Below are 576,716 nucleotides of genomic sequence, written 5' to 3' on the forward strand. Positions count from 1 at the left end.
GACACCTTAAGATGATTCCATGAATGGGAACACCTTCACTTTAAACTTTCTTCTAAGTCACACATTATTCATGCTTACAAATACATCTCTTTATTATCACTGGAGCTGCCTTTATAACAGTACAAGGAGTGTACTTAAACTGCACAAATACAATTAAAAAGGCAAACCCATCACCATCTTCTTGGGCGATATTAGGGTTAGGCAAAAAGTTCTGTCCTTGGCAGCAATGTACGATTCAGCCTATGAATGAAGGATGCTCACATCTTCCAACTCAACTTCCAAAGAGACCAAATGGCACATGAAAAACAGAGGCTTCAGAACCAAGTCTTTTGCCCTATAATCACTTATTATCTTCTAAAACAAATCATTTGTCTGAAAGAAAATTATGGTATGAAAATAACAGTAAAATGTCACAGACTGACCGGCTATTTTCCTTGATCATAAAATGTTATTTACTTCATGAAGTTCAAGAATTGAACACATCTTAAATTTGAGTGTTGAATTTTATCAATGCTTCTCCTGATTGTCCTTGCTAACCTTATAATAAGAGACAAAGGCAAGACTGGAAAATTGGCAGAAATGAATTGTTTCTTCCTGAATTTTTTCAGATCCTTTGCTTTTAGGGGTTGTAATGAATGAATAAAGAATCAGCACATAAATTCATTCACTCACTCTTAAGTTTTCACCATGTCTGTCTCTGATCAATGGAATCCAGAAATGATATTTCAGAATGCTAGCTGAAAAGCATCAGTACATTTTTCTGAAATTGCTCTCTTGACAGTGAAAGAGCAGACATTAACTTATTGCTTTGAAGTGGGCGGCACGGTGGCACAGTGGTTAGCACTGCTGCCTCACAGCGCCAGAGACCCGGGTTCAATTCCCGAATCAGGCGACTGACTGTGTGGAGTTTGCACGTTCTCCCCGTGTCTGCGTGGGTTTCCTCCGGGTGCTCCGGTTTCCTCCCACAGTCCAAAGATGTGCAGGTCAGGTGAATTGGCCATGCTAAATTGCCCGTAGTGTTTGGTAATAAGGGGTAAATGTAGGGGTATGGGTGGGTTGCGCTTCGGCGGGTCGGTGTGGACTTGTTGGCCCGAAGGGCCTGTTTCCACACTGTAAGTAATCTAATCTAATCTAAGTGCCCAAAATAGTGGCGAAAAGAATGGCAGGTAAATGTAATAAGTACTTGTATGCTTGTATTCGATACGATTTCAAGAGCTGAAAACACAGGTAACTTCTGTGCAAATCAAGCCACATGAGCTGAAGCAATTTGTCAGGAATTACAGCCCTGGTTTAAAAGCATAGTTGCCACGTTAATTACACGAACAAGGTTGGATACTGAACTCAAAGTAACATGGATAAGAATTTGTACACTATGCATAAACTTAGTTGGAAGTGTGATCGAAGCTCCTTTGAAGCATTTAAAGGAGTTTGTCCACTTCTCATAATGTTGGCAGATTAAGAGAAGCTCCAGGAAAATTTTGGAGAGATATGAGTGTATTAAGCAACTACAATGAGAAAGCTTCATTAATATATTGGGTTTCATCAAGAGGAAGTTTACTTTTTATTTTGCAGTTGATGATTGAGCTGTTGTTTGTTTGCAGCATATGTAAAAACTGGCAGGAAAGCTGTTGAGGCAACTTTTGCTGCCCACCTAATGCAGAAACAGATCTTTAATTTAAATACTAATTGCCAAAAGCATGATTAATATTGATAACATTCCCAGCCAAGCACTAACGCTGTTCCTTTTATTAATCTGGACACTGATATACATGGTGATCAATCACCTTCCTAAAATGGATTCAGAGTCTCTAATCCACTCCACTTAAACTTAAGTAGATTTGCCATTTAAATATAAAGTGTGTTCTTTTGTCTTATAAAGATGCAGCCTGTTTACCTAAATCCAAAAAAAAATCATAGGTGCCATTTGCCATTTTCCAATGTTTCGGACCTCCAATGATGCTCAGGTTCCTGCTGAAAATTAGCTATATCTAGTCAGTTTCCAACTAGTTTTCCTCCTCATTTCTCACCTTTAGCTGTTCAACCCAGTTTGATCATTGGCTTGTAGGGTTAGCAGAAACCCAGAAATGAAAATCAACCTTCGAAGTCCAATATAGATCACTGGCTTTGCTATGTCACCCATCATATTGTGGAACAGTAGGCTACATAGAAAATTGTTTAAAAAAAACTTTTATATAGAAAATTTATTTACAGATTCTTGTAATATTTGCTGATTGGTAAAGATCCATTTGGTAACATCCCAGAAAATGTATATCTTAAAAGTTGCAGTTGTTAAAATTCACAGTGATTTAACATGTCTTAATAAGTATTAGAATACACTGTGGAGCAAGAATGATTTTCTGGAATGATTAATATACGTGATGTGGAGTCATTATTAGCTGACCACCTTCCCAACTGTTTTTCACATGTCAAGATGTGACTAATTAACTGCTTTTGTGTTGCTTGATGGCCTGAGGCAAAATCATGAGCCATTAGCTTTGACTTTCATTCTTGGAGTGTCTCAAACTCTCTAAGGGATATTTATCTTGAAAGACGAGTGAATTAGAATCACTGTGAGGATTATGAATTTTTCATGTGAATCTAAATTCAATCAGTGAATGATTTCTCCAGCATACCAGCTTGAAAAGAAAGGCTAAGGGCTATCTGAAGGTGAGCACGCATTCATACAAAAATACTGAAAAATTAGCGATGAAGTTTCCTTTTGTGTTGTGGATTGTATGTACTGCAGATCTATGCTGTAGAACATTTAAATAAATGTATCAATGGTATTCATACCTATTGTATAAAGGTGTAAGTTCACAAAGTATTAAACACCAGCTTAATACTTTGGCTAATATAATGGTTAATGTAATTTTTAAAATTTACTTGTGGGATGTGGGCATTGCTGGCTGGCCAATGTTTAGTGCCCGTCCCTAGTTGCCCTTGAAAAGGTGGCGGTGAGCTGCCCTCTTGAACCGCTGCAGTCCATGTGCTGTAGGTAGACCCACAATGCCCTTAGGGAGGGAATTCCAAAATGTTGATCCAGGGACAGGGAAAAAACAGGGGAATATTTCCATGTCAGGATGGTGAGTGGCATGGAGGGAACTTGAAGGTGGTGGTGTTCCCATGTATCCTTTGTCTTTCTAGCTGGAAGTGGTAGTGGATTTAGAAGGTGAATTTCTGCAGTGCATCTTGTAGATAGTACACACTGCTGCTGCTGAACATCAGTGGTCGAGGGAATAGTTGCTTTGTTATCCTGGACAGTGTCTACCTTCAGTTTGTTGGAGCTGCACCCATCCAGGCAAATGGGAAATATTTCACCACACTCCTGCTTCGTACCTTATAAATAGTGAACAGGTTTTGGGGACTCAGGAGGTGAGTTTTTTTGTTAGAATATTCCTAGCCTCTGACCTGCTCTTGTAGCCATTCTGTTAATGTAGTGAGTCCAGTTGAGTTTCTGGTCAATGGTAACGCCAAGGATATTCATAGTGATATTCATTGATTGTAATATCATTGAAAGTTAATGGAGGTGGTTAGATTCTCTCTTATTGGAGAAAGACATTGTCTAGCATTTGTTTGGCATGAATGTTACTTGTCACTTGTCGGTCCAAGTCTGGATATTATCCAGATCTTGTTGCATTTGGACACAGACTGCTTCAATATGTGAGGAGTTCCAAATAGTGCTGAACATTGTGCAAGCATTCATGAACATTCCCACTTATGTCCTAATGATGGAGGGAAGGTCAGTAATGAAGCAGGAAAGGGAGAGACGGATGGATGGAGAAATGGAGGGAGGTATGGATGAATGGGAGGATGGAGGGATGGAGGGAATAGATGTACATTAGGCCTAGGATACTACATGAAAAACTCTTGCAAACGTGTCCTGGAGCTATGACTGACCTCCAACAAACACAACCATCTTCCTATGTGCTTTTACAGCACCACATGTTTAGATGACATCTTCCGATGTGCCAGGTATGACTCCAACCTGCAGACAGTTTGCTGCCTGATATTCATTGATTCCAGTTTTGCTAGGGCTCCCTGATGTCACACTTGGTAAATTGCAGCCTTGATGTCAAGGGCTGACACTCTCACCTCACCTGTGGAATTTTTCCATGAGATCAGGAGCTGAGTAGTGCTGTGGAACCCAAACCGGGGATCACTGAACAAGATGTTTGGCATAATTAGGTAGCATGGGATATTTCAATTTCTCAATGATGTGCTGAGATGCAAAGATAAAGTTTCTCTTTTTTGATATTGGGGCGTGGATGTCACTGGCTAGGCCAACATTTATTACACAATTGCCTTTGAGGAGGTGGTGAAGAACTGCCTTCTTGAACTGCTGCAGTTGGTATAGATAGAACCCCAATGTTGTAAAGAATGGTGTTCCAGGACTTTGACTCAATGATACTATAGGAACAGTGATATATTTCCCAGTCAGGATAGTGAATGGCATGCAGAGGAATGTGTAAGTGGTGGTGTTCCAATGTATCTGCTGCCCTTGTCTGTCTAGATGAGAGCAGTTGTGAGCTTGGAAGGAACCAAATGATAAGACATAGTGAATTTCTGCAGAACATCTTTTAAACAGTTCAAATGCTACAGTACTGAATGTTGATGATGAACGAAATGGATGATGGCAGATGTAGTGCCAATCAAATGGGCTACCTTTTTGTGAATAGTGTCAAGCTCCATTGGACCTGCAATCCCCTGACAAGTGGAAAGTATTCCATTACATTCCTGACTTGTACCTTGTAGATGGTGGATAGCCTTTGGGTAGGCAGGAAGTGAGTTAGTCACTGCAGAAAGGGCCCTCTTGTGGTGCATTGTAGTGTCCCTACACCTGAGCCAGGAGGCCTGTGTTCAAGTCCCACTTGCTCCAGAGATGTGTAGTACTATCTCTGAATATATGTTGATTAGAAAAGAAAAGTAACTCTAGTCTCCGACCTGCTCTTACAGCCATTGCATTCATATGGCAGTTCAGATTTAAACTAATCCAGCAGGGGATGGGAACCAAAATTGTGGGACAGTTACAGAAGAGGATGAGAGTAGGGAGCTCCCAAATCAAGTATCTGACACTGGCAAGCGAGAACCTGGTTTGAAGTGTGTGCACTTCAACGCAAGGAGCATCTGAAATAAAGTGGGTGAACTGGCAGCGTGAGTTGGTACCTGGGACTTCGATGTTGTGGCCATTACGGAGACATGGATAGAGCAGAGACAGGAATGGCTGTTGCAGGTTCCGGGATTCAGATGTTTCAGTAAGAACAGAGAAGATGGTAAAAGAGAGGGAGGTGTGGCATTGTTGATCAGGGACAATATTACAGTTGTAGAAAGGATGTTTGGGGACTCGTTAACTGAGGTAGTTTGGGCTGAGGTTAGAAACAGGAAAGGAGAAGTCACCATGCTGGGAGTTTTCTATAGGCCTCCGAATAGTCCCAGAGATGTAGAGGAAAGGATAGCAAAGATGATTCTCGATAGGAGTGAGAGAGACAGGGTAGTTGTCATGGGGGACTTCAACTATCCAAATATTGACTGGGATCACTATAGTACAAGTACTATAGATGGGTCAGTTTTTGTCTAGTGTGTGCAGGAGGGCTTCCTGACACATTATGTAGACAGGCCTACAAGGAGCGAAGCCACTTTAGATTTAGTACTGGGTAACGAGTTTGGCCAGGTGTTAGATTTGGAAGTAGGTGAGCACTTTGGAGACAGCAATCGCAGTTCTGTCAGGTTTACTTTAGTGATGGAAAGGGATAGGTGTACTCCACCGAGCAAGAGTTACAGCTGGGGGAAGGGAAATTATGATGCAATTAGGAAAGATTTAGGAAGTGTAGAATGGGGAAGGAAACTGTAGGGGATGAGCACATTAAAAATGTGGAGCTTATTCAAGGAAAAGCTCCTGTAGGTCCTAGATAAGTATGTACCTGTCAGACAGGGAGGAAGATATAGAACGTGTGAGCCGTGGTTTACTAAGGAAGTGGAATCCCTGGTCAAGAAGAAGAAGAAGGCTTATGTTAGGACAAAATGTGAAAACTCAGGGCGCTTGAGGGTTACAAGGAAGTCGGGAAAGACCTAAAAAGAGAGCTCAGAAAAGCCAGGAGGAGACATGAGAAGTTGTTGGCGGATAGGATCAGGGTTAACCCTAAGGCTTTCCATTGGTATGTCAGAAATAAGCGAATGATGAGAGTTAAATTAGGGCCTATCACGGATAATAGTGGGAAATTGTGTGTGGAGTCAGAGGAGATAGGGGAAGTGCTAAATAAATATTTTTCGACAGTGTTCACTGTAGAAAATGAAAATGTTGGCGAGGAAGATACAGAGATACTTGCATCTAGACTAGAAGAGATTGAGGTTCACAAGGAAGAGGTATTAGAAATACTGCAGAGTTTGAAAATAGACAAGTCCCCTGGGCCGGATGAGATCTATCCTAGGATCCGCTGGGAAGCAAGGAAAGAGATTGCCGAGCCTTTGACATTGATCTTCAAATCATCATTGCCTACAGGAATAGTGCCTGAGGACTGGAGGATAGCAAATGTGGTTCCCTTGTTCAAAAAGGGTGTAGAGACAACCCTGGTAGTTACAGACCAGTGAGTCTCACTTCAGTTGTTGGTAAAATGTTGGAAAAGGTTATAAGAGATAGGATTTATAACCATCTAGAAAAGAATAATCTGATCAGGGACAGTCAGCACGGTTTTGTGAAGGATAGGTGGTGCCTAACGAATCTTATTGAGTTTTTTGACAAAGTGACCAAACAGGTAGATGAGAGTAAACCGGTTGATGTGGTGTATATGGATTTCAGCAAGGCGTTTGATAATGTTCCCCACAGTAGGCTGTTTGTATACTCCCCACAGTATACAAAATGCGGAGGAATGGGATTATGGGAGATATAGCAGTTTGGATCAGAAATTGGCTTGCTGAAAGAAAACAGAGAGTTGTAGTTGATGGAGCATGTTCATTTTGGTGTCCAGTTATTAGCGGTGTACCGCAAGAGTCGGTGTTGGGTCCACTGCTGTTTGTCATTTTTATAAATGACCTGGATGAGGGCTTAGAAGGGTGGGGCTTAGAAGGGTGGGTTAGTAAATTTGCGGACAACACTAAGGTCGGTGGAGTTGTGGATAGTGACAAAGGATGTAGTAGGTTGCAGAGAGACATAGATAGGATGCAGAGCTGGGCTGAGAGGTGGCAAATGGAGTTTAATGTGGACAAGTGTGAGGTGATACACTTTGGACGGAGTAATCGGAATGCAAAGTACTGGGCTAATGGTAGGATTCTTGGGAGTGCAGATGAGCAGAGAGATCTCGGTGTCCACGTACACAGATCCCTGAAAGTTGCCACCCAGATTGACAGGGTTGTTAAGAAGGCATACAGTGTTTTGGCCTTTGTTAATAGAGGGATTGAGTTCCCAGAACCAGGAGGTTATGCTGCAGCTGTACAAAGCTTTGGCCACACTTGGAGTATTGTGTATAGTTCTGGTCAAAGCATTATAAGAAGAATGTGGAAGCTTTGTAAAGGATTCAGAGGAGATTTACTAGGATGTTACCTGGTATGGAAGGAATGTCTTACGACGGAAGGCTGAGGGCCTTGAGGCTGTTCTCGTTAGAGAGAAGAAGGTTGAGAGGTGACTTAATAGAGACATACAAGATAATCAGAGGGTTAGATAGGGTGGACAGGGAGAGCCTTTTTCCAAGTCTGGGGACGGCAAACACGAGGGGACACAACTTCAAAGTAACGGGAGATAGGTATAAGACAGATGTCAGAGGTAGTTTCTTTACTCAGAGAGTAGTAAGGGTATGGAATGCTTTGCCTGCAACGGTAGTAAATTCGCCAAGTTTAAGTGCATTTCAGTCGTCATTGGACAGGCATATGGACATACATGGAATAGTGTAGGTGAGATGGGCCGCAGATTAGTATGACAGGGCGGTGCAACATCGAGGGCTGAAGGGCCTGTACTGTGCTGTAATGTTCTATGTTCTAAGTGCACCCAACTCCAGCTCCTCAAAAACCGTGTTAGGGAACTGGAGCTGGAGTTGATGAATATTGGATCATTCGGAAGGCAGAGGGGTTATTGAGCAGAGTTACAGGGAGGAAGTCACGCCTTAGGTGCAAGAAAGAGGCAGATGGATTAAAGTCAGGGGACGGAAAGGCGAACTGGGCTAGCAGTGCAGGGAACCCCTGTGGCTGTTCCCCTCAACAACAAGTATTATTTTGGATAATGCTGGGGAGGTTGACTTATCAGGGATAAGCCATGGGATACAGAACTCTGGCACATTGTCTATTCCTGTTACTCAGAAGGGAAGGGGGGAGATGAACAGAGCATTAATCATTGGGGACTCCATAGTTAGGGAGACAGATAGGAGGTTCTGTGGGGATGAGAGAGACTCACGGTTGGTGTGTTGCCTCCCAGGTGCCAGGGTTCATGATGTCTCTGATCATGTTTTCAGGATCCTTGGGGAGGGGGAGCAGCCCCAAGTCGTGGTCCACATAGGCACTAACGACATAGGTAGGAAGAGAGGTCGGGATTTAAGGCAGAAATTCAGGGAGTTAGGATGGAAGCTTAGAGCTAGAACAAACAGAGTTATTATCTCTGGTTTGTTGCCCATGCCACGTGCTAGCGAGGTCAGGAATGGATAAAGAGGGGAGTTGAACACGTGGCTACAAGGATGGTGCAGGAGGGAGGGTTTTGGATACCTGGATAACTGGGGCTCATTCTGGGGTAGGTGGGACCTCTACAAACAGGATGGTCTTCACCTGAACCAGAGGGGTACCACTATCCTGGGGGTGGGGATATTTTCTAATGTTCCTCGGGTGGGTTTAAACTAATTCAGCAGGGTGATGGGATCCTAAATTGTAGTTCCAGTGTCCAGGAGTGCGAGAGTAGTGAAGTCAGAAATGAAGTTTCAAGGTCGCAAGAGTTCACCGGCAAGCAGGAAGGTGGTTTGAAGTGCATCTACTTTAACACCAAGAGCATCCGGAATAAGGTGGGTGAACTTGCAGCATGGGTTGGTACCTGGGACTTCAATGTTGTGGCCACTTCGAAGACATGGATAGAACAGGGACAGGAATGGTTGTTGCAGGTTCTGGGCTTAAGATGTTTCAGTAAGAACAGAGAATATGGTAAAAGTGGGGAGGAGTGGCATTGTCAGTCAAGGACAGTATTACGGTAGCAGTTTGAGGACTCATCTACTGAGGTAGTATGGGATGAGATTAGAAACTTGAAAGGAGAGGTCACCCTGTGGGAGTTTTCTATAGGTCTCCGGGTAGTTCCAGAGATATAGAGGAAAGGATAGCAAAGATGATTCAGGATAGGAGCGAGAGTAACAGGGTAGTTGTTATGGGGGTCTTAAGTTTCCAAATATTGACTGGAACTATGATAGTTCAAGTACTTTAGATGGGTTAGTTTTTTGTCCAATGTGTGCAGGATGGTTTCCCGACACAATATGTGGACAAGTCAACAAGGGGTGAGGCCACATTGGATTTGGTACTGGGTAATGAATCTGGCCAGGTGTTAGATTTGGAGGTAGGTGAGCACTTTTCGGATATGTTTACCTTAGCGATGGAAAGGGATAGGTATATGCCGCAGAGCAAGAGTTATTGCTGAGGGAAAGGCAATTGTGATGCGATTAGGCAAGATTTAAGATGCATAAGATGGGGAAGGAAACTGCAGGGGATGGGCACAATTGAAACATGGAGCTTATTCAAGGAACAGCTACTAGGTGTCCTTAATAAGTATGTACCTGTCAGGCAGGGAAGTGTTGGAGCAAGAGAGCTGTGGTTTACTAAAGAAGTTGAATCTCTTGTCAAGAGGAAGAAGAAGGCTTATGCTAGGATGATTTGGAGATGCCAGTGTTGGACTGGGGTATACAAAATTAAAAATCACACAACACCAGGTTATAGTCCAACAGGTTTAATTGGAAGCACACTAGCTTTCGGAGCGTCGCTCCTTCATCAGGTAGTGGAGGGGTCAATCCTAACATACAGAATTTATAGCAAAAGTTTACAGTGTGATGTAACTGAAATTATACATTGAAAAATTGATTGCCTGTTAAGTCTTTCATCTTTTAGAATATCATGATAGTTTCACTTCATGTGTAAATCACAAAACCTTTTTTTTAAAAAGTTTCATTCTCGGGTTAGCTGTTAACAATGGTGAGAGCTAGACAATATGTTGAAGGTGTTAGCCCCCTGTGTTCTCTGTCTATGCCATGATGTTTAGATTGACTCTAATCTAAAAAGTGAGATAACGGAGTTCTATATGAATGCATGCAGTTTTTGAGCAAAGTACAGTGTAACCCTGAAAGTACAAATTCACCACACAAAATATAGGTGTGCATGTGGGTCTTTGTCTGTGTGTGTGTCTGCTTGGGTTGGGGGTTGTGAGTGTGAGAAAACGTATGTGTGTGTGTAGTGAGTGCAGAGTGTCTTAAGTCTGTGAGGGGGTGCATGTGTGAGTGTGGAAGTGTGTGTGTTTGTAAGGGTGTGTGTGGGTGTCTGTGTGCGTGTCTGTGTATGTCTGTGTCTGTGAGCATGTGTGTATAGGAGTGATGTGTGTGCGTGAGAGTGTGTGTGTATAATGCAATGGTGGTCACCTGTAATGTGACATGAACCCAAGGTCCCGGTTGAGGCCCTCCCTATGGGTACCGATCTTAGCTATAAGTCTGTGCTCGGCCACTTTTCTCTGCACCTGTCCCAAAGTCCGCCTTGGAGGATGGTCACCTGAAGGTCTGATGTCGAATGTCCTGGATCACTGCAGTGTTCCCCAACTGGGAGGGAACCCTCCTGTCTATTGATTGTTGTGCGGTGCCCATTCATCCATTGTCGTAGCCTTTGCTCGGTTTCCCCAATGTACCATGCCTCCGGGCATCCCTGTCTGCAACGTATAAGATAGACAATGTTGACTGAGTCACATGAGTACCTGCCATGTACAAGGTGGGAGGTGTCCCCACGCGTAATGGTGGTATCTTTGTCCACACTCTGACACATCTTGCAGCGCCTACCATGACAGGGTTGTATGGAGTTGTCCTGAGAGCCGGGCAGCTTGCTACGAACAACAATCTGTTTGAGGTTTGGCGGTTGTTTAAAGGCAAGTATTGGAGGTGTGGGGAAGGTCTTGGCGAGGTGCTCATCCTCATTGATAATGTGTTGCAGGCTGTGAAGAACATGGCGTAGTTTTTCAGCTCCTGGGAAATACTGAACAATGAAGGGTACCCTGTCGGTTGCAGCACGGGTCTGTCTCCTGAGGAGGTCATTACGGTTCCTTGCTGTGGCACGTCGGAACTGGCGGTCAATGAGTTGAGCAGTGTACCCTGTTCTTGTGAGGGCATCCCTGAGTACTTCCAGGTGTCCGTCATGTTTCTCCTCATCTGAGCAGATCCAGTGTATGCATGGGGCTTGTCCATAGGGATGGCTGTTTTAATATGTTTTGGGTGGAAGCTGGAGAAGTGTAGCATTGTGAGGTTGTCTGTGGGGTTGCGGTAGAGTATGGTGCTGAGGTGTTCATCCTTGGTGGAGATGCATGTGTCCAAGAATGAGACAGATAGTCGAGAGTAGTCCATGCTGAGTTTGATGGTGGGATGGAACTTGTTGATGACACTGTGTAGTTTTATCAGTGACTCCTCACCATGGGTCCAGAGGAAGAAAATGTCGTCAATGTACCTGGTGTACAATGTTGGTTGGAGATCCTGCATAGAGAAGAAGTCTTGTTCGAAACTGTGCATAAAAATGTTGGCATATTGGGGTGCAAATTTGGTCCCCATGGCTGTTCCATGTGTCTGGATGAAGAACTGGTTGTCAAAGGTGAAGACGTTATGATCGAGGATAAAGTGGATGAGTTGTAGGATGGTGTTTGGAGATTGGCAGTTGTTGGTGTTGAGTACTGAGGCTGTTGCCGCGATGCCATCATTGTGGGGGATGCTGGTGTAGAGTGCGGAAACATCCATTGTGACGAGGAATGTTCCCGGTTCGACTGGTCCGTGGGTGCTGAGTTTCTGTAAGAAATCCGTGGTGTTGCGACAGAAGCTGGGGCTCCCCTGTACAACAGGTTTCAAGATGCCTTCCACATAGCCGGAGAGATTCTCACATAGGGTCCCATTTCCCGTCACGATGGGATGTCCTGGTGTGTTGGCTTTGTGTACCTTTGCTTGGCAGTAGAAGTCGCCTACACAAGAAGTACGTGGGATGAGGGCGTGAAGGGAACACTCAAGGACTGGATCCAAAGTTCTGATTGGTGTGTTTAATTCATGGGTGTGTTCTTTGGTCGGATCAGCTGGCAGTTGCCTGTAGTGTGTTGCCTGTTGCCTGTACAAAACTCTGGTGCAGCTGTACTTGAAGCAAAGCATACAGTTCTGGTTACCACATTATAGGAAGGATGTGGAAGCTTTGGAAAGGGTTCAGAGGAGATTTACTAGGATGTGCCTGGTATGGAGGGAAGGTCTTATGAGGAAAGGCTGAGGGACTTGAGGCTGTTTTCATTGAAAGATAAAGGTTGAGAGGTGACTTAATTGAGACATATAAGATAATCAGAGGGTTAGATCGGGTAGACAGTGAGAGCCTTTTTCCTGGGATGGTAATGGCTAGCACAATGGACATAGCTTTAAATTGAGGGGTGATAGATATAAGACAGAGGTCAGAGGTAGTTTCTTTACTCAGAGAGTAGTTGGGGCATGGAACGTACTGCCTGCAACAGTATAGACTTGCTAACTTTAAGGACATTTAAAAGGTCATTGGATAAACGTACTGATGAAAATTGAATAGTGTAGGCATTCAGGTTGGTTCTTCAGATTGGTTCCACAGGTCGATGCAACAGTGAGGGCCGAAGGGCCTGTACTGCGCTGTAATGTCCTATGTTCTATATGGAAGCAGGCCATTCGGCCCTCGATGCCTGAGCTGATCCAAATGTACTGTCTAAACCTGTCGGTCAATTTCGAAGCATCTGTAGCCCTCTGCTCCCCATCTACTCATGCATCTGTCCAGATGCATCTTAAATTAATCTACCGTGCCTGCCTCTACCACCTCTGCTGGCAATGCGTTCCAAATGGTCACCACCCTCTGTGTGAAGTACTAACCGTGTGTAACCCCCTTAAACTTTCCACCTCTCACCATGAAAGTGTGACTTATCGTTATTGAATCCTTCACCCTGGGGAAAAAGCTTGTCTGTATCCACCCTGTCTATACCCTTCATGATTTTGTAAATCTCAATCAGGTCCCCCCTCAATCTCCCTTTTTCTAATGAAAACAAACCTAATCTACTCAACCTGTCTTCATAGCTAGCACCTTCCATATCAGGCAACATCCTCGTAAATCTTCTCTGCACCCTTTCCAAAGCATCCACATTGGTAATGTGGCGACCAGAACTGTACACAGTATTCTAAATGCGGCCAAACCAATGTCTTGTACAATTTTAACATGACTTGCCAGCTCTTATACTCAATACCCCATCCAATGAAGGCAAGCGTACTATATGCCTTCTTGATCACTCTATCCACCTGTGCAGCAACCTTCAGGGTACAATGGACTTGCACTCCCAGATCTCTCTGCCCATCAACTTTTCCCAATGCTCTTCCATTCATTGTACAATACTCTCTAGAATTAGTCTTGTCTAAATGCATCACCTCACATTTGTCTGGATTGAAATCCATCTGCCACTTTTCCGCCCAACTCTCCAGTCTATCTATATCCTCCTGTATTCTCTGACAGTCCCTTATGCTTTCTGCTACTCCACCAATCTTCGTGTCATCTGCAAACTTGCTGATCATACCAACAGTGCCCTCTTCCAGATCATTTATGTATATTACAAACAACAGTGGCCCCAACACTGACCCCTGTGGAACACGACTGGGCATCTTTCTCCATTTCGAGAAACTCCCTTCAACTATTACTCTCTGTCTCCTGTTGCTCAACCAGTTCTTTATCCACTTAGCTAGAACACCCTGCACACCATGTGACTTCACCTTCTCCATGAGTCTACAATGGGGAACCTTATCAAACACCTTATTAAAGTCCATGTATATGACATCAACAGCCCCTTCCTTCATCTATCAACTTGATCACTTCCTCAAAGAACTCTATTAAGTTGGTAAGGCACGATCTCCCCTGCACAAAACCATGTTGCCTATCACTGATAAGCCTATTCCTTTCTAGATATAAATAGACCCCATCCCTTAGTACTGTCTCCAGCAAATTTCCCACCACCGACGTCAGGATCAAGTCCACATTGATCCTCTGAAGAGCACCCCACCCGGACTCAACCCCATACTCTATCCCTGAAACCCTGTATTTCCCATGATTAATCCATTAACCCACAAATCCCTAGATACTACGGACAATTTAGCATGTACAAGTCCTGTCCTGGTTTGTCTTACCAAAATGCAACACTGAGATATTTGTATCATCGATAGTTACAGGTGAGTTGCTGGAAGACTGGAGGTTGGCAAACATGATGCTACTGTTTAACAAGGGTGGTAAGGACAAGCCAGGGAACTATAGCCCAGTGAGCCTGACCTCAGTGGTGGGCAAATTGTTGGAGGGAATCCTGAGGGACAGGATGTACATGTATTTGGAAAGACAAGGACTGATTAGGGATAGTCAACATGGCTTTGTGCGTGGGAAATCATGTCTCTCAAACTTGATTGAGTTTTTTGAAGAAGTAACAAAGAGGATTGATGAGGGCAGACAGTAGATGTGGTCTATATGGACTTCAGTAAGGCGTTCGACAAGATTCCCCATGGGAGACTGATTAGCAAGGTTAGATCTCATGGAATACAGGGAGAACTAGCCATTTGGATACAGAACTGGCTCAAAGGTAGAAGACAGAGGGTGGTGGTGGAGGGTTGCTTTTCATACTGGAGGCCTGTGACCAGTGGAGTGCCACAAGGATCAGTGCTGGGTCCTCTACTTTTTGACATTTACATAAATGATTTGGATACGAGCATAAGAGGTAGAGTTAGTAAGTTTGCAGATGACACCAAAATTGGAGGTATAGTGGACAGCAAAGAGCATTACCTCAGATTACAACAGGATCTTGATCAGATGGGCCAATGGGCTGAGAGGTGGCAGATGGAGTTTAATTCAGATAAATGCGAGGTGCTGCACTTTGGGAAAGCAAATGTTAGCAGGACTTATACACTTAATGGCAAGGACCTAGACAGTGTTGCTGAACAAAGAGACCTTGGAGTGCAGGTTCATAGCTCCTTGAAAGTGGAGTCACAGGTAGATAGGATAGTGAAGAAGGCGTTTGGTATGCTTTCCTTTATTGGTCAGAGTATTGAGTACAGGAGTTGGGAAGTCATGTTGCGGCTGTACAGGACATTGGTTAGGCCACTGCTGGAATATTACATGCAATTCTGGTCTCCTTCCTCTCGGAAAGATGTTGTGAAACTTGAAAGGGTTCAGGAAAGATTTACAAGGATGTTGCCAGGGTTGGAGGATTTGAGCTATAGGGAGAGGCTGAACAGGCTGGGGCTGTTTTCCCTGGAGCGCGGAGGCTGAAGGGTGACCTTATAGAGGTTTACAAAATTATGAGGGGTCTAGATAGGATAAATAGACAAAGTCTTTTCCCTGGTGTCGGGGAGTCCAGAACTAGAGGGCATCGGTTTAGGGTGAGACCTAAGGGGCAACGTTTTCACGCAGAGGGTGGTACGTGTATGGAATGAGCTGCCAGAGGAAGTGGTGGAGGCTGGTACAATTGCAACATTTAAGAGGCATCTGGATGGGTATATGAATAGGAAAGGTTTGGAGGGATATGGTCCGGGTGCTGGCAGTTGGGACTCGATTGGGTTGGGATATCTAGTCGGCATGGACAGGTTGGACCGAAGGGTCTGTTTCCATGCTGCACATCTCTGTGACTCTATGACCTCATATTTATCTAAATTATACTCTATCTGCCACTCCTCCCCATTGGCTCAGCTGAATAAGTTCCCGTTGTAATCTTAGATAAGCTTCTTCACTGTCCACTACACGACCAATTTCGGTATCATCCACATACTTACTAACCATGCCGCCTATATTTTCATCTGAATCCCATCTGAATCAATGACAAACAGCAGTGGACCCAGCACCAATCCTTATCGTACATTCTTGGTCATAGCCCTCCAATCCAAACAACAACTGTCTACTACTACCCTCTGTCTCCTACCCTAAAGCCAATTTTGTATTCTCTTGTCAAAGAAACAAACATCATGTCCCTTAGAGATCCTTTGCCAATGAATTTAACCTTGGTTATTGACTTATCAAAAAGAAATCTTTTCCTCTACCTACATCAAAATGGTCTGTTGTGGGTTGACCGACAATGATATTAGAGAGGAATTTCCAGAATTTTGACCCAGCAACAATGAAGGAACAGTTTTAAATTTCTAAGTCAGGATGGTGAATGGCTTGGAGGTGCTCCCATGTATCTGCTGCACTTACCCTTCTGGATGGAAGTGGTCATGGGTTTGCAAGGTGCTGTCTCAGGATCTTTGGTGAATTTCCTTTCCATTGGCAGTTCCCTCAGTCCTATTCCAAACCTCCCCTGTGATAATCAGCCCTTTTGCTATCTCTTCTGATATTTCTGCTCTTCCTCCAATCATAAAACCAAATGACCATTTGATACAGGAGCAAAATTCGGCCATTCAACCCACTGAGTCTGCTCCACTATTTGATCATAGCTGGTATGTTTCTCATCACCACTCTCCTGCCTTTTCCCTGTAAATCTTAGCTCCCTTACTGATCAAGAACATAACTATCTTTGTTTTAAATACAGTCAATGAATTGGTCTCCAGAGCCTTCTGCAGCAGGGCGTTCCACAGATTATCCTCTGGCTGAAGAAATTCCTCCTCATCTCAGTTCTAAAAGATCATCCTTCACTCAGAGACTGTGCCCAAGAGTCTTAGTCTCTAGAATTTCTTGAAACATCTTCTCCACGGACAATTAACTTCAGGCAATAATATTGGCCCTGCCAGTGATGTCCACAGCCCAAGAATGAATTTTAAAAAAACATGGGAGCAGGTCATTGAGCCCATTGAGTCTGCTCCACCGTTTAATGAGATCATGGATGTTCTGATAATCTTCCAGTTCACTTTCATGCCTTTTCCCTGTAATCCTTGAATCCCTTACCTTCTGAAGACCTGTCTGTCTCAGCTTTGAATATATTTAATGACCTCAACAGCCCTCGATGAACAGGAATTCCAGAGATTTACAACCCACTGATATATGGAATTCCTCCTCATCTCTGTTTTATATTTTTCAATCCCTTATTCTGAGATTATGCCCTCTGGTCTTAGACTCTACCTTGAGGGGAAAGCTTTCTGCATCTATACTATAAAGTCCTCTCAGAGTCTTGCATATTTCAATAAATTCATCTTGCATTCTTCTAAATCTCAACAAATAACTTCCTTGTAATTTAGAGTGGAGGCAGCATAAATTAAGGGTTAATTTATGGAGAAAAATATCATCGATAGCATCGTGATGTGTGAATTGGATTATTTAATACTGCACAGTTTTATTTATTAAAGTTTGCATTTATGTATCTCAAAACATTTCACATACTGTTAATTACTTCTGGTGCAGTGATTGTTAGAGACAAATATGCAACCATTTTGCATATTTTAGGATTTTGCAGACTTACACAAGTGTAATACATAGACAATATAATTTTATTAGCAATAAAATAAACAATCATTCAATTACAACTTAAGTGTAATAATGATTTCTCAAGCAACTAATGAGTCACTTAATTGTTATAATCCATGTTCAGAGACCTATGGATTGAACACAATAGCACAAAATTACTAAATATCAACGGAGACAATCTTTATTTGCTCACAAGGTACTCTGGGGAGAACAATATGTAGCCTCAACCAATCAACAGGGCTAAATAAATAGTTAGAAATTTTGGTATGGACAAATGCGGTTCAGGACACTGTGTGAATTCAAGTTTTTTCAAAAAGTCATGAGACATTTAACAATCATCTGAGAGCATAGACAGGATTTAATATCAAATCTAAAACACAACCCCACATTCCAGACAAAACTCTTTATGACTGCACACAATAAAAACTCAGTGCTTAGTCTTAAAATGCAGTTTAAACCAAGAATCATCTGACTCAAATGCAAGTTATAGAACATAGAATTAGAACATAGAACATAGAAGAATACAGCGCTGTACAGGCCTTTTGGCCCTCGATGTTGCGCCGATCCAAGCCCACCTAACCTATACTAACCCACTATCCTCCATATACCTATCCAATGCCCGCTTAAATGCCCATAAAGAGGGAGAGTCCACCACTGCTACTGGCAGGGCATTCCATGAACTTACGACTCGCTGAGTGAAGAACCTACCCCTAACTTCAGTCCTATATCTACCCCCCCTTAATTTAAAGCTATGCCCCCTTGTAATACCCGACTCCATACGCGGGAAAAGATTCACACTGTCAACCCTATCTAACCCCCTAATCATCTTGTACACCTCAATCAAGTCACCCCTAAACCTTCTTTTCTCTAATGAAAACAGCCCTAAGTGTCTCAGTCTTTCCTCATACGATCTTCCTTCCATACCAGGCAACATCCTGGTAAACCTCCTCTGCACCCGTTCCAGTGCCTCCACATCCTTCCTATAGTATGGCGACCAAAACTGCACACAATATTCCAGATGCGGCCGCACCAGAGTCTTATACAACTGCATCATGACCTCAGGACTCCGGAACTCAATTCCTCTACCAATAAAAGCCAGTACGCCATATGCCTTCCTCACCGCACTATTTACCTGGGTGGCAACTTTCAGAGATCTGTGTACATGGACACCAAGATCCCTCTGCTCATCCACACTACCAAGTATCCGACCATTAGCCCAGTACCCCATCTTTTTGTTATTCTTACCAAAGTGAATCACCTCACACTTAGCTACATTGAATTCCATTTGCCACCTTTCTGCCCAGCTCTGCAGCTTCTCTATATCCTGCTGTAATCTGCCACATCCTTCCTCACTGTCTACAACTCCTCCGACTTTCGTATCATCCGCAAACTTGCTCACCCAACCTTCTAACCCCTCTTCCAGGTCATTTATAAAAATGACAAACAGCAATGGTCCCAAAACAGATCCTTGCGGAACACCGCTAGTGATGGCACTCCATGAAGAAACTTTGCCATCAACTACTACCCTCTGTCTTCTTCCATCCAGCCAATTCCTAATCCAAACCTCCAACTCACCCTCAATGCCATATCTCTGTATTTTCTGCAGTAGCCTACCATGGGGAACCTTATCAAACGCCTTACTAAAATCCATATATACCACATCTACCGCTTTCCCCTCATCAACCTCCTTCGTCACCTTTTCAAAGAATTCAATAAGGTTTGTGAGGCACGACCTGCCCTTCACAAAACCATGCTGACTATCCTTGATCACATTATTCCTATCCAGCTGTGCATAAATCCTATCCCTTACAATTCTCTCTAAGACTTTGCCCACAACAGAAGTGAGACTCACTGGCCTATAGTTACTAGGGTTATCCCTACTCCCCTTTTTGAACAAGGGAACCACATTTGCTATCCTCCAGTCTTCTGGCACTACTCCTGTAGACAAAGAGGACATAAAAATCAAGGCCAATGGCTCTGCAATCTCCTCCCTTGCTTCCCAGAGAATCCTAGGATAAATGCCATCAGGCCCAGGGGACTTATCTATTTTCACCTTTTCCAGGATTTCCAACACCTCTTCTCTACATACCTCAAAGCCATCCATTCTACTTATTTGTGACTCAGTATTCACATCGACGACAATGCCCTGTTCCTGAGTAAATACTGAAGAAAAGTATTCATTCAGTGTCTCCCAATCTCTTCCGCCTCCACACGCAACTTCCCACTACTATCCTTGACTGGACCTATTCCTACCCTAGTCATTCTTTTATTCCTAACATACCTATAGAAAGCCTTAGGGTTTTCCCTAATCCTACCGACTAAGGACCTTTCATGTCCCCTCCTTGCTGCTCTTAGCTCTCTCTTCAGGTCCTTCCTGGCTACCCTATAACTCTCAATCGCCCCAATTGAACCTTCACGTCTCACCTTGAGATAGGCCGCCCTCTTCCATTTAACAAGGGATTCCAATTCCTTATTAAACCACGGCTCCCTCGCACGACCCTTTCCTCCCTGCCTGACAGGTACATAATTATCAAGGACAGTCAATAGTTGCTCCTTGAACAAGCTCCACATATCATTTACACTCTTGCCTTGGAGTCTACTTTTCCAAGCCACACATCCTAAGTCATGCCTCACCGCATCATAATCTCCCTGACCCCAGCTATAACTCTTGCCCTGTAGTACACACTTATCCCTCTCCATCACGAGAGTAAAAATCACCGAATTATGGTCACTATCCCCAAAGTGCTCACCTACCTCTAATTCTAACACCTGGCCTGGTTCATTACCCAGAACCAAATCCAGTATGGCCTCACCTCTTGTTGGCCTGTCTACATATTGTGTCAGGAAACTCTCCTGCACACATTGAACAAACACTGACCCATCTAATGAACTTGAGCTATAGCTTTCCCAATCAATATCAGGAAAGTTAAAGTCCTCCATAACAACCACCCTATTACTGTCACTCAACTCCTTAATCACCTTCCCTATCCTTTCTTCAATGATTCTAGGACTATTAGGAGGCCTGTAAAAGACTCCTAACAGGGTGACCTCACCTTTCCTATTCCTAACCTCAGCCCAAACTACCTCAGATGGCAAGTCCTCATCCATCGTCCTTTCCACCACTGTAATACTATCTTTGACAAGCAATGCCACACCTCCCCCTCTTTTACCCCCACCTCTGACCCTACTAAAACATTTAAATCCTGGAACCTGCAACAGCCAATCCTGTCCCTGTTCTAGCCATGTCTCCGTAATAGCCACAACATCGAAGTCCCAGGTACCAACCCACGCTGCAAGTTCACCTACCTTATTTCGTATACTTCTTGCATTGAAGTATACACACTTCAAGCCACTTTCCTGTTTACAGGCACCCTCCTTTGAAATTGATGCCATGTTCCTAACCTCCCTACACTCCAGGCCCTGCACCCTGAAGCTACAATCTGGGTTCCCATGCCCCTGCAGAGTTAGTTTAAACCCCCCCCAAGAGCACTAGCAAACCTCCCCCCAAGGATACTGGTGCCCCTCAGGTTCAGGTGTAGACCATCCTGTTTATAGAGGTCCCACCGTCCCCAGAAAGAACCCCAGTTATCCAAAAACCGGAATCCCTCCCTCCTGCACCATCCCTGTAGCCACAAAGTTAATAATTTGTAGTTTCAACTGTCAAGAATTTGGTAGCAGAATGTATGTGAAAGAGATTTAAACATTCTTGTGATCCTAAAACAATTAATTCTTTAGCTCTCTCTTCCATTGTAAAAGTGACAGACAATACAATCCTACAATGGCTCCAGAACCTACATATGAGGAATCTGAGAATGGTATGTCGCCTCCCGGGTGCCAGGGTCAGGGATGTCTCGGATCAAGTCTACAGGATTCTTAAGGGGGAGGGTGAGCAACCAGAACTCGTGGCACACATCGGTACCAATGACATAGGTAGGGAAAGGGATGAGGACCTGTAAAGTGAATATAGGGAGTTAGGTTGGAAACCAAAAGGCAGGATGAGCAGAGTTGTACTCTCAGGAATGCTATCAGCACCATGGGCTAGTGAGGCTAGGAACAGAGAGAGAGTGCACCTGAACACGTGGCTGCAGGGCTGGTGTAGGAGGAAGGGCTTCACATATGTGGATCATTGGGATACCTTCTCGGGAAGGTGGGACCTGTATAAGCAGGACAAGTTGCACCTGAACTCGAGGGGTACCAATATCCTTCGTAGGAGGTTTGCTAGAGTTCTTCAGGAGGGTTTAAATTAGTTTGGGAGGGGGATAGGAACTGGAGCTACAGATCAGAGGATGGGGTAGCTGGTGAACAGGTGTGCAAAGAGTGTATGAGGAAAGATAGATAATTGATAGGGCAAAGTTGCAGTCAGTATGATGGATTGAAGTGAGTCTATTTTAATGCAGGAAGTGTCAGACATAAGGGTGATGAACTTAGACCATGGATCAATGCTTGGAGCTATGATGTTGTGGCCATTACGGAGACTTGAATATCATAGGGGCAGGAATGGTTGTTGGATGTTCCAGGGTTTAGATGTTTCAAAAGGAATAGGGAGGGAGGTAAAAGAAGTGGAGCAATGGCATTGCTAATCAGGGATAATATGTAGAAAGGTCGTTGAGGAGGGTTTGTCTATTGAGTCATTATGTGTAGAAGTCAAAAACAGAGAAGAAGCAGTCACTTTATAGGGAGTTTTCTATAGACTCCCCAATAGCAACAGAAACACAGCGGGACAGATTAGGAGACAGATTTTAGAATGGTGCAGGAATAACAGGGTTGTTTTCATGGGTGACTTCAACTTTCCTAATTTGATTGGAAACTCCTTAGTGCAAATAGTTTGGATGGAACAGGTTTTGACAGCTGTGTCCAGGAACGATTCCTGACTTAATATGTAGATAGACCAACTCGAGGGTGGCCATGTTGGATTTGGTGCTTGGCAACGAACCAGGTCAGATTTCAGATCTCCCGGTGGGAGAGCATTTCGGTGATAGTCATCACAACTCCTTGACCTTTACTATAGTTATGGAGAGAGACAGAAGCGTAAGGGAAGTATTTGATTGGGGGTGGGGGAATTACAATGTTATTAAGTAGGAACTGTGGAGCATAAATTGGGAGCAGATGTTTTCAGGGAAATGCACAACAGAAATGTGGAAGTTGTTTAGGGAACACTTTCTGCGAGTGCTGGATAGGTTTGTCCCACTGAGGTAAAGAAGGGATGGTAGGGTGAAGGAACCTTGGATGACAAGAGGTGTGGAACATCTAGTCAAGAAGAAGAAGGAAGCTTACTTAAGGTTGAGGAACCAAGTATCAGATAAGGGCTCTAGAGGGCTATAAGGTAGCCAGAAGGAACTGAAGAATGGACTTAGGAGAGCTAGAAGGGGGCATGAAAAAGCTTTGGTTGATAGGATTAAGGAAGACCCCCAAGGCATTCTACACTTATGTGAGGAGTAAGAAGATGGGCAGAGTGAGGGTAGAGCCAATTAGGTATAGTTGAAGGAACTTTTGCCTGGAGTCAGGGAAGTAGCGGAGGTCTTTAATGGACAGTGTGAAACAGGCTAATATGCTTAAACAGGTTGATGTCAAGAAGAAGGATGTGCTGGAAATTTTGAAAGATGTAAAGATAGATCAGCCACCTGAGCCTGTTTTTCCAGCAACACATTTTCAGCTCTGATCTCCAGCATCTGCAGTCCTCACTTTCTCCTCCAGTTAGGATATACTCAAGGTTACTATGGGAAGTGAGGGAAGACATTGCTGCATCTTTGGAAATGATTTTTGCATCCTTACTGTCCACTGGAATAGTACGATGATTGGACAGTGGCAAGAAGGGAATAGGGATAACCCTGGGAATTACAGACCAGTCAGTCTTAGTCTGTGGTGTGCAAATTTTTGGAGAGGATTCTGAGAGTCAGAATTTATGATTATTTGGAAAAGCATAACTTGATTCGATTAGTCAGCATTACTTTGTGAGAGGCAGGTCATGCCTCACAAGTCTTATTGAATTCTTTGTGGATGTGACAATACACATTGATGAAGGTAGTGTAGTGAATGAGGTGTACATGGATTTTAGCAAGGTATTTGATAGGATGCCCCATTGTAGGCTGATATAGAAAATAAGGAGGCATGGGATACGGGGAAATTTGGCTGTCTAGATACAGAATTGACTGGCCCGTATAACACAGAGGATGGTAGTAGATCAAAAATATTCAGCTTGGTGTTCATTGACCAGTGGTGTTCCACAGGGATCTGTTATGGAACCTCTGCTCTTTGTGATTTTTATAAATGACTTGGATGAGGAAGTGGAAGGGTGGGTTAGTAAGTTTGCCGATGACACTAAGGTTGGTGGAAATGTGGATAGTGTGGTAGGCTGTTGTAAGTTGCAATGGGACTTTAGGAGAAAGTGAGGACTGCAGATGCTGGAGATCAGAGCTGAAAATGTGTTGCTGGAAAAGTGCAGCAGGTCAGGCAGCATCCAAGGAGCAGGAGAATCGACATTTTGGGCATGAGCCCTTCTTCAGGAATGAGGAAAGTGTGCCAAGCAGGCTAAGATAAAAGGTAGGGAGGAGGGATTTGGGGGAGGGGCGTTGGAAATGCGATAATTGGAAGGAGGTTAAGGTAAGGTGATAAGGTGAGGGTGATAGGCCGGAGTGGGGGTGGGGGCGGAGAGGTCAGGAAGAAGATTGCAGGTTAGGAAGGTGGTGCTGAGTTCAAGGGTTGGGACTGAGACAAGGTGGGGGGAGGGGAAATGAGGAAACTGGAGAAATCTGAGTTCATCCCTTGTGGTTAGAGGGTTCCTAGGCAGAGGATGAGGCACTCTTCCTCCAGCCGTCGTGTTGCTATGGTCTGGCGATGGAGGAGTCCAAGGACCTGCATGTCCTTGGTGGAGTGGGAGGGGGAGTTGAAGTATTGAGCCACGGGGTGGTTGGGTTGGTTGGTCCGGGTGTCCCAGAGGTGTTCTCTGAAACGTTCCGCAAGTAGGCGACCTGTCTCCCCAATATAGAGGAGGCCACATCGGGTGCAGCGGATGCAGTAAATGATGTGTGTGGCTCAGATTTCTCCAGTTTCCTCATTTCCCCTCCCCACACCTTGTCTCAGACCCAACCTTCGAACTCAGCACCACCTTCCTAACCTGCAATCTTCTTCCTGACCTCTCCGCCCCCACCCCCACTCCGGCCTATCACCCTCACCTTATCACCCTCACCTTAACTTCCTTCCACCTATCGCATTTCCAAAGCCCCTCCCCAAGTCCCTCCTCCCTACCTTTTATCTTAGCCTGCTTGGCACACTTTCCTCATTCCTGAAGAAGGGCTCATGCCCGAAACGTCGATTCTCCTGCTCCTTGGATGCTGCGTGACCTGCTGCGCTTTTCCAGCAACACATTTTCAGCTGCAATGGGACTTTAACAGGATGTAGAGCTGGGCTGATAAGTAGCAGATGGAGTTCAATCTGGAAAAATGTGAAGTACATAGAACATAGAACAGTACAGCACAGAACAGGCCCTTCAGCCCACGATGTTGTGCAGACCATTGATCCTCATGTATGCACCCTCAAATTTCTGTGACCATATGCAAGTCCAGCAGTCTCTTAAATGTCCCCAATGACCTTGCTTCCACAACTGCTGCTGGCAATGCATTCCATCCTCTCACAACTCTCTGTGTAAAGAACCTGCCTCTAACATCCCCTCTATACTTTCCTCCAACCAGCTTATGACTGGTTGGACCCCTCTTGTTAGCCATGAGCTGTCAACTATGACCCCTCATGTTAGCCATTTCTTGCCTGGGAAATAGTCTCTGGCTATCAACTCTATCTATGCCCCTCATTATCTTGTATACCTCAATGAGGTCCCCTCTCCTCCTCCTTTTCTCCAATGAAAAAATTCTGAGCTCAGTCAACCTCTCTTCATAAGATAAGCCCTCCAGTCCAGGCAGCATCCTGGTAAACCTCCTCTGAACCCTCTCCAAAGCATCCACATCTTTCCTATAATAGGGCGACCAGAACTGGACGCAGTATTCCAAGTGCGGTCTAACCAAAGTTTTATAGAGCTGCAACAAGATCTCACAACTATTAAACTCAACCCCCCTGTTAATGAAAGCCAACACACCGTATGCTTTCTTAACAACCCTGTCCACTTGGGTGGCCATTTTAAGAGATCTATGTACCTGCACACCAAGATCCCTCTGTTCCTCCACACTGCCAAGAATCCTATCCTTAATCCTGTACTCAGCTTTCAAATTCAACCTTCTAAAATGCATCACCTCGCACTTATCCAGGTTGCCACCTCTCAGCCCATCTCTGCATCCTGTCAATGTCCCGCTGCAGCCTACAACAGCCCTCTATACTGTCAACGACACCTCCAACCTTTGTGTCATCTGCAAACTTGCTGACCCATCCTTCAATCCCCTCATCCAAGTCATTAATAAAAATTACAAACAGTAGAGGCCCAAGGACAGAGCCCTGTGGAACACCACTCACCACTGACTTCCAGGCAGAATATTTTCCTTCTACTACCACTCGCTGTCTTCTGTTGGCCAGACAATTCTGTATCCAGACAGCTAAGTTCCCCTGTATCCCATTCCTCCTGACCTTCTGAATGAGCCTACCATGGTGATTCATTTTGGAAGGTAAAACTTGAATGCAGATTATAGGGTTAAAGGCAGGACTCTAGGCAATGTGGAGAAACAGAGGAATCTTGTGGTCCATATCCATAGGTCCCTCAAAGTTGCCACCCAAGTTGATAGGGTTGTTAAGAAGGCATATGGTGTGTTGGCTTTCATTAGCAGGGGGATTGAGTTTAAGAGCCATGAGGTTTTGCTGCAGCTCTATGAAGTCCTGGTGAGGCCACACTTGGAATATTGTGTTCAGTTCTCGTCACCTCATTATAGGAAGGATGTAGAAGCTTTAGAATGAGTGCAGAGGATATTTACCAGGACTGGAGGGCATATCTTATGTAGTAAGGTTGAGGGAGCTGGGGCTTTTCTCATTGGAGAGAAGAAGGATGAGAGGTGACTTGATTGAGGTGTACAAGATGATGAGAGACATAGATAGAGTGGATAGTGAGAGACATTTTCCCAGGGTGGAAATGTCTATCATGAAGGGGCATCATTTTAAAGTGATTGGAGGAAGTTTTAGGAGAGATGTCAGAGGTAGGTTCTTTACACAGAGTGGTGGGCACGTGGAATGCTCTGCCAGCATTGGTAGTAGAGTCAGAGACATTAGGGACTTTTAAGTGACTCTTGGATAGGCAAATGGATGATAGCAAAATGTAGGGTACGTAGGTTAGTTTGATCTTAGAGTAGGATAAAAGGTTGGCACAACAACGAGAGCCAAAGCACCTATACTGTGCTGTTTTGTTCTATGTTCCATGTTCCACGTTAACTGAACTTTTAAATAGAAGAGTGTTGTAGTGCCACCATAAAAAATTTTCAAACATTTTTTAAAAAAATCAATAGATGGAAATTTATGGATTGCAGTCTTGAGTCTGCTATATCCCATTCAATAATGTCTCTGTAAATATTGCTTGATCAGAAAATCAGCACTGTAGTATGAAACAGGTAACCAACTATATTTGAGTTACAGTACTTATCTAATTGCAATACATTAGAACTCTAAGTATCAGCAACATTTCCTGTCTCCCTCCAAAGATAATCAAGTAGAACTCCAGGATATTCATCCAGTGTTAGAACCCAGCTTATTTAATTATGACTATTTACTTTGCAAAGGTGATTTCTCTCCAGTTCCAGCAGCTCAAACTGTTATCCTGTTTCATTGAAAATGTAATCATCTATCTCTGTACCTATCCAGTAACATCTAATTGTGTTTTGAAGCCAAATAACATTTTCATGAGGCAGATTTTTAACAGATCTAATAACTCAAGACCTGACATGCATTAAGCACTGTGGGCCATCAACAGAAATTGTACTCCACACAATCTGTAATCTCATGGCCTGGCATATTCCCCCACTCAACCATTACCATCAAGCCAGGAGGTCAGCCCAGGTTCAATGGACATTGCAGAAGGCCATGGAGCAGCACTGGGCAAGCCTAAAAATAAAGTGTCAACCTGGAAAGCTATCAAATAAGATAATTTGCATGCCAAACAGCATAAGCAGCAAGTGACAGAGAGATCTAAGTGATCTTACACTCAATGGATCAGATCTAAGTCCTGCAGTCATAGAGTCATAGAGATGTACAGCATGGAAATAGACCCTTCAGTCCAACCCGTCCATGCCGACCAGATATCCCAACCCAATCTAGTCCCACCTGCCAGCACCCAGCCCATATCCTTCCAAACCCTTCCTATTCATATACTCATCCAAATGCCTTTTAAATGTTGCAATTGTACCAGCCTCCAACTCTTCCTCTGGCAGCTCATTCCACTCTCTGCGTGAAAAAGTTGCCCCTTAGGTCCCTTTTATATCTTTCCCCTCTCACCATAAACCTATGCCCTCTAGTTCTGGACTCCCTGACCCCAGGGAAAAGACTTGGTCTATTTATCCTATCCATGCCCCTTAACGAGGAGAATGCGGGTAAGTGGAGTTGAAATGCCCATCAGCCATGATTGAATGGCGGAGTGGACTCGATGGGCCGAATGGCCTTACTTCCACTCCTATGTCTTATGATCTTATGGTCTTATTATTTTGTAAACCTCTATAAGGTCACCTCTCAGCCTCTGATGCTCCAGGGAAAACAGCCCCAGCCCGTTCAGCCTCTCCCTATAGCTCAAATCCTCCAATCCTGGCAACATCCTTATAAATCTTTTCTGAACCCTTTCAAGTTTCACAACATCTTTCCGATAGGAAGGAGACCAGGATTGCATGCAATATTCCAACAGTGGCCCTGCCACATCCAGTCATGAACAGTGGTAGACAATTAAATAACTCACTGAAAGAGGAATCTCCAAAAATACCCCCATCCTCAATGATGAGGAAGCTCAACACACCTGTGCGAAAGATAAGGCGGTAAGCATTTGCGGCCAAATTCAGCAAAAAGTACTGACTGGATGATCCATTGCACCCTCCAATAAGAGAGAATCCAACAACCATCCCTTAATATTCAGTGGTGTTACCATCAAGTTTTTAACATTGACCAGCAGGTCAATTGGATCATCACATAAACACAGTGGTTACAAGGGCACATCAGGGCCTTGGAATACTGTGGTGAGTAACTCACCTCCGAACTCCTCCAAGACTGTCCACTACATACAAGTTAGCAGTCTGATAGAATACTCCCCAATTGCCTAAATGGGTGCAGCTCCAACAAACTCAAAAATCTTGACACCATCCATGACAAAGCAGCCTCACTTGATTCGCACCACTTCCACAAATATCCACCACCACCGATGCTTAGTATCAATAGGGTGCACTATCTACAAAACGTACTGCAGAAATGTATCGAAGATCCTCAGATGTCACCTTCTGTACCCATGGCCACTTCCATCTAGAAGGACAAGGACAGCAGATACATGGGAACAACACAACCTGCAAATTCTCTTTCAAGCCGCTCACTATCCTAACTTGGAAATATATTACTGTTCCTTCAGTGTCATTGAGTCAAAATCCTGGAATTTTGAGAACGTGGACAAGTGATGGCTTGATAGGATTTTCCTAACTTACCTTCCAAACATTAAGTCTGCTGGTGACAGTAATCCTGTATTGGAACATCAGAACAAGAGTAGGCCAATCATCCCCGCAAGCTTGTTCCACCATTTAATGATCATGGCTGCTCTGTGCTCATGGTCTTTTGGCCATATTGCTTAATACGTTTGCTTAACGAAAACTTATCAGTCTCAAACTTAAATTTAATAACTGATGTCACATCCATTGCTGTTTGTGGAACAGAGTTCCAAACATCTACATCTGAGATAATGAGAGTTCAGGGACAGCATGTTCTGTTAGTGTGAAGGGCAAGGCTGGCAGAAGAAGGGAACATAGAACATAGAACATAGAACATTGAATAGAACAATACAGCGCAGAACACGCCCTTCGGCCCTCGATGTTGCGCCAACCTGTGAACTAATCTAAGCCCATCCCCCTACACTATCCCATCATCATCCATGTGCTTATCTAAGGATTGTTTAAATCTCCCTAATGTGGCTGAGTTAGCTACAGTGGCAGGCACGGCATTCCACACCCTTACCACTCTCTGAGTAAAGAACCTGCCTCTAACATCTGTCTTAAATCTATCACCCCTCAGTTTGCAGCTATGCCCCCTCGTATGAGCAAATGTTATCATCCTAGGAAAAAAACTTTCACTGTCTACCCTATCTAATCATCTTATATGTCTCTATCAAATCCCCTCTTAGCCTTCTTCTTTCCAACGAGAACAGACCCAAGTCTCTCAGCCTTTCCTCATAAGATGTTCCCTCCAGACCAGGCAACATCCTGGTAAGTTTCCTCTGCACCTTTTCCAATGCTTCCACAACCTTCCTGTAATGGGGTGACCAGAACTGTACACAATATTCCAAATGAGGCCGCACCAGCATTTTGTACAGTTGCAGCATGACATTACAGCTCCGGAACTCAATCCCTCCACCAATAAAACCTAACACACCATATGCCTTCTTAACAGCACTATCAACCAGGGATCTATGTACATGGACTCCAAGATCTCTCTGCACATCCACGCTAGCAAGAATCTTTCCATTGACCTAGTATTCTACCTTCCTATTATTCTTCCTATTATTCTTCCTAAAGTGAATCACCTCACATTTATCTGCATTGAACTCCATTTGCCATCTCTTCAGCCCAATTCTGCAGTTTATCCAAGTCCCCCTGCAACCTGCAACATTCTTCCAAACTGTCCACCACTCCACTAACCTTAGTGTCATCTGCAAACTTATTAACCCATCCACCTATGCCTGCATCCAGGTCATTTATAAAAATGACTAACAGCAATGGTCCCAAAACAGATCCTGGTTGCACACCACTAGTAACCATACTCCAGGCTGAATATTTTCCATCAACCACCACTCACTGCCTTCTTACAGAAAGCTAGTTTCTAATCCAAACTGCTAAATCATCCTCAATTCCATGCCTCTGCATTTTCTCCAACAGCCTACCATGTGGAACCTTATCAAAAGCCTTATTGAAGTCCATGTTCACCACGTCAACTGCCCTCCCCTCATCCATATGTTTGGTCACCTTCTCAAAAATCTCTATGAGGTTTGTGAGACATGACCTCCCCTTGACAAAACCATGTCGGACCATCTGCAATCAAATTGTTGCTTGCTACTTGATTAGAAATCCTATCTCTTATAATCCTTTCCAAAACCTTTCCTACAACACACATAAGGCTCACTGGTCTATAATTACCTGGGTCATCTCTACTGCCCTTCTTGAACAAGGGCACAACATTTGCAATCCTCCAGTCCTCTGGTACTAAACCTGTAGACAATGACGACGCAAAGATCAAAACCAAAGTCTCCAACCCTCCTTCCTAGCTACCCAGAGAATCCTTGGATAAATCCCATCTGGCCCAAGGCACTTGTCTAATTTCATTCCTTCTATAATTGATAATACCTCCTCCTTACTAACCTCAATCCTTTCTAGTCTGATATCTCGTATCTCATTCTTCTCCTCTACAATATTCTCCTTTTCCTGAGTGAAAACCAATGAGAAATATTTGTTTAGCACCTGTCTGATTTCACAGGGTCCACACATAACTTCCCACTTCTGTCTTTGACTGGCCCTATTCCTACCCTAATCATCCTTTTATTCCTCACATACCTATAGAAGGCTTTAGAGTTCTCCTTTATTCTAAAGACTGCTCATGTCCTCTCGTTGCTCTTCTTAATTCTCTCTTTAAATCTTTCCTAGCTACTGTGTAACTCTCCATCGCCTCACTTGAACCATCTCGTCTCATTGTCACATAAGCCTCTTTCTTCCACTTAATAGGAGATACAATTTCTATTGTAAACCATGGTTCCCTTACCTTATCATTTCCTTCCTGCCAGCACATTCCTGTGACCATGAAATCTTATCCATGCCCTCCCTACTCTCATCCTCCTGTGTACTGGAAGTACACCGCAGGTTATCATCCCCCTGCTGAGCTCATTTAAACCCACCTGTATAGCACCAGGAAATTTCCCACGCGGGATATTAGTGCACCTCTGGTTCAAGTGAAGATTGTCCTGTTTGTAGAGGTCCCACCTTCCCCAGAATAAGCCCCAATTCTCCATGTGCCTGAAACCCTCCCTCCTGCACCATCCTTGCAGCCATGTGTTTAGGTGATATCTCTCCCTATCTCTTGCATCGCTATCACATGGCACGGGTAACAAACCAGAGATAACAACTCTGTTTGTTCTAGCTCTCAGCTTCCACGCTAGCTCCCTGAAATCCTGCCTTACACCCCCATCCCTCTTTCTACCTATGTTGTTGGTACCTATGTGGACCACAACTTGGAGCTGGTCACTCTCTCCCTTCAGGACCCCAAGGATATGATCCAAAACATTATGGACACTGGCACCTGAGAGGTAACACGTTCATTCATGAGACGCATTCATTCCGAACAAACCTTCTATCTGAGCCTCTAATTATCGAGTCCCCAGTGACTAACACTCTCCTCCTTTCCCTCCTTCCCTTCTGTGCCAGAGACCTGCACCCACTGCATGCCCCTGGTAAGTCACTCCCCCCCCCCCCACCCCCCCCAAACAGTATCCAAAACGGTATACTTGTTTTTCAGGGGAATGACCACAGGGGATCCCTACACTGACTGTATTTTCCTCTGCCTCCCTAATGATCCGAAGTTCATCCAGTTCCTGCTCCAGTTCCCTAAAGCTGTCTTGGAGGCATGAGAGTTGGGTGCATATCCTGCAGATGTACTTGGATGGGACACTAATGGCGTCCCCCACCTCAAACATCATGCAGAAGGAACATTCCTCTTCCTGCACCACCATCCCTGCTAGTCCCCTTATCAGAAAGTAAAAAAGAGAAGCTTACCTGATGTGTCCCTGCTGTTTAAGGTAAGAGGAGGCGTTTGGGTGGGAGGCCCTACAAAGGTAGAGTCTTAGGTTTAGAAAACACTCACTTATATAATTGAGGGGAAAAAAGTTCCTCCTTTCCCAGAATCCACTGCTCTCCCATGTCAGATGTAAAGACTCAAATCAGTAACTCACCACTCCTGCCTTTCGTGCTGCTGCTGAAAAACAGAAAAATCAGAACAGAGAAAACAAAAAAACAGAACACTGGATGCCAAGAAATATTGAGGCTCTGGTCAAGAAAAAGGAGACATGTGTCAGGTATAGAGAGCTGAAATTGAGTGAATCCCTTGAGGCGTATAGGGGTACAGGAGTACATTTAAGAAGGAAATCAGGAGGGCAAAAAGGGGACATGCGTTAACTTTGGCAAGTAAGGTTAAGGAGAATCCAAAGAGATTCTACAAGTACATTAAGGGAAAAAAAGTAACTAGGGACAGAATAAGGCCACTTAAAGATCAATGAAGTCATCCATGTGTGAAACCACAGGAAATGGGTGAGATACTAAATGAATATTTCTTTTCAGTATTTAATGTGGAGAATGATATGGAAGCTAGAGACCTTGGGAAGTAAGTAGTGATGTCTTAAAAACAGTCCACATTACTAAAGAGGTGGTGCCAGAGGAATTAAAATGCATAAAGGTAGATAACTCCCAGGGATCTGATAACCCAGGATGTTGTGGGAAGCTAGAGATGAAATTGCGGGGCTCCTTGCAGAGATATTGTATCATCAATAGCCACAGGTTAGGGTTGCAAGACTGGAAGGTGGCTAATGTTATGCCATTATTTAAGAAAGACTACAAGAAAAAAAACAGGGAACTATAGACTGATAAGCCTAATGTCATTGATGGATAAGTTATTGGAGAGGATTCTGGAAGACAGGATCTACATGCATTTAGAATGTTAAGGACTGATTAGGAATAGTCAGCATGGTTTTGAGCATGGAAACGTGTCTCACAAATTTATTGAGATGTTTTTGAAAACTTGACCAAGAAGACAGATGAAGGCAGAGTTCTTTTTTCTTCTCTTTTGTATTTTATTCCTTCTTCTCTCTTCTTTCTCCTCTTGGCCATATACAGCTAACCTCAGACTCAGCCCAGACCCAGTGAAGTGGCCTCCTGGTCTGTCGGGGGTACCACTTGGCCTGGCATGGCAGCATCCAGTCTGGTGCAGTGGCCTCCTGGCACAGCCCAACATGGTGGTCTCTTGGCGTGGCATTGTGGTTTTTCACCTAGCGTGGTGGACTCTTGGCCCATGTGGTGATCTTTCAGTGGTACATGGCAATCTCTTGGACCAGTGTGGCCTCAGCATGGACTTCTGGTCTCAAGATGATTCCTTGAGATGATGCCTCAAAGTGCAGTCCCTCCATGGCTAAGCATTTAAGAAAAACTATAATGTTTGAACTTTCACCTTTATTTCTTTATTTTCTACTTAAAACTAAAAAGGTCTCAAGAAGGTGACAAAACAGGTGGATGAAGGTAAGGCGGTTGATGTGGTGCATGTGGACTTCAGTAAGACATTTGATAAGGTTCCACACGATAGGCTATTGCACAAAATACAGAGTTTCAGGATTGAGGGTGATTTAGCGGTTTGGACCAGAAATTGGCTCGCTGAAAGAAGACAGAGGGTGGTAGTTGATGGGAAATGTTCATCCTGGAGCTCAGTTACCAGTGGTGTGCTGCAAGGATCTGCTTTGGGGCCACTGCTGTTTGTCATTTTTATACATAATCTGGAGGTGGGCGAAGAAGGATGAGTTAGAAGAATGTTGTGGGTTACAGAGGGACATAGATAAGTTGCAGAGCCAGGCTGAGAAGTGGCAAATGGAGTTTAATGTGGAAAAGTGTGAGGTAGTTCACTTTGGAAGAAGTAACAGGAATGCAGAGTACTGGGCTAATGGTAAGATTCTTGGTAGTGTAGATGAACAGAGATCTCGGTGTCCAGGTGCATAATTCCCTGAAAGTTGCCACCCAGGTTGATAGGGTTATTAAGAAGGCATATGGTGTGTTGGCATTTATTGGTAGTTGGATTGATTTTTGGAGCCGCGAGGTCATGCTTCAGCTGTACAAGACAGTGGTAAGGCTGCACCTGGAGTATTGCATGCAGTTCTGGTCACCGGATTATAGGAAAGATGTGGAAGCTTTAGAAAGGGTTCAAAGGACATGAGGATGTTGCCTGGTATGGGAGAAAGGTCTTACGAGGAAAGGTTGAGGGAACTGAGGTTGTTTTCGTTAGAGAGAAGAAAGTTGAGAGGTGACTTAATCGAGATGTATAAGATAATCAGAGGGTTAGATAGGGTACACAGTGAGAGCCTTTTTCCTTGGATGGACAAGGCTAACACAAGGGTACATAGTTTTAATTTAAGCGGTGATAGATTTAGGAGAGATATCAGGAGTAGTGCCTTCACTCAGAGAATAGTAGAGGCATGTAATGGACTGACTGCAAAAGTAGTAGACTTGTCGACGTTAAGGACATTTATATGGGCATTGGACATACATATGGATAACAATGGAATGGTGTAGGTTAGATGGACATCAGATTAATTTCACAGGTTGGCGCAACATCGAGGACCTGTACTGTGCTGTAATGTAATGTTCTACATGTCTCCAATGTGTAACTTTTCAAATAGAATCCCTATAGCTTGGCAACAGCCCTTTGGCCCAACAAGTCCACATCAACCCTCCGAAGAGTAACCCAACCAGACCCATTCCCCCAACCAATATTTACCCCTGATTAATGCATCTAACTACACATCCCAGAACACTGGGTAATTTAGAATAGCCAATTCACCTAACCTGCACATCTTTGGACTGTGGGAGGAAACCAGAGCACCCAGACGAAACTCTGACAGACACAGGGAGAATGTGTAACATTACTTAGCATGTTTTACACTTTACTATAATTACTGCAATGTTGAACGTTTAACTTTGTTCTTTCTATCTATTTTGTTCTTAAGATTCTGTACCTTGGTATTTGTTCCTAAGCTGGTGCCTTGTGTAGTGACATTGTATACTTTTCACTGTACTCCTGCACTTTGAACTTGAGTACACATGAAAATAAAATGAAAAATCAAAATCAAAATCAAGATAAAAAATCAATGGTAGATATTGTCTACATGAATTTTAGCAAGGCCTTCGACAAGGTACTGTCTGGTCAACTGGTCAGTAAGGTTAAATCACATGGGATCCAAGGAGAGTGAGCTAAGTGGATACAAAGTTGATTTGATGGTAGGAGACAGAGTATGATGGTAGAGGGTTGTTTTTCATACTGGAGGTCCGTGACCAAGCAGTGTGCTTCAAGAATGGGTACATGTTGTTATTTATATAAGCATTTTGAATGACAGTATAGCAGCCATGGTTGGTATGGTTGTGGATGACACCAAAATTGGTGGTTTGGTGGATAGTGAAGAAGGTTATCCAAGATCAAATAGGCCAATGGGCTGAGGAATGGTAGATGGAGTTTATATCAGATAAATGCATGGTGTTGCATTTTTGTAAGAAAAACCAAGGCAGGACTTCACACAGTTATGCACACAGTTAATGGTAGGGCCCCGGTGTGTGGTCAAACAGAGAGACCAAGAGTACAGGTATATTGTTCCTTGAAAGTGAAGTCAGAGGTAAACAGGGTGGTGAAGAAGGTGTTTGGCATACTTGCCTTCATCAGTCAGAGCATTGAATAAAGGAGTTGGAGCAGCGTGTTACAGCTGGACAAGACATTAGTAACACTGGCCATAATTGGAGTAGAGTTAATTCTCTTGTAAGGTGCGTTTATAAAACATAATTTGTCTATAATGCGATTTGAGAATTGTCGACTTTATCTTTATGAAGTGAACTTCTGTTAGCTGTGATGTGATTCTCACTCCCAGCACTAGGTGTCGCGGTGTGTAGTGGACTGGACTCCGCATTGGCATCATGTGATCATTCGGATCATGTGCTTTCTCTTGAAGAGCTTTGGAAAAGATATTGTGAAATGTTTGTGCTAGTGGACTTGGAAAAGCATCATGAAAATGTCTCTACAGCCTGAGGACAAGAAGTTGGGAGCAGTCTGTTAATTTAGAAACATAAAGAGTTTCTTTAAGTTGAAATTTCACTGGAATTGACTAACAGTAAAAGGACAGTGCTGAGGACCAGTTTGAAACTTGGCTTTGTATTAAGGGCTTTCTATCTCTTTTTATTTAAGAAACATGTTCAAATGTTAAAGAATATCTGCAGACTCATGTGAATCTGTCTCAGTGACTAATCACCATGGTAACCATCTGCAAAACATTACCAGTACAAGAGCTTGGACATGGTCAGTCAGCTGCTCAGGGTGGTCAGAGTCAGGAAACTCTATAAATGGTGGATGAAGGAGAGAGAGGTGGGTGGTACTCTGTTACTTTTGGTGCATGTGTGGAGATGTCCTGAGGGGGTGAGTAGGCTGTGCAGAAGAGATTCAGGGTTAGTCAGTATCAGATGTTGGCGGGGATGAGAGTGAGTGGGAAGATGTTGCAGGAATTGGTGGGTACAGTAGCAGAGAGAATGAGTGTGAAGTATCAATGAGAAGATGGTGGCACTTTCACTGGCAGAGTGGAGATGGCCATCGATCCTCTTCCTACATTCTGTGCATGTCTTCAAATGGCTGAGACTGCACTGACCTGGATAGTAACCCTGGTCCAGGTTGGTGTGGTTCTAGTAGAATGGCATTCTCTGTTGGCCTGGGAGAAAAGGACAATCTGCCTCTGCATCACCCCATTCCCAACAGCAGCCATCTCCATGTCCCTAGGAGAAAGTGAGGACTGCAGATGCTGGAGATCAGAGCTTAAAAATGTGTTACTGGAAAAGCGCAGCAGGTCAGGCAGCATCCAAGGAGAAGGAGCATCGACGTTTCGGGCATAAGCCCTTCTTCAGGAATGAGGATGGTGTGCCAAGTAGGCTAAGATAAAAGGTAGGGAGGAGGGACTTGGGGGAGGTGCATTGGGAATGCGACAGGTGGAAGGAGGTTAAAGTGAGGGTGATAGGCCGGAGAGGGGGTGGGGCGGAGAGGTCGGGACGAAGATTGCAGGTCAAGAAGGCGGTGCTGAGTCTGAGGGTTGGGACTGAGAAAAGGTGGGGGGAGGGGAAATGAGGAAGCTGGAGAAATCTGTATTCATCCCTTGTGGTTGGAGGGTTCCTAGGCGGAAGATGAGTCGCTCTTCCTCCAGGTGTCGTGTTGCCATGGTCTGGCGATGGAGGAAGCCAAGGACCGGCATGTCCTTGGCAGAGTGGGAGGGGGAATTAAAGTGTTCAGCCATGGGGCGGTTGGGTGGTTGGTGCAGGTGTCCCAGAGGTGTTCTCTGAAACGTTCCGCAAGTAGGCGGCCTGTCTCCCCAATGTATAGGAGGCCACATCGGGTGCAGCAGATGCAGTAAATGATGTGTGTGGAGGTGCAGGTGAATTTCTGATGGATATTGAAGGATCCCTTGGGGCCTTGGAGGGAAGTGAGGGGGGAGGTATGGGTGCAAGCTTTGCATTTTTTGCGGTTGCAGGGGAAGGTGCCGGGAGTGGAGGTTGGGTTGGTGGGGGGTGTGGACCTGACGAGGGAGTTGCGGAGGGAGTGGTCTTCTGGAACGCTGATAGGGGAGGGGAGGGAAATATATCCTTGGTGGTGGGGTCCGTTTGGAGGTGGCGGAAATGACGAAGGATGATCCGATGTATCTGGAGGTTGGTGGGGTGGTAGGTGAGGACTAGTGGGGTTCTGTCCTGGTGGCGATTGGAGGGGCGGGGTTCAAGGGCGGAGGAGTGGGAAGTGGAGGAGATGCGGTGGAGAGCATCATCAACCACGTCTGAGGGGAAATTGCGGTCTTTGAAGAAGGAGGCCATCTGGGTTATTCGGTTTTGGAATTGGTCTTCCTAAGAGCAGATGCGGCGAAGGCAAAGGAATTGGGAATATGGGATAGCGTTTTTACAGGGGGCAGGGTGGGAAGAGGTGTAATCTAAGTAGCTTGGGAGTCAGTCGGTTTATAGTATACGTTCGTGATGAGTCGGTCGTCCGAGATAGAGATGGAGAGGTCTAGGAAGGGGAGGGAGGAGTCTGAGACGGTCCAGGTAAATTTGAGGTCGGGGTGGAAGATGTTGTAAAGTGGATGAACTGTTCAACCTCCTCGTGGGAGCACGAGGTAGCGCCGATACAGTCATCAATGTAGCGGAGGAAAAGGTGGGGGGGTGGTGCCAGTGTAGCTGCGGAAGATGGACTGTTCCACATATCCAACGAAGAGGCAGGCATAGCTGGGGCCCATGTGGGTGCCCATGGCTACTCCTTTGGTTTGGAGGAAGTGGGAGGATTGGAAGGAGAAGTTGTTGAGAGTGAGAACCAGTGGGACACCCGCACCAACCGCCCCGTGGCTGAACAAAGGATGGAGTATATAATAAATCAGGTGGATTTTGTAAAATAAAATGATAGACGTCCTCAAGCATCATGATGTGAAACTCTATGAAAAACTTGACAAAACTGACACTTTGTGAAAGAAATTAAGATTCAGCCCTTGATCTATCGAGTCGGCTTTCATTCTGGGATCTGACATTGGATGGGATGAGACGACTGACTGGAATGTAGTGCAGCCAGCAGGTATAGATGCCAGTGAGGAGTAATCAGTTGAAGATTCTGATGAATTATACTATACAGTGCCACACAACATTTCAATTACAACCGGTCAAAATTTACTTAAACTGTGTTATCGTTTGTGTTAGACAAACCACTATTTTTGTTTTGATTTATACTGATATTTTTGGTGGTTCACCCCAACCCTGTTTTTCCCACATGCTCCATTATTTCTATTGCATGATTTTCTACACCATGGTGTTGCACAGGAACAAAACTTATAGAAGAGCCACCGATATTGCCTTCTTAAACTTACTCTATGTGCCAGGATTCACTGTACTCTGGGATAGTGAATTCCACTGATTCAAGATCTTTAGAGAAAAATAATTAGGGACATTTAAGCAACTCTTGGATAGGAACATGGAAGATACTACAATGAAGGGTATATAGATTAGTCTGATGTTAGAGTAGGATAAAAGGCTGACACAACATCAAGGGCCAAAGGGTGCTGTACTGTTAGACAAAGAGAACAAAGAAAATTTACAGCCCAGGAACAGGCCCTTCGGCCCACCAAGCCTGAGCTGATCCAAATGTACTGTCTAAACCTGTCGGTCAATTCCTAAGCATCTGTATCCCTCTGCTCCCCACCTACTCATGCATCTTAAATGAATCTACTGTGCCTGCCTCTACCACCTCTGCTATGTTCTATGTATTTGTCATTATCTCTGTTTTAAATCTATTACCCCTTATCCTAAGACTATGACCTCTCACTCTAGATTACAGTTCAGAATCAATCTCTGCCCAGAGTCAATGTTACCACCCATAAGCCCATTGTTAATGAAGCCCAGTCCCTCAAAATGAGCCTGGCTTCCAGCTAGATTATCAGGCAACTGCCCTGCTTACTCCACTCTCCTGGCACTTGGGAAAAGACCTTGGCTATTCATCTTATCTCTACTCTGCATGATTTTATACATCTCTATGAGACTCCTAGGCTCCAGTGAAAATGTCCCAGACTCTCCAGCCTCTCCTTATAAATGAAACTTCCAGTCTCAGTAACATGTTTGTAAATCGTATTTGCAAATTTTCCAGTTTAAAAATGGAGAGGTGATGTACCAGAGGTAATATCATTTACTGTTGGTCCAGAGACCTAGGCAATGTTCTGGAGACCCTGGTTTGAATCCCATCACAGCAGCTGGTAAAACTTGAATTTATTGTAAATCTGGAATTAAGAGTCTGATTATGACCAGATGCATAAGTCTCACCCCATATTTGAGCTCCTGCTCTTCAGCACACTCATCAAATTCTCCAGTTCATACTTGAGTACAAAAACTTCATGCTTTCCACTCCTGGCCAATCATTTGCCAGCCACACCTTTTCCACATTAGCTGAGGTCACTCTTCCCTGCTTCTGTTTTGGGAAATCTCCTGCAAGACATTCACCTTCGTCCTAAAGTGTGAGGCCCACAACTAGACACAGCACTCCAGCTGGACCTGAACCAGTGACATCAATAACTACCTTGCTTTGCACTTTATCCCTCTATTCACAAAACCGAGCATCTAATGGCAGCCAGTGACCATTGGAGTTCTGCAGGGGCCAGTGTTAGGATCATAACTATTCATGTTATAGATGAGAGATCTGGACAAAGCAACTAAGGTTGTCGTCGCTAGGTTTACAGGTGATATAAAAGATAGGTACAGGGACAGGTACTGTTGAGGAAACAGAGAGGCTACAGAAGGATGTAGACAGGCTAAGAGAGTGTGCAAAGAAGTGGCAGATGAAATATAATGTGATGATGTTATGGACTTTGATAGGAAGCATAGAGGCATAGGTTATTTTCTAAATGTGAAAAGTCTTTGGAAATCTGAACCAGAAAGGGACTGAACAGATCGAGTTCAGGATAACATGCAGATTCAGTCATTGAATTGAATTAAATTTAATTTATTGTCAACTCTACCAAGGCACAGTGAAAAGCTTTGTCTTGCGAGCAATACAGGCAGATCACAGAGTTAAATAGCATAGATAAGTAAATAATAGGTAAACAGCAGCAAAAACAAAAACACAGGTACAGGTGAATGCTAAGAGTTTGAGAGTCCATTCAGTATTCTAACAACAGTAGGGTAGAAACTGTTGGGGTTTCAAAACCAGCTGGTGCATGTTCAGGCTTCTGTACCTTCTCCCTGATGGTAGAGGTTATAGGAAACAATGCCAGGATTGAATGGATCTTTGAGAATGCTGGTGGCCTTTCCTTGACAGCGGGCCTGGTAGATGGATTCTATAGATGGCAGGTTGGCCGTTGTGATTGTCTGGGTCGAGTCCACCACTCTCTGTAACCGTCTCCGATCTTGAATGGTACAGTTGCCATACCAGGTAGTGATACATCCAGACAGAATGCTCTCGATGGCGCACCTATAAAAGTTGGCAAGGGTATTCGCCGTAATGCCAAACTTTCTCAGCTGCCTGAGGAAGAAGAGAAGTTGTTAGGGCTTTGTAACCAGTGCATCCACATGAAGAGTCCAAGAAGGTTTGTTGTGAATGACCACTCCCAGGAGCTTGACACTCTCTACTTGTTCCACCTCTGTGCTGTTAATGTGGAGGGGGGCATGAGTAACATCCTGCTGAAAGTCAATAATGAGTTCCTTGGTTTTGCCAGCATTGAGAGCAAGGTTGTTCTCAGTGCACCATTTTCCAGGTCTTCCACTTCCTGTCGGCAGTCTGTTTTGTCACCATCTGAGATTCGACCAACTGTGGTGGTATCATCAGTGAACTTGTAAATGGCATTAGTCTGGTATTTGGCGATGCAGTCATGGGTATACAGTGAGTGCAGTAGGGGGCTGAGTACGCACCCCTGGGGGGCTCCAGTGTTGAGTGTTAGTGAGTATGAAATATTGTCCCCAATCTTCACTGATTGTGGCCTGTGGGTCAGGAAACTGAGGATCCAGTTGCAAAGAGCGGGGCTTAGTCCAAGATCACTCAGTTTAGTAATCAGTCTCGAAGTGATAATAGCGTTGAAGGTTGAACCGTAGTCAATGAGTACGATATTTACAAGCTGTTCTTGGTGTCAAGGTGTTCCACGGAGAAGTGAAGGGTAAGTGATATGGCATCTGACATGGATTTGTTGGTCTGATAGGCAAATTGGAGTGGGGCAAGAGTAGTGAGGAGGCTGGAGTTGATTAATGACATGACCAGCCTTTAAAAGCACTTCATGATCACTGAAGTTAGGGCCACTGGGCGGTAGTCATTGAGACATGCTGCATGAGCCTTCTTAGGCACAGGGATGATGTTGGCCCTCTTGAAACAGGCAGGGACAGTAGCCTGCTGCAGGGAGAGGTTGTAAATATCTGAGAAGACCTCTGCCAGTTGATCTGCACATGCTCTGAGTGCATGGCCTGGTACTCCATCTGGTCCCATTGCTTTCCTGGAATCACATGAAGGAAAACTGATCTGATGCAGTGACTGTTGGGATAGGTTCGTCAGGACTTGTCAGAATAGGTGTTGCCTCTCTGCCAAAATTCTGCTCAAAGCCAGCATAGATAGCATTAAGATGATCTGGGAGGGACGTCTCATCATCTGCTATCTTGCACTGTCTCTTTTTAGAACCTGTGATGTCATTCAGTCCTTGCTATAGTCACCGGGTGTCTGTCTGGGTCTCTAGTTTGGATCAGTATTGGTCCTTGGCTGTCTTAATGGCCCTGCAAAGGTCATTCTTGGATTCCTTATATTTGAGTTGGTCTCCTGATCTGAAGGCCTCATGCCTGGTTTTTAGCAGGTTCTGTATGTTCTGGTTCATCCAGGGTTTCCTGTTGGGGAACACCCGGATTGACTTCCTCAGTATGCAGTCCTCCACACATTTGCTGATGAAGTTTGTGCTGATGGTGGTGGTGTACTCGTCCAAGGCACCTGCGGACTGTTTGAACACAGCCCAATCAGCCAATTTCAGACAGTTAGGAAGACCAATGCAACATCAATATTCATTTTGAGAGAGCTAGAATGAAAAAGCAGAGCTACACTTCTGAGGCTGCATAAGGTTCCGGTCAGACAACATTCGGAATATTGTAATTTAGGCCCTGTATTGAAGGAAGGATGTGCTGGCCTTGGATGATGTCCAGACTCGAAACATGTGGCGCTGGAAAAGCACAGCAGGTCAGACAGCATCTGAGGGGCAGGAGAGTCAACATTTCGGGCATAAGCCCTCGTTCAGGAATTTTGGGTGAAGGGGCTGAGAGATAAATAGGAGGGTGAGGGGAAGATAGCTCGGAAGGTGATAGGTAGATACAGTTGGGGGTGATGGTGATAGATTGGAGGGGTGGCTGGAGTGGATAGGTGGGAAGGAAGATGGACAGGTAGGACAATTCAAGAGGGCAGTGCTGAACTGGAGGGTTGGATCTGGGATGGGTTGTGGGAAGGGGAGATAAGGAAACTGTTGAAGGCGACGTTGATGCCGTGTGAGTGAAGGGTCTGATGGCAGAAGTTGAGATGTTCTTCCTCCAGTCATTGAGTGGCTTGGATTTGGCAGTGGGGGATGTCCAGGACTTGCATGTCCTTGGCGAAGTGGGGGGGGGGGGGGGGGGAGTTGAAGTGATTGGCTATAGGGCGGTGGGGTTGTTGGTGCATGTGTCCCAAAGATGTTCCCTGACACGTTCTGAGAGTTGGCATCCTGTCTCCCCAGTGTAGAGGTAAGTTTCCCATTTAAATACTTACCTTGTGGAATCAACGGCCTCCATCTTCCAGTCGCAGTGGAAGCGGTGAGAGTGAGGAGCTGAGTGTGAGCAGTCGAATTGTGCTCTGGGAAGGTGAGTGAACTAATATATTTGGGCAGCAGCTAAACCTGAGACAATATATGTGTAGTGTCTTCCACCCACCCTGCTGCTCTGATGAATAAAAAGACTTTGTGGTGTGTTAATAAGATTAGGATTTTCGTTTTCCTTTTTATCGCGTGCTAGTCATAGTGGGATTGGTAAAACATCTTTATTTCATTTATCTCTTATTTGATATTATAGTTTGACTAAGCTAAGCTTAACAGTAAAAATGGCAGGAGATCCTAGACCTATGTTATGCTCCCCTTGCTCAATGTGGGAGCTCAGGGATCCGGCTGATGTCTCGGACTCCTTCATGTGCAGGAAGTGTGCCCAGCTGCAGCTCTTGTTAGACTGCATAATGGCTCTGGAGCTGCAGATGGACTCACTGTGGAGTATCTGTGATGCTGAGGATGTCGTGGATAGCACGTTTAGTGAATTGGTCTCACCGCAGGTTAGAATTGCTGATGGAGAAAGGGAATGGGTGACCAAAAGGCAGAGAAAGAGCAGGAAGGAGTGCAGGTATCCCTGCAACCATCTCCCTCCAAAAGAGGTTTACCGTTTTGGATACTGTTGGGGGAAATGGCTCACCAAGGTAAGACAGCAGTAGCCAGGTTCTTGGCACCGTGTTGGCTCTGCTGTACAGAAGGGCGGGAAGAAGAGTGGAAGGGCTATAGTCATAGGGGATTCAATTGTAAGGGGAGTAGATAGGCGTTTGTGTGGCCGAAAATGAGACTCTCAAATGGTATTGTGCCTCCCAGGTGCCCAGGTTAGGGATGTCTCAGCTTGGCAGCAGGACATGCTGAAGGGGGAGAATGGACAGCCAGCTGTTGTGGTGCATATAGGCACCAATGATATAGGTAATAAACAGGATGAGGCCCGATAAGCAGAATTTAGCAAGTCAGGAGTCAAGTTAAAAAGTAAGATCTCAGGATTGCTATTAGTGCCACATGCTAGTCAGAGTAGCAATGGTAGACTATTCATGATGACTGAGTGGCTTGAGAGATGGTGCAGGAGGGAAGGGTACAGAATTTTGGGACAGCAGGACCAGTTCTGGGGAGTTGGGACTATTACAAATCGGACAGTCTACAGGATTGTTCCAGGACTGGAACCAATGTCCTCAGAGTGCTTTTGCTAACACTGTTGGGGAGGGTTTAAACTAATGTGACCGGGGGATGGGAACCAAATGAGGAGGTCAGTGGACAGGAAGGAGGTAGTAACTAAAGCCTGTAAGGAACTAGATAATGAAGTCAGCGTGAATAAGGGGAAGAGTAGGCAGGAAGCAGATGATGAACGCATGGGACTGATGGTCTGAGGTGCATTTGTTTTAATGCAAGAAGTATTGTGGGTAGGCACATGAACTTAGGGCTTGGATTAGTACCTGGGAGTATGATGTTATTGCTGTTACTGAGACTTGGTTGAGGGAAGGTCATGATTGACAACTAAACATCCTAGGGTATAGATGCTTCAGGCAGGATAGAGAGGGAGGTAAAAGGGGTGGAGGAGTTGCATTACTGGTCAGAGTGTATATCACAGCTGTGCTGAAAGAGGGCATTATGGAGGTCTCGAGCAGTGAGGCAATATGGGCAGAGCTCAGAAATAGGAAGGGTGCGGTAACAATGTTGGGGCTGTGCTACAGGCCTCCCAACTGCAAGGGTGAGATAGAGGTACAAATATGTAAACAGATCATAAAAAGATGTAGGAGCAACAGGGTGGTGGTGATGGGGAATTTTAACTTTCCCAACATTGACTGGGATTCACTTAGTGTTAGAGGTTTAGAAGGAGCAGAATTTGTAAGGAGCATCCAGGAGGATTTTCTAGAGCAGTGTGTAAATAGTCCAAATCAGGAAGGGGCCATACTGGACCTGGTGTTGAGGAATGAGCCCAGTCAGGTGGTTGAAGTTATAGTAGGGGGATTACTTTGGGAATACTGATCACAATTCCGTAAGTTTTAGAATACTCATGGACAAAGACGAGACTAGTCCTAAAGGAATAGTGCTAAATTGGGGGAAGGCCAACTATAGCAAAATTCAGCAGGAGCTGGGGAATGTGGATTGGGAGCAACTGTTTGAGGGTAAATCCACATTTGATATGGCTTTTAAAGAGAGGTTGATTAGAGTGCAGGACAGACACATCCCTGTGAAAATGAGGAATAGAAATGGCAAGATTGGGGTGACAGGTGAAATTGTGAGGCTAGCTAAGAGGCAAAGGAGAGCATGCATAAGGTCTAGGCAACGGGGCAGCATGGTGGCTCAGTGGTTAGCACTGCTGCCTTACAGTACCAGGGTCCCAGGTTCGATTCCAGCTTCGGGTGACTGTCTTGTGGAGTTTGCACATTCTCCCCGTGTCTGCATGGATATCCCCTGGGTGCTCTGGTTTCCTCCCACAGTCCAAAGATGATCAGGCCAGGTGAATTGGCCATGCTAAATTGCCCATAGTGTTAGGTGCATTAGTCAGCCCGAAATGGGTCTGGGTGGGTTAATCTTCAGAGGGTCAGTATGGACTGGTTGGGCCGAAGGGCATGTTTCCACACTGTAGGGGATCTAAACTGAAAACAGATGAAGCTTTGGAAGAATATCAGAAAAGTAGGACCAATCTGAAACGAGGAATTAAAAGGGGACATTAAATATATTTCGCAAACAGGGTTAAGGAAAATCCCAAAGCCTTTTATTCGTATATACGGACCAAGAGTGTAACTAGAGAAAGGGTTGGCCCAGTCAAGGACAAAGGAGGAAAGATATATGTGGAGTCAGAGAAAATGGGTGAGATTTTTAATGAGTACTTTGGGTCAGTATTCACCGAGGAGAGGGACAGGACAGATATTGAGGCTGGGGATAGATGTTTGATTACTCCAGGTCAAGTCATCATAAGGAGGGAGGAAGTGTTGGGTATTCTAATGCAGCGTTCATGTTTTGGGTCCAGTGATGCTTCTTCAGTACAAAAGGGCATTGGGATAAACTATGCAAGGTGTCCACAAGGGGCGGCATGGTGGCTCAGTGGTTAGGTCCCAGGTTCAAGTCCAACCTCGGGTGACTGTTTGTGTGGAGTTTGCACATTCTCTCCGTGTCTGCGTGGGTTTCCTCCGGGTGCTCCGGTTTCCTCCCACAGTCCAAAGGTGTGCAGGTCAGGTGAATTGGCCATGCTAAATTATCCATTATTCAAAGTTTGGGAGAAGATTTGTAGCTCGGGTGCTCGTTGTTGTGGTTCTGTTCGCCGAGCTGGGAATCTGTGTTGCAGACGTTTCGTCCCTGTCTAGGTGACATCCTCAGTGCTTGGGAGCCTCCTGGGAAGCGCTTCTGTGATGTTTCCTCCAGCATTTATAGTGATTTGTATCTGCCGCTTCCAGTTGTCAGTTCCAGCTGTCCGCTGCAGTGGCTGGTATATTGGGTCCAGGTCGATGTGCTTATTGATTGAATCTGAGGAGGAGTGCCATGCCTCTAGGAATTCCCTAGCTGTACTCTGTTTGGCTTGTCCTATAATAGTAGTGTTGTCCCAGTTGAACTCATGTTGCTTGTCATCTGATGTGTGGCTACTAAGGATAGCTGGTCATGTCGTTTCGTGGCTAGTTTGTGTTCATGGATGCAGATCGTTAGCTGTCTTCCTGTTTGTCCTATGTAGTGTTTTGTGCAGTCCTTGCATGGTATTTTGTACACTACATTGGTTTTGCTCATGCTGGGTATCGAGTCCTTCATCCTGGTGAGTTGTTGTCTGAGAGTGACTGTTGGTTTGTGTGCTGTTTTGAGTCCTAGTGGTCGCAGTAATCTGGCTGTCAGTTCAGAAATGTTTTTGATGTATGGTAGTGTGGCTAGTCCTTTGGGTTGTGGCATGTCCTCATTCCGTTGTCTTTCCCTTAGGCATCTGTTGATGAAATTGTGCGGGTATCCGTTTTTGGCGAATACATTGTATAGGTGTTCTTCTTCCTGATTAAGGATGATCAGCCATGATGGTATCAGCAATAACATTAGCAAATTTGCTGATGATACTAAGCTGGGTGACAGGTTAAAATGTGATGAGGATGTTAGGAGATTACAGGGTGACCTGGACAGGTTAGGTGAGTGGTCAGATGCATGGAAGATGCAGTTTAATGTGGATAAATGTATGGTTATCCACTTTGGTGGCAAGAATAGGAAGGCAAATTACTACCTAAATGGAATCAATTTAGGTAAAGGGGCAGTACAGAGAGATCTGGGTGTTCTTGTACACCAGTCAATGAAGGTAAGCATGCAGGTACAGCAGGTAGTAAAGAAGGCTAACAGCATGCTGGCCTTTGTAACAAGAGGGATTGAGTATAGAAGCAAAGAGGTTCTTCTGCAGCTGTACAGGGCCCTGGTGAGACCACACCTGGAGTACTGTGTGCAGTTCTGGTCTCCAAATTTGAGGAAAGACATTCTGGCTATTGAGGGAGTGCAGCGTAGGTTCACGAGGTCAATTCCTGGAATGGCGGGACTACCTTATGCTGAAAGACTGGAGCGACTGGGCTTGTATACCCTTGAGTTTAGAAGACTGAGAGGGGATCTGATTGAGACATATAAGATTATTAAAGTATTGGACACTCTGGAGGCAGGAAACATGTTTCTGCTGATTGGTGAGTGCCAAACCAGAGGACACAGCTTAAAAATATGGGGTAGACCATTTAGGACAGAGATGAGGAGAAACGTCTTCACCCAGAGAGTGGTGGCTGTGTGGAATGCTCTACCCCAGAGGGCAGTGGAGGCCCAGTCTCTGGATTCATTTAAGAAAGAGTTGGATAGAGCTCTCAAGGATAGTGGAATCAAGGGTTATGGAGATAAGGCAGGAACAGGATATTGATTAAGGATGATCAGCCATGATCGTATTGAATGGTGGTGCAGGCTCGAAGGGCAGAATGGCCTTCTCCTGCACCTATTGTCTATTGTCTTTTTGCAGTTCTGGTGTACAGCAGTGTGTTGTGGCCCTTTTGAATAGTGTCTTGATGCAACTTCTTTTGTGTGTGTTGGGGTGGTTGCTTTCGTAGTTTAGGACTTGGTCTGTGTGTGTGACTTTCCTGTATACCTTTGTGGTGAATTCTCCGTTCGGTGTTCTCTGTACCATACGTCTAGGAATGGGAGTTGGTTGTCCTTTTCTTCCTCTCTCGTGAACGGATTCCTGTGAGTGTGGCGTTGATGATCCGGTGTGTGTTTTCTATTTCTGTGTTTTTAATGATTACAAAGGTGTCATCCACATTTCTGATCCAGAGTTTGGGTTTCATTTGCGGTAAGACTGTTTGTTCTAACCTTTGCATTACCGCTATTTACAGTGCTTGGAGGCTTCCAAGCACTGAGGATGTCACCTAGACAGGGGACGAAATGTCTGCAACACAAATTCCCAGCTCGGCGAACAGAACCACAACAAATTATCCATTATGTTAGATCCATTATGTCAGAGGGAAATGGGTCTGGTTGGGTTACTCTTCAGAGAGTCGGTGTGGACTTGTTGGACTGAAGGGCCACACTGTAGGGAATTTAATCTAATCTAAAAGGCAGTAAGGTCAGCCAAACAGAAACACGCACGAGAATTCCTAGGAGCATGGCATTACAACCGGAATTCTGTCAACGCATTGACTTGGATCTCATTTACCACACCCTGAGAAAAAGTACAGGAAATGGCATTACCACAGGAAATTACATCACCAACCCATGGAAACCTAAACACATAAATACAAAGTGGGCCATACCACCAGTGCTTCATCCGGAGGCTCACTGATGATGTTACTTAGTATGGTGATGAAACGTCTGAAATCCAACCTTCCAGTTCAGGCAGCAAACCTACATCCAGAACCTTAAACTAAGCAACAAATCTTCTCAAAACTCACTGGCAGTATGGTGGATAGGTCCCCAGGTCAGAATGGGAATTATCCCAGGTTACTGAGGGAAGTGAGAGAGGAAATAGCTGGGGCCTTAACAAATAAGTTTTCAGCATCCTTGAACATGGGTGAGGTCTCGGAGGACTTGAAAATTACTAATGTTATCCCCTTGTTTAAGAAGTTTAGGAGGGATAATTCAGGTAGTTATAGACCGGTTAGCTCGACATCAGCGGTTGGGAAGCTGCTGGAAAAGACACTGAGGGATAGGATCTATTTACATTTGGAAGGAAATGGGCTTATCAGTAATAGGCAGCATGATTTTGTGCAGGGAAGGTCATGTTTTACCAACTTGGTAGAATTCTTTGAGGAAGTGACAAAGTTGATTGATGAGGGAAGGGCTGTAGATGTCATATACATGGACTTCAGTAAGGAGTTTGATAACGTTCCCCATGGTAGGCTGATGGAGAAAGTGAAGTCACATGGGATGCAGGGTGTACTAGCTAGATGGATAGAGAACTGGCTGGGCAGCAGGAGACAGAGAGTAGTAGTGGAAGGATGTTTCTCAAAATGGAGACCTGTGATCAGTGATGTTCCACAGGGATCTGTGCAGGGATCCACTGTTGTTTGTGGTATACATAAAAGATTTGGAGGGAGGTGTAGGTTGCTTCATTAGCAAATTTGCAGATGACACTAAGAATGGTGGAGTAGCAGATAGTGAAGTGGACTGTCAGAGAATGCAACAGAATATATGTAGATTGTGCAGAGAAATGGCAGATGGAGTTTAATCCAGGCAAATGGGAGGTGATGCATTTTGGAAGATCCAATTCAAGAGCGAACTATACAATAAATGGAAAATCCCTGATGAAAATTGATACACAGAGAGATCTGGGTGTGTAGGTCCATTGTACCCTGAAGGTAGCAACGCAGGTTGATAGAGTAGTCAAGAAGGCATACTGCATGGTTTCCTTCATTGGCCGGGGTATTGAGTACAACAGTTGGCAGGTCATGTTACAGTTGTATAGGACTTTGGTTCAGCCACATTTGGAATACTGCATACAGTTCTGGTCACCACATTACCAAAAGGATGTGGATGCTTTGGAGAGGGTGCAGAGGACATTCACCAGGACTTTGCCTGGTATGGACGGCACTAGCTATGAAGAGAGGTTGAGTAGAGTAGAAAATTACAGCACTGGAGCAGACCCTTTGGCCCTCCAAGCCTGTGCCAATCCAGATCCTCTATCTAAACCTGCCGCCTATTTACTAACAATCTGTATCCTTCTGCCCCCTGCCCATTCATGTATAACGAGATACATGTTAAATGATGCTATCATTCTTGCCTCTACCACCTCCATGGGGCAACGTGTTCCAGGACCCCACCACCCTCTGTGTGAAGAACTTTCCGTGCATATCTTCCTTAAACTTTTCCCCTCTCACCTTGAACTTGTGATCTCTAGTAATTGAATCCCCCACTTTGAAAAAGCTATCCACCCTGTCTGTACCTCTCATGATTTTGTAGACCTCAATCAGGTCCTCCCTCAACCTCCATCTTTCCAATGAAAATAATCCTACGCTACTCAAAAGATAAAAATTGGGCTGGGCTCCTGCTTCTTTGAGAATCTTAGTGATTCTTGCTGGAAGAACTCGTGTGGAAGTCAGATGATGCTATGATGCCAACTGCTTTGCTACACTGAAATAACTTTAATAACTTTTAAGAATAAACATTTGCTTTCATGTAACAGTAATGTATATATTAAAATATTGAGGTAGCAGGGAGAAATATTGAGGTATTTTTGTTCAAGATTAAAAAACTTCTCAGAAACTGCCAAGCATTGATTGGTGATAAGTGTGAGAAATAATGCCTTCAATGTTAAGCCTGACTATTATTGATATCTAATTATCCCTTCTGTCTGGATTATTAGTTTTAGGGTCTTATGTAATCAGTGCATGCGTAGCATGGTTGCCATGATAAACAAAACACTTAAACTCGTCTTCTAGTTCTCTTTCAACACAGGAGTCTTTGATAGCAAGTCATGAACTTAAATTTGTTTTTAATCATTGACTAGAACCTTTCCTTTCCAATTATTGAACTGTCCTTTCAGAAAGTCAATTAGTCTGGAATAATTGGGCAGAATTCATATTAATGAGAAAAGGGGAAACACAGAAAGGTCTTCAGTAGAGATTGTTTCTGTTTGCAATAAATGTAAAAAATGAAATGAGTTCAGAAGGACTTATACACTGAATAATAAGGTCCTAGGGAGTGTTGCTGAACAAAGAGACCTTGAAGTGTAGGCTCATTGCTCCTTGAAAGCAGAGTTGCAGGTGTATTTGATGGTGAAGAAGGTGTTTGGTGTACTTTCATATATTGGTCAGAGTATTGAGTACTAGAGTTGGGAGGTCATGTTAAGGCTGTACAGGACATTGGTTAGGCCACTTTTGGAATATTGCATGCAATTCTGGTGAAAGGATGTTGTGAAACTTGAAAGGGTTCAGAAAAGATTTACAAGGATGTTGCCAGGGTTGGAGGATTTGAGCTATAGAGAGATGTTGAATAAGCTGTGGCTGTTTTCCCTGGAGTGTCGGAGGCTGAGGGATGACCTTATAGAGCTTTATAAAATCATGAGGTGTGTGGACAGGATAAATGGACAAAGTCTTTTCCCTGGGGTTGGGGAGTGCAGAACTAGAGGGTGTAGGTTTAGGGTGCAAGGGGAAAGATATATAAGAGGCCTAACGGGCATCTTTTTCACGCAGATGATGGTGCATGTGTGGAATGGGCTGCCAGAGGAAATGGTGGGGGCTAGTACAACTGCAACATTTAAAAGGCATCTGGATGGGTATATGAATAGGAGGGGTTTAGAGGGATATGGGCTGGGTGCTGGCAACTGGGATTAGATTAGGTTAGGATATCTGGTCGGCATGGACGTGTTGGACTGAAGGGTCTCTTTCTGTGCTGTACATCTCTATGACCCTATGACTCTAAGAGAAAGTGAAGAACCATACATACTGCCACTCAACTGATCATCCAAAAATACATTGTAAGGTTCCACATGTATGATGAAGACTTTATGTCCAACTTTACATCATCACTATTTCTCTTGGTCTCCTCACAGTCTCTGATTTGACATAGTGTTTGTTTGATCTCCAGTACTGATGGGGTAAGATTTCAAAAGTAATGACAATTTGCATTTATCACAACATTTTTTAGATGGTAAAATATCTCAAGAAGTTTTACAGACACAAACAAAATTTGACACAGGGCTACATAAGGAGACACTAAATAAAAGTAAGTCTATTTGGCCCACTAGAAAAGTTGAGGTTCTCCTCAAGAAAAAGAAGGAAGCATATGCCAGGGATAGACAGTGAATCCCGAGAAGCATATAAGGGCAGTAGGAGTATACTCAAGGGAAGTTAAGAGGACAAAAAGAGGTCATGAGATAGCTTTGGCAAGTAGGGTTAAAGAGAATTCAAAGAGATTCAACAAATATACTAAGGACAAAAGAGTAACTAGGAAGGGAATAGGGCCCCTTAAAGAACAGGAGAAAGTGAGGACTTCAGATTCTGGAGATCAGAGTTGAGAGTGTGGTGCAGGAAAAGCACAGCAGGTCAGGCTGCATCTGAGGAGCAGGAGAATCAATGTTTCGAGCATAAGCCTTTCATTAGGAATGAGGCTTATGCCTGAAACATTGATTCTCCTGCTCCTCAGACCTGATCTGCTGTGCTTTTCCAGCATCACACTCTCGTCCCTTAAAAAACAACAAGGCCATGTATATGTGGAACTGCAGGAGATGGGTAAGATACTAAACAAGTGTTTAACATTAGTATTTACTATGGAGAAAGATATGGAAGAAAGAGAACTTAGGGAAATAAATAGTGATATCTTGAAAAGTTTCCATATTAAGAGGAGATGCTGGGTGTCTTAAAACACATAGAGGTGGATAAATCTCCAGGGTCTGGTCAGGTGTACCCCAGAACTTTGTGGGGAGCTACAGAAGTGATTGCTGAGCCCCTTACTGAGATATTTGTATCATCAATAGCCATAGGTGAGGTGCCTGAAGACTGGAAGTTGGCTAATGTGGTGCCATTATTTTTTAAAAATCGTATGGAAAAGTCAGGGAACTATAGACCAGTGAGCCTGACATCAGTGGTAGACAAGTTGTTGGAGGGGATCCTGAGGGATAGGATTTACATGTATTTGAAAAACAACAACTAATTACAAATAGTCAACAAGACTTTGTGTGTGAGAAATATTATCTTATGAACTTGATTGAGTTTTTTGAAGAAGTGACAAAGAAGATTGATGAAGGCAGAGTGGTAAGCATTGTCTATGTGGACTTCAGCAAGGCATTCCACAAGGTTCCTCGTGATAGACTGGTTAGTAAGATGAGATTACATGGAAAATGGGAAGAACTAGCTATTTGGATAAAAAATTGGCTTGATGATAGGAGACAGAAGTAGTGGAGTGTTGTTTTTACAGACTGGAAGGCAGTGCCCAGCGAGGTGGCATAAGAATTAGTACTGGGTCTATTGCTTTTTGTCATTTATATAAATGATTTGGATGTGAACATAGGAGATACGGTTGGTAAGTTGTTACATATGACACCAAAATTTGTGGAAGAAGGTTACCTCAGAGTATAACGGGACCTTGATCAGATGGGCCAATGGGCTGAGGACTGGCAGATGGAGTTTAATTTAGAAAAATGTGAAATGTTGCATTTTGGTAGAGCAAATGGTAAGGTTCTGGAGAGTGTTGCCGACCAAAGAGACATTGCGGTGCAGGCTCATAGTTCCTCAAAAGTGAGTTGCAGGTAGACAGAGTGGTGAAGAAGGCATCCAGCACGCTTGCCTTTATTGGACACTACATTGAATAGAGGAGTTGGGAGGTCATGTTACGGCTGTAAAGGACATTGGTTAGGCCACTTTTGGAATATTTCATTCAAATCTGGTCTGAATTTAGCAAATCCCCCTCAGGATATTGATACCCTTCTGGGTCAGGTGAAGACAATCCTGTTTGTAGCAGTCCCACCTACCCCCGAATGAACCCCAGTTATCTAGGAATCCAAAACCCTCCCTCATGCACCATCCCTGTAGCCGCGTGTTCAACTCCTCTATCTCCCTATTCCTCGCCTCGCTAGCATGTGGAACGGGTAACAAACCAGAGATAACAATTCTGTTTGTCTTAGTGCTTAGCTTCCACCCTAGCTCCCTGAATTTCTGCCTTAAATCCCCATCTGTCTTCTTATGTTGCTGGAGTCTATGTGGACCATGACTTGAGGCTGCTCCCCCTCCCCCTCAAGGATCCCGAAAACATGATCAAGACATCACGATCTCTGGCACTTGGGAGGCAACACACCAACTGAGTCTCTCTCATTCCCACAGAATCTCCTAACTGTCCCCTAACTATGGAGTCCCCAGTGACTAATGCTCTGCTCCTCTTCCCCCTTCCATTCTGACCAACAGGGACAGTCTCTGTGCCAGAGACCTGTGCCCCATTGCTTACCCCTGGTAAGATGCACCCCCCCCCCCCAAATAGTATCCAAAATGGTATACTTGTTGAGGGAAATGGCTCCAGGGGATCCCTGCACAGCCTACCAGTTCCCTTTCCGTCCCCTGATGGTAACCCATCTACCTTCTTTTTGAATTAATCTGGGAATTAAAAGCTCATTTCAGTATCGATCATCAATTATCATGAAGATCTTTATGGTTCTTCAATAGGGCATTATCTTTAAGAAAGAAATTTATTGTCCTTACCTGGTGTGGCCTACATGTGATTCATGTTGCACAACATTGTGGTTGATTCTTAACTGCCAATTGAAATAGCCTACCAAGCCATTGAGCTAAAGGTCATCTTGGGATGACCAACAAATGCTGGCCTCACAAGTGGAACCATGTGCATTAAAGAATAAAAGAATGTCTCGTTCTCCTTTTATTCTGCTGCCCATTGGCTTATTTTTGCCTTCTTTCCAATAATGCAACAATGCTAAAATTCTCATTCTTGTCTTTAGACCTCTCCATGGTCTCTTCATAGCTCTGTGATCTCCTTCAGATCTCAAACCGTGAAATCTCTAAACCATTTCAATTCTGGCTTCTTGCCCATTCTAATTTTAAGCACTCAGCTATTTAGTAACCTAGCCTTCAGCTGTCTAGGCACAAAGCACTAGAATTCCTTTCCTAAATCTCTGTCTGTCTCTATCTCTTACTCCTGCAGGATGCACCCTAAAATCTACTTTGACCAAGTTTCTGGCCATGTGTTCACATGTCCTTTTCTGTAGCTCACAACCAAATTTGCACATTGCCTTAAGATGTTTTACAATGCTGAGACAATATAAATGCAATTTGTTATTACTGTTGTTGTCAATCTCTTCTACAGAATCTCCTCACAAAGTATGACATCAATAAAAACAAAATTCTAATTGAAACTAGGTTTGACTTATTGTCTCACTTATCCAGTTTGAGTGCTTCAAAAAGTGCAATATAACATAGTATGTAAGTATTGTCCATAACTAAGCTCCCAATTCCTTCATTGGCACCCTTCCCTCTCTGCAAAATGATTAACTGTTTCAAAACCAATTGTTTAGAGATGAGTAGCTTCACTTGGTCCACATTTGCTGATGACTGAAGACACCAAACAGTGAGAGGCAGGTTCTGCCACAAGCATCTCATCTGGAACGGTTATCAGATGTCATTCTGAATTTGTTTTCTTAGCGTTGCTGCTTGTTGCCAAACCATCATGATCATCATCACAAGTCACAAGGTGCTGCATAATAACTCACTGGTAATTTCAGCATTGTCCTGCATCATTGGCTTGTATCTCTCAGATACAAAAATCAATGTTTAAGGCTTTCATGTCACACTTTCACACTTTCCTTGAAGTGACTTTTTTTTGCATCCTACTGGTCTTCTACCTCCAGCTATCTCATCATTCAGGAAATTTGAAAATATGTGACTGTCCTCCATTCCGAGACTGGTACTGAGCCAGAAGAGCTGTCTCTGTGTCGTAAGTGTCAACCTACTTGGAAAATTTGCTTCTGAGAAGACTGCTGCTGTCCTTATCCTTTCATAAGATCCAGAATGCACTACAAACAGCAAAGATGAAAGATGCTTAGCTCCTTTTAGTGTGAGCTTCTTGGCTGTGTGTAATGTTCTTAGGACTTAGAAACAGCTGGAGTCAGATCAGAAACTAACAGGATCAAACAATGTGGATCATTTATTAAGGTAGTTTCTTCTGGTTTGGACTAGTTCTTACAACTCTATCTATTTGTATTGTTCTGTATGGTGGCGTCAGGTTGACACTATATACAGATTGCAATGTCAAAACAGTACAATGCTATAGATAGCTGTAAATTATTCATGCTTCATCGATATAAAACAAGGTATTGATAATGCAGGTCTCATAAACCACTATCCAAGTCCTAGGAGTCAATTTGATGTCATATGTTGTTTTATGATTTGGCCAAAGGTGGTTGTCAATCTCTTCTACAGAATCTCCTTACAAAGTATGACATCAATAGAAACAAAATTCTACGTGAAACTAGGTTTGACATATTGTCTCACCTATCCAATATGAGTGCTTCAAAAAGTGCAATATCGCATAGTATATAAGTATTTGTCCATAACTAAGCTCCCAATTGCTTCATTGGCACCCTTCCCTCTCTGCAAAATGGAATCAAGTCCTGCATAAAAAGACAGAGAGTGGTTGTCATTATAAACCCAAGGTTTATAGAACATAGAAAAATACAGCGCAGTACAGACCCTTTGGCCCTCGATGTTGCGCCGATCCAAGCCCACCTAACCTACACTAGCCCACTATCCTCCATATGCCTATCCAATGCCTGTTTAAATCCATAAAGAGGGAGAGTCCACCACTGCTATTGGCAGGGCATTCCATGAACTCACGACTCGCTGAGTAAAGAATCTACCCCTAACATCTGTCCTATGCCTACCACCCCTTAATTTAAAGCTATGCCCCCTCGTAATAGCTGACTCCATACGTGGAAAAAGATTCTCATGGTCAACCCTATCTAAACCCCTAATCATCTTGTACACCTCTATCAAGTCACCCCTAAACCTTCTTTTCACCAATGAAAACAGCCCCAAGTGCCTCAGCCTTTCCTCATACGATCTTCCTAACATACCAGGCAACATCCTGGTAAACCTCCTCTGCACCCGTTCCAGTGCCTCCACATCCTTCCTATAGTATGGCGACCAAAACTGCATACAATACTCCAGATACAGCCGCACCAGAGTCTTATACAACTGTAATATGACCTCAGGGCTCCGGAACTCAATTCCTCTACCAATAAAAGCCAGTACGCCATATGCCTTCTTCACCGCACTATTTACCTGGGTGGCAACTTTCAGAGATCTGTGTACATGGACACCAAGCTCCCTCTGCTCATCCACACTACCAAGTATCTGACCATTAGCCCAGTACCCCATCTTTTTGTTACTCTTACCAAAGTGAATCACCTCACAGTTACCTACATTGAACTCCATTTGCCACCTTTCTGCCCAGCTCTGCAACTTATCTATATCCCGCTGTAACCTGACACATCCTTCCTCACTGTCAACAACTCCACCGACTTTCATATCATCTGCAAACTTGCTCACCCAACCTTCTAGCCCCTCCTCCTGATCATTTATAAAAATGACAAACAGAAATGGTCCCAAAACAGATCCTTGCGGAACACCGCTAGTAACTGCACTCCAAGATGAACCTTTACCATCAACTGCTACCCTCTCTTCTTCCAGCCAGCCAATTCCTAATCCAAACCTCCAACTCACCCTCAATGCCATACCTCCGTATTTTTTGCAGTAGCCTACCATGGGGAACCTTATAAAACGCCTTACTAAAATCCATATACACCACATCTACCGCTTTACCCTCATCTACCTCCTTAGTCACCCTCTCAAAGAATTCAATAAGGTTTGTGAGGCACGACCTGCCCTTCACAAAACCATGCTGACTATCCTTGATCACATTATTACTATCCAGATGTTCATAAATCCTATCCCTTACAATTCTCTTGCCCACAACAGAAGTGAGACTCACCAGCCTATAGTTACTAGGGTTATCCCTACTCCCCTTCTTGAACAAGAGAGTTTGTTAACTGCTTTCAGTAGGGTGTTATTTAGTGTGATCAGTAGTGGAAATGTGAACCTTGTCTTGTAAATACAGGTTTTTGAAAAATGTTTCTACGGAGGTGGAACAGATCACAGACACAAGCATCTTTGTAACTGAGTTCAATGTGAGCAACTAGCACAATATCAGTGTTGAGGTCTCTGATCAAGACATGCTGTATTTTTATCTTTACTGTCAGACTAGGGAGACTAATGCAGAGCTTTCAGTCTGATCTAGCGTCCAGATAAACTATTTCCATATCTATAAGGAAGGTTAAGGTCAAGGCCATAGAGATGAAAATACCAAACAAGCTGAGGGTTAAGAGGACGTATCCATAGTTCAAGTTTCCTGAAGAAGGGCTAATGCCCGAAACGTCGATTCTCCTGTTCCCTAGATGCTGCCTGACCTGCTGCGCTTCTCCAGCAACACATTTCCATCTCTGATCTCCAGCATCTGCAGACCTCATTTTCTCTTCAAAGTATCCATAGTTCACTCCATTTTTCTTCCTGAACTGTTGGAAGGGATGCCAAAATGTATAGCCCTTTTAATTATGATATTTCAGAGTATTGACAGTTTTGAAAGTTATATATATATATATATATATATATATATATATACATTGATGCACAAAGATGCGCAGATCTCCAACTGAAAGCTACTGAAGGGTTTGATGCATGGGAGGCAAGAGGCAATAGAGACTGAAAGAGAACCTGGAAGCTGTTGAAACCTATTAGAATCTAGACGCAGATGCTCAGAATAGGAATTGAATGAAGCCATAAAAAGCTAATGAAAGGATCAGATCTATCATCTGATTTCACTGTTTCACTTAAGCTTATAAGTATTTTATGAGTCCACTTTATTACTCTGACAGTATCAGCTATTAGTATTTCATGTTGAATCATTTACATTTCAGTAGTTCAAACCACAAATCTTTAGAGCATATGTTAATAGACTTGATTCATTTTCATTATTCATTAACAGTTGAAAGAAACATCTTTGAAAGACAGAGAATTAGAACCAAAGAAGTTTACAGCACATTTGCCCCATTGTATTTGTACCATTGCGCTGAACATCCATTTGCTTCAATTATTTATCCAATTTCCCCTTAAAAAATTAAATGGTCTCTGTCCCAACAATTCCCCATGGGAAACCATTCTGTACTTCAACAATCATCTCAGTAAGAACATTTCTGTTGACTTCACTCAGTCTCATATAATGTTGATTTGATGAATCTTTGTCCCTGACTCCACATCAGGTGAAATAGACTTTGATGTTTACTTTGTTTCAGCTGTTTTATTGACATGTAACCATTTGAATTAAGTCAAACCTCAGCCTTAACTGGGTATATTTTATTACGGCCACAGTTTCCACATGAATGATTTAATGTTCTTGTACCAAACTGCTCTCTGTCTCTAAATTTCCATATGTGATTGATTAGGGTCTTGGTGCCTATTATATGACTATTTCCATTGATGAGGAACATTTTGTGATGCACATTAACACAAGATAGCAAGTGTAACTTGGGAATCAAACATGTGAATTGCCTTCCAAATGTACCAAAGTAGACAGCCTCATGTCAATTAGATTATTCACTGGGTGATGTTAATCTAGCCTGATGCAAAAGCACATTTTAAAAAGTGTCCAGTCGGCCTATTATGAATCATGTAATCATTAAATATATTTAAATTCTTTTAATGTTGTTTGAGATGAGTGGCTTGATTAATAAATGTATGGCAACAGTCTGTTATGAGTTAAAAAAAAAGAAAGCCTTGGGGTGTAGAGTTCTGCAAAGGCACCATTTTACATTTGAACAGAGTTACTTTATAGTTCCGCTCAGAGTTGCACTTCCCCACCAATACATTGTAGCAGCTGTGTGTACCATCTGCAAAACACAGTATGACAACTCACGAAGGCTTCTTCAACAGCACCCTCCAATCCATAACCTCAACCATCTGGCAGGACAAGGACAGAAGATAAATGGGAATAACCGCCTACAAGTTCGCCTCCAAACCACAGATCATCCTGGAAATACATTGCAGTTACTGTTAGTGGATCAAAATCTTAGAGCTCTCTTCCCAACAGCATTGTGGATGTATCTACACCCTATGAACTACAACATTTCAAGAAGGCAGCTCACCACCATTTTCTCAAGAGCAATTAGGGATGGGCAACAAAAGCTGGATAAACCTACAACACACATATCCTGTAGAAGATGAAAATAAAGCTTGCCTCCTTTAATATTATATCAAATCAGCTTTCATGTCAAAACCATGTATTTGTATAACTGATCGGTTATAAAGGTTAACTTCTATTTCATTTTCCTACTGAAAGCACTAGTGGAGGAACGTAGAACATGATTGCGCAGTACAGGCCCTTCAGCCCGCAATGTTTCACCAGCCTGTGAAACCAATCAAAAGCCCATCTAACTTACACTATTCCATTATCATCCATCTGTCACTTCATGACCAAATATTAGCTCGAAGGGAGTGAACTGAGTAGATTCATTTGGGGCATCTCTAATAGAAAACAATACGTATGGTATACCTTTATCCTAAGCATTCAGGTAATCCTGACAGTATGTTGTCAACATGGTCTTCAAGGTCTGATGCCACCTTTCTAAAGCTCCCTGGGATTCAGGATGATACGCACTGGATTTAAAGTGCTGTATACCTAAGCTATCCATAACCTCTTTTAACAGACGAGCAGTAAAATTTGACCCTTAGTCCAACTGAATCTCTCTGGGTAGCCTGTACCATGTGAAGAAAGCTACTAACTCCTCTACCACCTTTTTTGCCTTGATACTCTGTAATGGAATTGTCTCTGGAAATCTGGTAGGCACATCCACTATGGTTAGCATGTACTGGTTCCTACTTTTAGTTCACAGGAGGAGCCCTACACAATCCATTATAACCCGTGTGAAAGGTTCTTCAAGTGCTGGAATTGGCAACAAAGGGGCTGGTTTTATTACTGCCTGTGGATTACCTACCATTTGGCATGTATGACACATTTGGCAAAAGTTAACCACATCCTTGTGCATTCCAGGTCAATAAAAATGTTTTTGTACCTTAGCTTGAGTCTTTTGTACCCCTAGGTGACCTTCTACAGGTAGTTCATGTGCTACCCGTAACACTTCCTGTCTGTATGCTACCGACAACATAATCTGGTGCACTTCGGCCCATTTCTCCTCTGCACTAACCTGCCGTGGTCTCCATTTCCATCTTCGGATTCTATCTTTCAGATAATAACTGTCTGAAATCCACACATATATCCTTTATCATCATGTCCTGTTGTTGCAAGTCCTTAGCCTTTCAGGACTGAATACTTCTGTCTGACCCTCTGCCTGTTCAGGTTTTTCCTGCACCATTATATCAAACAGGGTATCTGCTGACTGAACCTCAACTCCTTTATCTTTCACTTTACTTTTCACTTTGTGCTGTGACTTATGATAGTGGAATCTGGTTACCACGCAGTCTGGGACAATACCAGGATATTTCTGTTTTAATTCCTCAGTTTCTTGGTCTTCCTTGGGCTTCTCCACAACAAGAGGTGTCACTCCCACCTTGGATCCTGCCAAATCATTCCCAAGGACAAACTGAATTCCTGGAACTGACAGTCTGTCAATCATTCCCACTGTAATTTCCCCAGTCTTGAGTTGGCAGTCCAACCTGATCTCACATAGGGGAACACTAAATTTCTGTCCATTTATCCCACAAATTACCACACTCTTGGGTAACATCAGAAAGAGTGCATATTCACACATTTGCTGATCCCTTTCTTTTCTCTCTCTTTGCTCAGCCAAGAACTTTCTCTCTCTCTCTTTCCTCTCTCTCTCTTTGTTTATCTTCTAACTCAATTTTCCTCAATTGTAATTTAAGTTTTACTACCTTTACTGCACTTGTTTGTTTCTCTGACACGCCAAGGTATTTGAGTAATTCCCTTACAATTTCAGCATTACTTTTGTCCTTGGTTAAACCCAAATCTAACTTATTTGCTAATTCTAGAAGTATGGCTTTTTTCTTTCCTTCTAAACTTTCTGACAAATTTGAAAATCATCTTCAAGTCCCAGAACCTCTTTAACAATAATAAGGGCCATTTCTCTCACTTTTAATTTAATCAACCACAAGTCACCAAAATTAAACAAATCGCGTCACTTACATTTTATTTAAAGATCTAATACATTAACCTGCAAGTGTTAAATCTGCTGGGATTTTCAGTACCCCCAAATCTAATCAAATCTGTCTAAACCAGTTCGAATCACATGCAAGACCCAAACTGTTCAAATCCCGGACGAGCCCCCAAACTGCCACGACATGGGGTAAACCCTCTTGCTTAATTTAAACCATCAACACAGAAAAGATTTATCTTGCGCAGTCATCTGTGAAAGTTTGAGAGGCCAAGAACTATTTAAAGTAAAAATTAACAACTTTAGTTCTTAAAGTATAACAAAAAATAATTAACTAAGAACTATTTACAACTCCTTCTTCTAACCTATCTTTTACTTTCCCTTCTATAATTCTAGTCTGATAAAACCCCAATTAAGATTTACTGAAAAATTCAAATTTCAAAACCAGCCAGCGGTTGAATCTTCCCTTTATCTTCCTCAGCAGATTTGTTCTCCAGATCTGTGTTGATGTTTTTCTCTATGCAAACTCTTTCTCTGGAAAGGCACCTCTCAGAGAGTTCTGACTAGCAGCTTACATCTGTTGGTCTTTTGGCAGTTCTCCCACAACTGTTCAATTTTCCCCAGTCTTATACCCCCAAAGCATCGGATTGTATCATTGGCTTTCAATATTGTCAATACACTAAATTCAAACTTGATTGGAGTTTGTTTTTTGGGAGTAATATTTAAATTCATAGGCCTAATTCAAATTTGTTTTTGTCTCCAGGCAACCAGCTACCCTAGCTGCTGGACCATAGGTGACATTGTATCTTATTCAGAACACTTGGTGCTGTCAGGTAGTTCTGCTAGCTTTTAACTCTCTTAAAAGTACAGTGCATCTGGATATTCATAACATTTGGGACCTCTGTTTTTTGTCATTTTTATAAATGATTTGGATGAGGAAGTGGAAGGGTGGATTGGTTAGTTTGCCAATGACACAAGGGTTGGTGAAGTTGTGGATATTGTGGAGAACTGTTGTAGGTTGCAATGAGACACTGATGAGATACAGGACTGATAAGTGGCAGATGGATTTCAACCTGGAAAAGTGTGAAGTCATTCATTTTGGAAGATGGAATTTGAATGCAGAATACAGGGTTAAAGGCAGAATTCTTGGCAGTGTGGAGGAACAGAGGGATCTTGGGATCCATATCCATAGATCCTTCAAAGTTGCCACCCAAGTTGATAGGATTGTTAAGAAGGCGTATGGTATAGTAGAACAGTAGAACAGTACAGTACAGAACAGGCCCTTCAGCCCACGATGTTGTACCGACCATTGATCTTCATGTATGCACCCTCAAATTTCTGTGACCATATGCATGTCCAGCAGTCTCTTAAATGTCCCCAATGACCTTGCTTCCACAACTGCTGCTGGCAACGTATTCCATGCTCTCACAACTCTCTATGTAAAGAACCCACCTCTGACATCCCCTCTATACTTTCCTCCAACCAGCTTAAAACTATGACTCCTCGTGTTAGCCATTTGTTGTTGGCTTTCATTAGCAGGGGGATTGAGTTTAAGAGCTGTGAGGTTATGCTGCAGCTGTATAGAGTTCTGGTTAGACCACACTTGGAATATTGTGTTCAGTTCTGCTCGCCTCATTATAGGAAAGATGTGGAAGCTTTAGAGAAGTTGCAGAGGCGATTTACCAGAATGCTGCATGGAGGGCATATCTTATGAAGAAAGTTTGAGGGAGCTAGGGCTTTTCTCATTGGAGCGAAGAAGGATGAAAGATGACTTGATAGAGGTGTACAAAATGTTGAGGCGCATAAATAGGGTGGATAGTCAAAGAGTTTTTCCAAGGGTGCAAATGGCTATCACAAGGAAGCACAATTTTAAGGTGATTGGAAGAAGGTTTAGGGGAGATGTCAGAGGGAGGTTCTTTACTCAGTATGGTGGGTGAATGAAATACACTGCCAGCAATGGTCTTAGAATCAGAAACATTAGGGACATTTAAGCAACTCTTGGATAGGCACATGAAGTTAGTACAATGAAGGGTATGTAGGTTAGTCAGATCTTAGAGGAGGATAGAAGGCCAGCACAGCGTCAAGGGCCGAAGGGCTTGTACTGCTATACTGTTCTATGTTATGAACAATGAAATACCTGTGGAACCTTGACATTCTGAAAACTAAAGCAAGGGTTTTGCTTTCTATGTTGCAGTAGTTGCCTGAAGTATCGTCAGAAATTTAGAACCAGCGGCAGTGTAATAGTCTTTTTGCTCTTTAATACACTTGCTTTAAAGAGTTTCTCAGATGCATCTACTTATAATGCCTTAAGCTTGGATTACGAATACATTTTCTGGAAAATAAAGAGTTTTTGAGAGATTGAAGAATATGTTGGTAATCTTCCTAGGACATATATGGTACATTTTTGCACAGTAAGTCTCAAAGAAGAGATACTTTGGTCACCAGAACATAGGGGCATGAAAAAGCGAAGGAACTGAGATACCTTTGCTTTGCACATATAGGCAGCTTTGGTGCATCTTCCAACTTTGTAGGATTGGGTCTAATACCCTTTGAAAAGTAGATTGGTCTGAAGAAGTTGATTTGACTCAAGTTGTTTGACTTATTTTACTGTTGAGAATGAAACAGGGTTTTCTTTGCTGCTGCCATGACCTGATAAAGGCTTGTGTCATACTCATGTTTAGTTTTTGTGAGAATTGTAATGTCACTTATGATAGAGGGACAAGTAGACAGAATCTCTTTGATATCATCCATATGTTGTTGGCTATATCCTGGCTAATGGATAATCCAAATAATAATGTGAAAACACTATCCATTAAAAGCTGTTTTGAAAATGTCAGTTCTTATAACTCTGGGAAAGATGTATGGGAAAAATACCCATTATAGTCATTAAGCTTGGCTCCTCCCTAGTAGGAAGGTCATGTGGAAATCTTTCGAATCCAAAGTTCAGTGCCTTGGAGCTAAACAAACAGAATGCCAATTTTCTACAAAAGATGAGTAATGAAATTGTTCCAGTGTAATGCTCAACTTTGCAAATGATATTGATTCGTGCCATGGAGTTCAATTCCAGTTTGAGCTTATTCTGATCATGAACTTACAAGGAGGTCCAATGGTGGGTTGGATATCATTTTTCAAAACGAAAACAGCATTTCCTTTAAAGCTACCAGTAGAATGAAAATGGTCTGGCTGGAGGTGGATAGCCATGGATAGATTCGATGCTGTGATCTGGAGTCTTTAATGTTAGAATTGACACACTGGTCTACCAGCATGCACAGATCTATCAATTATCACAATCCATGAGGTAAACCAATGATGTAAAGTCCCACTGGATCGACATGGTAGAAGGTTTGTGGGCGCACGGTGGCACAGTGGTTAGCACTGCTGCCTCACAGCGCCAGAGACCCGGGTTCAATTCCCGCCTCAGGCGACTGACTGTGTGGAGTTTGCACATTCTCCCCGTGTCTGCGTGGGTTTCCTCCGGGTGCTCCGGTTTCCTCCCACCATCCAAAGATGTGCAGGGTCAGGTGAATTGGCCATGCTAAATTGCCCGTAGTGTTAGGTAAGGGGTAAATGTAGGGGTATGGGTGGGTTTCGCTTCGGCGGGTCGGTGTGGACTTGTTGGGCTGAAGGGCCTGTTTCCACACTGTAATCTAATCTAATCTAATCTAATCTAATCTAATCTAAATCTAAAAGGTTTCAGGTATCCATTCCAAGAATCCATACCAATATTTAAGATGGATAATGCTGATGCATGGATTGAACAGACTTGTTGTAAGCAATTAGCTTACCATATATGGACTGCATCACATAATGCTATTTTCTCAAGTGCATCTTATGTAAGATGTGCAAAGTGATGATATTTCTACTTGCATCAGTGTTCATCTTGGCACGTAGCACATGTTATTAATTCCTTTCAGTCTGTTTAGCTGAAGCTAAGACCTTTAGCATTTTTGAATTGATCACATATTTGCAAACTGCAATGTTGCAGTTTACACTTCATTGACATACTTTCATGCCATGGATGGGAGTTTAAAAACATGCGTGACCATGTCCCTTTGTTGACTCTTCTTCACATGCCACTATGGAGATTAGATTAGATTCCCTACAGTGTGGAAACAGGCCCTTCAGCCCAACAAATCCACATGAACCCTCCAAAGAATAATTCACCCAGACCCATTTCCCTATGACTAATGCACCTAACACTATGGGAAATTTAAGCACGGCCAATTCTCCTGACCTACACATCTTTGGACTGTGGGAGGAAACCAGAGTACCCAAAGGAAACCCACGCAGACACGGGTTGAATGTGCAAACTCCACACAGTCACCGAGGCTGGAATCAAACCTGGGTCCCTGGTACTGTGAGGCAACAGTGCTAACCACTGAGCTACCGTGCCGCCCTTTGTATCTGAGAACTTGGACACCTTGCATAGTTTATCCCAATGTCCTTTTGTACTGAAGAAGCATCACTGGACCCAAAACATGAACGCTGCTTCCTCTCTATAGATGCTGTTGAGGTTTTCAGCAATTTCTGTTTTTGTTTCTGATTTCCAACATCGGCAGTTCTTCTGTTTTTTTTTGTCCCCTTGTAGAACATAGCTTGCATCTATCTTAAAATGTCAGGTACTGTAAGGTAGATGAGGCCATCCACATCCCATACAAAAATTGAATGGCTTACTTACCTTATTGACAGTTGCAATAGAAGTTGTAAAGTTGAGAATTTGCAGTTGCTGCTGCAATTGCTTCAAATGTGCATTCTCCTCTGGAAGTGCATCAATTGTTTAATATTTAGGTGTTTTTAGAAGTGCTTTTTGGGAAGATTGATGGGCATGGAGATAATGATCAGTTTCATTATCCTTTCAGCTAAGTTAAAATTGGTAAACTCAGATTCCATACATTAATATTGACATGTGTCTACAAATTAGTCAATGTTTTCACCCAACATTATCTTGAACATTAAGCTGATTTCCTAAACATTTACAAATTTTGTAAGGACTTTTCTGGTCATCACTAGAAATACCAAAGGATTCAATTTTTCAGAACCTTTTGTTTCCTAAATTGATAAAAAGTTTGACTGCCTGTCTTTATCAGCTATCTGTTGTTCGATGAAGTGGAGGTGCTGTTGTTAAACTGAGATGGACAAAGTTAAGAATCACACAACACAAGGTTATAATCCAACAGGTTTACAGAGGAACTTAGCTTACATTACTTAGCTTATATTACAGTGTGGAAACAGGCCTTTAGGCCAAACAAGTCCACACCGACCCGCCGAAGCGCAACCCACCCATACCCCTACATTTATCCCTTACCTAACACTACGGGCAATTTAGTATGGCCAATTCACCTTACCTGCACATCTTTGGACTGTGGGAGGAAACCGGAGCACCCGGAGGAAACCCACGCAGACACGGGGAGAATGTGCAAACTCCACACAGTCAGTCGCCTGAGGCGGGAATTGAACCTGGGTCTCTGGCGCTGTGAGGCAGCAGTGCTAACCACTGGGCCACCGTGCCACCCACCTCGATTATCCGAATACCAATTATCCGAAAATCGGATTATCCGAAGGAGATCTCAAGGGCCCAATAGAAATATTACAAAAAGACGTGTTTCCAACACTGATTGCGTCTTTTGTTTACAGTGATTAAATAGGCACCGTCTCCAAATGACTGATCTCCCACCCTTTCTCTCTCCCCACACTTTCACTGGAGTTCTACAGAGGTGTGTATCCTAAACCCCCCCTTGCCCAGATAATCTGGAGGGGGGGCTGTGTTGGGGGCGGGGCCTCACGTACTGTGATGCTGCCTTACCTCCTGAACGAGGAGCAGACTTAAAAAAACTCTGAGCCCCAGAGGAAAGGCATTTAATCGATTAACCGAACGAAATAGTGCCCGCCCATCATGTTCGGATAATCAAGGTTCCCCTGTATTTGTAAGTACTAGCTTTTGGCTAGTCAGGCTTCAGTTGCAAATTACAGTCCTTTTCACTGAGTCCGTGCCCACCAGGCTTTAGAATACAAGGCCTTGCTGTTGCTTACACTGGCCTCCAGCCAATGACTTGTCTCCAGGACTCAACTCCCTGGGCCAGCCTGGATTCAGACTGCCTCCTGCCCCGAGCTCCAGCCCTTGACCTGGCCCAGGGAGTTGAGGTGTGTGTAAATGTTGCTCCTTAGGTCCCTTTTAAACTGGGTGTGTTCTTGGAGAAGCGGTAATGGGCAGAGACTGACCAATCTTGGGATCATTTGGCATCAAGCTGCTCAGAGGGAGATCCAAGCTTACGTGTGTCATACTGACTTCCAAGGACTTTGTAACCCATCTTCCACTCTTATTTAACTTAATAACATTTTCATCATATTGTAAATCTCGGTCTGTGACTGACGAGAAATATAAGTAAAATCTGAATCTGTCTTAGTTTCACATTGATCTGGTTTGTTTCCTGGTGCACAGTTTTTAATTTCTATCATCTTTGTTACTGTTTACATTGTAAGGCTGATTGATTTTGTGATGACGTATGGATATCCTCAATTCATCTCAATTATTTCTCTGCTGAAAATTAAGGATGTGTGTGAAGGAGCTACTTAATTACTGTATACAACAGGAACCTCGATTATCCAAAGGACACAGGTGTGGAGTATTTTGTTTAGTTAATCAAATGCCGGATAACATAGTTAGCCAAGCATTGGGACCTCATGATCTTGTTTGGATAAATAGAAATTCGGCTAACCGAATGCCGGATAATCGAGTTTCCTCTGTAATTAACCACATATTCAGCTTGTAAGACCTTGATACTCCAAATACCAGGACAGAGGGTACATTGCATTGACATGATTTATATCCCACAAGTGTGCTGACCTCAACTCATAACTAAAAACACAGCTTAGTCTTCATTATGTATTCTCTTTGTACTCTATCTTTAAAATTAATTAGGTAAAGTTGCAAGTAAAAGATTAGATTAGATTCCCTACAGTGTGGAAACAGGCCTTTCAGCCCATCAGGTCCAATCAACACTCTGAAAAGTAACCCACCCAGACCCATTCCCCTACATTTTACCCCTAACTTCTCTGTGGGAAGCTAGGGAAGTGATTGCTGGGCCTCTTACTGAGATATTTGTATCATCAATAGTCACAGGTGAGGTGCCGGAAGATTGGAGGTTGGCTAACGTGGTGCTACTGTTTAAGAAGGGTGGTAAAGACAAGCCAGGGAACAATAGACCAGTGAGTCTGACATCGGTGGTGGGCAAGTTGTTGGAGGGAATCCTGAGGGACAGGATGTACATGTATTTGGAAAGGCAAGGACTGATTCAGGATAGTCAACATGGCTTTATGCATGGGAAATAATGTCTCACAAACTTGAATGAGTTTTTTGAGGAAGTAACAAAGAGGATTGATGAGGGCATCGCGGTAGATGTGATCTGTATGGACTTCAGTAAGGCTTTCGACAAGGTTCCCCATGGGAGACTGATTAGCAAGGTTAGATCTCATGGAATACAGGGAGAACTTGTCATTTGGATACAGAACTGGCTCAAAGGTAGAAGACAGAGGCTGGTGATGGAGGGTTGTTTTTCAGACTGGAGGCCTGTGACCAGTGGAGTGCCACAAGGATCGGTGCTGGGTCCACTACTTTTCATCATTTATATAAATGATTTGGATGTGAGCATAAGAGGTACAGTTAGTCAGTTTGCAGATGACATCAAAATTGGAGGTGTGGTGGACAGCGAAGAGGGTTACCTCAGATTACAACAGGATCTTGATCAGATGGGTCAATGGGCTGAGAAGTGGCAGATGGAGTTTAATTTAAATAAATGTGAAGTGCTGCACTTTGGGAAAGCAAATCTTAGCAGCACTTATACACTTAATGGTAAGGTCTTAGGGAGTGTTGCTGAACAAAGAGACCTTGGAGTGCAGGTTCATAGCTCCTTGAAAGTGGAGTCACAGGATAATGAAGGAGGTATTTGGTATGCTTTCCTTTATTGGTCAGAGTATTGAGTACAGGAGTTGGGAGGTCATGTTGCGGCTGTACAGGACATTGGTTAGGCCACTGTTGGAATATTGCATGCAATTCTGGTCTCCTTCCTATCGGAAAGATGTTGTGAAACTTGAAAGGGTTCAGAAAAGATTTACAAGGATGTTGCCAGGGTTGGAGGATCTGAGCTACAGGGAGAGGCTGAACAGGCTGGGGCTGTTTTCTTTGGAGCGGTGGAGGTTATAGAGGTTTACAAAATCATGAGGGGCATGGATAGGATAAATCTTTTCCCTGGGGTGGGGGAGTCCAGAACTCGAGGGCAAAGGTTTAGAGTGACAGGAGAAAGATATAAAAGAGACCTGAGGGGCAACCTTTTCACTCAGAGTGTGGTATGTGTATGGAGTGAGCTGCCAGAGGAATTGGTGGAGGCTAGTACAATTGCAACATTTAAAAGGCATCTGGAGGGGTATAGGAATGGGAAGGGTTTCGAGGGATATTTTAATAGTACACCATAATCCTTTGTGAATTGATTCCAGTGCAGCTCAAAGCACTTTTTTTGTGGTGAGATTCTAGCTTTTGGTGTATACTTCAACCAAGATGAGAAAATCTACAATTCTAGATCTCTGAAATAAAAACAGAAAATGCTGGAACTTGTGTAACTCAGGCAGAAACTATGAAGATAGACATGGAGTTAAACCAGAGATGGTAAATCTGTGGAACTCATTGCCACAGAGGGCTGTGGAGGCCAAGGCATTGAATATATTTAAAACAGAGATAGATAAGTTTTTAATTAGTATAGGAATCAAGGGTTACAGGAGAAGGAGATCTTATCGTCCTCAGCTCCATTTTCCTACCTTTTTTCAATAACCGTTGATTCCTATACTGATCACAAATGTCTATGTCAGCCTTGAATATACTCGATGTTGCAGCCTCAACAGCTCTCTGTGGTAAAGAACTGCACAGATTTACTGCCTTAGGAGAAAAAAAGTCTTCCTCGCTTCTGTCTTAAATGGGTGACTCCTTAGTCCGAGGAGAAAGTGAGGTCTGCAGATGCTGGAGATCAAAGTTGAAACTTTATTGCTGGAACAGCACAGCAGGTCAGGCAGCATCCAGGGAACAGGAGATTCGACGTTTCGGGCACAGGCCCTTCTTCAGGAAAGGGCCTGTGCCCGAAGAAGGGCCTGTGCCCGAAACGTCGAATCTCCTGTTCCCTGGATGCTGCCTGACCTGCTGTGCTGTTCCAGCAATAAAGTTTCAACCCTGACTCCTTAGTCCCACTCATTTAATCTGTCGATATCCATCTGTAGGCTCTGTGCGATGGTTGCTCCACCATAGCTCACCAAGGATTTTACAAATAGAGTCCAATTTAAAGAACAGTTGTACAATTTAGTGAAAATTAGTAGTAAGCCAGGCGACTGAAAACAGTTCGAGAAACCAGCTAAAGATAATTAATCAGAGCTATAGGAGGAGAAATTTGAAAAGACAAATAAAATTACCAAGAAATACAAAAAGAGACTCAGGAAGCTTTGTAATATATAGAGTAGCTGAAGTAAATTTTTGTCCCTTGGTAGATGAGACTGGGAAATTCATAATTGAGAAACAAGGAAATGGCAGAGGCATTGAAAAATATTTTAGGTCTACAAGACCATTAAAAACAGGAACAGGAGGCAGCCATTCAGCCCTTCAGGCCTGCTCCATCATTCAACAGGATCATGGGTGATCCGGCATGCCTGACATTCCATTTTCCTGCCTTGCCTGTATCCCTCAATTTCCCCTTATGATCAAGGATCTATCTATTCCAGCCTTAAATATACACAAAGATTTTGCATCTATCGACATGATAAAAGGCATAACCATCCCAAAAGTAGTCAAAAAAAGGGATAAAGGGAGGAAGGAGCTTTAAACAATTAAAATCGCTTTTTTAAATTAAACAGCATCTATGGAACCAAGAGTGTGCCAGTTGATCAAATATTCTGGATAATTAAGAGGTCCACATAATCAATGTAAAAACACATTCTAAGAAATAGAAATGTAATGCATGGATATACACATCTCTGTTATACTTTATTTACAGCATAAATCACTTAAATAATAATGCAACTTTGAACATATAACAGTACAGCACAGTATAGGCCCTTCAGCCCTTGATGTTGTGCCGACCTTTTATTCTACTCCAAGATCAAACAAGCCTACATACCCTTCATTGGGAAAAAGTCTTTGGCTATCCATCTCTATCTATGCCCCTCATCATCTTGTACACCTTGATCAAGTCACCTCTCATCCTTCTTCACTCCAATGAGAAAAGCCCTAGCTCCCTCAACCATTCTTCATAAGGCATGCCCTCCATAATGAGGCAAGCAGAACTGAACACAATATCCCAAGTGTGATCTAACCAGAGCTTCATTGGGCTGTATCATAACTTGCGGCTCAATCTCCCTGCTAATAAAAGTTAACACACCATATGCCGCCATAACAATTCTATCAACTTGGGTGGCAACTTTGAGGGATCTACGGACATGGACCCCAAGATTCCTCTGTTCTTCCACACTGCCAAGAATCCTGCCTTTAACCCTGTATTCTGCATTCAAATTTGGCCTTCCAAAATGAATCACTTCACACTTTTCCAGGTTGAAGTCCATCTGCCACTTATCAGCCCAGTTCTACATCCTGTCAATATCTCATTGCAACCTACAACAGCCATCCACACTATCCACCAACCTTTATGTCATCGGCAAACTTACTAACCCTTCCGCTTCCTCATCCAAGTCCTTTATAAAAATCACAAAGAGCAGAGGTCCCAGAACCGATCCCATGGTTGAGTTCCCAGCTGAATACTTTCCATCTACCACCATCCTCTGTCTTCTATGGCCTGCCAATTCACTATCCAGACAGACAGGTTTCCCTGTATTTCATGCCTCCTTACTTTCTGATTGAACCTACCATGGGGAGCCTTATCAAATGCCTTGCTAAAATCTCTGTACATTCACTGCTCTACCTTCATCAACGTATTTTGTCACATCCTTAGAGAATTCAATAAGGTTTGTGAGGCATGACCTGCCTCTCACAAACTCATGCTGACTATCTCTAATCAAGCCATGGCTTTTCAAGTCTTCAGATATCCTGTCTCTCAAAATCCTCTCCAATAATTTGCCCACCACTGACGTAAGACTGATTGGTCTGTAGTTTCCAGATTACCCTTATTCACTTGCTTGAACAAGGGAATAACATTTGTTGCCCTCCAATCATCTTGTACTACTCCAGTGGACAGTGAAGACGCAAAGATCATCACCAAAGGCACAACAATCTCTTTCCTCACTTCCTGTAATAACATTGGATGTATCCCGTCTGGTTCAGGGGACTTATCTATCCTTATGTTTTTCAAAATTTTCACCACATCCTCCTTCTTAACATCAACCTGTTCGAACATATCGGACTGTTTCATTCTGTCCTCACAAATGTCTAGGTCCCTTTCAGTAGTGAATATTGAAGCAAAGTATTCATTAAGGACCTCCCCTAATTCCTCTGACTCCAGGCGCACGTTCCCTCCTCTATCCCTGATTAGCCCTACCCTCACTCTGGCCATCCTCTTGTTTCTCACTTAAGCGCAGAACTCCTTAGGGTATTCCTTAATCCTACCTGCTAAAGCTTTGTCATGCCCCTTTTGAATTCTAAGTCCATTCTTCAGATCCTTCCTCGATACCTTCTAACCCTCTAGAGCCCTGTCTGATCCCTTGCTTCGAGGAGAAAGTGAGGACTGCAGATGCTGGAGATCAGAGCTGAAAATGTGTTGCTGGAAAAGCGCAGCAGGTCAGGCAGCATCCAAGGAACAGGAGAATCGACGTTTCAGGCATAAGCCCTTCTTCAGGAAGGGCTGAAGAAGGGCTTATGCCCGAAACGTCGATTCTCCTGTTCCTTGAATGCTGCCTGACCTGCTGCGCTTTTCCAGCAACACATTTTCAGCTCTGATCCCTTGCTTCCTCAACCTTAAATAAACTTCCTTCTTCCTCTTGACTAGATGTTCCACTTCCCTTGTCATCCAAGGTTCTTTCACCCTACCATCCCTTCCTTGCCTCAGTGGGACAAACCTGCCCAGCACTATCAGCAAGTACTCCCTAAACAATTTCCACATTTCTATCGTGCATTTCCCTGAGAACATCTGTTCCAAATTTAGGTACTCCAGTTCCTGCCTAATAGCATTATAACTCTCCCTCCTCCAATTAAATACTTTCCCATACCGTCTGCTTTGTATCTCTTCATAACTATAGTAACTTTGCCTTAAATAAAACTTAGCAGCAGAGAGCCTTCTCACTTGCACCCTCAACTGACTACTTGGACATCAGGGGAGATTGCGATAATACAGTACACTCGTGGCATTTGAAGTATATAATCTTTGCCGGTTTATTGAGACTGCTGGTTCATAAGGTATCAGTTACCATACTCAGTAAATTCATACGACTAAAGGCTGACAAGTCCTCTAGAACTATAACATTTAAAAGACATCTGGATTGGCCTATGAACAGGACGACTTTAAGAGATATGGGCTAAACTCTGGCAAATGGGGATAGGTCAGATTGAGATGTCTTGTTGGCATGACGAGTTGGACAGAATGGTCTGTTTCCATGCTGCATGACCACGTCTCTATAACTGCTGCTTGGTGTCTTTGGGACTTAAAAGAAATTGCTGCAACCTTTGAAAATTAACTAGATTATGGAATTTTTCAACTCAATGGAACCTATTCAAGGAAGGAGAAAAATCTCGAAATTTGGGGCCCAGTTAGATTAACATTTGACATTAGAAAAAGCTGGAATTCATTATTAAGGGGTGAGTATCACGGCATTTAAAAAAAAATACAAGAGTCAACATTGGTAGGCGAAAAAGAGATCATGTTTTACTAATTTGTTAGATTCTTTGAGGGTGTAACAAGTGGGATGGTTAAATGAGAACCAATGGATATAGATTTCCAAAAGGCATTTGAGAAGATGCCATATAGAAGATTATTATGTAGAAGATAAGAAGTTATGAAACAAAAACAATTTGCTAGAGAAACTCAAGAGGTCTAGCAGCATCTATTAAGAAAGAAAGAGTTCACATTTCAAGTCCAGACTTACTTCTTCAGAATGCTTACTGTTAACTCTGTTTCTTATTCCACAGATGCGATCTGACCTGCTGAGATTCTTCAGCAATTTGTTTTTGTTCCAGATTTCCAATTATGATATTGGGGATGATACATTATTATGAATAGAAGATTGTGAAATGGACAATAAATTAATTATTTTCAGGCTGACAAACTGCAACCAGTGGAGTGCCACAGGATCAGTGCTGGGGTCTTAAATACTTCTGACTTGGATAAAAAGACTGTGTATTATATTCAAATGTGCTGACAACACAAAATTAGTAGAAAAGCAAATTGTGTGGACTATGAAGAAATACTGCAGATTGCAAATGAAACTGCTTTAATTTCAAAGCATGACCTGGTGTCCTCAATTTTTGTTACATGCCACCCCCACACACAGCTGTGAATTGTTTGTGTCTTTCTGACTTAGCTCTCAGCAAAATAGGACAATGTTCCCCTTCTTACACCTTCATGTACATTCACTTTACATCTTGAACTCCCCTTCACCACTATAAAGGCAACCCTTAGTCTTTGACTGTGGGCATTTTCATAATTTCTCCCATTTGCTACTTCTCCTCAGCATAAAAACCATAATTTTCCCTTTCAATTCTGAAGAAATCATATCAGACTTAAAATGTTAACTCCGTTTCTCACTCCAGACCTGCTGAGTTTCTCCAGAAATCTGTTTTTATTTAAATTGAATTAATGTTTACAATGAAACTAAAATTTCCACAATGTCACTGCAAAACATAGATGGGCACTGAAAGAGATACATTTCAGTTACTGCAGTTCTGTGGAAAGTGAGCACTAAATCAATGTGTAATTATAAAGCTCCTCAAATAGCCTTCTTTGGAGGCATGAACGCAAGAGTTCTGAATTTGGCAGCTTCAAACCATAGGTCAACTTCTCAACATCCACCCTCACTCACTCACTCAGAAGTCTTTGCACTCCCATGAGGCTTGTGAGTCACCTTCAATCATATCCTCTAAATTCTCCCAGATAAATGCGTTTGAACTGATGTGTGGATTGAAAATGTGACTGAGGCAGAATGTGGTTTGAGAGGTTGTGACAGAGGTACATGGGGCAAAGTTACATCCCAGAGATTCCTGTGTGGCCTAATTATCAACCTCTTCCACACTGTCACTGTCTAGTCTTCCAGCGAAGTTTGAAAATTGGAAAATGCAGACTGGGCAGCATCTGTAAAAAGAAAAATAATGTTTCAGGTCAATAACCCACCCAGGAGAAGGAAGGGATTATATCTACTTTATTTTGATCAACATCATTTTTCATATTTTTCCCCTCTCACTTTAAACCTATGCCCTCTAGTTTTGGCTCCTCCACCCCAGGGAAAAGACTTTGTCTATTTACCCTATCCATGCCCCTTATGATTTTATAAACCTCTATAAGGTCACACCTCAGCCTCCAACGCTCCAGGGAAAATAGCCCAGTCTATTCAGCCTCTTCATACAGCTCAATCCTCCAACCCTGGTAACATCCTTGTAAATATTTTCTGAACCTTTCGACTTTGACAACAACCTTTCTATAGCAGGGAAACCAGAATCTTCCTCTTTTATACCAATTTCTGTTCTTGAATTCTAAGACCACAACGTCAAAGCTAAGAATGGATGAAGATTACACCTCTGGGGTTTTTATCAGAAAGAGAAGGGGAGGAAGCTTCCAGTTGTGTAGTGCTTCATGAAGATAAGACATCTTTTGTCACAAACCTGCAGTGTCATCATGTTCCAAATTTTCCTTCTTCCCACTGCAAGAGCAGTGATTTTCCAGGAGGTCAAAAAATATTCCCTGTTGAGGACAGCACTTGAGTAACTTACCTGAAATGGACATTAGGTAATGCAATACTATATTTATGTGCCTCCTGGCTTGCCACATGGTCTCCACCATAAAATACCTACTGTAGGTATCCATCTTAGAGAACATTGAACAAAAACACAGAACAAATTAGACTGTTACCTGCAAATTTGCAACATGATATCAGAATAAAGCTGAGATTGAGTGTTGGAGAGCTGTGCAGAAGCACAACTACTAAAAGAGAACAGAGGTATGATAAGAGCTGTTGAAAACTAAAAAACAAAACAGAGAAGCAGGCTGTGGTTGCAAGGATAGGGTAAGACACAATGGTTGCAAATGTTCCTTTCCCAGGAGAATTTGAAATGAAAGATGATAGAAGCAGAAATGGCAGCTTTTCCATTTGCAATGGCAAAATTACAACATTATGACACATGTAATTAACAAGCCAGAGCAGCTATGAGGAGCTACACATGTTTAATTCTTGGGGAAGAGATTGTTACAAAGTGCATTCCACGTTAAATTTTTCTGATGAACAAAATAAATGAACAACAGAAATTTTCAAATCCTAGAGGGCACACCTTGAACTCCAAGTGAACATCTCAGTGTTTACTGTGGAAAAGGACATGGAAGAGATAAAATATAGGGAATTAGATGGTGACATCTTGAAAAATGTCCATATTACTGAGGAGGAGGTGCTGGATGTCTTGAAATGCATAAAAGTGGATAAATCCCCAGGACCTGATCAGGTGTACCCGAGAATTCTGTGGGAAGCTAGGGAAGTGATTGCTGGGCCTCTTGCTGAGATGTTCATCAATGGTCACAGGTGAGGTGCCAGAAGACTGAAGGTTGGCTAATGTGGTGCCACTGTATAAGAAAGGAGGTGAGGACAAGCCAGGGAACTATAGACCGATGAGCCTGACGTCGGTGGTGGGCAAGATGTTGGAGGGAATCCTGAGGACAGGATGTTCATGTGTTTGGAAATGCAAGGACTGATAAGGGACGGTCAACATGGCTACGTGCATGGGAAATCATGTCTCACAAACTTGATTGAGTTTTTTGAAGGAGTAACAAAGAGGATTGATGAGGGCAGTGCGGTAGATGTGATCTATATGGACTTCAGTAAGGCATTCAACAAGGTTCCCCATGGGAAACTGGTTAGCAAGGTTAGATCTCACAGAATAAAGGGAGAACTAGCCATTTGGATGCAGAACTGGCTCAAAGGTAGAAGACAGAGGGTGGTGGTGGAGGGCTGTTTTTCAGACTGGAGGCCTGTGACCAGTGGAGTGCCACAAGGATTGGTGCTGGGTCCACTACTTCTCATCATTTATAGAAATGATTTGGGTGTGACCATAAGAGGTATATAGTTAGTAAGTTTGCAGATGACATCAAAATTGGAGGTGTGGTGGACAGCAAAGAAGGTTACCTCAGATTACAACAGGATCTTGATCAGATGGGCCAATGGACTGAGAAGTGGCAGATGGAGTTTAATTTAGATAAATGCGAGGTGCTGCATTTTGGGAAAGCAAATCTTAGCAGAACTTATACACTTAATGGTAAGGTCCTCTGGAGTATTGCTGAACAAAGAGACCTTGGAGTGCAGGTTCATAGCTCCTTGAAAGTGGAGTTGCAGGTAGATAGTATAGTGAAGGAGTTATTTGGTATGATTTCCTTTATTGGTCAGAGTATTGAGTACAGGAATTGGGAGGTTATGTTGCAGCTGTACAGGACATTGGTTAGGCCACTGTTGGAATATTGCGTGCAATTCTGGTCTCCTTCCTGTAGGAAAGATGTTGCGAAACTTGAAAGGGTTCAGGAAAGATTTACAAGGATGTTGCCAGGGTTGGAGGATTTGAACTATAGGGAGAGGTTGAATAGACTAGGGCTGTTTTCCATGGAGCATTGGAGGCTGAGGGGTGACCTTATAGAGGTTTACAAAATCATGAGGGGCATGGAATGGAAAAATAGACAAAGTCTTTTCCCTGGGGTGGGGGTGTCCAGAACTAGAGGGCATAGGTTAGGGTGAGAGGGGCAAGATATAAAAGAGACCTAAGGTGCATCTTTTTCATGCAGAGGGTGGTACGTGTATGGAATGAGCTGCCAGAGGAAGTGGTGAGTCTGGTAAAATTGCAACATTTAAAAGGCATTTGGATGAGTATATGAATAGGAATGGTTTGGAGGGATATGGGGTGGGTGCTGGCAGGTGGGACTAGATTGGGTTGGGATATCTGGTTGGCATGGACAAGTTGGACCGAAGGGTCTGTTTCTGTACTGTACATCTCTATGACTCTTTATGAATATTAGAAGTTCAATATTTGCGCCAAAATTGAAAAAAGAATACACTATCTGGCAGCATTAATATAGCTTACAGAATCCTGTAAATTTGCACAATTATAAAAAAAAGTCTAATTATAGACAGGATATTATTAGCCAATCCTGTATTAGCTGAGGTTGCCATGAACATCTCACCTTCTCAATGTCACCTCTCAGCTGAGGCGTTAAACCACCACCAATCATGTCTTTGTAATGAAAGGGCAGCCCTGTGGTCCTCTGGGACAATGATGATATTTCATTCATCATAAGAGAACCTGCAGTGAACGTACATCCACTGAGAGCAAAAACCTACTCTCAGGAAAGTGATCAACATGTGGAGAAGTACAGATGTTGTAAATGAACAGGTAGAGAATAAAGATTTGGGAGATTTGACTTAACCAAGTCAAATGGCAAGGCTGAGCTGGCAATGAAAATTGCTAAACGAATCAAAGAATTTAAGCAAAGCCCTCACAGATGTATATAAGAAAATCTCTTTATGATGAAATCTACTGAAAGCATGAAGAATTGCCCATTAAATGTTACATGACCAATAGCAAAGAAAAACCATCAAGGTGTATGTAGTAACAGTGAGTGAGTAAATCAAGGTAAAATAGGAGAAAGTCATATTTCATTTTGATAAAATTGCCAAATAATTGCCAGAACTGAATAGTGGAGAATCAGTCAGGAGACATGTCTTCAACAGTCTCAGTAAGAATTGGCCCCAATGTCAACTTGGGACCTGGACAGAGCAGTTGTCACCTTGGCCAAATGCAATGATGGAAGTTAATGACCAAGCATACCTTCATAGCAGCAGGCACAGCAGACATCTACACACAACTCGAGAAGCTGTTCGTTCCTTCACAGCAGACGGCCGATTGGAAGATGTGAACTTACCAAATGCACAGACCACAGATGAATATCAGGCCCAGAAGTCCATTGCAACCAAATAACAGAAATGGAACAACAATCAATACCACATCAACAATGACTTGGAAACAACACTTCCTGGAGAAGTTACATTTTCAGAAGAACAATCATACCTGGATGCATGTATGTCATTAAGAGAGTGGCACAATTTAAAGTCTGTAAATGTATTGCATGTGCAGTGACTGACAAGAATAGCAAACTGCTAATGCATGTGAACAGTTCTATGTATAATGAGTAACATGGGTAACTCACCATGTACATTACAATCCTTGTAAAGGGGAATTGTTTGGGAAAACAATGTAAAACTGCACTAGTGTGTCACTTGGCTTGCTGCAGTGTGTGATCCCCACCATGAGGCACTCACTGCAGACATCTATTTCATAGCCAGTTCAATAAAGACACTGTAGAAGCTAAAGAGAGTGCTCTTGTGGGGCAGTGGTAATGTCTCTATGTTGAGCCTGGAGGACAGGGTCCACGTCCGACCTACTCAAGGTATGTCATTAACATCACTGAACAGGTTGATTAAAAATAGATACAAGCTAGACTACTGTCCTGTAACCTCCAAACAGTTTCTTTTCAAACTAGCAAGTGGAATAAATGAGCTGCTTGTGCTGAATGGCATCGACAACTTGAACAAGAGATATGAGCATATTAACTAGTTCAAATAAAGGAAGGTGTTTGAACATGAAAGTATTTTCTCTTGGTGGAGATTTGTAGCAATGCTAATAGGATCCTTACTGAATACCTCTTTAAACATTGTGAATAGTTAGTTGTTACTTTTAGTGGATGAAAGATATGTAGGTTCCAAAGAAATAGGAGAGTATTATGTGGCCTTGTCAGCCCTTGATATTTCATACTTGTTACAGCATTGATCTGCAGTTCCACCAATGACAGAGTTGGCTTTCAATGCCTGGATCTCCTCTCTTCACAGATTCCATAGACAGGCAAGCACTCTGTGTCACTTCAGCTCAGGAGGGTTAAACAGATCTGTTTCAGAAATTATAGCATCATCTATTTTCCCACATATGCATCCTAGTTTGGAAGTAGCTAGTGTAAGCAACCATGTTAAAATGTTTTACAAATTGGCGCAAAAGAAACACAAAAAAGAGGCAAAGTACAAGCTGAGTTGCAGTGAGTTGACATTTTTCCTAAATTTTATTTTTATTGATGACAATGAAATACATAAACATTTTAGTTTGTTTCCTTAGAACTGGAAGAAATTATAAATGGGCAGCATCCAAAAGGAACAAAAGAAAAAGGAAGTGGCAGGAGATGCACAATGATCAAACAAAATGGAACAGCCAGCTTTGATCAAGAACAAGAAATGGTTAAAAGGAGAAGTGATATCGTACCAGCTACAAAAGCTGGCAACCCTGCAGTAAACAATCCTTTTCAAATAGGGTATCTTCATATGGCTCAACTTAGCTGATGTCATAAGAGGCCAATCCTTCAGAGCAGGTTCTGCCATAAATGATGATTAGGGGTTTTATAAGATGATTAGGGGTTTAGATAGGGTTGACCGTGAGGACATTTTTCCACATATGGAGCCAGCTATTACGAGGGGGCATAGCTTTAAATTAAGGGGTGGTAGGTAATAGGACAGATGTTAGGGATAGGTTCTTTACTCAGCGAGTCGTGAGTTCATGGAATGCCCTGCCAGTAGCAGTGGTGGACTCTCCCTCTTTATGGGCATTTAAGCGGGCATTGGATAGGCATATGGAGGATAGTGGGCTAGTGTAGGTTAGGTGGGCTTGGATCGGCGCAACATCGAGGGCCAAAGGGCCTGTACTACGCTGTATTCTTCTATGTTCTAAATACATGAAGCTGTTAATTGTCATTGTGGGTATTTATTTTCAGTATTGGAGTCTGTTGTCAAGTTACTGTAGCCCCTGATTATCATGGTGGCCAGCAGTGTCATCATCAAAAGCAAGCACATTGACAGAGATCAACTGTTAGAAGATAAACGTGTGTAAAGTATTAAAGACAACTCAGCAAGGAGAATGGAAAACATGAAAACTGGCAAAGTAGAACAGGCATCTGCAGCCAAGAAGTCTAGAAGAATATAGTTCAGGTGGCAACAATTTCTGCCAACATGGATCTAAATGAATGTCTTTACAGCAAGAGATTTGTCTTATAAAGAAATATGTAAATGTAAAAGCCTACAAGTTGACTAATTTTTCAATAATTCTGCATCAGATTATTTTTAGAAGTATATCACATATGAGATTAATAGTTATATGCTAATAGCTTGACTAATAGCATTGTCAGTGATGTTCACCAAGACCTGGGTGAACATGTTTTCTAGTGAGGTCCTGTTCAAAATATGCTTATGTACATAAACAACATAAATACTTAACAAACGTTCATCAGGTTGCACAAGTATGATATCCAGTCCTCAAACGTCTAAGACTTTCAAAATCTTCATGATGTTTTTACAAATTACAAACCAAATGCCATTTTGTGGAAAAATTGCCCCAAGTTTATTTTCATATGATGGAATGGGCAGGGTTTGGGTGAGGTCAGAAAATCTTGATGTATATTCAGCATGCTTGTCAGTGGCCTTCTACCTCAGCCTCGTAACATGAGCTTTATCTCCAGTCGCGGTGAGCATAATGTAGGCTTGCACAACAATTTCAATTCCAATATGTTAAGGTCATTCTCTCATTTGAAGGAGTTTGGAGCTGAGGACCAAAGAAAAGGGAGTTGGAGAATAGTGTCAAAACGAGCAAATGTTGTTGCTATTTAGTACAGCTGCCCTCAATGTTCTGCTGATTGTTGCAACAAGTGAAAGATATAGGCAAATACCTGCAACAGGGATCAAGGAGGTGTGGCTGAACATGCAGAGTGGGCTAGAAATTGAAGCATCGTACCAACTTAGTGAAGAAAGCAAGGTACTTAGAAAAGAGTAGTTGATTGCCACATTAACCTTTATCCTGCTGTCTGCAGCATTTTAGCACCTTACTGTGCTCTATCAAGCACTCTCTAATGTACTTCACCTCCCAACCATTCACTCTGTAGTTGCTTCCCTTTCTTTGCACTATCTCCATTTCTACATCCACTACTTCACTCACCTTTAATCTTATGTAATGTTGAATCCTCCTTCAGTAACTCTTCCTACATGGTTTTGGATTACCATCCCATTATATTCAATCATAAGATTCTTCCTTCTTTCCTTGCAGTGCTCACACAACACCAGTTTATAGTCCAATGGATTTATTGGAATCACAAGCTTTCGGAGTGCTGCTCTTTTGTCAGGTGAAGAGCAGGGCACAGCACAGGCACAGAATTTATAGGTGGAGAGATAATGGCAAGATAATTCCAGGTAATTAAGTGTGTCAACAGATAAGTAAAAATAGTGTGAATTGAGTGTCGACATAAAAAGTCTTTGCAGGTGATCAAAAGTGTCAAACAGTGTGAGTGAAGTGTCAACAGCTGAATAAAAAGTGAAGGGATGACTTATGAACTGATCAATTAGAGCTCAGGGATAATTGCAAATAATCAAAAATAAAATAATGTTATAGACAAACCAAATGGCTGGAACAATGAGTAGGTATCAGATTTACATGCCAAGGGTCTAACCAAAGTAACAATTAACCAAAAACTGTACAAATTAATTGAGATAATAACAAATTATCAAGGTAGTGGTGTCAAAACAGAACAGTAAGAATGATTTTACAAACACAGAATAGTATGGTGGGGTTGCATGTAATGCGACATGAACCCACCATCACAGTTGAGTCTGTCCTCATGAGCATGGTGATATGGTGCTATTTCTCAGGAAGTTGCATGGGAGAGCTCTGATGGTGGGAGAACTTGGGATCAGGATGTAGGAAAAACACCTGCTCCTCCTACCTTAAAAGGAAAAGGAATATTACTGATGCATTGTCTCTTACTGACCCCCATTACCCCCACTGACCCTGACATATTGTAGTTGGGATTCCCAAAGTCTTAGCAACCCATTTGCTCAAAGCAAGGTAGATGGACACTCAGTTCCTGTGATCTGTCCTGTCTCATCTGAATGAAAGCTTGTACCTAGATTAGAACAGAGAACATTACAGTGCAACACTGGCCTTTCAGACCTCGATGTTGCGGCGACATGTGAAACCAATCTGAAGCCAATTTAATCTACATCTAGAATGTAGGAGCTTTTAACCCTCAACCAATCCACTTGCCCATAATGAACACCTCATCCAACCTAGGCTACACCACATCCTTGATGGTTTGAGTGTGATGTACAGAGTGGTGGAAGGTAAAACATTGTGTGGAAATGTATGCCCTCAATCATAACTCTGGAACCATGATGTGTAGATTCTTTACAACAATCTCATGCCAGTAAGAGCCTTGAGCTCATGTAGCTCTGCAGTCTGGTAGGTCCAGTATATCAGTGCAGAGCTTGGAACGAGGAAATTGGAAAGATTAACCCCGCGGAGATATGATGTGGAGGTGCTGGTATTGGACTGGGGTGGAAAAGGTAAAATATCCCACAACGCCGGGTTATAGTTCAACAGGTTTATTTGAAACCACAAGCTTTCAGAGCACTGCTCCTTTAGCTGCCGGAGAAAAGGCAGGGGCTCCAAAAGCTTGTGGTTTCAAGTAAACCTGTGGCACAATAACCCAGTGTTGTGTGATTTTTCACCTAAGGAGATAGTGAGGAATGCAGATGCTGCAGAGTCAGAGTTGATAAAGTGTGGTGTTGGAAAAAGAACAACAGGTCAAGCAGCATCTGGGGAGCAGGAGAGTCAACATTGTGGGCAGGATTCTTCATCAGGACTGGGGAGGGGGAAGGGGACTGAGAAATAAATCAGGGGTGAGGCTAGGGGAAAGGTAGGCAGGATGGCTGTAGGTAGATGTAGGTAGGAAGTGACTGTGATAGGCCAGTGGGAAGAGTGGAGTGGATAGGTGGGAAAGAAGATGGACAGGTAGGTCAGGTCAAGAGGGCTTCACCACATCGGAGGGTTGGATCAGAGATGGTGGAAGAGAAGATTTGAAAACTGGTGAATTCAATGTCAAGGCCATGTGGTTGTAGGCTCCTAAGGTGAAAGATGAGGTGTTTCTCCTCCAGTTTGCGGGTGGCCCGGTTTAGATGGTGGAGGAGGCCCAGAATGGACATGTCATCAGGGGAGTGGGAGGGGGACTTGAAATGGATGGCCAGTGGAAGGTGGGGTTTGTTGGTGCATACAGGCCAGAGATGTTCCCTGAACTGTTCTGTGAGTTTGCGCCCATTCTCTCTGATGCAGAGGAGACCATACTAAGAGCAACAGATGCAGTAACTTAGGTTTGAGGATATGCAAGTAAATCTCTGCCAGATTTGGAATGATCCTTTGGGGCCTTGGAAGGAAGTGACGGGGAGGTGTGGGTGCAGGTTTTGCACCTCTTGAGGTGGCAGGGGAAGGCACCAGGTGTGGAGAGAGAGTTGGTGGGGAGTGTGAACCAAACAAAGGAGTTGCAGAGGGAACAGTCCCTACGGAACACATATAGGTGTGGGGAGAGAAATATATTTTGGTGATTGAGTCTGACTGTAGATGGCAAAAATGGTAGAGGATGATGCATTGGATTTGGAGATCAATGGGGTGGAATGTGAGGACCAGGGGATTCTATCCTTGTTGTGGTTGGGAGTGGGGTTCGAGGGCAGAGGTGCGGGAAATGGAGGAGATGCAATTGAGGGCACTGTTGATCACGGGGGATGAACTCCTGGCAAAACTGTTGGGTAGGAAGGTCAATGGGAGAGCAGGGACAGGAAATTAGTTTATCTGGAGCCATCAACCATTGGCCCAACATATCCTATCAAGAAGTCAAAGGGACAGAGGGAAAATGTAAGGTGAGTGTTGAAGGACTAATGTTTCGGGTGTTTTTAATGGTGTGTACCTGAGGGCAGAGAAATGAAAGGACACACAATAGCAGGAGTAATAAATACAAAACCTGAGAGAGGTAGGGTAACAGAAATAATGATTTCAAGTCTGGAGCAGCCAAATTGTGTATGCAAATATTCAGAGAAACACAGAGCATCACACATGGTCACAAGATCAGGAGAGCTACATTTTGAAATAAACAAAAGAATAGGGAAAAAAAGGTTAGAAAACCATTGGACCTCTTGCTTTAACACTAACACCGTGTGGGCGGCACGGTGGTACAGTGGTTAGCACTGCTGTCTCACAGCGCCAGAGACCCGGGTTCAATTCCCGCCTCAGGCGACTGACTGTGTGGAGTTTGCACGTTCTCCCCGTGTCTGCGTGGGTTTCCTCCAGGTGCTCAGGTTTCCTCCCACAGTCCAAAGATGTGCACGGTCAGGTGAATTGGCAGTATTAAATTGCCCATAGTGTTAGGTTAGGGGTATGGGTGGGTTTCGCTTCGGCGGGTCGGTGTGGACTTGTTGGGCCAAAGGGCCTGTTTCCACACTGTAATCTAATCTACACAATCTAAAGTTAATGCTCATTGATTGGAATTAGTAACAGACTGATATGCAGGTGCAGAGACATGTGTGTGAGACTAGAAGCTATTTAAAGGTCACAGCACTGACATATGTATTTCCATGAATTCAAATATTCCGTGGCCACAGTGAAACAGCTGTTGCTGGTGCCTAGACTTCCACACACAAAAATGATTAGCAAGCTGACAGACAGTGGTCCATGTGGATGGATTCTTGGGAATCTGCTGTTTAATCAAAGAAAAACAACAGTAAATGTACTGCCCTGAAAGTCATCAATGTCAAACCGAGACTTGAGAATAGCTTTAGTGAAACCAATTTGACCATTTTCCATTAAAACTTCAAGGGCAGTAGGCTCTGTGATATAAAATTAATTCCCCAGTTTGATCACTGCCAGTTAAGCAAAAGCTACAGCTATAAATCACTGTTTCATTCACTATTGCAGATACAGGAAAGATACTTCCATGGTGTGTTTTGACATTCAGGCAGTGACAGGTGACTGAAATTTGTTGAATATGTCCCTCACTGAAAGTACTGTGTAGAATCCCTTGAGAAGAATAGTGTTGATACATTGGTGATCCATTTAGTCCCTGATCCGGTTAAAATTAGTGTGAATTGTTGGTAGCAGTGTTTCATTTGAAGGCTAGATATAACCTAATGTTCGCAACTGAACCTTATCCTCAGTGCAGGGAAATCCTGACTCACCTCACTCCACTTAAATCAATACCACCCTTCCCAGTTTCTGCCTAACTATATTGTTTTTGCTGTGTGCACTAACCTGGATTTTAAATATACTTTTTTTTGCATTCATTTTATAGGCTAATTTCAAAGCTCAATTTTTGAGTTTCTACAGGTACTCAAAATGCAGATATCTAAATACAAAAGGTAATCCCATCTGGCATTGAATATATAAATAATGGAAGGTTAGACACATTTCTGACATAGAAACTGCTATAAAAATAAATACTTTTTTGTTGATATACCCTTTTATTTTTATTTGCCTGCAAGATACTCCCTAAACAGCATTAATTAATACTTTCCCTTCAGATAATTACAGAGAAATATACCTCTGTGATGTTTTGAAGGGGCATCCTGGATGAAGGTCTAAGATGGGCCTGCACTGCGCTGTAAAGTTCTATGACTCAGTAGCTCCATACGCCTGGTGAATTATAATCATTAACAGAACCGGATAACACCTGCAGCATAGCGATGATGTTCAAAATGATCTCATTACTAAATGAGACATTTTGATCTGACAGCTGAGAACAGACTGTCAATTTATAAAAGACTGATTAAACCACAAGTAACATTTGGGCTGCCTCAGCCACCAGTTTTAATAATTATTTTTTCCACCAAGTCAGGATAGATTAGATTAGATTACTTACAGTGTGGAAACAGGCCCTTCGGCCCAACAAGTTCACACCGACCCACCGATGCGCAACCCACCCAGATCCATCCCCCTACATTTAACCCTTCACCTAACACTACAGGCAATTTAGCACAGCCAATTCATCTAACCTGCACATTTTTGGATTGTGGGAGGAAACCGGAGGACCCAGAGAAAACCCACGCAGACACGGGGAGAATGTGCAAACTCCACGCTAGAGAGTCAGGAATTGAACCCAGGTCTCTGGCGCTGTGAGGCAGCAGTGCTAACCACTGTGCCACCGTGCCGCCCACTGCCGTCCTTGATGTGTCTAACCATGTCTCTCTCCATTCATGTTTCCTATGTCCATCATAGGTGTTTTATCAAAAGAGAGTGAAGTATTATTAAAATTATATGGTAACTCATGATCACTTAGTTCTTTGCCCTGCAGACTTACCTTTTGCGAGATTATCAAATATAAACTTACCATTCAAAGGTCTAAATGAGCCAATGAAAACTTTCTTCTTTTAAATAATGGTGCATTATATCTCTATGAAATTAGACCAACAGGTTATTTTCACACTTTTTGCAACAAAATCCATACATCATAAACCATAAATACCTGTCACATAATGCATGCAAGCTGACATCATTAAATACAAGCAATTATAAAGCATTAGTGCTAATCTACAGAATCACAGTAACTATACATACTGTAAACATGCTCCCTCAGTAACCTCACGTACAGTTTGAGCCCTCCCGTAGAAATTCTTTCCACATCATTTGACTCTGCATGGAGGGACTTCCTGTATGGACTGCTCCATTATTTCTTCACCCTTCTAAATCGTTCTGATGTGTTCTAACATGCCATCTGGAGATGGTGATGGTCCCTGGTAGGAGGCTGTCTATGTGCGAGCCCTCCTTTTTCCTATCCTTGGAGAAGGAGCATGCAGTGTCAATTGGCAGACTCATCCGAACCAGTGAGTAAAAGGTGTGGGATGGCATCATTTCTTCCGAAAAATAGCAATTTAATTTAAATTTGCTTTCCCTTTCTTTATTATTACACAGCCCTTTTTAGGGGGTGTTGAATTTTCATTTTATTTAATTTTGTCTAGTTTAATTTTTTAGTTTTACTGGTTAATTCAAATGAGTATGTATAGCCGAAGAAATGCAACTTGTGAATCAAAACTGTTGTCATTTTCATAAGGTTGTAGGATCACTACATAGGAAACAAAAACAGGCCTGTAAAAAAAAAATGAAATACCGCAATCAAATTATGCCTCCCTGTATCAACAGCCCACCACCCATCAACTCAATTGTTTTTTCATATTTGGGAGATTTGATTGCTGGTCCAGATTTATAACTATCAAACTTGCTACTTACAAAATTTACTATAAATGACTTCACTATTTTATCATTTTAAAATGTTTCAACTTTGGTGTACATTGTTGGAAGAAAGAACTTGCAATTATACTGAGTCTTTCATGTTCTCATGACATTTCAGAGTGGATTTACAAATTTGCAAACAGCAGGATTCCACAAAGCAATGAGATACATGAATGGTTAATCCATTTTGACCATGATATTGTGAACAATAAATCCTGATCAGGTCACTGCGAGCACTCTGATTTCGGATTCTGCAATGGGATTTTCTAAGCCCAATCGAGAAACAGGTGAGGGACTCAATTAAATAATTTGTTTGAAGTACAGTTCCTCCAGAAATGTGGCACCTCTTCCATTCTATATTGAAGTGTCAGGCTAGATTATTAATTTTTAGTGGGGCTTGATTACACAACCTTTTGCCTCAGGCCAAGATTGCTCTATAAATATAATTTTATATAAACATAATGATAAGGCTCGGTCAACTCCTTCAATTACAGATAGATTGCTCGATCAGATGAGCACTGTCAGAAATATTCAAATTGCACAGCAAAATAAAGTTTAAAGTCATGGGTTCATTCACTGAGCTGGTGTGTTTTTTTGCAAAAGTTTCATCACTAGGCGACATCATCAGTGCATCTTTGATAAGGTGTCGGTGGTTGTGCTGCCTAGTATTTATGAGTCTCTGTTTGTTGATACTTCCGGTTCTGAATCTGAGTGGTTTGTATACAGGGTCCAGTTCAATGTATCTATTGAGTGAGCTCTATGTTGCCTGTGCTTGGATGGTTCCACTGTTCCAGTTGAATTTGTGTCCTTTATTGTCTGTGTGGTTGGAAATGAGAGACTGCTGGTCATGTCTGGTAGTGGCAAGTTGATGTTTGTGCACTCGAATGGTCAGTTTTCTTCCAGTTTGTCCTATGTATACTGTTTTTCACAGTCTTGGTAGGGCATCTTGTAGACAGCTTTTGTCCTGTTAGATGTGAGTATTGGGTCTTTAAACTTCGTGAGGAGTTGGTGGAAGATGCTTACTGGTTTGTGGACCACTAAGATCCCCAGCTTCTGAGTAGTTGAGTGGTTATCTCTGATATGTCTTTGATGTATGGTATGTTCGCTATTGTGTCTAGTTGTGTAGCGTTTTCTTCTTTGGGTTTGTCCTGTAAGTATCGGAGGATAGTGCTCTTGGGGTACCTGTTTCGTTTATATCCTTCGATATAAACGAAACAGGTATCTGTTCTGCCTTCTGGAGTTCTGGGTTGCTGCAGTGTGTCCTTGCTCATTTAAATAATATTCTAATGAAACTCCATTTGTGGGTGCTGGGGTGGTTGCTGTTATAATTCAGTATCTGGTGAGAATGGGTATTCTTGTACACATTGGTCTGGAGTTCCCCGGTAAGTATGCGTTCCACTAATATGTCCAGTTTAGAAAAAGTTTATTCTTTCAATTAATAGTGGTGTATCAATGGTCAGATGGTCTGGAATTTAAGCATTAATTTGTACTTGCTCTGCTCTGATTCGAATGAGCAACTGAGATGTTACCTGCATATTCTGTTTTTGTTGCAGATTTCAACAATTGTGGCTTTCTTTGTATAAATTGTAAATTCGACTGCATGCTTTGAAATACTACAAAGCTTAAATGAAAAGGTGACCTTTCAAGCTCAAGATCATCTGATCCAACAAACAGAACCATTGACTGGGTACAGTTGTTGAGATCTTTCTCAGGTGGTCTGGCATTAATTCCCCATCTGTAAAAGGTCACCACGAATGCGAAAGATAATGGTAACTTGCAATTTTGGAACAGGAAAACTGAATATCCAACTGGAGAAAAATAGTAAATTTTTGTCTTTATCAACCGCTGGTCCTATATAAGCAAAAAAATGAGGGGAAAATCCAGGATGGATTAATGTATGCCAGTCGGAGGTCACCTGACTTGTCCACTACTTCAACTTTGTATGCAATATCTCAGAGCATGACACTGTCTTCCATTTTGATTATATCCCTTCCCAGAATGTTTTATTTCCATGCAAACAATAGAGATCTAGAATAATAGAATCCCTACAGTGTGGAAACAGGCCATTCAGCCCAACAAGTCCACACTGACCCTCTGAAGAGAATCCCACCTAAACCCATTCTACATCCCACTCTACATTTACCCCTAACTTACACATCCCTGAACACTAGGGGCAATTTTTTGCATGGCCAATTCACCTGACCTGCACATTTTTGGACTGTGGGAGGAAACCTGAGCACCTGGAGGAAACCCACGCAGACACGGGGAGAATGTGTAAACTCCACACAGACAGTCACCTGAGGTGGGAATCAAACCTGGGTCCTTGGTGCTGTGAGGCAGCAGTGCTAACCACTGAGCCACCATGCCACCCCATCTTAGGAGAATGGAAACCTGAAACAGATACAGACAATACTGATGAAATTCTGGAGGTCTGGCAGCATCTGTGGAGAGAGAAATAGAGTTAATATTTTCAAGTCCACTGACTATTCTTCAGAACTGACAGAATACAGGAAAAAGTGGTACTTACCTTGATGGCAGGGGATAGGGAAGGGAAAGGACCGAGTGGATAATTGGAAATGGAACATTTGTATGAATATGTGCGCATGAGAGAGATAAAAAGAGTGAGGAAACGTTAGGCAGACAAAGTGATATTTGATAGTAAGCCTGGGGTAGGTAGGTGTTAGTGAGGATGATGAGTGGGTGAAAACGAGTGAAAGCAGCCCATGTTATGACAGGACCTGGGGTACATGCTCTAAAAATTATTGAACTCCAGTTTGTGTTCTGAAATGACATGCTGCTCTTCCAGCTTGCACTGAGCCAGAAACACTGCAGCAAGCCTGAGACAGAGGTGTTTGGTCAGGGAACATGATAGTGTGTTGAGATGGCAGGCAGCTGGAAGCTGGGGTCATTTTTGCAGAGAGAATACAGGCATTTTGCAAAGCAGTCACCCAATTTGTGTTTTGTTTCCATGTTGTGTAGGCGACAGCATTGCAAACAAAGAATACAGTTGACTAGACTGAGTAAAGTGCAAGTAAATCACTACTTCACCTGAGAAACTGTGTCTGGGGCTTTGGATACTGAAGAGGGCGGAGCTAAATGGGTAAGTTGTGCACATTCTGTGATTGCTTGGGAAAGTGCTCGTGGTGGTTGGCAGTGGAGGAATGGATCAAGGTGTCCAAAGTGTTGGGGATGACTGGAACAGGTATTGCCAGATCCGCTGAACTTCTCCAGCAATTTCTGTTTTTCTATCTTGTCTAGATGGGTTTGATCGCAGCCAACCAGCATATTTTCTATTATTCAGACCCACTTTACATCTCTAACACTTCATTCCTACCATTTGTACTGCTTTTGTCATTTGATCTGGGTGTCCTAAATATCTGTTCCACTCACTTCTCCTTGCCCTGTCAATATCATAAAACCATCACTTTCCAGCAATTCCAAAGTTATCACTTGACCCGAAACAGTAATTCTGTGTCTGTCTCTCTCCCCGTAGATATGTCTGATGTTCTAGGTGTCTCCAGCATTTTCTATTTTTATTTCAGATGTCCAGAAACCACAGTATTTTGTTTTTTCCCAATATATAAATGCTAAGATTATCATCAATACTTAGGTCACATTTCAACTTTGCTGCCTCAGTATCTTTGCAACATTGGCATGATGTCTGAAGCAAAGTCTGGTAAAAAGTCCAACTGATGGGCAGTACCAAGTAATGCACAAGAACTCTAAATCACAATTGCTGGTAATTGGATTATTTCTGTACATTTAGATGTCTTCTTGTGCAGTGGAAACCTATTACTTTTTAAGCCTAATCATACACCTAATTTTGCACAAAGTGCATCTTTAGCATTGAAGTTATTCACCAAGAGAAAACTTTGAAAGGTACACTGAGGGTGATTTGAGAAGCCTATTATTACGTGAATTCAAATCTGGTAATTTGACCAAACCAGCGGTCAAATCTGGGCATTCGCACTCTGTAAGAGATGAGCTCTAATGAACAACAGGTTTAAGAATTGTGTCATGAGGGAAATATAATTTTAATTACTCAATATTTAAAGCCTTTGTTGTGAAGGCAGTTGTGGTGATCTTTCATGAATCAATTGGGAGAGGGAGGGTCCCACAGGTCTGGAAAATGGCTAATGTAACATCATTCATTTAAGAAGGGAGGGAGGCAGAATACAGGAAAGTACATACCAGTTCGCCTGGCCTTGGTCTTTGATAAGATTTTAGAGTCCATTCTTCAGGATGAGAGATTACAGAGTATTTTGAAGTGCATGGTAAAACAGGCTGAGTCAGCACAGCTTCGTTAAGGGGAGGTCATGCCTAACAAATCTCTCAGAATCCTTCAACGAGGTAAACAGCAAGTTAGACAAAGAAGACAGAGTTAACCTGCTCTATTCAGATTCCAGAAGGCCCTTATCAAGGTGCTACACAGGCGGCTGCTAAATATTTAACAGCCCATGGTGCTAAGGGCATGACACTGACATGGATAGAGGCCTGGAAGAAGGCAGAGTGGGATAAAAAGAGGTCTTTTTCACTGGCAGCCAGTGACTAGCGGAGTTCCACAGGGGTCAATATTGGGATCATAACTATTCGTACACTAATGATCTGGACAAAGGAACTGAGGGCATTGTTGAGAAGTTGACAGATGATACAAGGATAGGTGGAATAAATGTGGGAAAGTGAATTTATGCACTTTGGCAGGTACAGTAGAGGTGTAAGCGTTTTTAAATGGGGGAAGTCTTCATAAACCTGAAACACAAAGGGATTTTGCAATCCTAGTTCAGGATTCTCAAGGTTAATATAGAGGTTCAGTTGGTAGTGAGGAGGGCAAAAGCAATGTTAGCATTCATTTTGAGAGGCCTAGAATACAAGAAGAGCAATGCACTGTTGAGGCTGTAAAAAGGCTCTTGTCATGCTGCATTTGGAATATTGTGGCTGTTTGGGGCCCCATACCTAACGATGTGCTGACGCCTTGGAGTGGGGGGTCCAGAGGAGGTTTATAAGAATAATCCTGGCGATGAATCACATGCAATATGAGGAATGGTTGAGGACTCTGGGTCTGTACCCGCTGGAAATTAGATGGATGATGGGCTGAAATTTCATTGAAACTTCAAAGATACAAGAGGTCTGGATAGAGTGGCCATGGAGAAGATGTTTCCACTAGTAGGAGAGACTAGGACCCGAGTGCACAGCTTCAGAGTGAAAGAACAACTCTTAAGAACTGAGATGAGGGTGAATTTCTTCAGCCAGAGAGTGGTGAATCTGTGGAACTCATTGCTGCAGAAGGCTGTGGAACCCAAGTCATTGAGTATATTTAAGACATTGATGGGTTCTTGATTAATAAGGAGATCATGGGTTCTGGGAAGAAGGCAGGAGAATGAGGTTAAGAAACATATCAGCCATGATTGAATGACAGAGCAGACTCAAGGAACCGAATGGTTTAATTTTACTCCTATAATTTATCATCTATTCTTACAAATTTGTTGAATGAGCTTTATATCTTCTCACTAAGCATGTAATTTCAAGAGTCATTGTTTCAAAATTAATAATATTGCTTTCACACTACTCAGTTGACTGATAAAGAAAAGCCTTATTATGTAGTATTGTCATTAGATAAATAACTAATAGAAATGTAAATAATTGAGCAAGTTTTCAAAATAAAATACTAGCAAAGAAATCAATGGTGGGTATTTGTGGCAATATCAGCTCTACCAAAGTTGGGCATAATTTATTTTCTTGTGAATGCTGAGTTCTTACATTTTATATTGTAATTATTAATTGATGCTTGTTCATCAAAAATTTGCTTATAATTGTTAAAAAAACAGTAGTTCAATAAAAAATGCATCATGAGGCTTAGCAGTCCTGACTGTACATGGTTTCAGCTCAGGTAAACACATGAAAATTTGAAATTTCTATTGTTTTAGTTAACACGAGCATTCATTTCAGAAAATTAAAAGGACTGAATACTGAATCAGCAGCATTAATAAAGGTACAACATAATTCTTGAAAATAACATCATGATTGGAAAACAATTCTGAAGTCCAAAACATATTCTGTAGCTTTTATCAAAAAGCATTGCAAATCAATGAATGAAAAAGAAGTTATGTTAGTTAACCCTTTTATGAAATGCAACGCAGACTTCAATCACTGCTCAAGTCATCTTCTTCCAAAACCCAGATTGTGCATGTTATGAGCCTCCTTCCCACAAAGCTTACAGGCTGCCTTTTTCTTTGTTGAATGTGGACCAGGGAAAAAAAATTAACAGTGGAGTCTTAGGTACTCAATGCCCTGAAACACAATCTTAGAAAATTCTCTAAGTCACCTTGTTACAGACACAAAACAGCTACTTTGATACTTTCAGCAGCTACACAGCAGTACTTTCCATCCTCAAAAGGTAGGATGTGCATACGTATCATTAACTGTTCCTGGAACCCACGATGAATGTGCCTGGAGAAAGTTTGGTCTGCTCTTAGGCATATACTGTCAATAAATGTAATTACATTGCTAAAACACTAAAAATCAGTAAATTGTATTAATTGTAGAGATGATTCCAGCAGTGCAGCAATCACCACTAAATTGCTGTTGCATAACTGCAATGTTCTGATCATCAATGAGGTAAATCACTACACATCAGACATATAACAGGCAAAACAAATTTAGTTTGGAGTCCAAAGAGTTTAGCAAGTAGTCAAAAACAATACAACCCTTTTTAGAAAGTGAAATGATGTTATGCAGATACTTTATTATAAATAGGAGTGTTCTCAAATGATTTGTTCTAAGCTGAAGGGGTATTTAAGGATACAAAGCTACAGGAATGAAGATACATGCCTACTTGCAGCATGTTTCCATTGAAGAAACAAGGAGTCATCTAAAGTCACTGTACACAGTATACAGAATACATACATTTTCAGACATTTAGAGCTTGGTCACCAGTACCTGTAATCTCGTGAGAGTATATTCCCACATAAAAGTTTTAAAAGCAAACATACAATCATACTTTTGTTCACATAGTTTTAAAAAATACTGCAGATGCTGAAAGTCAACAATTTAAAGTCTGAACATAAATTAAAAAGTCTAGAATAGTTCTTTCCCACTTGAAGCTTAAAGCACTTTTGTGGCATTATTTCCATCACATCAGTTTTGAATTCTGAGTTTGATTCTGACATGTGAAGCACTTTTATAAAGCCTGCAGGAGGAACATGATTGACAGTACCCTCAAGTGTTTTGAATTTCCCCAGTTTTAGGCAAAAAGATCAAAATAATCCATTTTGAAAGCATTTTCCATAGGATGCTAAAATATTCATAAATTTAATTCACCTTAATGCTTTGAAAATCTTCTTTGGAAGAGGCGACTTGGAAACAAAAGCATAACAATGTAAAAATGTGAGGTAAAACCCTTTGAGAGAGTGTCCTTGAATGTCAGGATACAGTTCTATTGTATCCACCATTTAGATGTTTTTCAAGCCAGAGTTCTGCCAATTGCATTGTTGATCCAAATGTACTTGCTTTGGACCCTAAGCACATCTTGTATTGCTTAGGATCTATATTGGGATCACAGTGAACAGGGTGGTAAACGTGGACAACACCAATTTCTTGACTTCTAAAGGCATTCAAGCCAACGGAGATGACTTTTGTAAAAAGGTCCACATCTTCTAGTCCCCAACCTTGAATGGAGGTATCAAACCCACCAACATGCAACAAATCACTTTTGTATATGCAAACTATTCCAAAGCCATAATCCCGCCAGAAACCGGTCTTCTTTGTGAAAACAAAGTTATTATCATTTACTGGATTGCCGCCATAAACTATTTTTGGATCATATTGACTAAAGATTACAGGAAAATAAACCTGTTCTCCCTGAATTGTATTGTCCCTACACCGTTGCACAAAGTCTGGAGTAAATATTAAGTCGATATCACAGAAGAGCAGTAAACTGTTATTATGAAATGAGGAAGAGCCCATTTCTAGGGCTAGGCCTCTTGAAAATTCCCCTTTCATAGGGAGAATGGTCATATCTGCTTTAGGATATTTCAGGTTAAGCTCTCTCATTAACTCCATGTGCTTGCCTTTCTCCGGGTTTGGATCAGAATTGAACAACAATATGAATAGTTTTACATTCTGATTTGGAATAAGGCAAGTCTTCTCAAAGTTCTCCATGAACCGGACAAATGTCTCATATCTTCCAGTGAGAGGGACAAGGATGTGAACTTTCTGATCATTTCGTTGTTTAAGCTCTTTGGTGATCTCTGTGAATTGGAATGGCGAGAAGATCTTCAGTGAGTTTGAAAGGAATGAGAAAGACTGAGAGTCACTGTTTATGCTGTCTGCAAGCTCTCTGGCATTAAGTTCTTCAGCTTCCTTCATGAATGCTTTACTGAAAGATTGTTGAATGTAGGCATGACGTCTTACAGGAACAGTCACCTTTCTCCCCTTGTGTTTCTTGTAAAGTAGCAACAGATCCATAATGTATTCTGCTCCATGCATTGGGTTAACTCTGCGATAGCCATACTGAATTTCTTTAAATTCTATTACACGTCCTCTGGTCTTAGAGTTCCAATTGATCATCTCCATAACCTGCATTATAGTGTCATCCAGTGCGGCACGAAGCGCACTGTTGATACCCTGACGAGGGATTTGTGTTTCCACCATGCTAAAAAGATGTTTTCCAGTAAGGAACTCCCATTCAAGGACCTCATTCCTGTCATGAGGCTGGAAGCGCATAAAGGATGGCATCATTCCAAGTTGCTGATCTTCCTTACGTACTTCAGTGTTGCTGAGTTTGCTCATAGAAACACTTTCTCGATGCAATTGAATGGTTCGATGACGTAGTTCTGAAACTTTACGAGTCAGCAAGTAGTTATGTAATCTATATTGATAATCAGGCCTTTTGTTCGGGTGGAGTGTTATCGCATTATGGATCTTGCTGTTACGCAAATCCTGAATATACCCCTTCTTGTTGTGTTCATAGTTTTCATAGAACAATTGTTGCATCTGAGGAATTGAAAAACACTAAATGTTACTTTACTGCTGAAGCAAAGTAAATATCAAGATAATTTTATGCATTGACATTACACAATATTTATGAGGGTAAACACAACCTTAAAATAAGTAAACAAGAAACAGAATAAATTCTCAGAAATGATCATTTCTTGGTAAAATTGCAAAGAATTTGTTAGACACCCACTGTAATAGTCATTGGCTGTAAACATGTTTTCATACCGCAGAATAAATTGCCTTTTGTGGAAAACTGCTGTTTTAACCATGCCACAATCTGCAACCCAGGTGATAATTTTAAGGGCTTCCTGCAAAGCTATTTACTAACAGAATTCGATACTCATGGCAGCAAAGATTTTCTGTCAAATGGGGAAATCCAATCAATATTTTCTACAACAAAGACAGAAACTGCTAGAGGACCTCCCAGGTCCAGGAACAATAGACAGAAAGCAGAGTTAACATTTTGAGTCCAATGACTCTTTTCATAACAGGTTCTTTCACATGCACTTGACCAATATTTCCTATGTGTTCTTCATCTATACTGGTTTCATATTCACATGATTCATCTTTATTTATTTTTTCCATCTAATTATATAAAGGATCTTGATTTTAATTACAATCAATAGTTGCACTAACAGATAATTATAATATTTTCATTTAAAAATCTATACAATTACGTCATTCTGTTTGGAAATTAGATAACCTTGAATAAAAATCCTGCACTCTTTTCTTGATAATTCAGCAGCTGAGAGAAGAAACATCACAGACGAAAATGTAGAAGCATATATCAGCTAGTTTGAATTGCATGACTGCCCCTACCAATTCCTGGAGTGTATTTGAATCTAGAACTTCCAGATCAGAGGCTGAGGCTATACCTTTTGAGCAACAGACCCCCATTTTCTCTGGTGTTTGCTGAAAAATCTTCAACTATGTTCTGGCCCCAACTTACATGTTTGAGGTACTAACCCCTACCTTAGGTGTTTGACCACAACACTTGCAGAGACCAGGGACAGTTTGAACCATCCTGAAGATATATGCCTAAATTCATGGTAAACATTGTTTAATACATGCAAATAATATAAATACCTCCAGGCATCTTCCATCATTCTCTTATTTGTTTAGGGTTGGTGATGTCACTGGCCAGTTGATCCTTAGTTGCTCTTTGAGAAGTAAATAGAATCCTAACTTCTCCCCTTTTCATACCTTCATTTATACCCATCTTACATCTCTCTACCACCATCAGCAATGCATTTGGCCTTTGCTCTGGGTACTCTGTCAATCTGTTCCACTCACTCTAGATTTTGTTGAATTCAATTTTTGCATGTTTTTATACATTTTCAGGAGGTGGGCATTGTTAGCTGGACAGCATTTATCATGCATCTCTAATTGAGAAGATGGTGGTCAGTTGCCACTGTAGACCTTTTGCTGTAGGTAGGCCCACAATAGTGAGGCAATTCCAGGATTTTGACCCAGCAACAGTGAAGGAACGGCGATATATTTCAAGTTAAGATGGAGAGTGACTTGGAGGGGAACTTGCAGGTGGTGATGTTCCCATGTATGTGCTGCCCTTGTCTTTCTATATGGAAATAATCTTTCCTAGGTACTCTGGTGAATTTCTGCAGCATCCTGTAGATGGCACACACTGCTGCTACACTGAGTGTTGGTAGTGAAGGGTGTAGTGAATGCTTGAGGACAGCTGAAAATTAAGTGGGCCGCTTCTATCATTGAAGGTCAACGAGTGATCATTAGATTCTCTCTAGTTGAAGATAAGCTAATCCTATCACCTGGCATGGATGTTACTGATCATTCATCAATGCAAGTCTGTGTATTGTTCATGTCCTTTTACGTTTGACACTGACTACATTGATGCCTGAAGAATCAATAGTTGTGCTGGACATTATGGCTGATGATTGCCCTATCCCCGCTTTTAACCTTAAGATCATTGATGAAGCAAGTGAAAATGGTTGCGTCTAGGGCACTGTCCGAAGGAACTCGGGTTCTTGTGGAGCAGTAATGTCCCTGCCTCCGGGTTAGCAGGCCTGGGTTCAAGTCCTACATGCTGCAGTGGTGTGTCACAACAAGTTCATTAAAGACACTTAAACCAGTCAGGCCGAATAGCCTGTTTTCTGCTGTATTCTCTGTCTAACTCCATGAAGAACTCCTACATTAACATGTATGATTCTAAACAGCAGAGTTTTTCTCCAATTTGCAAAAGTTCAGTTCTGCCAGGGTTCCTTGATGCTACACTGTCAAATGGAGCCTTGATGTCCCTCTCACTTCACCTATGGTGAAAACTCATATGCCCAGAACATAAGTCTGGGGGGGTCGAAGTTACTGGTCCAGTGACATTACTACGATGTCACTGATTCCCCAGCTCATTACTCAACAGCAATTTCAGAAGTGAGAGGCTTGTAATAATGTATTAGTGTGCTTTATGTTTTAAAAACTCAGGGGAGTCGTCAGTCATTAATAATTAATATCCAGGTTCTCTTACGACAAATTACCATGAAGTGTAACAGGAGTCTTTTTCTGGCTTTGTCTTGTATCCATTGCTGAAATATGAAAGCCATGAATAAAGTATCAGAAAGAATCTCAAAAAAATAATCCACGTGCGATTGACAAAGATCCTTCATAAGTTTGTGCCTTAACATTTCAGCAGCCCCATTAAATCTCTTGACATAACTAATATAATTATAGTGAAGCTCACTCAGTGGAATGTATCCAAACTGTTACATTTGTTCTGTTTTCATTCATTGAGGTAAGGAGATGAGTGAAAGAAATATGGGGTTTGTTCTCCCATTTAATGCTTGTGCAGTGAATGACTTCACAGAAACAAAGTTTGGATCTTTTCCTTATTGCAGTTCTTTTCCACAGCTTGATAAAAAAGATGAATTGGCTAATTACTACATTACTGTGTATAAATGAGCATTGCTACATCACTGTTTCTAAAAATAAACCTCAAATAACATAAGGCTATGGAAAAAGTTTCTTTTACCCTGTTATAATTTAATGAGGATTAAAATAAACATGTTCCTCAATTAGCAGTATTGCTATATGCAACCAATTACACTAACATATTAAAAAGCATTTTCCAGACCACAATATATTTAATAGTTTCATGCATGTCTGCAAATCATACAATATCTTACCTAGATACTACTGCTCAGGTTTGAATGGCACATTGACAACTGACATTAGGTACATTAAGTCCTTCTATCAGGTAAAGCAGAATGCACATGAGCACCTCAAATTCATAATGGGGCAGAAATGTGATGAAGGACATTAGGTCAATGAAAGCATATTCTAGTAGCCTTGCTATTCTCTTCCACCATATGAATTGTGCAAGAAATCAACAACCATCTGAAGAAACTAGCTCTGCCTTTGGTAGCATGTTGTAGCTAACAAAGTGTAAGTGTCTGGTACTGTTTCCTGGGAGTTCTCTATGTGTCAAGGAACATAATAATCTCAAAAGAAAACTGCCGATCATTTGAAAATTTTGAAATTGTTGTAAATAGATAAAATTAGTATATTTTAAGGATTAATTGGTTTATGGTAAAGGTAATGCACATTTCCAACATTACAACAGTGACCACACTCAAGGCCCAGTGGTTATGAAACAATTATATAAGTTGAAGTCTTCTTTTTAATTCATGGAGCACTTTTGGACTCAGGATATTTTATTCTCTTACAGACAATTCTTAATAAAATACATCCATGGAAAATGGGCATTGTTGGGTAGGTGAACATTTATAGCTCACCCCTAACAAAGGGTTAGTGATGATGGCTGCCTTTGTGAATGGAAAGCTGATTGTTTCATACATCAATGATTTAGACTTGAACATGGGGTGCCACAATTGGGAAATTTCCAGATGACAGCAAAATTGGTCATGTAATAGATTGAGGATTGGCTGTCTAACAGAAGGCAGAGAGTTGGGATAAAAGGTTCTTTTTCAGAATGGCAGCCGGTGACGAGTGGTATCCCGCAGGGTTCAGTGCTGGGGCCACAGCTGTTCGCATTATATATTAATGATTTGGATGAGGGAACCGGGGGCATTCTAGCGAAGTTTGCCGATGATACGAAGTTAGGTGGACAGGCAGGTAGTACTGAGGAAGTGGAGAGGCTATAGAAGGATCTAGACAGGTTGGGAGAGTGGTCCAGGAAATGGCTGATGGAATTTAACGTGAGCAAGTGCGAGGTCTTGCACTTTGGCAAAAAGAATAAAAGCATAGACTACTTTCTAAATGGTGAGAAAATTAATAAAGCCAAAGCACAAAGGGATCTGGGAGTGCTAGTCGAGGATTCTCTAAAGGTAAACATGCAGGTTGAGTCCGTGATTAAGAAAGCGAATGCAATGTTGTCTCTTATCTCAAGAGGGTTGGAATATAAAAGCAGAGATGTACTACTAAGACTTTATAAAGCTCTGGTTAGGCCCCATTTGGAGTACTGTGTCCAGTTTTGGTCCCCACACCTCAGGAAGGACATACTGGCACTGGAACGTGTCCAGCGGAGATTCACACGGATGATCCCTGGAATGACAGGTCTAATATATGAGGAACGGCTGAGGATACTGGGATTGTATTCGTTGGAGTTTAGAAGATTAAGGGGAGACTTAATAGAGACGTACAAAATAATACATGGCTTGGAAAAGGTGGATGCTAGGAAATTGTTTCCGTTAGACGAGGAGACTAGGACCCGTGGACACAGCCTTAGAATTAGAGGGGGTCATTTCAGAACAGAAATGCGGAGACATTTCTTCAGCCAGAGAGTGGTGGGCCTGTGGAATTTATTGCCACGGAGTGCAGTGGAAGCCGGGACGCTAAATGTCTTCAAGGCCGAGATTGATAGATTCTTGTTGTCTAGAGGAATTAAGGGCTACGGGGAGAACGCTGGTAAGTGGAGCTGAAATGCGCATCAGCCATGATTGAATGGCGGAGTGGACTCGATGGGCCGAATGGCCTTACTTCCACTCCTATGTCTTATGGTCTTATGGTCTTATAGTGCAGAGGGTAGCTGTAAACTCCAAAATGATATCGATGGATTGGTGGCATTGGCGAATAAATGGCAGATGGATTTCATCTCTGATAATTGGGAGGTAATACATTTAGGGAGGTAAAACAGTAAAAGAGAATACACGATAAACAGGAATATACTGAGAGGGGTAAATGAAGTGAGAGATCTTGACATACAAATGCACAAGCCCCTAAAGGTAGCAGTACAGCTGGATAAGGTTGTAAAGAAGGCATATGGAATACTCTCCTTCATTGACAGAGGTACAGAATACACAACTAGGGAAATAATGATGAATCTGTAGAAGACACTGGTGAAGCAGCTGCATACAGTTCTGGTCACCATATTATAGGAAAGATGCAATTCCTCTGGAGAGTGTGCAGAGAAGATTTACCAGAACGTTTACCAGAAGAATTACGAGACAGGAGAAACCGGTTTCCCTTGGCAGAAAGTTCAAAAGCCAGGGGCCATTGATTCAAGGTAAGGGACAAAACGGTGGCTCAGTGGTTAGCACTGCTGCCTCACAGCACCAGGGATCTGGGTTCGATTCCAGCCTCAGGCAATAGTCTGTGTGGAGTTTGCACATTCTCCCTGTGTCTGCGTGGGTTTCCTGTGGGTGCTCCGGTTTCCTCCCACAATCCAAAGATGTGCAGGTCAGGTGAATTAGTCATGCTAAATTGCCCATCGTGTTAGGTGCATTAGTCAGAGGTAAATGCAGAGGAATGGGTGTGGGTGGGTTACTCTTTGGAGGGTCAGTGTGGCCTTGCTGGACTGAAGGGCCTGTTTCCACACTGTAGGGATTCTAATTCTAATTAGAGGGATCATGAGGAAAAGCATTTTTTTTTAAATGGAGAGGGTGGTAGGTGTCTGGAATTTGCTGCCTGAATAAGTAGTGGAGGCAGAGATGTTGAACTCTTTCAATAAGTACCTGGATCTGCATCTTAAGTGTTATAAGCTACAGGGCTATGGGCCATGTGCAGTAAGATGGGATCAGGAAGGGTCTGCGTGTGTCTTTGGGTGGGCATGGACATGATGGTCCAAATGGACCCCCTTTTGTACTGTAACATTTCTATTGTTCTAACTGCTCCTGAGAAGGTGGTGATGAGCGGTCTCCTTGAACTGCTAGTCTTTGGGGTTGATAAAGGGTGGAGCTGGAAAAAGCACAGCAGCTCAAGCAGAGGAGAAGGAGAATTGATGTTTTGGGCAGCATGTCATTGTTAGGGTGAAGGAAAAGCTGGCAGGTTTAGGGATCCCTGGCTGAGGCTGTGGTCAGGAAAAAGAAGACGGCATACATTGGGTTCAAGCTATCGGGCTCAAGTGAATCCCCAGACAACTATAAAAAGTGTAGGAGCAAACTGAAGAGGGAAATTAGAAAAGCAAAAAGAGGGTATGAGATGGACCTGGCAGATAAGGTTAAAGATAACCCCAAGAAGTTCTATAGCTATATTAAGAGTAAAAGGGTAGCTGGGGAGAGAATAGGTCCCGTTAAAGATCAGCATGACCATTTAGGTGTGGGGGAGATTGTTAATGAATATTTCTCCTCAGTGTTTACTAAGCAGAGAATCACAGATGCTAAGGAAATAAGGGAAACAAGTGGGAATGCATTGGACTGCATACATACCAGAGAGGAGGTGTTTGCAGCCTTAAAGTGCATTAAGGTGGATAAATACCTTGGTCCTAATTAAGTCTATTCTCCCCAAAGCCTGTCCACTATCTACAATTCACAAATCAGGAGTGTGGGAGTCGCGGGAAGAAATTGCAGAGGCCCTTGCAGAGATTTTTGCTTAAACTTTAGTCACTGGTGAAGTTCCAGAAGACTGGGAGGTGGCTAATGTTGTTCCATTGTTTAAGAAAGGTAGCAAAGAGAGGCTAGGGAGCTACAGGCCAGTGAGCCTGACATCAGTGGTAGGCAAGTTGTTGGAGTGGATATTTAGAGTAAGGACCAACCAACCAACCAATATTTGGACAGTTAAGGCCTGATTAGAGATAGTCAGTATGGATTTGTGCACAGGAGGTCATGTCTGGCAAATCTTTTAGGGTTTTTTTAATAGGTAACCAAGAGGATAGATGAGGTTAGTGCAGTGGGTTTTGTCTAGATGGACTATAGGAAGGGCTTTGATAAAGTTCCACACGCAGGCTAGTCATGAAGGTTAGGTTGCATGGAATCCAGGGAGAGCTAGCTAATTGGATTCAAAATTGGCTTGATGGTAGGAAGCAGAGGGTGATTGTTGAAGGTTGTTTCTGAGACTGGAGGCCTGTGACTAGTGGTCACAGGGGTCGGTGCTGGGACCTTTGTTATATTTACATATGTGATCTGGATGTCAATGTACCAGACACGATTAGTAAGTTTGCAAATGATACAAAATTCAGAGGTATCATTGATAGCAAGGATGTTTATCAAAAATTACAGAGGGATCTTCATTAGATGGGAAAGTGGGCTGAGGATGGGCAAATGCAATTCAATACAGAGAAATGTGAGGTTCTGCACTTTAGAAAGTCAAATCAAGGTAGTAAATGGTAAGGTCCTGAGTGTGTTGTGGAACAGCAGGACCTAGGAGTACAAGGACACAGTTCATTGAAAATGGCATCACAGGGAGACAGGGTGGTGAAGAAGGCATTTGGTGTGCAGGCCTGCATTAACTGAGGCACTGGGTATAGGAATTGGGATATTAAATTACAGTTGTGTAAGTCATTGGTGAGGCCGCATGAAGAATGGTTTGCAGTTTTGATCACCCTGTTAGAGGAAGGTCAAAATTCAAATGACACCAGGATTTTTTGAAATTGCAAATTTTCGGAGCTCCGCTCCTTCCTCAGGCGTGGTATAACTTGATGTCAATTGATTTTTGACCTGGTCCACCTCAGTCCAACTCCAGCTTCTCCACATCATGTTAAAGGAAGGACATAGTTAAACTGGAAAGAGTGCAAGGAAGATTTACAAGGATGTTGCTAGGACTAGTAGGCCTGAGTTATAGGGAGAGATTGACCAGGATAGGACTTTATTCCTTGGAATGTAGGAGAATGAAGGGTGACCTTAATAAGGTGTATAAAATCATGAGGGGTAATGGATCAGCTAAATGTTGATAGTCTTTTTGCTAAGGATGGGGAATTGAAAACTAGAAGGCAAATGTTTGGAGGGCAAGACATTCCTGGGGGAAAGGCAATTATGATGTGATTAGACAAGATTTAGGATGCATATGATGGGGAAGGAAACTGCAGTGGATGGGCACAACAGAAATGTGGAGCTTATTCAAGGAACAGCAACTGCGTATCCTTGATAAGTATGTACCTGTCAGACAAGGAAGACATTGTTGAGCGCAGGAGCCGTGGTTTACTAAGGACGTTGAATCTCTTGTCAAGAGGAAGAACGCTTATGTTCGGATGAGAACTGAAGGCTCAGTTAAGGTGATTTAGAGTTACAAGGTAGCCAGGAAAGACCTAAAGAAAGAGCTAAGACGAGCAAGGAGACATGAGAAGTTGTTGATGGATGAGATCAGGGAAAATTCTAAAGTTTTCTATAAGTATATTCAGGAATAAAAGAATGACTAGAGTAAGATTAGGGCCAATCAAGGACAGCAGTGGGAAGCTGTGCATGGAGTCAGAGGAGATAGGGGAAGTGCTAAATGAATATTTTTCATCAGTATCCACACTGGAAAAAGACAAATGTTGGATCTTCAACATACCACGACAATATTTATCATGCTCAGTCAGCTCCTTTTGCAGTCTTTTTACCAGAAATTACTGCAACACTCTCATAGGAACACATATCTGCTTAGACTTGGAAGCATGTCAAGTCTATGCATAAAATCCCAAATGATTAAATGTTGAAATAAAGGACAAAGATGTCCTTTGTCTAAGTTTTAGCATAGTTCGGGTCAGATGTTGCTGTAAAAAATGGCTGCCAGTAAATGAGATAGTTTAATTTCAACTGAAGTCAGAACTGACGAGGCTTAGTCAGCTTTCCATCTTCAAAAATTAGTTTAGCATCTTTAATTTGGTGAAAAAATAAATTATAACAGAAAACCAAAACAATATCAGGATATTTTTTGGTTAGTATCCTTTTTAGTCAACAGAAGCTCAGGCTGGATGTGTACATCTAGGGAGCCCATGATTTTAAAATAAATGATCAATACCATGTGGTAAAATCCATTTTAGGCAACGCACTGCAAAATGGGCTCTAACAAATTGGCAGCCTCTTCACATTCTGCCCTATTTCTTTATCTATGGAAAAGAAAATCAAGCATGAAATAAATGATGTTGCCAATATCATATCAGGGCAGAGGAAATGACCTGGGAGTTGCAGTGGGAGAGGGACTCGCTGAGATTCTTGTAGAGAAAGGAGCAAAACTTCTTCAAGGCAGGCATCCTTGCAAGAGGATTCGCAGTAGGGTTAAAATCAACTAGGTAAAAACAATGACTGCAGATGCTGGAAACCAGATTCTGGATTAGTGGTGCTGGAAGAGCACAGCAGTTCAGGCAGCATCCGAGGAGCAGTAAAATCGACGTTTCGGGCAAAAGCCCTTCATCAGGAATAAAGACAGAAAGCCTGAAGGGTGGAGAGATAAGCTAGAGGAGGGTGGGGGTGGGGAGAAAGTAGCATAGAGTACAATAGGTGAGTGGGGGAGGGGATGAAGGTGATAGGTCAGGGAGGAGGGTGGAGTGGAGTGGAAAAGAAGATAGGCAGGTAGGACAAGTCATGGGGACAATGCTGAGCTGGAAGTTTGGAAGTAGGGTGAGGTGGGGGAAGGGGAAATGAGGAAACTGTTGAAGTCCACATTGATGCCCTGGGGTTGAAGTGTTCCGAGGCGGAAGATGAGGCGTTCTTCCTCCATGCGTCGGGTGGTGAGGGAGTGGCGGTGAAGGAGGCCCAGGATCTCCATGTCCTCGGCAGAGTGGGAGGGGGAGTTGAAATGTTGGGCCACAGGGTGGTGTGGTTGATTGGTGCGGGTGTCCCGGAGATGTTCCCTAAAGCGCTCTGCTAGGAGGCGTCCAGTCTCCCCAATGTAGAGGAGACTGCATCGGGAGCAACGGATACAATAAATGATATTAGTGGATTTGCAGGTAGAACTTTGATGGATGTGGAAGGCTCCTTTAAGGCCTTGGATGGAGGTGAGGGAGGAGGTGTGGGCGCAGGTTTTGCAATTCCTGCGGTGGCAGGGGAAGGTGCCAGGATGGGAGGGTGGGTTGTTGGGGGGGGCGTGAACCTGACCAGGTAGTCACGGAGGGAATGGTCTTTGCGGAAGGCGGAAAGGGGTGGGGAGGGAAATATATCCCTGTTGGTGGGGTCTTTTTGGAGGTGGCGGAAATGTCGGCGGATGATTTGGTTTATGCGAAGCTTGGTAGGGTGGAAGGTGAGCACCAGGGGCGTTCTGTCCTTGTTACAGTTGGAGGGGTGGGGTCTGCGGGCGGAGGTGCGGGATGTGGACGAGATGCGTTGGAGGGCATCTTTAACCACGTGGGAAGGGAAATTGCGGTCTCTAAAGAAGGAGGCCATCTGGTGTGTTCTGTGGTGGAACTGGTCCTCCTGGGAGCAGATACGGCGGAGGCGGAGGAATCGGGAATACAGGATGGCATTTTTGCAGGAGGTAGGGTGGGAAGAGGTGTAATCCAGGTAGCTGTGGGAGTCGGTGGGTTTGTAAAAAACGTCAGTGTCAAGTTGGTCGTCATTAATGAAAATGGAGAGGTCCAGGAAGGGGAGGGGGGTGTCAGAGACGGTCCAGGTAAATTTAAGGTCAGGGTGGAATGTGTTGGTAAAGTTGATGAATTGCTCAACCTCCTCGCGGGAGCACGAGGTGGCACGAATGCAGTCATCAATGTAGCGGAGGAAGAGGTGGGGACTGGTGCTGGTGTAATTACGGAAGATTGACTGTTCTACATAGCCAATAAAAACAGGCAATGCTGGGGCCCACACCTGTTTTGTATGGTTGCCCAAGGCATACTTCACCTGGATTTTATTTCACTTACAATTTTCCATAATAGAAGCAGAATTGCCACAAATATACTCCCGAAAATAATCTCACTATAATATACTTTATTTGACTTTTTTCTATAGTAGTGCTTCACTTTATTTATGAGAAGTCTAATAACAGATTCAGGGCAATAACCATGGGATACTTACAAGAAGAGTTTAAGCATTTTATTTTATTGAAGCTTTTACTATCTTTATTCATATGAATTGTCACATTTGTCCATTTTAAATTGCAAATATAAAATGTTTATGTCTTTTGTCACATCCTGAATGCATTGAAACTGACTCACATTACGCACTCCATTACTTGAATTCATGTATGTGCACCAAGAACAAATCTTTTATCATTAAGATGACATAACGACATAACATAAAAGAAATAAGCCATTCAGTCCATTAAGTCTGCTCTACCATTCAACGAAATCATGCCTGATCTAATAATCTTCAACTCCTCTTTCCTGCCCTTCCCCATGACTCTCGACTACATTCCATTAAAGATCTGTCTATCTCAATCTTGAATATACATGCCAACCCAGCCTTGACAGCCCTTTGCGGTAAAGAGTTCCACAGATTCACTGCTCTCAGAGAAGAAAATCCTCCAATTGGGAGGCTCCTTTTTCTGAGATTATGCCATCCTTAAACTGTCCCAAACAATCTTTCTGTATCAATTCTGTCAAGCCCCTTAAGAATCTTGTATGCTTCAATAAGGTCACCGCTCATTCTTCCAAACCCCAAAAAGTACAGACCCAGCCTACTCAACTTTTCCTCATAAGAAAATATCTCCATACGTAGATTCAGCCTGGTAAACTTTCTCTGGAATGCCTCCAATGCCAATATATGTACCCTCAGATAAGAAAACCAAAACTGTTCACAGTTTTCCAGGTGTGGTCTGACTATTGCCTTTTATAGTTTTCGCTAAACCTCTTTGCTTTTCTATTCCAGTCCCTTTGAAATCCCATTTGCCTTCCTTATTACCTTCTAAATGCTGGCTTTTTGTCATTTATGCACAAAGACTTCAAAATCTCTCCATAGCTTTCTGCAGTCTTTCTCCACTTACATTAATTTCAGCACACTATTCTTGTTGCCTAAATGCAGAACCTCACATATTTTGTGCATTCTCTCAGGTTTTTGCCCAATCACGTAACCTGTCTGTATCGCTGTGCAGGTTCAGTGTCATTCTTATCACTCCCTTTTCCCAACTATTTTTGTGTCATCTGCAAACTTGTTGATAGTACACATACTTTCCTCATCCAAGTCGTTAAAAATTTTATGACACGGGGTAAACCTCTCTGCTAATTTAAAACCCGCAACATAGAAAAGATTTATCCCGTACAGTAATATGAAAATTCAAGAGATCATTTAAAGTAAAAATTAACAACTTCATTTCTTAAAATATAACAGAGAATGATTAACTAACAACTATTTACAACTCCTTCCTCTATTTTTTACCTTCCCTTTCTACAATACTAGTCCAATAAAAATCCCGATTAAATTCTTATCTCAAAACCAAGAGCTTCCAGTTTTCTCTGTATTCTGGTCATCTTTTCTTCTTCTTGGGAATTCTGCTTCACAGGTTACTGTCCGATAAAGGTATCTTCCAGACAACTATTTTTCAGGCAGTCTTTACATGCTGGTAGCTTGCCAGTTCTCCTCTCAACTGTTCAATTTCCCTGGTCATATACCCCAAAGCAGCAAATTATGTCATTGGCTTTTAAGGTTGTCAATATATTAAATTCAGACTGGATTGGAGTTTGGTATATTTTGGGGTATAATGTAAACTGATTGGCCTAATTCGAATCGGTTTTGTTGTTTCCAGGCAACTAGCTACTCCAGCAGCTGGAGCACATGTTCTTTTGTATCTTTTGTCAGAACTTGATGCTACCAGGTAGCTTTTGCTAACTTTTAACTCTCTTAAAAGGTACAGTACACCCACATCTTCAAAACAAAAGTTAAAGCAAATAATTATGGTCCCAGTGTTGAACCCTGTGGTACTCCAACAGTTTCAGGTTGTCATGCCGGAAGTATCATTCCCGATGAAGGGCTTTTGCCCGAAACATCGATTCTCTTGCGTCTCAGATGCTGCCTGACCTGCTGTGCTTTTCCAGCACCACACTTTCAACCCTAATCTCCAGCATCTGCAGTCCTCAGTTTTGCCAAGCTAAAAATATTACCCTACCCCCTCAATCTTCTCATAGCTAACCTCTCCTCTATCCACGATAAGTCTACTGTATAGCCAACCAATTTTACAAATCCTGATTGCAGGCTACAAAGTGTTGTGAAAATGCTGACGTTACAAGTCAAGTATTGTATGATTCTTTAATTTTTTTCTTTTTTTTAGTGTTCTAGGCATTTCAGGAACAAGTTACATCTGATTAAATGCCTACAGAAGTAAGCCTCTAATAAGACAGAAACATAGCAGATACTGAAGGAAATTACCATACAGAATGGAACCTTGAAATTAATTATTCAGGATGGACATTTCTTGACCCCTCTTATGCAAGTAGTTAGTTCACAGCATTTCACAGTAAAAATAATGAAAGGGGTCAGTTATTGAATATTAAACATTTAGCTTTAAACTTCCTGAAATAACTGAACTCAGTGAATTTCTTGTGATAGCCAGTCTAAGTTCAGAGACTTATTGTGAGTTAACATGATGTTTTGTTGTTTTGGGAGGTTCTCTGCATAAATACGCTTTCTTGGCATCCAAGTCACAACTCAGAAAAAGGTAAGCGGTTAAATTACTGAGTGAAGTCTCTAACAATTAGCACACGATGTGCTTTGAGAACCACCCCTTCCTTTTGGGTTTACTGATCCACTCAAAACATAGTGCAGAAGTTCTTGGGCATTTTAATATTTTCATAAAATGTGGGATAGCTAGCCAGTAATTTCACTGCCTCCTCCATCCCTCTCAATTTATCCTGATTTGTGTGATTTCCTAGACCACTTTCAAGAGCAATTAAGAACATTACTGTGGGTGTGGAGTCACCTGGAAGAAAACTGTGAAACAGTTGAGTTTTTAACAACAATCAATGATAGTTTCTTGGTCACTGGATTTTGTCAATGAAAAGATGCAACATCGCCTTTCATCCAAGTCATTGATGAAGATTGTAAATAGTTCAGTGCCCACCATTGATCCCAGTGACACACCAATATAAACAGCTTGACTATGCAAAATTGGTTCATTTTTTCTGCACTGTCTCTCCTGGTATCTAATCAAACCTCTATCCAAGTTAATACATTACCTCTATACTATGATCTCTCCTTTTGTATAATAAATTTGAAGTTGCATATTGCTGAATGATTTTTGGAAATTCAAATATACCACATCTATAGGTTCCTCTTTATCCATCCTGCTTATTCCTTCTTCAGAAAATTCTAATAAAATTCTCAAACAATATAACAGTTGTAATAATTTTCCCTATATTTTTTCCTAAGTGATTGAGAGTTGCTCAATTTTCTCCCTCCCTTTTACCTCTTCATTTTCAAATGTTTGTGGTCTTTTTTTTGTCTTCTGCGGTGAATACAAATAATACAAGTGGTGGCACGGTTACTTGGTGGTTAGCACTGCTGCCTCACAGCGCCAAGCACCGGATTCAATTCTAGCCTCTGGCAACTGTCTGTGTGAAGTTTGCATGTTCTCCCTGCATTTGTGGGTTTTCTCCAGGTGCTCCGGTTTCTTCCCACAAAGATGTGCAGGTTAGGTGGATTGGCCGTGCTAAATTGCCCATAGTGTCCAGGGCTGTGCAGGCTAGGTGGATTAAGCATGGGAAATATTGGGTTACAGGAATGGGGTGAGTCTAAATGGAATATTCTCGGGAGGGGCAGTGTAGACTCAATAGACTGAGTGGCCTGCTTCCACACTTGTAGGGATTCTATGATTAAAAATACCTGTTCAATGCTTCTGCTATTTCCATATTAATTCCCTCTATTAATTCCTTATTCTCATTCTCTTAGAGGCCAATTCTCAGTTTACTTTCTTTCTTTTTAAATACTTGGAGAAATCCTTATCACCTACTTTACATTTCTGGCAAGCTTTCTCTTGAACACTAATTTCTTCCTTTTTGTTAGTCAACTTTGCTGATTTTTTAAGTGTCACCAATCTTCTGACATAAGAGTCAATAAAAAGCATATCATTTTACAGTGAAAGACTGGATGTTTAGAGGGAACTTGAAGAAAAACAGGTTCACCCGCAGGATGGTAAGAGGCTGGAATGCAATGCATGCAAAGGTAAGGCAGGAGATCTTTAACTTTAAAAAGTGCTTGGATGAGCACTTGAAGTGTTATAATATTCAAGGCTTAGTGAGGGCAAGGGGAACTAGTAGAAACATTGTATCGTTTTGGCAGTACAGATTCAATGAGCTTAAGGGTCTCTGATGTACCGTATGATTCTTTGATACCACTAATCATTGCAGTATATTATGCTGTTTTCTTTTAATTTCATATGGTCCTGAACTTCCTTAGTTAACAAGAATGGTACAGCCTTCTCATGGAGTCTTTCTTTCTCGATGAAATATATATCTTTGCTCAGAAATATATTTCAAATACCTACCACCACTCCTTTACTAGAATGTAAGGACTACAACTTTACAACCTTACACTGATTTGAATCCCAGTTCTGCAGGCATGTTATTGTTATAAAGCAGCTTATAAAGAAGTACACAACTCAGAACCAACATTCTGACTTCTTTGTTTTAAAAAATTAATTCATGGGATGTGGGCTCCTTTAGCTCGACCAGCATTTATTGCCCATCCCTAATGGCCAGAGGATAGTTAAGAATCAACCACATTGCTCTAAGTCTGGTATGGTCTGGTAGATTTCTTTCCATAAAGGATATTAGTGGAACAGTTGGAATTTTACAATTGACGGTGATCATATGGACATTAAGCTAGTTTTTTTTTGTTAATTAAAATGTTGCCATTTGCCATGGTGGTATGTGAACCCATGCCCCAGAATATTATCCTGGGATTCTGGATTACTGGTCCAGTGACATTCTGACATCACCATCTCGTGTAATTATTTGCACTAGTACTGACTCTAAAACGTCCAATCAGAATTATTCTGAAAAAGGGAATTTGCTCTTAGCTTCACTGTTCCTTTCAATGCAACATCAGAGTCATTCTTTTAATATACAAATTCACATACCAAACATTTCAATAATGATACAGAGAGCACACACCATTTTGATTAACTGTTCAGAATGCAGATGTGGTGCTTAAATAAAGTGGATCCCCCCTTGTGGACAGCAAGTCCAACTGTCAGCATTACACAGTATATGAGGATAAACATCCAATTTGCCTGTTTTCATGGTCCATTGAAGACACATGTTTTACTTCCTTACACCTTATCAACAAATTCTAGGAATTAGAATAAAAGAGTGAAAGATGCCTGTGAATGATTTCTTTTATCACGGGATGGCAGGGGTATCAAGATGACTAGGGACCAGGCTACATTGCAAGGACAAAGTCCAAGACACAAACGTGTTGTTGCCTCTAACTTTTCCTTTTCTAAAACCCTGCAGGTTTAGTTGGCAGTTGCAATGCAATGTGAGCATTCATTTCAAGAGGGTTAGAATACAAGTACTGTGGAGGATGTATAAGATTCTGGTCAGACTGTATTTGGAATGTTGTGAGCAGTTTTGAGTCCCATACCTAAGGAAGGATGTACTGGCCTTGGAGGGGGTTGAGAGGAGGTTTGCAGTGAGGAACAGTTGACTCCAGATCTATACTCAATGGAGTTTGTAAAGATAGGAGGGATATCAATGAAATGTACAAAATACTCAGAGGTTTGGATAGAGTGGATGTGGAGAAGGTGCTTCCACCAGCAGGATAAACTGGGCCCTGTGGAGGGAATGGAGGGACCATCTTTTAGAACTGAGATGAGGCAGAATTTCTTCAGTCAGAGGGGGTGTTTAGTCAATGCAACTCACTGCCACAGAAGGCTGTGAAGGGCAAGTCATTGAGTGCATTTAGTACAAAATTAGATAGGTTCTTGCTTGGGAAGGGGATCAAGGGTTACAAGGAGAAGGCAGGAGAATGGGGTTGACCTGATTGAATGGCAGAGCCGAATGGCCTGATTTTGCTCCTATAGTCTTATAGTCTGCAGTGCTCCTGGCCTATGAGTCAAAATAACCAGAATCCGGACCTGTCCTCCTGTGGTGTTTGTCCTGTCTGAGCTTGGCTGCTACCATTGCACAACCAGAAGCTATTCTGTTCCAGCTGCATATCCCAATGATGTCGCTCTACCCACGGCCCAATGATAGGCTCCACTCAGTGCTGTTCTGTAACCCGATAAATGATAGACTCCAAAATGAAACATCCAGATAAAACAAAACATCCATAAGAGGTACAGTTAGTAAGTTTGCAGATGATACGAAAATTGGAGGTGCAGTGGACAGCAAAGAAGGTTACCTCAGATTGCAACAGGATCTTGACCAGGTGGGCCAATGGGCAGAGATGTGGCAGACGGAGTTTAATGTAGATAAATGCAAGTTGCTGCATTTTGGAAAAGCAAATCTTAGCAGGACTTATACACTTAATGGTAAGGCCCTAGGAAGTGTTGCTGAACAAAGAGACCTTGGAGTGAAGTCCTTGAAAGTGGAGTCACAGGTAGATAGGATAATGAAGAAGGCGTTTGGTATGCTTTCCTTTATTGGTCAGAGTACTGAGTTCAGGATTTGGGATGTCATGTTGCGGCTGTACAGGACATTGGTTAGGCCACTATTGGAATATTGCATGTAATTCTGGTCTCCTTCCTATCGGAAAGATATTGTGAAACTTGAAAGGGTTCAGAAAAGATTTACAAGGATGTTGCCAGGGTTGGAGGATTTGAGCTATAGGGAGAGGTTGAACAGGCTGGAGTGTCGGAGGCTGAAGGGTGACCTTCTAGAGGTTTACAAAATCACGAGGAGCATGGATAGGGTAAATAGACATAGTCCAGAACTAGAGGGCATAGGTTTAGGGTGAGAGGGGAAAGGTATAAAAGAGACCTGAGGGGCAACGTTTTCACGCAGAAGGTGGTACATGTATGGAATGAGCTGCCAGAGAATGTGGTGGAGGCTGGTACAATTGCAACATTTAAGAGGCATTTGGATGGGTATATGAATAGGAAGGGTTTGGAGGGATATGGGCCAGGTGCTGGCAGGTGGGACTAGATTGGGTTGGGATATCTGGTCGACATGGACGGGTTGGACCGAAGGGTCTGTTTTCATGCTGTACATTTCTATGTCTCTAATAACTCTCACTAACACAAAACCCAGATGAATACCCTGCGGACAGCTCGCCTTAAGACCAGTCACTCAAAATAAACCTCTCAAAATACAAATTCCCACCAAGTGTCACTGACTGGAATTAAAACTTCATTGTCTACAAAAAGGCGAGTATTGGGATTGGAAGGAGCCTTTATTATAGCTGTTGAGGCCTCCTCCCTATCCTACTTTAATCTGGGCCTCCAGTTGATCTTTTGGCAGGGCTCAGTGAAGTATCCTCTGGTTGGGGGTGGGGGGGGAGATTCTGTTCAGAGCACTCCTCCTCTGTACTCCCAATGCCTCAGCCAGAAGCTTATAGATCATTTAGGTGCAGAAACAGCCCACTTCCCTCAACTGCTTTATTCTTTGTGTGAACATTCTTCCAGCTTCACTTCATCTACCCCATATCATTTCTCCATCATGTAGTTATCAAGGTTCTCCTTTAATAAATACACGGTACTCGCCAACGGTTCAATGTCTACTGTATCAAACATTTTCATAATCTTAAAACACCACTATCAGATTAATAGTTAGCATTCTTTTTTCTGGAGAAAAAAAACCAAACCTATTTCATGTTTTTTATTCTGTATATCCTCTCAGTTCTGATATCATCTTCATTTTTTTTTGCACTTAATCCAGTGTTTTGTGTATTGTTCCATCATACCTGCAATTCCTTCCACTCATTAATTGGTGCACTACTGCACCGACCTTGTTAAGTAAATGTTTTCAGTAAAGTAAAGAAAATCAAAGGGATAGCTATTGGACATAGGGAGGCAACAATAACAGTATCTCAGTCACTCAGACCCAAAATAATGAAGATCAATTTATATTTAGCAATGCATATTACTCTAATGCAAATATATTACCAAACAGAATATTACAGCTGAAAGTATTTAAATAGTCTCATCAGAAAACATATGAAATTTGTGCAAATTAAGCACATGACAGAACAGAACTCAACCAGAAACTGATCATCCAGATCATATTAAACTAGTGCAGAGTACTGCAATGTGTCAGTGTCTTCTCCAAGTATAAAATAAAATGGTTTGTCAAAACCACTGTCAATTCTGAACTAACAGAACTTTCCATGAAAAGGTGGATTTAGCGAGAAAACCAGAAAACTGGAATTGAGTTTAATTTCCCCAGAACTATAATTTCCAAATTCCTGACTTGTCACTTTGGATGTTCCATATTATCAGCACATTTAACTCGTTTCAGATTTACATCCTCCTGTGCTCTCTTTTGTGCAATTTTATAGGTTTTTGTGTCAGAGTTTATCGAAATAATGGAAATTCTTTTGAATGTGTGAACACTCTCATTATGAAAATCACTGAGCTACTGTAACTCAAAGCTGTGTCTTGGGAAAAAGAAATCACACAACTTTCTTTTCCTTGGAGTGGCGAGCAGTCTGGGAGATGATGTGCAATGTTAAACTGAAGATGTTACACAGTTGAAGTAACCGCAATATGCTTGTCAAGCAAAAATATTTGCCCAGCAGTTTTGTTTAAAAATGGAAATTTATGGTTAAGTTTTATATCATAGGAACAGGACTTTTCGCCTTTCCATATCTAGTCTGACTGTTGCAGTCAAAAGAACAAATGTACCACCTACTCCTGTGGTTAATTGCCAGTAAATGCCAGGCTATGCTTACGTGTGACTTGCTTGTCATCCCCTCCAACATGATGCAACCTCCGCTTGGTACCTTCTTGCTGAATATGGTTTATGTTTATATAATGGATGCAGCAGGGCTCAAGTTGACATCTGCCCCACTGAATGTACTGCACTAATAACAGAATGATGCCACCCCCACTAAAGATAGTTAATGAAGCTGATTCACTCCTAAAAATAGCGAGGTGGAATTCATCAGAGACAATTTTTTAAAAAGCCATCAGGTACTGTTGTACAAATAGAATGCTTCATTCTATAGTAGTGCCTTTTAGAAGTGATTATATTTAATGCAGTTATTATCTTAGCATTCAGTTATCTGACAGGGCTTAAAACGTGGCAGAGCAAATGACAGCAACTGAAAAGCTTTCATGGAAATTGGGAGTCATCTGTTCAAGAGTTTGTTGGAAGAACACTCCAAGCTTTAGGTAATGGAGTTGGGAAACCAGATATCATAACATTTCCTTTTTTTTTCTGTTACAGTTCTGTTAACCTGATACTATATGTCACTGTCAACCAAAGTTTTCAAGCTTACTGCTACTCACTACATATTAATAATTAGTGAAAGTAAGCATTACTTGTTAAAACAGTGGCTGACTACATTATTAATGAACTGTAAAGTTTAATCACAAATGACAAAATACAATGGGCTCAATTTTCCAAATTGGGTGCCTCTATTTTCACCAATCAATTAAGGATGGTGGGCAGGTTCCCAACATGGTAGGCTGAACAAAAACCATTAGCAATTAGTAGCCTGACCTGGAGAGGCATAAACGTGAACACGAGGGAGGTCTTAGAAGGGAGTTGAAGCCTGTTGAGAATTTTAAAATTAGAGTTGTTAAGGTCTCATTGTTTCATCTACACTTTTTAAAAAAACACTTGCAGCTCATACAGTAAAAGGAGGTACTAACAACTGTTCAATCTATGACAAATAGAAACATAGGAACAGGAGTAGGACATTCAGCTCCTCAAACCTGTTCTGCTATTTCATGAAATAATGTCTAATTTGTGGCTTAACATCATATACCTGCCTTTGGCGGATACCACTTAATACCTGTACTAAACAAAAGCGTATGAATCTTGGATTTAAAATTAACAACTGATCCAGCAACCACTGACGTTTGTGGAAGAGATTTCCAAACCTCTACCACACTTTAGAAAACAGGCCTAATTTATATAATCTCTTCTCATAACTTAACCCCTGAATTCCAGGTATCATCACTGTACACTTACACTGTACTCCCTCCAGGACCAATACGTTTTCCTTAAGGTTCAAAGTTTGTGCGAAGATTTGTAGCTCGAGTGCTCGTTGTTGTGGTTCTGTTTGCCGAGCTGGAAGTTTTTGTTGCAAACGTTTCGTCCCCTGGCTAGGCGACATCATCAGTGCTTGGGAGCCTCCTGCGAAGCGCTTCTTTGATGTTTCCTCCGGTGTTTATAGTGGTCTGTCCCTGCCGCTTCCGGTTGTCAGTTTCAGCTGTCCGCTGTAGTGGTTGGTATATTGGGTCCAGGTCGATGTGTTTGTTGATGGAGTTTGTGGATGAATGCCATGCCTCTAGGAATTCCCTGGCTGTTCTCTGTCTGGCTTGCCCTATGATAGTAGTGTTGTCCCAGTCGAATTCATGTTGCTTGTTGTCTGCGTGTGTGGCTACTAAGGATAGCTGGTCGTGTCGTTTCGTGGCTAGTTGATGTTCATGTATGCGGATTGTTAGCTGTGATCCTGTTTGTCCTATATAGTGTTTAGTGCAGTCCTTGCATGGTATTTTGTACACTACATTAGTTTTGCTCATGTTGGGTATCGGGTCCTTCATTCTGGTGAGTTGTTGTCTGAGCGTGGCTGTTGGTTTGTGTGCCGTTATGAGTCCTAGGGGTCGCAGTAGTCTGGCTGTCAGTTCTGAGATGCTCCTGATGTATGGTAGTGTGGCTAGTCCTTTTGGTTGTGGTATGTCCTCGTTCCGTGGTCTTTCTCTTAGGCATCTGTTGATGAAGTTGCGCGGGTATCCGTTTTTGGCGAATACCTTGTACAGGTGTTCCTCTTCTTCTTTTTGCAGTTCTGGTGTACTGCAGTGTGTTGTGGCCCTTTTGAATAGTGTCCTGATGCAGCTTCGTTTGTGTGTATTGGGGTGGTTACTTTCATAGTTTAGGACTTGGTCTGTGTGTGTGGCTTTCCTGTATACCCTTGTAGTGAATTCTCCGTTCGGTGTTCTCTGTACCATCACGTCTAGGAATGGGAGTTGGCTATCCTTTTCTTCTTCTCTCGTGAATCGGATTCCTGTGAGTGTGGTGTTTCCTTAAGGTGTGGTGCCCAGATCTGTTCACAGTACTCCATGTCTTAACCAGGGAATAATTTCTGCATCCTTGTCATAGAATTATAGAGATGTACAGTACCTATTCTAGTCCTCTAGATATCAAGACCGGCATTCCATTAGCCTCTTGATTATTTTCTGTACCTGTTTGTAATATTTTAAAGATCTATGTGGCCCAAAACCCCTAGTCACTTTAGACATCCACTGTAAGACACCTCCAAGTTTGTGCCGGCCTCTAGATTCAGCTTGAAAGGAGGTTGGTGTTCCGGTGCAATCTTGTTAATGTCACTGATATTTGAAAATACCCTTTAAATGGGGCTTAAATAACCAACCATCTCTGTAGGAATTCAGCCAGATGTGGGTCAGTAAAAATTCCAGGAAATGAGTTTCTTCTGAGTTTGCACGTAACTGTCTGAATCTAAACATTACAATGTTCAAACTGGAAAGAAATAGTTAGTAGAATTATGCCCTCAGATTTTGGTTCATTTGCATATTTGTTCAAATTATCCCACAAATTTTACAGAGGGGTTCTCCTGGAAAAAAAACCCTTTCAGTGTAGAACACTCCGCAGTAAAGTGAAATAAACAATTAAAAAAGCCCTTAATTTGGTTGAGCCAACAGATTTGAAATTGTCACAGTTTGGAGAAGCAGAAAATTATTTTTTGTGTTTGTGATACAGTAATGTCTGTAGGTCTCAGGTAGGAAAGTGATCAGCCTTAGTTGAATGGCTCTCACAATGGAGCAGGAAAAAAACCCTAACTTTCACGAAGTTCCCTATTCTGTGAGGAATTATACTTAACAAGAATGAATACATTTACAAAAATAACAAACAGTGAATGTATTGAGGAAACATGGACAAAGTAAAAATTACTTTAAAAAAATCAGAATAGCTAATTGGCAAGTGCGTATACAACTTCCAGATTTCTACGACTGATAAATAATAACACACTAAAATCTACAAGCTAAGATCAGTTACTTCATTTAATTACATACATCCAACTAACTACACAAAACTAGGAAGACTAGGAAGTTATATTCAGACATCTTGCTTCCTGTTAACAGCAATGTAAAAGTACTGCAATATTACAGAGATGGATGTTTTGAAATCTCTCAATCTGTTACTGAATGGATATATTTGAGTAAGGAATTCTATAAGGTCTATTTAGAAATTTATTTTGTAATTAAATAATATAGTTATTCAAAAATGTAAAAGCGACAATCTTACATGTCGGCAGATACAGAATGCGAACTCATAAGAATATAATTTGTGAGAACACTTACACATTGAGCTTCTGATAAATCAATACAATGCAAATTCTTCGATACTTAAATAATCTGCGCTTGAGACAAGTCAATGAACTAAAAATAGCCTACTTGTTCAATTCTGATAACATTCTTCCTGTTTGAATGCTAAATGAAAAGTAAAACATAGAACATAGAACAATACAGCACAGAACAGGCCCCTCGGCCCATGATGTTGTGCCGAACATTTGTCCAAGTTTAAGCACCTATTCCTGTACCTATCCAATTGCCACTTAAAAGTCACCAATGATTCTGACTCTGCCACTCCCACAGGCAGTGCATTCCATGCCCCTACCGCTCTCTGGGTAAAGAACCTACCCCTGACATCCCCCCTATACCTTCCACCCTTCACCTTAAATTTATGTCCCCTTGTAACACTCTGTTGTACCTGGGGAAAAATTCTCTGACTGTCTAATCTATCTATTCCCCTGGTCATCTTATAAACCTCTATCAAGTCACCCTTCATCCTTCACCGTTCTAATGAGAAAAGGCCTAGCACTCTCAACCTATCCTCGTACGACCTATTCTCCATTCCAGGCAACATCCTGGTAAATCTCCTCTGCACCCTCTCCAAAGCTTCCACATCTTTCCTAAAGTGAGGCAACCAGAACTGCACACAGTACTCCAAATGTGGCCTTTCCAAGGTCCTGTACAGCTGCAACATCACTTCACGACTCTTGAATTCAATCCCTCTGCTAATGAACGCTAATGCACCATAGGCCTTTTTACAAGCTCTAACCACCTGAGTGGCAACTTTCAAAGAGCTATGAACATAGACCCCAAGATCCCTCTGCTCCTCCACCTTACTAAGAACCCTACCCTTAACCCTGTATTCCGCATTCTTATTTGTCCTTCCAAAATGGACAACCTCACACTTGACAGGGTTGAACTCCATCTGCCACTCCTCAGCCCAGCTCTGCATCATACCTAAGTCCCTTTGCAGCTGACAACAGCCCTCCTCACTATCCACAACTCCACCAATCTTCGTAATGTCTGCAAATTTCCTGACCCACCCTTCGACTCCCTCTTCCAAGTCATTAATAAAAATTACAAACAGAACATTGTCTCTCCAACTAAAATGATAAGCATTTTTACAGAAGTTCATAAACAGTGGCTCTGAAAAGAATCCAGTACATTATAAATTCAAATGGAAAATAAATTGGCTTTTAAAAATCTCCTTGTAAAAATCCAGACTGGCATGATATCCAGCTGATATGGTGCCAAAGTCCTGAGTGCATTTGCTTTACATTCGCAAATTGATTCAACCATGCACATTCTCCTTTAAAGCAAGGTGTCTCCTATTGCCTCTGCAAATAGTCTCAAGTATTTAGAAACAAAGAACAAAATAAAAATGAATTCAGCTAGATCACCATTACCAAGCCATGTTTCCATACACATTGCCTTTCAGCTTGCTTCAGGCAAAGTACTGTTATTGTTGCAATCTGGGCAGCAGAATACATCACAGCCCTTGCCAGTGTTATCTCCTGCCAACAGAACTGATTTTAGTTACACACAGTAAACTGACATGGCCCCTTTTCACAATCTAGCAAGGAGCTTTCTTTCCTCTCTCTTTCAATATTTCATTTTCCAAGCACTGCTGCAGATGATCACTGGCTACAAAATTCAATTATTCAAAGTTTATCTTGCCTGTGAATTTTACTTCGCTAGAATATTGCATATTGCACCAGAGAGTAATATTATGCAGAGGCAACTGGAACTAACAAAGATTTGCAGAACTCACTTATCCATGGATAATTAACTAATTAGAGAAATTTTCAGTACCAGTTAGTTAATGATTTGAAAACAATCTAACAAGGATGTGAATTGCATTCTACCAAATACCTAATGCAGTATCAGCAACAATACACTCTAGAATCATCTGGGGGAAAAAAATCACTAATTTATTTCATAGGCATAAATTGGAAAACGTTGAGGCCTCAGTATTGATCATTGTAAATACTATTTATTACGTTCTATCAACTAGGAAAGAAACATCTGTGCCTACTGTTTCCCGTTAGCTTACCAATCTTCTATGTCAAAGTGTTATCCCCTCACCGTGACCTTTCTTTTTCTGCAATAACCTTTGATTGGCACAACTGAAAATGTTTTTTGCAAATCCAAGTACAATACATCCATTCATTCCTTTTTATCCATGTTATTTCCTCAAATAACTTGTATAGATTGGTTAAACATGATATCCCTTTCATAAAACCATGCTGACTCTTTCTGATCACCTTGAGCTTATCTAAGTGTCCTGCTGTAACGTCTTTGATAATGGCTTCTAAATCTTCCCAGAGGTGTTGACCTAACTGCCTGGGGTTTCCTGCTTTCTACCTTCCTCCAATTTTGAATAAAGTAGTTACATTCACTATTTTCCAATCTGTGACCCCACCTCACTCTTCCATATCTGTAAAATCTTCCTCACTGTCCTGTTTTGACACCATCACCTTGATAAATTGTTATGATCTCTCTAACTTTATTAGTTTGTACAGCTTTGGATTACTTATTACTTTGGTTCGACCCTCGGCATGTGATTCTTATACCTATCATGTTAATTTTGCCATTTGGTTTGTCTCCTGGATCACCTTATTTTTAAGCTTTTGTAACTAAATGAGACAAAAGATAATTAGATTATAGGTCATCCCTTCACTTGTTATTCAGTTGTTAACACTGTCTAACACTTTTGATTACTTGCAGAGACTTAATTTTCGACATTCCACTCACACTAGTTGCATGACCTTTTGATTTCTCTGTCCTTGATCTCTCTGTTTACTAATTCTGTGTCTTGATTTGGAGATGCTGGTGTTGGACTGGGGTGTACAAAGTTAAAAATCACACAACACCCGGTTATAGTCCAACAGGTTTATTTGAAAGCACTAGCTTTCGGAGCACCGCTCCTTCATCAGATGGTTGTGGCAGATCCTAAGACACAGAATTTATAGCAAAAGTTTACAGTGTGATGCAACTGAAATTCTGTGTCTGTGAGCTTCTCTCTCACTTCACCTGATGAAAGGGCTATGCTCTGAAAGCTTGAGATTTCAAATAAACTTGGACTATGACCTGGTGTCATGTGACGTCTGACAGAAAACTCATGCAGAGATTCAATGTTTAGGTAATGCCAGTGCTCTGCTCTCCCTACCCCATTGTTATACAAAAAGGTAATACTTGGATAGTTGTTGATAGTTCCTGACAAGGTGTATATGGTAAGGCCGTTCCTTCTTGTAGAGGGATCAAGAACTAAGGATCACTGGTTAAAATAAAGTAATCATCTCGTATGGCAATGGTAAGTTGATTTTTGTTTTCTGTCTTAGGTCCCTTGTCCTTAAAAGGTGCTAAAATCAGTGTTTGTATAGTGTATCTTTACTTTATGTCAGTGTCTTTGATTATATTTTTTTCAAGAAGAGGTAGATCAATTCTTGGAAAGCTAAGGGGTGAAAGGTTATTTGAGAACCTCAAGTAATTATGAACCTATCAAATGGTCTAACAGGGTTGGGGTCCAAGTGGTTTTAGTTTGTACAGTGCATCTTTACTTAATGTCAAAGACCCATACCTGCTCTGCTTATCGATATCAATGAATAAATTAGATGTTACTCTTGCCATTTTAAAAATTTTGAATTAACTACTTCATGATGATCAATTTGCCTACTATGGTGTGTTTGTTCTTTAAAAGTGATGCTGGAGAAGTGATAGCCTAGTGGTATTGTCACTGGACTGTTAATCCAGAGACCCAGGTAATGCTTTGGCGAGTTGGGTTCAAATCTTGCAGATAGCAAATTTGAGTATAGTAAAAGTCTGGAATTAAGAGACTAATGAGATGATCATGAGTGAATTGTTAGGAAGACCCATCTGGTTCACAAATGTCCTTTAGAGAAAGAAACTACCGTCCTTACTTGGTCTGGCCTGACCTTCATGCAACTCCAGACCCACAGCGATGTGATTGATTCTTACCTGCCCTCTGGGCAATTAGGGAGGGGCAACAAACCTGGCCTATTCAATCCTATGAACGAATTGAAAAAAACTCATCTGAGGTTCAGATTTCTCAGGTCATCTCATTCCAAGACGACCAGAATAGTATGCTTTCATGAGTTCTGGTGAAATGATCTATGGCTGGTTGCTATTGATGTAGTATTGGAAAATATTAATTATATCAGAATATTTTCCCAGGAGTATGGATTAATTTTTAACAACAGTGGACTGCAACATTTAAAGGGCTGACTTGCATGCAATACATAATTTGCACTTTAACAAACTACCACTAATTACATTACTAAGTTGTAGCTTGGTAATTTTATACTTCAAGAAAAAAAACTTTACAAAATTAGAGTTTATTTTCCTATTCTGACCTATGATATGAAAATCTTTCCCAAAACACATTTGAGGTAAAACCATTCCTGTTCCTAATTTATCAGACGTGTCTGTTAAATATAAACTGTGCTAATTTGAACATGCTTAGAGGCTATGACCTGGAGATGTTGGCACAATCAAAGTAATCTGTGCAACTGAACAGACAGGCCAAAGCAGCGCATAGTCTGGGGTCACATTATCACTGTAATTATGATGCAGTATATATTGAATGGATGTCCGCAGGCAATTCAGATGCAACATGTAAATGCTAAAGAGGAGGCTACTAAGAATGGTTCCTCAGGTGACTCCACAGGCAATAACTGCAGGATATAAGAGAAGGCATTGCTGCAGATACAAAACTACAAATTGGTTAAGAAGTAGTGGAAGGCAATATTGTCAAATAGCGCAGAGGTGCGGTGTTCAAGGAAGAAAGCAAGTTACCTAGGTAGTGCAAACTAAGACTGTAGAGTGCTGAACACTGGAGTTTCCTTAGATATATAAATGGCTAAACAGAGGCAAAAGTGCACATTAGGCCACTGGAAAATGATGCTGGAGATGTTGCAATGAGGAACAAGAAATGGCTGAGAAACTGAATAAGTGCTTTGTATCAAATGTCATGGTGGAAGACACAAGTAATATCCCAAAAATTCAAGATAGTGGGGGGTGCAGATGAGTATGGTGGCCATAGCCAAGGAGGAGATGCTAGAAAAACTGAAAGGTCTGAAAGTGGATAAATCACCTGGACCAGATGGGCTAACCCCAGAGTTCTGAAGGAGATAGCTGGAGAGACAGTGGAGGCTTTAGTAGTGACTGTTCAGGAATCACTGAGTTCAGGAGGGTCTCAGACAGTGGAAAATCGCTAATGTTAATCCCCAGTTTAAGGAGGGAATATGGCAAAAGATGGGAAATTATTGGCCGATTGGCCTGATCTCAGTCGTTGGTAAGATTTTGGAGTCTATTGCGAAGAATGAGATTTTTGAATACTTGGAAATGCATGGTAAAATAGGGCAAAGTCAGCATGGATTTATTAAGTGGTGGTCCTCCCTGACAAATCTGTTAGAATTCTTTGAGGAAGTAACAAGCAGGTTAGACCAAGGAGAGCCAATGGATATTATCTATGTGGACTTCTACAAGGTCTTTGAGAGAAGGTGCTGCACAGGAAGCTGCTAAGTAAGATAAGGGTCCAATGGTGTTAGAGGCAAGGTGCTAGCATGGATAGGTGCCTGGCTGTCTGGCAGAAAGCAGACAGTGGGGATAAAAGTGTCTTTCTCAGGATGGTAGCCTGTGAATAGTTCCACAAGGGTCAGTGTTGGGACCACATCTTTCCACTTTATACATTAATGATCTGGATGAAGGAACTGAGGGTATCTGGCTAAGTTTGCAGATGATACAATGATAGGTGGAAGTAAAGGTAGTATTGAAGAGATGGGAAGGCTGCAAAAAGCTGTAGACAGGTAGGAGAGTCCGCAAAGAAGTGGCAGATGAAATATAACGTGGGGAAGTGTGAGGTCATGCACTTTGGTAGGAAAAATAGAGGCAGGGACTATTTTCTAAATAGGGAGAAAATTCAGAAGGCTGAAGTGCAAAGGGACTTGGGAGTCCTAGTCCAGATTTCTCTTAAGTCAAACTAAAACTTGCAGTTGAGTCAGTAGTTAGGAAGGCAAATAGAATGTTGTCATTCATCTCAAGAAGACTAGAATATAGAAGCAGGGACGTACTTCTGAGGTTTTATGAAGTTCTGGTTAGACCACACTTAGAGCATTGTGAGCAATTTTGGGCCCCATATCTCAGACCCTTTAGAACGGAGATAAGGAGAAAGGTTTGCCACTTCAGCCAGAGAGTGGCAAATCTGCGGCATTCACTGCCACAGAAGGCTGTGGAGGCCAGGTCATTGAGTGTATTTAAAACAGAGATAGATATGCTCTTGATTGTCTAGAGGATTAAAGGGAAAAAAGCAGTAAAATGGAGTTGAAAAACTTATCAGCCATGACTGAATGGTGGAGCAAGACTCAATGAGCTAATGGCCTAATTTCTGCTCCTATGTCTTACGGTCTAATCCCACTTATCCTTCACAATTTGAAACTCTAAGATGCAAGCCCCCCTCTGCTTGTCAATCCAGCACCAATAGATATTGCTATAGACACTGCTGATGGAGAGTCAAATCCAACCATTTTCACTCAGGAATGAATATATAATGCTAGGCCATAAAATCAAGGAATCCTTACTTATAAAGAAGAGTATAAACAGCTTAAAATAAACAACCTGATAGGAAAAATGCTAAAAGCATTAAAGTCTTAACCTTCAAAGTTTGTGAGAAGATTTGTAGCTCGGGTGCTCGTTGTTGTGGTTCTGTTCGCCGAGCTGGGAATTTGTGTTGCAGACGTTTCGTCCCCTGTCTGGGTGACATCCTCAGTGCTTGGGAGCCTCCTGGGAAGCGCTTCTGTGATCTTTCCTCCCGCATTTGTAGTGATTTGAATCTGCCGCTTCCGGTTGTCAGTTTCAGCTGTCCGTTGCAGTGGTCGGTATATTGGGTCCAGGTCGATGTGCTTATTGACTGAATCTGTGGATGAGTGCCATGCCTCTAGGAATTCCCTGGCTGTTCTCTGTTTGGCTTGTCCTATAATAGTAGTGTTGTCCCAGTCGAACTCATGTTGCTTGTCATCTGCGTGTGTGGCTACTAAGGATAGCTGGTCGTGTCGTTTCGTGGCTAGTTGGTGTTCATGGATCCGGATCGTTAGCTGTCTTCCTGTTTGTTCTATATAGTATTTTGTGCAGTCCTTGCATGGGATTTTGTACACTACATTGGTTTTGCTCATGTTGGGTATAGGGTCCTTCGTTCTGGTGAGTTGTTGTCTGAGAGTGGCTGTTGGTTTGTGTGCTGTTATGAGTCCTAGTGGTCGCAGTAGTCTGGCTGTCAGTTCGGAAATGCTCTTGATATATGGTAGTGTGGCCAGTCCTTTGGGTTGCGGCATGTCCTCGTTCCGTTGTATTTCCCTTCGGCATCTGTTGATGAAATTGCGAGGGTATCCGTTTTTGGCAAATACATTGTATAGGTGTTCTTCTTCCTCTTTTTGCAGTTCTGGTGTACTGCAGTGTGTTGAGGCCCTTTTGAATAGTGTCTTGATGCAAGGACTGCACAAAACACTACATAGGACAAACAGGAAGACAGCTAACGATCCGCATCCATGAACACCAACTAGCCACGGAACAACACGACACCAAGCTTGGTGAACCCAGCAAAGCTATGACACCATTAATATTATAGATTTCTAGCCTCACGCCACAGACATAAAATGTGTTATAATGAGTATTCTCTTTGAAGCAAACTTCATAAGTTCTGGATGATGCAAGTTTCAAAAAATACATTTGATTGAAAATGAATATGTCCATTTTCTCAAACAGCATTATACCTTTCACATCCAAATGACCGGTGGCTCAGTGGTTAGCACTGCTGCCTCACAGCACTAGGGACCCAGGTTCAATTCCAGCCTTGGGCAACTATCTGTGTGGAGTTTGCACATTCTCCCTGTGTCTGCGTAGGTTTCCTCCGGGTACTCCAGTTTCCTCCCACAATCCAAAGATGTGCAGGTTAGGTGAATTGGCCATGCTAAATTGCCCATAGTGTTAGGTGCATTAGTCAGAGGGAGATGGGTCTAGGTGGGTTACTCTTCGGAGGGTCAGTGTGGACTTGTTGGGCTGAAGGGCCTGTTTCCACACTGTAGGGAATTTAATCTAATCCAAACTAAAAAAAGACCTCACAAAAGTGCTTTACATCCAATAAAGTGTAAGAATTTTATAATGAAGGAGCTATCTTGCACATACGAAGTTCCCACAAACAGTAATGTGATTATGACCAGAACTGTCTCTGTTAAATATTGGCCAAGATGCCAGGGATAACATCCCTTGTATTTTTTTTTGAAAATGTGCAAGGCTCCTTAACGTTCAGCTGAAAGGGCAGAATGTTGGAAGTTGTCTGGGCCTCAGTTAACTTTTGATGAATGACTGCTGACTTTACAGTTATTCACAGTACTGCTAACAGATCTCGTTGAAGCTATACATTTGAAGTGCAAGTCCAGGGAGATGTCCTTTCATTTTCCTCTTTCAGATGACCCAAGTTTGATTGCACCAATTGGGGTGAAATGGAGTGTGAAAGTTATTTGACACTAGGACTGAAATCAGAGTCTATGACAACAGGAGTGTTAACACATTACGCCTCAGCTTTGCAGCAATTTAAAGCATGCACAAATATTGGAGTTGTGTAGCTTGCAGTAAAATCAGGACAACTTACTGAGCATACCTTTTCATTCTCGCACATGAAAGCTCTATTCCAGTTCACAGATTTTCTATAAACAGATACCAATTGACCCAGGAACCTCACAATTATGATGGAATTTGACTCCTGGTTATATAAATCACTGCATGATTTTTAGCATGGAAACTTGGTTGACTGCTGCAGAGATACCATTAAGGTCAGATTGGCATTAAAGAATATTTATTGTAATGAGGATGAAAAGTGCATCAAAAACTTGGCTGAAGGAGCTTGGAGCATTAAATACTGCATGCAAGAGCAAAATCACTACTGGATGAACAAATACGGTACTATAAACCTAACTGACTTTTACAGGGCTGTCAAGCTGCATTTGTTTAAAATTAAAACATATATTAGTGCCAGTTGTTTTTCCCTTTTGCAACATGCATGTGGGATAAAGGCTCTGAAGAACGTAGCCAGCAGCCTCATGACGTCTGGCAAGGACATGATAGATTTCTGTCTTGGAGTATTTTTGATGAATTCAGAAATCAAGAGAAGTTCTGAAACAATCTCCTATAGGAAGGATGTTGTGAAACTTCAAAGAGTTCAGAAAAGCGAGGTTTGAGAAGATTTGTAGCTCAGGTTGAGGTTTTGGATGTAGGTTTGCTCACTGAGCTTGAAGGTTCATTTCCAGACGTTTCGTCACCCTACTAGGTAACATCTTCGGTGAGCCTCAGGCAAAGCACTGCTGAAAATTCCTGCTTTCTATTTATATGTTTGGGTTTCTTTGGGTTGATATGTAATTTTCTGTGGTGAAGTCACTTCCTGTTCCTTTTCTCAGGGGTTGATAGATGGGGTCTAACTTGATGTGTTTGTTGATAGAGTTCCGGTTGGAATGCCATGCTTCTAGGAATTCTCATGCATGTCTTTGTTTGGCTTGTCCTAGGATGGATGTGTTGTCCCAGTCGAAGTGGTGTTCTTCCTTATCCGTATGTAAGGGTACTAGTGATAGTGGGTCATGTCTTTTTGTGGCTAGTTGGTATTCATGTATCCTTGTGGCTAGCTTTCTGCCTGTTTGTCCAATGTAGTCTTTGTTACAGTCCTTGAACGATATTTTGTAAATGACATTAGTTTTGATTATTGTCTGTATAGGGTCTTTCAAGTTCATTAGATGCTGTTTTAGTGTGTTGGTGGGTTTGTGGGCTACCATGATGCCAAGGGGTCTGAGTTGTCTGGCAGTCATTTCTGAGATGTCTTCGATGTAGGGGAGAGTGGCTAAGGTTTCTGGACGTTTTGTCTGCTTGTTTTGGGTTTGTTGCTGAGAAATCAGCAGATTGTGTTCATTGGGCACCCATTCTTTTTGAATACATGGTATAGGTGATTTTTCTCCGCTCTGCATAGTTCCTCTATGCTGCAGTGGGTGTTGGCTCATTGAAATAATGTTCTGATGCAGCTTCATTTGTGGGTGTTGTGATGATTGCTTCTGTATTTCAATATTTGGTCCATGTGTGTTGTTTCCTGAAGACGCTGGTTTGAAGTTCCCCATTGGCTGTTTATTCTACTGTGACATCTAGGAATGGCATATGGATGAGGAAGGACACCACTTCGACTGGGACAACACATCCATCCTAGGACAAGCCAAACGAAGACATGCACGAGAATTCCTAGAAGCATGGCATTCCAACCGGAACTCTATCAACAAACACATCGAGTTAGGCCCCATTTACCATCCCCTGAGAAAAGGAACAGGAAGTGACTTCACCACAGGAAGTGACTTCACCACAGGAAATAACATCACCACAGCAAATGACATCATCAACCCAAAGAAACCCAAACATATGAATAGAAAGCAGGAATTTTCAGCAGTGCTTCGCCTGAGGCCCACTGAAGATGTTTTGATTAGATTAGATTAGATTACTTACAATGTGGAAACAGGCCCTTTGGCCCAACAAGTCCACACCGACCTACCGAAGAGCAACCCACCCAGACCCATTTCCCTATATTTACCCCTTCACCTAACACTACAGGCAATTTAGCATGGCCAATTCACCTAACCTGGACATTTTAGGACTGTGGGAGGAAAGCGGAGCACCCAGAGGAAACCCACGCAGACACGGGGAGAATGTGCAAACTCCACACAGTCAGTTGCCTGAGGTGGGAATTGAACCCAGGTCTCTGCCATTGTGAGGCAGTAGTGCTAACCACTGTGCCACCGTGCCGCACGTTATTAGTACGGTGACGAAACATCTGGAAATGAACCTTCAAGCTCAGAGAGCAAATCTACATCCACAAGTTCAGAAAAGATTTACAAGGATGTGCCAGGGTTGCAGCGTTTGGGCTGCAGGGAGAGGTTGAACAGGCTGGGACTGTTTTCCTTGAAGCATTGGAGGCTGAGGGATGACCTTACAAGAACATAAGAACTGGGAGCAGGAGTAGGCTGTTTGACCCTTTGAGCCTGCTCCACCATTCAATAAGATCATAGCTGATCTTTTTGTGGCCTAAGCTCCACTTACCTGTGCTCTCACCGTATCCCTTAATTCCTTTATTGTTCTAAAAACATTTACTGAAGTAGCATCAACTACTTCACTGGGCAAGCAATTCCATATTTTAACAACCCTCTGGGTGAAGAAGTTCCTTCTCGATTCAGTCTTAAGTTGGCTCCGACTAATTTTGAGGCTATGCCCTCTTGTCCTAGCTTCATCTGCCTGTGGAAACATCTTCTCTACTTCCACGTATTCCCTTCATAATTTAATATGTTTCTATAAGATTCCCCCTCATTCTTCTGAATTCCAATGAATATAATCCCAATCTACTCCGTCTCTCCTCATAAGCAAACCCTCTTAATTCCGCAACCAACCTAAAGAGTGCTGGAAAAGCACATTCTTGAGGAAGGGCTTTTGCCCGAAATGTTGATTTTCCTGCTCCTCGGATGCTGCCTGACCTGCTGTACGTTTCCAGCACCACACTCTCGACTCTAACTTCCAGCAGCTGCAGTACTCACTTTCGCCTCCATCCTACTCCGACCCATCACCCTCACCTTGACCTCTTTCCACCTATCAAATTTCCAACGCCCCTCCTCCAAGTCCCTCCTCCCTACCTTTTATCTTCTCCTGCTGAACACTCTCTGCTCATTCCTGAAGAAGGGCCTGTGCCCGAAACGTCGAATCTCCTGTTCCCTGGATGCTGCCTGACCTGCTGTGCTGTTCCAGCAATAAAGTTTCAACTTTGATCTCCAGCATCTGCAGACCTCACTTTCTCCTTAGAAGGATATGGGCCAAGTTCTGGCAAATGGGCCTAGATTTGTTTAGGATATCTGGTCGACATGGACGAGTTGGACCAAAGGGTCTGTTTCTTTGCTGTACATCTCTATGACTCTAAGAGGCATACTGGACTCAACATGTTAACTGTTTCTCTCTGCACAGATATTGCCAGAACTCGGGCATTTCTCCAGCATTCTCAGTGTTTGTTATATATCTGGTATAACATTTTCATTGTGTTATTGTTTTGTTGTTTATTCTTGCTTCAAGAAAACATTTCCATGTAGCCAATCTAATAGCTGCAATAGGTGAAATTTTGTTGTGATCTTGCCTATTTGTAGAGCCAGCAAGAGACTTGAACTGTCTCTTCTTGAGAAGGTCCTGTGAACTATGTGTCAACTGGAGGGATGGAGTGGTGGTGATGATGATGCAGTCACAGTGGACCCTTTCCTATGGGGTCAAGACCCTGGAACTGATGTCCCAATGAGCAAGAGTTGATGGTCGAAGCTAGCAGCTCATCCACACACAGCAGCATCACGTCAGAGGGAATGGGTACTGCCAAAGGTACATCATCTTAGAATATTACAATCGTACAGGATCTAGGACACAAATAAATAATATAGAACGTGGGATTTTTGTAGCCTGAGTGTTATGAGGAAAGGTGGGTAGTGGTACTGGGGTGCAGAGGATCGACTCCGATCAGGCTCTCTCCATATCTCCATGTCCAGTCCCTTGATCTGAAACCAATTTCCATTGATCAAGGGTCCTCCCAGAATCAGCCTGTGCTGATGTAGCCCATGGTATGAGATTTTGTGCATGCTACTTGGTGACAGGCCCACTTCCCATTGGGATAATCTCAGCAATAGTCTTTAGCAATCCTCAATTGGAGGCAGTGTAGATGAGCAGGAGGCTGGAAGAACACAGCAAGCCAGGCAGCATCAGGAGGTGGAGAAGCTGACGTTTCAGGTGTAACCCTTCTTCAGGACTGGGCATGAAAGTTGAATGTGGGCTTTCCCACATGTGAAGTATGATACCTCCCTGCCTAAGTAAATGCCTCTCTTGCCTCCGAGCTTGCTGCCAGCTATAGAAGACTATGCCGCAAGTCTTTATCACTTCAGAAGGGTAATTGCTTATATTAGTATAGTCAGTTTATTTATAGTTCCCCGGAGGAAGTGAGGACTGCAGATGCTGTAGAATCAGAGTCTAAAGATGTGGCGCTGGAAAAGCACAGCAGGTCAGGCAGCATCCGAAGAGCAGGAGAGTCGATATTTCAGGCATAAGCCCTTTTTCAGGAATTTCACATTTATAATTATTGCTATCAAATCTTCATTTCTACCATTTTGATGTACTATATGAAATAAGTTATCACCGTACTAGTTGTGGATACTGAAGACAAATGTATGGTTGTAATCAAGTTTAAACCAGGTTTTAACCACTTAGCCTCATCTTGTGTAAAATTCACACTGTGATGAAGCTATGACGTGTACTGGGGAAGCTTTCTATGTCAATAAGGTTTCTACTGACCTCCTGACATAAAATAAAATGGCTACATGCACAGTAACGTCTGTTCATTCACTGTCAACTCTATAGTTTCTGACAGTGTTTCAAGTATCAGAAATAGACTTATGAAACATTGAAAAATATTAAAGTCATTAAGAGTCTGTGTGCATATATTTATTGTCTGTGGATAGACTGGTTCAATTAAATGTCTATATCAGTAAATTATGTCCTCTCCATAAATGCTACCCAATATGCCCCATATTTTACACTTTCCAATATAAAAGAAGGAACTGTGGATGCTGGAAATCAGAAACAAAAACTGATTCCCTCTTTCATTTGAGCTTGGAAAATTTTATCAATTTAATTTCCAATTTCCACTCTCATCATCTGCTGGCCTGTCTTTCCCTGCTCTTCCTCGACATGTGCTCCCATTTCTGCAGGTAGGCTGGCCATCGATATCCACTACAAAGCTATTAACTCCCATAGTTATCTCGACTATAGATCTTCACATCTTGCTTCCTGTAAGGACTCCATTCCATTTTCCATCATCGTTGCATCTGTTCTGATGATACTGCCTTCTGCTGTTGCCGGATAGGGTGTTGATGGTCTTAGAAATATTTACTTTTTCCTAAACAAAGGATTTCTTGCTCTCATGTTTTTAGCTGTGTCTGACTCACTTCACACACTTTTGCCCTCACCCCTTCTCTTCCCTTCCACAACAATGATAGAGGTCCTTAGTCCTTATTTATCATTCCACCAACCTCTGTATCCAAAGAATCAGTAGCCACCACTTCTGTCGTTCTTGCAGGATGCCACCAGGCACATATTCCCTTCCTCTCTATTGTCGGCATTCTGCTGTGTCCACTTCTTCTGGGACACCTTGGTCCACTGCTCCTTTACTCCCAACTCCTCCCATGACACCTTCCCATGCAATTACAGAATGTGTAATACCTGCCTGTTCCCATTCGCTCTGCTTACTATCCAAAGCCCCAGACATACCTTCCAGCTGAAACAGCGATTTACCCATGCTTCACCCAATCTAGTCTACTGTATTCGCTGCTCACAATGTGGTCTCCTCTACACTGAAATGAAACTCAGACAGGGTAATAACTTTTCAGAACACCTACTTTCTGCAAAATGAATGGAAATCAGGAGGGCAAAACGGGGACATGAGATAGTTTTGGTAAATAGAATTAAGGAGAATCCAAAGGGTTTTTACAAATATATTAAAGACTAAAGGGTAACTAGGGAGAGAATAGGGCCCCTCAAAGATCAGCAAGGTGGCCTTTGTGTGGAGCAACAGAAAATGGGGGAGATACTAAATGAATATTTTGCATCAGTATTTACTGTGGAACAGGATATGGAAGATATAGACTGTAGGGAAATAGATGGTGACATCTTGCAAAATGTCCAGATTACAGAGGAGGAAGTGCTGGATGTCTTGAAATGGTTAAAGGTGGATAAATCCCCAGGACCTGATCAGGTGTACCCAAGAACTCTGTGGGAAGCTAGAGAAGTGATTACTGGGCCTCTTGCTGAGATATTTATATCATCAATAGTCACAGGTGAGGTGCCGGAAGACTGGAGGTTGGCAAACGTGGTGCAGGTTGGCAAACGTGGTGCCACTGTTTAAGAATGGCAGTAAAGACAAGCCAGGGAACTATAAATCTGTGAGCCTGATCTCGGTGGTGGGCAAGTTGTTGGAGGGAATCCTGAGGGACAGAATGTATATATATTTGGAAAGGCAAGGACTGATTAAGGATAGTCAACATGGCTTTGTGCGTGGGAAATCATGTCTCACAAACTTGATTGAGTTTTTTGAAGAAGTAACAAAGAAGATTGATGAGGGTAGAGCAGTAAATGTGATCTATATGGACTTCAGTAAGGCGTTCGACAAGGTTCCCCATGGGAGACTGATTAGCAAGGTTATATCTCATGGAATACAAGGAGAACTAGCCATTTGAATACAGAACTAGCTCAAAGGTAGAAGACAGAGGGTGGTGGTGGAGGGTGTTTTTTAGACTGGAGGCCTGTGAGCAGTGGAGTGCCACAAGGATCGGTGCTGGGCCCTCTACTTTTTGTCTTTTACATAAATAATTTGGATGCGAGCATGAGAGCTCCTTAAAAGTGGAATCGCAGGTAGATAGGATAGTGAAGAAGGCATTTGGTATGCTTTCCTTTATTGGTCAGAGTATTCAGTACAGGAGTTGGGAGGTCATGTTGCGGCTGTACAGGACATTGGTTAGGCCACTGTTGGAATACTGCATGCAATTCTGGTCTCCTTCCTATCGGAAAGACGTTGTGAAACTTGAAAGGGTTCAGAAAAGATTTACAAGGATGTTGCCAGGGTTGGAGGATCTGAGCTACAGGGAGAGGCTGAATAGGCTGGGGCTGTTTTCCCTGGAGCATCGGAGGCTGAGGGGTGACTTTATAGTGGTTTACAAAATTCTGAGGGCCATGGATAGGATAAATAGACAAAGTCTTTTCCCTGGCATCAGGGAGTCGAGAACTAGAGGGCATAGGTTTAGGGTGAGAGGGGAAAGATATAAAAGAGACCTAAGGGACAACTTTTTCATGCAGAGGGTGGTACGTGTATGGAATGAGCTGCCAGAGGATGTGGTGGAGGCTGGTACAATTGCTACATTTAAGAGGCATTTGGATGGGTATATGAATAGGAAGGGTTTGGAGGGATATGGGCCGGGTGCTGGCAGGTGGGACTAGATTGGGTTGGGATATCTCGTTGGCATGGACTGGTTGGACCAAAGGGTCTGTTTCCATGCTGTACATCTCTATGACTCTATGACCAAGAGCTTCCAGTTGCTTACCATTTCAACACACCATTTTGTTTCCATGCCAATATCTTGGTCATGGACCTACTGCAGTGCTCTTGTAAGACTCAGTGCAAGCTATAGCAACATCATCTCATTTTTCATTTGGAGCCCCTGCAAGCCTCAGGACAAAATGTTGAGTTCAATTATTTTAGACCTTGAATCCCCTCACCCCCACAATCTTCCATGTCTTTCCATCACATTCCAGGTCCTGTGATAACATGTGGAGCCAACCCATTTTCACCCAGTCATAGTCACCAATATCATTTATCTAGCTTCTCTTCTTCCCTGGTTTGCGATCAACAATCCCTTTGTCTGACCAACATTTTTCTTATCTTTTTCTCTGGGCTCCGTCTCTACCCCAACTGTTCACTTCTTTTTCACCTCAACCTCTGTCATCAGGGTTTGTACCACCTTTTCCTAGTTACTATCAGTTCTGAAGAAGGGTCATTGGACTCAAAATATTAACTCTCTCTCCACAGATGCTGCTGGACTTGCTGAGCTTCAGCAGCAATTTCTGTTTTTGTTCTATATTTTCCACTTTTAGATTTTCAGCATCTGCAGTATTTTCTGGCCATGTTACAATATTCCTTTCAATATTATGCTTCAGGCTGAAACTTCTGTCACAATAATTTCCTTAATCATAGGAGAACTAACCTCTTTAAAATGGAGTAGAACATCTGGACTGCCCATCTCCACACGTTTTTGGAAATCTCAGGATGTTAAACTTGACATCTGGTCTGTTCTGAATTATAAGATTTTGCATTATAGGATAAATCTTTACAAAACTTGTGCCTGAGGCAAAAGGATTTGCATTCCATGAGAATAAATTACAACACAGGCCCAGAGAAATTTTCACTCATTAACCTTCTGCACTGACTGGTAAAATGAGCGCAAATATAACATTTTCAAATGGTCTACTTAGGGGAGAGCTGTCTTTCTTTCTCTGCATGTGGCAATGGTGCAAAATTCACAGAGATTAGCTTGACAGGTTCACAAACAGAGCATCCTTTCTTCTTTGTTCTCTCTGCATTTGATGAAAAATATGTCTGCAGACCAGCTGTGTGAAATCAAAGTTTCTTCATGCAGCTATTTACAAGGTGATGCTGGAACACACTGTCTCTGTCAGCCTGATCAGACTTCAGGAGCTATTGGACTATTTCCAGTTTCCAGATAACCTACATTATCTCCAATTTACCTGCCAACTACAAATACAACTTTAAATCTGAAATGATAATAACCTTCAATGTCTTTTCTCTTTACAGATGCCGACTGATCCAGATTCTAGCATTTTCCCATTTTGCCCAAATGATAATTAATAGATACTTTGCACTTTCTTTCATTACTACAGTGGTTACCCTTGAATTCAGCAATTTGGGAAATCCTGATAGTACTGAAGACTTGAACTCCAGAAATAGCTACTGCCCATAGCCAAGCTGTTCCAGTGCAGTTACAAACACTAGCAATGTGGAAAATTTCAATTATGTCCCATCTACAAAAAGCATCACAAATCCAATCTGGCCAATTACTGTTTCTTCAGTTTATTCACAATCTTCAGCAAAGTAATGGAAGTCATTATATAAATCAAACTGCACTTGCATCACAATAACCTGTCCATTGATGCTCAGTTTGGGCTCTGTCAGAATGACTCAACTTCTAATAGTATTACAGTCTTGATCCAAACATGGACAGCAGTGATGGACCTTGACATCAAGTTAGCATGAGGCCAAGTATAACATCAATGATTCCGAATGAAACTGGAGTCAATGGGAATTGGAGGAAAGACCCTACCATGATTTGAGTCACACCAAGCACAAAGGAAGATGGTGTGGCTTTTGAAGGTCAATCATTTCAGTCCAGGACATCTCTGCATGAGTGATTCAAGGTAGGCCCAAAATTATCTTCAGTTGCTCCATCAACAACCTTCCCTCATACTTCACATCATAAATGTGGATGGTCCCTGGGATCACCCATTGTTCAGCACCATTCACAGCTCAGATTCTAAAGCAGTCCAGGTGTTTTTGCAAAGAACAACAAAGAAAATTGCAGCACAGGAACAGATTCTTCAGCCCTCCAAGCCTGCACTGATCCAGATCCTCTATCTAAACCTGTCGCCTATTTTCTAAAGATCTGTATCCCTCTGCACCCTGCCCATTCATGTATCCAGGCAAAAGTGAGGACTGCAGATGCTGGAAACCAGAGTTTAGATCAGAGTGGTGTTGGAAAAGCACAGCAGGTCAGGCATCATCTGAGGAGCAGGAACATCGACGTTTCGGGCAAAAGCCCTTCATCAGGAATAGAGGCAGGGAGCCTCTAAGGTGGAGAGATAAATGGGGTGGGGGGAGTGGGGTGGGGGCTGGGGAGAAGGTAGCAAAGAGTACAATAGGTGAATGGGGGTGGGAATGAAGGTGATAGGTCAGAGGGGAGGGTGGAGTGGATAGGTGGAAAGGGAGATTGGCAGGTAGGACAGGTCATGAGGACAGTACTGAGCTGGAAGAATGGAACTGGGGTAAGGTGGGGGGAAGGGAAATGAGGAAACTGGTGAAGTCTACATATGCCATGGGGTTGAAGTGTTCTGAGGCGGAAGATGAGGCATTCTTCCACCAGGTGACGGGTGGTGAGGGAGCGGTGATGAAGGAGGCCAAGGAACTCCATGTCCTCGGCAGAGTGGGAGGGGGAGTTGAAATGTTGGGCCACAGGGCAGTGGGGTTGATTGGTGTGGGTGTCCCAGAGATGTTCCCGAAAGCGCTCTGCGAGGAGGCGTCCAGTCTCCCCAATGTAGAGGAGACTGCATCGGGAGCAACGGATACAATAAATGACATTGGTGAATGTGCAGGTAAAACTTTGATGGATGTGGAAGGCTCCTTTGGGGCCTTGGATGGAGGTGAGGGAGGAGGTGTGGGTGCAGGTTTTGCAATTCCTGCGGTGGCAGGGGAAGGTGCCAGGATGGGAGGGTGGGTTGTAGAGGGGGCGTGGACCTGACCAGGTAGTCACGGAGGGAACAGTCTTTGCGGAAGGCGGAAAGGGGTGGGGAGGGAAATATATCCCTGGTGGTGGGGTCTGTTTGGAGGTAGCGGAAATGTCGGTGGATGATTTGGTTTATGCGAAGGTTGGTGGGGTGGAAGGTGAAGACCAGGGGTTCTGTCCTTCTTACGGTTGGAGGGGTGGGGTCTGAGGGCGGAGGTGCGGGATGTGGACGAGATGCGTTGGAGGGCATCTTTAACCACGTGGGAAGGGAAATTGCGGTCTCTAAAGAAGGAGGCCATCTGGTGTGTTCTGCGGTGGAACTGGTCCTCCTGGGAGCAGATACAGCAGAAGCAGAGTAATTGGGAATACGGGATGGCATTTTTGCAGGTGGTAGGGTGGGAAGAGATGTAATCCAGGTAGCTGTGGGAGTCAGTGGGTTTGTAAAAAATGGCAGTGTCAAGTCGGTCGTCATTAATGGAGATGGAATGGGGGCTCAATTACTAGGAGTCATGAGTTCAAAGTGAGAGCCATGTATCTGTCTAGATATATTGTAAATTATGCTGTCACGCCCACCTCTACCATCTCCACTGGCAACATGCTCCAGGCCCCCAACATGCTCTGCGTGAAGAACTTTCCACTTATATGTCCCCTAAACATTTCCCCTCTCACTTTGAACTCATGACTCCTAGTAATTGAGCACCCCTCTGGGAAAAAGCTTCTTGCTATCCATCCTGTCTCTACCTGTTATCAGGTCCCCACTCAACCTCCATCTTTTTAATGAAAATAATCCTATTGTACTTATAGTTACTGCCCTCCATACCAGGCTACATCTTGGCGAACCTCCTCTGCACCCTCTCCAAAGTATCCACATCCTTTTGGTAACGTGGCGACCAGAACTTTACGCAGTATTCCACGTGTGGCCGAACCAAAGTCTTATGCAACTGTAACATGACTTGTAAACTCTTGTACTCAGTACCGTGTCCGATGAAGGAAAGCATTCTGTATGCCTTCTTGACCACTCTATTGACCTGCATTGCCACCTTCAGGGAACAATGGATCTGAAACACCCAGATTTCTCTGGATATCAACTTTCCCCAGGACCTTTCCATTTACAGTATTGTTCACTCTGGAATTGCAACTTCCAAAATGCATCACCTCCCATTTGCCCAGATTGAATTCCATCTGCAATTTTTCTGCCCAACTCTCCAATCGATATATATATTATGCTGTATTCTCTGACAGTCCCATTCATTCTCTGCTACTTCACCAATCTTAGTGACATCTGCAAACTTGCTAATCAGACCACCTACACCTTCCTCCAAATCATTTATCTATATCAGAAACAACAGTGGTCCCAGCAGGGATCCCTGTGGAACACCAATGATCACAAGTCTCCATTTTGAGAAGCTCCCTTCCACTACTACCCTCCAACTCCTGTTGCCCAAACAGCTCTCTATCGATCTAGCTAGTACACCCTGGACCCCATGCGACTTCACCTTCTTCATTGGCCTAGCATAGGGAACCTTATCAAATACCTTACTGAATCCATGTATATGATGTCCACAGCCCTTCCCTTATCAATCAACTTTGTCACTTCCTCAAAGAATTCTATTAAGTAGGTAAGACATGACCTTTCCTGCACAAAACCATGTTGCTTATCAGTGATAAGCCCATTTTCTTCTAAATGGGAATCGATCCTAACCCTCAGTATCTTTTCCAGCAGCTTCCCTATCACTTAATGTGTTGCTGGAAAAGCGCAGCAGGTCAGGCAGCATCTAGGGAACAGGAGAATCGACGTTTCGGGCATTAGCCCTTCTTCAGGCTAATGCCCGAAACGTCGATTCTCCTGTTCCCTAGATGCTGCCTGACCTGCTGCGCTTTTCCAGCAACACATTTCCATCTCTGATCTCCAGCATCTGCAGACCTCACTTTCTCCTCCCTATCACTTAAGTCAGGCTCACCGGTTTATAATTACCTGGATTATCCCTGCTACCCTTCTCCGGGACCTCACCCATGTTCAAGGATGATGCAAAGATATCTGTTAAAGCCCCACTTATTTCCTCTCTTGCTTCTCTCAGTAACCTAGGATAGATCCCAACCGGACCTGGGGACTTGTCCACCTTAATGACTTTTAGAATACCCAACACTTCCTTTCTTCTTATGCCGACTGGACCTCAAGAAATCAAAGATCTATCCCTAACTTCAACATCTGTCATGTTCCTTTCCTCGGTGAATACCGATGCAAAGTACTTGTTAAGAATCTCACCCATTTTCTCTGACTCCACGCATAACTTTCCTCCTTTGTTCTTCAGTGGGCCAACTTTTTCTTGAGTTACCCTCTTGCTGCTTATATATGAAAAAAGGGCTTTGGGATCTTCCTTAACCTTGTATGCTAAAGATATCGCATGATCCCTTTTAGCCCTCTTAATTCCTTATTTCAGATTGGTCCTACATTCCAGATATTCTTCCGAGGCTTTGTCTGTCTTCAGTCACCTAGACCTTATGTCATCATGGTTCCCTAATCTTGCCATTTCTATCCCTCATTTTCACAGGAACATATCTCTCTTGAACTCTAATCAACCTCTCTTCAAAAGCCTCCCACATACAAATGTGGATTTACCTTCAACAGCTGCTCCCAATTTACATCCCGCAGATGCTGCCAAATTTTGCTACAGCTGGCCTTCCCCCAATTTAGCACTTTTCTTTTAGGACCACTCTCATCTTTGTCCATGAGCATTCTAAAACTTATGGAATTGTGATCACTATTCCCAAAGTAATCCCCTACTGAAACTTCAACCACCCGGCTGGGCTCATTCCCCAACACCAGATCCAGTATGGCCCCTTCCTGAGTTGGGCTATTTACACACTGCTCAAGAAAACCCTCCTGGATGCTCCTTACAAATTCTGCTCCATCTAGATCTCTAACATTAAGTGAATCCCAGTCAATGTTGGGAATATTAAAATCTCCTATCACCTCCACCCTGTTGCTCCTACATCTTTCTATGATCTCTCTACATATTTGTACCTCTACCTCACACTCGCTGTCGGGAGGCCTGTAGTACAGCCCCAACATTGTTACGGCACCCTTCCTATTTCTGAGCTCTGCTCATATTACCTCACTGCTCAAGTCCTCCATAGTGCCCTCCTTCAGCACAGCTTGATATCCTCTGACCAATAATGCAACTCCTCCACCTTTTTTATCACCCTCTCTATCCCACCTGAAGCATCTGTACCCTGGGACATCTAGTTGTCAATCATGCCCTTCCCTCAACCAAGTCTCAGTAATAGCAGTCACATCATACTCCCAGCTACTAATCCAAGCCTTAAGTTCATCTGCCGTACCTATTACATTTCTTGCATTAAAACAGCGCACCGCAGACCACCAGTCCCTTTGTGTTCATCATCTGCTTCCTGCCTACTCTTCCCCTTAGTCACACTAATTTCATTATCTAGTTCCGTACAGGCTTTAGTTACTACCTCCTTACTATCCACTAACCTCCTCATTTGGTTTCTATCCCCCTGCCACAACCCTCCCCAACAGAATTAACAAAAGCATCCCCAAGGACATTGGTTCCAGTCTGGCCCAGGTGTGGACCATCCAATTTGTAGTAGTCCCACCTCCCCCAGAACCGCTCCCAATGTCTCAAAAATCTGAACCCCTCCCTCCTGCACCATCTCTAAAGCCATGCATTCATCTTGCCTATTCTATCATTCCTACTCTGACAGGCACATGGCACTGGTAACAATCCTGAGATTACTACCTTTGAGGCCCTACTAACTCCTAACTCCCTAAATTCTGTTTGTTGGACCTCATCCTGTTTATTACCTATATCATTTGTGCCTATATGCACCACTACAGCTGGCTGTTCACCCTCCCCATTCAGAATGTTCTGCAGTCGATCCGAGACATCCCTGTCCCGTGCACCTGGGAGGCAACATACCATTCAGGCGGCTTGTTTTCGACTACAGAACCTCCTATCTAATCCCCTTACAATTGAATTGCAATAACTATAGCCCTTCCACTCTTTTCCCCCCTTTCTGTACAGCAGAAACAGTCATGGTGCCATGAACCTGGCTACTGTTGCCTTCCCCTGTTGAGCCATTTCCCCTAACTGTATCCAAAATGGTATACCTGTTTTGGAGGGAGATGGCTGCAGGGACGCCTGAACTGCCTTCCTGCTCTTTCTCTGCCTTTTGGTCACCCATTCCCTTTCTCCATCACCTGTGGTGTGACCAATTCACTAAATGTGCTATCCATGACCCCTCAGCATCACGGAAATGGAAAGCCACATTGAGAATGATTGGTCACCACAAATCAATCATTAAATCGAATAAAATACAAGAAGAGACTCAGAGATTTCACCTACTTGTGAATTGTACATATTGCTCATTGCTGTGGTTCTGTTCGCCGAGCTGGAAGTTTATGTTGCAAACGTTTCGTCCCCTGTCTAGGTGACATCCTCAGTGCTTGGGAGCCGCCTGTGAAGCGCTTCTGTGATGTTTCCTCCGGCATTTATAGTGGCCTGTCCCTGCCGCTTCCGGTTGTCAGTTTCAGATGTCCGCTGTAGTGGCCGGTATATTGGGTCCAGGTCGATGTGTTTGTTGATGGAGTTTGTGGATGAGTGCCATGTTTCTAGGAATTCCCTGGCTGTTCTTTGTTTCGCTTGCCCTATAATGGTAGTGTTGTCCCAGTGTTGCGTGAACTAAGTCAGGAATGTTCCATTCCACAGTCAGGAATGTTCCATTCCACACTCAGTGTTGTCCCACTGTTGCGTGAACTAAGTCAGGAATGTTCCATTCCACAGTTGAAAAGTGTTGAGAGACGTACCAACTTCCTGCATCTGGCAAAATGTGAAAGGGAATTGCTACCTTTTTCAGATCCATCACAGGCATGACAGAGTCGATGACAGCCACTGCTAACATATTTTAGTAACAATCTTGACATGAAACTCAGGCCACCTCAAGCCAAAGACAGTCCAGGTTTATGTGTAAGACTGATTAAATGTGTCAGTTTTTTGCTGGAGGAACATTCCAACCTACAGTTGTTCTTACTTGAGAGAAAAAAAGTCACATGAAACAAAGGAGCCCTCTGTACAACTACCACCTTGAGTAAAATAAACCACTGACAACTAAATTTGCTGTGTCTAATTAGGTAGGAGACGACACATACACCAACGAGAATTTAAAGCTGATAGCAGCAAAATATAATTTAACGAAGTAAAATTACCAACACCATGGCAGGTTCTGTTATGGAACAATGCATCAAAAGTGAGACCTGAAATTTTGGAGTGTGTTTACCTGATCCAACTCTAAAATGGATCAGAAGAATCAGGTTTATAAAGTTGCTGAATACAGGAAGTGTGTTACTATTGGGAATTTAAAGAGGCAGCTTATATTAATTCTACTCATATATTAAAAATAAAGATATTTTAACTGAGTGACTTTATTAAAATGCTTTAATATGGTCATGATTTATGTAATTTTAGAACATGCTAATTAGAGCTTAGAAAACTAGAATCTTCAATTATTATTGGAATTCTCAGTGAGACTATAGATTAAAGAAAGGTGTTATACCCTATAAAACTTTAATGATGTTTTGTTACAGCACCGATTCATCCTGGTCTCTTCCACACTTGAGCAACGTTTTGCTGCATTTGAATTTCTGGTGCTCCAAGACCTCTACTTCTCTGTTTTCCAGGAAAAAGCAGAATAAAATTTTCATAAAATGGAAGAGATGATTTATTCAGACTGTTCTCACAGCTGTTAAATCCTTAGATGCTATATCAGATGCAGATACATCAGTAAAACAAAATAGAACAGTGGTCAACATGGAATAAATGACTCTACCTTTAAAAGAAATATTATTAATGATATTTTCTCCATAATTGAAATTAGATCCCAAGGGGAAGACTAGATAACAGGCCAGAGGTGAAACTGGAAGAAGGGAAGGGGGTCTGAACTGGTCAAAAGTAGTTGAAGACATCAGATTTTTGCTGAAATTAATGAAGAAATTATTGCATTTTACAAAGTTGTAATATATCTGAAGTAGGCACAACTACGTAGCATTTTAATGCACTTATTAATAACTTGCCATTGTATAGCACTTTTAACTTTATTTAAAAACACCTCAAACAACCTTCACACTAGTGTGAAACAAAATTTGACACCAAGCCGTTAGGAGATACTAGGACAGGTTGGTCAAAGGGTAGGTTTCAATAAGTATCTTAAAGGCAAGTGTGCCACAGAGCTTCTGCAAAGAAATTTCATCCTTGGAGTCCTGGCAGCTAATGGCATGACCTCCCTGCCATGCTTTGAAAAGTTGTAATTTAGGATGCACAAGAAGCCAGAATTGGATTTTTACAGAACCTCAGACTTTTAGGGTTAGAGTGAGTCACAGAAAAAAAAATTGGCAAATGTATGAAGCATGGGAATTTTAAAGTGGAGGCATTGTTCCTGGTCTGGAACCATTGTAAGTTGATGAGCGGGGGGTAATGGATGAAAGGATTTGGTGTGATTAAGATTAAGAGAATCAAGACAGTAAGCGCCTTTATGTTCGACCGGCCAACATTTCCCTCACGTCATTTTGGATTAAAAATGGAAGATAAATTGTTGTTAAACAAAGAATTTCAAATCATATTCACATTGAAATTTTATCATTTGTATTAATGAAGAGAAAACAAAATCCTGAACTAAATACGAATTTGTTAAGTTACCTTTAGAAAGGGAGACATGAAAAGTTAATGTGATTGTCACATAATGACAGAGGATACGCGAGTTGTAGTGACGGCATTAATAAAACTAAAAATTACAGCAATTTTGTAGTTTGTCGTATATTTGAGTGTGCCATAAAGATTATTTTACTCATACAGAACATCTTTTTAGCATACAATTATCATGGTCCATGGGTCTGGCTATGTAATTACTGTTATCGCTGCTTATTACAAAAATTGATTTTATTTATAAATTTATTTTTAACCTATTCCATATCTTGTCCCAACATTACACAACTTAGCCACTTTCAAATCATCTTTTAAAAAAGAAAACTTTAATAAAACTTCTACATGGATTCATATTATCATTAATTGTACACAAATTATTCAATAGGAGAAAGTGAGGACTGCAGATGCTGGAGATGAGAGTCAAAAAGTATGATGTTGGAAAAGGAAAGTCAGTCAAGTAGCATCCGCAGAGTAGGAGAGTTGATGTTTGAGTTTGAGCATAAGTTCTTCACCAGGAATACCGATGAAGAGGTTATGCTCGAAATGTCAACTCCCCCGGATGCTGCCTGACTGGCTGTGCTTTTCCAGCACCACATTTTTTGACACAAATTATTCAATGCCAAACTAATAGTTTGCTACATCAGGCACTTCAGTTTTGTCTGCTTCTTATTTATTCCTCCTAGTATTTCAGGTTAACCTATTTCTTTCATGACAGACAAAGCTGACATTTATGTAGCTCAGGTGGAGGAGAAGTTGTGATTAGTTGCAGAGGAGCTATAGTCACCCAAAAAACAGAGTTCAAGATTAGAACCATAGTGTTATAATAGAGGATGACGACCTGAGGCTCTCACTATGGCTTCTTGCTGAGCCAAAGACCGATAAAACACTTACGGATGAAGGATGCCATTTGGTCTATCTCAATTCCTCCAAAAGCCACACTTCACTTCCGTATGGCTGCATATGGTTGTTTCACAAGTGATTCTACTTTATTGTTTGAATTTTTATTCTAAATATTAATCACTCACTGCATGAAGAATTTCTGAACCTCAGTTCTAAAGTTACCCTGTACTGGTTTGAATCTCTCCTTTTCTATTGCTAAATTTTAATTAGCATTTCCAAATCATCTTTTCTCTTATATAATTCTATAAGATCATCCTTTAAAATTCCCTTTACCAAACAGAAAAGCCCTATATTGTCAATTCCTCCTTGTGAGAGATCGCTAACATTAGGAAGCAGCCACATGCTATTCAGTGTGCTGTCTCCAAAACCTGAATGTTGCTCTTGTTTCTCAGCCAGCAAAATGTGAGACAGTACTCAGGGCACAGTCTGACTAAAGTGCCATGCAATTAGATCATACTTTCTCTGACTTTGTATTTTGGCTGTGCAGTTTAACATAATACACTCAATGCTGTACTGCACTGATTGAACATTTGGAACATGAGATTATTCACCCATATCTCTTTCAACTCCATCTTTCAGTTATTTCAACACTTCCATCAAATCTGCATTTACCATCCTATGCACACTACCTTACATTAGTGTCATAGAATCATAGCGATATACAGCGCAGAAACAGACCCTTCAGTCCAACTCGTCCATGCTGACCAGATCTCCGAAATTAATCTAGTCCCATTTGCCAGCACTTGACCCATGCCACTCGAAACCCTTCCTATTCATATACCCATCCTGTAATGCTATAATTGTACCAGCCTCCACAACTTCCTCTGGCAGCTCATTCCATACACGCACCACCCTCTGCATGAAAATGTTGCCCTTTCAGTCCCTTTTATATTGTTCCCCACTCACCCTAAAACTATGCCCTCTGGACTCTTCCCACCCCATGGAAAAATACCTTTGTCTATTTACCCTATCCATGCCCCTCACGATTTTATAAACCTCTATAAGGTCATCCCTCAGCCTCCAACAGTCCGGGAAAAGTAGCCCCAGCCTATTCAGCCTCTCCCTATAGCTCAAACCCTCCAACCCTAGGAATATCCTTGTAAATCTTTTCTGAACTCTTTAAAGTTTCACAACATCCTTGCTATTGGAGGGAGACCAGAATTCCAAAAGTGGTCTAATCAATTACCTCTACAGCTGCACCATGATCTCTCAACTCCTGAACTCATACTCTGACCAATAAAGGAAAGCATATCAAATGCCTTCTTCACTATCCTATCTACCTGCGACTCCACTTTCAAGGAGCTTTGAACATGCACTCCAAGGACTCTGTTCAGCAACCCTCCTCAGGATCTCATCATTAAGTGTGTATGTCCTGCCCTGATTTCCCTTTCCAAAATGCAGCACCTCACATGAATCTAAATTCAACTCCATCTGTCACTCTTCGGCCCATTGGCCCATCTGATCAAGAGTCAAGAGTGTGTTGCTGGAAAAGCACAGCAGGTCAGGCAGCATCCGAGGAGCAGGAAAATCGACATTTCGAGCCAGAGCCCTTCATCAGGATACTCCTGCTCCTCGGATGCTGCCTGACCTGCTGTGCTTTTCCAGCAACACACTCTCGACTTTGACCTACAGCATCTGCAGACCTCACTTTCTCCATCTGATCAAGGTTCCGTTGTATTGTGAGGTAACCTTCTTTGTTGTTCACTAAATCTCCAATTTTAGTGTCATCTGCAAACTTATTAACTATATCTCCTATGTTCACATCCAAATCATTTACATAAATGATGATAAGCAGTGGATCCAGCACTGATCCTTATGGCACACCACTGGTCACAGGCCTCCAGTCTGAAAAGTAACCCTCCACCATCACCCTCTGTCTTCTACTTTTAAGCCAGTTCTATATCCAAATGGTGAGTTCTCCCTGTATTCCATGAGATCTAATCTTGCTAATCAGTCTACCACGAGGAACCTTGTCAAATGCCTTACTGAAGTCCATATAGATCATGTCCACTGCACTACCCTCATCAATCCTTTTTGTTGTTTCTTCAAAAACTCCATAAAGTTAGTGATTTCCCACACACAAAGCCATGTTGACTATCCTTACTCAGTCCTTGCCTTTCCAGAAACATGTAAGTCCTGTCCCTCAGTGTTCCTTCCAAGAATTTGCCCACCACTGATGTCAGGTTCACTGGTCTATAATTCCCTGGCTTTTCCTTACCACTTTTCTTAAATAGTGACACCCTGTCAGCCAACCTCCAGTCTTCTGGCATGTCACCTGTGACTATCAATGATACAAGTATCTCAGCAAAGGGCCCTAGCTTCCCTGTCCAGGTCCTGGGGATTTATCCATCTTAATGCATTTTAAGACATCTAGGACCACATCCTTTGTAATATTGACATTTTTCAAGATGTCACCATCAGTTTCTCCCCATTCAATATCTTTCATATCCTCCACAGTAAACACTGATGCAAAATACTCATTTCGTGTCTCCCCCATTTTCTGTGGTTCCACACATAGGCTGCCTTGCTGATCTTTGAGGGGCCTTACCCTCTCCCTAGTTACCCTTTTGTCTTTAATATATTTATAAAAACCCTTTGGATTATTTTAATTATTAGATTATTAGATTAGATTACTTACAGTGTGGAAACAGGCCCTTCGGCCCAACAAGTCCACACCGACCTGCTGAAGCGTAACCCACCCATACCCCTACATTTACCCCTTTTACCTAACACTACGGGCAATTTAGTGTGGCCAATTCACCTGACCTGCACATATTTGGACTGTGGGAGGAAACCGGAGCACCCGGAGGAAACCCATGCGGACACGGGGAGAATGTGCAAACTCCACACAGTCAGTCACCTGAGTCAGGAATTGAACCCGGGTCTCTGGCGCTGTGAGGCAGCAGTGCTAACCACTGTGCCACCGTGCCGCCCCTATTTGCCAAAGCTATCTTATGTCCCCTTTTTTCCCTCCTGATTTCCCTCCCTCTTAAGTATACTCTTACTGCCTTTATACTCTTTGAAGGATTCACTCGATCTCTCCTGTCTATATCGGACATAAGCTTCCCTTCTTTTCTTTAACCAAATCCTCAATTTCTCTAGTCATCCAGCATTCTCTACACCCATCAGCCGTGTCTCCCCCCCAGCAGGAACACACTGTGTCCAGAATCTTGTAATCTCATTTTTGAAGGTTTCCCATTTTCCAGCCATCCCTTTTCCTGTGAACATCTTTCCCCCAATCAACTTTCGAAAGATCTTGACTAATACTGTTAAAAGTCCTCCAATTTAAGTTTTATCAGTTTGCTTAGTGAAATATTTTGCTTTATTTCTTTTAACTTTTGAGTCAGTTTCTTCAATTCCACTCCCCATTCTCTCTTGAAATTGTCTGCAAACTTGAATCCAAGTTGTTGTATAAAAATCACAATGCTAACCCCCCCGGGACATCCCACTCAGCACTTCCCCACTAACCCTCAGGTTCTTTGTCTATTCAGGACCCACTGTTTTCTACTATTCACCAACTTTATAACCATTCCCAAACTTTACTCTGAATTATCATTTGCAAATTTGCTTCTTGCACAAGCACACACGAACCACAGGTGTGTCATGGAATCCACATGTGGTCACATTTTTAAAGAAACCACTGATCTTTGTAAGGAAGGATCATCCCCAATGATGATATTTTTCTAGGTTAATATTATTTATATATATATATATATATATATATATATATTCCCAAAGGTTAGTGAAAATAAAAATGCTACTAATTTACATAGAATTAAAGACAAAAAGTGTGATCTTGCCCTGCACTGCCATTGTAACTTCAGCTAAATTTTCATTAATGAGCATAATAGAGGTTTCCACTGAAGTTACAATAGCATAGCAGATGAATCTCTGAAAATAATCACCTCTTATTAAGTCAGTAGTTGCTGGCCTTTTGCATTGTCATTAGCCAGCTTTCAATCTACTGGACGTTTACCTGCTGACTCATTCATAAAATAGAACAATTATCCACTCGATTTCTGAACGAGATGGGCAGAGAGTATTTTGTTCAAATAACGGATAATGTTTTTACGGGACCTTGAGATCTTTTTTGGATAACCGAGGTTGTTCTGTACATGTTAATGTCTGACAGATCTCCTCACTAGTCTGTTTCAATATGGAGATCAACATAATATCACCATGCGTATTTATTGGTTTTAAATCATTTTAAGATGTTTCATACTTTCACCTATAGCAAAAGATCTGAATTTTGCTTTGGTACACTTCTTTGTGGAAGGTGTATTGCTTATATCGTCTGCTATGGAAATTTGAAAATAAAAATCAGATTATTTAGTATCTAGTGTTCAACTTCAGTTCCAAGCTTGCTTCCTTGTTGCAGGATTCTCATCATCTTTGCATTTACTGCATTAGTTGTTGGAAGCCTCTGTTCCTCAAATGCAGTCAGTTTGGACTTTCCAGTATCTTATCTTTTTATTTTGAAAATAATATCAATTATTATTGGTAGCAGTGGTGCTTTAACATCTATCAGTTGTAAAATTACAGTCACCGTGAATTGACAAACAAAAAGAAAAATCCTGATGGCTCAGCTTTATTGTCCTAGTCTTTTGCTCAGATCAACAGGTTAAACTGCAGCTCTTGGTTTCAGGGTGGGTAAGTAAACTGGACAATGTTAACTGCTCATCTACCTAGTTTCTGTGGGGCATGTAGATTTAAAATAGCTCCCCTACTTTCTATATTAATGAAAATAAAAGATTAACTGGCCTCAGGTAATCCATGAGGTTAACACTGGTGTTAGTGCAACCTGGCATATCAAAAATATTGCCTTTGCATTATAACATCAAGACCAGTGTAAAAACATCAAAACAATTGGGCAAGCAAACAACGTTACACTAAGCATTGCAAGTATTGTTTACACAGCTGCTAGTTTAAGCAGGAGTAGAAGGTGCAGGTGAGCTGCAGCCAAAGGTGTGTACAAATGGAGAGTCAACTGACAAGCAGTTGATCGATAGCTGGTCACTAGTTCACAGACCAATGATAAGGCCATCTGCATATCAATAACTATGTTACTGGTACCTCATTAGCTGAACAGATTGGGGCTGTGAATAAGAGAGGGAGAAACCATCTCATCACCACCAGTTCAGCAGCTCTCTGTCCTCTGCAGTAAAAGCCACTTTAAACATGAACAAAACCAGCTCATTCTTTCTTTCAGTAGTTGCTGCAGGCTGAAACTTTTAATTGTTAAGTCAGAGAACTTTAATAATTGTGAACCAGTCACTCTATATCTCCTGCACACCAAAGGAGAAAGACTGAGAAGCAGAATTCTGATCAGTGCAAGAATCATCTCTCCAAAACCCTGTGAGCAGGAACCAGTAAATCACTTTCCCTCTGTCCACAACACCCATTTTTTTCTCCTGACTGCATCTGTCTTGGTGTGTGTGCAAGATGGACTTTAAAATAAGTAGTTTTATAGCTAGAAGCGTTACATGCTGAAGGTCCACAATTGTCTATCTGCATCCAGAGTCTATTTACTTGTAATAAACTGTAATTTTTGTTAAGAACAGTAAACTGGTCCATGCTTTGGGTCTGAAAATCAGGTGAAGTAGAGGATTCTGTGTATTAGCTAAAATCTTTCCCATTTTGTGATGACTCCAGCAATAGAAAGGCTAGATCTCCAGCACACTACCCATTAGGTGTGACAATATTGTTTTTTAAACGTTGGACTAATGCAGGAATTAGAATTCTTACTAACAATTTTACCAATTATAATTCAACCTGCAGAAACAGAATTTAAAACTTTGCCAGATATAAAAAACTGCCTAATACTTTAAGCAATGTAGTGGTGCTCTGCTGGTTAAGCTGAGATAGAAGAGTGGGAGGGGAGGATGTTTGTTGTAGAAGGAAACTGGTTTGGGTTCTACCTTATATATGGGACCAAGATTGCATGTTCTGGAGTTTAGATACAATAACTTAATTTTTAATCAAACTTCCCTTTAGGAGATTAAATGCATGAGCTAGAGGTCATGATAGATAGTACATGAATTGTGGAAGGAAACAAATATAAAGGATTTTTTTCTATTCTGTGCTTGATTTTTTTAATATATTGGATAGGCTAATCCAAATTGCAGAGCAAACAATAATGTACCCTACTGGCAGAGTGACCCTTCCATAAAGGAAAGTGAAACAGATATGGCAGCTTCCTGACAGAAAGCTTTCAATTTATTCTCTTCACACTTGCCATATTGTGAACAGGTTTCTGACATCAAATTATTCCGTAGATTATTTACAGAGTCTTTACTTATAAGTCCTTCTATGGATGTTATATCCATTTTAATATATTTTATGAAGACAATCTTACACCATGAGCCTGAATGCTAATGAATTAAACAGGCGCAGAAAAGAAGACATTTTATACCAACCCAGTTACTGTTGGTTCCACACAGCCCCTATTCAATCTCCAGGCATTAAAGCAATCAGTTAATGAAACATAAAACAGCAGTTAGTGTGGAGTGCAATGTCATATACACATGGAGAAGAATCCTTCCTAACATCTCCATTCTTGTACACAAAATCTAGAAGAATGAGCCATACACCGAAATAAGGTCCCTTCTCTCTCTTGTCCCCACAGATAGAGTTTCTATTGAGGGATGCAATAACATTTTTTTGTTCAATACCTTGTATGTACAATCAGGCATTTTGTGAAAGATCTCCTCCAAAATCATTATCTTGCAAACCTTCCCAATATTAGTTGCTGTTTAAAAAAAAATAAAGTGCACATTTAGAATGTTGCAGTCATATAAAACACCTTTGATGAACTATAGACCAGTAAGCCTATCATCTCTGGTAGTAAGTTACTTGAGAAGATTCTGAGAGATAGGGTATACATGCATTTGGAAAGACAGGGATTGATCAGGAACTGGATTAGTGGTGCTGGAACAGTCAACATGGCTTTGTGTGCGGGAGATCATGCCTCACAAATTTGTTAGAGTTCTTTAATGAAGTGACTGGGAAAGCTGACAAGGGCAGGGCAGTAGACATAGTCTATACAGATTTCAGTAAGGCCTTTGATAAGGTTCTACATGGTAAGCAGTGCTGGAAGGTTAGATCGCATGGAATCTAGGGGGAGCTGGCAAATTGGATATACTGTTGACCTGATGGTAGGGAGCAGAGGGTAATAGTGGAAGACTGCTTGTTGGATTGGAGGCCTGTGACTAATGGAGTACCTCAAGGCTCGGTGCTAGGCCCATTGCTGTTGTTAACTGTATCAATGATTTGGATGAGAATGTACAAGGCTTGATTAGTAAGTTTGCTGATGACACTAAAGTAGGAGGTATCATGGACAGTGAGGAAGGTTATCAGAAATTGCAACAGGACCTTGACCAGCTGGGGAAGTGGGCTGAGAAATGGCAAATGGAATTTAATATAGAAAAGTGTGAGGTCTTGCATTTTGGAAAGTCAGATCAGGGTAGGAGTTTCATAGTAAATAGTCGAGCCTTAAGGAGTTTAGTGGAACAGAGGGACCTTGGAGTTCAGGTGCATGGTTCTCTGAAAGTGGAGTCACAGGTTGACAGGGAAATGTAGAAGACATTTGGCACATGGCCTTCATCAGTCAGGGCACTGAGTTGGGAAAGCACAGGTCAGGCAGCGTCAGAGGAGAGGGGAATTGACTTTTTGTGCAAAAGCTCTTCATCAGGAAATACAGCTTTCCTGTGAAGGGCTTTTGCCTGAAATGTCAATTCTTCTGCTCGTTGGATGCTGCCTGACCTGCTGTGTTTTTCCAGAACCACACTCTCAACTCTGAACTCCAGCATCTGCAGTCCTTACTTTCTCCTAGAAGTTGGGAAGTTATGTTGCAGTTATACAGGATGTTCATGAGGCTGCACTTGGAGGATTGTGTTCAGTTTTGGTCACCTTGCTACAGGAAGGATGTTATTAAACTGCAAAGAGTGCAGAAGAAATTTACAAGGATGTTGCCTGGACTCAAGTGTCTGAGTTTTAGGCAGAGGTTGGACAAGCTCGGACTGTCTCTTTAGAGCTTAGGAGACTGAGGGGGGATCTTATAGAAGTGTATAAGATCGTGAGAGGCATAGATAGGATGAGTGCACTCAGTCTTTTCTTCCCAGGGTTGGGGAATTAAGGACTAGAGGATATCAGTTTAAGGTTTGAGGGGAAAGAATAAAAGGGAACCGGAGGGACAACTTTTTTTTTACACAGAGGGTGGTAGGCATATAGAATGAGCTGGCAGTGGAAGTGGTTGAGGTGGGTACATTAACAATATTTAAAACAACATTTGGACAAATATGTAGATAGGAAAAGATTTGAAGGATATGGGCCAAGTGTAGACAAATGGGGTTAGCATTGATGGACATTTTGATCGGCATGGACCAGTTTGGGGCCTGTCTCCGTGCTGTAAGATTCTATGACTCTAGAAAGTGTCTCAATACAAGTTATAGCTGAAAATCAACATCAAGCCAAAAGAGATGTGAAGTTGGGCAACTAAAAGCTTGGCTTGAGAACTCTGTTTTAAGACAGTTAATTTGAAACAACGGAGGCAGAAATGTTTAGGGAAGACTTTTTCTTGGAAAATCTAGATAGCTGAAGACCCAAATGCCAGTGATGAGGCAGACAGCAGAGTTGGAGTACCATTGTTCTTTGGGATAACAAGAATGAACAAGATATAGAGGGTTAAAGGCCACAAATAATTTAAACACAGTTAAGGTAAATTTGAAATTTTAGGTGTTTGTGAACCAGGATCTACTTTGGTCAGCAAAGACAGGGTGATGAACAAGTGTGATATGATGTTGGTTAGACTACTGTTAGCTAAAGTTGGAACAGCTAAAGTTTGTGGAGGATGGTGAGAGTGGCAATCTGAGAGTGACAAAGGCAATGAATGCAAGTTTTTGGCAGTTGCTGTTGAGGCAGGGGTGAAGACAGATACTGCTAGAGGTACAAGTGTGTTTGATAGAAATCTCCAGTCAGGGTCAGATAGGATGCTGAGGTTGCAAACAGATGATTCAACCTCCAACAGTGAATGAGGGGGGTTCAGGGGATGGAATTAGTAGTGAGGCTACAGAGCATGTAGCTAAACATGATGGCTTTCTCTTTCACAACATTTAATTGGTGGGAATGACAGCTCATGGAGTTTGGACAAGCAAACTTGAATTTAAAATTTTACAAGTTATGTCTCCACCAACATCCTCAGACAATGTATTCCAGTTTCTAAGCACTCACTTAAGAACATGTTTTATTAATATTGCCATTGGTTCTCTAGCTATTCATCACAGCAACAGCATTCTCTGGTTTTCATTTTTTCCACCAAGGGGAATAGTTTCTTCATTTCTACTCTGCCCAGACACTACACAATTTTGAATACTCATCAAATTTTCTCTCAATATCCCCTTCTCTGAGGAAGACAATTTGAGCTTCTCAAATCTATCCGCATACTTATCAATGAAACCTTTTCCATAAACTTTCCTCAAATACCTTTTCAATTTTTGCTAAACTGGGATGCCCAGAATTCTTTTCAAACTGAACCATTGTTCTATCAAGGTTCATCATAATTTCCTTGCTTTTTTTTTTCAGAAACCACCTTCTCACTGTGTCCTGCAACATTCAATAATTTGGTGCATGCATGCCTCCATATCTATGTTTCTGCAGTGCTTTTAGATTGCAGTCTTTATCTTGTATTTCCATCCTCACTCATCCTCCCAAAACGTAACATTTTGCACTTCCCTGGATTAAATTACATCTGCCACATAGGAGCTGTACATGTTGTAATAAAATTAAACCTACTAGTGCCTTCATAAATTTAAAAATCAGAACATATCAATATAGATGCATTACATTGCATTCTCTCCTTTGGCTGCTGTACAACTGATGTTGTGCTACTGCAATGTTTATTCTGTGCCCACTATTAACTCACAGTCTTGGCCTTCTAAGTAAGAACTAAAATATGCCAAAACAAAGTCTAAATCGTCTGGAAAAAACGGCCAGCCAGTCATTATTCTCACCTCTGAAAATGTCTTCCTGCATGTTGGTAGACTCAGTCAAAAAGACAAACAAAATTGCAGACTCCTTCAAATTACTAATGAGAATACCACATTGAATGGCAGTCAGAGATTCAGAGACAGCGACTGAGTCTCCACAACTGCCAGGCTCAGTTCATAAATCTCCTCCCATGCCTGCACATCCATCCACACCTCCCCATCTGGCCAACAACACACTATCAAGAGATATTGCAATTTGATTTATATATAACTCTCTCCTAAACTTGTACAAGATGTTCAGAAATGCAGAGAAGTTAAGGACAGTGTCACATGCCATGATTACTGCAGTTGGACATCTAAGGTTTCTGAACATTTCCTGTTGCAGGATTTTCAATCTATACCAAGCCAACCAACAGTCAATCTGATACTAGACATAGCTAAACGAAAGTTTCCAGAACATCCAGGAGTGCAAGTATAGTTATTCCAGTGAGCTCAATGCTAATTAACAAAAGAAAACAATCGCTAAGCCAGGGGAAAGCAAACAGTTTCCTTGGTAAATGTTACCCAGAAAATGAATCTTTCAATGTTGTTGGTAAGGTCAGCTTTTCTTTGTTTATTCCTAACTGCCCTCTGGAAGATGGTGGGAAGTATCCTCTTGAATTGTTGCAGTCCATGTAAGTATTGGTACAGGTAGAATGCAGTTAGAGAGAAAGGAAGTTCCAGGATTTTGACTCAACAACGGTGACATTCCAAGTCAGGATTATGTGTAGATTGAAGGTGAACTTGGCAGTGGTCCTGTTCCCATGAACTTGTTCCCTTTGTTTTTCTGAGTGGCAGAAGGTCCGGAAGATGCTACCAAAAAAGCTTGGGCAAGTGCTGCAGTGCATCTTGTATCTGGTACACATTGGCATTGTACACTAGTGGTGAAGAGAGTGAATGTTTAAGATGATCAATGAGGAACTGATCAAACAACTTACTTTTCTCAGGATGATGAGCAGTGTTGTTGGATCTGCACTCATCAAAACAAACAAAGAGTATTCCATCATGTTCCTGACTTGTGTCTTGTAATTGTTAGCCTTTTAGGATTACTAGTTTAGAAACATAACCACTATACTTCTATTCTATTACGTAGCAACATTGAAGAACCACCTTCTATTTCTTGTCTAAAACTCAGTATTCAGTAAATTTCATAAAATGTTAATCTACCAATAAAAATATTTCACAGGCCAGTAGTATTATAGTTTGAGCATGGATGCACAATGACGTGAACAAATATTTAAACTAAAGGTACAGCATTGCTGTTGAAAATTCTATTCTCCTCTGCACTGCTGTCAAGAGGCAGTGACTAGAAGATTATCCATTCCTCCTCCTACAGAAAGGTGGCTACCATTTTCACTTGCAGTTGCCATCCATGTCACAGCAACCAACACAGAGTAATCGTGGTGCAATACTGAAACAGATTCACTGCTAATGAGTGGCTCGGGCAAGTGGAAGAGGAAGGAAAAGACCAAAACACTACCACTTTGAGCTAATAGCTACAGTGCATTATTGTTTAAGATTCGTGAATTCTCAAGTCTGACTGAGTATCTCCACCAAAAACTCTTTTCTTCAGTTTGATTGTGCTGTATTCATCATGAAAGGCAACAGCTATTTGCTGAGTTGTGCACTAGTCAAGGTCAGCAATACTTTCCTCTAGGTGGTTGCAACTTTTCATTCGTTCAGAGACTAAACATTTGCGATCTCATTTTTTTAAACCCAATTAGTTTGCACTAGTCACAGATGTGAACCAGTAACTATAACAGCAAATGAGTGAAGTCATAACTAGAATAACAGAGTATAAATAATATGTGAATCCAACCTCCCAATCTTTAAAAGCTTCATCAGTTTCAGCAACATCAGCAGAACAAGAGACATACAAGGTCTCGTCAAGAGGTAGTCACTTTGCAGCAGCATGAACATTAACTCCAGTGATTAACTGTGAAGTTTTTTTTAAACAATGTTATGTGAAAAAGCGTACAGAAATAATATTATTCAGCAACAAAAAATCCTTTTAATTATATATCAGTAGTGAATTTGAAAATCTTGTCATCTGTCACTTTTACCAAATTAGCTTTGAGACAGATAACGATCCATTGGTGATCTAGAATTAAATTGTTAGCCATTCCCTTTACAGGGTCTGTCGTGGACGCATACTGGGAGAAAGTGAGGACTGCAGATGCTGGAGTACCAGAGTTGAAAAATGTAGTGCTGGAAAAACACAGCAGGCCAGGCAGCATCCGAGGAGTAGGAGAATTGACGTTTCCTGAAGAAGGGCTTATGCCCAAAACGTCGATTCTCCTGCTCCTCGGATGCTGCTTGGCCTGTGTTTTTCAAGCACCACATTTTTCAGCGGACACATACTGTTCACCCTGCCCTCTGCTAGTTTGTTAATTTACATCAGATTGCATTATTTTATGCAATGGTCACAATCATGTAGGTTGAGTGGGGCAGCTACAAATGTGCTATTTGGACAAATATAACTGTCAGTCACAATTAGTCCATCCAATCTCAGAGTCATAGTGTCCTACAGTATGGAAACAGGCCCTTCAGCCCAAAATGTCCATCCTATTATGTTCAGAACTGCCTTTTATTATTTTAAATACAATATATACTTTATAGACATCTTTGAAAATGCATAATTTACTGCATTCCAAAGATTGAAAAACTTGAACCAGCTCTTGCAATACTATGGCGTAGGAATCCAGTCTTGTCCCCCGTTTTAAATTCATTCACAGGATGAGGTCATCACTGGCTAGGCCAGCATTTATTGCCCATTTCTAATTGCCGAGAGAGCAGTTAAGAGTCAACTATACTGCAGTGAGTTTTTCTGATACTATAATCTGACACAGAGCAGAATGTCAGTGCCGGATGTACACCATTACAATCAACCTCTCCATGTGGCAATAAAAGCAAACCAGCCAGAAATGACAGGAGCCTGAGACTGTATACAGATTTATAAAATCATGAGGGTCATGAATGGAGTGAATAGACAAGGTCTTTTTCCCAGGGTAGGGGAGTACAAAACTACAGAGCATAAGTTTAAGGTGAGAGCAGAAGGATTTAAAAGCAATCAGAAAGGCAACTTTTTCACACAAACAGTGGTGCATATTTGGAACGTTCAGTTTGATTGATAGCTGCAAGTGGTTATAGAACCTCAAATATAGGCCTATAAATTCAAATTCTTATGAATTGTGAAGCAATTGTGAACTTGTTGTTAGCAGACTTCATTTAGCTTAAGGCACACAGAACATTGAACATTACAGCGCAGCACAGGCCCTTTGGCCCTCGATGTTGCGCTGACCTGTGAAACCAATCTGAAGGCCATATAACTTGCACTATTCCATTCTCATCCATATGCCTATCCAATGACCATTTAAATGTTCAATAAGTTAGCGAGTCTAGAACTATTGCAGGCAGTGCACCCCATGCCCCTACTACTCTGAGTAAAGAAACTACCCCTCAATTTAAAGCTATGTCCCCTCGAGCCAGCTATTGCCATTCGAGGAAAAAGGCTCTCACTGTCTACCTGATCTAACACTCTAATTATCTTATTTGTCTCAATTAACTCCCCTCTCAGCCTTCTTAGCTCTAATGAAAACAGCCTCAAGTCCCTCAACCTTTCCTCATAAGACCTTCCCTCCATACCAGGCAACATCCTAGTAAATCTCCTCTGAAACCTTCCCAAAGTTTCCACATCCTTCCTATAACGCGGTGACCAGAACTGCACGCAATACTCCAAATGCGGCCACACCAGAGTTTTGTACAGCTGCAGCATGACCTCATGACTCTGAAACTTGATCCCCCTACAAACAAAACCTAACATACCATATGCCTTGTTAACAGCCCTATCAATCTGAGTGGCAACTTTGAGGCATCAATGTACATGAACACTGAGATCTCTCTGCTCATCAGCACTACGAAGAATCTTACCATTAGCCCAGTACTCTTTATTCCTTTTGCTCCTTCTAAAGTGAATCACCTCACACTTTTCTGAATTAAACTCCATTTACCACCTCTCAGCCCAGCTCTGCAGCTTATCCATGTCCCTCTGTAACCTGCAACATCCTTCTGCACTGTCCACAACTGTACCGACCTTTGTGACATTTGCAAATTTACTAACCCATCCTTGTATACACTTATCCAGGTCGCCTATAAAAGAGACAAACAGCAGTGATCCCAAAAATCATTGACAGGGATTGAACCTCAGTCAGTGACAGGAATTGAACGTCTGTCAGTGACAGGGATGGAGCTTCAGTCAGTGACAGGGACTAAACCGCAGTCAGTGTCAGGGATTGACCCTCAGACAGTGAGAGTTGTTTACCCTCAGTCAGTGACAGGGATTTGAGCCTCAGTCAGTGACACAGATTGAACCTCAGTCACTGACAGGCATTAAAAAAAAAGCCTCACAAACCTTATTGAATTCTTTGAGAAGGTGACTAAGGAGGTAGACGAGGGGAAAGCAGTAGATGTGGTGTATATGGATTTTAGTAAGGCGTTTGATAAGGTTCCCCATGGTAGACTACTGCAAGAAATACGGAGGTATGGCATTGAAGGTGAGTTGGAGGTTTGGATTAGGGGTTAGCTGGCTGGAAGAAGACAGAGGGTAGTAGTTGATGGCAAAGGTTCATCTTGGAGTGCCGTCACTAGCGGTGTTCCGCAAGGATCTGTTTTGGGACCATTGCTGTTTGTCATTTTTATAAATGACTTGGAGGAGGGGTTAGAAGGTTGGGTGAGCAAGTTTGCGGATGATACGAAAGTCGGAGGAGTTGTAGACAGTGAGGAAGGATGTGGCAGGTTACAGCGGGATATAGATAAGCTGCAGAACTGGGCAGAAAGGTGGCAAATGGAGTTCAATGTAGTTAAGTGTGAGGTGATTCACTTTGGTAAGAGTAATAAAAAGATGGGGTACTGGGCTAATGGACGGATACTTGGTAGTGTGGATGAGCAGAGGGATTTTGGTGTCCATGTACACAGATCTTTGAAAGTTGCCACCCAGGTAAATAATGCGGTGAAGAAGGCATATGGCGTACTGGCTTTTATTGGTAGAGGAATTGAGTTCCGGAGTACTGAGGTCATGTTGCAGTTGTATAAGACTCTGGTGCGGCCGCATCTGGAGTATTAAGTGCAGTTTTGGTCGCCATACTATAGGAAGGATGTGGAGGCACTGGAACGGGTGCAGAGGAGGTTTACCAGGATGTTGCCTGGTATGGTAGAAAGATCATATGAGGAAAGGCTGAGGCACTTGGGGTTGTTTTCATTGGAGAAAAGAAGGTTTAGGGGTGACTTGATAGAGGTGTACAAGATGATTAGGGGTTTAGATAGGGTCGACAGTGAGAATCTTTTTCCACGTATGGAGTCAGCTATTACAAGGGGGCATAGCTTTAAATTAATGGGGGGGAAGGTATAGGACAGATGTTAGGGGTAGGTTCTTTACTCAGCGAGTTGTGAGTTCATGGAATGCCCTGCCAGTAGCAGTGGTGGACTCTCCCTCATTATGGGCATTTAAGCGGGCATTGGATAGGCATATGGAGGATAGTGGGCTAATGTAGGTTAGGTGGGCTTGGATCGGCGCAACATCGAGGGCCGAAGGGCCTGTACTGCGCTGTATTCTTCTATGTTCTATGTTCTAAAACAGATCCTTGAGGTACACCACTAGTAAATGAACTCCAGGATGAAACTTGCCCATCAACCACTTTGTCTTCTTTCAGCTAGATAATTTCTGATCCAAACTACTAAATCGCCCTCAATCCCATATCTCCATATTTTGTGTAGTAGCCTACCATGGGGAACCTTATCAAACGCCTTACTAAAATCCATATATAACATGTCAACGGCTTAATGCAAAATCATGCCAACCCATTTGGTACCTTTAGTTGTCAAGCCTCTATGCTCGAGAAAACATTTTCCAAACCTCACTACATAGCCACCTCTCTTCTGGCCCATTTAAAACCTAGGAGAAAGCGTGGACTGCAGATGCTGGAAGAGCACAGCAGGTCAGGCAGCATCCAAGAAGCAGGAGAATCGATATTTCGGGATTCCTGATGAAGGGCTTATGCCTGAAGTGTCGATTCTCCTGCTCCTTGGATGCTGCCTGACCTGCTGTACTTTCCCAGCACCACACTCTCAACCCATTGAAAATCTACCTTAGTTCCACATGTCTGACCATATTTATCTAAACGTCCTGTCACTCAGTGTTCATATTGACTGTTTGTGTCTTTGCGAAGGACCTTGTGACATTTTTCTACACTGAAGGTGCCAATATATAAATGCAGGTTACATTATGAGAGAGAAGAAAAACATGAAGACATAATTTCAGGATTGTTGGCCTTTTTTCCACCAGTTTTTAATATTTAGTAATATTATAAAACCTGCTGTACTAAAGACAAAAAAAGGCATAATTTTAAGGTTTATAGAAAAATTTTGCCAACACATTTATGACAATGAACACACTGTACATTCATATTGTCAACATTTTCTATAAATTAGAAAGGACGTTCAATACTTTGTTGCAACAATTTTGTTGTAACTTTATTGGAACAAAACGCACAGAAATTCTCTAAAGATCTTCAGACAGCGTCTTCCAAACCATGATCACTTCCATCTAGAAAGATAGGGCAGCAGATACGCAGGAACACCACTATTGGAAATTTCCCTCCAAGCCACTCACCATTCTGACTTGGAAATGTATCACCATTCCTTCAGTATCACTGGGTCAAAATCTGGAATTCCCTCCCTTAAGGGCCAGCCAGCGAGACTTAAGTTCTCTGAGTGAATGAAAAAATGCACCAAATTTTGAAATGGTCCCATTTGTAAAAATCCAAACAATAATGGAGTATCAAGCCAAATAGACAGATAACTTAATTGACTGAATATGGCTGCACATCAGGGCACTCAATCACTTAATTAAAAGAGTTAAAAAGTGTGAAATTCAGATTGACATACTTGATGGAGATGAAGTAGAATGCCCCCTCACCAGTATACAGTATATCTCAAGTCACTTCTGTGTGGTTTGTGTAACACCCAACAGCCATGCTAAGAGGGGCATCTACATGGGTCCTGAGAGTGCTGTAAGCATGTGAAGCCATGATGCCCTTTAGCCATCAGTCGATGTGGTACCTAACTTCCAAATTTGAAATATGTTGATCTATTGCTGAATTTGCTGGCACCCAAAGAACAAGTATTCAACTGCAAATGGGTCGAGTACTAAATGGGCTTAGTACTAAATTTACCGAAAAGATGTGGCATCCAACTTGTAAGGTAATTTTGAATAACGTTTTTTATTACAGCAGCTGGAAGCTATCAGAATTGTGTTTGGCTTTATTCCTGATGAAGGGCTTTTGCCTGAAACGTCGATTTCGAAGCTCCTTGGATGCTGCCTGAACTGCTGTGCTCTTCCAGCATCACTAATCCAGAATTTGGAGATTTAATGGCAAGTGTCTAGATGTGACAAGGGAGTACAGTTGGATGCTCACAAACTGGGCTGAATAAATGGGTGAGCATTTCAGACAGGCTGAAATGGGTGTGAGGGCTATAGTGGCAGCACCTCTGGGTCTACAATTTGACAGGGTTTTGGAGCAGAGAGTACAAAGAGGACCAATTCTATCAAACCAGATTCCAAGTTCATTCAAAGTTCTTACTGAACTCTTCTGAATTAAAACTCACCAGTGACTTCACCTTCCTGTTAGCAGCACCCAAACCTTTCCTCAAACAAGACCCAAATATTTTGACCCAGATTTTACTTTGTGCCTCCTCTCTGACAATTTTCCATTTTTATTTTCATATTTCTATTGTATATTGTCATGTAGGAATATTAATTGAAAGATGGAGTGCTAGTCAAGTTTTCAAGTGGCAGCCTACTCAGGAACATAACATTTGACAATGCATTAACTTTATTATTGCGTAGCAATATAGCAATTAATTTCAGAACAGAAATTTCATCAAGTGACTTCAAAAACATGTTTTCAAAAAAATGCTCTGAAGATTGGAAATTTAAACAGGGATCAAAATGTTTGTAATGTGCAGATCGTCTGAAATTTTTAAATGATAAAAATCAGGCTAATACTTCGTGTAAAATTCATTACGTCCACCTAGTGGTGGATTTTCTGTTCTTTTAAATCAATTTATTTCTGTGGGCCCAGCAGGGCTGTTTTGTACCTCTATAGCAGTTCTTACCAAACTGTTCATGAACATGATATCCTCCCAAACAAGCACCACACACTGGACCTTCACCAGGACAAAACCACTGACCTGCAGCCAGGGTAAGCTCACTAAAGCCTGAATTAGTCACATTGGGCGCAAGTGCTACCAATTCCATGCCCATTTGGTGCTGCCAAACTAAGACACATCCATTCCATAATGTTTCTTATGCATGACCATCTCATAAGAATGGTCATTTCCAAAGTAGTGATGAACATTTGCAGTTAGAATGTCAGAAGTAACGCAGTTAAACATTTTTTTATAACATTGTATGAAATAAAATGCACCACTAGAATAAGTTGAATGTCAATTTACAGTATGATTTAGTGACAACCCAAGCTACAATTTAACAATTCTCACACTCACATCCCCCACCCCAGACAGACAAAGACCCATATGCACACATATATTTTGTGTGGTGAATTTTTTTGTACTTGCAGAGTTACATTGCACTTTGCTCAAAAACTGCATACATTCATGTAGAACTCTGAGCTCAAAAACTGCATGAATTTATGTAAAACTCTGTTATCTCACTTTTTAGATTAGAATCAATCTAAACATCAGGTAATAGACAGAGAACACAGGGGGCTAACACCTTCAACGTATTGTCTAGCTATCACCATTGTTAACAGCTAACCCGAGAATGCAACTTTTAAAAAAAAGTTTTGTGATTTACACATGAAAGAAGTGAAACTATCACTGTATTCTAACAGATGAAACGCTTAACAATCAATTCTTCAATGTATAATTTCAGTTACATCACACTGCAAATTTTTGCTATAAATTCTGTGTTACGATCGAGCCCTCCACAATCACCTGATGAAGGAGCGTCGCTCCGAAAGCTAGTGTGCTTCCAATTAAACCTGTTGGACTATAACCTGGTGTTGTGTGATTTTTAACTTTGTACACCCCAGTCCAACACCGGCATCTCCGAATCATGGCTCTATTTGAAGGTAGTGGTAGATTTTACTGAAATACGTAAAAAGGAAAAGAAACTCCTCCATGTGCCAAGGTGTTTAATGGGCACGCTGGTCATCAAGTTCAACCCATGGCCATGTTATCTGGGCTGCAGTGATTTTCTGAAGGAGCATGTGTGATTATTTAAGAAGTTCAGGAAATTTAAATGAATTGATGGTCATTGTAAAGCCTGGTTTAATTTGAAAATTCGACTTTTATAAGTTTGTGTTAATGTTTTTGAACTCAGCACCAATACTGGTGTGAGAGGGGCACTCCCAATTGACACGTCCTGCACAGGAGAGGATACATAATACATAAGAATTAGGAGCAGGAGTAGGCCATCCAACCCTATCAGTCTGCTCGGCAATTCAATAACATCATTGCTGATCTTTTCATGGCCTCAGCTCGACTTACCCACCCTCCCATTGTAACCCTCAATTCCTTTGCTATTCAAAAAAAGCATCTATCTTAGCTTTAAAAACATTTACTGAGGAATCCTCAACTGCTTCACTGAGCAGGGAATTCCAGAGATTCACAACTCTCTGGGTAAAGAAGTTCCTCCTCAATTCAGTCCTAAATCTGCTCCCCCTAATTGTGAGGCTATGTCCTCTTGTTCTAGTTTCACCCACCAGTAGAAACATCCTCTCTACTCTATCTTATCTATCCCTTAGTAATTTTATGTTTCTATGAGAAGCGCCCCTCATTCTTCTAAATTTCAAAATAATCTCAGTCTACTCAGTCTCTCCTCGTAAACCAAGCCCTTCAACTCCAGAATCAACCTAGTGAACCTCTTCTGCACCCTCTCTAAGGCCAGCACATTCTTTCTCAAGTAAGGAGATGAAAACTCCACACAGTTCTCCAGGTGTGGCCTCACCAGCACCCTATAGAGCTGCAACATAACCTCCCTGTTTTTAAACTCAATTTGCCTTCCTAATTGCCTGTTGCACCTGCAGACCAAACATCTGTGGTTCATGCACAAAGGTACCCAGTTCCCTCTGCACAACTGCATGCTGTCATTTTTACTATTCAAGTAATAGTCCTTTTTACTGTTATTCCTACCAAAATGGGTGACTTCACATTTATTAATGTTGTACTCCATCTGCCAGACTTTTAACCGCTCACTGAATGAATCTATATTCCTCTGTGAAGTTTCACAGTCCTCAGCACACTGTGCTCTGCCACTCACCTTAGTGTCATCTGCAAACTTTAACACCCTACACATGGTCCCCACTGCAAATCATCTATGTGTAAATTGTGAATAATTGAGGTCCCAACACTGATTCCTGAGGGACACCACTGGTCACCAATTGCCAACCAGAAAAGCACTCATTTATCCCCATTCTTTCTTTCCTGTTAGTTAACCAATCCTGTATCCATGGTAACACATTACCAGTAACACCTTGTAACGTTATCTTATGCAGCAGCCTTTTATGCTGCACCTTTATGCAGCGCCTTTTGGAAATCTAGGTACACCACATCTACTGGGTTCCCCATTGTCTATCAAGCTCATAATGTCTTCATAGAATTCTAGAAGATTGGTTAAGCATGACCTGCCTTTCATGAACCAATGCTCCTTTTGTCTAACAGGACAATTTCTATCCAGATGTCTTGCTATTTCTTCCTTGATAATAGAATCAAGTTACAAATGGGGAGAGATGCCCTGTAGGTCACACAACAGAGGGTGATCTATGTTAACCTGTTACTCCAGAGAGAGCTGAAGTTACCTCATTTTTACCAGGTTTATTACTAGTGGAGGCTCCTTACCTCTCTTAAAAACTGTTCTCAGGATTTGTTTCACCCTCACTTCTTCGCCTCCCTTTGCACCACTATAATGTTATTCTTCCCCAAAAGCCTTGATAAAACCCTAGCACTTCAAAGTGATAGATTTCAAGATGTTCTAAAGACTTGAATTTTGGTTAGCCCTTTAATTGGGATGCATCCTTTGCAATTTGCTTTCTTCCACCACTGGTATTTTCCCTTTCTGAAGGGCTGGGGCTGTGAATAATCTTGAAAATGAACATACGCTGGAAAAATGACAACTATTTGCACTGGATCTTTCAAGTGTGATTTAAATGATCTCTTAAACATGTAGAACTGAATTCATACACAAACTTCAGTCCTTAAATTGTGTCTACTAGGAAGCCGTGCAATAGGCCATGTTACGGAAATAACGTGAAAAGCCAAGAAAAAATGCTCAACTCCTGTAATCTTAGCTGTGTGGAAACATTACTGATCACAAAGTAGAACATGATTTGTCTATGTAGTACCTAATTCAAAAGTAAAGTTTTTAATACATCCCATCTCATGTAAATCTTTACTTAAAATACATTTACATCTGTTCAAAATCTCTCCATGTTGAAGTTAACAAACACGCAAAATCTGACATTTGAAGTTCTGCCTAAAAAAACTGAATGTATACTACTGATAAAATTCGTAGAATTAAATAAAGTACTTACATCCTTATCAGAAGGTACACAGTGCTTTTCTTCTAAAGATTACAAGCTTCAGCCTGCTTCGCTGAGTATTTGGATTTGTAAAGGCCATTTCACTATGTTGATGGAGATTCACACTTTTTTTCAAAAGGTGATAAAGAAATATGGATCTCAGTCTGCTTTCTGAATAAATAACCATATCTCCTTCATGCCTTTTTCAGACTAATTTAAAGAATTGATAAATTTAAATATGTGATATATTCCATGGATTTACTTTTGTACCTCAAAGAATCATGATTAGTTTTGCAATGACATGCACTAGGTGCTTTGTTTGTGTCTTGTTAATTATCAGCTGTTTAGTGGGGGTTGAAAGATCACATGCAAGTTCACATTCTTTTGGAAGATAAAATGAGCAGCAGTAACATTCAATAAATTCTCTAATGTAGGCAGCATGGTGACTCAGTGGTTAGCACTGCTGCCTCACAGTACCAGGGTCCCAGGTTCGATTCCAGCCTTGGGCGACTGTCTGTGTGGAGTTTGCACATTCTCCCAGTGTCTGCATGGGTTTCCTCCGGATGCTCCGGTTTTCTCCCACAGTCCAAAGATGTTCAGCTCAGGTGATTTGGCCATGCTAAATTGCCCATAGTGTTAGGCGCATTAGTCAGAGGGAAATGGGACTGGGTGGGTTACTCTTCAGAGGGTCGGTGTGGACTTATTGGGCCGAAGGGCCTGTAGGGAATCTAATCTAATCTAAAATTTAAAGGCAGGGATGAGAATTTCTGTATTCATGGTCCCATACACTCCCTCTTATACAAAGGAGTTCTTGTTGTGTATAACACATAGAAGGTTAACATGGCAGCAAATCATCCATGACTATTCTCTTGTTTCGAGAAATCAGACATACAATCATCTGACTGCTTCACAACAAGCTGTTCTAGAATGGTCTAAAAACAGAGCCATAGAGTCATACAGCATGGAAACAGACCCTTTGATCTAACTTGTCCATGCCGACCATGTTTCCTCAACTGACCTAGTCCCATTTGCTGGTGTTTGGCCAGTATCCCTCTTAACCTTTCCTATTCATGTACTTGTCCAAATGTTTTTTAAATCCTGTAACCGTATCCACCTTTCCCACTTCCTCTGGCAGCTCATTCCATACACCCACCACCCTGTGTGTGAAAAGGTTGCACTTCAGGTCCCTTTTAAATCTTTCCCTTCCCAACTTAAATCTATGCCCTCTAAATATGGACCCAGCTACCCTGGGAAAATGACCTTGGCTGTTCACCTGATCTATGCCCCGCATGATTTTATAGACCTGTGTGAGGCCATCCCTCAACCTCCTATGTTCCAAGATAAATACTAGCCTCTCCTTACAACTCAAACCTTTCAATTTCTAAATATCTTTTGTACAACTCTCCAGATTCAAAACATCTTTTTTAAATGGCAGGGCAATCAAAATTGTACAAAGTATTACAAATTTGGCCTTACCAACGTCTTACACAGTCATAACGTGATGTCACAATTTCTGTACTCAATGCTCTGATGATGAAGTCAAATGCCTTCTTCACCATCCTGTCTACCCGTGACACCACTTTCAAGGAACTATGTACCTGCACCCCTAGGTTTCTCTGTTTGACACTTCCTAGGGCTCTACCATTAACTATGTAAGTCCTGCCCTGAATTAAACTCCACCTGCCATTCCTTGGCCCACTGTCTCAGTTGATCAAGATCCTACTGTACTCTTAGAAAGTGTTGTTCACTGTCCACTATACCACCAATTTTGATGTCAACCACAAACTTACTAACCATGCCTCCTATATTCTCATCCAAACTTTTTATATAAATGGCAAGCAACAGTGGATCCAGCACTCCTGGTCACAGCGTTCCAGTCTGAAAAACAATCCTCTACAACCACTCTGTGTGCTACTGCCAAAGCAATTTTATATCCAATTGGTTGGCTCTCCCTGTATCCCATGGGATCTAACCTTACCAACCAGATTACCTTGTGGTACCTTGTTGAAGGCCTTGCTAAAGTCCATCTTAACAGACCAAGGCACATAAATAGAAAGCAGGACAGAATATCAGCGCTTCACCGGAGGATCAGTGATGATGTTATCTCGCATGTGATGAAACCTCTGAAAACAAACCTACTAGCTCAGCAAACAAACTTACAACATGGGACATAACTTCCCATGTACAAAGCCACGCTCACTATTCCTAATCAGTCCTTGCCTTTTCAAATGCATCTAGGTCCTGTCTCTCAGAATCCTCCAACAACATGCAGCACAGTGGCTCAGTGGTTAACATTGCCACCTCACAGGGTCAGGAACCAGGTTTGATTCCAGCCTCAGGCGACTGTATGTGAGGAGTTTGCAAATTCTCCCCATGTCTGCATGGGTTTCCTCTGGGTGCTCCGGTTTCCTCCCACAATCCAAAGATGTGCAGGTCAGGTGGATTGGTCATGCTAAATTGCTCATAGTGTTCAGGGATGTGTAGGTTAGGTGCATTAGTCAGGGGAAATGTAGGGGGATGGGTCTGGGTGGGTAACTCTTTGGAGGGTCAGTGTGGACTTGTTGGGCTGAAGGGCCTGTTTCCACACTGTAGGGATTCTATGATTCTATGAATATACCCACCACTGATGTCAAACTCACCAGTCTATAATTCCTCACAGCCTTTCTTAAACAATTGCACAACATTAGCCACCCTCCAGTCTTTCAACACCTCAACTGTGCTGTCAATGATACAAATCTCTCCACTAAGGACCCCACAATTTGTTCCCTAGCTTCCCACAATGTATTTGGATACACTTGATTAGGATCTTTATGCATTTTAACAACTCCAATAACTCCTATGGACCCTTTTCAAGATATCTCCATTTATTTCCCCAAGTTCGCTAATGTTCATGACCTTCTCCACAGTAAACAGACTAGTCACTCTAGTGACGAAGCAGCCTTATGGTTCAGTAGGACTATGGTAATGGGAATTTTACTGAATAACACCAATGTATCTTTCAAAGCAATGTTTTGCCAGCTCCTACTCCCCCCACACAATCCCACCAGTGGATTATTGAATGAGTAGACAACATGCTACATATTGGAGCGGTTTGGGTTTGTTTCCTTGGAACAGAAATGGCTGAGGGATGACATAATTGATCCACACTGCAATGTGAGGAGTAGAGATAGCATGGACATAATGAGCCTAATGGCTCCCTCTGTGCTGTATCATTTTTAAGGTTCTATACTAGTTTGGCCAAATCTATGTTATGTTAGTGTGAATAGCCTCATAATACAGACTGAAAACTTGCTGATGTTCTGGATACTAAAACTGTGACAACAAGCTTTATATTGGCCTAGATTGGCATTAATGTTACACCAATGTCTTTAAAATGGGGTGGTGAGACTTTTGTTGAAACTTTATTGCTGGAACAGCACAGCAGGTCAGGCAGCATCCAGGGAACAGGAGATTCGACGTTTCGGGCACAGGCCCTTCTTCAGGAATGAGCAGAGAGTGTTCAGCAGGAGAAGATAAAAGGTAGGGAGGAGGGACATGGAGGAGGGGCGTTGGAAATGTGATAGGTGGAAAGAGGTCAAGGTGAGGGTGATAGGTCGGAGTAGGATGGAGGCGGAGAGGTCAAGAAGAAGACTGCAGGTCAGGAAGGCGGTGCCGGGCTGGAGGGATTCGGCTGAGACAAGGTGGGGGGAGGGGGGATGAAGAAACTGGTGAAGTCCAAGTTCATCCCCTGTGGTTGGAGGGTTCCCAGTCGGAAGATAAGACGCTCCTCCTCCGACCGTCGCGTTGTTGTGGTTTGGCGGTGGATGAGTCCAATGACCTGCATATCCTCGGTGGAGTGGGAGGGGGAGTTGAAATGCTGTGCTACAGGGTGGTTGGGTTGGTTCGTCCGGGTGGCCCAGAGGTGCTCTCTGAATCGCTCCGCAAGTAGGCGGCCTGTCTCCCCAATATAGAGGAGGCCACACCGGCTGCAGCGGATGCAGTAGATGATGTGGGTGGAGGTGCAGGTGAATCTGTGGCGGATATGGAAGTTTCCTTTGGGGCCTTGGAGAGAAGTGAGGGGGGAGGTGTGGGCGCAAGTGTTGCACCTCCTGCGGTTGCAAGGGAAGGTGCCGGGAGTGGAGGTTGGGTCGGTGGGGGGTGTGGATCTGACAAGGGAGTCGCGGAGGGAGTGGTCTCTACGGAAAGCTGATAGGGGAGGGGAGGGAAATATATCCTTGGTGCTGGGGTCTGTTTGGAGGTGGCGGAAGTGACGGCGGATGATGCGCTGTACATGGAGATTGGTGGGGTGGTAGGTGAGGACCAGTGGGGTTCTGTCCTGGTGGCGGTTGGAGGGGCGGGGCTCAAGGGCGGAGGAGCGGGAAGTGGAGGAGATGCGGTGGAGGGCACCGTCGACCACGTCGGGGGGGAAAATTGCGGTCCTTGAAGAAGGAGGCCATCTGTGTTGTACGTATTTTGAACTGGTCCTCCTGGGAGCAGATGCGGCGGAGACAAAGGAATTGGGAGAATGGGATGGCGTTTTTACAGGGGGCAGGATGGGAGGAGGTGTAGTCCAGGTAGCTGTGGGAGTCGGTTGGTTTGTAGTAGATGTCCGTGTTGATTCGGTCGCCTGAGATAGAAACAGAAAGGTCTAGGAAGGGGAGGGAGGAGTCCGAGACTGTCCAGGTGAATTTGAGGTCGGGGTGGAAGGTGTTAGTGTAGTGGATGAACTATTCAACCTCCTCGTGGGAGCACGAGGTAGCGCCGATACAGTCATCAATGTAGCGAAGGAAAAGATGGGGGGTGGGGCCAGTGTAGTTGCGGAAGATGGATTGTTCCACATACCCTACGAAGAGGCAGGCATAGCTGGGGCCCATGGCTACTCCTTTTGTTTGGAGAAAGTGGGAGGATTGGAAAGAAAAGTTGTTCAGGGTGAGGACCAGTTCGGTCAGTCGAAGGAGGGTGTCGGTGGAAGGGTACTGGGTGGTACGGCGGGAAAGGAAGAAGCGGAGTGCTTTGAGTCCTTCGTGATGGGGGATGGAGGTGTACAGGGACTGGATGTCCATGGTGAAGATGAGGCGTTGGGCACCGGGGAAGCGGAAATCCTGGAGGAGGTGGAGGGCGTGGGTGGTGTCACGAACGTAGGTGGGGAGTTCTTGGACTAATGGGGACAGGACCGTGTCGAGGTATGCCGAGATGAGTTCAGTTGGGCAGGAGCAGGCTGAGACGATGGGTCGTCCGGGGCAGTTAGGTTTGTGGATTTTGGGCAGGAGGTAGAAACGGGCGGTGCGGGGTTGTGGGACTATGAGGTTGGAGGCGGTGGATGGGAGGTCCCCTGAGGTGATGAGGTTATGGATGGTCTGGGAGATGATGGTTTGGTGGTGGGGGGTGGTGAGACTTTTGGTCTTGTTAACACAAAACATGAGTTCATGTCATGCCAGTTACAGCTCACTTAAGGAACACACTTATTTCATTTGGTAAACTATTTAATATGTAGTGACATCCCATTATAGATGAACGCAAGAGACAAAAGCAGATGCACCTGCTCTGACATTCAGTAATTTCAAATCCTGGTCTTAACTCCACCAATCTGCCAGTTTTTAAAAAACCCTTAGCCTCCCTTTTAATTCATGCATAAAGCCAAAAGTAAAGTCAGTACAGTCTTTCATCATAATCTCAGCTACCGCGGGAAATGAACCCACGCTAATGGCTGAGAATGTGAGGCTTCTGAGTCACTGAGCTATATATTTTGCCACAAGTGAGAGGAATTAAAACCTGCTTTAACTCCTGGTTAACTATAAAGCAGGACTCCTAGTTCATATTGATCATCCTAGATTTGACACTCATCTTGAAACTAAACCTCTAATTTCCTCTGGACCCAACATTGCACTCCACCAGAACCTGAATCTCCACCCACTGACAATGTCTGCACCCAACATATGTTTCAGATTCAATCAATAAGCACATCGACCTGGACCCAATATACCAGCCACTGCAATGGACAGCTGGAACTGACAACCGGAAGCGGCAGATTCAAACCACTACAAATGCCGGAGGAACGATCACAGAAGCGCTTCACAGGAGGCTCCCAAGCACTGAGGATGTCACCTAGACAGGGGACGAAACGTCTGCAACACAAATTCCCAGCTCGGCGAACAGAACCACAACAACCATGGGCGGCACGGTGGCACAGTGGTTAGCACTGCTGCCTCACAGCGCCAGAGACCCGGGTTCAATTCCCGCCTCAGGCGACTGACTGTGTGGAGTTTGCACGTTCTCCCCGTGTCTGCGTGGGTTTCCTCCGGGTGCTCCGGTTTCCTCCCATAGTCCAAAGATGTGCAGGTCAAGTGAATTGGCCATGCTAAATTGCCCATAGTGTTAGGTATAGGGATAAATGTAGGGGTATGGGTGGGTTGCGCTTCGGCGGGGCGGTGTGGACTTGTTGGGCCGAAGGGCCTGTTTCTACACTGTAATGTAATCTAATCTAATCTAATCTAAAACCAACTCAGTCAGCCTGAACTACAACCTGAAACCTGCCCAATGACCACTGCCTCCTTCTCCCCCTACTGTCTAATACTCACCCTCCCAAACAGCTTGGTATTATGCATTCAATCTTAAACATGAGCCATTCCCAAGTTCTCAGAAAAGTAGCAGGAATACATTATATAGGTCAAAGATTAGCATTTACTCAAAGCAGTAGATGAAATGTTTGCTCTGACTGTTTGAAGAGAGATTCTCATTGCCTGTCCTAAACTTCTCACATTAACAACATATTGAAACTAATAAGGTTACATACTCTGGAAGAATACAGAGCTGCTTCTAAAGTACTTTATTTGGCATTGATAATAAAAATCTTAGGTTTTGGTGAAGTCTGTATAGCAAAGAGTAGAAATAGACACCAGCAGATTGATTTGCTCCTCTTTGAGAAAACTAACTCTTATTTCCCAAATACCATGATTATTTACTGTTCAAATCACACGTTGACCAGACATTCCTGTACTAAACTTTGGAAGAACTGGGGCCATACAACTCACCAGAGAGTTCTTGCTTAATTTCAAGAGCCATATTATCCTTCCTTCAATATCCATTTTAAAGCCATATCTCAATAGTAGTGTGGCATGGAATTAGTTAGATTACAATGGAGAAATTTTCACTGAGTATTTCTGAAAACAATCATGCTATGTCGCTCTTCAGAAATTATAATCATGTTTGAAGCAACAAAAAACTTACCGTAGAGTTTCCAGTTTAAATTGTTCTAAAAAATTCCAGACTGTTATCTACATTTATTCTCTTTAATTTCAAAATTGACAGTTTGAAGCAAGAATTTTATCAATATTCAATACTCACTTAAATATTTTCTTTCAAAAGTAGTCATGATTTGGAGATGCTGGTGTTAGACTGGGGTGTACAAAGTGACAAATCACACAACACCAGGTTATAGTCCAACAGGGTTAATTGGAAGCATTAGCTTTCGGAGTGCCTCTTCTTCATCATCCTGACTATAAAATGAACTCAGGCAAACATATAACCCCAACTTATTCATCTACTGCATTTTAATGCTAGAGTGTGGACTAAGAATCAATAATGAAAATTCCCTACTGATATTACCTGCAATTCTTGTTTTTTTTAGGAGCTTTACAGCTAATTAAACAGTTTTGAAGCATAATTAGATGCAAATAAAAATATTAAAAATCTTCATTGCAGTCTTCATGGGCAATTGTGGCAGAATGAACTTATTTCTGGCAGCAGCTCCTGCCAATGCACAATCCTAATAAGGAAGAGAGCAAAGGGATAATTAAGTGATAACTTTGCTTTCTGTGGAGAGTGCATGACATTATGTAACTTGGCTATCATTTGCTGAATAAATGATGTGACGATCGAAATGGCAAAATTACTTCTTTTACCCTGAAGCAAAACAAAAATCACTCACAAAAACAAACTTTCTTTGTGGGAGACTATTTTGAATCAACACTTTCATGGCTCCTTTAGATGTAGAAAATTTCAGATATATAAGTGAGAAACTGTGTCAGTGGTTTTCATCAGTAATAATATTTTACACAATGAGTTCCCAGCCTTGCTCAGCGACATTAGCGGTGGTATTAGCAATGGCAGGTTTTACGGAAAGAATTCTAAACTCCTTGATACTATAAATCATCCTATAATTGGCTTAATATTCCATAGAAAAAGCTGTACTGCAGTGGTCTCAGCTGACAACTCATGAAAAAAAGACTGTAATGTTGCTGGTCCCCTTAAAGATCTATTACAAAAGGCCTTTCCTCTTAAAATGTCTGACAAATATAGCTGAATTAATTTATTAAAAAAGATAACATTAGGACATATGCATGAAGAAAGATTAAGCTTCTGGGTTATGGATATACAGTTGTTTAAAAGGATTGAACAATAGCTGTAAACATTTCTTCAGAACTCTATCATGAGGAAATAATCACTTCTGAAAAATACTTCTACGTAATCAATTGAAAGCCAAATTTTGTTTATGTCAACTGTTGGAAAAGGAAAATTGAGATGAACAACAATTCCACATAAACCTTTATTGAAGTAAATATATTATGTATTGCCAGAAAACAAAACACATTGAAGCTTTTCCTCTTTCACAAGAATATAAATTCAACTGAAAAACCAACCTTGATACTCCATGAGAGGAGTGCATTGATTGGCTGGCAAATTATCTCCAATTGGTAGAGGCGTTGCCATTGAAAATTCACCCATTAATGTTAATTAAACATTAAAAATCAAGCTTTGTTAAATTATAAATCAGGGAGGTTGACTGGGGCCTTGACTCGTAAGGCTCTGAGAGGCTGTTTTCCCCAGGGGAAGAGACCAGGACCAGAAGCTGTAATCCCAGATTAAAGGGGTAGTCCACGTAGAATAGAGATAAGGAATTTCTTCTGTTTGAAGATAGTGAATCTGTGAAATTCCTTACTGCAGAGGGCTGTCAAGATTGGGTTGTTAAGTATATTAAAGGCTGAGATAGACAGATACTTAATCAGTGAGGTGACAAAAAGTTATACAGAAAAAGCAGAACAGGGCAGAGCAGTAGATGTGATCTATATGGACTTCAGTAAGGCGTTCGACAAGGTTCCCCATGGGAGACTGGTTAACAAGGTTAGATCTCATAGAATACAGGGAGAACTTGCCATTTGAATAAAGAACTAGCTCAAAGGTAGAAGACAGAGGGTGGTGGTGGAGTTTTTCAGACTGGAGGCCTGTGACCAGTGAGTGTCACAAGGATTGGTGCTGGGTCCACTACTTTTCATCATTTATATAAATGATTTGGATGTGAGCATAAGAGTATAGTTAGTAAGTTTGCAGATGACACCAAAATTGGATGTATAGTGGACAGCCAAGAAGGTTACCTCAGATTACAATGGGATCTTGATCTGATGGGCTAATGGGCTGAGAAGTGGCAGATGGAGTTTAATTCAGATAAATGCGAGGTGCTGCATTTTGGGAAAGCAAATCTTAGCAGGACTTATACACTTAATGACAAAACAAATTCAATGGGCTGAACGGCCTATTTCTGCTTCTCGTCTTATACTCTCCAATTAGTCAGGAGATTGCCCTGAAAGGTGAACCAGCTAATGGCTCTCACTTACTTTAAGTTGAAACAGGCGCAGTGCATGTACAACATTTCTCTGTCTGCAAAAGAACAGGGCCCTGTGCATAAATGCATGTAGCTACTAGTGCATGCAATTGTGCCACAGAGCATACCTGATTGACAACATAATTCCTCACACATTCTGGATTATCCAGGAAATGTTGTTCAATTGCAGAATGAATAGAAATGTCACATACTGCATTGCAAGTTTTGCAAGCACTGGATAATAGGGCTTGGCCAGCACCTTGCTTGATGCAAACAGCTAAACAGTTAAACTTCTGGATATGATCTGCCAGATAAGACTTAGTATTCTTATTCATGGTTTCTGGGATCTTTTACATTCACCAGTGAAGACAGACAGGCCTCAGTTTGATACCCAACCCAAAGATTGCAGAAGTGAAGAGCCTTGCAGTGAATGCAAATCCTGGCCAACTGGCAAGAATTCCATCCCAAAACATTCCCAATAAATTCCCTGAACCACCAATACTGGATCAGTTCCAATGTTTCCAAAACCGTAATGCATATATACATTTCTTGTAACCTCCCCCCAACTTTCTAAGTGCGACAATTTTAGGTTGATGACCCTTCATCGATAGAGGAAAGATTTTCTTCCTGGTCATTAATATTAGGCATTCCTCTTTAAACGCTCTATGTCTTTTGTATGCTGGTGGAAAATTCACAGCATTTTGAACCTCTATCTATAAAGTAGTTTCCTATCTGTGGCACCATTTTGGTGAATTGATGCAATATGTTCCACATAATTTTAATGCGGTTCCTAAAATGGAGCACTGAAATGTGCATTGTTCTCGCCTTGAGGTCTCAAACCTGCCTTCAAATTTATATAGACCTCTTTCTTTTTATATTCTATGCTCCTTCTTATAATTCCAATAAGTTTTTGATATTTTTACAACTTTATCTACCTGCACTCAAACTTTTAAGGATTTAAACATTTCAGCCTTTGGATTTCTTTGTCCACCCATACATTGCAATCACCCCATTTCATGTAAAAATCTCTCCTGCTCATTTTTCACCACAAAATGTATTAGTTCACTTATGTATAGTTAATTTTCTCAAATATGAAATGATTTACATTAATAGAGTAGAAAACTTTTTCTTGTGCAATTATTGGGCAGCAAGTAACATCAGTTCAACTGAACTTCAAATTGTGTAAGACACAATTCATGGTACTATACTAATCACTATTTGTCACTTTGGATCAGTTTGCAGCAGAACCAAAACATCAGGAAATTAATAATAATAGAAACAAATTGAAAAGCAGTTCATTTTTCAGGACTCAAGACCTTTGGGATCAGCCAGTTTATAAATCCATAATAAAAAGCTGGTTACCAATGGCTACATATATAATTTGATTGGAATAAATATATATACTGTAAAAGCATTCCAAAAAATATAATTTTTAAACAGGTATGACTAATTATTAAATGACCAATGAAAGGTGAGCATTTTAACAACCAACCTCCTTGTTCACGCTCAATGAAAAGAGGACTGGTTAATAGACTGCTCAGAAAATTAGCATCTGTAATAAATAAAAAGGGCCCTGTGCACTGCTTCCCTATGGAATCTTCCCAGCTTTCCACGCACACATAACAATATTAATATAACCTTGACTGGAGGTTTAAGCTTTATACACAGAATTAAGACTATCATCTCCTCTGAATAAACTAAGGCAATATAATTCAATGGGTTAAACACAATATTTGTGCTGCTTGATGTTTGATCTGTGATTATTTATCCACCACAGAAACTCATCCCTTCAGGTGGGAGGACATCCCACTGAGTCAAAGTTAATTCAACACTTGGTGTTGCTGTAGTTCTACTGGTGAATACACAGTGCATTTGAAGAGAATAAAATCAGAATTAAACAGCATCAATACAGGCTATTTGGCCCATCATGCCTGTGCCAGAGTTTTGGAAGTGCTGTCTCATTGTTTATACATTCATGATCTTTTCTCATAGCCTAATAATTTTTCCTTATTCAATCAATTTTCCAATGCCTTTTTGGAAGTTATTATTAACGATGCTTCTACCATTATTTTAAGCCATGTCTTACAGATTGTGCCATTATGCCAAGTAGTTTTGTCCTTTGTGTTGGACCATCTCCAGTTCTTTTGTCAATCATCTCACATTCAAATCTATATCCTTTCGTTACTGACCCTTCAGGCACTGGAACCCTTTTTCTCATTAATTACTCCACCAACTCCTTCATACGTCTGGACTCTTCTATTAAATCTGTAACCTTCTCTGCTCTCAGTAGAACAATCCAGTTTCTCTAGTCTATTCATTCTCACATTCTAGTATTTTTTTTCTGCCCCTGAAAGCTTTGGCATTGTTACTAAAGAATAATGCAACATGTCCTCTTGAAGTCTGTTTCTATTGTCCTCATTGTTTACATTGAATATCATGTCATCTGCAAGGTTTGCAATTATGCCTTGTCATTACCATATATCAAAAAGAATAGAGGTCCTAATACTATTGCTCCAGACTCAAAATCAACTATTCACCATTACTCTATTATGTATCCTGGTTCCATGCTGCAAGTGACTCTTTAATCTCATGGGTTTCAATTTTGCTAATAGGTCTGCTACCCAACATAATACTGAACATGTCTTGTAAGTCCATTTACACAAGATGAACTGCAATGCCCTTATCCAGCCTCTTCAACATTGCATCCAACTATTCAATAAAGGCTGTCAAATACAATTTATTTCAACAAATTGCCTTTCCTGTCAGTTATTAGCCCATGTTTTCTAGATGACAAATGATTTTGCCTGGGCTTCTGTTCTCATTGTTTCTCCTTGCCAAAATGAAGATTAACGATATGCCAACTGTGCTGAGGTTTGGGAAAATTGATCCTATAGCTTTTATCCCTCCAAAACTTCTATCTGTACTCTCCTGAACAATGCAGGGGCAGAAGAATTTTCTGCTTTGAGCTTTGCCAACCTTTTGAGTACCTCCTCTAACCGTTTCAATCCAATTGCTCTACTATTTCCCGTGACATAGGCATTAACCTTCTTCAGCAAAACCAAATGCAAATCACTAATTTATCACCGAGATGTGCCCTCTCAATAAGATAAGACCTTTTTGATCTGTAAACTTTCTATCCTTCATTTGGCTATCTTTATGCTATTTGTGTAAAACCTCTAGATGCCCTTTAATGCTATTTATTTTCACACAGTCTATTTCTTACCTTTATTTCCTTTGAGCTGTCCTTTATACTGAGTAAACTAGATAACCAAACTGAATGCACTGCAATGTCATTAGCGTCATTTTATCTTTGTATTATAATGACAAATTCTTCAGCATCAGGAAGCTTGAGCTTTGAAAGTGCTCTATCCTTTGACTAACCTTGCATCAATGAGTTTAGTCTGTACCCTATCTATCTTCTTTTTGAAGGACTTTAATTGCCCAATTGCCCACCAATCTGCCTTTCAACATGACTGGAACAGGGTCTCATTTTTGAATTTAGCAAGAACAACATTTGATTTAATAAACCAGTTAAAATTACATTTAAAATCAATTCGGGGATGAAATTCATGAAGTTTCTCTGTTAGCATTGTATAATCTACGGTGTCACCAAGAATCTATCCAAGGCTCCTCCTAGTTCTTCTCCTTAGTGGCAACAGTCAAAAATACAAGCTTTTACAGGTACAATGGCACAGCACAGTTGTACCTCACCACCATCTCTCAGCCTTGTTAGGACTGTTTGTTCACATTCAGTGTTTGATCAGAAATTTCCTCCAATTATGTATTGAGAGGCCTAAAACTATTTTCTCCAATCCCTGTTCCAAACTTGTTTCTGAGCTACTGGTTCCAAATTTTACAAATGATTTAATCAAATTTCACAAAGTTACTTTATAAATTTGGGATCATTTAACTACGCTACATAAACATCAAGGAGTAGCTGGTGTGGGTACAGAGCCACTTAGGCTGTAAGAGCTCAAAGTATATGACGAGTTTTATTCTGTATCTCAGGCTCTATCTCTGATCAACAAGTAAAAGGGTTCAGGAAATGGATAATATTCTGACATCACTCAACAAACAGAAAACAATATGAAACAATAATCTACACATTGGGCAGAAAAAAGTACTATTAAGATAATATATACACATAAATAAATAATTGAGTCAGTGGCTGTTGATTTACAATATTTATCAACTTGATGCTGATGCTTGCTCATCAAGCCAACACTTTGGATAATATTAACCAAACAGAACTGCAGATGCTGGAAATCTGAAGCAAAACAGAAATTGCTGGAGAAATTCAGCAGGTCTGGCACAGCACCTGTAGAGAGAAAGCAGAGTCAATGTTTCAGGTTCAGAGACCCTTCTATAATATGATGGCTATACTCCACTGACAAGGAGCTGTAGAGGTGAAAACCCATGAACAGCTGGCAATTAATGGCACTGCTATATTAGCATATTGTAGGGGTGTCTCCCAGTGGGTCAGCCAATCTAGTGAAACACCTACCCAACGCATACAAGAACATCAAGCCAAAAACCCTTAGGGATGTTCGTCATTACTAGGAAAGGAAGGTCAATTCTAGTTGACAGTTCAGAGGGCTGGGGAAGTTCATCAATGTGACGGTGTCATAGGGAGATTGTGGGAAAGTCAAAGGTTTCCTTGAGAGAATCTTTGCTCCTCCTGACCAATAGGGATGGAAAAAGGAATTACTTACCTTTGGGAGTTGGCATATCCTATCACGGAGTTGTTGCTGGGAATTCCAACGGTTGTGAATCCTCTTCAATTATTACTGAATTTGAGTTTAAGTTGTGATACCAATAACCTGATCAACTTTTTTTTAAAATTAACCTATTTTTCTAATTAACCTGATCAGAGATGTTATTACACATCTCTGGAGAAGGTGGGACTTGAACCTGGGTCTCTCAGACCAGGGGTAGTGACAGTACCACTGTGCCCTCCTTATCAATATCATTTCCTCTGCAACTCCCTTGTTAGGTCCATGCCCCCGTCCAACCCACCCTCTACTCCCTGCACCTTCTCTTGCTACCACATGAAGTGGAAAACCTGCGCGCACACCTACCCCCTCACCTCCATCAAAGGCCCCAAAGGATCCTTCCACATCCAGCAGAGATTTTCCTGCACCTCCAAACACCTCATCTACTGTGTTCGTTGCTCTCGATGTGGTCTCCTCCACGTTGGGGAGACAGGATGCCATCTTGTGGAATGTTTCAGAGAACATCTCTAGGACACGTGCACGAAATAACCCCTCTGCCCTTTTGCGGATCACTTCAACCCCCTCCCAATCCATCAAGGTCATGCAAGTCCTGGGTCTCATCCATTGCCAAATCCTTGCCACTTGACTTGAGGAAGAACACCTCATATCTTCTGCCTTGGGACCCTCCAACCACATGGAATCATTGTCGATTTCACCAGTTTCTTCATCTCTCCTCCCCCCATCTTATCCAAGAGCCAACCCTCCAACCTTGCACTACCCTACCTGTCCACCTTCCTTCCCACTTATCCGCTCCACCCTTCACTCTGATGGATCACCATCACCCCACCTTCATCTACCTATTGCATTCCTAGCTATCTTCCCCAAGCCCCACCCCTTCCATATATCTCTCAGCCCCTTGGGTCTCTCCCACACTCCTGATAAAGAGCTTATGCTTGAAACGTTGACTCTCCTGCTCCTCAGATGCTGCCTGACCGGCTGCACTTTTCCATCACCACACTTTTTGACACTTATTACGTCAGTATGTTAATTAAGTCCCACCTGGCTTTTGCAGGAACCCTGTCCTAGGGATGATTTCCACATTTTAAACTGCCAAGAGATAGGAATGGGGTCAGGTCAACCAATCTTGAGAATTTAACCACCATCAGGTGAGAGGGGATTAAACTCAAGGCCATCATCTTATGCAAACTATAGCTGACACTAGAAGATATATAATTACAAGGCGGATACCAATAAACTTTGTGGGACATCAACAAGTGGATTAGATTAGATTAGATTACTTGCAGTGTGGAAACAGGCCCTTCGGCCCAACAATTCCACACTGACCCTCCAAAGAGCAACCAAGCCAGACCCATTCCCCTATACCTAATACTATAGGCAATTTAGCATGGCCAATTCACCTGACCTGCACATCTTTGTGATTGTGGGAGGAAACCGGAGCACCCGGAGGAAACCCACGCAGACACGGGGAGAATGTGCAAACTCCACACAGTCAGTTGCCAGAGGCAGGAATTGAACCCGGGTCTCTGGCGCTGTGAGGCAGCAGTGCTAACCACTGTGCCACCATGCTGCCCACTGAGTGGATGAAACAGGCAAATAACAAATGAAACCTAATACAGAGAAGTGGAAAATGGGAAGAGGAAGATTGAGAAGAGGTAAACATAAATAAAATACATAATTTTAAAAGAGGTCGTAGAAACAGAAACCTATAGTTATATGCACACACACATCACTGAAGGTGATAGGGCAGGTTGGGTAAATGATTAATAAGGCAGGCAAGATCTCATGCTTTATAAACAGAAGCAGAAAGTAGAAAAAACAAAAGTTATAAAGAATCTTGTTAATACTTCACTTCAAGCCAAATCAGACTGTGTCCATTTTTGGGCAGTTTTTTCTGCAAAGATGTGAATGCTTTGGAGAGCATGCAGGAAAACAGTAGGCAGAGATAAATTATTACTATGATTAAAGGACCCAAGGTACACATAAAGGTGAGTGACAAAAGATCCAACAGCAACAAGTGATGAAACGTTTTGACACTACAAGTGGTGATGATTTCAAATGAACTATCTGGGACATGTTAAAGGCAGAGCTTATCAAAGCTTTCAAAAGGCAACTGGGATAAGCAGTTAAAGAAAGAGATTTGCACATTTAAAAAGGGAAAGAATGGAAAATTGGGACTAGTAGAACTGCTTTAGCAAATAATTGACTAATTTCTGTGTTGTTTGTCATTCTGTGATTCTTTGTTGGGTTTGAATACATATCAGTCAAGTGAAAGGAAAAACAGGCTCAAGCAGCTAAATAGTCTGTGCCTCTTGCTGTTACTTTCCTAGTAGATAACCTTAATAATTTTGCATGATAAATTAACTTTTCTGATAGAAACTGTTGGCGTATTTGCAAACTTTATATATCCTACAAAAAAAATATTCAATTTCAGCTTTAATGAACTTTTCTTGATTCACTGTACAATTAAATGCAAGCTGAAACAGAAAATATAATGAATTGTATGGTAAAAATTAAAAAGTGCGTATTACTCAAGGATATTTTATCTTGGTTTGAAACTGAATATGCTGTGTTCTTGTAGCTAAAATAGCAGTTTGTTGATATTCACCAAGGTCCATCATTGTCATTTTGAACAGTGGCTGCTTTCCACAACCAATAGTCAGCTCAGCCAGACTGCAATTATTATCTAGCTTTTCTCCCCCTTTTTTCCTATACAGCTGTTTCTCAGTTAGAACAAATTTAATTATTCGCCAAATACTTTTCTGTGCTCACAGACTCCTGATTTGGCTGTGGCACTATCCCCCACTGTGGAAGCTTGGCTATTAACCATATGTTTTGTTTTAAAAAACAAACAAATATAGAGCTAACCAGAACAAATTTGACTATATTGCTTCCATTATCTTAGAAATATTTGTCCCTTCTTTTCACTCATCATCAGTTTGTTAATTTTAACACAGTTTAACACAGTTAAATACAAATCCAAAGTTTTGGCTTAAATCCTTGCCACTGATGCAATTAAACTTGGGGAATTACGTGACTTTGTAGATTAACTAGAAAGTTCCTCAATTTTCACTCTGGGGTAGGTCAGGTGCAGGACAGAGTTGAGTCCCCTTGAAGAAGATTGGAAGCTTCCACACAGGTGACTGAGTGACAAGATGGGCTAGTTTAAAAAAAAACACCTTGGGGGTCTTTTCAGCTTCCTTGTTAATCTTTTTTTTATCATTGAGCCCTCACACCTCAAAACCTATCATCTCCCATCCACTTCCCACATTACCTTGCAACTAATGCAGACTCCCACCCTCTCAAAATCATTCTTTTCCCTTAAACCCTATATGCAAATCCATCCAGCACTGGCCATACGTGCCTGTAAGGTATGTTGAGATTAAAGTCTAAATGTCTACTCCACATTAAAATTACACGCATTCATTAAAGTGCAAATTGAGACTTTTACATTTGAAATGCTTAACAGCTTATGTAAACAAGCAAGCTTCTATTCATAATCCTGTATCAAAATCAACTAATCACTTAATAAACTTATAAGTCAATCAAAGTGTAAACTTAGGATCCCTGGCTGAGAGAATGATAGGTTGTGGAGAACAGCTACTGTTCATAATGACAATGATAGACCTAAGGGAACATCAACAAACTGCTATTTTAACTACAAGAACACACTATATTCAAATCTTACTGATATAAGCAATTTTTTTTTAAATGTAAAGGAATGGAGATTTGAATTACTTTAAATTCTGATGGTTTTACAGAACTTGTGGCCATCCAGAGCATTTTTATCTCCTCTAACAATGTGACATCTGCATTGCAGGTTAAGGCTTGTGCTACAACAAAAGTGGAAGCTTGTTTGAACTCAGTGGAGAGTTTAAAATGGTGCTGTGGAGTTCTGGTTGCTTCATGGGACAGTCTCGCTGGGACAGTCTCATTTTCCTGTACTAGCAAAGATAGGATCGACTGGAAATGGAGACAGGACTTCCACATCGGAGTCCTATCACTACTTATTAAATGGTCTGCAAAATCTCCACGAATTTGACAAAAAAAAACTCTACCTTTATCTCTACAGTTAATGACTAAAGTGAGAAATAAAACACAATAACAGAAAGATAGACTTAGATTTGTAAAGTGCATTTCATGATCATCTGGCATTTCAAATTGCTATCAGTGCAGAGAGTGGAATGAATTACAGCCAATTTGCATACAGTATTTTGCCATAAGAACTGAAGAACTAGGAGTAGGAAGATGCCATTCATCTCCTTGAGCCTGCTCTGACATTCAATATGATCATTGCTGATCTCATCTCGGTCTCAACTCCACCTTCCTGTCCACTCACCATAACGCTTTAACCCATTACTAATTAAAAATCTATCTCCTCAAATTTATTCAATGTTCCAGCACTCACCACACTCTGGGTTGGTAAATTCAACTGTTAAAAATCATACAACACCAGGTTATAGTCCAACAGGTTTATTTAGAAGCAAATAAATCTGTTGGACTATAACCTGGTGTTACGGGATTTTTAACTTTGTACACCCCGGTCCAACACCAGCGTCTCTAAATCATAAATTCAACTGATTCACGATCCTTTGATAAAAGTAATATCTTCTCATGTTTTAAATCTGGTAACCCTTATCCTAAAATTATGACCTCTCATTCCAGATTACCCCATGAGAAAACATCCTTTTTACATTTACTTTGTCAACCCCCTTTAGCATAATCTATACCTCAATTTCGATCTCCTCTCATTCTTTTAAACTCAAGAGTGTGTGGACCAAAACTGTTCAATCTTTCTTTATAAGACAAACCCTTCAGGTCTGGAATCAATCTAGTAAACCTCCCCTGAACTACTCACAATACAATTATTGGAAGAGAAATGTAAGAGAACCAAAATTGCACGATCTCACGAATACCTTGTACAGTTGCAGCAACACTTCCTTAATTCTGTACTCTTACGGAACATAGAACATTACAGCGCTTTTCAGGCCCTTCAGCCCTCAATGTTGTGCTGACCTGTGAAACCAATTTGAAGTCCATCTAACTTACACTATTCAATTTTCATCCATATGTTTATCCAATTACCATTTAAATGCCTGTAAAGTTGGTGAGTCTACTACTGTTGCAGGCAGGGCATTCCAGGCTCCTACTACTCTGAGTAAATAAACTATCCCTGATATCCATCTTAAATTTATCACCCCTCAATTTAAAGCATTATCTCCTCGTGTTAGCCTTCACCATCCTAGGTAAAAGGCTCTCACTGTTCAAACTATCTAACCCTCTGATGATCTTATACGTCTCGATTAAGTCGCCTCTTAACCTTCTGCTCTCTAACAAAAACACCCTCAGTTCCCTCAGCCTTTCCTCATAAGACTTTCCCTCCATATCAGGCAACATCCTAGTAAATCTCCTCTGAACCCTTTCCAAGCTTCCACATCCTTCCTGAAATGCAGTGACCAGTACTGTACGCAATACTCCAAGTGTGGCTGCACCAAAGTTTTGTACAGCTGCAGCATGACCTCATAGTTCCAAAACTCGATCCCTCTACTTATAAAAGCTAACATACCGTATGCCTTCTTAACAATCCTATCAACCTGGGTGACAACTTTGAGGGATCTATGTACATGGACACCAAGGTCTCTCTGCTCATCTACACTACCAAGAATCTTACCATTCATCCATTACTCTGCTTTCCTGTTACTCATACCAAAGTGAATCACTTCACACTTTTCTGCATTAAACTCCATTTGCCATTTCTCAGCCCAGCTCTGCAGACTATGTCCCTCTATGACCTACAACATCCTTAGTCACTATCCACAACTCTACCTACCTTAGTCTCATCTGCAAACTTACTAACCCGTCCTTCTTTGCCCTCATCCAGGTAGTTTATAAAAATGACAAACAGCAGTGGCCCCAAAACAGATCCTTGTGTTACACCACTGGTAACTGAACTACAGTATGAACATTTCCTATCAACTACCATCCTCTGTCTTCTTTCAGCTAGCCAATTTCTGATTCAAACCACTAGTTCACCGTCAATCCCATGCCTCTGTATTTTTTGCAATAGCCTACTATGGGGAACCTAATCAAATGCCTTACTGAAAATTACAGACACAGCATCAACGGCTTTACCCTCGTCCACGTGTTTGGTCACCTTCTCAAAGAACTCAATAAGGTTTGTGAGGCACGACCTACCCTTCACAAAACAATATTGACTATCCAGAATCAACTTATTCCTTTCTAGAGGATTATAAATCCTGTCTCTTATAACCTGTTCCAACATTTTACCCAGAACCGAAGTAAGACTCACTGGTCTATAATTATCAGGGTTGTCTCTACTCCCCTTCTTGAACAAGGGGACAACATTTGCTATCTTCCAGTCTTCTGGTACTATTCCTGTAGACAGTGACAACATAAAGATCAAAGCCAAAGGTTCGGCAATCTCCTCCCTAGCTTCCCAAAGAATCCTAGGATAAATCCCATCTGGTCCAGGGATTTATCTAATTTCACACTTTCACACACAGTAGCTGTATCTTGAATAAAGTGCATATTTCTATTGTGCCCATTCCCTGCAGTTTCCTTCCCCATCTTATGCATTCTAAATTTTGTCTAATCATATTGTAATTGCTTTTCCCCAAACTGTAGCTCTTGCCCTCCAGTGTATACCTAACCCTTTCTACCGTTAAAGTAAACATAACTGAATTGTGGTCACTTTCACCAAAGTACTCACCTAGTTCCAAATCTAACATCTGGCCGGGTTCATTACAGAGTACCAAATCCAATATGGCATCGCCCCTTGTTGGCCTGGCTACGTGTTGTGTCAGAAAACCCTCCTGCACACAATGGACAAAAACTGACCCATCTAAAGTACTTGAACTATAGTATTCCCAGTCAATATTTGGGAAGTTGAAGTCCCCATAATAAATACCCTGTCACTCTTGCTCCTATCGAGAATCAACTTTGCTATCCTTTCTTCTACATCTCTGGACCTATTCAGAGGCCTACAGAAAACTTGCACAGGGTGACCTCTCCTTTCCTGTTTCTAATCTTAGCCTATACTACCTCAGTTGACAAGTCCTCAAGAACCAAAGAACTAGGAGCAGTATTAGACTGTCTGGCACTTTGAGCCTGCTCCACCACTCAATAAGATCATGGCTAATCTTCTTGTGGACTCAGCTCCACTTAGCCATGATTCACCATATCCCTTAATTCCTTCATTTTTCCAAAACATTATCTGCCTTAGCTTTAAAAGCGAACACTGAAATAGCATCAACTACTTCCTGGACAAGGAATTCCATGGATTAACAACCCTCTGGGTGAAGAAGCTCCTTCTCAGTTCAGTTCTGAACCTGCTTCCTCTCATCTTGAAGCGATGCTCACTTGTCCTTTCTGCAGCGGTAATACTGTCGGTGACTAACAATGCCACAACTCTACCTTTTTAACCATCTACTCTGTTCTTACTGAAACATCTAAACCCCAGAACCTACAACAACCATTCCTTTCCATGCTCTACCAAAGTCTCTGAAATGGCCCCTATATCGAAATCCCAGATACCAACCCATGCTGCAAGTTCACCTGCCTTATTCTGGATGCTCCTGGCATTGAAATAAACACATTTCAAACCAATGTTTTGCTTGTCGGTGCCCTTTTGCGACCCTGTAACCTTATTTTGGACCTCCCTACTCTCAACCTCCTCTAAACTATAACGACAACTTAGGTTCCTCTCCCCCTGCTAAAATAGTTTAAACCCACCCTAAGAGCATTAGGAAATTTCCCTCCAAGGATATTGGTACCCCTCTGGTTCAGGTAAAGACCATCCTGTTTTTAAAAGGTCCCACCTACCCTCGACAGAACCCCAATTATCCAGGAATCCAAAACCCTCCCTCCTGCATCATCCCTGTAGCCACGTGTTCAACTCCTCTCCCTCCCTATTCCTCACCTTGCTAACCTGGTTTTCGAGGAGCAGGAGTTGGGTGCATTTTCCATAGATGAAGTCAACAAGGACACTAGTGGTGACACTTAACTTTCACAGCCTGCAGCAGGAACATTCAACTGCCCTAATCGCTATTTTCACTATTCTACATTCCCAACAAGCTTACTGAAAACTACTTCTTTTAACAATAAATGACAAAATTCAATTTGCCTTATTTCTGCTATACCTGCTTATTGTTTTTCTGTGCTGAAAATGTGTTGCTGGAACAGCGCAGCAGGTCAGGCAGCATCCAGGGAACAGGAGAATCGACGTTTCGGGCATAAGCCCTTCTTCAGGGCTTATGTTTTTCTGTGACAAGGATACAGAGATCCCTCAACAACAAAGTACTCTGACGTTTTTCTCCATTTAGAAAATAAAATTATCTTTTGCTCTCTTCCAACCAGAAAACCTTACACTTATTCTCACACTTAAACTTTATATGCCAAATTTTGGCTCATTCACCTGATCTATCCATATCCGTTTCAAAATGTCTTATTTCTCCATTGGAGCTCTCTTTCTCACCTATTTTAGTGTCACCTGTAAATTTGGCTTTAGTACACTCTGTCCCCAGATCCTAGTTAGAGTTATAGAATACTAATATAGATATACAGTACTGATATAAATATAGAATGCCAGTGATTGAGGACTGAACTCTGTGGCACTCCACCATTACATCTTGCCAATCAGAAAATGGCTCTCTGCTTTCTGATATTTAGCCAATCCTCTATCCAAACTAATAAATTATCTCTAATCCATGTGATCTTAACCTTGTATTTGTTTTGTGAGATATTATCAAATGCCTTCTGGAAGTTCAAATTCCCATTATTCATATCACTTGTTACATCTTCAAAGAACTCTAGCATATTAGTCAAACATGATTTACACATTCATGCTGACTCTGATGGATTGTCTTTTGATTTTCCAAATGTCCTATGATTTCCCATTAACACTTACTAAAGTAACTGTTCTGTAGTTTCCTATATTCTGCCTCCTTCTCTTTTTGAATAAGTGTGTTATATTAGCACTTTTCCAATCCACTGGAACCTTTCTCACATCCAGGGAATTTTGTAATATTATAACCAATAGATCCGCTACCTATGCTTTTAAGACACTGGGACATAGGTCACCTGGCCCTGGGGCCTATATGTCCTCAATCTCAATAGATTTGCTTGGTATCTTTTCCCTAGTGGTTGTGATTGTACTCCTAACAGCTTTTGCAAAGATTACTGAGCATGTGCTTTCAGCAGACCCTCCCTTAAATGGAGTTGAAGTGAACTGAGATGACTTATAGCTTCAACAGTAATGATCACCTGCTGAGACCCTATTCAGATTTCAGGTGACTGACTGATAACTGTCCCTCAGTCAGTTCCCTCATTAATGTTTTAACTTGATGTCTTATAGCACCGTGATTATGGTCCCTACCTCTAAGTCAGGAGGCCTGGATTCAAGTCCTGTCTGCTCTAGAGGTGTGTAAGAACATCTCTGAACAGGTTGATAGTAAAAATCTAATCGTTAACTAGACTAGAGCACTTTAACCTTTTTAAAAAAGGGAAATGAAAGATCTACCAGTTCAATTCCCATACTACTCCAATATCACAGAAATACACACTCTTGTGATATGATCTCTCCCAACTGCTTGTGTGAAGTTTGCTGAAGATATAATGGATAATGACAAGGTAAATGTTTGTGTGATGTTGATGGAGTCCAAATGCTGATCAGTGGCTGGAGGCAACTCCTCTACCCTCCTGCAAATTAGTACCATGGTATCATTTCTGTCCATCTGAAAGGGGCGTTTGTTTAACATCTAATTCAACAGTGCAGCACTTCCACTGCATCAAGTGCCAGCTGAGATGCATACGTTCAAGTCATAGGTCAGTATTTGTAACTGGAACTTCACGTCACACTCGTCCATGGTTTTTACCATAATAAAAACCTTTTAATCTTTTTAAAAAATATTCTTTGTATATCTTTAGCAGAATAATACACTACTTTCTTTTCATGAGAGGACAAATAAGTCTAACAATTCAATCAATCCTTACCATACCCAAGTGATCAGTAAGTGCAAACTACCTAATATGATTGGATTTACTACTCTTTATGAAAGTGTAGGTGTGAATAAAGAGCAGTGAAATGTTGGGGAGAAAGTGTCAATTGACAAATTGCGCACATTTAACACTGAACTGAGCTGCTATCAACCCAAAACTAAATCATAAAACAACTGACAGGAAGACAACTAACTCGAAAAATTAAATGTATGATGAAAACATGCAGGATTCCACAGCTGTATAACAAATATATAATTTCAGACTATGATTGGAGTTAGTGAATGCAGAGATGGTTAATGTTTTGTAGTATCAACCAGGCTTTTATAGCATAGAGGAATGTGTCCTAGAATAGAAGTGTGGTACAAAGAATGCAAAACTGCTTTGTGTTCACAATTAGTGAGAAGAGAGTGGGGATGGAAAAGACATGAAGATTCTAGAATGAAAGAAGCAAGAACAGAAGCTGTTCTTGATGTCAGTTATTCTGGGAATACAATTATTTAGTGATTCTTCAACTGGAATGTTATTTGCCTAAAATGTATAAAGTAAATGTCTATTGACTGAAGGAACTTAAATATTAAGACTGAAAATATTGCTCGCTCACTGTAGGCTGGAATAAATGACTACTTATTAGCAGATCTCAAATAGTTCAAAGTATGCACTAGCTTATGGCAGGAACACATACATTGTGAGAAATTACACTCGGTATTAGTAGAGTTTGTGGAGAGAGAAATAAACAAAGATCCAAAAAGAAAGAAAGGTGACAGGCGATTTGCAATTTCAATGATCAATAAAAGGAGGATTTCATTCTCTAAGCTTTATTTACAGGACTCTGAGAAAAGTTCTTGATAAAACTGGTTTGCAATGAGATGTATGAACTCATTATGACTAAACTGATCCATGGCTGTTCTCTTGCCAAACAAAAGATGCCTGTTAAACCAAAATCTATTTTCTTTTCCTAACTCTTGTGTTTAAACAAATCACACTTCAAACATCTGTAAAACCACACAGCCACTACAAGGAAATTTACTTAAAACTGCAGACTAAATCAACTATCCAGAATACAGACATTTCACAAAAGAACCAACAGATTGGTCTACTTTCACTTGGATCTGGCTGTCAGCCCAGGTACATCGTCGCTGTTACTGCAGCTAAACTATGTCTGCTCATTAAAGTTCAAGGCTGAAACAACAAATATATAGACGGAGTTCCCCTTTGCATTAACTAGTTGAAGGTGTGTAGGCTGTAAACATCTACTACATGATCTGAAAGCTCACCACACCATGGGAAAGACCTTTTATTTAAAAAAAAATCAATGAATCGATGACATATACCTTTTTTTTAGATTAGATTAGATTACTTACAGTGTGGAAACAGGCCCTTCGGCCCAACAAGTCCACACCGACCCGCCGAAGCGCAACCCACCCATACCCCTACATTTACCCCTTTAACCTAATGCTACGGGCAATTTAGCATGGCCAATTCACCTGACCCGCACATCTTTGTGACTGTAGGAGGAAACTGGAGCACCCGGAGGAAACCCACGCAGACACGGGGAGAATGTGCAAACTCCACACAGTCAGTCACCTGAGTCGGGAATTGAACCCGGGTCTCTGGCGCTGTGAGGCAGCAGTGCTAACCACTGTGCCACCGTGCCACCTTCCTCTCAAACAGCCATGTTTTACACTAAAACTCAATTTTCACTATGGACTTATAGGTAAAATGTTGAATTGAATTGAATTGAAGTGATTTGAATTGAATTGGCTTTATTGTCATGTTACATATGAGCACTGAAAAGTTTACAAAGTTGCGACTTCTGGCGCCAACTTAGATACAAAGGTACCTAGGTACAGATTCTTGAGTACAAATTCTTAGGGAAAAAAGAAGAAAAAAATTTAAAAATACTGACCCTCTGTTTAAATCCCAGGCCAGACCCACTACGATGCTGAGGAAAACACCGCATACAGTCACTGAGCCAAAAAGCCATTTTAGATTAGATTAGATTACTTACAGTGTGGAAACAGGCCCTTCGGTCCAACAAGTCCACACCAACCCCCCGAAGTGCAACCCACCCAGACCTATTCCCCTACACTTACCCCTTCACCTAACACTACGGGTAATTTAGCATGGCCAATTCACCTGACCTGCACATTTTTTGGATTGTGGGAGGAAACTGGAGCACCTGGAGGAAACCCACGCAGACACGGGGAGAATGTGCAAACTCCACACAGTCAGTCGCCTGAGGCGGGGATTGAACCCTGGTCTCTGGCGCTGTGAGGCAACAGTGCTATCCACTGCGTCACCATGCCGCCCACAAATATTTGTGGTGCAAATATTTATTTCTTTATTTCGAATCTTCTTTCTTGCAACTTGTTTAAATGTCTACCCACGCCATCCCCACCCCATTCCTTTCACATAATTCCCATCTATTCTCTTGTTCTCATGCTATTTCTAATGCACTGACCTATCCATAACTAACATAATCAACCCTTGCTTTCACAGAAAGTGCTTTATGTTTGGTGAGGTTGTTCTGCACAACCCTGTTGCTCTGACCCATAGATGACAATTGACTACTAAGTATTTTACAACTTTATTGCAACATTTGGCTATTACTGCACTCGGATACCATCCAACGAACAGCCCTTAAACTGTCCTTTCAAAACTTAGATTAGATTAGATTAGATTTGTGGGCGGCACGGTGGCACAGTGGTTAGCACTGCTGCCTCACAGCGCCAGAGACCCGGGTTCAATTCCCGCTTCAGGCGACTGACTGTGTGGAGTTTGCACGTTCTCCCCGTGTCTGCGTGGGTTTCCTCCGGGTGTTCCGGTTTCCTCCCACAGTCCAAAGATGTGCAGGGTCAGGTGAATTGGCCATACTAAATTGCCCGTAGTGTTAGGTAAGGGGTAAATGTAGGGGTATGGGTGGGTTTCGCTTCGGCGGGTCAGTGTGGACTTGTTGGGCCGAAGGGCCTGTTTCCACACTGTAATCTAATCTAATCTAATCTAATCTAATTACTTAGTGTGGAAACAGGCCCTTCGGCCCAACAATTCCACACCGATCCACCGAAGCGAAACCCACCATGTATTCACAAACTGTACTGGACTGATGGTAGTACAACATCCCAACTTTTGTGTAAGGACTTCAGGATCCAGGGGCAAGTTGCAATGGTATCATTAAGCATAAAGAGCACAGTGTAGACAGAGTTAGAACACTCTTAAAACAGTGAACTAAACTACAGCAGACTAAAACTTCAGAGAGAGTCTTAAGAGTGTATTGACATGAGTACAAAAAATAAATAGATTAATCCTCATCCACTGAAACTTTAAGATCAAAGTCTGGTATAATCTATGATTACGGTATATAGCAATTTATACTATTATTGCACAATGGAAATGTTCTTTGAAGTCTAAGCCTGAAGTTCAAGGCTTTGCCTTCTTTTTCACTAGTCTGTCTTGAACCCAAACTCAGTGCGGCATCAAACCATACAATAAAAGATTAACTTGACCTACAGCATATGGGTACAGTGATAGAACAGCTACACAAATGAATCTGATCATTTTGGCTCTTCCAACATTTGAAAACATTCATTGCAAATATGTTATGTTCCACGTACATATATTTTAGATTAGATTCCTTACAGTGTGGAAACAGGCCCTTCGGCCCAACAAGTCCATACCGATCCTCCAAACAGTAACCCACCCAGACCAATTTTCCTCTGACTAACATACCTAACACTATGGGCAATTTAGCATGGCCAATCCACCCAACCTGTACGTCTGTGGACTGGATGTAGGTTTGCTCACTGAGCTGGAAGGTTCATTTCTGTGGACTGTGGGAGGAAGTGGGAGCACTCAGCAGAAACCCATGCAGACACGTGGAGAATGTACAAACTCCACACAGACAGTCGCCCGAGGCTGGAATCGAACCTGGTAACCACTGAGCCACCGTGCTGTCCCAAATATTTTAGATCTAGAAATGTTTACAGTTTACAGGATTCTTAAAATGAACCATTTGAATTGTCAGCAATAGTGTTGAATTAAGTAACATGACTAATGAAGACCATTGAATGTTAAATTATTAAGTGAATATACAAATGTCTTTCTAGTAACAGTGCTAACAAACTTTGTTCTAAGGGTCACTCGACCCAAAATGTTATCTCTGATTTCTCTCCACAGATGCCGTCAAACCTGCTGAGCTTTTCCAGCAATTTCTACTTTTGTCTCCAAAAAAGCTTTATACTGTCTGCTTCAAATGGCCTTTCCAGTTAACAGGCCTTGCAACTCTGCCATTTCCTCCTAACTCATGGTTTTATCACTGTCTTCCTTTGTTCTGATTGGATGGTCAGAGGACATGCTTCTTCAAATCATGCTCAAAAACTGGCTTTCAGTCTCAAATTCTGAGTCAGTCAGTCATTGGATTGAAACCATATGTGCAGAATTTGCCTAATAACAGTTCAAAATAAAATATATTGAACAATAAAACAGGCTGCCTGTAACACCATGTGACCATATTCTGAGTCATTCTGCAGAAGTAAAAGACTGCCTGCATTAACTTAAATTATTTGAGATTGTATGCTGATATAACTTAGTGTGTATATTAACAAAGGCAGAAAAAAATAAGATTGTTTCAAATACAATGATATCCCTTGATGAAAAGTTGCTGGTACCAGAGGGATAAGAGTGCTGTAAAATCTTGAACAACTTTTTAAAAAGTTACAATTTGCTGCCAATTCATAATATAGTGGATTAAAATTCGCAATATACTTTGCAGTAATAAATATGTTTGTCTATTGTGCCACAAAGTATATGGCATTTTCATGAAAAATGAACTTGGAATAAAAAAAAGAATGCACCAGTTAATGATGATTGACATTTTCCATGATAACTCCTCTACCAGAGCCCACTTGCCAAGTAATTGGTTTGGAGGAAAATCTTGTCAGAAGTTAGTCGAAAAACCAAGAAACTTTTGAAACTGCACTCAGCTCAATTGGTTAATCAATCACTTTCTGATAAGTATTTGACTTGAATGTATTTGGGTTACAAGGCAATTGGGTGTAGAAGAAAAACTAAATTACGTAGAACAAGTTAAAGCATATGTGTTCAGTGTTTAACTTCCAATATTTTTAACATAAAGAAAATCAATGAAAACATCACTGGCCTCGACCTAGACCATGATAAGAGAAATGAAGAAAGATACAATGTAATGTAGTTATACTCCAACTCCTGGTTTGAGATCAGTGGCCTTTTAAGTGGTGAATGGGTACTGGAAAGCAATTAAGATAGCTCAGCACATCTGGTAAAAAAGCAGCCAAGGCAAGAGTGGGCTTGGGAGCAGATATTCAGTTTCCTTTTCTAGAAGCACTGATAATCTGATCTTGATTATGGGCTGCTTAAAACGGCAGAATTTCTTTATGGATAAAAACGGAGATTGGCTTGAGCTCTAATGTGAACAACCTTAAGGTGAAGCCAAATGGATTTCAAAAGTCTGGCTTTGATTCTGTCAGTCATTCACATGTCAATTTCTTTCAAACTTGCACATTTTATACACATTGCCAACTGTAGTGGGACAAGCTGGTGTGAGGGGCTGCAAGGCCAGGTGGCCAGGCCAGTATATCTCTTAAAATTAAAGGCTTTCTTCTCCAGAGGGGCCCTCTAGAATCCTTGGACATCCCGACTAGATCAGAATCTGCTTCCTCCACCTCACCAAAACTTGACTACACCTTTGAGTCTTTCTCAGTTTCCTTTCAATCATGTCTGGAGTAGTAGTTGGTCTGGAACTTTAGTAATGGAGGACTATGTGTTAAAATTGTTTGGGCCTTTTGTTGTCAAAGAGGTTCCAGCATATGCCATACTCATCTTTCACCAGGTTAAAGCTGGGAGTATGATAGAAAAAGCAGGCAGAGGCAGTATTAAATAAAGGGCACTGTTCTAAAGCGGCCATAGGAGCAGGGAGATTCTGAAAAATATATGCCTTCATCTTTAAAAGTGTAGGGCAGGTGGAGAGAATGGTCAAAAAGGCATATAGTATCCTACGTTCTATTAATAGTGGCACTGAGTACAAGAGGAGGGGACTTACATTAAACCTGTGTAATGCTCAGTTAGACTTCAGATGACACGTTGTACTGAGTGCCAGGCTGTGAACACATCAGGCAGAGCACGGACACAAAAGCAGAAATTGCTGGAATAACTCAGCAGGTCTGACAGCATCTGTGAAGAGAAAGCAGAGTAAACTTTTCAAGTCCAGTGACTCTTCCTAAGAACCTGGAGTATGGAATGGTTTGCCAGAATAGGTTATGGGATGAAAAATTTCAGTGATGAGAATAGTTTAAGAAGGGGGGCTGCTTTCCATGGATAGGAGGAGCTATTTAATAGGATATTTAGGAAACAAGAGAGTCCAGACTAGCAATGATTTGCAAAATAAAGTAAATGAGAGGCGACCCTTTTCACACAGTGAGTAATTTAGGTCTTGAAATGCACAGTTTGGAAGTGTATGTAATACAGATTCAATTGGGACATTCAAAAGAGTATTAAGTGATTACTAAAATGGAAGTAACATGCACGGTTACACAAAGGAGGCAGGAGAATGGCACGAAGTCATTTGGAGAGCCAGTACAGTCATATAGGGTTGAATGGCCTTCTTCTGCATTACAACAATTTTGTGATTCTGAATTCATTTTTAAAGCTCTTCATTTCAGTAATCATTGGAAAGAAATACAAAGGTTAAGAATATGGAATAGGCTTAGTATTGCATTATGATGATCTCAATTGATGTTACAACTGGATAATCCAAACTCCAGAATTAGTTTGGCTTGATAAAAAAATAAACTAGCATGGCAGACTTTCACTGAAACATGAATTCAAAAAGATACAGGTTTCGTTTAATAAAACAGAAGTATATTATATGATTTTTTTAAACAAAAAAGCTTTCCAGGTACAACAGTTTAAAAGATTTCAAACACCTGGGAAAAAAAAATTATACTTGATCGTTGATGTTATCATTTTACAGTTAATCGAAGCACACAAAAAAGTTACTATTCTCAAATCTGTATATGACTTAACTAGCGGTTTCTTTTTCTGGTCATCTGAGCAGCAAAGCCTTTTACAATGACTCTTACAATTGAGATCTTGGATTTTCTCAGCTCTGAATAACTAATGTAGATTTCTAATCTGGTATGGAAGTTTTCACAAACTGAAACCTTTACAGTGAACTAACTGATTCCCTCATCTGTTCTAAACAAATTTAGCTTTCTCGGAGAAACTATTTTCATACTAGGCTTCAATAAGAGTTCCTCTAAACTGAATTCAAAAGCTTTTAACTAAATGGAAACAAAAAGCTTTCTTATCCTAACTTTTGCTAAGCTGATGGCTTTTTGTTTCTTCCGTCAGTAGCTATACAAACTTACTAATCGATAGAATGTCGTTATACAATGGGAAAAGTTAAGAGGCAAATTAAAATTTCTTTTTACAAATAGGATTCAAAGCATTGTATTACTTGGTCTTAAGACACCTTTACAACAGAAATAAATTACTTTCTCTCTCATCTTCCTAATGTTAGGTAGTTAAAATGCAATTATTATTTAAATATATTCACTTGGTGAGGGTTTATGAAAGACAGAATTTATTCTCACATGATTCAAATCAATTCACTCATGATTAATTATACCTTCTCAACTGTGCAATGAATTCTGCATTTCATTTCATTCCTTACGAGTCAAACCTCAAAATTTATCTTTTTGAATTTGACCAAAACAAGACAGACTCATACGTGTATTAACACAAAACACTCAAACAAATAGAGTACTTAAGGTGGACATCTCAAAATACTACTGACTCAGGCATTAGATTTTTAAAATTGGTTTCCAAAACAACGCACGGCATGAATACTGAATAACTCTCTCTAAATGTGGTACTGTGTGTAGTAAATTACAATTACAGAGGAATGCTCAAAAGGCTGATAGTTTAGGGTTCAATTCATTGTGCTTAAGTTTTTAATAAATTCCTTGCATGTTGTGGCTGGCTAGGTGATGAAGATATGAATTAAGAGAATACATTTAAGTGTCAATGAAAATGCAGACTCAAACTTTGGTATCAATGAGTTTATGCCTAATCTACTCAACTTCACCTCATAAAACAGACTCTCTATACTGACCTCTCCGCCCCCACCCCAGTCTGACCTATCACCCTCACCTTGACCTCTTTCCACCTATCGCATTACGAACACCCCTCCCCCAAGTCCCTCCTCCCTACCTTTTATCTTAGCCTACTGGACACACTTTCCTCATTCCTGAAGAAGGGCTTATGCCCGAAACGTCGATTCTCCTGTTCCCTGGATGCTGCCTGACCTGCTGCGCTGTTCCAGCAACACATTTTCAGCTCTCCATACCTGGTATCAGCCTACAGAACCTTCGCTGAACTGTCTTCAATGCAAGTAGATTTTCCTTAGATAAGGGGCCCAAAACTGTTCATAGTATTCCAGCTGTGGTCTGACTGGTGCCTTGTATTGCTCTAACAAAATCTCCCTACTTTTATTCTCAATTCCCTTTATTTTACAGGTCAGCATTCCATTTGCCTTCCCTATTACCTACTGAACTTCGATGAAAGCATTTTGTGATTTAAGGGCATGGACGCCAAACCTTGCTGTAGCTTTCTGTACACCTTCTCCATTTAAATAATATTCAGCTCCTCTTCTCTTGTCAAAGTGCACAACCTCACATTTCTGTACATTACATTCCACCTACCCATCACTGATTTTAAACAAAGACCAAATCATTTCTTGACTTCATTTGCGAATGACAATAAATTTCATCTACTTCTCCTGACTACAAGAATAGACAGATTAATAGATTTTTATTTCAATTGTCCATCACTAAGCTGATCAGTTTTGTACTGCAGACACAAAAAAGCTAAAGAAACACTTTCAGTTACAGACTGATGAAACATCTACATGTAATAAATATTTTTTTTCCTTATTTAATAGTTTAAAGCAAGTTATTTTTATGGAATAGCAGAAATACCAAACATTTGGTCAATCTTAATCCTAGCAGGTCAACTCCTTATTCTAAAATTGCAGTTCAGATTTTCAGCTTTGAGTTGGGAATTTGGAGTCCAGAAATTTCTCAACATTGCAATCCCACCTCCTCCGCAGTAATCCACCACACAATGTGCATTCAGCAGACGAATGATGGACTGCCATCAAACAAAGTTGATTCAATGAGGAGAAAGTGAGGTCTGCAGATGCTGGAGATCAGAGATGGAAATGTGTTGCTGGAAAAGCGCAGCAGGTCAGGCAGCATCTAGGGAACAGGAGAATCGACGTTTCGGGCATTAGCCCTTCTTCAGGAAAGCATTCATGAAGAAGGGCTAATGCCCGAAACGTCGATTCTCCTGTTCCCTAGATGCTGCCTGACCTTCTGCGCTTTTCCAGCAACACATTTCCATCACCAAAGTTGATTCAATGTCTAGGTGGCCAGATTAAAAGGCCCATTTGCTGAAACATTAGCCCAGTTCTGAAGGTGAGCAAGTGAGGTCGCCAACTGTCAGCTCTGCACCATTCCACACCAGTTCACTAAATCTGCTACCATTAACCCAGTTACCCAATATCCAGCATAGAATTCAACAGCCCTAGGAAGAATATTTGCAAAGAATAATAGGGTAGTTATGGTAGGGGATTTTAACTTTCCAAACATCAACTGGGACTGCCATAGTGTTAAAGGTTTAGATGGAGAGGAATTTCTTAAGTGTGTACAAGACAATTTTCTGATTCAGTATGTGGATCTACCTACTAGAGAAGGTGCAAAACTTGACCTACCCTTGGGAAATAAGGCAGGGCAGGTGACTGAGGTATCAGTGGGGGAGCACTTTGGGGCTAGTGACCATAATTCCATTAGATTTAAAATAGTGATGGAAAAGGATAGACTAGATCTAAAAGTTGAAGCTCTAAATTGGAGAAAGGCCAATTTCGACGGTATTAGGCAAGAACGTTCGAAAGCTGACTGAAGGCAGATGTTCGCAGGTAAAGGGACGGCTGGAAAATGGGAAGACTTCAAAAATGAAATAACAAAAATCCAGAGAAAGTATATTCCTGTCAGGGTGAAATGAAAGGCTAGTAGGTATAGGGAATGCTGGATGACTAAAGAAATTGAGGGTTTGGTTAAGAATAAGGAGGAAGCATGTGTCAGGTATAGAGAGGATAGATCGAGTGAAAACGGGGACATGAGATAGCTTTGACAAATAGAATTAAGGAGAAACCAAAGGGTTTTTACAAATATATTAAGGACAAAAGGGTAACTAGGGAGAGAATAGAGCCCCTCAACGATCAGCAAGGTGGCCTTTATGTGGAGCAACAGAAAATGAGGGAGATACTAAATGAATATTTTGCATCAGTATTTACTGTGGAAAAGGATATGGAAGACATAGACTGTAGAGAAATAGATGGTGACATCTTGCAAAATGTCCAGATTACAGAGGAGGAAGTGTTGGATGTCTTGAAATAGTTAAAGGTGGATAAATCCCCAGGACCTGATCAGGTGTACCCGAGAACTCTGTGGGAAGCTAAAGAAGTTATTACTGGGCCTCTTGCTGAGATATTTGTATCATTGATAGTCACATGTGAGGTGCTGGAAGACTGGAGGTTGGCAAAGTGGTGCCACTGTTTAAGAAGGGCAGTAAAGACAAGCCAGGGAACTATACACCGGTGAGCCTGACCTCAGTGGTGGGCAAGCTGTTGGAGGGAATTCTGAGGGACAGATGTGCATGTACTTGGAAAGACAAGGACTGATTCGGGATAATCAACATGGCTTTGTGCGTGGGAAATCATGTCTCACAAATTTGATTGAGTTTTTTGAAGAAGTAACAAAGAAGATTGATGAGGGCAGAGCAGTAGGGGGTTTTAAACTAATTTGGCAGGGGGATGGGATCCGGATTTGTAGTCCAGCAAGTAGGCTAGCTGTTTGTCAGGATGTCCAAGAATGTAGGGAGGCTGTGGAGAAGGTAGCACTGACAGAGAATACTTGCGGACACAGAGATGGGTTCAAGTGCGTATACTTCAACACAAGGAGTATTAGAAATAAGGTGAGTGAACTTAAGGCGTGGATCAGTACCTGGGACTACGATGTTGTGGCCATCACAGAAACGCAGATAGAAGAGGGACAGGAATGGTTGTTGGAGGTTCCTGGTTACAGACGTTTCAGTAAGATTAGGGAGGGTGGTAAAAAAGGAGGGGGGGTGGCGTTGCTAATTAGAAATGGTATAACAGCTGCAGAAAGGCAGTTCGAGGGGGATCTGCCTTTCGAGGTAGTATGGGCTGAAGTCAGAAATAGGAAAGGTGCAGTCACCTTGTTGGGTGTTTACTATAGACCCTCCAATAGCAGCAGAGATGTGGAGAAACAGATTGGGAAACAGATTTTGGAAAGGTGCAGAAGCCACAGGGTAGTAGTCATGGGCGATTTCAACTTCCCAAATATTGATTGGAAGCTTTTTAGATCAAGTAGATTGGATGGGGCGGTGTTTGCGCAGTGTGTCCAGGAAGCTTTTCTAACTCAGTATGTAGATTGTCCGACCAGAGGGGAGGCCATATTGGATTTGGTACTCGGTAATGAACCGGGACAAGTGATGGGCTTGTTAGTGGGTGAACATTTTGGTGATGGTGACCACAATTCTGTGACTTTCACCTTGGTTATGGAGAGAGATAGGTGCGTGCAACAGGGCAGGTTTTACAATTGGGGGAAGGGTAATTACGATGCTGTAAGACAGGATCTGAGGAGCATAAGTTGGGAGCATAGGCTGTCAGGGAAGGAAGTCGTGGAAATGTGGAACTTTTTCAAGGAACAGATGCGACGTGTCCTTGATATGTATGTACCTGTCAGGCAGGAAAGAAATGGTCGTGTGAGGGAACCTTGGTTGACGAGGGAGGTTGAATGTCTTGTAAAGAGGAAGAAGGAGGCTTACGTAAGGTTGAGGAAACAGGGTTCAGACAGAGCAGTGGAGGGATACAGGATAGCCAGAAGGGACCTGAAGAAAGGGATTAGGAGAGCTAAGAGAGGGCATGAAAAATCTTTGCCAGATAGGATCAAGGATAACCCCAAGGCATTTTATGCGTATGTGAGAAACATGAGAATGACGAGAACGAGGGTAGGTCCGATCAAGGACAGTAGTGGGAGACTGTGTATTGAGTCGGAAGAGATAGGAGAGGTCTTGAATGAGTATTTTTCTTCAGTATTTACGAACGAGAGGGATAGTATTGTTGAAGACGAGTGTGTGAAACGGACTGGTAAGCTCGAGGAGATACTTGTTAGGAAGGAAGATGTGTTGGACATTTTGAACAACATGAAGATAGACAAGTCCCCCGGGCCTGACGGGATATATCCTAGGATTATGTGGGAAGCAAGAGAGGAAATTGCAGTACCGTTGGCAATGATCTTTTCGTCTTCACTGTCAACGGGGGTGGTACCAGGGGACTGGAGAGTGGCGAATGTTGTGCCCCTGTCCAAAAAAGGGAATAGGGATCACCCCGGGAATTACAGGCCAGTTAGTCTTACTTCGGTGGGAGGCAAAGTAATGGAAAGGATACTGAGGGATAGGATTTATGAGTATCTGGAAAGACACTGGTTGATTAGGGACCGCCAGCACGGATTTGTGAAGGGTAGGTCTTGCCTTACAAGTCTCATTGAATTCTTTGAGGAGGTGACCAAGCATGTGGATTAGGGTAGAGCAGTGGATGTAGTGTACATGGATTTTAGTAAGGCATTTGATAAGGTTCCCCATGGTAGGCTTATGCGGAAAGTCAGGAGGCATGGGATAGAGGGAAATTTGGCCAATTGGATAGAAAACTGGCTAACCGGTCGAAGTCAGAGAGTGGTGGTAGATGGCAAATATTCAGCCTGGAGCCCAGTTACAAGTGGAGTTCCGCAGGGATCAGTTCTGGATCCTCTGCTGTTTGTAATTTTTATTAATGACTTGGATGAGGGAGTCGAAGGGTGGGTCAGTAAATTTGCAGATGATACGAAGATTGGTGGAGTTGTGGATAGTGAGGAGGGCTGTTGTCGGCTGCAAAGAGACTTGGATATGATGCAGAGCTGGGCTGAGGAGTGGCAGATAGAGTTCAACCCTGCCAAGTGTGAGGTTGTCCATTTTGGAAAGACAAATAAGAATGTGGAATACAGGGTTAACAGTAGGGTTCTTAGTGAGGTGGAGGAACAGAGGGATCTTGGGGTCTATGTTCATAGAACTTTGAAAGTTGCCACTCAGGTGGATAGAGCTTGTAAGAAGGCCTATGGTGTATTAGCATTCATTAGCAGAGGGATTGAATTCAAGAGTCGTGAAGTGATTTTGAAACTGTACAGGACTTTGGTTAGGCCACATTTGGAGTACTGTGTGCACTCTGGTCGCCTCACTTTAGGAAAGATGTGGAAGATTTGGAGAGGGTGCAGAAAAGATTTACCAGGATGTTGCCTGGAATGGAGAATAGGTCATACGAGGATAGGTTGAGAGTGCTAGGTCTTTTCTCGTTAGAACGGCGAAGGATGAGGGGTCACTTGATAGAGGTTGATAAGATGATCAGAGGAATAGATAGAGTAGACAGTCAGAAACTTTTTCCCCGGGTGCAACAGAGTATTACAAGGGGACATAAATTTAAGGTGAAGGGTGCAAGGTATAGGGGAGATGTCAGGGGTGGGTTCTTTACCCAGAGAGTGGTAGGGGCATGGAATGCGCTGCCTGTGGGAGTGGTAGAGTCAGAATCATTGGTGACCTTTAAGCGGCAATTGGATAGGTACATGGATGGGTGCTTAAGCTAGGGCAAATGTTCGGCACAACATCGTGGGCCGAAGGCCTGTTCTGTGCTGTATTGTTCTATGTTCTATGTTCTAGATGTGATCTATATGGACTTCAGTAAGGCGTTCGACAAGGTTCCCCATGGGAGACTGATTAGCAAGGTTAGATCTCATGGAATACAGGGAGGACTAGCCATTTGGATACAGAACTGGCTCAAAGGTAGAAGACAGAGGGTGGTGGTTGAGGGTTGTTTTTCAGACTGGAGGCCTGTGACCAGTGGAGTGCCACATGGATCGGTGCTGGGCCCTCTACTTTTTGTCATTTACATAAATGATTTGGATGAGAGTATAAGAGGTACAATTAGTAAGTTTGCAGATGACACCAAAATTGGAGGTGTAGTGGACAGCGAAGAGTGTTACCTCAGACTACAACAAGATCTGGACCAGATGGGCCAATGGGCTGAGAAGTGGCAGATGGAGTTTAATTCAGATAAATGCGAGGTGCTGCATTTTGGGAAAGCAAATCTTAGCAGGAATTATACACTTAATGGTAAGGTCCTAGAGAGTGCTGCTGAACAAAGAGACCTTGGAGTGCAGGTTCATAGCTCCTTGAAAGTGGAGTCGCAGATAGATAGGATAGTGAAGAAGGCATTTGGTATGCTTTCGTTTATTGGTCAGAGTATTGAGTACAGCAGTTGGGAGGTCATGTTGCAGCTGTACAGGACATTGGTTAGGCCACTGGAATATTGCGTGCAATTCTGGTCTCCTTCCTATCGGAAAGATGTTGTGAAACTTGAAAGGGTTCAGAAAAGATTTACAAGGATGCTGCCAGGGTTGGAGGATCTGAGCGACAGGGAGAGGCTGAACAGGCTGGGGCTGTTTTCCCTCGAGTGTTGGAGGCTGAGGGGTGACTTTATAGTGGTTTACAAAATTCTGAGGGCCATGGATAGGATAAATAGACAAAGTCTTTTCCCTGGGGTCAGGGAGTCCAGACCTAAAGGGCATAGGTTTTGGGTGAGAGGGGAAAGATATAAAAGAGACCTAAGGGGCAACTTTTTCACGCAGAGGGTGGTACGTGTATGGAATGAGCTGCCAGAGGATGTGGTGGAGGCTGGTAATATTTAAGAGGCATTTGGATGGAAATATTGGAGAGATATGGGCTGGGTGCTGGCAGGTGGGACTAGATTGGGTTGGGATATCTGGTCGGCATGGATGGTTGGACCGAAGGATCTGTTTCCATGCTGTACATCTCTATGACTCTAAATTGTCAAAATAAACACAATCCAATTCCTCTTGACAGTTGTGTAACAAACCTAGCTTAGCCAAATTCCACCAAACAACTGTTAACAAACTTTTCTGAACATTGAAGCCTTTGAATTCAGACTGCAGCTCAACTAGCTATCAGATTTTCGAAACAACCAAACAAGTGGCATCAAGAATCATTGTGATTTGGGCCTTGCTGGCTGGACAGAATTTATTGCCTGTCCCTCGTTGCCTCTTGAGAAGTTGGGGGTGAGCTACTTTCTTGAACTGCTGTAGTCCATGTGCTATAGGTAGACCTACAATGTCTTTAGGGAGGAAATTCCAGGATGCTTGGGTGGCACGGTGGCCAGAGACCCTGGTTCAATTCCCACCTCGGGCAACTGTCTGTGTGGAGTTTGCACACTCTCCCTGTGTCTGCGTGGGTTTCCTCCGGGTGCTCCGGTTTCCACCCACAGTCCAAAGATGTGCAGGTCAGGAGAATTGGCCATGCTAAATTGCCTGCAGTGTTAGGTGAAGGGGTAAATGTAGGGGAATGGGTCTGGGTGAGTTGCTCTTCGGAGGGTCAGTGTAGACTTGTTGGGCTGAAGGGCCTGTTTCCACACTGTAAGTAATCTAATCTAATCTAGTCAATGTTGACCCAACAACAGTGGAGGAATGGCAATATATTTCAAAAAGTCAGGATGGTGAGGGGTTTGGGAGGGGAGCCTGAAGGTGGTGGTGTTCACATGTATCTGCTGCCCTTGCCCTTCGAGATGGAAGTGGTCATAGATGTGGAAGGTGCTGTCTGAGGATCTTGAGTCAATTTTTGCAATGCATCTTAGACGGTACACACCGCTGCTATGTTGAGTGTTGGTGGTGGAGGGAAGGGATGCTTTTCCTGGAAATGACGCCAATGAAGTGGGCTGCTTTGTCGTGGATGGTGTCAAGCTTCTTGAGTATTATTGGTGCTGCATCCATCCAGGCAAGTGAGGAGTATTCCATCATACTCTTAACTTGTGCCTTCTACCTGGTGGACAGATTTTGGGGAGTCAGGAAGTGAGTTATTTGCTGCAATAGTCCTAACCTTTAAACTGCTCTTGTAGCCACTGTGTTTATACGGCGGGCCGAATTGAGTTTCTGGTCAATGGTAATCCCAAAGATGTTGTTATCAGGGGATTCAGTAATGCTAACACCACTGAATATCAAAGGACAGTGATCAGATTGTCTCTTATTGGTGATGGGTCATAGCCTTGCATTTGTGTGACATGAATGTTACTTGCCATATGTCAGCCCAAGCCTGAATATTGTGCAGATCTTGTTGCATTTGAACACAGACTGCTTCAGTATCTGAGGAGTAGTGAATGCAAAAAGCTCAGGACCGATCGTTGGTGAACATCCCCATTTCTGACCTTATGATGTAGGTAAGGTCTTTGATGAAGCAGCTGAAGACAGCTAGGCCTGGAACACCACGAGGAACTCCTACAGAGATGACCTGGAGCTGAGATGACAGACCTCTGACAACCACAAACATCATTCGATATGCCAGGTACAACTCCAACCAGCAGACGGTTTGTCCCCGATACCCATTGATTCCAGTTTTGCTCGGGGTACTTGATGCCACACTCAGTCAAATACAGCCTTGGTGTCAAGGGCTGTCACTCTCGCTTCCCCTCTGAAATTCAGCACTTCTGTCCATGTCTGAACCAAGGCTGTAATATGAGGTCCGGAGCTGAGTGGCCCTGCTGGAATCCAAACTGGCCGTCACTGAGCAGATTATTACTGAGCAGGTGCTGCTTGATAGCACTGTGGATGATTCCTTCCATCACTTTATTGGTGATCGAGAGTAGACTGATGGGGCTGTAGTTAGCTGGGTTGGATTTGTGTGTACTGGACATAACTGGGCAGTTTTCCACATTGTCACTGGATAGATGTCACTGTTGCAACCTGTACTGGAACAGCTTGGCTAGGGGAGCAGGCAAGCTCTACAGCACAAGTACTATTGCCGGTGTTGTCAATAGTCACTGTAGTACTGAGTGCCTTCAACTGTTTCTTGCTATCACATGGAAGGGAATTGGTTTTGTTGAAGACCACCAGAAATGGATTTTACTATTTATAATTCAGAATAGCATTTTATCCAATACATAATGTACTGATACATCTGAACACTTTTCCACTTTTACAATGCTGTTCCTTTCCTTTATAGCTTTCTAGATATTGGATGAGACAATCTGGCAATAACATTGTTTGGTAATGTACAGGTAAGTACCTTTTAGAGAGGACTGTGATCACTGTGTGGCATTTCAATATGACATTTGAAGTTAAAAAAAGTTTGTTTTTTTTTGCCCATTTGGTTTCTGCCTAATCCATGGAGCCCAATGATTACTATGTTTTTGTGCTGCTGAGTTTGCCAATCCAGCCCAGCTCCAATCAAAAGTACAGAAGGCCAAATGTGTCCATTTTTGCAACAGTGCCAGTAAAAATCAGAAAGCAGCATATGCATTCCCGACTAGTCTCTTATTCCACATCTGTGAAAATTTCCAGCACCATAATCAGGTTAAGAATTGGTGTCCTACTCACCATTTTTAAAGTCCACTGACACAATTTGGCCCTGTGTCAGGATGAGAAGATCTAGCCTTAGTTTTAGACTTTCCAGACCGGAGAAGCAGATTCTTAGCATCTACCCTATTGAAATCAGTATTAAAACTGCCTCTCATCCGTACAACCATCAGAGAATTAAAGGGCTATACTACTCAGTTTCTTCTGTTGGTCAAGCCTCTTCTCTCAGAAAACATTTGATGCACCGCTTCTAAGACGACAAATATATCCTTCCTTGCCAAGAGGCAAAACTATAGTTTGAATGATCCAGACTCTGTCTGATCTTTTCATTTATTTCATACAAGGTATTGTAAGATGGAGAAATTTGCCTCAAAGTTCTTCAGTGAACAAGCAGAAAGTGTAAATGATGATTTTTGATTTTGTTTACCATATAACATGTCTGAAAATGGTACAGATAAAAACAAGGACTGCAGATGCTGGAAACCAGATTCTAGATTAGAGTGGTGCTGGAAAAGCACAGCAGTTCAGGCAGCATCCAAGGAGCAGGAAAATCGATGTTTCGGGCAAAAGCCCTTCATCAGGAATAGAGGCAGAGTTCTTGTAGGGCGGAGAGATAGGGTTAGGGTTAGGCCCTTGCAAGGATGCCTGTCTTGAAGAGATTTTCCTCCTCTCTCTCTTCAAACATTCCAGAAGATTTCCCCAGCCTCTGGAACTGCTCTGACGCCATTAGCCATGCAGCTGATGCAGCTACCATCCCCACGGTGATCGATTACTTCACCAGTTTCCTCGTTTCCCCTTCCCCCACCTCACCCCAGTTCCAAACGTCCAACTCAGCACTGTCCCCATGACTTGTCCTACCTGCCTATCTTCCTTTCCACCTATCCACTCCACCCTCCTCTCTGACCTATCACCTTCATCCCCAACCCCATTCACCCATTGTATTCTTTGCTACCTTCCCCCACCCTCCTCCCTGAACAACCACCTCCATCCCTACCCCCATTCACCAATTGTACTCTATGCTACTTTCTCCCCACCCCCACCCTCCTCTCATTTATCCCTCCACCCTGCAGGCACTCTGCCTCCATTCCTGATGAAGGGCTTTTGCCCGAAACATAGATTTTCCTGCTCCTTGGATGCTGCCTGAACTGCTGTGCTTTTCCAGCATCACTCTAATCTAGAATCTGGTTTCCAGCATCTGCAGTCTGCAGGGTTGGATATTACATGAACATGGCAATACATATCGTCCAAAGAGTTTACAGTAGTGATCCAAATTATAACAGAGTACCAAATTAGTGCTGATAAACCATTTACTCTTCTCACACAAACAGAAATTAGTTGTCTAGAGCAGCACTGTTCAACACCCCTTATTGAATCATGCACCAGTACTGATCATGCCTGGCCACAAGTTGAACCATGACCAAGCCCAGTGTGCCCTCATCCAGAATGAGCTGATTTAATAATGGTCTCAGACAGGTTTCTGAACAAGACACATCAGTATCTTGCTGATGAGGATAAACTGTAGAGGGAGGATAGGATCAGCCAAAAGCAGAACTTACAAATAGATATTCTGACAAGCATATATTCTGTACAGCAAGAGCTTATATTTTAAGTTTTTGAAGGGATCAAATTCCTATGTTGGCCTGGTATACCCCTGCACCTAACACTACGGGCAATTTAGCATGGTCAATTCACCTAACCTGCACATCTTTGGACTGTGGGAGGAAACCGGAGCACCCGGAGGAAACCCACGCAGACACAGGGAGAATGTGCAAACTCCACACAATCAGTCGCCTGAGTCGGGAATTGAACCCAGGTCTCTGGCGCTGTGAGGCAGCAGTGCTAACCACTGTGCCACCGTGCCGCCCATTTAGTCATCAAAACTAGTACACATGGAATACTTGGTGTTCCATCCTCCACCACCAATTAAAAGTCAACACTGATCACCTTGTTCTGAATCAGTGCACATCCTGCCTGTTGATCACTTAAGCAGCAGTTGCATAACTGGCAGTCATTGCAAAGAATTCCATTGCCTGAAATAATTTGACCTTCCTAATGAATGGTGGCTGAGGGTATATAATCTTATACAACAATTTTAAATAGTTAAAATCTATATACAGAGAAATATGAATAATCTTACTATATCAATAATGTAATAAATGCATTGTTATTTTAAATAAAGACTGCAGTTTTAGACATTTCAATTTTTACAAATCTGAGTTTTTAGAGAAAACTCATTCACCATCACAGTCTTGTTATAATAGAAGTCCAGTGGATAGTATTTAGTAATTAGTCGAAATACACGCACAGGAATTATTAATACTGCAAGGCAACTGTGGCAATTTAAAATCTTCAGGATGAGGATTTGGTAGGAAACTACTCAATGTCAGACAAACCAAAGATTGGCATAATATTCATTTCCATAAAACTCATTTTCCACAAGTTTTTTGCTTTTATACCCAGTTTTGGAGAACACTTTCAGTTACTAAACACTGTAAACAGTCATTTCATTTTGGAAGATCAGCTACTTGACTTAGGACATTCATGCATTGGCAATCGAAAATGATCTAGCTTAGTTGAACTGGTTTCCAGTGTTGATTTTTTTCCCCCGCAAGCTAATTGGCAGGTTGCAAAGTATGACCAAAAGCTTATTGCTTATAACTATCAAACATGGTCAAAAACCATTACTGTACAAATTTTGACTAATGTTGTGAACAGTTACTATAGTAACTTACATTTGTAGTACCGTTAAAATAATGAAATGCCACATAGTGCACCACAGGAGTATTATACAACAAAGTATCACACTGGGCCTTTGATCCAAGTTATTAATACCAACTGCAAATAGGTGTGGCCCGATTTAGATTCTTATTGAACTCCACTTATTAACAACACACCACGGTGAAAATGATCCAGAATCATTACAGCATTGAGAGACTATTCGTTCTATCATTGCCGCATTCGTTCTCTGAAGAACTGTAACTCTCTGCTTCTCTCTGCCTGACCTATTCTTCCTTCTCAGATAATAACTGATTTTCTTCTCAAATGCCTTGACTGAACATACTTTCACCCATGCTCTCAGACAACACATTCCATAGCTTAAACCACTAGCTATGTAAAAAAGGTATTTCCTCATGTTGACATTGCTTATGTGGCTCACTATTTTAAATCTGTGCTCTCTTCTTATTAATTTTTCCACCAATGTGAACAGTTTTTCTCTATGTACACTGTCCAGTTCCCAATGATTTTAAACACCTCTACCAAATCTTCTTTGGAGTTGTATTTTTTCCATAGGTTAACAGTCCCAGCCTTTTCAATATTTGTACATAACTCCATTCCTGGAGCTATTCTCGTGATTCTTTTCCACATTTTTCTCTAAAGCCTTCACATCCAGGTGAGGTGTGGTGTCTAAAACTGGTTATAGTACAGGGCAACTTCCATTATCTGAACAACAGGGATGGGGGAGCATTTTGTTCGGATAATCGAATGCCAGATAACACAGCTTAGCCAAGCACTGAGACCTTCAGATCTGGTTCGGATAATCCAAAATTCAGATAATCGAGGTTGTACTGTATTCCAGTTGAGCCAAGCCAGTGTTTAATGAAAGTCTAACTTTCTTGGTTTTAGTACTTTGTGGATATTAGTAAAGCCTGGGATGCGGAATATTTTATTAACCACATTCTCATTCTGTCCTGCAATGTTTGATGATTTTTGCACCAAGGTTCTGCTCCTGCATCTCTTGTAGAATTATACCTTTTATGTTGGAACATATGTTCGTTGAGAATTGTGAATTTTATTTAAATGTTCACGATTGTTATTACCTTAATTCCCTTCAATCCAATTTGATTAGATTTTTGATTAGATTCCCTACAGTGTGGAAACAAGCCCTTTGGCCCAACAAGTCCACATCGATCCTCTGGAGAGCAACCCATCCTGACCCATTTCCCTCTCTCTAATGCACCTAACACTTTGGCAATTTAACATGGCCAATTTACCTGACCCACACATCTTTGGACTGTGAGAGGAAACCGGAGCACTTGCAGGAAACCTACGCAGACATGGGGAGAATGTGCAAACTCCACACAGACAGTCGCCTGAGGAATCGAACCTGGGACCCTGGTGCTGTGAGGCAGCAGTGCTAACCACTGAGCCACCGTGCCACCTTCTGAATCTAACTTGCTTCTCACAGAGACATAACTTGTTTTGAAGTGTATTACACTCAGTTCAGATTTATGAAAGTTGCTCTTGAATGCAAAATTAAATTCTATTGTATTTTGATCAATCTTCTCTCAAGGAACTCTTACTGAGATTACTAATTAATCTTGCCTCAGTGTAGAAGACAAGAACTAAAATAGCCTCTCCCCTGTTTGGCTGCATGTATTGTTCTAACTTACTGTATGAATGACATTCCATGAACCTGTCCTCCAAATCTCTTTTGCTTTTTGATTTTTTTAGTCCGTATAAAGATTCAGGTCCCTGCAATTATTAAAATATGTGTGTGTGACAAGTTCCTTTAGCTTCAAATATTGACTCTGTCCAAAATGTAACTATGGATATTGTTAGAGGACCGTTAACCTTTAGGTTAATTTGATTCCTGTCCTCTGCTCGTTGTTAATTTCTGGTCGCCACTTTTGGTGATTTTAGAGCAGGGCCCATCATCAGAACTGTACTTCTGACATTCTTTATCAGACTCTTCTCAACATGTACCTCCTCACCGAACATTTCTAATTATGCAACCTCATCAGATTAATGGGTAGTAGATCAAACCTAGTCATCACAATCCTTTATCCGAAATTCTTGCAGCGAGTTGTTATTCGGATTTCAGAATTTTTTGGATTTCAGAATAAATGATATTTTCACAGTGAAGTATAAAGAATCTTACTGAACAGCAGACCCAAGTGTGAATCTTATTGAATAGCAGACCCACGTGTGACTACTAAGAGCGCCGAGACACAACTGACGCCTGCTAATGCTGGGCCACGCCGCCACGTCACATCGGAGTGATGTGGGTTGAGTGGGTGTGGAGTTGGGTCATCTGTTCGCATGATTAGAACCTTATTATATAGAAAAAAAATTCATGAAAATCTTCGGATTTCAGAGCTTTTCAGATTCAGAATTTTGGATAAAGGATTGTGTGTACCTGTAATTTGCTTTTACATTTTTACAAAAGATTCATGCATTCAGATGATTTCAGATTTAGGCAAATGTTTTGCAGCAATTCTCCAAACTCATTTCTTCTTATTTTTAAAAAAGTGTCACTATTTTTGATCCATTTTTAGTGGGGTAAAAACTTTTACACATAACTGATTTTGGATTTTAAATGTGAATTCAGAGAACATTTGCAGGCAGAGCTCAGGGGTTGTTATCATCGATTAACCAACATCAACACCGACAACATTCTCCTCCATAGTCTGCATGATTCCCACAATTTAGTGAACTTTATGAAATCAATCTCAGCAGGCAGGAGATTATTACAAGTCAACATCATAACAAGGAACCAAAAACTCAAGGGAAGCAATCTTTCCACCAGAAGAAGATTTTCTTAAAACCTCAGATCCATGGGCAAAACCTACAACAAATTTTAATAAAATCTACAATTCCAATTTCCATCTCACTGTAAGATTCAACATCAGCCCATCAGAATTAGTCCTTAGAACTCTGAATGTATCATTATGTTACAGTTGAACATAGAACAGTACAGCACAGAAAAGGCCCTTCAGCCCATGATGTTGTGCCGACCATTGATCCTCATGTATGCACCCTCAAATTTCTGTGACCATATGCATGTCCAGCAGTCTCTTAAATGTCCCCAATGACCTTGCTTCCACAACTACTGCTGGCAATGCATTCCATGCTCTCACAACTCTCTGTGTAAAGAACCCGCCTCTGACATCCCCTCTATTCTTTCCTCCAACCAGCTTAAAACTATGACCCCTCATGTTAGTCATTTCTGCCCTGGGAAATAGTCTCTGGCTATCAACTCTATCTATCCCTCTCTTATCTTGTACACCTCAATTAGGTCCCCTCTCCTCCTCCTTTTGTCCAATGAAAAAAGTCCAAGCTCAGTCAACCTCTCCTCATAAGATAAGCCCTCCAGTCCAGGCAGCATCCTGGTAAACCTCCTCTGAACCCTCTCCAAAGCATACACATCTTTCCTATAATAGGGCGACCAGAACTGGACGCAGTATTCCAAGTGCGGTCTAACCAAAGTTTTATAGAGCTGCAACAAGATCTCACAACTATTAAACTCAACCCCCCTGTTAATGAAAGCCAAAACACCATATGCTTTCTTAACAACCCTGTCCACTTGGGTGGCCATTTTAAGGGATCTATGTACCTGCACACCAAGATCCCTCTGTTCCTCCACACTGCCAAGAATCCTACCCTTAATCCTGTACTCAGCTTTCAAATTCAACCTTTCAAAATGCATCACCTCGCACTTATCCAGGTTGAACTCCATCTGCCACCTCTCAGTCCATCTCTGCAGTTGGTTTTATTATTGATGTCCAGAAACATGAAAAAAAATCTCATTTTGTTAAATACAGTTTCCCAAAAGAATTGTGCTTATGCTGTCATTACCAAAAACTCTCTTCTTGTTGCTACCATTCTTTAGAGGTTGACTTTTAGGTTACAAAGAAATTTCAATTGAAGAACTTTAGGAATGAAACGATGAGAAAACTGCGTACTATACTGTTATGTGTGCAACAGGTTGGTAATCTCTTTCAGACAATTGTTGTCAGCAGGATTTGTTTTCCAACATTGAAATCATTTGTCTAAACAGGTCACACAGAGCTTTCTCAACTCACTCTCAAATTAAAATAATTAGGACAATTCATGAAAGAAACAATTTGCAATAATATGACACCTTTCATGTCTTGGATATAGCAAAGCTTCACAGCCAATTAAGCACCTCTTACACATTAGATTAGATTAGATTACATTACAGTGTGGAAACAGGCCCTTCGGCCCAACAAGTCCACACCAACCCGCTGAAGCGCAACCCACCCACACCCCTACATTTACCCCTTACCTAACACTACAGGCAATTTAGCATGGCCAATTCACCTGACCTGCACATCTTTGGATTGTGGGAGGAAACCGGAGCACCCGAAGGAAACCCACGCAGACACGGGGAAAATGTGCAAACTCCACACAGTTAGTCGCCTGAGGCGGGAATTGAACCCGGGTCTCAGCCGCTGTGAGGCAGCAGTGCTATCCACTGTGCCACCGTGCCGCCCACTATAGATAGTGCTGTAAGAAATATCTACATGCATTAAATCATGGTTTAGTTGCCTCTGGATTATAAAATCAAAACTCCGGCAAGAAGAATATTTCATATATTATTTACCTTCTTACACCAACTTTGCACATCCATGACCTACCAACATAATTTACATATCACGGATTCCTCTCGTTATTTAGGCTTCATTGCAAATGTTACTGAAACAATATCAAGCAGCTCTTTCACTGCTATACAGCTACAATAGTTAGGCAGGATGGAAGAGCAATACATAAGTTCCCTGAAACTAGTTCTGGTTTTGTCCATCACAAGTAGTAGTACTAGAAATATATAGAGAAAAATTCAAATAAATAAAAGTTTTTAACAAAATAAATAAAATGTTTTAAATGCATTGCATCAAGTTGAATGATCTTTGTTCACATCTGATTTTCATTAAAAATAAAATGCACTGTGTAGTCATGGTCATGTCTACAGCTTTGCATCTAAAATATACAACACCAGCTGTCTGCATATAAAGAAGCACTTGAACTACTGCACAATAAATCATGGTAACAGATTGATGTTAGCTGTTTTAGTGACAAATAATGGTGTGTATCTATACTTGTGCTAACTTGTATCATAAAACGGATTTGTAGGAGACAGAATTTATCCTTTTCAGGTTCTGATCATTAACTGCTCTCGACCAGCATTTACTCAGCTAAACTGTATGTTAAACATTAGACATTTTGTAATATAGCAAGTGCAATAATCTAAAACCAAACTTTGCCTAGATTTATGCAGAGGACAAAGTCCTACAATATCTAATTCTTAAATTTCATTACTGCTCTCTGGCTGATTGATTTTTATTACTAATGTTTCCACAACAATGTTCTTATACATTTTCTCATACTGATTCACTGGTACATTGTGTATTTATATATCAATGTATTATCTAGTATAATTGCATCTCTGCTGGAAACACCCAAATTATCCAGCGAACTTTCAAATTAGCCCAAAATAAAAATGTGTCCATATTTACTTCCTATTCAGTCTCTTAATGCTATCTAACATACTGATTTATCTCCTGCCTCCCTCCCTGAAGAAAGTCAGTGCAAACAGAAATGCCATCCACCCAAACGCTTCAAATGTGATAGTGTCAGACACCAAAGGTGACTATCAATCAGCTGTTGACTCAAAGTGCCCAGGCCTAATATTCAGCACTGTATAAACTCCGTACCATTTCACATCCGCCAGTTTAGACTTTTGGAAAGCCATCTACAACAGAAAAATTGTGGATACTGAAGGTTTAAAAGGAAGGTTAAAATACATTTACGGTTGCAGTTTGTGAAAAAAAATGGTCAATCAACATGCAGCAACTACACAAGTGACTATATAACCTCAAAAATGTAATGAGAACAATGTCCAATTCACATATCCAGACTGTGTAAAGTATTAGCCACCTGTAAATTGAGCATTTCCTGACGAAACATTTTCTGATAAAATGGGTTAAACTGCTCTTTCTGACTAGCTGTGGTGAAAACAGTGGAAGCACCAGAATTTCTCATCAAACAATGCCTCACTTCTCTTTTCCATGTTGCAATTTTATAATGCAACCCACATGTCCAACCTATTCAACTTTCTCAACTTAATTTTGGTGCTTACTCAAGGAAGGGTCCCAGTACAGTTTTGTTACATCCTCATGATCTATCCACCACTTGGATATGATTGCTACCTTGGAAAATTCAATTGTTGCAGCAGGAGACAAAATAAAATAAAAGAAAAAACAAGTCTTTAGTTTTAAAAAAATTTTCCTATTTTGAAGACAGCATGTTATGAAGAGAAAAAAGATCTGCAAGGTAACCTTTCAGCATTCAACATTTGTTTTAATCTTCCCAACAATACAGTTTAAAATCTAATCAGTGTAGTAATAGGAGTAAATTTAGAAGGTAAATAAATGCAGAACCTTTCCTCGAGATTAAATCAATAGTCAGATGAATTAATTAGCTTTTCCATCTGTGCTGATTGATTACACAAGACTGGATCTTGTTTCATTCAAAAATAAGTGTCAATGATTAAGCAACTTGGATCCAAGAGGAAACAGTTGAACTTTTCATTGGAGACCTTCAAATATATTGAAAAGAAGAAAAAAACTCTCTTCAAGCATTATAACAAACAGTACAATCTAAAATTAAGTTAAGCAGGCTTCATAATTAAAAATTTCTGATAAACTGATCATTTATTTTGGATTAATATCCTTATAATCACACAGCAGTCAAAAACAAACTCAGTGGTATAAGGTTTAAAAATATAGAAAATCACTTCAGAAGGATTTCTTTTCCTCTGGCTCAGTACCATAGACTTGTACCACATTCTTCATTCACATTAATGAAAGAAAACATCACGTTTATTGTTGTATACATAACAAGGATTTGTAGAAAGTTGGTGGGAGAGTATTTAAATAGAGGAGTAGGAAAACTTAAGACTACCTTTAACAACTTATAGGTATCAAATGAGAAGATTTTGGTTAGAAGATTCCCTTCGCTATTCAGAAAGCAGAAAAACGTTTGCGATATCTTGATTGAGCAAACCATATCTTTATTGCTGTTTGTTAGACTTTTCAGTGTACAAACAGCTGCTGGGGGCTTTCTATCAAAACAGTAACAACCACTTCATAATGTACTTCATAAAACATAACATGCTTTGGGACATGCCAAGGCGATGAACGACATTATAAAAGTACTCCTTTACTCTTGAAATCAACCAGTATTCTGACTGAAAAATAATTGGTTTGTAAAATCATGAGGAGCATGGATAGGGCAAATAGACAAGTTCTTTTCTCTGGGCTGGTGGAAACCAACATTAGAGGGCATAGGTTTATGGTGAGAGGGTAAGGATTTATGAAGGGACCTAAGCAGCAACGCTTTCACACAGACAGTGAATGTGCATGTGTGGAATGAGCTGCCAGAGGAAGTGGTGGAGGGTGTTACAATTATAACATTTAATTGACCCCCTCTCATTTTAAGGCTGTGCTCATGGTTCCTAACGGAAACAATTTCCAGCATGCACTCTTTCTAAGCCATGCATGATCTTGTAAGTTTCTATTAGGTCTCCCCTCAACCTTCTAAACTCAGACGAATACAAGCCCAGGATCCTCAGCCGTTCATCATATGTTAGGCCTACCATTCCAGGGATCATCCATGTGAATCTCCGCTGGACACGCTCCAGTGCCAGTATGTCCTTCCTGAGGTGTAGGGCCCAAAACTGGATACAGTATTCTAAATGGGGCCTAACTAAAGCTTTATAAAATCTCAGAAGCACATCGCTGCTTTTATATTCCAACCCTCTTGAGATAAATGACAACATTATATTTGCTTTCTTAATCACAGACACAACCTGCAAGTCAACCTTTAGAGAATCTTGGACTAGCATTCCTAGATCCCTTTGTACTTTGGCTTTATGAATTTTCTCACCGTTTAGAAAATAGTCCATGTCTGTATTCTTTTTTCCAAAGTGTACGACCTCGCATTTGCTCACACGGAATTTCATCAGCCATTTCTTGGACCACTATCCTCAACTGTCTGAATCTTTCTGCAGTCTCCCCACCTCCTCAGAACTACCTGCCTGTCCACCTAACTTCGTATCATCGGTAAACTTTGCCAGAATGCCTCCCGTCCCTTCATCCAGATCATTAATATATAAAGTGAAAAGCTGCGGCCCCAAACACTGAACCCTGCAGGACACTACTTGTCGCTAGCTGCCATTCCAACTCTCTGCCTTCTGTCAGACAGCCAATCCCCAATCCATACCAGTAGCTTACCTTGAACACCATGGGCATTTAAAAGGCATCTGGATGGGTATATGAATAGGAAGGGTTCAGAGGGATATGGGCCAAATGCTGCAAATGGGACTAGATTAATTTAGGATATCTGATCGGCATTGGTGAGTTGGACTGAAAGCTCTGTTGCTGTGCTGTACATCTCTGACTCTATAAAAACCAGCAATTCAGACAAAGCATTAGAATCAAAAACTACAATGCTGGGAACAGCATGGAAAGCTGTGTGGTGTGTGAACTCATTATTATCAAACATGTCTCACTCACTAGTTACTTTACTACAATTTTTGTGCTCATCTAGCTTTATTTTGTAGTCCTACCTTTTGTGGTATCTTTGGTGAAATAAATCTTGTAGTTGCATTACTTTCAATCCCAATCATGCGCGGTTGTAACGTAAAGAAATTCTACTTTAAAGAGCCCAGTCATTGTTGCCTAAGGACGAGTTGTAGAGTCATAGAGATATACAGCCTGGAAACAGACCCTTTGGTCCAATCTGTCCATGCTGACCAGATATCCCAACCCAATCTAGTCCCACCTGCCAGCACCCGGCCCATATCCCTCCAAACCCTTCCTATTCATATACCCATCCAAATGCCTCTTAAATGTTGCAACTGTTCCAGCCTCCACCACTTCCTCTGGCAGCTCATTCCATACACGTACCACCCTGTGTGTGAAAAAGTTGCCCCTTAGGTCTCTTTTACATCTTTCCCCTCTCACTCTAAACCTATGCCCTCTAGTTCTGGCTCCCAACTATGTCAGTCCCAGTTGCTAACATGGAATCAAACTTCTAGATATCTCAACAGAAAAATATGCTATGCCTGGTCATTGTAAAGAAGTCACCAACTGGAAGAGTTGGTAGGATTCAGGAATTTGCGTGCTGGACACACAGATGCAAAGGCCTTGGAAGCAGTCTATTTGCATATCTTGTATACATGAAGAGCTTTCCTATCAGAGATCAACCTGATTAACAAACTTAGCTTCCAATCAAGCGAGCAGACCCCAGAACAAGCTACACCAGATTCATAATCCTGTGGGTGGTGGTGGAGGTGGAGAAATTATGAGACTGAATGACCAATATCAGACCCTGGATTGGTCTACTGAGAGGTTGTGAGGGCTAAGCTTGGAGTAAGCCACTCTTGCTGCTCTATGCATACAAATAACATAAAAATGCACTTTGATTCTCTCCAACATTGCCATTTCCTGCTTTTGTTTTTTTGGTGAGAAACCTGGCAGTCTACAATTAAATCTGTAAGAACACATGAAAATATTGAAATTACCAACCAGCGCCACTGCAGTAGGTCTGTTGCCTATCTCTTGTCCCATTTCATTAAACTTAGAAGTGGGCACTTTGGAGTCAGCCTTCAGATCTTTAATATGTTAATGTTATGACCCAAACAACATATTTTTGGTCTTTTAAATTCAGCTTATTTCTTAAACTGAGATCTTGAAAATTCTTTACATAACTAGGAAACACAAGAACAGAGTTAGGAAATGGGTAGTAAATGTAAAAATGGTCAACATTTATTAAGTTCTGAATTAGTGGTGTTGGAAGAGCACAGCAGTTCAGGCAGCATCCAAGGATTAGCGAAATCGATGTTTCGGGCAAAAGCCCTTCATCAGGACCCCACCCCCCCATCACCAAACCATAGTACAACAAACATTTATTAAGTGTTTGGTGGTTCAATCACAAAACAGTCCATATACTGCCACTCGTGGCTGCCTTTGAAAACTGAAAGTAATGAGTTTTTCAAATACTTGGTGTAGAAAGCTTTGAACTATGCAATGGTAAGATGGACATATAGTCTGGATTCCAAAAAGCTGCTCAGTAAAGGAAGTGGAGACAAACCCATTGCTGATGCAGAGACTGTTATTATACAGAAGTAGAGCACATTGAATACCAAATTATTGTACAAATGAAATAGAAACTGTAGTTCAGTTTTTAAATCAAGGAAATCCATGCTATGATTGAACTTAATGAATGAATGAATGAATGAATTAATGCTATAGATTCTGTGCCTTACAATTGAGCCCTCCACTACCACCTGATGAAGGAGCGGCGCTCCGAAAGCTAGTGTGCTTCCAATTAAACTGTTGGACTATAACCTGGTGTTGTGTGATTTTTATCTTAATTAATTAAGGGATTCCTAATGGTTAGTGTGAGGCAGAGTGTGATATTTTTATTTTGATGGATGACGCCCATGGCATCTATAGAAAGGTGAGGAATATAAAAAGTGTCTGCTTTTCCTTTCCAAAGTAAAGGCTACACAGGATACAACTGAAGATGTAACAGATCTGGAAACCACTCTCATTGGAGGGGGAAATTCTGTAGAGTTCACTCTGGTTCAATTTAAAGTGCAACACAGTGAAATGAAAGATGAATTCTACACTGTGAAAGTGAAAGCATTCAGTTTAATAGTTTTACGGTTCTGCTAAAAAGAAGTGACAGGATTTTTCCCAAAATAGAAAAGGTGAAGACAAGTATGGTCCTTTCTTTTTGTAGATGAAACAGTGCATTGAAATACTGTTCTTGTAAAATTATAGAACACAGAACATTATAGCGCAGTACAGACCCTTCGGCCTTCGATGTTGCACCGACCTGTGAAACTAATTTGAAGACTATCTTACTCACAAAATTCCATTTTCATTCATATGTCTATCCAATGCCCTTAAAGTTGGTGAGTCTGCTGTTGCGGACACCCCTACTACTGTCTGAGTAAAGAAGCTACCTGCGACATCTGTTCTATATCTATCACTTCTCAATTTAAAGCTATGACCCTCATGCTCGCCATTACTATCAGAGGAAAAAGGCTGTCACTGTCCATCCTTTCTAACCCTCTGATTATCTTATATGTCTCAATTAAGTCGCCTCTGTTCTCTCGAATGAAAACAGCCTCAAATCCCACAATCTTTCCTCATAAGACTTCCCGTCATACCAGGCAACATCCGAGTAAATCTCCTCTTTCCAAAGCTCAACATCCTTCCTATAATGTGGTGACCAGAGTTGTACACAATACTCCAAGTGCAGCCACACCAGAGTTTTGTACAATTGCAACATAACCTCATGGCTCCGAAACTCAATACCTCTAACAATAAAAGTTAACACACCGTATGCCTTCTTAAAAACCTATTAACCTGGGTGGCGACTTCCAGGGATCTATATACATGGTCATGGAGATCTCGCTGCTCATCTATACTCCCAAGAATCTTACCATTCGCCCAGTACTCTGTATTCCTGTTGCTCCTTCCAAAGCGAATTACCTCACACTTTTTCCATTTGCCACCTCTCAGCCCAGCTCTGCAGCCTATCTATGTCCCTCTATGACCTACAACATCCTTCATCACTATACACAACTCTACTGACCTTAGTGTCATCTGCAAATTTACTAAACCGTCCTATGCCCTCATCCAGATCGTTTATAAAAATAACAAACAGCAGTGGCCCAAAACAGATCCTTATGGTACACCACTAGTAACTGAACTCTAGGATGACTATTTTCCATCAACCACCACTCTGTCTTCTTAGAGCTACCCAGTTTCTGATCCAAACCGCCAAATCACACTCAATCTCATGCCGTTGTATTTTCTGCAATAGCCTACCATGGGGAACCTTATCAAAAAATATGGAGGTAAATAAAGATTACAGAAACCAGATTAGTCTTCATTTCTGTTGATTTTCTCATATACCATGACTGAAATGGCTGTTTTAATCAGAATTTATAAATTTGTTCCTACTGGTTGTATTTAGCAGACTTAACATGGCCTTACGTCTATCATAATATTAATAATTAAAACCATAAAAAATGTGGTTAAGTGCCAAAGCAAATGTTAAATGATTCATGCCCATTTAAGACATTTTATTTTAAATTCTGCGTTCTACTTAATCCAAATGATCCTTTTAACTAAAAGCTAAATCAATCACTATGTCTTTAATAAAACCATAAGTAATGGGAGCAAGAATAGGCCATTCAGCTCCTAAGAGTTGCTCCACCATTCACAGTAGGATCACAGCTAATTAAACATTGCTCACATCCACTTTCCTGCCCTTTCATCATAACCCTCAATTGCCTGACTGATCAATAATCTATTTTAGTCTTAAATATACACAAGGACTCTGCCCCCCAAGGCTCTCTGTGGCAAGGAATTCCAAAGACTCTCAATCCTCAGAGAAGAAATTCCTCCTCATCTCAATCTTTAATTGAATAGATTTTTTAAACTTTACATGTGGAAATAGGATTTGGATGTTGCTAACTAGGCCAGCATTTATGGTGCATCCTTAATTGCCTCTGAACCAAGTGGCTTTCGCGACATATCAGAGATTAATTAAGAGTCAACCCCATTGGTGTTAGCCTAACTTCATATATTGGACATACCATATAAGAATGACTGACTTTCCTTCCCTAAAGGACCAGATGGGATTTTACAACAATCAGCAATGGTTACATGGACACCATTAGGCTAGCTTTTAATATTGAATTCAAAGTTCACCATCTGCCATAAAACATAGATAAGTACAGCTCAGGACAGACTCTTTGGTCCACGATGTTGTGCCGAGATTTAATCCTAATGTAAAATATAGTAACAACCTACACACCTCTCACTCACTGCTATCCATGTGCATGTCCAGCAGTTGCTTAAATGTCCCCAAAGACTCTGCTTCCACCACCACAGCTGGCAACGCATTCCATGCATTCACAACTCTCTGCATAAAGAACCTACCTCTGACGTCTCCTTTATACCTTCCTCCTAATATCTTCAAACTATGACTTCTCGTACCAGTCAATCCTGCCCTGGGGGAAAGTCTCTGGCTATCGACTCTATCTATTCCTCTCATTATTTTGTACACCTCGATCAGGTCTCCTCTCTTCCTCCTTCTCTCCAGAGAGAAAAGTCCGAGCTTATTCAACCTTTCTTCATAAGGTAAATCCTCCAGTCCAGGCAGCATCCTGGTAAACCTTCTTTGCACCCTCTCCAAAGCCTCTGTATCTTTCCTATAGTAGGACGACCAGAACTGGACACAATATTCCAAGTGTGGCCTCACTAGGGACTTGTAGAGCTGCAGCAAAACCTCACGGCTCTTAAACTCTTTTCCCCTGTTAATGAAAGACAAAATACCATATACTTTCTTAACAACTCTATCCACTTGAGTGGCAACTTTGAGGGATCTATGTACTTGCACACCAAGATCCCTCTGTTCCTCCACACTGCCAAGAATCCTGTCTTTAACCCTATATTCAGCAATCAAGTTTGACCTTCCAAAATACATCACTTTGCATTTATCTGCCATTTCTCAGCCCAGCTCTGCATCCTGTCTATGTTGCGCTGCAGCCTGCAGTAGCCCTCTATACTATCAATGGCACCTCCAACCTTCATGTCATCTGCAAATTTACTAACCCACCCCTCAGCCTCCTCATCCAAGTCATTTATAAAAACTACAAAGAGCAGAGGCCCAAGAACAGAGCCCTGTGGGACACCACACAACACTGACCTCCAGGCAGAATACTTTCCATCTACAACCGCTCTCTGCCTTCTGTCAGCCAGCCAATTCTGAATCCAGATAGCCAAATCTCCCTGTATCCCATACTTCCTGAATGAGCCTACCATGGGGAACACTATCAAATGCCTTGCTAAAGTCCATATACACTACATCCACTGCTCCACCATCATCGACCTGTCTTGACACCTCCTCAAAGAACTCAGTAAGATTTGTGAGGCATGGCCTGCCCCTCACAAAGCCATGCTGACTGCCTTTAGTCACACTGTGCTTTGCCAAATAATTATAAATCCTATCCCTCAGAATTCTTTCCAAAACATTGCTGACCACAGATGTAAAACTGACTGGTCTGTAATTGTCAGGGATTTCCCTATTACCCTTCTTGAAAAGAGGAACAACATTCGCCTCCTTCCAATCCTCCGGTATGGCTCCTGTGGAGAGTGAGGAGGCAAAGATCTTCGCCAGCGGCTTAGCAACCTCCTTTCTCGCTTCCCGGAGCAGTCTGGGATAAATCTGGTCTGGCCCTGGGGACTCATCAATCTTAATGTTTTCCAAAATTTCTAGCACATTAACTGCCATTTCTAACACATCACCAGAACGTTAACCTGAGTCTCTGGATGAATAATGACATTTCAGTGATGTTACCACTGCACCACAGCCTCCCCAAATATGGAACAATGGGAGAACAACTGTTACATATTCAGACAATGATTCATATTCATCGTATGCATCAGAAATGTGCCACTTTTTAAAATTAATGACATAAACAGTCGACTTTCAGGTAACAGGTCCTGGTAAAAATGTTGGAAATGTGTTGCTGGAAAAGCGCAGCAGGTCAGGCAGCATCCAGGGAACAGGAGAATCGACGTTTCGGGCATAAGCCCTTCTCCTGTTCCCTGGATGCTGCCTGACCTGCTGTGCTTTTCCAGCAACACATTTCCAGCTCTGATCTCCAGCATCTGCAGACCTCACTTTCTCCTGGTAAAAATGTTATAAAAAAAAGTGAGTGATTGATTTTAGGTCAAGAGTCGAATGCTGGATTTTGTTGTGTGACTTGAGCTTTACTCAACCATCTCTTAACGGTGATGTAATCAGAATACAGGCAGGAATACACTGAAGGACAGATAAATCTGTAACATAAAAGGGGGAACTGAGGTGGTGCAACATTGAAAGGAGTGTGGATTTTGATTTACACTACATATAAATGAAAATCTACCTCTTAAAGATGTAAAACAACTTTCATCATTAACTCAGTTACAATAGTCACTTCAGATATTTGCATCACCTTAAAATATAGCGAAACAACCCAAGGTACTCCTCGGGAACATGATAAAGCAAATTATTCAATACCAAGCATGCATGGGAAAATATAGTCAAAAATGTTTGATCAAATATATTTTTATATGGCCTGATATTTTCTTCAAAGAGTCACAGCAGTAAAATGGCTGACATGTTCAGCAAGGAAATTTGAACCTTTGTACCTGGGAAGCTAAAAACATTGTGGATCAACTAGTATAGGTTATTATCAAATGGTCAGAATTAAATGAACACATATATCTCAGGACTGACAGACTGGAGGATATTAAGAGAGAAAAGAGCAGAGAGCGGCGGGAGCTGGGCGGAAGTGAAGTTGGAGCGCAGTGCTGGTCGAGAAGGTAAGTGATTGATACTTGAGTGGGTGTGTTCTAGACCCCAGGCCCTACAAAGTAGGGCCTCCCTCTCATCCTCCTCCTCTAACCTAACTTTAAAGTCCACAGGTAAGCTACTCAGTGTTCTTGTTTTGGAGACGAAGTGTAGAGTAATGGCAGTGCAGGCAGTGGAATGCTCCTCCTGCAGGATGTTGGAGGTAGGGGTGACCACCGACGCTCCTGCCAACTTCATCTGCAGGAAATGCAGTCAGCTCCTGCTCCTATCAGAACGAGTTAGGGAACTGGAGCTGGAGTTGGATGAACTGAGGATTATTCGAGAGGCTGATAGATAGAAGCTACAGGGATATAGTTACACCAGAGAACAGAGGTAGCTGGGTAACAGTTAGAGGTGGGAAGGGGAGGAAACAGGCAGTGCAGGGATCCCCTGTGGTCGTTCCCCACAACAATAAGTATACCGCTTTGGATACTGTTGGGGGGGACGCCCTAGCAGGGGTAAGCTGCAGTGACCGGGTCTCTGGCATGAGGTCCGGCTCTCAGAGGCGCACAAGGGAAAGGGGGAGAGGAGCAGAGCAGTAGTTATAGGAGACTCTATAGTTAGAGGGACAGACAGGCGGTTCTGTGGACATGGGCGAGACTCTCGGATGGTTTGTTGCCTCCCGGGTACCAGGGTCCGAGACGTCTCGGACCGTGTCTTCAGAATCTTTAAGGGGAAGGGTTTGCAGCCAGAAGTCGTGGTGCACGTTGGCACCAACGACATAGGTAGGAAGAGGGGTGGGGAGGTCATTCAGGAGCTCAGGGAGTTAGGCTGGAAGCTAAAAGCTAGGACGGACAGAGTCGTCATCTCTGGGTTGTTGCCAGTGCCACGTGACAGTGAGGCAAGGAATAGGGAGAGAGTGCAGTTGAACACGTGGCTGCAAGGATGGTGTAGGAGGGAGGGCTTCAGGTATTTGGACAATTGGACTGCATTCTGGGGAAGGTGGGACCTGTACAAACAGGACGGGTTGCACCTGAACCAGAAGGGCACCAATATCCTGGGGGGTAGATTTGCTAGCATTCTTCGGGGGGGGTTTAAACTAATTTGGCAGGGGGATGGGATCCAGACTTGTAGTCCAGCAAGTAGGCTAGCTGTTTGTCAGGATGTCCAAGAATGTATGGAGGCTGTGGAGAAGGTAGCACTGACAGGGAATACTTGTGGACACAGGGATGGGTTCAAGTGTGTATACTTCAACGGAAGGAGTATCAGAAATAAGGTGGGTGAACTTAAGGCGTGGATCGGTTCCTGGGACTACGATGTTGTGGCCATCACGGAAACGTGGATAGAAGAGGGACAGGAATGGTTGTTGGAGATTCCTGGTTACAGACGTTTCAGTAAGATTAGGGAGGGTGGGAAAAAAGGAGGGGGTGTGGTGTTGCTAATTAGAAATGGTATAACGGCTGCAGAAAGGCAGTTCGAGGGGGATCTGCCTTTGGAGGTAGTATGGGCTGAAGTCAGAAATAGGAAAGGAGCAGACACCTTGTTGGGTGTTTACTATAGGCCCCCCAATAGCAGCAGAGATGTGGAGAAACAGATTGGGAAACAGATTTTGGAAAGGTGCAGAAGCCACAGGGTAGTAGTCATGGACGATTTCAACTTCCCAAATATTGATTGGAAGCTCTTTAGATCAAATAGATTGGATGGGGCGGTGTTTGTGCAGTGTGTCCAGGAAGCTTTTCTAACTCAGTATGTAGATTGTCCGACCAGAGGGGAGGCCATATTGGATTTGGTACTTGGTAACGAACCGGGACAAATGATGGGCTTGTTAGTGGGTGAACATTTTGGTGATGGTGACCACAATTCTGTGACTTTCACCTTGGTTATGGAGAGAGATAGGTGCATGCAACAGGGTAGGTTTTACAATTGGGGGAAGGGTAAATACGATGCTGTAAGACAGGATCTGAGGAGCATAGGTTGGGAGCATAGGCTGTCAGGGAAGGATGTCGTGGAAATGTGGAACTTTTTCAAGGAACAGATACAACGTGTCCTTGATATGTATGTACCTGTCAGGCAGGAAAGAGATGGTCGTGTGAGGGAACCTTGGTTGACGAGGGAGGTTGAATGCCTTGTAAAGAGGAAGACGGAGGCTTACATAAGGTTGAGGAAACAATGTTCAGACAGAGCGTTGGAGGGATACAGGATAGCCAGGAGGGAGCTGAAGAAAGGGATTAGGAGAGCTAAGAGAGGGCATGAAAAATCTTTGGCGGGTAGGATCAAGGATAACCCCAAGGCATTTTGTGCGTATGTGAGAAACATGAGAATGACGAGAACGAGGGTAGGTCCGATCAAGGACAGTAGTGGGAGACTGTGTATTGAGTCGGAAGAGATAGGAGAGGTCTTGAATGAGTACTTTTCTTCAGTATTTACAAACGAGAGGGACCGTATTGTTGAAGAGGAGAGTGTGAAACGGACTGGTAAGCTAGAAGAGATACTTGTTAGGAAGGAAAATGTGTTGGGCATTTTGAAAAACTTGAGGATAGACAAGTCCCCCGGGCCTGACGGGATATATCCTAGGATTATGTGGGAAGCAAGAGAGGAAATTGCAGAGCCGTTGGCAATGATCTTTTTGTCTTCACTGTCAACGGGGGTGGTACCATGGGACTGGAGAGTGGCGAATGTTGTGCCCTTGTTCAAAAAAGGGAATAGGGATCACCCCGGGAATTACAGGCCAGTTAGTCTTACTTCCGTGGTAGGCAAAGTAATGGAAAGGGTACTGAGGGATAGGATTTATGAGTATCTGGAAAGACACTGCTTGATTAGGGACAGCCAGCACGGATTTGTGAAGGGTAGGTCTTGCCTTACAAGTCTCATTGAATTCTTTGAGGAGGTGACCAAGCATGTGGATTAGGGTAGAGCAGTGGATGTAGTGTACATGGATTTTAGTAAGGCATTTGATAAGGTTCCCCATGGTAGGCTTATGCGGAAAGTCAGGAGGCATGGGATAGAGGGAAATTTGGCCAATTGGATAGAAAACTGGCTAACCGGTCGAAGTCAGAGAGTGGTGGTAGATGGCAAATATTCAGCCTGGAGCCCAGTTACAAGTGGAGTTCGGCAGGGATCAGTTCTGGGTCCTCTGCTGTTTGTAATTTTTATTAATGACTTGGAAGAGGGAGTCGAAGGGTGGGTCAGTAAATTTGCAGATGATACGAAGATTGGTGGAGTTGTGGATAGTGAGGGAGGGCTGTTGTTGGCTGCAAAGGAACTTAGATATGATGCAGAGCTAGGCTGAGGAGTGGCAGATGGAGTTCAACCCTGCCAAGTGTGAGGTTGTCCATTTTGGAAGGACAAATAAGAATGCGGAATACAGGGTTAACGGTAGGGTTCTTAGTAAGGTGGAGGAATAGTGGGATCTTGGGGACTATGTTCAAAGATCTTTGAAAGTTGCCACTCAGGTGGATAGAGCTTGTAAGAAGGCCTATGGTGTATTAGCGTTCATTAGCAGAGGGATTGAATTCAAGAGTCGTGAAGTGATGTTGCAGCTGTACAGGACCTTGATTAGGCCACATTTGGAGTACTGTGTGCAGTTCTGGTCGCCTCACTTTAGGAAAAATGTGGAAGCTTTGGAGAGGGTGCAGAGGAGATTTACCAGGATGTTGCCTGGAATGGAGAATAGGTTGTACGAGGGTAGATTGAGAGTGCTAGGCCTTTTCTCATTGGAACGGCGAAGGATGAGGGTTGACTTGATAGAGGTTTATAAGATGATCAGGGGAATAGATAGAGTAGACAGTCAGAAACTTTTCCCCCGGGTACAACAGAGTGTTACAAGGGGACATAAATTTAAGGTGAAGAGGTGGAAGGTATAGGGGAGATGTCAGGGGTAGGTTCTTTACCAAGAGAGTGGTGGGGGCATGGAATGCGCTGCCTGTGGGAGTGGCAGAGTCAGAATCATTGGTGACCTTTAAGCGGCAATTGGATAGGTACATGGATGGGTGCTTAAGCTAGGGCAAATGTTCAGCACAACATCGTGGGCCGAAGGGCCTGTTCTGTGCTGTATTGTTCTATGTTCTATGTTCTAAGAAGTAGGTCAGGCTGTGTAAAGTGTTAATCCATGATGTGAATTTTAAAATTGAAACATTGCTTGGCCAGGAACCTACATCAGTTATCGGGCACAGGAGAGATAGGTGAAGGAATCTGTTGTATGTCAGGCAGCACAGACTCAGACAATCTCAAGTTTTTAGATGGTAGAATGTGGAGGGTCAGCCAGGTGTATACTGGAATAATCCATTTTAGAAGCAACAAAAGCACGAACAGAGGTGCCATCAGATGAGTTGAATAGGAATTAAGCCTAGATTAGATTAGATTACTTAGTGTGGAAACAGGCCCTTCGGCCCAACAAGTCCACACCGACCCGCCGAAGCGCAACCCACCCATACCCCTACATTTACCCCTTACCTAACACTACGGGCAATTTAGCATGGCCAATTCACCTGACCTGCACATCTTTGCGACTGTGGGAGGAAACCGGAGCACCCGGAGGAAACCCACGCAGACACAGGGAGAATGTGCAAACTCCACACAGTCAGTCGCCTGAGTCGGGAATTGAACCTGGGTCTCTGGCGCTGTGAGGCAGCAGTGCTAACCACTGTGCCACCGTGCCGCCTAATGATACAAAAATTTGAAATAAGCCATCTTTGTTGATGGCACAGATATGTGATGAGGAATGTATTTCTGGTCATCCAGTACTGGACATTAGGTGAGCTCTCTGGTCATTTACCAGCAGTAAGGGAATCATGAAAGGTGGCAGTGAGCTCTAGCTGGGTGAAAATTAACACTGTTGCTTTCAGCTAAAAGGAGTAACATGTAGATGAGAAGTACAAACCGGTACTATACAGGGCCTTTGAAGTCACCACAGTTAATCATGCGAGAGTGGCAGTCTAAGCCACTGAAAGTGATAGTGATTATGGAGGAGGATGGTGTTTCAACCACATCAAAAGGCTGCAGACAGGCTAAGAAGGATGAGGAGGGACAGTTTAGCTTTGTCACTATGACATCAGATAATTGTCACTTTTCTAAGATTCATTTCAGATTTGGGATGAAAATAGAGACCAGATTGGTGTAATTTAAACACAGTTCTGTGAAAACTGAGCTCAGATTTAGGAGGTGACCACATGCCTGCAAAAGCTGGAGAAGCGACAGTAATTGGTGAAATGGGGGTCAAGTGTTAGCTTTGTCAAGAAGTGTGAAGACAGTATATGTCTAAGGGCAGGAATATTAGAGAACCATTAACAGTACAAGTTAACATGCAGACCAGAAAGGAAGTTGATGGCCAGCAATTTAGTGGAACCAGGGTCAAAAAGTAGCACAGGAGGGGCGTGTGGACAAGATGAACACAGAGTGACCATAGAATCTGAGAGGTCTGCAACACAGAAAAACGCCATCACATCTGCGCCAGTCAAAAATAAGCATTTAACTATTCTAATCCCATTTCCCAGCACTTGGCCCATAGCCTTGTTTGCGTTGGCATCACAAGTGTACATCTAAAAACAGCTTCAATGTTATGAGAGTTTCTGTCTCTCCTACCCTTACAGACAGCGAGTTCCAGATTCCCACCAATATCTGGGTGAAAAATCATTTCCTCACATTCCCTTGATGTCCTGCCCCTTCTCTTAAATCCATGCCCCCAGTCATTGATCCCTCCACCAAGGGGAATGTTTCTTCTTGTCTACCTTGTCTATGTCCCTCATAATTTTATACATGTCAATCCTACTCCTCTCCCCTTCTCAGTCTCCACTGCTCCAAGGCAAATAACACCAATGTATCCAATCTGTGTCCATAAGTGAAACTCTGCAACCCAGGCAACATCCTCATCAATCTCCTCTGCACCTTACCCAATTCAATCACTTCCCTCATACAATGTGGATTCCAGAGATGCACAAAATGCTCTGGCTATGACCTAACTAACCTTTGATACATTTCCACCTGAAGGGGAGAGAAAAACTGAGAAAGACACCTGTTCAGTTTTAAGGTGGGTGGGAGCTTTTCAGCCAACTGATTTGAATGTCTGAATCTTAGGTATCAAACAAGTCCATTTGCTTCTGTACTTATTGTTGACTGTGAGGGTGGAACAAACAGGGGAGAGTTTTAAGAAAATGAACTGCATTTCAGGAAAGTTGGGATGTTTATCTTTGCATTCCTAGTAATCCTGGACCAGTGAGCAATTTCAACAGATGACTGGAGAGCCTAATAATACTTTATGTAGTCCAACCAGATGTGGTCATCAACAGCTAAACCAACTGTCCACCATATTCTTCCAAGCATACTTGCTTCAAATCAAGGAAGCAGAGAGGAGGACCAAATGGGTAACAGACAGGGAGAGAGGAAGTAATGGTTTCACTGGGGTCAAGGGCATTACTGGTGCAGGCAAGAATGCATTTGAGCAAATTAGTACCTGCAGAAATGTGGCAAACTGTGGCCTCAAGTCTAAGTTGTTTAAATTTTAAAAGCATAGTTGTAAGTGGATTTGTTAGTGTAGAATTGTTATTTGATCTGAGATGAGTACACAAAGAGGTAAGGTTAAAGTGTGGATGTTATGTGATAGGGTTAGGGTTACAAGGAGTGATACAAGGAAGGACTAATGAGAAAATGAGACTGCAAGGTCAAGGAAGTGGCTGTGAAAGACAGTTGAGGAGTTTACTTGAAAGGAGAGATTAAGGGAGAAGACAACAGTGAACCCAAGAGGGAGAGAGGGAGATGACAAGTTGTGATACAGTTTAAAATCATTGAGAAGTCATGTAGTGACTGAGGGAGGAAAACAGTAAAATTATTTCAATGGCTTTTTTTCATGGCTTTAAGTGACCTTGTTCCCCAACAAAAAAATTATTGACTGTACAAAATATTCTCATTTCATATCATTTTGGATATTAACTGGGCAATAGGAATTCTGCTATCACATCAGTTAGTGGCTATTACTAAAGTAAAAGACTTGCTGGTCAGTATCTTCCCTATAAAAATATAAACATAGTTCTGGGTGCAGCCCAGAAGGAGGAGTTTGGTAGTTTAGCAAAGAGATTAGTCAGAAATGGGGAGGAGGACTAACATTATAAAATAATCCAAAGACAGGGTAAGACATACTATATACAAGACTTTACGCTGAATAAAGTAGCAATTATTTTCAATGCTAAGTATATCTTAAGAGTATCATATATGGCTTTCAGAGAATGTGCAAAACAACATCTCTAAACTTTATAGATAGACAACACAGATGGAGGAACAGTTCAGTTCAATTGTCTGATTATGCTAGTACAATCTATTGCAACTTCTGTAATGTAACATTTTTAAGCTATTTGTTTCATCCTTGCCTTTTTATTAAGTGATAAAGATGTTGATATTTAGGCTATTAGAGCAACACTAAGTTGTGGCCATAGTTAAAAACTTTAAAAAGTTGCAATGTACATTTGCTGGACATATAATTGATCAAATATTTTTCGTTAATTTTATATTTGCTGCTCAATAATTACATTGATGCATATGTGTCATGAAACACAAACATTCCCCAGAAGTCTTTCGTTTTACCAAGGGAAATATGACTGCCAGAAAAAAGTAACTCAATTGTGTTTATTGAATCTACAAGTATAGCTTCCTAGGTAGCTCAAATTACTTCTCTGCAAGACTCAAGTTATGTGTTTATGCAAACCTGAATCATAAAATGAATTCATCTATTCATGTCTTGTTCCGCTCCACAGTCAGATGCAGAAACTGTGGTAAATATCACACCATCTGTACAACCTTACAGTCCCTTAAGGGAAGTCAGGAATGTGCCTGCTGCCAGTCAGCTAAAGAGGCAGAACAGTCTTCTTAGGTATGAAGACGTGCAGGTAAGCTCACATAACCAAACAGCTTGCCTTTCAATCCAAGCACATCCTCCCTGTGGAACAGATAATGTAATAACAGCCACCCAAGCTGTGCTACATCCCCATTAATTTACCAAAATAGGAGCTAAAAATGTATTTAGAAGAAACCTTAACACAAACTTCAGCCATTTTATTGTACACACCTGCTTTAAACCTGGAAAGAATACATTACACCTAAACTTCAATTATCTTCTATAACAGAAAGATGGACTTTGGCACAGAATTGAAATTGCCAAACAACTACTATTCATCTGGCCACTCTGATGAACTCCCTTTCTCATTGAAAAAAACTTGCTTTTTCACACAAATAGGGTGCAATAATAAACTGGTAGTAATGATGCCTTTCGATATTAAATTAAAACTATCAGAAAAGGAAGGTTAATGATCTGACAGATCATTAATGGACCATTTGTTGTTAATGAATTTGGTTTCATGGTTGCTTTTAGTGCAGGGCTGTTTCCTTCATCCTAACGGACAGAGATTCTGTCCTTGCAGACTTGCTGGCTGCCAAAGCTCCCATTCATCTCCCAATCCAGCAACGCAATTTCTCATAGCCTCCTAAACCAGCCTTGATTCCCACTAGTCACCTGGTTTAGCCATTAATCTAACCTAAACTTTCACAGATAATGGGAGCATGTATAATTAAAGTTCACTTTTCATAAAATAAATGACAAGCTGCTTTGCATGATTTAATTCAGCACCTTTTAAAAGAAAGGGCAAAACATCTTTCATTTACACAGAATGCATAATGACAGCCAAATGAAGAATTTTTTGAAGTGAAGGAAATGCAGGAGTTAAATTTAGCCCTCAACATGGAGAAACATGGCCAGTTAATGCATTTCAGTGACATTACTAAATGCCATTAAATTTTCCAGAGAAGCTGACAGGTGCCTAAATCATTCATCCTTGACACAGGAAAGAACTGGACAAAAATCTACCCTCTCATATCATGGAACATTTCATACATGTTACTCCACATAACACATCATAGGTAATTGGCTGCTGTGAATCAGAAATATTGGTAAATTTATTTATAACAATAACTATTTACAAGGTTGCGATATCACAGACTTGCAGAGTCTGGCCTCTACATTCTGATGTTACTGTATATTATATGTATACAATGACTACACTGACTCTATTACAGAGAGAATTTTTTTATTCATTCACAGGATGAGGGCTTCGCTGGCCAGGACAGCATTTACTGCCCATCCTTAATTGCCCAGAGGGCAGGTAAGAGTCAACCACATTGTTGCGGTTTTGGGGTCACATGTAGGCCAAACCAAATAAGGATGGCGGTTTCCTTCTCTAAAGGATAGTAGTGAACCAGATGGGTTTTTCTGACAATTGACAACAGATTCATGGTTATCACTAGATGACTAATTCCAGATATTTATTGAATTCAAACTCCAACATCAGCTGTGGCAGAATTCAAACTCAGGTCCCCAGGTATCTGGGTCACTGGGTTAAGAAGGTGACTGAACTCATTGGACTGCTGTCTCACAAGAGGGAGATGACTGATCGCGGTTTAGCCTGAGGGTTACCATGCTTCAGTCAAGGGGAGAGTTTGAGAAAGAGTATTTTAACTGTAGCTGGTACCAGAATTAAATCCATGCTGTTAGCATCTCTCTGGGAGAAAGTCAGGACTGCAGATGCTGGAGATCAGAGTTGAAGAGTGTGGTGCTGGAAAAGCACAGCAGGTCAGGCAGCATCGGAGAAGCAGCAAAAGGTTTCTGATGAAGGGCTTATGCCTGAAACGTCGATTCTTCTGCTCCTCGGATGCTGCCTGACCTGTTGTGCTTTTCCAGCACCACACTCTCAATGCTAATCGCCAATATCTGCAGTCCTCACACTCTCTGTGTTTGACTGCATTCAATGTTGCATTACCCTGATAATGGCGCATGGTATGTGCCACCTCTAACGGTTGTTGCCATTAATTCTATATCTTGAGCCTGCTTAATGAAGAGTGGTAGAGCATACACAACTGTTGTAGAACATAGAACAATACAATGCAGTACAGGCCTTTGGCCCTCGATGCTGCGCCAACCTGTGAAACCAATCTGAAGCCTACCTATCCTACACTATTCCATTCTTGTCCATCCAATAACCATTTAAATATCCTTAAAAGTTGGCAAATCTACTACTGTTGCAGGCAGGGTGTTCCACACCCCTACTACTCTCTCAATAAAGAAACTACCTACAATATCTATCCTATACCTATCACCCTCAATTTAAAGCTATGTCCCCTCGTGCTAGCCATCACCATCTGAGGAAAAGGTTCTCAATATCCACCCTATCTAACCCTCTGATTATCTTGTATATCTCTATTAAATGTTGATGATCCAGCTGAAGGAGTTGACCACGACTGAGTGTTGCAGACTGGCACATTCTAAGGTCCAGGACTACGTGTTGAGGGATGCGCTGAAGCTTGGGGCAGCTGCCGCCAAGGTGCAGTGGGGAAAGACCACCGCTGACCCCCCTGCGAAATATGTAATCGTACAGATCTGTATATATGAATGATTTCTCGGTCTCTGTATACCAAGAAATGGAATGTTTATGGATGTATGGCATAACCAATTGTACAGATCATCAAAATATTTTATGAATAAAGTATATTTTTGAAATTAAAAAAGTCTCTATTAAGTCACCTCTCAACCCTCTTCTCAAATAAAAACAGCCTCAAGTCCCTCAGCCTTTCCTCGTAAGACCTTCCCTCCATACCAGGCAACATCCTAGTAAATCTCCTCTGAACGCTTACAAAGCTTCCACATCCTTCCTATAAGTGATCAGAACTGTACGCAATACTCCAAGTGCAGCCATGCCAGAGTTTTGTACAGCTGCAACATGACGTCATGGCTCTGAAACTCAATCCCTCTACCAATAAAAACTACACACCATGTGCCTGCATAACAGCCCTGTCAAGCTGGGTGGCAACTTTCAGGGATCTATGTGCATGCACACAGAGATCATCCACACTACCAAGAATCATACCATTAGCCCAGTATTCTTTATTCTGTTGCTCCTTCCAAAGTGAATCACCTCTGACTTTTCCACATTAAACTCCATTTGTCACCTCTCTGCCCAGCTGTGCAGCTTATCTACGTCCCTCTGTAACCTGCAACACCCTTCGTCAGTATCCACAACTCCACCAACCTTAGTGTCATCTGCAAATTTACTAACCCAACCTACTATGCCCTCATCCAGGTCATTGATAAAAATGACAAACAGCAGTGGCCCCTAAACAGATCCTTGCAGTACACCATTAGTAACTGAACTCCAGGATGAACATTCCCCATCAACCACAACCCTCTGTCTTCTTACAGCTAACCAATTTCTGATCCAAACCATTAAATCTCCCTCAATCCCGTGCCTTCATATTTTGTGTAATAGCCTACTGTGGGGAACCTAATCAAACGCCACACTGATATCCATTACATCAACCACTTTATCCTCATCCACCTGTTTGGTCACCATCTCAAAGAACTCACTAATGTTTATGAGGCATGACCTACTCTTCACAAAACTGTGTTGACTATCCATATCAACTTATTTCTTTCTAGATGATTATAAATCCTGTCTCTTATAACCTTTTCCAACACTTTACCCACAACCAAAGTCACTGGTCTATAATTACCAGGGTTGTCTCTACTTCCCTTCTTGAACTAGGGAACAACATTTGTCATCCTCCAGTCTTCTGGCACTATTCCTGTAGACAATGATGATATTAAGATCAATGCCAAAGGCTCTGCACTTTCCTCCCTAGCTTCCAAGAGAATCCTAGGATAAATACCATCCAGCGCAGGGGATTTATCTATTTTCACACTTTCAAGAATTGCTAACACCCTCCTCGTGAACCTCAATCCCATCTAGTGTAGTAGCCTGTATCTTACTACTCTCCTTGACAACATTGTCTTTTTCCAGTGTGAATACTGATGAAAAATATTCATTTAGCACTTCTACTATGTCCTCGGACTCCACACACAAGTTCCTTGATTGGTCCTAATCTTACTCTAGTCGCTCTTTTATTCCTGATATACCCATAGAAATCTTTAGGGTTTTCCTTGATCCGATCTGCCAATGACTTCTCATGTCCCCTCCTGGCTCTTCTTAGCTCTTTCTTTAGAGCTAACTTGGAACTCTCAAGTGCATTAACTGTGCCTTCACATCTCATCCTAACATAAACCTTCTTCTTCCTCTTGACAAGAGAATCAACTTCTTCAGTAAACCACAGGTCCCTCGCTTGACCACTTCCTCCCTGCCTGACAGGTATATACTTATCAAAGATATGCAGTAGCTGTTCCTTGAATAAGCTCCACATTAGATTTGTGTTCATCCCCTGCAGTTTACAGAAAAGGCAAAGTTCTGTTAACAAAATAGTGTTGCAGGATAGCAATGAGTAAAACTACATTACTAGTCATTTATCCTGCATTACCATCATGTTGAATGGAGTATATTTCAAACAGATTTAGCAACACAAGACTGAGAATCGATCAAGTGTTGTAGCCATCAACTGCAGAATTGTGGCCCAATACAATCTCCAACTTCATGACCTTGTGTATCTCCCACTTAAACACCATCAAGCCAGGGAATAAACTGTAGTTCAAGGAAAAGTTCAGGATGGCACACTTGGAGCAGCACCAGGCATATTTAAAAATGAGATATTAACTTGGTGAAACTACAAAATGGGATTACTTGTATGTAACAGTCTATCAGATCTAAGCTCTGCCACATCCAACCATGAATGACAGTGCACAATTAACAACTCTCTGGAGGAGAATGATATTTGTGGAGTTTTCTCATCAGTCAACAAGTTAGCCAATGAGATTCACATCACATGATATCAAGCAGCAATCGAAGTCACTAGCTACTGCGAAGACTGCGTCTTGACAATATTCTGGCAATCAATTTGTGCTCCAGAACTAGCCACGTCCTTCATCAGGCTGCACCAGGACAGTTACATCAGAGGTATCTGCCCAATCATGTGGGAAAATTCCCCAGGTATGTTCTGTACAAAAAAACTAGGACAAATCCAATCCAACTAGTTGCCATGTTATCAATCTGCTCTCATCAGTAAAGCAATGGAAATGGTTGTAGACAGTGTTATCAAGCAGCACTTACTCAACAATTACCTGCTCACCGAAGCTCAGTCTGGATTTGGGCCAGCCTTACCAGCTTCTGACTGCATTACAGCCTTGGGCAAAGCAGACTAAAGTGTTGAACACAAGTCTGGAAAGTGAGGGTAACCCCCTTTGACATCATGTTGCATGAAGTTCCACAAAGTGATTACTTTGCTGCTTACAGTGTGCTCTCCTCTACATTGAGGTGAAGCAGCGCAGACTAGGTGACTGTTTTACAGAACACCTGACTGCAAAATGACCTCTAGTTTCTGGTTGCCTGCACTTGCACCCACCACTGTGCTCCCTGGCCAACATCGGTCTTCAGTTTGACACAGCACTCCAGTGAAGCTCAGCACAAGCTGGAAATAATAACCTCATTTTCTGTTTTGGAACCGTACAGCCTCTGGACTCGATATCAAATTCAATAATTTTAGAGCTTGAGCACCTTCTTCCATTTCCTTAACCCAAACCCCATACACTAGTCCTTGTCCTCATAATGGGCTGCAACCACAAACAACTCACTGTCAGCCACTAACGGCCCCATTAGAACTATTCATGCTCCTAACCTGACTGTTACCCTTTCCTTTGTTTGCCCAACTGTTTTTTTTTAAACCCTTTCCTCTCTGGGATTTATCTCCACCTATCATTTACTCTTTCCTTTTCCCCCAAACTCCTTTTTAGAAAATATACCACCCTTTTTCCAGCTACAATCAGCTCTGAAGAAGGAAAACTTGAACCAAGATGTAAACTCTGCTTTGTCTCCATTGACGCTGCCAGATCTGCTCAGTTTTTCCAGCATTTTCTGTTTTTGATTCTTCAGATGTTAAGGAACATTTGCCACACAAGTTCAAGGGCAATGACCACCTCCAAAAGAGAAAATAAAATCATTGGCCCTTGACATTGAATGGCATTACCATCACTGAAACCCCCAACAACATCCTTGAAGTTGCCATTGACCAGAAACTGAACTGGATTAGTCATATAAATACAGCAAATTTTGTTTTAACTGGCACGTTATGAACTGGTGAAAATTATATACTTCCAAAATCTCAAGGTTTACTGTATTATTCTGTCCAATTATGATAGATTTTAATTTATTTATCTCAATATAAACATATTTGCTGTTCAATCGAACAGCACACGAAATATCGAAAGTTGATTAAACTTCAGTCAATTTCTCTGCAAATATTGCGATCTCCACTGATGTCTAAGTAGTCGGTACAGGATGCAAGTACGAAGGCATTCTGCCAGTGAGTTTTATTTAAGGCAAAGTTGCATTATTATTTAAGTGATTTATGCTGTAAACAAAACATAATAGATGTGTATACCCCCTGAATTGCACATTTGTTAGTTAGTGCGTGTTTTTACATTGATTGTATGGACATCGGCATCAACCAGAATATTTGATCAATCAGCACACTCCTGGTCCCACAGGTGCCAGTTAATAAAACATTTGCTATACTGTGAGTAGAACAGCAGATTAGAGGCTGGAAATTCTGCTGCAAGTAACTCACTTCCCTCCTCAAAGTATATTTAACATCTACAAGGCACAATCAGAGGTATGATGGAATATTCTCCCACTTGCCTGAAGCTTGACCCTACCCAGAACATAGCAGTCTTCTTGATTTGCACCTCACTTGACACCGTCAAATTTCACCTCCTCCACCACTGATGCACAGTTGGAGCAGTATGTACCATCTGTGAGATGCACTGCATTAACTCACCAAGACTCCTGAGATATATCTTAGAGACCTACAATTTCAACTACCTAGAAGGAAAAGTACATTACTGGCTGCAATCCCTCCTCCACACCACACACTATTCTCATTTGGTCAAAATCCTGGAATGCCCTTCCTAATAGCATTGGGAAGACTGCCAAGTTCAAGATGCAACATGCCATCACCTTTTCAAGGACAGTTTGGAATAGGTAGAAAAGGCTGGCCCAGTCAGTGACACCCATATCCCATGAATGAATAAAATGGCACAAGTAGGATGACTCTCAGGAGCAATGCAGAATAGATGTATTCAGTAAAAGTGCTAGTGTAGAACTCACCGTCTCCACTGCACACTGCATATAACATTAACAGAATGGGTGAAGCTCAACGTCATGTACGCATGAACTCTTACAGAATGATTTCTGTATGCAGTCAAATAGAAGAAAGCTATAATCCTGGGCTTCCAGATCTAAATACAGTCAACGTTACAATAAAGCTATCAGTCAATGATTAATATATTGCCTTGGAAATGAGGATCAGCTTGCTGTTGTACTGCCCTCCATCAGTCCATGCAGAAAATGTTAGAGTTAGAAAAGACGCAGAATCTATTATGATGTCAGTTGGAAGGATATCTTGTTCCCACATGGCAGGTAATTCCTGCAATTATTCCACTGTATTTTCAATTCAATTGTTAACAAATCCAAATCAGAAACATTGCAGTTTTCTTAAAAAATACTTTCTTTAAAAATATCCTGACAATTATCCTTCCGGGATCTAAAATTATTCAACTATCTTTATATCAGCAAAACAAATCCTTAGTCTTCAATCTGTTACTGTCAAGAGGACAATTGGGGGAAAAAAAATGCAAGTTATTAGGTACAAATTACTCTTTCTTTTATCTCAATCTCTCTCTGATTCAATATTCCATCATACAGCTTTATAATTAAGTCTACCTTATACTTGCTGAAATAGACCAAATTTCAGTTGAGTTCTTCAATGGCAATTAGACAGAGTTAAACACCTATGTGTTACAGATGAAATTCAAGGAACTTAATTACTAACTATCACAATGATGTGACAATAGCAGTGTATTTGCTTAAATGTTCATGCGTGTTTGTTGTTTAAAGATAACATTGATTTTTCAGTCTCTTGGTCATTCCTAACAAGATTATTCTTCACAAAAAATGCAATGAAACTGGTAAAATGCTGATGTTAAGATGACCTCAGCAATTCTGCAGGAAAAGGCAACATTAGTCACAATTCAAGTATGCCTTGAGTTTTGGTGTCGCACAGTTAAACAAGTACATATAACTGTTTTATATACAAGCAATAAATTACTGACAGCATGAATATTACAAATGTTATGAAAACCTTTAGACACAAAGCACACTATACACAATATTCCTAACAATGTACATACGGATTTATGCCTACAACTATTTTAATGCATCTACTGGATGCTTTATCAATTGATTTGGTTACTTTTGACACGTGTAATGATTTATTTATTAATAATTTATTTGAGAGTGATTCCCTTATTTTTGTCTTGGTGCAGCTTTAAATATTGAAAGAACCAAATTTACTGACCATTATGTAATAACTTGTATCAATATGCTAATCGCGCTGAAGAACAGCAAGTAGAGAAATTTCAAACTGTTCTTGTGATTAGTACTAACACCAGAACATTAAAATTAGATGTACAAAAAGTAGGACAGATTTTGATTCACCAGAAAATGCTTGTCAAGCTGTCTGCAATTTTCGTATACATGCTGACTATTGACAAGAATCTGAAAAAAAATCTGCTCTTGTACAACTTATGTACCAACCTTCACTTAGAAACTGCGCTCTCATTTCGTCAGCAGGCTGTGAAATAAAATCTCACTCCAGAGATTTCAGCCCATAATCTAAGTGGACATTCCAGGCCAGGAAGGACTGCATCCAAGCTGAGGAAGGACTGCATCGTCTTTTAGATGCTTTCATCTAAGCTGTCAGGTGAAGACAAACAATTCACTGGCCCTGTTTCAAGATGACCATAGCAGCTTTCCTGATGCCTAAGCCAACATTTCCCCCTCAAATAAATTTCAACAAAGCAATGAATAAACCTGTTCATTTAACTTTTTGGGCTTTGTGATGTCTTGTTGAGTCTATGCTGATTGTCCAACTTCCCTATATTTCAATAGCAATCATCTTTTCAAAAATACTTAAGTAGTCAACAGGGCTTTAAGGCATTCTGATGTTATAACACACATGAAATACAAGATACTTCTTTACTCATCATATTGCTAAGAATTGTTTTCAAAACTAATCTGATTTTGCTTCAATGTAAGTGCAGAGAGGCATGTTATCTTTATACCTTTGGGATCTGGATCGGAACCAAATCCTTATCCAACAGGTTAAAAGGGTCTGCTCTGCTACCTGTAATAGTCTGATACTGAAAATCATCAACCAGGTTATTGGTGAGGGAGCATCCAGAAAGTAAAATGTCTACAAATTTCATCATCATCCCCAGACTCATCACCAGTGTATATCTGTTGTTCTAAAGGAAGTTCACAAGGGCTTCCATGGAAATGTATTGCACACTCTGGGCTTTGTAATTGAACTTAAAGAAAATTATTGAGGCTTACAAGACAAACAAACATTGCAACAATGCAACAAAAATTACTACTGTTCTTTTTTCTTTTAAAAAAAAATGCTTTTGTGAGGGGAGTGATTGCAGAATTGTAAATGTTAATTTAGACTAGACTTCTTACAGTGTGGAAGCAGGCCCTTCAGCCCAACAAGTCCACACCGACGCTGCGATAAGTAACCCACCCAGACCCATTTCCCTCTGACTAATGCACCTAACACTATGGGCAATGTAACATGACCAATTCATCTGACCTGCACATCTTTGGCCTGCGGGAGGAAACCGGAGCACCTGGAGAAAACCCACGCAGACATGGAGAGAATGTGTAAACTCCACACAGACAGACAGTCACCCAAGACTGGAATCGAAGCTGGGTTCCTGGCACTGTGAGGCAGCAGTGCAAACCACTGAGCCACCATGCTGCCCCCATGGTGAACTGAAGTTTCAAAATAATCGCCTTGGGATTATTTTTCGTGTTCACTACAATTACAAAGAGATTGCCAACACTGCATTGCAATATATAGTTACAGTAGATTATGACATTCAGTACAGAAGTAAAGCAACATTATCTTTCAATAAGTGCTTTGTTGGAATGAAGTATGACCATTTTTAACATGTAGAGTACGACTGATGATATAAAGTATAAGAATTAGGAGATGGAGGCCATGGTCCATTAAGTTTGCTGTCAATTGCTAAGACCATGGTCATTTCAGGTGTGGCCTCAACTCCATTTTTCTGTCTATGCCCTTTAACCAACAACTCCCTTGCCCATCAGAAATATGTCCGATTCATCCCTAAATATATTTAATAACCTAGCCTCCAGTGTTCACTATGGAAGGGAATTCCAAAGACCATAGAGTCATAGAGACGTTACAGCATGGAAAGAGACCCTTCGGTCCAACCTGTCCATGCCAACCAGATATCCCAACCCAATCTAGTCCCACCTGCCAGCACCCGGCCCATATCCCTCTAAACCCTTCCTATTCATATATCCATCCAAATGCCTCTTAAATGTTGCAATTGTACCAGCCTCCACCACATCCTCTGGCAGCTCATTCCATACATGTACCACGTTCTGCGTGAAAAAGTTGCCCCTTAGGTTTCTTTTATATCTTTCCCCTCTCACCCTAAACCTATGCCCTCTAGTTCTGGACTCCCTGACCCCAGGGAAAAGACTTTGTCTACTTATCCTATCCATGCCCCTCATAATTTTGTAAACCTCTATAAGGTCACCCCTCAGTCTCCAACGCTCCAGGGAAAACAGCCCCAGCCTGTTCAGCCTCTGCCTGCAGCTCAGATCCTCCAACCCTGACAACATCCTTGTAAATCTTTTCTGAATCCTTTTAAGTTTCACAACATCTTTCTGATAGGAAGGAGACCAGAATTGCACGTAATATTCCAACAGTGGCCTAACCAATGTCCTGTACAGCCGCAACATGACCTCCCAGCTCCTGTACTCCATACTCTGACCAATAAAGGAAAGCATACCAAATGCCTTCTTCACTATCCTATCTACCTGTGACTGCACTTTCAAGGAGCTATGAACCTGCACTCCAAGGTCTCTTTGTTCAGCAACACTACCTAGGACCTTACCATTAAGTGTATAAGTCCTGCTAAGATTTGCTTTCCCAAAATGCAGCACCTCACATTTATCTGAATTAAACTCCATCTGCCACTCCTCAGCCCTTTGGCCCATCTGGTCCAGATCCTGTTGTAATCTGAGGTAACCCTCTTCGCTGTCCACTATACCTCCAATTTTGGTGTCATCTGCAAACTTACTAACTGTACCTCTTATGCGCACTTCCAAATCATTTGTGTAAATGACAAAAAGTAGAGGGCCCAGCACCGATCCTTGTGGCACTCCACTGGTCACAGGCCTCCAGTCTGAAAAACAATCCTCCACCACCACCCTCTGTCTTCTACTTTTGAACCAGTTCTGGATCCAAATGACTAGTTCTCCCTGTATTCCATGAGATCTAACCTTGCTAATCAGTCTCCCATGGGGTACCTTGTCGAACGCCTTACCGAAGTCCATATAGATCACATCTACTGCTCTGCCCGCATCAATCCTCTTTGTTACTTCTTCAAAAAACACAATCAAGTTTGTGAGACATGATTTCCCACGCACAAAGCCACGTTGACTATCCCGAATCAGTCCTTGCCTTTCCAAATACATGTATATCCTGTCCCTCAGGATTCCCTCCAACAACTTGCCCACCACCGAGGTCAGGCTCACTGGTCTATAGTTCCCTGGCTTGTCCTTACCACCCTTCTTAACCCTATTAATTGAGATCAGCCTCAGATTCCAGACATCCTTTAAAATGCATCCTGTTATTTGTACCGCAGTGCAAGGGGTCACCCAGACATTCAACATTACCGTGCAGTACAGGCCCTTTGGCCCTCAATATTGTGCCGACTTGTGAAACCAATCTAACTTACACTATTCTATTTTCATCCATATGTTTATCCAATGACCATTTAAATGCCCTTAAAGTTGTTGAGTCTGCTACTGTTGCAGACAGTACGTTCCATGCCCCTATTCTGTCGGAGTAAAGAAACTGCCTCTGACATCTATCCTATATCTATCACCCCTCAATTTAAAGCTACGTTCCTCTCGTGCTAGCCACCACATCCGAGGAAAAAGGCTCTCACCGTCCACCCTATATGACCCTCTAATTATCTTATATGTCTCATTAAGTCACCTTTCAACCATCTTCTCTCTAATGAAAACAGCCTCAAGTCCCTCAGCCTTTCCTTATAGGACCTTTCCCCTATATCAGGCAACATCCTAGTAAATCTGGTCTGAACGCTTCCACATCCTTCCTATAAGGCAACGACCAGAACTGTACGCAATACTCCAAGGGCAGCCGCACCAGAATTTTGTACTGCTGCAACATGACCTCACGGCTCTGAAACTCAATCCCTCTACCAATAAAAGCTAACACACCATCTGCCTTCTTAACAACCTTATCAACCTAAGTGGCAATTTTTAGGAATCTATGTATACGGACACTGAGATCTCTGCTCATCTACACTACCAAGAATCTTACAATTAGCCCAGTACTCTTTATTCCTGTTGCTCCTTCCAAAGTTCATCACCTCAGACATTTCCGCATTAAACTCCATTTACCAGCTCTGCAGCTTATCTATGCCCCTCTGTAACCTGCAACATCCTTTGGCACTATCCACAACTCCATCGTTTATGGTGCTGTGACTTGAAACTGGAAACTGAACTGGGTCAGATCTAACACAAACTCCGAGAACAGCCAAATTAGTTTAGAACATAGAACATAGAAGAATACAGCGCAGTACAGGCCCTTGGGCCCTCGATGTTGCGCCGATCCAAGCCCACCTAAACTACACTAACCCACTATCCTCCATATACCTATCCAATGCCCTCTTAAATGCCCATAAAGAGGGAGATTCCACCACTGTCACTGGCAGGGCATTCCATGAACTAACGACTCGCTGAGTGAAGAACCTACCCCTAACATCAGTCCTATATCTACCCCCCCTTAATTTAAAGCTATGCCCCCTTGTAATACCCGACTCAATACGCGGGAAAAGGTTCATACTGTCGACCCTATCTAACCCCCTAATCATCTTGTACACCTCAATCAAGTCACCCCTAAACCTTCTTTTCTCCAGAGAAAACAGCCCCAAGTGCCTCAGTCTTTCCTCATACGATTTTCCTTCCATACCAGGCAACATCCTGGTAAACCTCCTCTGCACCCGTTCCAATGCCTCCACATCCTTCCTATAGTATGGCGACCAAAACTGCACACAATATTCCAGATGCGGCCGTACCAGAGTCTTATACAACTGCATCATGACCTCAGGACTCCGGAACTCAATTCCTCTACCAATAAAAGCCAGTACGCCATATGCCTTCCTCACCGCACTATTTACCTGGGTGGCAACTTTCAGAGATCTGTGTACATGGACACCAAGATCCCTCTGCTCATCCACACTACCAAGTATCCGACCATTAGCCCAGTACCCCATCTTTTTATTATTCTTCCCAAAGTGAATCACCTCGCACTTAGCTACATTGAATTCCATCTGCCACCTTTCTGCCCAGCTCTGCAGCTTCTCTATATCCTGCTGTAACCTGCCACATGCTTCCTCACTGTCAACAACTCCTCCGACTTTCGTATCATTACACACGATTTCCTTTACACACAAAATGTTTCAAGTAAATGTACAATAGAAAAAAAAACTTTTTACATGCAAACACAAGTTCAGTGTTTGTGTTGTCAATAGGAGCTTCAGTCTGTGGGAATACTAATCTCTGCTTATCCTTACTCATGGCAAAGAAAGCTCCCCATGAGAATGTGCAACATCACTGCATTTGTCCTAATATGGCTTTCGAAAAACCGTTTACGATGGCATAGCAGGATTGTAGTTCAAAGATTCTTGTAGCTGACTCCTTTATGTGATCAAGAAAACTCAACTTACATCAAAAATCTAAGATTGTAGAAACCCCTTGGGCAAGGTGCTGAATGGTGGCCATGCCTGTTCAACAGGATCCCAATATGAGATACTGCGTCAAGACAAAGACCGAGAGAAAATTTGTAGCTATCCAGCTAAAAAAAGATTACATATTACATCAGAAAAATAAAAGAAAAAACTCTCTACATATTAGCAGTTAGTTTCTCTTTTTTTTCTCTCACCTTCCCATTCTGCCAGTTTCTCAATTAGCTGAGCTTTAGTTCAATGATTGACTAAACAAATGAAATAAACAGGAAAATTGTTGGCATGAAAAAGCAGTTCAACACAAACTTGTTTCTGCCTCTGAACATATTAGAATGCATCACATTATTTGAACAAAGAGTCATGCTGCATTTTACTTATGCTACCTGGGGTTACTTGAGTGATTACCCTTTCCTATTCTATATTAATGAATTTCCCAGAGTGTGCTTACAAGGCAGCAATTGGACCAGCTTTTTCTAGGGAATGACAATGTCTCAATGCCTCACAGACTGCCATTCTGGCCCCTTTATTTAAGCAAAGGGAGAGAGTTTCGTAATTCTGAAAGTTGATTCTGATGAAGGCTCCTCTAGAAATGTGAAGCCATATTTACATTCTGACATTTCTTTTGTAGCATAGAACTGTTAGAGGAAGGCAGACCATGCTCCATTTTCATTGAAGTCAAGAGCTCCACTCTAAAATTTAATGGCCAATTTGACAGCTGCTGTCAAAAGGCAAGTATGTAAGTGTGATGTTAGGGTACCAGTTAAATAAGGTGCCAGATGGGTAGGGTATAGAGTATCAAGTCTGTAGGGTGGCAAGGTGCCAGTTGTGAAGAAAGTGGGGTGTCTGGTGAGTAGGATTCCAGATGAATAAGTGTAGGGTACAAAAGTGGGTAAGACACCAGCTGCATTGGATGCCAGATAAGGTTGTGATAGGATGCCAGAGGTATGATACCGGTTCCTGAAGAAGGGCTTATGCCCGAAACGTCGATTCTCCTGTTCCTTGGATGCTGCCTGACCTGCTGCGCTTTTCCAGCAAATCATTTTCAGCTCTGATCTCCAGCATCTGCAGTCCTCACTTTCTTCCCGTATGATACCGGTTGAGTGGCATGTAGGTGATGGGCAAATAGGATAGGTGGTGAAGTGCCAGATAATTAGGTGTCAGCTGTGTAGGATGCCAAATGGCAAATGCAAGTGATGCAGCATGTGAGTTGGGGTACGTGAGGGGGAGAGGAAGAAATCATGTCCACTGCAGGGTTGGGACAGTCATGTTGGGTTGGGTCAAATCCAGTCCCATTTTCAATTTCCAGACAATTCCTTTAGAGTCTGCTAGAGTGGAGATTCAACAGGGTCTCCTTGTACATCTATTATCTATACTGGAATAACAACTAGGTAAAAACAATGACTACAGATGCTGGAAACCAGATTCTGGATTAGTGGTGCTGGAAGAGCACAGCAGTTCAGGAAGCTCCTTGGATGCTGCCTGAACTGGAATAACAACTGTCTGGCCATTGGAAAATCCAGGACACTGTTTTATACAACCAAGAAACATTACATCATTATATCATTGTGAACCACTATATATTTCCTATTGTTTTGCTGCAAATGAACATGGATCTGCACTAAGCTTTCAAAATCTAAATCATGTCCAGTAAAGTAAATTAATCCAAAGATTGCTTTGGAGATTGGAATCCAATATGTTTTGAGGGGAAAATGCAAATTCTTTGATATTCTTTTCTGTACATTTCTTGCATAAGACAATATTTGATGTCTGAAAGGTTATAGGCATTCAAAAACTTTGATTCACAGGAAATGTATATTTAAACTGTTTTAATGTGATAGAAGCATTGATTATCGTGAAAAGGTTATCACTTCACATTTGCCACAGCCAGATCCATTTTTGTAACATGTCAAGTGGATTTTTTGTGATTTTTTTTAGTGATTCTTTTTATCGTCAATGTACAGCTCCTATAAAAATGCTTTCTCAAAATCTAATCAAATAAGTAAAAACATTTCTAATCTTTCTAACTGAGGATGTTTTACCTTAATTTGCCATAATTTTACATGCATTTTAACTTCAGTTCCTAACTTTGAATAGGCAATGCTAGACAGTGAGTTTCTTCCACTCAGTCAGTGGTGAGTAATTCTCTCTCTGGGAAATGTCTGGTTCACATGTGGTATGTAAAGCGTCTGCAATGACGAAGCTAAGAACAAACATAACCCCATTTCTGGGAAAGGAAACTCCTCCACCAAGTCTATAACTGTATTAGACAGGGAATCTTGACGAGGCACATGCACATAATCCTGGTGTATGATGTATATGACTTGAATAGGAATTTAGTCGACTATATAGAAAATATACTATTACTGAATATGAAACATAGAAACTACAGTAGTAAACATCAGCTTCAAGAAAACTCAATGGTCTACAACATGTATATTTTATTTGCCCAGGTTCCCTTCCACTCATTATAATATAGTGTAAAATATATAGGATACCAATAAAATCTCAGTGCATTTCAACTTAAATTACACTAAGTAAACACACAACAGAAACAAATTATTCATAGCATTAAGTAGGTAAAGCTCATGTTTCTTAATTTTGAATTTGTTGTTACTGCTGCTGATATTGCTAAAACTGATTGAAGATAGCAACAATAAATGAAAAGATGGATAACTGGATTGAATATATTTGTCATAATGGATGGCAGTTATATTCTCAAGTGTGAAAATTTAAGCTAGTGTTAAACTTTGAGTTATGCTTTCATTTGTTGCTGTACACAACCAAAGTTATTGAAGCTTTCTGTTGCATAATGATCTTATAAACACTCTGAATATCCAAGTGACCATGAAGCTGAAGTTTCATCATTCATAAGATGCAAATAAGGAATAAATGCATTTTTTTCAATTAGTCATCCAAATATTAACAAAATGTGCATGACTTTGTTTTGAGTAACTTTGTGCAACATAATTGTGTTACTGGGAATAGAACGGAATCACAGTACTGTATAAATGGGTTCCACCTAAAGTTCTGAGAACCCAGTAGCCCTAAAGAAATAAAGCTTGCTGTAGACTCTGGCTCAAAGCATGTTAGGACTTAGTTCGAGTATTGTACAGCATAAATTAATAGATTGTTTCTCATGCAACAGATTGACTGTGAAAAGTGTCCTTTATAAATGAACAATGTGAACCTACAGGAGAGCAGAAATGGCAGTCTTTCAGTTCCATAATCTTTTCATTATGTATGAAATACAGTCTAAGCAGACAGTGCAACACAGCCTATGTTATAAAAAACAAAATGGATGGAAACATTGAGCCTAAATTTCCTTGTGGATTATGCCAGATGTCCAGCAGAACTTTGATGAGATTCTACAAAAACCACCATAAGTCAGGCACTCTGTGTATGACCCATTTCTCACATTTCTACAGTACAATAACAGGGTTCCCCTTGTCCTCATTTTCCATTCCACTACTCTCCACATTCAAAGGATCATCCTCCACCATTTCCGCTTCCTGTAGCAGGATGCCAGCACCGAATATCTCGTCCCCTTCCCTCTATTGTCAGCAATCTCCAGTGACCATTCCTTCCTGGTTCACTCCTCCACCACTCCCCACACTTCCTCACTTCCGCATGGCATCTTCCCATGCCCATTCACCTCCTCCCCCTTCATCACCCAAGACACCAAGCACACCTTCCAGATGAAGCATCAATTTACCTGTACTTCTTACAATCTAGTTTAATGTGTTCACTGATCACAATGTGGGCTTGTTTACAAGTGCGACTACATTCAGACTGGGTGACCACTTTGTGGTTCAGCCCACTCTGTCCATATGGAACAATCCAAATCTCCTAGCGGCTTGCTATTTAAAAAAAACCTTCTCCCACACTAATTAGCTCAGTTAGTTCCAGATACTTAGTCTGACATCAGTGGTAGGGAAAGAATTGGAAAAAAGTCTGAGGGACAGGATTAATCAACACTTGGAAAAGCAGGGATTAATTAGGGATAGTCAGCGTGGATTTGTGAAAGAGAGATCCTGCCTGACAAAGTTAACTCAATTTTTTGAAAGGTGATAAAATACATTCATGAGTGTAGTGCAGTTGTTGTGGTTTGCATGGACTTCACTAAGACCTTTGTGGATTGAGGTGTTCTTGGACTGGAGGGATAGGACGGTGTCAAGGTATGTAGAGATGAGTTCGGTGGGGCAGGAGCAGGCTGAGACGGTAGGTTGCCTGGGACAGTCCGCTAGGGCCTTTAACAAGGTCCCACCTGGGAGGCTGGTTGAAAAGATGGTCATGGGATGCAAGGTCATTTGGAGGAGGATTGTTTTTGTAGTTGAAAGCCTGTAACCAGTGATGTACCATATGGATCAGTGCTGGGAGCCTTGTTGTTTGCTATGTACTTTAACAACTTGGATGTGAATGTAGAAAGTATCATTATTAAGTTTCCAGATGACAAAAATTGGTAATGTTGCTGATAGTGAGGAGGATGGTCTGAGGCTACAGTCTCTATTGATCAGCTGGTAGACTGAGTAAAGCAATGGCAATTGGAATTTATTCTTAATAAGTGCATGATAATACATTTTGGGAGGTCTAATAAGGGAAGGATGAAAACAATGAATAATGAGACCCTGAAGAGTAATGAAGAACAAAGGGATTGGTGTACAAGTCCATAGATCCCTGAAGGTGTCAGCACAGGTAGATCATCAGACTATAAGACAGAGTTTGGAAGCAAGGCCATTTGGCCCATCGTGTTTACTCTGCCATTTAATAATGGCTGATGGATATTTCAATTCCACTTACCCACACTCTTCCCGTAGCCCTTAATTCCTTGTGAGATTAAGAATTTATCAATCTCTGCCTTGAAGACATTTAATGTCCCGGCTTCCACTGTGCTCTGCGACAATGAATTCCACAGGCCCACCCCTCTCTGGCTGAAGAAATGTCTCCTCATTTCCATTCTAAATTGACCTCCTCTAATTTTAAGGCTATGCCCACGGGTCCTAGTCTCCCCGCCTAACGGAAACAACTTCCCAGTGTCCACCCTTTCTAAGCCATGCATGATCTTGTAACTTTCTATTAGATCTCCCTTCAACCTTCTAAACTCGAATGAATACAATCCCAGGATCCTCAGCTGTTCATCATATGTTAGACCTACCATTCCAGGGATCATTCAAGTGAATCTCCGCTGGACACACTCCAGTGCCAATATGTCCTTCCTGAGGTGTGGGACCCAAAATTGGACACAGTATTCTAAATGGGGCCTAACTGGAGCTTTATAAAGTCTCAGTAACACATCGCTGCTTTTATATTCCAACTCTCTTGAGATAAATGACAACATTACATTTGCTTTCTTAATCACAGACTCAACCTGCAAGTCAACCTTTAGAGAATCCTGGACTAGTACTCCTAGATCCCTTTGAACTTTGGCTTTATGTATTTTCTCACTGTTTAGAAAATAGTTCATGCCTGTATTCTTTTTTCCAAAGTGCAAGACTTGCTCACATTGAATTTCATCAGCCATTTCTTGGACCACTCTCCTCAACTGTCTGAATCTTTCTGCAGCCTCCCCGCCTCCTCAGGACTACCTGCCTATCTGCCTAACTTCGTATCATTGGAGAACCTCTCCAGGATGCCCCCAGTCCCTTCATCCAGATCATTAATATATAAAGTTAACAGCTGCAGCCCCAAAACTGAACTCTGCAGGACACCACTTGTCACTGGCTGCCATTCCGAAAAAGAACCTTTTATCCCGACTCTGCCTTCTGTCAGACAGCCAATTCCCAATCCATGCCAGTAGCTAATTTTGAACGCCATGGGCCCTCACCTTACTCAGCAGCCTCCCACGCGGCACCTTATCAAAGGCTTTTTCGAAGTCTAGATAGATGACATCCACTAGGTTTCCCTGGTCTAACCTACCTGTTACCTCTTCAAAGAATTCTAACAGGTTTGTCAGGGATGGCCCCCCCTTAATAAATCCATGCTGACTTGTTCTAATCCGACCTTGCACTTTCAAGAGTTTAAAATTTCATCCTTAACGATGGATTCTAGAATTGTATCTACAATCAAAGGTTAGGGCGAATCGGCCTATAATTTTCCAACTTTTGTCTTGACCCTTTCTTGAACAAGGGGGTTACAACAGGAATTTTCCAATCATCTGAGACTTTCCTTGACTCCAGTGATTATTGAAAGATCACAGTCAGTGCCTCCGCTATTTCCTCAGCCACTTCTGTCAGAATTCTAGGATGTAGCCCATTGGGGCCAGGAGATTTATCGATTTTTAGACCTTTAAGCTTTTCTAGCACTTTCTCTTTTGTAATGGCTACCATCCTCAACTCTGCCCCCAACTCTCCTTAATTGTTGGTATATTACTCCTGTCTTCCACTGTGAAGACTGACACAAAGTACTTATTAAGTTCTTCAGCGATTTCCTTTTCTCCCAGCACTAGTCTTCCTGCATCAATTTGGAACGGTTGAATTTCTACTTTTGCCTTTCGTTTGTTTCTTATGTATTGAAAGAAACTTTTACTATCATTTCTAATATTACTGGCTAGCCTACCTTCATACTTGATCCTCTCCTTCCTTATTTCTCTCTTTGTTATCCCGTTTGTTTTTGTAGCCTACCCAACCTTCTGATTTCCCAGTGCTCTTGGCCACTTTATAGGCTCTCTCTTTTTCTTTTATACATTTCCTGACTTTCTTTGTCACCCATGGCTGTTTAAGCCCTCCCCGGATAATCTTTCTTTTCTTTGGTATGAACCTCTGTACTGTGTCTTCAATTACACCCAGAAACTCCTGCCATTGTTGCTCTACTGTGTTCCTCACTAGACTCTGCCTCCAGTCAATTTTTGTCAGTTCCTCTCTCATGCCCCTGTAATTACCTTTATTTAACTGTAACACCATTACATCCGACTTTGCCTTCTCTCTTTCAAACTGCAGACTGAACTCTACCATATAATGATCGCTGCTTCCTAAGTGTTCCCTTACTTTAAGATCTTTTATAAAGTCTGGCTCATTACATAGCACTAGGTCCAGAATAGCCTGCTTTGTTGTGGGCTCCATCACAAGCTGTTCCAAAAGCCATCCTATAAGCATTCCATAAATTCCCTTTCTTCGGATCCATCGGCAACATTATTCACCCAGTCCACCCTCATATTGAAGCCCCCCATGATCACCGTGACCTTGCCTTTCTGATATGCCCTATCTATTTCCCAGTACACCGTGCGCCCGTGGTCCTGACCACTACAGGGAGGTCTGTACATAACTCCCATTATGGTCTTTGTGCCTTTGTGGTTCCTCAACTCCACCCACACGGACTCCACATCATCTGACCCTATGTCATTCACTGCCATAGAGTTAATCTCATTCTTAATTAACAAGGCAACCCTGCCCCCCTTCCTGTCTCCCAATAAGTTGTAAATCCTTGGATGTTTAACTGCCAGTCCTGAACCCCTGCAACCATGTCTCTGTGATGCCTATTACATCATAATCATTCACGATGATTTGTGCCATTAATTCATCTGCTTTGTTATGAATACTATGAGCATTTAGATAAAGCAACTTACTGTTAATTTTCTTAACCTCATGATTTCCACCATCTCTAGTGATATGTCCTAAGTTATCCTACCTTTTTGCTTCATTTCTAGCCTGCCCGGAACTGAAACCCTGCACACATGCTATCCTGCTGCTTATCTTTCTAGTTGACTCCATACTCCCTGTTGCTTTCCCTTTCTCTTCTCCCCAACTCAAGTTTAAAATCCGAGTTACCACCTTATTTATTGTTTTCGCCAGAACACTGGTTCCTGATCGATTCAGGTGGAGACTGTCCCATCGGTACAGATTCCCCCCGGTTCCAAAACTGGTGCCAATGTCCCATGAAATGGAATCCCTCTTTCCCACATCAATCTCTTAGCCATGTGTTTACTTCCCTAATGTTCTTATCCCTACGCCAATTAGCACGTGGCTCGGGCAGTAATCCAGAGATTATGACCCTCGAGGACCTGTCTTCAATTTCCTTCCTAGTGCTTGGTTCTCCCCAAACAGATCCTCCTTCTTCGCCTTTCCTATGTTGTCAGTGCCAATGTGGACCACAACAACTGGATCTTCTCCCTTCCGCTCCAATATCCTTTCAAGTCGTTTGGAGATGTCCTGCACCCTGGCGCCGGGCAGGCAACACACCATACGGGACTCCTGATCGAGCTCGCAAAGGATACTATCTGTTCCCCTAATTATAGAATCCCCTATAACAACTACTTGTCTTTTTGTTCCCCCCTCTTGAATGGCCTTCTGCACCATGGTGCCGTGGTCAGCTGGATCATCCTGTCCACAGCCCCTTTCCTCATCCATACAGGGAGCAAGTACCTCATACCTGTTGGACAAGGTCAAGGGCTGAGGCTCCTCCATTCCTGAACTCAGAATCCCCCTATCTGCTTCACTTACAGTCACATCCTGCTGTACCTGATCATTAACTGAGTTTGAATAACCTAATCTATCGAGTGTGACTGCCTCCTGAAACGAAGCGTCCAGGTAACTCTCCCCCTTCCGGATGTGCCGTAGTGTATGAAGCTCAGATTCCAGATCATCAACTCTGATCCAGAGTTCTTCCAGCATCCAACACTTGCTGCAGATGTGGTCATTGCTGCGGGATCAGCCAGCTCCCACATCGTACAGCTACAGCACAGCACCTGGCCAGCCAGCACTACTTATTTAATTAATTAATACAAATTTATCAGTTAATAATTTCTAGTACTTCTCTATGGTCTTATTCAAATAACCAACCAATAGTAAACTTCTAATCTATCACATGATACACAAGAAATATAAATTGAAACGCCTTACCTTAGCAACATGAGAGTCCCTTTTTTTTATTAGAGGAGGACGACGGGTGGGAGACACTACAAGTGTCTTTAAAAAGAGAGTGCTCCTCCCTCTCACCTCTCGACAAATGGAGGTCCAAATGCCTGAGGTAAGTTTTCTAAACTATTTTACTCACCTTCCCAGCAGTTCTTTGCTCCTCCTTCTCACCTCTCGACAAATAGACAAATGAAAGGTAGACAGGGTGGTGAAGGCAGCACACTTCATGCTTGTCTTCATTAACCAGAGTGTAGATTATAGGAGCAAAGAATTCTTGTTCCAATGTTACAAAACATTAGTTAGGTTACAGTTAGAATACAGTGTGCAGATCTGGTCACCACATTAGTCAGAAGGACGTGATTGCACTGGAGAGGGTGCAGAGAAGATTCACCAGGATGTTGCCTGAGATGAAGTGTCTCAGTTATGAGGAGGGACTGAACAGACTGGGTGTCTTTTCCATGGAGCAGAGGAGGCGGAGGGGGAATCCAATTGATGTTTACAAAATTACGAGAGGCATACCTCAGATAGATAGTGAGAGGGGCTAGTCCCAGTTGAAAACAATGGGTTGTCTGGCATGTTATTGTTATCATCAGATGTCTCCTGCTGTCACTGCTGTAAAATATATTCCGTATCAGTCCAGTCACAGTACTGATTGTTCTACAGTCTCGAGAACATCCCCAGAATTCCCCAGTTTGGGAAGCACTCTGTGCAAGTGGAACTCACTCTGCTTGTCATTTGCAATAAGAAGAATGGCAAAGGACAAGGAGAGCACAGTCCCTGCACTCGGACAGATTGCTTCTTATTGTGACAAGAATGAATTCATACACATTTACAACTGTGCAGGAAGATATGATACTGGGGCATGGAGCTCCAGGCAGCAAAATAATCTAAACACCTTAAGAAAGATCCATACTTTAATTTAGATTGAGTAAGATTTAATAGGTACACTGGCACAAGATTACTTTTTTTAGCCTAATAAAGCACACTAGCAGATCTACTTATAATCAGCTGCCTGTCAGCCCCAAGAAAATAGGACATTTTCCACAGATCCACAGAAGTACTTGCACAGTGCTTGAGGGCACCATACTGATTATGACAAGATTCCTACCCACACCTTATGAGCGGCACGGTGGCTCAGTGGTTAGCACTGTTGCCTCACAGCGCCAGAGATCTGGGTTCAATTCCCGCCTCAGGCACCTCTCTGTGTGGAATTTGCACATTCTCCCCATGTCTGTGTGGGTTTCCTCTGGATGCTCTAGTTTTCTCCCACAGTTCAAAGATGTGCAGGTTAGGTGAATTGGCCATGCTAAATTCCCCATAGTGTTAGGTGAAGGGCTAAATGTAGGTGAATGGGTCTGCGCGGTTTGCCCTTCGGAGGGTCGGTGTTGACTTGTTGGGCTGAAGGGCCTGTTTCCATACTGTAAGTAATCTGATCTAATCGAAGTAATCTAATCTAATAATTAAACCGGTTTACTTACAGGTGACAATTTTAGTAAAACCAACCATGCATACAATTTCCTGAATTTAACTTTTACAATTAATATTCAAAAGTTCCTGTTTTCCTTCCAAATCTTATGTGATAGAAGCAGATACAATAGCAAAGTTCAAGAGCCATTTTTCCAGCCACATGAACAGGCAGGGAATAGAGGGATGTGTGCAGGCAGATAGGATGAGTTTAAAATAGCATCATGGTTGGCACAGACATGGAGAGCTGAAGCGTCTGTTGCTGTGTTGTATTGTTCTATGTACTCAGTTTATTTTTAGGAGAGCCCCCTCGTTCTTCTGTAACTAGATTTGCTTGCACCTTTAAATATTCAGGAACTATTATTTTTAAAAGATACTTCTCTTACCAAATAATACAGTGGAAGCCATCCATTAATACAATTTCATACTTTGATCATAAATAACACATCCTGAAGGCAATGTACTATTACTTTCTTCTGCCTTTAACATTCATTGAATACATCAGCGAAGTAGTTACTGTGTGAAATAACAGCTTGCCAAAATGCACAGGTCAGATAAGTGCAATCAGTATGTGTCACTTTTCTGTTTAAAAGGAAGATGGAAATACATTTGGACAACACACCAGAAGTTTAAACTTGAATAATGAAAGTGATTTTCCTTATAAACAGACAGATTTTCACAGTGAAGCCCAATATCCACATACACTCACTTCCCAGACAAGATTCAGGAATCATAACTCTTACTGAATTTTGTCCCACTTTGGAACAGAATCACTTGCAGTATTCTCCCATCATTGCAACTGACCACAGCAAACACTATATAGATTGGGGTGCAAACCTAACCTTCCATCGGCATAGATCAATCACTCATTCATGTTCGCAAAACATTCAGCTAACAAGGCTGCACTCTTAAGAAGAATGCAAAGGAACACATTTTCACAGTGGAAGTTAGTTAGGTTCATCCATGTTCTCCCACCTCTCAGAGGTGATGGACATAAACTATTCCCTGCTAGCAATAAGCCTGTTTCATGAGACAATGCTATTATATAATATCCTCACTGAGTTTATGTATTGTTAAATGACTCACTTGACAACTGATTACTCAAGATGACATGCAGGTTTAATTTATGGAAAAAAAACTCAGTTACAGAGTAGTAAATAAAAAGGACTGTAACAAAATAGTATTGCTTTACACTTATAGAATGTAGTTAGCAAACTAACTTCAATAGGGTAAGGAAGGATATTTTAGTAAGAAGTTTAGGTAAGGCACATTAAGGGAATTGAGCACATTTGGATTTAATGAGAATCAGACAGTTTTATAAACTCAATTAAAGCTAAGCTGCCTCATGGCAGTGTTAACAAACCTGCTCCCAAGAGGCAGGTCCCTTAGGGAAATTATTTTGATGAGTTTTGTGCTTCAGATTTTACCACTATTTGAGATTCAACCGTGTTTGGCCAGGATTTCCAGGCCTCAGAAAACCCAGTAATTAAAGGAAGGAGACTTGCTTTTGCAGCAGGAGGACCTTCCCTCCAGCCCAGCAAACCAACCCAACTCTCTTGGTACAATTGGTCTCATGCACCCATTCATATTGGAGCTGGCACTGCCAAAGAGGAAGGGGGAAGACACAAGACCAACAGAAAATTCCAGTGGCGAGACTTAGAATGCAGTGGGGTTGAAAAAGGACTGGGCAACAGGTAATCAACAGTATTGTGATGACCCAAGAACAAAAAAAAGTTATGAATCTAAGAGAGAATGAAAAAGCTCGGCACCAGAAAATTGAATTGAATTGAATTGAAATGAATTTACTGTCACGTGTACCAAGGCATAGTGAAGAGCTTTGTCTTGTGAGCAATACAGACAGATCACAGAGTTAAATAGCATAGATAAGTAAATAATAGGTAAACAGCAGCAAAAACAAAAACACAGGGACAGGTGAATGTAAAGAGTTTGAGAGTCCATTCAGTATTCTAACAACATTAGGGTAGAAACTGTTGGGGTTTCAAAACTGGCTGGTGCATGTGTTCAGGCTTCTATATCTTCTCCCCGATGGTAGAGGCTGTAGAAAAACAATGCCAGGGTGGGATGGATCTTTGAGAATGCTGGCAGCCTTTCCTTGACAGCGGGCCTGGGTAGATGGATTCTATAGATGGGAGGTTGGCCTTTGTGATTGTCTGGGCCAAGTTCACCACTCTCTGTAACAGTCTCCGATCTTGAATGGTACAGTTGCCATACCAGGTAGTGATACATCCAGACAGAATGCTCTCGATGGCGCACCTATAAAAGTTGCCAAGAGTATTCACCGTCGTGCCAAATTTCCTCAGCTGCCTGAGGAAGAAGGGCCATTGTAACCAGTGTGTCCACATGAAGAGTCCAAGAAAGCTTGCTGTGGATGACCACTCCCAGGAGCTTGACACTCTCCACTTGTTCCACCTCTGTGCTGTTAATGGAGAGAGGGGCAGGAGTAACATCCTGCCGAAAGTCAATAATGAGTTCCTTGGTTTTGCCAGCATTGAGAGCGAGGTGGAGCTCAGTGCACCATTTTTTCAGGTCTTCCATCTCCCATCTGTCGTCTGTTTCATTGTCATTTGAGATTCAACTGACTATGGTGGTGTCATCAGTGAACTTGTAAACTGTGTTGAGTGTTAGTGAGGATGAAATATTGTCCCCAATCTTCACTGATTGTGGCCTGTGGGTCAGGAAACTGAGGATTCAGTTGCAGAGAGTGGGGCTTAGTCCGAGATCACTAAGTTTAGTAATCAGTCTTGAGAAGATAATAGTGTTGAAGGCTGAACTGTAGTCAATGAGTAGGATTCTTACGTAGCTGTTCTTGGTGTCAAGATGTTCTAGGGAGGAGTGAAGGGCAAGTGAAATGGCATCTGACGTGGATCTGTTGGTCCGATAGGCAAATTGGAGTGGGTCAAGAGTAGTGGGGAGGCTGGAGTTGATTAATGCCATGACCAGCCTTTCAAAGCACTTCATGACCACTGAAGTTAGGGCCACTGGGCGGTAGTCACTGAGACATGCTGCATGAGCTGCCTTAGGCACAGGGATGATGTTGGCCTCTTGAAACAGGCAGGGACAGTGGCCTGCTGCAGGGAGAGGTTGAAAGTGTCCGAGAAGACCTCTGCCAGTTGATCTGCACATGCTCTGAGTGCACGGCCTGATGCTCCATCTGGTCCCATTGCTTTCCTTGGATTCACACAATGGAAAACTGATCTGGCCTCTGATGCAGTGACAGTTGAGATAGGTTCATCAGGACTTGTTGGAATAGGTGTTTCCTCTCTGCTGAAATTCTACTCAAAATGAGTATAGAAAGCATTGAGACGATCTGGGAGGGATATGTCATCGTCTGCTATCTTGCACTATCTCTTTTTAGAACCCGTGATGTTATTTAGTCCTTGCATAGTCACCGGGTGTCTGTCTGGGTCTCTAGTTTGGATCATTATTGGTCCTTGGCTGTCTTAATGGCCCTGCAAAGGTCATACTTGGATTCCTTATATTTGAGTGGGTCTCCTGATCTGAAGGCCTCATGCCTGGTTTTTTAGCAGGTTCTGTATGTTCTGGTTCATCCAGGGTTTCCTGTTGGGGAACACCCAGATCGACTTCCTCAGTATGCAGTCCTCCACACACTTGCTGATAAAGTCTGTGACGGTGGTGGTGTACTCGTCCAAGGTATCTGCGGCCTGTTTGAACACAGCCCAATCAGCCGATTCCCGACAGCACCGGAGTTGATCCTCTGCCTCCTCCGACCAGCACTAGACCTGTATCTGTGAGGGGTCTTCTGTTTGAGCTTTTGCCTGTAAGCCGGGAGAAGGAACACAGCATTGGGTCGGAGTTCCCAAAATAAGGGCGGGGACTGGAGCAGTGGCATCTTTCACAGTGGTGTAGCAGTGGTCTAAAATGTTCGGGGCCCTGGTGGGACAGGTAATGTTCTGGTGGTACTCGGGCAACAACTTCCTCTGATTGGTTTGATTGAAGTCACCAGTTACAATAAACAAAGCCTCAGGGTGTTCCATCTCCAGGGTGTTAGTGGCGGAGTACAGCACATCTAGAGCTTCCTCAGCCTTTATTTGTGGCGGTATGTACACAGCAGTTAGTATAGCAGCGGGAAATTCCCGTGGTAGATAGAAGGGGTGGCATTTGATGGTGAGGAGTTCAAGGTTTGGGAAGCAATGGCTGCCCAGGGTTGCAATGATTATGTTAATTATGAAAATAATGAGAATATAGAATGCCAACTACAAAAAGATGAGCAGCATGATGTAATTAAACAAAAACTAGACAAACATGAGGGAGAAAGGAATGGGAGTATTTACTAATGGCGTTCAGTAACATGGGTGGGAGGGAGGTGTGGAGCATTAGTACCACTTTCTGCGCTGCAAACTCAACATAGCCATCTAAATACAAACTAACATGGAAAATCAACATAATCAAGCAAAGTGTGGGAAACATTAGTTTATATTGCATAGTAAAAATGGAAGCAACGTAACTTTAAAGTGCTGAACATTAACATGAGGAAACTTTGCAAACTTTATTACTTACAGCCTTACAGGCAATTGATTGCATTTTTAAATATAATCCTGGGGTATAAGCTAAACAAGCGATGACAGTAATGGTATAAAAACACTGTTGGGTGGAAATAATTTTATATTGTGCAAAAGAATTACCAACTACCAAAGATTAAGTAATCCACCACAATTTAAGAATGTATAATCGAGAAATTTGGTTCACAGAGCAGTTTCAGTAACTCCAAATTTAACTTCCAACTGTACAGACTGCTTTATTCACATTCCCGACTACCCATTCCAAAATACACTAACTTTTTGTATGGACATCAGGTGAGAATAGCATCATATTCAGCTGTGAGGTGTACTCAGCAATAAATTGCTCTTGTGGTTAAATGTCCTGCCAACACTCACCATATAGACTGACAGATGAAGAATGAGCACTTGGCCAAGGAACAGGAGGCTGACTGGTTTTACAATTTGTCAAGATGATGCAGCACCCCTTGAGTACCGAAATAAGAATTATAGCTTTCACTGGATTTTAGCATTCAAAAAAAGATGAGAAACGTGGGCATATATGCCTTGTGCAAATCCTCCAACATTCAAGCTAAGTAATTAGCCTAAATTTGATATGTTCAGTCAGAGTGCAAGACTCCCCAATACCACAAATGGAAAATCAAACAGCTCAAGCTCTAACAGGATGCAAAGGCTGTAATGGCTGTAAAACTATAATGGACTGAATGATTGCCTTCTGTGTTTTAATATAGGAATCTGAAAGTTTCTAAAAGTGTATCCAACACATTTAGTTCAACACTTGTAATCATTTCTTGGATCCAAGTTGCAAAGTAACATACATTGGATTCCATTGATGATTCAGTGATTTTCTTTAGTGAGTAACTAATTTACAGTCCGCAACTACACTGGCCCCACCCCCCATCTTTTCCTCCGCTACATCGATGACTGTATCGGCGCTGCCTCGTGCTCCCACGAGGAGGTTGAACAGTTCATCCACTTCACCAACACCTTCCACCCCGACCTCAAATTCAACTGGACAGTCTCAGATTCCTCCCTCCCCTTCCTCGACCTTTCTATTTCTATCTCAGGTGACAGAATCAACACGGACATCTACTACAAACCGACCGACTCCCACAGCTACCTGGACTACACCTCCTCCCATCCTGCCCCCTGTAAAAACGCCATCCCATTCTCCCAATTCCTTCGACTCCGCCGCATCTGTTCCCAGGAGGACCAGTTCCAAAAACGCACAACCCAGATGGCCTCCTTCTTCAAGGACCGCAATTTCCCCCCCGACGTGGTCGACGATGCCCTCCACCGCATCTCTTCCACTTCCCGCTCCTCCGCCCTTGAACCCCGCCCCTCCAACCGCCACCAGGACAGAACCCCACTGGTCCTCACCTACCACCCCACCAATCTCCATGTACAGCGCATCATCTGCCGTCATTTCCGCTACCTCCAAACGGACCCCACCACCAAGGATATATTTCCCTCCCCTCCCCTATCAGCATTCCGTAAAGACCACTCCCTCCGTGACTCCCTCATCAGATCCACACCCCCCACCGACCTAACCTCCACTCCCGGCACCTTCCCTTGCAACCGCAGGAGGTGCAAGACTTGCGCCCACACCTCCCCCCTCACCTCCCTCCAAGGCCCCAAAGGAAACTTCCATATCCGCCACAGATTCACCTGCACCTCCACACATATCATCTATTGCATCCTCTGCACCCGATGTGGCCTCCTCTATATTGGGGAGACAGGCCGGCTACTTGCGGAGCGTTTCAGAGAACACCTCTGGGACACCCGGACCAACCAACCCAACCACCCTGTAGCTCAACATTTCAATTCCCCCTCCCACTCCACCAAGGATATGTAGGTCTTTGGACTCCTCCATCGTCAGACCACAACAAAAAGACGGTTGGAGGAAGAACGCCTCATCTTCCGCCTAGGAACCCTCCAACCACAAGGAATGAACTCGGATTTCACCAGTTTCCTCATTTCCCCTCCCCCCCACCCTGTCTCAGTCAAATCCATCAAATTCAGCATCGCCTTCCTAACCTGCAATCTTCTTCCCGACCTCTCCGCCCCCACCCTAGTCTGACCTATGACCTCTTTCCACCTATCACATTTCCGACGCTCCCTCCCCCAAGTCCCTCCTCCCTACCTTTTATCTTAACCTGCTGGACAAACCTTCCTCATTCCTGAAGAAGGGCTTATGCCCGAAACGTCGATTCTCCTGTTCCCTGGATGCTGCCTGACCTGCTGCGCTTTTCCAGCAACACATTTCCAGCAACTAATTTACATAAGCCAGGAAGATCCCAGTACTAACTTAGGAGATTTCAGCCAAGATGGATGAATTTAGGGAGAAAGGAAGTAAATTGGTAAGAGCCCACTGCTTGACTAATTCAGCCTCCTCAATGAGAAGTATGTATGACAGTGCAGAAGGACATCTGAGCTCAGCTGATTAACAGTAAGTAAACTGAGATACAAAACCAAAAGGGCACACATGTGGCCATCTGGATGAAGTAATGAAAAGTGCCACTCGACATGCACCACAAGCCAAGCAGCATCACAAGGTGGAGAAATCAACCTCCTGCTGCTGCCTGGTTTGCTGTGCTCTTCCAGTCTCCTGCCTGGCTACCCTGGATTCCAGCATCTAACGAGACATACACCAACAAAATAGCCAGTGAATCAATTGCTTTTAATTTCTAAATCTACTTAATTTGAAAAGTACATTAAATGAATTTGCCACAAAAAAGCAATCAACCACTTCAGGGTACAATTCAACAACTGCCAAATATTCACCAATTCGAAACTCAGACAGGCACAACGTTCAAAATGTTCAAAACAAAGTTAAACAAAGCAATCAAGAACCTTACAGCTAAAACAACATTGCTTTGAGTAACCCAGTGATTAATTACAATTACAAATATTACAAACTATTGCAGTAATGTGGTCTGCTTTCAATGTAAATGATTAATTGCAATAGTGCAGCAAGTAAATCAGAGGCGTTTATTCGTACTTGACTTAATCTTGGTGCCTTTGACAACAAAGCAAAAAAAAAATCAATTCAGACCACAAAGCAATCCAGAGGTCAAAAGACAACCTCCAATGATTTATTTGCAAACTTCTACTGTCAATGTTTAACCTGCCTATCCTGCTCACTCCTGTCATCACAAAGGGTGGGATTCCACTGTATTTAAAAAAGGTCAACTCAATGGAAAAAATATTCAATATTAAATGTTAAATTATGCTTTAAAAAGTAAAAAAAGGAAATATTGTATTAGAGATAGGCTAGAGTTACTGTAACTGCAAATTAACATCCATTTGAAATACTGAGCAGTGATTACCCCTTTAGTAGGCCAATAAAATACAGCTGCTCATATATGGATGGTTGTAAAATCCTGTTAAGATTATACAGGACCTGATCTAATTAACCAGCCAAGATTGCTTTTGAACCTCCTGGAAGTAAAGATGGATGTGGGGAACTTGACTGAAATACGGTGTTTTACTTGATGTGGTAATGATGATGTTACTTCCTGTAACATAATAAACTGGGTGCGGTATTGAAGAATCTAACAGTTGCTTATTACAATCAACTCTTATGTATAAATATTACATTCACAGGAAGGTAAACATCTGGGCTAAAATTAAACTATTAAGGTACATTGAATAACATGCCATGCTTCAAGTGATCCCAGAGTTAGATGGAGTATGAGATCTTTTTGGTGTCAGGTTACACATCAGGACACAGCGATGACACCATGAATATGTCTCTCAAAGAAATATTGACACTTGTATTGTTTAATGTCTCTCAGTCAAAGATGCTGTGAACAACCTGAAGAAAAGCCTAAAAAGTACTTAATTTATTTTTTCAAACATTTGTATTAATTATAAAGATAAGGAATACAAGAGAAAAAATCTGCGTAGTTACTGAAGGTGGTGATGAAATAGTCATTAATGTAACAACCTCTAGTTACAATCCAACTGGCAGTGGTCAACTCGAATTCAGGCAGAAGATCCAAAGTGAAAACTGGAATATATCCAAACTTAGGGTGTGTATTGGCGGTGGGGGGAATGCATGCTGTGTGCATCATGTTTTGGTATCTAAATAATTGTAGTATTGATAAAAACGAGTTGGGGTTCTGCCTTATTCCCATTTATTGTGGTCTGCAGAGTTTCTTCAAATAAAGCATGATTCATCCACTAACATTTTCTCAAGCTTCTAGATATTTTTTAAAAAAATTACACATCTTAAATTCCATTTTAACATCTTTTGATTTAGGTTTGTAGTATCGAGTGAAGAGCTGCTAGAGTTAACAGATACCCTTACCATCTTGATCAAGAAATTTTGCCATTGATTCTCAAACACATGGACACAGAGACACTCATTTCAAAGCAGTAGACCAGAGTAGTTTGGAGGCCAGATATTAATATTAGTGTTATGGTGTACAAGGCAGATACAATGAAATATTATTTCTCCTAGTGTTCTGCTTGAGGAAAACTTGACAATCCCAGAGCGATAAAAGAGAAAAATAAACTATACCAAGGTTTCTTTTCCACAAAGTAGTAGAAATGATTCAAAACTTGAAGTTGGTTTTCTGGGGAAACAAGTGAAAAAAAAGGAGGTAAATGTCCATTGCCATCAGGGTAAAATGGTAACTGCTGCAGGTTATCTCCATTCGTGGCCCTGCCATGGTGCAACAATTTAAATAATTCTGGCAAGAGCTTAGGGGTTTATTTTGATGGATTTTGGCTTTTCCCTACTTTTGAAAGATGCTAGTATTGGATTGAGTTATAAGCAGTAATAAAATAAAATTGGCCTCATATTTTAAAATAAAATTATTTTCTCTTCTGTAGTACTCATGACCATCACTCTGAGCTGGAAAATTCTTGAGGAGCCCCAGATAACATTGCTGTTTTTTACTGGTTGCCAATCCCTTGATCATGCCCAGTACACTCAATACTTAGGATGTAAAACTTGCCTGAACTGTCTCCCCTCTTACCGAGAAAATTTTAATCTTTGGGGAAGGAACTCAGCTTCACCAGGTCCCATTTGATTTCCCAACCAATGGAGTCTATCACCACATCCCAATGAAATTTAAAGGTGATTTTCTTCTTCCTTTTATTTTAAAATGGATGTCTCAAACTAGGAATAGGCCAGCAAAATGCAATCAATCTACTATGTGGAATAGCAATATTTGCACACACACAATTTCCTAACAACCCCGCATTGTCATATTTCAGCAGATGCCCCAGTGTTTGGTGTTTTGCTGTCAGTAAATTGATGACAAATGCCTGAACAAAGTCAAAGCCCATATTGAAGGATACCCTGATACTTGTGTTAACTGAGTGTAATAACCAATTTTAGTTTGTGAATTGGAGCTAAGTAACCAGCATAATGAAAGTCACTAAACATTGTGAATTGACAGCTATCTGAAAGCTGAATCAGCAAGGAGGAGAAATCCTGCAGTCTGTAATGAAAGTCCAGAAGTGAAACAGATAGAATAGTATGTCCAGGAAATAAATAGAATCAAACAGCCAAATGGCTAATAAAGATAGGATCTACTCATTTTGTTCAAGGTCAGGGTTGAAATATTTAACTTGAAGTGGACAGTTGATTGACTATTTGTTCATGTCCTTTGCTTGTAAATCTATTCTCTGATTACTGATGTTTCCTTCTTAATATTTGATCATTTGTATGGATTTCTAAAATCAAATGTGAAATAAATTTTATTTATATAGCTAAAACCTGGGTACTGTTGATTATAGAATTTATTCATGATTAGTTATATAGGTCGATCTTCAAAAATATTTCTTAAACCAATCACTACCTGATACACGTGAACTTGCATTTATTTTACAATTTGGATTTTGGAAAAAAAAACAAATGGCCAAAACGGTGGTCTGTATCAAATTGAGATAGTGGATAATGAGGAAGATTATCAAAGGACAGTGGATAATGAGGAAGATTATCAAAGGACAGTGGATAATGAGGAAGATTATCAAAGGACAGTGGATAATGAGGAAGATTATCAAAGGACAAAGGAAGATTTAGAAAGTTGGGCAGAGAAATAGCAGATGAAGGTTTAATCCAGACAAGTGTGAGGTGCATTTTAGCAGGTCAAATGCAAGAGGAAAGTATACAGTTCATAGCAAGACTCTTATGAACACTGATATAGAGAAGAGGTTTACTACAAAAAATTATGAGAGGATAGTCAGAGTCTTTCCCAAGGTGGAATACCAGGAGGCATAGTTTTAAGGTGAGAAGATTAAACTTTAAAGGAGATGGACTAGGCAAACTTTATTTTTGAAAGGAGAGACAGAAACAGGCTAGTGCAAGACATGTGATCTTTGTTTTCTTCTTTTAAAACAGTCTAAGGTACCTGGACACAATTCCAGAAGGACAACCGTTCCAGGAGACTGGCAGAGACTGCACTTTGGACCCAGCATGTGTTTGTTTTATTTACTGATGTGGACATCAGCATTTATTGCCCCATAGTTGCCCTCAAGAAGATGGTGGTGACCTGTAGGGGTCAACTTACATGATCCCACCACTATCTTTCACTTCATAACAAGAATGCATGTTGTTGATCTGAACATGATCTTGGCTGCTGTATTTGCTGACTGAAAACAGTGCTTTGATGTGGAGGTGCCAGACTGGAGTGGACAACATCAGAAGCCGCACAACACCACGTTATAGTCCAATGAGTTTATTTGAAATCACAAGCAGAGTGCTGTCCTTGATGAAGAAGCAGCACTCTGAAAGCTCATGAGTTCAAATAAACCCACTAGACTATAACCTGGCGTCGTGTGATTTCCAAATTTGAAAAGAGAGCATTCTAAATGCAGCTGAGGTGTGCCGCTCAGATCCATCTGTGCATGTGCAGTTTTACCCATGACAATATGGCATTTGTGGGAGAAACAAAGAACTACATTTTAAACAAAGAGCAGGTATAGCAGTGAAGACTGTAGAATGCAGACATCAGTTGCACTTTGAACATTGCTCAGAAGTAAGTTTGGCTTCACAGTGTGATGAGAGTGAAAACTGTAATGACCAAAAGCAGTTTAGATTCACTCTTCTGATGTGAAGCTAATAGAAAACCATCTTCTACACCACCAGGTAGCTTTGAAGTGTACTTACAAGTGGACCAAAAAGAATATTTTCAGGCAAGCTTTACCATTAATATGTTCCAATGTTAGTTAACAGTTTGCAGTTTTATTGGTATTAGACAAAGTGTCATTCCAATTTCGTGAATCCAGACTCAGCAGTCCACCTAGTCCTAACGAGAGGCACAAAATCCTCAAATTAAAATTCCCATCAGCATGGGCTTGAGGCCCTCAGTTAGTTGTGGCTGATCCAACACTAGGTTGCTCGAATTGAAAATGGTTCAGGATTGCTGGTTCACTGCCATGATTTCAGATGGTCTAGCAGCATGAAATTGCACACTTACCATCCTCCAACTCACACTAATTTAAAAACCCCTCTCCATACATTTCATTAAATTAATTGTGCAATTTTTATGACTTAAAGCCTCTTGTACAGGATTTAGAAGCTTTTAGATACTTTATGAAGGCAACCTATAACTAAGGAAAAGGTATTTGCAACTTCAAACACATCAACCACTTAAACCTTTAAAAATATATATATACTGCACCTGCAGTTGGTCTAGTTTCTCCTTCCTCATCCCTTGTAAAAATCTGTTCCTATTTTTATCAAATTACCAATACATCTATTTTATCTTGGAGAAGAAGATGGTCTAAAGATGTGCAGGTCAGAAGGATCGGCCATGCTAAATTGATTTGTTGTGTACTGGGATGTGTAAATTAGGTGGATTAGCCACGGGAAATGAAGGATTACAGGGAATAAGGTTAGGGGGTATGGGACTAGGGAGGATGCGCTTTGGAGGGTCAGTGCAGACTCAATGGGCTGAATGGCCTGCGTCTGCACTGTAGGGATTCTATGATTCTAAGAAAGTTTCCTGTGCAACATGGTAGAGAAACCATAAAAACTGATCATATCTTGTATGGAAGTAAGCAGGTTTGAATATATGACTTTACTAACTTGAAGGAGTTGTAAGAGACTTGTGAAGCCTAATCTCCCAATTCAACATACTTTCCTTATTTAGCCTAATATATTCAAAGAAATGTTATTACAGTAAACAATGTCTGTACTGCTAGTTAGGATTTTGAAATATGTAATATTTAATTTTATACACTACCAGAATGTGCAACTTGATGAAAAAAAAAGCCTGCCCAGATCAGACTAACTGGATATTAAGGTTTCAACAGCAAATATACTTTTAAAGGGTGTTGGCTCCTAAAATAATTCACACAGTGTGTTTGATTGCCAACATAAACTCCTGGGATACAACCTGGCACAATTTATGTTCCACAAAATTCTAATTAAATGGATTGCTAATCTTCCAACAGAATACAAAGTTGCATTGCCAACTTTCCAGTAAAACTACCATTTCTGTTCTATCCATAAAACAGAATGTGATAACAACTTCCTTCACAGAAAAGACAATCGTGCATCACCTAGTTATGTTCGTTTTCTCTTCTTAGAACTAATGAATAACGAGGCAAATCAACCATCGACATTACCAGAACAGTAAGAGGGATTAAAAGCTAGGTAAAGTCAAGCTTCAGAGAAAAAAATATATTTCAAAAGGAAATCAGCTCTGGTCCAATGTACTGTATCACACTAAATGCCAAAAGGCATCATACTTCAGAACCTACATCAATTAAGTGTTACAAATTATTAATATCTTATGTGCAAACCTTTTCAGTGTCAAGCGGAAATTATTACTTCAAAAATAAAAGCCCACCAAAATTGTTCCCACACCACCTACTTTCAATTTATCTGGACACAATATGCCAGGATTAGCCACTACCCTGTGAACCTGACCTATTGATCCATTAGAAACTCCACATAAAGAAATTCAGCATAGCTACAGTCCAAAATGCTTTTCAGGTGTAGTCACTGTTGTAATTTGGAAAAGTAACACTCACTTTGTGCACTGCAAAACCTTACAAACATCAGTTAAAAGTCACACAACACCAGGTTATAGTCCAACAGGTTTATTTGGAAGCTCTAGCTTTCGGAGCACCACTCCTTCTTTAAGCTGTTTGAAGCAGGAGAAGCAGAAGACACAGAATTTACAGAAAAAGGCTTACAGTGTCATGCAAGTAAAATGACACTGTAAGCCTTTTGCTGTAAATTCTGTGTCTTACGCTTCTCCTGCTTCACAACCACCTGATGAAGGAGCGGCGCTCCGAAAGCTAGTGCTTTCAAATAAACCTGTTGGATTATAACCTGGTGTTGTGTGACATTTAACTTTGTCCACCCCAATCCAACACTGGCTCCTCCACATCACTACAAACATCAATGTGATGAAAATATCAGTTAATCCATTTGGAAAAATAATGAGAGATGAAAGATCCCATGATACTGCTTGAAAAGCAGGGGAGTTCCCCAGATGGTCTGCCTAATATTTATGTCTCAACACCAAAAACAGAAGATCTGATAATTTAGAAACCTTTGATGTGTGTGTATCGAATGTCACATTTCTGTATACCACAGCAGTGAATACACTTCAAAAGTACTTCATGTGCTTCATGTTCAAATGCTTTAGGATGCCTTCGTGCTATGAAAGATACTACATAAACTTTCTTTACTGTTTCACAATTGAAAGCACATTACCAGGATAGACCATGGTGTTAATATAAAATAGCGTAATGGAAAAGAAAAACAACCTACATAATTAACTCACAATACACAGGGATGCTGAGAACTGTATCAATGTTCAGATGGATTCTAGAAAGAGAAAAGCCAATCATGGTTAAGGATAGCATTAAAGTGAAATTAAATAAACATAAAATGTGGCAAAGATTAGTGGCAGGCCAGAGGATTGGGAAAGTTTTAAAAACCAACAAAAAAAAGAGAAGATAAACTTTGAGGACAAACTTGTGTGCGATATCATGACGACAGCAAGAGCTGTGTTAACTATATAAAAAGGGAGGCTAAAGTGATTAAAAGATCCCTTATAGAATGAGGCTGGGCAAATGATGGGCAACCAGGAATGTCAGAGGAGTTGAATAAATACTTTGCACCAGTCTGCAAGGTAGATTCCTTCGAAAGGTTACTTCTGAGTTCAGGATTCCATCATTCACCAGACAGACAGTGATATTCACAATGTCTTCTCAAAGTACAATATTACAGTTAAAATAGCAAAATCCACAGCCTCTGATGTGGATAACCGATATGAGGTATGGTCACCAAGTTTACAGATGACACAAAACTGTGGGAAGGCAAGTAGTGAGGATGATACAGGGAACATAAAAAGGGTTATCGACAGACTAAGTCAGTTAGCAAAAACTTGGTAGATAGAATATAATGTGGCAAAATGTGAGGTTGTGCACTTTGCATAAGGAATATAAGGGTTAAGGATGTCTCAAAATGGTTAAAGCATATTGTTAAAGGGGAGAGTGAGAAGCTAAGGTGTCGGAACAACATAGTTAAGAAAAGAGTTAAGTCTTTGCAGAGTTATTTTAAAAGGTTAGGGAGGTTAAAAACCAGAACTTCGAAGGTAATAATCTCTGGTTTACTCCTGGTCTCATATTCTAATGAGAATAGGAAAAAAAAGACAGGGCAGATAAATCAATGGCTGAAGTGATGGTGCAATGTGCAATTCTTGGATCAGCATCTCTTCTGGGGCAAAAAAAACCTGCTGAAAAGGATGTGTTTCACCTTAAATTGAAAAGGGACCAATATCCAGGTGGGGAGATTTGCTAGTTCAATTTTGAAGCCTTTAAGCTGGTAGAGAAGTGTGGTAGATGGTTCCTAAGTAGCAGTAAAAATAGAAAGACAGATAAGGATGATTCTGAATTAGAAAAGAACAAGTTAATTAGAAAAGGTAGATGAACAAGTCAGTGGTTCATGTATGGAATGACATGCCAGAGGTAGTGGTGGAAGCTGGTACATTTACCACATTTAAAAGGCATCTGTATGCGTATATGAATAGGAAGACTTTAAAAGGTATATGGGCCAAGTGCTGGCAAATGGGACTAGATTAGTTGAGGATATCTGGTTGGCATGGACAAAAGAGTCTGTTTCTGTACTGTACATCTTTATGACAGGAACAATATTCCAAAAAGACTGAATAATTATGAGGCCAAAGGAAGAGAGGAAATAAATTCCCTAACTATCATGAGATAGCTAAAGTGCTGGGAAACTAATAGGATTAAAGACTGATAAATTCCCTGGACTTAATAGGATGAATCCTAGGATATTAAAGGAAGTAGAGGCAGAGATAGTGGATGCACCAATAGGAACCTTCCAGAAATCCTTAGATTCTATTCTGGAACTGCCCCAGAGGATTGGAAAACTGCTAGTGTCATGCCTTTACCTAAAAAAAGGAAAGATTAAAAGAGCATGCAACTATACGCCAGTTGGCAAAATATTACCATCTATTACAAAGTACATAACAACAGAGCATTTAGAAACATAGAATGTGATCAAAAAGTCACCATGGCTTGATGCCCCAGCCATTTATTAGGATTCAATGAGCAGGTAACAAGGAGGATAGATAAAAGGGAAGCAGAAAATGTAGTATATCCGGATTTTCAGAAGCATTTGCTAAGGTACATAGGTTACTTAATAACAGCCCATGATGTTGGAGGTAGTAAATCAGTATGGATACAGGATTGGCTAAATAAAAGACGACACAGTTTGGATAAGGTGGTGAGGGTGGGACATTTTCAGGATGGCAACCTGCAACTAGTGGTGTGCCACGGGATCAGTGCTAGACAACAATTATTGATAATATTTATGAACGACTTGGCCAAAGACAGTGAATATACTATCACCAATTCTTTGGATGAAATGAAAATTAGTGGAAAGGCAAGTGGAGAGGATGACTAGAGTCTGTAGAGAGATACAGCAGGCAAAGCGAGTGGGCAAAAATCTGCCAGATAAAATATAACATGAGTTGTTATGCCCTTTGGCAGGAAAAATAGAGGAGCTGATTATTATTTACATGAAAAAGACAACAGAAAGCTGCAGCAAAGAGGGGCTTAGGAATCCTCATGCACAAAAGACTGGATCCAAGTTCAGCAGATAATAAAGAAGGGAAATGGAATGCTGGCCTTTATTTTGAAAATAAATGGAGTATAAAAGAAGGGAGATTTTGCTAAATTTATACAAGACACCAGTCAGACCACAGCAAGAATAGTATGAATAGCTTTGGACCCCATATCTATGAAAAGATATACCAACAGTGAGGCAATCCAAGATTATTGGGGAAATGATAGAAGTTATGAAGATGTGGGTTACTGTACCTTTAAGAGAGTTAGAAGCTAGCAGAACCACCCAACACAGCATAAAGTGTTCTCAATAAGGTAACATGTAACACTTCGTTGAAAGCTAGATTAGCTGGGTTGCCCAGAAATGACAAAACAGATTCAAATTAGGGCAATCACTTTAAATTATATCCCCAAAAAAATCCAAATTCCAGTCAAGTTTGAATTTAGTATATTGACAATCTTAAAAGCTAATGACACAATCCAAAGCTTTAGGATATAAGACCAGGGAAAACCGAACAGTTGGGAGGAGAACTCCCACGCCACCAGCATGTAGAGACTGCCCGAAAAATCTCTCTCTTAAAGGTACCGTTATCGATGAGTGTCCTGTGAAGCATAATTCCTAAGGAGAAGAAAAGATGACACAGGAAGATCCGAATAGAAGATTCGACAGCTGGCTGGTTTTGAAAACTTGAATTTTTGTTAAATCTTAATCGGGGCATTTTATCGGACTACTATTGTAGTAGGGAAAGGTAAAAGATAGCTTTGAGGAAAGAGTTGTAAATACTTGTTAATTATTTATTCTCTGTAATACTTTAAGAAATAAAGCAGTTAATTTTTACTTTAAATAGTACTTGGCCTCTCGAATTTTCACAGATTACTGAATGGGATAAATCCTTTCTGTGTTGCTGGTTTAAATTAAGCAGGAGGGTTTACCCAGTGTTGTAACAGTTTGGGGGCTCGTCTGGGGTTTGAACTGGTTTAGACAGATTTGAATAGATTTGGGGGTACAAAAAATCCCAATGGATTTACACACTTTCAGGTTAGTGCCCTAGATCTTTAAATAAAATGTAGGTGGGACAATTTATAGAGTCATAGAGATATAAAGCATGGAAACAGATAGTTTGATCCAACTTGTATATGCCAATCAGATATCCCAACCTAATCTACTCCACCTGCCAGTACCTAGCCCATATCCCTCCAAACCCTTCCTATTCATATATCCATCCAGATGCCTTTTAAATGTTGCAATTGTACTGGCCTCCACCACTTCCTCTGGCAGCACATTCCATATACGTACCAACCTCTGCGTGGAAAAATTGCTCCTTAGGTCCCTCTTATATCTTTCCCCTCTCACCATAAACCTATGCCCTCTAGTTCTGGACTCCCCACCCCAGGGAAAAGACTTTGTCTATTTATCCTATCCATGCACCTCATGATTTTATAAACCTCTATAAGGTCACCCCTCAGCCTCCGACGCTCCGGGGAAAACAGCCCCAGCCTGTTCAGCCTCTCCCTATAGCTCAAATCCTCCAACCCTGGCAACATCCTTGTAAATCTTTTCTGAACCTTTTCAAGTTTCACAAAATATTTCCGATAGGAAGGAGACCAGAATTGAAACTAATAAAAGAAAAATTGACGGGACCAAAGTCGGAGATCTCACACTTAGATTGTGTATCGGAGGTGAGGGAGAGATTAAACTGAGTAGGTGAGTTAGCTAAATAGCATCTAAAGAGGGCACAGTATAGAATGAAACAGGTGGCAGATAAAAGCTCTGAGACTCAGATGTTTCCCCGAGGGGATGATGAGTCAGTACTGTTACCAGTGATAGGAGATCCCTTCAAAGCCAGGTTTAGTGGTCCCTATCAAATTGACAAAAATGTGGGTCAGGTGAACTATCTCATAAAGATGCCATATAGGGTATGTCATGTAAACATGTTGAAACTGTATTATACTAAAAAGAAAGAACGGGAGAAACAGGTGTTAGTCACTGCCCTGCAGAATGAGAACTCAAATCCAGATGATGTGGATTTTGATGCATCTCAAAATAGATTTTAAAATGTGGAAGCCCTTGAAGAGTGGGATAGATTAGTAAGCTATCAGTCTCAGGAGCATAGAATGCAGTTGAAAGGTTTGTTACTGCAGTATAAGGACATATGTCAGAACCAGATGGGGAGGACTAATGCTATTGTACACGGAGTGGACGTAGGAATCACTGCTCCGATAAAACAACGTCCGTATTGGCTTAACCCTTTCAAAGCCAGTCAGATCCAGATGGAGGTGGAAGCCATGCTCGACGAGGACATCATCAAGCCAAGCTAGAGCGAGTGGAGTTCACTGATCGTCTTAGTTCCCAAACCAGAGTGGACTCAAGGATTCTGCATGGATTATCGGAAGGTCAACACCAATACAGAGTCGGACTCATATCCAATTCCAAGATTGGAGGATTATATAGAGAAAGTCAGATAAGCCGGTTACATCACCAAATTGGATTTAATACGTGGTTACTGGCAAGTACCTTTATCAGAGACGGCGAAAGAAATTTCTGCATTTGTAACCCCAAATGGACTACATTAATTTAAAGTGATTCTCTTTGGAATGAAGAACACACCCGCCACATTCCAAAGACTCATGAACAGAGTTGTGGCTGGGTTAACAAACTGTGCAGTCAATTTGGACAATGTAGTGATCTTTAATAAGTCCTGGAAAGATCACATGGCACAGTTGGCAGAGCTCTTTGAACGATTACGAGAAGCAAAACTGGTGATAAACTTAAATAAAATGGAATTCGCAAAAGCAGAGGTGATGTTCTTGGGACATAACATCGATCATGGAAGGTTTCCCCTACAGAACTCAAAGACGAAGGTCATTGAGGAATTTCCATGACCACCCTCGAAGAAAGAGGTGCTTTGATTCTTAGGACTCAGCAGATTCTATCAGAGGTTTGTTCCAAACTTCAGCAGTATAGTAGCACCATTAATCGATTTGCTGAAGAAGAACACAAAGTTTCGGTGGACAGAACAATGCCAAGAGGCATTCGCCCATTTGAAATCAATATTAACCACCAAACCAGTTTTAGCTACACCAAACTTTTCAAAACCTTTCAAAGTCGCCCTCGATGCTAGTGACATTGGAGTTGGAGCTGTACCCCGACAGGACGATGAGGATGGGATTGAACTGCCGGTTGGTTACTTTTCAAAGGAGATCAACATCCACCAGAGGAAATACTCCACAATCGAAAAGGAAACGATTGGGTTTGGTCTTGGCCTTACAACATTGTTTGTGACATACACATTAAAATGTGTCAGAGATGGTTGAGTACACGGATCACAATCCATTTACATTCTCAGAATGCTTTAAAGACAAGGATATGAGACTATTTCATTGGAATTTTCTGTTACAGACTTTTCATTTAAAAATTGTACATGTTGTGGGTCGCAAGAAGGTAATCACAATTGCGTTATCGTGGATTTAACTGATAACGTTTGGATGAGATTTGTATTTTTTAATGTTATATTTTATATATATACACATACAGGTATATGGAAAAAAGTTAAGCTGACCTTACATTAAAGTTACCTGTATGTTAGGGTAAAGGTGTTTTTAAAAAAAGAGAAATAAAATGAAGCCATCTTTTCATAATGATAGTTCCTTTTTCTTAAGGGAGAGGCGTTATGAAGATGCAAGTACACTGTACTTTTAAGAGAGTTAGAAGCTAGCAGAACTACCTGACACAGCACCAAGTGTTCTCAATAAGGTAACAATGTAACACTTGGTTGAAAGCTGGATAAGCTGGTTGCCTGGAAATGACAAAACAGATTTGAATTAGGCCAATCAGTTTAAATTACACCCCCCAAAAAAACAAATTCCAATCAAGTTTGAAGTGCGTATATTGACAATCTTAAAAATCAATGACATAATCTGATACTTTTGGGGTATAAAATCAGGGACAATTGAACAGTTGGGAGGAGAATTGCCACACAACCAGCATGCAGATACTGCTCAAAAAGTAGCTCTCTTGAAAGTACCTTTACGGATCTGTGACCGGTGAAGCATAATTCCTAAGAAGAAGAAAAGAAGACACAGGAAGATCCAAATTGAAGATTCGACAGCTGACTGGTTTTAAAAACTTGAATTTTTGGTAAATCTTAATCGGGGCGTTTTAACAGACTAGTTATGTAGAAAGGGAAGATAAAAGTTAGCTTCAAGGAAAGAGTTGTAAATAATTGTTAGTTAATTATTCTCTGTAATACTTTAAGAAATAAAGTTGTTAATTTTTACTTTAAATAGTTCTTGGCCTCTTGAAGTTTTACAGATTACTGCGCGGGATAAATCTTTCTTGTGTTGCTAATTTAAATTAAGCAGGAGGGTTTACCCCGTGTCATAACACAAGATAGATCCAAAAGGTTGTTTCTCCTTGTGAGAGAGTTTGAGAACACAGGGCATAATTTCCGACTAAGAGGTTACATATTTATGACAGACGAGAAGGGTTTTCTTCCTGCAGAAGGGGATGAATCTGTGAATTTTTTTTAACCACAGAGGACTGTTGAGACTGGGTCATTAAATATTTTGAAGGCTGAAATTGACTTTTTTTTTTAATCAGAGTGGTGCTGGAAAAGCACAGCTGCTCTCTGCTGTGCTTTTCCAGCACCACTCTAATCTAGACTCTGGTTTCCAGCATCTGCAGTCATTGTTTTTACCTCTTTTTTTTATCAGTAAGGGTATCAAGAGCTGTAGAGAAAAGACAGAAAAGTGAAGATGAGGATTCTAAGATCAATCATGATCTCATTGAATAGCAGAGCAGACTCCAATATCTTATGACCACAAATTCACAGAATCATGGGATGATTGCAACATAGAATGCTCCACAGCCAGTTCTATGCAAAAGAACTTTAACCATTGTCACTCCTGTTTATATCCAAAAGTGATAGCTTTTTCTCTTCAGGTAATTTATCCAACACTCTTCCAAAAGATATGATTGAGCATTCCAGAACATCACTATTATTTACATAAAAATAGATCTTCCTCACCTCACTTTTAGTTATTTTGTCATTCCTTCAACAGCACGTCCAAACCCACAACCACTACCATCTCGGAGGACAAGGGTAGTAGATACATTGGAACACCACTGCCTGCAAACTCCTCCCCAAGCCACTAACCATCCTGACTTGGAACCATAGAAAGATTCCTTCATTATTGCTAGGTCAAAATCTTGGAATTTCCTCCCTCCCAGCACTATGATGTACCTATATCCCCAAAGACTGCAATCATTCAAAAAGTTCCCCAGCTCCTTCTCAGGTCTTATTATTGATGGTCAATAAAAGCTAGCCTATGGATGCCCGCTTACCATGAATCAATAATAAAACTAAATCTCAACTGTATGTTCTTTTGTTCTCAACCCTTCCACCAAAGGGAATAGTTTCTCCTTCCCATCTAATGTGTCCAGATCAGTCATGAGTTTGAGCACCTTTATCAAACTTAAATTCTGTCTGTTAGTAATCAGTATCACTGCTTTATAATAAGGAAATTCATGTTTTATGAGATTTACAATCCTGATCATTTTCCCTTCACTCTGCAAAACAGCGACCTGAGGGAACTTAGCCAAGCAGTCAACTGAAAAATTTGAAAACAAGTTAGATAATCATTTCTAAAAGTTGTTAGCTGCAGATAGAGAAAATAAATTGTAGTTTTAAAAATAAGACAAGAAAATTAATGTCACTATAAGACAGCTACACTGGCACCACCCCCACCTTTTCCTCTGCTACACCAATGACTGTATCGGCGCTACCTCGTGCTCCCACAAGGAGGTTGAACAGTTCATCCACTTTACTAACACCTTCCACCCCAACCTCAAATCTACCTGGACCGTCTCAGAATCCTCCCTCCCCTTCCTAGACCTCTCCATTCCTATCTCGGGTGACCGACTCAACATGGACATTTACTATAAACCGACCGACTCCCACGGCTACCTAGATTACACCTCCTCCCACCCTGCCCCCTGTAAAAACGCCATCCCATTTTCCCAATTCCTTCACCTCCGCCGCAACTGCTCCCAGGAGGACCAATTCCAATACCGAACAACCTCCTTCTTCAAAGACCGCAATTTCCCCTAACACATGGTTGACGATGCTCTCCACCGCATCTCCTCCACTTCCCGCTCCTCTGCCCTTGAACCCCGCCCCTCCAATTGCCACCAGGACTGAACCCCACTGGTCCTCACCTACCACCCCAACAACCTCCAGATACATCGTATCATCCTTCGTCATTTCCGCCACCTCCAAACAGACCCCACCATCAAGGATATATTTCCCTCCCCTCCCCTATCAACGTTCCGGAAAGACCACTCCATCCACGACTCCCTCGTCAGGTCCACATCCCCCACCAACCCAACCTCCACTCCCGGCACCTTCCCCTGCAACCTCAAGAAATGCAAAACTTGCACCCACACCTCCCCCCTCACTTCCCTCCAAGGCCCCAAGGGGTCCTTCCATATCCGCCACAAATTCACCTGCACCTCCACACACATCATTTACTGCATCCGCTGCACCCGATGTGGCCTCCTCTATATTGGGGAGACAGGCCGCCTACTTGCGTAGCGTTTCAGAGAACACCTCTGGGACACCCGGACCAACCAACCCAACCGCCCTGTGGCTGAACACTTCAACTCCCCCTCCCACTCCGCCAAGGACATGCAGGTTCTTGGCCTCCTCCATCACCAGACCATGGCAACACGACGCCTGGAGGAAGAGCGCCTCATCTTCCGCCTAGGAACCCTCCAACCACAAGGGATGAATGCAGATTTCTCCAGCTTCCTCATTTACCCTCCCCTCACCTTATCTCAGTCCCAACTCTCGGACTCAGCACCGTCTTCTTGACCTGCAATCTTCTTCCCGACCTCTCCGCCCCCACCCCCTCTCCGGCCTATCACCCTCACCTTGACCTCCTTCCACCTATCGCATTCCCAATGTCCATCCCCCCTACCTTTTATCTTAGCCTGCTTGGCACACCTTCCTCATTCCTGAAGAAGGGCTTATGCAAGAAACATCGATTCTCCTGCTCCTTGGATGCTTCTGACCTGCTGCGCTTTTCGAGCAACACATTTTTCAGCTCTGATCTCCAGCATCTGCAGCCCTCACTTTCTCCTAGTCACTATAAGACTGCAGAGCTTCAAAATCATTGTATACCGCACCACTTGCTGAATTGGCTTACAGGAGGTTTTGACACCAGTCTAAGTCCTGTAAATTGTATTCCTTCGAAAGTCAAGTGCTGAATGCATTACATAGTACAGTAAGTTAACACTGTTAAAACTGAAAGAACTGTGGCTGCTGTAAATCAGAAACAAAAACAAAAGTTCCTGGAAAAGCTCAGCAGGTCTGGCAAGATCTGTGAAGAGAAATCACTTTTAACATTTTGAGTCCCTTCTGAGGAAGGGTCACTGGACCAGAAACATTAACTCTGACGTCTCTTCACAGATGCTGCCAGACCTGCTGAGCTTTTCCAGCAACTTGTTTTTGTGTGAATCCACACTGTTGTTATTTTAAAGTACGTTTTTAAAAATTGAATTTAATTTCTACCTGGTTAACATTTCACATTAGTAAATTAAACATATCTTCAAGGATACAGCATAAAATTCTAAATAGTCATTCAAAAATCCAAAAGAACTAAACAGAAACTGCTAGAAAAGCTCAGCAGGTTTGGCAGCATCCATGGAGAGAAATCAGAGTTAACATTTTGGGTACAGTAATGCTTGTTCTGTTCTGAAGAGTACAAGGTTACAGGGTTCCAGGGTTAATGCACTGTCTCTCCAATATGTCTCTTACAAAGTTGTACCTTGATAGTAACAACCTATATTGTGTATGTAATAGTACGAGAAAACAGCTTCCCCAAATTTGAAATATTTGTATGGTTCAGGCTTACATGAAAGTCCAGCTATTCATAAACTGCTTTACAGGAAAGCGATAAAAGGGGTTGAAAGATATTCTTGATATAATACCATCATGGCTCATCACAGGGGCCACAAAATTTTACAATGGTGCTGCAGTGTCTGAGATGGTTCCCTGACTTTGTTTAAACACCTTTCTCTCACTTTTAATCTTTGCTTCCCTTTTTTTGCTGTTCAGCTCTCCATTCAGTACTTTGTCCTTATTTTTCAGATCATTATATTACATACAGTGTGGAAACAGGCCCTTCGGCCCAACAAGTCCACACCAACCCACCGAAGCGTAACCCACCCATACCCCTACATTTACCCCTTACCTAACACTACGGGCAATTTTAGCATGGCCAATTCACCTGACGTGCACATCTTTGGACTGTGGGAGGAAACCGGAGCACCCGGAGGAAACCCACGCAGACACGGGGAGAACGTGCAAACTCTACACAGTCAGTCGCCTGAGGTGGGAATTGAACCCGGGTCTCTGGCGCTGTGAGGCAGCAGTGCTAACCACTGTGCCACATGTTCCAACACATATCAAGGTACTAGGAAAATAGAAAATACCATTGACAAACTTGGCTCTGCAGCATTGCTTGCTGATAGGGAGATAACTTGTCAGAAGTGAATGCATTTGCAAATATGATCCTGGCAAAAGTACATAGTCCATTCACAATTAGTCAAGTGTCTGATGTTCTGCAAACAACGCCGACAGATCATGTAACAATTTGATTCCAACAGCCTTTTCAAAATCACGGAACAGTAACAGGCACGTTACTTTCATTGTTCCATGAGCAATACACACAGGCAACCACTGCATCTTCATTAAAGAAAAGTCAACATTTATAAGGTGCCTTTTTGTCCTTAATGAATGCTAAATGTGCATTTCCAGGATTTCTAATTTGAGTCTGGATTTACAAAATTTTCAATATTGCCTCACATTCTATGGCTTTTTTTTTTCATTTTTGTCAACTGCTCATTGTTCTCACTTCCACCTGACTTGGCTAATTCGTGACATTTTCAATGTATCTCGGGTCTACACATACCCTATCCCTGTAACCCTGAATTTATTACAGTTAACCTACCTAGCCTGCACATCCCTGAACACTATGGGTAATTTAGCATTACCAGTCCACCTAACTTGCACATCTTTGGACAGTGGGAGGAAACTGGAGTACCTGGTGGAAACCCACGCAGACATGGGGAGAATGTGCAAACTCCACACAGAGTGGAATCGAATCCAAATCCCTGGTGCTGAGGCCATTGTGCCATGCCACCCCAGAACTCCACTGCTTAAAGCTGTTTCTGTTTTGATTTTCTCGTATCTTGTATCAGCATTTCAGTAAAGACTTGAGAAAGGTTCAGTTACATCATCACTGCATTAAGGCACGTGACCAACGGGTATAAAAAATCGTGTACTCCACCTCAACTCGGATTCTTTAAAGCACGTCACTATTGGAACCGTTCTCCTCTGATGTAATCTAACAGTTTAATTGTAGCCCAAACACTGATGTGCCTGTAAATGTAAAATCTATATATAAAAATCTAGAATAAAAGATGTGTTGGATTGTTCAATAATGTATCCATCCAACGTTATCCATATTCCATGTGCGTTAAAGGAGATAAGAGAAACACTGCCATACAAGGTAAAACATCCTTAATGGAGGCAACTCACATCATGATGAGCAGTGAAGGCTATTCAGGAAAAAACTATAATATCTTTGCAGATATTTGGAAAGCTAATTAAAGGTCAAGTGAACTCTGACTATCAATGACAATAGTTCCTGCGAATACAGGTAGCTGTGTAGATCTGTAAATAGGATACTAATCAGCAAGATAACAGAGCTTTTCTTGGAATGTACACTCAAGATACAATAGATCATCTTAACTCAAAAAAAAAGCTCAGACCATTGAGTTAAGACAGAGTTAAAAATCACACAACACCAGGTTATAGTTCAACAGGTTTATTTGGAAGCACGAGCTTTCAGAGCGCTGCTCCTTCATCAGGTGGAAGTTCATCAATGTAGAGCACTGCAGAGTCCTGCAAACCTGAAATGCTTTGTTACTTCTGTATCAACTGTTAAGCAAGCAATCTCTCACAATAGCTGCAGTGTCTGGCTCATTAAAAAAGGAGCACTTTAACTTCCACTGACATAATATCAAGGAGCATTTTTATTTTCAATTTACACTGGCTTAAAAGGACTATTCACAGTTTTTAAGGTTGAACCATGGACAGATGAAACCTCATTTCAGAATGGGCATTCAATGACACCTTTACTGAGTTACAACTGTGCGAATAATGTATATAGTTCTGTTTTACAGATCAGGGTCTTCAATAAATTAATATATATTAGTCTACATTGCCTAACCCTAATCCAATCTAAGAGATGCTCAGCAGCTCCAAGAGTCTATTGATCAGTTTATCAGAAGATATCTTAACAAGTAGCATGAGAGTGACTTTTCTGAAGTGAAACTGTCAGAGGGGATCAGAGTTAGTCACTGTTTCTTCATCAATTAAAGCCAGGCAAAAAGCCACATCATTGACATATGACTTGAGGGTGGACACAAACATGAAGCCACGTAGCTTGAGATGTAGACAACTACTGTTACAGTTAAGATGAGAGTGGTGCTGGAAAAGCACAGCAGGTCAGGCAGCATCAGGAATCCTGATGCAAGGCTTTTGCCTGAAATGTCAATTTTCCTGCTACTTGGATGCCGCCTGACTTGCTATGCTTTTCCAGCACCACTCTCATCTTGACTCTAATCTCCAGCATCTGCAGTACCCATTTCTAACTACTGCTACAGTCAGCCAAACATACAAAACTAGCAAAATCTACAGCAGTTGTAATTTGTCACACCTATCTTGGAACTGGACTTGGTGCACATGCATGTCCACATGACAGGCCAGACCCCAGAATAAAACATACGTACAACACCACAACACTAGCAACAGGAAAAAGTGTGAAGAAGGTGCACAAAACACAAAAGGCAGTGAGGTTCAAAACCAATCAAATGGCAAATTTCATAAATGACCAAACTTTCATATTGTTATGTTAAGTTCACATACCACATAAGCAGTTTTTATCATAAGCTTTTATATCTATTAATATTACACCTCCTGAAAAGACAGGACAACTCAACATAAAAACTAAAATCAACTTTGGAGCTAGTGACAACATATTACCACTATGCACACTGAAAGATATTTTCTCAGCAAGTAGCAGTCCATGGTACAACATATGAGACACTATTTAGCATATAACTGATCACTAATCCCATGCATTGGCAGATTTACACTGCAGTAGCACCTCACCTTGGTTTCCCAAAATCACCTACCAGGGAGACATCAACAGTCCAGCAGTGGAGTCTACCATCATACATAGTCCTCAGTATAAGCATAGTTCATGAGATTTAAACTATATCCGCTGTGGCAGAACAGACTACATGTGACACAATTAAATATTGACCTGCATGGATATGACTCTGAAGTGAGATATAAGACAGGTACCAGGAAGATTAGTTTTTCTTTCTGATTTACAGCATCTGTAGTTCTCAGTTTTTATTTAGTATTTAACTCACTGCCACATCTCTTCTAGGCATGCTCATCTGCTCTCCTCTTTGACGGAATTTCCATTCAAATCTTTCTTCATGTCCACAAATATTAATTTCACTGTTATTCCTGGTGTTTGTCCACCTACACAGGCACTGTGACCCAACTCTTCCACCATTACATTGATGTTGGCAATCGGTGCAGTGTCCTGCACCCAGGATGAACTGAAGCAGTTCATCGGCTCCACCCACAACTTCCACCCCGCCCTCAAATTCACTTGTTCCATCTTGGACACCTCCCTCCCCTTTCTTGACCTCACTATTTCCATCTCAGATGCACATCTACTATAAACCTACAGACTTCAATAGCTACCTGGACTACACCTCCTCGCACCCCGTATCCTGGAAAAGCTCTATCTCATTCTCCCAATTCCTCTGCCTCTACTGCATTTGATCGGATGAGGAGACATTCCACTCGCAAACGTTCCAAATGTCCACCTATTTTGAGCAACACACTTTCTCCCCATTAGCCAGACAGCCCTCCGCCGCACCACTTCCATTCCCCGTTCCATCACTCTAAACCCCCCCCACTCTCAAAGCAATAAGGACAGAGTCTTCCTTATCCTCATCTACTACCCCACTTATCTCCGCATCCAATGCATTATCCTCAAAACACTTCTGCCTACTCGAATAGACCCCTCCACCAAGATCATCTTCCCATCCCCACCCCTCTCAGCTTTGCATAAGGGCAGTTCCCTCAGACAGTCCTTGGTTCTCACAATCCCTGCCACTGAACCCTCAGGTAGCTTCCCCACAACCAGAAAAGATGCAAAACCTGCCAGTACATCACCCCTTTCACCTCCATCCAGGGACCCAAAGTGTCCTTCCAGGTGAGACAGAGGTTCACCTGCCTCTCTTCCAACCTAGTTTACTGCATCAGGTGGTCCCGATGTCGTCTTCAGAACGGAACATAAACTTAGGGAACGGTTCACCGAGCATCTCAGCCGGGCCTGAAGGGGCCATCCGGACCTCCCAGTCACCGTCCATTTCAATTCCCCCAATGCCTTTCCGACATGACCATCCTCAGCCTCCTCCATTGCCAAACCAAACCACAGCGTCTATTGGAGGAACACCACCTCATCTTCCCCCTAGGCAGCCTACAGCCCAGAGGAATCAACACTGAGTTCTCCAACTTCAAATAACCTCCCTCCCCATCCCCTGACTCCCCTTCCAGCCTCTCCCCCTCCCTTCCACCAACCGGATCCATTCCTCCCATTGACCCACCAGGTCATACCCTCTACCTATCTTCACGTATCCCCACTTCACCATCCTGTCCCCACCATCCCCTTTTATCTGCAGCTCCCCTCAAATCCACCCCCAGTCCTGAAGGGTTACACCTGAAATGTTGACTTCTCCACCTCATGATGCTGTTTGGCTTGCTGTGTTCTCCCAGCCTCCTGCTTGCCTATTTTGGATTCCAGTATCTGCAGTTTTTTTTATCTCACTCTTTGGGTTTGACCAAGTATCTGGTAAAACTTGTTTCCACAGCCACATCACATTCCTCAGTGACTACCTCCATCGCAGACTCATTCCACATGGATTCAAACTGAAGCTTCATCCCTCATGCTTTGAATCCGCCCAAAATCACAGGTATCACCACGATCTTCAACGTTTCGCAGACAGCTACTCTCGCTGTATCCTGAGATCCACACTCAGCGCCATGCGATGTCACATGCACACTCTTGACCTGTCTCTCTCCAACAGCAATGCATCACGCTGGCGCAGGGCTGTACCACTCCACAGTTCCATTTCATCCTTTGGCTCATTCGCTGCACTAACCAGAAACATTTTCTTTTCCTTTCAGGCATCAAGGCCCATAAGATGCAACAACTCAGAGATACTGTGGTATTCTGGAACCTTCCTGTCCGTCCCCTTCTCTCTGACTCCATCCACTCCCCAACCTCATTCACTAACCCTCCTAACATTCCGCTCTCCGAGGCTGAATGTTCCATACGCTGCAAAAGAATCAGTTTTGTCCTTCTACATCCCCACCTTTAATGAATTTCAGACACAACATGACATCAAAACTCTTCTGTCGTCTTTGCTTCCATTGGGCAAGAGTCCTCTCCCCACCACAGATACCCCTTCACCCACCTCCAATACTCTTTCCCTCCACCTGGACCCTGCCCTCTGGCCTTTTACGTGCATTCAATCTGTTCATTGAAAACTTCATATGACATTGGTCGCCTCAATTTCTCTGCCCTCCTCACCCTATCCAGTCTATTTTCCTCCAAACCGACTGCACTCCATGTACTTAGATCACACCCTGTTACTTTGACAAAGCGTCAGTTAGACTCGAAATGTCAGGTCTTTTCTCTCCTTACAGATGCTGCCAGACTTGCAACATTTTCCAGAATTTTCTGTTTTTTGGTTACACCCTGTTACTAAACCTGTTGATAGGGGTGGTACTGTTGTAGTCTGGCATACTGACCTCTACATTGCAGAGGCTGAGCACCAGCTCTAAGATATCTCTTATCTCCTCCGGACCATGACCCCACCATGGAATATCAGGCCATTTTATCAACTACAGTCACTGACCTTATTTCATCTGATGATCTCCCCCGCACCCCACAGCTTCCAAACTGATAGTCCCCCAGCCCCAAATAGCTCGCTTCTACCCCCTTCCAAAATCCACAAACAGGACTGCCTGGGCAGATGCATTGTTTCTGCCTGCTCTTTGCCCCACAGAACTCATCTCTTCATACCTTGACTCAGTCTTTTCTTCCCTAGTCCAGTCCCTGCCAACGTACATCTGTGATTCTTCTGACCCTTTGCACCAGTTTAGGAATTTTCAGTTTGAAGGTTTGAGCTGTCTCCTCTAACATGGACGTGCCTCCCCCCTCAGGATGGTCTCAGGGCTCCATGCTTCTTCCTGGAACAAAGGCCTGAACTGTTCCCACCCACCCCCACTGTCCTCCACTTGGCCGAGTTCATCCTCACCTTCAACAACTTATCTTTTAACTCCTCTCATTTTCTTCAGGTCAGAGGGGTGGCCATGAGTAGCTGCATAGGCCCCAGTTATTCCTGTCTCTTTGTGGGGCACATGGAACATTCCTTGTTCCAGTCCCACTCTGGCCCCCACCCGTAACTCTTTCGCTGATATATCAATGATACCATTGGTGCTGCTTCCCTCTCTCATCCGCAATTGGAAAAGAATCAATTTTGCTTCCAATTTCCACCCCACCCTCACTTTTACCTGGTCTATCTATGACTCCTCCCTTCCTTGACGTCTGAGATAGACTAGCCACTAATATCCACTGTAAAATCAACTGATTCCCACAGCTACCTGGACTATACATCCCCACACCGTTTCCAGTAAAGACTCAATTCCATTTGCCCAGTTCCTCTGTCTCCATCATATATGTCCCAATGAGGGAGACTCTGAAGTGTCCACCTTCATCCACAACCAGATTCTCAAGTACCGTTGTCGACAGGGCCCTCAACCAGGTCTAACCTACCTCCCGCACTTACACCCTCACTCCTTCTCTTCGCTCCTGCAACAGCGAGAGGGTTCCCCTTGTCCCAGCCTACCATCCCACCAGCATCCGCACCTAGAAAATCAGTGCCGCCATTTCCCCACCTCTAGTGAGATGCCACCACCAGACACATATTCCCAACCCCCTCTCTCTGGGATATCCTGGTCCATGCTTCTTCACTCCCTACAGCCCCACAGCACCTTCCCTTGTAATCGGTGAAGGTATAACACCTGCCCATTTACCTCTTTCCTCGTCAATATCCAAGGTCCCAAACGTACCTTCCAGGTGAAGCAGCACTTTACCTGCACTTCTCACAATCTAGTCTGCTGCATTCTCTGTTCACAATGTGGTATCCTCTATATTGGGGAAGCGAAGAGTTGACTGCATGACTGTTTCACAAAACATCTATGTTCTACCCACAAAAAAAGACCCTGATCTTTCACTTGCCTGCTACTTGCCTCCCCACCCTGTTCCCTGGCTAACATCTCTGTCTCAGACTTGCTGCAGTTGTGTGGCAAAGCTCAGTGCAAGCTGGAAGAACATCTCATTTTCCACTTGGGGAAACTGCAGCCCTCCAGACTCAATATCGAGTTCAATAATTTTAAGGCCTGAACTCCCCTATGTCCTAGCCCCCTACCACACACACCGGGCCATGTTATCACAAACAGAAACAGAAGTTGCTGGTAAAGCTCAGCAGGTCTGGCAGCATCTCTGAAGAGAAATCAAAGTTAAAATTTTGGATCTGGTGACACTTCCTTAGAACTATTCTGTTTCTGATTTACAGCATTCACAGTTCTTTCCATTTTTAATTACTTGTTCTCACACAGTCTGCCATTACAGACTAGCTACTGTTAGCCACTAACACTCTCCATTAAGAGCTATTCACCCTCCCAGGCAGATCGTTATCGAATCCTTTGTCTGACCAACTGTACTTCTCTTTCTTTGGGCTCTATTCCTTCCTATCATTCACTCCTTACTTCCCCCAACCACCCCCTCCCCAAACCCTGTCTTCTGTATATACGCCAATATTTTCCTAGCTACCAAAAAAAAAGTTCAGATAAAGGGTCACTGGACCCACAATACTAGCTTTGACTCCTCTTCACAGATGATGCCAGACCTGCTGAGCTTTTCCAGTAACTTCAGTTTCTGTGCCCAAGAAGATTAGGTCTGTCATGCTGAGCAGATCACCCAACCCACACAAAGGTCATGCTATTCCTCCTGGTGTTTACATGTTGCTGTTCTGGACTACAAACTACCTGCATTGATGACATCATGGTACTGCCAATGGAGTCCGAGAAGTGGCAAGTTAATGCCCACTGAAGGCATTGTCATGCATGCAGCATAACTAGCAAGCCCTAGCACACTTACTTCAGGTTCCAGGCTGGAACAGAGATGTGTGTGACTGTATGAGTGTGAGAATCAGATGGGTGGGTTGGGATTGAAGTGAAAGTCCAATATTGACTTGGGAAAAGGCACAGATGAGACTGAGTTCACATGTTGTCAAGACACAGGAATTATCACAAACACAAGTTCTGACCCCAAGGGAGAGAAAAAAAAGTCAGCCTCTCTCTTCCTGTGTCTTTCTAAACATAGAGAGAGTTTTTGTGAGAAAATCCAAGCCTAAAATCATTTCCCTTCACACTACATTTTCATGGATTACTGCTCACTAATACCTCAGTAATAATGTTACATATTCATGTATTAACATAGCAAATCAGTGTACATCTTACAGAAATGAAAATGTAGCTGGGAATGTGCTTTGCGTTAAAATATTTTAAATGGCTCAGATACCTAGTTCTCATTTATCTTTGAAAATCTGAATTGTAATAAGCACTTTAAACAGCTGTTCACCGACTATGTAATTACTCCATAATTATGGAACCTAGAATTACGAAATTCTACGAAAATGTGCAGGTATGTGTGGGAAGGGATTGGCTAGATTTGTTCCCTTACACAGTGGGGAACTGCAGTAAAGGCAACTGCATGCTAACATTAATTATGGTCATCAAGTTTTCAAGCTCCTAACTACAGTCCTTCTGCCTAGAGCTCCATAAAGTCTGACCACTGAATCCCAAAAGGTTTCAGACACAAAGTACAGAGTGTTTAAACAACATCTTTAGTATTCAGCCACCTCTGGACAATGTTTACCCAGCTGAACAATCTCTAGCCTGTTAAGCTTTGTGCTGTACACACATATCTGTGGGCTAAACGCACAACAAATTGCTGAACACCTAGAAGCAAGCTACAATGACACTTTAGTCAAATGAGGATGATGGAGGAAAATGCTTCCTAGAAGTAAAATGTTAAGCTGCCAAGTCATACATTCAATCACTTGCATCATCTAAACACTGCTTGTGAAAGCAAATTCTGATGAAGATTTACAGAAACTCAGTCACACAATTCCCAGCTGAAACCTATGAAAATAAACTAACTGAAACACTCATCAGTCTGAAGCGAGGGGCCTTTCACAAGACTTGTTTACTCCCAATTTTAGGTAGAAAACCCTGAGATGTTTTGTGTGCAAATGCTCAGTGTGGAGATTCAGGCAAGAAAATGGGCACAATAGTGCTGAGAGTGAACAGTGATACCAGAAAATAACACCATACTGAGGGAAATGGAGGAAAAAAAATCACACGTCCTTTCCTCCAACTGCTCACTCGACCCTCACTACCTTTTCTTATTGATCTCGAACTCTCTTTCTCCTCTTTCGATTCTCTTTCTTTTACTCTTCATTTCCATAGTATTCAGCCTCAAAATTTTATTTCTCAATAACTTTTTTGATGTTGTTTCACTCTCCACAGAATCTTCTTGCTCTTTCCCTCCAATTGTTTTCTGCTCAGTTCAAATAGTCAGTAAACCTTACAGCATAAACCTGTCTCTCCCCACACAGAACTCCTCCTGTCCATGCGAATGCAAATTACCAATTTTGATTTAAATGTTTCTTCAAAAAATAAATTGCATGATAAATAACTGTCACTCAGATTGCACAATTTAAAATAAAATGCAAAATAGTAGAACAGTTCTTTATTAATCCCAGCTGGAGTCTGCTAGAGCAACCCCACGGGTGCTGTTTGCCATAGTTTGCACACAAAAAAATACAGATATGAAGGCAAAATGATACAACATCCCAATCATGCAAAATCTTTAAATGCAGGTCTGGAAATGGAAATTTGTTGTTTAAGTGGTCTCCAAGTATAATATTTGACATCCACAATTCTGAAGATTTTGGGGGAGAATCCAAACAATATCTTTTTTGTAAAGCTCTAATATTGCCTCCCATCCCAGTTGTACACCCACAAGTCTACTACCAGAGTTGTAATATCACAGCACCATTTTAATGGTATTTTTTAAAACAAAAGCTTTCAAAAGTAAAAGACCAGATTTTGTCAGACTATCAGTGCAGAATTTGAAACTCAAAATATGTTGCTGCCAAAGTATCCTGTCATCTATGTTTAAAGAGTGAAAAAGAGATCATATTTTCTGTCACATAGCTCTCAAACCCTGCTGAAATCAAATTCCTAGAGTTTCTTCTTCTACAAAAACACTTGTAAACATTTGAGTAGTGATTGCTTCTAATTTCCTAATGGGATATCTTAGATAAAAAGCGAGAGGAGGAAATCTGTAACATCCAGTGGATGCCAATTTAATCCTACTTCAGGAACATTTTTGAGATTCCCAAGTGATACATACATCAGTTTCCAGGATGCAGGATGAAGAATTGAAGGAATTGCGTCATCAATAGAGCAGAATGGAGATCTGTAATTCAAGTTCTGACTATTACACTCAAAATGTAAATGTTATTTCTCTCTCCACTGATACTGTTTGACATGCTTCGTTTCTTTAGCACTGGAGTCCAGAACTAGAGGGCATAGGTTTAGGGTGAGAGGGGAAAGATATAAAAAAGACCTAAGGGGCAACTGTTTCATGCAGAGGGTGGTACATATATGGAATGAGCTGCCAGAGGAAGTGGTGGACAAGAGTACAATGGCAACATTTAAAAAGCATTTGGATGGGTATATGAATAGGAAGGGTTTGGAGGGATATGGGCCGGGTGCTGGCAGGTGGGACTAGATTGGGTTGGGATATCTGGTCAGCATGGACGGGTTGGACCGAAGGGTCTGTTTCTGTGCTGTACACCTCTGTGACTGGTTTTGAATCAGTGGAGTATCTGATCATTTACCCAAATTCCAGATAAAGATCGGAATAACCCAAATGAAGTTTAGGGTTTAAGAGAATAGGTTTAGAATAAAGACCAAAAACAAGTGTCAGTATATATTCAATTTTTTTGAACAGATAAATAAATATCACAGGCCATTTAGCCTATTGTGTCCACACCAACCCTCAAAAGAGCAGATCCACCCCTCTACTCTATCCCTGTAACCCTGCATTTCCCACTGCAGCCTGCACATCTTTGGACTGTGAGAGGAAATCGGGTGCACCCAGTGGATACCTATGCAGACATACAGAGAATGTGCAAACGCCACAGACAGTCACCTCAGGATGGAATGGAACCAGAGTCCCTGGCGCTATGAGACAGCAGTGCTAACCACTCAACCACTGTGCTAGGATTGGCTAAAAGTGGAAATTTAGAACTTTTTTTTAGACACAAATATAATCTCCTATTCCCACACAAAGCTTTCAAGACCGACATCTCAGTTCATAGTCTCCGAAAGTTCCACAAAGGTTGACAGTGTCTGAGATAACCAGGTGGGACGAAATACATATCTGGACTCCATCCTGTGAAGAAACACATGGGTACCAAAAGCAAAGTAGTGCAGATTCCGGAGGTTAGAAATAAAAATAGAAAGGAATGGATAAACTCAGTAGATCTGGTAGCATCACGAGAGAGAGAGAGGAAGTGTTACTGTTTCGAGTCCAATGACACTTCTTTAAATCCCAACACCAACACAAGGTTTGATTTATTGGCCAAGAAAGAAACTCACCCCCACCCACTCCCACAAATGACCATTCACCAGGGTGGCTTTTGCAAAGGCAGGAAGGTGCTGTGTGTGCTTATGTCTCTATTTAGCTTCAGGTTCCTGTTTGCAGCAGAGGTCAGTTTAACTGTCTGAAAGCAGCCTTCCAGCAGAAGACAAATCTCTATTTCCTATGTATGGACCATTTAGAATTTTGAACGTCTCTATCAAATTCGCTTTTAAACCTCTCTTCTGAGGACAACGAGCTTGCCTTTGCCAGCCTATGTAACCGACCTTCCTCACTCCTGGATTTATTATTCTTTCTACACCATGGCCCGAGGCTACATTCCAGGCAGATCAAGATTCTCCTTGCTGCGTGAATGAAGCATAGGCTGCCAGAAAGAAATTAGACTGTCATTCTTACCACACTCTGTACCACTCTCTGAAGTCTCAGGACATTGATCCTCTGTCCTACAACACTGAGCTTCCCATTCTATAGAACAGATTTTAATGACGCTTGGGGACAAAGCAGAAATAGCGGAGTTCAGCCTCACACGGAGCCATGAGAAAAAAAAGTGAACCACTTTCCATATTTGGATTTGGCATAAACCTGTCATACAACTAAAAGTTTAAAAATGTGCTCGTGCAATCTTACTTCAAGACTCATTTCTTGTGAACTGAAAATGAATATGAAGTGAAGTGTGGAGAAGGCAGCATTTATGCTATAATTTGGTGGGGGGGGGGGGCGCAGTCAGGCATAGGTATGGTGGGTATAAGATGCTGATGGAGAAAAGATGTTGATAGTTCAGATTAGGTGATCCATACTTCACTTCAGCTCTGATGAAGAGTCATCTTGACTCGAAATGTTAGCTTGCTCGCTCTCTTTCCATGGATACAGTCTGACCCCCCACTGTGCTCTCAAACATTTGTTATTTTCAGTACAGATTCCAGCATCTGCAGTAATTCGTTCCTACAAGATCAATCTTATTGGCAACCTCATGAATAGGCTCCTAGTCATCTGCACATTGTGTAAGCTTACACAGAGGATAAAAAAATTATCAAAATTATTTTGTGAGATAACAGATACCCTAATTAAATCATCACACACTGTATTTCACAAAGACTGAAGAAAAAGCCTCTACTCTGAGCAGTGCCCAGTCGACCTCAGAGTATCCTGGAAGGGGGATGCGGTTCAAACAGGGGAAGCCAGCTGTTTCACACTGCCACTACATAGTAAACCCATAAGTAGATTTTGAAATAGGATGGACACAATTGAATGTGGAGCTTATTCAAGGAACAGCTACTGCGTGTCCTTAATAAGTATGTACCTGTCAGGCAGGGGGAAGTGGTCAAGCGGGAGAAGCATGGTTTACTAAAGAAGTTGAATCTCTTGTCAAGAGGAAGAAGTCAGCTAATGTAAGAACGAGACGTGAAGGCTCAGTTCAAGTGCTTGAGAGTTACAAGTTAGCCAGGGGACAACCTAATCAGAGAGCTAAGAAGAGTCAGGAGGGGACATGAGAAGTTGTTGACAGGTAGGATCAAGGAAAACCCTAAAGCTTTCTGTAGGAATATCAGGAATAAAAGAATGAGGAGAAAATGTCTAGGGCCAATCAAGGACATTAGTGGGAAGTTGTGCATGGAGTCCGAGGAGATCAGAGAAGCGCTAAATTAATATTTTTTGTCAGAATTCACACTGGAAAGAGGCAATGTTGTCGAGGAGAATACGGAGATACAGGCTACTAGACTGGACGGGATTGAGGTTCACAAGGAGGAGGTGTTAGCAATTCGGGAATGTGTGAAAATAGAAAAGTCCCTGGGTCGGATGGGATTGATCCTAGAATTCTCTGGGAAACCAGGAAGGAGATTGCAGAGCCTTTGGCTTTGATCTTTATGTTGTCATTGTCAACATTGTCTACAGGAATAGTACCAGAAGACTGGAGGATAGTAAATGCTGTCCCCTTGTTCAAGAAGGGGAGTAGAGACAATCCTGGTAATTATAGGCCAGTGAGCCTTACTTCGGTTGTGGCTAAAGTGTTGGAAAAGGTTATAAGAAATAGGATTTATAATCATCTAGAGAGGAATAAGTTGATTAGGAATAGTCAACACGGTTTTGTGAAGGGTAGGTCATGCCTCACAAACCTTATTGAGTTCTTTGAGAAGGTGACTAAACAGGTAGATGAGGGTAAAGCCGTTGATGTGGTGTACATGGATTTCAGCTAGGCGTTTGATAAGGTTCCCCACTGTAGGCTATTGCAAAAAATACAGGGGCATGGGAATGAGGGTGATTTAGCAGTTTGGATCAGAAATTGGCTAGCTGTAAGAAGACAGAGGGTGGTTGTTGATGGGAAATGTTCATCCTGGAGTTCTGTTACCAGTGGTGTACCGCAAGGATCTGCTTTAGGGTCACTGCTGTTTGTCATTTATAAAAATGACCTGGATGAGGGTGTAGAAGGATGGGTTAGTAATTTTGCAAATGACATTAAGGTCAGTACAGTTGTAGATAGTGATGAAGGATGTTGCAGATTACAAAGGGACATAGATAAGTTGCAGAGCTGGGCTGAGAGGTGGCAAATGGAGTTTAATGTGGAAAAGTGTGAGGTGATTCACTTTGGAAGGAGCAATAGAAATATTGAGTACTGGGCGAATGGTAAGATTCTTGGTAGTGTAAATGAGCAGAGAGATGTCCGTGTCCATGTACATTGATCCCTGAAAGTTGCCACCCAGGTTGATAGGGTTTTTAAGAAGGCATATGGTGTGTTAGCTTTTATTGGCAGAGGGACTGAGTTTCAGAGCCATGAGGTCATGTTGCAGCTGTACAAAACTCTGGCGCAGCTGCACTTGCAGTATTGCATACAGTTCTATCACCGCACTATCGGAAGGGTATGGAAGCTTTAGAAAGGTTTCAGCGGAGATTTATTAGGATGGAGTGACCTGAGGCTGTTTTCATTAGAGAGAAGAAAATTGAGAGGTGATTTAATTGAGACATATAAGATAATCAGAGGGTTAAATAGGGTGGATAGGGAGAGCCTTGCTTCTCGGATGGTGATGGCTAGCACGAAGTGACATGTCTTTAAATTGAGGGGTGATAGATATAGGAAAGATGTCAGAGGTAGTTTCTTTACTCAGAGTAGTAGGGGCATGGAATACCCTGCCTGCAACAATAGTAGACTCACCAACTTTAAGGGTATTTAAATGGTCATTGGATAGACATATGGATGAAATGGAATAATGTAAGTTAGATTGGTTTCAGATTGGTTCCACAGGTCAGTGCATCATTGAGGGCCGAAGGGCCTGTACAGCGCTGTAATGTTCAATGTTCCACTAACACAATGCTACTGTCAAGCCAAAAAGCTCTTTTGTCTCCCACACAAATGGATAATGTGACAGATGAATTGAATTGAATTAGCTTTATTGGCATGTATTCAAATCAGTACAGTGAAAAATTTACAAATTGCCGCATTACATCGCCATCTTAGGTACAAAGGAACTGAGGTACAAATGCTGAAGAACAAATTCTTCTGAGAAAAAAATTAGAAAAGTAAAAAAATAAGAAGTCCAGCATTACAGACCATAGAAATAAATTATAAACATAAACAAGTTAAAAAGTTCCAGTGCCAGTGATGTCCATTATATAGGCTGTACAGAATAACCAGAGGTAGATCATGTGAAACAACATTACTCATTGACTATTCACTGCTGGCTGCATGTCACTCACACCTGACGAGCCCACGCTTGAAAGTCTTAAAACTAGAGATTCTCATATCAGAAATAATTTATCAAGTAATCTAGACTGAGAGTTACGCCAGGACCCAATTTATGATCATCAGCCAGACCCACAGTGTGATGCATTTGCATGTGTTAGAAGCTACAAACGAGAGAGAGAGAGATAGAGAGAGAGAGAGAGAGAGAGAGAGAGATACTAAAGAGGTAGGCAGACAAGAGGATTATTGCTCGTTGCTCAGATCAAAAGAGAGGTTGAATAAGTGATAACAGGAGCTGAGAGTCGGAGACGAACCCACAGAAATGTGATAATAGGCCAGAGAGTGGGTGAGAATGTGTTGGCTGTGCTGAATGCAACCCATATCCTTACAGGACCAGGTGTGGGGATGGTTAAAAACAAAATGAAAAGATGGAATCAGGTTCTAAATTTATTGAACTTGAGGCTGCAGGGGCTCCCAAACAGAAAATGAGATGTTGTTCTTTGAGCTTGTGCTGAACAGTGCAGCAGGGCTGAGACAAAGATGCTGACATGGGAACATAGTGGTGTACTGAATGGCAGGTGATTGGAAGCTCAGGGTCACTTTTATCAACAAAATGAAGGTATTCTGCAAAGTGGTCACCAAGTCTGCGTATTGTTTCCCCAGTGTAGAGGTAACCACATTGAGAGTAGCAAATATAGTAGACTAGACTGAGTAAGTGCAGGTAAATCACTGCTTCACCTGGAAGGTGTCTGGGGCCCTCTGAGGAAGGGGGAGGGAAACAGGCAAGTGTTACATCTTCTGTGATGATGTGGAAGTAGGCGTGTTGGACTGGGTGGTCAAGGTCAGAAGTCATACCACACCAGGTTATAGGCCAACAGGTTTATTTGAAATCACAAGCTTTTGAAACGCTGCTCCTTATTCAGGTAAAAGTGACTCGAGATGTGCGAAAATTCCCAGATGAGATGAACACATGACTGACAGGTAACTGTTCGAGATGCATCTCCAAGTCAATGGTGGCCTAACCAAATCATCACCCTCTACTCATTCTGAATAAAATGGTATCGCTTTTTCAAGTCAGTCTTTTGTAGTTCAGATCTGGTTCCAATGAGCAGAAGACAAAAAGTCTCCTTTTTGATATATGTTTAAGGTCCTGTACTACCAAGCATTAAATATATACAGGCCAACTGAAGGGAGTCTACAGATAGAGAAACTGACATACTATCAAAGCCAATATAATTCATTGAATAATTTGGGTGTACCAATAAAGTCACAGAGATGTACAGTATGAAAATGGACGTTTCAGTCCAACTTGTCCATGCCAACCAGATATCCCAACCTAATTTAGTCCCATCTGCCAGCACCTGGCTCATATCCCTCCAAACCCTTCCTATTCATATACCCTTCCAGATGCCTTTTAAATGTTGCAATCGTACCAGTCTCTACCACTTCCTCTGGCAGCTAATTCCATAGGATTCCTGAAGAAGGGCTTATGCCCGAAACATCGATTCTCCTGTTCCCTGGATGCTGCCTGACCTGCTGCGCTTTTCCAGCAACACATTTTCAGCTAATTCCATACACGTACCATCCTCTGCGTGAAAAAGTTGCCCCATAGGTCTCTTTTATATCTTTCCCCTTTCACTCTAAACCTATGCCCTCTAGTTTTGGACTGCCCCCACCCCAGGGAAAATACTTTGTTTATTTATCCTATCCATGCCCCTCATGATTTTATAAACTTCTATAAAGTCACCCCTTAGCCTCCGCGCTTCACGGTAAACAGCCCCAGCCTATTCAACCTGTCCCGATAGCTCAAATCCTCCAATCCTGGCAACATCCTTGTAAATGCTTTCTGAACCCTTTCAAGTTTCACAACACCTTTCTGATAGGAAGGAGACCAGAATTGCACGCAATATTCCAGCAGTGGCCTAACCAATGTCCTGTACAGTCGCAACATGACCTCCCAACTCCTGTACTCAATGTACTCAATACTCTGACCGATAAAGGAAAGCATATCAAACGCCTCCTTCACTATGAACCTGCACTCCAAGGTCTCTTTGTTCAGCAGCACTCCCTAGGACCTTACCATTAAGTGTAGAAGTCCTGCTAAGATTTGCTTTCCCAAAATGCAACACCTCACATTTATCTAAATTAAACTCCATCTTTCACTTCTCAGCCCATTGGCCCATCTGGTCCAGATCCTGTTGTAATCTGAGGTACCCCTCTTCGCTGTCCGCTACACCTCTAATTTTGGTGTCATCTGCAAACTTACTAACCCTACCTCTTATGCTCACATCCAAATCATTTATATAAATGATGAAAAGTAGTGGACCCAGCACCGATCCTTGTGGCACTCCACTGGTCACAGGCCTCCAGTCTGAAAAACAACCCTCCACCACCACCCTCTGTCTTCTACCTTTGAGCCAGTTCTGTATCAAAATGGCTAGTTTTCCCTGTCTTCCATGAGATTTAACCTTGGGGAACCTTGTTGAATGCCTTACTGAAGTCCACATAGATCACATCTACCACTCTGCCCTCATTAATTCTCTTTGTTACTTCTTCAAAAAAACTCAGTCAAGTTTGTGAGGCATGATTTCCCACACACAAAGCCATGTTGACTATCCCGAATCAGTCCTTACTTTTCCAAATACATGTATATCCTGTCCCTCAGGACTCCTTCCAACAACATGTCCGCCACCGATGTCAGGCTCACTGGCCTATAGTTCTGTGGCTTGTCCTTATCATCTTTCTTAAAGAGTGGCACCACGTTAGCCAACCTCCAGTCTTCTGGCACCTTACCCGTGACTATCGATGATACAAATATCTAGTTGTAATATAAATTGCATTTTAGTAGTGTTTCATTAAACAATAGGTGTCTGTGTTTTACTCGGTTCCTGAAAAGGTTACTAAAAAAAAATTCAAGATACACAAAAGATCAATTTATTGTTTGAGTTGTTTTTCTCACTTCCTCTCCAGGATATAACAACTCAAATTAGTTTCTGGTTTTATAAATGCTGGCAGCCCTCCCACAACTTGTTCAGTTGTGAGTTGAAAAAGTATTGGTTTACTATCTGACCCTGAAGGACATCATTTGTTTTCTGCCTAACTTGTATCCATTCCAATGGTAATCAGTGGGTTACAAGCAGAGGCAGCAACCCTGGCTGATTTTCCCACTGTTTAGTCAAGAACCAGTGAGCCCAATCTTAATGAGCCTATTGCTGTCCAAATTCAGATCAGCTAATTTAGCACAAAGACTCATTGTTTTACAGAGCTGACATAATGCAACTCATCAGGTCGAAATAATTTGAGCGCTTAAACCAGCAGAGGTCCACCAAGAATAGACTGATAATAGCCAAGAATGGGACTAAGCCAAATAACCTCAATGCATCTCAGAGTTTACACATGGCACATGCAATACTCCCAATTGAGAAAAACATTCTGCCCCTACTTTTTTTCAAAACCAACAGCCTTGGGTAAACATCCTATAATGTTTAACTTCTGGTAGTTCAGATATTCAGGATTTTTTTTTGAAGGCCTCAATTTTTGTACATACAGTATTTTGAGGTTTTCAGCACACAATGGCCCTGCTGGATTTTATGCTGTTAGTTTAAATGCAACATGTATGCCTAACTTTCAGCTTTCACTAGACCTTCCGCTGCAATTTTACAGAATATCTGGCATAGCTACAGCTCCTGTATTCAGTTGTCTTTTGAAGGGAAGGTGGTAATTGGAAGTTGGAAGAACAGAACAAGCAAATCTTTTGTAAGGAGAAGTACAATAACAGGCAAGATGCCATCACTGACAGATGTAGAGTTGCTGCAGTAACAAAGTAAGAAGTAGTTTGCTAGCCTCAAAAAAATCTGCTAAACTAAAAACTACACTGGAAACCCAGAGATCAACAGAAAGACAAAATATACATGCCACAAAACAGGTTTTATTCTCCACCAGTTCTGTCATGATGAATGTGGGCTTGTATGTGTTTTACCAACCTCATAACTTGCACAGCTTCACATGTATGAGGATTTGGAAGCAGATTAATCTCATAGCTGCACCTTCTAATTGGAACCACAGTTATTCTTAACGTATGAAAAAGGTGAACCAGGAAAACAATCTATAAGGCTTGCAATACACACAATAATTACCCTGACGACAGCAGAAATCCAAACCCAGTGCAATCACAAATCACGAAACTAAAACTCTTAGAAAATAAACCAATGGATCTAGAATGGATATCATGAGTTGCTACTTTTCAAACTAAATAAATTAATGCTTGGTTTATAAACCTCATGAGCAGCTTGTTTTAATCTTGAATGGGTCAAAACCCTCGAGAAGAACTACTTTACTGTATTTGAAAATACTCTAAAATATGTTCAGTGATATAGGTCAGATTTTTAATGTTACATTTTATAAAGAAGAATCTTCCCCATCATCAGTCAATAGCTGAAACAGCTACCTCCTACAGGATGAAACTTAAATTGTGCTTTGAATGCAATAAGCTGGATCATATTGGAAAACAACTTCAACAGGGAAGTAACTATTAACACCGATAAAACCTTAGTAATTGAAAAGCTGACAGTTAAGATAGTACAGTTAAACAGAATTCCAATGCCTGGTCCATTCAGCCTCTCACACTCAATCATCATGTATTTGCACTGCCCACTGAAAAAGTTTAATGATCAACTTCAATTATTTTGAATTAAGGTAGGATGGGATGAAGGGCTGGAGGAAAAGGGAGAGGAGATGAAGGCAAGGAGGAGAGGGATTCTTCTCCCTAGGAAGTTAAGTAGATATTGAAAAAATGTCAGCGTAAACCCAACGAAGCAGATAGCCCTCACGCTCCCTTATGAGCAGCCCTAATGTCCAACACCTTTTCTACAGTCAGCTGGTTGGTCTTCCAAAACTATTGCAGTATTTCAGTTCTGTAGGTTTCAAACGCACTCACAGGCTAGTAGTTCCAATGCGCAACCACTACTTGGATAGCCCTTAAGAATAAAAGTAGCATAACCACAGCAGGATTGGGAAGGACTGCCTTCGAGAAGGAGATAACATTAACACTCTGCCCATTACGTGGTTCGTAAGTTCAAAAGATATAGGAGCAGAATTAAAACATTCAGCTCATCGAGTCTGCTCAATCATTCGATCGTGGCTGATATATACCTGAAACATTGGATATATGCTCCTCAGATGCTGCCTGACCTGCTGCGCTTTTCCAGCACCACACTTTTGACTCTGATGTACTCTTCACCCTGACTTTCCTGCCTTCTCCCTATAACCCTTCAACCCATTACGAAGTAAAAATCTGTCTAACTCCTCCTTAAATTTACTCACTTTGAGATAGAGAATTCCACAGTTTCACAACTCTTTGGAAGAAAGAGATTCTCTTCTATGCTGTTTTAAATTTGCTACCCCTTATCCTAAGGCTATAGCCTCTCACCCTAGAATACCCCGCAATAGAAAGTATCAGCTCCACATCTATTTTATCTACACCTTTATCATCTTGAATACCTCAATTTGATTTCCCCCCATTTTTCTAAATTCCAGACAGTATATCGGCCTAAACGGTTCAATCTCTCTTCACACGACAAACCCCTCATCTCTGGAATCAATCTAGTGAACCTCCTCTGAACTGCCACCAATGCCACTACATTTTTCCTCAAATAAGGGGACCAAAACTGTGCACAATACTCCAGGAGCAATCTCGCCAATGCCTTGTATGGTTGCAACAATACTTCCTTACCTTTACCTTCTATTCCTTTAACTATAAAAGCCAACATTCTATTTGCTTCATCATCTGCTTTACCTGCACGCTAGTTTTCTGTGACTCATGAACAAGTACACCCAGATCCATCTGCACTGGATCATCCCAAAGACTCTCCCTATTAAGATAATAGGTCACCTTCCCACTTTTTTTTACCCAAATGCATGACCTCACACTTATCCATGCTAAACTCCATCTGCCACATTTTGGCCCACTCTCCTAATCTATCTATATCCATTTGTAAGGTTCCAATTTCCTCACTGCAATTTACTGAGTGATGAAGCGGATCTTAAACCACCCAACCAGTGACTCACCATCTCCAGTCATTTCTGCACACAGCATTAATTTCACACACTGGAATGTGTGCAATGGTTCTCTTGTATTGAACACTGATGAAATGGTTTGCTAATTCCATTAAGGTATGGGTTGATATTCAGATGCCACATGGATGGCATCAACATCCTGGATTTTGGGAAAGATCATCATTTCTGCTACCATGGAAAGAGGTAAAATTATTGAATAAAAAATTCAAATACATGCTTTCAGTATGGTGGTCACTTCACAGTCAGTGGCAAAACCATCACCCCTTTTATTGATTCTGCCTGCAGATCAAATTTACAGAAGTGCACCTGTCTTTTTTTTCATTTCAAAAATATACTTTATTCTTAAAAAAAACTTTACATATAAATATACGTAAACATAATCACAAATGCAGTTTGGATCTGTACAACCGCATATGAAGAGAACAAGCAAACATTGGAATGTGACTCTTTCCAACAAAAAGGCCTCCCTTACTTGAATAAGACTATATTTTCATGCATTTGAGGCAATGAGGGGGGTCTGATAACTGAACCCATTAGGCTTCAGCAGGAAGACTTTAGTTAGCGGTCTTTCCCCACTGTGTCTTGACAGCAGCATCACTATCATTGCCAGTAAATGGCTGCTTGGTAAGCCTGTTGACGTTTATCTTGGAGATAGTGAGGATCATAGATGCTGGAGAGTCAGAGTCGATAAATGTGGTGCTGGAAAAAGCACAGCAGGTCAGGCAGCATCCGAGGAGCAGGCAAATCAAGTCAGGACTTGAGGATTCTGCCCGAAACAATGACTCTCCTGCTCCTCATAGTTTTTTTTTAAAGATCACTTTTTACTATTCCCCACCTTTTACTGCTGAAGACATTCTTTGTAATGTGCTGCAGCTGCTCAAGTGCCAGAAATGTGTTTTAATCCTTATGGTCTCACTGTGAGAGAATTTTGACAGAGAATGCTAATCAGCTCACCTTTAAACTACAAAGTGGTATCACAGCAGAGCTCAACCTCCTCTCATTTACATCTGCAAGAATGAACTTTGCGACATTTGTCACTGGATAGCAATCAGGAACAAAGCTCTTGGCATATTACCCCAACATGAACAGCACAGGGAGACCATCAATGATGTTTCAAATGCCATTCAGGCACCCATCAGCTAACTTAAAACACTTGGCCTGAATATTATAGGACCATCCATCCACACACACAGATATTCATCATTCACTACCATGCAGGAATCTGTTTTGCAATCAAAACCAATTATACACTCAGGATATCAAAAGAAAGCATGAGTTTTTCAGAGGATAAAAACAACATTTTCAGCAATAATGTAGGTAAAATAAGTAGAACAAAATTGAATTTTGAATCAGAGGATATTAAAATATCAAAACGTTTAGAAGAGTTGGATATAAAAAAAATACCCTAGGGTGGATTCTTTTGTGAAAACTCAGTAAACTCTACTTGGAAAGGCACTTCACTGTCTGCAATCACGACTTATTTCAACATGTTGGGATTTTTTGGATTTTCTTTAATTATCCCTCACCTCCAGCTGTTATAAACAAAGCAGAATATACCAATCACTGGTGGATTGATGAGTTCTTCAAAACAGAGTGCAGTTAACTAGGCCCTTAAAAATGGTTTTAAACTAAAAAGGTAGTTTAACAATGACTAATACACTTGTATACTGGAAAACTCCGTCTCCAATAACTAATTGCATGTTTGGGAATGACCCACAGGCATTTTAACAACAAGAATGTTTCTGTAATAATCTCAAACTGGCTTTTGAAGAATTTTCGAAGCACTAACGTTTCCACATATGCTTGACAGCAGATGACTAGCAAAGTTGCTCCTGCTGCCGGCAAGCATCTTGACAAATAATCCATCTACTGTAACATCAAGAATTTAACAAGTCGTTCTTGATGAAAGATAAGGTATTGAGCCATAGATTGTCTTGTGACCTCTGATACAGTTAAGACAGGAGCGAGTATAAGAAAGACACATCATTCAGAATGTACAAACTTCAATTTCAAATGCCAAATAACCTAGAGATATTGAAACATTATGACCAGTGCTGGTCAGATCCTGCTGACTTCCAACCTTGCAATTTTAAATGCTTTAGGAACAGTTCAGAAGAGGTTCACTTGATTTATCCCTTGGAATTAAGGGCTTGTTTAAAAATTTTAATGGTATGACACAAGAACGTTCAAAAATTGATTGGTGTAGACTGTTAGCAAGTTTTGAAAAGATTTGTAGCTCAGACTGAGGTTCTGGATGTAGGTTTGCTCGCTGTGCTGGAAGGTTAGTTTTCTGATGCTTCATCACCATACCAAGTAACATCTTCAGTGAGCCTCTGGCTTCATCCGGAGGCTCACTGATGATCTTACTTATTATGGTGACAAAACATCTGAAAATGAATCTTCCAGCTCAGCGAGCAAACCTAGTGTGATAACGAGAGTTCAGAGTCATGTTACTGTTATAGATTAGATTAGATTAATTACAGTGTGGAAACAGGCCCTCTCGGCCCAACAAGTCCACACCGACCCGCCGAAGCGTAACCCACCCAGACCCATTCGCCTATATTTACCCCTTAACCTAACACTACGGGCAATTTAATATGACCAATTCACCTAACCGGCACATTTTTGGATTGTGGGAGGAAACCGGAGCACCCGGAGGAAACCCACACAGACACGGGGAGAATGTGCAAACTCCACACAGAGAGTCGCCTGAGGCGGGAATTGAACCCGGGTCTCAGGCGCTGTGAAGCAGCTAACCACTGTGCCACCGTGCCGCCCACAGTTTTACTATAGTGAATAGTAAAACTGGTAGGATTAGAGAACAATGGATAAATAAACATATTAAGGTTCTAGTCAAGAATAAAAATATCTTATATTCGCTTGAAGCAACTGGGTTCAAATGAATCTCTTGAACAGTATGAAGGACGTAGGGACATTCTTAAGAGTGAAATCAGGAAGGCAAAGAGAGGATATGATGAAGATAATCCAAAGACATTCTACAAGTACTGTATATAGAGAGCAAAAGAGCAAGGAGAGAGAGAGAGTAGGGCTCAGTAAAGATCAACAAGGTCTTTATGTTGAATCTCAGGAGATGGGAGAAATATTAAATGAATATTTTGCATCAGTTTTACTGTGGGGAAAGAAATGGAAGCCAAGAGAAATCAAGGAAATAAATACTGATGTTTTGCAAACAGTTCACATTATAGAAGAGGAAGTGCTGGAGATCTTAGAAAATATAAAGGTGGATACATCTCCAGGACCTGATCAAGCGTATCCCAGGATGTTGTGGAAAGTTAAGGAGAAAATTGTGGGGACTCTTGCAAAAGTATTTGTATCATCTACAACTACAGGTGAGGTGCTGAATGACTGGAGAGTGGCTAATTAAAATTTGCTCAAGAAGGGATGCTAGGAGCAGCCTGGAAACTATAGACTTCAGAGTCTGACTTTGGTGGTGGGTAAGTTGCTCGAAACAATTCTAAAAGATATATTTATATGCATTTGGAGAGGGAAGGAATTATCAGGGATAGTCGGTATGGCTTTGTGCAAAGGAAATTATGTCTCTCAAAGTTGATTGAGTTTTTTGAGGAGGTAACCAAAAAGACTGATATGGGCAAAGCGGTAGACATTGTTTACTTGGATTTTATGAAGCCATTGGAGATTAATTATAAAAGTTAGATCACATGAGATTCAGGATGAGTATGCCAATTGGATTCAAAACTGGTTTAATGGTAGGAGACAGCGTGATATTGGAGGGTTGTTTTTCAGACTAGTCACCCTGTGACCAGTGGTGCTCCACAGGGATCAGTGCTGGATCCACTTTTGTTTGTGACTTATATAAATGATTTAGGTGAGAATATAGAAGGCAGGGTTAATAAGTTTGCAGAAGACACTTCCTGATGAAGGGCTTTTGCCCGCAATGTTGATTTTGCCTGTCCTCGGATGCTGCCTGAATTGCTGTGCTCTTCCAGCACCACTGAACCAAAATTAATGTATAGTGGAGAGTGCAGGTGGTTATCTAAGATTACAAAGAAATCTTGATCAATTAAGTCAAAGGGCTGAAGAGTTGCAGATGGAGTTTAATTTGGATAAATGTGAGGTATTGCGTTTTGGTAAAATAAACAAGGACAGGACATATACAATTAATGGTAGGGCCTTGGGGTAGTGTTGTATAACAGAGAGACATAGGGATTCAAGTACATAATTCTTTGAAGTTTGAGTCACATGTAGATAGGGTGGCTAAGAAAGCAATTAGCATGCTTGCCTTCACTGCTCCGGTCTCTGATTTGGGATGTCATGTTGAGGTTGTACAAGACACTAGGGACGTCTCTACTGGAGTACTGTCTCTAGTTCTGGTAGTCCTGTATTGTTATTAAGATGGAGCGATTTCAGAAGATATTTACCAGGATGTTGCTGGGACTGGAGTATGAGGTACAAGGAGAGGCTGGATAGCCTGCGACATTTTTTACTGGAGCGTAAGAGTTCAAGGGTGATTTTATAGAGGTTTATACAATCATGAAGGGTATAGATAAGGTGAATGGCAGGTGTCTTTTCCTTATGGTGGGAGATTTCTTGACTCGGGGCATCTTTTTGAGGTGACAGCAAAACAATTTAAAAAAAGACATGAAGGGCAATTCTTTTTAAAAACACAGAACATTTTGCGTATGGAATGAACATCCTGAGGAAGTGGTGAATGTGGGTACAGTTACAACATTTAAAAGACATTTAAATAAGGACTTGAATAAGAAAATATTCGGAGGGATGTGGGCCAAATGCAGGCAGATGGGACTATGGTCAGCATGGACTAGTTGGACCGAAGGGTCTGTTTCTGTGCTTTACGACTATGACTTATTTTATGAAAAAATGGTTGCCGTAAGTTGGAGGTACTGGTATTGGACTGGGCTGGACAAAGTTAAAAATCACACAACAGGCTCATTTTTATGCACTAGCTTTCAGAGTGCTGCTCCTTCATCAGGTGGTTGTCATAACCACCAACGCTCCGAAAACTAGTGCTTCCAAATAAAGCTGTTGGCCTATAACCTGGGGTTGTGTGATTTTTAACTCTATGAAGAAAGGTTGAACAGGACAGGAGATAGTGAGGACTGCAGATGCTGGAGATCAGAGTTGAGTGTGTGGTGCAGGAAAAGCACAGCAGGTCAGGCAGATTCCGATGAGCAGAAGAATCGACATTTCAGGTATAAGCCCTTTAACAGGAAATCATCAGGATTTGGTGGCTATGCTCGTCTCTTTGTCGGCTAGGTGGAACAGTTACCTTCCGCAGTTATACCAGTGCCATTGCCACCTCTTTCTCCGCTACACTGATGACTGTATCGGCACCACATTGTGTTCCCACGAGGAGGTTAACAGTTTGTCAAGTTCACCAACACATTCCACCCCGACCTAAAATTCACCTGGATCATCTCAGACACCTCCCTCCCCTTCCTGGACCCCTCCACCTCCATCAACAGTGATCGACTCAACACTGACATCTTCCAGAAACCCACAGATTCCCATGGCTACCTGGACTACACCTCCTCCCAGCCTGCCTCCTGTAAAAACACTATCCCTTATTCCCAAATCCTATGACTCCACCATCTCTGCTGCCAGGAGGACCAGTTCCACCACAAAACACACCAGATGGCCGTATACATTGCATCATCCTCCACCATTTCCGCCACCTACAAACGGACCCCACCACCAGAGATATATTTCCCTCCCCACCCTTATCCACTTTCCATGAAGACCATTCCCTCCGCAACTCCCTCGACAGGTCCACACTCCCCAGCAACCTACCTTCCCCTGCCACCACAGGAATTACAAAACCTGTGCCCACACCTCCCCCATCATCTCCGTCCAAGGCCCCAAAGGAGCCTTCCGCATCATTCAATGTTTCACCTGCATTTCCACACGACATTTACTGTACCTGTTGCTCCTGATGCAGTCTCCTCTACATTGGGGAGACAGGACGCCTTCTCGCAGTGCTTCAGAGAACATCCTCGGGACACACGCACCACCACCCCAGTTCCAAACCTCCAGCTCAGCAGCGTCCTCATGACCTGTCCTATCTGTCAATCTTCCTTCCCACCTAACCGCTCCACCCTCCTCTCTGACCTACTACCTTTACCCCCACCTCCATCTACTTATCGCACTCCCAGCTACCTTACCCCAGCCCCACCCCCCTCCCATTTATCTCTCCACCCCATTCCTGTTGAAGGGCTTTTGCCCGAAACATTGACTCTTCTGCTCCTCGGATGCTGCCTGACCTGTGTTTTTCCATCACCACACACTCTACCTTGAACAGGATAGGCAAAAAGCCACAGGAATTTACCCCTCATTCTTCTAAACTTATTGAAACATGTGCAATCTGAGTGCACTGGATTCAATGGATGTTCAGGCCATGTTTCCCCTTTTTTGCAGGGAGTGGAGGGGGCTAAGAGTGGGATTGGTGCAGAAGTTTCACCCTTGGTCAACTAAATGAATTCACTGCTTGCACGTTAAATAAACCCATTGTATGTTCCCCACTGATTTTTCTCCATCTGCAAAATCCTGCCATTGTACAAATGACAACATGGACAGAAAAGTGAAATATGAGGAAATGAGAAAAATATTCTTTAAAAAGTGAACAAAATCGGTTCTCTTTTAAATTTCCAATAGCTAATCTCTGAAGCAGTTTGACTTCACAATTAAAAATAAAATTTCAGTACCAAGAAAGCTGTTTAAAACTAGGCACACAAAATTCTTTTTTGGAATGGACAAGACCCAATGTTGTCCACTGCGTTTAGTGAGAAGGCACAGCAAAGTTACTGTCTCCATGTATTTCAAAGGTAAATCCCTTGCTGAGATAACAATGTAGTAAAGCATATGCAGTATAAACTGAACAGCAATTGGAATTTGCACACAAGCAATTAAATTCAGAAATCAAATATACCCTGTTATTTCTGCGACAATATCTGGGCAATGCAGTTTCCAGCAGGAATCCCCAGATTATCTCCAGAACTGCATACAGCGGCTGATCTAATTTTCCTTCCAAAATAACTACAGCCACTCACTCAATCAACAAGTCAGTTCACACCAACTAATACAATTCCCTGATCTGCAACATCTGCTAAATGTTGGACTTATTAAGGGAACTATCAGGGACGATCAGATTTCCATTTCTGGCAACACTGCAATGCTAGGAATCATAATCTTATTCAAACTGCTCAGAGGCCTGTGCAGGCAGCGCGAGAATTAATTTTAGCACAACTCTTCACTTAAAAAAAAGCTACATTTGAGCACTGTTCTTTCACTGTGGCACAAATCTGACACACACTGTTCAGCTAAAAATCAAGCTGAGAAACAGGCCTTTGATGCGAGGATTCTAAGGAAACTTCACAGATCCTACTAAGAGCAGTAAATGAACAGCCGAATCTCAAAACAGATAAGTAGCTTTCCATTTCTAAGCACTTCATTCTTTATGAATATACCTTCTGATAATGGAGAAGGCATGTCAGAAACAACATTGTACCAGACAGCCAAACATTGTAATTCTGTTCAAGTTGAGATTTCAGATGTACAAATCTGCTTCTTTTTACCTATTGCTACATTGTTGTTCATACTAAAATAAATGGTGCTATAGGTATAAATTCCTGTCAATCAGTCAAGTTGCAATTTGGTATTTTATTTGTATCTCCCAATGTTTGCTGCACCTCCATGATGCAGCAATCTGACTGCACAGACACTCGAGTGAAGGAAGGTAAAGGAAAATGACACCAACACAATTTACTAGTCACTGCAGTTCTTCCAGATGTTTTCCCCCTCCTCGTTTACAAGTGGAGGAGTTAGTATATTTGTGGGAAAAGGGCGCATGCCCCTTCCCCCTCAGCTGGAACATGACAGCGGAAGGCAAAAGTGGGGAAGAGAAAAGAAATAAGTTGAAGCGAGATAGTGCTATTCCAAGTATAAATAATAAATTGGAGGCATATGACAGATATGAACTCAATTTATTTGTTCAATTTGTCAGATACAATATCATGTTTTATCAGTTACAGCACACTTGCCTTGGATTTAGAAGGTCACGGCTTTAAAGGTTCTTTCTAGAGATTTTGAATACATGATTTGGACTAAAACGTCAGTGCAGTTGTGAGGGAGACATTTGAGTAAGATATGAAACTAAGATTTTGGCCACTCTCAAGTGAACATTTAAAAAAAGCACGTTTTTCTTTGAAGAGTAGGGAAGCACTCCTATTTTCCTGACCAAAGTCAGAAATCACATGACACCAGGTTATAGTCCAACAAGTTTATTTGAACTCACAAGCTTTTAGAGCACTGCTCCTTCAACAGATGAAGTCCTCATCTGATGAAAGAGCAGTGCTCCAAAAGCTTGAGAGTTCAAATAAACCTGTTGACTACAACCTGGTGTCATCTGACTTCTGACTTTATTCATCCAAGTCTAACACCAGCATGTCCATATCCTGACTGACAATTACCTTTCAAATAATATCAGAATACACAATCACTTTCATTATTGCAATGTGTGACAACGTTTACACAAATTGCTCAGCACAATTCTCTACATCATGGTGGCTACACTTTAAAAGGTCATTCATTGGCTGTATAGCACTTTGAGATGCCCTTCACGAATTGCACTGAATAAATGCAAAATTCTTCACAATTTTCTATGTGCCAATAGAAATTCTGAAGTATATTTCCCACCCTCCAAAAAAACTCAGAATAATCAAAAATAAAAATTAAACAAAGTCTGTTCGCTGGCACAAAGCATCCACACAAAATCAGAAATTTAACCCCCAGCCCTGATACCAATTTTATTAAGGAGAAAGTGAGGTCTGCAGATGCTGGAGATCAAAGTTGAAACTTTATTGTTGGAACAGCACAGCAGGTCAGGCAGCATCCAGGGAACAGGAGATTCGACGTTTCGGGCACAGGCCCTTCTTCAGGAATGAGCAGAGAGTGTTCAGCAGGAGAAGATAAAAGGGAGGGAGGAGGGACTTGGAGGAGGGGCGTTGGAAATGTGATAGGTGGAAAGAGGTCAAGGTGAGGGTGATAGGTCGGAGTAGGATGGAGGCGGAGAGGTCAAGAAGAAGACTGCAGGTCAGGAAGGCGGTGCCGGGCTGGAGGGATCCGGCTGAGACAAGGTGGGGGGAGGGGGGATGAAGAAACTGATGAAGTCCAAGTTCATCCCCTGCGGTTGGAGGGTTCCCAGTCGGAAGATAAGACGCTCCTCCTCCGACCGTCGGGTTGTTGTGGTTTGGCGGTGGATGAGTCCAATGACCTGCATATCCTCGGTGGAGTGGGAGGGGGAGTTGAAATGCTGTGCTACAGGTTGGTTGGGTTGGTTCGTCCGGGTGGCCCAGAGGTGCTCTCTGAATCGCTCCGCAAGTAGGCGGCCTGTCTCCCCAATATAGAGGAGGCCACACCGGCTGCAGCGGATGCAGTAGATGATGTGGGTGGAGGTGCAGGTGAATCTGTGGCGGATATGGAAGTTTCCTTTGGGGCCTTGGAGAGACGTGAGGGGGGAGGTGTGGGCACAAGTGTTGCACCTCCTGCGGTTGCAAGGGAAGGTGCCGGGAGTGGAGGTTGGGTCGGTGGGGGGTGTGGATCTGACAAGGGAGTCGCAGAGGGAGTGGTCTCTACGGAAAGCTGATAGGGGAGGGGAGGGAAATATATCCTTGGTGCTGGGGTCTGTTTGGAGGTGGCGGAAGTGACGGCGGATGATGCGCTGTACATGGAGATTGGTGGGGTGGTAGGTGAGGACCAGTGGGGTTCTGTCCTGGTGGCGGTTGGAGGGGCGGGGCTCAAGGGCGGAGGAGCGGGAAGTGGAGGAGATGCGGTGGAGGGCACCGTCGACCACGTCGGGGGGGAAATTGCGGTCCTTGAAGAAGGAGGCCATCTGTGTTGTACGTATTTTGAACTGGTCCTCCTGGGAGCAGATGCGGCGGAGACGAAGGAATTGGGAGAATGGGATGGCGTTTTTACAGGGGGCAGGATGGGAGGAGGTGTAGTCAAGGTAGCTGTGGGAGTCGGTTGGTTTGTAGTAGATGTCCGTGTTGATTCGGTCGCCTGAGATAGAAACAGAAAGGTCTAGGAAGGGGAGGGAGGAGTCAGAGACTGTCCAGGTGAATTTGAGGTCGGGGTGGAAGGTGTTAGTGTAGTGGATGAACTGTTCAACCTCCTCGTGGGAGCACGAGGTAGCGCCGATACAGTCATCAATGTAGCGAAGGAAAAGATGGGGGGTGGGGCCAGTGTAGTTGCGGAAGATGGATTGTTCCACATACCCTACGAAGAGGCAGGCATAGCTGGGGCCCATGCGGGTGCCCATGGCTACTCCTTTTGTTTGGAGAAAGTGGGAGGATTGGAAAGAAAAGTTGTTCAGGGTGAGGACCAGTTCGGTCAGTCGAAGGAGGGTGTCGGTGGAAGGGTACTGGGTGGTACGGCGGGAAAGGAAGAAGCGGAGTGCTTTGAGTCCTCAGCAGAGGTCTCACCTTCGTTCCCACACGTTCTCGGGTCCCCTCCACCCTCGACGGTGCCCTCCACCGCATCTCCTCCACTTCCCGCTCCTCCGCCCTTGAGCCCCGCCCCTCCAACCGCCACCAGGACAGAACCCCACTGGTCCTCACCTACCACCCCACCAATCTCCATGTACAGCGCATCATCCGCCATCACTTCCGCCACCTCCAAACAGACCCCAGCACCAAGGATATATTTCCCTCCCCTCCCCTATCAGCTTTCCGTAGAGACCACTCCCTCCGCGACTCCCTTGTCAGATCCACACCCCCCACCGACCCAACCTCCACTCCCGGCACCTTCCCTTGCAACCGCAGGAGGTGCAACACTTGCGCCCACACCTCCCCCCTCACTTCTCTCCAAGGCCCCAAAGGAAACTTCCATATCCGCCACAGATTCACCTGCACCTCCACCCACATCATCTACTGCATCCGCTGCAGCCGGTGTGGCCTCCTCTATATTGGGGAGACAGGCCGCCTACTTGCGGAGCGATTCAGAGAGCACCTCTGGGCCACCCGGACGAACCAACCCAACCAACCTGTAGCACAGCATTTCAACTCCCCCTCCCACTCCACCGAGGATATGCAGGTCATTGGACTCATCCACCGCCAAACCACAACAACCCGACCGTCGGAGGAGGAGCGTCTTATCTTCCGACTGGGAACCCTCCAACCGCAGGGGATGAACTTGGACTTCATCAGTTTCTTCATCCCCCCTCCCCCCACCTTGTCTCAGCCGGATCCCTCCAGCCCGGCACCGCCTTCCTGACCTGCAGTCTTCTTCTTGACCTCTCCGCCTCCATCCTACTCCGACCTATCACCCTCACCTTGACCTCTTTCCACCTATCACATTTCCAACTCCCCTCCTCCAAGTCCCTCCTCCCTACCTTTTATCTTCTCCTGCTGAACACTCTCTGCTCATTCCTGAAGAAGGGCCTGTGCCCGAAACGTCGAATCTCCTGTTCCCTGGATGCTGCCTGACCTGCTGTGCTGTTCCAGCAATAAAGTTTCAACCAATTTTATTAAGCCTTCCTATGGACTCCAAGTCATTTTTCACTGCTTAAGTAGAAAGCGGGTGATGAAAATCCAAGGAAAATCTGGGGTTCATCTGTAGTGTTACTTTGCTAGAGCTGCATCCTGAACATCAGGTACAGATGATATACATTAATCTACACTGAAAATAAAGGGCGACTAAGAAATAAGATTGCAGTGGCTTGGAATTTCCTCTGACTTCAGCATTTCAACTTTTTTAAGACATTTATTTATGAAATGTGGCCGTCACTGGCTAGCCCAGCATTTATTGGCTATCCCAGCTATTGTTATGCTGCTTCTGGTCCATAAAAAGTAATGAATATGAAACTTTGTCCACTTTAATGTAGTACACGGTGCCTCTTGGTGGCTGAAGTAATGGGCAGTCTTAGGCAAATCAAACAGAAAGCAACTGGAGTCTGTCCTAGTTTCTTCAAAGGACACACAAGTGTCTAGCTTACCTCATTAAAAATAAGTAATCTGCCCAAGAGTTAAGGTGACCTATGCATAGTTACTGAGATGAAATAAATTCAATTCTGTTCTCAAAAACAAAAATCTTTTCTGCTGAGACTTATTTGTGGATCATCCTTTACCACAGACTGAGCAACCCCTCAGTGAGGCATCATAACAACGGTCAACATTCTCACCAACTCATGGGAATCGCTCACTCAACACTGCCCAAATGACATCCAAATATCCACATCTAGAATGGTGCCAACCATCTAGAGCCAGACCCAGGTGGAAGGAGTAAATGAAAACCAAATCACTTTAAACCCCACACAGGTTTGCATATTTTGTTGTCTGTAAAGCAAACCCTTAAGTAAGGCAGCAGGACCTATTGTAGGCCATCCCACAATGGATTCAAATCAAGGTGGGAAGTGGAGCATAAACAGCAGCCATCCCACCTGATTAAAGACCCTGATATCATCAAACACACCACAGACGAGGCCACCAAATTCCACCTATTTATGGACATTGAGAAACTTTCTTCCTCAATCTTCAAAATGCAAGTCCTACAAATCCTCCTGTGAGAGTTATATGATTTCTTCTGTTCTAGGAGATAAAGATTAAAAGATGAAACCAACTTATCCCCTCACTCCGTAGTCTGCAAAACAGCTTCCACAAATCTTGTGCAATAAGTAGTCTGTGCACACACTCAAACAAGAAAAACATTTTAATGCAGCACCTCCACATTGAACAAATTTAAAGCATATTCAAAATGAAAAAAAAATGAGCATTGGAGTTACAAAAAACTCAGCAGGCTACCAATTGAATTTCCTATTAATTTGCATTTATGTAGTTTTTTTTAAAACCACAACTTTGAACTTCAAAAAGAATTTGATCCAATTGCATGAATTCTGTTTTCTATTAAAACTATTTGGTTTCATGCTGTTTTACTGTTGTAGAGCTGATGCCAGAGGTTTCTTCTTCAAGTCAGACATTGAGATTAAATAACTGAAAAAAGTCTCCAAGTCAATACAGTGTGATTTTTAATTGTTACATAATGTATCTATTTTCTTAATTAGCAAAATATGGAGAGCAGTAACCATTTTTAACTGGACTAATGTAAAGGTAAGTCGCCATGATCCTTTGGGATCATAGGGCTGCTCTCCCATTAGCAAGAGAGATAACTGGTGCTGGTTTAACATGAGTGCCACAATGCCTCATGCAAAAGGGAGAGGTTGAGAAAGTGGGTTTTATGTTAAGCTCAACCAGTGCAGGAATTGAACCTATGCTGTTGGTGTCACTCTGAGTTGCACATCAGCCTGTTCAGCCAACTGAGCTAACCAACCCCCAAACTAGAGTATAAAGTTCTGAATCACACCAATTATTTTTCACAATTCAATAACCTATGAACCTTAGACCGAGAAAGTTCACAAACACCATGTTTTAACTCACACAGTGACTTATACCTTATTTTAAATAAATCAATCACAGTACATGATATACATTCAGAGCAAAAAGGACAAAGAGCAGAAAACAGTACAGCAGAAGAACAGGCCATTTTGCCCAAGAATGCACCAATACACTGCTTTTCTAAAAGAAAAACCATACGCCTCTATACATTCCATATCCCTACTTCTCTTCTGTTCATAAATCTGTCAAGTCGCCTCTTAGAAGTTGCTATTGTATCCGCCTCCACCACCATCTCTGGCAGTGGATTCATGGCACTTATCACCCTCTGTAAAAATATGTGCCTTGCACATCTCCTTTAAACTTACCTCCTTTCACCTTAAACCAATGTCCCTTAGAAATTGGCATTTCTACTCTGGGAATAAAACTCCAACTATTCACACCCCTTAAAATTTTGTAAACTTCTTTCAGATCATCCCTCATCTTCAACTTTCAAGTGAAAGCAAACCAACTTTGTCCAATCTCTCAAAGCTAATACTCCATACCAGGCATTAATCTGGTAAAGTTGAAACTTTATTGCTGGAACAGCACAGCAGGTCAGGCAGCATCCAGGGAACAGGAGATTCGACGTTTCGGGCACAGGCCCTTCTTCAGGAATGAGCAGAGAGTGTTCAGCAGGAGAAGATAAAAGGTAGGGAGGAGGGACTTGGAGGAGGGGAGTTGGAAATGTGATAGGTGGAAAGAGGTCAAGGTGAGGGTGATAGGTCGGAGTAGGATGGAGGCGGAGAGGTCAAGAAGAAGACTGCAGGTCAGGAAGGCGGTGCCGGGCTGGAAGGATCCGGCTGAGACAAGGTGGGGGGAGGGGGGATGAAGAAACTGGTGAAGTCCAAGTTCATCCCCTGCGGTTGGAGGGTTCCCAGTCGGAAGATAAGACGCTCCTCCTCCGACCGTCGGGTTGTTGTGGTTTGGCGGTGGATGAGTCCAATGACCTGCATATCCTCGGTGGAGTGGGAGGGGGAGTTGAAATGCTGTGCCACAGGTTGGTTGGGTTGGTTCGTCCGGGTGGCCCAGAGGTGCTCTCTGAATCGCTCCGCAAGTAGGCGGCCTGTCTCCCCAATATAGAGGAGGCCACACCGGCTGCAGCGGATGCAGTAGATGATGTGGGTGGAGGTGCAAGTGAATCTGTGGCGGATATGGAAGTTTCCCTTGGGGCCTTGGAGAGAAGTGAGGGGGGAGGTGTGGGCGCAAGTGTTGCACCTCCTGCGGTTGCAAGGGAAGGTGCCGGGAGTGGTGGTTGGGTCGGTGGGGGGTGTGGATCTGACAAGGGAGTCGCAGAGGGAGTGGTCTCTACGGAAAGCTGATAGGGGAGGGGAGGGAAATATATCCTTGGTGCTGGGGTCTGTTTGGAGGTGGCGGAAGTGACGGCGGATGATGCGCTGTACATGGAGATTGGTGGGGTGGTAGGTGAGGACCAGTGGGGTTCTGTCCTGGTGGCGGTTGGAGGGGCGGGGCTCAAGGGCGGAGGAGCGGGAAGTGGAGGAGATGCGGTGGAGGGCACCGTCGACCACGTCGGGGGGGAAATTGCGGTCCTTGAAGAAGGAGGCCATCTGTGTTGTACGTATTTTGAACTGGTCCTCCTGGGAGCAGATGCGGCGGAGACGAAGGAATTGGGAGAATGGGATGGCGTTTTTACAGGGGGCAGGATGGGAGGAGGTGTAGTCCAGGTAGCTGTGGGAGTCGGTAGGTTTGTAGTAGATGTCCGTGTTGATTCGGTCGCCTGAGATAGAAACAGAAAGGTCTAGGAAGGGGAGGGAGGAGTCCGAGACTGTCCAGGTGAATTTGAGGTCGGGGTGGAAGGTGTTAGTGTAGTGGATGAACTGTTCAACCTCCTCGTGGGAGCACGAGGTAGCAAATCTGGTAAACCTTTTCTGTACCCTCTCCAAAACCTCCACATCCTTCTGACAGTTTAGTGACCTGAACTGTACACAATATTCCAATTGCGGCCTAACTAAAGTTCTATACAGCTGCAAAATGACTTGCCAATTTCTATACTCTGTGTCCTGACTGATGAAGGCAAGCATGCCATATGCTTTCTTGACCATCTTATCCACTTGTGGTCCTATTTTCAGAAATTGTGAACCTGTACACCACGATCCCTCTATGCTGATGCTTCTAAGTTTTCTGCCATTTACTGTATACTGCTCTCTTGCACTGGAACTCCCAAAATGCATCACCTCACATCTGTCCAGATTAAACTCCAACTGTTATTTCTCTGCCCAAGTCTCCAGCCTATATATATATTTATATATCCTGTTGTATCCTCTAGCAATCCACCTCACTATCCACATCTCCCCAAATCTGCAAACTTGCTATTCAGACAACCTACATTCTTTGCCAAATTATATATATTACAAGCAACAAGGGTCCTGGCACTGATCCCTGTGGAACACCACTAAGTCACAGAGCTCCAATAACCATACCCTTTCCAACACTACGGTCCTCTATGATGAAGCCAGTTCTGAATCCACCTTAACAGCTCACTGTAGATCCCATGTGACTTCACCTTTTGTATCAGTCTGCCAGAAGGGACTTGTCAAAGGCCTTGCTAAAGTCAATATAGACATCTCCGTCCTGCCTTCAATGATCTTTGTGATTTCCTCAAAACAAAATCAAATTTGAGACGTGACCTCCCCGGAACAAAACAATGCTGCTTATCGCTAATAAATCCATATTTTCCCCAAATGTGAATAAATCCTAATCTTAAGAATCTTCTCCAATAATTTATCTACCACGGATGCAAGTCTCACCAGTCTGTAATTTTCTGGATTATTCCTGTTGCCTTTCTTAAACAAAGGCATTGGTTATTCTCCAGTTCTCTGGGACCTCTCCTATGACTAAAGAGGTTACAAAGACTTCATACAAGGCTTCAGCAATTTCTCACCTGCCTCCCTCAGCATTCTGGGAAAGATCCCATCAGATCCTAGGAATTTCTCTACCTTAATGTTTTACAAAACACCCAGAACCTCTTTCTTTAAAAAAAAGCCATGTCCTATAATATAAACATATCCCTCCCAAAACTCAGCATCCACCATATTCTTCTCCAAGACCTCATCCACTTCTTCCAGCTCCACACACAAATTCCTCCTTTGTCCTTGAATGGACTGAATCTTTCGCTCCTTATACGTATATAAAAGGCTTTGGGATTTTCCACAATCTGTTTGCCAAAGTCATTTCATGGCCCCTTTTAGCCTTCCTTATGGTGTTCTTTTCTGAAGCACAGGACATTTCTGGTTCTCAAACAATCAGTACACAGCACATGGTAGATATGCGATGGAGCCTTGCAGTGTGAATATCTGATTTTAACATGACTATAAAATGACATGGAGGGAACTCAGAAACAAATGCTTTTTCACAAAAAACAGACTACTGTTCACTTCTACACACTGCCTAAGGCTATAGTTTCCACTCTGTACAGAAGGGAACATCAGAGAACAGGCATGGTGTAAATATTGAATTATTTCATAAGATCCCTTATCTGTATACAATTGTCGTTGAAAGGTGTGGGCCTGGAAAAGCACAGCAGGTCAGGCAACATCCAAGAAGTAGGAGAGTCTACGTTTGAGGCATAAGCCTTTCATCAGGATTCCTGCTCCTCGGATGCTGCCTGACCTGCTGTGTTTTTCTAGCGCCATACTTTCCGACTCTGACTCTCCAGCATCTGCAGTCCTCACTCTCTCCTTACCTGCATACCATACTGAACAAACATTAATCTATGATTTGATTTGATTTGTTGATGTCACAGGTGCCCAAGTACAGTGAAAAGTTGTGCTTTGTGACCAGTGCAGGGTATCATAACAAACAAGAACATGCAGATCATAGGGTGCCTACACAGAGTGAGGCATACAAGGTTACCACTACACAGGAGACACATAAAAGGAAGGTCAACATTAGATTGGAATTAGAGAGGTTTATTCATCAGTCTAATAACAGCGGGGAAAGGTATTGGATTTGTGGAAGCCTGCAAGAAATCTTCGAGAGAAAGTGAGGGCTGCAGATGCTGGAGATCAGAGCTGAAAATGTGTTGCTGGAAAAGCGCAGCAGGTCAGGCAGCATCCAAGGAACAGGAGAATCGACGTTTCGGGCACAAGCCCGAAATCTTCCACAGACTGACTTTGTTTTTAAATAAGTCTAAAGCAGTATTGGCACTGTTAGGAGGAATATCTTATAGAATCGGAGAAACCAATGTTCCCTCCAGCTGTCTAGCCTCACACCAATAGTTCCTGCAGAGGTCACTAACAAGCGAAACCTTTTCAAATAACTGTACAAATGCAGTTGCACAAAAAGTTTTAAATCCAGTGCACTGAAATGAATAAGTCACACAAACTGAAAAGGCATTGGAGAGAACTTGGATATCAAGGTGCTAATTATAAATTGTAATGTGTACAAATATGCTATGAAGTGTTTCAGAGCTATATAAGTTCCTATAGAAACATTCAAACACCCATGGAGGGGATAGAAATACAACAGGATGGAACTTCCAGGCACTGTTGTGATCAGCTAATGACCAATGCTAAATTCCAGGGACAGGATTATTTGAATATTTACGCAGGCGTTTGCACTTCTAACACTTTGACAGGCATTAGCCTCACCAATGCAGGGGCCCTGGAGAGTTATGACGCTTCAGGAGGGGAATCAGAGGCCTTCTCAATGACCCATGAAATGCAACAAACTTTGACCACCAAAAGCTCATCAAAACAAAGTAACTACATGGTGTATATTCACACATTCATTAAGAATGCGGATGCCAGGATCCCTTTCCCCCATCTACATAATGGCAGAGGCAGGTGGAAATTTGGGACTCAAAGCCTCTCTGATCTTTCCCTTCTATAATGAGCAAACACAAACAGTAAATGTAATGTGGAGTGCACTTTACTAAGTTGTGAACAATGAAACTTTAAAAGTACCATGAAATAAATGAATCAAATTGATGAGTCAAAACTACAAAACCTCTCCAACACCTCAATTACAGCAACCAACAGAATCAAATTTACCTGTGCTCTGAAGCTCAGGGAGGGCCATTCAGGTATTGAGACTTGCATATGGCCCAAACAGCTCATTAACAAAGTTTTTGGATTCCTTAATAAGCTAAGGCACATCGGATCTATAGATTTTCAATATCAAAAGGCACTTTCTTCCCAATTAATATTGTACTATGCACTAGCAACCTAGAGCAGGCCTCAGCACCCATTAGTACATAACAGCAGCACCACAGATGTTAAGCATCACATTCTCTTTGTGATTTTTACAAATGACTTGGATGAGGAAGTGGAAGAGTAGGTTAATAAGTTTGCCAATAACACAAAGGTTGATGGAGTGGTGTATAGTGTGAAGGGCTGTTGTAGGTTGCAACGGGACATTGACAGGATGCAGAACTGGGCTGTTAAGTGGCAGATGGAGTCCAACCTGGATAAATGCAAAGTGATTCATTTTGGAAGGTCGAATTTGAATACAAAATACAGGGTTAAGACAGGGTTTTTGGCAGTGTGGAGGAACAGTGTGGAGGTCTTGGAGTCTATGTCCATTGATCCCTCAAAGTTGCCACCCAAGTTGATAGGGTTGTTATGAAGACGTATGGTGTGTTGGCTTTCATTAGCAGGGGGATTGAGTTTAAGAGCCACGAGGTTATGCTGCAGCTCTACAGAGCCCTGGTTAGACTACACTTGGAATATTGTGTTCATTTCTGGTCACCTGATTTTTGGGAGAACGTGGAAGTTTTCGAGAGGAGACTTACCAGGATGCTGCCTGGACTGGAGTGCATGTCCTATGAAGAAAGGTTGAAAGTGCTAAGACTTTTCTCATTGGAGAGAAGAAAGATGAGAGGTGACTTGATAGAGGTGTACACGATGATGAGAGCATAGAGTGAGTAGTCAGAGACTTTTTCCCAGGGAAGAAATGCAATCACAAGGAGGTATAATTGTAAGGTAATTGGAGGAAGGTCTAGGGGAGATGTCAGAGGGAGGTCCTTTACACAGAGAGTGGTGGATGTGTGGAATGCACTGCTAATGGTGTAGGAGAGTCAGATACATTAGGGACTTATTAGCGGCTCTTGGATAGGTACATGGAAGATAGTACAATGAAGGGTATGTAGGTTAGTTTGATCTTAGAGTAGGATAAAAGGTCGGCACAACACCAAGGGCCGAAGCGCCTATACTGTGCTATCCTGTTCTATGTTCTAAACTACTTTGTTTCTGCTTTTTATTCTTGTAGACAAATAGTCTTTAGGCGAGGTACTAAAAGCTTAATTTTGTAATAATCCTTGCTTCAAGGATATCACTAACATATCCAAAATGGATGCAGAATCATCCTTAAGAACTATTGCTGGTATTTTCTCAGTATCTACGTGAGGTCTTTGAGTAGAAACACTGGTTAACTTGGTCAAAATCACACACTGCAAGAAAGCCTTTGACTGGAAGTGGGTGATGGCAATCATCAGGTTGGGCAATAGATACCAGCCAAGGCAGAAACACTCAGATCCAGTGAATGAATTAAAGCTCTGTTCATACCGGCTGGCATGATTTTTGCAGTTTCAATTCCTTTTGCATATTTGTGGAGTATCTGTATATCAAAACTAGTTCTCCTTTAACATTTCACAAAGAGGTAGCTGCCTTAATGAAAAATGTGGCACATCATATTCAATCCAAAGATATAACAGTAATGGGATATGGTACACATTGGGAAGAATCCAAGTTTGAGATCAGTGGCTGTGCTAATCTAGCTGATTTCAGACAATGTGCTGGTAGAAGTACTGTAACATGGGCCTGAGATTCTTGGCCACGGAGGCAAAATGTCAAATCATTCTTTGACTTCCTGCTCATCAAATTAGTCTTGCTAGAAAAACCCACAAGCCAGATGAGCAAAAAGCCTGGTTTCAGTAACAGCATCCACCATTACTGAAACCCCACTTCCCAACCTCCAGAAAATGAACGTATGAATCACAAAGAACCTTCCTCCTATGTATATCGGAATTGTTGTAAGCAAGGTCATCACCTTCAATAGCAAATGCTGAACATAAGGTGAACATAATTATCTGGGATAATTATATGATTTGGCCATATTAAAGGCTTTATAACTTGAATCTTGTTTCAAGAAAAAAATTACAAATTAATTGAATAATTTGGAAACAACTTCCTGGAGTTGTCATCAGTTTTAAAGATTCCAAGAACTGTTTTAAGTTTACAACGAATGAAAGGTTATTCAAACACATTGAAAACACATTCACACATTGAAAGGTAAAGTTCACTTCTAATTAAAACAGTCATGCACCATTGTTCAAAAGAGAACGAGAGTTCAACTATATTGGCAGTTATTCAGAGTACAAACATAGGATGGAAAAATATACTAGTTGAGGGTGTTATATGTTGAAAAACTGGACTGCCTGGAAAAGGTTAAAAAAAAATCAAAAATTGTACAAAACAAATAACACCTGTGCTTTTAGTGCAAGTTTGGAAATCAAGGTCGACATACTGCAATGGCCCTTCAGTTTCTTGTGCTCTTTGAACTGAAAATCCATTGCTGCTTTCAAAATAAACAGTTTCTGCTTACCAATACCACCTTTAAATCTGTTCCAACCTCCACCTCGATCCCAAAATTCTCTTATTCTCCCCTACTCCAGGTGTGATGGCTTGTGCCAGGGTGCAACTCAACATTTGCTGGGTACTCTCCAATGCCCATTCAAAGAGGCACCTTTCATGTCTGTACTTTGACAGCTGATTCAATGGTACAAGATATTTCCATTGAGCTGATTTCCAAGGTTACATTTTCAGGTCCTGGTGCTAATGTGGAGGAACAAACAACCTACTGGTATTATTATGGAGTGTTAAACCACAGACCCAGGTAATGTCCTGGGGACCAGAGTTTGAGTTCTGCCATGGAAGATGTTGGAATTTGAATTCAATAAAAATCTGGAATTAGTCATCCAGTGAAGACTATGAATCCATTGTCAATTATCGGGAAACACCCATCTTGTTCACTGATGCCCTCTCAGGAGAGAAACTGACACCTTTACCGGCCTAGCCTACACACGACTCCAAACGCTCAGCAATGTGGTGGTCCCAATTGCTTCCTGGGCAATAAGTGTCAGTAAAACCCTCATACCGTGAATGAATAGATTAAAAAACATTGCTGGTTGACAGCAGTTCACTTGAATGAAAAGCTGGATCTTCAGGGAGACAGTTATCCGGCAAGGTATTCTAGACTAGGCTTCATGAAAAAGACAGGAGACAGTGCATGTCATTAGAAAAGAGCTATAGACAAATTGTAAAGATGGTAATTCTGCAAGTGGTTTTCTGACTTAATACATAAAACAGCAACTTAAAAATACAGAATGGCAGGGACACTGACAACTCCTGACAATACCATCCCTGTGATGGAAGGAAGCTGAATATCAGATTCCAAAGCAATGAAATCACTCTGTCACTAATTCCTTTTTGAACTGGAGATAATGATAACAGTTCCTCTGCACTCAGAATGGATATTCCTTTGCCGACAGATTTGTCTCTGAATCTCGGTAGATAAGATCAGCCAGCCTGCCTCTGATTAAATTTGACCTGCATCACATCCCTCTCTCCTTTTCTCTTCCAAATAATACAAAGACAAATTCCCACTTGAATGTTCATTTTGAAGATTATAATGGCAGCAATAAAACAAAATCACTGGCAGCCACACCTCTGATAGGAGCATTTAAAAAGAAAATGAAAAAATAGAGAGGAAAACAAAGGAGCTAGCTGGAAATTGATTGAACTTTCAGATACATTTATTCCCAAGATCAATAGATAGCCCTTTAAAATGTTGACTTTTCCATCAGTCAGAACATGTCTACCCCATGACTCAAATTAAAGAAATACTGCGGGTACTGGAAATCTAAAACAACCATGAAGTGCTGGAAAAACTCAGCAGGTCTGGCAGCATCTGTGGAGTCAGGAATAGAGTTAACGTTTCAAGTCTGATATATTAAGATAAGCTAAAGGTAAAATTAATGTGCGATGACCGATATTCTTTGAAAATAAAAATTTAAAGGAATGCTTTATGCCCACTACAAGAACTTTTGGGTGGAAGGTCGTGTGGGCAGAGATGATGAAATGAAGGTGGAATGATCCCTCTCTGAATTAAGAGTGATGATGCGAAGATGCTGGTGTTGGACTGGGCAGTACAAAATGAAAAGTCACATGACACCAGGATACAGTCCAACAGGTTTATTAGAAATCACAAGCTTTTGCAGCGTAACCCCTTCGTACATACCTTTCTGACATCACCAGCAACAGGGACCTTGTGCATTTACAGTAGAACTTCAGAAACAAGAAACTTGGAACAAGACTTAGAAAACAGATACGTCTGGCACTTTGACAAGTATTTGAATTATAGGAAAAGAGAATGTAAAATTTATTGACTCCAATCAACAAGGTATGGCAGCCAGGTTGCTAAGCTTCTAGCTACTACTTGTTATCAAGATAATGGCTTTGCAGAATAGGTACTCATCTCATCTTGATAGCAGAGCTAAAGACTGATATTTGAGCAAATCAACATATCTTTATTTTAAATCACTCAGCTCTAAAAGCAAAAAACAAGTCACCTGATAAATTCTGATCCTACTGTAACAATGAAAAGTTAGTGATGTCTCAACAGGGTTTTTATAATGCCTATTAAAACAGTTAATATTCCATCAGACTGGAACTTTTTCCAAGTGAGTCTTCAGATTCCATTCATCATTTGCAGATTTTAGCTCTTACATTCTGCAGAATTCTGCTAAAAGCTTCTCATTATGAAATCTACAGGGGGAAAGAAAAAGAATAACTGTCTGTTTTGCCCTTTCTTTGGGATCTCCACCTGCCTTCAACCAAATTGGAGTGAGAGGTTTGGAACTTTAGAACCAAGACTGTTACCAAAACAATGGCAGAGGAATGGTGAAACTATGAATGTGTCTGTAAAGGGAGACATGCTGTCATCATCACTGCATGACAACAAATGTTTGATTTTTGTGGTTTCAAATTTTTAAAATTTGTTACTGCAATCTTATTCACAGTACTTATTTAAGAAACGTCATCTTGAAATTGTTTAACCTGGAGGTGCCAAAGACTTGGGTGAGACCTTTAGCAGAAGATGGCCCCTAGACAGATAATGTTACAGAAGTGGAAGCAGGCTGACTTTGACAAAGCTGATATGAGGCAGGACATTCAGCCTGTGGTGAAATAAAACTGCAAGTTTGCAAACTCCTTGGGTCATAGCCTGTGGGCAGGGAGAGAAGGGGGGAATTCTGTGGTGAGAGCATGACTATAATATTCCCAATGTGTAATTAAAAGAAACAACATCTCATCCAGGGTTGCATGGCAATGACCTAACGTCATGTAGTTGAGGGACAAGGAACAGCAGTACAGACTTGGGAAATGACAGTATGCTCCACGGCCCTGAAAGAAAAGGGAGGTTGGAGATGTGGAATATTTTCTAAAGGTACAAGATGGGTTTTTAGCAGGTTGGTGATTACTGCTTTTGAAATGGAGAGGTAGGACTTCAAGCCAGAAACCTTTTCAAAAGATTTCTATGAAATCAAACTCTAAATCATAGAATCATGGAATCCCTAGTGTGTAAGGAAGCCACTCAGACCACTAAGTCCACACCAACCCTCTGAACAATATCCCACCCAAAACCACGCCTCCTACCCTATCCCTGTAACCCTGCATTTCCCACGGCCAATCCACCTAACCCCCCTGCAAATATTCGGACTAAGGTGAGATCGTCTGTACAAAAACCCCTGACTATAAAAAGAGTATAAAGGAGCAAAAAGTTGATTATTTTCATGAGCAGGCAACACAAAAGACCTGTGCCTTTTGCCCCATACTGAAACCTAGGTTTTGAAAATTTGTTGTATTATATCAACTTTTATTTCTAAAACAAAAGTCTCAATTAGAAGCAGAGAGTAGGCTTGTTTCCTGTTGGCCATAATGTTGAGGCTAAGGTTCTGTCTCTCCTGCATCAAGAGCTGGTGACCAACTGAAGACCAATAGTTCTGCAGTTGCCAGCAAGTCTGAACTGTGGCTCAGCGGTTAGCACTGCTGCCTCAAAGCGCCAGGGACGCAGTTTAATTCCACTCGAGGGTGACTGTGACTGCCTGTGTGGAGTTTGCACATTCTCCTTGGACGAGTTGGACCTAAGCGTCCATTTCCGTGCTGTACATCTCCAAGTGTCACCAAGAGAGATAGCAACTGTCGGTATTGCAGCTAACCAAGGAGGAAGTAAGCAAGCATGGGATCCCAGTGAGGCCAGGCAAAAACTCTGATTGGCACCAGGAACCCAAAATGGAGAATACACCACTCCCCAGGTCTACAGACAGCAGCCAGTGAAGACAAACCTGCTATGTTTCATGATGGACACAGCCCTTTCCATTGTCAATTAAATATGGGCAGCAGATGAGGGCATTAAGTGGGCATAACAAAGAAAATTACAGCACAGGAACAGGCCCTTTGGCCCTCTGATGCCTGCACCAATCCAGGTCCTCCATCTAAACCTGCCGCCTATTTTCCAAGGATCTGTATCCCTCTGCTCCCTGCCCACTCATGTATCTGTCTAGGTACATCTTAAATGAAGCTCTGCTGGCAACTCATTCCAGGCACCCACCACCCTCTGCGTAAAGAACGTTCCATGCATGTTTCCTTTAACCTTTTCCCCTCTCACCTTGAACTCATGATCCCTAGTAATGGAGCCCCCCATTCTGGGAGAAAAGCTTCTTGCTATCCATCCTGTCTATACCTCTCATGATTTTGTAGACCTTAATCAGGTCCCCCCTCGATACCTGTCTTTCTCTTGAAATAATCCTAATCTATTTAACCTGTCTTCATAGCTAGCACCCTCTATTCCAGGCAATTCCAGGCATATTAGTTGCAGTGGGAGTGAGTGGGCTGGTGTCAGACATCGCAATCAAAGGCTCAGTACCCTCCTTTACAGGTCCATCCACCTGCATTCCCATTTCAAGTTACATCTGTAAAAATCTGGGATTAATTGAGAAAATTGGAATACATTTTGTATTCCATGGTGACAACATTAATATTACAAACATCAAAATATGTATCAGGCACACATGATGAATGGATATCATTCATTTAAAAAACAGAGGCAAAAAGATTATTTGCTGTACTGCATTAAAAGAAACAAAAAATGATTAGTTTTTTTTAGATTACATTACAGTGTGGAAACAGGCCCTTCGGCCCAACAATTCTACACTGACCCGCCGAAGCATAAACCACCCATACCCCTACATTTACCCCTTACCTAACACTACGGGCAATTTAGCATGGCCAATTCACCTGACCTGCACATCTTTGGACTGTGGGAGGAAACCAGAGCACCCGGATGAAAACCCACGCAGACACGGGGAGAACGTGCAAACTCCACACAGTCAGTCGCCTGAGGCGGGAATTGAACCCAGGTCTCTGGTGCTGTGTGGCAGCAGTGCTAACCACTGTGCCACCGTGCCACCCTAATCAGGGACAGTATTTTCCCATCTAGCGTGCGTCTTTCAAGTCTCGGAGTAGAAATCCTGTTACAATCACCTCACTTCCTGGGAATGGGTTATCAAAGTGATTCTATCCAGTTATGACTTAATGTTCTCTGCTGAAGGACCCTAGGAAACAATCAGAGAGCTCTATTTCTTCTCATTATGGGTCCTAATTGATTCCACAATTTACAAATTACATGTAATTTGATTGAACCAAACAAAATATTCCATGCAAATGAATTCAAATTCAAAAATCCAAAAGCTAAAGGGAGAAAAGCCCCTGGGCTGCATTTCACTCCAAACTGGAAAATGTTCCAAGCCTACTGCCTTTAAATCAGGCCACCCCACAGCACTGGGCAGCACAGACAAGTTGAGGGCTTCATCTTCACCCATCAATGGAGATCCCACTCTTGGCAATACTCAAAATCGTGAAAAGGTGTTGCTTTGGGTGTGAGGGGGGCCTTGAAGACCACATGCACACAGCACCCAAACTCTTGGTTTGGGGACAGATCAGAAATGAGTCAGAGGGGTTTTGAGGAAGGAATGTAAGGTGGCAAAGGTGGATGGTAACATCTAGATGCACACATGATATAGACTTTCTCCGAATGACATACGCCCCAGCATCTCTCTTCTTTTTTTTAGCAAATATTTTAATAAGAAAAAGAAATTACCTTCCCACTTTCTCCTATCTGCCACTACCTTGTGTGTTATGGTAGAACTTATGGGGACCAGAGACGAGAAGATGCTGCCCCATGCCAAAACCATAAAATCCAGTACCTCTACCAACTGGAAATATTTGGGTCTGAAAACATCTACGGAGAGAAAAACTTTAACTGGAAAGTTAACTGTTTTGCACTCCATAGATACTGCTTGAGCTGAATATTTCCAGTATTGTTTTATTTCATATTCTTAACATTCTCAGTAATTTATTTACAAAGTAGGTTTGGAACTCTTTATAATTACAGCTCTGTTGATAAAACTGGGTCATCATCTTCAATAGCTTTTCTAATGGGAGGTCATGTGTATTCAGGAATGCCACTGGCAGGATGAGAATTCCACATGTATACTTCAACACTGCACTTATATCAAACAGACTGCACCATTTGATTTTATAAAGCTAATACTTCAGCTCAATACAAAGAATTTTCAAACACACACATTCCACATCTCCAGCCTTAAATTCTACCCAGCAGACTTCACTTCAGCATTATCAACTGCGATGGGATATATTGTATACACCATATAGGGTTTTCTTTGTTCCAAACTGACTTTTACATCATGCCATGCCTTGCCAGCAAAGGTATTTTTCTTTAATTAAACTGTACATTATTCTACTTTGATTTCTAACTCTTTGAAGAATCTAAACAACAGTAAATTTCAGGATTTGGATGATTAATATGGAATTAGTGCTGCATTGTCTTTTAACAAGACATGAAGCTGAAACCCTCTTGGGTGGAGGTAAAAGATTCCATCACACTATTCATAAATTAAGAGGCGATTTCCAGACCTCAATCAAAGTTCCCAAAACCAAATTTCCTATCTGGTCCAGAATGATTGTGTTATTTGAGGGACCCTGCTATGTAGCCTTCACATTTCCTACACAAAAAAGGCTTTCATTGAGTGCCATGTGTTTTACAAATGACATGAAACAGACCAAAAATACATGTCCTTCCCTTTAAGTTCAAAATTGAACAAGTCATTACTATCATGAAGTCATACATTTGTGGCTAAACTTGTTTTGATCTTGATCCATGGGAAAAATCATAAGGCTTTCCTCCCCATTCTGTTTGCTTCTATTCACTTAGCATCAATCCCTTCCGAGAACGACAACTCATTAATCACAGGTCTGCTACTTCCAGTGAGTTAAAACCTGTCAATCTTTTAAAGCCCTTGTCTCACGCTATTACAGCTTTAAAAAGCCAGACGATGACACTACTATCTTGTTTAAAATGCTGCTTTAGAAAATAGCACTTCCCAGTCTGTGTACAGGATACACATTGCAGGCTGCTTAATTAGAACTTACAGATTGACTTCTTTATCAGATTTTTCCACTGGTCATTCTGTTTTCCATCATTTGCAGCTCTGTTTTAGCAGTATTGCCTTTTATGGAACTTGTATCTCCATTGGTTTATCTTCCTGTTTCTGCTTTCAACTTTGATTGACAAATTAAAATCCAAAAAGGCAGGAATACTGTTAATTTTTCTGAAAGTCCTAACATTCATTAATAATGCTGAAGACCTTGGCTAATTCTCACAGTGAGAGCTCAAGGCACATAGGTTTTGAAATACAAGTGAGCAACAAAGACTCAGTGGTTTATAGATTTCATTTCATGGATCACAACCAAGGCAATAGTGGAAATTCTACAATTCATCCTTGCGTCCTGGGTGAGGATGGAAAAAAAAGAGGCTCATGTTCCCACTCAACAGTGAACCCTGCTAGAAAAACATTCACAGATGGATGTCAAATCTAGAAAGGATTGCCTTAGCTCGAATGCATTTCGTGGTTGAAGAACTCGATGGCCTCTTTTACATTTGCTCAAAGTGTACCTAGCACCTATTAAATCACATCCCGATATGAAGCAACACCCTCAGAAGCAACCAACTTTTTTTTAAAATACTGAAATAAAGCTCAGTATGATAAATCAACCTATTGGAATCTTTGAGCAGTGCTTTGTGGACCATTTAACAGAATGTACAGGACAAACAAGTAAGTTGCTGAAATCAGCTTGTCAACACCACAATTCATAACTAACAGCTAGTTCTTCTGGTGATTGTCATAGAACCTACTTACAGTCACTTGTACTTCTTTTCCATTCCAAAATGTACAGTTTAAAACAAACATTTGTCAAGTGATATTTCAGGAAAATTTGGTTACAAGGTAGACCTTTTAAAAAAAAGTAAACAATTTTGCTTTTAGATAGTCTTTTTCATGACTGCCAGATTTCCCAAACTGTATTAAGGCCAATGCAATTGTCACTGTTGTAAAGAAGACAACGTGGTATCCAATTTGCAGAGAGTAAGCTCCCAGAAACTAAGACATGATAATGCCCAGGTAATCTGTTATTGCAATACTGATTAAGGGATTAAAAAATGGCCAGGACATGACACATACCTCGCCTGTTTTTTGAGACACTATCATAGGATCTTTTACATCCTATGCATCAGTTTGTTTCTTGAGAAAGATAACACCTTTCACAGTGAAGCACTCCCACAGTACTGCAATGAAATGTCAGCTTTGATTTTTATACTCAAGCCCTACAGTGAAACTTAAACATAAACATTCTGACTCAGTGACAAGCGTATTACTAATTTTACCATGGCTGACATCTTAACTGCATGACACAAGTTACAAAGGGTTGATAATTACAACAGTTCATGCATTGGGAAACAAAAGGCATTTTGCTTCTACATCCAGACTGAGCTATTTCATTTGCTTCCTGCATATAACCTTTCATTAAATTGCAAACTGACAATGTACAATTTCATGATTATCAGAGATGTGTGGAAGCCTTAATTGAGAAGAGAAAAGGTCAACTTGACTAAATTTGTATTCTTATCCTAATTAGGAACTCCCATTATTTATAATTCGGAGATGCGGGTGTTGGACTGAGGTGTACAAAGTCCACGACCACTTGATGATGGAGCCGCCCTCCGAAAGCTAGTGCTTCCAATTAAACGTGTTGGACTAAAATCTGGTGTGTGATTTTTAACCATTATTTATAGATATGATTTAAAAATTATTTCATCACTGTCCCTTTAGAATAGCAGTCTTTCTCTGGTAATCATGATTTGGAGATGCCGGTGTTGGACTGGGGTGTACAAAGTTAAAAATCACACAATACCAGGTTATAGTCCAACAGGTTTAATTGGAAGCACTAGCTTTCGGAGCGACGCTCCTTCATCAGGTGGTAGTGGAGGGCTCAACCCTAACACACAGAATTTATAGCAAAAATTTACAGTGAAAAATTGATTGTCTGTTAAACCTTTCATCTGTTAGAATACAGTGACAGTTTCACTTCTTGTGTGTAAATGACAAAATCTTTTTTTTAATAAGGGTTGCATTCTCGGGTTAGTTGTTAACAATGGTGATAGCTAGACAATATGTTGAAGGTGTTAGCCCCCTGTGTTCTCTGTCTATGCCATGATGTTTAGATTGATTCTAATCTGAAAAGTGAAATAACGGAGTTTTACATAAATTCATGCATTTTTGAGCTCAGAGTTCTACATGAATGTACAGTTTTTGAGCAAAGTACAATGTAACCCTGCAAGTACAAATTCACCCCACAAAATATGTGTGTGTGAGCGTGTGTGTGAGCGTGTGTGTGTGTGAGAGAGAGAGAGAGAGAGAGAGAGAGAGAGAGAGAGAGAGAGAGAGAGAGAGAGAGAGAGAGAGAGAGTGAGAGTGAGTGTGTGTGTGTGTGGGGGGGGGTTGGGGGTTGAGAGTGTGAGAAAGTGTGTGTGTGTGTTTGTGTAGTGAGTGCAGAGTGTCTTAAGTCTGTGAGGGGGTGCATGTGTGAGCGTGGGAGTGTGTGTGTGTCTGTAAGGGTGTGTGTGGGTGTCTGTGTGCGCGTCTGTGTGTATAGGAGTGCCTGTGTGCGCGTGAGAGTGTGTATGTGTAGGAATATCTGTGTGTGTGTATAGTGCAATGATGGTCACCTCTAATGTGACATGAACCCAAGGTCCCGGTTGAGACCCTCCCTATGGGTACCGAACTTAGCTATCAGTCTCTGCTCGGCCACTTTTCTCTGCTGCCTGTCCCGAAGTCCACCTTGGAGGATGGTGACCCGAAGGTCCGAGGCTGAATGTCCTGGACCACTGAAGTGTTCCCCAACTGGGAGGGAACCCTCCTGTCTGCTGATTATTGTGCAGTGCCCATTCATCCGTTGTCGTAACCTTCTAAAGGTGACCTTGGGTTCATGTCACATTATGGGTGACCACCATTGCACCACACACACACACACACACACACACACACACACACACACACACACACACACACACACACACACACACACACACACACACACACACACACACACACACACACACACACACACACACACAAACACTCATATGCACCCCCTCACAGACCTAAGACACTCTGCACTCACTACACACCATAAACTTTTTCACACTCACAACCCCTAACCCAGACAGACAGACACACACCCACACACACAAACACACCCCCACATGCACACATATATTTTGTGGGGTGAATTTGTACTTGCAGGGTTACATTGTACTTTGCTCAAAAACTGCATGCATTCATGTCGAACTCTGAGCTCAAAAACTGCATGAATTTATGTAAAACTCCATTATCTCACTTTTCAGATTAGAATCAATCTAAACATCAGGTCATAGACAGAGAACACAGGGGGCTAACACCTTCAACATATTGTCTAACTATCATCCATTGTTAACAGCTAACCCGAGAATGCAACTTTTTAAAAAAAGGGTTTTGTGATTTACACATGAAAGAAGTGAAACTATCACTGTATTCTAACAGATGAAAGGCTTAACAGACAATCAATTTTTCACTGTATAATTTCAGTTACATCACACTGTAAATTTTTGCTATAAATTCTGTGTTACGATCGAGTCCTCCACTATCACCTGATGAAGGAGCGTCGCTCCGAAAGCTAGTGTGCTTCCAATTAAACCTGTTGGACTATAACCTGGTGTTGTGTGATTTTTAACTTTCTCTGGTAATGGCATCCTAGTTTTAATCACAGTGAGACAGTACTTTTGTGGAGATTTTCTTGTCAGATAGCCTATTCATTAGGAACTGTGAAGTGGTCAGATAAGAAAATGAATAAAACAATACAGGAGAATATCGATAGACTGAAGAGTTGTTTGGAGAAGTGGCAGATGGAGTTCAATCCAGACAAATATTAGGTAATACATTTTTGGGAAGTCTAATTCTAGAGCCAACTATACTGTAAACGGAGGAGCCTTTGGAAAGGATGTGAGCAGAGAGATCTGGGAGTTCAAGTCCATTGTACCCTGAAGGTTGCAGCACAGGTGAATAGAGTGGTCAAGAAGGCATTTGGTATGCTTGCCTTCATTGGACGAGGCATTGAGTAGAAGTGCTGGCAGGTCATGTTAAAATTGCACAAGACTTTGGTTCGGCCACATTTAGAATACCGTGTACAGTTCTGGTCACCACATTACCAAAGAATGTGGAAGCTTTGGAGAGGATGCAGAGAAGGTTTATGAGGATGTTGTCTGGTATGGAGGGTGCTAGCTACGAAGAGAGGTCGAGTACGTTAGGATTATTTTCATTAGGAAAAAGGAGGTTGAGGGGGTCCTGATTGAGGTTTATAAAATCACGAAGGGTATAGACAGGGTGGATAGAGATAAGCTTTTTCCCAGGGTGAAGGATTCAATAACGAGAGGTCACGCTTTCAAGGTGAGAGGTGAAAAGTTTAAGGGGGATACACGCGGGAAGTACTTTACACAAGAGGGTGGTAGGTGCCTGGAATGCGTTGCCAGCAGAGGTAGTAGAGGCAGGCACGGTAGATTCATTTAACGTATGGACAAATGCATGAGTAGGTGGGGAGCAGAGGAATACAGTTCCTTAGGAATTGGGCAATAAGTTTAGACAGTGGATTTGGATCGGCTCAAGCTTGGAGGGTCAAAAGGCCTGTTCCTGGGCTGTAAATTTTCTTTGTTCTTTAGATGTAACATCTCAGGTTAACAAAGAATCAAGTTACAGCAAGAGCCAACAAAATACATTTAAATCAATTAGAACATAAACTCCAAGAACAAAGACTTTACAATGTGATGACAATAAAGTAGGGATAAGAAAGTTGTCAAATCAAATCCATTATTCAATTATTCTTTAAGCACAGCATTGTTTTCACCTGTTTTTCCCATCTGCAATCTGATAGCTGCATTTCAGGAATGGCAAGAAATTGTTGAAAGCAAAATGGTGACTTTACAGCACCCACTGTGTTATTAGGGACAGGAAAAATGCACTGATTTGTGGCAAGCAAGAAACATGCCATCAGTTTTGAATGTCCAGGATTTATGCCACTCTGCAATTAACTGAACTAAGACAAACTTCCCCAGCAACCTCCACGTGTTTCCAGATATTACTTGATTGTCTGCATTACAGGCTTGCAATGCAAACTGAACTTCATTCAATCCCCACTCTGGGAAAGGTTATTGTGAAGGACTCTCCCTCTCAAACCCTCCCCTTGCAAGAAGCGTTGTGACCCTCAGGTTAAACCACCACGAGCTGTGGCTCTCTAATGACAGAGCAGTCCTATGGTCTGATTAGACTTTGGTGACTTTACCTATTAAAATACTTTTTAAGAAGTAAAACAGTTACTAGTTTCTTTTTTTTTAAAAAAAACTGTACTACACCTTGGTAGTTACACCTCTAAAAAACTGACATCTGACCAACACAATTTCCTTTTCACCAGGCCATGTTGACTCTGATCTTATGATGATTTGCTAATCGCACTGATAAGACTTGCTTAACAATAGATTCCAAAGTTTTCTTCATAAATAACATCAAGGTACGGGATATCTAATTCCCCATTTTCTCCCCTTTCTCCTTTTGTGAACAGTAGTGCTATTTCAATGCAATCAGAAGAGTTAGAATAATTTCATCAGAAGAGGGGAAAGTGAGGACTGCAGATGCTGGCGATCAGAGCTGAAAATATGTTGCTGGAAAGGCACAGCAGGTCAGGCAGCATCCAAGGAGCAGGAGAATTGACGTTTCGGGTATGAGCCCTTCTTCAGGAATGAGGAAAGTGTGCCCAGCAGGCTAAGACAAAAGGTAGGGAGGAGGGACTTGGGGCAGGGACGTTGGAAATGCGATAGGTGGAAGTAGGTCAAGGTGAGGGTGATAGGCCGGAATGGGAGTGGGGGCGGAGAGGTCAGGAAGAAGATTGCAAGTTAGGAAGGCGGTGCTGAGTTTGAGGGATTTGACTGAGACAAGGTGGGGGGAGGGGAAATGAGGAAACTGGAGAAATCTGAGTTCATCCCTTGTGGTTGGAGGGTTCCTAGGCGGAAGATGAGGCGCTCTTCCTCCAACCATCGTGTTGCTATGGTCTGGCGATGGAGGAGTCCTTGGTGGAGTGGGAGGGGGAGTTGAAGTGTTGACCCATGGGGTGGTTGGGTTGGTTGGTCCGGGTGTCCCAGAGGTGTTCTCTGAAACGTTCGGCAAGTAGGCGGCCTGTCTCCCCAATATAGAGGAGGCCACATCGGGTGCAGCAGATGCAGTAAATGATGTGTGTGGACCCCACCACCAGGGATAAATTTCTCTCCCCTCCCCTATCAGCGTTCCGAAAAGACCACTCCCTCCGTGACTCCCACGTCAGGTCCACTCCCCCTACCAACCCAACCTCCACGCCCGGCACCTTCCCCTACAACCACAAGAAATGCAAAACTTGCGCCCACACCTCCCCCCTCACCTCCCTCCAAGGCCCCAAGGGATCCTTCCATATCCACCACAAATTCACCTGCACCTCCACAAACATCATTTACTGCATCCGCTGCACCCGATGTGGCCTCCTCTATATTGGGGAGACAGGCCGCCTACTTGCGGAACGTTTCAGAGAACACCTCTGGGACACCCAGACCAACCAACCCAACCACCCCATGGCTCAACACTTCAACTCCCCCTCCCACTCCATCAAGGATATGCAGGTCCTTGGACTCCATCGCCAGACCATAGCAATACGACGGTTGAAGGAAATGCACCTCATCTTCCGCCTAGGAACCCTCCAACCACAAGGGATGAACTCGGATTTCTCCAGTTTCCTCATTTCCCCTCCCCCCACCTTGTCTCAGTCAAATCCCTCGAACTCAGCACCACCTTCCTAACCTGCAATCTTCTTCCTGACCTCTCCTCCCACCCCAGCCTATCACCCTCACCTTGACCTCCTTCCACCTATCGCATTTCCAACGCCCCTCCCAAGTCCCTCCTCCCTATCTTTTATCTTAGCCTGCTGGACACATTTTCCTCATTCCTGAAGAAGGGCTCATGCTCGAAACGTCGATTCTTCTGCTCCTTGGATGCTGCCTGACCTGCTGCGCCTTTCCAGCAACACATTTTCAGCGCTAATTTCATCTGAAGTCATGTTTAACCATTTTTTTGAAATTATTTGAAGGAGCACTGTTGATAAAGGGGTGCCTCGGGTTGTATTATGCTTGGATTTCCAGAAGACATCTGACAAGATGTCAGTCCAAAGGGTATTATGGAAAATAGACTTACGACTTGGGGGCAAGACATTAGCACGGATGGGTTGGCTGGGAGAAAACAGGGTAGTTTTTAAGCGGTTGTGAGTCTGACTGGCAGAATGTAATGAGTGGAGTCCTGCAGGAGTCTATGCTGGGGACTCAACAATTTATATTAATGACTTAGATGAGGGGAATAAAAGCATGGTAGCTAGATTTGCAGAGGACGCCAAAAGAGGTAGGAAAGTAAGTTGTGAAAACATAAATAGATTATAAACGGTTAAATACATCAAGTGAATGAACAAAAATCTGGCGAATGCAGTAATGTAAGAAAATGTGAAGTCATTCACTTAGACAGTAAGAATAAAGAAGAGTACTAATTAAACAGAAAGCATCCACAGAATTCCAAGGTGTAGACAGATTTAGGTGCTCTGATGCATGAATCACAAGAAGTTAACATGCAAGTACAGCACATAATCAAGGCAGCTAATGGGATTCTATCCGTTATTAGAAGAGGAATTGAACATAAAAGTTATGCCTCATATGTGGTATTGGTGAGACAACATCTTGAATACTTTGTATAGTTTTGTTGACTTTATTTAAGGAAGGATGTAATTGCATGGGAGATGGTTCAGAGAGGGATTATTAAATTAATACCTTCGATGAGTGGGTTGTCTGATGAGGAAAGGGTGGACAGACTGGGCTTATTTCCACTAGAGTTTGATAGAGTGTGGGATGACTTGATAGAAGTGTGTGAAATCCTGAATGGCCACAACAAAGTGGATGGGGAAAGGATATTTCCACATGAGGGTCAGTCCAGAACTAGGGAACACTGTTTTAAACTAGTTGTCATTCTTTCAAGACAGAGGAAAAAAAAAGACAATTTATTTTTCTTTCAGATGATTGTGCAACTTTGCACTTTGAACATTGCCTTAGAAGTTGGTGGAGGTGGTGATTCATTGAATATTTTTAAGATAGAGGTGGAGGAGGAAGTCTGGTTAGGTGAAGGATTTGAGGGTTATTGGGGTAAACAAGTTAGCTGTGATCTTAATGAATAACAGAATAGGATCAAGGGCCAAATGGTCTACTTCTGCTCCTACTTCATATTATATTTACTCATTTTCAATCCACCGAGACCACTCTAGAATCTAGGGAATTTTGGAAAATTATTTATACAATAAAAAGCATTGAAACTACCTTTTTGATCACTCAAGGATGAAGGTCACCACATCCTAAGGATTTACTGGATTTTAATCCCTCCTGTTTCTCCAATATTTCTTCTCTGCAGACATTAATTACTTTATGCTTCTCAAGCTTATGCCCTCAATTTTTGTTACATAATTTATGTCTTCTCTTTTGAAGTCCAGACACAAAGTATTTGTTCAATATTGTTGTCATTTCCTCTTAACCATAATAATTTATCCTGTCTCTGCCTCTAAGAGACAGACATTTAGGTTAGCTACTCACTCCCATTTCACATACTTGTACAAGTTCTTGCAATCTATTTTTATGTTTCTATCCAGTTCATTCATTCCATTTTATTTCATTTTGATCAACCTCTTTGTGGCCCTTCATTGGTTCCTGAAACATTTTCAATATTCAGAGTTACTGCAATTCTTTGTCTTTTAATTCAGTACCAATTTCAATCTCTTCTGCAAAGCGACAGATAGATTTTCGTTGCTAAGCATTCATTTTTTTTAAATGGAATTAATTCTTTGCTGGATATTTTCTCCATTTTTTTTTTATTTTTCCCATTGTTTATTTACCACCATACCTTTTAATCCATTTACCCAAAGCAACCATAAACCAGTTTTTGTGTCATATCTGTGTAACTGGTTTCAAATTTAAGATAATTGTTTGCGATTGGATATATCACTTACAAACTTACTATGGATTTAACTGTATTAGGGTCACTAATTTTCTGTAATTGCAAAGTAAAAAGATCTACTGAATAACTTAAGAAGGGTCAATGGACCCGAAACATAACTCCGCTTTCTCTCTCCACAGATGCTGCCAGGCCTGCTGAGTTTTCTACCAATTTCTGTTTTCGTTTCTGACTTAACAGAATGACAGTTCCTTGATTCTTTCTTCACTGAATAACTCTGCCTTATTACCCAATACGTGATTTAAAAGGATTTATTCCTAGTTGGATTGCAACAGTGTTGAAAGAAACAGTCATAATAGTCTGTAAATTGATCCCTCAGACAGATGAGTCTAACGGTTTAAAAACCTTACTTCAGGCGTCGGGGCCTCCATTTGCCGAGGGGTGCGAGGGAGGAGCGAAGGATTCTGGGAAGTCATATATTTGTGTGGTTGCATTAACCGAAACACTACTCGGGTAGTGTCTCCCACCCATCCTCCTCCTCTAACCAAAAAAAGGTACTGTGCGCCAGATTGGTAAGGTAACAAATTTATTTTTTTACTCCTTATTTTTTCAACAGTCTCTTTGGGAATTTAGAATAGTGGGATTGGAGGTGAGGGTAGTTGAATTTTCCTCCTGCAGAATGTGGAAGGTAAGGGTCACCACTAGTGTCCCTGCTGACTAAATCTGTGGGAAGTGCACCCAACTCCAGCTCCTCGAAAACCGCGTTAGGGAACTGGAGATGGAGCTGGATGAACTTCGGATCATTCGGGAGGCAGAGGGGGTTATTGAGAGGAGTTACAGGAAGGTAGTCACACCTCGGGTACAAGAAAAAGACAGATGGGTTACAGTCAGGGGATGGAAAGGGAACCGGCAGGCATTGCAGGGATACCCTGTGGCCATTCCCCTCAACAATAAGTATACGGTTTTGGATACTGTTGGGGGGAACGACTTACCAGGGGAAAGCAGTGGGGCACAGGGCTCTGGCATAGAGTCTGTCCCTTCTGCTCAGAAGGGAAGGGGGAAGAGGAGCAGAGCAGTAGTCATTGGGAACTCCATAGTTAGGGGGACAGATAGGAGGTTCTGTGGGGACGAGAGAGACTCTCACTTGGTGTGTTGCCTCCCAGGTGCCAGGGTTCGTGATGTCTCTGATCGTGTTTTTGGGATCCTTAAGGGGGAGGGAGAGCAGCCACAAGTCGTGGTCCACGTAGGCATCAACGGACATAGATAGGTAGGAAGAGAGATGGGGATTTAAGGCAGAAATTCAGGGAGCTAGGATAGAAGCTTAGAGCTAGGACGAACAGAGTTGCTGTCTCTGGTTTATTGCCCGTGCCACGGGCTAGTGAGGGAAGGAATAGGGAGAGAGAGGAGTTGAACAAGTGGCTTATAGGGATGGTGCAGGTGGGAGGGTTTTGGATTCTTGGATAATTGGGGCTCTTTCTGGGGTAAGTGGGACCTCTACAACTGGATGGTCTTCATCTGAACCAAAGGGGTCCCAATATCCTTGGGGGGGGGGTCCGCAAAGGCTATTGGGGTGGGTTTAAAGTAATCCAGCAGGGGGATGGGAACCAAAATTGTAGTTCGAGTATAGAAAAGGTTGAGAGTAGGGAGGTCCGAAATCAAGTTTCAGGGATGCAAGATGGCACTGGCAAGCAAGAAGTTGGTTTGAAGTGTGTCTACTTCAACGCCAGGAGCATCTGGAATAAGGTGGGTGAACTTGCAGCATGGGTTGGTACCTGGGACTTCGATGTTGTGATCATTTTGGAGACATGGATACAACAGGGACAGGATGGTTGTTGCAGGTTCCAGGATTTAGATGTTTCAGTAAGAACAGAGAAGATGGTAAAAGAGGGGGAGGTGTGGCATTGTTGGTCAAGGACAGTATTACAGTTGCAGAAAGGATGTTTGGGGACTCGTCAACTGAGGTAGTATGGGCTGAGGTTAGAAACAGGGAAGGAGAAGTCACCCTGTTGGGAGTTTTCTATAGGCCTCCGAATAGTTCCAGAGATGTAGAGGAAAGGATAGCAAAGATGATTCTCGATAGGAGTTAGAGAGACAGGGTAGTTATCATCGGGGACTTCAACTTTCAAAATATTGACTGGGAACACTATAGTATGAGTACTATAGATGGGTCAGCTTTTATTCAGTGTGTGCAGGAGGGCTTCCTGACACAGTATGTAGACAGGCCAACAAGGGGCGAAGCCACATTAGATTTGGTACTGGGTAATGAGCCCGGCCAGGTGTTAGACTTGGAAGTAGGTGAGCACTTTGGGGATAGCGATCACAATTCTGTTATGTTTACTTTAGTGATAGAAAGGGATAGGTGTATACCACTGGCCAAGAGTTACAGCTGGGGGGAAAGGCAATTACGATGCGATTAGGCAAGATTTAGGAAGCATAGGATGGGGAAGGAAACTGCAGGGGATGGGCACATTAGAAATGTGGAGCTTATTCAAGGAAAAGCTCCTGTGTGTCCTAGATAAGTATGTACCTGTCAGGCAGGGAGGAAGCTGTAGAGCGCGGGAGCCGTGGTTTACGAAGGAAGTGGAATCTCTGATCAAGAGGAAGAAGGAGACTTATGTTAGGATGAGATGTGAAGGCTCAGTTAGGCATTTGAGGATTACAAGATAGCCAGGAAAGACCTAAAGAGAGAGCTCAGAAGAGCCAGGAGGAGACATGAGAAGTTGTTGGCGGATAGGATCAGGGTAAACCCTAAAGCTTTCTATAGGTATTTAAGGAATAAAAGAATGACGAGAGTAAGATTACGGCCAATCAAGGATAGTAGTGGGAAGTTGTGTGTGGAGTCAGAGGAGATAGGGGAAGCACTAAATGAATATTTTGCGACAGTATTCACTCTAGAAAACGACAATGTTGTTGAGGAGAATACTGCGATACAGGCTACTAGACTGGGGGTGGGATTGAGGTTCACAAGGAAGAGGCATTAGAAATCCTGCAGAGTGTGAAAATAGATAAGTCCCCTGGGCCGGATGGGATTTATCCTAGGATCCTCTGGGAAGCCAGGGAGGAGATTGCCGAGCCTTTGGCATTGATCTTTAAATCATCATTGTCTACAGGAATAGTGCCAGAAGATTGGAGGATAGCAAATGTGGTTCCCCTGTTCAAGAAGGGGAGTAGAGACAACCCTGGTAATTATAGGCCAGTGAGCCTTACTTCAGTTGTTGGTAAAGTGTTGGAAAATGTTATAAGAGATAGGATTTATAATCATCTAGAAAAGAATAATTTGATTAGGGATAGTCAGCACGGTTTTGTGAAGGGTAGGTCATGCCTCACAAACCTTATTGAGTTCTTTGAGAAGGTGATCAAACAGGTAGATGAGAGTAAGTCGATTGATGTGGTGTATATGGATTTCAGCAAGGCATTCGATAAGGTTCCCCACAGTAGGCTATTGCACAAAATGCGGAGGAATGGGATTATGGGAGATATAGCAGTTTGGATCAGTAATTGGCTTGCTGAAAGAAGACAGAGGGTGGTGGTTGATGGGAAATGTTCATCCTGGAGTCCAGTTACTAGTGGTGTACCACAAGGGTCGGTGTTGGGTCCACTGCTGTTCGTCATTTTAAAAATGACAGTAGAAGAGTGGGTTAGTAAATTTGCAGATGACACTAAGGTCGGTGGAGTTGTGGATATTGACGAAGGATGTTGTAGGTTACAGAGAGACATAGATATGCTGCAGAGCTGCAAATGGAGTGAGTTTAATGCGGGCAAGTGTGAGGTGATTCACTTTGGTTGGAGTAACCGGAATGCAAAGTACTGGGCTAATGGTAAGATTCTTAGGGCAGCACGGTGGCACAGTGGTTAGCACTGCTGCCTCACAGCGCCAGAGACCCGGGTTCAATTCCCACCTCAGGCGACTGACTGTGTGGTGTTTGCACGTTCTCCCCGTGTCTGCATGGGTTTCCTCCGGGTGCTCCGGTTTTCTCCCACAGTCCAAAGATGTGCAGGTCAGGTGAATTGGCCATGCTAAATTGCCTGTAGTGTTAGGTAAGGGGTAAATGTAGGGGTATGGATGGGTTGCGCTTCGGTGGGCCAGTGTGGACTTGTTGGGCCGAAGGGCCTGTTCCACACTGTAATGTAATCTAATCTAATCTAATCTAAATTCTTGGTAGTGTAGATGAGCAGAGAGATTTCTGTGTCCATGTACACAGATCCTTGAAAGTTGCCACCCAGATTGACAGGCTTGTTAAGAAGGAGAAAGTGAGGTCTGCAGATGCTGGAGATCAGAGATGGAAATGTGTTGCTGGAAAAGCGCAGCAGGTCAGGCAGCATCTAGGGAACAGGAGAATCGACGTTTCGGGCATCATTCCTGAAGAAGGGCTAATGCCCGAAACGTCGATTCTCCTGTTCCCTAGATGCTGCCTGACCTGCTGCGCTTTTCCAGCAACACATTTCCATCCCAGGCTTGTTAAGAAGGCATACAGTGTTTTAGCTTTTATAGAGGGATCGAGTTGCGGAACCATGAGGTTATGCTACAGCTGTACAAAACTCTGGTGCGGTCGCACTTGAGTATTGCGTACAGTTCTGGTCACCGCATTATAAGGAGAATGTGGAAGCTTTGGAAAGGGTGCAGAGGAGATTTACTAGGATGTTGCCTGGTATGGAGGGAAGGTCTTACGAGGAAAGGCTGAGAGACTTGAGGCTGTTTTCATTAAAGAGAAGAAGGTTGAGAGGTGACTTAATAGAGACATATAAGATAATTAGAGGGTTAGATAGGGTGGACAGGGAGAGCCTTTTTCCAAGTATGGGGATGGCGAGCACAAGGGGGCTTTAAATTGAGGGGTGATAGATATAGGACAGATGTCAGAGGTAGTTTCTTTACTCAGAGGCTTCAGATTGGTATGACAGGTCAGCGCAACATCGGGGGCCAAAGGGCCTGTACTGCGCTGTAATGTTCTATCTATTACAATTTGATTGCTTCGGTCTACAAGAAATTTAATGTTTCCAGTTATTACAAGGCCTCGATTATTGCTTAATGCTGTCGCCAAATGTACAGTGTCAATAAAATGTTTTTAGCACCACTTCCTGATCCTTCCATTCAACTACTTTCTCAAATTTCTTTGTCTCTTGTTTGAATACCATATGGTTAAAGAGATTGACCATCAAACCAGACATTCAAGATATTCAATGCTAACTGTGCCTTTATCAATTCATACTTCCAGCACCTTTGCAGTACAAAAATTTCATAACTTGAAAGATTCGACTTAACAAAATGCAAAACCTTAGACCATTCTTAGATATTGTCTAACATGGATCAATATTTGGTGGTAATCATTCAAAACTAAGTAGAAATTAAATTCCAGGTAACTCTTATTGCATGGCAACCATTTCACTCAAACATAAGCCAACATTAAGAGAAACTATTGATAATAAGTACACAACTGAAATCTTCAAGCTTAGAGGATATTCCAGGATGTAAAAGTTGTTGTTCTGCATAACTGTACTGTAATCCCCACATCTAAAGCAAAAGTAAATTATAAATGAATGGAAATAACAGGCATATTTTCAGGAAATCTTGACCATTTATCCCCTCTTGGGAGTTTTTTTTTAATAAGCTTCTAAGATTCCAATAGGTCAGTAGTATTTCCTGCAGAGTTATGGCCAATAGATCTCTAAAGTGATAATATATTTATATTTTCCTAGGCCAACTGAAGTAGTTTCAGGCTGTAACTACAATGCATGAACCACATTATTAACAAGACTACAAATTAATTTTAAATCGACTTTTTTTTATTTAGTTATGGGCAACTGAATATTTTGAGAAAGTCATATAGATTTTGCAAGAAAAATAACGACCCTGAAATTTAATGGTTAATTCTCATAATCTTTCATTATTTATGGTATTTCCTTGAAAACTCTGATCTGTCGAGTTTAAACTGAAAATTAAAGAACTACCAGTAAAAACTTTCAGGGCAATAAATACTTTTGCAAACAAAGAATTAAAACATATACACAGACATCTCTGAACTTAAAAGCCAAACTTGCGCCCAGTTAGTTTCTTCTGCCTAAGTTGTGTCAGCATCACAGACTAATATCTGTAATCCACCACCATTTATATAGGTAGTGTTAGCTGAACCATGTAGTGATTATAATGAGGTTAGCCAGGTAGACATCACAGAATGATTTTCCTAACTGGACCAGATTAACAGCTCCAATCAGGGAGTCTTGGCTGACAGATATAAACAGGAGTGTCATAGATTCTGCTCTCTGAGAGCTGGCTCTGAGGAAGCTGCACCAGTATCAAGGACTTTTCACATGTAAATAAAGAGTGACTTGGTGACAGAATACCAGCCTCTGTGAAGGTATTTCAAACCAGGTATCAACTGCTGAGATGATGGCCCTGACCATACAAACTTTGAAAATGGGAATAAATTTAAAGATGGGTGTTGAAACACATTACAAGTGTTTGGGCTGTGACTATTTCCTTTGACATCTTGTTTTATTGTGGGATTGTCAATACATGATCTTGGCAACAAATGGTCTTTGCAGTTTGTGCAGGGGGCAACTCATGCTGTGCCTTTATCACAAGGTAATCCTTTGGAGGTGATCTGCTGAATTTCAGAATCTCCACTACAAAGTGCTTTTCAGTTGGACCTTCAGGCACAGTTGTGTATCCATCTGATGGAGAATTTGATGACAGAATCTAGGCTGGCGTATTTCTGTTTGTTGCTGAAGCATATAGCATAGCATTTTAATATATTATATGCCATCTCCCAGTGGTCCTGTCATTTTTCTTTTAAGATCTTAAATTTTTCCTTTATATATAAACTACTAGTCATCTAACAGTTTGTCAAAGACTTTTGAGGAATCTAGTATCACCATGCAAGTGGCTTCACTTCTTTATAGATTTGAAACTAGGTCATCAGCAGTCTGCAAATACTCATTGCCGTGGATTCTTTCAGTCAAACATTGTTGACTATCTTATCAGAATATTGCAGTGTCAAAATGCTTTATGGTACAATTAACATTGCATTGCAACAACTTGCACATGACAGTACTGAGAGAGACCAGTCAGATTTCTACCTTTTAGTCATTTTTTCTAATCATTCTAATATTTTTGTGGGTGAAAACATCCACAACCAACATAAACATGGTCCCCAGCATCACAAAATAAACTGTCAAGCAAGGAACCCAGGAACTGACGTAATCTGCAGTTGCAAGGGACTGTTGTGTGCAACACCCTCCATTCCAAATTCTGATGGAAAGTGAGAGGATTGCTGTGTAGGCAGCCCTCCACTGGGGATCCCCACCTCCCAACTGTAAATAACCATGCCAAGGGTGTCCGGAGAGCCGACGTAGGAGTCGAGGTGGATGGTGTGTAGTAGCAGCCTGTACAAAGAACTCCTCTGTGCAGATGGAAGGACACAGACAGCACTTGTGTGATGTGCTCAGATTGTAGGGCAAGGGCTCCTGAGGGAGGTTCAGGACCCTGGAGCCAATTCAATTTTCTGACTTTTAACCCAGCTTTTGAATATGGCACAGTTGTTAGGTCACTGCTGCTGGTCTAGTAAGGAATCAGTGTGGATCCCAGAAATGAGAGGTTTGTCATAAGAAGAGAGATTGAACAGCTTAGGCCTGTAATCTCTGGAATTTAAAAGAATGAGGGGAAATCAAATTGAAGTATTTAAAATGATGAAAGGTGAGGATAAAATACATGTGGAGCGGTCGCTTCCTCTTTTGGGGCATTCTAGAATGAGAGTTCATAGCCTTGGGATAAGGGTAGCAAATTTAAAAGAATAGAGGAGAAACTACTTCTCCCAAATGGCTGTGAATCTGCGGATTTCGCGACCCCAAAATGCGGTGATGTTGGGACAGTGAGTAAATTTAAGGAGGAGTCCAAACTTTTAATTGGTAATGCGTTGAAGGCTTATGGGCAGAAGGCAGGAAAATCAGGGTAAGGAGCATATTAGCCATGATTGAATGGTGGAGCAGACTCGATGAGCCAAATGGACTAATTCTGCTCCTGTATCTTATGAACTTATAAGTTCTTGAAGGAGACTCTTCCAGAGCTTTATTTAGAGTCACTGCTTGCAAACACATTTCAAAAGACCCTCCATATTCACAATGAGATTTAGTGTATCTGATAAGTGGTCATGATCAAAGCTGTCGAGAGGGTGGTGCTAGAAAAGCACAGCCGGTCAGGCAGCATCCCAGGAGCAGGAGAATCGACGTTTTGGGCATAAGCCCTTCATCAGGAATCAAAGCTGGCAATTGTTAAATCTCCTCTGGTAAACCCAGTAAATATTGGCCACTTAGTTACATGATCTTTAGGATAAACTAGAAGCACTAAGCTAAAATAACTACTTTTTTTTTCTTTTTGATATTCACAATAAATAAGGAAGTTGAAGATACAGTATTGAAAAAATAGGCTACCAAATGAAAATCTCAGCCTATGCATGGAGAAAGGAGAGTTCATTGGAAATTGACTCTCTAATCTCATTCAAAGGGAAGTTTGCTACATCAAGTTCCAATTAACTCTAGAGTGGACTGCAGAATCACAGTCCTCAAGGATCAATTGACTGGCAGCTTATAGCCCGAGAGATTGTTGCTGGAGGCCCATTCTTCAGGGAACACAATGGGAAGAGGCAAGCTTTTTTTTTAAATCACGTCTTGCAATTTGTGGGTTGCAAGGAGATGGGCTTAGAGGGAAGGGCAGGGGGCTGCTAATGCATTAGTAATTAAGGGTAATGAATGTTGGAAGTGATAGATGAGCTGGTTCTCAAGTGGCCAACTGTTCCTAGATAGAAAGCTTGAGTATTGTTGAAGCTGCACTAATTCAGTCAGGGAGACAGCATTCCTCAAGCTCCTGACTTGTGCCTTGTTAGTGGTAGACAGGCTTTGAGGAGACAGGTAGTGAGCCACATGTTGCAGAATTCCCTGCCTCTGATCTTTCCCTCTCTCCTCCCTATCCCACCCCTCAACCCTGAACATCGATAAGGGATTTAGTGATACCTTCCAAGACCTAACACAGAAGCCCAAAACTGCTGATAGGAATAAACCCATTCATTTAAATGGGAAATTTACCTTCCCAGCAGCCCCTATTCCCGGATTCCAGAATGCTCCCTAAATTATGTTTGGGCCACAGTAAACCACAGCAACAACTGCAGAAAACAACTCCACGGATACAGAGGTCACCCTGTAGTGTTATCATTGAATGTCACAGGAGTGTCATGACTTGACAGTTGTATAGCATACCTGTTTTTTGCGAGTTAACAGACATATCAAACATTCTTGCAATACCAATGGTTTCTGCCTGTTTCTGTTTTACTGAATTTATTTCCTTTTATTTTAATTTCTTGTCTAAACCAAATGACATATTTCTATGGAGAAACTCAGCAGGCTGACAGCATCCACAAAGAGAAAGCAGGGTTAATGTTTCAGGTCTCAGTTGTGAAGAAGGGTTACTGGACTCAAAATGTTAACTCTGCTTTCTCTCCACTGTTGCTGCCAGACCTGAACTTATAAAGTCATAGAGATGTACAGCATGGAAACAAACCTATTGGTCCAACCCGTCCATGCCGACCAGATATCCCAACCCAATCTAGTCTCACCTGCCAGCACCTGGCCCATATCCCTCCAAACCCTTCCTATTCATATACCCATCAAAATGCCTTTTAAAATGTTGCAATCGTACTAGGCTCCACCAGTTCCTCTGGCAGCACATTCCATACGTGTACCACCCTCTGCGTGAATAAGTTGCCCCTTAGGTCTCTTTTATATCTTTCCCCTCTCACCCTAAACCTATGCCCTCTAGTTCTGGACTCCCCCACCCCAGAGAAAATACTTTGTCTATTTATCCTATCCGCGCCCCTCATAATTTTGTAAACCTCCATAAGGTTACCCCTCAGCCTCCGACGCTCCAGGGAAAACAGCCCTAGCCCAATCAACCACTCCCTATATCTCAAATCCTCCAACCCTGGCAACATCCTTGTAAATCTTTTCTGAACCCTTTCAAGTTTCACAACATCTTTCCGATAGGAAGGGGACCAGAATTGCACGTAATATTCCAACAGTGGCCTCACCAATATCCTATACAGCTGCAACATGACCTCCCAACTCCTGTACCCAACACTCTGACCAATAAAGGAAAGCATACCAAACACCTTCTTCACTATCCTATGTACCTGAGACTGCACTTTCAAAGAACTATGAACCTGCACTCCAAGGTCTCTTTGTTCAGCAACACTCCTGAGGACCTTACCATTAAGTGTGTAAGTCCTTCTAAGATTTGCTTTCTCAAAATGCAGCACCTCACATTTATTTAAATTAAACTCCATCTGCCACTTCTCAGCCCATTGGCCCATCTGATCCAGATCCTGTTGTAATCTGAGGTAACCCTCTTCGCTGAAAAGTGTGGTGCTGGAAAAGCGCAGCTTTGTAGAGGGAAGAGGAGAGCTTCTTCAAGGTAGTCATGATTTGGAAATGCCGGTGTTGGACTGGGGTGTACAAAGTTAAAAATCACAACACCAGGTTATAGTCCAACAGGTTTAATTGGAAGAACACTAGCTTTCGGAGCGACGCTCCTTCATCAGGTGATTGTGGAGGGCTCGATCGTAACACAGAATTTATAGCTAAAATTTGCAATGTGATGTAACTGAAATTATACATTGAAAAATTGATTGTCTGTTAAGCCTTTCATCTGTTAGAATACAGTGATAGTTTCACTTCTTTCATGTGTAAATCACAAAACCCTTTTTTTAACAGTTGCATTCTCGGGTTAGCTGTTAACAATGGTGATAGCTAGACAATATGTTGAAGGTGTTAGCCCCCGTGTTCTCTGTCTATTACCTGATGTTTAGATTGATTCTAATCTAAAAAGTGAGATAACAGAGTTTTACATAAATTCATGCAGTTTTTGAGCTCAGAGTTCTACATGAATGTATGCAGTTTTTGAGCAAAGTGCAATGTAACTCTGAAAGTACAAAAAAATTCACCACACAAAATATATGTGTGCATGTGGGTCTTTGTCTGTGTGCGTGGGTCTTTGTGTGTGTGCGCGTGGGTCTTTGTGTGTGTGTGCGTGGTGAGTGCAGAGTGTCTTAAGTCTGTGAGGGGGTGCGTGTGTGAGTGTGGGAGTGTGTGTGTGGGTGTTTGTGTGTATGTGAGAGTGTGTGTGTGTAGGAATATCTGTATGTGTGTATAGTGCAATGGTGATCACCTGTAATGTGACATGAACGCAAGGTTCCGGTTGAGACCCTCCCTATGGGTACCGAACTTAGCTATCAGCCTCTGCTCGGCCACTTTCCTCTGCTGCCTGTCCCGAAGTCCACCTTGGAGGATGGTCACCCGAAGGTCCGAGGTCAAATGTCCTGGACCACTGAAGTGTTCCCCAACTGGGAGGGAACCCTCCTGTCTGTTGATTGTTGTGCGGTGCCCATTCATCCGTTGTCGTAGCCTTTGCTCAGTTTCCCCAATGTACCATGCCTCCGGGCTTCCTTGCCTCCAACGTATAAGGTCGACAACGTTGGCTGAGTCACATGAGTACCTGCCATGTACAAGGTGGGAGGTGTTCCCATGTGTAATGGTGGTATCTATGTCCATAATCTGACACGTCTTGCAGCATCCACCGTGACAGGGTTGTATGGAGTTGTCGTGAGAGCCGGGCAGTTTGCTACGAACAATGATCTGTTTGAGGTTTGGCAGTTGTTTAAAGGCATGTAGTGGAGGTGTGGGGAAGGTCTTGGTGAGGTGCTCATCCTCATTGATAATGTGTTGCAGGTCACGAAGAACATGGCATAATTTTTCAGTCCCTGGAAAGTACTGAACAACAAAGGGTACCCTGTCGGTTGCAGCACGTGTCTGTCTCCTGAGGTGGTCATTACGGTTCCTTGCTGTGGCACGTCGGAACTGGCGGTCGATGAGTTGAGCATCGTACCCCGATCTTGTGAGGGCATCCTCGAGTACTTCCAGGTGTCTGTCACATTCCTCCTCATCTGAGCAGATCCGGTGTATGCGTAGGGCTTGTCCATAGGGAATGGCTGTTTTAATATGTTTTAGGTGGAAGCTGGAGAAGTGTAGCATTGTGAGGTTGTCTGTGGGTTTGCGGTAGAGTATGGTGCTAGAAAAGGGCTTTTCCAGCACCACACTTTTCAACTCTGGTCTCCAGCATCAGCAGTCCTCACTTTCTCCTAGTTAACCTTCTTCGCTGTCCATTACATCTTCAATTTTGGTATCATCTGCAAACTTACTAACTATACCTCTTATGCTCACATCCAAATCATTTTATTTAAAATGACAAAAAGCAGTGGACACAGCAATGATCTTTGTGGTACTCCACTGGTCACAGGCCTCCAAATCTGAAAAACAACCTTCCACCACCACCCTCTGTCTTCTACCTTTGAGCTAGTTCTGTATCCAAATGGCTAGTTCTCCCTGCATTCCATGAGAACTAACTTTGCTCACCAGTCTCCCATTGGGAACCTTGTCAAACACCTTACTGAAGTCCACGTAGATCACATCTACTGCTCTGCCCTCATCAATCCTCTTTGTTACTTCTTCAAAAAATTCAATCAAGTTTGTGAATTTCTCCAGCAAATTTTGTGTTTGTTGCAAATTTCCAACAGCTACTGTTTTGTTTTACATAGCTCTTTGCCTCCTTCTGCCTTAATGATTTCAGATTCTGTGGCTTCGATTAATTTCTTTTCACCATGAATGCAAACCTCTATTCTTCACCTGCATTACTCTGGAACCCCAACTTTCCCTTAATGAAAACCCGAGCAGTCCTCATTTGTCGTTTTCCTCCTCTCGCTGTCTCAGCTTGCTTGCACCAAAATAACATGTCTATTAATTCCATTCATTTCTTCAACATGAAGGTTATTACAACAGCAACCTAGAATACTCCACCTCCACTTGTAACGTTCTTTGTTCCGATCCTATACAGATCATCTTATTGCTTTTGTTGTACAGTGTACGGATAATATCAATATTACTTCCAGCTCTCACTCTCATCTTGAGATTATCATAAAACTGAACACAGTAAAAGCACAATTAGTGGTCAATTTCTAAACCTTTCTTTCCATTCCTGGATTTATCCTTCACTTTCCCCAGCATTTGAACAAACATTTATCACATGTCTAAGATCTAGGAACTATCTGGACTATGTTCCTGTTCACTCTATATCCTATTTTTAAAGGAAAAACAAACTTTTGTCATGGATAGGGTGAATAGCCAAGGTCTTTTCCCCAAGGTAGGGGTGTCCAAAACTAGAGAGCATATGTTTATAGTGAGAGGGGAAAGATTTAAAAGGGACCTGAGGGCCAACAAATTCATGCAGAGGTGGTGTGAATGAGCTACCAGAGGAAGTGGTGGAGGCTGGTACAATTATGACATTTAAATGGCATCTGGATGTATATATAAATAGGAAAGGTTTAAGAGGGATATGGGCCAAATGCTGACAAATGGGACTAGATTAACCTAGGATATCTGGTCAACATGGATGAGTTGGACTGAAAGAGCAGTTTCCATGCTGTATAACTCCATGACTCTAATTTTCTCCGTTTCTGTTGAATGTGCTTTGACCCCACGGTTTCTGAAATACCCTCACTTTTCCCTTGGCCAAAGTTGGTCCTTACACAGTGGGAACACAGGACATTGGAGCAGGATTGTGCCATTTGACCCTGCAAGCCTGCTCCACCACTCAGTAAGATCATGGGTGACTAACACTTGCTTAGTTAGGCAAAAGTGAGGACTACAGATGCTGGAAACCAGAGTCTAGATCAGTGTGGTGCTGGAAAAGCACAGCCGGTGAGGCAGCATCTTAGGAGCAGGAAAATCGACATTTCAGTCAAAAGCCCTTCATCTGGACTGAAGGCAGGGAGCCTCCAGGGTGGAGAGAAAAAAGAATAACTTGCTTAGTTAGTCTTTTTCAGTTTAGGTACGGTAGCGCCTTGACTTACGAACTTAATCTGTTCCAGGACCTGGTTCGCAAACTGAAAAGTTCACGAACTGAATCAAATTTCCCATTGTTCGGATATTCAAAGCGCGCGTAGCAAAGCAGAACAATGACAATAAAACCACAGGCTTTTTGCGTTCGTACCTTGCATTTTGTACGTACGTTGAAGCAAAATTTTACGTACAATCCTGTTCGTAAACCGAATTGTTCGTGAACGGGATCGTTTGTATGTCAAGGCTTTACTGTACTCGCAAAATTGGTTTTACTTGCACTATCCACCCCCCCAGTGCCACTTCAAGCTGCCTCATTGCAAGTACCCTACTGTGTAGCAGCTGTTCATTCACCTCTACTTTCAACATCTATTCATTGCTTTTCTGCAAAGACAGCAGCAACTTGTATACACTTGGTCGGCTCATTATCCAATCCATGTTTAGCCCCCTACTGCATAATCAAGGTTACAGAGCATGCTTTTCTAAAATGCAGCTCATTCTTAATCCTATTTTGACATGTGTCTTTTTCACTGTTCCACCCAGGATATGACCTTCAGGAATTATACTTCAACTTTCTCCTGGTAATTTTTCAGCTCTTTGATCAAGTCCTTGATCTCATTCAAGTCAAATCACAACTTGATTCTCACAATTCCTTTATAATAGAAGGGTCAAGTCAGCAGAGGTTGATTTGCGAGCCTGACAGTTTTGAGTTTTTATATGGATCATTCATGAAGACAGTTCTGCAGAAAAGGTTACAGGAAGGACACTGACCAGTTTGTTTCTTTCTTGCATTGGCAGAATGACTGTGCATGTCAAGCAGGACTTGTTTTCAATCCTGATCTCTAACATCTGGAGCAATTTACATTACATTTTCTACCATCTTCTTGCCCTTTTCTTGTGCAGAGCTTTCTCATGCCTTTTTAAATCTGATATTCTTTTAATTACTTTTCATTGCCAAAGTGGAATGATCTTTCATTTCAATTATCAGCCTGTTGCATGTTTTTTTTTAATTCAACAGTTGCTAGGTCATTGAACCATTAACTTCCTCAGTGTCATGGAAGGACTTTACTTAGCATCCCTCCCTCTCCTTAATTCAACTCAATGAAAATGTCCACTCAGCTTTCCATGAACACTTTTGAAGGATTACATTTAACATATTGAACTTTTTTTTTCCTCTTATGAAGTGCAGTCATTGTGATTCTTAAGATTTAGAACTCATGGTTGCACTTTAAAGTAAATATGAAACAACAGAAAGGGGAATTAAAATCCTAGCTAAGCCAGTCAGCAGAGTCACAAAGGCAGTTTACACTAGTTACTGAAACCCAGAGGAAAGTGCTATTTGTGCATAAATCAAAAGGTTAAAACTCAAAAAAAATTGCACTGGGATAAAGCACAACTCCTTACATTTACAAAAATTGCTTCATCAACTTTGACTATGATCAGGACTACAGTCCTCGAGTAGGTTTCCATACAAGAAGATTTGCACAGAGTTGCTCCTTTTGGAACAATACATTTGGTGCTGTTGCAGAAAGACAAGACAGAAGCAGCCAGGTAGAGGTTCCTGCTTAGGTACAAATCAATAAGAATGAAGATCTACAAATGAGCAGTTATAACTAAAAGATTATGGCTTGTGAAAAATGGAATTCAAACAATTCATTTTTTTCCCCATTCCTGTAAGTTTTAAAAGACAGAACAAAGGTTTAAATAGACAGGTCAAGAAAAGGACAAGCTCTGAAACATTGGTGTCAAATAGGCAATGTCAATTCAGCTGCATATTATATCCTGGGAGAAAGAGACTTATTTCCATCATTAGGTCTGACAGAGTCTGTGGAGAAACAAAGAACGAAGCCATAGCAGACTCAAAATATTCACTCTGCTTTTCTCTTCACAGATGCCACCAAATCTGCCGAGTTTCTCCAGCATTCTCTGTATTTGTTTCAGATTTCCAGTTGGACCGAAGGGTGTTTCCATGCTGCATAACTCTAATGACTATCTATGACTCTAATTCCCCCAAAGTCATATATAATCTCATCTACAATTGCTTTTTACCTACCACAGTGAACAACAGAAAAACCCAATTCTACTGATCCAGTCAGCAACCAATTCTTTTTGGCAAAGTTTGCTTTGCAGCTATTCCTGGAAAGGATCCAGATATACAAAACTTAATAGTTCATTTAGGTCTACAGATAGAAGCTTCTGCCAACATTTGGAAAATAGACTTATTTATGAATTGGGCAAGCCTTAACGGATAATCTGTGGTTTTAGAGCTCATTGTTGAAGTTGATGGTTGAGATGTGATTATGGAAAAAAATTCTAAGTGTAATGGCACTGGAAGTAACTCAAAAAGAAAACCAGTTTTAAATTCCAGACAATAGCTATCACAGAATTGAAGTTAAGTACTTATTAATTTTACAATATTTTATGCTTTACTAAAGGAACGATAATGTGGCATTACTCAATGAGTTAAAACATTCCACTTACAATTAGACATACTTCAGAGCATATTTGCAATGCTATTTTGTCTGTGCCACCGATGGTTGTCATACTGAAAGCTAATACAGGAACACAACAGTAGGAATAGACCATCCAGGCCTTTGGCTTTGCTCTGCCTTTTAACACTAGCATAGCTGCTTTGTGTCACAGCAACTCCAGTCACTTGCCTCAGCTTCATATTTCTTCAATGCAAACAATAACATAAACATGGAATAAAGGATGTTACAAGAACAAAACAAAAACATTCTACAGGGAGAGGACAACCAACAGCAATATAAATAAGCCTGAAATCAAAAAGGAGGCAAATATGATACCAGCACGTGCACACATCCACATTGTACACTGAAGTATCTTGTTTAAATGTTAAACATCAATGTCTTGTATAACTGCTAATAGTATTGCAAAGATGACTATGCAATCCAACCAGTTTCTACAGCACTAAAAATTCGTTTGGCTTTGCAAAATCACTTCCTGACATGGTTCTACGGCATGTACATGTGACTCCAGACCCACAACAGTGTGGTTGACTCTTAACTGCCTTCTGGGCAATTAGGGTTGGGCAATAAATGCCGACTGGACCAGCGAAGCCCACATCCCACGAGTAAATAAAACATTCTAGGATTGGTAGTTTGCTTTAAACAGTATTTCAATATATAAATTTAGATAGCTGAAAGGATCAAAGTAATAATTATATCAAATGAGTTAAAGGAAATTATAACTGCAGAGCATTAAACCATTGGAGAAAATATATTGAGCTAGGTACTAACCCAATGTTTACTTTTGCCTATTTCCACCTTGTGGCCTTTATACGTAAACAGCATTGTAATACGCTCCCCCTTTTTTATGATCATGAAACCACCAATTGTGCGCAGATATTTGGATGAACACCTCTAATTAATAAAAGGTGTTCTGATTCACCTGATAAGCACAGCTCCAGTTTATCCTCTATGTATAATGATTCAATGAAAGAGACAATGAGACTTCAGTACCAGCCTTTTAGCAGCTACTATTCGGTAACTTTATTTGTGAAGGATTCCCATGACTTGGTCCAATATCATCATACAATTTTATCCTTGTCTACTGTAACATAAGCACCCAGATACATCAAACTTTCCATAAGCAAATGAGATTTCAGTGCTGACAAATTAAGTGGAAATTGGTCAAAATCCATGTTTCATAAATTGAAAGCCATAAAGCTTAATGAAAAACCCTCTTCATTAAAAATACAGGAGCCCTAAAAAAGCTCCTTTGCTGTTTAAAATTCAGTTGCTAAATTGTGTAGTTTAACAAGACATTGCACAACCAAGAAACCTGGGCATCTGTTTTTGTGCTAAACCTTGATTTTAACTACAAGTTTGGAATCAGAATTTAAAAAGCGCAATTTAAGCTTTGTGAAGAAAATTTAAAACTCAGACAGAAATAGACCTTAGACTTACATCATTTTGAATGCCATTTTGTTTGGAATCTCCAGAGAAAAGCAAATTAATATACTTTCTGATGTCAGTTTAGTCTCCAGACATTACTTACACTCAACATGTATCTCTCTAAATTCAATAACTACTTTATCATAGAGTCTGCTAGCTATTCAGGTTATTATTCATACACAAGAGCCTCTATGCATACTGTAAAATTCAGAAGATAGCTGGACGGGTGTCTTACAGTCCTGATTTATCTGTCATGTCTCAATTGTGGCCTGATAAGCCTACATAAATCAAAGCGTTCCCTCAAATTTGATTTTTTTGTCAACACCTGCATGGGCCCTTGAAAATTAATGTAAATAGTCATATCTTAAAAGGAAACTTTGGTTGTGTGGCTTGTTTGTGCCACTGCACTCTACATTCTAGACCACTGAGTGGTCGCGCATCACACACTTTAGATGGAAGATGCTCTATTATGTCAGAATTCTTGCGTCCATCATTATATCTGGGCAACATTGGATTGACACCCATAACAACAAAGCCCATTATCAATCATTGCCCATTTGCACCCCAAAACAACACATGAACACGCTAACTGAATGCCTACTGCAAGATCTTGACAGCCAACAACCTTTGAATGGATTCAACACCTGAGCTGGAAAATAACAGCAGAAACAATGAGCAAACTGGCTCATTACAAATGATGAAGCAGCCCTGGTTGCCCCAGTACAGGCAACGCTGCAGAGAAGACCAACTGATGGCAAAGTATCATCCTTCTGAGAAGGCACAGCACAAGCTTCCTGGCAGATGGAGAGAATGGTTGCCTAGGTTTTCCAGCAAACATGAAAAACATTTTCAAGTAGGGGCAGAACCACTGAAATAAGGAACACTCTTTTTCACATGAGTTCTAAAATTGAACAGCCATAAAGACTTGCACCATAGAGGAAGCTTTCTGATATCTGGCATTTGCTGTCAGGTTATGACGACAAATGTAGGAAGTGATTTATTGCATGGACAGTCTGGAGTTGCAGATGGACTCGTTATGGAGCATCTGTGAGGCTGGGAATGTTATGGGTAGCACATTTAACGAGCTGGTCACATTACACAGACAGAGGTGTTGGTGATCACCAGGAAGACTAGTAAGTGAGGGCAAGCAGTGCAGGAGTCCCCTATGGCCATTCCCCACTCACACAGCTATACTGGTATGGATACTATTGTTTGTGGAATGGCCTCTCAGGGGAAAGCAGTGCATGGTGGGTGGGTGGGGAATGGTATTGGGAGATATTAATTATAGGGGACTCCATTGTAAGGAGAACCGACAGGCAGTTCCATGTCAGCAGGAGTTTGAGAGAGTTAGGTAGAGGTCAAAGAGAAACGGAGCTTATAATCTCAATTATTTCCAGTGCTGAGTATAGGAATAAGAAGATAGGTCAGATGAACACATGGCTAATCGGATAGTGTAGTAGGAAGGGCTTTAGATTTTTGGATCATTGGAGACAGTTTCTGGGGTTGATGGGACCTGTACAAGCTGGACGGGTTGCACCTGAACCAAAATGTGTCTAATATCCTTGCTCAGCGATTTTTTTGTGCCACTGAGGAAATTTTGAATTCTATGGGCCAAATGGCCTAATTTTGCTCCTATATTTTATGGTATTGCAAGGCACAGAGTAGATGCAAAGTCGAATCAGATATAGAAGGAATGTTGGGACCATCCAACAGGCAGAGAAAACATGGAAGGATGAGAAAGCTAAATTGTATTGATTTTAATGCAAGGAGCTTAACTGGTAAGGCAGATGAATTTAGAGCATGAACAGCACATGGGAAATGCTGAGACATGGCTGAAAGGAGGACAGGATTTAGAACTCAACATCCTGCGGGGATTGCTTTCCCAGGCAACATTCCTATTTTAGGAGATTGTAGTCATGGTCTATCCTATACCCAATCATGCACTAATACCAGTAGTTATAAACCACTGAAGACCATATGCAGATTTTGCTACTTCAACAACATTCTCTTGCTCAAATCAATGACACATGCAATTGCAATGGAAGGGCCAGTGTTCCTTTGATAGGAATGAGCTATGAGTCTACAAACAAAAGTCACCATATACCAAGCTGTAGGCCTCGCTACCCAACATAAATCAGCACTTCAACTACTTTGATCATTTCCGTTGTGCTCTCTATGAAACACTGCAGACACCAAACAACAGAACAATAGGCTCCTTGATGTCCTTGAACACCAAAGCGTAATGGGAATGAGACCATGGTATAAACATGCCTGGTTGGGATGCTCTGGACACACAGCTTTTATAGCATGCAAACCACTTGCTGTGCATACTAGAGACGGGATTGTATTTCTGAGGTTTTATAAGGCTCTGGTCAGACCACATTTAGAGTAATCGGAGCAATTTTGGGCCCCATACCTCAGATACAAGCTGTGGATGGACAAATAGCAAATAGAAAACTGCATTCAGTGAGTCTGATGTGATTTAATCTTTTGGGGTTTAAATGGATGCACTTCATTCTTAATTCCTAGAGTTCAATACCTACATTTGCAAAGATATTTGTCCTGTTCATCTTAAAAACAAAGTGAGATCAATAAAGAACTGATGTGTACACACAAAGCACAGGTTGTTCCACACACATACTTTTTGTTTTATTCATACATGGGATGAGGGCATCGCTGGCTCTGCAGCAGTTATTATTCATCCGTAATTGCCCAGATGGCAGTTAAGAGTCAACCACACTGCTGTAGGTCACATGTAGACCAAACCAGATAAAGATGGCAGTTTCCTTCCCTATAAGACATTAGTGAACCAGATAGATTTTTCCGCCAATGGATTTATGGTCGTCATTCTTAATTCCAGATATTTATGGAATTGAAATTCCACCATTTGCTGTGGCAGAATTTGAACCCGGGTGCCTAGAACGTTATCTGGATCTCTGGATTAACAGTACAGCGATAATACCACTAGGCCATCGCATCCCCTACTCTGAGGGGGGATATTTATTATGCATCAATTGCTTGCATCAGTTTGCACAACTTGCCAATTTACCCCACGAATAAACAACTAATAAAAATCTGACTTGTTATTATGCACATCTTGTCTGTTAACAAGAAATGTTGTACATACTTACGTCTTCTTTCAAATCATAGGTAAAGTGCGACACTCTTACAAAGTTAATCAATAAGTTATTCTGATAATTTCCATTAATATAATGTTAAATTAAACAGGAACTAGCAAGGTGCAACAATATTTTCATTTCACTTTGTTCTAAAAAAGTATTTACATGGGAATAATGGCAAATTTCAAATACAGACTGTTGATCTAAAATTCTACAAGAAATCATCTAAAAAATCATTTCGTTGTAAAATCTAGACTAGGTTTCAAAGTACCTCACGGCTAGCAGAATAACCTAGTTGGTATTCTTGCTTCCTTCTTTGCATTTTCTACTGAAGTCAAGTCTAACCTACAGCGTCACAACATCCATCAAGGGAAGGTCAAGGAGGGAAAGTCCAGAATCCATCTCAGCCAAAACAGAGATCAAACTATGAGCTGTTAGCAGCAATCTGGTCCACATACCCTACCCAATCATCACTAAAGCTACTGCTCTCTTCCATCCCAAATTGGTCCAGGTTGTTGTGGTAACATACAATTTTACATGCATGCTTCGAGCAATGTAAAGTGATCAGATATTTCAATTTCGTTATCAATTGGCTGATCAGAAATCTCTTCCACTTTTATCACATGCAATTGACATACAATGGAAATATTGACAAGTCGTTCCTCAAACTCTTTGACTGCATTAGGACCACACTTAGATCGGGATTCAAACCTCAGAGCTTCTGGCTCAGAGACAGGGACATTGTGAAAAAATTCAATGCCTCTAAACTACTGATTGGGAAAGCTGATGGAAACTAAATGATTCTGCAAGGAAGTAATTAATTCTGTTACTTTGATTAACTGATAAACAATTCTACAGTAGATTCATGTTTCAAACCACAAATTATAATCAATAATGCCGATTATATAATCCATGGGGAATACTCAGATAGTATATACATGAACAATGCATACAAGTGACAATTCTCTAAACATGTAGAAAGATATAAATAAACTGATTGGAAATTGCTGGAATGGCAGTCCAGTTTGATAGGCCGCGTCTGCACCTTTAAGATCAAAACAACATCTGACTTATGCAGACAACTTGCTGGCAGCAGGAGCAAATGGTAAATGTTAAACTGAGGCCAGCAGAGACCTCAGTGAGCACCAATGATGTATCGCAATAAATCACAGAAAAGGGCAGGAAGGAGTGGAGAAGGAGAGGAGATTAATGCTGTGTAAATTCAAGAGAGAATGAGAAAATGCAAGAAAGAGAGATGGTTAGGATAATAATTTTTAGATATCTCAACAATTACTAAATATTTGAAGGAATGTATTCAATTTCTGGGCTAAGGATACTGATTGGTCTTGCCAATCATTACATCATTAAAAGTACCTGCTCTGTCAATTACTAGACGAGACTTTTAGGTATTAGTCAACAACTAACGTGCAAATCTAACAAATTCTGAAAAATATAGAGGTTAAGCGAGATTTTCCATTTGGGCAATGAAAATGGAGTCATGCACAAGCTAACCAACAAATCCAGGAGATTTACAACTTTCAGTATCCCTCAATTCAAAACTCACCAGCCAGTTTGCACATTAATAATGGTGTGTACCGTTGTAAACGGTGTTAATTTCTTCAGTGAGATTCAGGCCATTACTGGCATTTATCTTTTTGCCATTAAGAGGAGTCAGATGAATCATCATCACAAATTGTCCTTTTCAACTCAATTAACAAATCACTGTACCAAGATTTGCTGTCAAAATACTGTTCATTTTAATGGGACTTGCTTTTTTAAAAATGGACAAACAATCCCATAACTTCAGGCAGAGAGTAAACGCATGTATTAAATTCCTATTATTTATTCGCCTCTTCTTAATCCAATCTCTTTCTTCTCTATTGCAATTCCTGATCCCAATTTAGCATTTAAAAAGGGGGTGAATTAATTTACCTTCCTTTTCAGAACTTCCTGATTATCTCCCCATTTCCATCATAAAAGTTAATTTGCTTAGGAGAGAGACTTTTTGTTGACCAAATCAGAATTCCCAAATACCTGTTTTCCTCCTGTAATCAGTTTACAATTACAGAAAATGAAATGTAGGCAAAATGTTCGAGAGCTGAAGGATGCAGCACACTGTACACAACACTGTAAATTCTCATCCATCATTTGAAATGAACTACAGCCTATAGACATTAATTCATGGTAGCCTTTAACAACTCCAAATGGAAATTACACAATCAGAAGAGAAGCATTCATTACTGGTAGTTGAATCAATATCTCTCATTGCCAAAACTCACTCTCTTCATATCAGATCAGGAAAATTGACATTGTATTTATGTTTCCAATTTCTTCTTGGCAGTGTTCCTCTGCAAATTCAGAATTTGTCAGCTGCACATTAATCTGGTCTAAAATCACACAATGAGCTGCTGAGAGAGGTGCAATCAATCTGATTCACACAACCCACCTCCTAAAAAAAAATGCTCGTCATCATTTCACAGACGGGAAAAAACAAATGGTAGATTTTCACGAACGTAATTTATGCATTAAGTTGGTACAAGAGTTACAGCATCTGTGCCATAATGTTGACCTAATTAAACTAAACAACAAAGAAGACCTGTTCTCTGCAGGAAATGATCGGTGATGCAGGATGAACACAATTAGGAACAGATGGGATGGAAGAATAGCCATAAGGCATCCTCCCTATTGCAAGCTGAAGTCAATCACTTTAGCTAAATTATAAACAATCAAAAAATAAAGTGGGTTCAGCAAGCATTATAAAACATTTAATTAAAGCCAGAGGGCATTCTGTCTATAATGCCCAAGGAAGAGTATGATCTACACAAGGAGTGTTGAGGGAATACGATCCATTTTCACATGCTACGTAGAACTAACTTTCTCAAACTTGCATTTATTAAATCCTAAGATTTTAACAGTTAATGGAATTATTGATTTTATTCTCAAACTATTCATTCTCAAGCCCCTTTAAATTTGAACAAAAGCTGGCTTAGCTTTTTAAAATTTGTTTTGGATTTTATTTAATCTTTTTGCAGATTTGGCCTGGTGAGTATACTTTGACAATTTTATAAAAGTCAAAGAACAAAGAAAGAACAAAGAACATTTACAGCCCAAGAAGAGGCCCTTTGGCCCTCCAAGCCTGAGCTGATCCAAATCTACTGTCGAAACATGTCGGTAAATTCCTAAGCATCTGTATCCCTCTACCCATGCATTTATCCAGACGCATCTTAAGTGAATCTACCGTGCCTGCCTCTACCACCTCTGCTGGCAACGCGTTCCAGATGCCACCACCCTGTGTGAAGTACTTGCCGCATGTATCCCCCTTAAACTTTCCACCTCTCACCTTGAAAGCTTGACCTCTCGTTATTGAATCCTTCACCCTGGGAAAAAGCTGGTTTCTATCCACCCTGTCTATACCCTTCATGATTTTATAAACCTCAGTCAGGTCCCCCCTCAATCTCCTTTTTTTTTTAAATGAAAATAAACCTAATGTACTCAACCTCTCTTCATAGCGAGCACCTTCCATACCAGGCAACATCCTCGTAAACCTTCTCTGCACCCTCTCCAAAGCGTCCACATCCTTTTGCTAATGTGGCGACCAGAACTGTACACAGTATTCTAAATGCAGCCGAACCAATGTCTTGTACAATTTTAACATGACTTGCCAGCTCTTATACTCAATACCCCGTCCAATAAAGGCAAGCGTACTATAGCCCTCTTAACCACTCTATCCACCTGTGCAGCAACCTTCAGGGTACAGTGGACCTGCGCTCCCAGATCTCTTTGCCAATCAACTTTTCCCAAGGCTCTTCCATTCATTGTATAATTCGCTCTTGAATTAGGCTTGCCTAAATGCATCACCTCAAATCTGGCTGGATTGAACTCCATCTGCCACTTTTCTGCCCAACTCTCCAATGTATCTATATTCTCCTGCATTCTCTGACTGTCCCTTATGCTTTCTGCTACTCCACCAATCTTTGCGTCCTCTGCAAACTTGCTGATCATACCGACAGTGCCCTCTTCCAGATCATTTATGTATATTACAAACAACAGTGGCCCCAACACTGACCCCTGTGAACACCACAGTCACCTTTCTCCATTTTGAGAAACTCCCTTCAACTAATACCCTCTGTCTCCTGTTGCTCAACCAGTTCTTTATCCACTTAGCTAGAACACCCTGCACACCATGTGACTTCACATTCTCCATTAGTGTATCATGGGGAACCTTACCAAACACCTTACTAAAGTCCATGTATATCACATCAACAACCCTGCCTTCATCTATCAACTTGGTCACTTCCTCGAAGAACTCTATTAAGTTGGTAGGGCACGATCTCCCCCACACAAAATCATGTTGCCTATCACTGATAAACCCATTATTTTCTAAATATAAATAGATCCTATCCCTCAGTACCTTCTCCAGCAACTTTCCCACCACAGACATCTAGCCTACCCAACTCATCTTCCCTACTTATGTCAATGTGATCCAGACTAATCAAACTTCTTTCTCTAATCTCAAGATTCATCATGTTCCTCTCCTCAGTGAACACTGATGCAAAGTAAACATTCAGAATCTCACCCATTCTCTCAGGTTTGACACACAGCCTTCCTTCGTTATCCTTTAGTGGACCAATCCTTTCTCTAGTTACCTGCTTGCTTCTTATATAAGAATAAAATGCTTTGGGATTCTCCTTAATTCTGCTTGCTAAAGCTATTTCATGCCCCCTTTTAGCCTGCTTGATTCCTCGTTTAAGACTTGTCCTTCTCTTCCAATATTCTTCCAGAGCCCGTTCTGTTCTTAGCTGCCTAGACCTTATGTATGCTTTCTTTTTCCTCTTGGCTGGACATACAATTTCTCCTGTCATCCACGGTTCACGAATCTTGCCCTTCCTATCCTTTGCCTTCAATGGGACATGCCTATACTGCATTATCTTTGAAAGCCTCCCACATCTCAAATGTGGACTTCCCTTCAAATAGCTGTGTCCAATCTACATTTCCAAGCTCCTGCCTAATTTTGATATAATTGGCCTTGGTCCAGTTTAGTACTCTTCCCTTAGGAACACTCTCTTCTTTATCTACGAGTATTCTAAAACTTACAGAATTATGGTCACTGTTCCCGAAGAAATCCCCCACTGCAACTTCTATCACCTGTCCTGGCTCGTTCCCCAGTACCAGGTCCAATATGACCCCTTCCCTCGTCGGACTATTGACATACTGGGTTCTAGAAAACTCTCCTGGACGCTTCTTACAAGTTCTACCCCATCCAGACCTCTGATGTTAAGTATATTCCAATCAATGTTGTGAAAATGAAAATCTCTCATCACCACTACCCTATTGCCTCTACATCTTTCCATAATCTCTTTACCTATTTGTTCGTTTACCTCACGCTCACTGTTGGAAGGTCTGTAATACAGCCCCAACAATGTAACTGCACCCTTCTTATTTCTCAGCTCCATCCATAATGCCTCACATTATGGGTGAGCTGCACATTAATCTTCTAAATACCACATTCAAAATAGAAGTTACATTTTTGTGATGTTGCAATTATACTCAACAGCAGATTGCATCAGAACCTGCCTGAAATTGTTCAGATGCCTAAGGGAAAGACAACGGAACGAGGACATGCCACAACCCAAAGGACTAGCCACGTTACCAGACATCAAGAACATTTCTGAACTGACAGCCAGACTACTACGACCACTAGGACTCATAACAACACACAAACCAACAGCCACTCTCAGACAACTCACCAGGACAAAGGACCCGATACCCAACATGAGCAAAACCAACTTAGTGTACAAAATTCCAAGCAAGGACTGCACAAAACACTATATAGGACAAACAGGAAGACAGCTAACGATCCGTATCCATGAACACCAACTAGCCACGATATGACACGACCAGCTATCCTTAGTAGCCACACACGCAGATGACAAGCAACATGAGTTCGACTGGGACAACACTACTATTATAGGACAAGCCAAACAAAGAACAGCCAGGGAATTCCTAGAAGCATGGCACTCATCCACAAACTCCATCAACAAACACATCGACCTGGACCCAATATACCGGCCACTACAGCGGACAGCTGAAACTGACAACCGGAAGCGGCAGGGACAGGCCACTATAAATGCCGGAGGAAACAACACAGAAGCGCTTCACAGGAGGCTCCCAAGCACTGAGGATGTCACCTAGACAGGGGACGAAACGTTTGTAACAAAAACTTCTAGCTCAGCGAACAGAACCACAGCAACAAGCACCCGAGCTACAAATCTTCTCACAAACTTTGAATGTATGTACCTGTCAGGCAGGAATGAGATGGTCGTGTGAGGGAACCTTGGTTGACGAAGGAGGTTGAATGTCTTGTAAAGAGGAAGAAGGAAGCTTACATTAGGTTGAGGAAACAAGGGTCAGACAGAGCAGTGGAGGGATACAGGATAGCCAGGAGGGAGCTGAAGAAAGAGATTAGGAGAGCTAAGAGAGGGCATGAAAAATCTTTGGCGGATAGGATCAAGGATAACCCCAAGGCATTTTATGCGTATGTGAGAAACATGAGAATGACGAGAACAAGGGTAGGGCCGATCAAGGACAGGAGTGGGAGACTGTGTATTGAGTCGGAAGAGATAAGTGAGGTCTTGAATGAGTACTTTTCTTCAGTATTTACAAATGAGAGGGACCGTATTGTTGAAGAGGAGAGTGTGAAACGGACTGGTAAGCTAGAGGAGATACTGGTTAGGAAGGAAGATGTGTTGGACATTTTGAATAACTTGAGGATAGACAAGTCCCCCGGGCCTGACGGGATGTATCCTAGGATTATGTGGGAAGCAAGAGAGGAAATTGCAGAGCCGTTGGCAATGATCTTTTCGTCTTCAATGTCAACAGGGGTGGTACCAGGGGACTGGAGAGTGGCGAATGTTGTGCCCCTGTTCAAAAAAGGGAATAGGGATAACCCCATGGAAAGGGTACTGAGGGATAGGATTTATGAGTATCTGGAAAGACACTGCTTGATTAGGGACAGCCAGCAGGGATTTGTGAAGGGTAGGTCTTGCCTTACAAGTCTTATTGAATTCTTTGAGGAGGTGACCAAGCATGTGGATGAGGGTAGAGCAGTGGATGTAGTGTACATGGATTTTAGTAAGGCATTTGATAAGGTTCCCCATGATAGGCTTATGCGGAAAGTCAGGAGGCAGGGGATAGAGGGAAATTTGGCCAGTTGGATAGAAAACTGGCTAACCGGTTGAAGTCAGAGAGTGGTGGTAGATGGTAAATATTCAGTTCTGGAGCTCAGTTACAAGTGGAGTTCCGCAGGGATCAGTTCTGGGTCCTCTGCTGTTTGTAATTTTTATTAATGACTTGGAAGAGGGAGTCGAAGGGTGGGTCAGTAAATTTGCAGATGATACAAAGATTTTGGTGGAGATGTGGACAGTGAGGAGGGCATTGGTCGGCTGCAAAGGCACTTAGATATGATGCAGAGCTGGACTGAGGAGTGTCCAGCAACCCTGCAAAGTGTGAGGTTGTCCATTTTGGAAGGACAAATAAGAATGCGAAACACAGGGTTAACGGTAGGGTTCTTAGTAAGGTGGAGGAGCAGTGGGAACTTGCGGTCTATGTTCAAAGATCTTTGAAAGTTGCCACTCAGGTGGATAGAGCTTGTAAGGAGGCCTATGGTGTATTAGCGTTCATTAGCAGAGGGATTGAATTCAAGAGTCGTGAAGTGATGTTACAGCTGTACAGGACTTTGGTTCGGCCACATTTGGAGTACTGTGTGCAGTTCTGGTCGCCTCACTTTAGGAAAGATGTGGAAGCTTTGGAGAGGGTGCAGAGAAGATTTACCAGGATGTTGCCTGGAATGGAGAATAGGTCGTACGAGGATAGGTTGAGAGTGCTAGGCCTTTTCTCATTGGAACGGAGAAGGATGAGGGGTGACTTGATAGAGGTGTATAAGATGATCAGGGGAATAGATAGAGTAGACAATCAGAAACTTTTTCCCCGGGTACAACAGAGTGTTACAAGGGGACATAAATTTAAGGTGAAGGGTGGAAGGTATAGGGGAGATGTCAGGGGTAGAGTGGTGGGGGCATGGAATGCGCTGCCTGTGGGAGTGGCACAGTCAGAATCATTGGCGAACGTTAAGTGGCAATTGGATAGGTACATGGATGGGTGCTTAAGCTAGGACAAGTGTTCGGCACAACATCGTGGGCCGAAGGGCCTGTTCTGTGCTGTATTGTTCTATGTTCTATGCTGAATAGCATCCAAGACAGACATGATGGGGCTGAGCTCCAGTACCACTTATGTTTGGATGAACATTAAAAGGAGCCAGATTAGCAACTAAATTACCTGCTTGTCATTCAAGAGATGCGCTACATTATGATGGGTGATACTTCAATTAACAGTCTCTTTCAAAGTTGACCATTGGAACTGAACTAAATGAGTTTCTGCTGAAATGTATGATTTATAGATATGTTCAGGTTTCTTTGTTACTTTTAGATTAGATTAGATTAGATTTTTAGATTAGATTTCTTACAGTGTGGAAACAGGCCCTTCGGCCCAACAAGTCCACACCGCCCCGCCAAAGCGCAACCCACCCATACCCCTATATTTACCCCTTACCTAACACTACGGGCAATTTAGCATGGCCAATTCACCTGACCTGCACATCTTTGGACAGTGGGAGGAAACCGGAGCACCCGGAGGAAACCCATGCAGACACGGGGAGAACGTGCAAACTCCACACAGTCAGTCGCCTGAGTCGGGAATTGAACCTGGGTCTCTGGCGCTGTGAGGCAGCAGTGCTAACCACTGTGCCACCGTTACCTGTCTGACTGAGGTCAAAAAGAACCTTTGCAATACATCAGAAGACTTTCCATGATCTTGCTCACAAATTCTTAATGAACTAGCACCATCTATTCCAGAATTTTCTCAGAAGTTCACCTAAAGATAGCGCATGATGTGCTACTTTGGGGTCACAATTGGAAAGAAAGTGAATGAACATGGGTAGCTGGCTATAGGTTCCCCTTGGATCAGGAGAATGTCGGGAAAGAGGACATGAACCTAGGAAAATAGCAACACAGAACATCAAAGCAGGAACGGACGATTGATCAGTGAGGCCAGGCAGAGCCCCACCTGCTGAGAGATGGACAAATGCCAAGATAGTTCCCAACGCTGCATTGTTACGTGACATCCCTACTCCTCAGAATCTTCTTCATTTAGTGCACATCTGAGACTCTGCATATCCTTTCCCTCAGTCCTGGAGGTATTTTGAAAATTTTTCCATGTGTTGCCATCAGCACTCTCCAGAACATTCAGCAGAAAATGGTGCTTAGAGGCTACTCAAACCACAAGTCACAAAAATGAAATAGATTCAAAGCACAGCAAAACCTTTTTAAAAAATTAACTGGTACTTACAGGACCAGGAGTGAGTCAGTTGATCAAATATTTCAGATAATCAAGAGGTAAGTATAACCACAGTAAACCCTAAGCAAAGCTTCGAGACATCAACGTCTCAAATAAAATCGATGTAAAAACATCAACACCCTTCCTCAAATCAATGTAAACACACAATAACAGAAACGTAATGCAGGGGGTATACACATCACTGTGATACTTTATTTACAACATAAATACTCAGACATTTGATTCATAATTATTGCCGATTTATCAAAAGGCCGGTTGATAAAGCATAGATGAAAACAAAGTTTGCTTTAATGGTTTAGAACCAGACTTACAAGCTGGCTTATCTTATTAGAAGCACCAGCTTTCATCAAAATAACCCCCAAGGTATTTCAAACATAGTGCAAACTCTTCGTATAAAAAGGTTCCTGCTGTTTCAGGGAGAACAAAAAGAAATCGCATGATTATAGTCGGGACTTTTATTAATATTTTGTTTCCCTCCCCTCTCCAATTCCTGTCGCAGTTCAATGACTGGCTGACATCAAACAGACCAAGGAGAGGTTCTAGGAACTTTGTAGCTTGCAAGTTGCTCAGCTACTCACTGAACAAATCAACAGCTTTCAAAAGAAGTCAGAGTTCATCTTTCAATCCTTCCCATGCAGCTTTCCTCTAATTGGCATTCTTCAAAGTTCAGTCTTATTGGATCAGTGAATCAATGTGAATTGTCTCCTATACACTTTATAAGTTGCACAGTGTGGCACTTAACCAAGATCACTAATCAGCTGAGAAACTCCTTGGAAGTGGCAAGATACACTACAGGAAGCAGAATTGTAAAAGTACAAAGTTAATATTAAGTTAACAATTCCTTGCTCAAATCTGAACATTGATTTTTGGATCAACATGGAATATAGGGAAGTATATTTCCATTTCATATAAATGTTTATGAAAGAACAGAGTATAACTACATCATAATATTCACCTATTTGTGAAAGAGTGACTAACAGATGACAAAAACATAATTTACAGTAACGTGCAAGCAATGTATGTTACACAGTTGAAGAATATTATCCTGAGAGGACAGAGTACTTCTCATTCGGGAATAAAATAAATGGAAGATCTAAGCTGAGATGCTGGGGCTCTGAATGGGAAAAAAATTTTTAAAAATCCTTCAACGTGACCAAATGGTAGCATGTCCAGTACTGAGAAAGAGATTTTCACATTAAGTGATTCTTCTGTAGTGCATTACTGAGGGAGTGTAACATTGACACTAGTTTTATCTTTCATGCAAGGTGTCAAACCAAGGCCCTATTTTGGTTTGGTTGATATATGTTGACAAACACAGAAAAAAAAAGTCCTATAACACTACATGAAGCTTTTGAAAATGCACTGGCCAAAAAACTTATTTCTAAATCAACAATTCTAAATCAGATTATCTGGTAATGTTTCCACAATTTGTGAGATGTAGCCACAGGTCTACAAAATAAGTAATCAAAAATCCAAAGTACTGCAGTGATTACAAAGCTCTTTTCAAAATTCCAACATTCGAAAAGGAATTACATAAACAAATGAAGAGGATACTCAGACAGCATATATCTTCTTCATACTGTGTTCACTTAATGTTAAGTTGAATTCGAAGTTAAACTATGTTATAACATGGATGCAGAGGTGCCGCTGTTGGAATAGCTTTATTTCCAAAGTAGGAATTTATAAAAAGCCACATTGACTGAGAGTCAACAAATTGTGCGCTTTTTGAACAATGTACCATTTTATAAATTTCTACTTTGGAAATAAAAACCAGTCTAACTCCAGGTTAAGACACAGACAGACTTTAAAAACGATCTCACACCTAAAATACATCGTCTGACCTGAGATCGAACACAGAATAGTACAGCACAGTACAGGCCCTTCGGCCCACGATGTTGTGCCAAGCATTTATCTTAATCTAAATTGCCCATAGTGCTAGGTGCATTAGTCAGAGGGAAATGGGTCTGAGTGGGTTACTCTTCAGAGGGTCAGTGTGAACTAGTTGGGTCGAAGGGCCTGTTTCCACACTGTAGGGAATCTAATCTAATTTATCCACCCTATCATAAGAGCACAACTCTGCTATTCACTAGAAAGAATAAATGGTCTTGGAGTAAAAGGATTAAACTGATAGTTGAAAACTTTATATTACTTAGGCAGAGAGCATCTGTATCGTAATGCACAGTGTATAACAATGGTGTGGGGCAGGTAGCTGGATCGACCAGAGGGGTCTTGACCCATCAGTTCATTTTCTTGTACGAACGTAACTGCCTGAGACACCTCTTTAAAAAGGTGAGAACTGCTACTCCATAGTAAGAGAAAGGAACATGGTTGAGCAATAAAGCGGAATCATGCAAGTTTGGACTTATTTTATAAAGGAAGTAATTGTTTCAGCCAATTACTGATGGGAGCCCAGATCATCTTCTAACACAATTAGGGATAACAAGTAGATTTCTTTAGAAAACAATTCAAATGCAGTTCTATAGTTTTTACAGAGGGTTCTGACCTATTGAAGATTAAATAAGCCATCAATTAGGTTTAAACAGTCAAACTATGTTAATCTTTATGTTTGGAAAACCACAACTCGTGTTTTATATCAGATTCTTTGATTTAAGTGTTTCTCTCATTTTAGGAGGTGTGATTAATGAAATTTGCTCAAAGATATTAGATTAATCACTTCGTTAATATAGTTTGATGATAAGAACGATCTTCATCACTTGCATCACATGGAACACAGACAATTTATGGGTACAATCAATATTAAATTCTCATTAATACTGAACGACATTACAGGAAATGAGTTTAGGATATAACAATATAATGATAATTTCTCCGATTTTCACTCTGACAAATATACTAATTAACCCTCAGCTTCTAAAGCGATTCAAAAAAAATTCCCAAATACTTTAATAAAAGTAAAGTATCACAGATGCTGAAAATCTGAAACACACACACACACACACACACACACACAGACAATACTGGAGAAATTCAGCAGGTCTGGCAATATCTGTGGAGAGAAACCCAACTACGGTACTTTACTTTCTTAGTTTTAACTACAGTACTTGCTAATATTACTACACTGCAATAATCACATTATGAATTTAGGTGGAATATGGATTAAACTGTTTAGATATGAATCTTAACACCACACAGCATATTATGGAAATACCCCCAAGCCCAGTTATAAATAGAAAATCCTATAGAAACATCACAAAAAGGAATCCCAAAAGGACCATGCCATTTAGACTTTTTCCAAACACATGGGTACAACCACATCTCTCATAATTGCTGCAATTGCCTTTTACTTTCCACCAGTGAAACTAATTTATTACACATGCATGGTTTAATTGAAAGTCTTGCTACTATTTTTGGACAGAATATTTTGACAGCTCTGTACTCTTAGATTAAACCAAGGTTTGATTCAATCAAGGATGCAAGTACATATGCATTCAATTAGTTTTAAGATGTACATTATTCAAGTTGCACATCAGCAGTTTTCTCCTCTGTTCACAAGTACTGCACAACAGAAACCTGGTATTTTGTTTTGCAAATATAACAAAGAAAAGTCACAATCCTTGAATCATACTGAAATCAAAAAGCAGGATACTGAGGAGTTGAGATTGTAGTGCTGGAAAAGTGCAGCAGATCAGGCAGCATCCGAGGAGCAAAAGAATCAATGTTTCGGGCATAAGCCCTTCATCAGGAATTCCTGATGAAGGGCTTGCACCCGAAATGTCGACTCTCCTGCTCCTCGGATGCTGCCTGACCTGCTGTGCTTTTCCAGCACTACAATCTCAACTCCGATTTCCAGCATCTGCAGTCCTCACTTTCTCCTAGGATACTACGGAAGCTTGAAATAATATCAGAAAGTGCTCAGCAGTCAGCAGTATTTGTAACAAGAGAAAACATGGGGTCACTGGACCCAAGAAGTTGACACTCCTTTCTCTCACAGATGCTACCAAAGCTGCTGAGTTTCTCCAGCTATATTTGATTTTGTAAAAAAAGAGAATTAATGTTTGATTATGTTTTGCCAAATTCTGCCTGCTCTGTCAAGTATTTCCAACACTTCCTGTCTTCACACATTAAAAAAACGTATGAACATTTTGAATTTCATTTAAATTGTAAGGAAGACTAGAAGGAAAACAGTTGTTTAAACTATTCATTCAAAGATTAGATTAGATTAGATTACTTACAGTGTGGAAACAGGCCCTTCGGCCCAACAAGTCTGAATATAATTTTCAAACACTTAAACCAGCCAGTTATATAGTCCCATTCTTCCACAGCATCATTATGTAAAGGAACTCCTATACCCTACTCACATCAGGGGAAGGGGCCCTTTCAGACAGGTTTGTCAGTTCATCTGAAGCTACTACAAATCCCAGAGAAATATCTGGCCAATGGTTGCTCTCCCAGGTTACAAGACTATAAATCAGCTCCCAGACAAGGCTGGAATTGCTCCTCACATCAATTGATCATTTATTTTTCCAAGTCATCCTTTCATTGCTATGATTAAATCCATCACAGACTAAAATCTGATTTAAAATTTCATCTGTATATTCACTGTATAAATTCTGCATGGTTTTGGCATCTCAACCAGATCCTACTGGGCATAGGTCCAAACAAAATGGTGCTAAAAGTTACACAAGGGAACTGTAAATACCTGCAATAGAACAGAGAAAGCATTTTAAAAATCCTTATGATGTATTTAAAAAGATGGTTCTCTCTTAAATTTATCAAAATCCATCACCTCTGATGGAACAGCAAATAATTAATGGCAAGGCCATCAATTTAAAGCTGATGCAAAGGCTAAAGGAGCAGGTTGGAAGGAATTCACACAGTTGAAACTTTATTGCTGGAACAGCACAGCAGGTCAGGCAGCATCCAGGGAACAGGAGATTCGACGTTTCGGGCACAGGCCCTTCGGGCACAGGCCTGTGCCCGAAACGTCGAATCTCCTGTTCCCTGGATGCTGCCTGACCTGCTGTGCTGTTCCAGCAATAAAGTTTCAACTTTGATCTCCAGCATCTGCAGACCTCACTTTCTCCAGGAATTCACACAGACCTGTTCATGAGTGAATACACTGAAAAAGGGAGTTTTTTTTAAAAAAGTGCAGACTTAGGAAGAGTTCTAATTTGCTCCAGGATAAAAAGTTGCCACTGATTACAATGGAGGGTTGTTTACTGCAGCTGTACAGGGTCTTGATAAGATCGCACCTGACCACTGTACCTGACTTTGGTCTCCTTACTTGGTAATATCATAAGACTAGCTGAGTTTCTGGATTAATAATGTTCTGGGGACCTAGGTTCAGATCCTTCTATGGCAGATGGTGGAATTTGAATTCAATAAAAGAATCTTGAATCGAGAATGTAACAATGACGAGGAAAAATTGTCAGAAAAACCCAATCTGGTTCACTAATGTCTTTTAGGGAAATAAATCTGTCATATTTACCTGGTCTGGCCGACATGAGACTCCAGACCCACAGTCAGTGGCTGACTCTTAACTGCCCTCTGGGCAATACATGTGGCCTAGTCAGAGATGTTCACATCCTATGAGTGAATATAACAAATAAGGTGCCAGGTCAGCCATGATCTTATTCAATTATGGAGCAGGATCAAAGGGCAGAACCACCTAAGTTGCAAACATCATATTTGAATTGAATAATGTCAGTGCTCTCACCCAAAGAGGCATCAGAATGGGAAATGTTACGTTCATGAAGTAGGGGTGCTGTTCTGAGAATGGGGCAGTTACAAATAACTAGCATTTAGCAAAGCAGCCTGAGCTTCATTTGGCCTCTGACTGTATTTGGTGTGTGCTAGTGATCAGAGGCCCAAAACTGATACGTGTATCAGTATCCCTCATACTAACATCCTGGAGCCTGATAAACACAAGGCAAAGAAAAATTGTCACTTTGTGATGCAGCAGTTCCTTCCTCTTATTGAAGTAATTCCCTGAAAGAACAGAGATTCACTTGTTGGATGTGAATGCTACAGGAAATTCAGGTTCTTCTTTCTGTTCCAATAAAAATTTAAACATAGACATTGGGGGAATCGTCTGAACAAAACGTGCTACCCCCAGACATTTCCTCCCTTTAAGTATGAAAGTAGGAAACTGAATGATTCAGATCTGTCAAACACATCACTTTTTAAGCAAAATAGAAGTACAACTCATAGATCATAGTAAACCACATTTTCCTGTGTGGTTTGAAGTACATTAAGTATGAATCATTAAAATAAGGGCCTACAACAGAATAGGTCCAGACAAAGTATCAAATGTTTCTAACTCCAATCATCCAGAGAGGCTACATGCATCAGTTTTTGCAGATTGCCTATAGGTCATTCTTTTCTAACTTTCATATCTTTGTTACCCAGACAATTGTTTACAAGACATAAAACTCAGTGTTTAAATCAAAACAGGGCCGAAGAGAAAACAGAGTTTAACAAGAACTCAAACAACATTCTCAGCTTTTCTATCTTCCTACGATTCAACATGACTACAGTGCAGCAGTAAAATTCATTAAACCCTGAAACAGGGATACAAAATCTATGCTCATTTATCACATTCCAATGCAGACTGCACATAAATTTACATGATTGGTACATGCAGCCAGTGCTAAAATACATTGTTAAACGGTTGCATGGTTCAGCAGGAGACCCAATTCTACATGGGGCTAGTATTAATTAAAAACAACTCACAACCAAAGTGCAGGCATATTTTGTGTGGGATATAGGTAAATTAATGTTTCTTCTGCAGTTCTGCAATTCTGCAATTATAATTTCTGATACAAAGTACATGAACTCACATCAGTGTGTGGTTGTTTCGGCCGGGAGCTGAGTCAACAAGAATGGAAACTATGTGGAGGAAATATATAATTGTATGCCAGCATGAAACGTGATTGCAAAACAATGGTAGAAATACAGGCACTAGATAAAATGCTGTGAAGAGAGGCCTGTATAAACAGTAGGTTTCCCACTTGTACAGAGACACAGGAACAAACCCCAATTAAAAGGGCTTAGTGATAAGATGCTGTGAGGGGCAGCGCAGATGGAGGGAGTAGATAATGGTAAGCAAAGGATGGGATGAGGTCAAGCGGCCTTGTGAGGTCAGAGTAAGCATTTTGTCACAGACAAGACTGGATAAACAGGAATAATGGGGCCAGTCTTAGGGAACTGGAGGATGTATATAGGGGAAGAGCAATGTAAAACAAAAGAAGCCAAATTATATAAATATCGAGCGTTTGTCGAATTCGGTGTGTGTTTTGTCCCTGCCTTGTGACATCACACCCACTTGCAAGTGTAAAATAATTGACACTACTGATTCAGATTTTTGTCTCAGACTGAAATTATTGAAGTGTGTGAGCTTTGTTTCTCACATTTTGGCTCTGGTTTCTAGAACTATTTGCAGAATCTGACCAGGAAGAGCAGCAAGAGCAATAGGGGCTCAGTACAACTTCCAGACAAACCCTTAAGGAGCAAATAGTTGTGGCAGACTATGACAGGAGTCAAGACCACATGACTCAAACATATTTCTGTAGCCACTTTGAATTTTCGATTTGATTTATTTACTGTCACGTGTTACAGTAAATGTTACAAAATACAGGGTGACCCCCGTATTCACAGGTCTGGTTACTGTGGTTTCAGATAGTCGCAGTTTACCGCGGCCCAAACGTATAAAAAACAGGGACTAGAAGGCTCCAGGAAGGTACGTTTCCCATTTAAATGATTGGGTACACACCTATCAGCATTGGGGCGGCACGGTGACTCAGTGGTTAGCACTGCTGCCTCACAGCACCAGGGAACCAGGTTCAATTCCAGCCTCGGGTGACTGTCTGTGTGGAGTTTGCACATTCTCCCAGTGTCTGCGTGGGTTTCCTCCGGGTACTCCGGTTTCCCCCCTACAGTCCAAAGATGTGCAGGTCAGGTGAATTGACAATGCTAAATTGCCCATAGTGTTAGGTGCGTTAGTTCGTCAGAGGGAAATGGGTCTGGGTGGGTCACACTTCGGAGGGTCGGTGTAGACTGGTTGGGCCGAAGGGCCTGTTTCCACACTGTGGGAAATCTAATCTAATTTTCAAGCTTCCACAGCAGGTCATAGAGTCAGAGAAGTAGAGCATGGAAACAGACCCTTCAGTCCACCCCATCCATGCTGACCAGATATCCCAACGTAATCTAGTCCCACCTGCCAGCACCCAGCCCATATCCCTCCAAACCCTTCCTATTCATATACCCATCCAAATGCCTCTTAAATTTGCAATTGTACCAGTCTCCACCACTTCCTCTGGCAACTCATTCCATACACGTATCACCCTCTGCATGAAAAAGTTGCCCCTTAGGTCTCATTTATATCTTTCCCCTCTCACCATAAACCTATGCCCTCTAGTTCTGGACTCCCCGGCCCCAGGGAAAAGACTTTGTCTATTTACTTTATCCATGCCCCTCAAAATTTTGTAAGCCTCTAGAAGGTCACCCCCTCAGCCTCCGATGCTCCAGGGAAAACAGCCTCAGCCTGTTCAGCCTCTCCCTATAGCTCAAATCCTCCAATCCTGGCAACATCCTTATAAATCCTTTCTGGACTCTTTCAAGTTTCACAACATTTTTCCGATACGAAGGAGACCAGAATTGCACGCAATATTCCAACAGTGGCCTAACCAATGTCCTGTACAGCTCCAACATGACCTCCCAACACCTGCACTCAATACTCTGACCAATAAAGGAAAGCATACCAAATGCCTTCTTCACTATCCTATCTACCTGCGACTCGGCTGGGTACAGGAGGGAACTACTGTATAATGAAAAGTTTATAGCTGCCACTCTCTGCCACCATTGTAAAACACAAAAACAAGAGAATATAAAAGGCAGAAAAATGAAGAAATAAAGAAAAAGTGTTTAACTTTACAGTCCATCTTGCACCACTACCAATGATAGTTTGCACTCTGGTCCAGGACATATTTCATATTAACAGGTATTATTACAGAAGCTAACCTGTACTCACCCCAATGAAGAAACCCACGGTAGTCATTACGGACCAGCCATGACTGAACACACCAAAGAGATGATTGTATTCTCATTTTTACATTGAGTTTTCTCCTCTTACGGTCTCTTCTGGTTTACAGCAGGAGATAGTCTAACCATGAAACTCTTGCTTGGCCTTGTGCCCAGTTCCCCCTTCCTCTCAGCACAACTCTGCCATTGTGCAACAGAAAAGGAAAAAAGCACAAGAACGGTCACCTGACGAGGCAGAGGCTGATCAACAAGTGAAAGAGCACATTAGAGTATGTGAAAATTGTAAGAACACCACTCACTTTCACACACTCAACCAACAGCTCCAAAAGTGGCACTGCTCATAATTTAGAAGTTGCCAAGGTCACTGGGGTGAGATTGCAACATAATTTATGTTGCAGAGGAACCAGTTAAACACTTTGAGGGGGCAACCCAGAGAAAAGGCAGCTGATGGGTATGTGGAATGGATGTAAGATTCCAAATACAATACCAAGAAAAATGAAAGAGGCCAGCACCAAATTGGCTCAAGGCTCATTTTATCCAGCAGGGAAGTGATGGCCAACTCCAGCAGACTCTGGCAAGAAGGATAGATATCCAGCTCTCTTGGTACAGACAGCCTCAGGCTACCTCCCTTCTGCCACTGTCAATGGCAAGCATCACTTACTTGAGCTTGGAAGGAGTCAATTGTATTATAGTTTACAGCAATGGTCACCCTTTACAACCACTGGCAATGTCATCTTCGTGCTGCTCAGAGGCTGCCATTCTGACTGCAGATGGCAGCTGTCAGTTACACTGAAGCACAGATTCACTGTGATAAATGAAAATTACTACCAAACAACTTCACTGGTCCTGAAGAAAGCATTTCATAAATGTGGTGTCTCTATGCCTCAAAAGATTAATTCATATCGTTTTTAAACTGCAAATTCAGGTGGGTTTACATCAAATGCAGTTGGAAACATCGGAACAGGAGTAGGCCATTCATCCCCTTGAGCCTGTAATTCCACTTAATGAAATCATGGATGATCTGTGACTTAGCTCCATATACTACCGTTTAACCCATATCTGTTAGTTTATTTTTGTTAAGCAAAGGGTTTATCAATCTCAGATTTAAAATTAACAACTGACCCAGCATTCCCTACCACTTATAGAAGAGAGTTCCAAATACCAACCATCATTTGTGTGTAATTTTTCTTAACATCTTGGTCTGACACTATATGTTTAGATTATGCTCCCTACTTTGAGAAGCCCCAACCAGTGAAAGTAGTTTATCTTCATCTACCCTGGTTTTTCCTATTAGTATCCTGAAGACTTTGATTAGATGACTTCTAATTTCTGGAGAAATTAGGCCTAATTTGTGTAATCTCTCCTCATAACATAACCCCTAAATTCCAGGTGTCTTTTTTTTTACGATTCCCTACAGTGTGGAAACAGGCCCTTCGGCCCTACCTGTAAACCTACATTGTACTCCCTTCAAGGCCAGCATATCGTTTTTAACGTGTGGTCACCAGATTTGCTTGCAGTATTCCAAATGGGGTCTAGCCAGGGTTTTGTACAACTGCAACATAATTTCTGCATCCTTACACTCCAGTCCTGTAGATAATAATGCAAGACGAACAGCAAGTCTTCTTCCTTTCCAGATGTAAAATCCAGACTAATGCTTGCTGGCTGTTTTATTTCGAAACAAATATCTGGATGTGAACAATATCTAGTCTCTGTAGTTATATTGCAGTAATAAAAGTTAGAATGTGTTTGGATATTGAAATGTACATATTACTAATATTTTACATTGCGCAACATGAATCAAGATCACAATTGAGGCTGTCTGCATGGGTACAGAACTTGACTAGCAGTTTCTGCTCAGCAATTCTGCATTATTGAGTATGTTGAAGTCTGCCTTGGAGGATGCTTACCCGAAGATCAGAGGCTGAATGTTTTTGACTACCGAAGTGTTCCCTGATGGGAGAGAATATTCCTGTCTGTCACCTTGATAACTTGTTATGATCTAATTAGTTTGGATTGCTTGTTACTTTGGTTAGACCCTCGGCATGCAACTCTATGTTTTTCAAGTCATTTGGTTTGTCTCCAGCACTACCGTTTTTAAAATTTTTTGTAACTATCTCATTGCCTCAAATGATCGGATTATAGGTTGTCCCCTTCACTTACTATTCAGCTGTTGCCACTTTACTCACACCATCTGACACTCATGATCACCTGCAGAAACTTATTATTCAGCCTGTCGACACTCCACTCACACTATCTGTATGATCTTTTGATCACTCTGCCCATTGGCCTCTCTGTGTCTGAATGTTTTTTTTCTTCTCTTCACCTGATGAAGGGGCATCGCTATAAAAGCTTGTGACTTCAAATAAACCTGTTGGACTGTAACTTGTTGTCATGTAACTTCTGACCTTGTCCACCCCAGTTCAACACCAGCACCTCCACATCACCACGAATGGCAGTTCTTAAGAGAAGACATGGACCATTTTTGTGCTTTCTGGTCTATTTTTCTCAGTTCTCAAAAGTGTGATGTAAATAATTTGCAGTGAAATAGAACAGTTGGAATGAAAAAAATTACTGAATTCATATTATGGTAGATTCTTGGTAGTGTAGATGAGCAGAGAGATCTCGGTGTCCAGGTACACAGATCCTTGAAAGTTGCCACCCAGGTTTACAGGGTTGTTAAGAAGGCATACAGTGTTTTAGCTTTTATTAATAGAGGGATCGAGTTCCAGAACCATGAGGTTATGCTACAGCTGTACAAAACTCTGGTGTGGCCGCACTTGGAGTATTGTGTGCAGTTCTGGTCACCGCATTATGAGGAGGAGGATGTGGAAGCTTTGGAAAGGGTGCAGAGGAGATTTACTAGGATGTTGCCTGGTATGGAGGGAAGGTCTTACGAGGAAAGGCTGAAGGACTTGAGGCTGTTTTCGTTGGAGGGAAGAAGGTTGAGAGGTGACTTAATAGAGACATAGAAGATAATCAGAGGGTTAGGTAGGGTGGACAGGGAGACCCTTTTTCCAAGAATGGTGACGGCGAGCACGAGGAGGCATAGCTTTAAATTGAGGGATAATAGATATAGGTCAGATGTCAGAGGCAGTTTCTTTATTCAGAGAGTAGTAAGGGTATGGAATGTTTTGCCTGCAACGATAGTAGATTCGCCAACTTCAAGTACATTTAAGTCGTCATTGTACATGGAATAGTGTAGGTTAGACGGGCTTCAGATCGGTACGACAGGTTGGCGCAACATCAAGGGCTGAAGGGCCTGTACTGCGCTGTAATGTCTTATGTCAAAAAGCAACACACTTTTAAATGCAGAATAAAAGAACTCTTATCACTTTATTACAAAATTTTGGAATATACACACATTCATGCTTTTCAACTTTTGGTAACCAAGCTACAATTAAATACTGTCCTCTTGGAAAAGGATGGACTGCTACATTTGGTTGTCTTACTGCTCCTTCTGAGAAATTTGTCACAGCTTTAGTTACATGATTAAATTCAGACACGTTTGCCAGAGGTCAGGATATACATCCTGAATAAAGTAGAGTCAGAGGTTATGGCAACTTCTTGCAAAGTTTCACTTTTAACATAAAAACTTTGAAAGGTTCTTCATGAGTTGTGTCTAGTAACACTCTTTTAACATCACATTGCACAAGATAATGGAGACAAGATGATCAAAGCTTTCTCAAGATGCTCAGTTTTAAGAAGCATCTTAGAGAAAGAAACAGTCAGGCGGAAACGTGTAAACTGAGAAAATCCATAGCTTAAAGTTTTGGCAGCCAATGTGACATGGCATCCAAGAGTAAAGCGATTAAAACCGAAACCCCCCAGAGACCATAGAGGGAGAGAGCACCATCAAAGCTTGCAGGGTTGAGGGAGAGTGCACAGACAGGGAGGAGAGTGATCGTAACGGGAGTTATCTTTTTAAAATGTGTTGCGGAATCAGGAGCAATTATAGATCAGCGAACAGGCAAACAAAACTGGACGATAGTTGAGTCACAGTAGGAGGTTATGAAAAAATAGTTGGGCAGACAAAGGAATAGGTAACCAGCCAGTGTGGGAAAACAAATAGCTGCTATTGGGGACTGTTAGCATCTGACAATGGGTTGGTTGCGGTCTTGTCCCATGCAATGACAAGGCATAGTGTGTGGGGGTTGGGACTCAGTCCAAGTCAGAAGAACTGCACCTCATTTTCCACTTAGGAAACCCTGCAACCATCTGGGCTCAATGTTGAGTTTAACAATTTTAGGGCCTGAGCACCTATTCCCATGTCCTTAGCATCAACAGCTTGCAGTCCATCCTTCACTAGCTGTTCCCTGCTCAATTCACACCCAATCCTAGCTTTTCTGGTTCTTGACTGGGACTTTGCCAGTTCTGGGCCAAGGTACATTTCTCAGAATTTTTGGATCTTATGCTGACCTCAAACCCCGCATCCATTTTGTTCTGCTTTGCCCTGAATCTAACATAGAAATATGTCCAATAGCATATCCTCTTGATATGCTATCGCTCAAATAGCCACTGGAACTCACTAACAAATCAGACCTGTCTCCAATATTTGCTGGAATATTCTGACTCAGTCTTGGACACCTCAACTTGATTCTACCAGTTAGTCTCAGACTTTAACACTGGACGCTCTCATTGTACATTGCTACCCAAGTGCTAGCAAGATGTATGTATCTTAAACACGCTGCATTTGTTGGCACCATATCTGCTGTGATCGCATTCTGCACATACAGTTAGTGTCTGTGATGTCACTGCCTTCAACCAGAAGGTTTGTAATAACAATTTGTAGGAGGACACTAAAATGGTTATTTTGGATGAACTGCACTCCTAAAGACAAAGCAATAAAACCAGTCATATATAACCTCTAATAACTCTGGAAACACTGCATTGTATAAAATATACAGCATGCGCAATATATTCTAATTCAATAACATAAACACTGTTTACTGGATGTTTATTTTACATGGTCTAAGCTAACAGCATAGAGTCATAGAGATGTACAGCATGGAAACAGACCCTTCGGTCCAACCCGTCCATGCTGACCAGTTATCCCAACCCAATCTAGTCCCCACCTACCAGCACCCAGCCCATATCCCTCCAAACCCTTCCTATTCATATACCCATCCAAATGCCTCTTAAATTTGCAATTGTACCAGTCTCCACCACATCCTCTGGCAGCTCATTCCATACACGTACCACCCGCTGCGTGAAAACGTTGCCCCTTAGGTCTCTTTTATCTTTCCCCTCTCACCATAAACCTATGCCCTCTAGTTCTGGACTCCCCGACCCCAGGGAAAAGACTTTGTCTATTTATCCTAGCCATGCTCCTCATAATTTTGTAAACCTCTATAAGGTCACCCCCTCAGCCTCCGACGCTCCAGGGAAAACAGCCCCAGCCTGTTCAGCCTCTCTCTATAGCTCAAATCCTCCAACCCTGGCAACATCATTGTAAATCTTTTCTGAACCCTTTGGACCAGTCATTTCACCATTCTCGGGTATGCTCAATTTCCTCTCTCAGTTATTCAGTACTCCTCTAGCTCCCTATCGTTTGCAGCCACTCCAGCCTGATATAAGCCTTTACTTTCTCTCTACCTCCCTTGGCATTCTCCAAAGAGTTCAATGCTGCCTGAGCAGCAGCAATCCCAACAGTGTAATTCTGGTCATCCAGGTTTATTTGTGGCTCACTTTTCATTAAAGTCTGGATAACGGCTGCCCATTAATGAATCTTCCTGCTTGGACATATCCGACAATTTTGCTGTAGAAGTTTACTTCTCAATATCAAATCACTCCATGGCGAGTCCTCTTTTTCCTCTGGAACTTCCAACATTGCATCACATATTATCCACTACACCCCCCATTTCAAATTGTCTTTCTCTCTAACACCTAAAATGCCTTAAAACATCTCAGGTAACTTCACTAGCTTCCTCTCAGCCTTGACACCTCAATTCATTTCTTTCTCTCTACTCCAATTACTCCTTCCCGAATCTGTCCCCCCATATAAACTCCCAGACCCTCAAGCCTCTTGCCACTAACTCACTGACCACTCAAATCTTCAGTCCCATGTTAACTGATAGTAGCCAAGTGGACAAACACTGTCAGATCTCTTTCAAGTCTGCTAATAGCCTCTTCCTCAAGATTCCCTAATTCCTGCAATGTCCACCCTTTCTCAATCCAATTTTTCTCTTCAAAGACCTTAACCATGCTGCTGTCATACAACCTTATATATGCCGTACGACCTTAAGACATTGGAGTATTGTTAGGCCATTCAACCCATCATGTCTTCTTCACTATTCGATGATGGCTGATGATGTTCCTGACCCCATTCTCCTGCGTTCTCCTCATAGCCTTGGAATAAATTTTGATGACTAAAGAAATCTGGCTGACTTGTTCTTAATATTGAACCCTGACTTGCGGAACGTTTCAGAGAACCCCTCTGGGACACCCGGACCAACTAACTCAACCACCCCGTGGCTCAACACTTCAACTCCCCCTCCCACTCCACCAAGGACATGCAGGTCCTTGGACTCCTCCATCGCCAGACCATAGCAACACGACGGTTGGAGGAAGAGCGCCTCATCTTCCGCCTAGGAACCCTCCAACCACAAGGGACGAAATCAGATTTCTCCAGTATCTTCATTTCCCCTCCCCCCACCTTATCTCAGTTAAATCCCTCGAACTCAGCACCGCCTTCCTAACCTGCAATCTTCTCCCTGACCTCTCCGCCCCCACCCCCACTCCGGCCTATCACCCTCACCTTGACCTCCTTCCACCTATCACATTTCCAACACCCCTCCCCCAAGTCCCTCCTCCCTACCTTTTATCTTAGCCTGCTGGACACACTTTCTTAATTCCTGATTCTCCTGCTCCTTGGATGCTGCCTGACCTGCTGTGCTTTTCCAGCAACACATTTTCAGCTCTGATCTCCAGCATCTGCAGTCCTCCTCCCTGACTAAGTGAGACCTGAACAATTAGTTATAAAGAGAAATTAGTGAAAAAGGAATTTTTTTAAATAATCAAAGCTCAAGCTAAAAAGTTTTATTCCAAGAATGATGAATGTGTGGAACAATTTATCCACACATATCAACACATGCTGAATCAGCAAACAATAGTTGGAACTACAAAAATTGGAGTATCGATGTGCAAGAGCTAATATCAAACTGCTGAAATTCTTGTATGTATTATGCTTTTGTTTCCATAGTAAATAAGTCACTAACAACCTCGTCCATCCAGTGTTATGGTGAAATAGACAGTATTAAAAATAAAACAAAAAGAAGTGAAATCACCACCTTACTGAATTTTCAAAAGTATAACAAGACCTGTGCTTATATGGCACATTCAGTTTACAGCCAATTAAAGCACTTTAAGTGAAGTCACTGGTGTAATGTCGGAAACATGGTAAACAGCTCAAGTGCATTTGATAAAAAACAGGTGATGTGTGTTAACTGAAGGATAACAATTAGTCAAGACACCGGGGATAATTCTTCTGCTTTACTTCGTTTACATCCAGTATCAGAATCGCAGCTAAAGCGATTTAGACTTCAAAATGACTCAGTCTTTCAAGGGAATAAAGCTATTGTGCCAAATGTTTCTAAAATATTGATGTGGTAAGGGAATGTGTATTCTATGTTCTTACAAGTTAACTTGTTGCCCTTCAAAAAGTCCTTAAATCTGTTCCCCAAGTTTTTGCATGTTAAACAACTTTGTACATCATCTTCTTAGATAGTGTTACACTGTACACATTACCTAGAAAACTGGAAGAGAATGTCAATGAGAGAATATAATGACCCTGGGCCTTCTCATGCAAAGTACTGTCCTTCTTCTCAAAAGAACCCACCATTGTTGGTTAGAACAATCACCAACTATTGTTTGCTGATTGCTGGATAAATTGTTCCACACATTCATCATTCTTGTAATAAAACTTTTTAGCTTGAGCTTTGATTATTTTAAAAATTTCCTTTTTCACTAATTTCTCTTTATAACTAATTATTCAGGTCTCACTTAGTCAGGGTTCAATATTAAGAACAAGTCAGCCAGATTTCTTTAGTCATCAAAATTTATTCCAAGGCTATGAGGAGAACGCAGGAGAATGGGGTCAAGGAACATCATCAGCCATCATCAAATAGTGAAGACGACACTAACCATGGGTTAGTCTGAACTGTAAAATGGAGACTCTCAAGCACAATAACAGATTAGAATGTAAAGTGACTTCACTCTTCCCAAATAGGTCAACACCACTCACCAGGATGGCGTTTGCTTGAGAATCCCTGTGGCAAAAGAAGAAAGAATGTAGTACAATAAATGTCTGATAATAAAAGTAAACTTCAATGGCTGCTGGAAATCAGAAATAAAAAAAAAGAACATGCTGGAAATACTCAGGTCTGGTAACATCTAACAGAAAGAAAACCTTTCAAGTCAAATGTGATGATTCTTCAAATGTTAATGGAAAGGTGGAAAGGTGATCCATTTTATGCTGAAGATTTGGGACTCTGGAAGAGGTGAAGGAGAAAGTAGAACAAAATAGAATGTCTGGGATGTGTTAAAGGGCAAAAGGATCAAATAACAAAGATATTGGTGGCTAGACTGCTGCTTCACAGGGCAATTTCAATTCCAACTTCAGGTGACTGTGTGGAGTTTGTATGTCCTCCCCATGTCTGTAAGGGTTTTGCTAATTTCTCCAGTTTCCTCCCACATTCCAAAGATGTGCAGGTTAGGTGGATTGGCCATGGGAAATGTGGGGTTCTGGGGGATAAGATAAGGGGCTGGGCTTGGGTGGGATGTGGGTCAGTGCAGACTGTTCAGGGCAGAATCATGGAGAGACCAATAACAGCCATTTAGAAGCACATTGCAGAAAGGCTAGTTTAGTGTTTTTAAACCTCACCCAAATAGGCAATGGACTGTGTACCTAATAAGCTCCTTTGGACAACTCCCCTTTCTATCATTTGCACTCTGCTCTTCTAAATTACAAAAAGCATTTTGAAAATGTTTTTTAAAAGAGCAGCTGTTAGAAATAATGGAAATAACTGTTTCAACACTTCAAAGTGTATGGAGTCAGCTATTACAAGGGGGCATAGCTTTAAATTAAGGGGGGGTAGGTATAGGACAGATGTTCGGGGTAGGTTCTTTACTCAGCGAGTCATGAGTTCATGGAATGCCCTGCCAGTAGCAGTGGTGGACTCTCCCTCATTATGGGCATTTAAGCGGGCATTGGATAGGCATATGGAGGATAGTGGGCTAGTGTAGGTTAGGTGGGCTTGGATCGGCGCTGTATTCTTGTACTGCGCTGTATTCTTCTATGTTCTATGTTCGAAAGTTCCAGTTTATGCTACAAGTTTTGAAAACTGGGCAGTACAGTGGCACAGTGGTTAACACTGCTGCCTCGCAGCGCCAGAGACCCGGGTTCAATTCCCGCCTCAGGTGACTGTCTGTGTGGTGTTTGCACATTCTCCCAGTGTCTGCGTGGGTTTCCTCCGGGTGCTCCAGTTTCCTCCCACAGGTTAGGTGAATTGTCCATGCTAAATTGTCTGTAGTGTCAGATGAAGAGATAAATGTAGGGGAGTGGGTCTGGTTGGGTTTCTCTTCGGAGGGTCGGTGTGGTCTTGTTGGGCCAAAGGGCCTGTTTCCACACTGTAAGTAATCTAAAAAAAAGCTTACAAAATAAAATCAGGAAACAGAAGATCAGGGTCATATACATTTTTAAAACAAGTATATTGTTCTGAAATTCAGTATAGAAAATCACTTACTCAACTGATGTTTGAAACAGTAGATACTGGAACAGATTTTGTGCAGGACCTTATCCCAAACCAGGGCACATCATGTGATTTCAAAAGATTTAAGAAATATTATGTGGAACTCTAAAACTCAGTCCTGCTCGGGTGCAGAAATGAAATTGTTCGGGGGAAGTAATGTGACTGGCAATATTATTAACTTTCAACATATAGGCATAAGGTTTTTTTGCAATTATTACTTACAGTTATTCACCTCTTTCAGAAATGAAAATAAATACAAGTGTGTTTACAAGATTCTCTTGAAGGTCAGCAGACTAAATGGCCTTTAATCTTTATTCAACTCTATAATCTTTATTCCCTTTCAGAAGTGCGTCAATCAGGATAGAATTAAGTACTTTTAACCAAAAATAACAAGTCTGAAAACATTTGGCAAAGTTGCATTCATGTCCTGTGGTCAATATATCAGATGGCTCTCTAGGATCACTGTACAAGATGCTGAACACTTTTATAAGTGTTTTAGATTAAACCAGCCATTTTCAACTCCGAGTGAAGTGTGTAGCTTCAAGCTCTTAAACGAAAGCAAATTAGTAAAGAGTCTGATCACTATTACAACGAGGATTTCTTGCTATATCAGACTCATGTTGAAATATTTGTTTGAAGATCTTAAATGAAATTGCTCGGAGGAAGTAATGTGACTGGCAATATTAGCAATAGTGGCAATATTATTAACTTTCAACTTATTGGTATAAGGTCTTTTCGCAATTTTTACAAACTTTTGACGAACAGGATTAGATTAGATTAGATTAGATTACAGTGTGGAAACACTGAAGATCTCAAAAGACATTTCCAAGTTCTCACTTCTACATAGCCATTTTCTTCAAAAGGACAAGTGGTAGAGCACCATCAGAAATATTCCCTACGTAACTTGAATTTTCATCTTCTGAGAAGACTTCTGAAAAATTGCCTTAACCATGTTATGAAGTAAATTATGAAAATTGATTGAATCTTGACTTACACCAGTAGTAAAACATGTCCTTTATCATGGCTGCTTACAAAGTATCATATAATAAGCTGGAGAAAAACGAGAATCTGGGTTGAGGAAAGTTAGCTTTAGTATTGATCAATAATTCCAGTAACTGACTGTGCTTAGTAATGCACTGACTGTGGCTGGAGATGAATACACAGCAAGATCTCAAAACATGTTAATAGGATACCCATTGCCATCATTATCAGGGGCACTTCCTCCACAAAAGAAATAGTAGCCTGAGCTTTATCAGAGACTTCAGAATTATAATAATGAGCATTAAAAATAAAGAGAGCAAATACCTAGCAAAGAAAAGCTCCATTTGAAAAACAATTGTAATAATGTAACGTAAATCTGTGATACCCATTAGAGTTAAAATCCAACAAAACAAATTCATACCCAACTCTCAAAATGATACATTAAGTAAAAAGAACAAAGTCACCATGACGGGGATGTGTCCAGATCACAATTTTCAACAATTCAGTGAAAGAACACGTTCCTACCCCAGTAATGCTCTCTTCCAACCTCTCCAATCAGGCAGAAGATACAGAAGCTTGAACACACACATCAGCAGGTTCAAGAACACCTTCTTCTCTGCTGTAATTAGACTGATGAATGAACTTCTCTAATTTCAAATAATGTTGATCTTGCTTTGTGCATATCCTGTGCAGTATAACCTTGCATATCTCATTCTAAGAACCCTATGTTTGCTTGATTCTCGTTTGCTATGATCTGCCTATACTACTTGTAAAACAAAATATTTCACTATACTTTAGGTATATGTGACAACAATAAATCAAATTAAATTTTAAAAAAAGTAAACACTGGATAATTGTGGTCATTAACATAACTAATGAGAGGATGGCTTAAGAACTGGGCCTCAAGTTTGTGTGGGGTATTCCAGTGTGAAAATGGGACAACTCCAACATAAGTTACTTGACATAACATTTGGTGATGCCCAGAGTGGAACAGATTGGAAGAACTTTCTCAAGTGCCACTATCTAATCAGGTTTTGATAATATTAAATCAATTCAGCTGAGAAATTGATGTGTAAACTACTAAAGGAGGTTAAAAAACAAATCACCATCAGTGCCACAAACCATTGGCAGTGTAAATTTCATCTCTCACTATCCTGCTGATTCAGAGATATAAATGAGAATTAGAAGACAGCACCAAGCCATGTTATAACTAACTGAATGGTGTTCACCGTACATGATATTGAAAATTGGAAATGTACATCATTCATAAAGTTCAGGTAATTTATTTCAAAAATTCAATGTGCTATTGAGACACAATGCATCTTTGTAACTGCACAAATCAGTTAAGCAAAGATTATAAAAGGCACGTCAGTTAATTTATTTTGGGTACATCTCACGCAGAGCAAAGCATTCATTACTTTGTAATAATTCAATTCCAAGCAGAGATCCAGCCATACACTCGCGTTCACTTGCCATCTAATTTACAGATTAATTCACTGTCTTTCTGACATATAACATGTTCGCTGCATCATAGGTAGAAATATTTGTTAATCATGATAGCCTTCCCAAGGTATACACTATTACAATTCTGTAAAAAAAAAGTTAAGAAAAAGATAATTTCTACAAATAAATTTTAAACACAAACAATATTTAAAAAAGGTGCTGTTTGGTTATAACTGAATATTTCAACCCATTTAATCAGGTTATGGAATTTCATTGAAAGAAATATTTAAATGATGAGCCTCTCGATTCCACTTAGCTCTATGTACTTAAAACGCTATGTTTTAGTGCATATGCATTATTAGCATTTTTTAAACACTTATGTCAGTTCACAACAAAGGATTCTCAGGTTCAGAGAGACTATGGAATAGCTAATGTGCAGCCATTCTCAAATATAGCATGATTAAAGATCAAAATAATACACGTTAATGGTAATATTAAAATTTAAAAAAGCAGGCCTCTGGAATTCATAACCATCAGTCATTCCCCAATCCCTTTTATTGCTTGATGTTCTTCTTCTTCCTTGTATTCTTGTCACAAAGCTTATTTGATAATTGAAAAAGGTAAAAAAGTTATCTTGGTCTCTACTATTTCCATTGGGATATCTGCCAAGAATGACATGGGTGACTCAGCTGCTAAATGGCTGTAAATTATAAATGGAAAATCAAAAAGGAAAAAACTTTTTGCCTTTCACTTCACAGCCCAAAGTATCTTCCCAATTAAGCCTGAGACAATTAATTCAAAACAAGAATCAGACACAAATTCCTTAACCTGATTTACACCTAAATTAAGACTAGACTTGCCAGAGCACATTTCCTGAAAAAGCATTAGTATGAATCCTGAGAAATGTGATGTTTCAGGTATGTTAGTAAGTGGAAATCAGTGGAAGTGATCAAGACCAGACTGTGGACACACATCAACTTCCTTCTTTTTTGTCTTAATGATCTTAAAATGGATTAATAGCCTCAAATGTATCACTTATAAAATATAAAAGTAGTGATGTGCTACTGAGACTTTATAAAGCTCTGGTTAGGCCCCATTTAGAATACTGTGTCCAGTTTTGGGCCCCTCACCTCAGGAAGGACATACTGGCACTGGAGCGTGTCCAGCGGAGATTCACATGAATGATCCCTGGAATGGTAGGCCTAGACAATAGACAATAGACAATCGACAATAGGTGCAGGAGTAGGCCATTCAGCCCTTCGAGCCTGCATCGCCATTCAATATAATCATGGCTGATCATTCCTAATCAGTATCCTGTTCCTGCCTTATCTCCATAACCCTTGAGTCCACTATCTTTGAGAGCTCTATCCAACTCTTTCTTAAATGAATCCAGAGAGTGGGCCTCCACTGCCCTCTGGGGCAGAGCATTCCACGCAGCCACCACTCTCTGGGTGAAGAAGTTTCTCCTGAGCTCTGACCTAAATGGTCTACCCCGTATTTTTAAGCTGTGTCCTCTGGTTCGGCACTCACCCATCAGTGGAAATATGTTTCCTACTGCCAGAGTGTCCAATCCTTTCATAATCTTATACGTCTCAATCAGATCCCCTCTCAATCTTCGAAACTCAAGGGTATACAAGCCCAGTCGCTTCAGTCTTTCAGTGTAAGGTAATCCTGCCATTCCAGGAATTGACCTCGTGAACCTACGCTGCACTCCCTCAATAGCCAGAATGTCTTTTCTCAAATTTGGAGACCAGAACTGCACACAGTACTCCAGGTGTGGTCTCACCAGGGCCCTGTACAGCTGCAGAAGCACCTCTTTGCTTCGATACTCAATTCCTCTTGTTATGAAGGCCAGCATGCTATTAGCCTTCTTCACTACCTGCTGTACCTGCATGCTTGCCTTCATTGACTGGTGTACAAGAACACCCAGATCTCTCTGTACTGACCCTTTACATAAATTGATTCCATTGAGGTAGTAGTCTGCCTTCCTGTTCTTGCTACCAAAGTGGATAACCATACATTTATCCACATTAAACTGCATCTGCCATGCATCTGCCCACTCACCTAACTTGTCCAGGTCACCCTGTAATCTCCTAACATCCTCATCACTTTTCACCCTGCCACCCAGCTTTGTATCATCAGCAAATTTGCTAATGTTATTGCTGATACCATCTTCTATATCATTAACATATATTGTAAAAAGCTGTGGTCCCAGCACGGATCCCTGCGGTACCCCACTGGTCACTGCCTGCCATTCCGAAATGGAGCCGTTTATCACTACCCTTTGTTTCCTATTAGCCAACCAATTTTCAATCCAATCTAGTACTTTGCCCCCAATACCATGCACCCTAATTTTACTCACTAACCTCCTGTGTGGGACTTTATCAAAAGCTTTCTGAAAGTCCAGGTACACTACATCTACTGGATTTCCCTCATCCAACTTCATAGTTACATCCTCAAAAAATTCAAGAAGATTTGTCAAGCATGATTTCCCCTTCATAAATCCATGCTGACTCTGTCCTATCCTGTTACTACTATCCAGATGTGCAGTAATTTCATCCTTTATAATAGACTCCAGCATCTTTCCCACCACTGAGGTCAGACTAACTGGTCTATAATTACCTGCTTTCTCTCGCCCACATTTCTTAAAAAGTGGTATAACATTAGCCACCCTCCAATCCTCAGGAACCGACCCCGAATCTATTGAATTCTGGAAAATAATCACCAACGCATCCACAATTTCCCGAGCCACCTCCTTCAGTACCCTGGGATGCAGACCATCAGGCCCCGGAGACTTATCAACCTTCAGACCTAACAGCCTCTCCAACACCAAATCCTGGCAAATATAAATTCCCTTAAGTTCAGGTCCTTCAGCCACTGTTACCTCAGGGAGATTGCTTGTGTCTTCCCAAGTGAACACAGATCTGAAGTACCCATTTAATTTCTCTGCCATTTCTTTGTTCCTAGTAATATATTCCCCTGTTTCTGTCTTCAAGGGCCCAATTTTTGTCCTAACCATTTTTTTGCCTTGCACATACCTAAAAAAGCTTTTACTATCCTCCTTAATATTCTTGGCCAGTTTACCTTCGTACCTCATTTTCCTCTGCGTATTTCCTTCTTAGTAATCCTCTGTTGCTCTTTAAAAGCTTCCCAGTCCTCAGTTTTCCCACTTATCTTAGCTATGTTATACTTTTTCTCTTTTAACTTTATATGTTTCTTTACTTCCCTCGTCAGCCACAGCCGCCCATGCCTCCTCCTGGGATCTTTCTTCCTTTTAGGAATGAACTGATCCTGCAACTTCTGCATTATACACAAAAATATCCGCCATTGTTCCTCCACGGTCATCCCTGCTAAGGTATTGCACCATTGAACTTTGGCCAGCTCCTCCCTCATAGCTCCATAATTCCCTTTATTCATTCAACAGAAGTACTGTCACTTCCGACTGTACCCTCTCCCTCTCAAATTGCAGATTGAAGCTTATTGTGTTATGGTCACTACTTCCCAATGGCTCCTTCACTTCGAGGTCTCTGACCAATTCTGGTTCGTTACACAATACCAGATCCAGAATTGCCTTCTCCCTGGTCGGCTCCAGCACCAGCTGTTCTAAGAATCCATCTCTGAGGCACTCCACAAAGTCTCTTTCTTGTGGCCCAATACCATCCTGATTCTCCCAGTCTACCTGCATGTAAAAATCCCCCATAACAACTGTAGTGACATCTTTGCGACAGGCCAATTTCAGCTCCTGATTTAACTTACATCCGACATCCAGACTACTGTTTGGGGGCCTGTAGATGACTCCCAAGAGGGTCTTTTTACCCTTAGTATTTCGAAGCTCTATCCACACTGACTCTACATCTCCTGACTCTAGGTCCCCCCGCGCAAGGGACTGAATATCGTCCCTTACCAACAAGGCCACCCCACCCCCTCTGCCCGTCAGTCTGTCCTTACGATAGCACGTGTATCCTTGAATATTCATTTCCCAGGCCCTGTCCACTTGAAGTCACGTCTCAGTTATCCCCACAATATCGTATCTGCCAATTTCCAAAAGAGCCTCAAGCTCATCCATCTTATGTCTAATGCTTCGTGCATTCATGTATAGTATTTTTAATTTGTTACTGCTCTCACCCTTCCCATCAACCCTTATTTCACTCAACCTTACAGCATGATGCCTTTCCGAGTTTTCTGCCTCATTAATACAGTTGTCTTTCTTGACTTCTCTTGTTCTAACTTTCCCTTCAATTTCCTTTTTAAACATCCAGCTTGTCCCCTCCCCCCCCCCCCGCTACTTAGTTTAAATGTAGCGGTATTGCAGTAGAAAACCTGCCTGCCAGAATGCTGGTCCCTAACCTATTAAGGTGCAAGCCGTCTCTCTTGTAGAATTTATGTTTACCACAAAATATACCCCAGTGATCCAAGAACTTAAATCCTTGCTTCCTGCACCAGTTCCCCAACCACACGTTCAAGTCCATTATCTCCCTGTTTCTGGCCACACTAGCCCGAGGAACTGGAAGCAAACCGGAGATAACCACCTTGGACGTCCTGCTTTTCAGCCTTCTTCCTAGTTCTCCGAAGTCTTGCTGTAGTATGTTCCTCCTCTTCTTCCCGACATCATTTGTGCCGACATGTATCACCACCTCTGGCTCTTCACCCTCATCCTTGAGGATTTCCCGCACTCTGTCCGCGATGTCTTTCACTCTAGCACCAGGAAAGCAACACACCATCCTTAAATCCTGTCTGCTGCCACAAAAACCCCGGTCAGTTCCTCTCACGATGGAGTCCCCTATTACCACGGCTCTGTGCGATGTCCGACTCTTCCGCTCTGCCTCTGCGGCAACTTTTGATTGACAAACTTGGTCGCCTTGCGAACTGGCAGTGTCATCAGTCTCTGCTTCCAAAAGCTTCAACTTATCATGAACGGCTGAGGATCCTGGGATTGTATTTGTTAGAGTTCAGAAGGTTGAGGGGAGATCTAATAGAAACTTACAAGATAATGCATGGCTTAGAAAGGGTGGATGCTGGGAATTTTGTTTCAATCAGGCGGGGATACTAGGACCCATAGGCACAGCCTTAGAATTAGAGGGGATCAATTATAGATGGAAACGAGGAGACATTTCTTCAGCCAGAGAGTGGTGGGCCTGTGGAATTCACTACCACGGACCGCAGTGGAGGCTGGGACGTAAATGTCTTCAAGACAGAGATTGATAAATTCTTGATCTCGCAAGGATTTAAGGGATACGGGGAAAGTGTGGGTAGGTGGCGTTGAAATGCCCATCAGCCATGATTGAATGGCGGAGCGGACTCGATGGGCCAAATGGCCTTATTTCCACTCCTATTTCTTATGGCCTTACTTATCTGATTACGTAAAGCAGGTCTAAGAAAATGGGAGCTGTCAGAGTTCTCCATTTTATAAAGACATCAGATTCTATTGCCGTGAAAATTCAAAACTTTTAGAGGGCAGTATGTATCACTCACAGCATAAAGAAGCTTCTTCCCTAAACTAGCCCCCCCCCCCCCCCCCAACCCCCGTGTCTCTTATCCAAAAACCTTATATCTTTGTGATGAGGAGATGCCAGTGTTGGACTGGGGTGGACAAAGTTAAAAATCACACAACACCAGGTTATAGCCCAACTGGTTTATTTGGAAGCACTAGTTTTTGCAGCACTGCTCCTTCATCAGAAGACACAGAATTTATAGGAAAAGACCACAGTGTCATGCAACTAAAACCACAGCTACCTGAAGGAGCAGTGCTCTGAAAGCTAATGCTTCCAAATAAACCTGGCGGACTATAACCTGGTGTTGAGTGATTTTTAATTTATGCCTTTGTGTCCTAGTCCTGATATTGTAAGTTATTTTTATTCATTCACAGGATATAGGGACTGTTAACTAGTTAGCATTTACTGCTTGTCTATAACTGCCCAGGAATGTGGTGATGATCTGCCTTTTGAACCACTGCAGTCCATCAAGGATAGACAAATCTCAATGCTGTTTGGAGGGTGTGCCAGGATTTTAACCTTGTGATGGTTTAAGAACTGATATATTGCCAAGTCAGGGATGGCACATAGTATGGAGGGGAACTTGCAAGCTAATAGGGTCCATTGTGGCTAAATTTATCCAAACCTATTATAATCATGTACATCTCAAATAAATCTCCCTCCACCGCTTTTGCTCCAACAGAAACAATGCCAGACATCCTTTCTAAAGAGGTGATGAGCAAAACTGGATGCAATATTCTAATTGTAGCCCAAGCAGTATCTTATAAAGGTTAACATAACATCCTTACTTTTGTTCTCCAAACTTCTAAATATGAAGCACAAGATTTCATATGCTTTGTGAATCATTCTCTTACTAATGTCCTATTACCTTTGAGAGATCTTTACATGTGCACCCAAGGTCCCTTTGTCCATGCACATTCTTTAGAGCAATGTTAGAAGTTTATCCTGCCTCACCTTATCCTTTCTGTCGAAATGCATCCCCTTGCACTTCCCTGCATTAAAGCCCATCTACCATATGTTTACCTGTTCTGCAAGCTTCAATCTTATTGTAGTCAGTTTTTATCATCTTCACTACTTGCCACTCAATTATGGCATCATAAAGGCTCTAGTCACAGCACTAACCTTTGAAGAATACACGCTGGTACGAAAGTTAACCTTCTGCACACTCACTGTTCAAAGTTTGTGCAAAGATTTGTAGCTCGGGTGCTCATTGTTGTGGTTCTGTTCGCCGAGCTGGGAATTTGTGTTGCAGACGTTTCGTCCCCTGTCTAGGAGACAGGGGCGAGAGATGCTGAGACAAGCCAGGAAATGGGAATCCTGTGCCAACCGCCTGAGCGCCACATATGAACAACTCCGGTTCCTGCATGAATGCTGAAAGAATCGAATCCTTCCACCATGTGTCAGATACAGACCACCAGTCAACAACCCACAAGCCAGGGACACAGCCAGACAGAACGGATTCAGGATGATCCAGGTAATGATCACAGACGCTCACAACAGACTTCACAAATACAGACAAGAAATTGCGCGCCAAAAATCGTTAATTTCAAAAACCACCAATCAAGAATGGACTCGGACCATAGAACAGGCCATCACCATAGGACAGAACAGGACTGCACACCGCAAAAAAACAGCACTAAAATAAAAAATGGCCAAACTAACACACAACAGAGAGGACACCACAACACACACCTGGGTTAGAAACCTCTCCCACAGACAGCTCACAGACATGGAAAGAACAATACTGGCCAAGGGACTCAACTACAACCACAGGGACGCCAAGACAGCAGACTTCCTAGCAGCACTAGAATGCACACTCAGGAACAATGGACTGACAGAAGAGACACAACAAACAGTGAGACAAAGTATCGTACCCCTGATAACAAGGAAAAGACAAACACATAACCTCAACACCAAGGAGAGGGAAGCACTAAAATCACTAAGAAACGATAAGGACATAATCATACTACCAGCAGACAAAGGCAGAATGACGGTCATCCTCGACAAAGCAGAGTTCATCCAAAAAGCACAACAACTACTTGCAGATACCAACACCTACCAAAAGAGGGAGTTTGACCCCACCCCACAGCTCACCAATAGGATAAACAACACACTGAGGAATCTACAAAAAAATGGACAGATAACCAGGTCGGACCTACAGAGAATGAAACCTGAAAGCAACAACACCACCAAATTCTATGGACTACCTAAAGTGCACAAATCAGACATCCCACTCAGACCCATAGTATCACTACCAGGGACACCATCACACAAACTGGCTAAAGAACTACAGCAGAAACTGAAATACCTGATCAGCGGATCCAGTCAACACAGGAATTCTTGGACATCATCAGAAATATATACATAGACAAGGAAGAAACCATGGTCTCATTCGACGTAACGGCACTGTTCACCTCTATCGACAAAACCCTAGCCAGAGAAACAATAGCCAACCTGCTGGACATACAGAACAGACAACAGGACGGTGAACCTATCAACAAAGACGGCATACTCAAACTACTGGACCTGTGCCTCACAACATACTTCACATTCAACAACCAAATATATGAACAAATCAACGGCACACCCATGGGCTCACCGATCTCGGGACTCATAGCAGAAGCGGTAATGCAAAGGTTAGAACAAACAGTCGTACCGCAAATTCAACCCAAACTCTGGGTCAGATACGTGGATGACACCTTTGTAATCATTAAAAACACAGAAATAGAGAACACACACCGGATCATCAACGCCACCCTCACAGGAATCCGATTCACGAGAGAGGAAGAAAAGGATAACCAACTCCCATTCCGAGACGTGATGGTACAGAGAACACCTAACGGAGAATTCACCACAAAGGTATACAGGAAAGCCACACACACAGACCAAGTCCTGAACTACGAAAGCAACCACCCCAATACACACAAAAGAAGTTGCATCAAGACACTATTCAAAAGGGCACAACACACTGCAGCACACCAGAACTGCAAAAAGAGGAAGAAGAACACCTATACAATGTATTCGCCAAAAACGGATACCCCCGCAATTTCATCAACAGATGCCCAAGGGAAAGACAACGGAATGAGGACATGCCACAACCCAAAGGACTAGCCACACTACCATACATCAAGAGCATTTCCGAACTGACAGCCAGACTACTATGACCACTAGGACTCATAACAGCACACAAACCAACAGCCACTCTCAGATAACAACTCACCAGGATGAAGGACCCGATACCCAGCATGAGCAGAACCAACGTAGTGTACAAAATCCCATGCAAGGACTGCACAAAACACTACATAGGACAAACAGGAAGACAGCTAACGATCCGCATCCATGAACACCAACTAGCCACGAAACGACACGACCAGCTATCCTTAGTATCCACACATGCAGATGACAAGCAACATGAGTTTGACTGGGACAACACTACTATTATAGGCCAAGCCAAACAGAGGGAATTCCTAGAAGCATGGCACTCATCCACAGATTCAACCAATAAGCACATTGACATGGACCCAATATACCAACCACTGCAGCGGACAGCTGGAACTGACAACTGGAAGCGGCAGATTCAAACCACTATAAATGCCGGAGGAAACATCACAGAAGCGCTTCACAGGAGGCTCCCAAGCACTGAGGATGTCACCTAGACAGGGGACGAACGTCTGCAACACAAATTCCCAACTCGGCGAACAGAACCACAACACACTCATTGTTGTGTCCTTAAGTCTATTGACAATGACCCTGCTATTCCATTAACCAAAGGAAATTTCAAAAAACATTACTAAAGCAATTGTTCTAAAAAACCTCAAAACTGAGTTTGGATTCTGTGTCTCTTAATTTCTGTCAGAAGTTACACGATACCAGATTATAGTCTGACAGGTTTGTTTGAAATCACAAGCTTTTGGAGTGCTGCTCCTTTGTCAGGTCACTTCATCTGACAAAACAGCAGTGCTCTGAACTTTTGTGATTTGAAATAAACATGTTACATGATAAGCTAGTATTGTGTGATTTCTGATTTTGTCCAGTCCAGTCCAACACCAGTACCTCCACATCTTAAATTCTGGCCATAGTTCAGCACTACTGTAAAATGTAGGAATGATAGATGGGAAGTGAAGGAGCCATGATAGCGTGCCAAGTAGGATTTTGCAGATGCAATTCAAAAACACCACAAATGATAAAGATGTGTTTTGCAACGTTCTAAGAAATGCAAACTTTGTCAATTGTTATAGAGTCATAGAGATGCACAGCACAGAAACAGACCCTTCGATCCAACCCGTCCATGCCAATCAGATATCCGAACCCAATCTAAATTCACCTGCCAGCACCTGGCCCATATCCCTCCAAACCCTTCCTATTTATATACCAATCCAAATGCCTCTTAAATGTTGCAATTCCTCTGGCAGCTCATTCCATATATGTACCACCCTCTGAATGAAAAAGTTGCCCCTCAGGTCTCTTTTATATCTTTTCCCCCTCACCCTAAACCTATGCCCTCTAGTTCTGAATTCCCCAACCCCAGGGAAAAAACTTTGTCTCTTTACCCTACCCATGCCCCTCAATTTTGTAAACCTCTAAGATCACCCCTCAGCCTCCGATGCTTCAGTGAAAACAGCCCCAGCCTGTTCAGCCTCTCCCTATAGCTCAAATCCTCCAACCCTGGCAACATCCCAGTAAGTCTTTTCTGAACCCTTTCAAATTTCACAACATCTTTCCAATAGGAAGGAGTCCAAAATTGCATGCAATATTCCAACAGTGGCCTAACCAATGTCCTGTACAGCCGCAACATGACCTCCCAATACTCTGACCAATAAAAGAAAGCATACCAAATGCCTTCTTCACCATCCGATCTACCTGCAACTTCCACTTTCAAGGAGCTATGAACCTGCACTCCAAGGTCTCTTTCTTCAGCAACACTCCCTACGACCTGACCATTAAGTGTATAAGTCCTGCTAAGATTTGCTTTCCCAAAATGCAGCACCTCGCATTTATCCGAATTAAATTCCATCTACCACTTCTCAGCCCATTGGCCCATCTGATCAAGGTCCCATTCTAATCTGCGGTAACCTTCTTTGCTGTCCACCACACCTCCAATTTTGGCGTCATCTGCAAACTTACTAACTGTACCTCTTATGCTCACATTCAAATCATTTATATAAATGATGAAAAATACTGGATCCAGTAGTGATCCTTGTGGCACTCCACTGGTCACAGGCCTCCAGTCTGAAAACAACCCTCCACCACCACTCTGTCTTCTACCTTTGAGCCAGTTCTGTATCCAAATGGCTAGTTCTCCCTATATTCCGTGAGATCTAACCTTGTTAACCAGTCTCCCATGGGGAACCTTGTCGAACGCCTTACTGAAGTCCATATAGATCACATTTACCGCTCTGCCCTCATCAATTCTCTTTGTTACTTCTTCAAGAAGCTCAAGTTTGTGAGACATGATTTCCCACGCACAAAGCCATGTTGACTATCCCTAATCAGTCCTCGCCTTTCCAAATACATGTACATCCTGTCCCTCAGGATTCCCTCCAACAACTTGTCCACCACCAACATCAGGCTCACTGGTCTATAGTTCCCTGGCTATTCCTTACCACCTTTGTTAAACAGTGGCACCACGTTAGCCAACCTCCAGTCTTCCTGCTGCTCACCTGTGTATATTGATGATACGAATATCTCAGCAAGAGGCCCAGCAATCACTTCTCTAGCTTCCCACAGAGTTCTAGGGTACACCTGATCAGGTCCTGGGGATTTATCTACTTTTATGCATTTCAAGACATCCAGAATCTCCTCTGTAATATGGACACTTTTCAAGGTGTCACCATCTATTTCCCTACATTCTATATCTTCCATGTCCTTTTCCAGAGTAAATACGGATTCAAAATACTCATTTAGTATCTCCCTCATTTTCTGCGGTTCCACACAAAGGCCGCCTTGCTGATCTTTGAGGGGCCCTATTCTCTCCCTAGTCACCGTTTTGTTCTTAATGTATTTGTAAAAACTCTTTGAATTCTCCTTAATTCTACTTGCCAAAGCTATTTCATGTCCCTTTTTGCCCTCCTAATTTCCCTCTTAAGTGTACTCCTACTTCCTTTATATTCTTCTAAGGATTCACTCAATCTATCCTGTCTATACCTGACATATGCTTCCTTCTTTTTCTTAACTGAAACCTCAATCCCCTATACCTACCAGCCTTTCTTTTCAACCTAACAGGAACAGGTTAACAGGATTGTTCTCCTTAGGTAAAAATTTACAAAGCGGCTCTTACATCCTTGTCATGCTCAATAATACAAGAAAATTCCAGACCAATGTTTTCATTGACAGACATCCTTGCATTATACAATGGAATATCATACCAAATCAATTGACCTGGCTTAAACTTGCCACACAAATCAATAATACTACAGTTCTGAACTCAATTTTTAGAACCATCGTTCATTATCTGTTAAGACAACTCAACTAGAAAGAAAACAAATCTCTCAAAACATAATTTAACCCTTTGCAAAAGGTTAACTCCAAAAATAAAACAACAAACAGATCTGCATTCCAAGAATGCAATGCAATTACAAAATAAACACTAATAATCAAACACTTCCGCTTCATCGCTATAGTCATAGAGTTTCCACTTACTTGCACAAAGTAATATCAGCATAAACTGGATGAAGTTTGTTAAACCAATGCAGAAAGTCAGCAAATGTCAAAAACTCCCTTTCATTTCCTTTCTTTTCTCTTTGTCCTATATTCCCCTAAATCACCCAATATTTTGTTTCATATAGAGAGACAGAAAAAAAACAGGATTGCTAATAGATTATATACAAATTTTTTCCTCCACCACCAGGAAAATACCCATGTGATGAACCAAAAATACCTTTTAGCTTGGTCTTAAATTAAAATCTCCTGGATAAGGTCCGACTGTCACGTCGACATTGTATTTGGCAGCCTTGCACACTGGTTCAGCAAAGCTCTTTGAATCATGCTTTTGTTTTAACTTGAGCAGATGCTAGTAGGTGGTTTCTTTTAAAAGCTTTTCATATATAATTTAGTAAGAAGCTGACTAGCGTACACCAAAGAAGATAGTAAAAGATTCATTTTTTTTAAAAATGATTTCAAATCAGGTTATGCACAGGTGAAGGAAACATTTGATAATAATGTTTACCTTTGGTGATATTCAGTTGTATTAATAAAGTATATCCAAATTCATGAAGAAGCCGTTATAAAATGGAAATAAACAAAATGATGATTATAATCTGTCATACTATCAGTTGTACTGAATCATTACAGATTTTATTAGAAAGTTAGATTGTAACCCAATCAATGCAATTCAAAAGCACATTTTGGACATAATTTCTGAAATTTACCAAAGGAGAAATTCTACAACATTTTATTCTCCTGTTTGAGTGTTAGTGTTTTAAAACATTTCAGACTAAATGCAATCATATATTTCCTTGTACAGTAACATTTTATTTAAATGAGACAGAAGTTATTGGAGCCATTGAAATTGTATTAAAATAATATTAACCCAACTGTAAAATTGTTCTAAAAATCACTGAAGAAAAAGTTTTGGAAATCAGTCGATCGCTATAATGTATCTTAGCCATGATACAATCAAAAACTTAAAAGACACATTCTGGATTAATATCTTTGACTGGATCATTTCTTCACACATCTAATAATCTATGCTTCATTCTCCTCAAAAGAAAACGTTCATGTTGTTTATTGAATATTAAATGGAGCAGCTATGGCAAGACATACAACAGTGTTCTGAGATGAAACATACACATATAACTCATTTTAAAAAAAGTTTCAATAGATGGAAGGGAAATAAATTATCAAACTCAGTGACATGCTACCCTGGCCCTCAACACTATTCTTCAGTGAAAAGAATAACTCAGTACTACACTGTTAATGTTAAGTATCACAAAGTATATACATTAAAAAAAAGCCTTTGCACTCAAGAATCAATATTTTACAAGACAGAAATATGAAAGTGAAATACAATATTTATCAAAACAATTGAGTGTATTTTGAGACTTTTATGGCGATCTGTATTGATGCCTCATATGAGAGGTATTGTTCTATAGTAACCAGGAGAAATGGGCAAGTTATACAGTGGAGAGATCAGCCCTGAATCAACAACTCAAAAGGTACTATTCATCAATGTTTTAAATGTGCTGCACTATTATCTTATGCATGGTAAGACCTTCTATCGAATGGTAGATGCAGACATTAAGAGTGTATCGCTTTAAACTTTTAATTAGGGTACAATGTATAGAGATAGGAAAATGCTAATCTTAAATGATACAGCCCAATATATGCGATACTATTATTACATTAGTAATAATATCCTTCTAGAAATTGAGTTGTAATTCATACAAATTAAGATTTAACAGTCTTGAGAAACACACATGTACACGTAGCACTGACATGGGACAGATTTACAGCCTAAAATAGATCAAAGATCAAATAAAATAGGTCAAAGATCAAAACAAAACTGCCATGAATGAATATTTGTTTTTAAATTCAAAGAATCAAGTGATAAACACTAAAAATTACATATTTTTTGCTTTTGGCAACCCTACTTTTGTGCCTCAAGATTGAGGGGTGACCAGATAAAAATTTAGACTGAGAAAAAAAGATCAAAGCAATATTCACAGCTGTGTGCAAAACTTCAGCACAAGGATTTTATTAACAATTATAAGAGGACAAATTTTATTTACCTAAAAGAAAAAGTTGTAGGCAAAGCAACAAAGTGGAGGATTAAGAAGCCTCATCAGCCTCAAGAAATTAGGCAGGTTCGAGAAATGAGATTCAGCCTGATTAAGAATGCAGGGGAGTCAAATGACCCTTAAAGACTTCCTGTCTGAAACAGTTATTATGTGTAACTCTCTCAGACCCAAACCTGTACATGATGTCAGTGTTGTTGTAAATATGATAATATTAATCTTTAGTACAAAACTGTCCATTGAAAAGTGAATGTACATAGAACTGGAAGGTCACTTTTGAATTCAATCCTCCAACTGATTTTTCTAATTAAAACTCTCTAATCGGAGGTTTAAATCCATACTTCAAACTCACTGTTAACTTGTATCAAAAGATAGTATGGATTTCATTCTTGCCTTTAAGATAAAAGACAAACTATTTAAAAGGAAAAAAGAAAAATCTGAAAGACTTGAGTTTATATTAAAAATTATGGATTATAGTTTGCAACTGTTGCTTTAGCAACCCTCACTCTTTGCACCTAACATTTCAAATCCATATACAGTGTACATGTGTATTTAGATTGGTTTCTATTCATCAATAGTGAAAGTAAATAAAGATACAAATGGGCATGACTACAGAGTTGCTAGCTTAATTCATTACTGCATTTAATAGTACAATAGTCTGAAAATGACAGCAAATCCACATGTGGAAGGGGGTTGTGAACAATGAAAGAATTACAAAAATAAACAATAGAAGGTAAGGTGAGTCAACTCATTTTCATGAAATGACAGGGCAACTGTAAGTTAACTGCTTTGACCTGTTGAGATTGTCAGCAAGATTTTGAAGCCACACTTACTTAACTAATACACAACATGCAAATTCTTTGCCTGTTACACTGTATACCCGAAAATAAGGATGTTTTGTTATTAACTATCACACAGAAACCAATTAAAAAGATGGCAAAAGCAGCAAACTGACTTAATGACAAAGCTGTATCATTATTCTAAGAGATAATAGTATTTTAAATTTATCTTTAGACCTTCTGGCTCAAACTGTTTAGCCCCAAATAACAACAACAAAAAAAGTTCCCTTCAAACTTTGAAAAAACACAATTCAGTTAGATGTTCTTATTATGGGTCAGAGGTCTGATTATTTTGGAAGAAGTTTTAGAAATTATGCACCAGTTCTCAAAGAGTAGGAAATGCCAATAACCTGTATTATCACTGAGGGGGTGCGGGGGTTTGATAGTGTAGAGAGGTGTTTCAGAGAACAGGGGTCAGGCTACCAGTATGATAGTGCGAGAGTGGGGCATGCAGGACGCGGGGTGGAGGGGGGTGGGGGTCTATACGGGGAAGACGGGGGTGGAGGGGGGTGGGGGTCTATACGGGGAAGACGGGGGTGGGGGTGGTGAGAGTGTGGTGCTGAGTGCTCACCTCATAGGACCAGACGCACTGGGTATTGGCGAACCTCCGGACACAGCGGCCAATCTCCACGTCCTCATGGCTGGTGTACATCTCCCGCAGACACTCGCCAATATGGGGTACCATCCGGCGCAGCACCTCCCGGCTGAAGATCATGCCAGGGCCGCCCATGCAGAAGTTCTCGCCGGGCTCGAGGGCGAGTTTGCCCAGTTCCTCAGTGGTGCCCAGGCCGGTCTGCCCCAGGTACAGGGGCTGGCTGCTGTTCAGGGACCTCAGCAGTTCCTCCAGCCTCTCGCCTTTGATGTAGACATCATCGTCCGCCCGCATGAACCACTCGAATCGCTCCAGGTACCGGTCATGCATGTACTTGAGCATCATGAAGGATTTCTTCTGGGGTGGGTAAGAGTCATCGACCCCGGGCAGCGAGACCAGGGGCAGTGCCACAGTGAGGGGAATGTCCTGGGAGCCCTGGCTGGAGAAGAACTCCACTTTGCCCGGGATGGAGGGAGCCCAGCTCCTGTAGGCAGCCACCGCCCGCGAGTCCAGGTATTTCTTGGCCGTCATGACCCCGACATAAAGGAAATGTTTGCCCCTGGCCCTGGCAGCTTCCTCAGCTTCTTCCTCGTCGTCCTCCTCCTCCTGCTGGCTCTGCTGCCCTTTGGGTAGTTTACTGACCAGTAGCTGGTCCCTGTGCCAGCCCAGGTTCCTGGAGTTGGAGCTGGAGCCCCCCGCAGCAGCAGCAGCAGCACCGCGGCCAATCCCCGCCCGGTTCAGCAGCGTCGAGCAGATGTTGAAGATCTTTTTGTTCTTACCGTTAGTCTCCACCACCCTGGGCACGATTAGCCATGAGGCGGCAGTGAACCCCAGCACTAACCCCAGCACCACACTCAGCCATGGTCTGCGAGTCCTGACTGCCATGGTCCCTCAGGAAGGGGTTCAACCCCCCTCCCCTACCCTACCCTCCCCTACCCTCCCAACCCCTACCCTACCCTCCCAACACAGCCCGGCTCCAGCAGACCTACTCCTCCATCGCAAACTGATGCTAGATCTTTCTCTGGTCAGTCGTGAGGAATTCGAAAAAGAGTCATTACAGAATGAATAACTTTAAATGTTCGTTTTTTTTTAAAATGAAAAGCTGATGTTTCTGCCCCTCTCTCTCTCTCTCTCTCTCCCCTGCTCCTCTCCAGTCAGTGTCACCAAGTGGGACTCAAGTCTGGCTCCTGTTCTTCCAAGTTGTCACAACGTGGAGGAAGTTATAACATGTCATTGCAGGCAGTTCCTTTTCCGTTGTTTGGAGAGATTCGCGCATTTTGTTTGGCTTTTCTTTGTGGTGGGGGGGGGGGGGGAGGCGGCAGTTAATCCTTTATATTGACAACAGAAGGAGAAACAAAAAGTTGCCGGCAGTCAGAGACAAAAGGCAGTGACCGTGGTCAGAGCAGGGAGTACAGGCAGAGTGCTGAGCTGGAACTGCAGCCTGAAACTGTCTCTCTCCCCTCCTCCCCACTCTCTCCCCTTCGCCATCTTGTTTACATTTGACGTCAGGACAAATAACTTTTTCTTCCTTTTCTTCTCTCTCTCTCCCTCCCTGTGTGTCTGTTCTGTTCTCCTGTATTTTCCGGTCCTTTCTGCTTCAGCCGTGGTTTCCTGTCATGAATATGAATGCAGCGCTCAGGCACAGTCAGCACAGAGGCTGGAGGAAGGAGCTGTGAGTCTCACTACAGACTGACAGCGCTCCTGCCCAAACACACCATCGCTGACCAAGAAACAGTAATGTCTTTCGCCGATCTCACAATTGCACCGACCCAATCAAACAGACTGCAGGCTGGGACATCCGCCCCTAGAAGTACCTTTGAGCTGGGGGCTATGACTTATTGTAGGGGAAGGCGGAGCTGGGGCTGTCTCTATTTGACACTGATGGTTTATGTCTGCCGAGAGGTAGGCAGAAATGATCAAGACACTTTCGCAGCGAATTGAGAGCTCTGATCCGCAGATATGATTCATTTTCACTAAATAGTAATGTTCCCCTTAACTAAGATGGGATTTTTTTTGAGTGCGATGTCCCCAAAATATTTAGCCGTTAAATTTCTTTTCCAAAAAGACTAAGAACACACTGATGCTCAGAATCTGAATGAAACAGACGTTGGCAGAGATAAGTAGACTTTCAAAGCGATTAAAGTGAATGGAGGAAGATAACACCAAGAGGACTCCAAAATTTTCCAGTAATGTCAATTTCATTTTTGTACAAGCAAGCTTGTAATATTATTTAGGTTTTTGGGCAAGTATTTGACTAATTGTATTCAATAGAGGCAGCCAGAAAGTGTGAACAAGTTGAGATTCAACAATGTAGATTTGAAGGAAATCTCATTGTTGTGATACACTTTTTCCTTGGGTATTAGTGAATCAATTGAAATAGCATTTTCATCAACCCTTTATAATGGGTCATAGAGATGTATAGCGCAGAAACAAGCCCTTCAGTCCAACTCGTCCATGCTAACTAGATTTCCTAAATAAACCTAGTCCAATTTGCCAGCATTTGGCGCATATCTCTCTAAGTTGAAACTTTATTGCTGGAACAGCACAGCAGGTCAGGCAGCATCCAGGGAACAGGAGATTCGACGTTTCGGGCACAGGCCCTTCTTCAGGAATGAGCAGAGAGTGTTCAGCAGGAGAAGATAAAAGGTAGGGAGGAGGGACTTGGAGGAGGGGCGTTGGAAATGTGATAGGTGGAAAGAGGTCAAGGTGAGGGTGATAGGTCGGAGTAGGATGGAGGCGGAGAGGTCAAGAAGAAGACTGCAGGTCAGGAAGGCGGTGCCGGGCTGGAGGGATTTGGCTGAGACAAGGTGGGGGGAGGGGGGATGAAGAAACTGGTGAAGTCCAAGTTCATCCCCTGCGGTTGGAGGGTTCCCAGTCGGAAGATAAGACGCTCCTCCTCCGACCGTCGCGTTGTTGTGGTTTGGCGGTGGATGAGTCCAATGACCTGCATATCCTCGGTGGAGTGGGAGGGGGAGTTGAAATGCTGTGCTACAGGGTGGTTGGGTTGGTTCGTCCGGGTGGCCCAGAGGTGCTCTCTGAATCGCTCCGCAAGTAGGCGGCCTGTCTCCCCAATATAGAGGAGGCCATGTACAGCGCATCATCCGCCGTCACTTCCGCCACCTCCAAACAGACCCCAGCACCAAGGATATATTTCCCTCCCCTGCCCTATCAGCTTTCCGTAGAGACCACTCCCTCCGCGACTCCCTTGTCAGATCCACACCCCCCACCGACCCAACCTCCACTCCCGGCACCTTCCCTTGCAACCGCAGGAGGTGCAACACTTGCGCCCACACCTCCCCCCTCACTTCTCTCCAAGGCCCCAAAGGAAACTTCCATATCCGCCACAGATTCACCTGCACCTCCACCCACATCATCTACTGCATCCGCTGCAGCCGGTGTGGCCTCCTCTATATTGGGGAGACAGGCCGCCTACTTGCGGAGCGATTCAGAGAGCACCTCTGGGCCACCCGGATGAACCAACCCAACCACCCTGTAGCACAGCATTTCAACTCCCCCTCCCACTCCACCGAGGATATGCAGGTCATTGGACTCATCCACCGCCAAACCACAACAACGCGACGGTCTGAGGAGGAGCGTCTTATCTTCCGACTGGGAACCCTCCAACCACAGGGGATGAACTTGGACTTCACCAGTTTCTTCATCCCCCCTCCCCCCACCTTGTCTCAGCCGAATCCCTCCAGCCCGGCACCGCCTTCCTGACCTGCAGTCTTCTTCTTGACCTCTCCGCCTCCATCCTACTCCGACCTATCACCCTCACCTTGACCTCTTTCCACCTATCACATTTCCAACGCCCCTCCTCCAAGTCCCTCCTCCCTACCTTTTATCTTCTCCTGCTGAACACTCTCTGCTCATTCCTGAAGAAGGGCCTGTGCCCGAAACGTCGAATCTCCTGTTCCCTGGATGCTGCCTGACCTGCTGTGCTGTTCCAGCAATAAAGTTTCAACTTTGATCTCCAGCATCTGCAGACCTCACTTTCTCCTCGAGCATATCTCTCTAAACCCTTCCTATTCATATACCCATCCAGGTGCCTTTTAAATGCTGTAATTGTACTAGCCTCCACCACATCCTCTTGCAGCTCATTCCATACACGTACCACCCTCTGTGTGAAAAAGTTGTCCCTTAGGTCCCTTTTATATCTTTCCCCTCTCACCTTAAACGTATGCCCTCTGGTTTTAGACTCACCCAACGCTATTTTCCCTGTCTGTGCCCCTCATGATTTTATAACCCTCTATAAGATCACCCCTTAGCCTCCGATGCTCCAGAGAAAATAGCTCCAGCCTGTTCAGCCTCTCCCTGCAGCTCAAATCCTCCAACCCTGGCAACATCCTTGTAAATCTTTGCAGAACCCTTTCAAGTTTCACAATATCCTTCCTATAGCAGGAGACTAGAATTGCACCCAATATTCCAAAAGTGGCCTAACTAATGTCCTGTACAGCCTCAACATTACCTCCCAACTCCTGTACTCAATACACTGACCAACAAAGGCAAGCACACCAAATGCTTTCTTCACTACCCTATCTACCTGCCACTCCACTTTCGAGGAACAATGAACTTGTACTTCAAGGTCTGTTTGTTCAGCAGCACTCCCCAGGATCTTACATTAGTGTATAAATTCTGCCCTGATTTGTTTTTCCAAAATGCAACACTTCACATTTGTTAAAATTAATCTCCATCTGCCACTCCTTGGCTCATTGGCCCATCTGATCAAATCCCATTGTACTCTGAGGTAACTTTCTTCACTGGTTAATTTTGGTGTCATCTGCAAACATACTAATCCTGCTACCTATGTTCACATCTAAATCACCTATATAAATGACAGAAAGCAATAGACCCAGCATCAATCTCAGCACACCACTGGTCACAGGCCCCCAGTCTGAAAAACAGCCCTCCACCATCACCTTCTGTCTTCTACCTTCGACCCAATTCTGTAATGAAATAACTAGTTATCCCTTTATTCTGTGTGATCTAACCTTGCAAACTAGTCTACCATGAGGAACCTTAAGTAAGCAGAGAAATATCCTAACCTTGCTCATTGGAATCCAATAATCATGATAAAACATGCACAATAATTTTTATAAATCATATTGTGGTAATCCATTTGCCTGCCCTTTAATCTTGCACATTTTAACCTAAGCTGAAAATGGCACAAGATTGAAATCATACATTTCTTTTCCACTAACCTATCAGATGTTAGAAAGTCTGAAAGCCTGTAGTGCTATTTCTTCAAATACCTTTAATCTACCAGAGGTAACATTCCCAAAATAGATGGTGAAAAGGCAAGTGCTCCGGTTAGACTAGAACATAGATTCAATTTTAATATACATTATATGAGTATACATCTTAAGCACAGTTTATCTGTGTCGATGGCTCCAGTCTTAAAGATTAATTGTTCATCAACCAAGAAAAAGTGAGGACTGCAGATGCTGGAGATTAAAGTCAGGAGTGTGGTGCTGGAAAAGCACGCAGGTCAGGCAGCATTCAAGGAGCAGGAGAGTTGACGTTTTGGGCAAAAACCCTTAATTCCTGATGTCGAAATGTCGACTCTCCTGCCCCTCGGATGCTGCCTGGCAGGCTGTATTTTTCCAGCATCACATTCTGTTCACTAACCATCCTAAACAACAGGGAAATGTGACATGTTCTGCAGTATAGCAGCTCACATCTGAACCCAAAATGTGAAATTCAATAGACAGTAGACAATAGACAATAGGTGCAGGAGTAGGCCATTCAGCCCTTCGAACCTGCACCGCCATTCAATATAATCATGGCTGATCATTCCTAATCAGTATCCTGTTCCTGCCTTATCTCCATAACCCTTGATTCCACTATCTTTGAGAGCTCTATCCAACTCTTTCTTAAATGAATCCAGAGAGTGGGCCTCCACTGCCCTCTGGGGCAGAGCATTCCACACAGCCACCACTCTCTGGGTGAAGAAGTTTCTCCTGAGCTCTGTCCTAAATGGTCTACCCCGTATTTTTAAGCTGTGTCCTCTGGTTCGGCACTCACCCATCAGTGGAAATATGTTTCCTACTGCCAGAGTGTCCAATCCTTTCATAATCTTATACGTCTCAATCAGATCCCCTCTCAATCTTCGAAACTCAAGGGTATACAAGCCCAGTCGCTTCAGTCTTTCAGTGTAAGGTAATCCTGCCATTCCAGGAATTGACCTCGTGAACCTACGCTGCACTCCCTCAATAGCCAGAATGTCTTTTCTCAAATTTGGAGACCAGAACTGCACACAGTACTCCAGGTGTGGTCTCACCAGGGCCCTGTACAGCTGCAGAAGCACCTCTTTGCTTCGATACTCAATTCCTCTTGTTATGAAGGCCAGCATGCTATTAGCCTTCTTCACTACCTGCTGTACCTGCATGCTTGCCTTCATTGACTGGTGTACAAGAACACCCAGATCTCTCTGTACTGACCCTTTACATAAATTGATTCCATTGAGGTAGTAGTCTGCCTTCCTGTTCTTGCTACCAAAGTGGATAACCATACATTTATCCACATTAAACTGCATCTGCCATGCATCTGCCCACTCACCTAACTTGTCCAGGTCACCCTGTAATCTCCTAACATCCTCATCACATTTCACCCTGTCACCCAGCTTTGTATCATCAGCAAATTTGCTAATGTTATTGCTGATACCATCTTCTATATCATTAACATATATTGTAAAAAGCTGCGGTCCCAGCACGGATCCCTGCGGTACCCCACTGGTCACTGCCTGCCATTCCGAAATGGAGCCGTTTATCACTACCCTTTGTTTCCTAAACCATTCATGACCATTCTGGCAGTAAAGTGAAGTCACACATGTTGGTAAAATTAAAATAGCTTTTTTTTAGTTTTTCACTCATCCATTGTCAAGTCCATAATCTATGTAACATCACAAAAACTAAGTTTATATAGATTTTATATGAGGTAACAAAATGATCATCGTTTTACAGTCAGTCTGACACAGTCAATATCTTCTTGAAAGAGATAAATCATTCCTGATGAAGGGATCTTGCCCAAAACGTCAATTCTCCTGCTCCTCAGCTGCTGCCTGATTTGCTGTGCTTTTCCAGCACCACACTCTCGATTCTGATATCCAGCATCTGTAGTACTCACTTTCTCTTAATAAATTAGTAACAGCATTTATAAACCTACAGCTCATTGGTGTGGCATCCAGTAACACAAAAGTTTAATGCAATAACAACATAGACAGAATTGAAAACTGTGTAAACTAATGAAATACCCAATAAAGAACATAGAAAGGCAACTTAACAAGAGAAAATTTACAATACTAAGGACTAAATTTCATAGAAAATTCCAAAAACCCAAGACCACAAGTCAATGGTAAACCCTGATGGAAGGGAGTTTACTAGACAAAAACTTTAATTCATGATGTTTATTAAAGAATTCCTTGCATATTGTTTCTTGAATATGTTAAAGAGTAGATATTTTAAAACCTGATTAATTGCCATTAGTCTTGTGCACTCTAAATCAACTTTTTTATCTATCCACTGCAAAACCAAATATATGTAAAGAAGCACATTATATATGTATGATTTTAGATCCTACTCATCAAACAAGAATAAAAAGACGAGAGCAAACAACAGGCACCCAATAATAATGATAATTATACTGGATCAAAAATTATAATGTGATCTTTTTCATATATTTAATGCCATCTGCAAGGCTGTTCTGCCAGCATCTCTCAGAAAATCCATTTGAAATCTATGGTCTTTGTGTCACAGTAAACCCATACTCTTGCTAGCATTGCTCTTTCACATATATTTTTAAATTGGAAAATTGACTTAGTTGAAGTAATAAAACAGGTTTCTATGAAATTTTTATCTACAGTTGAATTATTACAATTTAGAAGATAAATTCACATAAGCTCTTTAAAGACCATAGATGCAGAACATAATTTGTAATTTGAATATAATATTCAAAAATGGTTTGGCTATGTAGTTACCTACTGTGCACAAAGCACAATAACCTGGCAGTCATGACTAATGAGCTCTGTATTGAAGGTCATATTGAAAAATAAAATAACAATTGTAATTGTGCAAGGTTTATGAAGGTTTGTAGCTCAGGTTGATGTTTAGGGTGTAGGTTTGCTCGCTGAGCTGTAGGTTGTAATTGTAATTGTTTTATGGCCTGAGACATAAGGAAGCTTGTTCAATGTGAGCACCATTTTAAGATTATGTAATTGAATGTTAAAGATAAATAGATTCTTCTGTTGCTCAGTTGTTAAAACTCTGGTTAGTAATCACTTGGTGCACTATGAGTAGATCTGGGGACCACACTTTAGGAAAGATACACTGGTCTTGAAGGAAGTATAATGTAGGTTTACAAGAATGATTCCTGGATTCCAGGGGTTAGGTTTTCAGAGCAATTACACAAATTAGGCCTGTTTTCTCTAGAATTTAGAAAGTTAAAGAGTGATCTAATCAAGGTCTTCAGAATAGATGAAGATAAGTTATTTCCAATGGTTGTGGATTCTAGCATAATCTGAGAATCAGGCCAGACCATTCAGAAGAGATATAGGAGCATTTCTATGTATAAGGGGCAGTAGAAGTTTGGAACTGTCTTCCACAAATGGCAGTGGATGCTGGACAAGTTGTTATTTCTAAATTCAAATATATAAATTTGTTAAACAAAAATATTAAGGAACATAGGCCAAAACTAGGAATATGGAGTTAGGCCACAGATCACACATGACCTCATTAAATGGCAGAGCAGGTTCATAGAACATAGAACATAGAACAGTACAGCACAGAACAGGCCCTTCAGCCCATGATGTTGTGCCGACCACTGATCCTCATGTACGCACCCTCAAATTTCTGTGACCATATGCATGTTCAGGAGTCTCTTAAATGTCCCCAAATACCCTGCCTCCACAACTGCTGCTGGCAATGCATTCCATGCACTCACAACTCTCTGTGTAAAGAACCCGCCTCTGACATCCCCTCTATACTTTCCTCCAACCAGCTTAAAACTATGACCCCTCATGTTAGTCATTTCTGCCCTGGGAAATAGTCTCTGGCTATCGACTCTATCTATCCCTCTCATTATCTTGTATACCTCAATTAGGTCCCCTCTTCTCCTCCTTTTCTCCAATGAAAAAAGTCCGAGCTCAGTCAACCTCTCTTCATAAGATAAGCCCTCCAGTCCAGGCAGCATCCTGGTAAACCTCCTCTGAACCCTCTCCAAAGCATACACATCTTTCTTATAATAGGGCGACCAGAACTGGACGCAGTATTCCAAGTGCGGTCTAACCAAAGTTTTATAGAGCTGCAACAAGATCTCACGACTCTTAAACTCAATCCCCTTGTTAATGAAAGCCAAAACACCATATGCTTTCTTAACAACCCTGTCCACTTGGGTGGCCATTTTAAGGGATCTATGTACCTGCACACCAAGATCCCTCTGTTCCTCCACACTGCCAAGAATCCTATCCTTAATTCTGTACTCAGCTTTCAAATTCGACCTTCCAAAATGCATCACCTCGCACTTATCCAGGTTGAACTCCATCTGCCACCTCTCAGCCCATCTCTGCATCCTGTCAATGTCCCGCTGCAGCCTACAACAGCCCTCTATACTGTCAACTATACTGCCATTCAAGAGGCAGAAGGCCTGCTCCTGATCCAATGTTTTGTAACCTAGATGTATCTAGTCAAAAATGGAATATTTCTTCCTGCATCAGGTAAAGGATAAGTCAATTGATCAAGTAATAAAAATACAGAAAAGACTTCACTTTGAAGTTTTTTAAAATTTATGTCTACTCCTCCTCTTGAATAACAGCAGAAAATAGATTTAATATTATAGTTTAACACATGTGGCAAAGTGCTGAATTACATCACAAACAGTGCGGGAGATTAATGAGATAACTTTTCTCATTCCTGGACAGGCCACGTAATTAACATGTAGATTAAACAATACTCATGCCTCCGAAGATATATATGTGACTGAACAAAAATGTATTCGGTGATAAACTGGTTCTACACATTGCGTCAAAGTAGTCAAATATATATAATTGAATATCATAAATTAATCCCTGAAACAGATTCTTCACAATCCCTCCATCCCACACAACATGACAGAATCTATCTTTTACTGATTGTATAAATGGAGACCAGGTTGAATTATCTGTTAACTGTAGGATTAGGGATGCAACATGAGTCATGGCATGAATTGAATTGGATGACATCATGTGTAAAATGGATTTCTACTGTCAACCATTAATAAGGCACAAGCCTAATTATTTGTCCCCTCTGCAATTCCTCCATTAACTCATACTGTGATTATATCATGTCACAATCGGGGCTGGGGCAAAGTGCCAAGTGACATTGTAGTAATGTTGTCGGACTCACAATCCTAGTGCCTGGAATAATTCTACAGAACCATAAATTCAACTTCCTTCAGGGGGTAAAAAAAATTGGAATACATTTGGAATAAAATACCATTCTCATTATTTATGCTGCTTGAACTCTGCTGGAATTGTGGCATTGTCAAGGGGAGATGATAGCTTAGTGGTATTACCATTAGACTATTAATCCAGAAACTCAACTAATGTTCTGAGGACCTGGATTTGAATCCTGCCATGGCAGATGGTGGAATTTGAGGTTTTTTAAAAAAATAATCTGGAATTTAGACCCCATGATGATCATGAAACTATTGTTGGGGAAAAGAAAAACTCATCTGGTTCATTTTTATTCTTTAGGGAAGGGAATTTCCTTACTTTGCCATCCTTACTTTGACTGGCCTACATGTGACTCCACACCCACAGCAATGTGGTTGACCCACAACAATTGGGGATGGATATGAAATGCTGGCCCAACCACTGACACCCACATTCTGCAAATGATATACAAAACACAGAACAGGATTGAGACCAAAACAGGAGGGAGATAAACATATTGCCTTTTAGAAGGAGATAGACATAGCTTTTGTGGCTAAAGGGGTCAAGGTATATGTCAGTCGGGCGGGGCTAGGGTATTGAGCTCGATGATCAGTCATGATCATATTGAATGGCGGAGGTAACTCAATTGGCCAAATAGCCTTCTCCTGCTCCTATTTTCTATGCTTCCATCATTCTATGGATTGTTATAAAATCCCATCTGGTTCACTCATGCGATTTAGAAATGGAAATCTACCATCTTTACTCAGTTTGACCTATATATATGACTCCAGACCTACAACAATATAGTTGACTCTTTAACTGCTCTCTGAATCCCTGCGAAAATCATTCTACAGGAAGGAAAGAATTGTCGGCATGCTACATCAGATGGACTTCAGTGATTTAGAAAGATAACTGAAAGTAATCTGAAGAGGATTTAGGGATAGACTGCAAAGAATACAAACTGAGCATTTCATTGAAATCTGTCTTGTACCAGCATAGTATCCATCACTCACTTCCCAGAACAGCTTTCCTTCAGTTAGCAATTAAGTTACATAAATTTGCCTTTATCACCCTCTGAACTGAACCTAAGGCTCTAACATTCCTGATTTCTTAAGGTCCAGGAAACCCAGTTGGCCAATGTTTAATGTGGAACAGAGGGAAAATCTAAGTCACACAGTCTCATTAAAAAATTAAAGAGTGACTGCTCTTTTGGAGAGATTCATAAGAACTAAGAGCGAGAGTAAGCAATGTAGCCCTACAAGTCTGCTCCATCATTCAGTACAATCATGGCTGATCCCATATTTCCTAGGTGGACAATCATATTCGTTAACAAGTAATTGCTGACAATGAACTGTGGGTTTTGAAATGGAATGCATTATAAGAAGATGTGTGTGAAACAAATTACCCTTTATTGAGTTGCTTCAATCTCCCATACCTCTGTTAAAACTGGAAGTGGCTGGCTTTGATTTGGGATTGATATTTCTTACATTTTTAATTCCCACTGAGCACAAATATACCTGTTCTTTTCTGAGCAAGGATGGGTGAGGGGACTGTTGATGGAGAATTGCATTGGGTGTGAAAATGTGTTTCTCTGTGTTCAAGATTGTGGAACACGCTGATGAACTGAATTGTGCATCCCCATTTTTGTGTGAAATATTGAATTTTAAAATACAAAACAGTTGAAAGTGGCATTGGACAGTGACATTATTTGATGTAATTATTTACAAGAAAGCATTGCACCATCTAGTGCTTACGCAGTCACTGTACAATGTAGCTGTTAAAATTGTTGTTAGTTTTCTGTTCAGAAACTTAAATTAGTCATGCTTATTTTATTAGCTTATTGTAAATTTGTAATTAATATTTTTGTTACCTCAGGTTTATAAAAACATTTTTTCTCATTTTTTTCCATGCGTTTCTTTATATTGCATTACATTTCAAAACCCAGTCAGTCATCAGCAAGCAGTATGCTGACAAGTATGTTTGTCCACCGAGAAAATTCAGTGTCACTGATCCTGGGTTCTGTAGGTCCCTATGTGGCTGATGAACCTAATCCTAGAGCCCTATCTCCCACCATCACCTGGCAAATGTTTCCAGGAGATGGGATTGGTCCTTGGCCTTTGGATCACAGGTATTCCTTCCCCCTATTCCTTTTGTAATCTTCCTCTTACAGCCAGGTGTTTTCAAAGAATCCCGTCTCTTCACACTGGAACTTCCTCTGAGTCAGTTTCTCATGAATGAGGGTTTCTTTGGTTGATTTAGTTATTTTTCTTCTAATTATGTCCACAATTACCTGCAAAACCTGCACAAGCTGCAGATAAACTTTTGCTGAGTGTTGCAACTTTAAATTTGCTATTGTTGATTAAAACCAAACGCCTTATCTGTAATGGACCAGACCAAATCCCCTCAAAATATTCAGAAGTTAGTCTAGGCCCTAACAATTTTTTATTTTAAAGGTAATGCAAGGTTTTGCATTCCAAACGTAATTCAGTTGGACAAGCTAGCAGATGTAAAACAAAATACACGGAATTCATCCACTACAGTTAAAATACGTCAAAAGAAAGAAGGAATTTGAATAACTCTATTGGAAAACTTAACAGAATAATAGATATGGTAACTATTACTAATTAACTGTTCCAATATAGTCAGGAGTGTTCCTGACGAAGACCTTATGCTCGAAACATCAATTCTCCTACTCCTTGGATGCTGTCTGACCTGCTGTGTTTCTTCAACACCACACTGTTTCACTCTGATTTCCAGCATCTGCAGTGCTCACTTTCTCCTCGTTCCAATATAGGAACATCCCACAATTACATCCTTGGCAAAAGGCAAATTCAGAAAACAGATTGACTCATATGTACGTCTATACCAAGCAGAGAACCTCCAGCTTTTGGCTGTAACTGAGAGAGGGAAAGAATAGCTTTCACTTCTTCAAAACCCCAACAGCAACAGCAACTGGTTCTGTGGATGGGAGCTTGACTACACCCATTCAGGCTGCTTCTATTGTTCCAATGTTCAAAAAAGCCTGAACACCTCACAAGGTGTTTAGTTTCTTACAGATTACTCAGCATCTCTTGTTCAATCTCTCTTTTGAAAAAAGGATTATATAATCTCTTAAAGCCACAATATCATCTCATATTTTAGGCACAAACTAGGAACAAATCAGGCTATCTAAATAAGGAAGAAAATCTAGGCCTCATCAAACATGAAAAAGTTGTATTCCACAACGAAAATAAAAAATCAGGTTTATTCAAATATGGAAATATTTGGTCCAGGTCAGTTCAACATATCTGTAAACCTTTAAAACTCAGTAAAAGGTCAGGCATTTCCAAATTGTAAAACAGAAACCTTATCAAATTTACAAAAATTAGGACTTTTAAAATGGTCACCAGAACACCCTCACTCCACTGAGGGAGATTCACTATCCTCCTTCTCCAGGATATTTTACTGGGATTCTCCACATTAAGCTTGTTTCCCAGTTTCCTTTTCCCTCCACCTAGTAGCATAGCCAAATTATTCCCCTTTTCCCTGGTGCTTCTGGGCTTCAACTTGAGACTAAGGTTGCAGATACTCTATCCATCCATCCACCCAGGTGATCACTCGAGTTGTGTATGATTATCCTCCATAAGAGCATATATTTGTGGGTCTTCAGATGGCTGAAGAAGCCAATCTAGGATCCACAGATTCTATTGCAGTGCAACATTGGTGTGTTGTAATGGTGGTTGGAGGTGGTAGTGAGTGGGCCTTCCTGATGTTTTGGTCTCTCCTTGCTCAAGAGCCACTTCTATTCAGTGGCACGGTGGAGATCATTTCCCTGGTGTATAGCTCCCTGTTAGATGATGTTTCAGTTTGTAACCATATCCTGTCAGTTGTTGATGTTGATATGGAATTTCTTGAGATTGATCTGAATATTATCTATGAAGTTATCTTTTGGCCACTGGGGCATGCTGACCTTCCTTCAGCTGGGAGTACATGATCTATTTTGGGGGTCATGAGTTGGACATTCAGATGACATGGCTGGTCCAGCAGGGTTCCTGTTGAATTATTGTGATGGTGATGCTGGCTGTATTGGCCTCTTCCAAGAGACTGGTGTTAGTGCACTTGTCTTCCCAGCCACTACATTGGCAGAGAGGGTTTCAAAGACAACTGTAGGAAGACCAAGACGACTGTCAGCCCTTCTCTATTGCAGCCTTCATCCATATTTGCAGCTGTTGTGATGTTCTGACTTAAGCTTAGCTGTTATTCTCTGTGCTCCGCCATTGAGGTCATGGATTGTACTTTGTCTGGTATGTCCCCCTTGGCCTTACTGTCATGGGTGATGCTGCCAGGTCCAGATGGTTTATCTCTCAGGTTCCTGGGGACACAGGCCTCTCCACACAATAAGGTGGTCACTCTCTGAGAGGTTGTAGATACTAGGCTGGTACTCACCTGTTTATAGAAAGTAGTGAACAAATGGACATGGTTAAGATGATTAAAAACAAATTCATAAAGCTATTGGAGGGGAGCTATTTCCTCTGGTAGGAGGTTCCAGATTGAAGAAGCATATCTTTAAATAATTAGAGTTCAGCAGTTTATGGCTAATGCAAGGGGCCATCTTTTCATGTGAAGTCTGTTAGGAATCGGAACCATTTTCCCCAAAAGGTTGTTAAGGTTTGGTCAATTGAAACCTAAGACTATTACGAATTTGTTAGGCAGAGGTACTAAGAATTACAGATCCAGGGCAAGGAGAGGGAGACGTTTGAGGGGCTGAATGGCCTACTCCTGCCCCTAGTTTGTATGTTCTTATGTTTATGATCTTCTATTGGTGCAGCATAACCAGGAGATTCAGGAGGAAAAACCAATTCAGTGCAAACTGGCTTATTTTGGAATTTCCATTTTAAAAAAACTAAGAACTGTGGATGCTGGAAATCAGAAATAAAAACAGAAATTGCTGAAAAAGCTAAGCAGGTCTGGCAGCATCTGTGGAGACTTTCCGTTTTGTCCAGTTAAGAATTCCCTTACTTCCACTCCTTGGCTCCATTTGCAGGCTCATTGAGATTTATTAACCAAAGCTCTGATGATAGAACCAAGGAAAACCATTTGCCTTTTGTAATACAATAAGTTAGTGTGTGCATTACCAGACTGTAATCGATGCATTCATAAAAGGCACACTACTCTATGAATATTAGCATATCATTGGCAACAATTCTGAAAGAAAATTTGTCTTTTTTAAATGACAAATTTTATCCTTTGCTTTGCTGGAATGCAAACTGTAAAATAATAATTAATGTTTTTATTTGTTGATAAATAGAAATAAACAATTCCAGACAAAAAAAGCACAATGTTTTGTATTTCTATTCATTTACAGAGCCTTAGAGTCACTACAGAACAGAAGGAAGCCATTCAGCCCATCTAGCCCATGTCAACGATACAGCAAACTAATCAATCCCATTCTCCACATTCTATCTTCAGAGACCTGCAAAGTTAGCTATTTCAGGTGCCTTTTGAAATTACAATTTCTTTGATTTAGAAGATGACTTGGATTTCCTGAGAAGTTTACAGAACTAAACATAAATATGACTGTTAGCCCACATGGAATTGTTTCAGGGCCATAAAATCAATATTGTCATGGTTCGAGACAAATATTTGTAATGCAGTCATAACAAAAATTAAAACAAAGAAAACCAAACCATCACAAATTGAAAACAAATTGAGAAATTGTACAGTGACAAGGTCAGAAACGCTGACCAAAGGGAATCTTACAAGGAAAACCAAGTTACTATACAAAGACAGCTGGGACAGTTAGGAGGAAATCATAATCAAGGGTGGGAAGCTGAATTGAGCACCGTGTGATAAAGGTGATTCCCGAACAGATTAATGCTTCTACCTGTCAATCATTGGATTAAATAACACCTCACAGATGAGTGTAGCGACACAATGGAAAACATAAAAGGGTTGTCCCCAGTCTGAGGACTTAAACTTCGCTACAATTGAAGAAACTTTAAGGAAGAATGTTGTTATTTTGTTATTAATAATATGTCAAGAACATTGAAGACAACTGAAGGAATATAGCCAAATCTGGATACAAATAAAACATTTATCAGCGCATCTGTATTTACATATGCTTAAACCTTACACTTTCACTTACATCTTTCTGAGGAAACATTTAAACCTGAGTTATGGTGTTACCCTGGACGTCTCTTGAAGAGGAGCAGTGAAAATTGGAAAAGCTCAGTTTGTAGTTCAAGGTCAAACAGTCTTTCAGCAGCAGCAGGTTTGACTGAATGGCATCACCTAAAGGTGATTAAAGTGCAATGATAAAATGGTCCATGGTATCTGAATTCCTCCACAATAAATGCCTCTCAACTCATAAAATGTGTCAATTACATAACAGTTTTCACATCTCCATTCTAAGCTAAAAGCAACGTAGAATCAATAGCAGAAACTAACTTACTCCAATCATGACCATGAATGTGAAGGTACCCCCACAGCATCATTCAGTGAACTGGAGCAATCTATGGGAAATCTGAGAAGACATGTCTATAAAATGTACAACCTGTATGATTCATGAAATAATTTTAACATAGAAACATAACTACACTGGAAAAATTATTTTCTGTGAAATCTTAGATTGAAATTGGAAACCTATAATACTGGTCAATTATTTTGGAAGGATGCTAACATTGTAGCATTAAACATTGCTAAAAGGAGACAGGGCACTGAATTCTACCAGAGTGTCAATTTTGTTGAGTTTCATGGAGGGTTTCTTTTTGTGACCTCTCTTGAGATTTCTCAAAAAATTCTCTGCAGCTCATCTAATTAGCTATGCACTGTATCACGAAAATGCCTCAGTTATACTATCTTCCACACAGCAATGAAGAATTCACTGCTACCAGGAACATAGGCATCATGGCAGCTCCTGAGATACTTGGCGCAAACTTCAAAAATGTGGCAACAATGATCACAGAGGCCTTGTATATTGTTGGAATGGAACTTATTTTGATAGATGAAGTCAGCTGTGCTATGAAATGGCAATTCCAATGCAACATGTATACAGTCTATAGTACTGACCTTGTCACAGGGAAGTGAGAGGAAGCATTCAAACTAGCAGCAATTACATCAGTAATGGCCTTAATACATTTGTGTTGAGGATTGAGAGATCCCACACAAGTCCTTGGTGGAACCTTGGAAGTTGCTGGTTGCACAGAAATCTGGTGCAGTTGCAAGTATGTGGGTATGTTCGCCAAGCTGGGAAGTTGATTTGCAGATGTTTCGGCCCCTGGCTAGGTGACATCTTCAATGCTTTGGAGCCTCCTGTGAAACACTGCTGTACTGTAACTTCTGGAATTTATTTCGTTCCATTCCTACTGCTTCCAGTTGCTGCTTCTGGTTGTTCATTGTAGTGGTCGGTATATTGGGTCAAGGTCAATGTGCTTGTTGATGGAGTCTGTGGCTGAGTGCCATGCTTCTAGTAATTCTCTGGCTGTCCTCTGTTTCGCTTGTCCTATGATTGTTGTGTTGTCCCAGTTGAATTTGTGGTCCTTGTCTTCTGTATGTGTGGCTACTAGGGACAGCTGGTCGTGGTGTTTAGTGGGGAGTTGGTGTTCATGGATGCGGATTGCTAGTCATCTGTTTGTTCGCCCTATATAGTGTTTCATGCTGTCTTTGCATGGAACCGTGCAAATTACATTAGCTTTGCACATGATGAGTAGAGATTCTTTTGTCCTGGTGAGTTGTTGTCTGAGCGTGGCTGTCAGTTTATGGACTGTTATGAACCTGAATGGCTGGAGATGCCTGGCTGTCAGTTCAGAGATATTTTTTATATTAGGTAGCATGGTTAGTGTGTTGGGTCATGGCATGACCTCAATTTGTCTGCAGATGAAGTTGTGGGGATATCCATTCTTGGTGAATGCTCTGTAAAGTGGTTTTCTTCTTCCTTTCATAGGTCAGGGGTGCTGCAGTGTGTTGTAGTCCTTTTTAACAGGGTCCTATTGCAGCATCTCTTGTGTGTGTTTGGGTGGTTGCTGTTGTAATTCAGGATCTGGTCGGTGTGTGTGGCTTTTCTGTATGCCTTTGTGGTGTATTCACCGTTCTGTGTTCTTTGTATCATCACATCCAGGAACGGAAGTTGATTGTTGGTTTTTCTGCTTTCTTGTAAATCTGATCCTGTGACTATGGTGTTGATAATCCGGCGAGTATTTCGATTTCTGTTCTCTTAATGATAACAGAAGCGTTGTCTACGTATCTGATCCAGATTTTGGGTTGGATTTGTGATAGGGCTGTTCGTTCCAGTCTTTGCATCACAGCTTCTGCTATGAGCCCAGAGATGGGGAGCCCATAGGTGCTCCATTGATCTGTTCATATGTTTGGTTGTTGAATGTGAAGTGTGTTGTCAAGCACAGGTTTAGTAGTTTGAGTACGCAGTCATAGAATCACAGAATCATAGAGATGTACAGCATGGAAACAGACCCTTCGGTCCAACCCGTCCATGCTGACCAGCTATCCCAACCCAATCTAGTCCCACCTGCCAGCACCCGGCCCATATCCCTCCAAACCCTTCTTATTCATATACCCATCCAAATGCCTCTTAAATGTTGCAATTGTACCAGTCTCCACCACTTCCTCTGGCAGCTCATTCCATACACGTACCATCCTCTGCGTGAAAATGTTGCCCCTCAGGTCTCTTTTATATCTTTCCCCTCTCACCCTAAACCTATGCCCTCTAGTTCTGGACTCCCCGACCCCAGGGAAAAGACTTTGCCTACTTATCATATCCATGCCCCTCATAATTTTGTAAACCTCTATAAGGTCACCCCTCAGTCTCCAACGCTCCAGGGAAAACAGCCCCAGCCTGTTCAGCCTCTCCCTGTAGCTCAAATCCTCCAACCCTGGCAACATCTTTGTAAATCTTTTCTGAACCCTTTCAAGTTTCACAACATCTTTCCGACAGGAAGGAGACCAGAATTGCACGCAATATTCTAACAGTGGCCTAACCAATGTCCTGTACAACCGCAACATGACCTCCCAACACCTGTACTCAATACTCTGACCAATAAAGGAAAGCATACCAAATGCCTTCTTCACTATCCTATCTACCTGCGACTCCACTTTCAAGGAGCTATGAACCTACGTTCCAAGGTCTCTTTGTTCAGCCACACTCCCTATGACCTTACCATTAAGTGTATGCCTGCCAGTGCTCCAACAATTTGTCCTTTTGCCTCCCACATTATTCTGAGATAGATCCCAACAAGACTCAGGGATTCATTTACTTAATGCTTTTCAAAATGCACATCTTGTTCTTTTTAATAGCAACTTGGCTTAGAAATTCGAAAGTGCCTTCCCAGAGATCATCCTCCACCATTTCCTTCGCTTTTGATAAATACCAATACAAAGCCTAACAGAAGTTCTATTCAGCTCAAACATAATCTCCTTGCTCTTATAGTCTGTGCCACAACTGAAAAAGGCAAACATCCCAAATGTCTTCCTATCTAATGTTCACCTGTCCCACTACCTTTAGGGATCTGTGGACAAGCACCTTAAGATTCCTTCGTTCCTCTGAGCTTTCTACTGTCCTGCCATTCATAGACTAGTCCCTCATTATGTAGTTGGAAGAGTAACATCACCTCAAATTTATCAGGGTAAAATCCATCTGCAACTGATCTGCTCATCGGATTAACCTTCTTCATCATTATTAACCATCCAGCCAATTTTTGTCTTCTGAAAACCTTCGTATAAACTACCACCCTTCTTGAAATGTGGAACCACATTAACTGTCCTCCAATCTGATGGCACCTCCCTTGAGACCAAAGGGGAATTACAAATTTGGGTCAGAGTCCCTGTAATTTTCTCACATCCCACAGCATCTTGGTTGACTATTAACAGCCGTATGAAATGACTAAATAAGCAATTCAGTTTTGGTCAATTGGGGAGGGCCAATAAATGCTAACTTATCCAGTAATGCCAGAACCCATGACTAAATAAAAAATGTCTATGTTCGAATGCATCTTTCTGAAAGTGTGTTTTCTCTTGTTTCCTGATACTCAACAACCTCAGTTAGAAAGATTAAGAAAGTGTTGACATGTTTAGTCCTGCCTTCATGAAACAGGATACAACTTGAGTTTCCTGAAAATCTATTTTTGATCCTTTGCTTAATAACATATATCTCCAGTACCAACTTATTATTATTTACATGCTACCTTCAACGTTTGCCCACCTACATGTTAGCTTCCAATTGAAGTGAACATAGCCGTTACATCAAATGAGATGATTGCTTCAGCCTTGTTCATGTTTATGTTCTTGATGTTGTTTAGGAATTCCTGTGATGATTGTATGGAGTGTTTAGATCTGCTAATGAGTTTTGTTGGAGTTCTTTTGCCAGTTTATGTTTGGCATTCCTGATGCTGTTGTTAATCTGATGGCCATTTGAAGAAGATTCCTTCATCCTGTAAGACCTGCTCCAGTAATTGGAGTGACAGTGGCTCAGGCTTCCTCAGTCCATGGCAGCTCTGTGTATCTCTCATCTGGAGAAAGTAGCACTGAGGACGAAAGATTGTGGGCTTCCTGAACCACATTTGCATTTTGAGGAGACCTTCAGCTGTGATGTCGTCCTGTGGAGACTGTTTGGCAGCTGCTGGAGGTTGCTGCTAGTCCTGGGTTTGCTGGTGCATCTGATCCTCCTCCATTTCTCTGCTCCTTCACTGTACTACAGCAACAGCGATGCTAACTCCTGCTATGGCTGGATCCATTGCTCATCGTTCCAAACAACCCTGTGTCAGGAAAAGCAAAAACAGAACAACTCCTCAGTGATGTCAGCTGTCAACATTCACATCACTCACAAATGATGGTTTAGGATACTCAGTCAGACATGGAGCACACTGACATGGAGAATCATTAAATGCTTTTACATGGACCTTTGACAAAGGTGGGCCTTATTCTAACAAATATAGTACAAGCCATGTCACACACATACACTGTCATAGGATAACTGAAATCCCCAAATCCCACACCCCTCTTCACCTGAGAAAAACTGAATTGCATGTTTACAGTTCAAGGTCAGAGGGATTCAGCTTCATGCTGGTGTGCAGCCAATGGGATCCTGATTGTCTTTGTAACGAGGGCTCACAGGTACCAATTTTAAGATTGCTTGTGATTCCTTTTGCTTCACAGCCATGACTGTGACCAGTCTGTAATGACCAATAAAGCAGTCAGAATTGTTTATGACCAGGATCTGTATCTCACACAGATACTGCCTGCATTTCACATGAAAGGTACTTGGATCACAGATGTCTTGAAACTGTACTACGAAAGTATCTAATTAATGCAAATGTCCTTTGTAGGACCTCACATCTTCACAAATCAATCTTGTGTGCTCAGACAAAAGAGCACATTACTCCACTTTCTCAGAGCTACTTTCCATTTCCATTCTGCATTTATGGTCTGCCTGAGGGTAGAAGGCCATACAGATTCTGTCTGGCATTGTCAGACACAGGCTCACCCTGATCACCAAGGTCTCAGTGGCTCAGTGGTTAGCACTGTTGCCTCACAGCACCAGGGTCCCAGCTTCGATTCCGGCCTTGGGCAACTGTCTGCGTGGGTTTCCTTTAGATGCTCCGGTTTCTTCCCACAGTCCAAAGATATGCAGGTTAGGTGAATTGGCCTTGCTAAATTGCCCAGAGTGTTCAGGGATGAGTAGGTTAGGTACATCAGTCATGGGAAATGTAGCATTAGAGGGTAAGGGAATGGTTCTGGGTGGGATACTCTTCGGAGGGTCAGACTTGGATCAAATGGCCTGTTTCCACACTGTAGGGGTTCTCTGGTCTCACCCACTATCATCCCCCCACTCTGCCACCAACACAGACATCCATACATTACATTCTTTCTTGCATTAGTACTGTGCTTTTTAAAGTTTGAATTTAGTTTAAGTTTAAAATTTAATTTGTACATGTTTAAAATTCAGTCGTCTTGTGAAAAGGTTAATAAGTCAGCTGATAAAGGGACAATTAGCAGTCAATCACCTGAAGCCTGAACTGGACCTTAAAAGGTATTAATTCTGGTTGAAGCTAAACAAATGGGAGTCATCTCAGCTGGAGTTAAGAGAGGGTTTGTATGATGGTTTGCATTGCCCTTAAAAAAAGAAGAAAAGGCCTCTTAAAGGTACATGACCAATAAGCCTTGGAGGGTTAGGAAGGAGAGATCACATTAGGAGTGAGAGACAGCCCAAGTGAGAAATAGTTCAGGCAATTTAGGTCAGAGGGGAAGAAGTGCTTTTTTGGCTCTTAGTGTGTAAGCTTTTTTTTAAAAAACAGGACCAGTGCCCCTGTCCCAAAAAGTGACATCTTGGGTAAACTGTAAGTTCAGGTTGATAAGGTACTAATTTGACTGTCTATTATAGGCTATTTTCAGATTGAAGGTAAATAGGGGAACTCTTATAGGCTACGAACTAAAAGACCAGTACAAAATCTTTAAAAAACCAAAGTAAGAACTGAGTAATGAAAATAAAATTGCCAGGTCAGGTGATGTGTGGGAGCTGGCATTATGTGGGAGCTGGTTGATTCCAATGTGGTTCATATTGACCACATCTGGAACAAGTATTGGTTGCCTGAGGAACTCTGGCTTAATTAATGAGCTGGAGTTTGGACTTTGAACATTGTGACTCATGAGAGGGAAGTGTACCTGGATGTTTTAATATAGGAGACAACCATGCCCTTTAGATTAACTACCTTAAATTTGGTCAGTGGTCAGGGACAGGAGAGTGTGACTATGAGTGAGGTATCAGAGGGATCCAGGAGGTAGTGCTGAAGGAGCCTCAACCCATAAGCTTGTATAATAAGTTGGGGATTCTTGCTCCCTGTGGATGAGAGTGGGGGCTGTAGGGAGGATGAGAAAACTGACCAACTGACTATAGTACAGGGAGCCATTGAAGGAGGGGGAAGGGGCGCGGAGAAGATAGAATTGTAGCTGTAATTGGATATGGTACAAATCTTTAAAAAACCAAAGTAAGAACTGAGTAAAGAAAATAAAGTTGCCAGGTCAGGTGATGTGTGGGAGCTGGCATTATATGGAATAGACACTGTTCTCTGTGGCCAGGATTGGAAGTTCTGAAGACTGTGTTGCCTGCCTAGTGCCTGGAGTCTGGATCTCTCATCTGGGCCACAGAGGAATCTGGAGTGGGAGGGGAAAGATCCAATTGTCATGGTCCACGTAGGTATGAACAATATAGGTAGAAAGAGGAAGGAGGTTCTATTGAGGAAATGGGCTAAATTAAAAAGCAAAAGTAAAAAAAGGTAATAATCTCTGGATAACTACTGGAGCAACAAGCTAACTAGAATAGGGTCAACAAGATTAAAGAGGTAAACATGAGGGTCAAAGATTGTGGTAAAACTTTAGAGTCCATTATTAAGGATGGAGGTGATTAAAAAAACGGGCTGAGTCAGCACAGCTTTGTCAAGGGGAGGTCATGCCTCACAAATCTCTTTAGATTCTTTGAAAAGGTAAAAGTTAAAATGCAGCTTCAGTTGGTAGTTTAGAAGGAAAATGCAATGTTTGCATTTATTTTAAAAGGGCTACAAGAACAGAGATGTACCGCTGAGGCTGTATAATGATGAGGAGGTGCTGGTGTTGGACTGGGGTCGACAAAGTTAAAAATCACACAACGCCAGGTCCAACAGGTTTATTTGGAAGCACTACCTTTCGGAGCGCTGCTCCATCGTCAGGTAACTAGTGTGGCAGGATCATAAGACATAGAATTCATCGCACAAGATCATAGGTCGTACTACTGATGTCAGATATTGAACAAACCTGGATTGCTGTTAAATCTTTCATCTTTTAGAATGGGTTGCAGATTTCAATTCATTAATATGTAAATCTCAGAACTTCTTTCAAGTCACATTCCCAAGATAACTTAGGGTTTTATAAAAAAAAGTGACATCTCAGTCAGACAATGCATTAAAGATGTAAGGTCAGAGTCTGTCTGTATTCCAATCTTGAATCAGGCTGGTTTTATTTCCAAAGTAGGAATTTATAAGATGTCATACGGATTGACTGCCTGCAGATTGTGTTCTTTTTGAGCAAAATAGAATGTATCTGCAATTACAATTCTGCAAATGCAAATTCACCCCAAAGACTTATCTGTTTGTGTGTGTGTGCATGTGAGGGAGACAGAGAGAAAGTGTGTGTTTGTGTGTTGTAGGATAGAGTGCCAGTGTGACCGTATGTGTGTGTATGTGTGTTCATGTGTGTGTGTTCATGTGAGTGTGTGTGCATACTTGGTAGAGTGTGTGTGTGTGTTAAAGTATAAATCTGCAAGAGGGTGTGCATGGGTGTGAGTGTGGGGGTATATGTGTGTGTGTGTGTGTTTCTGAGAGAGAAGCTGGAAATGTGTTGCTGGAAAAGCGCAGCAGGTCAGGCAGCATCCAGGGAACAGGAGAATCGACGTTTCGGGCATAAGCCCTTCTTCAGGAATACTTTCTCCTATCTGAGAGAGAATGCATGTATGAGAGAGGGTCTGCATGAGTGCATATGTGAAAGTATTTGGTGTAATGGGGTCACTTGTAGTCATTGGTCAGAGTCAATAAAGTGTGGTGTTAGATAAAGCACAGCAGGTTAAGCAACATCAGAGGAGCAGGAGAGTTGATGTTTCAGGTCGGAACCTTTGATCAGGACTAGGGAGGAGGAAGGGGGTTGAGAAATAAATAGAGGGTGTAGCAGGTGAAAAGTAGGTGGGATAGTGATAGGTGGATACAGGTAGGAGGTGATAGTGATTGGTCAGTGGGAAGGGTGGAGTGGATAGGTGGGAAAGAAGATGGAGAAGTTAGGCCAGGTCAAGGGGGTGTGGTGGAGAGAGATGGCAAAGCCTAGGATAGGGTGGGGTTTGAGGTTGGGGTGGTCTGGAAGTTGGTGAATTCTATGTTAAGGCTGCACGATTGTAAGCTCCCGAGCCAGAAGATAAGATGTTCTTCCTCCAATTTATACGTGTCCTTATTTTGACAGTGGAGGGGGCCCAGGATGGACAAGTCGTCAGGGGAGAGGGAGTTGAAATGGCTGGCAACTAGAAGGTGCGGTTGATTGGAGCGTATAGACCATTGATGCTCCCTGAACCAGTCCCCAAGTTTGCATTTGGTCTCTCTGATGTACACATCACCAGCAACAGATGGAACAAATCGGGTTGGAGGAAATGCAGGTGAATCTCTGCCAGACTTGGAATGATTCTTTGAGACCTTGGACAGGAGTAAGGGGGAGGGAGGTGTGGGAGCAGGTTTTGCACTTCCTGCAGCCACAGGGGAATGTGCTGGGTATAGAGGAGGGGTTGGTGGGGAGTATGGACCTAATGGGAGAGTCTTGGAGGGAACAGTCTCTGCAGAAAGCAGATAGGTGTGTGGAGGAAAGACTAGTTTGGTGGTGGGGTCAGACCTCAGGTGATGGAAATAGTGAAGGATGATGCACTGGATTTGGAGATTAGTGGGGTGGAACATGAGGACCAGAGGGACTTTATCCTTGTTGTGGTTGAGAGTGAGATGGGGGGAGGGGTGTGTGGATTGAGGGCAGAGATGTGGGAAATGGAGATGTGGTTGAGGCTATTGTTGATCACAGGAGAGGGGTGCCTTCAAGAAGGCATTAAAGGCATTGATCAGACTGGATTTGGAATATCGGGAGTAGTTTTGGACCATGTACTTAAGGAAAGATTTGCTGATGTTGGAGGGTGCCAGAAGAGGTTTTACAAGAATGATCCTGGGGATGAAGGGCTCGACATGATTGAGATCTCTGCACCTGTGTTTGACGGAATTTAGGAGAATAAGGGGGATCTGATTGAAACTTACAGAATACTGAGAGGCCTGGATATGGTAGAAGTTGCAAAGATGCTTTCACTAATAGGAGAGGCTAGGACCTAAGGGCACAGCCTCAGAGTTAAGGAATAACCCTTTAGAGGAGGAATTTCTTCAGCAAGAGGGTGGCCAATCTGTGGAACACATTGCCGCAGAAGGCTGTGGAGGCCAAGTCAGTGAGTGTATTTAAGACAGAGATAGTTTCTTGATTAATAATACGATCAACAGTTACGTGGAGAAGACAGGAGAATGGAGTTGAGAAATATCTCAGCCATGATTTATTGACAGAACAGACTTGATGGGCCAAATGGCCTAATTCTGTTCCTATACCTTATGGTCTTATGGTTTTAAGTGTTGAGTGGAATGCGAAATCTTCTCTGACACTTTTGTCCACATTTAGTGCTGGTGAAAATTGATCTAAAATGTAAATGTTAACTAAGTAATCATGACCTGTGCTTTCACAATATATTTCCTGGCTTTCAGCTTTTTTTGCATCGTTGCTATGGCAATGGAAATAGCTCTCATCTTTTTCTCAACCTACGCATATTAAATAAAGAGCCAATTTATAATCATGCCAATCCAGCACTTTTTAATCCATCTGTACAAAATTATTTAAATGTATTCACACTCAGAAATCATCAGTGAAGACTATTGCTCCTATTTCTTATGAGCTTGGAATTTATGCATAGGTCTACTTTGCATGGATGGAATAAAAGATGCTGAATACCATAATTGTAACTTTTGAAATTTAATATGTATAAGTTATTATTGTACTAAGCAGAGCATAGTACTTCACTCAACTGAGTGCTAAAATTAGGAATTTGGTGCAACAGTGATTTTGGAGTGGAGGATTTTCTTTAGCTCTTGTTATACCTACAGTAGTTGGTGAGTGTTCTTCGTCTGTCTCCAAGCTAGACAGCTGTAATTTGTTATTGCTTTCATTAATAAATAGTTATAATGCAGGGCACCTCAAACCCCTGAAGTGTTCTACCTGTGCCAATTAAATACTGTAGGAGACATTTTATATCCCAGACAATCATGGGTGCATGAAGTATCATCAGCTGGAGCAGTTCCAAGTTTTGGAGCTTGAACAAAAATTGACATTATTGAGGTCTGTCCAGACAGTTGAGTGTTTTGGGATAGCACTTTAAGAGGTGGTCAGCCTGCAGCTTAGGAAAGTGCAGAGAGAGAAAGTCAAGGTGACTATCAGGACAGAGACAAGGAATAGGAATGAAATTCAGAAGACATCTAAAAGTATCTTACTCTCTAACTGGTATTGGGCAATGAATTCTGATGGGGAGTGCAGCTAGAGCCAAGATCATAATACTCATGGTGATGCAACTGTATAGTTAGGGGGGAGAAAGGTAAAGGGAGTGATACTTATTGTTCATTCCAGAGTTACGATGAATATATTGGGGTAAAGGTCAGTAAGATTTTCAGTGAGCAGTATTTAGAAACAGAGTTGAAAATGCAGTTAAATTAAAATAATTTCCATTCCAGGTTCCCTCTGCTGGTCAATATGCATATGGCAACCATAGATCAAGAAAATGCAGAATGCAATTTTCAATACACTACAGTTATTAGCAAATAGAAATTTCAGTGTTAAGGTACCATTTGTACTTGTGTAAAGGTCAAATTTTGAGGATTTTAAAACTGAAATTAGAGGGTCGACCAATACACGGGCACAGGTTTTGAGGGGCTGAAGTTCATACTGCACTTTTTAATGATATTAATTTTTGGATATACAGTGCACAAAGTGTGATAAGTACCAATAAACTTAGTACCGGTCTGAATAAATGAATGAATGAATCAAAATGGGCTGTAGTGAACCGAGTGCGGTAAGTAGAATGAATGAATGTGATTTAATGCGACATTGTAGGGTTGACTTATACATGAGATATATGGAAAATTCAAGACATTTTGGTCAAAATAAGGGGTCGATGTACTCATGAGATTGACCTATGCATAAGTAAATACAGTATATAATTTTCCTCATGCCAGAGTCAAGGACCTCACTAAGCCAGTGCATGACATTCTGGAGCAGAATTACAAACAACAAAAGGTCCTGCTCTAAATGGTACTGATGATATAGTTCTAATAAAAGTGGATTTGAAGAGTTTGGAAAGGTACTGATGAGCAGTAAAAAGGGGAGTAATAGTCCCACATGGTAGTGACTACAGAAATGTGGCAATAAAGCAGATGAAAATGTGGCTGGAAACATGGTGCAGGAGGAAATGCTTTAGATTCTTGGGGCATTAGAACTGCTTCTGAGGAAACTACTGTGCTGTATATGTTGAATGGGTTGCACCTCAACAATGTTCACAGGCGGGTTTGCTCATGTTGATTTAAACCAGCTCGGCAATGCAGAAAATGCACATGGAATCAAAATATAAAAAAAAGAGCTGGAAATCAAAAGCAGGAAGTTTGGAATTGGAACAAACAAATATTGGAAAATAAACAAAAAGGTTGATGTGACAGCATATCCAAGAGTGTGATGAATAAGACAGATGAGATTGACACATGGAAGTACAATTTTTTTTAGCAATTACTGAAACGTGGCTTAGAGATGAGTGGGAATTACAGCTGACAGGGTTCTCAGACGAGATAGGGAAGATGGCAAAAGTACAGGTGGGGTGGTCAAATAGTATTGATTAAAGAATAGTGACAAGCCTGAAAAGGGAGTACAAAGTTAAAAATCACACAACACCACGTTACAGTCCAACAGGTTTAATTGGAAGCACTAGCTTTCGGAGCGACACTCCTTCATCAGGTGGTAGTGGAGGGCTCAATCATAACACAGAATTTATAGCAAAAATTTACAGTGTGATGTAACTGAAATTATACATTGAAAAATTGATTGTCTGTTAAGTCTTTCATCTGTTAGAATACAGTGATAGTTTCACTTCTTACACATGTAAATCACAAAACCTTTTTTTTAAGAAGTTGCATTCTCGGGTTAGCTGTTAACAATGGTGATAGCTAGACAATATGTTGAAGGTGTTGGCCCCCTGTGTTCTCTGTCTATGCCATGATGTTTAGATTGATTCTAATCTAAAAAGTGAGATAACAGAGTTTTACATGAATTCATGCAGTTTTTGAGCTCAGAGTTCTACATGAATGCATGCAGTTTTTGAGCAAAGTACAATGTAACCCTGCAAGTACAAATTCACCCCACAAAATATATGTGTGCATGTGGGCCTTTGTCTGTCTGTGTGTGTCTGTCTGGGTTGGGGGTTGTGAGTGTGAGAAAGTGTGTGTGTGTGTGTGTGTGTATAGTGAGTGCAGAGTGTCTTAAGTCTGTGAGGGGGTGCATGTGTGAGTGTGGGAGTGTGTGTGTCTGTAAGGGTGTGTGAGGGTGTCTGTGTGCGTGTCTGTGTGTATGCTTGTCCATGTGTATGTAGAACATAGAACATAGAACATAGAAGAATACAGCGCAGTACAGGCCCTTCGGCCCTCGATGTTGCGCCGATCCAAGCCCACCTAACCTATACTAACCCACTATCCTCCATATACCTATCCAATGCCCGCTTAAATGCCCATAAAGAGGGAGAGTCCACCACTGCTACTGGCAGGGCATTCCATGAACTTACGACTCGCTGAGTGAAGAACCTACCCCTAACTTCAGTCCTATATCTACCCCCCCTTAATTTAAAGCTATGCCCCCTTGTAATACCCGACTCCATACGCGGGAAAAGGTTCACACTGTCAACCCTATCTAACCCCCTAATCATCTTGTACACCTCAATCAAGTCACCCCTAAACCTTCTTTTCTCTAATGAAAACAGCCCCAAGTGTCTCAGTCTTTCCTCATACGATCTTCCTTCCATACCAGGCAACATCCTGGTAAACCTCCTCTGCACCCGTTCCAGTGCCTCCACGTCCTTCCTATAGTATGGCGACCAAAACTGCACACAATATTCCAGATGCGGCCGCACCAGAGTCTTTTACAACTGCATCATGACCTCAGGACTCCGGAACTCAATTCCTCTACCAATAAAAGCCAGTACGCCATATGCCTTCCTCACCGCACTATTTACCTGGGTGGCAACTTTCAGAGATCTGTGTACATGGACACCAAGATCCCTCTGCTCATCCACACTACCAAGTATCCGACCATTAGCCCAGTACCCCATCTTTTTGTTATTCTTCCCAAAGTGAATCACCTCACACTTAGCTACATTGAATTCCATTTGCCACCTTTCTGCCCAGCTCTGCAGCTTCTCTATATCCTGCTGTAACCTGCCACATCCTTCCTCACTGTCAACAACTCCTCCGACTTTCGTATCATCCGCAAACTTGCTCACCCAACCTTCTCACCCCTCTTCCAGGTCATTTATAAAAATGACAAACAGCAATGGTCCCAAAACAGATCCTTGCGGAACACCGCTAGTGACGGCACTCCATGAAGAACCTTTGCCATCAACTACTACCCTCTGTCTTCTTCCATCCAGCCAATTCCTAATCCAAACCTCCAACTCACCCTCAATGCCATATCTCCGTATTTTCTGCAGTAGCCTACCATGGGGAACCTTATCAAACGCCTTACTAAAATCCATATACACCACATCTACCGCTTTCCCCTCATCAACCTCCTTCGTCACCTTTTCAAAGAATTCAATAAGGTTTGTGAGGCACGACCTGCCCTTCACAAAACCATGCTGACTATCCTTGATCACATTATTCCTATCCAGATGTGCATAAATCCTATCCCTTACAATTCTCTCTAAGACTTTGCCCACAACAGAAGTGAGACTCACCGGCCTATAGTTACTAGGGTTATCCCTACTCCCCTTTTTGAACAAGGGAACCACATTTGCTATCCTCCAGTCTTCTGGCACTACTCCTGTAGACAAAGAGGACATAAAAATCAAGGCCAATGGCTCTGCAATCTCCTCCCTTGCTTCCCAGAGAATCCTAGGATAAATGCCATCAGGCCCAGGGGACTTATCTATTTTCACCTTTTCCAGGATTTCCAACACCTCTTCTCTACATACCTCAAAGCCATCCATTCTACTTATTTGTGACTCAGTATTCGCATCGACGACAATGCCCTGTTCCTGAGTAAATACTGAAGAAAAGTATTCATTCAGTGTCTCCCCAATCTCTTCCGCCTCCACACGCAACTTCCCACTACTATCCTTGACTGGACCTATTCCTACCCTAGTCATTCTTTTATTCCTAACATACCTATAGAAAGCCTTAGGGTTTTCCCTAATCCTACCGACTAAGGACCTTTCATGTCCCCTCCTTGCTGCTCTTAGCTCTCTCTTCAGGTCCTTCCTGGCTACCCTATAACTCTCAATCGCCCCAATTGAACCTTCACGTCTCATCTTGAGATAGGCCGCCCTCTTCCATTTAACAAGGGATTCCAATTCCTTATTAAACCACGGCTCCCTCGCACGACCCTTTCCTCCCTGCCTGACAGGTACATAATTATCAAGGACAGTCAATAGTTGCTCCTTGAACAAGCTCCACATATCATTTACACTCTTGCCTTGGAGTCTACTTTTCCAAGCCACACATCCTAAGTCATGCCTCACCGCATCATAATTTCCCTGACCCCAGCTATAACTCTTGCCCTGTAGTACACACTTATCCCTCTCCATCACGAGAGTAAAAAAGACCGAATTATGGTCACTATCCCCAAAGTGCTCACCTACCTCTAATTCTAACACCTGGCCTGGTTCGTTACCCAGAACCAAATCCAGTATGGCCTCACCTCTTGTTGGCCTGTCTACATATTGTGTCAGGAAACTCTCCTGCACACATTGAACAAACACTGACCCATCTAACGAACTTGAGCTATAGCTTTCCCAATCAATATCAGGAAAGTTAAAGTCCCCCATAACAACCACCCTATTACTGTCACTCATCTCCTGAATCACCTTCCCTATCCTTTCTTCAATGATTCTAGGACTATTAGGAGGCCTGTAAAAGACTCCTAACAGGGTGACCTCACCTTTCCTATTCCTAACCTCAGCCCAAACTACCTCAGATGGCAAGTCCTCATCCATCGTCCTTTCCACCACTGTAATACTATCTTTGACAAGCAATGCCACACCTCCCCCTCTTTTACCCCCACCTCTGACCCTACTAAAACATTTAAATCCTGGAACCTGCAACAGCCAATCCTGTCCCTGTTCTAGCCATGTCTCCGCATGTCTAGCCATGTGTGTATAGGAGTGCCTGTGTGTGTATATAGTGCAATGGTGGTCACCTGTACATACAACATAGAACAATACAGCACAGAACAGGCCCTTCGGCCTACAGTGTTGTGCCGAACATTTGTCCTAGCTTAAGAACCTATCCATGTAACTATCCAATTGCCGCTTAAAGGTCACCAATGATTCTGACTCTGCCACTCCCACAGGCAGCGCATTCCATGCCCCCACCACTCTCTGGGTAAAGAACCTACCCCTGACATCCCCCCTATACTTTCCACCCTTCAACTTAAATTTATGTCCCCTTGTAACACTCTGTTGTACCCAGGGAAAAAGTCTCTGACTGTCTACTCTATCTATTCCCCTGATCATCTTATAAACCTCTATCAAGTCACCCCTCATCCTTCGCCGTTCCAATGAGAAAAGGCCTAGCACTCTCAACCCATCCTCATACGACCTATTCTCCATTCCAGGCAACATCCTGGTAAATCTCCTCTGCACCCTCTCCAAAGCTTCCACATCTTTCCTAAAGTGAGGCGACCAGAATTGCACACAGTACTCCATCCCTCTGCTAATGAACGCTAATACACCATAGGCCTTCTTACAAGCTCTATCCACCTGAGTGGCAACTTTCAAAGAGCTATGAACATAGACCCCAAGATCCCTCTGCTCCTCCACCTTACTAAGAACCCTACTGTTAACCCTGTATTCCGCATTCTTATTTGTCCTTCCAAAATGGACAACCTCACACTTGACAGGGTTGAACTCCATCTGCCACTCCTCAGCCCAGATCTGCATCATATCTATGTCCCTTTGCAGCCAACAACAGCCCTCCTCACTATCCACAACTCCACCAATCTTCGTATCGTCTGCAAATTTACTGACCCACCCTTCGGCTCCCTCTTCCAAGTCATTAATAAAAATTACAAACAGCAGAGGATCCAGAACTAATCCCTGCGGAACTCCACTTGTAACTGGGCTGAATATTTACTATCTACCACCACTCTCTGACTTCGATCGGTTAGCCAGTTCTCTATCCAATCGGCCAAATTTCCCACTATCCCATGCCTCCTGACTTTCCGCATAAGCCTACCATAGGGAACGTTATCAAATGCTTTACTAAAATCCATGTACACTACATCCACTGCTCTACCCTCATCCACATGCTTGGTCACCTCCTCAAAGAATTCAATAAGACTTGTAAGGCAAGACCTTCCCCTCACAAATCCATGCTGGCTGTCCCTAATCAAGCAGTGTCTTTCCAGATACTCATAAATCCTATCCCTCAGTACCCTTTCCATTTCTTTGCCTAACACCGAAGTAAGACTAACTGGCCTGTAATTCCTGGGGTTATCCCTATTCCCTTTTTTGAACAGGGCCACAACATTCGCCACTCTCCAGTCCCCTGGTACCACCCCCATTGACAGTGAAGACGAAAAGATCATTGCCAACGGCTCTGCAATTTCCTCTCTTGCTTCCCACATAATCCTAGGATATATCCCATCAGGCCCGGGGGACTTGTCTATCCTCAAGTTTTTCAAAATGCCCAACACATCTTCCTTCCTAACAAGTATCTCCTCTAACTTACCAGTCCGTTTCATACTCTCCTCTTCAACAATACGGTCCCTGTCATTTGTAAATACTGAAGAAAAATATTCATTCAAGACCTCTCCTATCTCTTCCGACTCAATACACAGTCTCCCACTACTGTCCTTGATCGGACCTACCCTCGTTCTCATCATTCTCATGTTTCTAACATATGCATAAAAGGCCTTGGGGTTATCCTTGATCCTACCCGCCAAAGATTTTTCATGCCCTCTCTTAGCTCTCCTAATCCCTTTCTTCAGCTCCCTCCTGGCTATCCTGTATCCCTCCAACGCTCTGAACCTTGTTTCCTCAACCTTATGTAAGCCTCCTTCTTCCTCTTTACAAGACATTCAACCTCCCTCGTCAACCAAGGTTCCCTCACACGACCATCTCTTTCCTGCCTGACAGGTACATACATATCAAGGACACGTCGTATCTGTTCCTTGAAAAAGTTCCACATTTCAACGACAGCCTTCCCTGACAGCCTGTGTTCCCAACTTATGCTCCTCAGATCCTGTCTTGCAGCATCGTATTTACCCTTCCCCCAATTGTAAAACCTATCCTGTTGCACGCACCTATCTCTCTCCATAACCAAGGTGAAAGTCACAGAATTGTGGTCACCATCACCAAAATGTTCACCCACTAACAACCCCATCACTTGTCCTGGTTCATTTCCGAGAACCAAATCCAATATGGCCTCCCCTCTTGTCGGACAATCTACAAACTGAGTTAGAAAAGCTTCCTGGACACACTGCATAAACACTGCCCCGTCCAATCTACTTGCTCTAAAGAGCTTCCAATCAATATTTAGGAAGTTGAAATCGCCCATGACTACTACCCTGTGGCTTCTGCACCTTTCCAAAATCTGTTTCCCAATCTATTTCTCCACGTCTCTGCTGCTATTGGGGGGCCTCTAGTAAACATCCAACAAGGTGACTGCTCCTTTCCTATTCCTGACTTCAGCCCATACTACCTCCAAAGGCAGATCCCCCTCGAACTGCCTTTCTGCAGCCGTGATACCATTTCTAATTAGCAATGCCACCCCCCCTCCTTTTTTACCACCCTCCCTAATCTTACTGAAACATCTGTAACCAGGAACCTCCAACAACCATTCCTGTCCCTCTTCTATCTGCGTTTCCGTGATGGCCACAACATCGTAGTCCCAGGTACTGATCCACGCCTTAAGTTCACCCACCTTATTTCTGATACTCCTTGCGTTGAAGTACACGCACTTGAACCCATCTCTGTGTCCGCAAGTATTCCCTGTCAGTGCTACCTTCTCCACAGCCTCCCTACATTCTTGGACATCCTGAAAAACAGCTAGCCTACTTGCTGGACTACAAGTCCGGATCCCATTCCCCTGCCAAATTAGTTTAAACCCCCCCGAAGAGTGCTAGCAAACCTACCCCCCAGGATATTGGTGCCCTTCTGGTTCAGGTGCAACCTGTCCTGCTTGTACAGGTCCCACCTTCCCCAGAATACAGTCCAATTGTCCAAATACCTGAAGCCCTCCCTCCTACACCATCCTTGCAGCCACGTGTTCAACTGCACTCTCTCCCTATTCCTTGCCTCACTGTCACGTGGCACCGGCAACAACCCAGAGATGACAACTCTGTCCATCCTAGCTTTTAGCTTCCAGCCTAACTCCCTGAGCTCCTGAATGACCTCCCCACCTCTCTTCCTACCTATGTCATTGGTGCTAATGTGCACCACGACTTCTGGCTGCAAACCCTCCCCCTTAAGGATTCTGAAGACACGGTCCGAGACGTCTCGGACCCTGGCACCCGGGAGGCAACATACCATCCGAGAGTCTCGCCCATGTCCACAGAATCGCCTGTCCGTCCCTCTAACTAGAGAGTCTCCTATAACTCGCACTCTCCTCCTCTCCCCCTTTCCCTTCTGAGCCTCAGAGCCGGACCTCATGCCAGAGACCCGGTCACTGCAGCTTACCCCTGCTAGGCTGTCCCCCCCAACAGTATCCAAAGCGGTATACTTATTGTTGAGGGGAACGACCACAGGGGATCCCTGCACTGCCTGCTTCCTCCCCTTCCCACCTCTAACTGTTACCCAGCTACCTCTGTTCTCTGGTGTAACTATATCCCTGTAGCTTCTATCTATCAGCCTCTCGAATAATCCTCAGTTCATCCAACTCCAGTTCCAGTTCCCTAACGCGGTCTGTGAGGAGCTGGAGCTGGCTGCACTTCCTGCAGATGAAGTCAGCAGGAGCATCAGTGGTCACCCCTACCTCAAACATCCTGCAGGAGGAACATTCCACTGCCTGCGCTGCCATAACTCTACACTTAGTCTCCAAAACAAGAACACTAAGTAGCTTATCTTTTTTTTAGGTTAGAGGAGGAGAGAGGGTGGGAGACACTACACGTGTAGTGTCTCGGGTTCCTTCTCCACTCAAATAACAATCACTTACCTTCCCGACCAGCTTTGCGCTCCAACTTCACTTCCGTCCAGCTCCCGCCGCTCTCTGCATGTAGTGTGACATGAACCCAAGGTCCCAGTTGAGGCCCTCCCTATGGGTACCGAACTTAGCTATCAGCCTCTGCTCGGCCACTTTCCTTTGCTGCCTGTCCCGAAGTCCACCTTGGAGGATGGTCACCCGAAGGTCCGAGCCTGAATGTCCTGGACCACTGAAGTGTTCCCCTTTTAAAAACCTTTTAAAAAAAAGGGTTTTGTGATTTACACATGAAAGAAGTGAAACTATCACTGTATTCTAACAGATGAAAGGCTTAACAGACAATCAATTTTTCAATGTATAATTTCAGTTACATCACACTGTAAATTTTTGCTATAAATTCTGTGTTACGATTGAGCCCCTCATTACCACCTGATGAAGGAGTGTCGCTCCAAAAGCTAGTGTGCTTCCTATTAAACCTGTTGGACTATAACCTGGTGTTGTGTGATTTTCAACTTTGTAAACCTCAGTCCAACACCGGCATCTCCTAATCCTGAAAAGGGAGAATATGCTGGAGGAAACAACAAATATATTGACTAAACAATGGAACAAAAAAAGACCTTCACTGCTTGGAATGTGCTATAAGCCTTCAAATAGTTTGAAAGAATAGAAAAGCATATTCATAAGCAAATTCCAGACAAATGCAAAAATAATAGAAGGGAATATTTATTATAACCAAGATGCATGCAGAATAACCAATACAGAGGACAGAGAATTCCTGAATTACATTCAAGAGCACTTTCATTTAGCCACCATCCATCTAGTCCACTAACAGGCTTACAGCATTTATTCATTTAATTTTATGAAATGAAGCTGGGGAGGTGGAAGGAAACTCAGTAGGAGATAACGTTTGTTGTAATGCTCATAAATAAACCAGTTAGATTTATCATTGTCATGGAAAAATAAGCAAAATAGGAATACACTGGGGAAAGGCCAACTTTACTAGGCTAAGAAGCAATTTGGCAAAGTTCACTGGAAACAGCAACTTGAAGATAAATTGGTGTCAGAACAATAAGAGTCATTCAAGATGTTCAGGGTAAGCAAGTTCCTACATTCAAAAGGGTCGTACAGCCTAATCTAGAGCCCGCTGGATGACAAGGTGGGTAGAACATAAGAACAAGGTAAGGAAGGGAAACTCATATCTGACATCAAGAAGAGGACAAGAAGCAAAAAGGTGAAATCAAAAAGGCATTTAGAAAGCAAAAAGAAGGAATGAGAATACATTAAGAAGTGAATCAAAGTAATCTCTGAAAATGCTCAAAAAGTATATAAAGAACACAAGGATAACAAAAGAAAGAGGAGGGCCCATCAGGAATCAAAAAAGTGAACCTATATGTGGAAGCAAAGGATATGAGTCAGGTTCTTAACAAATGCTTTGTAGCTGTTTTCATAAAAGAGGGGATGATGAGGATGTCACAGTTTAGGAGGGAGTATGAAATATTGGCTTGGTTAAACATTATAAAAGAATGAGTATTACAATGTTTAGACAATAGACAATAGGTGCAGGAGTAGGCCATTCGGCCCTTCGAGAAGCACCACCATTCATTATGATCATGGCTGATCATCCACAGTCCATATCCTGTCCCTGCATTATCCCCATAACCCTTGATTCCACTGTGTCTTAGAGCTCTAGCCATCTCTTTCTTGAAAGTATGTTTGAAAACAGAAACCTCCAGATCAAGGTGAAGCACGTTCCTTAAAGCTGAAATCAGAAGCACCAAAGCCAGGTAGCTACTGATCTAGGCAGCAGGACAATGTTAGCTTGTCCAAACACAGAAACTGCTGAGGAAACTGATCAGGTCTGGCAGCGTATGTGGAGAGAAAGCAGAGTTAACATTTTGAGTCCATTGATAATTCTTCAGAATCCTTCTTCACTAGATGCCACTACTATTATAATTCTGGTGGGGTTGCTGCTCAGAATCTTACCCAATGAACCCAGCCAACTGCAGACCCTGACCGATACCCATAATTCAATGGAAGTCACTGAAGTAGCCCGTAAGTGTTTGCCTATTCATAAATCTCCTCAGAGGTTCTGTCATGATCACCTCCAGTTTTCCAAACAGGAATATAGCAAATCTAACTCTAACCCTTACCATCAAAATTAGAGCGTTGAAGCTAAAATCCAGCCCATTGTATCATAACTGCACATTTGATTTTTAAAAATTTATTCAAATTTCTGATAGGCAATACCAACAACTACATGCACTGTTATAACATCTTTAATATAAAAATAAATCTCAGATGGAATGTCATAGGAACTTCATAGAGTAAAAGTGGCACTGAATAACATCAACGAGGAGAAAGTGAGGACTGCAGGTGCTGGAGATCAGAGTCGAGAGTGTGGTGCTGGAAAAGCACAACAGGTCAGGCAGCATCTGAGGGTTTATGCGCGAAACGTTGACTCTCCTGCTCCTCGGATACTGCCTGACTAGCTGTGCTTTTCCAGCACCACACTCTCGACATTGAATAATTCAGCAAATATTAGACAGATGATCAAAAGCTTGGTCAATAGATAGATTTTAAGGAGTGACTTAAAGGAGGAAAGAGAAACCGAGAGGTTTTGGAGGAGAGATTCAGAGCCTAGTGTCCAGTCACTTGAAGACATAACTCCAAATAGTAGTGCAATTAAATTCTAAGATGCACAAAATGTCATGTTTGGAAGAGTGTAAATACCTTGGAGGGTTGCCAGGTTGCACGTGGATACAGGAATTGAGAGGTGCACCAGCTCATTTGTAATTGATAATTATGGTGAGGATTTTAAAATTGAAGTGATACTTAAAATGTATCAATGTAAGTCAATGAGAACGGGGCAGTGGGCGGACAGTATTTAGTACAATTTAGGAGAGGGGCAACAGAGGTTTGTGTAATGTCAAGTTTATGGATGATAAAACATGGGACAGCAGTCAGGCGTTTATTGGTGAAGTTACGTCTTAAAGAAATTGAGAAATTAATGGGAGTTTCAGGAGCAAATGAGCTGAGACAAGACGTAGATGTATGAGGAAATGACTAATAGTTAGATCAAGTGTGGGCTGATTTTCTACATTTCTCTATGCTCATGGATTTTTTTTCCAAAGATCTCCTCCTGGAATTTTCCAGGTTTCATCCTAAAGTATTCTAACTCTGCCCACATTGATATTTACGCTCTGTGTTGTGGTCCAGAGGCCCGATAACCTTACACATCTGGAACCACATATTTTAGAAGTACCTGATGATGGTAAAAATAGTACTCTTTATTTGTAGCTATGTCAAACAATTATGCAAATATGCTAGTTCTAACTTTTCTTCATTTCCATATTTATTGATATTGGTATGAAGATTAAACCTCTTCAAATCAAAGTAAATACAAGAATAACAATCACATGATCAGTATTGCAGTTGACCTTTATTTTCTTGAACAATTTACATTTTCAGTTCATAAAATTACATAATACAAACTTACTGAAGAAAATCACTTTTCAAGAGCAAGGATTGAACATGAATTCAACATTAATTCAAAAATTAGCCACTGATGATCTTTCAGTCAGATTAAGATTAGATAAGAGCAACAGGAGTATTTCAAAATTAGGAAGAGATTTGAAAGAGTGAATAAGAAGAAACATTTGCAGGAAAATCAATAAACTGAGGGAGTGCCACAAGGATCGGTGCTGGATCCACTATTTTTCATCATTTATATAAATGATTTGGATGTGAGCATAAGAGGTACAGTTAGTAAGTTTGCAGATGACACCAAAATTGGAGATGTAGAGGACAGCGAAGAGCGTTACCTAAGAGTACAACAGGATCTGGACCAGATGGGCCAAAGGGCTGAGAAGTGGCAGATGGAGTTTAATTCAGATAAATGCGAGGTGCTGCATTTTGGGAAAGCAAATCTTAGCAGGACTTATCCACTTAATGGTAAGGTCCTAGAGAGTGTTGCTGAACAAAGAGACCTTGGAGTGCAGGTTCATAGCTCCTTGAAAGTGGAGTCGCAGGTAGATAGGATAGTGAAGAAGACATTTGGTATGCTTGTGTTTTGTTGGTCAGAGTATTGAGTACAGGAGTTGGGAGATCATGTTGCAGCTGTACAGGACATTGGTTAGGCCACTGTTGGAATATTGCATGCAATTCTGGTCTCCTTCCTATTGGAAAGATGTTGTGAAACTTGAAAAGGTTCAGAAAAGACTTACTGGGAGGTTGCCAGGGTTGGAGGATTTGAGCTATCGGGAGAGGCTGAACAGCCTGGGGCTATTTTCCCTGGAGCATTGAAGGCTGAGAGGTGACCTTATAGAGGTTTATAAAATTATGTGGGGTGTGGATAGGGTAAATAGGCAAAATCTTTTCCCTGGGGTCGGGGAGTCCAGACTAGAGGGCAGAGGTTTAGGGTGAGAGGGGAAAGATACGGGGCAACTTTTTCACACAGAGGGTGGTATGTGTATGGAATGAGCTGCCAGAGGAAGTGGTGGAGGCTGGTATAATTGCAAAATTTAAGAGGCATTTGGATGGGTATATGAATAGGAAGGAGGGATATGGGTCGGGTGCTGGCAGGTGGGACAACATCGAGTTGGGATTTCTGGTCGGCATGGATAGGTTGGACTGAAGGGTCTGTTTCTATGTTGTACATTTCTATGACTCTATGACTCTATGAGTAGAACAAAGGTAATTGACAAAAAAAAAACAAAGGTAAAGCAGCTTTAAATTGCAAGCTGGTATGGTCTAGAATGTATTTCCTAAAAGACTAGTGGAAGTAGTTTCAATAGGAACATTCAAGAAGGAAGTGGATATGTATACAGGTATATGTGAAGAGAGAAAACTCTTTGCAGGATTCTCGGTAAAGAGCATGAAGATTGAACTAATCCAGTGGTTTGCCTAAAAGGCTGGCATAGGCATCATCAATCCCTGTTGACTAACATTAACATGACAATTACACTTTCTTATATAAATCTTTGTTGGCTCAATCATTTAATATCCAATAAAAACTATTAATATTGTAATTACAGTAATTAAAGTGCAGGCTGCTAATATGAACAGTGCTATTAGCTTACAACATTTGGCTCTTTTCAGTTCAGACTCTTTCTTCTTCAGTAAAGAATCATACCCTGGTGTATAAACGTCTTCCAACCAAAATTTCAGGTCATTTGGATCCTCCTAAATGAAAATAAATAAAAATTAAATATTGCTGAAAGCGAGGCATGTTGCTGAAACTTTTCATTTTGTGTGCGACAGAACAAACACAATAATATCAGAAGTCAAATAATGACAACAGTTTATACATTGGGAGAAAGAGGTGTGGATTGATGAGAAATTAACTCATATTATATATAATCTATTCACCCAAGCTCACTGCATTTAGGCTGAAAGAATTGAGAGAATCTAGTCACTGGAAAATGTGAAACCAGAAAATCTTATCACTTAAGAGTCAATTTTTTGTGTCTTATCTGAATTAATCTCCATGGTGTTAAGTCTACACAGTGGCCATATTCTTGCTTTTGAGGTCATGAGAACACATTTGATTCTTTGGTTCAATACTAAATGAGTCAGAAATCTTAACTTTTTAATGAAAGCTGAACTGAGATCTGTTTTCAGTAAAGTATTCCTTGGTATCCTACAAGAAAAGAAATTAAATTGGACAAAGTTTGAATTAAAGTATCGCTGGAGATCGGAGTGCATCTGGGAAAATTAACAAACAGTGAAATTCACAACTGACCTTGGAGGAACTGTTTGGGCAAAGTTCACAGCACAGAATCAGATAAGTAATTGTTTTAAGTGGCCTACAGAAAGTCTGCAGTGAGTAGAGTGGATTCTTTCTTGATTATATGTTTTTTTTGAGATATTTCTCTTGATTAAACTTAAAATATAAGCCATAACTATTAATTTTACCTGGGGCAACATTTTGTAAAAGAATAAGTCGGTGTTATTTTCTGGGTCTGTAGATTGTGAAGGAACAAAAATGGCCTTTGCAGTGATATGTGCTCCTTGTCAGATGTGAGAGTTTAAAGAGAGTTTAAAGGTTACTGTGGATTATATCTGCCATAAATGCTGTTGGTTGCGAATCTTATCAGATCGAATAGATCGGTTGGAGAGACAGTTAGAAGCAATGAAGAATCATCAGCAGCAACAGTATGTGATGGGTGGTGGTTATAGGAAGGGGTGAAAGTCTCAGATACAGTCACATAGATGGGTTCACTCCAGAAAAGGTAAGAGAGGTAGGCAACTAGTGCAGGGGTGTTCTGTGGCTATACCCATTTCTGTAATTGCTATGATATCCCAGTCCCATGTTCCTAACCATGCCCTGAGTTCATCTGCCTTCCCTATTAGGCCCCTTGCATTGAAATAAATGCAGTTTAATTTATTAGTCCTACCTTGTCCCTGCCTGCCTTGACTGCTTGACTCGCTTCTGTCCTCAACTGTACCAGTCTCAGATTGATCTCTTTCCTCACTATCTCCCTCGGTCCTGCCCCCACCTTACTAGTTTAAATCCTCCTGAGCAGCTCTAGCAAATTTCCCTGCCAGTATATTAGTCCCCTTCCAGTTTAGGTGCAATGTCTCCTCCTTGTACATTTCAACAAGTATGCTGTTTTGAAAAATGTAGGGGGTGATGGATTCACAATGGAATGTAGCACAAACAGCCAAGTTTCTGGTATTGAGACTGGCTCTAATGCAATGAGGGGTATGTCGGGTTCCAAGAGATCAATTGTGCTAGGGGATTCACTAGTCCAAGGTACAGACAGATGTTTCTGTGGCCAGCAGCGAAAAATCAGAATGGTGTGTTGCTTACCTGGTGCCAGGATCAAGGATGTCTCAGAGATGGTGCAGAATGTTCTCACGGGGGAGAGGGGTCAGCAAGAGGTCACTGTCCATATTGGAACCAACGATATAGAAAGGCAAAAGGTTGAGATTCTGAAGGGAGATTACAGAGAGTTAGGCAGGAATTTAAAAAGGAGGTCCTCGAGAGTAGTAATATCTGGATTACTCCCGGTGCTTCGAGCTAGTGAGGGCAGGAATAGGAGGATAGAGCAGACGAATGCATGGCTGAGGAGCTGGTGTATGGGAGAAGGATTTGCATTTTTGGATCATTGGAATCTCTTTTTGGGGTAGAATTGACCTGTACAAGGAGGAGACATTGCACCTAAACTGGAAGGGGATTAATATACTGGCAGGGAAATTTGCTAGAACTGCTCAGGAGGATTTAAACTAGTAAGGTGGGGGCAGGACCGAGGGAGATAGTGAGGAAAGAGATCAATCTGAGACTGGTACAGTTGAGGACAGAAGCGAGTCAAGCAGTCAAGGCAGGCAGGGACAAGGTAGGACTAATAAATTAAACTGCACTTATTTCAATGCAAGGGGCCTAACAGGGAAGGCAGATGAACTCAGGGCATGGTTAGGAACATGGGACTGGGATATCATAGCAATTACAGAAACATGGCTCAGGGATGGGCAGGACTGGCAGCTTAATGTTCCAGGGTAGAAGTGCTACAGGAAGGATAGAAAGGGAGGCAAGAGAGGAGGCGGCGTGGCATTTTTGATAAGTGATAGCATTACAGCTGTGCTGAGGGAGGATATTCCCGGAAATACATCCAGGGAAGTTATTTGGGTGGAACTGAGAATTAAGAAAGGGATTATCACCTTACTGGGATTGTATTAAAGACCCCCTAATAGTCAGAGGGAAATTGAGAAACAAACTTGTAAGGAGATCACAGCTATCTGTAACAATAATAGGGTGGTTATGGTAGGGGATTTTAACTTTCCAAACATAGACTGTGACTGCCATAGTGTTAAAGGTTTAGATGGAGAGGAATTTGTTAAGTGTGTACAAGAACATTTTCTGATTCAGTATGTGGATGTACCTACAAGAGAAGGTGCAAAACTTGACCTATTCTTGGGAAATAAGGCAGGGCAGGTGACTGAGGTGTCAGTGGGGGAGCACTTTGGGGCCAGCGACCATAATTCTATTAGATTTAAAATAATGATGGAAAAGGATAGACCAGATCTAAAAGTTGAAGTTCTCAATTGGAGAAAGACCAATTTTGACAGTATTAGGAAAGAATTCCAAAAGCTGATTGGGGGCAGATATTCATAGGTAAAGAGACAGCTGGAAAATGGGAAGCCTTCAAGAATGAGATAACAAGAATCCAGAGAAAGTATATTCCTGTCAGGGGGAAAGGAAAGGCTGGTAGGTATAGGGAATGCTGGATGACTAAAGAAACTGAGGGTTTGGTTAAGAAAAAGAAGGAAGCATATGTAAGGTATAGACAGGATAGGTCAAGTGAATCCTTAGAAGAGTATAAAGGAAGTAGGCGTATACTTAAGAGGGAAATCAGGAGGGCTAAAAGGGGACATGAGATAGCTTTGGCAAATAGAATTAAGGAGAATCCAAAGGGTTTATACAAATACATTACGGACAAAAGGGTAACTAGGGAGAGAATAGGACCCCTCAAAGATCAGCAAGGTGGCCTTTGTGTGGTGCCGCAGAAAAAGGGAGAGGTACTAAATGAATATTTTGCATCAGTATTTACTGTGGAAGATGTTATGGAAGATATAGAATGTAGGGAAATAGATGGTGACACCTTGCAAAATGTCCATATTACAGAGGAGGAAGTGCTGGATGTCTTGAAACGCATAAAGGTGGATAAATCCCCAGAATCTGATCAGGTATACCTGAGAACTCTGAGGGAAGCTAGAGAAGTGATTGCTGAGCCTCTTGCTGAGATATTTGTATCATCGATAGTCACAGGTGAGGTGCCGGAAGACTGGAGGTTGGCAAACGTGGTACAACTGTTTAAGAAGGGCGGTAAAGACAAGCCAGGGATCTATAGACCGGTGAGCCTGACCTCGGCGGTGGGAAAGTCATTGGAGGGAATCCTGAGGGATAGGATGTGCATGTATTTGGAAAGGCAAGGACTGATTCTGGATAGTCAACATGGCTTTGTGCGTGGGAAATAAGGTCTCACAAACTTGATTGAGTTTTTAGAAGAAGTAACAAAGAGGATTGACGAGAGCAGAGCAGTAGATGTGATCTATATGGACTTCAGTGAGGCATTCGACAAGGTTCCCCATGGGAGACTGATTGGCACAGTTAGATCTCATGGAATACAAGGAGAACTAGCCATTTGAATACAGAACTGGCTCAAAGGTAGAAGACAGAGGGTGATGGTGGAGGGTTGTTTTTCAGACTGGAGGCCTGTGACCAGTGGAGTGTCACAAGGATTGGTGCTGAGTCCACTACTTTTTATTATTTATATAAATGATTTGGATATGAGCATAAGAATATAGTTAGTAAGTTTGCAGATGACACCAAAATTGGAGATGTCGTGGATAGTGAAGAAGGTTACTTCAGATTACAACAGGATCTTGACCAGATGGGCCAGATGGGCTAAGAAGTGGCAAATGGAGTTTAATTCAGATTAATGTGAAGTGCTGCATTTTGGGAAAGCAAATCTTAGCAGGACTTATACACTTAATGGTAAGGTCCTAGGGAGTGTTGCTGAGCAAAGAGACCTTGGAGTGCAGGTTCATAGCTCCTTGAAAGTGGAGTCGCAGGTAGATAGGATAGTGACGAAGGCGTTTGGTATGCTTTCCTTTATTGGTCAGAGTATTGAGTACAGGAGTTGGGAGGTCATGTTGCGGCTGTACAGGACATTTGTTAGGCCACTGTTGGAATATTGCGTGCAATTCTGGTCTTCCTATCGGAAAGTTGTTGTGAAACTTGAAAGGGTTCAGAAAAGATTTACAAGGATGTCACCACAGTTGGAGGATTTGAGCTACAGGGAGAGGCTGACACAGAGGGTGGTAGGTGTATGGAATGAGCTGCTCGAGGAAGTGGTGGAGGCTGGTAAAATTGCAACATTTAAAAGGCATTTGGATGGGTATATGAATAGGAAGGGTTTGGAGGGATATGGGCCAGGTGCTGGCAGATGGGACTAGATTGGGTTGGGATATCTGGACGGGTTGGACCGAAGGGTCTGTTTCCATGCTGTACATCTCTATGACTCTATGACTGTATACCTGATCTTTCATTTAAATCACTCTGTGTGGACGTTTACTCTGGGCATATTGCATACTCAATAATAATGATTAATTCATTGAATCTAAAGGGCTTTGGGATTTACTATGATTTAATGAAAATTGCACTAATGTGCTTCTTGGCTTCCCTTATTCATTTCACCTCTGCTGTAGTGCACGAAGTAAAGGTAGCCGCCTTGCAAGCAGTTCTAATAAAGACAGAGTATAAGTCATATTTTACTTCAATAAAATGCTGCTGAGATAGAGAGTTGAACAGCTATAGTAGATGTACATTTACTAAAAGAGGAACACAGAAATGTTCAGAGATGCTGTAGAGCTCTGAAAGAAGCAGAATGCAGCAGAAACACAGTGTGAGTCACATAATGGTTGTCAGCTTTCCTTTCCTGGCTCTCATCAAAATGAAAGATGGTACAAAGCTGAAATGGCAAGTTTTCCATTCACAATGGCAAAACTTTGAGATTGTGATAGATTTAATTGACAAGCAAAAACAGCTAAAGTTTGACAAAAGCTTTAAATTTTGCTATTAGAGGTTCCAATATCTGGGATGGAATTACTGATCTATAAATAGGTTGCTTTATATTTGGAATCTTGTCATAGTCAGTAAAAACTTTGGACCCTTATAAGGTTGCTCCTGTACTGATTGAAAGCCTGTTCCATTGTTAACTGTTGTTGAAAAGTGTGGTGGTGGAAAGGCGCAGCAGGCCAGGCAGCATCCGAGGAGCAGGAGAATCGACGTTTCGGACACAAGCCCTTGTTCAGGAATGAGGCTGGTGTGCCAAGCGGGCTAAGATAAAAGGTGGGGGGGGGGGGGGGAATTTGGGGAAGGGGCACTGGGAATATGATAGGTGGAAGGAGGTTAGGGTGAGGGTGATAGGGGGCGGAGAGGTTGGGAAGAAGATTGCAGGTCAAGAAGGTGGTGCTGAATCCGGGAGCTGGAACTGAGATAAGGTGGGGGGAGGGGAAATGAGGAAGCTGGAGAAATCTACATTCATCCTTGTGGTTGGAGGGATCCTAGGCGGAAGATGAGGCAGTGTGGTTGGATGAATATGAAAATAATAGTATGCTAATGAAGCCAAATGTTACATGACCCTTTTAATGTGTAAGGGCTGCTTCACAGGGAATAATGAAGGGCAAATAGTCACATCCTCCTATGTACCACATGTATGCAAAGCAATATTAAGCTCAGGTACACAAATAGTTTGTGTGGCAGCATCAGGAAAGGGGAGAACCAGTTATTGCCAATGGAGGTTATACCTCTCCAGGGACAGTTAACAATGGGGAGAAAGTGAGGACTGCAATGCTGAGACCAGAGTTGAAAAGTGTGGTCACCTTTTCTTGCCTTTTATCTCAGCCCGCTTGGCACACCAGCCTCATTCCTGAACAAGGGCTTGTGTCCGAAACATCGATTCTCCTGCTCCTCGGATGCTACCTGGTCTGCTGTGTTTTTCCAGCACCACACTTTTCAACTCTGGTCTCAGCATTGCAGTCCTCACTTTCTCCCCATTGTTAACTGTCCCTGGAGAGGTATAACCTCCATTGGCAATAACTGGTTCTCCCCTTTCCTGATGCTGCCACACAAACTATTTGTGTACCTGAGCTTAATATTGCTTTGCATACATGTGGTAAATAGGAGAATGTGTCTATTTGCCCTTCATTATTCCCTGTGAAGCAACCCTTACACATTAAAAGAGTCATGTAACATTTGGCTTCATTAGCATACTATTATTTTCATATGCAGGAATGGTTTGCAAGCTGATTAATCCTTCCACTTCCAAAATCAACTATTCTGGTGAATCTTAGCTGTTATTCTTGTGAAATGTTAATGACTGACTGGATTATCCATGAGAAAAGAAAAAGGAATGAAACCAGACAAACCACCAGATATCGATGAAGCCCTGTAGTTGTGATAGAGGAAGGAATTTTCTCTGATATGAGTACTGTGAAAGAGTATTGTTAGGCTAAATAGGATTGCAGTTTACCATGTTTTTAGAAATCGTTTTACTTGCATTATCTGTGAATATTCCATCTGTGAATATTTGGTTTATTCCATTTTATCTTCATTTCTCTTGCATAATAAACCTCTGTTTAATAGGTAAAACCAAATCTGGCCCATTGCATGTTTGTGTTTCAGTGAAAGATTACTCCATTAAAACAACTGATTGATTGATCCAGTAATAACATCAGCTGGGATCACAGAGATGGGCTGAGAGGTGGCAGATGGAGTTCAACCTGGATAAATGCGAGGTGATGCATTTTGGAAGGTCGAACTTGAAAGTTGAGTACAGGATTAAGGATAGGATTATTGGCAGTGTGGAGGAACAGAGGGATCTTGGTGTGCAGGTATATAGATCCCTTAAAATTGCCACCCAGGTGGACAGGGTTGTTAAGAAAGCATATAGTGTTTTGGCTTTCATTAACAGGGGGATTGACTTTAAGAGCCGTGAGATCTTGTTGCAGCTCTATAAAACTTTGGTTAGACCGCACTTGGAATACTGTGTCTAGTTCTGGTCGCCCTATTATAGGAAAGATGTGTATGCTTTGGAGAGGGTTCAGAGGAGGTTTACCAGGATGCTGCCTGGAATGGAGGGCTTATCTTATGAAGAGAGGTTGACCGAGCTCGGACTTTTTTCATTGGAGAAAAGAAGGAAGAGAGGGGACCTAATTGAGGTGTACAAGATAATGAGAGGCATAGATAGAGTTGATAGCCAGAGATTTTTTCCCAGGGCAGAAATTGTTAACATGAGGGGTCATAGTTTTAAGCTGGTTGGTGGAAAGTATAGAGGGGATATCAGAGGCGGGTTCTTTACACAGAGAGTTGTGAGAGCATGGAATGTGTTGCCAGCAGGAGTTGTGGAAGCAAGGTCATTGGGGATATTTAAGAGACTGCTGGACATGCATATGGTCACAGAAATTTGAGGGTTCATACATTAGGTTTCCCTTACATGAGTATCAATGGTTAGCACAACATCTTGGGCTGAAGGGCCTGTTCTGTGCTGTACTGTTCTATGTTCTATGTTCTAGTAACGTGAATCCCTGAGGTTGTGATTTTCCCTATGCATTACTTGTAAAATGAATATAGTAGGGGGAATTAACAGTTAAAAGGTTCTGAATAGAAGGTCGATGAGTGTGGTTAAAGATCCTCCTGATTGCTAGCTATTAAAATTTAGTGTACAATGAACTTACGAGAATGTAATTATGTGGAAGGACCCTCCCTGCCCTGAGTGGAAGCCTTTCTGTCTTTACAAGGCCACTTTCACACTTAAAAATGAAAACTCTGTCCCATAAGTGAAACAGCAGGAAGCAATTGGTAAGATGCTTGTGCCTCCCTCATTTAAACTGTTTCTTGAGGAGGACAGTGTTCTGAATTGTATTTGAATGTAAAATACTTGATCGCATGAGTGCACTTACTTGGAGTTCCAAATGCAAAATAAGGAAATATCATTCCTGAAAAATCAAATTATTTTTATGTCATCTGTAGGGTCCAATGAGGGAAGGGGTCATATTGGACCTGGTACTGGGGAACGAGCCAGGACAGGTGGTAGAAGTTGCGGTGGGGGATTTCTTTGGGAACAGTGACCGAAATTCTGTAAGTTTTGGAATACACATAGATAAAGATGAAAGTGGTCCTAAGGGAAGAGTACTAAACTGGGCCAAGGCCAATTATATCAAAATTAGGCAGGAGCTCAGAAATGTGGATTGGACACAACTATTTGAAGGGAAGTCCACATTTGAGATGTGGGAGGCTTTCAAAGATAATGCAGGTTGGCATGTCCCATTAAAGGCAAAGATTCGTGAACTGTGGATGACAGGAGAAATTAGATTACTTACAGTGTGGAAACAGGCCCTTAAGCCCAACAAGTCCACACCGACCCTCCGAACAGCAACCCACCCAGACCCATTCCCCTACATTTACCCCTTCACCTAACACTATGGGCAGTTTAGCGTGGCCAATTCACCTAACCAGCACATCTTTGAACTGTGGGAGGAAACCCACAGTGGGAGGGGAGTTAAAGTGAGCCACGGGGCGGTTGGGTTGGTTGGTATGGGTGTCCCAGAGATGTTCTCTGAAACGTTCCGCAAGTAGGCGGCCTGTCTCCCCAATGTAGAGGAGACCACATCGGGTGCAGCGGATGCAGTAAATGATGTGTGTGGAGGTTCAGGTGAATTTGCGATGGATATGGAAGGATCCCTTGGGGCCTTGGAGGGAGGTGAGGGGGGAGGTGTGGGCGCAAGTTTTGCGCTTCTTGCGGTTGCAGGGGAAGTGGAGGTTGGGTTGGTGGGGGGTTTGGACCAGATGAGGGAGTCGCAGAGGGAGTGGTCTCTCATGAACGCTGATAGGGGTGCGGAGGGAAATATATCCCTGGTGGTGGGGTCTGCCTGGAGGTGGCGGAAATGACGGAGGATGATACGATGTATCCGGAGGTTGATGGGGTGGAAGGTGAGGACCAGTTGGGTTCTGTCCTGGTGGTGATTGGAGGGTTAGAGTTCAAAGGCGGAGCTGCAGGAAGTGGAGGAGATGCGGTGGAAAGCATCCTCGACTACGTCGGAGGGGAAATTGCAGTCTTTGAAGAAAGAGGCCATCTGGGTTGTTCGGTATTGGAATTGGTCCTCCTGGGAGCAGATGTGGCGGAGGTGAAGGAATTGGGAATATGGGATGGCGATTTTACAGGAGACAGGGTGGGAGGAGGTGTAATCTGGATAGCTGTGGGAGTCAGTCGGTTTGTAGTAAATATCTGCGTTGAGTCGGTCGCCCGAGATAGAAATGAGGAGGTCTAGGAAGGGGAGGGAGGAGTCTGAGATGGTCCAGGTAAATTTGAGGTCGGGGTGGAAGGTGATAGTAAAGTGGATGAACTGTTCAATCTCCTCGTGGGAGCACGAGGTAGAGCCAATACAATCATCGATGTAGCGGAGGAAAAGGTGGGGATGGTGCCAGTGTAGCTGCGGAAGATGGACTGTTCCACATATCCGACGAAGAGGCAGGCATAGCTGGTGCCCATGTGGGTGCCTATGGCTACTCCTTTGGTTTGGAGGAAGTGGGAGGATTGGAAGGAGAAGTTGTTAAGAGTGAGGACCAGTTCAGTCAGTCGAAGGAGGGTGTCAGTGGAAGGGTACTGGTTGGGTCGGTGGGAGAGGAAGAAGCAGAGGGCTTGGAGGCCTTTGTGATGGCAGATAGAAGTGTATAGGGACTGGATGTTCATCGTGAAGATGAGGCGTTGCGGACCAGGTAAGCGAAAATCATGGAGGAGGTGGAGGGGGTGGGTGGTGTCCCGAACGTAGGTGGGCAGTTCTTGGACTAAGGGGGACAGGACCGTGTCGACGTATGCAGAGGTGAGTTCGGTGGGGCAGGAGCAGGCTGAGACAATAGGTCGGCCGGGGCAGTCAGGTTTGTGGATTTTGGGCAGGAGGTAGAAACGGGCGGTGCGGGGTTGTGGGACTACGAGGTTGGAGGCGGTGGATGGGAGATCCCCTGAAGTGATGAGGTTATGGATGGTCTGGGAGATGATGGTTCGGTGGTGGGAGGTGGGGTCATGGTCAAGGGGGCAGTAGGAGGAGGTGTCCGAGAGCTGGCGTCTAGCTTCAGCGGTGTAAGGATCGATGCGCCAAACTACCACCGCGCCTCCCTTGTCTGCTGGTTTGATGGTGAGGTTGGGGTTGGAGCGGAGGGAGTAGAGGGCTGCACGTTGTGAGGGTGAGAGGTTCCAACCCAACCCAACCTGCACCAACCAACCCAACCGCCCCGTGGCTGAACACTTTAATTCCCCCACCCACTCCACCAAGGACATGCAGGTCCTTGGCCTCCTCCATCGCCAGACCCTGGCCACATGACGCCTGGAGGAAGAGCGCATCATCTTCCGCCTAGGAACCCTCCTACCACACGGGATGAATGTAGATTTCTCCAGCTTCCTCATTTCCCCTCCCCCTACCTTATCTCAGTCCCAACCCCCGGTTTTAGCACCGCCCACTTGACCTGCAATCTTCTTCCCGACCTCTCCGCCCCCACCCCCTCTCCGGCCTATCACCCTCACCCTCACCTCCTTCCACCTATCGTATTCCCAGCACCCCTCCCCCAAATTCCACCTCCCCACCTTTTATCTCAGCCCACTTGGCACATCAGCCTCATTCCTGAAGAAGGGCTTATGCCTGAAACATCGATTCTCCTGCTCCTCGGAGGCTGCCTGGCCTGCTGCGCTTTTCCAGCACCACACTTTCCAACCCGGATGGGATCTATCCCAGGTTGCTGAGCGAGGCGAGAAAGGAAATAGCTGGGGCCCTGACAGATATCTTTGTAGCATCCTTAAATACAGGTGAGGTGCCAGAGGACTGGAAGGTTGCTCATGTTGTCCCCCTGAAGGGTAGTAGGGATATTACAGGTAACTCTACAGACCAGTGAGCCTGATGTTGGTGGTGGGAAAGTTGTTGGAGAGGGTACTGAGGGATAGGATCTATATATATATATTTCGAAAAGAATGGGCTTATCAGTGATAGGCAACATGGTTTTGTGTGGGGGAGATTGTGCCTTACCAATTTAATAGAGTTATTTGAGGAAGTGACCAAGCTGATAGATGAAGGCAGGGCTGTTGATGTCACATACATGGACTTTAGTAAGGCGTTTGATAAGGTTCCCCATGGTAGACTAATGAAGAAAGTTAAGTCACATGGTGTGCAGTGTGTTCTAGCTAGGTGGATAAAGAAATGGTTGAGCAACAGGAGGCAGAGAGTAGTAGTTGAAGGGAGTTTCTCGAAATGGAGAAAGGTGACCAGTGGTGTTCCACAGGGGTCAGTGTTGGGGCCACTGTTGTTTGTAATATACATAAATGATCTGGAAGAGGGCACTGTTGGTATGATCAGCAAGTTTGCAGATGACAAAAAGATTGGTGGAGTAGCAGAAAGCATAAGGGACTGTCAGAGAATACAGGAGGATATAGATAGACTGGAGAGTTGGGCAGAAAAGTGGCAGATGGATTTCAATCCAGACAAATGTGAAGCGATGCATTTAGACAAGACTAATTCTAGAGCGAATTATACAATGAATGCCCTGAAGGTTGCTGCACAGGTGGATAGTGTGGTCAATAAGGCATATATTATGCTTGCCTTTATTGGATGGGTTATTGAGTATAAGAGCTGGCAGGTCATGTTAAAATTATACAAGACATTGATTCGGCTGGATTTAGAATACTGTATACAGTTCTAGTCACCACATTACCAAAAGGATGTGGACGCTTTGGAGACGGTGCAGAGTAGGTTTTCAAGGATGTTGCCTGGTATGGAAGGTGCTAGCTATGAAGAGAGGTTGAGTAGGTTAGGGTTGTTTTCATTAGAAAAAAGGAGATTGAGGGGGGACCTGATTGAGGTTTACAAAATCATGAAGGGTATAGACAGGATGGATAGAGACAAGCTTTTTCCCCAGGGTGAAGGATTCAATAACGAGAGGTCACACTTTCAAGGTGAGAGGTGGAAAGTTTAAGGGGAATACACGCGGCAAGTACTTTACACAGAGGGTGGTGGGCGTGTGGAACGTGTTGCCAGCAGAGGTGGTAGAGGCAGGCACGGTAGATTCATTTGAGGTGCGTCTGGACAGATGCATGAGTAGGTGGGGAGCAGAGGGATACAGATGCTTAGGAATTGGGCGACAGGTTTAGACAGTAGATTTGGATCGGCTCAGGCTTGAAGGGCTGAAGGGCCTGTTCCTGGGCTGTAAATCTTTTTTGTTCTCTTTGTTCTTTGAATCCTGAAGCTCTCCAGTTTCAATATTCTGAGGTAACTGATAGACTGGGCCATCACTCAGCCATTTTACTGCTTCATTGTTACCCTGAACAAACTAAGAAAAATACCAGTGGAAGGACATTGTGATAGGGAAGAAGTAGAGGCAATGGAATCCAGGATCAAAGGTTAGGGTGAGAAGGCAGGAAAATGGATTGGGAAATATATTAGCCATTACCAAGTGGCAGAGTAAACTCAATTGGTTGAATGGCCTAATTCTGCGCTGATATCTATCGTCTTGTGGTCTGGGAGGAGTGATGGGATAGGGAACCAAATGGCTGATAGCTGGAGAGGGGTTAGCCAGCAGTGTTGATGGTGTTCAGTGTAGGGAAAGTGGTGATGTTAACTGAAGGAGAAATGTTAGCCTAGTTAATTTCTTTGTCTTTCCTTCAACAATGGCATGAGATTAGATTGGATTCCCTATACTATGGAAACAGGCCCTTTGGCCCAATAATTTCACACCTATATTTACCCCTGACTAATGCATCTAACACTATGGGCAATTTAGCATGGTCAATTCACCTGACCTACACAGCTTTGGTTTCGTGGTGCTGGAAGAGCACAGCAGTTCAGGCAGCATCTGAGGAGCAGTACTGCTGTGCTCTTCCAGCACTGCTGTGCTCTTCCAGCACCACGAATCCAGAATCTGGTTTCCAGCATCTGCAGTCATTGTTTTTACCTACACATCTTTGGACTGTGAGAGGAAACCCACACAGACACGGAAATAATGTGCAAACTCCACACAGACAGTCGCCTGAGGCTGGAATTGAACCTGGGTCCCTAGTGCTGTGTGGCAGCAGTGTTAACCACTGAGCCACTGTACCGCCCCTACGATATGTTACAACTTGGTCTGAATTTATCTCCCAAGCAAAGGGCAGGCTTTCTGATGCCTTTTGTAGTGGATTGCTGATGTTTTGGCAGTTTAGCTGATTTAAAGGACTGTGCTCTCCCAAGTAGGGTCTATGCCTTTCCATAATACACCTGATAAAGGAGCAGCACTCAGAAAGCTAGTGCTTCCAAATAAACTTGTTGTACTATAACCTGGTGTTGAGTGATTTTTAACATAATGCAAGGGTATGTACAGAACAATCAGCTCAAGTTTACAGACTCAGAGGTTCCAGAACAATCCAGAACCTTTCAGGCACACTACAACTTCAAGAGTAAGTGGGCACACTGGAAGTTGTGGTGCTTTTGTGGCTGCTATTATAATCACAAGATCCAGGCCAATCAAGTCTGTTGATGTATGGGTTATAATGCATGCATTCTGGCCCCGCAAGGATACTAACAGACCTCTTTGTCCCGGTTTCTCCACCAGTGAAGCCTGTTGCCGCCAACACAGACTCTTTCCAATGGTCTCTGATAGAGGTGTGATAATCTCCCCTTTCCACACCAGCAATAATTTTTGACCCTGATAGCAGTCTTGCCAGCTTTGAATGGACATTTAAATGAATTCAGGGCATTAAAATTTCCTAAGCATTGCACTCCAAGGCAGGATTGTTCAAAATCACAGATAGAAAATTGTCAGTCATAATGTAGAAAACAGCCCTTTACAGAGAAAGCATTCAAGAAGTACGATTACAAAAATAGATTATAAACTGAATAAGATCGTGACATCATGAAGAATAAAAACAGAATATGAATCCAAGTGGAGTTAAAATGCTTGAAGCACATGAATGAGGAAATTTTAAATCCAAATTATTAAATAATTTGTTCTTTTGCAAAAAAAGGAATGTTTTTTGTCACAACAAATAATTTGTAATTAAAGATAATAGGTTAGATTTTCTGATGAGTGAATGATCTTTCCTTTTTTGAAAGAAGGAAGCTCTGTATTTCTGAGAGTTGGGTGGAGGTCCAGGTCCATGGGGCCATTCTTTCAGGGTAAACAGGTAAAAAGGGTACCAGCTGGGGAGGGGATTGAGTTTCAGATGAATAGGATGCAAGATCAGTAGTGGGTAGAGTGCCAGATAAGTAAAGTGCCAGGGTGTCAGATAAGTAGGCTGTCAGTTGGATAACCTACTGGAATGCAAAATGGCAGGGTCAGTGATAGAGTGTTTAGGATGGGTCGGGGTGGTGGGGAGGGACTGGGTCCAGTCGGTGTCAGGAATATTCAGATTAGGACTGGTAAGGGTAGGAGAACCGAGTCCAGTTAGGGTGCTGATGGGGTTGTCTAGTCCAGGAGGAGGTTCAGATCAAGGCCTTGAGGGGGTGGGGGGGTATAAGTGGTCTCGGGAGGCATAGTTGGGTATGTATGTGAGGTAAGTATGGGTTCAGTTTAACATTTACTCATGAGATAGGTTATATATATAATAGCCGAATGTCTCTTCAGGAACCATTTTCCTTAATTTCACTGGAGATTTAAATAGATTTCTGGAGGTTTGCAGGCATTGGAGAATTACCCAGATTAAAATTCAATTTCTCAAGCAATATACTCAGAGTGTGCTACAATGGGGATTCCACAGGATTCCCATGTCCAACTCCCATCTACACTGGAATAATGACTGTCAGGTCATTGATGCAAATCCATGTACAATGTTAAACAGACTTTCATTTTAGAAAAGTGGTGACAGACCAATGAGATCTTGAGATACTTAAAGGAAGGGGAAGCAGTTAGACAAGCAACCATAGTAACAATCAAAAATGTAAAGAATATTTATAAGATTGGATCATAAAATGGTCACCAGCCCCACCAATAGACAATTTTCTGTGAACATTTGTGAAATGGAGAGATTTGAATGTAAGGCCATCAGAGATATGTTGCACACTTTATTACAAGTAGATTATATATTTTCTTTCAGCCAGTAACTAAGGTGTGATTTAATTTTTTTTGTTGCTTGGTATGGAAGTATATTTAGTATTTGGCTACATACACATTAATTAATGTTTTCAAATGGTTGATCAAAATAAGATCAGGAAAACAAACACATGGTTCTCAATTGATGAAAATACAGAAAAGAAGTAATAAATAAATGAAAGATGATGAGAAAGCAATGACGAAAGCTAAATTGTGCTTCAATTCACCAGTGTCAGCATGGTTTTATGAAGGGCAAGTGCGTTTGACAAACTTGTTGGAGTTCTTTAAAGATGGATTCTGGGTAATCCAAGATGGAGGATGGGAAAATTTTTTGGCTGTAACAACTGCTCCTTTTTTGAGGTATTTTAGGTGCTGGAGGTGATTTCTTCGAATTCTAGGAGCAGCAATTACTGTTTTATATGCTATGGCATTGTTTTGGAATTTTGGAAAAAAAAGTCAAAACAACAGGTGGGTGGCACGGTGGCCCAGTGGTTAGCACTGCTGCCTCACAGTGCCAGAGACCCAGGTTCAATTCCCGTCTCAGGCGACTCTCTGTGTGGAGTTTGCACATTCTCCCTGTGTCTGCGTGGGTTTCCTCCGGGTGCTCTGGTTTCCTCCCACAGTCCAAAGATGTGCAGGTTAGGTGAATTGGCCATGCTAAATTGCCCGTAGTATTAGGTGAAGGGGGAAATGTAGGCGAATGGGTCTGGGTGGGTTACGCTTCGGCGGGTCGGTGTGGACTTGTTGGACCGAAGGGACTGTTTCTACACTGTAAGTAATCTAATCTAATCTAACAGCAGTTTTAAAAGGGAGAAGAACAGACAAAGGAAGCACAAAGTGAGATCAGTGCAGGACAGAGAGAGAGAAAGAAACTGATACCACAGTTTCTGCCTTTGCCATTTGAATTCATGTATCACTGGACATCAGAGTGCGTCTGGGAAAATTAACAAACAGTGAAATTCACAACTGATCTTGGAGGAACTGTTTGGGTGAAGTTCACAGGACAGAATCAGATAAGTAATTGTTTAAGTGGCCTACAGAATGTCTGCAGTAGTGAATAGAGTGGGTTCTTTCTTGATTATCTATTTTTTGAGATATTTCTCTTGATTAAACTTAAAATATAAGCCATAACTATTAATCTAACCTGGGACAGTGTTTTGTACATGAATAAGACGGTGTTATTTTCTGGGTCTGTAGATTGTGAAGGAGCAAAAATGACCTTTAGTAGAGTGATATGTGCTTCTTGTCAGATGTGGGAGTTTAAAGACAGCTTAAGGGTTACTGTGGATTATATCTGCAATAAATGCTGTTGGTTGCGAATCTTATCAGATCGAATGGATCAGTTGGAGAGACAGTTAGAAGCAATGAGGAATTTACAACAGTGTATGATGGATGGTGATTATAGGGGGGGGGGGGATGTCTCAGACACAGTCACATAGATGGGTTAACTCCAGGAAAGGAAAGAGAGGTAGGCACCTAGTGCAGGTGTGTTCTGTGGCAATACCCATTTCAAACAGGAATGCTGTTTTGGAAAATGTAGGGGGTGATGGATTCACAATGGAATGTAGCATGAACAGCCAAGTTTCTGGTATTGAGACTGGCTCTAATGCAATGAGGGGTACGTCGGGTTCCAAGAGATCAATTGTGTTAGGGTATTCTGTAGTCCGAGGTACAGACAGGCGTTTCTGTGGCCAGCAGCGAAAAATCAGAATGGTGTGTTGTTTCTCTGGTGCCAGGATCAAGGATGTCTCAGAGAGGGTGCAGAATGTTCTCACGGGGAAGAGGGGCCAGCAGGAGGTCATTGTCCACATTGGAACCAACGACATAGGAAGGGAAAAGGTTGAGATTCTGAAGGGAGATTACAGAGAGTTAGGCAGAAATTTAAAAAGGAGGTCCTCAAGGGTAGTAATATCTGGATTACTCCCAGTGCCAAGAGCTAGTGAAGACAGGAATAGGAGGATAGAGCAGATGAATGCATGGTTGAGGAGCTGGTGTATGGGAGAAGGATTCATATTTTTGGATCATTGGAATCTCTTTTGGGGTAGAAGTGACCTGTACAAGGAGGACGGATTACACCTAAATTGGAAGAGGACTAATATACTGGCAAAAAAATTTGCTAGAGCTGCTCAGGAGGATTTAAACTAGTAAGGTACCTTCCATACCAGGCAACATCCTCGTAAACCTTCTCTGCACCCTCTCCACAGAGTCCACATCATTTTGGTAATGTGGCGACCAGAACTGTACACAGTATTCTAAATGCGGCCGAACCAATGTCTTGTACAATTTTAACATGACTTGCCAGCTCTTATACTCAATATCCTGTCCAATAAAGGCAAGCTTACTATATGCCTTCTTGACCACTGTATCCACCTGTGCAGCAACCTTCAGGGTACAATGGACCTGCGCTCCCAGATCTCTCTGTTCATCAACTTTTCCCAACGCTCTTCCATTCATTGTATAATTCGCTCTCGAATTAGACTTGCCTAAATGCATCACCTCACATGATCTCTCGTTATTGAAATGGGAAGCCTTCAGGAATGAGATAACAAGAATCCAGAGAAAGTATATTCCTGTCAGGGGGAAAGGAAAGGCTGGTAGGTATAGGGAATGCTGGATGACTAAAGAAATTGAGGGTTTGGTTAAGAAAAAGAAGGAAGCATATGTCAGGTATAGATAGGATTGATTGAGTGAATCCTTAGAAGAGTATAAAGGCAGTAGGAGTATACCTCAGAGGGAAATCAGGAGGGCAAAAAGAGAACATGAGATAGCTTTGGAAAATAGAATTAAGTAGAAACCAAAGGTTTTTACAAATACATTAAGGACAAAAGGATAACTAGGGAGAGAACAGGGCCCCTCAAAGAGCCGTCCTGAAGAAGGGCTCATGCCCGAAACGTCGATTCTCCTGCTCCTTGGATGCTGCCTGACCTGCTGCGCTTTTCCAGCAACACATTTTCACCCCTCAAATATCAGCAAGGCGGCCTTTGTGTGGAGCTGCAGAAAAAGGGGAAATACTAAATGAGTATTTTGCATCAGTATTTACTGTGGAAAAGGACATGGGAGATATAGAATGTAGGGAAATAGATGGTGACACCTTGCAAAATGTCCATATTACAGAGGAGGAAGTGCTGGATGTCTTGAAAGGCATAAAGGTGGATAAATCCCCAGGACCTGATCAGGTGTACCCTAGAACTCTGTGGGAAGCTAGAGAAGTGATTGCTGGGCCTCTTGCTGAGATATTTGTATCATCGATAGTCACAGGTGAGGTTGACTGGAGGTTGGCTAACATGGTGCCACTGTTTAAGAAAGGTGGTAAGGACAAGACAGGGAACTATAGACCAGTGAGCCTGACATTGATGGTGGGCAAGTTGTTGGAGGGAATCTTGAGGGACAGAATGTACATGTATTTGGAAAGGCAAGGACTGATTAAGGATAGTCAACATAGCTTTGTGCATGGTGAAGGCTGGTAGGTATAGGGACTGTGTCTCTCAAACTTGATTGATTTTTTTGAAGAAGTAACAAAGAGGATTGATGAGGGCAGAGCAGTAGATGTGATCTATATGGACTTCAGTAAGGTTTTGACAAGGTTCCCCATGGGAGACTGGTTAGCAAGGTTAGATCTCATGGAATACAGGGAGAACTAGCCATTTGGATACAGAACTGACTTAAAGGTAGAAGACAGAGGGTGGTGGTGGAGGGTTGTTTTTCAGACTGGAGGCCTGTGACCAGTGGAGTGCCACAAGGATCGGTGCTGGCTCCACTATGTTTTGTCATTTACATAAATGATTTGGATGTGAACATAAGAGGTATAGTTAGTAAGTTTGCAGATGACACTAAAATTGGAGGTGTAGTGGACAGTGAGGAAGGTTACCTCAGATTACAACAGGATCTTGATCAAATGGGCCAGTGGGCTGAGAAGTGGCAGGTGGAGTTTAATTCAGATAAATGCAAGGTGCTGCATTTTGGGAAAGAAAATCTTAGCAGGACTTATATACTTAATGATAAGTTCCGGGGGAGTGTTGCTGAACAAAGAGACCTTGGAGTGCAAGTTCATAGCTCCTTGAAAGTGGTGTTGCAGTTAGATCAGAGAGTGAAGAAAGCGTTTGGTATGCTTTCCTTTATTGGTCAGAGTATTGAGTACAGGATTTAGGAGGTCATGTTGCAGCTGTACAGGACATTGGTTAGGCCACTGTTGGAATATTGCGTGCAATTCTGGTCTCCTTCCTATCGGAAAGATGTTGTGAAACTTGAAAGGGTTCAGAAAAGATTTACAAGGATGCTGCCAGGGTTGGAGGATTTGAGCTGTAGGGAGAGGTTGAACGGGCTGCGGCTTTTTTCATTGCAGCATCAGAGGCTGAGGGGTGACCTTATAGAGGTTTATAAAATCATGAGGGCATGGATAGGATAAATAGACAAAGTCTTTTCCCTGGCGTTGGGGAGTCCAGAACTAGAGGGCATAGGTTTAGTGTGAGAGAGGAAAGATATAAAAGAGACCTAAGGGGCAACTTTTTCACACAGAGGGTGGTACATGTATGGAATGAGCTGCCAGAGGATGTGGTGGACGCTGGTACAATTGCAACATTTAAGAGGCATTTGGATGAGTATATGAATAGGAAGAGTTTGAAGGGATATAGACCGGGTGCTGGCAGGTGGGACTAGATTGACTTGGGATAACCGGTCAGCATGGACAGGTTGGACCGTAAGGCCTGTTTCCAACTGAACATCTCTATGACTCTATGACTCTATGTAACCAACGAGGTGGATAATGGGGATCTGGTGGATTTGCACATCTAGATTTCCAGAAGGCTTCTGACAAGGTGCCACATAAATGACTGATCCACAATGTTAGATCCCAGGAGATTAAGGGTAGAGTGTTGACTTGGATCAAGGATTGGTTGACTGACAGAAAGCAGTGTTTCAGCATAATTGAGTCCTTCTCTGGATGGCGAACTGTAACGCCGCAGGGTTCAGTTCTTGGACCTCGATTATTTACAATTTTAAATTAAATGATCTGCAAGCAGTGATAGTGTGTAACAAGGCAAAGGTCATGCATGATACTAAAATATGTGGGAAAGCAGGCAGTGATGAGGAGATAAAAAGTTTACTGATAGTTATTGACAGGTCAGGAGAATGAGCCTGAACCTGACCAATGGGGTGCACTGTGAATAAGTGCAAGATTATTCATTGTGGATGGAAAAATAAAAGTGACAGATTATTATTTAAATGGGAAAAGGATTCATAGTGCATCAGTGCAGAGAGATCTGGACATCCTTGTGCACCAATCGCAGAAAGTGGGTATGCAGGTGCAGTATATAACAAGAAAGACAAATGAAAACGTGGTATTTATTGCAAAAGGACTGGATTAGAAAAATGAGGAAGAGTTGTTACAATGATACAAGGTGTTTGGTGAGTCCACGCCTGGAATATTGTGTCCAGTTTTGGTCTCCTTATTTGAGGAAGGATGTGGAGGCACTGGGGGCTGTTCAGAGCAGGGTCACCAGGTTGATCCCAGGGCTGAAAGGGCTGGTGTACAAGGAGCAGTTGAACAGCTTAGGCTTGTACTCACTGGAGTTCAGAAGATTGAGGGGCATCTGATTGACAGATATAAAATGCTGAAGGGGATGGATAAGGTGGATGTTGAACAGATGTTTCCCCTCGTGGGACAGACTCAAACAAAAGATATAAAGTGAGAGGAGGTAGATTTAAAATTGAGACAATGAGAAATTACTTCACTCAGATGGTTGTGAATCTGTGGAACTCACTGCCCGAGAGTGCAGTGGAGGCAGAATCAATTTACAGATTCAAGAAAGAAATCGATCCATTTCTGATGAAAGCTGGGTTAAAGGGCTGTGGGGAGCAGGCAGGAAAGTGGAGTGGAGACCAAAGTAAGATCAGCCATGATAATGTTAAATGGTGAGTGGCCTTGAAGAGCTGAATTGCCTACTCCCGCTCCTAATTCCTATGTTCCTATGTTACAATCATAGATGCAATATTATTGAAAGATATACATATTTTAATTGAGTAAACTATTATTAAATTAGCATAACATGGATGTTGAAATGGATGGTTTAGAATATTTATTGCATACAATGTTAGACGTGATTATATATAGGTTCACCTCTCAACCATAAGATCAAGAAGATGTTGGAGGAGAAGTAGGCCATTTGGTCCATCATATCTGCCCTGCCATTCAATGCGCCTCATCTTCTGCCTAGGAACCCTCCAACCACATGGGATGAAAGTAGATTTCTCCAGCTTCCTCATTTCCCCTCCCCTCACCTTATCTCAGTCCCAACCCCCGGATTCAGCACCCCCCTCATGACCTGCAATCTTCTTCCTGACCTCTCTGCCCCCATCCCCTCTCCGGCCTATCACCCTCACCCTCACCTCCTTCCACCTATCGTATTCCCAGCGCCCCTCCTCTAAGGATATTATACGTTTCATTCATTCATTCTTATAAACTCCAATGAGTACAAGCCTAATGTATTCAACCTTTCCTCACAAGAACATCCTCCTATCCCTAGGATCAATCTAAAGAACCTTCTGTGACTGCCTCAAATGCCCATGTACTTTTCTGTGGATAAAGGGACTGAAACAGCTCACAGTATTCCAGCTATGGTCTGACTCGTGCCTTGTATGGTTTTAGCAAGATCTCCCTACTTTCATTATCCAGTACCTTTGAAATAAAGGCCAACAGTCTATGTGTCTTCCCTATTACCTGCTGAATTTGGATGTTAACTTTTTGTGATTCATGTGTATGAACCTCCACATCCCTCTGTTCTGCAGCTTTCTGAAGGGTTTCCCAGTTAGATAGCACTTCTCTTCCTTCCAAAGTGGATAACTTCATATTTTCCCACATTATAGTTAATCTGCGAAGTTTTTGCAGATTCTCTTAACTAGTCTATATCCCTTTGTTGACTCTTTGTATCATCCTCGCCACCTGCCTTCCCCGCTGTTTTTGTGCCACCTACAAACTAGACAATAGCATGTTCACATCCAATCTCCAAACACTAATGTATATTGTAAATAATTGATCATCTTTAGCTCCTTGCTTATTATTATTATGTACAAATGCTGTGCATGCACCAATTCTTCAACTTGTTATCAGCAAGATCAGAGCCAACTCCTAAATCCTGTGCACAAGCCCCTAACATCATATTTGTTGCTGCAGCCAACTCCTTTCATCATAATACGGGAGTACACAAAGTCAATACTCTACTGAACTCTGAGCTGCAATTCAATGTACTATAGCTGCAATAAAAGTGTCCAAGCTGCAATATTTCTATCCTACAGCCCTACCTTATCATAATGGATGCAGAAACACTCATTGAAATTTTTGCCATCTCAAAATGTGATTGTTCCAATGACCATCTTGATAGCTTCCTGACTTTAGTCCTCAGCTAATTGGAGCTCATCTGAAACTCTGCTACCTGTAGCCATCTTATTTTCTTTACATCATGTCCTCAGTAATCAATATGCAGTTACTGGGTTGAAGTTTTAATCTGGAATCAGGGGCTTAATATTGGGTAAGTTTCTGGATCATGACCTGGCATCAGGTCAATGTCATTCACTTGGCCTGATTTTTGACAAGAAGCCCATTATTGGCCAGGGAGTGCAATTGATATCAATTAAGGATGGCAGATAGTCTATCAAAGCTATTAGAGGATCAAGACGATTGTCTCCAACAAGGACACCAGCAGCCCCACCTACTGAGTTAGGAGCAGCTGATGGATTGGAGGGAAAGCACGTGCCTTAGGATGGAGGTGGCTGTGAAGAGACTTAACAATATTTAACATTATAAAGGTCAGATGGACATCATTGAGGGGGAAACCCTGGCACAACTATAGCCAGAGCTTCATTATGAGATAACTGTGAGATCATTCAACTGTTCAGTAGCTTTTTGATTGCTCAATTTCAAAGCCCATGTTGTAGACATCTACAGCACAGAAAAAGGTCCTTCAGCTCAACACGTCCATGCCAGTCAAAAACAGCCACCTAACTATTGTAATTATTTTCTACCACTTGGCCCATAGCTTTGTTTGCTTTAGCAATGCAAGTGGACATCTAAATACTTAGAGCCATAGAGTCATAGAGATGTACAGCACGGAACAGACCCTTTGGTCCAACTTGTCCATGCCAACAAGATATCCCAACCTAATCTCGTCCCACTTGTCAGCACCCGGCCCATATCCCTCCAAACCCTTCCTATACATCATCCAGATGCCTTTTTAATGCTGTAATTATACCAGCCTCCCCCACTTCCTCTGGTAGTTTTTATTCCATTAACACACTACTCTCTGTTGAAAAGGTTGCCCCTTAGGTCCCTTCTAAATCTTTCCCCTCTCACCTTAAAACCATGTCGTCTAGTTTTGGACTCCTGCGCCCTGGGAAAAAGACCTTGACTACTCACCCTATCTAAGTCCCTCATGATTTTATAAACCTCTATAAGGTCTCCTCTCAGTCTCCGATGCTCCAGGGAAAACAGGCCCAGCCTGTTCAGCCTCTCCCTGTAGCTCAAACCCTCCAACCCTCCACCCTTGTAAATCTTTTCTGAACTTTTTCAAGTTTCACAACATCCTTCCTATACCATGGAGACGAGAATTGAATATTTCTTAAATGTTAGGAGGGATTCTGTCTTTGACCACTCTTACAGGCACCAAGTTCCAGATTCTCGCCACACTCTGGGTGAAAAGATTTCTGTTCACATCTCCTCTAATCCTTTTGCCTGTTAGCTTAAACTTATGTTTTCTGGTCATTGAACCCTCCATGAAAGGGAAATGTTCATTCTTGTCTACTCAATCTGCACTCCTCATATTATACATCACCATCATGTTCCCTCCCAATCTACTCTGCCCTAAGGAAAACAACTCCAAGCTATCCAATCTCTTTTCATAACTGAAACTCTCCAGCCCAGCAAACATCCCTGGTAAATCACCTCTGCAATGTTATCACATCCCACCTATAATGTAGACTCCACACTGCACATAATACTCTAGCTGTGGCCTAACCAATAGTTCGTTCCACCATAACCTCCAATTCTGTGCCTCAGCTGATAAAGGAAATCATGAATCAGTAATAAATGCTAGACAGTCAGTAATTCTCACAGCCAGAAGAGAATAATCACTTTATTCATCTGTCCTGATATTTTAAAGAACTGGGGGACATGCACACCAAGATCCCTCTGATTCTCGATACTTCACAGTGTCCTACTGTTCATCATGTGTTCCCTTGCCTTATTTGTCTTATCCAATGCAATACCTTACTTTAATCCAAATTGAATTCCATTTGTCACTGATCAGTTCATCTGTCCAACCTATCTATACTTTTCCTGTAATCTAAGGCTATCCTCTGATTTACCACTTTATGTTATGAAGGTGAAGGTGTGTACTATATTTTTAAGAGAGAATGAATGCTGTTTTGCACTGAGAGCTTACAAGCACCTGTCCTATGATTAGCTAGCAGTCTCAGAGGGTACTGGAAAATTGTAAAAATGTAACATTGTGAAATAGATGCCTAAGTCCGTTTCTATTCTGACAACATTTTGAATTTAACCAATCAGTTTAAATTATGCCTCAGGATGATAAAACACAATTGTGTTTAAATTTATTGTTTTGCCAACGTCAAACCAATGAGACGATCTGATGCTGGGAGGATAAGAAAGGCAGGCTGTTTGAAAGACCTCACTTTTTCCCCAGTTTGAAAGTTAGGTAGAGTAACTGCCATCAACAGTGTAACTCCATCGAAACACTCTCTGTCAAAGGTACCTTTACATATAAAAAATATTTGCAGTAAAAGAAAGAAGATGACCCAGGGAGATCTTCAGTTGGAAGAAGAGAGACACCGACGATGACAGCCGCTGTGTGGCTTTGAAATTAGTTGATGTAATTTTAATAGCAGTCTTATTGGAACAGCATATTGTTATGCAGTTGGAGGCAGATAATAAGCAGTTAAGAGAAAGGGAGGCTTAGAATTGTAAATAGTTGTTATTTAATGTTCACTTTTAGAATTAAGGAATAATTTGATTTTTTTAAATAGTGGAGTTGAGGAATTCTCTGTCACTCATCTTTTTAACAGATTAGGAGGCGAGGTGAGCTTTTCTGTGAGCTTGGCTTAATTAATAGAAGGGTTCACTGCCGGGTCATAGCAACTAGTTTTTGTGTCATCTGTGAAATTAAGCCTCCCACATACAAGTCTAAATCATTTATATAAACCACAAACAGCAAGGATCCCAATACTGACCCCCATTGTAGACCACTGTACACAGACTTCCAGTTGGAAAGATAGTTCTCGAATATCATCCTTTGCTTCCTGCCACTCAGCCAATTGTGGATACAATTTGCCAGATTTCCCTGGAAACCACGGCTTGTAACTTTGCTATAAGACTCCCATGCATAACCTTAGTAAATGCCTTGCTAAAGAGCAAGTAAACTACATCAAATATATTGCCTTTATCTACACACCTGGTCACCTTTTCTAAAAATTCAATCAAGTTGGTCAGACATGACCTCCCCTTAACAAACACATGTAGCCACATGTTGGTTAATCCCTGCCTCTCCAAGCACACATTAATTCTGTCCCTCAGAATTGCATCCAATAATTTCCCCACCACTGAGGTTAAGCTGATTGACCTGTCGTACTCATACAGTCCTCACATACAAGTGTATCCCTGCCCATCTTCTCCAAATACATTTACTCAGTATTGCGTCCCTCTAGGCACCCCAATTCTTCTGCCTGGGATTTTTGTATCTGCATTGCATTGACCGTAGATTCTTCAGGCACTTTGGTTTTGCACTGTGAAATATTCTTTATAAAACTCTCTGCTACATTATGATTCCTCTCTTTTAATTCAGAAGATTTATTGAAGTATAGATTCATTGTCATCTAGCATGGAAATGGAACCTTCGGCCCAACTAATCCATGCCAAGCATAATCTCAAACTATACTAGTCCCACCTGCCTGTACTTGGCCATATCCTTCCAAACACTTCTTATTCATGTCTTTTAAATGTTGTAACTTTACCTGCAGCCACCACTTCCTCTGGAATTTCATTCTATACTCAAACTACTCTCTGTAAAAATGTTGCCCCTCATGTTTATTTTATGTTTAATTGTACCTTTACTAAATATCCCCAGTATTTTATAACTCAATGTATATTTATTGTCTTTGTGAACTACACTGTGACATTTAATAAGCCCCTAGGTGCAAAATAATATTACATAAATTGTGGTATCTACTAACAACGGTATTTTAATCATGTATCACCTTGCTTAAATGATCAGCTAGATTTGTTTGTTCTGACTGTCTGTCATAATCCTGAATTGTCCATGATGGATGAGCTTTGTTCAGTTGCCAGCTGTTTTCTGTCCTTTGGTCTGCATACAAGGGATTCCTCTTGATGGTGGACTCCAAGGTTTGAAGAGTGATATGTTTGCTGAGCACATTATCAATGAGTGGAGGGCCATCGCCATACAATTGTAAGCTGAACTTCTCTGGCGCATCTTGGTCTTTAGCCTAGAAGACATTTAATACACAACAGTGCAGTGACACTGATGTAATTCACAGGACTATTATCAGAATCAATTTGTGATGACTCTGCTGTAAACTTGATTCAATTAATTTTTGTCAGGAAATGGTTGCAAATGTCCATTTGAATGCACAAAAATAACCGATTAAACAAGTTATTTCCTAAAATGCAAAGAACAATTACAAAAGTACACTTAATGAATTAAAATATAGGCTTTGTATGATCATATTTCCAGAGTCATCTATATGAATGTTTTATATCTTTTTATCTGAGTGAATTTAAATTTGAAAAAATAACATATAAAAGCATTTCCAATGTATTTGCAATTCTCAGAGCAAATGCACAATGTGAAGATGTTTGAATCACTTACTGGCGAATAGACTTGATTGTGCCACTGACGACCACTCAGAGCTGCTCCAGAGAGACCTGTAAAACCAAATTGGCTTAAACCAGGATTTGTACCTAATGCTTTTACATCTAACTGCAGAAATTTGTCAGGATGGTTGTTATTTGGCAAGACTGATAGGTCCATGTTTCTTTCGTGTCCTACTCCAGGCACACACTAGCACTAATGAGCAATACACTTTCTTTTTAATTATTAATAAATTATTGAACATTTAGGTGGATAGTTGAAACATTATCTGTCTGCAGAGCTCCTTTTCAAGAGCAAATGAAATAACCATGGACTGCAGTCACTGATGAATAATACACACCTTTTGACATCGTTTCTTTCATCAGCAAGTTGCAGGTCATGGCACAATGTGGTAGAGTAATTTTAAAATTATGAAAGGATATGTGTAAAGGAAATTATATCAGGTAGATAAAAGCAGATAGTTTCCAGTAGTTGAGAGACTTAGAATGAGGGACATAGCAGCAATATTAAAGGTTTTTAAATGCCTACCAAGACAAATTGCAATAGCATTTAGATTGTTACTTCTGTAACAATCTAGGGCTAGGGCTGAAAACTAACACTACTTCACAAGTACTGATACAATTATACAAATACAATATCTATGGACTTGGAATTTGCAAAAAGAAGAAAATTCTATCATGATTTGTTAAATAAACTGAATGTTTAATCAAACTTTTATAAGTTTTTGGGGCAGTGTAAAAACTAAACATTCAGTGTGATTTTATATGACACTCCCTGATTTCCCATCTCTCTGATAACTGTTACAAATATTGGGACTGATTCCATTAAGTCAAAACTGGACCATAGAGAGAAGTATCAGATTACAGCAAGGAAACAGAGATAGAAGGGCAATCTTTCCAGGTCCCGTTTGATGTGGGCAATGGTGAGAGAACTGGGAAAATAACATGAGATGGCCAGTGAGAAGCTTCTCAAGATAAATTCCCTGGGCCGAATGGGATATATCCTAGGATTCTCTGGGAAGTTGGGGAGGAGATTGCCGGACCTTTGGCTTTGATCTTTACGTCGTCATTGTCTACAGGAATGGTGCTAGAAGACTGGAGGATACCAAATGTTGACCCCTTCTTCAAGAAGGGGAATAGAGACAATCCTGATAATTATAGACCAGTGAGCTTTACTTCGATTGGGTAAAGTGTTAGAAAGGATTTATAATTATCTAGAAAGGAATAATTTGATTTGGGATAGTCAACACGGCTTTGGGAAGAGTAAGTCATGCCTCACAAACCTTATTTGAGAAGGTGATGAGGGTAACGTGGTTGATGTGGTGTATATGGATTTCAGTACAGCATTTGATAAGGTTCCCCATTGTAGGCTATTGCAAAAAATACAGAGGCATGAGATTGAGGGTGATTTAGCAGTTTGGATGAGAAATTGGCTAGCTGTAAGAAGACAGAGGGTGGTGTTTGATGGGAAATATTCATCTTGGAATTCAGTTACTAGTGGTGTACCACAAGGATCTATTTTGGGCCCACTGTTGTTTGTCACTTTTATAAATGACCTGGATGAGGCCAGAGAAGGATGGGTTAGTAAATTTGTGGATGACACTAAAGTCAGTGGGATTGTGGATAGTGCTGAAGGATGTTGCAGGTTACAGAGGGACATAGATAAGCTGCTGAGCTGGGCTGAGAGGTGACAAATGGAGTTTAATGCAGAAAGTGTGAGGTGATTCACTTTGGAATACAGAGTATTGGGCTAATGATAAGATTCTTGTGGTGTAGATGAGCAGAGAGATCCTGGTGTCCATGTACACAGGTCCCTTAAAGTTGCTACCCAGGTTGATAGGGTTGTGAAGAAGGCGTACGGTGTGTTAGGTTTTATTGGTAGAGGAATTGAGTTTTGGAGCCATGGGGTCATGTTGCAGCTGTACAAAACTCTGGTCCAGCCACAATTGGAGTATTGTATACAGTACTGGTCGCCGCATTGTAGGAAGGACATGGAAGCAGTAGAAAGGGTTCAGAGAAAATTTACCAGGATGTTGCTGGATATGTCTTATGAGGAAAGGCTAAGGAACTTGAGGCTGTTTTTGTTAGAGAGAAGAAGGTTAAGAGGTAACTTAACAGAGACATGCAAGATGCTCCAGAGGATTAGATAGGGTGGACAGTGAGAACCAAGATTAGAGCAGTGCTGGAAAAGCACAGCAGGTCAAGCAGCGTTCGAGTTGCAGGAAGATCGACGTTTCGGGCAAAAGCTCTTCGTCAGGAATGAGGCTGGGAGCCTCAGGTCTGGAGAGATAAATGGGAGGAGAGTGGGGCTGGGGAGAAGGTAGCTAAGACTACAATAGGGGGATAGTGGTGGGGGTAAAGGTGATAGGTCAGAGAAGAGGGTGGAGTGGATAGGTAGGAAGGAAGATTGACAGGTGGGACATGTCATGGGGACAGTGCTGAGCTGGAAGGTTGGAACTAAGGTAAGATGGAGGGAGGAGAAATGAGGAAACTAGTGAAGTCCACATTGATGCCATGGGGTTGAAGGGTCCTGAGGCAGAAGATGAGGCGTTCTTCCTCCAGGCGATGTAGAAGGCCCAGGACCTGCATGTCCTTGGCAGAGTGGAAGGGGGAGTTGAAATGTTCGGCCATGGGGCGGTGGGGTTGATTGGTCCCGGAAATGTTCTTTGAAGCGCTCTGCGAGGAGGCATCCAGTCTCCCCAATATAAAGGAGACCGCATCAGGAGCAATGGATACAATAAATGACGTGTGGAAGTGGAGGTGAAACTTTCATGGATGTGGAAGGTTCCTTTGGGGCCTTGAAGGGAGGTGAGGGGGGAGGTGTGGGCGCAGGTTTTGCACTTCTTGCGATGGCAGGGGAAGATGCCAGGAGGGGAGAATGTTAGGGGGTGTGGACCTGACCAGGTAGTCACAGAGGGAACGGTCTTTTCAGAAAGTAGATAGGGGTGGGCAGGGAAATATATCTCTGGTGGTGGAAATGTCGGCAGATGATGCGATTTCTGTGGAGGTTGGTGGGGTGGAAGGTGAGGACCGGGGTGTTCTGTCCTTGTTACGGTTGGAGGAGTGGGGTTCGAGGGCGGAGGTGTGGGATGTGGATGAGATGTTTTGGAGAGCATCTTCAACCACTTGGGAGGGAAAATTGCAGTCTTTAAAGAAGTAGGCCATCTGATGTGTTCTGTGGTGGAACTTGTCCTCCTGAGAGCAGATATGGCGGAGGCAGAGGAATTGGGAATAAGAGATAACATTTTTGCAGGAGGTAGGGTGAGAGGAGGTGTAATCCAGTTAACCGTGGGAGTCGGTGGGTTTGTAGAAACTTTCAGTGTTGAGTTGGTCATCGTTGATGGAGATGGAGAGGTCCAGCAAGGGGATGGAGGTGTCTGAGATGGTCCAGGTGACTTTAAGGTCAGAGTGGAATGTGTTGCTGAAGTTAATAAACTGTTCAACCTCCTTGCGGGAGCACGAGGTGGCGCCAATACAGTCATCAATGTAGCAGAGGAAGAGGTGGGGAGTGGTGCCGGTGTAACTATGGAAGAGGGACTGTTCTACGTAGCCAACAAAGAGGCAGGCATACCTGGGACCCATGGCTACCCTTTCATCTGGAGGGAGTAGGAGGATTCGAAGGAGAAATTGTTGAGGGTGAGGACCAGTTCAACCAAACGAATAAGAGTGTCAGTAGAAGGGTACTGTTGGGGATGTCGGGACAGGAAGAAACAGAGGGCTTGGAGGCCCTGGTCCTGGCGGATAGAAATGTAGAGGGATTGGATGTCCATGGTGAAGATGAGGCATTGGAGGCCAGGGAAATGGGAGTTTTGGAGGAGGTGGAGGATGTGGATGATGTCCCGAATGTATGTGGGGAATATCTGGACTGGGGGGATAGAATATTATCGAGGTAGGTGGAGATGAATACAGTGGGGCAGGAGTAGACTGAGACAATGGGTTAGCCAGGGTGGTCAGGCTTGTGGATCTTGGGAAGGAGGTAGAACTGGGTGGTGCGGGGTTCCTGAACTATGAGGTTAGAAGCTGTGGGTGGGAGATCCCCTGAGGTGATGACTTTGTGTATGGTGAGATGATGGTTTGGTGATGAGGGGTGAGGCCATTGTCGAGTGGGTGGTTGGAGGAGGTGTCTTCAAGTTGGCGCCTAGTTTCAGCGGTGTAGAGGTCAGAGCGCCAAACTACCATGCACCCCCCCCCCCAACTTGTCCACTGGTTTGATGGTGAGGTTGGTGTCGGAGCACTTACTGCAGTTGTCAACAACTGGACTGAGTCCAGTCAAGGGAGAAGGGTACGCTCTTTGTTCAGGGGGTCTTGGTGCAGTAATCAGCCTCTGATAGCAGTCAAGGTCCTTCTTGGGAGCAGCCAAGTCAGGATCCTGCCCCCATATGGGGGGAGGAGCTGAATGACAGGCAGCACACCAACCATCTTTTTGCCCTATTGTGGGCTGGTTTCCTACTTGAATGAGAGGGAGACAGGCACGAAGGGAGATGAAAGTGGTTGGCACAGCTGTAACTGTTGGTACAGGTGGGGAGGTCTCCCGAGTAAGGGGCCATGAAACGTTTACAGTGTCAGGAGTTAGAGTGGCGAGGACAAGTGGAAAGGATGTTGCATACTTTAGTGAGAGAGCTGGAGCATGAGCCTTAGTGGGAGGTGAGTCCACAGTAGAGATCGAGTGAGTGTGAGGTATCAGAAGGAACCTACACTGACAGGGTGACCAAGTAAATGGGCTTTCTTCCTGCAGTGCTGGGCATTCCTCCAGATAGGTAAGACTGCACTGAGCTGGGTGACCACGTAAGATCAGGCTGACATGGTATAGTGTTGTGGTCTCTGCTGCTGATCTGTGAACCACCGTGTACAGCATGACTTCCTGAACTAAGTCCTCAAAATGAGGCACCGATAGGCCCTGTCTACCATGTCCATGGCAAATGTCCAGCACCGTGCAGGGCAATTCCAGACTGACTGTGCTTGGCTGTGTTCACAACAGTGCCAGGGAGATGCCAATCAATTCTGGAAACAGCATATGGTAAAATGGGCTGGAGATCAGCCAAAACCAAAAGACCATCAAACATAGGAGCAAAATATGACCATTCAGCCCATCAAGTCTGCTCCAACATTCAATCATGGCTGACTTCCACAGCTACCTAGACCACACCTCCTCCCACCCCGCCCCCTGTAAAAATGCCATCCCATATTCCCAATTCCTTCGTCTCCGCCACACCTGCTCCCAGGAGGACCAGTTCCAATACCCCTGTACAACCCAGATGGCCTCCTTCTTCAAAGACCGCAATTTCTCCCCAGACGTGATCGACGATGCCCTCCACCGCATCTCCTCCACTTCCCGCTCCTCCGCCCTTGAGCCCCGCCCCTCCAATCGCCACCAGGACAGAACCCCACTGGTCCTCACCTACCACCCCACCAACCTCCATGTACATCATATCATCCGTCGTCATTTCCGCCACCTCCAAACGGACCCCACCACCAGGGATATATTTCCCTCCCCTCCCCTATCAGCGTTCTGAAAAGACCACTCCTTCTGTGACTCCCTCGTCAGGTCCACACACGCACCAACCCAAACTCCACTCCCGGCACCTTCCCCTGCAACCGCAAGAAATGCAAAACTTGTGCCCATACCTCCCCCCTTACTTCCCTCCAAGGCCCCAAGAGATCCTTCCATATCCCCCACAAATTCACCTGCACCTCCACACACATCATTTACTGCATCCGCTGCACTCGATGTGGCCTCCTCTATATTGGGGAGACAGGCTGCCTACTTGCAGAACGTTTCAGAGAACACCTCTGGGACACCCGGACCAACCAACCCAACCACCCCGTGGCTCAACACTTCAACTTCTCCTCCCACTCCACCAAGGATATGCAGGTCCTTGGACTCCTCCATCGCCAGACCATGGCAACACAACGGTTGGAGGAAGGGCGCCTCATCTTCCGCCTAGGAACCCTCCAACCACAAGGGATGAACTCAGATTTCTCTAGTTTCCTCATTTCCCCTCCCCCCACCTTGTCTCAGTCCCAACCTTCGAACTCAGCACCACCTTCCTAACCTGCAAGCTTCTTCCTGACTTCTCCGCCCCAACCCTCACCCCCTCTCCGGCCTATCACCCTCACCTTAACCTCCTTCCACTTATTTCCAATGACCCTCCCCCAAGTCCCTCCTCCCTACCTTTTATCTTAGCCTGCTTGGCACACTCTCTCATTCCTGAAGAAGGGCTCATGCCCGAAATGTCGATTCTCCTGCTCCTTGGATGCTGCCTGTCCTGCTGCGCTTTTCCAGCAACACATTTTCAGCTCTGATCTCCAGCATCTGCAGTCCTCACTTTCTCCTGATAAGTAATTCAAACCCATTCTCCCACTTTCACCCTGTAAACCTTGATCCCCTTGATACTCAAGAACCTATCTATCTCAGACTTAAATATACTCAATGACCTCGCCTCCACAGCCTTCTGTGGTGATTAATTCCACAGATTCCCCACTCTCTGGCTGAAGAGGTTTCTCCTTATCTCTGTTCTAAAAGGTCTTCCCTTTACTCTAAGGCTGTGCCCTCGGGTTTTAGTCTCTCCTACCAATGGAAACATCTTCCCAATATCTACTCTGTCCAGGCCATTCGGTATTCTGTATGTTTCAATTAGGCCCCCCCTCATCCTTCTAAATCTAATCGAGTATAGACCCAGAGTCCTCAAGTGTTTCTCATATGTTCAACTTTTCATTCCTGGGACCATTCTCATGTACCTGCTCTGAACATGCTCCAGGGCCAGTCCATCCTTCCTGAGATATGGGGCAAAAAAACCACACCAAATGCTCCGAATGTGGTCTGACCAGAAACTTATAGAGCTTCAGAAGTACATTCCTGCCTTTATATACAATACTGCTAACTATGCTATAAACCTGAGAGCCTTGGGAAAAGTTGATGAGCAGAGAGATCTGGGAGTTCAGGTCCATTGTACCCTGAAGGTTGCTGCACAGGTGGATAGAGTGGTCAAGAAGGTATATGGCATCCTTGCCTTCATCGGACGGGGTATTGAGTATAAGAGCTGACAAGCCATGTTAAAATTGTACAAGACATTGATTCGGCCGCATTTAGAATACTGTATACAGTTCTGGTCGCCACATTACCAAAAGGATGTGGACGCTTTGGACAGGGTGCAGAGAAGGTTTATGAGGATGTTACCTGGTATGGAAGGTGTTAGCTATGAAGACAGGTTGAGTAGGTTAGGATTGTTTTCATTAGAAAAAAGGAGATTGGGGGGGGGGGCCTGACTGAGATCTACAAAATCATGAAGGGTATAGACAGGGTGGACAGAGATAAGCTTTTTCCCAGGGTGAGCGATTCAATAATGAGAGGTCACGCGTTCAAGGTGAGAGGTGAAAAATTTAAGGGGGATACACGTGGAAAGTACTTTACACAAGAGGGTGGTAGGTGCCTGGAATGCATTGCCAGCACAGGTGATAGAACCAGGCACAGTAGATTCATTTAAGGTGCATCTGGGCAGATGCATGAATAGATGGGGAACAGAGGGATACAGATCCTTAGGACTTGGGCGATATGTTTAGACAGTGGATTTGGATTGGCTCAGGCTTGAAGGGCCGAAGGGCCTGTTCCTGGGCTGTAAATTTTCTTTATTCTTTCTTCTTTATATTCAAGGCCTCTCAAAATAAATGCCATCATTGCATTTGCCTTCTTAACTACTGACTCAAACCTCACGTTTGCCTTGAGAGAATCCTGGACTAGAACTCCCAAGTCTCTTTGCACTTCAGACTTCTGAATTTTCTCTCCATTTCGAAGATTGTCCATACATCTATTCTTCCTACCAAAGTGCATGAGCTCACACTTTCTCATGTTGTATTCCACCTGCCACTTCTTTGCCCACTCTCCTAATCTGTCCAAATCCTTCTGCAGCCTCTCCATCTCTTCATTGCTGTTCCACTGTCTTTCCTTATGGGCTCCTCTCCCAGTCAATTCTACCCAGCTCCTCCCTCATGCCTCTGTGGTTGCCATTATTCATCTGTAATACCGTTATCTAATGGCTGAAATGCCAATTAATGCATTGAGTTTGGTAAGGTACAGCAAAAAAATCTGTAATGTTATCTTTACTCTGCAGATTAAAGAGAGACTTAGTGAGAGAGTAGGCTTAGAGAGAAGAAGGAAGATACTCAAACTCAATTAGTATCATTTGTTTTTATTCAGAAAAAGAACAGCCAATGCAATATTCCCAAAATGTTTTATAGCCTTTTGGTGTAAGGACAAGTCAAACTCATTCAACTTAAAATAAATCATTTGCTAAAAAATCCTTCAGTTTATATAATCTAGATGATGAATTGTGTTTGTTCAGGATCATTAATTGCAGGGACTCCTGGTGGCATTTTCAGCACATAAATATTCCCCAAATAAATAGGTTGAATGTTTTTATTTTAGCTCTTTCTCAGCCAACGTAGCAAAGACCAGATGTGAGTTCTCCCTCAGTCTATCCACATGACATCATTACACATCAATGTTTGCATGCTCAAAGAATAAATTGCAGTATTTTTTCAAGGTTTTTATTGCATATCATGTAGCATAGTTCCACAACCTCAGTTAAATATAATGAGAACAGATGTTTTACAAAATAGCCCATTTTGAGGTTGATGAAAACAGAAAGGACCTGGAGAATTTGTGCTGGGAGTGAGTGGAGTGCAAACTAGAAGAAAACTTGTGTTAAATAGGAACTATAAATATGTACTAAATTATAAGTTTCTTAAGTGTCTTTATGCTTAATTTTGTAAAAAATGCCACCTTCCAGAGGTTTCTGAGGATATCTCAGTTAGGACAGAGTAGAAACTAGCAGCCAGCAGCCAGAGCAGCCAGAGCCAGAGCAACCAGCAGCCAGAGCAGAACTGGAGAAGTGTGTTTAATAGATGGAAACCTTTCTGTATGATTATGTGGTTTTTATCTTTTAAAAAATCTTTATCAGTTTTGTGATACACTTTGTGAATGTTCTTCTTGCAGGCAGAAATGCAGAATGTGGTTTATTGGGTCTGAATACCTTTCCAGCTACATCTCCAAATATCTTTTATCTGTGTGAGCCGAGAGTGAATGTTGACTGGTAATTGATCCATGAGGGCCTTATAGCCAATTCAATGCAGTAGTTTTGTAATATCTACATGTATACATCGTCAGATAACGGGTATCTCTGTGGCTTTCTGACATATTTAAAAATGCAGATATCACTAAGGCATTAGGGAGGGTTAACAAAACTCAAACTGTTTACCTTTTCAATTGAAATCTAACCATTTCCTGCATCAAAAGGTCCAACTTAACCCTTTCTTTGCTTAGAAGGCTTCATTAAATACTTATCCAAACCATCACCCAACTGTATCTTCACAACAGCTTACCGAGACCACAATCCTCTTCAGCCTTTCACCCTTGCTAGTTGGCATGAGCAAACCACTAGCCTTCCCACTGCATCATGCTTGCACACACCACTGCAGCTCATGGCCATGGGGATCACTGAACAATCGTAGACATGTCACTGTGTGATATCAGGCACCAGCGTCAATGTTTTTTACTTCACTCATGGGATGTAATTTGATTTGATTTATTATTGTCACATATACCAAGAAACAGTGAAAAGTACTGTTTTGCATGCTAACCAGACAAATCATATCTTACATAAGTACATCGGGTTGTAGAAGAGAATGTGCAGCATATAGAGTTACATCTCCAGAGAAGATGCAGCGATAGATCAATTCTAATGTTTGAGAGTCTAGATTAGCGTGGTGCTGGAAAAGCATAGCAGATCAGGCAGAATCCAAGGAGAATGAGAATCGATGTTTCGGGCAGGATCCCTTCATCAGGAATGTATGAGAGGTCTAATATATGAGAGGTCCCTTCATAAGTCTGATAACAGCAGGGTAGAAGCTGTTCTTAAATCTGTTAGAAGTCACACAACACCAGGTTGTAGTCCAACATGTTTATTTGAAATCACAAACATTTGGAGCGTTGCTCCTTCGTCAGGTGAAGTGCATTTCACATGACAAAGTAGCAGTGCGCCAAAAGCTTGTGATTTCAAATAAACCTGTTGGAACATAACCTGGTCTCATCTGACGTCTGTCTTTGTCCACCCCAGTCCAATACCAGCACCTCCACATCATGACTTAAACCTGTTGGTATGTGTTTTCAAACATTTGTACTTTCTGCCCAATGGAAGAGGATGGAGGAGAGTTCAACCATGGTGGGAAGGATCTTTGATGGCATTGGCTGCTTTCCCGCGGCAGCAGGAAGTATAGATCGAGTCAATGTAAGGAAGGCCTGGTTTGTGTGATGAACTGGGCTGTGTTCACAACTCTCTGTAATTTCTAGCAGTCTTGGGCAGAGCAGTTGCCATACCAGGCTGTGATGCATCCGGATAGGATACTTTCTATAATTTGTCTATAAAAATTGGTATGAGTCATTGTGGTCATGCTGAATTTCCTTAGCCTTCTGAGGAAGTAGAAGTGTTAGTGTGCTTTCTTAAATGTAACATCAATATAGATGCACCAGGACAGATTGTTGGTGATATCTATTACTAGGAACTTGAAGCTTTTGACCAAATCCACCTCAGTACCATTGATATAGACAGGGATGTGCGCTCCACTCTACTTCCTGAAGTCAATGACCACTTGCTTCATTTTGCTGATATTAAGGGAGAGATTGTTGTCTTTACACCATGCCATTAAACAGTCTATCTATTTCCTGTACTCTGTCTCACCAGAAGAGTCACAGACTGACCAGCATTATTGCCCCTCGCTAGATGCCCTTGAGAAGGTGGTAGTGAGCTGCCTTCTTGAACTGCTGCAGTCCATGTGTTGTAGGTTGACCCACAATTTTATTAGGGAGGGAATTCTGGTATTTTGACCCAGTGAAAGTGAAGGAATAATGATATATTTCCAAGTCATGGTGTTGGGTGGCTCAGATAGGATCTTGGAGGTGATAGTGATCCCATGATTTATTTTATTTATTCATGGGATGACAGTGTCACTGGCTAGACCAGCATTCATAGCTTATCCCTAACTGCCCAGAAGGCAGTTAAGAGTGAACCTAATTACTGTGGGTCTGCATCATATGTAGGCCAGACCAGGTGAGAATGGCAGTTTCATTCCCTGAAGGACATTAGTAAACCAGGTGAGTTTTTCTGACAGTTGACCGATGATTCATGGTCATGATTAAATGCTTAATTCCAGATTTTTATTTCATTCAAATTCGACCATCTGCTGTGGTGGGATTCAACCCAGTTCCCCAGAACATTACCTGGGTCTCTAGATTAACAGTCCAACTATAGTGCCACTAGGCTGTTAGAGTCATAGAGATGTCAGCATGGAAACAGACCCTTCGGTCCAACCTGTCCATGCCGACCAGATATCCCAACCTAATCGAGTCCCACCTGCCAGCACCCGGCCCATATCCCTCCAAACCCTTCCTATTCATATACCCATCCAAATGCCTCTTAAATGTTGCAACCAGCCTCCACCACTTCCTCTGGCAGCTCATTCCATACACATACCACCCTCTGCATGAAAAAGTTGCCCCTTAGGTCTCTTTTATATCTTTCCCCTCTCACCCTAAACCTATGCCCTCTAGTTCTGGACTCCCTGACCTCAGGGAAAAGACTTTGTCTATTTATCCTATCCATGCCCCTCATAATTTTGTAAACCTCTATAAGGTCACCCCTCAGCCTCCGACGCTACAGGGAAAACAGCCCCAGCCTGTTCAACCGGTCCCTTTACCTCAAATTCTCCAACCCTGGCAACATCCTTGTAAATCTTTTCTGAACCCTTTCAAGTTTCACAACATCTTTCCGATAGGAAGGAGACCAGAATTGCATGCAATATTCCAACAGTGGCCTAACCAATTTCCTGTACAGCCGCAACATAACCTCCTAAATCCTGTACTCAATACTCTAACCAATAAAGGAAAGCATACCAAACACCACCTTCACTATCCTATCTACCTGTGACTCCACTTTCAAGGATGTGTGAACCTGCACTCCAAGGTCTCTTTGTTCAGCAACACTCCCTAGGACCTTACCATTAAGTGTATAAGTCCTGCTAACATTTGCTTTCCCAAAATGCAGCACCTCACATTTATCTGAATTAAACTCCATCTGCCACTTCTCAGTCCATTGGCCCATCTGGTCCAGATCCTGTTGTAATCTGAGGTAACCCTCTTCGCTGGCCATTACACCTCCAATTTTGGTGTCATCTGCAAACTCACTAACTGTACCCCTTATGCTCGCATCCAAATCATTTATATAAATGATGAAAAGCAGTGGACCCAGCACCGATCCTTGTGGCACTCCACTGGTCACAGGCCTCCAGTCTGAAAAACAACCCTCCACTACCACCCTCTCTCTTGTACCTTTGAGCCAGTTCTGTATCCAAATGACTAGTTCTCCCTTTATTCCATGAGATCGAACCTTGCTAATCAGTCTCCCATGGGGAACCTTGTCGAACGCCTTACTGAAGTCCATATAGATCACATCTACTGCTCTGCCCTCATCAATCCTCTTTGTTACTTCTTCAAAAAAATCAATCTAGTTTGTGAGACATGATTTCCCACGCACAAAGTCATGTTGACTATCCCTAAACAGTCCTTGCTTTTCCAAATACATGTACATTCTGTCCCTCAGGATTCCCTCCAACAGCTTGCCCACCACCGAGGTCAGGCTCACTGGGCTATAGTTCCCTGGCTTGTCTTTACCGCCCTTCTTAAACAGTGGCACCACGTTAGCCAACCTCCAGTCTTCCGGCACCTCACCTGTGACTATCGATGATACAAATATCTCAGCAAGAGGCCTAGCAATCACTTCTCTAGCTTCCCACAGAGTTCTCGGGTACACCTGATCAGGTCCTGGGGATTTATCTACCTTTAACTGTTTCAAGACATCCAGCACTTCCTCCTCTGTAATATGGACATTTTGCAAGATGTCACCATCTATTTCCCTACAGTCTACATCTTCCATATCCATTTCCACAGTAAATACTGATGCAGAATATTCATTTAGTATCTTCCCCTATTTTCTGTGTCTCCACACAAAGGCCGCCTTGCTGATCTTTGAGGAGCCCTATTCTCTCCCTAGTTACCCTTTTGTCCTTAATATATTTCAAAGTTTGTGAGAAGATTTGTGGCTCGGGTGCTCATTGTTATGGTTCTGTTCGCTGAGCTGGGAATTTGTGTTGCAGACGTTTCGTCCTCTGTCTAGGTGACATCCTCAGTGCTTGGGAGTCTCCTGTGAAGCGCTTCTGTGATGTTTCCTCCGGCATTTGTAGTGGTTTGTCTCTGCCGCTTCCGGTTGTCAGTTCCAGCTGTCCATTGCAGTGGTCGGTCGCTGGGCTTATTGATTGAATCTGTGGATGAGTGCCATGCCTCTAGGAATTCCCTGGCTGTTCTCTGTTTGGCTTGTCCTATAATAGTAATGTTAATATATTTGTAAAAACCCTTTAGATTCTCCTTAATTCTATTTGCCAAAGCTATCTCATGTCCCTGTTTTGCCCTCCTGATTTCCCCCTTAAGTATACTCCTACTTCCTTTATACTCTTCTAAGGATTCATTCGTTCTATCCTATCTATATCTTACATATGCTTCCTTCTTTTTCTTAACCAAACCCTCAATTTCTTTAGTCTTCCAGCATTCCCTATACCTACCAGCTTTTCCTTTCACCCTGACAGGAATATACTTTCTCTGGATTCTTGTTATCTCATTTCTGAAGGCTTCCCATTTTCCAGCTGTCCCTTTACCTGCGAACATCTGCCCCCAGTCAGCTTTCGAAAGTTCTTGCCTAATACCGTCAAAATTGGCCTTTCTCCAATTTAGAACTTCAACTTTTAGATCTGGTCTATCCTTTTCCAACTATTTTAAAATGAATATAATTATGTTGCCTCCCCATTATCTGCTGTCCTTGTCATTTTCGATGGAAGCGGTCATGGGGTTGTAAAATGCTGTGCAGGAATCTTTGGCAAATTTCTGCAGTGCAACTTGTGGATGGTACACACTGCTGCTACTCAGGGAGTGGATGTTTGTAGATGTGGTACCAATTAAGCTGGCTGCTTTTTCCTGGATATGTGAAGATTTTTTAGTGTTGTTAGAACTGCATGCATCCAGGAAAGTGGCGAGTATTCTATCACACTCCTGACTTTTGCCTTGTAGATGGTGGATAGGCTTTGGGGAGGCAGGAGATGAGTTACTCGCTGCAGTATTCCTATCCTCTGACCTGCTCTTGTAGCCACTGTATTGATGTGGTGAGTTCACTTCAGCTTCTGGTCAATGCTAACCCCAAGCATGTTGATAGTCGCAGATTCTGAAGGTGGACAAGCAGATTGCGCACACAATTCAAGAAAATGGCCAGGTGTGAAAGTCAAACAAAAGATTTCAGACACAGCCAAGGAGCTGATTCAAGTCCAGGAGGTTGGCCATGATCAGCTAGGAATTGGACCCACCAGAGTCTGGGTATCCCTATCCTTGCTGTTTGCAGATTAGGACAAATTAGTCTTTCAGATCAAGTGTTACCCATTCAGGGATTACACTTAAGTCAGCTGGGCTGCTGTTGAGACATCAGTTCAAGAGGTAGCCACATTTTGTTTTAATTCATTCACAAGATATGGGTGTCTCTGGCTATGTCAGCAGTTGTTGTCCATCTCTAATTGCCCAAGGGGCAGTTAAGAGTCAATCACATTGCTGAAGGTCTAGACTCACATGTAGGACAGACTAGGTAAGGGTGGCAGATTTCCTTCCCTGAAGGACATGAATGAACCAAACGGATTTTTCCAACAATCAACTATGGTTTCATAGTCATCAGTAGATTCTTAACCCCAGCCATTTTTGAAAATTGAATTCAAATTCCACCATCTGTTGTGGAGAGATTCAAACCTGAGTCCTGAAGAGTTTCCGGATTAGTAATCTAGCAATAATACCACTAGGCCATTGACTTCCCATAATTTTCCTCCAATGAGATAAAGGGAGGGATGGAAAAATAGATAGTGGTCATACACAAATAGGTAGTGTGGTGAGATGTTCCAGGTGACTGAGTAGGAAGCTTCAAGTGCAGGAAGAGTTAGCAGTTTGGGAGAATGAGGTGGGTGAATGAAATTGACTGGACATGTTCCATGCAATATGGTCAGACTCTTAGTGAGAGGAGTGTGCGCGGCCAAAGTTAGAGTAAATGGTTGCCTTGCAAGCATAATGTAGCACAGAGAAGGTGGTGGTACTTACCTCATGGAGCACAGAAGATTACTGACCTCCTTCGTGCACTGCTAAAAGTCACTTTTCACCTAGGACCCAGTACTGACCCAGGACCCAGTATTGACCCAGGCTGCAATTTGGATCCAAGCTGTTTTTTCATCTCATCCGCCCATCTGACTGCTCTTGGTCTATATCCCTCTATTCTCAGCCTGTTTATGTATGTGTAAATACCTCTTAAACTTTACTATCGTAACTGCTTCCACCATCTCTCCTTGCAGCACTTTTCAGCCATGTAACATCCTCTATGTAAAAAAATTGCCTCGCACATTTCCTTTAAACTTTCCCCCTTTTATCTTAAATCTATGCCTCCTAGTATTTGACACTTCCACCTTGGGAAAAGGACTCCAAGAATCCTCCGTACCCATGTCTGTCATGATTTTGCAAACTTCTGTCAGGACGCCCCTCAGCCTCTGACTCTCAAGTGAAAACCAACTAACCTTGTCCAATCTCTCCTCATAGTTAATACCCTCCAAACTAGTTAACATTCTGGTAAACCTTTTCTGCACCCTCTCCAAAGCCTCCATATCCTTTCTATTGTGTGGCAACCAGAACTGCATACAATACTCCAAATGTGGCCTAAATACAGTTTTATCCAACTACAACATGACTGCCAACTTTTATACTCAATGCCCTGACTAATGAAGGCAAGCATGCTGTAAGCCTTCTTTATCACCTTATCTACTTCTGTTACCACTTTCAGGGAGCAATGTATATTAATGGTCCTAAGGGTCGTGTCACTTACTGTATACTTTCTTCTTACATTTGACCTCCCAGAAACCTGACACTTGCCTGGATTAAACTCCATTTGCCATTTCTCCATCTAACTTCTCAACTGATCTATATACTGCTGTATAATTTGTCAACCTTTCTCAGGATCCACAATTCCACCAATTTCCATGTCATCTGCAAATTTAATAATCAGAGCACCTACATTTTTATCCAAATCATTTATGTATATTACAAACAACAGAAGCCTCCGCAATGATCCTTGCAAAACACCATTAGTCATAGACCTCCAGTCAGAAAAATATCCCTCTACAACTATCCTCTGTCTCTATGACCAAGTCAATCTTTGTATTTGTATTGTAGTTTGGTCTTGTGGTGTGGTCTTCAGTGGGAGTCCACAGGAAAATGCACTGTCCTGTCCAGCAGCACATCCACCAACACCTCCAGATCGCTGTCTGTAAAGTGGGGAGTGAGCTTTCCTTTCTTCTGGGCCAGGCATTGGTTGAGCTTCACAATGCAAGAGGGTCATTCCTGGTTTGGGGCATCTGAAGTGTTGTCAAAGGGCTGAATGCCAGATGGTCCCAGCTGTGGTGGGCACTTCTGCTTCTCCCGCCATACTAAAAGGCAGAGAAGAGCCCAGTTCATAATTAATGAGGTAAGGAATGGAAGCCCACATGAGAAAAGTCCCAGTGAGGTATGGCAGACCAGGCAACATGTGTCACACTCAACAATAAACTTTTACTGATATAATGTTTGAAACATTCTGTCCATAATGTGTATTACTGACCTGCAGCATTAAAATGGACATAAGATTATTAAATTTTCTTTCTTCATTAGATACATATTTAAATCTCCATGCTTTCTAATAGTCGCATCTTGCATTTTATAAGATCTAAATATTTTGTTTTCTGCCAACTTTGTTGGATGTTGTAAATATAGTTGTAAATACATAGATAATGGCTGCCTGCAAGTGAGCATGTGTTTGTCTCATTGCAATACACGAGAAAGGTGATAATAATGAGTTTTCTTTCACATTTCATTTGCAAAATTGAGGTTTGAAGAACATTATGCCATATTTTTGGAAGTTCCCAAAATTGACTTTGAGGATGTTTGAGTGATTGAAAGGATTGACCCATTCAGCACTGCTTATAATCAAAAAATGGTTCTGAAAGTGTATTTGAGAGCAATGGTGGAATTTGACTGTGATGAAGAAGACTAAGCCAATAAAACAGGAGAAGAGGATAAGGAAAGTGATTTCCTCAGCATGGTTTTGAAGCAGTTTTTAATCAGTGTTGCCCAGTACAATGGAATATGCTGAAACTCTGGACTCATACAACTGCGCAATTCAAAGTGAGATTGCACTGAGAGTTATATTTTATGAGAGGACACATTGACAATATGAGACCGTTTTAGATTACATTCTTAAACTAAGGAAAATCTCACATCGATGGGGGTATGGCACGAAATCAGAAATTGACCTTCAAGGCATGCTTGTTAGAAAAATAAAAAAAATCAAAATCCAGGACAAACATTTTGAGCAAAGCTGTTGTGGAAGATGATCTGCAATCAGGCCACAGCCATGAAAATGGCAGAAAGACGTATTTACAAATTTTGAGTCAGTTCTTTTCCTGAGCTGGAAGGGCAAGTTCATCAGGACTTCAGCAAGATACAGACTATGGCAGCTAGGTTCACAGTCTTAGGGTGGGAGTGAATGCTCTGTGCACGAAACGTTGGAGTAGGTGTTTTCAGGAAAGATTAACTCCCTGTCCCCCAACAACAAGAAAGCTCTTTATTTCAATCATTCTTGGGACATGGACATCACTGGCTGGCCAGTACTTATTACCCATCCCTAGATGCCCTTAAGAAAGTAGTGGAGATCTGCCTTCTTAAACTGCTGCAGTCCAAGTGCTGTAAGTAGACCAACAATACATGAGGGAGGGATTTCCAGAACTTTGACCCAGTGATGATGAAGGAATGATGATATATTCACAAGTCAGGACAGTGAACAGCTTGGAGGGTCACTTAAAGGTGGCGGTGTTCCCATGTATCTGCTGCCCTTGACCTTTTAGATGGAAGTGGTCGTGGGTTTGGAAGATGTTGCCCTAGGATCTTTAGTGAATTTCTGCAGTGCACCTTGTAGATAGTACACACTGCTGCTACTGAGCATTGGTGGTGGAGGGAGTGGATATTTGTGGATGCCAATCAAGCAGGCTGTCTTGTCCTGGATGGTGTCAAGCTTCTTGAGTGTTGTGCAGCTCTACTCATTCAGGTAAATGGGGAGTATCCTGTCACACTCCTAACTTGTGCTTTGTAGATGGTGGTTGAAACTTTATTGCTGGAACAGCACAGCAGGTCAGGCAGCATCCAGGGAACAGGAGATTCGACATTTCGGGCACAGGCCCTTCTTCAGGAATGCTTTAAGAAGGGCCTGTGCCCGAAACGTCGAATCTCCTGTTCCCTGGATGCTGCCTGACCTGCTGTGCTGTTCCAGCAATAAAGTTTCAACTTTGATCTCCAGCATCTGCAGACCTCACTTTCTCCTTTGTAGATGGTGGACAAGCTTTGAGGAGTCAGGAGGTGAGTTACTCATCGCAGGATTCCTAGCCTCTGACCTACTCTTGTAGCCACTGAGTTTATGTGGCGAGTCCAGTTCAGTTTCAGGTCGATGATAATGCCAATGATGTTGATGGTGATAGTAAAATGAATGTCAAGGGGTGGTGGTCAGATTGTCTCTTATTGGAGATAGTCATTGCCAGGCATTTGTGTGGATGTATGTTACTTGCCACTTGTCAGCCTTGTGTCCTGATTTTGTTGTATTTGTATTTGAATATGATTTTTTTCATTTTCTGAGGAGTGATGGATAGTGCTGAACATTGTGCAATCACCAAGGTGCATCCCTACTTCTGACCTAATGATGAAGGGAAAGTCATTGATGAATCAGCTGAAAATGGTGGATCCTAGGACACTACGTTGAGGAACTCCTGCAGAGATGTCCTGGAGTTGAGATGACTGACCTTCTCACAACCATGACCATCTTCTGATGTGTCAGGTATGACTTCATCCACTGGCAAGTTTTCCCCATGATACCTATAGATTCGAATTTTGCTCAGGTTCCTTGATGTTTGACTGTTCCTTCAGTTGAATGCAGCCTTGCTGTCAAGGGTTTACACTCTCACCTCACCCCTGGAATTCAGTTTATCATTTTACAGTTGATCAAGAGTAGATTGATGGACTGCTAATTAACTGGATTAGATTTGTACTGCTTTTTGTGTACAGGACATAAGCGGGCCATTTTTTTTTCCATATTGCTAGGTCAATGCCAGAGTTGTAACTGTATTGAAAGAGCATAGCTAGAGTTATGGCAGGTTCTGGAGCACAAGTCTTCTGTACTACTGCTAAAATGTTGCCAGGGCCCTTAGCCTTTCCAGCATCCAGTGCCTTCAGCTATTTCCTAAGATCATGTATAGTGAATCGAATTGGCTGAAGACTGGTATCTGTGATGCTGGAGACCACTAGAGGAGGCTGAGATGGATCATTCACTCTCCACTTCTGGCTGAAGATTTTTGCAAATGCTTTAGCCTTATTTTTTGCACTGATGTGCTTGGCTCTTTCATCATTATGGATGGGGATATTTTTGGAGCCTTCTTCTCCAGGGAGTTATTTAATTGTCCACCTCCAATTCCGAATGGATGTAACTGGACTGCAGAGCTACGATGTGATCCATTGGCTGTGGGATTGCTTAGCTCTATCTATTATTTGTTGATAATGCTATTGAGCATGCAATTAGTCCTGTTTGGTAGCTTTGCCAGGTTACCCTAGTTTTAGGTATGCCTGATGCCCCTGGTGTATCCTCCTGGTTGCAGTTTGTGTTGGAATATGATTTTGTTGCTGCTAATGGTCCACAGCACCTCATGGATGATTCACCTGTACTATACAATGTACAGTTTTGTCCATCAACTTTAACAAAGTTAGAGCAACTCAACTGTTAAGTTGGGAAAGTCATACAATCAAGCTTGTATGGTTTCACTAAGTTCCACTCATACCTGTTCAAAGGAAGTTCACAAGTTTAACTGACCATTAAGCCCTTATGATCATATTTGTTTCAAGAAGGGGAGTACGATCCCCAACAGCAGTACAATTTCGGAGATGAGCTTTGATCTTGATAGCCCATCAGTATGAGATTGAATATTGTAAGTCAGAGGATTGTGCAGATGAGGATGTTCTTTTAAGATTGCCTGAAGAAGCATTTATACCCAAAACATTGACTTCTCCACCTCCTGATGCTGCCTGGCTTGCTGTGTTCTTCCAGTCTCCTGCTTGTTTACCTGTGAATAGTGATTCATTGTTAGTCACTGAATTACCGGTGAAAAAGTTTACACAAATGACATACCAGCATCTGCCAAAAAAATCCTGGGGGAATCCTGTAACTGTAACAGTGTTCAGTAAAATGCTAAATTATATGGTGAATGACTTGCCTTAAGTGTGTGAAATTACAGGAGTATTTCACTCTTAGAATAAAGAATTCTCTTGTGGGTTTAAGAAACCAGTGTAACTGAACAACTCAATGTTCAATATTATTTACAAATTAAAAAGGACAATCCAAAAATAGGATTGATTCTTTCCCCAGCAGGCATTTTGAAGCTTTAAAGCACAAAATTATTGGTTGATTTCTTTTGGTTTTGCATCTTTTCGTCAGGAGTCGATGTTCACGATGTAAGGGAGTGTGAAGGCATTACTTAAGGTGAACCATATTTTAGCAACAGTTTCAGATCCTCAGAGAGATCAAACAAATTGCACAGCAAAATCTGTCAAGTTTTCCTTGTGAAATCCTGTCATTGCAATCCGCTTTAAAACTAGGCTAGTCATTGACTCATTTCATGGATAATAAGGTGGAGAATGAAGGTGTTGCAAAGAGATGAAGAAATGAATCAACTCCCTTCTTTTTTAAAACCCTTGGTTGGTAGCAACAGATAGTTTTAATTATTTCCAGCACACAGTTTTATTACACTTCAATTAAAACATAGTTTGTCCATTCAAAATGTTGCTCGGCTTCCTAGAGTGCTTACTAACCCTGAGAAAAATTGTAAAATATGACATCAAACATCTAACACCCAGTAAAAGAAGAAACTATCTAGTACAAAAAGCAAGCTTGCAAACAGGTTAAAAAATCATTTCGGCCCTCGAGATGTTAGGTTTAACAAGGGATTATGATTGTTCAGTTCATGATCTGTATCATCCTCAGCAGCAAAATCTGAAGATATTTCTGAGCTCTTGGTAAATAGATGCTTCACTTTGTATCATTCTGACTTAGTCAGATATTAAGCATTTTAGTTTATAAGCCAAGTTACTGGAGCAACATTAATTGCTTTCTGAAGTTCGTCTCACAGTGTAAATGTAAAGATTCAATAGAGAGAGAGAGAGAGAGAGGAATGACTGGTGGTGGTTTTACCATGCCTCAGGCGAGGGAAGAGGTTATAGGATGCTGAAGGCAAAGGCATGGTTCAAACTGCAACATTGTGCCCTTCCACTGCAGGGGAGCAGTTTGCTTCTGCCATTTCTTTCTCTTCAACATATATTATAAGAGGTAAAAGGTAAAAGGCAGTGAGAGGCAATGGGAGGACAGCTGACATTAATGGAGAAGTCACATGACACCAGGTTATAGCCCAGCAGGTTTATTTGAAATCACAAGCTTTCAGAGTGAAGCACTTTACCTGATGAAGGGGCAGCACTCTGAAAGCTTGTGATTTCAAATAAACTGTTGGGCTATAACCTGGTGTCATGTGAATTCTGACTTTGCCCATCCCAGTCCAACACTGGCACCTCCACATCATGACGCTAATTGAGTTTGATCTCTCCACCATGGAGGCTTCCTGCCTCTATTCCTGATGAAGGCTTTCGCCTGAAACGTCGATTTTCCTGCAGCTCGGATGCTGCCTGACCTGCTGTACTTTTCCAGCACCACTCTGATCTAAACTCTGGTTTCCAGCATCTGCAGTCCTCATTTTTGCCTAGAGCATCTTTACCTCTTTAAGCCCGCTCTTGCTGAGTCTCTCTTCACTTTTGTCTACAGAGTACAGAGAAGACTGGAGGAATCTGTCACAACATTAATCCTAAGAATTTAATATCTTACTTACTAGAGCAGGGGCAAAGATATACCTGCCTGTCAGGCAAGTGGCTTAAAAGCTAAAGGTGTCAACACACTTAATGTTTATACAGGTGAACCTCTTTATAAATGAAAAGCAATGGCCAGCAATGGCCAAGTAATTCATTTGCTGCACAGAAGTGCCATGCATTGCATACCTCAAGTTAAAAGAACCATGTTCTTGATGTCTGTGTGGATTTCATCTGAGATTCATGAGTCATGTGATCAGTGCACAGCCCCTGTTATCCAATGAGCACTGCCTTGTTTCTTGTTATGATTTAGTGTTGCTAACACAGAAGACGCGTGTGAAGGCACTGAAGAGAGATATCCTGATCATTACCAGCATAGACTACTTTAACCTACATGATACATCGCAACTAGACATTGAGCGAGCTGCATTAGAAACATTCTATATAATTTAATAGATATAAAATCATTAGATAAAATATAGGGCAGGAGTAGCTCTTTCAGTCCTTTGAGCTTGCTCCACCATTCAATTGAATCAGGGTTGCTCTTCTATTTCCTAAAATTCACGGCCCTCTGAATAGACAAATTTCTCTTTATCTTGGTTCCAAATGGTCTACCCATTGCTATTTATTTGTAACCCCAGATCTAGTCTCCCCAGCCAGGCAAAACAACCTACCAAATCTGCCATATTCAATGTGATTGCCTCTCACTCTTCTATATCCAAAGAATATAATCCCAGTCTACCAACTCTCCTTACAGGACAATCTGTTCCCTTTATAAGGATGTGGAGGCATAATGGTAATGTCACTGGATATGCTATTCTAAATGCCATGCTTATGTTTGGGGTCATGAGTTTGTGTCCCATAACAGAAAGTGATGAAATTTAAATTCAATTAAAAAAAGTGTGCATTTAAAATCTAACCTGATGGTCGGTGAAAGTGGGTACTACAGATGCTGGAGATCAGAGTCAAGATTAGAGTAGTGCTGGAAAGGCACTACAGGTCAGGCAGTATCCAAGGAGCAGAAAAATCGATGTTTCGGGCAAAAGCTCTTCATCAGGAATCTTGATGAAGAGCTTTTGCCTGAAATGTCGATTTTCCTGCTCCTCAGATACTGCCTGACCTGCTGTGCCTTTCCAGCACTACTCTAATCTTGACTCTAACCTGATGGTGACCATTTGTCATAAGAACCCATATGGTTGACCAAAGTCCTTCGGGGAAGGAAATCTGCCATCCTTATTTGGTCTGGCCTACATGTGACTCTAGATCCATAGCAATGTGGTTGACTCTTAACTGCCGGCTGGGATATTAGGGATGAGTAATAAATGAAACTGGGAGATTGTTAACTCCTCTGACATTGGAACTAGGTCAATCTGCATGACTGTAGAACATACTAATGGAACAACAAATTGGAACAACTGAATAACTCCTTCTAAAACAGTCACTTATATCAGTGGGTAGGGCTGTTGAAAGCCTCCAAGTTAACTCTTTTAGGCAAAGTACCTTTCCAACATTTCCCTTCAAACTCTCTTTCTCTTGTTTATCTTAATATACAATTTCTTAAACAAGTATATCAAGTTTATCACCATCCCTCCTTGCAAAGTGTCTGACTTTATAACTTCTTTTGGCATTTGATAAATAAGTGGTTGTTTACTTGAGGATAATCGATTCAAGTGTTACTGTTTGTCATTTTGTGCCAATGTTAGGTTTTTATTTCTCGAATGTGTTGTCCTACCTGAACGGTCTTTAATTTTCTCAAAGTATCTAATCAAAGACAATTGGGTGAAAGAACTAATCTTCTTCTTATGACTTTGTCCTGAGGTAGATTTAGGTGACGATCTTCTGGTATGATATTTGTTTTTTAAGCCCATGCTATTTTATCTTATTATGCCATTGCCAGTGGTAATGGTTGTGCAGAATTAGCAATCTCTGATCAGTTGTATTCTTTGGATCAATTGTACAAAGAGTTCACCAATGGTTTCAGATAATGGTTCTACCAGAACTTTCTGGAAATCAAGTGTTGAAGGTTTTTTCATAGGTGAGGAACAAGTAAACGGGGCAGCACGGTGGCACAGTGGTTAGCTGCCTCACAGCACCAGAGACCCGGGTTCAATTCCCGCCTCAGACAACTGTCTGTGTGGAGTTTGCACGTTCTCCCCGTGTCTGCATGGGTTTCCTCCGGGTGCTCCGGTTTCCTCCCACAGTCCAAAAATGTGCAGGTTAGGTGAATTGGCCATGCTAAATTGCCCGTAGTGTTAAGTGAAGGGATAAATGTAGGGGAATTGGTCTGGGTGCATTGCTCTTCGGAGGGTCGGTGTGGACTTGTTGGGCCGAAGGGCCTGTTTCCACACTGTAAGTAATCTAAACAGTTCTTTCAACTCAGTAAAATCAGTAGTTTCTATTTAGTAGTAATTGAACAGTTGTTCCATTCCAACATAGATGATTTCAATTGTGATGTGCTTTTTTTTGGGTTCAGCCAAAATTATTTTGTGAGCAGGAAGGTCATGTTGTTGCTGATGTATATCAAGTTTGTAGATGTCTTCTTGGGTGGTTAAGATCCTTCCTCAAATATCATGATCTTTAGGACTTCCTGTTCCTGCTCAAAAGTGCCTTCTAGATCTGGATGAACTGATGATCCTAGTGTCATGAAGAAACTTTTAACATTCCCCAAGCTTAAGAGTTGTCTCTCCTACACCATTAGATCAGTAAGTTATAAATTTATATGATTCAGGAACGGGCACTAAATGCTGGCCTGGCCATTGATGCCCACATCCCAGGAGTGAAGTTAATCATGCGCAAATGCAGCAAAACCTGAATAATTTAGATTTGGGCTGATAAGTGGCATATAATACCCACACCACACAAGTGCCAGGCAATGACATCCCCCAACATTCCCCACCCATTGCCTCTTAATGTTGATGATATTACTAACACTTAATCTCCCACTAACTACATCCTGGGCATTACCATTGACCAGAAATGAACTGAATCGTTCATATAGCAATTGACTTAAAACCAGAATTCAGATCTAAAGAAGAAAAGCTAAAGACACGACACAATTTAAATGATTTCAAAACTTTCAGGAACTAAATTGAGCAAAATTATGGATACTGTCAGCAGAGAAACACTGGCTTAACAGTGATAATAATGAAGTTACACAATGTGGTTGAATTTAATTCACATTTCATAAAGTACCATACAGCATGATATCTGGCATTCCCAATGTAAAGACATGACTTACTTTCCACAAGGACTGACCAGTGGTCACATCTGCCAATACTGTCATGGTCAGATGCATCAGTATTTGATGAGGATGATTTGATAAGTATGTTTTACCCTTTTGATGGTTCACTGTTACAGTCTCAGCCTCGCAGATACATTCTTTAAGACAGTTCAATCAATAGCTCTGCTACCAAGCCACTCTTGGTGATGACATTGATGTTTTCTATTCAGAGTACATTCTGTGGCTCTACCAGGCCTTGGTGCATTTTGCAAGTGGTGTTCAACATTGAAGAGTACTAATTAATGAGCTGAGCAGGAGTAGTAAGTGGCAATTAAGACCTTTCATTGGCTGTGTTTAATTTAATGCCATTAGATTTCATGAGGTCCAGAGTCAATCCCTAGGTCATCCTGAGGGCTATTTCCTCCCAATTGTATACCACTGCACAACACTTCGAGTGAGTCTATCCTCTGAGCAACACAAGCTGTATACGAGAAGAGTTAAAAATGTGGCACTGTAATAGTTATAGGGATTTAATTGGAATGGGAATAGATAGGCATTTCTGTGGCCACTAACAACAGTCCAGGATGGTATGCTGCCTCCCTGGTGCAAGGTCAATGAGGTTTCAGAGCATCTACAGGACAGTCTGGAGAGGGAGGATGAACAGCCAGTGGTCATGGTAGATAATGGCACAATGACACAGTTAAAAAGAGAATTGAATCCTAAAATCTGTAAGTAGAGAGTATAGAAAGTAAATTGAAAGTAAGACTTCAAAGATAGTCATCTCAGGATTAAACAAAGGACAAAGAATAAAGAAAATTACAGCACAGGAACGGGCCCTTCAGCCCTCCAAGCCTGTGCTGATCCAGACCCTCTATCTAAACCTGTCACCTATTTTCTAAGGGTCTGTATCCCTCTGCTCCTTGTCCATTCATGTATCTGTCTAGATACATCTTAAATGACGTTATTGTTCCCGCCTCTACCACCTCTGCTGGTGTTCCAGGCACCCACCACCTTATGCATGAAGAACTTTCCATGCATAACATCCTGGGGAACCTCCTCTGCACCCTCTCCAAAGCATCCACATCCTTTTGGTAATGTGGTGACCAGAACTGTACACAGTGTTCCAAATGTGGCCGAACCAAAGTCTCATACAGCTGTAACATAACCTGCTAACTCTCGTACTCAATACCCCGTCCGATGAAGGAAAGCATTCTGTATGCCTCCTTGACCACTCTACTGACCTGCGCTGTCACCTTCAGGGAACAATGGACCTGAACACCCAGATCTCTCTGTATATCAATTTTCCCCAGGACCTTTCCATTTACCATATAGTTGGCTCTGGTATTGCATCTTCCAAAGTGCATCACCTCACATTTGTCCAGATTGAAATCCATCTGCCATTTCTCTGTCCAACTCTCCAATCTATCTATATTCTGCTGCATTCTCTGACAGTTTCCTTCACTATCTGCTACTCCACCAACCTTAGTGTCCAAAGTTAAAAATCACACAACACCAGGTTATAGTCCAACAGGTTTATTTGAAAGCACTAGCTTTTGGAGTGCTGCTCCTTCATCAGGTGGTTGTGGAGTATCCCAGTATGGATTCCTGTGGGACACCACTGGTCACAGGTCTCCATTTTGAGAAGCTCCCTTCCACAACTACTCTCTGTCTCCTGTTGCCCAAACAGCTCTCTATCCATCTAGCTAGTACACCCTGGACCCCATGCGACTTCACCTTCTTCATCAGCCTACCATGGAGAACCTTATCAAATGCCTTACTAAATTTCATGTATATAACATCTACATCCTTTCCCTCATCAATCAACTTTGTCACCTCTTCAAAGAATTCTATTAGGTTTGTAAGACATGACCTTCCCTGCACAAAACCATGCTGCCTATCACTGATAAGCCCATTTTCTTCCAAATGAGTATATATCCGATCCCTCAGTATCTTCTCCAGTAGCTTCCCTACCACTGACGTCAGGCTCACAGGTCTGTAATTACCTGGATTTCTCTGCTACCCTTCTTAAACAAGGAGACAGCATTAGCAATTCTCCAGTCCTCTGGGACCTGCCCCGTGTTCAAGGATGCTGCAAAGATATCTGTTAAAGCTCCAGCTATTTCCTCTCTCACTTCCCTCAGATCCCATTCGGACTTGGGGACTTGTCCATCTTAATGCCATTTAGAATACCCTACACTTCCTCCTTCCTTATGATGACTTGACCTAAAGTAATCAAAGTTCTATCCCTGACCTCAACATCTGCCATGTCTTTCTCCTCGGTGAATACTGATGCAAAGTACTCTTTAAGAATCTCACCCATTTTCTCTGACTCCACACATATCTTTCCTCCCTTGTCCTTGAGTGGGTCAACCCTTTCCCTTGTTACCCTTTTGCTCCATATATATGAATAAAAGGCTTTGGGGTTTTCTTTAATCCTGCTTGCTAAGGCTATCATGGGCGGCATGGTATCTCAGTGGTTAGCACTGCTGCCTCACAGCACCAGGGACCGGGGTTCGATTTCTGTCTCAGGTAACTGTGTGGAGCTTGTACATTCTCCCCGTGTCTGCGTGGGTTTCCTCCGGGTACTCCAGTTTCCTCCCACAATCCAAAAGATGTGCAGGTTAGGTGAATTGTCCATGCTAAGTTGCCCATAGTGTTAGGTGCATCAGTCAGGGGTAAATATAATGTAGGAGAATAGGTTTGGATGGGTTGCTCTTTGGAGGATCAGTGTGGACCTTTTGGGCCAAACGGCCTGTTTCCATACTGTCGGGGATCAATACTCATGACCCCTGTCAGCCCTCTTAATTCCTCATTTCAGATTGGTCCTACATTCTCAATATTCTTCCAAAGCTTCATCTGACTTCAGTTGCTTTGGCCTTATGTATGCATCCTTTCTCCTCTTAGCTAAGTCACACAATTTCACCTGTCATCCATGGTTCCCTAATTTTGCCATTTCTATTCCTCATTTTCACAGGAATATATCTCTTCTGAACTCTAAAAACTTCTCTTTAAAAGCCTCCCACACATCAAATGTGGATTTCCCTTCAAACAGTTGCTCCCAATCTACATTCCCCAGCTCCTGCCGAATTTTGATATAGTTGGCCTTCCCCCAGTTTAGCACTATTCCTTTTGGACCACTCTCGTCTTTAATGAGTATCCTAAAACTTATGGAATTGTGATCACTATTCCCAAAGTAATCCCACACTGAAACTTCAACCACTTGGCCGGGCTCATTCCCCAACACCAGGTCCAGTATGGCCCCTTCCTGAGTTGGACTATTTACAGACTGCTCTAGAAAACCCTCTTGGATGCTCTTTACAAATTCTGCTCCATCCAGACCTCTAACATTAAGTGAATCTCAGTCAATGTTGGGAATATTAAAATCTCCCATCACCACCACCCTGTTGCTCCTCCATCTTTCTATGATCTCTCTACATATTTGTACATCTATCTCATACTCGCTGTTGGGAGGCCTGTAATACAGCCCCAACATTGTTACCGCACCCTTCCTATTTCTGAGCTCTGCCCATATTGCCTCACTGCTCGGGTCCTCCATAGTGCCCTCCTTCAGCACAGCTGTGATATACACTCTGACCAGTAATGCAACTCCTTCACCCCTTTTACCTCTCTCTCTATCCTGCCTGAAGCATCTATACCCTAGGATGTTTAGTTGTCAATCATGACCTTCCCTCAACCAAGTCTCAGTAATAGCAATAACATCATACTCCCAGGTACTAATCCAAGCCCTAAGTTCATCTGCCTTACCCACAATACTTCTTGCATTAAAACAAATGCACCTCAGACCATCAGTCCCTCTGTGCTCATCATCTGCTTCCTGCCTACTCTTCCCCTTTAATCACGCTGACTTCACTATCTAGTTCCGTATAGGCTCTAATTACTACCTCCTTCCTGTCCACTAACCTCCTCATTTGGTTTCCATCCCTCTGCCACATCCCTCCCCAACAGCATTAGCAAAAGCACCCCCAAGGACATTGGTTCCTGTCCAGCCGAGGTGTACACCATCCAATTTGTAATAGTCCCACCTCCCCCTGAACTGGTCACAATGTCCCAAAAATCTGAACCTTTCCCTCCTGCACCATCCCTAAAGACACGCATTCATCTTGCCTATTCTATCATTCCTACTCTGACTGGCACATGGCACTGGTAACAATCCTGAGATTACTACCTTTGAGGCCCTACTTTTTAACTTAACTCCTAACTCCCTAAATTCTGTTTGTTGGACCTCATCCTGTTTATTACCTATATCATTTGTGCCTATATGCACCACTACAGCTGGCTGTTCACCCTCCCCATTCAGAATGTTCTGCAGTCGATCCGAGACATCCCTGTCCCGTGCACCTGGGAGGCAACATACCATTCAGGCGGCTTGTTTTCGACTACAGAACCTCCTATCTAATCCCCTTACAATTGAATTGCAATAACTATAGCCCTTCCAATCTTTTTCCTGCCCTTCTGTACAGCAGAGCCAGCCACGGTGCCATGAAACTGGCTAGTGTTGCCTTCCCCTGGTGAGTAATCTCCCCCAACAGTATCCAAAACGGTATACTTGTTTTGGAGGGAGATGACTGCAGGGAACACCTGCAGTGCCTTCCTGCTCTTTCTCTGCCTTTTGGTCACCCACTCCCTTTCTCCATCAGCAATTCTAACCTGCGGTGTGACCAATTCATCAAACGTGCTATTCATGATTGCTGTGTATGCGATGTATCTGAAGTTCAGTGGGCTGGAAGGTGAGGACTGGGGAGTTCTGTTCTTGCTGCAGTGGGAGGAGTGGGGTTCAAGGGCGGAGGTGTGGGAAGTGGAGGAGATGCAATGAAGGGAATCATCGACCATGTGAGAGGGGAAATTGTGGTCTTTGAAGAAGGAGGTCATCTGGGATTTCCTGTGGTGGAATTGGTCATCCTGACAATGGATGCAGCGGAGGCGGAAGCATTGGGAATAAGGGATGGTATTTTTACAGGAGGCATGTTTTAGGAGGTGTAGTCCATGTAGCTGTGGGAGTCGGTAGTTTGTTGTAGATGTCTATGGTTAGTCGGTCATCAGAGATGGAGATGGAGAGGTCCAGGAAGGGGAAGGGGGTGTCCGAGATGGTCCAGGTGAATATGAGGTTGAGTGAAAGGTATTAGTGAAGTTGATGAACTGTTCAACCTCCTTGTGGGAATACGAGGTAGTGCAGATACAGTCATTGATGTAGCAGAGGACAAGGTGGGGAGTGGTACTAGTGTAGCTGCGGACGATGGACTGTTCCACATACCCGGCAAAGAGACAGGCATAGCTGGGGCCTATGTGAGTACCCGTGGCTACCCCTTTGGCTTGGAGGAAGTGGGAGGATTGGAAGGAGAAGTTGTTAAGGTGAGAAGCAGTTGAGCCAGACGGATGAGGGTATCAGTTGAAGGGTACTGGTTGGGATGGCGTGAGAGGAAGAAACAGATGGATTGGACACCTTCATCTTGGCGGATGGATGTGTACAGGGACTGGATGTCCCGGTGAAGATAACGATGGGGGGGGGGGGGAAACGAAAGTCCTGGAGAGGTGGAGGGTCGTGGGTGGTGCCCCGAACATCAGTGGGGATTTCCTGGACTAAGGGGGACAGGACAGTGTCTAGGTATGCAGAGATGAGTTCAGTGTGACAGTCGCAGGATGAGATAATGGGTCGACTGGGAAGTCAGGTTTGTGAATCTTCAGTAGGCCGTAGAATCAGGCAGTGCAGGGTTCACGGATGATGAGGTTAGAAGCTGTGGATGGGCAATCCTCAGAGATGATGAGGTTCTGGATGGTCTGGGAGATGATGTTTTGGTGATGGGAGGTGAGGTCGTGGTCGAGGGGGCGGTAGGAAGAGGTGCTGTGGTTCTGTTCGCCGAGCTGGAAGTTTTTGTTGCAAACGTTTCGTCCCCTGGCTAGGCGACATCATCAGTGCTTGGGAGCCTCCTGCGAAGCGCTTCTTTGATGTTTCCTACGGTGTTTATAGTGGTCTGTCCCTGCCGCTTCCGGTTGTCAGTTTCAGCTGTCCGCTGTAGTGGTTGGTATATTGGGTCCAGGTCGATGTGTTTGTTGATGGAGTTTGTGGATGAATGCCATGCCTCTAGGAATTCCCTGGCTGTTCTCTGTCTGGCTTGCCCTATGATAGTAGTGTTGTCCCAGTCGAATTCATGTTGCTTGTTGTCTGCGTGTGTGGCTACCAAGGATAGCTGGTCGTGTCGTTTCGTGGCTAGTTGATGGGAGGTCCCAGCAGTGGTGAGTACCTCCACCGATGTGAAGTGTGGAAATATGACAAATGAGGTGCCATAGGAGATTGGTAAATGACAAGTTTGGAAAGATAGCTCAAGAAAATACTTGGCATTAGTGGAGTTAAACCTTGCATAAAACTCACCAAAATTGACACATCACTGAGTTAATTTAAGTTCAAATAACTCAATTAGGGCTGCCATGTCTTATAAAAATGGTCTGTTGTGTGGTGCACCATGTTTGTAAAAACGTCCAAGGGAATGTGCTCCATAATTAATGTCTGCCATCCCAGCAAGCCCGGCGGTTCTCAGACACCCAATTCATCAGAATATTCTTCCGTGCACAGTATGCAAGAATATTAAATAGTTTCTTCCCATGCTGTCTAAAGATGGTATATTTGGTAGACCTAAAAGGAGAGATATCGGGTCTACTTTGACTTCAGTCCTCAATACCCTCCCTATCTCTCCCGTCACAGCGCTCCAATAAACACGGAGCCTGTGACATGTCCAGAAGCAATGGGTAAGAGTACCTTCACTTATTTTACATTTGGGGCACACTGAAGATGCCCCTTTTTAAAACTTCGCCAGACGGTCTGGTGCCAGATGTGCCCTGTGCAGAACTTTTAACTGCGTAGCGCATGTCCTATTACAGATTGAGACCTTTTGAGTATTCTCCCATGTTTCAGAAGAGATCTCCACTCCAGCTCCTGCTCCCAGACCTCACATAACCAGTTAATATCTTGCCAGGCCCTGCCACCCAGTAGGCGATAGAGGACATTAACCGAAAGGGTGCTTGTGGAACGTATCCACAGCCTCTCTGTATCGGGCTTATAGGGCCTAGTGAAAAGCGTAGTCTTCTTCTGGATGAAGTCCCTAACCTGAAAAAAATGGAAAAGATCTCTGCTGGGCAACCCGTATTTGTGGCTCAGTTGCTCAAAAGACACCATAACCTCCCCCTCAAACAAGTCTCCCAAACTAGAAACTCCTCTCGCTGCCCATAGTTTGAATCTTGAGTCCATCACCCCTGGTCGGAACCCTGGCATGCCAGCTACAGGTGTAAGTGGCGAAGTCTTGGATAAACAACCCTCGCTCTGACACATCGCTCTCCATGCCTTGACTGTACTAATGACAATGGGGTTCCGGCAGTGGTCCATAACTGTCCTCATCTTATCCATGAACAACAGGTTAATAAGAGGGCACTTTGCCTGGGAGGCCTCAACATCCAGCCATATTGAGTTTGGATCATTACCTACCCAATTGCAGACAAAGGACAGCAGGGAACTCAATTGATACCTCCTGATGTCTGGGAAATCAACTCCTCCCCCTTCTTGAGGCAACTGCAATTTAGTAAGTTTGATGAGGGGCCGCCCACGATGCTAGACAAAGGAACCAAACCACCCCATAAGCTTCCGCAGCGTTGACCTGGGAAACATTATAGGGAGCATACACATGGGATAAAGCAAACGAGGAGGAACATTCATCTTAATGAGAGATATTCGGCCCGGCCATGAAATTGGAAGAGCCTCCCATCTCTGGAGATCTCGCCTAATACTGTCGAGCAAGTGAGCAAAGTTAGTCCAAAATAACAGATCAAACTTGGGGTAATAAAAATGCCTAGGTACCGGAACCCTGCCCTTGACCACTTAAAAGGGAACTGAGGGCCACCTTCAACTTCTGGCACATCCTTAAGGTTCCCCAAAGGCATAGCCTCCGATTTTGCAAAGTTAATCTTATTTCCCCCACCAAACGAATTGATACGTTGTGTCAAATGGGGTACGGAGGTGATCGGGTTCAATAAAAACAGAAGGACATCATCCGCATACAGTGTAATCTTGTGGTCCTCGATCCCACTTCCGGAGGGGTTATGTGGACATTCTGACGAATGGCCTCTGCCAGCGGCTCTATCACCAACGTAAACAATAATGGTGAGAGGGGGCAGCCTTGCCGACTACCCCTACCAATCCTAAAATTCCCAGACTTCACCCCGTTGGTGATGACCGCAGCCAGAGGGTGGCGATATAAAACCTCCACCCACCTAGCAAAGACCCCACCCAACCCAAACTGTTCTAAGACATAAAAAAGATGTCTTCCACCTGGTCAAATGCTTTCTCTGCATCTAAGGAAATCACCAACCCCTGAATCGATCGTTGCTGACAAACTTGGACCACATTCAGCAACCTTCTAATATTATTAGAGGACCTACGGCCTCTTTAATAATTTGGGGCAACACCTTTTCCAGTCTCTGTCCCAGGATCTTGGACAGAATCTTGAAATCTGAATTTAATAGAGAGATGTAGGAGGCACAATCCTGAGGAACCTTCCCCTTCTTAAGAATTAAGGAAATATTAGCTTCTCTCAAAGATGGTGGTAGGCGTTCATGCATGTAGGAGTGATTGTACATCTCCAACATTGGCCCTGACAGAATCCCTATAAACTCCTTATAAAACTCACCCGGAAAACCATCAGGGCCATGCCCTTTCCCACGCTGAAGTTGCTTAGTTGCCTCCTGTATTTCCTGAACTGCCCCCTCTCACCGTTGTTGTTTACGTTGGTGACAGAGCCGCTGGCAGAGACCATTCGTCAGAATGTCCACATAACCACTCCGGAAGTGGGATTGAGGGCACACAAGATTTCACTGTTGCGGATGATGTCCTTCTGTTTTTATCGAACCCAATGACCTCCGTACCCCATTTGGCGTTAAGGAGACAGGCCTGTTCCAAGGTTACCCATGGGAGGTTCAGGTTCATAAAAAAGGCCTCCATTTTAGCCCTCCTGTCCTCGCAACCTTCAGACTGATACAATTCAGAGTAAAATTCAGAGTAGCATCGTACGTAAGAACCCCGGCACTGTCTCTGATTGCAGTAATGGATTGGGGAGCACGCTATTTCCTAGTCAGGTACGCTATAAACTTCCTTGGCCTATCCCCATATTCAAACAGCCTTTGTCTAGCAAAAGCAAGTTCTTTCTTTGCGTTTTGAGTCAGTATTGAATTCAAGGCAGCCCGGAGGGCCGTGTTCCACTGTAGCTTAGTCATCGAAGGCTGGGCAAAATGTGCCACCTCGGCAGCTTTCAACCGCGTCTCAAGTAGACGCTGCTGTTCCTCCTTCTGTCGTTGCTGGCTAGCTGAATAGGAAATAGCTAATCCCTTAGCAAAGGCCTTTGCGGTCTCCCATAGCATAGACGGACTACTAGCCGTGCCTGAGGATCATCTTTATTAAACTTCTGGGCTTAGCTAAGTGGGGAGTCTCCAGATGAAAGGCATTGTGCTCTGTTTCTTGCAAATAGATTCTTGATGTTTCCAAACTTCCCATTTGGAGCCTGTCAGTCAAGGTGTTCTCCAAAATAGAAAATGTAACCTTAAGATGAGTTTTAAATAAGTTCATTCCTTGGCATGATTCATAGAGCCATCGAAGACCATCTGGTGACTTAGTCTCTCACAATTCGCAAATAGCTATTGTCCTTCATTGTACATTCTATCTGAAACAATGTTAACTGAAGCAAATATTCATTTTGCTTGTGCCAGTGTAGTACAGCCATTGGGCACTAGGTGGCAGAGTTGTCTCAGCATATTGGATGAGGAGGTGAAGGAAATTAGTGAGTGCATGTTGGGATCAGGTTCAACAGAATAAATTCTGCATGGAATTCCAAATAGCTTTAGTTTCTGTACAGGACGTATCGCTTAATTTTACATTTAAAATTTGGAATTGGAGATAACTGGAAGTTTATGTTATTTAAAATAAATATTAAAACAAAAGCAAGTTGGTTGCCTCAGCTACCTGAAATTTGATGAGTGCTGTGCCTATAATTGGTAAATTCAGAACATATATTAAATGTTAAATTGCATATATTAAAACATACATATAAACTGATCCTGTCAGTAGATGATGGAGCTATCCAGTCTTGGCACTCTTAGTTTTTCCAATGCCTCCTGATCTAGATTGAAGCTTGCCAAAGAGGGAACAGCAAAGAATTGCTACATTATCAAAAGCCTTAAAGCACTCAAAGTTAGAAATATAGGCCTCTGACACAAAAGTAATGATATTCTTGGCAAAATATTTTCTCTTTTTTTTTAATAGCTGGCACAACAGAGGATAGCTGGCAAACAAAAAGAAAGCAGCAAAAGGAATTTCCAAGGAGAAAAGAGAGTCTTTAATCAGAATATTAAAAAAGCAAGAAGCCATTCAGTCCCCTGAGCCTGCTCCACCATTCAGTCACATCACGGTTAATTGAATGTGATCTTAATGCCATTTTTCTGCCTGTCTCCTTTGACTCCCCTCATCACCAACATTCTCGTTGACTCATCTTCAAATATACTTGATGACCCAACCTCACTGGGAAAAAAAATTCCAAACACTCACAAACCTCTGAGAGAAAAAAAATACTCTCACAATCTGGCTTAAATGGGAGATTCCTTACTGTGAAACTATTCCCCCTGGTTTTAGATTCCTCCAAAATGGCAAATATCCTGAGATAATCTGCCCTGTCAAGCCCCCTCAGAACCTTCTGTTTCAATAAGATCACCTCTCATTCTAAACTCCAGTGTGTTGAGTTTCATGTGGTCCAACATTACAGTCCTCTGTTTGAAGCTGCCGTACTGTGAAGTGGGCAAAGTTAAACCTCACATGACACCAGGTTATAGTTTGTTTGGAAGCACTAGCTTTCGGAGCATCACTTCTTCATCAGCTGGTTATGGATCATAGTACACAGAATTTATGCTAAAAGATCAAAGTGTCATACAACGGATGCGATGTATTGAACAAACCTAGATTGCTGTTAAGTCTTTAATCACTCAGAATGGGGATACAGGTTTCAATTTATTAATATGTAAATCCCAGAATTTCTTTCAAGTCACAGTCTCAAGAAAACTTAAGGTTTTGTCAGTATAAAAAAAAGTGACATCTCAGCTCAGACAATGCATTTGAGGTGTGAGGTTAGAGTCTGTCCGTATCCCAAACTTGAGTCACATTGGTTCTATTTCCAAAGTAGGAATTTATAAAATGTCACATGGACTGACTGCCTGCAAGTGTGCACTTTTTGAACAAAATAGAATGTATCTGCAAATGCAAATTCACACCATAAACTTATACTGTATACGTGTGTGTGTGTGTCTGTGAGAGAGAGGGAGAGGGTGTGTGCATATGTACGTGTGTGCATATGAAATGGGCATATCATACTTTAAAGAACTTGCTGCTATAAAGCCACTCTAAAAATGAATGAACAAATATACCTACTTTAGAGAATTGTATTATTTTATTTTGCTCTACTGAGGTTGATTATTTGACCAGTTGCCAACACACTGCTGGACTTCGCTCAAACCTTACACAACCCAATGTCTTTATATTTGTTTGCAATGCACACAGTGTAAGCTGCATGTTCAAATTTAAACAGCAAAGCATTAATCATGGTAGATCTTGTTGCAATGTTATCTCATTAAGGAAACTCAGTGAGGTTTAAATTTTAGGTGGCTCTTACAGATACCTAACAGTCAGCTCTCTCACTGAGTGTGGTGCTGGAAAAGTACAGTTGGTCAGGCAGCATTGGAGGAGCAGGAGAGTCGACGTTTTGAGCATAAGCTCTTCATCACATTCCTGACGAAAGGCTTATGCCTGAAACGTCAATTCTCCTGCTCCTTGGATGCTGCCTGACGTGCTGTGCTTTTCCAGAAATGAACTTTGTGACTCTATCTCTCCAGCATCTGCAGTCTTCACTTTCACCTACTGTCTCACAAGAAGTGAAACTTGGCATGTTTCGAGAGAACACAGCATTCCTTGTTACTAAGGAGAATTACTAGGACCAAACACACAGGGTGCTTGCATTCAGTGCTTTTCGGATGTAAAATTTACTTGTACTTTATGCCAACCTTTCATCTGATTGTACAGAATTAGACAGCGGCATAGGCAGCAGCAATCACTTGCTAATGAGTCTGATTGTCCACCTTGAACACTCCATGTCACCCATCCTGGGTTCTGTGTGTGTCTGATGTGCCCAATCTCCCACCACACACCAGGCAGGTGTTTCTGGGAGATGGATTAGTCCTTGACCTCGAGATCACAGGCATTCTGGTAAGATTGCATGGAGTAGGAAATCTGAGCCCAGGACTACACTCAAAAGCAGTCCGCTTTTCATTTTGTTTCTTTTTTTCTCTTTTATTTTACTGTACTTACCTCTTTGTGAAGAGTTAATTTGTGGCAACACTATTGGCACTGGTGAGTGAGTGTAGCAGTGTGGATTAGTGGCAGCAGCATTGGAGGTAAGAGTTTGGTTTCCCAATGGCTTCTGTATAGATGAGGTGCTCCTAGTGCTGACCTATAGCTGTGCGCTCAGATGGAGGAGAGTTTGGATTCCTGGCGGCCCTTGTCCAATGTAGACTCATGGAGGTGGTGATGGTGGTGAGTTTGGACTTCAGTACAAGACCTGGCAGCATCATCCACAGCTGCATCGGCAAGGGTGGGCCTGAAGCAGAGTCATGGCGGTGGCGGAGGAGGTGGGTTTTGGTCGGTGCGATACCTGGCAGCATCGGTGATGCCTGCATTGGTGAGGTTCATTGAGGACTCAGTGGGGAGAGCATCAGTGGAGGCAAGATGGCACTGAAGAGTGGGTGACTTTCATTCCAGTGGTGGTGTGAAGGCAACTGGTGCCTGGTCACTAAGGCCATGGCCCGCGGCAGAGCACTCAACAGGAAGGATTGGAAAGTTGAACAGTTTTTCTTTACTTCTTCATATTTCTGCTTTTATATTCTAAGTGTTGGTGAATTTTTCTGTGTTTTAAGATGGCACCTGAGAGTGACAACACTATATTACATATTTCACTGTATCGTGTAACAAAATACACGTGACAATAAATAGATCAAATTCCTTTCTCCGGTTCCTTTTCCATATTTCCTCTTGCTGATGGGTGTTCTCAAGGAATTGTGTCTCTTCACATTGAAGCTTCCTCCAAGTCAGTTTCTTAAGAATGAGGGTCTCCTACATGTTGACATCTATATTGCATTTCCTGAGGAAAGCCTTCAGGGACTCTTCGAATTACTTCTTATGTCCTCTTCTTGTTTGAGATGGGTGACAGTGATTTGCTTTGGCAGTTAGAACTCAGGCATCCCAAGCACATGGCCGATCAAGTAGAGTTAGTTTTGGATGATCGTGGTCTTAGAGTCATAGAGTCAGAGAGTCCTACAGCACGGAGACAGGCCCTTTAATCTAAACTGGTCCATGCCAACCAAAATATCCATCCACACTAACCCCATTTCTCTGCACTTGGCCCATATCCTTCTAATCCTTTCCTATCCATGTATTTGTCCAAATGCATTTTAAATGTTGTTAATGTACCCGCCTCAACCACTTCCGCTGGCAGCTCATTCCATATGCGTACCACTCCCTGTGTAGAAAAGTTACCCCTCAGGTGCCCTTTTATTCTTTCCCCTCTAACCTTAACCTGATGCCCTCCAGTCCTTGATTCCCCAAGCCTGGGAAAAAGACTGAATGCATTCACTGTATCCATGCCTCTCATAATCTTATACACTTCTATAAAATCCCCCCTCAACCTCTTAGCTCTCAAGAAAGAAGTCCTAGCTTGTCCAACCTCTCCCCATAACTCAGACCACTGAGTCCTGGCAACATTCTTGTAAATTTCTTCTTTAACTCTTTCTTTAGCAAGGTGATCAAAACTGAATACGATACTCCAGGTGTGGCCTCACCAATGTCCTGTACAACTGCAACATAACTTCCCAACTTCTATATTCAATGCCCTGACAGATGAAGGTCAGTGTGCCAAAAGCCTTCTACATTTCCCTGTCTACCTGTGATTCCACTTCCAGAGAACCATGCGCCTGAATTCCAAGGTCTCTCTGCTCCACTAGACTACTTAAGGCCTAGCCTTCTGCTGCTGCTATTGGCTGCTTCAAAGTCACTGATGTTAGCATGTCTATAATTATAGGTAATGTGGAGAATCCATCTTGGAACAGCAGTAATGTTACTTCCCAGGGCCATGAGGTGATGGCTATATACATAGACCAAGCTTTGGAGCTATATAGTCCCAGACATCTCCATGGATTTATATTTTATCTTTTATAAAGTTATTTCACAATAACCTAATCAGGACCTTTGTCACAAAACAGAAAAAGTTATGGCTATTTGTTTCTAGCATCAAGATAAAGGGAGTGGAGGTGTTCTCAAATCTCAGAATTCTGGGATTTGCATATCAATCAATCGAAACGTGCACGTCTATTCTAACTTATTAAAGATTTAAGAGCCATCTTAGGTGTAGTCAATTTGTTCACATAAGTTGTATGACCCTTTGATCTTTTCCTTATAAATTCTGTGCCGAAGGAATTCCTCTCTCACTGGCACCTGATGAAGGAGCAGCATTCCAAAAGCTTGTGATTTCAAATAAAGGAGGGATATGGGCCGGGTGCCAGCAGGTGGGACTAGTTTGAGTTGGGATATCTGGTCGGCTTGGACGGTCTGGACCGAAGGGTCTGTCTCTGGGCTGTACATCTCCATGACTCTAAACCCATTGGACTATAACCTGATTTTGTGTGATACTTGACTGACTCCCAAATCAGCAAGGGCCTTGATTAGCTGGTAGCAGTTGGTTTGTTGATTAGTTGGTAGCAGTGAGCATAGGTAAATCTGGAATAATTCTGTCCCTTCACTGCTCCTGCGGTGAAATTCTGATCTATTGCACCAGTCAACTTCCCAAAATGAACTCCATCAAAAGAAATCTTGAAAACTACATTTGTAATAAGATGCATATGGTTGAGATCCACACCACACTAAGGTTTGGGGCTATTTAGTTAAATTTTCATATCTTGTAGATATTATTTTATGCCCTACAGAGGAGGAATCAATCAAATCTTTTCTAAATAATGTCTTCATTAATCTTCCTATTGTTACCAGCTGCCAACACTAGGTTTCATAAATAGAGCAATATGCTATTTAAATGTAATGGTACTGCAATCATTTTGTAAATAAAGATTATCAGCTTGAGGCTATGGAAAACTGTGTCCTTACTGATAGTCACAGTGTACTGAACTTTATTACGATGATATAATGCAGCATCGATAAATGGAGTAAATGGAAAACAGGACGATAATTAGAACAGTTTATCGATATAAAAAAATCTACTCTTGAGAATTGGACACGAAGCTTCAGGTTGGGAAACATTTAAATGGAAAGTGTCTTGGGGCTACAATTCTCATCCATTCTCAGCCACTTTCTTTCACATCAATGTCATTTAGCAGTTTAAAGCTGCTGCATACCAATTACAACTGGTCCCTGGCTTTGTTTACACCTAAAATGATGTTGGAAAATATAAATAATAATTCATCTTCTGTTTATTCTGTTAATCTTTTAATAAAACAGTTTGTATGCCAACAAATTATCTCAATTTGTTTATTAAAATGCTATGGAATCAAACAAATGTATTTTGATGAAAAAGATACAGACAATAAAGAAGTGTGGGAAGCATGAGGTAGAAGCTATTGTCAGTTCATAAAGCAAGAGCCAGATTTACAAAGTTCTATTCTAAACAACTCCTAGTTTTATTAGAGCAACTCTTATTTTTGAAGTGTTCTCCTATTATCTACTTGAGTGAAACTCACTGCTGAACCATACCTGTGTACCAGTAAGGGTCTCAGGCTTAATCCCTAATTCACATTGAACTACAAAACTCAAGCCCAGTAGTTGCCAAACAACATGATAATAATGAGTCAAATTGACAACTCATGAAAGCTGTTGAATAATCCTGTGGGGAATAATGGATAGGGCTGGATCAGAGACCATGTGGGTTCCATGCATGTCATTTCACTGGCCAATTAAGAGGTCACCACTAGAATGACTGGTCAAAGGTGGCAATGATTCACCGCAAAGAGGCTGGCAACTTGGAATATTTCATTAGTGTCAGAAGTAGCAGTGACTTGATTGTTGACGGTAACCATTTTTATTTATTCCCAGAATGTGGGCATTACTGGCTAGAACAGTATTTATTGACCATCCCTAATTGTCTTGGAGAAGGTGTTGCTGAACTGCCTTCTTGAACTACTGCAGTCCATGTGGTGGATAACATTCACAGTTCTGCTAAGCAGGGAGTTCCAGGACTTTGTCAAAGCAACAGTGAAAGAATGGTGATGTGTTTCCAAGTCAGGATGGTGTATGACTTGGAGGGGAACTTGATGGTGATGGTGGTGTAACTGTAAAAGTGCTGTCTTTGTCATTTTAGGTAATAATGATTGCAGGTCTGAAAGTTGAAGAACCTTTGTGGGCTGTTACATGCCCACTTGCCGCTGTGCATCGGTGGTGGACAGAGAGAATGTTGAATATTGAAAATGTTTGATAATGTATCAATCAAGCAGGCTGCTATATCCTGGATAATATGCACCTGATTGAAAAGTGGAGAGTATTCCATTGCAGTTCTAAGATTTATCTTAAAGCTTGTTGACGGATTTTCAGGAATGAGGAAATGGGTTATTTTTTGCAGAGTTCCCAACCTCTAGCCTGATCTTGTATCTATAGAATTTATATGACTGTTCTATTTAGTTTCTAGTCAATAGTCACCCCCAGAATGTTAGTAATGGGAGATTCAGTGATGGTAATATCAATATCAAGGTTAATACTATGGTTACATTCTCTATTATGGGAGATGGGCAATAACATTTATGTTTGCAAATGTTACTTGCAACTTGTCAGCTCAAATCTGAATATTGTTCAGAACTTGCTGAATTTGAACACAGCCAGCTTCAATATCTGAAAAATAATGAATGGTCTTGAACATTATGCAATCATCAGTGAACATCCCTGTCTCTGATCATATGATGGAGGGAATGTCATTGATGAAGCAGCTGAAGATGGTTGGGCATACGACATCACCCTGAGGATTGTGATAGGCTGGAATGGATTTAGCCTGTTCTTTTGTGGACAGGACGTTCATGGAAAATGTTTCGCATTGTCAGTGTTGTACTACAGCATGTTCCCAAGTGGTTCTGGTAGCTCTGCAGCATATATCTTCAATCCTATTGCCAGAATGTGGTCAGATTCCATACCCTTTAAAGTATTCAGTAATTTCTTTATCACATGGAATGAGTTAAATTGGTTGAAGGCTGGCATATGTGAGGCCAGAGACCACAGGAAGAGGACAAGGTGGATCAGCTCTGTAGGACTTTTAGCTAAAGATTGTTTGAAAACTTCAGTCTTAGCTTTTGGACTGAAGTTCTCAATGCACCATGATGCACAACATGACAGAAGGTGACCTCAATGAAGGTGGGACTTTGTTTCCACATAGACTGTACTCTGGTCACTCGTCCTGATACTGCTTTGGACATATATATTAGTGAGGTTGAGCTCAAGTATGGTTTTCCCTCTTGTTGGTTCCATTATGACCCACTGCAGATCTAGTCTAGCGGCTGTATCTTTAGGGCTTGGAAGTGTATTCAGCGGTGTTGTTACTGAGCCACACTTGGTGATAGACATTGGAGTCCCTCACCCAGAGTACATTCCAACTGTTGTTTAACATAGAGGAGTACTGGTTCACCAGCTGAGGGAGGGTTGATAGGGGTGTGTAGCTGTAATCTAAAATATAACATCCTGGTCAGATGCACTATATCACAGAACTTGCAATCACATTGATGGGAAAAAGGGAAAACATTGCCTGTTTGGAGGTGGAACCGAAGGAGCAGTTGAGCAGAATGAAAGGGAATGAAAGAACAAAACTAGATATTGACAGTTTAAAATGGATGCAGTGGCATTTGTAAGGCTGGGAGAATACAAGGAAGTGGTATGAATAGCTTTGTCTGTGAAGAAGACAGAAGAAAGAGAAAACTAGAAAGGGTGATTTGCTTTGATTTGATTTGATTTCTTACTGTCACATGTACCGAGGTACAATGAAAACTGTTGTTGTTTCCAGGCAAATACTATATAAGTGCATCATGGTGCCTGTGAGAATGGGGCATCACGTTTATGTAAAGGGTGATTTTAGGAATGGCATGAGCTGTGAACTTCAAGGGGAGGGTGCAAAGGAAACTGAAATGGAAATCGAAATCACTGAAAATGAGGTATTTCGCATTTACAATATTTTTTTCTAGGGTCTTTTTCCTGATTCTGACAAATATAATCCATAAATTCTAATTAATTCCTCACATAATTTAAAAATAATTTTTTTTTTATTATTCCTGATGAAGGTCTTTTGCCCGAAACGTCGATTTCAAAGCTCCTTGGATGCTGCCTGAACTGCTGCGCTCTTCCAGCACCACTAATCCAGAATCTGGTTTCCAGCATCTGCAGTCATTGTTTTTACCCCCTTAAAAATAAATATGTCTGTTCTCTACCTTTTGCTCCTTCAAGCACTGAACATCTGGGGACGTTATAGAGATTTGTAAAATCATGAGGGGCATGGATAGGGTGAAAAGCCAAGGTATTTTCCCTGGGGTGGGGGAAACTATAACTAGGGGGCATAGGTTTAACGTGAGAGGGAAAGATTAAAAAGGGACCTGAGGTGTAACTTTTTCATGCAGAGGGTGGTGCATTTTTGGAAAGAACTGCCAGAGAAAGTGGTAGAAGCTGATACAAATGCAACATTTAAAAGGCATTTGGATGGGCACATGAATAGAAAGGATTTAGAGGGATATGGTCCAAATGCTGGCAAATGAGACTTGATTAATTTAGGATACCTGGTTGATGTGGTTGAGTTTGACAACTGTTTCCGTGCTGTACATCTGTATGACTTTATGATCTAATATTACAGTGGTCAATGTCCGAGCCCCACACATGGTTCTTTGTTTTTCCGTTGAGATGTGGATCCTTTTCTTTTGTAGTGAGTAAAGGCATAGAAAAGAGTGTGATAAGTTAACTTGTGCTTATATGAAAAGTAAAGCTTTTTGAGACTACTAGGAAGATGACAAAATGAGTACAGCCATCTGACAGTTGCAGGATTCGCATCTTACTTTATTTTATTTCAACAATATACTTTAGTCATAAAATTATCTTGACACACATACACAGTCACTCAAACAGTTTGGTTCTGTACAGTAGCATATAAAAACAAACAGACTTTGGAGTGTGACTCTATCCATCAAACAAACCAAAAGGCATTTGTTACAATCTTGCACAAGATTATATTTATATATTTGAGGCACTGGGAGTGTTTGATAACTGAACTGACCCTCATTATACTTCAACAGAAAGACCTCAGACCATGCTTCTTTCCCCGCTGCATCTTGGCAGCAGCTGCCTCAAACTCTAGAGCGTCCTGGACCTTGGAATGTGCCAGTCTGCAACACTTGGTCAGGGTCAACTTCTTGTTCTGGAAGACAAACACATTTTGGGCAGAACAAAGAGCATCCTTCACTGAGTTGATGGTCTTCCAGGTTCAGTCAATGTTTGTCTCAGTGTGTCGCTCAGGGAATAGACCGTAGAGCACGGTGTTCCACGTCACGGAGCTGCTCAGAACAAACCTCGACAAAAACCATTGCACCTTCCTCCACACTTGCTTTGCAAAGGCACATTCCAGAGGGAGACATGTGACAATCTCTACCTGCTCTCCCCTTGTAGCCACTTCAAGGGCAGCATACAGTGGCACACGGAGTCCGGGTGTACATGAGGGAAGTGGTAGTGCCCTTCTCATCACCAGCCAAGAGCTGTCTTGGTGCTTGTTAGAAAATTCTGGCAATGAGGTATTCTGCTTGGGGAAACACCTGACAGAGTCTCAAGGACATGATATACTAACCACTATCTGATGGTCTTGTGGTAAAAGTTGTTCGTCTTTGCAAATTTCTACATGAGGAATGGGTGATATGGAACAGTCCAACTGCACTTGGAGCAGTCCGCAGCATTGAGACCAGTCCCATCCTTCATGACACTGGGACAGGTAGAACCTCAGAACATAGTGACACACTCACATTTTGTTTTGCAAAAATTCACTTTATTCATCAAAAAGGAAATCTTCATGTACAAGTGCAGTTACTGAAGTGTTTTATATATGTAGGACAGTGAAGAGAATAAACATTGGGGCTTGACTTTGTCAATACTTACAAATGAAGGCCTTTCTTAATTATGCTAGTTACTAGGAACTATTTACTGATATGTGAGACATTGGGATGGTCTGATAACTGAACAGATCCCTGTTTTTTACTTAACCTGAGGAGGGTACTGGACCCAGGTCTACAATATTATAACTCGTCTCCTGATGGACTCTGACTTGCAGCCACACTTACTTGGCAATGCAGGCTGCTCTCCTCCAGATTGGAACTGTATCCAGACCTTCAGTGTATTAATTAGCACCCTTAGCTGGGGAGAATTGGAGAATCTGGAGGCAGAATCTCCATATCTTTGATTCACATTACAGATCATTGCTACTTTCCTGGATTGAATGCTACAATCACTGCTGCTATAGTGAATCATACAAACCCTTTAATTCTGCATTAGTTGCATTATCCAGTCCACCCTCAATAACTAAGTTTGGGTACAAAGGTGGAAGGATTCATTTAGTTTTCAGAAGCTGCATTTTATAGGGTGGCAGATTGTGTAACCCTGCCTGCCTCCCCCCCCCCCACCCCGATCCCAGGTTGAGCTGGTTGGTTGTCAGACTCAGTAGGAGGAATCATACCCTGAACAACTGGAACCAGTGCTCAGGCATCGGCACTGCTGGGCCTACAGGAAGGAGTTTGGAGGAGAGTACTATCTACTCTACACACTGGCTGTTGGAGCAGGGAGAAATCCAAGACCTCAGAGAGTGAGGATAGAGGGGTTTGGGGGACCACAACAAGACAGTGACATCTTCAAGGTTTTACTTGCTTCTTGCATTTTTCATCTAGATCACAAAACATGGCCCACACCATTCTGGTTTTGGTACCTTTTGATCTTTAATCTCTTCTGGCCTTCACCCTATCGCAAACTTTCCCTTTTACTCTTCTTCCTCTCCCTCCCCACCGTCCCGAGTAGACAGTCAGAAACTTTTTCCCCGGGTACAACAGAGTGTTACAAGGGGGCATAAATTTAAGGTGAAGGGTGGAAGGTATAGGGGGGATGTCAGGGGTGGGTTCTTTACCCAGAGAGTGGTGGGGGCATGGAATGCGCTGCCTGTGGGAGTGGCAGAGTCAGAATCATTGGTGACCTTTAAGCGGCAATTGGATAGGTACATGGATGGGTGCTTAAGCTAGGACAAATGTTCGGCACAACATCGTGGGCCAAAGGGCCTATTCTGTGCTGTATTGTTCTATGTTCTATGTCCCCTTTCACTTGCTGCATATCGATTACATTACTAACACCCCACGTCCTAATGAAGCATCATCAACCTGAAAAGTTAATTGTTTCCTTCTCCACAAATGTTGTTTGACTTGCTGAGTTTGTTTTTCAGACTTTTCTGCTTTTATTTTAGATTTCCGGCATCTGCAGTTTCTTCCTTTTATAATATTTCTGCATAATTAAGGATAGAAATTGGAACTTGGTGATATTCATGATCTGTTGAGCAGCTATAGAAGTGCAATAGGTGCTGGTAGTTTGGGCATAAAGTGCTGCTGACACCGATTTGAGGCTGACCTTGTATTGTCACTTCAGGCAGTGAGTTTCTGTGCAGAGGTGGAAGGTAGGAAAGTTCTAATTTGTAAAATGAAAGGGAATATGATTAGGGGCTTTCTTGATTGAGGTAATAATGAACAAAAGAAAAGTCCAGCACAGGAACAGGCCCTTCGGCCCTCCAAGCCTACCAATCATCATGCCCTAACTAAACTAAAAAACAAACCTTCTGCCCTAATTCAGTCCATATCCCTCTATTCCCTCCCTATTCATGTAACCATCCAGATGCCTCTTAAATGTCGCCAGTGTACCTGCTTCCACCACCGCTTCTGGCAGTGTGTTCCAGGCTCCTACCACTCTCTGCGTGAAAAACCTCCATTGCACATCGCCCTTAAACTTTCCCCCTCTCACCTTGAACCTGTGCTCCCTTGTAATTGAAACTTCAACCCTGGGAAAAAGCATCAGACCGTATCTTTGCCTCATTATTATGTAGACTTCTATCAGGTTTCCTCTCAGCTGTTGTCTTTCCTGTGAAATCAATCCTAAGCTTTTTAAACTCTCCTCATAGCCAATGCCCTTGAGACCAGGCAATATCCTGGTTAACCTTCTCTGCACTCTATTCAAAGCTTTTATGTCCTTCTGTTAGTGTAGTGACCAAAACTGCAGACAATACTCTAAATGTGGTCTTTCAAGGGTTTTGTATAGCTGCAACATGGTTTGCCAACTCTTGTACTCCATGCCCTGGCCAATGAAGATAAGTATGCCATTTCCCTTCCTCATCACGTTGGGCACCTGTGTTGCCATTTTAAGGGAACTGTGGACCTGCACACCCAGAACCAACTGGTATGTTAATGTTCCGAAGGGTTCTGCCATTTACAGAGTAATTAACACCTCAGTTGGATCTTCCAAAATGCATCATCTCACAGTTTTCTGCATTAAACTTCAAATTGCCAATCTATCTATATCCTGTTATATCCTTTCACAATCGTCGGTGCTATCAGCAACTCCACCAATCTTAATGTCATCTGCAAAGTTACTAATCAGACCACCCACATTTTCCTCCAAATCATTTATATATCACTACAAACAACAGATGACCTAAGACTGATCCCGGTGGAACACCATTAGTCACCGGTCTCCATTCTGAAAAACACCCTTCCACCGCTACCCTCTGTCTTCTAAGACCAAGACAGTTTTTTATCCCTCTAACCAGCATACCCAAATTCCATATGATTTTAGTTTTTGTACTAATTTGTCATGTGGGACTTTATCAAGTGCCTTATTAAAGTCCACAGCCCCTCCCTCTTCAATTATCTTTGTCACCTAAAGTCATAGAGATGTACAGCGTGGAAACAGACCCTTCGGTCCAACCTGTCCTTGCCGACCAGATATCCCAACCCAATCTAGTCCCACCTGCCAGCACCCGGCCCATATCCCTCCAAACCCTTCCTATTCATATACCCATCCAAATGCCTCTTAAATGTTGCAATTGTACCAGCCTCCACCACATCCTCTGGCAGCTCATTCCATACACGTACTACCCTCTGCGTGAAAATTTTGTCTCTTAGGTCTCTATTATATCTTTTCCCTCTCACCCTAAACCTATGTCCTCTAGTTCTGGACTCCCCCACCCCAGGAAAAAAGACTTTGCCTATTTATCCTATCCATGCACCTCATGATTTTGTAAACCTCCATAAGGTCACCCCTCAGCCTCCAACGCTCCAGGGAAAACAGCCCCAGCCTATTCAACCTGTCCCTATAGCTCAAATTCTCCAACCCTGGCAACATCCTTGTAAATCTTTTCTGAACGCTTTCAAGTTTCACAACATCTTTCCGATAGGAAGGAGACTAGAATTGCATGCAATATTCCAACAGTGGCCTAACCAATGTCCTGTACAGCCACAACATGACCTCCCAACTTCTGTACTCCATACTCTGACCAATAAAGGAAAGCATACCAAACGCCTTCTTCACTATCCTATCTACCTGTGACTCCACTTTCAAGGATGTATGAACCTGCACTCCAAGGTCTCTTTGTTCAGCAACACTCCCTAGGACCTTACCATTAAGTGTATAAGTCCTGCTAAGATTTGCCTTTCCAAAATGCAGCACCTTGCATTTATCTGAATTAAACTCCATCTGCCACTTCTCAGCCCATTGGCCCATCTGGTCCAGATCCTGTTGTAATCTGTAACTCTCTTCGCTGTCCACTATACCTCCAATTTTGGTGTCATCTGCAAACTTACTAACTGTACCTCTTATGCTCGCATCCAAATCATTTATATAAATGAAAAATGTAGAGGACCCAGCACCGATCCTTGTGGCACTCCACTGGTCACAGGCCTCCAGTCTGAAAAACAACCCTCCATCACCACCCTCTGTCTTCTACCTTTGAGCCAGTTCTGTATTCAAATGGCTAGTTCTCCCTGTATTCCATGAGATCTAACCTTGCTCACCAGTCTCCCATGGGGAACCTTGTCGAACACCTTACTGAAGTCCATAAAGATCACATCTACCGCTCTGCCCTCATCATTCCTCTTTGTTATTTCTTCAAAAAACTCAATCAAGTTTGTGAGACATGATTTCCCACGCACAAAGCCATGTTGACTATCCCTAATCAGTCCTTGCCTTTCCAAATACATGTACATCCTGTCCCTCAGGATTCCATCCAACAACTTGCCCACCACCAACATCAGGCTCACTGGTCTATTGTTCTCTGACCTTTCCTTACCACTCTTTTTAAACAGTGGCACCATGTTAGCCAACCTCCAGTCTCCTGGTACCTCACCTGTGACTATCGATGATACAACTATCTCAGCAAGAGGCCCAGCAATCACTTCTCTAGCTCCCCACAGAGTTCTAGGGTACATCTGATCCGGTCCTGGCGATTTTTCCACCCTTATGCGTTTCAAGACCACTTCAAAGAATTCAATCAGGTTGATGAGACATGATCTTCCCCATACAAAACTATGCTGTCACTAACTATTCCATTTTCTTCCAAGTGTGCATATATCTTATCCCTCAGTGTCCCCTTTTAGCTTTCCTAATTCTGCATTTACATTCCTTCCTAATTTCTCTTTACTCCTCGAGGGCTTTGTCAGTTTGTAGCTGCTTAGACCTATCATATGCTTCCTTTTTCACTTTGACTAAGTTTACAATTTCCCTTCTCATCCATGGTTCCTGAATCCTGTCATTCCTATCCTTTAGTTTGCACGGATATGCATATCCTACACTTTAATCAACTGGTCTTTAAAAGCCTCCCATTTGCCAGATGTGAATTTGCCTCAAATAACTGCTTCCAATCTACATTCTCCAGTTCCAGTCTAATTTGGGTGTAATTGGCCCTTGCCCAATTAAGCACCTACCTGAGGGCCACTTTTGTCCTTGCCCATTACTACCCGAAATCTGATGGAGTTATGGTCACTAAGCTCAAAATGCTCTCCTACTGAAACATCGGTCACCTGTCCTGGCCTATTCCCTAATACCAAGTCTAGTATGGCCTCCTCCATGGTTGGATTGTCAACATACTGTCTCAAAAAGCCCTCTTGGCCTCTAACAAATTGCTCTTGATCTGAGCTCCTGGCTCTAGGGGAGTCCCAATCAATAAGAGGAAAGTTGAAATCACCGACCACAATTACCCTGCTTTTTCATACCTTTCCAGTATCTGACTACATATCTGCTCCTCTGTCTATAGAAAACTCCCAACATCGTGATTTCACTCGTCCTATGCCTGAGCTCCACCCATAATATCTCACTGCAAGATGCCTCTGATGTGTCCTCCCTCGACACAGCTGGGACGTGATCCCTAATCAGCAACGCAACTTGCTATCTCTTTTGTTTCCCTTTCTGTCCAACCTAAAACAGCGATATCCTGGAATGCTGAGCTGACAGTCCTGTCCCTTCTTTAACCATGTCTCCATAACGGCAATAACATCATAATCCCATGCAGTAATCACTGCTTTTAGTTCATCATCTTACCTGTTATACTTCTTATGTTGAAGTAAATACAGTCCAGACCTCCAGTCTCTCTGAGCCCTGTGAATTCCATCTGGGGCTGTTTTCACTGGAGCGGCGGAGGCTGAGGATTGACCTTATAGAGGTTTACAAAATTAAGAGAGGCATGGATAGGGTAGATAAAGTCTATTCCCTGGGGTGGGGGAGTCCTGAAATAGAGGGCATAGGTTTAGAGTGAGAGGGGAAAGACATAATAGAGACCTAAGAGACAACGTTTTCACTCAGAGGGTGGTACATGTATAGAATGAGCTGCCAGAGGAAGTGATGGAGGCTGGTACAATTGCAACATTTAAAAGGCATCTAGATGCATATATGAATAGGAATGGTTTTGAGGGATATGGGCTGGGTGCTGCCAGGTGGGACTAGATTGGATTGGGATATCTCGTTCACAAAGAAGGGTCTGTTTCCGTGCTGTACATCTCTACAACTCTATGACTCTGTGCTATGCAGATCAGGGTCTCACTTTTGTCCCCAGTCCCTGCACTTACTGACCTGTTGTTCCGGGTCCTACCACCCAGCCACATGAATTTAAACCTTCCCATAGAGCTCCAGCAAACCTCCTTCCCAGGATATTGGTGCCCCTCCAGTTCAGGTGCAACTCATCCTTCTTACACAGGTCCAATCTTCCTCAGAAGATCGATATATCAAAACCTTCCTTCTACACCAACTCTTTAGCCACATATTCATCTGTACTCTTTCTCTGTTCCTAGCCTCACTAGCCTATGGCCCAGGTAGCAACCCTGAGACTCCTAGATGGAGTTATGAATAGAATGAGTGTAGAATGATGTGGGCTGAAAAATGTGTTGCTGGAAAAGTGCAGCAGGTTAGGCAGCATCAAAGGAGCAGGAGAATCGACGTTTCGGGCATAAGCCCTTCTTCAGGAATGAGCAAGTGAAAGATGATGAGTAGAATGATGTGGGCCAAGTGCTGGCATATGGCACTATTAATTTAGGATATTTGGTCGACATGGGACGAATTGGACTGAAGGGTTTGTTTCCATGCTTTACGTTACTATGACTCTATGATTCTATAACTATCTTGGTAGTCCTACTTCTTAGCTCCTTGCCTAACTCCCTGAATTGTCTTTGCAGGGCCTCTTCCTTCTTCCTCCCTATGTAATTTGTGCCAATGTGGACAATGACTTCTGTCTGTTTTCCTCCCATTTCAATATGTCCTGTACCCACTCAGTGACATTCAGAATCCTCGCACTAGGGAGGCAACACACCATCCTCGAGTCTCCTTCACAGCCACAGAAACATCTATCTGTGCCCTGGCTATCGAGTCACCCAGTACTATCGCTCACTGAGACTTTGCCCCACCTTGCTCTACAGCAAAACCAGGTAAAAGTGAGGACTGCAGATGCTGGAAACCAGAGTTTAGATCAGAGTGGTGCTGGAAAAGCACAACAGGTCAGGCCGCATCCAAGGAGCAGGAAAACCTACAGCAAAACCAGTTGTGATGCTACAGGCCTAGCTGCTGTTTGTGATATCTCTAAGAGGCAACCCCACCCAACACTATCTAAAACTGTATACCTGTTAGCGAGGGGTTAGAGACTCCTGCACTACCTGCCTGCCTCTCCTGGAAGTCACCCATCTGTTCTGGACCTGTGGTGAGGTCACCTCCCTAAAGCTAGTGTCTACTACTCTCTTTGGTTCACGCACACACCACAGTGTGTCCACCTGCTTCTACAACCAAACCACATGGCCTATGAGGAGCAGCAGGTGGTCACATGTCCTGCAGATAGTTGTCAGGGACAACAGACTGCTCCCTGATTTTCCAAATCTGTCAGGAGCAGCATACCACTGCCCTAACTGCCATCCTTATCCTCGTACACTTTAAACAAAAATATAAATGTTTCTTTGCCTGTCCTCCTCATGCTGCCTTTTCTTTTTGGTTACAGAAAGTGGGAGGGAGAGAAACACCAAACTAACGTAGAGTTTCAGTTTAACTACTCCTTGGCACCAGGCGGTACATTCTTTTTAGTGCGATAAATATTTGTGCTCATCCAGGTGAGGAACGGCAGAATTGTTCTTAATGTGACAATATTTAAGGATTTTTTGACACAGACAATCAACTGGATTAGCAAATAAAATGTTCTAAACAAACTTCGAAAACAAGTCCTTTTTAATACATTATTTATTTTACGAATGTACAGGAATGAGAATTTGGGAAGATGCCTGGTGCTAAGACGCATTAAATATACAGCATAGTTGGTCAAATACATAAACTTTCACAATTATGTAACAGTTTGCAAATCTCATTACACTTGGCACTTCAAATTTTTATTTAAAAGCAAGGAATACAATACAACAATAAAGGGAATTATTCCAAATATTACAGCTCTAAAGATCTACACTCAGTCCTACACAAATATTTCAAGTAATAGCACCTGAAGTAAAAACAAAATCAATTTAGAAACCTGACAAATAACCACTTTTATTGTTTAAATTATTCCAGGCAAGTAGATATGAAATTACTTATTTCAATAAAATAATCGGCAACTTACTCTTCAAATAAAAGGAAATATGAAACCAAGATGGGCTACCTGATGGAATCCAGTTACAGATCTCTTAACTTGCTTCAAATGCCAAAGACTGTTTAGTTCTAGGAATATTTTTCAATTGATGACAAAGGAGACTTCACCAAATTCTATTCATCATACAAATGAGTTAGACTGCTATCTATATGGGAGATCTTGGCATTTTTATTTATATATTCTATCCAAGGAGACAGATAAGCAGCTTCAGCAACAGCTTGCTTCTTTGAATTACAGTATTTCAGCTTTGTTAATGTCTACACACTGGGAATAAGAGTTCTCAAAGTAAATATGTATTTTTTTCACATCATTGTCTAATTACTAGAGTCTGTTTATATAGGCACAAACAAGCTTGCATCATTGTGATTAACAGTAAGTTTAAAAAGTGCCCACCCTGTCAAGCTTGCAGTCACAAACTTTGGAAGGACACTATTTTGATTAGCAGGATCCTGGTACAGAGACAATGTTAACAATTTTTGGCTGTAAACTTGCTCAACCTGCAATCTGTAAATCAATATCACAGAAGCTAATACGCCATCAATAGGAGTTGGTTACTCCTGTGTCGTCAAGGTGATTCATATTTAAATAATTAATTTATTAAAAATAAAAAAGCAAATTCTTAATTTTTCAAGCTAAAACCAAACAACTTTAGCATTTCAGAAAATGATAGCCATGCTCAAAATAATGGCTTTTAAGGGGACAAAATGATAAAAACTGCAAGAATGCATTGCCTAGTCATTTTAGCATTAAATACATAGTGACAGCTGGGTGAGGAGCTCTGCTATCATTAAGGACGAAAAATGAATAAAGAGGAGAGGGAAGTTGAATGATTGCTTTGGGATCCCTGTAAAAACTAAGCATCGGACCTCAATATATGTGGCAGAGAGTGGAACACAGTTTACAAATAAAACCTTTAAGAGGTGGGTTACCAGGCAATGTGGCCAAACAGCTGCTGTAAATCGCTCCAATATGTGATGAGGGGAGGATTATAATCTATGTGATGAATGTTACTAAAACAGTAATCTGCCACAAATTCTTGAAATTATGTGACAAAATTTATTTATTATTTTAATAGATGTATTTTATTTTAAATGAATTAAGTCCTCAATTAGGATAGCAGACTTTAAATAACAATACACGTGCTTGTATGCTAATATTGCACAAATTAATTTCAAGAACTAAGCTTTTAAATATTTTCATTGCAAAGAACTGTAACAAATGTAACCTAACGTATAAAAAAAGCTGATGGCTGATAATAACATTAACTGGAGTGTAATTTTAGTGAAAGAGTCAGAAATTAGATCAAAATAGCTGGTTCAACAAGTTTCTGACCCTTTTTCAGTCACCATAAAATTACACTGCTAGGTAATAGGGGAAGGTAATGATCAAGAGATTATTCTTCCTTCCCCATTTGGTGGAACCAGTAGTTTATTGAGCTTTAGGAGAGGCGCATCCTCAAGTTAATCCAGAAATGTTATGAGTAATGCCTCTGAAATGTCCAGAAGGGCTCATGTCTTCTGAGAACAGGCTGCTTTGGGCTTCTAGTTAAATAAACAAAGAGTAATTGAAAAAAAAGCTTGCTTACTGTTGGGTCTCATTGCACTACAGTGAAAATACTAAAATATTTTGTGCCCTTATTTCATTGCTATTCTGTCCTTGGTCTCCTCTATGGGAGTGGCTGGGTGCAATTCAGCGCTTTATTGAGGCATGACCTCTGTTGCATTGCCACAGTTGGGAGCAATTAGCCAATGGTCAACTGAGACAAGAGCACCAGATGGGAATTCACCGCATCACATTTCTGCTGAGACTAGAGTGACATCTAAACCATTTACCTCAGTATTTTTTCACATCCAAAGCATGTTCTACATAAAGACATTATATATTTTATCATTTTTTATTCTTCTTCTCTCAAATTATTAATTAAAATATTTTATTTAAAACATTTTAAAACAAAACAGGAAATTCTTGAAATGCACAGCAAATCCAACAGCATGTGGAAAGTTACAAAGCAGTGGTCATGATGTGGTGGATTCTTGACCTGCTGTCTCACGTACAGATGCTGCGTAATTCTAGCACCATTTCTGATTTTTAGCATTAGCAACATTTCCTTTTCTTTTACCGCAATTAACCCTGATTTTTAGCCATTTACAAACAAGAGATCAGAGTTGGGCAAAATAGAAAACATGAAACTTGGTGTATGTACCCATGCACTGCTGATATAAATTAATATTTCAAGCTAAAATTCATAGAATTTTATTTTCAGTATTTGTGAGAGAATAGTTTGCTTGCTGTATACAAACAGTCACAATGTTCCATTCTGTACTTTACAAAAAGTACTTTACAAAAGTCTAAAGGTAAACTGTTAATAGTGACATTTTACAGTTTATTGACATTTATTGTTTATTCATAGACTGTAGAACCTTAGACAGTACCTGAAAGTTGCAAAAATAATTCAGTGTTGGACTCCACAGTGTTTCACTCTCAAGTCACTGTTTTTCAAGCAAATATAATTGGCACTATTGAATGCATAGTGAGAACTTCAATATTTTGCTACAGGCTTTCCCTACAGTCTTTGAAATGATTACAGTGAGTGTTAACTTCAGCTCATGCCACATTATCCATGAGGACATGAGTCATTTATGCATGAACTACATTGCGACAGTTGTCAAGTTATCGGTTTACAATGAATGGACACATCTTAGATATACAAAGTTAAAATATCTGGATTCTGATAACCACTGAACAACACTCCAAAAATCTTGGTAAACAAAAATAATAAATTAGAATGAATAAATTATACCTAATACATCTGTACCTTGGTCTAAACAAGTTGTAGTTCTGTATTTTCATAAATTAGATTGTACTTATAAAAAATAAGTTTGGTGCTGATGTGAAAAGTGATGTCAACTCTTATGCTGTAGCTTTTGTGCATAGAAGTCTCTACAGGTCTCACAGCAGCGCTGATACCACCTCATGTCCTGACAGAGGTTCGTCTCTCGTATTATTTTGCAATACACTTGCCACTGGTCCTTCAAACATTTGAATGTCAAAGCAGCTATTGAAATAAAAGTGAAAGAAAAGGAAATTGAGTCATATTGACAACATCAATTTTAAATTTCCAAACTTCCCTTTGAATCTTTAACCCATTCCTGGGTTTTCACCCCGGAGACCTTTTGCTTCTGTACACTGATGTACCTTCAATAGATATCAGTTGTCCTCCAATATTATTCTTCAGTAGCCAGTACTTCAACAAGTATAAACAGGTGCTTCAATTATGAACTAAGGTTTATCAGTTCTCAGTCAAGGGCTCTCTTGTGGTAAAGTGATAATGTCCTAGACCTACATTCCAGTCCCACCTTCTCCAGAGGTGTGTAATAACACCTTCTCCAGAGGTGTGTAATAACACCTTCTCCAGAGGTGTGTAACAACATCTGCTCTAGGGGTGTGTAATAACATCTTCTCCAGAGGTGTGTAATAACACCTTCACCAGCAGTGTGTAATAACACCTGTTCCAAAGGTGTGTAATAACATCTTCTCCAAAGGAGTGTTATAGTTTCTGCTCCAGAGGTGTGTAACAACACCTTCTCCAGAGGTGTGTAACAACACCTTCTCCAGAGGTGTGTAACAACACCTTCTCCAGAGGTGTGTAACAACACCTTCTCCAGAGGTGTGTAATAACACCTTCTCCAGAGGTGTGTAATAACACCTTCTCCAGAGGTGTGTAACAACACCTTCTCCAGAGGTGTGTAATAACACCTTCTCCAGAGGTGTGTAACAACACCTTCTCCAGAAGTGTGTAACAACACCTTCTCCAGAGGTGTGTAACAACACCTTCTCCAGAGGTGTGTAATAACACCACCTCCAGAGATGTGTTATAGCTTCTGCTCCAGAGGTGTGTAACAACACCTTCTCCAGTGGTGTGTAGCAACACCTTCTCCAGAGGTGTGTAACAACACCTCCTCCAGAGGTGTGTAACAACACCTGCTCCAGAGGTGTGTAACCACACCTGCTCCAGAGGTGTGTAATAACACCTGATCCAGAGGTGTGTAACCACACCTTCTCCAGAGGTGTGACATAACACTTGATCCAGAGGTGTGTAACCACACCTTCTCCAGAGGTGTGTAACAACACCTTCTCCAGAGGTGTGTAATAACACTTGATCCAGAGGTGTGTAACAACACCTTCTCCAGTGGTGTGTAGCAACACCTTCTCCAGTGGTGTATAACAACACCTTCTCCAGAGGTGTGTAACCACACCTTCTCCAGAGGTGTGTTATAACACCTTCTCCAGAGGTGTGTAATAACACCTTCTCCAGAGGTGTGTAATAACACCTTCTCCAGAGGTGTGTAATAACACCTTCCCCAGAGGTGTGGTATAACATCTGCTCCAGAGGTGTGTAATAACACCTTCCCCAGAGGTGTGTAATAACACCTTCCCCAGAGGTGTGTAATAACACCTTCTCCAGAGGTGTGTAATAACACCTGCTCCAGAGGTGTGTAATAATACCTGATCCAGAGGTGTGTAATAACATCTTCTCCAGAGGTGTGTAATAGCTTCTGCTCCAGAGGTGTATAACAACACCTTCTCCAGAGGTGTGTAATAGCTTCTGCTCCAGAGGTGTGTAACAACACATGCTCCAGAGGTGTGTAATAACACCTTCTCCAGAGGTGTGTAATAGCTTCTGCTCCAGAGGTGTGTAATAGCTTCTGCTCCAGAGGTGTGTAATAACACCTGATCCAGAGGTGTGTAATAACACCTTCTGCAGAGGTGTGTAATAGCTTCTGCTCCAGAGGTGTGTAATAACACCTTCTCCAGAGGTGTGTAATAACACCTTCTCCAGAGATGTGTAATAATACCTTCCCCAGAGGTGTGTAACCACACCTTCTCCAGAGGTGTGTAATAACACCTTCTCCAGAGGTGTGTAATAACACCTGCTCCAGAGATGTGTAATAACACCTTCTCCAGAGGTGTGTAATAACACCTTCTCCAGAGGTGTGTAACAACACATTCCACAGAGGTGTGTAATAACACCTTCTCCAGAGGTGTGTAATAACACCTGCTCCAGAGGTGTGTAATAACACCTGCTCCAGAGATGTGTAATAATACCTTCTCCAGAGGTGTGTAATAACACCTTCTCCAGAGGTGTGTAACAACACATTCCACAGAGGTGTGTAATAACACCTTCTCCAGAGGTGTGTAATAACACCTTCTCCAGAGGTGTGTAACCACACCTTCTCCAGAGGTGTGTAATAACACCTTCTCCAGAGGTGTGTAACCACACCTTCTCCAGAGGTGTGTAACCACACCTTCTCCAGAGGTGTGTAATAACACCTTCTCCAGAGTGTATAACAACACATTCCACAGAGATGTGTAACAACACCTTCTCCAGAGGTGTGTAATAACACCTTCTCCAGAGGTGTGTAATAACACCTTCTCCAGAGGTGTGTAACCACACCTTCTCCAGAGGTGTGTAATAACACCTTCTCCAGAGGTGTGTAATAACACCTTCTCCAGAGGTGTGTAACCACACCTTCTCCAGAGGTGTGTAATAACACCTTCTCCAGAGGTGTGTAATAGCTTCTGCTCCAGAGGTGTGTAATAACACCTGATCCAGAGGTGTGTAACAACACCTTCTCCAGAGGTGTGGTATAACATCTGCTCCAGAGGTGTGTAATAACACCTGCTCCAGAGGTGTGTAATAACACCTTCTGCAGAGGTGTGTAATAGCTTCTGCTCCAGAGGTGTGTAATAACACCTTCTCCAGAGGTGTGTAATAACACCTGCTCCAGAGATGTGTAATAATACCTTCTCCAGAGGTGTGTAATAACACCTTCTCCAGAGGTGTGTAACAACACATTCCACAGAGGTGTGTAATAACACCTTCTCCAGAGGTGTGTAATAACACCTTCTCCAGAGGTGTGTAACCACACCTTCTCCAGAGGTGTGTAACCACACCTTCTCCAGAGGTGTGTAACCACACCTTCTCCAGAGGTGTGTAACCACACCTTCTCCAGAGGTGTGTAATAACACCTTCTCCAGAGGTGTGTAATAACACCTTCTCCAGAGGTGTGTAACCACACCTTCTCCAGAGGTGTGTAATAACACCTTCTCCAGAGGTGTGTAACCACACCTTCTCCAGAGGTGTGTAATAACACCTGCTCCAGAGGTGTGTAACAACACCTTCTCCAGAGGTGTGGTATAACATCTCCTCCAGAAGTGTAACAACATCTCTGAACAGGTTGATTTGAAAATACATTAAATTAAAAAAAAATCTATTCCCAGTTGACATTCCCCACCTGTGCATTTCAGTAACAACCACTGTGAAATATCGGCAATTGGTCTTTTGCTAATTCAACAAAATATTATGAGACTCTCTTGGTCACTGTAACCCAGGCACAAGAATAGAGTGCTTTATATAGTTTATGTAATTCTTTATACAGTGGCGAAGAACTCTGTCTTAGCTCAGACCTGTTTTAATGTTATTGAATTGAAGAGTTTATATTATTTGACAATTCTATTAAGCTATCAGCTCAAACTTTGATGCAGGTTTTAAAAACAAATCAACCTGCTCAGACCTGTTATGACACAGCTCTGGAACAAGTGGGATTTGAATCCAGGTCTTTTGGCTCAGAGTAGGGACACTAGCCCTCTAATTCAAGTTCACATTGCCCACCTGTCGAGGTGAGCTCACTTGAACATGATGTTGGAAATATTGGTCTAAAGTAGATGGTGGGTTTTCCCAGAAGAATTTGAGGCAAAATTGAGCAACCAGGGTGGCACGGTGACTCAGTGGTTGGCACTGTTGCCTCAAGCTCCAGGGACCCAGGTTCAACTCCAGCCTCTGGTGTCTGTGTGGGTTTCCTCCAGGTGCTCCAGTTTCCTTCCAGATTTCAAAGATGTGCAGGTCGGGTGAATTGGCCGTAGTATCTGGGATGCGCTGGCTAGGTAGGTTAGCCCTGGGAAATGCAGGGTTACAGAGATAGGGTAGGAGTGTGGGTTTGTATGGGATGCTTTTCAGGGCATTGGAATGGGCTCAATGGCCTGCTCCCACACTGCAGGGATTCCATGAGGCAAGGTTGCACTACGATGCAAGAGGAAACTCAGAAGATTTTCTGAATTTGGGGTTGCCCAAAGTGAGGTGCAATTTGTCATGTCAGATTGTCTTTTAAAAGTAAATCACATAGATCAACTTCAGAGCAACAGAGAGTTTGGCAAACTTAACGAAAAGAACACAAATTGAAAATCAAGAATTTTAATACTAATTTTCTTTCTAAATTCAGGAAAAAGCTATTACTGTAGTCCATGACAGTTCAGTGTGGCTGCACATTTTACACATTCCACCATCAAAGATCAAGATCCTTTGTGTGTGAAGCTACACCTTTCCAGTTAATGGTTGCTGTGAAGCAGTGCTTAGCTATAATGGTAAAGTCATTAAAGAACTTATTTACGTCTTGCAAAATGAGAACAAATCCATGTTGAGTTAGCAAGCCTTTGTCTGCTTCCTTTAAAATCCTTGAGATCACAATGTTGCGAAGGGACATTGACAGATTCAATGCATGGGGAAAACTGTATGAAATGGTGTTGACTAAGTGAAGACATGAGGTCAATCAGTTCAGAATATTCGATAAATGGTGACTATGCGTAAATGATGAGGAACTTTGAATGAGCAGAGAGACTTGAGGTGTAAGTTCACAAATCACTAAAAGCTAAGGACAGTTACAAAATAATTTAAATATCTAATTAACAGTTGGCCTTTGTTCCGAGGCTGGAAAACAAAGGACACAAAAATTGCTGGAAAAGCTCAGCAGGTCTGGCAGCGTCTATGGAAAGAAATCAGAGTTCACGCTTCGGGTCCAGTGACCCTTCTTCAATCCAGGATTTATGTCATAACCAGATACAGCTCAGGTTAGACCCTAACTTGAATACTGGATTATCCAGTGTAATAAGGAATGGGCAATAAACAAGAATATAAGAAATAGGAGCAGGAGTAGGCCATCTGGCTCTTTGAGCCTGCTCTGCCATTCAATAAGATCATGGCTGATCTTTTTGTGGACTCAACTCCACGTACCTGCCTGCTCACTGTTACCCTTAATTCCTTTACTGTTCAAACATCTCTCTATCTTTGCCTTAAAACACTCAACGAGGTAGCCTCAGCTGCTTCACTGGGCAGAGAATTCTACAGATTCACAACTCTTTGGGTGAAGACATTCCTCCTCAACTTAGTCTTAAATCTGCTTCAACGTATTCTGAAGCTATGCCCCTTAGTTGTAGTTTTACTTGCTAGTGGAAACATTCTGCCTGTTTCTATCTTATGTATTCCCTTCATAATTTTATTTGTTTCTATAAGATTCTTCTAAATTCCAATGAGTATAGTCCTAGTCTACTCAATCTCTCTTCAAAAGCCAATCCTCTCAACTCCAAAATAAACCTGGTGAACCTCCTCTGCACCCGCCCAGTGCCAGTACATCCTTTCTCAAATAAGGAGACCAAATCTGCACACAGTCCTCCAGGCCTGGCCTCACCAGCACCTTGTACAGCTGCAGCGTAACCTCTTTATTTTTAAACTCCATCCCTCTAGCAATGAAGGACATGACAAATTACATGCAGGTGAGGGCAATAACAACTATGGAAGCAAAGCTGATAGATGGAGTTAAAATTTGGAATAACAATGATCTAATTGAATGGCTGAACAGGTTCCAGAGGCTGAATAGCCTGCTCCAGTGTCAATGTTAAAGCTAAGACAGGAGTAAAAAAGCAATTTACATAAAATCTTGTATGTTTAACATACTGGTGTCGCTTGAGACTAATCTTTAACAGTACTCAATACTTTATTTATCATTCAGCCTGATGCTTGAACAAATTTCTTAAATATATTGATTTATTGTGTCAATTTGGTACCCAAATAATTTAAAACTGGAGTTAACAAAAAACATACATCGAAAAAATGTGATTCTGCTTAAATAATCCAACTTATGAAAGCAATTATTAGGTTGTTGAAAAATTCCATTGCAAAGCGCAACAAAATATGCCTTTTGGCAAACTGTGCTCCATGCTGAATGTTTCCTGTTAGCTGATGTTATGATATTACCTGGTCTTATGTGGTTCACAGGTATTGATTTGTATAATGAATGACAGCTACATGAAGCTGCATGATTACAGGTTCGATATATATAAAGACGACTAACGAAGGAGGTGTTGGAGTAATTATTTGCTGGCTCCACTGAGTTGAAAGGGTTGGAGCATTGTGAAAATCATGCAGAAAAAAAACTCACATCCTGCTCCCAATTTGGCCAATATTGCCTTGAAAGGGGCCTACCGTCAGATGGAGCCGTAATCCGTGCCTTAAAATCAGGGTTTTTTATGTCTGTAAAATTATGACCACCGTATTAGCAGGGAAGTGTGTGGAGTGAGCACAGTACATGCTCTGTGAAGTTATATCCAGTGGTACAACTGCTGAATACCAGAGGTCAAAACGCAGAAAATAATTCAGGATATTGTGAGTTCTATGCCTGTCTGTCAATGCACTACATTGGGAGTTTGCCATGAGGACATCTTAATGCTACTCCAGGAATTAGACTCAGTATGCAACCAATAGACTTACTGGGAACTAGGCCAGGTAATGTGGGCTCCATTCTGGAGTTTAATAAGCAATCAATTGCTTGACTGAGGTCAGGAATTTCCTTTAGTTGCTCTCGATCATTATCAGATGCCAAATGTAAGTAGGCAGAGCAGGAGCAGCTTTGGGGAAATTGCCGATATTAATTGCTGTTTAAACGAAGATAAAATCAAACCATACGTCTGAGCATTCTTCTATCGAACTCCATAAATTCAATTAATTTTATAGCATTGATTCTCAGAATATTTTAATTGAAGGACCTCTTTTCAAATGGATTAATAGTCACAGGCAACTCTTAATAATTTTCCACATTACAATACAAAATTGCTGAATGTAAAATTGCAATAATGATTTTAAGAAAATAGATAGTGACTTGTGTATGCACATCAGTGGAATGGGTAGGTTGATTCACACTGTAGAGCTTCTCTGTTCTTGGGAACATGGCAGCCACTGGAGCTCGGAGTGGAACTTTGAAGCTCAGCGATGAATCTGCTGGTGAGCTGGGAAAGCCTTCGATTATTGAGATATAAGTTTGTTTAAATGAAAGGCTTTTCTTCATAGGTTTGTTCTAAATGTGTATTTTCGTTGCTTTGGAAGTGATTTCCAACATTGTGGAAATCATTTGTCAGCTTTCACTACAGTATGGAAATAACTCTCAGATGAGCTGCACAAATAACACAAAGATTATTTGGGGCAATAACCTTTCCCCAGTTTCTTGTTGAATCACAGGAGGGAGGGGATACCTTCAGCACAGAGCAAGCAGTCTGAGGACCAGCTTTTCAGGAGTTTCCTAGAGCTAGAAGCTAGGTGCCCAGGTCTTGCTGTGGTCACCAAACCAGACGTCCTCTCACTCTCGCTCTTTCCATCTGCTGGTGACATCTGTAAGATTTCACAATCTCTTGCACACAAAGTATCCCTTGCCTAGTAGATATCATGTTTGCCAAGACCTTCACCTGTTTGTATTTTGCTAATGATAAGTCCAATCAGAATGAGATGGTTCTCAAAATTTCGACAGTGATTGGACTCGTGGATGTACGCCATCATGGATTGCATATGCTTGGCCATCATTAGATTGAACTGCAGTTTCTCACAATTGAAAAGGATCCACTCTAATCATAACTTATATTGTGGAAGGTACTCATAAATGTCTGTGCCAGAAGCTGCCATGTTGCCTTGTCTCCTTCAGATCTTTGTACCTTCAACAGAATTAGCTACACTCCAAAGATGTCGCTCATGATACTTGAGAGGATCCCCACAACTGATCATGCACAAACTAAGCAACGTGAGCACAAGAGACCAAAGGCCATTGGGTTGCTGAAGTTGGAATTAGGCAGACAGATTTCTGCACATTTCAGTATGCACCAACAAAGCTGTGGAGAATGGTTGCGATTCCCGAAATGTCCCTCTAAACTGTACAGTAATCGAAACGTTCCCATACACAGGTTATCCATGTTTCCATATATAGCAGAAGCAAAAAACATGTTAAAGAGGATGCATACTTAAACAAATTGCACTCCCCCTACAAATTAGAGGGTACTTTGATGATTACCACTCTGTATTTTTGAAGGTGGTGGTGGTGGCTATAAATCCCACAGCTGTTCATGCATCTATCACAGATCCTAATGATAGAATTATACCTGATGGTGTGAAGATATATGGAACACTACAGAACATAGCATATTACAATGCAGTACAGGCCGTTCACCACCTCACCCCAGTGTTGCACCTACCTGTGGAACCAATCTGAAGTCCATCTATCCAACACTATTCCATTCTCATCCATATGCCTATCTAATGACCATTTAAATGTCCTTAAAGTTGGTGAGTCTACTACTGTTGCAGGCAGGGCGTACCATGCCCCTACTACTCTCTGAGTAAAGAAACAACCTCTGACATCTGTCCTATAGCTATCACCCCTCAATTTAAAGTTATGCCCCCTCGTGCTAGCCATCACCATCTGAGGAAAAAGGCTCTCACTGCCTAATCTACCTAACTCTCTGATTATTTAATATCTCTCAATTAAATCAACTCTCAACCTTCTTTTCTCTAATGAAAATAGCCTCAAGTCGCTCACCCTTTCCTCATAAGACCTTCCCTCCATACCATGCAACATCCTAGTAAATCTCCTCTGAACCCTTTCCAAAGCTTCCACATCCTTCCTGTATTACAGTGACCAGAACTGTATGCAATACTCCAAGTGTGGCCGCACCAGAGATTTGTACTGCTGCAGCATGACCTCATGACTCTGAAACTCAATCCCTCTACCAATAAAAGCTAACACACCGGATGCTTTCTTAACAACCCTATCAACCTGGGTGACAACTTTCAAGGATCTATGTACCTGGACACCGATATCTCTGCTCATCTACACTACCAAGAATCTTACCATTAGCCCAGTACTCTGCATTCCTGTTACTCCTTCCAAAGTGAATCACCTCACATTTTTCCACCTTAAACTCCATTTGCCCCTTCTCAGTCCAGTTCTGCATCTTATCTATGTCTCTCTATAATCTACAACATCCTTCATCACTACCCACAACACTACAGACCTTAGTGCCATCTGTAAATTTACTAACCCATCCTTCTATGTCCTCATCCAGGTCATTTATAAAAATGACAACAATAGTGGACTGAAAACAGATCCTTGCGATACCCCACTAGTAACTGAATTCCAGGATAAATATTTCCCATCAATCATAACCCTCTGTCTTCTTTCAGCTAGCCAATTTCTGATCCAAACCACTAAATCACCCTCAACTCGATGCCACCATATTTTGTACAACAGCATACTGTGGGGAACCTTATCAAACACCTTACTGAAATCCATATACACCACATCAACTGCTTTGCCCTCATCCACCTGTTTGGTCACCTTCTCAAAGAACTCAGTAAGGTTTGTGAGGCATGACCTACTCTTCACAAAACCATGTTGACTATCCCTAATCAACTTATTTCTTTCTAGATGTTTAAAAATCCTATCTCTTATACTCTTTCCAACACTTTACTCACAACCGAAGTAAAGCTGACAGGTCTATAATTTCCAGGGTTGTCTCTACTCCCCTTCTTGAACAAGGGAACAAAATTTGCTATCCTCCATTCTTCTGGCACGAGTTCTGTAGATAATGACGACATAAAGATCAAAGCCAATGGCTCGGCAATCTCCTCCCTGGCTTCCCAGAGAATCCTAGGATAAGTCCTATTGGCCCAGGAACTCATAGAACACAGAACAATACAGCACAGAACATGCCCTTTGGCTCTTGCTGTTACAGCGAATCCATGAACGATTCTCAGCTCGTCCCCCTACACTATCCTATCATCATCCATATGCTCATCCAAGGATTGTTTAAATCTCTCTAATGTGGCTGAGTTAACTCATCTGTTATCTATTTTGAATCAACTGGGTCACCCCGACTAACACCAGACATTTCCACAGTATTAATCCTTCTATCACACAGATTTTTAAATTCATTCATGGGATGTGGGTATCACTGGCTAGACCAGCTCTCTAATTGCCCAGAGGGCATTTAAGCAACAACCTGTAGGGCTAGAGTCACATGTCGACCAGACCAGATAAGGATGGTAGTTTCCTTCCTTAAAGGATATTAGTGAACCAGATGAATTTTTTTTCTATTAACAAAGAATTCATGGCCATCATTAGATTCTTAATTCCAGATTTTTATTGACTTCAAATTCCATAATTTGCCATGGCAGGATTCGAACCCAGGTCCCTAGAACATTACCCAGATTTCTGGATTAACCATCCAGTGATAATATCACTAGGCCATCGCCTCCCCTGACATTGACTTAAGACCATAAAAAACATGAACAGAAGTAGGCCATTCAACTTCTTGAGCCTCCTCTGCCATGCAATAGATTCATGGCTGATCCAGCATTCTTCATATCCACATCTTCTGCACAAATTATTCATTATATTTTCTTCTATTTGGTTTGAGAAAGGCCAGAAATGGAGATGAGTGGACAATAGAGAGTGGAACTGAAGACTGTAGTTCAGTTATATATCAGAACAACTGACTCATTATCAGAATGGCAAACATCCAATTCTACTTGAGAGACTGTAAAGTGTTTGGATTGAATTTTCTTTATGAAGAAGAGCCTCTGTTCTTGTGAAAATATTAGAAATCAATAGTGAGAATGACACAGCATTTGTTTTTGGTAACATTATAAATTTACAACTCACTAGATCAGGACGTTGTCATATTTCATTGAAGAATCAAAATGAGAAGGACAAGAATTATTATTGACCTCTGGAGACAAGCGTCTAGCTAACAAGAAATGAACGATTAGGAAGTTGCGTATACATAACCCACCCATTATCACAAAACTTAAAGATTCTGCTGAAGGATGTCGGAGTTGTGGATAATGATTATGAATTCCTTGTTGAGCAAATCACATCTTCATGTGGCATATATCTCAAGTATCAGAAGACACCATCACGCCCATTTGAAAGCATTCCATTTGACTGGAAATGTAATTAAGTGGTGGTTATGGACTTGAAAGTATGGACAAGGATTGCAATATCATAGAACATAGAATATAGAACATTACAGTGCAGTACAGGCCCTTCGCCCTTCAATGGTGCGCCAACCTGTGGAACCAGTCTGAAGCTCATCTATCCGACACTATTCCATTTTCATCTGTACATCTATCCAGTGACCATTTAAATCCCCTTAAAGTTGGTGAGTCTACTACTGTTAGATCTATTACGATTTGTAGATGTGCTGACTCGGTTCAGTTTATTTACGGTAATTAACAAGGACAAATGGATAATAATGGATAAGATCATGGAAAAGTAGATTGGCACAGCTTTGGAATACCAATGAAAGTTCTAATATATAATTGAGGCATCAGAGAATCATATTGTATGGCGTAGGCCATTCGGCCCAATAGAACTACACTGAATGCTAAAGGGGATTGATAAGGTGGACATTGAAAAAATGTTCCCTGTTGTGATAAAGTGTAGAACAAGAGTTCATAGATATAGAGTGACAGGAGGTGGGTTCAAAACTGAGATGAAGAGAAACTACTTCTCTCAGAGGGTTGGGAATCTGTGGAACTCATTGCCCCAGAGTGCAGTGGAGGCAGAATCAATTAACAAATCCAAGAAAGAAATAGATATGTTTCTGATGAAAAGCACAATAAAGGGCGATGGGGAACAGACAGGAGAATGGAGTTGAGACCGGGATAGCGTCAGGGGGAACAGACAGGAGAATGGAGTTGAGACCGGGATAGCGTCAGCCCTTATAGATTATAGAACAGCACAGCACAGTACAGGCCCTTCAGCCCACGATGTTGTGCTGATCATTTATCTTAATCTAAGATCAACCTAACCTACACACCTTTCCATTTACTGCCAGCCATGTGCTTGTCCAGCAGTCGCTTAAATATCCCTAATGTCTCTGACTCTACTACCACTGCTGGCAGTGCATTCCATGCGCCCACCACTCTCTGTATGAAGAATCTACCTCTGACATCTCCCCTATACCTTCCTCCGATCACCCTAAAATTTCTGTCCTGGGGAAAAGTCTCTGGCCATCTACTCTATCTATGCCTCTCATTACCTTGTACACCTCTTTCAAGTCACCTCTCTTCCTTCTTCTCTTCAGTGTGAAAAGCCCGAGCTCACTCAACCTCTCTTCATATGACAAGCCTCCAGTCCAGGCAGCATCCTGGTAAATCTCCTCTGCACACTCTCTAAAGCATCTACATTCTTCCTATAATTAGGTGACCAGAATTGGACACAATATTCCAAGTGTGGTTAACTAGGGTTTTATGGAGCTGCAGCAAAACCTCGCGGTTCTTAAACTCAATCCCCCTGTTAATGAAAGCCAGAATGACGTATTTCTTTTTAACAACCTTATCAACTTGAGTGGTAACTTTGAGGGATTTATGTACATGAACCCCAAAATCCCGCTGTTCCTCCAAACTGCCAAGAATCCTGTCTTTAATCCTGCATTCAGAATTCAAATTCAACCTTCCAAAAATGAATCACTTCACATTTATCCAGGTTGGATGCCATCTGCCACTTCTTAGCTCAACTCAAACTCCAACTGCCATTCAGGTGAAACTTTATCTGCTATGTTAAATGGTGGAGTGAGCTCAAAGGGCTGAATTGAGACTCTCACTCCAAATTCCTATGTTACTAGGTACCACTGATGTGAAAATTTGCAAGTGAAGTTTGGGACATATGACAAATTAAAAATAATAGCGATGAATACTCTTGCAGGAAGTCGGTGCAGAAATAGTTTTTGTGAAAGAAATCAGTAATTGATGAAATATTATACAAGATACCAGCAGATCAGCCACACTGCAAGCTGAACATGTCTCTGGAAGGGACAGGATACATATCAGACAGGTTTCCTGATCTCAGTTACCAGCTAAAGACATTTGCTGGATATAACTGAGACAGTTTGCCTTAGCAGGAGTGAAAACTGTACAAAGATCATGCAGAGTTGGACAGAAATTAAAAGGCTTGTGGATGTCACTGGGAAGGCCAGCAGTTAGTGCCCATCCCTAATTGTCTTTGAACTGAGTGGTCAGGCCATTTCAGAGGGCAGTTAAGAATCAACATGTAGGTCAGATAAGGAATGTGGATTAAAAACAAAAGATTAAGGGTAAAGAAAATCTGAAATAAAAATCAAAATGCAGTAAGTTGGGCAGCAACTGTAGAGAGAGAAACAGAGTTACTATTTCATGTCCAGTGACCCTTCATCAGTATTGAAGGTTGGTTTCCTTCCTCAGAGGGTATTAATGAACTAGACAGGTTTTTGTGACAGTCAATGATAGCTTCCTGTTCACCGTTACTAGATTGGCTTTTAATTCCAGATTTTATGAACTGAAATTAAATTCCACCAGCTGTCATGGCACGATTTACAAGTCTGGCATTATCTGTGGAGGCAGAAACAGAGTTAAAGTTTCAAATCCGATATGACTTCTTCAGAACATAAAAGAACAGTCGTATCAGATTGAAAAGACAATTCATTTTCTCGATCCACAGATGCTGTCAGATCCACTGAGTATCTCCAGGATTTTCTGTTTCTGGTTCAAGTTTGCAGTAGCTATAGTATTTTGCTTTTATTACGGTAAGTCACAGAGTTATAGAGTCAAATAGCATGGAAACAGACCCTTTGGCCCTACTCATCCATGCCAAGCAGGTTTCCTAAAGTGAACTAGTTTCATTTGTCTGCATTTGGCTTATATCCCGTGAAACCTTTCCTATCCATGTATCTGTCCAAATGTCTTTTAAATGTTGCAATTGTACTCCCTTCTACCATTTCCTCTGGCAGTTTGTTCCACATACGCACCACCGTCGATGTGAAAAAGTTACCTCTCAGGTCCTTTTTAAGTCTTTCCCTACTCATCTTATAAATATGCCGTCTAGTTTTGGACCCACCTACCCTGGGAAAAAGACATTTCCTAATCACTTTATTTATGCCCCTCATAATTTTATAAACTTCTATAAGGCCACCCCTCATCCTCCTACTCTCCATGGAAGTAAGTCCCAGCCTATTCAGCCTCCCTTATAAAGGAAAACATCCAGACTCATTAACATCTTTGTAAATCTTTTTTGTACTCCAATTTAATAACTTCCTTCCTATGGCAGGCAGACCAGAATTGAATCTGTCTCCCCAAAGGATTAGCCTGGGTCACTGGATTACTGATGACATTGCCACCATCTCTCTGTAACCCTGTTAACATAGACAATTGGATAACAAATTTTATAAAACCTTTTCCCATGAGCACACTTCAATTTTTATTTTTCGTGTCAAAACCAAATCAATAAACTATACATTTAACTGTGTCATATCCTAACACACCGTTCCAGCTGACAGTACCAATAATTTATCCGAGGTAATTATTCCTTCCAGTGTAGATTTGCCTAAATGCAGTGAAATTCTATCAAAGTATCTACGGACATTATAAAGAATGAAAAGCTCCATGTATGCTTAGGAAACCAGAACAAAAATGAGAACTGTCTTTGTGTCCAGTGAGGTTGACTATTTGGCTTCCCAGTGGATTGAACTTAGCAGAATTTGGGTGGTGGAAAAGTTTTGTTTCTTTTCATTCATTCACTGGGTGTGAATGTAGTTGGTTCTACCAGCATTTAATGGACATTCCCAATTGCCTTTGAGAAGACAGTGGGGTAAGTTGCCTTCTTGAACTACAACAATACCAAAAGGGACAGCCCCAGTGCTAACAGAAGGGAGTTCCAGATTTTGACACTGCAACATTAAAGGAATACAGGTATAGTTCCAAGTCAGAATGGTCTGCAACTTGGAGGGAAACTGCAGGTGACAGTGTTCCTGTTCATCTGCTGTATTTGTATTTCTAGGTGGTAGAGATAATAGTGCTATTGAATGACCCTTGGTGTATTTCTGCAATGTATTTGTAGATGGTACATATATAACATAGAATTCCTACAATGTGGAAACAGGCCATTTGACCCAACAAGTTCACACTGACCCTCCGAAGAGCAATCCACCCAAACCCATTCCCCTACCCTGTTACTCTACATTTCTCTTGACTAATGCACCTAGCCTACACATCCCTGAACACTGGGCAATTTAGCATGGTCAATTCACCTAACCTGCACATCTTTGGATTGTGGGAGAAAACTGGAGGACCCGGAGGAAACCCACGCAGACATAGAGAGAATGTGCAAACTCCACACAGACAGTCACCTGAGGCTGGAATTGAACTCGATTCCCTGGTGCCGTGAGGCAGCAGTGCCAACTACTGAGACACTATGCCACCCTGCTACTGCCATTATGTATCAGTGGTGAAGGGAATGAATACAGGAGTTGGTGGATAGGAAACCAATCCAGCATGCTGCATCCTAGATAGTGTTGAGCTTTTTGAGTGTTCTTGAAGCAGTACTCATCCAGGCAAGTGGGGAATATTCCATCCTACAATGACTTGTACTTTGTGAATGGTGGACACATTATGGGGAGTCAGGAATCTTTCTACCCTACAGCAATGATTACACTTGAAAAGTACTTCATTGGCTGTAAAGAAAAGAAGCACAATATTTTCAACTTGCCACTGGGAATAATTCAGAGTAACTCTACCTTATCCAATCATATGCCTCATTTTCTGGGATTTTGTGAGGCTGGAAGCCCCTACAAAAATGTAAATGCATTTTTACTTTTAAAATGACTTCTATTGCATGCAAGATTGACATTTATTTAGTACCTGCCTTGGGAAAGCTAAAAGTATTTTAGGTGTAACTCATTACTTTTGAAGTGAGAGATCAGTAAATATAACACCCAATTTATATACTGCAAACTCATAAATTAAGACTTACCTGAAGAGCTTGTTCTATGTCCTTCACTCTATTTCAGAAAATTTAATCCATTACACTGATGATTGAGAGAAATGGTTAAGATGTGATTTTGCTACTTACCTAGTCTGGGTGATGTGATAGTGTTCACATTGACTTTTTCATTGCATTGTTTTAAATGGCAAGGTCTATAGGCTGCAGGCTTTTCTGAAAGGAAGCAATCACTTCCATGTCTTCCTGTCACTTTGTGCATACATTGGATTACTCGTGATTGCATCCCTTTTCCACAGGTAACGGAACACTGTCAGTAAAGATGCAGAAGTAATTAGACAGTGACTTTTTCAAACATTGGATACTACTTTTCAGTGTTAGTTTATTGTAAAGAGTGCCACTGTTGGAGACAAAAAATTGCAATTTAGTTTCTGATGGCAATATGACATGTGTAGATTGAATCTGCTGAAGATGAATTTGTCTTGAGTATGCTCCTGGCAGATAAGAATAATGAACAAAGAACATTATTTATATCATAAAACACTGAAAAATGAATCATAGAGTATACCCATGCAGATGCCTTTTATATGTCTGGTTCTTCGAGTTCATATGCACCTTCATTAATTTAGAACCATGTTTGGGTTTCATAATCAGTCATAGGGTCATAGAGTTATACAGCATGAAAAAGACCCTTCAGTCCAACCTGTCCATCCTAATAGATATCCTAAACTGATCTAATTCAATTTGCCAGTATTTGGCCCATAAATCATTCCTATTCATATATCCATCCAGATGCCTTTTAAATGTCATAGTTGTACCAGCCTCCATCAGCTCCTCTGGCAGCTCGTTCCATATACGTGCCATTCTCTGCATGAGAAAGGTGCCCCTCATGTTCCTTTTAAATCTTTCTCCTGTCACCTTAAATGTACGCCTCTTTATTTGGATTCCCCTACCTGGGAAAAAGACCTTGGCTATTCACTCTATCCATCCCCTCATGATTTTATAAACCTCTATAAGGTCACCCCTCAGCCTCCGACGCTCCGGGAAGAAAAACCCCAGCCTATTCAACCTTTCCCTATAACACAAACCCTCCAGTCCCATCAACTACTTTATAAATTTTTTCTGCACCCACTCAAGTTTCACAACATCCTTCCTTTGGAAGGGAGACCAGAATTGAATGCAGCATTCCAAAAGTGGCCTAACCAATGTCCTGTACAGCTGCAACATAACATCCCAACTCCTAGACTCAATGTTCTGACCAATAAAAGCAAGCATGCTAAACACCTTCTTCACTACCTTGTCCATCTGCAACTTCACTTTCAAAGAACTATGAACCTGCAACCCTAGGTTTCTCTGTTCAACAACACACCCTCGGGCCCTACCATTAACGTTGGAAGTCCTGCCCTTGTTTGCCTTACCAAAATGCAATACCTTGCATTTATCTAAATTAAAATCCATCTGCTACTCCTCACCCATTAGGTCATCTGATCAATGTCTCTTTGTAGTCTGCGATAACCTTCTTCACTGTCCTACGGCACCACCTATTTTAGTGTCATCTGCAAATTTACTAACCTTGCCTCCTATATATACATCCAAATCATTTATAAAAATGATGAAAAGCAGTGGACCCAGCACCAATCCTTGTGGCACACCACTGGCCACAGACCTCCAGTCTGAAAAGGAACCCTCTACACCACCCTCTATCTCCTACCTTCAGGTCAATTTTGTATCCAATTGGTTAGCTCCCTCTGGATTCCATGTGATCTCATGTTACTCATCCGTTTACCATGCAGAACCTTGTTGAATGCTTTGCTTAAGTCCATACAGACAACATCTACCTCTTTGCCTTCATCAAGCATCCTTGTTGCCTCTTTAAAAAATTCAATTAACTTAGTGACTCATGAATTCCACACAAAAAGCTATGTTGACAATCTCTCATTTCCCTTACTTTCCAAATGTATGTAAATCTGGTATCTCAGAATCCCCTCCAACAACCTACGCACCACTGATCTAAGGCTCACTAGTCTATAGCGTCACCCTGTTTTTTTCTGACAATCTTTTTAAAATAATGGACCACATTTGCCCCCTCCAGTCTTCCAGCAAATCACCCATGGCTGTCGATGATACAAATATCTCAATAAATATCTCTTCCTTAGCTTCCCACAAAGTTCTTGGAAACACCTGATCAGGTCCTCGGGATGTATCTACCTTCTTCACTATCCTGCGGCACCACCTATTTTGGTGTCATCTGCAAATTCACTAACCATGCCTCCTATATACACATCCAAATCATTTATAAAAATGATGAAAAGCAGTGGACCCAGCATCAATGTGTGAACTTGAATGAATTCCTGAGATGTGGGATGTACGTTTGAGTTCCAAATGTTTACATTCAGTAGGTTTGCACAATTTTACCTGAATCGCAGTGCGCAAGGGCCCAAATACAAAATGCTAAACTCATTCTAATTAGAAATCAGACTTAGAAGATACAAAATAATTGCTGTTAAAGATTCATATTCATACAGTGGGACTTTTTTTCTTAGATAGTAGCTCAAAGATAATGATGAGTACCGACAGAGAATATTTAATCTGTACCTAGAACATTACAGCGCAGTACAGGCCCTTCGGCCCTCGATGAATAGAACATAGAACATTAGAGCGCAAATACCTGATTCCACTATACTTCAACTGGAGGTTTGGTGTGTGTGCACACACACATACTAGTAGAAGGTTGTGGGAAGGATGGATTTGATCAAGAGTGTGGAACATAGTGATCAGGCTGACTGAATTAGGTTGGATGATTTCCAATGGCAGGTTGAGATACAGAGATTTAGTTAGTGGCATGTCTAGTGTCAAGCCTCAAGTCCTCCTGTGTCAGTAGGCATTTGAAACACATTTGTATGCCATGAATATTCAATAGTGTAAAATATTTTGCAATTGCATTCTATCCTCAAAATAAAGATAGCAACATATTCTGCTGGTGGTGGTCAGGGTTGAAAAGATTGGGTTTGTGTACATTGAGGAGTGAAAGAGGATTCCAGGGGATAACAGAGGGTGAAGCAAGGAGCATGGTGGAGTAAAGTATCCATTTTGGTAGGAAGAATAAAAGCAAAACATATTATCTAAATTGAGGGAGACTGCAGAGCTCTGAGATGCTGGTTGTTATGAATGTCCTAGCACCTGAATCACAGAGTTAATATGCATGTTCAAATTTCTGTAAAAAATTAATTTTCAATTTGAATACTGACTTTATCCAATAAGTTGAGAAAACCATACAACTATTGTGTTATGAGACAAGATTAGAGTGGTGCTGGAAAAGTACAGCAGGTCAGGTAGCATCTGAGGAGCAGGAAAATCGACATTTCAGGCAGGAGCCCTTCACCAGGAATCCTGCTCAAAGGCTCCTGCCTGAAACGTCAATTTGCCTTCTCCTTGGATGCTGCCTGATCTGCTGTGCTTTTCCAGCAACACTCTAATCTTGTCTCTGATGTCCAGCATCTGCAGTCCTTACTTTCACCTAACTATTGTGCTATGTCTTACATTTAGTATGTCAGACATTGGCATGTGGAAGATTACATCCTTGTGAAGGATGACTTCTTTAAAATTTCCCATTGTTTGATGGCTTTGCAATACTTTGCAACAAACACGATTGTCATTGACATGTTGAGCACTATTTTCAGTTTATTTGATAATCCAGATTGGATGGTGTCTGACAATGGATGGAATTTCCTGGCAAACTGCATTAAGTGGGAAATGACTGATAATCACACAGTCATTCACTATTCATGGTCAGTCTAGTGGAATGGATGGTACACACAATCAACTCAATGATCATCAAGTGTTGAACAACAAATCAAGATTCTCATATTGCATTGTTGCATTTTCATGGCGATACCAAAGGAGAAGGGATTACTATCCTTAATAAAGTTTAGGCTTAGAAGGCAATGGCAAATGACCTTACTCAGTCACCAAATGTCAAACCATTCTGAGACATGGGACATTCTTCTTCAAAGACAGAGGAGAATGAATGTAATACACATTGAGACGGTAGGTATAGACTATTAAAACTGTTCATTGGGCAGGGTTAATATTCAAAATTTAAATAAAAATACTTGGATATCAGCAAAGCGTTTTAAAATATGTACCAGTATGCTGCTCTGTTATAACTCAATTGCTTAATATTAACAAAGACACTTAACTCCCTAAGGAGTGTAACATTTGTACATAATAGTTAATTGTAATAAACATTTCTTGGATTCTTCAATACTTTTTTTTAATGTAGCAGCAGGTAACAGCAGATAAGAATTGGCACATCAGGAAAAACAGACTACTTGAGGCAAACTCACACCACCAATTAGATTTGATCGTCAGTTTGTGCTTGGTTGGTTGAACTGTATATTACTTAGCGTTCATCTCTAAGATACCCAATTAAACATTGTGGAAGTAGAGACCTCAGATTGACCTTTGGTCATTGCTCCTCCAACAATACAGGAAAATAACTTATTAGCATCCAGCATTAAACATTAAAAGAACAATGACAGGAATTGTACATGGAGTTACAATGGATGTGGAGTGAGGAGTGCTATGAATAAAATGGAATTATGTTAAGTGCTTATTTAATGAAGTCATATTCTAAAAAGGATAGCATTCAGTCCCACAATATTGATGTCCTAATGCAAGTATAATGCTAATAAAATTTTAATATTTTCTGATGAATTTGTTGTGCATTAAACACATTGCACAATGTAGTAATGCAATTCAGATACATTACTCTATACCTAGCTTTGTTGACTGAGTTAAGTTCAGCAAATTATTGTTGACTTCAGCATCCTGGGATTAAGGAAGGCAAAGAATTGGAAGAGGTTACCAATGTTTTGAATAGACCTCTGTTGGAAGGCAACTGTTTGTGAATATAATGATATCAGGATTCACATCAGGGTTTCAGTCAATGGCAATGTTTTATTTGTGAACATTTGGCAAAATCAGTGCAAAAATTATAGAATTTTAAGCATAAGTTAGGTGGTAGTTTAAAAAGGCATGCTATAAATCAGCTTTGCTGAGAAAACTGAACATTTCCAAAATTGAATTAATTACCATTATGAGGTTATGACAATTGCGCCCACAGTGGTCTTTCAAGGATGATCTAAATATTACACTGTGCTTTTTAGATACTAGGACACTGATTGGCATGTTTAAAACAAATTCTTACAATCTGACTATTGTATCCCAATATAACTAGCAAATATTTTGTCTTGTATTTTAAAGACATTTCAATAATTTTAAAATGTGGTACTCAGAGATTATGAACTGGACATCCTGATTAAAATGCTTACTGTTTGCAATAAACCCAGTTTCTGTTGTATTATTCAGTGTGCCAATATCCCATTCTTAAGATGATTATTTTTAAAGCAAAACCTCTAACGTGTTGATGGTGTTTTGAAGTTCTACCCTGTCTTCTGAATGGTTTACAATACTACCAAGTTTTGATATTGTTCCCTGTATACCAAAGTCCAGGTTATTAACACATGTTGGGAGGAGTAGGGTCTTAACAATGAGGAACTCTGCTATAAACCTTTCTTAAGTCCAAAAACACATTAACCAATACTCTTTGTTTACTGTCACTCAGCCAATTTCATGTCTATGTTGCTACTATACAATTTATTGCATGTGGTCGATCTCACTTGCAAGTTTGTTGTGCAGCACCCAAGCAAATATTGTTTGAAAGTCAATGCATGCTATTACTTTCAACAACTGCCTCTGTTACCCAATCAAAAATCTTGTAATGATTTGCCCTTAACAAGTTCATGCTCTTCCTCAGTTAATCCAACAACTTGCACAAAGTGATCATTTGCCCTAAAGTTTTGAGAAGCAGCCCCACTACCAAGGATAAACTGACTTAATTCAATTCAATTCAATCGCTTATTATTGTTAGGCCATAAATTTGTTCATGTGTGCTGTACAGCACATCACTGAATATCTTTTGGATGTCTATAAACACTGCAGGTCATTCTGCATTTCGTCAGCATGAACTGGCTATAACGAGATTGACGAATTATTTGGATAATGCGAACTTTCTGCTGAACGGGTATAGTGATTTTCTATTAGTGATCTTTTACAGCACCATTTTCTACAGTGCAAAGTTGCACAGAAACACAACTGTCACGTTAGCAGAATGACCTGTACGTTTATAGTACTGCCCTCACCAACTCTCTGAAATACCTTATCAGTAAACTCAAGAATGGTCAGAACCAGAGATACATTATGGCACAGAAGAAGACCATTATGTTCGCAACTGTTCTTCAACTGAGCATCATTACTTCTTGCCAATCTCCTGCTTTGTCCTCATATCCTTGCACATTCTTTCCATCTAAATAATCATTCCTCTTGAATGCTTCTATTGAAACTACCTCTGCCATTTTTCCAGTGCATTCCACATCCTGACTATTTGTTGTATGAGACAGATTTTTCTCACATCACATTTGGCCCTTTTGCAAATCACTTCAAAGTTGCGCCATCTCATTCTTGTTCCTGTTATGAGTGACAACAGTTTCTCCCTGTATTCACTATGTCCAATCTGCTCATGATTTTTGAAAATCTCTATCAGACCTCCTCTTATCTTTCTTCTCTCCAGGGAGAACAGTCCTATCTTTTTCAATCTATCCTCAGAACTGATGTTTGTCTTCCCTGGAAATATTCTCATAAGCCTCTTAGAACATAGAACAGTACAGCACAGAACAGGCCCTTCAGTCCACGATGTTGTGCCAACCACTGATCCTCATGTATGCACCCTCAAATTTCTGTGACCATATGCATATCCAGTAGTCTCTTAAATGTCCCCAATGACCCTGCTTCCACAACTGCTGCTGGCAATGCATTCCATGCTCTCACAACTCTCTGTGTAAAGAACCCGCCTCTGACATCCCCTCTATACTTTCCTTCAACCAGCTTAAAACTATGACCCCTCATGTAAGTCATTTCTGCCCTGGGAAATAGTCTCTGGCTATCGACTCTATCATTGCCTCTCATTATCTTGTATTCCTCAATTAGGTCCCCTCTCCTCCTCCTTTTCTCCAGTGAAAAAAGTCCGAGCTCAGTCAACCTCTCTTCATAAGATAAGCCCTCCAGTCCAGGCAGCATCCTGGTAAACCTCCTCTGAACCCTCTCCAAAGCATTCACATTTTTCCTGTAATAGGGCGACCAGAACTGGACGCAGTATTCTAAGTGCAGTCTAACCAAAGTTTTACAGAGCTGCAACAAGATCTCATGCCTCTTAAACTCAATCCCCCGTTAATGAAAGCCAAAACACCAAATGCTTTTTTACAACCCTGTCCACTTGGGTGGCCAGTTTAAGGGATCTATGTACCTGCACACCAAGATCCCTCTGTTCCTCCACACTGCCAAGAATCCTATCCTTAATCCTGTACTCAGCTTTCAAATTCGACCTTCCAAAATGCATCACCTTGCATTTATCCAGGTTGAACTCCATCTGCCACCTCTCAGCCCATCTCTGCATCCTGTCAATGTCCCGTTGCAGCCTACAACAGCCCTCTATACTGTCAACGACACCTCCAACCTTTGTGTCATCTGCAAACTTGCTGACCCATCCTTCAATCCCCTCATCCAAGTCATTAATAAAAATTACAAACAGTAGAGGCCCAAGGACAGATCCCTGTGGATCTCACCACAGACTTCCAGGCAGAATATTTTCCTTCTACTACCACTCGCTGTCTTCTGTTGGCCAGCCAATTCTGTATCCAGACAGCTAAGTTCCCCTGTATCCCATTCCTCCTGAACTTCTGAATGAGCCTACCATGGGGAACCTTATCAAATGCCTTGCTGAAGTCCATATACGCCACATCCACAGCTCGACCCTCATCAACTTTTCTAGTCACATCCTCAAAGAACTCGATAAGGTTTGTGAGGCAAGACCTGCCCCTCACAAAGCCGTGCTGACTGCATTTAATCAAGCCATGGTCTTCCAAATGGTCATAAATCCTATCCCTCAGAATCCTTTCTAAAACCTTGCAGACGGCAGACCTGAGACTGACTGGTCTGTAATTGCCGGGGATTTCCCTATTTCCTTTCCTAAAGAGAGGAATTACATTTGCCTCTCTCCGTCCTCAGGTACAACTCCAGTGGAGAGCGAGGATGCAAAGATATTCGCAAGTGGCGAAGCAATTGCATTTCTCGTTTCCCAAAGCAGCCGAGGACAAATCTAGTCCAGGCCTGGCGACTTGTCAATCTTAACATTTGACAAAAGTTTCAGCACATCAGCTTCCTCTATCTCTATCCATTCCAGCATGCACACCTGCTCTTCAAAGGTTTCATTCTTTCATAAAGACAGAAGCAAAAAACTCATTTAGGGCTTCCCCTATCTCCTCAGACTCCACACACAAATTCCCTATGCTATCCCTGATCGGCCCTACTCTTTCTTTGACCATTCTCTTATTCTTCACATAAGTGTAAAATGCCTTTGTGTTCTCCCTAATCCGTTCTGCCAAGCCTTTCTCGTGCCCCCTCCTGGCTCTCCTCAGACCATTTTTGAGCTCCTTCCTTGCCTGCCTGTAATCCTCTAGAGCTGAGCTTGACCTTAGCTTCTTCCACCTTATGTAAACTACCTTTTTCCTTTTGATGAGAAGCTCCACCGCTCTCGTCATTCAAAGTTCCTTTACCTTACCACTTCTTGCCTGTCTCAGAGGGACATATTTATTCATCACTTGCAACAACTGTTCCTTAAACAGTCTTCACATGTCTATAGTGCCTTTACCATGGAACAATTGCTCCCAATCCATGCTTTCTAACTCATGTCTAATCGCATCATAGTTTCCTCTTTCCCAATTAAATATCCTCCCATTTTGCCTAATCCTCTCCTTCTCCATAGCTATGTAGAATGTGAGGCAGTTGTGGTCACTATCACCAAAATGCTCTCCCACCACAAGATCTGGTACCTGCCCCGGCTCGTTTCCGAGCACCAAGTCTAGAATGGCCTCTCCCCTCGTCGGCCTGTCAACGTACTGAGTTAGGAAACCCTCCTGAACACACCTTACAAAAACAGCTCCATTCAAATCTTCTGCTCGAAGGAGGTTCCAATCAATATTGGGAAAGTTAAAGTCACCCATTACAACAACCTTACAACGTCCACACTTTTCCAAAATCTGCCGACCTATGCTTTCTTCCATCTCCCTGCTGCTATTGGGGGGCCTGTAGTAAACCCCTAACGAGGTGACTGCTCCCTTGCTGTTCCTAATTTCCACCCATACTGACTTGGGAGGCAGATCTTCCTCGACAATGGAAGCTTCTGTAGCTGTGACACCCTCTCTGATTAGTAGTGCTACACCCCCTCCTCTTTCTCCCCCCTCCCTATTCTTTTTAAATGCTCTAAACCCTGGAACATCCAGCAACCATTCTTATGGTCCCTCTCCAAAATATTCACATCATTCTGTAATGTGGTGCCCAGAACTGTGTACAATATTCCAGCTGAGGTCTAACATGTGCTTTATACAGATTCAGCAACACCTCAGTCCTCTTTTATTCTATGCTCCTGTTACTAAAACCAAGTACACGGTCTGCTTTATAAACTGCTCTCTAGACCTATACTGCTATCTTCAGTTATCTGTGCAAATATACGCCCAGGTCCCTCTGCACCTGCACATCCTTGAGAATTGTATCCTCCTATTTGATATTCTCTTCCAATTTTTTCTGACCAAAATGTATCTCCTCCCCTTGTTCCATTGAACCTCATTTGCCACCTATCCACCCACTCTGCCAACTTGTCAATTTTTTTTGGAGCTTGACACTGTCATCCCTATAATTTACAATTCCAAGTTTTATGTCATCTGATAACTTTGAAATTGTCCCCTGCACTCCAAGATCTAGATCATTAAGATATATTAGGAAAAGTACGGGCCCTAAAAAAACCTCCTGGAGAACTCAACAACAAACTTTCTTCCAGCATGAAAAATATCCAATAACCTTTACTCTGTTTCCGATCACTCAACCAATTTTGTATCCAAACTTTTAAGTCTCTTTTATTCCATGGCTTATAACTTTCATCACAGGTCTATTGCGCGGCACTGCATCAAACAGCTTCTGGATGTCCATATATACCACATCAAAAGCATTATCCTCATCGACTCTTCTGTTACCACTTCAAATAATGCCAGCAAGTCATCCAAATGTAATTTCCCTTTTAGAAATCAATGCTGACTCCTAATAACCAACCTACCTTTTTCCATGTATTTATTAATTCGATTCTAAATAATTGTTCTTCGAACATTCACAACCACTGAAGTTAAACTGACAAGTCTGTAATTGTGGGGCCTATACTTACAACCTTTCTTGAACAAGAATGTAATGTTTGCAATTCTCATGACTTCTGGATCTCCCTTGAATCTAGGGAATACTGCAAGTTTGTTGTTGGTGTCTTTGCTATTTCGAAATTTCCAATAGCTAAACATGATTTTCTTTGAAAAAATCTGTACTCGATTTCCTAAATTATTCCACTGAAATTATCATTCCTCCTGTTAATTAGTCTGGATTGGTAATTTTCCTTTGCCAAATCCAAAGTAAACCTAATGATACAATGACCACAATTCTGTCATGTTAACCAACTGACACTTGATCCAATTGGCGACCTCATTCACAAGAACCAGGTTTAGTAAAGCTTTCCTTCTTGGTAGATTGGAAACATACAGCTGTAGACAACTGTCCTGAATATACTCTAGTAACTCTTGTCCCTCACATTAATTATCCAAATTTAGATTGGGATATCTTCTACCTCACCGTTTTGTCCTTACAAATTTGTTTGCTGACAGTTAGTGGCCTGTAGACTCGACTGAGCTCTGTAGTTGCACATTCTTTGCACCTTAGCTTTACCAGAATTCTGTCTTTAATCCATCCTGACTCACCTGCATGGAAATGTTCTCCTTAATTCAATGCTGCCATGACGCTTCCTTTTCTTCATTATACCTGTATTCAGATATAGCTAGTAGGCAGTATTTCTTTGAACCAGGTGTCTGTTATCACCATCACATTGTATTTTCATGTGGGTATCTGGATCTGAAATTCACCAATTTGCCAGGAAGATATGCTATAACAAATATCAAATTTTACTTTCATTACTGGATTCACATATCAGTCTTTTTAAAAATGCAGTTTCAGCTGAAATAAAGGCATCTCACTGAAACAAATGGACAGTGTCTCCCATGGAAATGGCCTCCAATGTTAATTAGTATGGAGCCACATTCCAGTTCATGGAGATGCAGGGGCTATGGAGATCTCAACATAGACAAATAAATTTGAAAAAAAAACTCTTTTTTCCTGTTCCATTAACAAAGCATCAAGACAGGCACTGAAATTCAGGACTTGGATCTGACATTAAAATCTAACCAGCTGGGGCCATAGAACAATGACTTAGACAAGCTATGTAGATGTAAGCTAATCAAAGCTACCCTGTATACAGTGCATTATTGCACTTCTGATGGCAGTTACAGAGGGCGTATGTGACCAACCAAGCTGGGATAGGGGGAAATTGAGTAGCAGAGAGGAAAGATTGCTCTCTCTGAGTCAAAGAGAGCATTCTGTTTGTTGGATTTGATTGTGTCCACATTGGATTTTATCTACCCTCTATTTGCTGCATTTGATTATGTCTTTACTCTGGAAAGCAGACTGCTACAGGAAAACTTCAATCTCCACAGCAATGTTTCTAGATCTGGAAGATACCAACTATGTCTTTAAAAATTGCCTCAGTTAAAAAATAAAGTTTCCAAATCTACAACACTGAACTTGTTTATTTGTTCATTTTCTTATGGAATCTTAACTTACCCAAAACTAACCACCTTTACTCTGCGACATGTATGTTTTCACGCTTGTTTTGAATGCATATTTGTGCAAGGCGTGTATGAAGTCCCATGATTGTGGACAGATCCAGGAACCATGGGTTTCTACGTGGGGAGGGTAGAAAGGGCAGGGGCACGACTCCTCTTCTCAATGTTTAGATCAGAGTGGTGCTGGAAAAGCACAGCAGGTCAGGCAGCATCCGAGGAGCAGGAAAATCGATGTTTTGGGCAAAAGCCCTTCATCAGGAATAGAGGCAGGAAGCCTCCAGGGTGGAGAGATAAATGGGGGAGGGGAGGGTAGTGGAGCTGGCGAGAAGGTAACAAAGAGTACAATAGGTGAATGGGGGTGGGGACGGAGGTGATAGGTCAGAGGGGAGGGTGGAGTGGATAGGTGGGAAGGGAGATTGGCAGGTAGGACAGGTCATGAGGGCGGGGTTGAGCTGGAAGTTTGGAACTGGGGTGAGGTGGGGGAAGGGGCAATGAGGAAACTGGTGAAGTCCACATTGATGCCCTGGGGTTGATGTGTTCGAGGCGATCCAGTTACTCAAGCAGACACAAAGAGTTTATGAGAAAGTGAGGTCTGCAGATGCTGGAGATCAAAGTTGAAAAGTGTGGTGCTGGAAAAGCACAGCAGGTCAGGCATTCCTGATGAAAGGCTTATGCCTGAAACGTCGATTCTCCTGCTCCTTGGACGCTGCCTGACATGCTGTGCTTTTCCAGCGCCACACTTTTCGACAAAGAGTCTTTGAGTTGAGGGACTCTTTATGGAGATCATGAGCTGGTCTCAGCTACTATGCAATCCACATGGCAACAGACACAACAGTAGCTGCATTATTTTGAGTGGTTGTGGGATAAGGCACCAAAGTTGCCAATAATTAGCTACTTAAGGGTCTCAAATGGTGATAGGGCAGGAGGTTTGACTATGAGCCTTCTGCCCAGAACTTAATCCCAGAAGTAGCAAGAAGATAGTGTTCAGGAAGATATAAAAGATATAAAGGAAGACTTCAAAGATAACAGTAATTACATAGCCAGACCCATGGACCATAGTCGTTGTATGCATATGACCAGCCCGTCTAAATAAAAGTCCTTCCCACATCCAAGCTTGCCATTGGTGACAGCAGAAGATTCCACTCCAAAAGTAAGGGTTCACAGATTTCTTATCACAAAGTTAAAGATCATTCATTCAGCTTCTTCTGCTGATATTCCCTTTGCTGAGTGATTCACCTGTCTGAGCTTTCAATCTTTGTTTTATTCTCCTTAGTTTTTTTGTGCATCACATCACTAATGCCCTCTCCTGCTCCTTTGACCCCAATCTCATTCAATTGTTGAGCAATTGTTAACTTGCCGATCTAATTCCCATGTGAGAGGGACAGTCCCCTTCCATTATAAAACTGACACAAACACTGTACCCTTGTACGTTGTCAGTTTCAAAATGGGAAATTGGCAAAGTTAATGCAAAACTATTTACAGTGGTCAAGAGCCTCACTGTTATAATTTTTGTGAAGTTTTTGTTGCTGTCAATCACCAGTGCAAAATGCAGAAAGTAGCACCTCATGTCTGACATGGGTATGCAGAATTTCGAGAAAGCTTTTACTACCACATCTAATATGATCTGCGCTTGCATAAATTTTATTTACTCTGCATGTTCTCTCCTTCAGTCACTTGAGCTTCACTGGGATACAAGTCCAATGACTGCTGGCACCCTTCTGGTGGACTATTTGTATATCGGGGGGAGGTTCCCAGAGAGAGACAGCATGCTAGAAATATTAGATTTCATCTCTGTCTGATCCTATCTTTATTTATCGTTCATTCATTCACAATTATTCAGCTGGATTTCAAAAAATGACTTTGATCTCAAACCACAAAGTCAATGGGAATAGAGATCGATTCGTGAAAAACTATGACTTGTTTTGCACTTTTCACAAAGTCAAATGACCCCCAAGGATTTGAAGTGAACACTGCAGTCCAATAGCTTGTCTTTATAAAAGAACCATATAATTTTGATGGCATAAACTTCTTTCAGACATAAATACTACATGTAATTTTTTTGGCAAAAGTAAATTTCTGGACATAACAGATTCTCCATAAGGCAACAGCTGTGGAAGAGGGCACTGAGTTGAGAGCATTGCTCGAGCTGGCCCCAGTGACTGTGAAGGGCTTCCTGACAGCTACGAATTGTCATTATAACATCCTTTGGGTCAGAAAGCATGCAAGAATGGAAAATGTGCAATCCAAAGGGCTGCTCGGCCAAAGTGTAATGAGACGCCAGTATCTTCCCCAAAGAATGAGATAATGCACTGACCAGAACAAACTGGTTTAGTTGCAAAAAACTAGTAATACATGTCTGCAATATTCAAAAACTGAGAGATATTCTCATGTGTGCATTATGTGATTTGCCAGTCTTAGAAGTGCTCCAGAAAACAGATAGTTGAAGAGGTGAAGGCAGCAGTTCAAAAGCTTTTGATAGGGAACATAGCAGTACTGACGAGACAGAGTAATAACATTTATAATGTGCTAGTTGATCTCTCCCATATAGAACTTAGAAGTCAAGGTCAGGTGTAGTCTTCAGGTGAAATGACATTAGAGATTGGGGAATAAAGGAAACAAGACATAGATCTCCATTCTAAAGTTCTACACTTTTTTCCAATTTCTGTATTTTTATGATAAATTCCAATTCCCATATTTATAATGGTAACAACCAAAGTGAGTGCTGTAAATTGTAGTCACCATGCTCCTGGATGCAATGATGCAGTAGTGTACCACTGGACAAAGATATGAATGGCAGGTAAATAGGTTTATGCATGTAGTTTACATTTTAAATGTGGAATGGGTTGTAGCAACATCTATCCTTCCACTTTCCTGATTTTATTCAGTGACTATATGGAAAGCTCAAAGGAACGTAAACAGCTTGGAAGTTTTGCTGATCCTCTACCAAAGTCATGTCAGAGGATCTGAGACAGAATGGAGAGAGTTGGCAGGGAGCACGTAGATGGAAGATTTTAAATATTATACATTAACATTTATACAGTCACTTGTTAAGCAGAGACATTGAACTGGTTCATGTACAAAACAGTACTGGGGAAATTAAGCAACCTTCTGGATAAATGAGGCAGTCAGTCTGCTGTAATGTCATACAGATGCCAATGAAGGGAAGGCATTCATCAGTTTTGTGTTACTTGAGGGAGGGACATTGGCTGGGACACCAGGGGGAGCTCCTGATTTGTCTTTGCGCCATGGAATGTCAGGCTGACAGTGCAACACTCCTTCAGCCTTACACTCTTTGTAAAAAGCAGAATACTCTGGATGCTGGAAATGTGAAATTAAAAAATATGAAGTAAAAACAGAAGATTCTGTGGAATAAAAACTCCACAGCGCAAGTAAAGAAGTGATGTGGAGGAGCTGTTGGACTGGGGTAGACAAAATTAAAAATCACACAAAACCAAGTTATAGTCCAACAGGTTTATTTGTAAACATTAGCTTTTGGGGCATTTCTCCTTCATCAGGTAGCAGTGCAGCAGGACCGTAAGACACAGAATTTATAGGTAAAGAAAAACAGAGTTATTCATGTTTCAGCTCAGTGAAGTGGGAAAGGTTAGATGTGCTAGAGGATGTGAACATGGGTTAGGCATGACAAGAATAAATCAAAGGTCTGTGATAGGATGGAAGATAGGAGAGACTGAATGCCTGCAGTCAGTCCTCCAGGGTGAGAAGGAATGGTGATGGGGCAAGAGAGAAAAATAAACAAAAGATGTGTAAGCAAGTGTGCTGCTACCTGAAAGAAAAAAGTAAACAACACAAAGGAAGAAAAGGCAACGATAGAAGCCAGATTTAGTGGTCTGAAATTGTTAAATTCAGTGTAGAGTCCAGAAAAACATGAGGGGCAATCTTTTTCACACAGAGGGTGGTTCGTGTGTGGAATGAACATCCTGAGGAAGTGATGGATGCGGTGACAGTTACAATGTTTAAAAGATGCTTAGGTAAGTACATGAATAGGAAAGGTTTGGATGATTATGGGCCAGCTCTGGCAGGTGGGACTAGTTTAGTTTGGAATTATATTCAGTATGGACTGGTTGGACCAAATGGTCTGTTTCCATGCTGCATGACCCTATGACTCTATACTGTTACAGACCATTGTCAGAATCTGGTATCTGATTAGGATTGCTCGACATATTAACAAACTGAACAAGGGAAAGATGCTTTTGAAGTCAAGTACATAGATCATATACTGACAGCAAAAGGATTTCACCTGGATTCTAAGACAAAGATAACAGCTATTGCAGGGTTGCAAAGATCATGCCTGATTTGTCATCATAGTATGAAGCTCAATGTACGTTTACTGCTGAGGATACGCAGTGATACTGAAACATAGAACCAGAAGCAGCTTTTACTCAAATCAAACAACTAGCGACAACATGCTCTGAAAATCATCAAACCAGCAGAGACATCAAATCAGAAAGGCAAGCACCTCCTTCAAGAATGCCACAGCCTGGAGGTGGAATATTACCCCAAACAATGAACAGAAACTAGGCAACAACAACTGTTAACAACAATTAACACACATGTCATTCAACAATCTGAGCTCTTTAGAGATTATGTATGAAATATGTATGGCAAGACTGTCACAAATGGGACTAACATGAATGAACATAGTCTTTATTTACAAGTGATCATTTTCTTCATAGACCATATATATTGAATAACTTTTAGCTGCAATTAATGCAAAGTAATGTATGCAAAGTAATGTATGCAACACATTTTTGGAAAAATGTATTTTTAAGGACACAGTATACTTGCGGCTTGCAATAACTATGTGATATCTGCTGCATTTTCTTTCATTTTAGACAGAATAACCATTAAACCCACTACATGAAACATTCATCAATCTCTTTGGCCCTGCAGGCCTAGTGTTTCTGTTCTTTAATCTCTCCTGTCTTCCATCTTACATCATAGACTTCCCTTTTGTCCTCGTTGCACTCGCCTCTTCCTCAAAATCTACTGCATCTCTAAATTTTCATAGTGCTTATGAAATGTCTCAGATGTGAAATGTTAACTGTGTTTCTATCTCTACATGAAAGCTGTCTTGAGCTGATTTTTCTTAGTTTATCCTCTTAACTTGTGAGTTCAACCAACAATCTCCTGAACCTGATAAATGGAAGTCAAGCAGACACCCATTTATTTTGAGGGTTAACATTTCATTGGTTCTAATGTAGACATTGCAATATTTATATAGGTGTGTGTTCAAACTACATTTAACAAAAAGATCCAAAAGATCCAAAAGAGTCATTTTTATTGTATTTTGTGGCAGTGTAAATCATTAATAACTTTAATGAATGAAAGGAACTTTATTCCATTCTATTTTTAGATAAATAAAGATGATAATTATTTACAAAGCTATGCCTAAATTACTAATTACTGAGCAGATAATTATCTTCATTGCAATTAAAATGAGGAATTGTGTATAATGATAACCTTGTAATTACATAAAAACGATTTACAAATTAGTGCACTGATTCATGTGATTATTGCATTTAGTAGATTCAGAATTAACTCTGCCAGAGCAGCTTCACATTTTACAATTTGCGTTTCCTAATTTCATTTAGAAAAATAACGAGAAAAAAACGAGGCAATAATACAGGTGATTGAATAGTGATAATCAGAAAATAGCAGTAAGAAGAAAAAAGGGGTAAAACAAGAATTAAAGACACTATGTCTGAATCATATAGTCATAGAGATGGAAACAGACCCTTCGATCCAACCTGTCCATGCTGACCAGATATCCCAACCCAGTCTAGTCCCATCTGCCAGCACCCAGCCCATATCCCTCCAAACCCTTCCTATTCATATATCCATCCAAATGCCTCTTAAATGTTGCAATTGTACAAGCCCTCCACCACATCCTCTGGCAGCTCATTCCATACACGTACCACCCTCTGCGTGAAAAAGTTGCCCCTTTGATCTCTATTATATCTTTCCCCTCGCACCCTAAACCTATGCCCTCTAGTTCTGGACTCCCCGATCCCAGGGAAAAGACTTTGCCTTTTTACCCTATCCATGCCCTTCATGATTTTGTAAACCTCTATAAGGTCACCCCTCAGCCTCCGACGCTCCAGGGAGAACAGCCCCAGCCTGTTCAGCATCTCCCTGTAGCTCAGATCCTCCAACCCTGGCAACATCCTTGTAAATCTTTTCTGAACCCTGTCAACTTTCACAACATCTTTCCGATAGGAAGGAGACCAGAATTGCATGCAGTATTCCAACAGTGGCCTAACCAATGTCCTGAGTTCATAGTGCATTTCTTACAAGTTGGAATAATCAACAACAAAAATAGAAATGAATAGGAATGTAGAGACAAGTTTTACAGAGAGATGTTTGCGACATGGCCAAAGTTGGGAACTGAATATTCAAGGATATCTGACATCTTGAAAAGGAAATCTAGGTAGGATAGCTCAGTTAATAAAAAACTAGATCAATACAGTAGTGAGTAATGATCTTGATTCAGAAGATTAAGATTTAGAATCAGTTTGGCTGGTGATAGAAAATAGCAAGGGAGAAAAGTAACTTGTGTGAATAGTTTACAGGTCACCGAACAGTAGCTATACTAGACAGTAAAATGTACATCAAGAAATAATGGGAGGGTATAAGACAAGCTAGCCTGTTGAGAAGCTGAAAATGCAAAATGGAAACTTTTAATATGTCTTTAAAGAGATGAAAACATAACCTTATTGCTATCATGATTCTAATCTTTGGTATCTTGCCCAATGATGTGAAAACCATAAGATACAGAAGCAGAATTAAGTGTCGAGAGAGTGGTGCTGGAAAAGCACAGCAGGTCAGGCAACATCCGAGGAGCAGGAGAATCGATGTTTCAGGCTTAAACCCTTCATCAGGAATCATATGGATACAATTCCATGTTTAAACAGCTCCCCCTAATATCTTGCACAAAGAGCTATACTTTTTTTGGGTTTATTGATAGAATACCAGTGGTTGTGTTTATATTTGCATTGAAAATATTTGCTGTACTATACATTTAAGTATATTTCAACAATTGCTATAACAGCGACCTAACTTAATATTCATTTTCGCTTAACACTTAAACTTTGAATGACTGAATTCAAACTTCAAAAATAATCACTGAAGGTTATGTCACTAACCGCAAAGTAAGACTAACTAAACAATCCTTTGCTACTTTACAAACTGCAAATAGCACAAAAGTAGCTCTTACATAATGTGTGAGCAAATCTATATTTGTTGCACCCTAGAGATATATATGCATCTGAAATGCTGAAAACATCAATAGCAGCTAACATTTACTGTTAAACAGCTTTCAAGTATGAGAGCTGTAATTGTTTAAACATGTGGTTAAGCTGTTCCTGAAGACAGCTAAGCCGCTTGATTTACCTGCCAAAGCACATTTCTTCAGTGGCTGTTAGAGAATTTGAAAGTCTAAAATGTCTGCTGCAAGCGCTTTCTCATGGTGAGCAACTTCCTGCACCTGACTTACTTTGGGTCATTTACAAGGTCAGAACGCTAAAACAATAATTTCACTAGCAGACATCTTGAACTTTGATAAATGAAATTGTCTAAAAGGAAGGTTGAAAAGCCCTTGTCCAATTTCAGGAATTTGGCATCACAACTAGCCAAAATAGTGCCTCTTACAGAGTAAAATGTCCCAAGATTCTTCACAGGAGTGCTACCAAACACTGTTTGATATGCATTTCATAAGGAGGTAGTAGGACCGTTAAATAAGGCATTACTAAGTATCATAGGGAGCAAGGGGAGGCACAGATATCTAGGGAGGTAACTCCAGAGTTTAGAGTCTAGGTGGCTGAAGGCTGGAAATGATTGGTATTGGGAAGAAAACTGTCAGAAAATCATAAAACACAGGACTAAGCCAATTGCCCCATTGTACCGTGTCAGCATTTTGAATCTTTTTTGAAACTCCTTTTATAGAAAATGAATTTGTTTTGCTTTGCCTCTTTCAAAGTTATTTTTCAGCTTCCAGGATTTGTCTGCATTGCAGTTGATTCCAGTTGGTACAGGAGAATCAGAAATAATAATGTAAAACATTTACCATTGCTCGAGTAAAATACAGCTAACTGAACAACCAAAAATATATTTAGACATCAGGCCAAGCAACATTTTTGATTCATTTCAGTAGGCTATAGAATGAAGATAAATTCATGGACATAATTCTGCATATATTGATTCACCAAAGAGATACAGCAGTGTGGTCCTATAGTAATCCAGAGGTAGTGTGTGAACCATGAATGGGGGACAATAAATGGCCAGAAAGACTGCAAAATATCAGTTTGCAACATGGATCTGCTTTTCTCATTTTAATTCCAAGTGCTAGATCTGCCAGGAGTAGGAGCAGGAGTGACATGAACCTGTATAATATTGCGGAAAATAAAAACTCACGGTGTTCGCATATTGGCATGGATAAAAAGCTGGCTGGCTATCAGGAAGCAGAGAATTGGCATAAATCTTTCAGTTTGGCAAGACTTAATGAGTGGTGTGCCACAAGAATTGGTGCTGGGACACTAATTATTTGCAACTTATGTAATGAGTTTGAAGAAGGAACAGAAGATATATTTGCCAAATTTGCTGTCAACAAAATGACAGGACAGTAAAGTAAATTGTGAAAAGAACAAAAGGATAAATTAGCCAAGGCCAATTATATCAAAATTAGGCAGGAGCTCGGAAATGTGGATTGGACACAGCTATTTGAAGGGAAGTCGACATTTGAGATGTGGGAGGCTTTCAAAGATAAGTTAAAGATAATGCAGGATAGGCAAGATTCGTGAACCGTAGATAACACGAGAAATTATACGACTAGCCAAGAGGAAAAGGGAAGCGTACATAAGGTCTAGGCAGCTAAGAACAGAATGGGCCCTGGAGGAATATCAAAAGAGTAGGACAAGTCTTAAACAAGGAATCAAGCGGGCTAAAAGGGGTCATTAAATAGCTTTAGCGAGCAGAATTAAGGAGAATCCCAAAGCATTTTATTTTTATATATGAAGCAAGTGGGTAACTAGAGAAAGGATTGGTCCACTAAAGGATAATGAAGGAAGGTTGTGTGTCGAACCTGAGAGAATGGGTGAGATTCTGAATGATTACTTTGCATCAGTGTTCACTCAGGAGAGGAACATGATGAATGTTGAGATTAGAGATAGAAGTTTGATTAGTCTGGATCACGTTGACTTAAGTAGGGAAGATGTGTTGGATAAGCTAGAGGTTATTAAGGTGGACAAATCCCCAGGACCGGATGGTATCTATCCCAGGTTGCTGAGGGAGGCGAGAGAGGAAATAGCTGGGGCCCTGACAGATATCTTTGTAGCATCCTTAAATACAGGTGAGGTGCCAGAGGACTGGAAGGTTGCTCATGTTGTCCCCCTGTACAAGAAGGGTAGTAGGGATATTACAGGTAACTCTACAGACCAGTGAGCCTGATGTTGGTGGTGGGAAAGTTGCTGGAGAAGGTACTGAGGGATAGGATCTATTTTATTTTGAAAAGAATTGGCTTATCAGTGATAGGCAAAATGGTTTTGTATGGGGGAGATCATGCCTTACCAACTTAATAGAGTTCTTCGAGGAAGTGACCAAGTTGATAGATGAAGGAAGGGCTGTTGATGTCATATACATGGACTTTAGTAAGACATTTGATAAGGTTCCCCATTGTAGACTAATGGAGAAAGTGCAGTCACATGGTGTGCAGGGTGTTCTAGCTAAGTGGATAAAGA

The 576,716-nt window shown here is 42.0% G+C and overlaps 3 protein-coding genes across 5 annotated transcripts in view; all 3 read right to left on the bottom strand.

Moving 5' to 3' along the window:
- Nucleotides 1-96,885: 96,885 nt before the first annotated feature.
- Nucleotides 96,886-414,675, bottom strand: chsy3 (chondroitin sulfate synthase 3). Its single transcript, XM_043718022.2, has 2 exons — nt 413,748-414,675; nt 96,886-99,237 (listed from the first exon to the last, which is right to left on the bottom strand). The coding sequence occupies exons 1-2, from the start codon at nt 414,651-414,653 to the stop codon at nt 97,666-97,668; spliced, it is 2,478 nt and encodes an 825-aa protein (XP_043573957.2). The 5' UTR covers nt 414,654-414,675; the 3' UTR covers nt 96,886-97,665.
- Nucleotides 414,676-455,123: 40,448 nt separating this feature from the next.
- On the bottom strand, nt 455,124-482,789 carry minar2 (membrane integral NOTCH2 associated receptor 2). The gene is made up of 3 exons (XM_087993084.1): nt 482,628-482,789; nt 481,996-482,244; nt 455,124-455,309 (listed from the first exon to the last, which is right to left on the bottom strand). Exons 1-3 carry the CDS (start codon nt 482,787-482,789, stop codon nt 455,124-455,126), a joined length of 597 nt encoding a protein of 198 aa, XP_087849210.1.
- A 53,015-nt stretch (nt 482,790-535,804) lies between these two features.
- LOC122563838 (A disintegrin and metalloproteinase with thrombospondin motifs 19-like) overlaps nt 535,805-576,716 on the bottom strand; it is a 567,067-nt gene continuing 526,155 nt past the window's right edge. For 2 of the 3 annotated variants that reach the window (XM_087994240.1, XM_087994226.1), the window contains 2 exons: nt 555,272-555,449; nt 535,805-539,289 (listed from right to left, as the gene is read on the bottom strand). In XM_087994240.1, coding sequence (XP_087850366.1) covers nt 539,138-539,289; nt 555,272-555,449 — 330 coding nt within the window. In that variant the 3' untranslated portion in view covers nt 535,805-539,137. The remainder of the gene's footprint in view (nt 539,290-555,271; nt 555,450-576,716) is intronic. The other variant, XM_087994230.1, reaches the window with a different exon arrangement.

This window comes from Chiloscyllium plagiosum, unplaced genomic scaffold, assembly GCF_037043375.1.
Source record: "Chiloscyllium plagiosum isolate Xiang-an unplaced genomic scaffold, Cpla_swu_hap1 HiC_scaffold_2, whole genome shotgun sequence".
NCBI lineage: Eukaryota > Metazoa > Chordata > Chondrichthyes > Orectolobiformes > Hemiscylliidae > Chiloscyllium > Chiloscyllium plagiosum.

Excerpts from the sequence above, each read along its gene's own strand:
- minar2 (XM_087993084.1), bottom strand. The coding sequence starts at position 482,789 with ATGGACCTATCAGTCTTGCCAAATAACAACCATCCTGACAAATTTCTG. Across the intron at positions 482,245-482,627 it reads ACAATCAAGTCTATTCGCCA|GCTAAAGACCAAGATGCGCC; the intron begins GTAAGTGATTCA and ends AATGTCTTCTAG. Across the intron at positions 455,310-481,995 it reads TAGCTGATCATTTAAGCAAG|GAGGATCCAAATGACCTGAA; the intron begins GTGATACATGAT and ends ATTTTCATTTAG.
- chsy3 (XM_043718022.2), bottom strand. The coding sequence starts at position 414,653 with ATGGCAGTCAGGACTCGCAGACCATGGCTGAGTGTGGTGCTGGGGTTA. Across the intron at positions 99,238-413,747 it reads AGTGCGTCTGGTCCTATGAG|ATGCAACAATTGTTCTATGA; the intron begins GTGAGCACTCAG and ends TCAATTCCTCAG.